We start from the raw sequence: 574,385 nt of genomic DNA, 5'->3' as shown, positions 1-574,385 counted from the left end.
GGGCCGTGGGTGTCCCTCTCAGGCAGGAAGCTTTCGAGCCAGTCTCCTGCACGTAAGAGAGCCTGGGGAAGGAGTGCCCCAAACCTCTCTGCCCCTTGCAGACCCTGGAAGCCATGGACAGCATGCTACAGGTGCTGGCATTCGGCTCTCCCAGCGCCGGCTTCCTGGAGACAGAGAACATCTTGCAGGTCTGGCATTGGCAAAGAGTGGCTCCATAGGGTCAGTGCCTCACGCCCAAGGGAAGGGAGCCTCTGGACGGGACATCCTCCCACAGCACCAGGCACAGGGAGCATGCTGTGGGGAGGGGGACCACCGCCCTCAGGGGAGCAGGGCTTCCCCACCATGCTCTCCTGTGAGCCCGCCCTCTCCTGCTTGCAGATGCCCTTCTCCCCCTGACCCCAACAGCAAAGCCTTGCCCGCTGCCCCTCCCGGCCCACGCTCCCCCAAAACCTTGCCTCGCACCAAAGCAGGGGGAGGAGTTGGACCCGCCTTCTGAGGCCCCACACAGCTGGCAGCTGGCACTGCTGGCCCCCGGCTCCGCCTCGCTCGTGCTCTCCTCCCCAGCTCTGAGCAGGGCAGCGACCCGCCTGTCCTGCAAAGGGAGCCCAGGCCGGAAGCTTTGTTGCTCTGGCTTCGTAAGAGCCGTACCCCAGAGGCCTCACTGCAGGTGCCCGGGGAGGGGCTTGCCCCAGAAAAATGCCCAAAGGCGTGAGTGGAAAGGAGCAGCGGCTGCAGTAGGCATGGGCTCCAGCTGCCTTGCTGACCACAGCAGATCAGTCTGGGGCATTTGTCCCCAAGGCTGCAAGGGATTCTAAGGGCAAGTGCCCCATTACAGGCTTTGCTGCTGCTCCAAGAAGCCAGGCTGTAAAGCCCTCCAGGCACTCAGCAGAGCTGCTCTCTTGGAGCAGCCATCAGGTTGCAGGGCACGGCAGCAGCTTTTCTCCTTGCAGGTCCTACTGTCGTGCGCTGAGTCCCAGCAAGCAGCTGAGCGCGAGAGGGCCGTGGGGCGGATTGCCAGGCTGAGCCATTTCCTGACCAGCTCCTCCTCCCTGGCGGTAAGGAGGCTCCGGTCCAGGCAACCTCCAGCTACCCCATCACCCCTTGCGCATGTCCCAGAGCCCCTGCAGCTCCGAGCTTCCTCCGAGGGAAGCCTGGGCACAGGTTAGGGCACTCAGCAAGGCTCTGCCCTGAAGCTAAGGCACTCCTGCAAGGCTCTGCCCTGAAGCTAAGGTCTTTGGCCTTTGCCTCTGCCTCTGCGGGCTTCTCTCTCCAGTCCCTGTTGTCGCAGGAGCCAGCTCTGCCTCCAGCACTGGGCAGGGCAGGACTGCTCTGGGCACGTGCCATGAGCTGCGGTCTGGCAGCCCTCCCTGCCCTGGGCTGCTGCCTAGCTGCTTTGGGAGCCAGGGCGCGCAGGGGCCTCCAAAGCCCTGGCTCGCCTCGCAGGCAGCCTTGGAGGGACCCTGGGTTGAGGACTTTGGGCCCGGCTGCCTCCCCTCAGGCCTGGTGCCAGTGCTGCCTCCCTCCCCCAGGTCGGCCCCCACTTTGCGGAAGTCAGAGACAGACGTGCCTGCTCCACAAAGCAGCATTTTGCCATGCTGGGACGGCTGGTGGGGCATCTCACCCTGTGCTGCACCTGCAAGGACCAGGGCACCAGCTGTGAGGCTGCAGAAGCTCTTCACAACCTCTACATGTTCACCCTGGAGCAAAGAAGTAAGAGAAGCTGCGCTGGCTGCGTCCTCCCAGACACAGACAGGCCAGGCCAGGCCAGGCCAGGCCCCATGCTGCCCTGGCCACTCCCCTCAGCAAAAGAAAGGAGCAAGAAAGCCCCCTGACATAGGTGCCAGGCAGCAGCTGCGCCGCGTCGAGCCCGGGGCCCACACAGCCCAAGCTTAGTGTAGCGGGCCCACAGACAAGAGGTCACGGGTGACGGGAAACGCATCCCCCTCCCTGAGGAGGGAGAGGAAATGCATACAGGAAGCAAACTGCAGGCACCTCACAGTCTTCCTCCAGGGCTGTCACATCCCCTGGAGCAGTGCTGTCATCCCTGGCCTGCTTACCAGTGGACTGGAAAGCCTTCAGCAGCACCTGCTCCTCCTCGGGCTTCTCTCTTGCCTCAGACCAGAAGGTCTGACCCAGTTCGCCTGCCTTTCTGTCTTCTGAAAAGCAGTCTCTCCTTCCGCCGTCCTTACGATAGGCCCAGACCCTCCCTGGCAATCCTCTTCTCCATGCATTTCTGGCACGCCCTCTTTCCTTGCCAGTGACATTTCTGCCTGACACCTTCAGACGGCCATCCCCAGCTCTCCAGCCTTTCTGCTGACTGCCTTGTGTTTCCCCTCTTGTGCAGGCAGATCCCTGCCAAAGCGTAGTGCAGAGTATCTGCGGTGCCAAAAGGACAGGGAAGCGTGGAACACCTTCTGGCTTTCACGGTCCAAAAACATCAGTAAAATCGCCTCGGTAAGGAGTGCCTCCCTTGGTGGGACACCCGGCCATGGGGTCAGCATGCGACTTGGATGAACAAAGGGATCCGTAACGAGTGGGGCTGGCAGGGCCTCCTGGGGTTGCTGCGCCAGCCCTGCCCCACATCTCTCTCCAGAGCCTCTCTCGCTGCTCAGCCGAGCCCCACCGCTGCGGTACTCGCTGTGACCTATCTTCCCTCCCCTCCTTTCTCCCACAGTTGTTTGGGAGATACCTCCAGCCCTCCGAGAAGACAGATGTTATCCTCGCTGCCATCAAGGGCATGAGAGCGCCAAGTGCCTATGATGCGCAGGTGGCTGCCTACATGCTAGATGTGCTTGCGGCAGACCCTGACTCCGAGCTGGGGCACGTGAGTAGCCTGCGGGTGACGTGGCCGGGCTCAAACCCTCTGGGGGATTGCTTGCTCGCTAAATCCCCGTCTCCCGGGCACCCGACGCCATTTCATGCCAGCGCAGAGCGGTGGGAAGGGAAGCAGTTCTCTGTGAGAGCTGGGGAAATGGCTCTGCTCTAGTGAGAAAGCCCGTCACCTGTGTCCCCTCCAGGTGCCACGCATCGTGAGCTGCATCTGGAGAAACCTGATGGCCATCAGGGAGGCGTTGGCCCGGAACAGCCTGGACAGGACCCTTCTTGCACTCACCCGCAAGTACCCCAGAGAAGTGGTCCTGAGCCTGCTGCACTGCTCCCCAGCACGCAACAGGTATGGTGCCCAGCAGCCCGTAGGGCTCGTCTCGCCTTGAGTGGGAGGGTCTGAAGACACTCAGGCTGCCGCAGAGAGGGAGATTGTCAGGACTCCTCTGAGGGGGGTGGGCACTCCGTCACTCACATTTCCCAGCCCTGGTGTGGCAGCCAGGCCTGCAGCAGCCAGAGGTGACCAAGTGTCGCTGCCTTCAGCCTCAGAGCCCAGCTGCCGTGCACCCTCCCTGCCCCACAAGGGACTTCAGGTGGGCCGTCTGCAGGGCCTGCCGGGCGCTTGTGGCAAGGGGCAAGCAGGCTTTGGAAGGGCTCTCGGCCAAGGTGGCCCTGCTGACAGAGCGCTCTGGGCCTGCAGCATTGCTGTGGCCATGTGGAAGGTAATGGTCTCCAAGAGCCAGACTACGGAGAAGGTGCTGCAGGAGCTGCTAGGCGTGCTGAGGAACCCATCACTGCACCAGACTTCCACCTCCACCAAGAACAACCCACGCATCCTTTCCCTGGCTGTGAGTTACCGGATGAGGCCTCACTCCCCCCAGGGCTGCGCGCACCTCTCTGCGCTAGAGACAGGGCCCCCCTCTCCCCTTCCCTCTCTACCCCGAGCCTTACCTCCCCTGGGGCACACAGGCACAAACCCCGAGCCTGTCGAGAACTCGCCATACTTCCCCATCCCTACAGCCCCCTGCCGCTCTTGGAAACCGGGGTTTGGGGCAGCATTAGCTTCAGGGCTTGGTTAGGGGCCAAGGCAGGGCCACTGCACAGCCCAGGCAGGCTGCAAGGGCTGGCGCAGGGCAGCCAAGAGGGCCTGCAGTTTACCTGAGTCCTGCTGAGGTTCATGCTGCCCCAGGAAGGCTCACGGTGCCCACGGCGCACACAGGAGCTGAACCAAAAAGCCCCTGTGATTTGGTCCTGGCCAAGCAGCTAGGCAGGGAGCCCCACCTGCATCTCCCATGGCCCAGGGCCACGCCTGAGCCTCAACCCCCCCCAGCTCAGGCTCTGCGACAGGGACGTCTCAGCCGCAAGCATGGTCTCGGGGTGTTTTCTGCAGGCAGCCGTGGCGCTTACCGAGATCTTCCGTCAGCCCATCTCCCCACGGGAGGTGAAGAAGATTTTCCCCCAGCTCTTCCTAGCACTGCTCTCCCAAGTGTCCTTCTCCTCGGAGCTGACACTGAAGGAGGTTAATAACTTCTGGAGGGAAAGCCAACAGGACGGGTCCATTCCCACCAGCCCCATCAGGTGCTCCACCCCCATCCTCCTGTCTCTCCCACGGGGCTGGAGCCAGGGCTGGGGTTCCTGGGTGACCTGGCTTTTCTCCGCATGCAGGTGCACAGTAGAGGCCATGAAAGCACTGCTGTGCTGTGCTGGCTTTGCGAGCCAGGTGCTTGCCATCGAGGGGAAGGGTGGCTGGGATGCCCTCCTCGACGAAGAGACTCACCTCAGGGGAGTGTCTTTGCTGGCCAGGTGAGTGCTCCCTTCTCAGCACGCTCCCCCGGCATTTCTCCCGTGGAGACGGGGTGCCCCACACAGTCCCCTTCCTCGTGGGTGACAGGAGGGTGCCCCCGAGGAGGTTCTCGAAGAGAGGGGCTGCAGCCTCAGCACTTGTGATCGGGGGGGTCACAGAGTGGCACAGCAATGGGAGCTCCCGCTCTGCTGCTGCCCAGCTCTGAGAGCAGCTGGGGGGGAGCTGCTGTCACCAGGCACGAGACAGGGTGACGCACAGGAGCAGTCACCTCCCAAAGCCCTGGAGGCCCCTGCCGTGGGGCCTGGGCTCACGCCACAGAGAGCACTGGGGTCTGTCTGCAGGCAGTGCCACCAAGGGCAGCCCACCAGGACAGGGAGATGTGCCAGAGGGCCAGACCCCATGGTCAGAAGGGTCTTTTTCTGGCCTCCCACCAAAATGAGCCTAATGATGGTGCACACTGGCTTTCTAATGGCAAGGTGTGGTGGCGAGAGTGCACTGCCCCGAGAGCAAACGCTGCTGCAGCCCAGCGTGCATGTGGCCTTGCCCTGGAGGTCCTGACCCGCGCGATAATGGCTAGAGTGGGCAGTGCAAACCCAGAAGCGGTTTGCCTGCCCAGCTCAGGCCCAACAGTGCCTTCTTCCCCCGGCCAGAGAGATGACGAAGACCCCGCACCCGCTGCGTTCCTCCATCTTCCACCAGCTGGCAACACTGCTCAGCAGGGAGGACTGTACCTGGGAGACGATCGCTATGGCTTTCTTCATCGAGGTGAGCCTAACGGCAGGCGGTGCCTCTCTCAGGTGCCTCTGAGCCCTCTGCTCTCTTGCGCCCACAGCTGCCGGGTAGGTGCCAGTCAGTGGAGCTGGGGCAGTGGGTGGGCTCCTGTTGGTACCCTTGGCCTTGGCCTCTGCTGGGGTAGCACTTGTCACCACCTGTGTTCCGTGCCTCCTTGGTGCCCGTTCCCTCTGTTCCGTTGCTCCTCAAAGGAGCAGCTTGAGAACCAGTGGCTGCAGAGGGTTGTTGGGAGGCCAGGATGTGCGGGCGAGCGATCAGGGCGCTGTGCCATGCGGCCCAGGGCAGGGAGTGGGGCCACGAGGGCTCTGCGCAATCACTGCTGCCTCCAGCCCAGGCTTTGTCTTGGCCTGCTAGCCCCTGAGCACTGCACGGTGCGGGGAGTCCTGCCCGCTCTGCCAGTCTCTCCCTGCTGCGTGTGTTTCAGCTGCTGGTCTGCACCGACCTTGCCCAAGAGATTGACTGGGCCATGCACCTCTTCCCGATATATCTGCGGAGTCGGTACCTGGGGATGCGCAGCCTGGTGCTCAGAGGCCTCCTCACGCTGTCCGAGACACCCGAGATGGTGAGCGGGGGGCAGCCAGGAAGGCCGCGCCAGCAGCCTGGGGTTGGGCAGGGGGCAGTGGGTAACGCAGTGCTTTGGACTTGGCTGGGCATCGGGAGCTCCTGCCAGGGAGCCAGAGGGGAGGCTGGGGTTGAAGCAGAGTGTTTCTTGGCCAATGCAATCACGCAGTGCTTTGCAAAAGGAAGTTGCGTGTGTGTGTGTTTCATGCAGGCAAGAAGAATGCAGGTCCTGCTGCCGGACATCCTGCAGCAACTGCAGGCTGCTGACAGCGACCTCAGCGCCAAGGCCCTGCCTGCCCTCAGCAATGTGCTCCGTCTCATGGACAGGCAGGCGGCCAGCCCCATCGCTCTGCAGCTGGCTGAGAAGCTCCAGCTCCTCTTTGACGACGTAAGGCCGGCGGGAGAGCCTGAGGTTCTGTTAGCGTGGCCCCAGGGTGGGGTGTCCCTCTCTGCGTGCGCCTGCTGGCCTGTGAATTTGTGCTTCCCACGAACCCTGTGCTCTGCTGGCAGACGTTTTGCTCTGCAGTTCTCAGACCATTGCCCTGTGCTGAGCGGCAGGACTGTGTCAAAGCAGCCCCGTCTCTGCCCTCAGCTGCTCTCTGTCACGCTTACCCCCGCAGCGCTTGCTGTGGCCCGGGGCCGAGGCATCAGAAAGCCCAGAGCAGGCCTGAGAGTGAGGGAGAGGCCATGCCTCGTGGCTGCCCCTTTCTGTCCCTGTCTTTTGCCAGGGGACACCGATGGAAATAAAGACAGACCCTCTCCCTCTCCGGTTCCCATCCCCGTGCGATCCCAGCCCCTGTGCCGGGTGCTGCCTGCCCAGCCCACGCACTCACCATCTGAAGGCCAAAGCTTGCTCTGCAAGCCCGCATGGCTCTGCTGGGCACCACTGCCAGGCACGACCACATGCTCTCACCACTCCCTGCGGCAGGCAGGTGAGGCCTTGAGCGGGTGGCAAGGACCCGGGAGCCGATGCGGAGCGCCAGCACATCTCCTCCTCGGTGCATGCCCCGGGGGAGCTCCTCTGCGACTCGGCAGGGGATGCCTGGTGGGAGCGTGGCCAGGGCCAGAGGAGCTGCTGCAGGCACAGCTGCCTCCCACAGCTCTGCTCTCCCTGGCCGCAGCGTGTTACAGAAACCTGCCGCATGGTACTTTGTGGCCTGGGGCCATTTTGCACTGCCTGCAGATCTGCACCACTGCTCCTCGGTGCAGAGCGCCAGAGACATTTGTCTCCACGTCACCTACGCTGTCCCCCTTGCTCACCATGGGCTTGGAGCAGCCCGGGCTGAGGTCTGCCCCTCTTCCTTCCCACCAGGAGTACAGCTTTGTGCGAGAGTTCTCCATCCGTCTCTTCCACGATGTGATGGAGATTGTGGTGGGCACGGAAAAGCAGCAGATGAAGCAGCATGCGGAGAGGAGCCTGCTCCCACTCTTCTTCCATCTGCACGATCGGGTGCCGACCGTGACCCAGGTGTGGATTTCTAACCTGACTGGTCACCTGGGCAGGGTGTTGCTGACACTCCTTGGGTGGGGCTGAGCGTCAGGGCAAAGGCTGCTGGCAATTGGACCCTTTGAAAGTCCATCACCTTGAGGTCCAACCTCCTGGGTCCCTGAGCACAGCACAGAGCCCCCCTCCCTGTCTGCACCAGGCCCACCACTGCCTTCAGCCTCCCGCCATGCCTTCTCCTGCACAGACGGATGGAGAGCTGGGCTCCCTTCCCTGCCCCACTTCCTCCACACAGCCCTCCGCCATCGCAGCCCGTCAGAACAGTCCCTGCAGACCCAGAGCTAGCAGGGGCCAAGAAGCTGGCCAGGGACATTTCCCACACCTGCCCTACCTGGTCCAACAGGGCTCAGCAGCAGCCCACACCCACAAAAGCTTAAGCACTCCAGTCCCTCTCTGCTCCGGGGCATTCCTGAGACGGTGGCTGCCCCACGTCCCAGCTCCCGGTGTGGAACCCAGTGGCAGACTCGGTCCCCAGCTGTGTCTTCCCATCTTGGGCCAGGAAAGGCTCCGAGCCTTGCCAGGATGAGGGGGATGCAGGGTCTCCTGGCCCGGGCTCTGGTGCCATCTCCCTGTCTTTGCTGCTCTGCAGGCCTCTCGGGAAGCCTTCCTCAGTGCTGCAGGGCTCCTGAAGTGCAAGAAGCTCAAGCACCTCATTGAGACAGCGCAGACATGGGCCATCGGCGAGTGCCTGGTAAGGACAGCCCCAAAGCCTCCAGGATCTCGCCCGGCTAAGGTCTGCCCCGTGCCTGGTGTGTGGGGCAGAAAGCTGTTTGCCTCCCCACCGCTGCAGCCCAGAGCCCACTGCCTGGAGCTGCACACACGCTCCCTTTCCTCAAGCACACTGCGCTGGCAGGTTCTTCTCTAGGCTCCTCTGCCCTTGCTCACCCCTGTTCTGCTGAAGGGGACCCTGGCAGTAGGAGAGCACCCCGGCATCCCTGGGGAAGCCTGCTGTTCTCCACTGCCTGCGAAGCTTGGGGCCACAGGGCCCCTGTCTGGGAGTGCTGAAGGCCCTGGCAGGAGCAGGAAGGGGAGGCCGGTGGTGGGAGGAGGGCCTGGCCTGGCTGAGTGCGGAGGGTCTGCACCAAGCCCCTGCCCTTGTGCTCTCTCCAGCTGGCGAGGAACAGGAGCGGAGCAGAGGACTACCTGCGCCAGAGCCTGCCATACTTGACGAGCTCCCGGGAGTCTTTGCGAGAGGCAGCTGTGAGGTTCATTGGTGAGCCACAAGCCCTCCTGGGGTCTCCTTCTGTGCAGGGGCAGCTCGGCCCCACTCCAGCTGCTGCGCTGGCAGCAAGAACCGGTCCTGTGGCCGCTGGAGCCCCGAGAGCCTGCTGCAGGCCCTGGGCGCCCAGGGCCTCCCCATCACCCTCTCTCATCCCTGCCTGCTCGTGCGGGGCTGGGGGGAGCCTTGTTGAGTCCCACACACCCTCCCTGGATGCCGCGCCCTGGGCACTGCCCCGAGGTCAGCTCTGCCCAAGGGGAGGAGGGTGCATGGCCAGGCCAGCAGGGCCAGGGGGGCAGCTGTGCTGGGGCAGGGCGGGTTGGGGAGCAGGATTTGTGAAGGGCTGTGTGTGCCTAGGGCTTGCTGGGCGGCACATGAAGGCCAGGAGTGAGGAGAACCTGCAGCACATCTGCGAGGGTGAGCGGAGGCAGCACGGTGTCGGCTGGAGGCTTGGAGACCAGGAATCTCCAGCTGATCCATTTGTCCCCCCTGCTCTCTCCTGACCCTGGGAAGAGCTGGCTGGGACTGGCCCTGTCTGCAGGGGAGGCCAGGGGCTCTGCAGGGATAGGAGTCTGATCTCTGCTCTCTTTCTATCACAGTCCTTGGAGGCTTGGAGAATGACAGCAGCCCCTCAGTCTGTTCCCTGGCAACTCAGACCATCTTGATCCTGAGAGGAAAAGAGTCAGCATCAAGAGGACTCTGCTGCTGGCTCCGGAGAGCGTGGAAGAGGTGGCACCCTTCTCCGTGAGATGGCTCTATTTGGGCAGAGCCAGAGCAGCAGTCGTCCTCCTGCGGCCTTCTACAGACTAGGGCCACCTGAGGATGCTGGAAAGCCTAGGTCGTCCCTGGCATCTCCCCCTGCCTGCAATGCTGTGCTGTAGCACCCCTTGTCTGTGCTTTCCCCAGAGAAACAGGCCAGTTCCTTCACCAAGTGTGGGTGTCTTTTCTCTGTGGAGACTAAAGGACAAAAACTCAGTCCTGAAGGAAGCGGGGTAATGCTGAATATGGCAGGACAGCCAGTCTTTGCAGCAGCCTGTGGCAGTGCGGAGCATAGCCACGCGCTTTGTCTTTGCCGCAAAGCACCAGCTGCCCTGCTGCACCAGAAAACCCTGAGGAGAGGAGAAGACACGCTTACGCTTACCCCACCCTACCCTCTGCAGGGACGTGCTAGGGCAAAGAACAGGCACCTGCTGACTGCAGGGCTGGCAGATCCTGTGGAAGGGGATGGATGACGGATGGCACGCAGCTCTAGACTTGGTTTTGCACCACTGGCTACCATACGCAGTCCCTGGAGCTGCATGGCTTTTGTCTCATGTCTCTCGTCTGCACGGCGTCGGAGGGGAAGCAGGGCAGAGTTTGGTGGAAAGGTCCTCAAGTGGGGTCGGTCCCTGTTCCAAATGTCCCATCGCCTTTGGAGGTGCCAGGGGATCTTTCTGCATCTGGCCTTGGTCTCACCACAGCAGGAGAGACCTGTCTAAATCTAGGTAAGATTCTTCCTGGCAAACTGAGGACTGCTTCTGCCACTCCGTGCCCGAGGAAGGGCACAGGGCCGTGCCCTTGCCTGCGCTGGGCTCAGCTGAAGTGGCTGAGGCCAGGAGCTGCAAGGCCACCAAGACACTGGCTGCAGCAAGAAAATTGCCTGCCATGCTGGGAATGGCCCTTATGCGGCAGGGGAGACTGAGCACATTGCCCTGGCCAGCAGCATTTCCCCCCACCCCCCCATGTCAGAGAGGGAGAGCCCCTGGGCTCCACGAGGCGCTCACCGAGGACCCAAACTGCCTGCGCCCACACGCCGCAGGATTTGCACGGCCGGGCAGCAGGGCAGCAGAGCCCAGAGCTCTGCACGGCCACTGGAGACACCATCCGCTCCGCAAAGGAAGCTCTCCAAGCAAGGTTGCTTTAAAAGCCAAGTGGAACAGCCAGAGGATGTTTGCCTTCAAAACAATGGTGCTGTGTTTGCCTAGAGTTTTGCACGGTGGAGGTGAGGCTTTGAGAACGGGTGACTTCTCTCCTTTGCCTAGCCCCATTCTCCAGGGCTGCAACGGGTGTTTTCCCCACCAAAGGCCACAATGGATCATCCAGAATTCACCTGAGAGCCCCGCAGCCCAAACCTGGAGGCTCCAGGTCCCCGGCGCCCTTGTGCCGCCACGTCCCTCCCAAGGAAGTCAGTGTCGCAAAGCAGACCCTTTGCTATATCCCAGCCACATGACCCTGCAATCCAAAAGTACCCACAGACCCCAGTGGGGAGCCAAGCGACGACCCAGACACGACTCTCTCCATGTCCCAAGGCGAGCTCACAGATAACTCTGCAGCCTCCTGAAACCCCAGCATTATGGCCAAGGCATAGTGTTTTGTGCTACGATTAGTTCGTACTTTCAGAAGCGGAAGCTGAACGCTTTCTTCAAGCTGCTGCTGGCTCTGGGAGAAAAGCCCAAAGTCTAGCACAAGCTCCGAGTCTCCAGGTGAGTTCAGCAGGGCGGACTCTGTGTCTTGGTGGAGCTGCTGTTCACGCTCTCGCCATGCAGAGCCGCTTCCAGGATCAGGGAGTTCAAGCCAAGTTCAAGCTGGGAATGATCTCAATTTGAGCCAAGGAAGCTGCACCAGGGAAGAGCTGCCAGGCTGCCGAGGGCTTCCCCCACAGGCTTTGCTTTTGGCTACAGACGGGGGGTCAGTTCCTGCAGCGCAGGCATGCGCTTTCCCCGCGGGAACCCTCCTGGGCTTGCTCCAGGGTTGCCCCGGGCAGCAGGAAGCAGTGCCGCTGTGCCCAGCGTCATCTCAGCAACGGCTGGGTTGAAGGGCCTTCGCCATGGCCGGCCTCGGTCCCTTGCTGTGCTCACTGCCCTGAGCGTAAGGCTACTTCTTGAAAGCTCACTCAGGGACAAACTGAGCGTTGGGGGCCCCCTGAGGAGGGCACAACGCCCTCATTGCCTATGCACGAGGCCAGCAGACCTCGCTTGGAGAGCTTGGCTTTGCTTTTTCCAAGGAGTATTAGAAGGCCAAAGGCCCGGCTCCACCTCAAAACAGGAGTGCGAGCAGAGCGAGGCATCAGGCCTAGGAAGCAGAGAGGCTGGCGAGGCAGGAATAAAGGGAGGTGCATGAGGGAAGGGGCAGAGGAGAAGGGGAAGGAGAGAGCCCCCCCCCCCCAAACAGACGGGCAACAGACAGCACTGGAGAGAGCTACTGCCCTCCCTGCTGGCTCTCGGCCCCAGAGGTGCCATCCCTGGGGTCTGGCCAGCCTTGGGGGCCGTTCAGCCTTTGCGCGGGGGGAAGCTGGCTCCAGCCCATGCCAGGGAGCGGCCACCGTTCGCCAGGTCTGGCCCAGAGGAGAGACCCCGGTGTTTTGGGCTGGGACACGGTGAGCAAAAGACTCAGAGCGCGAGGCAGAGCTTTGGCAGCGTGTAGGCAGCTGAGTCACCAGCTCTCCCTGCAAAACCTTCCCCTCAGCTCTTGTCCGGCAAGGCAGTCCCTAAAATGCCCCAACAGGGAATGACCCAGAGCGAGAGCCTCCCCGGACGGGGGCTACCCGCTCTCCTTGCTTCCACTTGCCCCTTTCCCGCCCCTCCAAAGGCGCCCTGCTGCCCCTTGCAGCTTCACACGCCACCCAGAAAAGGCTCCCACCAACTCGGAAAGGCAGTTTATTTCTGCGGGAAAAACACATTTCTGCTGTAACCGCCCAGCTTGTGGTCCCACTGCACTTTGTTCTGGAGGCTGCAGATCACCAAAGCGCTGAGGGGTTCAGGAGAAAGATGCTGAGCCACTCGTGACATTTAGGTGCCTTCTGGAAATCCGATGGTGCATCCCGGCCCCCCACCCCGTTTCCGTGGAAGGGATGCTTGGCCCAGGCCCAGGCCAGGCCCAGGCCAAGCTCCAAAGCCACTTCTGTGCCCTGGGGTGGGGGTGGGGGGGCAGGAGAAGACCCTGTTCCCCCCCAGGCTGTGGCACAAAGGGCTTTGCAGGAGCAGGGACCCTGCCTGGGTTGGGAGCTTGGTGGAAGGGCTGAGGGGCACACTGGGAGCTGCGCAGCAGAGAGGGCCCTTTGGACATGCTTCCAGGATCAGGGAGTACAAGCCAAGAAAAAGCTATGGTTCACGGGAGCTGTGCGTTTTCTCTGCGTACATCACCAGATGCACAGGCTGTCAAGAGCGTTCCACCGGTCTTCAGTAGTACAGAAATCTGTTCTGAAAAGAGTCCAGCTAACTCGGGAGCTGCCCTTGCTCTAGCTGATCTGGAAGACAGCGATCCACACAACTTCAGTGGATTTCATGGGACACTGGCATGTCTGAAATGCTTTTTCCTTGTGCAGGGCTTTTCCCTCCCTCTCTGTTTTCTGGAGGGACACTGTCCTCTGCTGTACTTTTCTCTGGCTGTTGACCTGTTTCTGGAGCTTCTTTAGCAGAGCTTTCCTCCACGCAGCCCCTCAATGCCCCTGGCAGGAAAAGGAGCCATGCTTCTAATGGGGGTTTGTCTAAATGGAGAGATTTCTCCATTTCCCTTTGTAAATCCATGCTGACTACTGATGACCTTCTTGTCCTTAACGCGCTTGGAAATGGTTTCCCGGAGGATTTGCTCCATCACCTTCCCAGGGATCGAGGGGAGGCTGACCGGCCTGTAGGTCCTCCTTCTCGCCCTTCTTGAAGAGAGGGGTGACATTAGCTTTCTTCCAGGCCTGCGGAACCTCCCTCAATTGCCACACCCTTTCAAAGATAATCGGGAGCAGCCTCGCAAGGACATCGGCCAGCTCCCTCAGCACTCGTGGGTGCATCCCGTCGGGTCCCAGGGTCTTGTGTATGTCCAGTTGGTTTAAGGCCATCACCACCCCCACCCATTCGAGACACGCAAGTAAGCCCAAGGCTCGGCTCGCCTGAAGAAAAATCCTTTGTTTTCCTTCTGTCTAGATTTGTTTTGTTTTATTTTAAGAGTAATCAAGTCCAACACGGAGCTCCCGGTGGCTGTGCAGCCATCATTCCCAAAGGGGAGGCCCTCACCGTCAGCGCCACCACATCCCCCTCACCCATGTGCTCTGCAACTCATCCGCTTCTTTTCCTGAGTCAGCCAGGCAGAGCCATGCACAGCCTCAAAGCAGCCACCACACCCCCAAGCTCTCCTCCCGCTGCTCCCTGCCACGGGGCGTCCCACCACCACCACCTGTGGCTGCCCACAAAGCCCTCGCCCAGCCCCACAGGCTCCAAAGCATCCCCTGTCCTAGCAGGGTCGGAGCAGGGCCCTTCGCCACCACGTGCACCCTGATGCCCACATTCCCCTCCGTGCACGCAGGCAGCCCCTGCTGCTGTCAGGCCGGCCTTGGCTGAAGTGCTGCCGTGGCCCAGCTACGGCCCAGCCCGGCGCCAGGGCCGGGAGGAGGTAGAAGAAGTCCCACCGAGCGCTGACGCACAAGGAGGCCCGTGGGGCCCGGCAGAGGGCAAAGCCGGGACTAGGGGGCCCCGTGGGCAGACGGAGGGGTGCTGAGGGCGCAGGAGGTCGGCAGGGTCCAGGGCGCGCCCCGAGGGCGTCCCGAGGGGCCCGGGGCAGCCAGCTCTGCGCCCCACGGGGACACACCTGCTCCTCCCAGTGGGGGGTGGAGGGACACTAGGGCCCTTTGTGACCTCTCCTGTGACACGCTGCGGTGCTGCCGGGCACCGGCCTCCGCCCCGCAGTGTCCGGGAGGACGGGGACGGGAGCGGGCGGGAGCACGCGGGGCTGGCGGAGCGGCCCCCGAGCGCAGCCGTGTTGTTCCCCGTTGCCTTGGGCAGCCCCACAGGGTCGAGTGTGTCCCTGAGACCTCCCGGCGCGGGGCCAGGTAAGAGGGACGGGGACGGGGCAGAGGCGCGGACGCTCCGCAGCACCCCAGGGCCTTGGCCGGCAGGGCAGAACGTGCTGCAAGGGGCTGAGGCGCAGCAGAGCAGAGCCCCCGAGCCCCTGCGCAGGCTCCCTGGGCCCCACTGCCCCCACGCTGCATCGCAGAGATGGGGCCCAGCCTGGCTGTGGGCTCCCCCCTGCCCTGGCTCAGGCCTTTCCTCTGTCCCGCAGGATGGCAGAGAGACCCCACCACCACCCCGGGGGGGCCTGGGGGCACAGAGACTCCTTGAGAAGAGGAGGAGGAGGACAGAGCTGGAGCATGGGTGAGTGAGCGGGCACTGCTGGGCTGCGCAGGGCTGAGGACGGCGAGCCCTCCCCGTTCTGCCCGGGGCACCCGTCTCCCTGGCAGGCTGGTGCCGGGCTCCCAAGGGGGCTGGCGGCACAGCGCTGCCTGCATGCCCGGGCCTGCTCTGGCATGCGAGAGGGCCCAGCACAGCAGCCCCCTGGGCAGAGGAGCCGAGGGGACCCAGCTCCTGCCCCGTGGGACGGGGACCTTCCCTGCCTCTCGCTGAGCACAGGCGAGACAGGATGTCCGTGTCCTATCCCAGGGCCCAGACCCAGGGCTCCCCGTGTCCCAGGGAGCAGGCACACGGCTGGGCAGAGGGCCCAGCTTTCCCCTCTGCTCTCTCCTGCCAGCCGCTACAGCCCTGCCGCTTCTCTTTCTTTATCAGATCCAAGCTCTTCTGCCTCCAGCTCTTCGGCTCTGCCACGGGAGGAAAAGGAAGGCCTGACATTCCTCCGAGCCTTTTTCAGAAGCAGACGAAAGGTGCCTGCAGACATTTCCATCTGGGCTGTGCCTGCATCTCCTGGCGGGTCTCTCCATCCAGCTGCTGGAGGGCTGCTGGTGCTGCAGAGCTGCTCCCCTCCAGGCACCCTGCCCATTTCTGCACGCTGCCAAGCTCTGGTCGTGCTGGCCATGCCTTTGCCCCTCACACACTCTCTGTCTCTCTCTCTCCCCTGGTTGTCAGGAAGAGGCCCAGAAGCTGAGGTTTCTGCACTGTGTCAGCACCCTCTGCAGAGCTGCCAGCACTAATGCCGTAGTGCAGACACAGCTGCATCTCCTCAGACTTAATGTGACAGAGACAATTGAGGTGAGAGGACAGCCAGTGGGCCTGAGGAAGGGGGAAGGCTAGCCGGGCACCAGCACGCCGATGAGGACAGGCTGGGGGTGTTGGGGCAGGGGAGGTGTGAGCAACACACTCACGGGCACAGACCTTCCCGCCACGGGGCTCCAGGGGACACTGAGAAGCCCTGCAAGCTGGGCCCTGGGCAATGAGGAGGCCGCTCTGTGTGGGACGAGGGCATGTGGGCTCTGGCCGCCGCCCTGCAGACTGCTTGCTGGGCACTGGCAACTGCCATGTCCCATGCCGCTTGTGCTCTCCAGGCGCTGCTGCGAGAGGAGCCCACTGACCACCTGGGCACTGCAGTACGGCAGCAAGCGATGCTCGCCATCGCCGCCATGAGGTACCTGCCCCAGCCCCTGGCTTGCCCAAGGCCTCCCCACCACATGGCCCCGATGGCACCAGTGCCGGCTGGGAGGCATCGCGCATTGTGGGGGAGTCTGCTGGGGCCGTCTGCTGGGCCTCTGCTCTCCCCTGCACTGGGCCCAAGAGCGGGGCAGGCAGGAGAGCAGAGGGTGCCTGGGGACTTCACGGTGTCTCCCAGGGTTTCCCCCTGTGGCACAGGCAGCAGATGGAGAGGGCATCGGGCCCCCCCAGCCAGGACTGTCCTCAGTCCCTGGCCAGCTTCCTGGCGGGAAGAGGGGCCTCCCTGCGGGGCCTCCCCACCTAAGAGGTGTATCAGCCTGGGCTGTCCTGCCCCACGGTCTGCACCCACCTTCCCAGGCCATGAGAGTACCACTGCCAGCCCCACGCTCTGAAAGGCATCTCTCTCTCCTTGCAGCAGAGTCAAGTGGCTGCTGGATGGCAAGAAGAACAGCCTCCTCCACACCTGCTTCTCCAGCGTCTTCTCCCTTCCTGCAAGGGAGGACATGGAGAACCTCGATGCTTCCCTCTACTCCAAGGTATGGGCTGGGTGAGCTATGGGGAGCCTGCCGGTCTTTCTGGGCCAGGCCCTGGCTACCCTGCGCTCATAGGCAAGCGTAGGGTGCAAGCCAGGGCCCGATCCCAGCTTTGCTTTCCCACCCTCAGTCCTTCTTCCTCTGGCCCTGGGCTGGGCCACATGCAGTGCGCACAGGCTGCTCCCTACGCAGCAGCTCCCCTGCCCTGAGGCCTCTCCTCGGGCACTGCAGGGCCGTGGGTGTCCCTCTCAGGCAGGAGGCTTTCGAGCCAGTCTCCTGCACGTAAGAGAGCCCGGGGAAGGAGTGCCCCAAACCTCTCTGCCCCTTGCAGACCCTGGAAGCCATGGACAGCATGCTACAGGTGCTGGCATTCGGCTCTCCCAGCGCCGGCTTCCTGGAGACAGAGAACATCTTGCAGGTCTGGCATTGGCAAAGAGTGGCTCCATAGGGTCAGTGCCTCACGCCCAAGGGAAGGGAGCCTCTGGACGGGACATCCTCCCACAGCACCAGGCACAGGGAGCATGCTGTGGGGAGGGGGACCACCGCCCTCAGGGGAGCAGGGCTTCCCCACCATGCTCTCCTGTGAGCCCGCCCTCTCCTGCTTGCAGATGCCCTTCTCCCCCCGACCCCAACAGCAAAGCCTTGCCCGCTGCCCCTCCCGGCCCACGCTCCCCCAAAACCTTGCCTCGCACCAAAGCAGGGGGAGGAGTTGGACCCGCCTTCTGAGGCCCCACACAGCTGGCAGCTGGCACTGCTGGCCCCCGGCTCCGCCTCGCTCGTGCTCTCCTCCCCAGCTCTGAGCAGGGCAGCCACCCGCCTGTCCTGCAAAGGGAGCCCAGGCCGGAAGCTTTGTTGCTCTGGCTTCGTAAGAGCCGTACCCCAGAGGCCTCACTGCAGGTGCCCGGGGAGGGGCTTGCCCCAGAAAAATGCCCAAAGGCGTGAGTGGAAAGGAGCAGCGGCTGCAGTAGGCATGGGCTCCAGCTGCCTTGCTGACCACAGCAGATCAGTCTGGGGCATTTGTCCCCAAGGCTGCAAGGGATTCTAAGGGCAAGTGCCCCATTACAGGCTTTGCTGCTGCTCCAAGAAGCCAGGCTGTAAAGCCCTCCAGGCACTCAGCAGAGCTGCTCTCTTGGAGCAGCCATCAGGTTGCAGGGCACGGCAGCAGCTTTTCTCCTTGCAGGTCCTACTGTCGTGCGCTGAGTCCCAGCAAGCAGCTGAGCGCGAGAGGGCCGTGGGGCGGATTGCCAGGCTGAGCCATTTCCTGACCAGCTCCTCCTCCCTGGCGGTAAGGAGGCTCCGGTCCAGGCAACCTCCAGCTACCCCATCACCCCTTGCGCATGTCCCAGAGCCCCTGCAGCTCCGAGCTTCCTCCGAGGGAAGCCTGGGCACAGGTTAGGGCACTCAGCAAGGCTCTGCCCTGAAGCTAAGGCACTCCTGCAAGGCTCTGCCCTGAAGCTAAGGTCTTTGGCCTTTGCCTCTGCCTCTGCGGGCTTCTCTCTCCAGTCCCTGTTGTCGCAGGAGCCAGCTCTGCCTCCAGCACTGGGCAGGGCAGGACTGCTCTGGGCACGTGCCATGAGCTGCGGTCTGGCAGCCCTCCCTGCCCTGGGCTGCTGCCTAGCTGCTTTGGGAGCCAGGGCGCGCAGGGGCCTCCAAAGCCCTGGCTCGCCTCGCAGGCAGCCTTGGAGGGACCCTGGGTTGAGGACTTTGGGCCCGGCTGCCTCCCCTCAGGCCTGGTGCCAGTGCTGCCTCCCTCCCCCAGGTCGGCCCCCACTTTGCGGAAGTCAGAGACAGACGTGCCTGCTCCACAAAGCAGCATTTTGCCATGCTGGGACGGCTGGTGGGGCATCTCACCCTGTGCTGCACCTGCAAGGACCAGGGCACCAGCTGTGAGGCTGCAGAAGCTCTTCACAACCTCTACATGTTCACCCTGGAGCAAAGAAGTAAGAGAAGCTGCGCTGGCTGCGTCCTCCCAGACACAGACAGGCCAGGCCAGGCCAGGCCAGGCCCCATGCTGCCCTGGCCACTCCCCTCAGCAAAAGAAAGGAGCAAGAAAGCCCCCTGACATAGGTGCCAGGCAGCAGCTGCGCCGCGTCGAGCCCGGGGCCCACACAGCCCAAGCTTAGTGTAGCGGGCCCACAGACAAGAGGTCACGGGTGACGGGAAACGCATCCCCCTCCCTGAGGAGGGAGAGGAAATGCATACAGGAAGCAAACTGCAGGCACCTCACAGTCTTCCTCCAGGGCTGTCACATCCCCTGGAGCAGTGCTGTCATCCCTGGCCTGCTTACCAGTGGACTGGAAAGCCTTCAGCAGCACCTGCTCCTCCTCGGGCTTCTCTCTTGCCTCAGACCAGAAGGTCTGACCCAGTTCGCCTGCCTTTCTGTCTGCTGAAAAGCAGTCTCTCCTTCCGCCGTCCTTACGATAGGCCCAGACCCTCCCTGGCAATCCTCTTCTCCATGCATTTCTGGCACGCCCTCTTTCCTTGCCAGTGACATTTCTGCCTGACACCTTCAGACGGCCATCCCCAGCTCTCCAGCCTTTCTGCTGACTGCCTTGTGTTTCCCCTCTTGTGCAGGCAGATGGCTGCCAAAGCGTAGTGCAGAGTATCTGCGGTGCCAAAAGGACAGGGAAGCGTGGAACACCTTCTGGCTTTCACGGTCCAAAAACATCGGTAAAATCGCCTCGGTAAGGAGTGCCTCCCTTGGTGGGACACCCGGCCATGGGGTCAGCATGCGACTTGGAGGAACAAAGGGATCCGTAACGAGTGGGGCTGGCAGGGCCTCCTGGGGTTGCTGCGCCAGCCCTGCCCCACATCTCTCTCCAGAGCCTCTCTCGCTGCTCAGCCGAGCCCCACCGCTGCGGCACTCGCTGTGACCTATCTTCCCTCCCCTCCTTTCTCCCACAGTTGTTTGGGAGATACCTCCAGCCCTCCGAGAAGACAGATGTTATCCTCGCTGCCATCAAGGGCATGAGAGCGCCAAGTGCCTATGATGCGCAGGTGGCTGCCTACATGCTAGATGTGCTTGCGGCAGACCCTGACTCCGAGCTGGGGCACGTGAGTAGCCTGCGGGTGACGTGGCCGGGCTCAAACCCTCTGGGGGATTGCTTGCTCTCTAAATCCCCGTCTCCCGGGCACCCGACGCCATTTCATGCCAGCGCAGAGCGGTGGGAAGGGAAGCAGTTCTCTGTGAGAGCTGGGGAAATGGCTCTGCTCTAGTGAGAAAGCCCGTCACCCGTGTCCCCTCCAGGTGCCACGCATCGTGAGCTGCATCTGGAGAAACCTGATGGCCATCAGGGAGGCGTTGGCCCGGAACAGCCTGGACAGGACCCTTCTTGCACTCACCCGCAAGTACCCCAGAGAAGTGGTCCTGAGCCTGCTGCACTGCTCCCCAGCACGCAACAGGTATGGTGCCCAGCAGCCCGTAGGGCTCGTCTCGCCTTGAGTGGGAGGGTCTGAAGACACTCAGGCTGCCGCAGAGAGGGAGATTGTCAGGACTCCTCTGAGGGGGGTGGGCACTCCGTCACTCACATTTCCCAGCCCTGGTGTGGCAGCCAGGCCTGCAGCAGCCAGAGGTGACCAAGTGTCGCTGCCTTCAGCCTCAGAGCCCAGCTGCCGTGCACCCTCCCTGCCCCACAAGGGACTTCAGGTGGGCCGTCTGCAGGGCCTGCCGGGCGCTTGTGGCAAGGGGCAAGCAGGCTTTGGAAGGGCTCTCGGCCAAGGTGGCCCTGCTGACAGAGCGCTCTGGGCCTGCAGCATTGCTGTGGCCATGTGGAAGGTAATGGTCTCCAAGAGCCAGACTACGGAGAAGGTGCTGCAGGAGCTGCTAGGCGTGCTGAGGAACCCATCACTGCACCAGACTTCCACCTCCACCAAGAACAACCCACGCATCCTTTCCCTGGCTGTGAGTTACCGGATGAGGCCTCACTCCCCCCAGGGCTGCGCGCACCTCTCTGCGCTAGAGACAGGGCCCCCCTCTCCCCTTCCCTCTCTACCCCGAGCCTTACCTCCCCTGGGGCACACAGGCACAAACCCCGAGCCTGTCGAGAACTCGCCATACTTCCCCATCCCTACAGCCCCCTGCCGCTCTTGGAAACCGGGGTTTGGGGCAGCATTAGCTTCAGGGCTTGGTTAGGGGCCAAGGCAGGGCCACTGCACAGCCCAGGCAGGCTGCAAGGGCTGGCGCAGGGCAGCCAAGAGGGCCTGCAGTTTACCTGAGTCCTGCTGAGGTTCATGCTGCCCCAGGAAGGCTCACGGTGCCCACGGCGCACACAGGAGCTGAACCAAAAAGCCCCTGTGATTTGGTCCTGGCCAAGCAGCTAGGCAGGGAGCCCCATCTGCATCTCCCATGGCCCAGGGCCACGCCTGAGCCTCAACCCCCCCCAGCTCAGGCTCTGCGACAGGGACGTCTCAGCCGCAAGCATGGTCTCGGGGTGTTTTCTGCAGGCAGCCGTGGCGCTTACCGAGATCTTCCGTCAGCCCATCTCCCCACGGGAGGTGAAGAAGATTTTCCCCCAGCTCTTCCTAGCACTGCTCTCCCAAGTGTCCTTCTCCTCGGAGCTGACACTGAAGGAGGTTAATAACTTCTGGAGGAAAAGCCAACAGGACGGGTCCATTCCCACCAGCCCCATCAGGTGCTCCACCCCCATCCTCCTGTCTCTCCCACGGAGCTGGAGCCAGGGCTGGGGTTCCTGGGTGACCTGGCTTTTCTCCGCATGCAGGTGCACAGTAGAGGCCATGAAAGCACTGCTGTGCTGTGCTGGCTTTGCGAGCCAGGTGCTTGCCATCGAGGGCAAGGGTGGCTGGGATGCCCTCCTCGACGAAGAGACTCACCTCAGGGGAGTGTCTTTGCTGGCCAGGTGAGTGCTCCCTTCTCAGCACGCTCCCCCGGCATTTCTCCCGTGGAGACGGGGTGCCCCACACAGTCCCCTTCCTCGTGGGTGACAGGAGGGTGCCCCCGAGGAGGTTCTCGAAGAGAGGGGCTGCAGCCTCAGCACTTGTGATCGGGGGGGTCACAGAGTGGCACAGCAATGGGAGCTCCCGCTCTGCTGCTGCCCAGCTCTGAGAGCAGCTGGGGGGGAGCTGCTGTCACCAGGCACGAGACAGGGTGACGCACAGGAGCAGTCACCTCCCAAAGCCCTGGAGGCCCCTGCCGTGGGGCCTGGGCTCACGCCACAGAGAGCACCGGGGTCTGTCTGCAGGCAGTGCCACCAAGGGCAGCCCACCAGGACAGGGAGATGTGTCAGAGGGCCAGAGCCCATGGTCAGAAGGGTCTTTTTCTGGCCTCCCACCAAAATGAGCCTAATGATGGTGCACACTGGCTTTCTAATGGCAAGGTGTGGTGGCGAGAGTGCACTGCCCCGAGAGCAAACGCTGCTGCAGCCCAGCGTGCATGTGGCCTTGCCCTGGAGGTCCTGACCCGCGCGATAATGGCTAGAGTGGGCAGTGCAAACCCAGAAGCGGTTTGCCTGCCCAGCTCAGGCCCAACAGTGCCTTCTCCCCCCGGCCAGAGAGATGACGAAGACCCCGCACCCGCTGCGTTCCTCCATCTTCCACCAGCTGGCAACACTGCTCAGCAGGGAGGACTGTACCTGGGAGACGATCGCTATGGCTTTCTTCATCGAGGTGAGCCTAACGGCAGGCGGTGCCTCTCTCAGGTGCCTCTGAGCCCTCTGCTCTCTTGCGCCCACAGCTGCCGGGTAGGTGCCAGTCAGTGGAGCTGGGGCAGTGGGTGGGCTCCTGTTGGTACCCTTGGCCTTGGCCTCTGCTGGGGTAGCACTTGTCACCACCTGTGTTCCGTGCCTCCTTGGTGCCCGTTCCCTCTGTTCCGTTGCTCCTCAAAGGAGCAGCTTGAGAACCAGTGGCTGCAGAGGGTTGTTGGGAGGCCAGGATGTGCGGGCGAGCGATCAGGGCGCTGTGCCATGCGGCCCAGGGCAGGGAGTGGGGCCACGAGGGCTCTGCGCAATCACTGCTGCCTCCAGCCCAGGCTTTGTCTTGGCCTGCTAGCCCCTGAGCACTGCACGGTGCGGGGAGTCCTGCCCGCTCTGCCAGTCTCTCCCTGCTGCGTGTGTTTCAGCTGCTGGTCTGCACCGACCTTGCCCAAGAGATTGACTGGGCCATGCACCTCTTCCCGATATATCTGCGGAGTCGGTACCTGGGGATGCGCAGCCTGGTGCTCAGAGGCCTCCTCACGCTGTCCGAGACACCCGAGATGGTGAGCGGGGGGCAGCCAGGAAGGCCGCGCCAGCAGCCTGGGGTTGGGCAGGGGGCAGTGGGTAACGCAGTGCTTTGGACTTGGCTGGGCATCGGGAGCTCCTGCCAGGGAGCCAGAGGGGAGGCTGGGGTTGAAGCAGAGTGTTTCTTGGCCAATGCAATCACGCAGTGCTTTGCAAAAGGAAGTTGCGTGTGTGTGTGTTTCATGCAGGCAAGAAGAATGCAGGTCCTGCTGCCGGACATCCTGCAGCAACTGCAGGCTGCTGACAGCGACCTCAGCGCCAAGGCCCTGCCTGCCCTCAGCAATGTGCTCCGTCTCATGGACAGGCAGGCGGCCAGCCCCATCGCTCTGCAGCTGGCTGAGAAGCTCCAGCTCCTCTTTGACGACGTAAGGCCGGCGGGAGAGCCTGAGGTTCTGTTAGCGTGGCCCCAGGGTGGGGTGTCCCTCTCTGCGTGCGCCTGCTGGCCTGTGAATTTGTGCTTCCCACGAACCCTGTGCTCTGCTGGCAGACGTTTTGCTCTGCAGTTCTCAGACCATTGCCCTGTGCTGAGCGGCAGGACTGTGTCAAAGCAGCCCCGTCTCTGCCCTCAGCTGCTCTCTGTCACGCTTACCCCCGCAGCGCTTGCTGTGGCCCGGGGCCGAGGCATCAGAAAGCCCAGAGCAGGCCTGAGAGTGAGGGAGAGGCCATGCCTCGTGGCTGCCCCTTTCTGTCCCTGTCTTTTGCCAGGGGACACCGATGGAAATAAAGACAGACCCTCTCCCTCTCCGGTTCCCATCCCCGTGCGATCCCAGCCCCTGTGCCGGGTGCTGCCTGCCCAGCCCACGCACTCACCATCTGAAGGCCAAAGCTTGCTCTGCAAGCCCGCATGGCTCTGCTGGGCACCGCTGCCAGGCACGACCACATGCTCTCACCACTCCCTGCGGCAGGCAGGTGAGGCCTTGAGCGGGTGGCAAGGACCCGGGAGCCGATGCGGAGCGCCAGCACATCTCCTCCTCGGTGCATGCCCCGGCGGAGCTCCTCTGCGACTCGGCAGGGGATGCCTGGCGGGAGCGTGGCCAGGGCCAGAGGAGCTGCTGCAGGCACAGCTGCCTCCCACAGCTCTGCTCTCCCTGGCCGCAGCGTGTTACAGAAACCTGCCGCATGGTACTTTGTGGCCTGGGGCCATTTTGCACTGCCTGCAGATCTGCACCACTGCTCCTCGGTGCAGAGCGCCAGAGACATTTGTCTCCACGTCACCTACGCTGTCCCCCTTGCTCACCATGGGCTTGGAGCAGCCCGGGCTGAGGTCTGCCCCTCTTCCTTCCCACCAGGAGTACAGCTTTGTGCGAGAGTTCTCCATCCGTCTCTTCCACGATGTGATGGAGATTGTGGTGGGCACGGAAAAGCAGCAGATGAAGCAGCATGCGGAGAGGAGCCTGCTCCCACTCTTCTTCCATCTGCACGATCGGGTGCCGACCGTGACCCAGGTGTGGATTTCTAACCTGACTGGTCACCTGGGGAGGGTGTTGCTGACACTCCTTGGGTGGGGCTGAGCGTCAGGGCAAAGGCTGCTGGCAATTGGACCCTTTGAAAGTCCATCACCTTGAGGTCCAACCTCCTGGGTCCCTGAGCACAGCACAGAGCCCCCCTCCCTGTCTGCACCAGGCCCACCACTGCCTTCAGCCTCCCGCCATGCCTTCTCCTGCACAGACGGATGGAGAGCTGGGCTCCCTTCCCTGCCCCACTTCCTCCACACAGCCCTCCGCCATCGCAGCCCGTCAGAACAGTCCCTGCAGACCCAGAGCTAGCAGGGGCCAAGAAGCTGGCCAGGGACATTTCCCACACCTGCCCTACCTGGTCCAACAGGGCTCAGCAGCAGCCCACACCCACAAAAGCTTAAGCACTCCAGTCCCTCTCTGCTCAAGCACTCCAGTCCCTCTCTGCTCCGGGGCATTCCTGAGACGGTGGCTGCCCCACGTCCCAGCTCCCGGTGTGGAACCCAGTGGCAGACTCGGTCCCCAGCTGTGTCTTCCCATCTTGGGCCAGGAAAGGCTCCGAGCCTTGCCAGGATGAGGGGGATGCAGGGTCTCCTGGCCCGGGCTCTGGTGCCATCTCCCTGTCTTTGCTGCTCTGCAGGCCTCTCGGGAAGCCTTCCTCAGTGCTGCAGGGCTCCTGAAGTGCAAGAAGCTCAAGCACCTCATTGAGACAGCGCAGACATGGGCCATCGGCGAGTGCCTGGTAAGGACAGCCCCAAAGCCTCCAGGATCTCGCCCGGCTAAGGTCTGCCCCGTGCCCGGTGTGTGGGGCAGAAAGCTGTTTGCCTCCCCACCGCTGCAGCCCAGAGCCCACTGCCTGGAGCTGCACACACGCTCCCTTTCCTCAAGCACACTGCGCTGGCAGGTTCTTCTCTAGGCTCCTCTGCCCTTGCTCTCCCCTGTTCTGCTGAAGGGGACCCTGGCAGTAGCAGAGCACCCCGGCATCCCTGGGGAAGCCTGCTGTTCTCCACTGCCTGCGAAGCTTGGGGCCACAGGGCTCCTGTCTGGGAGTGCTGAAGGCCCTGGCAGGAGCAGGAAGGGGAGGCCGGTGGTGGGAGGAGGGCCTGGCCTGGCTGAGTGCGGAGGGTCTGCACCAAGCCCCTGCCCTTGTGCTCTCTCCAGCTGGCGAGGAACAGGAGCGGAGCAGAGGACTACCTGCGCCAGAGCCTGCCATACTTGACGAGCTCCCGGGAGTCTTTGCGAGAGGCAGCTGTGAGGTTCATTGGTGAGCCACAAGCCCTCCTGGGGTCTCCTTCTGTGCAGGGGCAGCTCGGCCCCACTCCAGCTGCTGCGCTGGCAGCAAGAACCGGTCCTGTGGCCGCTGGAGCCCCGAGAGCCTGCTGCAGGCCCTGGGCGCCCAGGGCCTCCCCATCACCCTCTCTCATCCCTGCCTGCTCGTGCGGGGCTGGGGGGAGCCGTGTTGAGTCCCACACACCCTCCCTGGATGCCGCGCCCTGGGCACTGCCCCGAGGTCAGCTCTGCCCAAGGGGAGGAGGGTGCATGGCCAGGCCAGCAGGGCCAGGGGGGCAGCTGTGCTGGGGCAGGGCGGGTTGGGGAGCAGGATTTGTGAAGGGCTGTGTGTGCCTAGGGCTTGCTGGGCGGCACATGAAGGCCAGGAGTGAGGAGAACCTGCAGCACATCTGCGAGGGTGAGCGGAGGCAGCACGGTGTCGGCTGGAGGCTTGGAGACCAGGAATCTCCAGCTGATCCATTTGTCCCCCCTGCTCTCTCCTGACCCTGGGAAGAGCTGGCTGGGACTGGCCCTGTCTGCAGGGGAGGCCAGGGGCTCTGCAGGGATAGGAGTCTGATCTCTGCTCTCTTTCTATCACAGTCCTTGGAGGCTTGGAGAATGACAGCAGCCCCTCAGTCTGTTCCCTGGCAACTCAGACCATCTTGATCCTGAGAGGAAAAGAGTCAGCATCAAGAGGACTCTGCTGCTGGCTCCGGAGAGCGTGGAAGAGGTGGCACCCTTCTCCGTGAGGTGGCTCTATTTGGGCAGAGCCAGAGCAGCAGTCGTCCTCCTGCGGCCTTCTACAGACTAGGGCCACCTGAGGATGCTGGAAAGCCTAGGTCGTCCCTGGCATCTCCCCCTGCCTGCAATGCTGTGCTGTAGCACCCCTTGTCTGTGCTTTCCCCAGAGAAACAGGCCAGTTCCTTCACCAAGTGTGGGTGTCTTTTCTCTGTGGAGACTAAAGGACAAAAACTCAGTCCTGAAGGAAGTCCTGGCAAACTGAGGACTGCTTCTGCCACTCCGTGCCTGAGGAATGGCGCAGGGCCGTGCCCTTGCCTGCGCTGGGCTCAGCTGAAGTGGCTGAGGCCAGGAGCTGCAAGGCCACCAAGACACTCTGGCTGCAGCAAGAAAATTGCCTGCCATGCTGGGAATGGCCCTTAGGCGGCAGAGGAGACTGAGCACATTGCCCTGGCCAGCAGCATTTCCCCCCACACCCCCCATGTCAGAGAGGGAGAGCCCCTGGGCTCCACGAGGCGCTCACCGAGGACCCAAACCGCCTGCGCCCACACGCCGCAGGATTTGCACGGCCGGGCAGCAGGGCAGCAGAGCCCAGAGCTCTGCACGGCCGCTGGAGACACCATCCGCTCCGCAAAGGAAGCTCTCCAAGCAAGGTTGCTTTAAAAGCCAAGTGGAACAGCCAGAGGATGTTTGCCTTCAAAACAATGGTGCTGTGTTTGCCTAGAGTTTTCCATGGTGGAGGTGAGGCTTTGAGAACGGGTGACTTCTCTCCTTTGCCTAGCCCCATTCTCCAGGGCTGCAACGGGTGTTTTCCCCACCAAAGGCCACAACGCATCATCCAGAATTCACCTGAGAGCCCCGCAGCCCAAACCTGGAGGCTCCAGGTCCCCGGCGCCCTTGTGCCGCCACGTCCCTCCCAAGGAAGTCAGTGTCGCAAAGCAGACCCTTTGCTATATCCCAGCCACATGACCCTGCAATCCAAAAGTACCCACAGACCCCAGTGGGGAGCCAAGCGACGACCCAGACACGACTCTCTCCATGTCCCAAGGCGAGCTCACAGATAACTCTGCAGCCTCCTGAAACCCCAGCATTATGGCCAAGGCATAGTGTTTTGTGCTACGATTAGTTCGTACTTTCAGAAGCGGAAGCTGAACGCTTTCTTCAAGCTGCTGCTGGCTCTGGGAGAAAAGCCCAAAGTCTAGCACAAGCTCCGAGTCTCCAGGTGAGTTCAGCAGGGCAGACTCTGTGTCTTGGTGGAGCTGCTGTTCACGCTCTCGCCATGCAGAGCCGCTTCCAGGATCAGGGAGTTCAAGCCAAGTTCAAGCTGGGAATGATCTCAATTTGAGCCAAGGAAGCTGCACCAGGGAAGAGCTGCCAGGCTGCCGAGGGCTTCCCCCACAGGCTTTGCTTTTGGCTACAGACGGGGGGTCAGTTCCTGCAGCGCAGGCATGCGCTTTCCCCGCGGGAACCCTCCTGGGCTTGCTCCTGGGTTGCCCCGGGCAGCAGGAAGCAGTGCCGCTGTGCCCAGCGTCATCTCAGCAACGGCTGGGTTGAAGGGCCTTCGCCATGGCCGGCCTCGGTCCCTTGCTGTGCTCACTGCCCTGAGCGTAAGGCTACTTCTTGAAAGCTCACTCAGGGACAAACTGAGCGTTGGGGCCCCCTGAGGAGGGCACAACGCCCTCATTGCCTACGCACGAGGCCAGCAGACCTCGCTTGGAGAGCTTGGCTTTGCTTTTTCCAAGGAGTATTAGAAGGCCAAAGGCCCGGCTCCACCTCAAAACAGGAGTGCGAGCAGAGCGAGGCATCAGGCCTAGGAAGCAGAGAGGCTGGCGAGGCAGGAATTAAAGGGAGGTTCATGAGGGAAGGGGCAGAGGAGAAGGGGAAGGAGAGAGCCCCCCCCCAAACAGACGGGCAACAGACAGCACTGGAGAGAGCTACTGCCCTCCCTGCTGGCTCTCGGCCCCAGAGGTGCCATCCCTGGGGTCTGGCCAGCCTTGGGGGCCGTTGCGCGGGGGGAAGCTGGCTCCAGCCCATGCCAGGGAGCGGCCACTGTTCGCCAGGTCCAGCGCAGAGGAGAGACCCCGGCGTTTTGGGCTGGGACACGGTGAGCAAAAGACTCAGAGCGCGAGGCAGAGCTTAGGCAGCGTGCAGGCAGCTAAGGCACCAGCTCTCCCTGCAAAACCCTCCCCTCAGCTCTTGTCCAGCAAGGCAGTCCCTAAAATGCCCCAACAGGGAATGACCCAGAGTGTTGGGGACCAAGATTGAATGATGCTGCATAAGACAGCGGAGAATCTCTAAGGCAGAAAGTAATGATGTGGTAACTATGATTTGTGGCCAGAATCGGTGCACGTGAGTTGCCAGTGATCATGCGCCTTCCTGCCTATGTGCCAGCAGCTGCGGTGGGCCTGTCCTGCTGGACTCTCCTGCCCGCCTGCCAGGCATCAGAAGACGTCTTCCTACCTATCACAAGATGCCACAGTGCCAAGGAGAAACTTGGAGGAGTGGCTGAGCTTGATTGCTATATAACCAGCCATTGTGTTTTCAATAAAGGATCTTTTGCACTACCCTACCTGAGGTCCCTGTCGTCCTATTGTTACAAGACAACCCTGGGAAGCTCAGAAAGAATGTTTGAACTAGGTAGATTAGGCATGAGTAGCTAAATTTGCTGAAGCCTTAGGCCGCACTCCTAGTTCAGCAAGAAAGGGCCCCAGAGCTGGTGCAGGCTGGAAAGATGAGGGAGTTACAAGCAGTCTGCATTCCTGTGCCCCACACTCCAAAGGGGGGATGTCCAGGCTTTGAAATAAGGCCTGCTTGGGCACCAGGACCTTGGGAAGCAAAACCTCCTCTCACTGTGGGAACAGTGTTAATTAGGAGGTCTGGACTATCTCCTCCTTGTCAGGACTTTGGGAGATAACACCTGCTGTCCCTGCTGGGGCAGTGTTAATTGATCTCTCCTCATCAGGACCTTGAGAGACAGGGGTGGGACCCAGGGAATGAAGAAATCACTAACCAATCAGTGTAAAAGGGAAAATGGCAAATCTGGCAATTTGTTTGTATAAATGCTACTTGAAAAGTTGCGGGGGGGGGGGGGGGGGTGCTTGATTTGTGGGAAACCACCGAGCACCCAGGCTTGCCCAGCTCTGAAATAAATCAGCAAATGTCTCTCCTGAGTGTGTAATTATTGGCTTATTGCACACCGGGCAACGAATCCGCTTTTCGGACAACAGTTTTCTGGCGACCCAGGTGGGACCGTTGCTGTAAAGCCTTGCCCGGATCGTCTTGCCAGTTCCCAGCGGGGAGACGCTGCTCATCGGACTCCAGCGCACACCGACCGTTTTGTTCGGGGACTCCGTGAGCACCCTCCCTGGTCGGAACAGGTAAGCGACTCAAAGGTGCAATGCAGTAATTATTAAGAGACATTGCATAGAGGATATGATGTAAGGGTAATTGGTTGTGGTAACCAAAGGTAAGCTTTGTACAGGTTTGGACAGTGACGACTGGAGTGTACAAAAGCGTAATTGGTAAGAACGTTCTTTTAAGGGTAATAATACGGGAACAGGACAATCTGTGGGGGTATCCTCCCGTTCTCCTTTAGGATGCATCCTGAAACATTGGAGAAAGTTTGGTGGGAATCCTTTAACAAGGAGAAAATTAAAGGAATACTGTACTCAGTGGTGGCCAATGTATAAACTGGAGGATGAGGAAAAATGGCCAGAAGTGGGAACGCTAAACTATAATACAATCTTGCAACTTATGTTGTTTTGCAGAAGACAGAACAAATGGGATGAGGTCCCATATGTAGATTTGTTCTTCTCTCTGAGAGATGGTCATGAAACTAGAAAAAATATGTAAGCTATTGACCTCTGACTCAAATGTGTTAATGACGATGGGAGACAAAGAGAAAATGCCTCGGTGTTGCTGTGCTTGTAGTATTGGGAAAAGAGGTTTAAAAGTGGGTGATGAGGAAGAGGATGTACAACTATTGGTCTCTCCGGAAAGAGATCAAGATAGTGTCAATAGCAGAAATAAGGGAAGGGAGGCATGTAGCCCGATTGCAGGCAGAACTCAGGCTACTCGGGCTCAACAAAATCCCGTGATTCAGGCCCCGCTGCGTCAAGCAGTCGGACCAGATGGGATGCCTGTATATGTGAAGGTCCCTTTTTCAACCACAGATTTAATGAATTGGAAGGAGTCTGCCGGGTCGTACTGAGAAAATCCAGAAAAGATGTATCAATCCTTTAAAATGATAATTGAGAATCATAATCCAGATTGGCAGGATTTACAGGTGCTTTTAAATACTTTGCTTGCACCTGAGGAGAAAAGAATGGTATTAGACAAAGCTCAAGAGGAGAATGAAAGACAAAATGCTAGAGACGGACCAGACCGTTTTATGCCAGCCCAGGAACCGGATTGGGATCAAAATACAGGGGCAGGCAGGTCAATGACTAAACAGTACCAACAGTTAATATTATATGGGGTAAAGCATGGAGTACCTAGGCCCAAAAATATTGCGAAACTATATCAAGTCGCACAGGGTAAGAATGAGGATCCCTCTGCATTTTACGAGTGGTTATGTGAAACTGCCCGAAAATGGACAGACTTGGATCCCGAGGACGAAGCAAATAAGATGACTTTTACTACATTATTTGTAGGACAATCAGCACCAGATATAAGGAGAAAGCTTCAGAAAGTAGATGGTATGTCGGGGATGTCAATATTGCAATTAATAGAAATTGCATATAGGGTGTACAGGGAAGAAGTAGAGAGAAAGGAAAAACAAAAGGAGAAACTGAAAGATAAGAGGCAAAATGCTGCAATCTTGGCAGCTGCATTTGCCCAGGCACAAACTCCCTCTCAGGGAAGGGGTTTTCCAAAAGGGCAAGGATGTGGAAGAGGGCATAGAGTAGGAGGGAATTTGGGAAATAGAATTCCACTGAGGAGAGATCAGTGTGCAATTTGCAGGGGGAAGGGGCACTGGAAAAATGAGTGCCCGAAGAGACAATCAGATCATTGGAAACCTCAGTCTGCATCTGTTCCAGAGGCAGATTTGCTCATGATTGGTACAGAGGATTCAGACTGACGGGGACCGAGGGTTGAGGAATTGGATTCCCCAGCCGAACCCCTGGTTTCAGTAAAGCTGGGGAACGAAACAGTTAAATTTTTAGTAGACACTGGAGCAACATATTCAGTACTAAATAGCTGTAAGGGACCAATGAGTAAATTCTCTATGCCAGTAATTGGGGCCACGGGAAAGCGAGAGGTCAAACCTTTCTTTCAACCAATTAAATGTGAAATAGGAAATAGAGTGTTAACACATGAAATCTTATATATGCCAGAATGCCCATTACCCCTAACAGGGAGGGATTTACTGAATAAACTGGGGGCACAGATAACCTTTGATAAAAACAAAGTTCAGGCGCACATTCCACAAAATAATGCCTGGAAGGCACAAGCATATATGTTACAGAAAGCACTGGATTCCGAACAGGTGGAGAATGGACCAAGCAAAATTCCCTCTGAAGTAATGGACGCAGTAGTCCCTTTTGTGTGGGCAACTGAGAAACCTGGAAGAGCCAGATGTGTAGAAGTGGTAAAGGTGGAATTAAAACAAGGAGCTAAACCGGTAAGGCGCATCTTTATTACCACTTCATGAAGAGGGGAGGTTGGCTCATGACTGCCTACAAACTATTGAGTGAGTATATTCCAGCCGTCCAGATTTGAGAGCTATTCCATTGCAGAGTCCGGACTGGGAATTATTTACCGATGGGAGCAGTTTTATAATAAAGGGAGAAAGATGGGCTGGTTACGCTGTTGTCACTTTGGAAGGAGAAATCAAAGCAGGATCACTACCAGCAAATACATCCGCCCAGAAAGCAGAACTGATTGCTTTAACCCGGGCTCTGGAATTATCAGAGGGAAAACGGACTAATGTGTTTACAGATTCAAAATATGCCTTTGGGGTTATACGTGCCCATGGCGCAATTTGGAAGGAACCGGACAGACTGACATAGTTAAAGGGAACAAAAGGGCCGATGAGGCTGCAAAAAGGGCAGCATTATCCGTGTCGGTGGCAGCATTAGTTCCAGAGAGAATGTTAAAAATGGAAATTCCAGTATACACTGAAAAAGAAAATAAATTAGCAGAAATACTGAAATGCATAAAAACTCCCGAAGGATGGTGGGTGACATCTACTGGACAATGTGTGGTAACTTTGCCGATAATGAAGAAGCTGATGAAGCAAATACATGATAGCACCCACATGGGAGCTGAGGCATTGGTTGAAACAGTTAAAAGATTTGCTGTGGGAGTTAGTATGTTAATAATTGCAAAGGGTATTACACAAAAATGTGAAATCTGTCTTAGAAATAATCCCAAGATTCAGAAGAAGCCCCCCCCCCCCCCAGGGGAAGTAAAAAGGGGCTTCATGCCTGGCGATTACTGGCAAATTGATTTTTCTGAATTACCAAGATGCAATGGATATAAATATTTGTTGGTAATTGTTGACACCTTTTCAGGATGGCCTGAGACTTTCCAGTGTCGTACCAATAAAGCAAGGGAGGTAGTGAAAATGTTATTAAAAGAAATCATACCAAGATTTGGGGTACCAGAAGGGTTTTCTTCAGAAATAGTACAGCAAATCTCAAAAATACTACAGGTAGGAAAATTGTGTCAGGAGACTCAGATGAAATGGACTGATGTTTTACCTCTGGCATTATTAAGACTCAGAATAACCCCAAAGGGTAGGGAGAAAGTCCCTTCGAGATTCTGTACGCTGAACCTTAGCCTGTAAATTTAACTGGAAATGAAATTCAAATGCACGTTAAGGGTGATCAAATTTTAAGTGATTATCTCTTGTCTCTGGCAAAGGTTCTTACTTCTCTCCGTAGGTAAGATCTCCTATACTTTTAGATTCACCTGTACATTCATTCCAGCCAGGAGATCAAGTACATCTTTGGACCTGGAAGGATGTGCCGTTGGTAGAAAAAGGGAGAGGACCGTATCTTGTACTACTAACAACAAATACTGCTGTGAAGCTGCAGGGAATTGATTCCTGGATCCACTACACCCGAGTGAAAGCAGTACCTCGAGAGACGTGGAAAGCTGAACAAGTTCAACCTTTAAAGTTAAAAATATATAAAGATATATGAGTTGTATTAGAAGTGAATCGGTTTTAAATTTAGATTGTATTCAGGGAAAAATTGCTTTAATATGGTATCTGTGTAAAAATGATGTTCTCCTTAATAACCAGGGGAGAAATGTGGTGGTTAGTTTTTCTAGGTTACCTGAGCCAAACAATCAAAGGGAATCAGGAAGGATTTCGGAGTCACAATCTCCATTTGGAAGTAATTACGAAATCTATGAAGATAGTTAACCAGAGGGATTGCTGGGTGTGCGCCCACTTCCCTGAACAATCCAACAAGGGCTTCCCACTAATTGGAGTGCCTCTTAGTTTTTCCTTTACAGAATTTATGGAACAAATAAGAAATGATAGTGATCAAACGAAATATGATGAAACAACCGAACAGGAATGGGAAGTCCAGAGTGTGACAGGAGATTATTATCAATGTATCCGAAGATGTAGTAATAGTAATAAATGGTGGGAGAAAACCATACATTATGGAAAGCAACCGATCAACTGTACTGGAGCCATTAAGGTAGGAGGTTATGAAGATTGCTCTCAGATACCTGAAATAGGTTATAAGTGGCCAAGTAAGGAACTAAATGGGTGGCGTGTTCCAAAGGGTAGTGGATGGTATTGGTTGTGTGGAAACAAGGCACGAAAAGTGCTACCTCCTAATTGGTCAGGGACATGTACTTTAGGGGCAATAATCCCTACTGTTACTATAAGAAAAGAATTGAGTAATAAATATCAAAAATCCTGGCTAAGAACATTCATGAGGAGACAAAAGAGGGTCAATAATCCTTTAATAGATCGACCTACTAGGTTTCAGTCATTCGTAAGGTGTCTGTTTCCACAATTGGGAGTGAGTGAACTTGAAAAAGCAATAGTAAATATTTCAGCAGTTATTGAAAAAATAGGGAATAAAACCTCTGATGCCATTGCAGCTTTACAAGAGGAGGTTTCAGAAATTGCTAAAATAACTACCCAAAACAGGATGGCTCTAGATATGTTATTGGCATCTCAGGGAGGAGGAGTATGTACAGTAATAAATACTAGTTGCTGTGTATATGTGGATCAAAGCGGGAGAATTTCTACCGATCTAAATGAAATCTGGAAGCAGACTGAAATCTTACATGGGGTTCAGAAAGATGATACTTCTTTCGGATTTGAAGAAACACGGAAATGGTTGACTTCCTGGTTCCCTGATGGGTTAAAAAATGTTTAACAATTTTGGGAATGGTGTTAGTTTTTGTATGCGTTTATGTAGTGATTCAATGCATTTCTAGATGTTGTACAAAATTAATATGGGAAAGATTTTAAAAGAGTGAGACTAATATGAAAATGATCATATAAGTCTCAAAGGGGGGAATTGTTACAAGACAACCCTGGGAAGCTCAGAAAGAATGTTTGAACTAGGTAGATTAGGCATGAGTAGCTAAATTTGCTGAAGCCTTAGGCCGCACTCCTAGTTCAGCAAGAAAGGGCCCCAGAGCTGGTGCAGGCTGGAAAGATGAGGGAGTTACAAGCAGTCTGCATTCCTGTGCCCCACACTCCAAAGGGAGGATGTCCAGGCTTTGAAATAAGGCCTGCTTGGGCACCAGGACCTTGGGAAGCAAAACCTCCTCTCACTGCTGAAACAAAGTTAATTAAGGGCTCTGGACTATCTCCCCCTTGTCAGGACTTTGGGAGGTAACACCTGCTGTCCCTGCTGGGGCAGTGTTAATTGATCTCTCCTCATCAGGACCTTGAGAGACAGGGGTGGGACCCAGGGAATGAAGAAGTCACTAACCAATCAGTGTAAAAGGGAAAATGGCAAATCTGGCAATTTGTTTGTATAAATGCTACTTGAAAAGTTGGGGGGGGGGGTGCTTGATTTGTGGGAAACCACCGAGCACCCAGGTTTGCCCAGCTCTGAAATAAATAAGCCAATGTCTCTCCTGAGTGTGTAATTATTGGCTTATTGCACACCGGGCAACGAATCCGCTTTTCGGACAACAGTATGCCACAAATTGCGCCCAAACAGGGACTTCAAAAACAGAAGCATGAAAAATAGAAGCATGAAAAACAGAGTCAAGGAATTTCAGAATAGAAGCATTGAAGAATGAAGCGTGAAAAACAGAACCAATAAATCTGGCGGTACAGCCCAGCTGAACGTCAGGACGGTTGACAGTTGAGCGCTCCCATCAGCACCACAGAAGGGCAGGCGAGCAGCTGGGAAGCGTGGGGCAATGTCTTACAAGGGATCAGAGAAGTTATATGGAAGCGTTACAGAAAGTCTTAAAGACTCATGGGGGAACATCTCCCAGCTCTCCTGGCTCCCGCAGCAGGGAACGTTAAGCGCTGCGGTGTGGAAACATACCGGGGACGAATTGGGGCAGCGGAGTCAACGCGGCTGAACTTTTGCCCTACGCAGCAACGGCCGGTGAGAGCGCCGTAAGGCTCCCGGTAATACCCGGACCGGATTCCGGGGATGACAACGCGTTTAACCCAGGGTCGAATGATCTGGAACAGGAGGCGGACTTTTATCCACTCCCTAATAGGCATTGCTGTGTCCCGCCCACGGCCCCTCCGGGACCGCCTCCCCCGGGGCCGCCCCCCCCCCGGGACCGCCCTCCGCCCAAGAGGCGGGGCTGCCCACGAATGCGGGCCGCCCACAGCCCCCTCCGCCGCCCCGGCTGCCTGGGGAAGACCTGTTGGCCCGACGGCAGCGCTGCCGCAGGGCTGTGGCGCGCTCGAGCCGCTGCGAAGAGGAGACTTGGGCATTCTCCACGCCTCCCCTGTGCGGTGTCAGGCAGGGCCTGTAGTCCCCTCCGCCAGTCCGTGGAATACTCATGTATTAGTTATTCCAAAGAAAAGTGGTAAATGGCGATTACTGCGTGACCTCTGCGCAGTAAATGCACTGATAGAACCTATGGGGACACTCCAACCTGGGATCCCGTCACCAGCAATGTTACCTGAATCATGGCCTCTTGCTGTTATTGACCTTAAGGATTGCTTTTTCACTATACCGTTACATCCAGCAGATGCACCACGATTTGCATTTACGGTTCCAGCGATCAACAGTCAGGAGTCTACACTTCGCTTTCACTGGACGGTATTGCCTCAGGGGATGCTAAACAGTCCGACAATATGCCAAATGTTTGTGGCTCGAGCTATCCTCCCTATTCACAGAGCATATCCTAATGCTTTAATTTATCACTATATGGATGATATTTTGATCTCCGCATCCTCGAAGGACGTTGTTCAAACAGTAGTTGGGGAGCTGCGGAAATCTTTGAGTGCTAATGGTCTGTGTATAGCCGAGGAAAAGGTCCAAGTGCAAGCGCCTTGAAAGTATTTAGGGTGGAAGATTACAGACACTGCTATTCTGCCGCAGCCTTTGCGGCTAGTGCCTGATATTAAAACCCTAAATGACTTGCAGAAACTTCTTGGCACCATTAACTGGGTGCGACCTTATCTCGGCATTACCACACAGGACCTAGCCCCTCTCTTTGCTCTGCTAAAGGGAGAGTCAGACTTAGCATCATCCCGAACATCAACTCCTGAGGCACTGCACGCCCTACAATGGGTGTCCGCAGCTATTCAAAACCGACAGATTCATCGCATCTCTCCAATGAGGGGCAGGGACGGACCCTACCGAAACCTTCTGAGTGAGCAAGATGGTGTATCTGTAATAAGGTGTCTGAGTCCAGGTTGATAAACGCAACTGTCCTGCGCTCTTTTGCGTTTCCCTACTGAAGGAAATGCGTGCTGACGGGGGGGAAGTGATCTTGAGGAAGCAGCCTGGGGTAATTAGGACTCACAGTCCAAACTGTATGAGACTGGTGATCTTGGGACTTCCCCTTCCTTCCCTAGAAGCTGGTTCATAGCTAGCATATGTAATTCTTCCTAGAAACGATGTTATAATCCCAGTTCAAGGTGGAGGATGTTAAGAATAAAAGAGAAGTTGCTCTAGCTTGGTAAGCAGAAAGCCTCAGCTTAACGTTATTGCCTGCGAGAGAGCCATACAAACCCGGCCTTTCCTCAGCGAGGCAGAGAGAGGGGCCAGGCTGTTTGCTGATGAGCTTTCCTGGTTGTGCGGGTAATACAATTATTTCAATTTCTGGTTTGTTGTTGGTTTGGGGGGAGTAGAGGGCCTGTTTTTTCTTCTCCCCCCCCCCCCCCCTTTCTGATAAGTATGAGGCAGATACCACCAGAGGAGAACTGGAAGACAGGGGAAAAAAACCATGTATATAGTCTCTGTTTCGGCCTACTGTGTACATGATAGACTAAACTTAAGCACCTACAAGAAGCTTTTTTTTCTCCTCCTGGTTCTCATGTTGTTCTGCAGAGCTGCCCTTTCCTTCTTTTAATACCACAGATGCAGCAGTTCCTGGAGAACTTCCTGAGAGATGCAATAACCACCCAAGCAAAGCTGTGCCCTCACGTCAACCTTGCAATACAGAGTCATTTCTGTTTGGTGAAGTCTACATAACACATCCCAGAACGTGGACTTCTCACGAGACCAAAGAAATAGTCACAGGGGGCAATGTTTCAGAAAAACACGTCACTATTTTCAGCTGATAGTGGTATTTTCTTCATTGTAATTGCTATTTATCTCCACAAGATGCTGCTATCAAAGGACTAACTTCTGTACAAATCAGTTCTGCACAAATCATGCAGTCACTGTAGATTTGGGTAAGTATTATTCCTCCAAAATATGCCCTCCAATAAAGAAGAAGATTCGATGACATCAGATTTCCTAGCTTTCCAGATGAGCAAACTGAGATGTTTCTTTTCATCTGTGTTAAGAAATGAGATATCTGTGAGTCCGAAATGGCTTTGATCCCTGTTATTACTGTGACTGAATTGCCACAGCATAGCAAAAAGGCACGAAAATTCCCTGGCCTGAAGCGAAGATCAACCTTTCCTATTTAAACAGTAGTGCTGTCTCTTTGTAAACCAGCTATCTGTGATACTGAAGACATGATGAAGTCAGCATACGAATGGCATGTCCAAATTGCACGCCAGCTAAAATACTAAGCTTCACACGGTTAATATATTAGTTTAGAGAAAGGAAACTGCTGCCCCAAAGCTTATTGCAGGATTGAGACATTACTGTTTTTCCCCCTCTAAACTACTTTTCTGATGTGGGGCAAGGCAGGATAAGTTGAGCTGATAAATTCTGTCTTAAGGTAAGTTGGTCTGTGTCATTGCTGTTGGGCTTTTTTTGGTAAAATCAGGATTTAATATTTAATTTACAATTTACGGCTTTTTGTGAGGATGAAAGAACTCTTGCCATCGTGGGCTCTTAGCCTGTAGTAGTACTGGTTTCTCAAAACTTCAAAAAGCAAATAGCAATAAATAAATAAAGCCTTCTTTTCGAATGAAGAGTGTCTCTCGGCACAAGAAGCTGCCGTGGGCCCGTCCGCGTCCCGAAAGGCGTCTGACGCGGCACCAGAGGCACAAAGAGGAGCCGCGGGATCCACAGTGTCGGGTTTTGATCATGTGAAATGTAATTCCCCGGGAGATCTAAAACTGGCGTTTGGAAGCAGGCGCGACAGCCGTCGTGGGAGATGCTTCCACGGGCGGATGGAGGGACGACTGCAGACAGGGTGACAGCCCCACGCTCGCGGGCCTTTTTGTTGCCAGGGGGGTTAAATTGTCAACCCAGCTGGTAACTCCGAGATGTGTCCGACCCAGCATGCCCATTCCTCCTGCAAAGCTCATCAGAGAAACAAGTAAGCTTTAAGCAGCTTAAGAGAAGGCTATTGCACAAATGAATATTCTTGGCTCTGGACAGACTGGGTTTGGACTGGAAAGGCCGGGCTTTACGAACGCAGAAGCGTCAGAACAGTGCCCCCGCACAGCCGTTTGCATGGGTTGCTGCTGCAGACACCCCCCGGCCAGAGCTAGCAGAATCGTTTTGATGCTGGAGCACCTAAAGACCATTTTGGGACCTGCCGAGCGTGGTTAGAATAACATAGAATAAGCACTAGCTGAGCAAAACTGGAGCAAATCTCTGGGGGAAGTGATTAAGGGTTTAATACAAGAGCACCACGTAGTTTAAGCTGTTACTTAACAGTATCAGATTGCCACATTGCTACTTCTGAAAACAGTCTGTTAAGGAGACAACTTGAGAAGACTTTCAGGTATTGAGAAATACTGCCTTTGTCACTGGCTTTAAAGATTTTCGGCACGTGATGTTTGCGTTTCGCCTGGGGTAGAGAGATGCTTTATACTCAGAAAACCTATCTGAGAAGAAAAATCCACACACGGGGCAAGAAGCAAAAGAAATTTGGTTTTTTTGTTCTTTGGACTAAATCTGGCTGTGGTCAGGCCAGCCTACAGTGAGGCTATTTGACATGTGGGCTGATGCCGGAAAGGCTTTTTAAAGTTTATGGTGGGTGAAATTAGCAGCAGGGTGGTGTAAGGCCTTATTAATCACGACTCACACCGAATCTTTAAGGTCTCTGCCCTGCTCAGATTTGTCGCTGGTCACTGGCAGCACAGTGGACTTAGCTAAGAACGTATCCAGACGATATCCAGGCGTGAACCAAGAAGTCTGGAATTTTTTGCAGCCCTTTACTGTTTCCAAGAACAGAGCCATAAATTGCCTTCCGCTAGCCTTAACGGGCTAGCTGCTGTGCCGACGGGCTGCTTCGGTCAGGCGTAGGCTTTCGGGTGAGAGTTACACGGAAAGAGCAGAAATCGGGCTGGGAACGGAAGCTACGAGCTGGTGCAAGAGACCCTCAAATTATAAAATACAGAAAAGAGCTGAGGGAAGAATTTAGAGAGAAGCTTTCTAAAGCCCCCTGTGACTGTGAGGTAGGAAAAGGACGGTAGTTATGTGTTGCAGAGAAGGAAATTACCATCCAGGACAACTAAAACAGCAAATACAGGCAGAAGCCTTGGGAAGGAAAATAAGAGCAAGCTGCTGACTACAGAAGAGTGTTATTGAAGATTTCCACCCTGGGAGCTTACAGTAATACTTAGGTTTCCCTGCGATTGCCACCGCGGGAGGCTAAAAAGGCTGGAAGCCAAACCTGGGGGGGAAAAAAAGGCTGGAATTAGCCCAAAATGAGTGAAGCGAGCCAGAGGACCGGGCCCTCCGGTAGTCAATCCCCGCTGAGCGCCTGGAAGGGAAACCCGCGGCAGAGCAGCTGTGGGGCCACCTCACCCGGTGACACGCTGCAGCCTCCCGCGCTGAACTACTTTCTGTCCCTCAGAGAGAGGCCTCATTAGCCCTTTTAATTATTTTCCCAACTGCTAGAACCCCAGATGCCATTGCATTACGTAAAATGACAAATGTATTTTTAACTCGCAAGGCAAGTGAACTTTCAGTTCTTCCCAGCGATACAAACGCGGCTCCATTTCAGTGCGTGACTCATCTTCACATGTACGAAAAACTCAGCATTTCACATCCAGATCGCTACACCCCGGGCGAGGAGTGACAGTTGCCGTGGGAACCACCACTTTTAATACGCTTTCAGCGGCGCAAAGGAATAGCGACTGCGTATTTGGCAGGAAGAAAGGCTGCGTTTGGGATCAGCGCTGCATATCTCGGTAGCCGTGCCACTGAAGGGCTGTGGCCTGTCCAGTATTGCCTCCGTCTGCTCTGCTCTGGGGTGTCTGAAACAGGGTTTGGGGGTGCGTCAAGCTTTGCTCGGCCTTAAATCAAGGCAGGAGCGCGGAGCCGGGCGCTAGGTGGCCCCCGGCGCCCGCGGCACCGCCCGGCCGCGAACGTGGCGCTTTCTATCTCGGGAACCGGCTCTTCGCGCTCGCCCGCACCGGGCGGCACCGCTGCCGGCAGCCCCGGGGCTGCGCGCCGCTGCCGCAGCGCTGCCCGCTGCCGCGACTCGCCGCCTCCGCCGCCCCTGCTGCTCTGGCAGGTCCCTTTTCCCCGTCAAGGGAAAAATACGATCAGTGCCTAAAAACTACCCCCCGGGCTGCTCCCCGCCGCGCGCTCCCCGCCCAAACGTCGCCACCGCCGCGGCCCCGCAGCCCGGCCGGGCCCCGCGGCGGGCGGCGGCCTCCCCTCGGCGGCCCCGCGGCGCGGAGAGGCGGCGCGCACCTGCCCAGGGCGCCGGGGCGGGCCCGAGCCGCGCCCCGCCCTCCGGGACGCCGCACCGGGAAGCCTCGGCTCGGGCCGCGCCGCGCCGCCACAGGCAGGTAACCGGCCCCTGGCGGGGCCGGCGGCCGGGCCCCCCGCTCCGCTCCGCCTCGCTCCGCCCGGGCGCCGCGCCGGCGCCCCCCGCCGCGGCCCCCCCCCGCTCCGCCTCGCCTCGCGGCTGTGCCGCCCGCCCGCCTCGCCTCAGGGTTTCCCGCCCGCCAGCGCGGGGCCTCGGGAGCCCCCGGCCGCGGCGCTGCCTCCCCCCCGCCCCCGAGCTAGTCCCGCTCCCGGGGCTGCTCCCAGCGGCGGCGAACGGGGCTGGGGCCGCCCGGCGGCGGGTGCGAGGGCGGCGCCGCGGCCTCGTGGCGACGGGGAAGGCGCGGGGGGCGCGGAGGCTTTGCGGCGCCCCCCCCCCGCCTTGGCTGGCCCCCGGCAGCCGCGTCACCCCGCGCGCCCCCCCGATGGCCGCCATTTGGTAACAGCGTCCCGGCGTCAGGCCCGGCTCCGCTCCCCCTGCCCGGCCGGTGCCCTCCTGGGCAACCCCCAGATACTCTCGGGCCTCTGGAGAACTTGGGGTGTCGGGACGGGGGGACCGTCCCGCGGCTTTCTACCCAGAACAAGTTGTCAACATGGATTTGTAAGGTCAAAGCAGAGGCCCCCTCTTTACTCTGTGGTATCACGCTTGGCTAAGTAGGACTCCGGTCAAAGATTTGGCCTGGGCACTTACTGCAGCAAGAATAATAATGTTTTATAACTGCTGACTGATAGAACTGTTTTATAAAGTTAAATGATGTACGTTCCTGAGGTGAACCTCCATTTTCGGTCTCTTCCAAGCCTGGTCATCTCCTTAAGAAAGGAAGAGAGAAAAGTGGTTAGGTGGGAGCACAGTTAAGTCACATAAATTGCTAATACTCACATTTTTATTCAGGACTAAATGCCGAGCCAATGGACTGTTTGAAGCACTTGGTTTGACCATCTAAGAGGAGGAGACCTTGCTGAGGAGAACCCCAGGGAATCTGTTGGATACCTCCCTAAGGTCGAACTCTTCCCTGATATGGAACAGAGTGGAGGGGACCAGGAATCCCAGCCAGAGAGTCACGCCGAGAGCAAGAGCCACCTAAAATCCTTGCCGGGGGGAGCCGCTCATGTCAAACTAGAGATAAAAAAACATGCAGTTACAGATGACTACAAACTCTCCAAACGGGTGCTAGGGTTAGGAATTAATGGCAAAGTGTTGGAGTGTTTCAACAAGGAGACAGGGCAGAAATGTGCTTTAAAGGTATGTAGGCTTTTGTCTTTATTTATGTTTGGGAGACCAGAGTTCACTTCTTAAATCCCCTTAAAAGCTGCTTGTTCTGTCACTTAGATTTAACAAAGAGAGTTGGACAAAGGAGAACTTGAATATGTGGCGACATTTGCTCTGTCTTGCAGTATTGTAGTCCAGGCCTGAGTCTTTTCCAGAACGTTCTGTGCGAGTTTCAAGGAGAATCCATCAGTCGTGAAACTGTCTTGTTCATATTAAAAAAAAAAGGGGGGGGGGGAGGCAGGGAGAAGAGTGTCTAGGTCTGTTCTCTGAAGAATTTTGCTAGGTTTTGAATGAAAATACTGCGCAATGCTTGGGAAGGGAACTATTTTAGATGTTGTGCAATGCAACAGGCGTCAACTGGGAAGTACTGAAATGTTTGTTAGTCATCTGGCTTTCCCCTTTTTGAAGAGTTATTGAAGGGCGTTATTGATTGTAGATGCAAACTTGACAGAGGCGATTTATTGCAAATACCTAACTTTGGAGGGAGGGTTCCTTTTGGCATTTTAATGGGCATTTTGAGTTGCTTACTGTCTTATTCTCTATTTTGGTCATGTATTTCCAGGAGAGTATTATCTGCGAAAACACAGAGAATGTCAGTATTGACAAATAAGATCAGCTGTTAACTGGAAACCAGTAGATATTTATGGTGATAAACATCACTTAAATAGCATGGAAAAACATTCATTAGTGAATGTTAAGTTTACCTGCCTTTTGCTCTGCAGTATTTGAACTTGAAGATTTCCCTGATGATTTTAGACCACATCAGCAGGAAAAAAAGCAGCTCAAATGAGAACCAGGAAGGTTCGGTATTCTAAGTCTGAAAACAAGCTGAAGTTTAGTCACATGAGTTACTTAGGAATGTTACTGAGCCCTTGCTTAGTTAATCTGATTAGCTTTCAGGTACTCTTCTGTTTCTTAAACCTTAAACTCCACACGTGTTGACAGAAAAACAAATCTGTTACTGGTCAACCAGAAGAGCTGCCAAGGTCTGGATGTGGTTTTTCCTGTATCAGGCTAGAACTGCTCTCCAGCAAGGTTCTTGTACTTTGATACAGCAGACTGGAAATATGTGGTACTTCACAAAAGTTTGTCATGGGGGAACTGGAAATTTTGGGAAGCAGATTGGGAGTACTGGGGTTTTGTGCCTGGGTAGAGGTGTGCCAGGTCATTTCCAACTCTGAGCTGAGTCTATTAGTTGGATCCTTCTGTGAAAACAGTCAGGAGCAAGTGAGTTAATTTGAAGTGCTGTCAACACTAATTTCCATACTTAGCATACTGTGATGAAGGAAACTGTTAATACTGAAGCTCTTGCACTGTTTCTGAAGACTTCAGCAGGTTCACTGTTGATTTATGTACCATTCATATTGTAAAGGTTTTATTTGCAGTTATAAGGGCTGGAAGCTTTTTAAAATGTAAGTTACCACTCTAGAGCGCAGTCCAGTGGCAATGGATGTGTTTCAGAGCAAATTCTGTAGCTCTGGAATCAAATCGAAAATACACTCCCATGGATACTAGCACCTGTAAAATAGAGTTTTAACTCTGTGCCGAGTTAAGGAGTTGAGGAGGAGGGATAAGAGAACTAAAGTTGCTGTATCCTGACAAAATGTCCTGCCTCTGATGGAGAGGAGGAACCTGTAGTAGATCCTCTAATATCAGCTTTACAATTTCTCTGTTTAGCACTGATTGAGTTAACTGATTTTTTCAGAGCTTTTAAAATGCATTAGGGATGAAAAAAAAACCCTCCAAAACTGTAGTTCTGTCAGTGATAGCTGGTATATCACTGAAAGTGCATTACATACGTTTTCCCCTCTCTGCCCTCCCTCCCTCACTGCAGAATATCCACACTTGAGGAAACTGTTTTCTTTTGGAATGGCCAGAAATATTAAGATGTTTGAGTTCTCCAGGGAGTTTAGATGGCAGATAATAGTTTGTTTCTTGCATGTATGTATTTCTTGCCATTATGAGTTCAAGTGCAGAATAAAAAGTTAAATATGCAATTAAGTAAAATTGCCAGCAGCCCAGAGAGAATCTGCTGTTCTCTCCAAAGATGGTCTGATGAGAAGATTATCCAACAAGGAAGGATAAAAATTGTGTTAGGTTAATTGTCAAGAATAGAAAGATCTTTTCCTAGCCCTTAAGATATTTGCAGGGATAAAAATGTTCAGAGGAAGTATTTCCATTGTTTCTTGGGAAACCTGAACTGTGCCATGCAAATCTCTAACCATCTCCAGATGGGACTTAAGAGCAAACCATCTAAATAAAACAGTTATGGAAAAAAACATAGGAAACTTGGAAAAATTGGCTCAGAAATAGCTTCAGTACACAGTTCTCTGTGTAGGGACAGTAGGCCCCAGTGTTTCTGCCTTGCCATTGCTCACCCTGCGTAGGTGTGATGGGCTGGGGTTATCATGAACATACAAGAATAGAAAGTGGAGGCTGATGAAGCTGTCACAGAAAGACCCTTGGTCTGACAAGTAAAGAGAAGAGAAACGTAAAGATTGAATTGTAAGTGGAATGGGAAAAAAGGAAAGCTGGATGGATTTTCCTAGAGGTTGCTTGTGCAATATGCACTGGTATCTCCATATATGTGTAGACAAGTACTTCAAGTGTGAGCAGTATGCTCCCTGTAATCTGCTCCTAGAAAAAGAAAAATCCCAGTCCTCCTGTTGAAGGTAAGATGTAATAGTCTGTTCTGCTTTACACCAAATTTACTCATTAAAGCAGCTTCTGACTTGGCAGATGGCACTTCCTTCTGCCTGCAGGTTTTCTTTTATATGGGAACAAAGCCAACACAGCCAGGATCTGGATAGAAATTACTCAATGGAAGGAAATTTAACTGAGGTACTCATGAGGAAAGGGCTTGAACAGGCAGAAACATTCATCCTTAGAGCTATGTGTCAGTCAAGCACTATGTACTGTAACTGGGAGGTCCCTGTTGTCTCCTTTAGTCTATGCCCATAGTTGGAACTGGTTAGAATTTCACTAAGCATTTTAGAGTGGGAAAACACAAGACGTCCTCTCAAAGATACTGCAGGGGCTCTAGCAGTAGCTTTGGTTATTTTTCCTGAAGTATTATGTGGCTTAGTTTGCTCTGCTTGGCATTGTGGTTTGCTGCACATTTTAAAATGTGCTGTCAGCTTTGTTTCCATTAGATTGAAATGCCACACGCACTGCTTTCCTAGTCCAGAAAATCTAATCTGGTTACTCACTTAGAAGCATAATGACATGTTGGCTGAACAGCGCTGTTTCCAAATAGTGAGAATGCATGAATTTAGGAGGGTGGAAGTGGAAACAAAATTGGTCTGTAGGACTGTGGCCTTCTGTAAGGCAACTATGTTTTAGTCTCTCTCTCCCTTGCAAATAGAAAACCTCAGCTCTCTTTCCATAGTCGATCCAGAAATAGCTGTCAAGCGAAGTTGTAGTCACTTCTATTTTTATCTCCTCCTCGGTAGGCTGCCCCCTTCTGTTCACTTTACCTTTTGGGGGTAAAATTTAACCTCCACTCTTTCAACACTGTCAGCAGCCTGAATGTTCTCTGCTGTTTTTCACACTTCACCCTCTTTTTAGGGAGAGAAGGAAACTGAAATAGCTGACTACCTGTGAGGATAAATGTTGGCTCCTGCAACTTGCCTTCCCATAAAAAGCCTACAGTTCCTTGCTCTCTTTCTTTCCATTTCTCTTCCTTAGTTACTTTTTCTTTCTTACTTTGTACAAATTTCTGTTAAATGGCATCAAAATAATGTTTCGATGTATTTGATGGCCTACATTATTTTTGTGAAAGGTGGTAGGGTACAGCCAAAGGTGGGATCAGGCAAGAAGAGATGAACAGACAGCTTCCTGTCGCTGGGCTTTGGGGACTTTCCTGCATCTGCAGTTCCAAGATTTGGGTGGATGTTTCAGGCAGAGGATGTAAAAACAGTGTCCTTGACATACTTCTCACCTTACGTAAACAGATGTTGCTTCTTTTCCAGGAGTAGAAAAGGGAAGGACAATTCAGACATAGCAGCAAATCAAAGATTGTTGGAACTTCAGAAAAACAGAATGCATAAGTTTGAGTGTTTTGGTACTTTTGTTAAGAAAACTTTCCTGAATAACAATCTAGCAGTCATAAAAGTGCTTCTCCCTAAGCACCTGTGCATATACACCTTATACTGTGGCTGCTTTCTGGTCATCAAAGGCTGCGTATGTGTGAATGGACCTGCTAGTTCATAGTCCTATACCCTAGAATAAATAGTGAGTTTAGCTATGACCTGCCTCATGGAAAATGTCTTGTGCTACTAAGTGCCAGCAATACAGCGTGCATAGTTTGCTGATTTGAAGTCAAATAGGTAAAGCCCAAATGTAAATAAAGCAAAAAGCAAACAAAAAAATGAACAGGCTCTTGCCTTTTAGATTTAAGAATCTTTTGGTGAATGATATAGAAGATAATAATAGAGTAGGAGGCTCTACTATTGTTCATGAGGGTATTAGCATAACCTTGTGCTGAGAAGGAGGGAAAGCATGTAATAGAGAAATTTTGCAAAAAATCATTCTGCAAAATGGTTCTTGGAAACATAGGACTAGATAGAGAATGTGGTTCTGCTTTCCTAAGTGGAACCACTGTAGAGAAAAATATTAATTCTGCCTCACCTGAATTTCATTTAGTCTTGAGCTGTGTGTGTTTCTCTCACTCAATTTTCATGTTTCTGATTAAGTTAAATATTACTTCGCATAAGCTAATTGCTGGATAGTCTGTCTTCAGTTAGTATACGGTGAAGTTGGATTCTGACTGCTCACGAACAGGAGACTATAGAGTCAAATTATCTATTTAGTAAGTTATCTAAAAAGCTGATACTTTTTAAATACCCTGCTTTTTGCCTGAAATGTGGAGATGATCAAGGAAAAGAATACAGCAGATGAGGAGGCAATGCATACAGTGAAAGCGAAAGTTATTTTAGGCTGATGATTGATTGCAGAAGAGGAAACGTTAACAAGTTTTTTGGATGCTATAGATTGCATTTTTAGAAGAGAAAAAAAATATGCCAAATCAGGAATGAAACATTTCAACATTTTTAGAATAAGGAAGAATGTTGTACTAAGCTAGAAGTGTGGTGGGAATTGAGGGAAACCAAGTGTAATTGCCAGTTAGCTTTTGTGCAGGATGAAGGAGTTCTCACTTTTACTTGAGTGGTTATGTGTTTCAGGAGGAATTTAGCACTTCCAAGTGAAATATTCTGTAGTTCCCTCTTACCTACCATGTTTTGGAACCCTGCAACCTATTTATACTGGTTTATCTCATGCTACAGTAAATTCAGTGTCAGTAACACAGCTGAGTATGAGTAATAAGCTCCAGGAGCTATGTCTTGGTAGATCAAAGCCAGATGCTGTGTAGAATGAATATGAGTTCAGAAAAGTTCCAGTTAAATGGTAGCCCCCGGTATATGGAGGAGTACCTAGAATATGGATAGCATGAGACTGGTCCTTCAGTCAGTCCTTCAGTGACAGTCTCAGTGAAGATTACGTAAAAATGCATAAAATACCTAACATAACATACAGTCGATTAAAAAGTGGGTCGTTTCTACTGCTACGACAATTGTTTTTAAACCAATGAGTAAATCAAAAGACCTGAATCCTTTAGTAATTTGTACCTATTTGGGCCAGAATGGCACCCTCCAGGGTGTCAGCTGGACTGGTTAAGTTAAACAAGGTGGATTTTAGCTATTTACTTTACAGTTCTGATGCTCTCAACTGGTCTTCTCCTTGTTCGAAATACATACAACAAATAAAAAGAATTGATAGGCTCAGTTCAAAATAATAAAACTGCGTGTAGTAAATTCCTGCTAGGTTCAATGGCAGTTCATTAGGCCTATAAAATGAAAACAGAAGGGCAAATGCCATAAAACCAGTGAGTCATCTCCAAAAAACAAGCTACGCTGCTGCTATTTGCACCTTCGGTGTTCTCTTCCAGTCTGCTAGCAAGTTGGCACAAGTACGCCCTGATTTGTGTAGCAGCAAAGCTCAGGAAGACCGAGGTGTGTTCCCCTGCCTCCCCACAGATGCAAAGGTTCAAGAGAGATTCGAAGAGTATTACAGGTATGTGTCTTATTTCAGCCTAGAGGAAGGTGCTCAGAGGGAGAGCACGTGCATATAGGTCAGATGTGACTAACCAGATGACACCCTCTTTTGAACAGAAGACCCTTCTCTTAATTTCTCCCTCCTCCCTTTGGAGTCTGAGTCCTCCTATTCATTTATCAATTCATTTATCAATCCTTCCTATCCATTTAACTAAAGTAAAAACTCGCTAATTCCTGCTGGCTGGGAGCCTCAGTGCAGATAACTGGATTTTGCAAATCAGCTTTAGTGCAAGGGAACAATAAGCAAGAATTTTAAAGTTCATTTACTAGTCAAGTGTACTTCAGCTTCATTTACTGACGGTAATACCATCTAGAAAGATGCCCAGACTGGAAAAACCTGACACCATCTTTTATAATTTAGGAAGAATCAAGGCCACACCTGAATGTCAAGGCTCATGTGCATCTTTTTTTCTTTTTTTTTCCCCTGCAGTATATTCTCAATGTGTGATAGCACCCTGTGTAAAAGCAACCTGGTCTCATAAAAAGTGACTTCTCATGACAGCCTGCTGCCCATCAAAACAGGACAAAAAAAGACTTTCTTCATGCTGTGTTAAATTGATAGGAAGAATAGAGAAGAAAGGTGTCACTGATATTGGGAGCAAGAGCTAATATGGGCCTGAGACAACTTAGTATACTAAGTTTTGCATATAAAGATGGTTTTATGTTAATCTCTTCACTGAATACAATGATTTGAAAAAAAATGTGACTAAATCTATGATTTTATATATATATATATATATATATATATATATATATATATGTAAAATCATATGCAACACTTCGCATCCCCAAATGCTTTTGTGGTTACTATTTGCTTGACCGTGGAAAAGTTCCCATCTCTCATATCTGCATATGTTTCCTCATTACGGAATTTTTCCACCTTAAATATCTCTTCAGAAAGTTAACCTTTAGGATCAGGTATAACATTCGACTGGTAATAGCGTAGCTGTCTGCCCAGCTGTGCCATTTCTTTCGGTACACCAGAGCTTATGGACATGGCAGTGTTCTCGAAAAGGAAAGTGGTCCTCGAAAAGGAGATGTGGCCAATGATGGAAGTAGAGAGTAGGTGACCTGCTTATTTAATTGGAAAACCGTGAGAACTTCTTTCTGTTATAGCCGATGAAAGCTGGTGGAGCAGTCTGTCTGGATTAGACTGTATAAATTGCCTGGATTGTGATACTTTACACAGACTTCCTAAGTATTTAAGATGATTCAAAGCTCCCTAAATGAGATTAAGCTATAATGCCCCAGCATTTTAATACCTCAAAAGTGAAGGGGGGGAGAATTCTTGCTCAGCATGCAGATCAGGCTTGGCCTCCTAGTTCCCGAATCTTTGCAATATGGCATTTTTGCACTGAAGCTGTCTTGACCTGTTTTAAGAGAACCAAATACCAAATTTGTAAAATGAAGATTTTTGCCCCAAAAGTTTGTTTACTGAACTTTCCAAAAATAAACAAACCGTCCTGCATGTGCCATCTTTAAGAGCAATTTCAGATGTTCCAGCTAAGGAACCAATCTTACTAAAGTTGCACTGTTCACAGATCTTAAGTCTTGCCAGTTCCAACTCTGGCTCTTCTCCATGGGCTTTTTCCCAGGATTATTTTTCCTTGTATCCTCTCTCTTACATATGTTTGTGTTCCAAGTAACAGGCCCTAAGGCAGCTCTTGGGATCTGAGTCAGCTAGGGTTGAGGACAGATTTATTATGCCCGTTGTAAGGGCAGAGCTTAGAAAAACTTTTTTGTTTGTTTTTGGACAGTATTTCTAAATATATAAATACATGTAGAATATATATAAACTGTTTGGAAGCAGCAGAGAGTGGAATGACTCACGCTCGGCATCCACTGAACTTTCTTGCGTGGTGAAATGTTGGCTGGTGCAAGTGGTTTGCCTAGGTGTGAATCAGCCAGGAGCCCTCGGGAAAGCACCGGCGTGCTGATTTGTAACCGCGATTGGTTTCTGTTATGCTGTGGGGTGGATTTGTTTGTTGTCTTCAAAGGAGAGCGGTTAAAAACTGGATAGTGAGCAGCTGCCTTGCACACCTGTGTACTGCGCTGAACTCGTGAAGGTCTGCGTACTCTTGGGTATCTAACCTACCTTGTATTTCAGGGATGCAGAGTCCTTAAAATCCCATTTTCAGTGCCACAAGGCCTGGCGCGTGGTGCTGTCAGAGCTGCCACAATGTTCTCCTCCCTTGCAGCTCTGAGGATGAGAAATATTACCCTTTTTTGTATGTTTGATTGTAAGCAAAAACGAAAATTAATTTTTTTCCTCGTTGAGGATTCATTTCTCTCCGGGCTCTATAAAGATTCCCTTTTCCCACATGTTGCTTTTAGTCAATGTGGCTTTGTCGAAAGCGGCCCGGTTTCCCCAGCAACGGAGTTGTGCACACCAAAGATGTGGTGGCTCCAAGGTAGGGAGGGGAGGGGAATGGGTTTCTCTGGCTCCGCTGCCCCGTGGCGGTGGAAGCCCTTGCTGCACCACACCGCAGTACAACGTCTCCATTGTCGCTGTGAAGAGTGAAAGCCTTTTAGTCTGTTCGACTCTTCCCTTTCCAATCAATTTACAGTCCAAATTTGACACTTGGGAGGGTGATAGAGCTTGACATTTGCTTGATGCTTGGAAGCTTCCTGTTCTTTTAAGGCCTTTCTTCTGAAGGATGCTGCTCTTGCCTTCTGCTTTTTCCAGAGCCTTTCTGGGAACAAAAAGAGCACTTGCACGCATGCAAAACCTGCAGCAATAAGCTTGTGACTAAAGTGAGTAGCACGCTCTTCTTTTTCGCTGATGCTCAATGTCTGCTTAGGAATGATAACATGAAAAATGATCCATCCTTTTACCTTGCCTAGTAACGTGAAGCCAGAAAAGACATGCTCCAGTTAAATGGCACTGGATTTTCAGAGGCACCCATGTCTTAGGATGGGAGCTAAATGTCTTTCTTACTGCCCATGGAAAATTCCTGTGTTAAAAATATTTTCCAATATATAGATAACCTGTGAAATTCCTTGCTTCAAGAAGTTAATGACAGCAATGCTATGAAGGTTTTGAGTGAAAGCAGCACTTTTCTGAGTATTGTGAAGGTGAAGAAAAAAATCAGTTTCAATATACTGTATAAACTTGAAAGTGCTGCTCTAGACCTTGTTGTCACAGCTCATAGTTACAGAAGTGTCAGATAGGTGATCAAAACTTGAGCTCCAGAAGGCATCCTGTGCCTCGCCTGGTGCTGAGCACATTGGTGCTGCAGGTGTGCAGGATTCAGCTGCGCAAGGGGAGTGAGCCGGGGCTCAGCCATCCGCTTTGCCAATGGCTGCTGCTCCGGGTAATCTGATTTACTTGCGTAATAGTTTCACTTGAGGGTGTGCCTCCCTGGAGAAGTTGTTCTTGTCTAAACTAGGGTGTAGATGTCAGGCACAATAGACTTTTCACAATAGCTGTTCACGTTCACATCTATTTTTTATTTTTTTTCCTGTGTGCGGTCAGGGCAGGAAACCGTTTCTATCAGGCCTGGTGCACAGAAGTGCACACAGTATAATGCTATTGAAATTTTTTTTTTCAGGCACTTTCTGCTAATTATTTTCACCTTTAATAGAAATTACAGTTCCAGAGCAACTGCTGAAGGCTGTTAATTTCTTTTAACCAGAAACGGAAACTTCAGAGAAATGGGAAGTTAATGTTTTAAACTGGCTCAAATGCATGATGAAATCATGCAATCATGTGCTGATATGGTTTAAATTCAATTTTTGGATGCTTATTAATAACTTTTAAAGACTCAGCTTTATGGCTGCAGCTTAGAATAGAATTGCAACCTACTTTTGGCAGCTGGTTGCATTATTACTGTTCATTTCTGTCATTTTCTGACAAGTATTTTGCTCTGTATTGGAGTTTGTGACACACAAGGCAGTGTTGCAAAGACCCAAAGCCCTGGATACCGTGTCTCTTCTACTGGAATTGGTTGTTTTATCGGGTTTACCTGGTAAGCCTTTGCAGGATTACTTGAGTTGGTTTCTGTTAGATTCGTCAGACTGACCAAGTGACATTCCCAGGCTTTCCAGCACCAGAGAACAGTGAAACGGATAGACGAAGTGAGCGTAGTGGATGAGGAAAGGTCAGTTAATTTAGAAACAGTCCTGGTTTTGGTGGGTTGTCATCAGGCAGAATTTTCCTGTAGTCTCTCGGCTCCGAAATAACTTTTCCCCGTTGCTGAGGTGCTATGATTAAAGGCCCTGTGAAGGCAGGAGAGTGAGAGTGACTTTCAGGCTGAGTCGCGCTTCTGAAGCCCCGATTGCCAGGCACGCCTCTGCTCTGGCAGGTGAGCGCGGCTGCCTTCGCTTGGGCTGGGGCTGTGTGCCTGTTACCATCGGGAAAATGGGGCATCTCGCTCGACAGCTACAAAACCTCTTGCTGCAGTCAGAAGGAGAAGAAAATAGCAATATACATTATTGATAAAAAGGCTTTGTACAAGAGCAGTTAACTCCGAGTCTTTCCCACTGCTGTCTGAATCATTGCTGTGGAGGTGTGAGGGAGGGTGAATGACTGCGACGCTATGTACTTGTGCACAAAAGCCAGGTCTCACAGCGAAAACGTGGAGAAAGTTCTCACAAGTGTTGGTTCAATAAAACATCCAACACAGCAATAATAATTTTTTGTTAAATCAAAAAAAAAAAAAAAGGTTCTTGGTATCTGTGACAGTCTTGATTTTGGTAATCTGAGCTGGTAATTGTGCAGGACTGATTCATTTGCAAACTGAAGCAGGAGTTTGCCTGCATCCTCCAAGTAAAGGAGCATGTTTTACAGGAGGACTGCTGTGGGGAAGGAGAACGGTTCAATCCTGCAGCCCACGTAGAGCCGTTTTCTGCTTTGCAGAGGATTACTGGTAGACAACTGCATGACATGATTCCCTACTTTAGATGCACAGAAACGTTAAACGCTTATTTTCTTTGGTTGAGATTAGCCCTGTTAATATATTATTAATATGAATTAAGGTTCTGGTTTATGGTTGCTTCTTATCACCCAGAGGTTCCTCACCTTCTCTGAAGGACAGTATCTTTCAAAGCTCTCTAATAGCTCGGTTTTATAAAAGGGATCAACATAGTAGAGCTCCCTCAGATTTAACTATCTAACTTGAAACAATTCAGAGGAGGCATGTTTTTTTTTAGTGTGGTGACCCTGCTGAAAGATCAGCCTGTGTTTAATTGTCTTAAGATGTCTGTTCAAACCTTCAAATAACAGTTAACTTTAATCAAAAATAACAGTTAACTTTAATCAAGATCACTTACGTTTTTCACACCACACTTAATCTGAATCTGCAAGTTACTCATCTAAATTACTTGTACCTTTGCACTGTAGTAAATTGTTAGGTTACTACGCACATTTTCTTGCATGATCATATGGAAATCTGTGCTGGTGTTTTGTATTTCAGCATGCAGCTGTGTAGAATGACTGGTGTCCCCCGTTTGTTTTCCTTTTTGTTTCCTTTTTAAAAAGAGTTTTATTCATTTATGAGAAAACTTTTTAATTAAAGAATCTGTTGCCATTTCTGAGTGATGGATTGGTCACTAATTACTCCTACTGAGACATTCGGAGCAGTGATCTCTTTTCCACTTCAGTGTGATGGATTACCTAGTAACTGTTTGTAGCTGACGGCTTTTTTTGCAGTGTGTATTTCTAGGGAGCCTGAAATCCATGTAGGTATTCCCCAGACCTTTGCTATCCTCCTCCATGCTTGGAAGAACTTCATCAGCAAATACTCATGATTTTGTTCGTTTTTTCAGTTTATTCCATGCTTTTTAACTTTGTTCTTCAGTGTAATCAGGGCAGAACTCGATTCCCTTTTCTTCCATCCCCACCCTTTCCCATTATTCATTCTTTGGAAGGATTACATTTTAACTGCTAAATGTCAATTTTTCCTTTCACCCCAAGACTTCCGTTATATTATTAAAAATTATATGAGGGAAAGTAATCTGTGAGACATCCCTCTTTGCAATTTCACCTTTTTTTCTTCTCTCAGATAGTATTCAATAAATACAAACTGTCTTGTGAAGTATGATTAAATTTATCTGTGGTGAATCTTTTTTCCAAACCATTAAATTCTGAATTTTCAGTATTTAATTTTTTTCACTTAATCACATAATGGTTGAGGTTGGCAGGGACCTCTGGAGATCATCTAGTCCAACCCCCCTTCTCAGGCAGGTTCGCCTAGAGCACGTTGCACAGGATCACGTGCAGGCGGGTTTTGAGTATCTCTGGAGAAGGAGACTCCACAACCTCTCTGGGCAACCTGTTCCAGTGCTCAGTCACCCTCACGGTAAAGAAGTTTTTCCTCATGTTCAGATGGAGCTTCCTGTGTTTCAGTTTGTGCCCATTGCTTCTTGTCCTCTCCCTGGGCACCACTGAAAAGAGTCTGGCCCCATCCTCTGGACACTGTCCCTTTAGATATTTGTATACATTGATAAGATCCCCTCTCAGTCTTCTCTTCTCCAGGCTGAACAGGCCCAGCTCTCTCAGCCTTTATCATAAGAGAGATGCTCCAGTCCCCTAATCATCTTTGTAGCCCTACACTGGACTCTCTCCAGTAGCTGCATGTCTCTCTTGTCCTCGGGAGCCCAGAATTGGACACATTACTCCAGATGTGGCCTCGCCAGTGCTGAGTAGAGGGGGAGGATCACCTCCCTCGACCTGCTGGCAGCACTCTTCCTAATGCACCTCACGATACCATTGGCTGTCTGGGCCACAAGGGCACATTGCTGGCTCATGGTCAACTTGTCCACCAGGACCCCCGGGTACTTCTCCATAGAGCTGCTTTCCAGCAGGTCAGCCCCCAGCCTGTCCTGGTGCATGGGAATATTCCTCCCTAAGTGCAGGACCCTGCACTTGCCTTTGTTGAACTTCGTGAGGTTCCTCTCCACCTAGCTCTCCAGCCTGTCCCGGTCTCCCTGAATGGCATCACAGCCTTCTGGTGTATCAGCCACTCCTCCCAGTTTTGTATCATCAGCAAACTCTGTCCATTCATCCAGGTCATTGATGAAGAAGTTGACCGAGACTGGACCCAGTACTGACCCCGGGGCACACTGCTAGCTACAGGCCTCTAACTAGACTGCTGTTGATCACAGCCCTCTGAGCTCTGCCGTTCAGCTGGTTCTCAGTCTACCTCAGTGTCCACTCATCTAGCCTGCACTTCCTCAGCTTGCCTATGAGGATGTTATGGGAGACAGTGTCAAAAGCCTTCCTGAAGTCAGGGTAGACAACATCCACTGCCCTCCCCTCATCTACCCAGTAGTCATTCCATCATAGAAGGCTATCAAGTCTGTTAAGCATGATTTCCCCTTGGTGAATCCATGCTGACTACTCCTGATCACCTTCTCATCCTTCACATGCTTGGAGATGACATACAGGATGAGCTGTTCCATCACCTTTCCAGGGTTAGAGGGGAGGCTGACTGGCCTGTAGTTTCCTGAGTCCTCCTTCTTGCCCATTTTGAAGACTGGGGTGACATTTGCTTTCTTCCAGTCCTCAGGCACCTCTCCTGATCTCCATGGCCTCTCAAAGATGATGGATAGTGGCCTGGCAATGACATCTGCCAGCTCCCTCAGCACTCATGAGTGCATCCCATCAGGGTCCATGGATTTGTGGGTGTCAGTTTTTCCTAAATGATTTCTAACACGATCTTCCTCGACCAAGGGAAACTCTTCCTTTCTCCAGACTTTCTCTCAGGTCTCCAGGGTCTGGGATTCCTGAGGGCTGGCCTCAGCAGTAAAGCCTGAGGCAGAGAAGACATTCAGTAACTCTGCCTTCTCTGTATCCTGTATTTATTTAATAATAAGGCATACTTTGAAGGAAATTTAAAAAAAGGAGTAAAATTGCTTTAAAAATAAAACATGTGTTTGCAGTTGAACTTTTCCAGAGGCCAGGTAGACGTGCCTTATCTCTCTGCTCTGCTTTTTCTTTACAGCTTATATTCTTTCCGACCAGTTACAGTTTTTAAAGATTCCTCAATTTTTCTTTTGCTATTTATGTGGGAATTTTAGCTTTGGTGTGTGATTTGTGCATCTCCTGTTTTCTAAAATCATGGCGCTTGTTAGCTCAAAACAAAATACATCATTCTACCCTTTTTGCCTGTTTGTATATATCTTTATTTGTGTGAGAGTACAAGAGAGCCAAAATGTATACTATTTAGAAAAAAGAGTACAAATAAACATTAGTTACTGGGAACAGTAGCCCACTAGAGGCTAGTTAGTAACCACAAATATACAACTAACTCAAACTTGTAGGATGAGTAACTAAACAAAAATGTTATATTCCTTTCTGCCTTTTTCCTGAAAAGTCTGTTGGAGTTTGGCTTGGGTTAGGAATTCAGTTTTGGCCTTATATTTGTTTTCTCACTGGCTGTGAATGATGGAAAAATAGAAGTCAGTAAGCACTGTCATTTCCTGGAAATATTCAGACTTGTACGCATAATATATTATCAAGGATTTAGAAAAAGTAGTCCTAAAATAGATGGCGTACTGTTTCTGCAGTTCAACGTAACTGTTCTGTATCTGGGCTTCTGATGACCTTGCAGGAACCCAAGTTTCTGTGATTTAACATCAGCCCCATGAGGTGTATGTCTCAGTTCAAACTTTTGCTTTTTCTTGTATGTATGTGCACACAGGATTTTAATTTATGTCTTAAAATTTGCCTAATATGTGAGAAGGGGAAATTTTGGGTGTATAAGGATTTTACTTAGCGGTATACACCGAACTTTACCTAGGTATTTTGTTTGATTTAAGTCCTCCTGCTGGAGATTTGGAAGAGCTGTGAGGAAGGTTTACCCAGGATTTCTACTGTTTGGTTCATGTGCTTTATGCATGTAGTTTTAAAGACTTGGAGAAGGTTGGGAGAAGGGTCTTGAGCGCACGCTTCCTCCTGCATTACAGACACGCACGTTGCGTTGCCCTACATGGCTGCCTACCTGCCAAGCTGCTCCGGGACAGCTAGCACAATCTCTGCACCAGAGTGATCCCTCGGAGGAACAGGCTTTGGAAACACAGAAATAAACTGGGATGTGCGTATCGGTTCTTTAAGTGTACGTGCTCTCCTTTAATTTGAGTTTCCCTTTAGTCAGGTACGTCTTTTGGGGTAACGTCTCTGTTGCCTCCCAAGCAGCTTCTCTGGTGAGGTGACCCGGGTATATGGGGGGAGCAGGCAAGTTCAAGCCTCCTCCCCATGGGTGATAAGGCTGGGACTGGAGTCTTTTGGCTTAAGGGCTCTAACCTGAGGTTGAATACAGCTATCAAAGACCACAGTCTCCTATAAACTGATGTTACAGCATCTCATTCTCTGCTAGCAGTAATAATTTATACAATATCTGTAGCTAGCTGGCTGAAAACATGATCCAGGTGTTAGGACTGACTTGCAGGAAGCTCGGCTGCTCGAAGAGCAGCTCCCAAAGCCGCCTCTGCACAGGGTTGTACCTCAACCTGCTGTCCCCTTTTTTTGTTGTTGAATTGGGGTCTCCCTGCTGTAGCAAGACACGTAAGTATTAAAAAACTTAATGTGGAATTCACCAAATCCTCTAAGACTTCTTGAGCTTGGTTACATTTATTGAAAATGTAATTTGTTGTTAATTGCCCCCAAACGAAGGAGGCATGAAATAAACACCATTTAACTTCACCCATTTTGTTGTTAGCTTGAAATAGGAGAGTAGGAAGCAGCAAATTATTTATCCGTAGACTTTGTACGACAAAGAAATAAGGCATGCAAATGATCTAGCATTGCCCAGTGGAACTGAGGAAAATAAAAACAGCTAATAAGTGTACAAGGATTGAAGGAAACAGAGATAATGACCATTGCTGAAAGAGGAGAGCTGTCAGATAAATGAGTCTAATTATTGATTTGATGATTTTCATTAATCTCAACCAGAATTAGAGCACTAGAAAATGATATCTTTTAAAAAAAGCAGTATAGGGGCACAGTTTTGCATAAGATAATGGTGAAATAAAGATAATTTCTAGTTTTGGTTATTGAAGTCAATGGGCGTTAAAAAAGTTAAAAATTGTTTTAGTCAAGCTTTTGAGTCTTTACTGCACCCAGTCTTTCTAGAGAAACAAGGCTGAATTTGAACAGGGCAGATGCTAAAGTTACAGTAAAGCTGCTGAGATTGGTGTTATGTCCTTGATTCCTCTGTTTTTGTAAATGATTTTCAAGCAGGAGTAAAAGGTACAGAATAACATCAGAGTAAAGTAATATATATGATGTTATGAAATCAGGAGAAGGTAGACAACGTCTATCTCTCCAGAAGGCAGGAGAACTAGGCAGAAGTAAAATACTGAGAATGAAGCGGACTGATACTTGTGTACAGGATTATTTCTTTGGGGGGTTAATTAGCGAAAGCACAGCAGCACACCGGGAGTTAGAGAGCTTTCTGTGCCGCTGCACTTGGAGACCCTCGGTTGTATTTGGCGCGTCAGGGTTCAGGTGATTCACCAGGATAGTGGTGGCCCTGGAGCTCCTGAGACGTGTGGATGTAGGTGCCATCTGCACCCTGCAGATTTCAGCGTCAAGCGACAGAGTTACCACGTATCGAGAAAGTCAGAGAAACATCAGCTATCTGAATTGTTCCAAGGGTAGATCGTTCTGGATAATGGGTGTTTGCAAGGCTGAGCAGTGATGAAAGCTAAATATATATGGTTTGAGGCATCATCAGGAAAAAGTATATCGGATAAAATACTGATTGCTTTCTGATGTCATCAGCTTCTCGGGCACTATCGGAGTTAATTGTGGGATGAAACAAAAATAAACCACGGGCAAAGTCATTGTCCTTGCGGAGGCAAAATATGTGTTAAGTCAAGAGAGGAGTTTATCTCAGTAAAGACTTCAGGACTGTGACTAATGTTGTAAGTCTTGTGCAAAAGGAAAAAAATAGATGTCAGGAAAAATGATGGTGTTGTGAGGCCAATGCTGCGCCTGCTCTCAGAACTGGGCTGGACAAAGCACTTGCAAACTGTAGGCAGGGCTCATAGCTCAACCGGCTGGTAAGCTTGCCTTGATCTGTCTGGCCTCTCCTATTTTAAGACTCTGCTGGTGGTGATATTTCCTTTGCTGAGTATCTGCCTTGGGTAGAATATCTTTGCAAGAATTGTTTTGGTAGATATTGTTCAGCCGTTTCCAGTAATAAGGCTAGAAGACAAATTTGTCTTGTCCACATAAAATACAAATTAGACAAATTTCACATGGTTTGCCTATGATTTGGATTTGAATTTTATCAAGGGGTAAATTTTGCTCTAGGATTGTGTCTTGCACTGTCACTGTCAAAATCATTCCAAATTCAGCCAAATTCTGAAACCATCAGCAAAGATGGTCAGTTCTAACAGTTGGCTTTCTCCAAGATGCTGCCTGCCCTGAGCATGCCCCAGTCTACAATGGAGCGTGCCTTTTCCAGGGATTGACTCTTCATGTACTGAAATCCATGCTGGCTCTGGACACTCATACTGAGAGGAGGGGAGCAATCTCCAGTCCGGCCTTTGTTTCTCCCACTGGGCCCCAGCAGCACCGAGAACAGAGATCTGATGGGTACCAGCACAGGAGAAACTGGGGCTCGGGAGAAGCGAGAGGACAAGGGTAGGTGGTAGAGAATGAGGTTTGGTGAGGAGGCATTGCTGAAGGAACAACCGGGACGGGCCGGTGGCAGAGGCTGGAGCAAAGAGATGAAAGCTGCGGAGGAGTTGAGGCTGGGTTTGAATGAGGAGGTATCTGAATGGAGGGGCAGGATCAAGGAGCCAGGAGTGGGGGAATGTGGAGGGGATGGAAAGAAGTAGCCAGATGCTGGCCACGGGGAGCAGAGAAACACGTCACAGGAACCAAGGAAGAACAGACTGAGTAAGGACTCTGGCACTAGTTTCAAGAGGTGGGACTAGAGCTCACTGGACAATGAAGTTCGTAGGAGGGGAAAACGGGATTAAGAGAAGGGACCAGAGGTGGAGGTGGGACCATCAGGAGGTTTTGTTCTTGCAGGCGGTAAACGGAAAGCTGCCTAAGCACAGTGCTCACCTCTCCGGGCAGGACCGGATCCCAGAACCTCGTAGTCTCCTGGTTCCTCTCCAGTCATCCTGTTTATCCATGGATATGATATTCTGTGTTACTGTTACCAGCTACTTTGCTAGCTAACTGCAGAGGTGTGTGCAGTAGATGTGCAGGCTGCAGCCCTGCAGATAACTCATGGGGGAATCAATATGAGGATGCATAAAGGGATTTGATATTTTCAGGATTGGTTTGCTGTTGCTAAAAAAGCCCCAAACCTAGACAACCTCTCTCACATACACACAGAACTCCTTGCTAAAATAGCAGTTTTGGGTTGTGAAACTGAGCACTCAGATGGAGTAAGTGTGAGGATCCATGCTCCATATACATTCTGGCCATCTTGGACTCTATATCTTCACCAGACTTCACCTTTTTTAAGGCACAGACAGAATGATTAGATTATTAAATGATTGGTTTCAATAGCTAATTTCATCTTCGTTGTTAAGCACATGCTAGGCTGCTTTACTTCAGATTATTCAAGACCTACTCTGAAAACAGATTTCTTCATTTTCTCCCGTTTTTATTGATGTTTTCATTATAATACCTGGATCACAGTAATTTTCACAACATTACGTTAAGAAGTTTGCATTGTCCCTATTTCACATACAGGGAGCAGAGGCATAACCTTCAAAGAGTAAAAGTATCCACTGATTTTGATCAAGAAGCACTCGAAATATCTGAGACGAGGGGGTTTTTTTGCTTTGTTGTGGGGTTTTTGATTTTGTTTTTTGGTTTTCTTTCCTCCTCAGAATACTTAGTAGCAGACTATGCTTTAACTCAAGGGGAGCTTTTTATCACCAAGCTCTTTCACAGCTGGGAGCGGCCAAGACTTTTGCAAGTGCAACTGCAGTTCAGGCTTTGCAAGAAATTACCTATACCACCTTGCAAGGTATAGATAATTAGTGACTTGTTGGGTTCAGCTGACTTTCTGAGCTTTGCGTAAGACATCAGAAGGGGACAAAAGCAGAATCTAAATCTTGAGAGTAGGATTCAGTTGTGGTCACTGCAAGACCCTCCTTTTTCTCTTTACAATCTCTTGCCTCTCTCTCATTACACCTTCCAGTTCCTATGTCAGATGAAGAGGAGGTGGGGGAGCCTACAGAGAGCAGCTTCCTTCACTCTGCAGTCCTGACTTGTATTCAGATCAGGTTCGGGTTGTACCCTGGATGTGGTAAGGATGGGGTTGAGGAGGGAGGAAGAGAGTATAATAATGCTGTGTTTAATACATGCATACAAAGGGAGTGCTATTCAGGTTGCTCAGGCAGTCTTAATTCTGGAATTCCCTAGCTGTAGAATGTCTAAAATGACAATTTTAGTCATATTTTGAAATTTGTGTTTTGTTAAGCATCGTAGAGGTGTCTTCTGTTGCTAGCAAGAATGAGATAGACTAGCGGTTCTTTTTCACTTACAACACTTATTGCATATTCATTGAGGGGGCATTAAATGGTTCATAGAGAAAACAATTTAGAGAAAAAGAATGGTGAAATTGTCAAGTTATTCTGTACGCGGAGATCTAGTGTTATCAAGATTGACTACAGCCTCTGTCATCTCCCTACTGGAGTTCCTCAAACAGCTTGTGCCGAAAGCACTCCACACTGCAGTAAAGCATGAGGGAAGTGGGATCCGGAGACCGTTATTTGTCCAAAAGGAAAAAGGAAGTCTTTGACACAACTAGAAAAAGATTCCAGATCCCCTGACTACAGTCTTGTCATGGCAAGAGCATAACCTCTTACCCGTGCCATAGCACTTCATCTAAGCCACGTGTGTACGTGAATTCTTCTGTCAGGAGGATCCATGGTATAACCTTGCAGCCACTCCCCAGGGCCATTACGCAGCCTGTGACTTACAACCTGAGCAACATGTAAAAACTATACTGCTCTCAATAAGCACTTCTCAGAGATTCAGCTACTGGTAGGATTATTTTTACTTCTGCTAGTAATCACTTCCAATAATGCTTCATTATTCTTCCTCTCTTTTACTGAAGCCTTTTCAGTAGAGACTGCAAGCTGGGCCTTGCCTTCCTTACTGCAAATTTTTTTGCATTGGGAATACGCAGAGGAGGGGAGTCAGCTTTGCTTCCTTTTTCTTCACTTTGTTTCGCAAGAGATGCCTCATCTGCCCAGGCTGGATCAGAACCTCAGGGTTTTGCATCTGCATGCAGCTTCTTTTGCAGATGCTTCTAGGTGTGTGTAATCATTACAACAAACACTGCAAATGGTCCTGCTGAAAAATAAGTTGTACAGGCTGTGTTTTCCCTTCTAATTTTTAGTTTTCGTGGCTTTGACAGTTTGAACAAAGTGAAAATTGGTATTAGGGTATTGTGGGAGGGATGGTTCTGACTGCGGTGTCAGGTTTGACACTGGCTAAGATGGAGGAAGGGAAGACATGGGCCTGTATGTGCGCTGTCTGCTTTCTTCCATGGGTTAAGTTGATAGGACTACCACCATGAGCTTCCATGCTAACTTTTACCAAATAGTAATAATTTACAAGAGGTCTGAGCTAAAGGTGCAGTGAATAATAAATAGGGATTGGATGCAATACACTTTCGATAATAAGCTAGTAGGAAATCCATGGCAGCAGTATTTGTAGGCTAACAGTAGCATAGAGAACGGCAAAGGATAGGAAGAAGACTACAGCTATCGACTAGGTATCCTGAATTTTGGGACAAGCAGCAGCAGACAAATATTTTCCAGAAGGCTTGCATAGTCACAGGAGATGATGCTGTCAAATGTGGCCTAGAAATCGGGACCAAGGAGTACTGCAAGAATCTACTACATCCTATGGAGTATTTATAATCTATGAATCTGTGATCTATAAATATTATAGTATCTGTACAGAATGGAACCTTAGTTCACATCTGAAGTGCCAGATCTTGGGATTTAAATATCTTTCTCCCTTCAGTTTCTACCAGTCTTTTGTTGCTTTTGATTCTTCCTATTTCTGCATCCTCTGTTTCAGAATGCATCTAGCTGCGTTTCTTTGTGGCATCTATAGGCATGTGCATCTTGTGTGAACTTGGCCAAGGAGAAAAAATGACAAACTTTGTAAAAGTATCTAGAGAGAAGTAAAAGACTTAGAAGGATTCCTCTCAAGGAGGAATCTAGTCTGCAGCATTATGTTTTTCTCGCAAGGTATCTAAGACAACCAGGTGGGAATCTACTAGAGAGCTAAGCTGTTACATGTACTGCAAAACAGCACAGAACTGGTGGCTGAGGCCTGCAGGGCTGTCAGGAGGAACAGAGCTCAAAGCAGGTAACACCAACAAGCTTCCTAAGAGATACAGCCTGTACCGACTGCAGAAGTTGCAGTCGGCTCGTTTTGGGGCAGGCGGGGAGGTAGGGTTAGAAATTGTGGCTAGATGTCTATGCTCATCTCTACATGGTGGGCAGAGCTTTGTTACCCGTTTGACTTGATGGCAGTCTGGAATTGGTTTTGGTTGGTTTAGTTTTCCTAAATGATGGCCTCATTGCAATCTGAACGTGTATGCTTTGGGCTTGCGACTTGTGGGTGAGCCCTCATATTTGTTTAGCTGTACTGAACCTATTAATTAGGAAGCTTGCTTGTTTTTTATTTTTTGATGCTGTTGTGATGTGGCCAGAATTGAGGTCATGAAAAATATGCATTTAGTCATTTGAGTAAGAACCTAAACTTCGGTTATGTTTCTGCAGCCAACGCTATTTCCAGTCTTTCTTAAAAATATTATCAATTACAAAAGTCTACTCTCTCCACATTTGGAAAGACCCAGGATCTTTTGAAACTGCTCATGAAAAGCAAGTGAGTAGCCATACGCATCTCAGATAGTTGTTCCTGCACTGAGCTGGGATTTGAGAAATGCACAGTTGTGTCCCTGTTTTGCTGATTTTTTTTTTCCTTCAGCAGTGAAAACGGAAAGAGGCATGGCACACTGCAGACTTGCCAAGAGCTCTCTCTGTAGGAGCTGTGAGGGCTCAGGTAGTAAAGTGGAAGACTCTGGTCTACTTTAGGCAGAGCAAAGTTTGGGAAGTGGATTTCTGCATCCAGACTTCACAGGCAAATCACCTGCCTGTTATCTGATGCGCAAATGTGAGGTCTCTTGCTGGTTTTGAACAGTAATTCTATGCAGAACCCAAGAAACCTTTTCACCGAGCTGTTGTATATCTTCATGTGGAAACTTTTAGCTTTGACTGAAATGGTTTTAATTTTAATTTTGCAGCCAGAGATACAGCTACTGATGGACAATTGTGAATTCTGGTAGCAACCCCGTATGTGCCTTCCCCCCACTCCCACCTCCCTTCAGAACCCCCCTTAGGCCCTGGGAGCTTTAAGATTTAATGCATTAAGGTTTGAAAAATGCCACCACACTCTGGAATAGTTGATATCATTTGCTATTAAGAAGTGTTTGATAGTGATTGCGTTTGCCCTAGTTGAGCTTGTATCACGTAATGGTATGACCCATCTGTATCACAGAATCACATACCGCTGTCTTGTTCTCTCACCAGATCTTCAGGGCTTCTCCTCCCTCAAGACAGAGCAATGAGAGCTAAGGCAGTGGCAGTGGTAGGGATGCTGGGTGCTCTTTGGAGCTGGTCCGTTGGTGGTTATAAGCAGCCCTTGTAATTTCCAATAGCATCTAGGAGTGGGGGGGTGTCACAAATGTGCCTGCGAATTTGGAGAGTTATCCGACCCCTTCATCTTGTGACACGTGATTATCAAATGGTGAGGACAAACCAAGAGATGTTTTCTAACAGTTTTCAAAGCGGCAGCTATCTGGAAAAGTATTGTGTGGCCAGATGTGAATAAATATACAAGCATTTACACATGGAAGTTGACTGTTGAGTTGAACTTTTGTTTGTGATTAATACATGAAAGTTGAAATTGCCCCTACCCAACAGGTCTTGGACAAGGTCCTGCATTAGGCCTTACGGAGTGCTGTACGATGGCCAAAACCTCCAAGTCTCTTCCCCTTCCGGTCTCCGCTGGGTGATGTGTCTCCCTGGCTGATGGGAAGAGCGTCACGGCTGACTGCCTTCTCCCCTTGCCACTGCCTGCTGTGAAGTGTTGAATCAGATCTGCTGAGAGATTAGCAGCTGCACCGCTCACGCAATCTGTTTCTGTGTTAGCATGGCTTTAGCGCGGGTATGTTTTCCTGATTCCCTTATGCGTCACATCCAGGAGAGCAATACCGGATGGCACATTGCTTCTGTGAAATCGTCACTTCAAAAGTCATTAACACGTTCATGGAGCAGCTGCATCCCCACTACTAACGTTAGAATCGGACAGGTGACTTTTGGCCAGAAAGATCTTCTGAGTCCGTTTTCTCCCTGCCTCCTCCCCCTTGCCTCAAGCCCAGACTTCGCTTTTTCAGGCGTACTGGCTTGTGGAAATGAGCCAGCATTGCAGTGCGCCACAAGCAGATACTGCTGCAGGGAGAGGAGGTAAAGGACTGTGTCCTAGGAGAGGGAGATGGATAAATGTTTCCTAGCTCAGCTTGGAAGGACTGAAAGGGTTGAAATGCCTGGAATGATCTTTGCTCAGCGGTGCTTCTGCTACATCTCATTTTTCTGACTGCTGTGCAGTTCCCAGCTTGATACCGCTTGAGTTGAGGCATCAAAACCTTGGATTTTTCAAATGTTCTTGAGATCCTCCTCTTCCTTTTGCGTGTGTAGTCATGAAGCTGCCAACACAACACAGAAGTGGAAAGGAAATCTATTTAGGAATGTGAAGGAAATGCTCTTGATTCTGGCAAAAAAACTCCATTTCAACTGCTCTGTTCTACCTTTGTAGCGGTGTCTGACTGCTTTTCTGTCGTCTGGTTGCAGATGGTGTGAAACAGTTATGTTCTAACATCTGAACCACTGGATCATGGATTTCGGGGAAGGAGACTTCTGCTCCCATCCCTCAGTCCACTGCATATCTTGATCCAGAGGTGGCTAAAAACTGAAATAAAGTGAGCCGCAAAATCCGAAGATGTTCCCTGCTGGCCCTGAGACCTGACTCGGAGGGACCCTCCAAGGGTTTGGTGCTTGCTTGGGCATTGTGGGAGCCCTTGGCCAGCTGGGACCTGGGAAGGGGGAACCCAACTCTGTGGAGGAATCCGCTGCTTCTCTGGGAGAGGTGCTTTCTAGGGAGCATTTCAGGGACCTTCGGTCTTCCTGGGAGAGGGTGATGGCCTGGATGAGCTGGGTCAATAGCTGAATGGATCTGGATGAAGGAGGGGAATCTTATGAATGAGCTGTGACGCAGGAAGGTTTTAGACTAGGAGGATGGGGCATTCATGTGGTATGGGGATCTTCCTCAAAGGCAGCATGCATAGTGTTCCTTGGAGGTGTCTGAAGGAAACTGGGAAGGACTGTTAGGCGGTTTATCAACTGGCAGCCCCTGGTCGCATCCTAGGAAGCGTGTCTGTGTTCCAGAGTCCTGGCTATGAAAGAGCGCTTTGGCAGGTGGTGAGCCCTGTGAGGCGTCCGCCGCTCCGGCAATGTGCGCTGAGGCTCAGGAGAAAATGCAGTGGTTTGGTTTCCTAGATTCTGCTGCCGTCCTGGCAAAGCACATCCGTAACCTTGGGTGGCTAAGTCAGTGCACTAAACAAAACGAATCCATGGGTTGCAGCATAAGTAACAGTTTTACTGCACTGTCACTTGCTTATGTTGACCCCATCTGTTGAATGCCCCTCTCCCCCAGTTTATTTCCTTCCTTTGCTATGCATTAGTTCACTTGCCTTTAGGATATATATTTAGACAAAAGGAGCACAAGGAGTCTCTGGGGAGGGGTTTACTCTCCTCTTTCTCTGAACGGCTCCCCTCTGCAGTTCCAGTCTCTGCTGGATGCCACCAGGCAGCATTCCTTTCGCAGCACGCCACTCTCCATCATCTCACCGCTGTACAAAGTAAGCAGTTCAGTGATCTTCTCACCTGCTGTACATTAAACCAACAACCATTGACCTATAAACTGACTTAGAAATAGATAGACTTTTGCTTGAATATACTGACAGCCTAGCTTGCACACGTACAGCAGAGATTTGAAGCAGTAATCTTACAGATGTCCTTGCTCAAGGTTTTCGGGGTTTGGTTTTGTTTCCGAAGGCAAGTTCATGCAGGTGACACCTTTCAGGAGCAAGTGTTCTGGCACTGATGTGGATGAAGTCATTCTGGTTAGGTTCCAGAGGACTCTGTGAAATCTCCGTCTCTCCTCTGTGCAGGACGTGAGATGGGGTTGCTGCCCGTGCCACTGATGTCTGGGGTCAGTAAGTCTCACCTTACTGGAAGCCTAAAAGAAGCAGGTGAAAACTATGGAATGGGAAAAAAAAGGTTTTTTAATTCTTTGTTTATATCTGGGCTTTTGTGTTTGCGTGATTTAGGAGTACTCAAGAAAGATGGTGCGAAAGAAGAGAAAGATGCTGCCTGGCCTCATGGGGGATGTGACGGAAAGCGCAGTGGGGGTGCAGAGAAAGGCAATGCAGCAGCACTCGAAGAGAGCGAGCTGGGATATGTGGGAGAGACCTGGCCTGGGAACGAGCATTGCCAAGCTTTCCATGCGTGGACAGCAATCCTAAATTCATGTGGAAGGAGAGGGGAAGTCAGGCAAAAGGGAGTTTAAGTGTGCAGGCAGCGGTCTGAGAGGGTGATGTCTTCATTCAGAATTTTGCTGCCGAATAGCAGAAGCCACAGAGGAGAATATTGCTACAGTGGAGGGGAAAAGACTATTAAGATATTAACAGTCAAAAGGGACTGGAGTGTACAGGGCAGAGTGAAAAGACAGATGCAAGGAACATGCCCAAAGCCTGAATCCAAATGCACCCTGAAGAGCCTGTGTGTGTCGGGGAAGCATGTCAAATCCTTCCTGGGAGTTTGAGAGTGATTTAATCTTCGTGACTGTAGTCACACATGCAAGAAACAAAGCAATGCTGGGGGGCAGCACGGCTTCCTTTTGGAGCTGCTGTTATCCATAGTTAATGGGATTAGACATGTTGCTAACTTTTCCTTCCACCTCCACTTGTTCAGTATTTTCATATCACTTCTATGTTAATTTTGCTACCATTGATTAGGAGGAAGAATAAGAGAGGAGACATTAGACCGAGAGCTTCTCAGTACTTTTCTTTCTGGCTCATGGCTTCTCCCTCGCCCTGCTCCATCAAAGGTGTGCCGTGGTGGCTAATCGTGGTGCTGTTGTCCTGCTCGTCCACGCAGCTGTACAGAGAGGCTCTTCCTGGCCCTTAGCGCTGCAGTGTTTGTTGTGAGCATTAAGCCCTATGAATAACAGCTTTGATTTTGCTCTTTCCCCCTTTTCCTGAGGCAAAACATGTGTGCGCAGTGCAATGGCTATTACAATCAAAGTAATTAGATACCTTTTTCTTTTTAAGTGTAAAACTGCATATAGAATAAGAACATCATATGATTGATTTGTGTGTGTTTAGGAGTGGCTAAAACTGAACTTAGTGAGTATAGCTGTGAATACTGGGAAGTGTGTTGGGGGAACGACATCCTGGCAGACCCATGTTCAGACCCATTTCACCATCATGAAAACTGCTGGTATGTTTTTGGAGGTCTGGATTCATCAGATGCATCACAGTCACTGCTCGGGAGAAAGGCAAAGTCGAGGAAACACAACTTTCACTTAAAAAGGAAGTAGTGATCTTTTATGTGCTTTGAATCGAGGTATTGGACACCTGGAAGATCAAGATTACAGTCTTTAGTCTGCTATGAGGAGCTAAAATCAAAATAGGGGGAAAGCTTGATGGGTTCATGGTCCCTCGCCCTCCTGAGAGGATGCGTTTTGGACAGCTGGAGTTTTCTTAAACAGTAAAAGTTTCATGCAAAGCAGACCGTTATTACTCTTGACCAGCCAAGGTTTGAGCTGTATGAATAACTGGGGCCAAGTCACCTGAATCCTTGTTATTAGGATTTGTGAAGTGATAGCTGGCAGGAGTGGAGTTTTTTCATGATTTTTTTTTTCCTCTCCCAGGGCAAACCTTCTTTCACGCACTAGAGTGGAACTGTAGAGTGAAAAATGTCCTGATTTTAAGGTGGGATTTTAAACTTCCCTTTTTCCCAACTTGCTTAATTTAGGAAGAGTAAAAGTGGTGGTGGGAATTACAGGTGATCTTATGTTAATCACAGTCCCAAAATACCGTAGGTGTTTATGCAGTAGAAAGCTTTGGAAAATTTGGCAATATGCTGGTAAGCCAAGTGTGTAGTAGGCAGAAGAGTGACGGTTTGTCAGGCTGACCATGCTGTGCCTTAGGTGGTACGTTGTCAGGCGCCCTGTGCTGTATACATGTGGACACCGAAGTTGGTCCTAGGAAGGTGAAGATCAGGCCCCCGGCGTGACAGCATGAGCAAAAATTGTGTGGTTTCCCACAGGTGGAAGCTGTCATAAGGAGAAGGTTGAAAAGGAGCTGATCCCTCGGCCTTCCTGTATTAACAAGCATTTCAGAGTATTTTTGTTTGGTAGCAGCACGTTACTGACATATGGTGATTTATTTTTCTTAAATACAGGTACAATATTTAGAATAATACAGAAGCTGCCTGGTAGAGTCTACATTTGAATTCTGCATTTATTCTCTATATTTCAATAATATAGAAGCTGGTTTATAGCCTGTCTCAACTGAGTATAAGTGGTATTTTAAGATGCCGATAAGAATTATTTTTCTAGCCACATTGCAGAACAAGCACAGTGTTAAAATGCAAACTAATCTTACAGTTGTAGAAAAATGCATAGAATGCTTTTTATTTAAATCAATATATGCAGCACAGTATTGAAGGTGCAGTCATACTTTTGACCCTGCAGTTCAAGTAGATTGATTTAATATTATCAAAGTATTTATCAGGACAGTGGCTTTTCTCCATGTGCATTTTTTGCTCATTTTCATAATGAAACAGCATTTTCAGTGCAAAACTGATGCATTTCTTTTATGCACTCCTTCTATGCTAACCTCACATGTGCAAAAGGATAGCTCTGAAATACGTACTGTCCCACTGCTTTGCCTTTTCAGTGGTATTTGTCACATCTCCACTAACATTTATGAACAAAGACAGTTGACCTTTGCAGAGTGAATGGCTGGATGCATGTGTAATTAGGGAATTAATAGTAGTATGTCTCATTTACCTCAATTTGTAGAGTCATATTATTGAGTGCCTCTTTGAGCACCGATATAATAAATAAAAGTCAGAACTGCAGCAAGGTCATTTTTTTGACAGACCTGGTTGGCTCACTGCAAGAGAGACGCTTGGAGCAAAATAATGTTTATGTGGTGTGCGCTTTCTGGGGACTGGGAGCCAGGAGGGCTTGGCGAGCTCAGGTCTTCAACGTGTTTGCTGCATGTCCGCTGAGCAGACTCTCACGTGTGTCTCTGTTAACCTGTTCTTTTCAATCCTTGTGCAGTTTATTCTTTTCTTCTGTTTTCCCCTTAAAACGTGCACTTAAGAAATACTTGAAGCCTCGTGTGTCAGCAGGAGATCAGATTCGGGATGTGACACTGACACCACGCACAAGCAGCTCTCTCCGAGTCCTCTTCTTCCTCGCTCGTGCTGGCATGATACCAAAATCTGTTGTAGCTTTTGCCGTTTCAAAGGATGGGTTGAGCAGAGATTGGTAGACTGGAGAGAGGAGGAGAACAGAGAAGGGTCCCTCACTGCGGAAAGTAAACCCCTGGTTAAGTGAGAAGATTAGGATACTGCAGGCAGGAGCGGTGCAAGTGGTGCTACCTGACTGTGCTCTATGATTAACCTGGGGAACATCACCTGCAGGACTGGCCCTCTACCTGACCACGGATGAAAATACCAGTTAGTGCCAACTGTGGTAGTGGTTCAGGCAGCTCTGCAGGAACCAGGATGGCAGTTTGTTTCCACGAAGCCTCCAAGTAGATTTAATTTCTAATAACCTAAGCTGGATTTGAAATAAAAGCAGAGAAGTGAAGGCTTCAGTGATGACCCACTGCCCATGCCTGCCCTGGTTTTGCCCCGTGTCCACAGCCTGATGCTTAAGCACTACATAATACTAACAGAAATATTTTCTTATTTCTTTATTTAAAAAAAAATCCAGTGCTTTCTTTGAGATTTCCATGTGCGGGCTTCCCTGCTGGCTGGGCCGCCGCTGCAGGCAGACGCATGCTTCTTGCTGCAGCTTGGCTGACTGGCAGCGCTGATGCGTGAAGAAGAAAATCTTGACAATCTCAATTCCCTCTGGATTACGGCACAGAGGATGGCTTTATTGCTTACGGGGGAATAAAGGGAATCTGGAATATGGGGGCATCTGGAAACGTACTGAGACTCTTGGCATTTTAATTGTCAGTGAGTGTAAGAACAGCCACTTTGAAGAATATGAGGAGATAATGTGCTTTCTCTGCTTTTCCCACCTTTTAGGAGAAAGTTTGGTGCTTGTTAAAATACATTTACTTATGAAGTCTTCTGTTTTCAGGAAAAAAGCAAACTAGATATTTTCTTCCTTCTGCATCTTTTGCTCCCTTGTTCTCCCCCCGTTGGAGATGTAATTCAGAAAGCAAAACCGAATCTCGCTGATACATGAGCATCCCAGGAGAGCTGTCCACCATCAAGGTCAAGGGAGTCCTCTTTGAGGAGTTACGGTGCTTGGGGGATGGCGGCACTATTTCTGTGCCTAAGAATATGCTTGCATCTCTTCTCTTCTGCACTGTTTAGTGCTAGTTTTCCCCATCTTTGCAACTACTTCTGCAAGGTTTTCTGCACGAGCAAACCTGCGTGGCCAGTGGCTTAGACCTGTTACAGCTTTGAAAGTGGCCTTCACTGAAACCTGCGTATAGCTATCCCGTTCCAAGGCCGGCCGGACTGAATCTGCTTCATTTTCCTTTTCTGGTTGTGTGAGTGCTCTCGCCAGCGTGTTCACATTCGTTATGCATTAGGACAGCCCAGCGTAGGTTAATAGAGGTAGAGGAAATAATCAGGATGTAATAAAAGACAAAATGTCCAAAGCCACAGTGATAGCTTTTTTTTTCTTTTTTAGTGTAGGGGAGGGAGAAGATGACAGAAAGGAACATTATACAAACCTCCTTTTGCCATCAGCCCTCTTGAATAAAGAATGGCTGAAAGAGCTTTTCTGCAGCAAATGGTGTTTGTGTGCATTGGCTTGAATTAGATTTCAAGGCTTATTTGTAGGATTCAGCGTTTTTTATAACAGTTGAATGCAAAGAGGAAAGAAAGTGAGAGAAGTCAGATGTTTACCCATCTCTGCCTGAGCAGAGACTTTCTTTACCCTACTAGAAAAATAAATAAAGCTATTTTTAAATATATGGATATATCCATATTCCCCACTGAGGACCAGTAGGACTGAAAGTTTCTTCTGGCCCCATTTCTATTAATAATAGAGCTTTCCCATGAAGAAAATGAACACTGTAGAGGTTATAAAACTAATATCATCTATTGAAGAGGCGCCTAGATTCTGGGTGTGAGTAAAAGATGCTTGCAAGGTCGTGTGCTGCTCTTGCACGGCACATACAGCTGAGGCTAACGGAGCCTGTGACAGGTCCAATGCAAGGACCATGGCTCGTTGGGATTATGAGAGACTGGGGAAGTTTAGAAATAAATAAAAAAGCAGATGTGACGGCAGAGGCGTTAATCACTTGTATAGTGGACAGATATCAGGTGCAGTAGTAAAATCTCCTCTGTGGCATCTACTAGTGTGTATTGATGAGAAAGTCGCAAAGAAGTCGGTGCTCCCTCTCCTCAGCGTATTTCATACCTGTGCCTGTGGATATCTTCTCTCTCTGTTGTTGCAGTTTCAGAGAAGTCCACAAAATCACTCGCTGCTCCCTGGAGTCCTTAGGAGATTATCTCCTGTATAGATCCGACCACTAGGTAGGAGCGTTCCTGCTATTCTTCCTGCCTTACACAACACTAAATCGATGGAAAAGCAATTAGAAGAGATTGGGTAGCTTTTTAGTCTCCATTTTTTTCCCATCAGAAATTCTGCATGAGAAGAACCTTCACAGAGCTGTATTTTTTTTTTGGTAGGCCCTTGCTAACCTGAGACAGGCTCTTACCCCAGAATTTAGAGCGTTAAGGCTCCCCTCCATCTGTGTGTAAGATCTGTGCGATCCTGTAATAGGAGCCCAGTGTAGTCTCTCTTCAGGCTCAGGGAGATGGCAGAAGGTCAGTTTATGTTTTTAGAAGTTTGTTATACTTAACCATAGCAGGTAGAATTTCAGTCTGTGTTTCTAAATCGCAGCCTAAATTTTGTAAAGTTGGTGTCTTTAGCCCCGCTTGGCTTTCGTTGCACAAGTGTCTGCATCTCTAAGACTTCTTAAAAGCTACAGTTATGGCTTCCAATTTTAGGCTTAAACCAAAGATTTAATGTCTTTTTAAGGATCAGTGGGAGAAACTCAAAAGTTAAGAGTTGATTGATATATCAGATGTTGCTTGGTTTATATCACTTCTGTATGTCTGATCTTTATTTTTGCATTGCCTTTTCTCTGCCTCTCCAGGTGTCATCTTGACATGAGTATAGTCAAGTTTGGCACTAGGGAGTATATGAAACTTGCTGGCAAGGAAGGAGAAAGAAGAGACTGCAGCGTCCTTGTGTATCAAAATGCCTTGTAAAAGCTGCGAGTCAGAGTTCAGTCCTGTGAATAATTTTCATAAGCACTCAGTACAGACATCAAAAATAACATCTCTGCACACTGTGCAAATATATAAAGATATACAGCTTATGGTGCAGTTAACATTAGCAAAGATGATTGTTGTGTCTGAATAGTCGCGCAGGAAGGGTGCAAAGGTTTTCGAATGTCCTGCTCAGAAATGGCACTAATTCAGTAATATCCAAGCTATAAACCCTGTAAAATTCTTCCAAGCAGCCTGGTTAGTCCTGAGGGTGTTTGGGTTTTATTGTTGCACATGTAGTTTAATGAATAATGAGACCTTTAGGCAGCTGCCCAAATTCGGAAGGGCAGAGGGGAAAATGCTGCTAGACAGTCCTGCTGAGCTCGAACAGAGTAGCAGTGAAGGAGCAAGAGCTGAATGCACTCATGGCTGAAAGCAGTAAAGCAACTGCACTTGGGCTTGCTAATAGGCTTTTTGTCCAAACTGGAACCATCTCTTTTTAGGAAGTTATTTGTATTGGAAATCGGGCCATATCCAGGCTGGAGCAGGAAGGAAGAGAGGGATAGTTAGCTACCTAAAACGGGTATGCTCGGGGTGCAGAACGACTGATGGGGAAGAATTAGGTCGATTGGGAGGGCACTAAACTCCACAGGGAAGATTGCCATGTTCAGCGCCTTGCACCGCTGAAAATTTGGCATCATGCTGGGGCATCCTTGGAGCAGAGCTGAGGGAGCCCAAGAAGGTTCTTACCCTCTGCCCAGTGATGCCCTCTCATTTCATAAAGTGGCTGTCATGTTACTGTGCCTGCTTTGCTGAAAGGGATGTTGAAGCAGAAAAAAAGCGTAAACTTTTTTCCCCAGTGATACAGGTTGTCTATATTGAAATCAATTAAAAAAAAAAAATTTGTGACTTACTGTGACCTTTAAATCTTGTGTCTGCCTACATTCAAAGAGGTGTCTGCAACCAGCCATCGTGCGCTGTTCCTGAGGAAGCTTGGCAATCGGATGGAAAAGAAATCTCATTTTCCTTGGCTGATTCATAGGTCCCTAATGACAGGTTACATGTTAATACTTGTTTTCAGCAATTATCATGCAGTAGTGTTTTGACTGGGACCTGATAGCAAACGTGAGTGAGATGAGCTTCAGGCTAAGGCCTAATAGTGCAGCAGCGATACTTTATGTTTTCCTGTTTGAAAACAGTTCCCCCACAGTTGTCACCGTCGTTTTCTAAGGCTCTGGAAGAGAACAATGGTGATTGCTCTTTTCTTATTTTTCTTTTTTGCTGCATTTGCTCACGCTTTATATAGTGTCAGTTTTATTGCTTCTCCAGCATTACAATGATTATTACAATAGTGTATAAAGTATCAAACTTAGCTTGCAGCCTTACTGTGTGGGACCCATATACATGTGCAGTAAAGAGAGTCTCTGTCACGAAGCGTTAGCACTGTCTAGATATGTGAGACAGACTGGGAGAAGAAAAAGCAGGATTCGGTGATGTGCCCATGTTGCACAAAAGCTAGTTGCCGTTCTTTAAATGGCAAGGGACTTGTTTATTGGGCACAAAGTCCCAGCGTTAGGAAAGTTAATTGCTAACCTGCATTCTGAAGAGCTTAGCGCTTTAAAATAAACTGGTCTTGCACGTGACAGAGAAAGAAGTTCAAGCATCTAGATAGCAACCCTGATGGTGTCAGAAGTCTGCTTCATATTCGGGGTCAGTGTGAAAGTCCGTATTGTTTTAAATCCCACTGAACTTTAAAGGTTTGCTCTGCACCTTAAAGTCCCTACAGCAGCTGGGGTGGGGGGTTGTCCCTAGCAGAGGGAACTGAGTGAGAGCTTCCAGGCTAATAGATGCTTTTCTTAGGTCCTTCATTTTTGTAGTGCATTGAGTGCAGATGACCTGACAGAGAACCTTTAGGCAAAAGGTGAGAGGTAACTGAGGGCAACTGGTCATAAGAAAACACTGCTCTAGGAGAAATCACCAGATAGAAATTAACTTTTAACCTTAAGACACGTTAAAATTCCCTAGCTTAGAGCAATTTTTCCTTGATCTGAGTGGTCGTGTCTTGAGACTGCAGCTCTCAACACATTTTTTCCATCAAAAAGCATATGGGATTTTTGCAGTTTATTCAGTTGCATGTTTGTGGCCCTTGAGGTCGATAAAGTGAAGGCAGAGGAGCAATGCCCTGCCTTCCTTCTGAGCTTTTCTTCCTCATTTGCAATCATGCCACTCTCACCTTTCCTACTTGCTGAATAAGCCCCTGCTCCATCCAGCAAGTTGGAGGTGCAGTGCTCCATGTCTGCCTGGCAAGAGCCTGCACAGCTTCCGCATGAGATTTCTAGTTCGCTTGCAAGAGTTCCCTTGACAGAGCACCTTCTGCTGTTTTTGGTTGCGGTGCAAGGGCTGCAAACAAGTTAGGGAAAATCTCAAGAGTCCCTTTCAGGGGTGAGTGAGGTAGGTCCGTTGTAGCCTCAGAATGTCTCCTTGATGCTGCTCAAGGTCTCTCCAACTCCAGGGGTCCGGTTGCTGTTTCTCTATTCCTCGATCTAGGAAGCTGGGCAGTCCAGGGAAGGTAAAAACCTTGTGATGTGTTGGCATTCTTTAGCTGGAAAAAAAAGAGCCAGAAGTAGCCCTTGCCACCATCTTTAAGCTCAAAGAACAGTTGCACATAGGTACCGAATTAAAACAGAATGATGTTGACTGATGGCATTGCTCTTTTCTGTTCCTTTACAGCTCCTCTATGACAACCCAAAAGCCCGTCAAGAAGTAGAGTATCATTGGCGGGCATCAGGGTGTCCCCACATTGTGCACGTCCTGGACGTTTATGAGAACATACATCATGGGAAGAGATGCCTCCTCATTGTCATGGAATGGTATGGACCAGCAGCAGCCCCCTGCCAAGTGTTGCTCTTTGACGGGACGGAGGGAGGAGGGGGATTTGTTAGCTTAGATGTTAGATATGTGACTTCTCTCAGCAGCACAATTTTTGCTTGCATAGCAAACCTTTTGTTGTCTTTGCATAACTGGTAGGGAAATACGTAGCTGTTCCAGCCAGCTTGCGTGATGGAGGAGTGAGGAACCTTAACCATAAAATAATTTTTCCTTGTACCCCATGACAATTATCCTCCTGAAAGCACCAACTGTAATTAATACAGTCTTGAGACATGTGTCTCCCAGGTATGATGAACTTTGGTGGTGGCTGGCTTCCAGCTTCAAATGCACGTCCTACGATCTGACAGGATCTTTTTGCTGCTGTTTTGACCATAACTTTTCCTACTCTCTCTGTGATCTGTAATACCACAGTTACGGTGTCTTCTTCCTTGGAGACAAACTAATAATCCTTTTCGGGTTGTCTGTTTCCTTCTTTCTTTTTCTTCATCTCCAACCCTTAGACAAAACAAGCTTACTGTCAGCCTCCCTGTGCCAGCATATCTGACCTCCCGGTGTGTCATGTTCCTTGTGTCACTGTGTATTAAACCACAAGCGTTAAAACTCCTTGATCTTGTTTTGTTTTGTATTTGTTCCACATCAGCATGGCTTTGTGCATTGATTCAAACGGAGTATGATATTTAGGAGGCACTGGGATAGGAGGCAGGCTGTAATCTTTTCTAATCCATACTTGCAATGGTTTTGTGCAATTAAACAGATGCACAGTCAAGTGTTAATTTGGTGTTTTCTGCTCATCTAGGTTTATTTTCTATGTGTTCTTTGTTTCAGCATGGAGGGAGGAGAGCTGTTCAGCAGGATCCAGGAGAGAGGAGACCATGCTTTCACAGAGAGAGGTGAAAAAATCAAAGCTGAATATTAAAGTTTGCGAGACTGCTTCTTTCTTTCTCTGTGCCCTTGCTTAGTTCTCTTACAGGATTTTTTCTTTGGTTGGGTTTTGCTTTGTAGTTTTGTTTTTTTTTGTTAATTTTCTCTCTGACTCTCTATTAAACAGTGACTTCTAAAGGTTCCTGAAGATGAGGAGTTACCAGAATTGGCAAAGTTCAGGCATCATGTGGAAGGTTTAGAGGAAGGTTCCTCATACAAATCTGCTCAGTTGCTTCATTTCTGAGCCATCACAGCATCTGCTATTCTAGTCCCTGGTCTTCTGCCAGACCACCTCTAATGTTAGGAGCACAGCCCTGCTGTGATTTCTGTTCTGGCTGTCCCTCAAGCAGCATCACTGTGCAGAGCTATACTGTGAGGTGATTAATATAGTAAGCAAATCACATCTGATGGCACATCTCTTATTCAAGGGTTTTGAAGCACTGCTTGAAAGGAAGTGTTATTAGCCACACTGTAAACAAGCCTGCTCATCTGTAATAAGGACTATGTGCGTTTTTAAGGGCCTACTATGAGTCAGTGACAGAGCTTGCAATAGAGTAGCCTTGTCATTTTTATTTTCATTGCTATTTATTATTTTTAGAGTACCACAGATGTGCTTGACTGTGGTTCTCCTTGTCCATTCACAACAGACAAGAGCTTATTTCTGTCTGGGGTAAAAATGTTTGTGTTTGTAATGGACATCCTCACAAAATGATGAGAAGAGGAAAAATTTATACCTGAGCTTATAAATTACCACGACTGTTTTTTAAGCGTGGTACAGAGGCCAGGCTTTTTTTGACTCTGTGTTTCCTGCCCTATGATGAACCCTTTAAGTGGCATGCGAGATGCTTGGGGGAAAATGAGCATTTTCAGCCACATTCTTTGTTCCTCTCTTAAACACAAGACTCCAGACGGAAAATTGGTTCTGCGATAATTAGTGGTTCTACTTTGATATAAACATGGCTTTTCTGAATTAAATACCATTGTAAAATATTCTAAATACTTATTCAGAAAGCATTTGGGGGTTTAAAGACAAAAAATACACCTTCCTTTAGTTTCTGCGATCAATTAACCCTCTTCCCCTGCAATCCCCCAGATTCACTGACCATTTATACCTTGTCCACAACTTTCCATTAGGAGCTAGAGTCCTTGGCCTGGGCCAGGAAGGAAGAGATCATACAAGGCTTTATCTGAAGGAGATGAGTGTTTCTGCCTTCTGGTTATCCTGCGTGAGGTTGCCTAACTTCAGTCTCAGGCCTTGTGGAAAAAAATATCCGGGTTACAGTACAATAATTTCTGCTTTCCCTCTCGCTACTGCCCCTGAGTTTCTACCTGTGCAGAAAACAGAGAATCATGTTAAAGTTGCTAATTCTGTTTCCTTCTCAATGAAGATGTAATATAACGTTCTCTTGGTACAATGGAAATGCCACTGCTTCCTGCTCTGAAACAGCTCCCCATGTAACCGCAGTCTTCCAAACTTAGGAATACCACTCTTGCAACCTGTCAGCTCACCAACCGCTGCAATTTCCTTCTGGGCTATATGTTAACTTTTAGGAACATTGTTGCAAAGGCAGCAGTTTGGGCTTTGCAGAACAGAAGGGTTCTTTTGATTTCGTTTCTCATTAGGAAAAATTTTTAAAGGAATTGAGGAATGAAGATGGGACCTATCCTAAAATTAAGATTTCATAATGTTGCTCTGTCTTTAGAAAATCTGTTAGACCTATTGCCTCTGAACTAGAAGCTGAAAGTTAAACTTCTGTCCTGGACAACCAAAGACATGTCCTGGTTGTGGGTCCTTTCCCCACAGCCTTACGTGTTGCTTGCTTAGCTACTCTGCTCTTGATGCTTTTTTGGTGAGCAAATTAAAGCACAAATTTACAAGCTCATAAAAATCAGGAGTCTGAACTGTTCTGTTACTGTGCCTCCTCAGGAGGAGGGCTGAGCAGCCGGGGAATTGGGGGGTTTGGTTGCCTGCAAAACCAAAACACAGCTGTTAGGGCTAATTTTAGGTTTTCCAGCCTTGACGCTAACCCTGTATTCAGCAAGCTGTTTGTAAGTCATGAGCATTCCCAAGCGTGTCCCTGAGTTACAGTGGGAATGTTAATGTGACCTTTCTCTAAAATTGTATTTATAGAGGCCTCTGAAATAATGAGAGACATCGGAACAGCCATCCAGTATCTTCACTCAATGAACATTGCCCATAGAGATGTCAAGGTGAGACCTGAAGGCGTGTGGGCAGGGAGGAAAGAGTAGAAGGTGGAAAAATGAATGGGCAGCTCTTTTAAATAGAAATAGGAGTACAATCAGATAGTCAGTGTTCCTGTTCCTCTGCCAGTGTGAGAAGAGATCTGTTCACTCCCATCTAATCAAAGGTCAAAATATTCATGTGCGCAGTTGTGTATGGATTGTGGAAGAATCTAGGGGATAATCAGATGGTTAATTATGGAGATACTACCAATTCAAAATCCAGTTAATTAACACACAAATAAGCTTGCCTGAAGTAAACTAATTCTAGGTGCTATACCTCTATCTACAGTCCTTGCCAGTTATTAGTTTTCAGAATTATACTTGCCTAAAAAAAAGGTGGGGGAGGGAAATAGGAGAAACTCCATATATAGGAGGAGTAATACCAATTCCGTGCATCCGGTCCACGTTAATAGTATTTGTAAGTGTTTGGAAGACTAGGAAGATCCCAATTGTTGCCACATGGAACAGAGTGCTAGTATTAGTTAATGCTTGTCCCCAAGTCTTTTTGGAGAGGTTTGACAGGCTTTGTCGTATTAAATTTTATCTGTGGTCTGTAAAGTGCATGGCATGAACAAAGACAAGATAGCTGCTCCAAGTCATTTATAGCTTAGAGATATGGTACCATGCGACTACAAGTCTAAACAATTGCAGATTCCGGGGATGTCCAGTCATCCCTGTCTGTGTGTGCAGGAGTTTGTACTCTCTCTGTGCCACTTCTGGTTTTGGAGAGGCTTTATGAAGGAGTGTGGGGTAAGTGTGGAATTAACTCAGGTTTCAGGAGACAGAGGAGGGGGGACAGGATGGGGCTGTTGTCTGTCTTAGTTAATTTTGATGGAGTGGTGTCAGTTGCTCATAGAGGACTTGGTTGATGACTTCTCTTGTCCTTCAACTCAATTACTTGAATGCCATACAGAGTGCTGTCAGATCAGGTGGTGTAGATCAGACAGAATAATCCTAGTAAGTACAGGGAACTAAGGGAAGGCGGAATCCAGGAGCCCGGATTTGATACCCATTTGACCCGACAGGAGTCTTGTGATTTACTCCCGTAAATACCATGTTGAGAAGGATCTTGATCCTTGGTCTGCTGAGAGGGAACTTTCTGCGTGGTGTGATAGGGATGTGAGGGAAAGAAGAAGACCCAGACGCTGGTGGTGGTCCACACAAGCAGGAATGGTTTGACCTTACAGCTCCATAGAAAGACCTCTCTTCATTGTCATGTTTATGCTTTCTCTTGGTGGTCTTTCAGCCTGAAAACTTGCTTTACACATCTAAAGAGAAGGATACCGTACTCAAACTCACAGACTTCGGCTTTGCCAAAGAAACCACGGTACAAAATGCACTGCAGACCCCCTGTTACACTCCTTATTACGTGGGTGAGTTATCTAAGATGCATTTCTTCAGTGTCCAAGGCTGTTTTCCCTCCCTTATAATGGGCCTGCAGGAATGGATCGCAGATCTTCTCCTGTGGAGTTAACACAGAAAAGGGACTCTGCAGAATTTTAAATGGGATTCAACCCAACCCAGACCTAGGCGGTTCCAGTACAGTTGAGTGCTCTTGCTTTCTTCCTTGGTTGCAGAGGAAACTGCTTTAACAGTGGAAGAGAATGAGAAGCAATGAGAGAGGACGTGTTGCTTCTGATTGCACTGAAGTAATCCTGATGTATCCTCTGTGGATGATGCAGTAAAACCCATAATTTGAACTAAGCTTCATAACATTTGGGTGTTTTCTTGCAAAACTTGCCTTAGCTTGACTAATGCAATAAAAGAGAACAGGGAGAGTACTCCCCCAACTGTAAAGCTTACTAAAGCTGACAAATGGAGGAATTGGCAATAAAAGACCAAAGTGACTTAAACACAGCTGAAATTTTGCCTGAATTTTGTCCAAAGACAGAGAACTATGTAATGAGAGCCACATTACACTGTCCTTTGTGCACTGTAAGAGTATATGCCTTTTGGTCTTTGAGTTGATAGTCATTCACCATATGGTATGACCAATGCTGTCAGCACTTGGAATTTATTTGGAAGAAAAAGGGCTTAATGTTTTATAAGAGTGAGTTCCCTTCTGCTATGTAGGTGATTTATTGCTTTTTATAATGAAAGATACTTGGTAACGGATGGTTATATTGATAGCAATGTTGTTTTCCTGATGCTTCTTTCCCTGTGGTATTTTTTTTTTAAATGATGGAATTAGTGATGAAATTTTAAGGAATTTATGCATATATATTTTTATGCCTTTATATTCCTATACAAACAGGCTGACATTTCCCTTCTCAACACCTTTTTGTAAACAAGCATGATTGCTCATATGCTTAGAGAATCATTTTCCTTACGAAGTCAACTCACTGCCAGTTCACCTGCCCCAGGAAAAAACCAATCTTTCTAAATGCATCTGTGTATAATTTTTTTACTTAATAAAGAATACAGTGCTCTGGAGGGGCTAACTGTAGTTGCTGGAGCCAAACATACTCCACCTAGGTACTGTTCAGTATTTTTTCCCAGCTCTAGTAGGTCCTTTCTGTTCTGATTTCTGCAACATATGCTCCTGTCACGTTTAGTGCCGTGTCTCCCTGTACACATTTAGCTATAGCTCCTTCTGTTTTCTTGCAGTCTTAGTACTCCCTTGAGCAGAGAGATGCTAAGGTGAAGACTTGGGCATTTTGCCAGCTCCATTCCTCATCTTTAAAGCTACCAAGTTGTACTTAGGAACTTGTCAAAGAAAATACCACCCAGTTCCAGCAATCAGTGGCATTTTTTGATGCCTTCACTATCTGTTGTTTTAGTATGCTGCTTCTTACAATGTGATGGAGACGAAAGGAAATATCTGGTACACTGTTAACTTCTGGTTTTCTCTCTTCCTCAGCCCCAGAAGTCCTTGGTCCTGAGAAGTATGATAAATCATGTGACATGTGGTCTTTGGGGGTCATCACATATATTCTGTAAGTATTTGAAAAGAGGCCAGATGAACAGAAAAAGGAAAAATCCTCTATGCCCCCTTTCATTGCTGTAATAGCAACTCTTTTATTAAATTTACACTTATAATGAATTAGTCACTAGGATCGTGCAAAGTGCAGAAAAATATAAGCTTGTATGGGACTTCCTGGGAGGAGAAAGGCCTTTCCTACTTATAACATCTTTTTTTTTTTGTACACTTCTCTTATAGCCTGTGTGGGTTCCCTCCATTCTACTCAAACACCGGACAAGCCATTTCTCCAGGAATGAAGAGAAGAATTCGGATGGGGCAATATGGATTTCCCAATCCAGAATGGGCTGAAGTATCAGAAGAAGGTACCGAGTGCTGTGTCTCTGTTGAGTTTTTCCACAGTGTGCTGCAATGGAGAAGGCTTACATAAGACTGTTTCTAAAAACCTGTCTTATTTTTTGTTTCCCTTTTTGAAATTTAAATTAATTTTTTTGTAAGGTGATACAGAGATGGACTGGGAACTCAAATATTAGCCAGCAGCCTAAGTGCTACAGGAAGTAAATGAGTACTGAAAACTTTCTTTCAAATTGCAGCTAGTGCTAGTGAAAGACCCAGATTAAACCCTCTGCGAACAAAAGTCTTTAATCCCCAGAAAGGAGACTGCCAGGGCAGCTACAGTGGAAGCTGAGTCGGAAGAAAGGCAAACTCTGTCTTCAGAACTCACTCAGTCTTTGCCCTCTTTGGTGACACAGCTAGCAAGGGGGTGGGAACTGTTCATGCTATGTTTTTGTCATGTGGAAACTTGCCAGACAGCACTTAAATAAAGGTCAACAATTTATCAATTTATTTTGTGCAAGTCATTGACAAAAACTGCTGCTGTTCAGCTGTGACCTGGATGTATTCAAAGCAGTGTCCTGAAGGTGGATGCTTGTGTTTCCCTGTTACTCTGATTGTGTTATAAACTGGAAGTCTCACCTGATAATTATCTTACAGAGAAAGGTCAGCAATCCCAAGCATATGTTTTTTTCTAACAAGCCCTTTATACTGCTAGAAATGTGTTAACACCTTGTTATTGTCTATTGTTGAGCAACAACAAATTATCATTGGATAATGCTATGATCTGTGGCATTGTAGCCCCTCATCGGATCTCATGGCTGGGTGTACAACATAGACTACTGCACGTTAAGAAGAAAAATGTTATATTTAGGGGTTTCTGGCTTAGTATTCTGTCTGCTTTGGGTCTTGTTCATATTACAGCAGTTATTAAAATGCTAGAGGAGCATTCACTTGGAAAATTTTTAGGGTCCCTTTATGTTTGCCCGAGTGAAGATAGGTGCTCTCTACCTTTGAATCTGTTTAGGTTAGCTAGCTGTGTGCACTGTTCTAGGCTGATCAGACAGCTTCTGTCGTCAGGCTCTTTTTGTCCTCCCTTGTTCTGTTCCGTCCTGGTTTTCTTTTCCTCTCCCTAATCATTTCTTCATTGCCTCATCTATGGAGACTTCCACTAAATTCCCCAGCAGCTTCCTCTAATCATCTTAAAAGGTTCTGTCCTTGGTTTTCTTCTGTTTCCTCTTATATCATAGATTCTGGGTAATCTCTACTATAAACCTCCTTTAAAACATATCTCATCAAACTAAAGTCTCAACCTGTACCTCTGACAGCTCCTTACAAGCCTGTAGTCATCTCACATTCAGTGTTGCTAAAACAAAACTCTTATTCAGAAGTTTTTCTAGGTCCCCCTCAGCAAGTTATGCTTAAGTCTTTCTGAATAACATCCCTTAGATGTAGTGTTTCCTGTCCGTCCATGTGGCTGAAACTCTTGTCCAAGCTCTCATTATCTCATATCTCAGTCACTTAGTACTCATTTCCTTGGCTTTGGCAGATACATGTTCACAGAAAGCTGCTGCAAAGACTGTTTATGCAATCCATTTCTTTGACTGTCATCCTTTTAGTGGCCTCTCTGTTGTCAAAGAGAAGTTTCTTGTCCTTGTTTTCAAGGCTTGTGCCAGTTTTTGTCTTCTGTCATTTCTCAAAACATCAGCTCATGCATTCATTCAGCCCATACTGTCAGGCTTGTTGCTATCATTTGGACAGGCAACTTTCTGTTGCTGTGTTTCTCTTTTTCTCAAGCTTTTGCTCTCGGAACAGTGGTCTTGTGATATAAGCAGCGTAGATAGAATCCCTAATCCTTTGTCTTTCCTTCCTACTTCTTTCCTTTTGGATGTTTTCATGTTCTGCCTCTTTAAACATAATAACCTCCCACGCTGTACATGGCTTCTTAACATGGGAACAGCAATAGGTAGGTGTTTTGAGTTCTGCAAAATTATCTTTCTTCATTCAGCAGGTCTTTGTGTTCTCAAGGTTATTTGGGAACACAGTAGTAGACTACAACATGCCATGTTGGTCCTGTTTTTCAGCCAAGCAGCTGATTCGCCATTTACTGAAGACTGACCCAACAGAGAGGATGACAGTCTCTCAGTTTATGAATCACCCTTGGATTAACGTGAGTTTCATATAGTTTTTTACAAGGGAGAAATATATGAATTCTTACATGCAGAACTTAGTGTAGCTGCACATAGCACAGCAGATTTCTGTTAATTTCTGATTTCTGTTAATAATGTAATTAAGTTAGTATGCCCTCCACAAAGGGACATGTGTCTGCAAAACCAAAATTCTTCCTGGTGTTACCAGAGGACACACAAAGAGAGACACCCACAGTATCATCCTTGCAAGCAAAAGCCAAATATAACTGTACCTTCTCTGAGCAGGCAGTCACTGTTGACTGCAGCACACACACGTGTTACTCCCTTTAGAAAAGTAAAAATAAACCATGCTTACTTCATCAATGTAGGAGTTAGAGAGAGCTATTATTAGTGGTCTCAGGCACCACTGTGCATATCTGTGCTGTGTGAATACAGAGTCTCATGCTTAGTGGGTATTCTCAACCGTGGCAAAGTTCAGAAGCGCCTATGGAAGCAGCAAGGCTTTCGGCTTAGTGCCCTATGAGAGATGGCCAGATAAGGTTGTCCAGAGTGTATGGTCCCAGTTCAAGTTTCATTCTATGATTTGGTTTGGTTTTCTTTTCCTTACGAACTATTTTAGGAAAAAAAGACCCTGTTTCATAATAGAACATTCGTTATTTCTAACAGGAGACAAGAATCCCAGGTGTTTTCAGGGTCAGTTGAGTGCAGGAGGTTTCAGGGTATCATCTCTGCTCTGCAGATGTCACTCAGAATAATAGCTTATATTTCTCACGTACTTCTCACGTTTGTGCCTAAAAGGAGGCCAGTCTTGTTTCTCACTGCCCAAATAAACATCAGCCAAGAACGAAATCACTTGTACTGTAGAATGCCCTTTTCTCCTGTAGTGCTTTTTCTGTGCTGATCCTCAGAGGAAGGAGCAAAACCAGGGACATAACTAATAGTCAGCGTTTCTATGATGTCTGTTGCTTGAGCACCTCAGAACCCTCAGAAACGCGCTGAAACGTAGCTGTATAACATCCTGGTGAAACAGATAGATATCTCCATTTAGAATCGTGGAAGCTGAAAATCTAAGTTTACAAAGAATCTCTAAAATTGGAACAGAACCTGGATAATTTCTCCAAGTGTTTTAAAACAAAAATGTAATCACTGATCAGAATACATACCCACAGCATAACTGTTTGAAGACCAAGAAGGATGTGTTTCAAGAGTCAGCAGGCGATGAATTTTACAGAACGAGTGCCTAATAGCTAAGGGTGCTACCACCTACAGCCATGCCTGTTACTGGAAATACACATACAACCAGTTAATAAAGAAGAGATTAGAGACAAAGTCTATAGACTATGCTGCACTGAAGAGCCAAGCTAGCATACTATAACTGGAAAAATGCTCTAGGAGCGGTAGATTGGCATTTTTTCTTTTGAACCTGTTATTCCCATGAGGCATAGGGAAGGAGAGGGAAAGATCAATATGGTAAATGTTTGTGTTCTTCCTTTTCTTTTCCCAAACCAGTAAGTGAGAAGGTGAATGGGGAGATGTCTGTCACGAGCAGCAGAGGAGGGTCTTTGAGTTTCTCCTCCTTTTCTTTTTCTTTTTTAATTGGGTGGATGGCAAAAGTACTGTGGCATATGCAAAATTTTTCATTTTAGGTGGAGCACATAATCCTCTAGTCAGCTTGGAAGTAAGATTCATTCAACAAGAAGCAACTGACAGCAGGCAGGAGGGCACCCTCAATGCTTGCTCAGGAGCACTACAAAAGCTGGTCTATGCTGCTATTTTCCATTTTCCTCTTCCCACCTGTACTTTTCCAGAGGATACAGGAGCCATGGTTTCTGCTGCTCCTTCTGTAACCACTGCAGAACTAGATACAGTGGTACTGTGAGCTCAGTGGAGTATAAGCACTGCTTCAAATGCAATGCTTAATTTACAGTCGCATATACAGGTATCTCCTTAGACTTTGTTCACATGCAGCTGCCTCTGATATGGAATGCCACCACACAAGACAGCAAATTTGGAAAGAAAGCATAAGGAAGATAGACTATCCAAATAAAATTATGGTTTGGGTTATGGACTGGGAAAAAATATCATTATTCTTGCTGAATTCAGCTAAGGAGCTGTGCTTTGGCCTTTAGAAATCGTACTTTATTCTAATTAAAAATCTCTACAGGTCTTTTGTGATAGGTGAGCATAGATCTCAATTTTATGTCTTAGGTGGAAGAGCACCTCAAGCAATGCATTGTCTTCTGAACTGTGCCAGGATACTGAGTCCTTACTCTGAATAATAGTGTCATTTCCCCTTTTTGGCACATTTATGATCTCATGAAATGGTAATGTCAGATAATGTGTGTGTAGAAGAATATCTCTCCTAGTACAAATGCTAGAAGAAAAAGGTCAAATTAACAATTTTAAAATGATGATTAATGAGTAATGAAATGATGGTTAAAAATACAAAATGGACATGAAAATATATACAACATGGAGCTGTTGGTTGGACTGGAAGGGAACAGAGTAAAGGAACTCAACACTCCCTCCTTTTCTTTACACACATTTTTGTTGTATGGGCTCTGTAGGATAGCTCTGTGTATTACCTTGTGGGGTGCTTGAAAGCACGAATAATGGGGGCCGATGAAAGACTTTAGATAAGTTTTATGCCCACCGTGCACCTGGAGGAGTAAGCAGTCACTTCCTAAAGGTGTTTTCGCAGAACACTTTTTTTTGTGCTTTATCCTTTTCCCCAGAGATCCATGGCAGTGCCACCAACTCCTCTTCATACTGCCCGGGTACTGCAGGAGGATAAAGACCACTGGGATGAAGTTAAGGTGAGTCAGTCGCAGTTCAGGTTTCTTTGAGTCAAGTCTGATGAGACAATAGAGGGGCTGTCTCTCTTTGGATACCTATTCCCTTGGAAATTATGGCTATTTTAAGTGCAAGCATGTTAAACAAAGGAAGCTTCAGTCCTGGTTAGGACAGTAGTGCATATGATAACTTTATATAGAGGAAGAATGATATCTGAGCCTCTTCTGACAGCTTTACAGCTATGCAGAATATCGACAAATAAAATGGTCATGATTAAAGGTGTTAATGATACTACCTGATGAACCACTCTATGCAGCCATGTAAGAGAAGGGGCCAGTGTGAGGGAGTTTGGAGACTATCATGCTAAAGTGAAGGATATGATGAAAATGTAGGGGGTCAGAGTGGGAGGGCTAGGCTGCGTTTGGCTTTTCTAATCTGTTCTTGTATTATAAAAGAACATTAAACAACATTAGCCCTGTCTTGCTGTGACAGTTGCAGGAGGAAGAAAAGGGGGAAAAATGTATCTGTCTTTCCCTTAATCTAGCCAGGTGCCTCACCTACTGTTTGTACTGATGACAGTTGAATTCTTCCTGCAAAGTGAAACTCTAGGGCAGACTGCAAGTCATTTGCAAGCTGTAATTCTTTCCTGCTGGCCTTCATCAGGTCGGCATATTTTTTATAATTAATTCTGAATTTTCTGCACTTATAATGCTTGGCATGTTGATAATTGCAACTTTCCTGTAATGTATTCTACTGATTACTGATTTCATTTAAGTTACTGATGTGTAGTGTCAGCCATTAAACTACATTATGGCTAAAAAAGAACCAAACACAAAAGGACCTGGACAACATTTGCCTCTCAAGTCAAAGGGATCATAAAGATATTTTCACTTAGCCATCTTCATTTCAAAGTTTCTGAGAACTGTTTATGTTTGTGCTTTGTGTAGATTCCAGAGATACTCCCTTGGGGCATTGGCATTCCAGTAATATTTAATCTCTGTTTCCTTTCCTGGACTAATCTTTTAGAATATCTAAATTCTTAGACATTCACTTAAGCAGATTTTTGCTCCTAAACTTACTAAAAGTTTAAGATTTGCCTGCACTTGATCGTAAATTCAAAATAAGGAGGAGTGTGAATTTGAAGTGCATACTTTTAAATAACTTTGTGTGGACTCTTTATTCTAGTTCCTGCTAACCTACTTTGGTAACAGAGCAAGGGAAGCAGCACTCTGACTGCTGTAAGAGGCCCAGATTCAGTAGCAGCCAGGAAGAAATGCCAGGCACAGGGACAGGGTGGAATTTAGGCCATCTGAGTGTGGTCCTGGGTGCTCACATGTGACGTGCTGCGTGAATAGCCCTTCCTGAATGAGTCCGTGAGTAGAACGAAGCCTTTAGTCATAGTCCGGTGCAACAGAAAGGGCTCAGCTATTTCTGGTTGTAGCGTAACAGAGGGTTGCATTCTGTACATTCATCTCGTGGCAGTAATATGGAGTGGCTGTGTTGTCTGTGCCTCGGGGTGTTCAATAAATTGCTTTCTTGGTTTCAGGAGGAGATGACCAGTGCTTTGGCTACCATGAGGGTGGACTATGATCAGGTGAAAATTAAAGACTTGAAAACATCCAACAACCGCCTCCTGAACAAACGCCGGAAGAAGCAAAAGCAGGCAGGCACCTCTTCTGCAGCCCCAGGGTGCAATAACCAATGAGAAGAGAAGCCAAGGACCTGTGGGTGGAGGGTAAAAGTTAAAAGGAGCAATTTAAAATGAGTTTGATCGACTCAGTCCATACAACAAAGGTCGTGGCACTGAGACAGTGAGAAAGCTATCCTGCAAAAAGGGGGCATTGTGAAAGATTACATTTTTATGACTTGAATCGGGGCTTTGCTTTTAAAGGTTAATTTATATGACATGATTCTGTTGCATATTGCTAGGAAAGATACAGCAATACCAGAAATGTCTGTGTTTTGGCTTTAACTGTATTGGAGGAGCGGAAAGAACAGGAGGCAGTCTCAGCTTATTAATGCACTGAGGCTTTAACAGGCATCTACAAGAGTGACTTCTGCAACTGTTTTAAGCTTGGGAGTGGAAAAAATGCCAAGTGTTCTGCTAGGAGGGTCTTAGGAGCTTAGATGTGAGCACCAAGTAAGGAGGAAGGAAATGTCATTGCTCTTTACAAAAAGAGCACAGGTGCAGCTCTACTTTGGATGCATCTGGTTAGCATTTCATGCTAGAATTGGTAAGAATAGTCAATATTTCCAAACTTATCTCCTGTAGTTACAGAATATCACCTAAACAGTGAACAACTGTTATTGCTGCTGTAGGGAAAAAATCCATGCATTTGCATTTTCATAAAGTCTTCCTGTAGTCTTATGTGAAGAACTGGTCGGTCATAGTTTCTCATTTAATAACTTCTTCATTTTCTAAACTGTAACCATTATGTTATATCTCTGCCACTGTCAGATCCCTCCCTTGTAACATTTTTAATTTAAACAGTACTTTAGGTAAAGAGTTTTAATTAGGATATAATTAGTCAGAAGTACCCTGCAGAGAATATTGCTGTTCCTCTTGGATCCACAACCTTTAGGGCGTGCAACTGGACATGTAGTTGTTTACCAGAGACTACTCTTGAAGAGAGACTTCTGAAATTCAGGAAGAAATGGCAAGTGCATGTCCTGTGAATAGGCCCCACTGTCTGGCAGCATCCCTCCTGGTAATTACCTCCAGATCCTGTGCCTGAGGTGTGCTGCTCGTAGCAAATTTCGGGGGGCTGGGGCATTTGTTTCTTGGGGGGCGGCAAGGGGAGGGTTATTATATTGTTTGCTGTGTTTAGACGGTGTTTCTGGATCCGAAGAATTCTGCCATCTAAGGGGAGATCGTCTACAAGGATATCCATTTTTTCCTCTTCTAATTCAAGCATCTGTTTTACAGTATCCTGGCCACGGTTTGCTAACTTGTTTTACTTTGTGATCAAAATATTTCCTCTTGCTGTGTGTTTTGTTTTGTTTTTTTAAATTGAGGTGAAGCAAATATTTGTGAAAGTATTACGAGAGTCTGGGATGAAAATTAAGTGCTCCGAGTGGTGCAGATAAAAACTTTTGTGGTAGGCACACCAAGTGCTGATGGGTTAAGAGGCTCAGAAGAATGTTAAAAAGGAAAACAAGGCTCCAGAAAGGATCCAAATCTTCTAAGCTGCCTGGAGACTCTGAAAGCCGCATTGAGCTTGTTACTTCCACCAAAGATCTACCTGAGGCTTTGGACTTTGTCTGATCCCATCTTTGGACCTTGTCTGGTCTCATCTTCAAAGCAGTGGACAAGGCCTCCATTCCTCTTTATAAACTAGTCCTAGGATTTTATAAACTGATTTTAATAAATCATGTTTCAGCATTCCTTCCTCCTGTCATCCCTGTTGGGGTTGAGATGCTGCAGAGTTGTCTTGCTTTGCAAGGTACATCTGTGTTCAAGGTGATGGGGAAGAGGAGAAGGAAAGTTTTTAATGATGTTCACGCTCAAAGGCTGCCCAACTTTGACTTTTTTTCTTTTTTAAGTTCTCAAGGGTTTGTATATAGATCTCAGTCGCTGCAAAGATAAATTATTTCATGTTTTCATCTAGATATATCTATTATTATAGTGTCAGAATATATTGATTTTTTTTAATATCGTGTTATTCCTCTGAGCTATGCAAATATTACTCACCAGCTGTAAATAAAATATAACAAACAGCTGTGACTTGTCCAGGCTGCAGTGATAGGGATTAGACCTAGATCCAAGTCCCAGTCCCTTCATCCAAATTTTGGAAGGCACTACGTACATCATTCCTGCATTCCCGTCTCTATAACCCCGGGTTTCTTTCCTGTCTTCAGCTGGGCTGCCATCAGCCAGGGTTTGCGCAGGGGCTGTGTTTCCCGTGACACAAAAGCTGGTGCCTTCTCATCAGCTCAGCGTGGGGCTTTGCAGCACGTGCCCGGGCCAGGATTGTTTTCCATGGAGAACTGCAGAGCACATCTGGGCCTCACTCATGGCTGGGGGTTCTAGCTTTTACCGCGCTGCAGCTGGAAGCTGGAGGGACGGGCCGACGCACGTAGGCACGGCACCTCCAGGTCCCAGCCCCCGTATGGTAGGACGCTCCCGTCGCGTTAAATTCAGACTAATGTTTTTGCGTTCTGTCCTGCAGCAACCACATGGGCGAAAGCGCCGCGGGGACCCGAGGAGGGCCGCGAAATGCGAGGGCTGGAAGAGCGTGCAGGTGCCGTCCGGAGGAAGGGTTGTGCCGCCTTGGCAGAAGACGGGCGGCAGCTCCGGGGAGCTGGGAGGCGGTGGGCGTGCTGCACAGAGCCCTCCGTCTCTGCTGCCCCTCTGGGGCACAAACCAACGCTGCCGCCTGCCCTAACGCGACGGGAGCAGGGCGTAAGGGCCCTGATCTTCCCGTAACCAGGGCCGAGGCACCTGGAAGCCTCCTGATATATGTATATCTATATCTATCTATATATATCTATAGCTAGATGATATGTTGCTGTACGGCGGGTGCGCGCCCGCCCGCGGCGGCTCTCCGCGGGTGCGGCGCCACCTACCGGCCGCGGCGTCGCGTTGCGCCGGCCGGAGGCTGCGGGGCTCTGGGGCCCGGCTGGCCGCGGCCTTCGGAGCTTTGCCGACTGCCTCAAGGTCAGGGGAGGGGGGAAGCGCTGGGTTTTCCCCAGAGCTTCAAAAATGTCGGTGGTTGGGCGTCAAACAGCCGCCTCCGGGCTCTTGAGGCTTGTGGCGCTTCGGGACTCTCGGAGGAGCTGTAGGGAGCACCGCCGGTGGTGCCTGGCGCCCTGCGGGTGCTCGCGGGGACTCTCCATGCCGTGGGGCCCAAGATGCGTCTTTCTAGCTGCCGGCTCTGCCTCATGGAGTGCCCGCCGTCTAGCCACGTTCACACGAGCTAGAAAGAGCTCTGGTGTGTGGACGGTGGCAGCAGTTGGGTCTCGCCTCTTCCCCCGCCCTTGCAGATCGCCCATGTAGCATAATAGTGTCTTTAGAACCTGCTGCTCGGGGCCCAAATTTATGGCCTGTTCTTAAAAAGAATAGGCTATTATAAAACTGATTATTCACTTGCATATTCATCAGCTGTAAAGAGCTGGGAAGGGAGAGGCAAAATGAATGGTCAATAGAGCAGGCTTCGAGGAAAACATGCATTAAAAGGTCTATTTATTTTTACAGCAGAAGCCGCAAAAGGGCTGCGCGCGCTTCGCCGCCCCCGTTCCTTCTCGCAGCGGTTGCTTGCGGGCTGCTGCCTTGCCTCGTGTTTCCCTCCACCGCACTCCCCTCGCACGCAGGCCTCCGCGGCGCGCGCTCGCGCACTTTCTGTCCCGCGCGGACGAGTGCGTACACAAACACGGATGAAATCCCCCCCTCGCGTTGCCCTACGTGCACCGTCCGACGACCCTTTTGTGGCACGGCGTGGTTGAAAGCCAACGCTCCCGGTGCGCTGTCGGCCTACTTTAGTGTTTCCCGTTTGGCGAAACCCAGCGTGCAGGCTCGGGATTGCTGTTCTCTCTCGCCACTTCGCTGCCTGGGGTCTAGAGGCCCAATTATGTAACAGCTTCTGACTTGCCTGACGTGAGGGATAATGAGAACGCCGCAGACTCGGCTTGATCTAATTTCTTGTCCTCTTTTCCACGCAGATGTTGTTTGGTCCGTGTTTAGACAAAGGCGCTTTTGAGAAAAGGGAGTTGTAGTGAGGAGGGGAGAACCGCAGCCTTCAATATTTGCGTGTGATCAAAGTAACGCTTTAAACCTGTGTTAGCGATAGGGAGGAGGTGTTAGGCCGTGTTCAAGCGCTTTGATACACTGGCACGCTCAGCCTGCGAAGGTCACTGTGCGTAGCCAGCCTAAATGGGAGGAAAAAGAAGAAGCAAACTTAGAAGACAGTGGACGCATACTGTAAAAGACAAAAATATTGTTAAAAGTTCTTGCAAGCTGACAAGCGATATGAGATGCATTTACTTTAGCTATTTATTTCAGCACGTCTCACCTCTGGAAAGCTGTGGTTAGAGCAATCCTGGGTTAAAAGAGAAACTGCTGAAGAAACATTTCCCTGAAAGCTTTGTGCCATCTAAGAAAACCCTTTGAGTATTAACTGCAGTTTTAAAATACAATTTTTTTTTTAGTCTGAGAGATTAGAAGAAGTTAATGGGGCAAAGGGAGTAGAAAATGGGAATGGTATGTCATACTGAAAAATAGGATAGGAAGCATCTACTGTTGTATTACACTCCAATTGATTTTTTTACTGCAGGTGCTACCTCTGTACTGACCTAGCAGGATACAGTCAGCTTTTTATTAGAGCCTTATTTACCACTAGAAGAGGAAGATGTTCGTGCACCCTAGGGAAATGTGGAAGCTCAGCAAAGATCAACCCCGTGACTGTAGGTGAATACCTATGTTGGTAAATCTGTAAGTGATGCCTCGTATTAATTTTTTTTCAAAATTGCTGACCTCGTGCATCTAGCAGGTGCCGAGGTCTGCTCTAACTGCGTAAAGGCACAGAGGCATCATTGTCGGTGGGTTTCCCCAGAGTACTTGGGAGTGCAAAGAGAAGCAATTGCTGAAGTGTACTGCATCATTTTTAGCCTCCAGGAGCAGAAAGAGACAAAACGCAGCTTTCAAACAGCTGGAGGTGACATGAAGGACCAGACTATTTTGTCTGAGGAGGGGTGGTACTTAAAGCTAGTGTAAAGGTATCCTGACCTTGCTTCAGTTCGTCTTCTAAAGCTGATAATAACCGTACTTTAGCTGCATGGGGCTACAGGGTCCAAATTGCCTGTAAAGTCTCTGCTGCTTGGCCAGTATGCAGTTTTCCACTCGTAGCCTCTAGAACGTACTTACTTGGGTCATGGTTGCAAGCCCGTTAACATTCTTGATCCTGGGGCGGCACTGAAGCTAAATAATTCAAAAACGGAGGAGTTGCACCATTTTCTTCCACTTTAAGCTTCTAAAATTATTTTTGTTGAATTTTGCTGCATTCAAGTTAATTACAGGTATTGCCAGTGCTGCAACTGCTTCTTTTTACACCCTCTTTCTTCACTAACAAGGAGCATAAGTGCTTTTTCTTTTTTGAGAGGAAGGGTGGGAGGAGTTTAGGGTTTTGGGTTTTTTTTGTCTTATGACTTTTATTCAGATTTTTGAAATTAAATAGCATGGTTATTCTGCCTAATATTATTCTTCTGAAACTTCCAGGCTAATCCATTTGGGAAACTTGGAAGAATGTTCTCAAGAGACATTTCTTATTGCTTAGCTACTGAAACACCTGCTAAAGCCGAGCTCTTTAAAAAACTGAAAATTATTTAAATGTGAAAAAGAGTGGGTTGATCTGGAAAAGAAACTTCTCAAAAGACTAAAATTAGAATGGAATGTGTTAGAAGAGAAATACTGGTGGGGGAGGAGGATTCAGGTTGTTAAAATAAAAATGCTACTGCTTGGGTAATGATCAAAGAAATTCTGGGTAGGATATTAGCTGCTGCTCCAACCGAGAGCAATTTTCTGAATTCAGAAATAATTAAGTTTCCCTAAAGATGGATATACAACACACACTCCATTTTTTGTTCTGAGGTAATCTAAAGTAAGGCTGGGTTTGATGTTTATAGATGAGACTTTTGAATAAATGCTGTTAGTAAACCAAATAAATGGCTCTTTTACAGGAGCAGCTAATAACTGAACAAATACATTTTGCTGATTAAGTTCTGCTCTCTCATAGTTGTCTGAATGATCTCCCTTTTTGCTTGCGAAAGGGTGATACTTGAAAAGATGAAGCTAACTTTCTGTTTTGCTTTCAGAGATTTTGCATTTCTGTCTTGCAGTTCATCACTGTGTATGACTTTTGTCTTGCATAAAAACCTAAATAGTTGTCTCAAGGCTAGCATGTATGTTCCATGATGCAAACTCCTCTTCTGTTTTGGCTCAATTGCAGTTGTACCACCTCTTCTCTCTCTTCTGAACCTCTTGTAGTAGCTTAAAGTATTGGAAGATCTTCAAGGAATCCCACTACCTGGCAGGAAACAAGAATCCACATTGTATGTAATATGGTAAGGAGGAAAGACAGAAGCAGTGGAGAATAGTAGGAAAAATGTCACTGTGCCATGCAAAGCTGTAATCCTGCTACAGCATGACTCTCGCACCATTTGAAGCAATACAAAAACCTTACAAAGAAATGAACCTAGCTGTTTTCTGCCCATTCGAGAACGGGTTGTGGGTATGCTCTTCAACATTTATAGGTGCCTCCTTTGCAGGTAACCCAACAGTTTGCTGGTCTTCCTTCAGAGTCACAGAAGTCCCGTTCGTGATGGTGTGGCATGCAGCTCTGCTGTACTCCCATGCCTTGGAGAATACCTCCAGAGGCTGGAGCGCTTCCTCCATCGTGGTGCTGTGGCAAGTGTGCAGGTGAAAGTAGTGCCATCAGCCCTTCCAGCTCCTGCGTGGGATATTTTAAACTGTGGGGGTTTTCAGCTTTATTCAGAATAAACGTTTTGATTTCTTAGGAAAATCTCGTATTTTAAAATCCCATTTCCCATGGGATTGTAACTTTTTTCAATCAGCTCTGTCAGTTAACCATTCTAGTGTCCTGGGTCATAAAATTGTTATTCCAAAATTTCTTGATGTTGCTCATACATTTTCCCATTGACAAGTAGCCACTTACAGTAGAAATACTTTTATTTCCTCTTTCTGGCTTTTAAGTCTGTGTGTGGAATATTTCATTTTATGACAAAGAGTAAAATGAGATGGACTAGTGGTCTGCCTTTTAACTCCTATGATTTCCTTTTCCTTCTTAATTTTGTTAGTCTGTCGTATTTTATGCTGCTTAGAATTCATGGGTACTTTTTGTGGAATCACTTGACTGCGGTATTTCACTTTTTTCTCTAAGCATAAAAAAAAATCCTGTAGAAGCTTTCTGCTATAGAATATTTAAAGTCTGAGGAGTAGGAAGGAATTGAATTTCCTGATTTAAAGTGACTCAGCTAGGTCTACCTCCTTATTACGTAACAGATTGTCTGCATCCAGCTGTAACCCGGGCTGGCACTAGATAGAGCTATCAAATGTTTTTTAAATGAATTTGTCATTCTTGCACAAAGTCATTTTCTAAGCCGCTTCTCAAGGAACAATAGTTAACAGTCATTAACTCTAGAAGCACACAACTGTCATAAGGCATCTGGTACTATCACTTCAGACCTCCTTCATGTCATGTCATCACAATTATATACTTGGCTGATAGGAATCCTGTGATAATGAGAGATTCCTTTAGTTTGTTAATATTGTTTGCTTTCATAGCATACGTACGGTCATCCTCCCCCAACCTTCTTTCCGTTATTTCAATTTAACATAAAGTGTTGCTTATTTTCTATATGAAATCTAAGTGGTGGTGGTGTTCTGTACTAAGCAAACTAAAGCATTTTTTTAAGCTTAGAACTTTTCTATGTAGTATTCCTGAAATCATGTATTTCCCTTTGAAGTAGATTTTGTTCCCGACATCAGAAAACTATTTCCAATGAAGATTTAAAAAGGAAGTTGATGTTTGTGTACCATGTATGATTAAATATGTTGAACTAATAATGCAGAAGAATCTAATTAGTCTTACCCAGGCAACTGAAAACCTTGAGCTTGCTTGATTAGAATTAACTACTCCGTACATGAAAGGAGAAATTTAATTTAAATTTCTATTAATCAAAAATATCATTCTGCCAACATGGTTTTTTTTTTAACAGCACGCTAGTCTTCTGTGTCTGCATGTCAAAGATTTCTGTGTCAAGACTGATTTTGTGTGCTTACATCTTTAAGGCTACACATCCTAAAATTAAGTGTACGTGAAAGTATTTCAAGGATTGTGGCCCAAATGCTTTCAGTTTAGAAGTACGAATCGAACATGTGGATGCATATATAGAGATACATTCTGGTGTGAAAAATTCGATACTAAAACCTCACTGCCTGTAAATGTTGCGCTGTTTCATGTCTTTCTGTTGTTTCTTTTCCCTCAGCCACCGGACATCGTTCAGCCCAAAGAAGGGGAGGAGAGGAGCAGTAGGGAAGAGATTTCACTAGAACTGCCTTAATCTGCAAGTGAGGCAGGGCAAATCAGCTAGAAGGGCGTAGAGGTAGTTTTCAGTTTGTACGTATTGCTGAGGACGTGTACTTCAGTTCTGTAGAAGTGGGAAGCTGCCTGGCAGATCATGCCCCATCATCCTCTCCCTGAGAGCTGCCCCAATCGTGGCAGGTGTAAGTTGGAGGAGAGAAGGTGTTAGCACAGAATGAAAAGCTGCCCTGTGACATTAGTGGTGAGTAGGAGTGAGCAGTATGTCTGCTGTGAGGCTGGACCTGTCATGCTTAGGGTATCTGGATGCAAGAACATGCTCCTCCAGCCAGGCTTCCTGCGAAAGCCCTCCCCACGTACGGCCTGTGGAGCCTGAGGCAGATGAGAGGGGAGAAAGACCATCTTTGATGGAATGGTGCTTAGCACTGGGCTGACCGTTAAAAAACCATGATTCTGGAGCAAACTCTGCAGAGGGTTGCGTTTTTCCTGAAGAACAGAAGGTTGTACAGAGAGACCCTTACAGAGAGCTAGGGAAAGGCTGTTCGATTTGCTGAGCCCTAGCTTTGTGTTGATTTGTGTGGCACAAGCTATCGAGGAGTCTCACAGAGTATTAACTCTTAATCTGAAATGCTGCCAGCCACAGAGATGCCAGCTTGTGTGTTGTCAGGGCTTGGAACAGGCTTGGAGGCTGTCCTCCTGTCTTCATAAGTTCTGAAAAGTCCGGGTGACGCAGACCCGTGTGTTGTGGCAGTGTCTTAGAGCAGTGATGTCCGGTCTTTCTGCCAGCGTGGACAATGTGGCCTCATATAGAAGGCCACAGGGATCTATACAGCAGTTTCTATGACAGGTGTTTAGACATATCCTAGGTGGGCATCTCCATTTGTGTAGTGACTGGCAGGGACAAAATTCCTTATGTGACCAGTTGTCCCATAAGTGGATATGCACCACTCACAGGATGGACACATGTACAAGCTGCTGTCCCATTATATGATGGGAGCACACCGAGAAGAAAGAAGGGAAGAAATCAGGGAATGGCCAAACATTGAATTAAATATTTTGCTGGACTGTAGGTTCAGTAAGCCCAGCAGCTGAACATCAGCCATCTTCGGTATAGAAATCCATAGATTCTCTTTGAAAGTGGATCAGAGGGGAATGTGTTCAAGTATGTGCTGAAGTGCAGAAATATAATTGTTAGATTAAGTTCAAAAACTTCAGCATGGATAACAACAAAGGAGAAAGAGTATATGAGGAGCACAAGCAGACTTGCCATCCCACTTTGTTTTAAAAATTATTCATAGTATACTGAATGTTACTTAGAATGCTTTCTGTGTGCATTACATGGTGGTTTTATGAAGAAACCATGCAATATTCTTTCCTGTAAGTTGACAGGGAATTATTAAGCACCTTAGGATGTTTCACATAAGAATCCTAAGGTTTAATTCTGTATAATGCTTTCAGAAGAGGCAAGAAAAGATTGAGGTGTGCCCTGTGAGTCAGAGAAGAATTGGGATGTAGCACGGGCTGCATGGAGCATTGGTTCACTTGTATCTGTGCACCAGCGTCAGACTTAGCAGCCATAGGACTGCAAGGGAGAGTGGAACCCAGGTTTCCATAATGGCAGAAATTAGACCTTGAATTCTTTTAATTCCTCTATTGGAGGGCAAACGGAGGCTACAGCAATTTGTTCCTCGTTTAATCCTTCCTCGTCTATTTTTATTCTTGTCACTACATATAGGACCACTCTGCCAGCTGTAAAATTTATAAAGGGAGCCTAGGACATTTCAGACCATATTTGTGATAAATGAGCAGCCCAGTCTGTGCAGACACAGTGGACTCCAAAACTTGAGCGTGTGCTGAGTTCCAGCACCGTGCGTATAAGGGAGTTTTGACCTTGCGTGGCTGGGGACCGGATCCTGTGTCCGGCATCAGAACTCTGGGATTTCTCCTATTCATTTTTTTTTAATTTTTTTTTTAATAGGAAAGGTGCAGTCCTGTAAAAGATTCCTGTCTTTTTGGACTTGCAGGTATGTGCCCTCCCACTGTTTTCCTGGACTGTCATCTTCGCAGGGTGGTTGGTGTGAGCATTGAGAGACCATCCTCTGACACTGGAGTGTATTCACAAGCAGACCCAGGCAGCAGCTATTGACAAAGAGGAGATAATGTCCCTTTGAATGTCCCCAGTTAGGATAATTCTGGTTTTTTAGCTGTTCATTCATTAGCAGAGAAGTAAATAGTGCAGACAGAAGGCTGTGAAACAGAGTGTTTATTCACTTGTTTTCTAGCCTTCTCTCTGGATTAATGAAATGACTCATAGGCAGTAATAACATGTTGTGGGGGGGGAGATCAAACCAAAACTGTAGGTGGGATGTGTGAGGCCAAATCTTTTTGTCAGGACACCCACATCTCACCATACCTACATATGTGCCTTGATTCTTTTTATTAAATGTAAAGGATGGATCTGCTGTGAAGACAGCCAAAACCCCCAGGGCAGAAGGATCAAATGGCTTCTAGTAAGTGCAAGGTGCTTTAGATCCATGTGAAAGAAAAGGATAGCTGATGAGAGTGTAGCACTATGCAATTGCTTCTCAATGACTCTGTGCAAAATTACTTAGAAGTATTTTCATACTTTCTCTCTTACCTTGACAAAGAGGAGGAACGGAGTGTCTCACCCAGGTGAGTGTCTCTGTACAGCTCCAAACATATTCTCTGTGAATTCTCTAAATGCCCATCCCATACTCACGCTCAAACCCTTGCCAGTCCTACAAAATGGTCAAGGTAGAATAGCGAGACTACTGTAATTTCAAAGATACTCAAGTGCTTATTGACCTTTGAGAATCTGGAGCTGAAAGGCTTGGAAAGGTTGCGTGAGGTATTTCAGGCAGAGAGGGAAACTGAACCCAAAACTAGAATATCGCAGTTGCACTTTCAATGCTGGATCATCATTGCTCTCTACAGTAACACCTCTCAACGAACACTCAGGGCCATCTTTTTGAAGATTGTGTATCTGCTTTTGAATCGCATACTAATACAAATGTACTATGTTTTCATAATCTATTTGAGTGACGAAGCACGTCACTCACTTGTGAGCTGAACAGTAGGATTTTTTGGCAAGGTTCAACAAACTGAAAGCAGAATTAAGAATTAATTATAACATATACTACCATGTGAGTCTGATGTCGAAAAAAACAGAAGCACTTGCGTGATGTGTTCAGGTACAGAAAATACTATTGAGCATTTGCATGAAATTGTGAAACAAAAATTACTTCTAACTGTGTTAACTAAAGGGAAATAATATGTATAATGCAGTTGTACAGATCTCTCTGAGTATAGCTGTTTCTCCATGAGAGTAGATATCACACTAAAACCTAAAACCACGAGCCAGCTCCTTCTCTTACAACTGCTTAATTCATAAATTCTTGAAAAATTGGTATTTATCCAAGATGTTCTGCTGTTTATTGTTACTTTATTTAAGATTGTTGTTATTGGTGGTTTCTGGATTATGTTTCATTTTGAGAGGAGCCAGCGCATCTGTGGTGGAGCTTGAAGCTGTGCAAGGCAAAAAATGGGGATGAAGCTGGAGAAGGAAGAGAAGCTTGTCAAAGCCTATAGAGAAGAAGTGAGGATAATTAATCAGACAAATGGAGATAGAGAGCAGGTATGCAGAGGGAATAGACTGATGGCGCAAAAAGGCAGTGGAATGAAAATGGATGTCAGAAGAGGTGAGTCTGAGTTTTGCCTTGTTTTGTAAAAGATAAACTGCAGCAAGAAAAGTTTTCTCTCTCAGCCTGATCTTTTATTTAAAAATATATAGCCTTATAAACATGAATCAAAACAGGAACATTTTAATTTTTTTGAATAGTAGGGTGTTTGATTAATATAAATAAACTGATTCAGTGTTGACCCTGTAAACAGTGGAAAATGAAGCCCCCTCACAAGCCTATAGATTCCAGTAAATGATTAAAACATTTAACATGAAATAATAACTTCTATAATAAGAGTAAAAAGGGAAATATATTAGAGATGCTGAACAGGGGAGGGAAAGGGAAATGTAGGGCAAGGGCAGAACCAGTGTTCCCTGATGTGTTTGTAAACAAAACATTGCAGTATTTAGGTCAGTACAGGAAGGCAAAATGTATAGTGTATAAACCAAAGTCACATTGCGTAGTTAAGCTTCACATCCAAGCAGGCTGTCTAAGATCAATCCTCTCGTTTCTCTGTGCAGTGCAGGAGTGTCACCTACTTCTCCAGGGAGCAAGAACATTGCTGGCAACCCTGGAGACCATCAGAAATGGAAATTCATTCAGTGCTTGTGCAGCTGGTATCGCTTACTGTTGACAGAGAGGGAAAAGGCTCTTTGATTCCCTAACTGGTTACTTGCAGTTCCTACGCAGAGCTGCTAAGGAGCCTGTTCCTGTACCAAGGCTTTTCAGGTCCTGCCTATGCTTTTTCTCTCTTCCGGACAGTACTGAAGTATTTTCCTCCCTATGCTGCTCTGTTGCTCCCTGGAGGCCAGAAGACTGGGAAGGGATGAGAACCTGCAGAAGCTTTGCAGAGCAGATCAAAGACATTGGCTTTCTTAGATGATCGAAAGGAAAAGTTTGGAGAGATAATTTGGAATGAATAAAAGGAAACAGAGGAGGGGAACTTGAGGAATCCAAAGGCTGCATTCGTAGAGCTTTGCAATGGGATTGTCTGAGATGATAACACATGATCATTGCGGTTAGGCTAACAAGACTAACATGAATGCCTGCTGCTTTTCTTGTGACTGGTCCTCCTTCTGGCCAGAGTGAGTGGGAAATGCTAACTGTAGTGATGCAACATCGGTACAGCTGAAGAATTCAGTTCCTGCCAAAGGAATATGGTTCTTTAGAAGTAACTGTTTGAAGTATCATCTCAGTCTACTTAGAGCAGGTAGAAACACGGAGATGCAAGGATGTGCCCTCTTGAGACTGCAGGGTACAGATAGGTGAATTCAGATTACTGATTCAGATCATTTCTCCTTTTCATTTGATTGAAGTTACGCCTTCACCATAAACCTTTAGCTGACACTAAATAAAGAAAAGCGTATATTTTGAGCCAAGTGAAAGTCAGTGTCTAGTAACTGATATTTAATGGTGTGATTTAACATTGCCACAAAGCTATTAGCAGGGGTTTAAGATGGTCTATAGGTGTCCCCATCCTTGCATGTAATACAAATATTTTGTTTATTTGTAAAAGATACTTGACTTACCCGTTCATCAGAATTTTCCACTAATCAGAAGCCAGCCTTTTGCCTGAGAAATCACATGCTGTGTCCCAGGTATCTGCTATGTAGGAAAGGAAGTTAACAGAACTCTTCTGTTTCAGCTGCAGAGGAAGCAAACTACCAAAGTGGTTGCAGCAATACTCCACCATTTCTCCAGAAATATTTTAAACCATTTCTTCCTTTTGTTTTAAAGTTAGTTACAGAAGATGCTAGCAGCTGAAGAAGTTAATATGTATGCAAACATAGTGAGGCAGACTGTCTTTACTATCTCCCCTCCGTCCCTGTGAATCTCAACCAAGATGCATGTTGAGGACCAGGTTCTCCCAAAAAAGGATTTGGGTGCGACGGGATCACGCACAGGATATTTGCAGCAGTTTGGCTTCCCTCAAAGTTCAGTGAGAGTTCTGCATAGAGATGGCAAAAGGTAAAATCACTGCTCCTTAGGGTTAAAATAGACTACCAAAACAGTTTTTTTTTCAAGGTCATCACTGTTCTTGAACTCTGTGCTGCAGCTCCTCTGCAAGTAGTGGAATTTTGTACTCTTGATTAGCTAGGAACCATCTATGTAATAAATGTTTAATCATGATCTTAAAACTGTACTAATGAACTTTCAAAAGACCCTGAAACCTAATCTCAGACTGGTGGTTATTCCTGGAGTTCTTTGGCAGCTTTTTTAGTAACTGGCCTATGCATGCTGTGCTGCCAGATGCATTTCCATCCTAAGGGTTTCATCATTCCCCTGTAATGTGAAAGTCCAGGAACATTTTTCTGTATTAAAAAAAAAAAGAAAATCCGTGTGAACTTAGTACTTGTGAAAGAAGCAGATTTGAAGGCTTTATGGAGAAGTCCTTTGCTTAGCTATAAAACAGACCTGTTGGAAACAACTTCTCTCAGCCTGCATCAGCCCTACAAAAGATTTTCATAATTCCCTTAGAAACTCCTTGTGGATGTAAGGAGGAGTTCTGAACTCCGCACCCGACCTCAGCATCTGTAGGACGTTACAGCGAGGTGCTAACCGTGGTGGTGGCACTGGGGATACAGGACCTGTATCTTGAGGTGGAATCACAGCTGTAGGAATTGGGGTCACCTCATCTTGCACTGCAGATGGCTGCTGATGTGCTTGTATTCTAAAAAACTTTTCTCCCTTGTTCATAAGCAAACCTATGTACAGAGTTTGCAGTCCAGTTCCATAAAAAAAGTTAGTTATAGCTTTTAGATTAGCTCTTTTATGTTCACTTTTATTGTCAGTACCTGGAGACCTGGTGTGTTGTATAAAGATTTGTCTGGATAATTATTCATGATTTACCCACAGGAGATGCCCCAAAACCAAAACAAAATATAAAATGCATAAAGCCTCCATGTGGATGCTGGTGGGTCTTGTTTTTTCTTCATTCCCCAGGGGATGTTGTAAATTCCTTGCTACTGATCCAGTAAGTTAAGAGTGCAAATGTTTAAAGCAGTCATGAATCATTAATTTGCATTAACAGGAACCCACAGAACAATCAGAATAATAAATTCCTGAGAAAAATGACTTCCATAGAGAAATCTGTTGTCTGTCTCTCTTCATACGTGATATTTACCCTAATCCAAGGTGAATTTCTTTTCATCCTTTAGTGGTATAAAAATTCAGAGTCATCTTTCATCTGCTTACTAGTGAAAACAACGTTCCCAGAATGCTACAGGGCTGCTGTGCTCCACAGGGCCCCTATTGTGCGTGGCATAATGTACTCATGGCCCACCATGGGTGCTCTTACATGGCTTCATTTATTTTATTAAGCCTTTTTATTTTTAGTATAAGCTTAGGCTCTGCTGCAAGGTCCCAAAGTTTCATAGAAATGCAAATGGAAGAAAATTGCTACCATAAATCAATCTTAAAAGAGAGAGATTGCAGAAGTAGGACAAGGTACTGTCTTCAGATGTTAGGAGGGGAAAAAAGGAGCAGGAGAAGGGGGGCATTTGAATTAATCCTTGCTTCTGATTCCTATGCAGGTTGTTGATATTTTAGAGTAGTTATATTCAAGCTCAGGATTACTTTTTTATGATTTTATTTATTGTGTTTTGCATTTCATTTTTTTTTCTATTGTTTCACTTGTATTAGAGCTCAGTTTACTGATGAAGGAAATATTTTAAAGTTAGTTCTTATGTCAGCCCTAAAAAACCCGTTGTTATGTCTCATTAAAATGGCTTTTCTTCCTTGGCCTGCAAAGAGACTGGAGTTCTGTTTTACAGACGATGCAGTGATGACCAGCCGAGCATAAAACATCCCAGGACGCGCAGTGAGAGCATACAAACCTTGTAAATAATGTTCAATAAATCTGAGGGAGCAGAGGAGGTTTGCTGAGCTCCTGTGTAGTCGTGTGAAGGTGGATGGTTCCCCACTGCACAGGTCACTCTTTTCCCTCTTGCTTATGTGAAACTGGCTGAGCCTGTGTCGGAGACGGAGATTTATCTGCGTACTTCTGAACCATGAGCTTACAGCATCGCCTAGAAGCAGGGAAGATGCTGCCAGTTCCTCTGGGTCAACCTTGTTTAGCTAGTGACTCAAGGGAGAGCGGCTTTCCAGTCTGGTGGATTGTGCCTCCCCTCGCAGGAAGGGAAACTCACACTTCAGAGTGAGAACTACCTTGCAAGCTGTGGGAAGGGGACATCCCAAATTGCCTAAATCCTTGAGCTAGTGGTATTTTGGACAGCAGTGAGGCACTCATGAGGGCAGCTGGCAGGATTTGGGCAAACGTGGGGCGGGAGATCTTTGTGTTGCAGCGAAAGAGATAATGTCTGTTGCTAATAGCTGCAAAGAGGTGGATAATGACCACTGGTATTTTTTTATGTGTTTTTTTTCCCAAGTGTTTCCTTCTATAGCATGGGAAGGACCATTTCTTTCAACATTGGTTTTATTTTAACTTCCTCTGATGTCACAAGGTAAAATACTTGTTCTCCTAAAAAATACTAAGTTCTCCTTTTTGCTATATGATTTAAATTTTGTTGTATTTTTCTTGATAAAGTGCAGTGCCTAAGGAACCTGAGTGTGCCTATACATGTATATATTTACAAATATAAATCTGGGGACTTGAATACTTACAGCACCCACATAGGGGGTTAGCAGGAACTGAGCTGACAGTTCTGCAAGCAGGTGAGCAGGTTGCGTGTTCAGTGTTAGAGAAAAAAAGTAACTTTTAGGGCCTACATGAATATGAAAATTAGTTGTAAAACACAGCATAACTTAATTTGGGGACCCCCTTCCTGAGAATTAAGTAAGCCTCGTTCTTTTAGTCTAATCCTCTCTCAAAGCAAAATAAATCCCCCTGGAATAAGTGTGTGCATGAATAGTTGTTCTGTTTAAAATTCATACAGTATTTTAATCTGATTTAACTTGCCAGAGACACAGCCAATAATCTCTCCCTTATCTTGAATAATTCTCTATGTGGATAACACTGTAGGATAAAGTAAATAAGATTAGTTTTTGATGTGTTTGGTTTTATTTGAGAATAAAAACAATTCCATTGAAAATACAGCGGTCTAGCACCTTTCTGTGTTAGCTTTCTACATCTCCCCCCCAGCAATGTTATAAGGAAATGATCTATGCTTCCTTTTTTGCCCCTCGTTCAGTGATTATTTAGAGCTAGCAGAGATGATTATCTGGGAGATTCAGCCTGATAGTGATCCCTTCTTGAATCTGCGGCTCTTGAAAATGCATTGGGTTTATGAAAATAAACCTTTCTCATGAGTGAAGATGACCAAATGGGACGTTTCTAGGCTACCTACTCGCTACCTTTTGGTCTCTTCTTGTAGGTAGTTTTGGCTGAAATGATTTGGCTGTTACATTTTTCTGAATATATTTTGTTTGGCTTTTCTGTTATTGCTGCACTATCGCTCCAATCATCTGAAAATCTTTTCCATGTTATTCTAATTACTCTTCCACGTTTCTCTTCTCTCGCTCTTTCTTGCTCCTCCGTCGGTGTATCTTGGTCTCATCTTTACTGATAAGCGCTTTGTGGCTTCAGAGTACTTTGAGGAACAGCAGCACGTTGTTCGTAGAGCTCCTGCAAGGCAAGTCGTATACCAGTGGGGAAAATTAAATTAGCGGAATTAAGTGGTGTGCTTCAGGGGAGATGTGGTGTGCAGACCGGGGTGAGAGATCTATTCCTAACCTTCCGTTTTGTGATTTGGGCGGCACTTGCATCATTTCTCTCCTGCCTTCTCATCCTTATGGATCTGACCTGTATTCTTTTCTTTTTTTCCTCTCATTTAAATTCCTTTTTATTCACAGAGCAGCCCCCCTGACCAGGACCTTTGCCAGATGGCTTCACACACTACTGCAAGCTCTGGAAATGTTGACACAGCACAGAAAGAGGTAGCTTGGTGACGGTGGCAATACTCCGTTACAATCAATGGAAAATATGCTGGAGCTGGAAAAGCATAAAACACAGAAATCACACGGCTGCGATTCTAACAAGCTGATGATTCTTCTCTGAAGCTTTGCATAATGACGACATTGCCCTCAGAAAGAGGACCTTTCCAGCAGAACTGCCCGTTATCCTGTCCACACCATGGAGGACTCTTGGAGAGAGGCTCCAAAGGGCTAAAAACCTGATGAGACTATGGTTTAACTTAGAGTTCAGTCACGTGTCCAGTGGCAAATCTTCAGTGCTTATTCTGCACTATGTCGAGGTTTTACAGTCAGTTTTTGGATTTTTTTTTTCCAAACTTCAGTAGGTAACATTTTTACTTAAAAGTTAGTGATTCTGTTACCTATTGAAATTGGTGTAGGTATCTGCTCATCCTTTCTTTCCCACAAGAAATTAGGCTAATGGATAAAGAGGTCCCCTCTGGTGCAATTTTCTCTTGAAACCAAGAGTTTTTTGACTCCTGTGAGGGAAAGTAGGGTTTGGGGATTTTCAGAATTCATTTATTCATGTTGGTTTTAATATAATTTCACAAATCTAAAAATAGAGGCGCCTCCTGAAATGTAGCTTCTCCTAAGTAGTTCCTGGAAAATAGTATAAGCTATCTAAAATAGCTTAATAAAAAGAGAAAAAAAATTTAAGTATGGCTGAACTTGGTTTATCTGTGTTTCTTCTATATATTGGCAGACCGAATTCCCTCCCCGTCAATCTGCGAGGAGAGAGAAAACTTTCTAATGCATTTCATGGTCCAAATCCCATGTTAATAGCATCTCCCTGCTATATGGACTTGAGCTAATAAGTACTACATATTCCATCTCTCTTACTCTAAGGCAAAAAAATACCCAAAATGGTGCATCCATATAGCACTAGGCAGCCAGCACTGATGGGTCTCAGCTCTTACTCTGCAGGGAGAGGACAGAGGGACTGTTTCAAGAAGGACATGCGGTGGAGACGTGACGTCTGGGAAGTGGAAGGCCTGGGAGCAGCTAACTCAAGAGAGCACAAGAACCAGATCCAGCTATTTTAAAGTGCAGCCTTCAGCGAAAATACCAAGAGGTAGCTGCGTGCGAGCAGCCGTCAGAAATATGGCTGAGCGGAACAAGAGCCTGGCTTGTCCGTTTGGTGCATTTACAGAACACCTTCCTGGCAATTTTTAAGTAAGAAAATTCTTAATTTGAAAATAAGTGTATGTAAGTTATCAGCACTAACCTTCCTTTCAGAACATGCCGTGAAAGATGGATGTGTTGGCCAATTAAGCCAAGTTTTTGTGTGCAGGCCTGTTTGTTTCAATAACAACAGAAAAAGGCAATTTCATTGTTTTAATGCTCGGGAAGCTCTGAACTTCGGACGATTCAACTATGCCTGGCAGGAAACTACGTTTATTTTCAATGAAGTAATTCTTCTTTTCTTTTCATAATGGTCTCTTTGAAATGCTGCTTTTCAAGCTCAAAAATGTGTTTTTATCTTTATAATGACATTGACAATCATCTGATGACTTTATCTCCTCTGGAAATTGTTTTATTATCTGAATGAATGCAAATATAGAGGAATATAGAGGAATTAGAAAAGTTCCTAGACCTCAGATATAGCAAGTGGATTTGGGTTTTTGTTTGATTGTTTTTAATGTAGTCTGCTGAAGGTTTTGCAGCGAAATGGCTTGTTTACTCTATACAGTTTCTCTGCATACAAACTTCCGTGACAGCTGGAGGAGTTTAGCAAGTTTAATTTTCCCTTTCATAAATTTCTTTATTTCAGAAGACATGTGTGTGGGTTTTTTTTATATAGTTACTGTGAAAAGTCAACTTTAAATCAAACTATTGAGGAGGTGTAACCTTGCAAGTCCCTTGATCCTGAAATGCAGAAGGATGATTTGGTATAGAGGAAAAATGCAACGGTCACATAACTTACTTTTTGCACACCATCTGAAGATAGATTAATGATACAACATACCATATTTGATAGAGCTTTTATCTGAAGAAGTCCAGAGGGTTTGCCAAGTGAAATATTCATTCCTAGTTCAAATGCAAACACCTAAAAGGTGAATTCATGTTTATTGGCTCAGTGTTTTATAACAGAAGGACAACATGACCAATACTGTATTTAGATAAAACTGTAAGTGAATTTAATGAGATATAATGTAACTTGGCTAGACTATTACTTAAGGGAACACCAAAATGCCACAGAATCTTTGCAGGACTTACCAACCAACCGGTATTAAAATGATCGTAGGATAAAATTTATAAGATTCTGAGTAGTCAGTTATTTTGAAATACATCACTTTATCTTCCAACAAACCTCTCAAGTCCTTTTCAAAACCTGTAGCCTGACTTTTCAAAGGAGTTTAAGAGCCATCTAAAATCCCAAATCTATAGTGAAGTTTGCGGCTCTGCATCATCAGATTTGAAGTAGCACATCGTCTCCTGCCTGACAACATGCGCTGATGATTCATGAGGAAATCCGCTCCCTGTTGACTCTGCAAGGACATAAAGAGAAGAGGGGACCTCCTGGGTAAGAGTCCAGGCCCTTTCTGTCACGAGCAATCATATCAGTATAAACCTTCTTTGGCAAATGGATTAGGCTTAGTCTCAGAAACTAAGGTTGTCCCTATAACTCCTATTGGAAGGCTGCAGCAGAACCTTATTCCAGCTTTTGTTTTGCCACAGCCAGCTTCTGTCCATTGATTTTTGATGCAGATGCTTAGCTTGGACCCTCGTTTTCTCCTCTCCTCTTCACCTGTCCAAGCATTTGCTCTCCTAAAGTACTTAAAGAAAATAATTGTTCTCTTTCTTTAGGCAGGCTAAACAAGTCAAGCTTTCTATTCTCCTTATGAAAGACAGGCTTTCAGTGCCTCCTGTTTTTCTAGTGGCCCCTCAAACTGGAATTGGTGCAGGAAATTATTCATCAGGAAAACTCATGACTGGAGTTGTATGTGGTATTGATGCTTCTCCATCTCCGCTTGACAAGTCCTAGCACTGCGCTGCCTTGTTCATGACCATGTTACGCAAGGGACTTGAGGTCATCTTTAGACCTACTAATAAAAAGAAGTCTTTCATCTCTGTCACTTGCAGCATATAAGCCTAAGGCTTATAGTAAAATTTTTTATAACTAGTTGCTTAGTATTATTAAGTCTTCATCTGTTTTGCTTATTCTCTTAAACAAGATCACCCAGGAATAAAACTCCTATGTAAAACTTGGACTAAATGCATGTGCTGACAGTGCCTCTCTCCTATCATCAGGAAATCCCATGAGTGCTCTCCTACTTTTTGCACCAACATTATTAATTAAAATATTAAATAAGAATGGTCCTGGATGCAAAGCTGAGGAACACCAGTAGCGATCATCTTCACGCGCAGTATTTGCCCATCTAGTACAGCCTGCTGTCAGGTTATTGCCATTTTTTAAGCCAGCTTCTTATATTGGTCTCTCTTCCATTTTCATCATCCCATTATTTCTCTTATGGCTCTATATTGACTGTTTTACAAAGATGCAGATTATTGTACTGTGTTTCTCCTCCACTCAAGTCATAACTTTCCTTAGATGTAAATAAGCTTTAAATTGGAAGCAAAGCCTTCCTTAGACATTCCTCATCTGAAGTTACTTGTGCCAAGGTGTTCATAACATGTCATAAAATCTAGCAAAGTTAATCTGTTTTTCATGCTTTTAATAGATTTTATTGAAAACAGAATAAGGAAAAATTAAGTTACTCAAAGATAAAAAATGTAGTAACCAAACTGATTCAATGAAGACTGCAACAATAAAACAGTTCAAGTGACTGTATCTACAAAGTAATACAAAGGTAATGAAGACAAAGTATAAAGTTAATGCTAGAATTTTCTAGTCTTGTTAAACAAGGTTTACACTGTCTTATCTGGAGAAAATGTAAGGAACCAGACACCTTTTAGCCAAGTACCCCAGCCACTGCTCTAGCCAATGAAGTCTAATGATTGAGCAATCAACAGACATAAAATATGAGCCCCTCAATTTATGTATTTTTTTCTGGTATTAAACCCTCCCTAAGAGAAGCTGTTAACCCTGATGGTAAAGGCTGATTTTGATTGCCTTATGGCAACTTGGGGTTTGAATTTTTGTAGTTAAGGCTATGATCTCTTGTCAGGTTTAGACTAGTCAACCTGGCCATAGCAGTAACTCAAGTCTTTCACCTTTTTCTTCTGGATGATCTATAAAGCCCTCTGCTTCTTACAGGTGTCATTTTGTGTTGCTCTGCCTCAGGAACTGCGCTGATGGCTTCAAGGTCTGCGAGACGAGTCCCAGTGTTGCAGATTGTCAGAGTGAGCAAAATCATAGAGGCGAATCAGGCCAGCTGTTATTTCAGAAGTGTGAAGAGCAGAATATGTGAGTGGTTTCTTGGTGGTAGCGTTACAGCACCAGCCTTCTGACCAAAGTGAGGGGTGGACTACCCACAGTCAGTAACTATAATTTCTTAGAAGTACTAATGATCTAAATCAGCATATTCTGTCCATGCTCATGTTCTTCTCATGGCAGTTATTTCAGTGTGCTCTCACTTGCTCTCTTTTAAGCAATTCTGTGAAACCTCTTTGTAAATGAAAATCGGGAACAAACATAATAAAACATAAACTGTTTTTACATTTTATTAGAAGACTTCGCAAATGTGATTAAAGGTTTCAGAGGGCCAACTTAAATCAAGCCTTCTGTTTCACATCTGCCGAATGCCTTTTTCCATTGCTTGGTCACATCCTGATCTTTGAATTTCTCCTATGTACTACTGATTGGCCTGACATTGCTTTCTTGGTTATAATCACTCATCGTTTCTGGGACTATCCTGATAGAGATTTAAGATTTAGTCTAGCTTTTGAAAGATAGATTAATGACCTAAAGTGCAATAATAAATTGATCACTATCATTAAAGAATTTAAGTGAAGAGGAGCAGTGGCTTCAAAGAATCAGACAGCTGTAAGAAGTTTGAAACCCTCATACTTCAAGAACTTGCTCTAGCTTTGAGCGTGGGCCCTCTGAATGAAATTCTTTTACCTTGGCTTTTACCTGGGAGAAAAACAAGTCTGTGCTCGTCTCACTGTGAGTGCAGATCCTGCAGCATTAATTGGAGTGCTGAGCACAGTTCGTAAAGAAGATGGACCCTGAAATAATGTTTTCAGGCAAGGGTGGCAGCACCCGCAGCATAGCAGATCCTACAGCTGTGTGTTTGTAATTGTGCCGCTATGGAACAAGCCCTGGAGCAAGCAAAAAGCCTTGGAGAATTCCCACCTCCCGAGCAGCTTTCCGGACTAATTCAGCTGTGCGGGGAGGTACTGCCGGCTAGCTATATGCTGTTTTCAGAATACAGTGTGTGCAGCACCAGGCAAGAGGCCGCAATAGTGAAATTCCCCCAGCGATATTTTTGAGCCTTCTGCTGTGTATCCAAGGCCAGTCTAGGGTGCGATACGCCATCACAGCTCCTTTTAAGCAGTGATGACACATTGGGTTCTAGCTGCATGCCAGATCTGTCCTTAAATTCTGACTCTAGGAGTTAAAAACACAAATACCTGGAGGCATTTTTAATGGCAGTTCTTTCCTTCTTGCAAGTGCATGTGAGAACTGTGCTCACCTGGGAAAACTGTTTTAATTTATTAACCAAACGACTTGCCTTGAACGGTCTGTCTTCCTACAAAGATTTCGCTTGAACTCCACCTCCTCACCCCGGTTTAGCCCAGCTCTGCTGCCGGGAGGGGGACGCGGTGCCTCTCCCCAGTCGTGGGCTTTCTCCGACTCGCTGACGCTGGCTCTGCGCAGGTAAGACTTTTTGGTCCCTGCTTGGGTTGTCCCAGTGATGTCCCACCATCCCTTCTGGGCCGTGGGTGGTCAGGGCTGCTCCTTCGATGAGGTTCCAGAAGAATTCATGCTTTCTGCTCTCTTCCTCTGCTTGAGCTTGTTTAGATTTAAATTTTGGTGTCAGGGAGGCACAATAATAATAAAGAGAAAGGCTAAAGAATACCTGCAGGATGGTTTTATTTGATTTTGCTTAAGAGAAAACAGAAAAGGGTTGGGTTTTTTTTCCCCGCAGTGTGCTATCCATTTATTCTATCCAAGAGAAATGAAAATATTTCTTGGAGAAAAATTAGTAAAAAGGTGATTTCAATGCACACTAATTACAGTATTACGAGAATGACTTGAGTGACCAGTCTGACCTCTGTTTATGCAAATGTTTTATGCATCAAAAATTATTACAACTCCAGTTTAGGGAGCTGTTTTTACTATGAGACCTTTACCTTTGCTCTGTAGCCTCCATATTCTCCTAAAGCCAACAGGAGAGCAATGTTAGGTTTTCCCTTTGGAGGGAATTTAGTTTTAAAATGAGCAAAATAATATATTTTTCCTTACTCTAGCTGTGTAAATCTCTCTGTAGGAGACACTGAATGTGAAAATTTTCAGGCCAAATGGATAAAGTCTGGCAAAATTATAAGTAACTGAAAACTGAGTCTTGGCAGGCCAAGTGTCAGGACAGCTTAGTGAATAGCATTAGTTCTGCTTTTGCCCACACAATCCTCAATGAGTCCTAGGAGAAATAGCTTGGAGTAGGTCGGATGTCTGTGAGAGTGAAAACCAAAGTTTTTTCTTGTATGGTTTAAATGTGTCCGTGCATTAGTGTTGCACCACACAGCATAGAGGTCTAAATGGTTTTCCTCGGTGACAAAGTAAAATAGTATATGCTATATATTTATATATAATATATATAATATACATATTTTATATATATTATATAATAGTGCTCCCACACACCAGCCCATAGCCAGGTCTGCTGCTTAACTTACAGAAATAACTATAATTCAGTCAAATCTGCATTAAAAATTGTTCAAAATATGTTGTTTTTCAGAAGATGAAAATATACCCGCAATGTTGATCTTAGTGCCATATGATGTTCTTGCTGAATTCCAATGCGACAGGACCACACAGCTACAAATGACGACGAGCTGGCTGCCTACTGCGTGATTCAGCAGCCTTTTGAAGGAGGGATACCGCTCCGCGCCCCTCTTAGCGGTCGCCCTCCCTTTTTCGGGCTGGAAGGAGGCGCGAAAGGGAGAGGCTGCAGGGCTGCTGCCAGGTTGCTTTGGACAAGAGAAGTTTGGGGTTTGTTAGTTTTGAATAGCAAAGTATTCCTTGAGGCCAGGGCATGAAAGAGGTTTGACAGTGAAAGACCATGCTAGCTTATAGTGTCTAAAAATGTAATTCTTTTGAATGATATACATCTCTCCTTCGCTCTCTCTTTCCCTCTGTTTGTCTCTTTCTCTCTCTCTCCCTGAAACTTCTTTCTCTTTTTTTCTCTAAGAATGAAAGCATTTTCATTCTCTGCCCTTCTCGTACGCCAAGAACAAAAATTCAGCCACATCAACCGTGTTGACTGTGTCACAAAGCAATGTCACCTTGAGAGTAGCTATATATAAAGATTCTTGTCTAGTAGAGAAAAATATATAGATATCTATATCTATATGTATATTCTATAAGCAATTAATTACTGAAAACTGAATATAGTGAAACTAAACAAACACATCCCTAAAGAGTACGCTCAGGATCTCACTCACCAGCTTTGGGCAGAATTTCACCAGCAAAGTTAATCCCCCTTTTGAGCTAAACACAAACCTAAAACTTGCTCTGAATACAGAAACTGTAGCTGAAGGTGATTAAGCACACTCTAGCTTACTGTAGTTTATAAACCAACAGCAAAATACATGTATCCTGCTTATCCATATGGTGGTATGCAAGCGTCTCTATCCAGTAGTATATGTTTGAAAAATGCCCATCTGTGCCAGTGCTTTGAGCAGTTTCAGAGTAAACCTTGGACTGGCGGCGCAACGATCGTACGTTCTTTTCTGCTAAAGATTTCCGAAAGCAGCTGCCTGGGTGGAGCTGTCTCTGTGCACCATATTCTCTGACATCTTTTCTAGGGTCAAGGCCCAGGTGTCTTGGGTTTGTTACGCAGAACTATCAGTATTTCTTGCAGTTGTTTGCAGTGGATTCTCATTTATTTATTTCAGCAGGCAAAACAGCTTTATCTGCCTCTCTTGATTACGAATCCAGGTCGTGGCAGCTTTCTGGAAGATCGGATGATGGGCTGTTGCGGTTTTGAACCTGCCTGTCCTGCCGTTTCCTGTGAAGTTGGCAGCTAGGGCAACACCGAATCTGAAAAGGCAGCTCAATGCTGAAAGAAAGGCATAAATGCTGATATTTTCTCTGTAGCCCTTGTGCCACGTTTGGGTGAGTTTTAAAGCTATTGGAGCTCCTTTAGCAATGGCAGAAATTTGTCTTCATGTACCTGCTGGGTTTCTGTGATACTGTAAAGTGCCATCTTCGCATTTCCTTGGTTATCATTTCCAGGTTTCTCTTTGAATTTTGCATACAAGACTTTTCTGGTGGAGAGGATTCGAAACCTTAAGAGTTTTTTTTTTTTCCCCTCTATTACTAGGGTAGGATTGTGTGTAATATCTTTCACAGTTCTGGCTACCAAGCTGTCGTCATCTACGTCCGCGGTGTTTGTGTCTGAAGACATGCTGCTGGCACCATTTTGTTTCATGTGTGCGAGGAGACTGCCTCTTCTCCGTCTGTTCTTGTGATCAAAGTCCCAGATTTTGCCTTCACGGGAAAGTGCGCGTTATGGTTCTGTCTTTGCAAATTCTCATTTTAGTTCGGTAATCCTGTTTTTAACTTTCTCATCCATCACCGTGAGGTACCACGACCAGACTCGGGTGTGAATGCGGTTGCAGTGGGCTCTGCGTTTTCCCTGCCGAGAACACGCGCAGCCCTGTGCGCCCATGGGCTGCCCACTATCGCGGTCAAAACGGGTCTCGTGGGAAAACGCAGTTGGGTTTGGGGCCAGGAGTGCTGGGGGTGGTGGCGGTGGTTGTATTTTGGTTTGATTTTTCCTTTTGTAGAGTAAACAGAAGCTGGACAAATTGGGAATGATGGTAAATGTAGCGTATAGGAAGATTTCAGTACAGGCAGGTGGCTGTGCTTCGCAGAGGATAGTGCCAGCTATAAGATTATCATCTGTGTCTAAATTGCCTTAATGAACAGGCACATTTGTGTTCAAAACTGTTCTCATGTTACACAAAAATGGAAGGAGAAGGAATATTACTTTGAGGAAAAATTCAGAAATCTGCTGAAAGATCAAATTTTCATCTGTTCAATATGGATCGATTGTTTTCCATGTGTGGTTTCCCGAAGTTTTTTTCCAACCGGTACTATGTTGAGTAAATCAATTTATGTAGTTTTTCTAGCGATTCTAAAATTCTAAACTTCCATTTCTGTTCTTAGTTTTAATCCTTTCCGTTTTGTAATGAAACAGAACATTATCCCACATATGCCACATGAAGTCTCCGGTGAGTCATTACAATTTTATATGGTGACTGAAATTTCGATGTTTTTGTCTGTTTTTTTTTTATGGTGGGATGGCATACTTTGATAAAAGTTATCTTAAAACTAAATAAGCTTAATTTAATTTCAGATTCAATGTAACAAGACTCTTATCTTCTACTGTGGAATATGCAGATGCATTACAGCTTTGAAGAGCCTGTAGTCTGATAGAAGACAATTTATCTACTGAATGTGTTAGGGCAGATCCTCTGCTGGGAATTATTTGGGTGGAGCTAAACTAATTTACGCCAAGAACGTGTGTATCGTTTCTGTCTGAAGGAAACAGCAATGGGCAGGAAAGGTACCGACCGTGAGACCTTGGTAGAGATTGGATATGCTCTGACTGGTATTTTTTTAAACCTTTCAAAATCGTTATATAGAAGGGATCTCGCTGCACAATAAAATCAACATATGTGAATGACAGGCGATTAGAGGAAAACGTCCCACAAGGATGGCCCCCGGCATGCCGTGTACGGAGTCCCCAAAAGCCCTTTAGGAAAAATTTAGGTTAATGGCAAAGAAGCATTTTTTTTTCAAAAGGAGGAGGATCCAGGGCTTACTTCCATTTCCTTCATGTCTCTTTGAAAGTTTTCTTATTTCACTGCAAATCTATATGGAGTGGAACTTTTTAAAAAACGTTCATCAAGATATTTGTGCACCAGTCAAGTACATGCCAAAGCATGGCTGTTTTGAAATGTCTCTGTTCTTTCTCAAAAAAAAAAGTAGTAGTAGAAGAAGAACCAACATGCTTATACCCCTGAGACCGGCCAAGGCTGATGACCCTTGGTACTCAATTGCATATCGCAGCTGTTTTCAAACCTAGAGTTTTGTGAAACTTCTTAGTTCAAAATCCTTGTTGCACAGGCATCAAATGCAGTTCTGCGCTGTGTCTCGCCTCTTGGGAACGGTGGGCTGTTCCAAAGCTTGGGTAGCCCCTGTGTTTAAACTAGATTGTCTAAAGCTAATGGTACATATGCCCATCTCCGAAGACTGACTTTGGGCTGTGTCGTAGCTTTGAGTCTCTCTGACTTCGTGCACTGAGAGATGCTCAGGCCTGTTGTTCTGCTGCTTCTCGTGGTACAGCTGCCGCCCCAGGGCCTGCCACAAATTCCTTCCGAAACAGCTCTCTTAGCTACGTTGCCGTTCCTGCGCTGCAGTCCCCGATACTTGCCCATACAGGAGCTCAGGCAAGTGAGGAGAACCCATCTCTCATCACTTAGGCTGACTCATATAGGCAACAGTTATTTTAGTGCCAAGCTGATTATCGCTTTAGAGGAGTTTCTAAATGTAGAGAAAAAGCTACCAGTGATTTTTTAGTAAGAGTTAACAGATAAACCTGATCCACACAAAGTGAGGTCACCTGCAAAAATGTAAGGACTTCTAATCCTCAGCCTGGCAATCAAAGCATTAGTACATCACCAGCGGAAGACGACAGACCTTTTGTTTCCAAACGCTGTACATAGCTCGGGCTTTCTGGCAATGTCCCTGGCATTACATTCATTTCTTCTGAAGCTGCAAATTGATTAAACTAGATCAGTGAAAGGCAACTAATGACATGTTTTGCTTCTCTTTTTATTGCAGCAGCATGTTAATCTCACATTTGGAGTTCGAACCACGCAGTAGCTGGCAGTTCAATGGAGCGATTGGTCAGGGTCCAGACACGCACAATACGGGAAGCTCCTGACCACAGCCATTGAATGAGAAGACAAAGAAGGGAAGCAGATGCCTACAGTCCTGCCTCACACTCCTATTTCTAGTGGTGGAATAACAGTGCTTTGTTTCAGGCATTTTTCCTAAATAGTTGTGTGAAATGTCAATGATATCCTCCAGTTTGTAGTGCTGAAACAGCTCTTCCAAAAACGCATTATTCTATTTACTCTTCTAAAATTTGAAAACCACCGTATGTTGCTGGACTCTGGGTTTATGCAAGTTGAAGCATTAATACCGGTTGATGAAGCCGTAGATTTTTCCCTATATGAAAATACACATGCACACAGAAGATGGATTGCTCCAGCTGACTGGGACAGCATGGGGCTTCCCGTCACAAGTTTTCTGTGGAGTCTCATCGGGTTTTATTCCTTCAGTTCTCTTCAGCTCACGATGCTCCCTTCTCACCTTCTCTGTTTCCTGAGCTGCTGTGAGGTTTTTTGACACCTTGGAGCAACTCTTCGTACCTTGCACCTCGTCCTTCCCTGGTGTCCCTCTGCCGTCACACTGCTTCTACCTACGGCTCTGGGCCAGTATCCTTTTCTCCTGGGTGGCAATAGCAACTACTGTGGCTCGAATGACTTACTGCATGCAGTGCACCTCATCCATCAGTGTCCCAGGTCCTTCTCATTTTTCTCTCTATTCAGCCAATCCTTACTTAAATGAAAGCTTAAAATACCATGGAACTGATGCGATGCTTTCTACCCCTACGTTTTGTTTTACATATCACAGCACTATCTCTAGCTTATGCCTGAAAATGTGTTTAGATGGCAACTGTCTTGGGGTAGGAACTGTTGCCATGTGTGTGTGCATGCGCGGCACCGGTAACAACAGCAACTTACTTTCTTTTCTATTGAGAGCCCAAGGGAGCTGTGGTAGATGCCATATACTTGGTGTGTTTCTGAGATATTTCAGATAGTCACATTTATGCTTATTCAGTAGCCAGAATAATGACAAAATATTCAAACGTCTATGTGGTCACACAGTTTCCTTGACATTAAATGAAGTTTGGCATTATGCAAAGTTGCACCTTAAAAATTATTTTTAATCTCTTAAACATTTTAAAACAGGCCTAAATCAGTATTGTATCCAAATTAGTGTCTTTTACATTTTTTTCTCCTCATCTCCATATAAACCATAATGGGTTAGGTTCCCATTTAGGTTCCCCCCCAAAAATGTGATTCACATCTCATTTATACGCTACCATTGCCATTAAATTAATTCTTACAACAGCCTCAACAGGTAACAGAACAGATATGCCTAAATTTTGAAAAGTATTCACTAACTTTGATCAGTTCTGCATAGTCACAGTGTAGGTTTTCTGAAGAGCTTATTTGCTGTGTGAGCACTGGAAGCACTTTTTTCTGAGAGTGTAACGGATATTCAGCAGAGTAGCTAAGTGTTTTGGAAAATCTGGCCTCAGTTGCTGGTGTTGAGCCCTGCAGTCTGTCTCCGAAGGCTGCAAGGTTTTATTTTCTGAAGTTCTCTCAAAGCTGGGGGATGATGAATCCCTTTCCAATATGTAACTAGGCTCTAGATAGCTCAGAAATGGAGTGAATATTTCTGAAAATTTCAGATCCATGCCAACACGGATCAAAAGCCAATAGACTTGGAGTAACAAGGGAATTTTTAAAAATGCCTTTGAAACAAATTTTAAAATTTAATTGCAAAAATTTGATTTATTTAAAACTGTCAAGGTTAAATATCAGGTCATTTTGCTAGTCACCAAAATACTCTTCTATCTATTTAAAAATGCAATTCTACAGCAAGTTCAGTATCTGAATTTTTTTTTCTACATCAACTTTCACAGCAGCGGTAAACTTGAGAGAGCAGAACCACAACCTCTGCAAATTACCTTTTCAGAGGAACTTCTTTCTAAAGTTTCTCCTGTTCTTAGCTGAGTCTGGAAACACAAACAGCCGTCCTTAAATAAACTGCACTTCTTTTTAACCATGTGAGTGATTCTCCATGTAGTAGTACAGGTGAGATTGATGGATTCCTTTGTATCTGTTTCTCCCTTCTGGTTTTTGAAGGCCATTTGAAGGTTTTTGAAGGCCGTTTTTCATATAAACCAGCTTTACTCCGTAGAGCAGCAGAGTGGCAGGAAACCAGGGCTCCTGTGTAGGGTCCTCCTACTCCATATTGCCTGGCAAGCCAATAAGCTTGTTATCTTTCTCTCCAGCCTGCCTCGGACCTAATTGTAAGTTTGTATTTTACCAATCTGTTTTCTGTGATAAATGCCCTACTTGATTATTGTGAGATCAGCTAAATCTCCGTTTATCTATGCCATACCCTGGCTTTTCTGTTTCCTAAGTACACAGACACAACCTCTCTCATAATGCTTCGCTGTCTCTTGATCTTGGGCCAGGAAGTTGGGAATGGGTCCTCTCTTCCACCCAGCACAGGCTTTTCTAGCATGCTCTTCACTGTGGTTTGCAAGTACCTTTCGATGTTAAGGCTCATGTCAGGTTTTTAATATCCATCAAGTAGCCTTCAAAGCAAGGCCTGATTTTATAAATTTGAAAATTTTGCTTCAATTCTGGTGTTCTGGGGTTTTTTTTGCAGTGGGAGGGAGGGGTTGGTTGTTTTTTTTAAGCTCTGGGTCAACCGTGAGGAAACACTTATTTTAAAACTTGAGCTGCAGTTTCTACCACAGCGTACATCTACCTCTGATGCAATCTTGAAGCGAATCTCTCATCCATTCCCATTTACTGCACTTCAGTTCACATCACTGAGTGGTGTCATAGCACACAAATTGGATTCCTTTTGGTTAAAACTTAACTAGAAAATGCACTCCAGGAGCATGCTCCATGCTCTCCAAGTGCTGATGGGCGCTCAGTCCCTGGGAGCAGCCCAGGGCTTACCCCAAGTGCCGCATATCATAGATGTGGGGTTCTCAGCCCCAAGTGCTTTGCCCTGCAGATGTTCTCCTGTTTCGCTGCACAGTGCAGAAACGTTGAGAATGAAGATGTGCATGTGCATCTTGAACAGAAAGTGGTGCTCTGGTCTGAGAGGGCTCTTGCTGCCCCAGTTTTGAGATGTTCCCTGGAGAGAGAGGAGTAGGATTAGAGCAGTAAATGGGCACCTATATAGCTCTTCCGATTCTTCACTTTCCTCTTCCATTTCTGTGCCTGCCCCATGCTCAAGGAACTGAAAATCTTGCTGAGAGTGTTTCAGTTAAGGCTGCTGAGCAGATATCCTGCTTCTTTTAGCAATGTGCATTAGATAAGTTATTTGAATCCCAAGTTTATGGTGTACAGACCATTGACAAAAGAGGCAGAAAAGCAGTTTACAGTCTGAATTTTAGTGTGTGCCTAAGTAACAGTATTTGTCTCGCTACAGCTAATGGGAAACATTAGACTTGCAATCCCCTGGAAAGACTCACTGGGAAAGAGGAAACACCCTGGCTTTCCAAGTCTGCTCCTTCCCTGCAAATCTTAGCTGCTTTACTCCGTACAACTGCTGAAAGACAATGCAAGATTCATCTATCCAGATTTAATCATCTGCAGCTGAGCTTTTCACTTATCTCTAGTGAGGTCACGCAAGTAAGCAATTCCCTTCCGCGGGCAGCTGCGTTCATGGAGTCATGTATTGAGAAGTGTCTCACAAAAGTGAACTTTGTGCTCTAAATCACTGAGCTGATGCCTCTTCCACGAGCACTTTAATCAAGGCCTTTGCTACAGTAAGTAATTGGTAGAGACTGCTGACCTGATAATACTGTGGTAGATTTAGTCTAATCTGAAAAGAAAAACCCTAAAACATTTCCTGCATTAGTTGAACCAATGAATCATCAAAGGAGTAAAGCATAATCTCAATGTTGTGCCCAGGAAAGAGAAATATGCCTGGAATATTTCAGACGGGCAACACTGGCATGAGACAAGAAAGGCTGCTGCGAGAGGAGTGTTTTGCACGCGCTGTTTCATGGGAGCTGCCCCGCAGAGGCCCCCTCCGTCTGCTGCTGAATGTCCCTTTGGCAACAGGAACCAGTGCGCAGGTGTGAAAATACCGAGACTGCTTTTAGCGTCACAAAGTCACAGCGTGTCCCTCGATTTTACCGGAGATTCATTGTGCGGCTACCTTCTGAGCATCTGAGCTTTAACCACCTGATAACCGATGGATTTCTATGATCCGAAAGCAGTATATGGTTAGGAAAGCCATTACAGATTGTACAGTATTAAGTCCTTTTCCTTTTCGGCAAGCAAAGAGAAGCCTGAGGAGACTATGAGAGGCTGGTCTCCTTAGCAAAGAGCAGTACAAGGACCATGCTGATCTCCACTTTACTCCTCCTGTTTTATGAGTAAGGTGTGAAGGGAAGGGACAAAGATATCTCTCCCTTTTAAGGTAGAAGCCGTTCCTCCTTTCCACTTCTACACTAAATCTAGAGCAGAAAAGCCAGAGAGGACTGAGGTGCTAGTGGAGAGATCAAGGCTGATGTCTGATGACAGGCAGAGAGGCAAGTGCAAGCATGTGAACAGCCGGAGGAAAAAAATATATACATATAATGGTTAAGCAGAAGCTGTCTTTAGAGGTGTGTATTGTAAAAACTGCTAGTATCCGTAAGTTTTACTGGTCAGTATTGACCATCTCGCTGGCACCCTGCTCACTAAACCATCATGCCCAGGATTTACTCAGCCGTTCCAGATGTGTAAGCGGAGTCAGACAGCTGCAGTTCTTAAAACAACGGATACATACCCCTATAGCTCTTTCTTTAGTAACAAGTGCAGATGGTGTTGCCCACTAACTCAGACTACGCATATCCTGTCCATATGCTAGTCAGAGAGGTCATGTCTATAGCTTCTTTTGGTTTCTCAAGGCTGGAATGGAAGTTTTAAACTATAGGAAGAGGGAAATTCATGGGATCCTAACAGCTAAAGAATTTTTCCTAGCTATGAAATTTCCAAAAACCTCATGTTTTGTTTGGATCTTTTTTATATTTAGACTGTTTCAGACTCTACATAATGAGGCTTCTCCCCCACCAGCTCACACACTTCTTTATGGAAAAGAATACAAAAATGGTTCTAAGCTTTAAATAGTTTTTTTATTTTTTGCATAAAGCATATACCATATAAAACACACATATAGCATCCAGCAATGTAATTTTAAAATAACACCTATTTGTAAAAATCTATGCATATAAATCTATTTTTATTTTCAGTAATGCATATAAATTTGAGTAAGGGTCACCTGTATAAGAATTTGTTGTATAGAGAATGGTAACAATAATGTACTCTGAAAAACATGAACCTAAGAATTTTTCCTAAGACTTGCATCAAGCCCATCATTTCTGATTGAGTTATTTCTGTTGAGTTATTTCTGTTACTTTTGTGTGAGTTATATGTTTGAGTTAATGTATTTTCAATGATATCCAACCTAGAGTAAAGAGCTGAAGCAGTGAAGAAATTTGTACATCTTTTGGTAAGTTATACTAATTATTAATTTATTCGCATGATTAGAAAACTTTACCTATTCCAGGCTAAATGGGCTGTCAGTATCTAGCCTTGGTCTGCTAGATTTAAAGAGCTATCAGAAATCTCCTTGGGTATATGCTTATAGACTCTGATGATATATTTTATCCCGTTTTTCGATAAAGCTAAAGAGATTGATCTCTAAATTTCCATTTTAGGAAGATATTTTCAGACCTCAAATTATTCTTTGGGATTTTTTTCCTGAACCTTTCCCAGTTTCTCACTGTCTTTTTGGAATTGTGGACGTCAGAAGCCGGCACAGTGTGTTACAATATCAAAGGGATGCGAAGCTATGCGGTAAGATTAGGTTCATGCGATTTAGTTAGAAATAATTGTTTGCCCTTTTCATCTGAAACCAAATCCAGCTCCGCGTTGCTCTCACTGAGACTTTTAAAAGTATGAGGTTTGCTGCGATCAGTCATGTAGCTGATTATGGTCTGTTTGTTTCATTCATGGTGTCTGGACTGAGCTTCTGCTAGTAGCAGTAATAAAACCCTCACAGCATTGTATTAATCTTTAATAAATCTGTAACGCCCAGGGTGAACAACAGTGGTATTTTAGGAACAATAATTACCATTAAATTTTTCAATATTACAGTACTTCTGTCCCAAAAGCATTTTAGCTAACACATTTATATGACATTAAGTAGGAAGCTTTCTATGATTCATGTTTGTTGTAAATAGAAATTTTTTTTTAGTATTTCGGCAAATAATCTTAGCGAAATTATGCATTTGTGGATTATAAAGATCTGAGCTGGGGAAAGTCATTTCTGGAAGTATATCAGATATCTTAGAGCTTCAGAATACTGCTTTTAGCTGCTTCCTGTGTTAGTGTCTTTATTTGAAATTATGGTTCCCTGCTTGGGGTTCATCACTCTTTTATAGCTTGCTTGGGTAAATCGTATGGCCATGATTGGTCTTAAAATCAGATATTTCTTAAGCTGCAATTCCCAGCAATATATGTTTCGAATCAGACATGCAGAAACGTGACTTCTTAACGTTCAGGTAGCTCATCCAGATTCTGCCTGACTTTCTTTGCTCTAAGGAAGCTAATTTACTATGTACACACTTCTTGTAGTTCACTGTATTTTTATAGGATCATTTCTGGTATAACATTTGTCAGCTTATGAAAAGTGCACAAACTGCTGTTAGCTATGGTCAGTAGCTGGTATATTGGCTTCAGAAATATTTTCAAATACGGTGCTAAATTTCTACTGAACTGTCTGTGAGGGGATGTTCTCTGCATCGGTCACGTTCTGTATTTCAGAAGCACGAAAGGAGGCTGCCATGCAAACAGCTTGGTGTACATTCAGGGTACGTGTTGTGGCTCCTGGGCCTAACAATATATCCATTTATAGCAGCCAAGAATCAGGTAGGTTGATGCTTCTTTTTGTGCGTTTTTTATTAAGGAATAATATGTAATGCTCCCTCCCTCCAAAAGAAAACTGTGATAAAGGTGTTTAATAAAAAAAAATGGGGGCAAATGCTCTGAAAAACATATTTATTTTTCATTACAACAGCAATCTAGTACAAGATAAACCTTTTTATAGGTATGTATAACACTGTATAATGAGGTCTTTCTAATGAACACTGAACTGGCAACGATCTCCTGACAGTAACTGCCTCTCTCTGTCTCTGCTTTCCCAAGCTAAACAAGCAAAGATCTTTTTTTTTTTGGTCATCTTATGTGATAGATTTTTCACTTACCTAATTGTTCTAATAGCCTCTCTTTATACCTGCATTAATCTTGCTGGAAGATGGGCGGTAAAATTACATAAAGTGCTCCCAAGCTTTTACTAAGAGGTTTTACCCAGGCTTCATTGAATGATCCATTTTCACTGCTCGCATTTGTCCTGCTTCGCCCTGGTGTCATGCTTGCTTTTTTCCCGTGGCTGCGTCACATACTAGGCTTAGCCATCCTTTCTCCCCCTTCATTTTCAACCGATGAATCTTAAGCTTACAGCAGACATGTAGTTTCTGCGAGCATGATCTTCCACTTTGTACCATTATCTTTTATCCCATACTGATCACCGTTCCTGAAGTTACCCAGTTCTTCCCTGGATACTTTGATCCTCCCCTCTGACTGTGTATCTCAGTCAGTTTATATTAATATAGTTCCTTTTCGTTGTGGGAATGCTGTATGTTATTTTACATTTCATTCAAAAGCATTTGAGAGCTTTGCATGCTGCAGAGGTTTGACTAAGAGGTAAATAGTTGCTCGGATCACCTGCTCTGCCTTCTCCAATGCAGGTAATGGATTAGTCTCATTTTAGGACTGGAATCAAAAGAGTAGGTGTATTACAAATTTCTGATTTCAGAACCGGCAGAAAGGTATCCAGATATTTTGGAAACTGGAGATGTATACTATGAGGTTCCTGATTTGATTGTGTTAAACTCTTTGACCTTTGCCTCCTACACATCTGATACTCGTTTCATGTTTGCACCAACTGGCTGGTGTTAATTTGCCATTCAGCACATGAACCTGATACTCATCCTTACTCAGAATTGAAGAAAAGAGTCTTTTCTATTTCTTTCTAGATTATCGTTAATCTCTGTCCCATTTTCACTGTGATGGAGCCCCAACTGTTGCCTTTTAAAAAAATACTTGTCTGAAAAATCTTTGTTATTGTCCCTTCTGATATTTAGGTCAGATTAATTTTTGGTAGCCCTCACATTCTCCTTTCACTTTTTTACTCCTAAGTTGTAGCTCTCTCCTTACATCTCAGCCTTTTTTTTTAAAGACATTGTAGGTTTTTCATTTGCACTATTAACTTCCTTTGAGGTGTTTATTCATTTGGAGCCCATTTCTACTAAAGTCTCTTTGCTTGGTATACAAGTTTTACATAATCTATTATTTGCAAATAAATTGCAGGCCTTCATGTTCAAGTTTGTAAGTTTATCAGCCCAATCATTTTCAATAGTTACCATAGTTACCCCAAGATTCTCCTTTTATAATTGAGATTAAGCCCAGTGTCTGTTCATCCTTCCATTTAATTTAAATTGAATCATCATATGTTCGTTCACTCCAAGGTTATTTGATCAGCCCTTTTATGAGGTGCTTGTTAGGAATCAAAATCCCATTCACAATAGTATCACCTCAGGTGAATTCACTAAGCTCTTGGAAAAGGCATCTGACACCTCTCACAGTAACGGATATGGGAATGCTATCGCTAGCAGGAATATTTATTTTCCCTTCTCTGTCCGGAAAGCTAGTTTCCCATACTGACACAATTACAGATTCTGTTTTGTCTGTGCTATGTGCATTTCTTGTTAATCTACCACCTTCGTGTTATATAATGCTACTGTATGGCCTTTGCTGGATTTCTGCCCTTTGTTTCTGTAATTTATTTCTATCACTTGTCATTATCATTGTACTTAGATGGTTTCATCAGACACATTAGACATATGGGTTAGTTATTAGTTAATACAGCCATCTCACAGACAACAGTAAAACATTGCTCTTCCATCATACTGCTGTATATTCCTTTTCATTTTGTATTAGTTATATTTTTTATATTTTATTCTTTGGAGATAAACAGTATTTCATAATTTCAACTGTAGGGATGTTATATTTGTGTAATAAATTCCAGTGCCTTGCAGTCATTTTGCCTCTTTATAGGCACTGGTAGTAACTCTAAAAGCAATATTTCTTCAGTGGCTTTTGTGCCCCAAAATTGGTCTATTTTTCTCCTTCAAAGTTACATGAGTTGGTCTAATGAAAGATACTTATACTCCCTACAAAACTTTCCTTCATTATTTATGATAGAAAAAGTGCTTTGCAAACCACAAGAATTAATTTGAATTCTGAACTAACTAGTAGGGAATAGTAAATTTTTTACTGGGTGAATGACAGATTTTACCAGGTTGCAATAGAATTAGTATTAGCGGAAGATTACCTGTCCTCTAGAAATCCTGCCATTAGCTCCTCCAGACAGTGGCTTGAAATCTTAAATCTCTGCTGAATGTATCCTGTCTCGGGTGACAAGGAGCAGCTGTCATGGTTCAGTTCACACTGATACAGTCAAGCGCTTGGAGAACAAAACAGTATTTCGAACTTGCTGTGGGGGATGAGAGAGGAATCAGGCACCAATAGAAAACATCTCGTATTAACAGGAGAATATAATAATTAGATCGAAATTTGCAGTCCTCTCATTCTAAGCAGCTAAATGTTTGCAGCAGTGCATGCTGAGTCGAAAGTCCTGGAGATCCTCCTCTGTTACCAATAGGGAGAAGAAAGAATTATTAAAAATTGCCTGAATCTTATCCTCATACTCCTAACAGGTTCAATTAGTCAAGGAACCTGTTTGCAGTGTCAGTGTTTGCACTTTTGTTTGCTTGACAGGTATGTTGGATTTTTATATTAGTTGCTGATTTTAGTACTACTGAAGTTAAATATGGAAGTTTATTTGTGCTGTCTATGAAGGTTGCAATGGCTATAGCCAATCCAAAATGTTAATGTAATGTGACACTATGGTGGATAATTTATAAACCATAAATGAAAAATTAGCCTTCCTACTGAATCAGTCCTCTGCTTTGTGTCATGTTTTCTAGGCAAAAGTATAGCTGAAAAAAATAGTCTTCGGAAACTCTTCTCCAGGTCTTCCCTCCCCTTGGAAGGGTTTTTTTTCAGCTTTTATGAATGGGTTTAATAAAGGATATTGCTTTTCTGTACAAAACTTAAGGTTTCATAGCTGCAACACTGCATGCGTCACGATTGGTTTCTGAGTGATCTTATTAAGCTTCTTCCCTCATTATTTTTTCAGTGTTTAAGATTTTGTGCCGTCATGAGCACTTTACAGTACGGGTGCATACCTTCCTCTTTCGGTGGCCTGCCCTCAGCTGCAGCGTTTCTGTACGAGCCGTCTTGGAGAGCCGGGTGCTTCTGACAGCCCATTATGCTGATGGATTGGTATAATACTATTTCTTTAGTTCTTAATCATCAGTTAGGTGCCCCTGATATCTCCTGCTCTTGCTTCATTCTCATAGACCTTCTTGGTTTATTGACAGTGTTGAGCAGATTAAAGTAAAAGGCAAACTGCCCTAGCCTGTGGGGAGCATCCAAAACTGAAAGTAATTGACTGCAACATAAAGAATTAAGACTTTATTGCAGAGCTTTACAGGTGATAAAGAACAGATTCTTTGCCCATACACAGCACCTGCAGAATCCTGCATGGTACTTTTTTCCTCATGGGGTAGCCTGCTTAATCGGGCTTTCTCTCCTATTGACTCAGTCAGGCACATCATGACGTGAGGATGTTTCTTGCTGTTTTTCAGGAAAGGACCCCTCATACAGACAGAGCTGTTTGCATGGCTGCAACAGCTGAACAGCAGCATCTCGAGCACCACGAGTACAAGACAGGGCAAAAGTTAGATTGGCTGCTTCTACTGAAGCAGTGTGGCATTTTTTTAGCTGAATTTTCGCTTTGTGATGCAAATATGCTTTTCACCTGAGATGATTATAATACAGCAGTGGAAACGTTGCTTTTTTCCGCATGCAGGTAAGAGTGCCACCACAGTGTTAGAAGTTCTGCAATTTATGGATGCAAACTTCAGTGCCATCCAAATATCTCTTTCTCTTAAAGACTGGAATATTGTCATGTCTTTTACAGGGATTACACTTTGAATTCATTTTGGAATCGGAAGCTGGTATAAGGATTTACCAACTGTCTACTTGTTAAGTGGAAGATTACATATTACACTAGCAGTTAGAAACTTCAGTTGGTTGTCTATTGGACTATTATCATTTTATTTTAAATTGCAAACTCTATTTCTGATATTTCTAAAATATAAAAATGCATTCTAGATTTAATTTGAATAGGCATATATACACTACTGAATTTAACTGGATAAAAATAATTAGAATAATTTTACATGTAAACATACAGGATGTTTATTATGTCCTGTTTTTAAAATATGTAATTAATATGGAAAATACAACAGTAGGAAAGGTTAAACAGTGTTTCTTCAGTAGGGAACAGCTAGACATGATGGTATGTTGCAGTAACCGTGATCCTCAGCAGTTGAAATGGAGTAGTATGCCAGCAGCTATACTACATGCACTAGCATACTAGGAAAATGGGATGAACATCATTGACCATGACAGGTCTGTCAGCGCAGGGGGTCGCTGATGATACTGCAGCCATGGGGCAAGGACGTGCAGTCGGGGGGCTGCACGCGGTCATAGCACCGCAGCTAGCGCCCCGGCCTTGCCTCTCCGCTCGGCCTGGGCCGGGGAAGCGCGCGGGGCTCCGGGGCGTCTCAGCGCCGAGCGCGGCCTTGTTGCCCACCACCGCGCACCTTACGGAGCGGGGGGTGCCTGCGCCTGTACTGCGCCAAATCGTGTCAGGAGAGGTTCTCCTAAAAATAGCAAGCCTGGGTTGTTTAATTGGATAGCAAGGCTGCTGTGACTAACGCAGGGAGCAGAAAGGCTGCGTGCTAAGTGGCAGCACACTGATGAAAGTCTTCTGGGTTTGGCCTTGGCCTTGCAGGTGGTTCAAAGCAAAACGGATCTCTTCCTGATTTCAACAGACCAACGCAGCGCCTGTAAATCAGAACAAAATATTACTCTTCAGCTGCTGTTCCCAGGAGGTGTGTTAGACGGTTTTCTTCGCTATGAACCGAGGTTCAATCGTCCCTGAAACAGAGCAATAGCATTAGCGCTTTTGAAAAATGAATTACTCCGCATTCCCTTGTAGAGATTTGGCTCGGGATGGACTAAGCGATAGCAGGTATCAGCTGAGGCGGCCGCCGGAACGGTAACCCTGTTGCATTTCCGGGAGTGGTGAGACCCGCTCTCAGATGTTTTCTCTCGATAGCACGGATTTCTTAGCATCAAAGAGAGCTTTTTCAAGGCAATATAAAGGTATATGATAAGAAATATGTAAGATGAGAAGTGAAAAAAAATGACACCCACAAGAAAAGTTCACAAATGTTTCTGAACTCCAATTTCAAAAAATAAGAAAGGTGCTAATTGTTACGTTGGTAGGGCTTCTTATATCTAGAACATTAAAAGAAATGAATAGGAAAAGGTATCAATTTGTCACCAATGTGCTAATTAATGTTTTATAATTCCTCACTCCTTCAATAGATAATTTGCTGTAGTGAGAACATTAGGGATAAGTGGGAATGAGGCTGCAATAATGTTTTCCTCAAATTTCTTAATTCTTTTTGAAACATGAAGATTCAAATAAATTTTTTTACTAATTGAGCAACAAACAATTCTGTTTCTTTAGTATTATGGAAAAGTTTCTTCAGCATAATCTTTGATCGATTTTAAATAAAGATCCAGTAGCCTAAAAAATTACTGCTTGTACTGTGAAATTTCTGTAGTTGTACTTGATGTATCCTATTGGTATTAAAACATTAGTCAGTCTATTCTTTTTCTTTTTTTTGCTAATAAAATTTAAGAAATATTTGTCCTGACTTAATCCAGACACCATCTAGGCAAGCAACATGCAAACTTCTTACAAAGTATTTTATGTTGGCATAACAATATTGAGATATACTTGTCCATATGCAAGTCCTCCTCTTTTCTGTTTTAATAATTCGTTTTCAAGCAGTATTACAAATAGAGTAAAATTAACTTTTCAGATGTTTCAATCTGTGTAACTTGAAATCGTATTATTTATTCTTGGTTGACTTCTTTTTCTTGAGGTGAGAGTTTGGTCTAAATGCTTAATATTCTGGAGACATTTGAAAGCACTTCTTTCTCCCTTGTGACAGGGTGACTTTAGATTATCTTTTCTCTGAAGAAGATCACTCCAAAAATATGAAAAGTGCTGGAATATTTTATGCTGATTTCCACTTTGCATAAAAGTAAAAATTTTGGTATTAGATGAATATCGGTATAGAACTATTATAATTGAGATGTTCCTAGGATACCTGAAAACAACTTTACAACTCATGCTGAGGTTAGCTGTATCTCGGTTGCTTTGAATCATGAATCATCAAAATCATTCCCACTCCTGAGCAGCAATCAGAAATTGTCCTGGTGAAAGAATAAGTGGGTGGATGAAGCTGCAGGGTGTGAATATTTCAATGGATGTGCCTTAAAGGGAGAAATTGCTTGCTGTAATATTTTGCTGCATTTAGATTGCCAGTGTGATTGCTTCTTTCTTTCTTCTTAAGGAAAAAAAATCCATGAGATGGCCCAGTGCAACATGACAAAGAATATATTTTGGATCCATACATCAAGAGCTGAGACCTTCTGCTTAAGTTTCAGAAGATTACTTCAACAAAGGAAGAATAGCCCAGTTCTTGAGATATATGAATCCCTATTTTGAGAGACAAAGGAGAAACACTTCATGCTTCAAAAGGATGTGCAAGGTTATGAGAGATGATAATAGAGTGTATTTGGCTTGGATCCTTTTGTTTCTCTCTGCAAGATGAGATATTTATAACGTAATGGGAAAGCCAAGTTGTTTAACAGCCTAAACCATCTTATTGATAAGGAGAGAATATGAACTTTGAAAGAAAGCAACATGCCTGTTTGGAACCTCAAGTGTAGACAATGAGATACTAGAATCAAGTAAATTGATTGTTACATGGGGTTAAAATTCATTCCTGACTTTTTCGGATAACAGGGGTTCTGGGCAGTGTTTCTAAAACACAAGCTTACAGTGATAATGGAAGTAGAAGCACCAGCAACTGTAGCCGTGAGAATGGGCAGAAAGGGTAAAGTATGGGGATGCTCTTCTGTGGAAGAGAGGGCAGAAAGGTGGCATTTTCCACGATACCTGAAGACCGATAGCCGAGTAAAGCTTGCTTGCAGGGAGGTATAAGAATATCTCTGCTTTCTGCACTCTGACCTTCCATTGTCCCTTGCTGAGCATTTGAAAGGATTGTGCAGTTCTCTTGATCTATTTAAGAAAAAGAAACTGTGTCAAATCTTTCCATTCCCCAGCCGGCTGTCTTTCAGACCACATCTATACTATGGCAAGATAGTATGATATAAAATGAACGGTCTAAAATTAATACGGTGTTAAACGCTAACGTGTATTCTGTTGGGACAGGCACAATTGTATTTGCAGCAACTTGACCACAAGCAACGCACAAGCATTCTAACTTAACACCTCCTGTACACAGTAGTCATTAAGTCATTAACTTTTAACCATGTCACACAAAATGATTAGTACTTTTTCTGACTTGTCTTCTTCAATTTAAGTAAGGCCTTGAAGTGTGTATTTGCCACTACTTCCATATGGTGCAACACAGAAGTTTAGTGACGACGACTACGTTTTTTGTGTGTGTGAATGGCAGTTCAGGTTTCTGAAAGAGGAGGCTACTTTTTTCTGAAAAGCGTTAGTGTTTGGGACCCATGATGCCCACCGACAAGGGCTCTTCTTGTGGGAGCTCTGAAATTTGCAGCAAATTTGAAATTTTAGTTTGATTGATGAAGTTAATTTTAAAAACTCAACCTTAAAGCTGAACTGTCTTACCAACCATCTGAATAATCTAATGAAGTAGGTGCTAGATTCCAATTTAATGGTGGCAGTTTTGAGATGTGGACTCCTTACGATAAGAAAGAAATAAAAACAGCTCCAGGAAGAAAAAAACTTGGATGCGCAGACTCAAAATTTCTTGTTTACTCTTGCACAACGTTGTTATGCTTTTCACATGCTTTACACAATAGTATGAATATTGAGGTTGGTAGGAGTCAGCTCTGTTAGGAGAAGGAACAGACAGAAGTAAGAAGTAGCTGTTTTGCAGTCCTGCGCAGTGGTGGCTGTTTGCTTTGGTCTGTCTCTGTTGCATGTGGATGACCCTGAACACCTACTTGCTGCCTGGGAGATTAGCGCTTCTGCCTCCTTACAGAATGAGATGTTTGTTCAGTGCTAGACTTAGGCTAAGAATATTTACTAAAGCAATCAGTATTTGTGTAGAGGTGATAGAAGGCTCATTAAGCTGGTGAATGCATATATCAGAGGAACAGGTGTAAATATATTTGGTAACTTTAAATTATGTAAACTTACATTCCACTGACTCTACAGTAAAACATACTGATTTCTTTTTTAAGTGGGTCCTATGCCCCTCTAAGTCACTCTGTTTGAAAACAGGTAACTCCAGTGCAATGCAGCAACTAAACATAATCTATCATCAGTATAACTGGATCTACTAACGCTATCATTTTCACGCCCACGATCAGGAAATATAAATGACACAATTCTCTTTAAACAAAGTGTTTGTTGCCTGCTTTTAGTTGCTTGTAGGTCCTGTTCTGTCAACTGATTTGTAGACCTGCATGTCCTCCTCAGAGTCTACCTAAGCCTGCTTGTATGCCCAAGTTCATCTTCATCCAATATTTACTTTAGTGGGAAGAGTGAGCTCAGATATGCTTGTATTTTGAGGAGGATCCTGCTGTGTTCTTTCTTAAGCAGGAAAAGTATCTGTATCGCTACTAGTCAACTTGGCGGCGAGAAAAATCCATAAAGGCGTGAAGCTGGAGAACTGGAAAAATTAACCAACTCCTGTCACTACCGGGTTCTTCTGCTCCTGAAGTACTAGTAAGAGATTAAGAGGGGGTTATTATTAAAACAAAAAATCAGAATTTCTGAAAAGCCAGCTGCAGCCTATCGCCAACAGATGCAACTCGATGACTTTGTCAGGTTTTGTCCCTTCTAAAAGCTATTTCTGCGTGCTGTGGGAGTGCCTCAAGAAGAAAAGTAATGAAACTATTATAAATATATACACCTAAATGTGAAGTAAGATTTGATTGAATAAGTTTTTTTTCTAAATCAATAAGGTACAAGCACATGCCAACTTAGTGGTCACTGTTTGTACTCTGCGTAGGAAAAACCAACAGCCCAAAACCAACAGCCCCGAACAGAAAGCTGCCGAGCGTAGAAACAGGAGTTGCACATGTTAAAAAAAAAAAGAAACAAGAAGGTTTCCACAGCAACCTAAGCTCTGTAGTGCAAATTGATGACTTTCATTCTGTTTTATTACATAATCATGGAACAGATATTCTATAAAAAGTGTTGGGCACATCTGAAGTTACATTATTAAGAAGTTCAGTGAAACCATAAAACTGTACACAGAGTAACTCATTTACAAAGGTTTCTGGAAAAGCTGCGTGAAGAGCGGTGCTGGCTTCCTTCTGCTTCGGGAAAGCTCCTCTAGGAAAAAAATTGCCAGCGTATCAGAATATTGCAGTGATCAAACCTGCAGTTAGAGGGGAAGTTTTGAGTGACACGCTTCAACTCGCAGTATGCGGTAAGGAGTTCAAATTTATGTTTTAAGGAAAGAGCAGACATGAAAGATGAGCGCAGAGATGAAATTTGAAAACCATTTCAGATTTGGGGCAGTTGTTCGTTCTGCAGCCTGTACAAGTTCGGTGAGCCCATGTAAAGCTTTGGAAATCAATAAAAAACATGTAAATCATGGTATTGGGCCACTTTAGATCTCAGCAGTGGTTGCCGCCTGTTTGAAAGCTTACAGCATTTCCCGATTCTCGCGCAACTCAAATGCGAACCTTAAACCTTGCAACTGTATCGTGTTTTTTAAAAGCAATTCTGGAGAAATAATTGATTTCACTAATAACTCATTAAACAGCACGCTTGCCCTAACTCCCACTGCTCAGAATTATTTGCAAAGATTGCCCTAAAACTAGCCCGTGAGCTGCGAGTCTCCCCGTGTGAGGTGGACAACAGGTTTCAAAGCAGAGATGTCACCGTACGTGCAGCAGGACATGTACGTGTGGCGTTTGCACCGAGGGAACAATAAATGGGTTTTTTTTCCCTGTTCCGGGTCTGAACGCGGGTTTATTCCCTGGCGGTGTCCTCGCTGGGCGGCCTGGGTGCCCCCTCGTCACCGCTCACTGCCCCGGGGGGGGGGGGGGGGGCAGCTCTCTGCGAGCGGACGCCAGAGGCGACGGAGCCCCCGCCGCGCGCAGCGCTCCCGTCAGCGGCGCTCGGTCACCCCGGCGCCGGAGCGCGTCCCGCCGCGCGCGTCCCAGCCGCTGCTGCGCTGCGCTGCGCTGCCCGCCGGCGGCTCCCGGCCCGCGCTGCCCGATGCCGGAGCTGCCTCTTGGCGCCGCGCCGCGCCGGGGCGGGGTGGGGGGGCCGCGCTGCGGGCCGCGCCCGCGGGGCCACGCGCCGCCGCCCCCGCGCATCGCGCCCGCGCGCGCCTCGTGCGGCCGCGCGGAGTGGGGGGGTTGGGGGGGGGGTGCGAGGCGCGGCCCGCGCATGCGCGCCAGGCTTAACGGGTGGGGGGGGCGCGGCAGCGCGAGTCCTTCGGCGGTGGCGACGGCGGCAGGAGCGGCGACGGCAGCGGCGAGGAGGCCGGGAGCCGCCGAGCTGTGCGGGGCCGCCGCGCCGGCAGGGCGGGAGCCCCCTCGGAGCCGGGGGGGGCCGCGGTGCGGGGAGCCGTTGGGCCGCGCGCGCAGCCTCGCGCTGAGGGAGCCGGCGGCCGTTGCCGGCTGCGCGGGCGGGCGGGAGGGAGGGGGGGGCCGAGCTCCCCCCGCCCCCGCCGGGCAGCGCGCAGAGGACCCTCTCGGCGCGGCCCCGGCCGGAGCGTGAGGCGGGGGCGGCCGGCGCGGCGGCCGCGGAGCAGCGCCCCCGCTGAGGGGGAGGAGGAGAAGCCGCCCCCGCTCCATGCGCGGCGCTCGCCGCCTCGCTCTGCCAGGGGGAGACCGCGGCCGTGGCCGGCTGCCGCCGCAACAGCAGCATGTGGAGTCCGACCGAGGAGGAGAAATACGGCGTGGGTAGGTGCTGCGAGCTGCCCCCACCACCCTCATCGCCATCCTCCCCGCGGGGGGGGGCTCCCTCCCCCCGCCCCGGCGCCTCTCCGCAGCGGGTGGCGGGCTGCCCCCTCCGCAGCGGAGGGCCGGGGGGGGGCGGCCTGCCTCCCCTCCCTCCCCCCCCAGGTGACGGTTGGGCGGGGGGCGCGCGGGGCCGCCGCTGCGTGGCGGGCGCGGGGGCGGCGATGGTCGCCTCCGCGGGCTCCCGGCGGCGCTGCCCGGCAGGTAGAGGCGGGGGGGGGGGGCCTCGCGGAGCGCCTCCGCTGCCTCGGACCCCGCTCCGCGCGCGGGCTGGGGGGCGGCGGTTCCCGGCTGCGCGGCCGGGTCCCCCGTGCCTTCCGATGCCGGCCGCCGCCGCCCGCGGAGCCTGGCATCTGGTGCCATTTGCGTGCGTGTGTTTGGGTCATTCCACGAGTTTTCCGTGGTGAAGCGGCGGGCGGCAAGAAAGAAGTAGGCTTTCAGGGCCCACTTAGGGGTTCTGATTGCAGCAATAATCAGCAAACGAGTCGCTTAGCCCTTAATCTACTTATGCGTGCAATTCCTTTTTCTCTCTGTTTTAATCTGTGGTTTGCGATGATCTTGTTTATATGGAGTTTGGAGAAAGGGGATGATTATGTTGCTATGTCATTAGGGGGCGTCGGTGATGCACCTGTTCTGAGCGATGGTCCTTCCTTCCAGGAAAGAGAATCAGCATGCAACAGAGATGCATAATAAAACCGGGCTTTGGACTGAGCCGGGGTTAGCGGCTTGGAAAGGGAGGGCTGTTTCTGGACTGTAACAGCACTTAGTGTTAATAGTCCGGAGTTACAGTGTTGGCGCTGCGTCGCATTAATTGAAAACGATTTGCATATTTATGTAAATGCATAATGTTGTTTTTGCTTTGTTTATGGTAAATCAGGTTCTACTGTAATCTTAAATAGTCATGTGTGTCTTATAATTTGAAAGGCCATCAATGATGGTTCAGTATTTTTTTTTATTTTCAGGGCCATAAGTGTACAAAGTAATATCTGATAAGAGTAGAAATATAGTGCATAATAAAAGAAAGACACAGACTTCATTTAACCTCAGATGTATTTATTATTAAACAGTTAATATTTGTAATAGAATGCATACAAGTAGGTGATATCTACCCTGATTACTTAACCAAGAATCTTTAATAGAGTTATTAATTGTACGTATGGTTTTTAAGTTCAGTAACTGATTGATTTCTGCAAATATTTAAAAAATGTAACCAAGTCTGCTACAAAGAGCTGTTAACTGGTATTGCTAAAGTGACATTTTGACTGTTGAATTGTGAGCAGTTAGAATGCCCCTAATTTTTGGAACAAATTTGAGGGATGTAGTCAATAAGCAATAAAGCATAACAGAATAATTTCTGTTAATTTGTCACTTTGTGCAGCTAATATTTTGCTTAGTATGAGCTCCACAGATCTTCATAAGAAATAAGGAATGCAGTTCTGTTTAAAACAAACCCCTGCAGTTGAATGTTCTTGTTAAGTGAGAACCTGTAGTTGTACAGCAGTAGACACAAATGTCATAAAACAGCACAAGAAAGTTTTTACTTATAATATTGTTCCTGCTTGTTGGTCACTGAGAGCACATAAAATGAAGAAGTTCTGTTCTATCTCATGCGGATGTTCAGAGAATACAAGTATCAGACAGTTGCTCTTATGTTGACTGTTGGTAAAAGACCGCCTTTGTTGTCCTAGTATTAAACTTACTGTGTAGTTGCTATATATGTAAAGCTTTCAAGAAAAGAAAAAAATTAATCTTCTAGTTATCCTTGTTTTGTTGTGTACTGTGACTTTTTTCTTTGCTGTGAAATACCAATATTACAGGTTTGATATTCAGATATTTTTTACAGTATTTGGATCATGTTCTCAAATAAGCAAATGTACTCACTGTCTTAATTGAAAAATAGGTGCACTGATTTTGTTTAGGGAGAAGAAAGGAAATCTCCATTCAATCTCCATTGTAAACAAGTCTGGAAAAGGCAGCTAGAAGGGAGAGCAGTGAATGAAAACAAGTGCTATTTCAATATAGTTTTGGAAATATTGCTCTGGTGATAACTTTCTTTTTTCAGACCGTGCATATGTAGGTAGGTCTGAGGTGATAGGTAACTCTTAAGAATTTTGGTGCTCCTTGAGCAAGATCTTTTATTGCTGAGTAGCGCTAATTACTCTTGCCCTAACCAAAACTGGTTGTTAATCTTGCAGATAAGGAGGATGGGTGAAAAGTGTCACTTATGTCTGGAGTTTAGTTACAACATCTGGTGAGAGAAGTACCAGTTTTTCTCCAATAGATGTGTCATTTGCTTGCTTCACTGGTTATCTTCATGCATTTTGGAGAAACTAGGCTGTGGAAGGTGTAAACATTGGTAAAGTTTACTAATGTTAGGAGTTGCACTTGCCAGACAACAACAACAAAAATATTTTGATGATGTAAGTTATCCTATATCTCTTATATGTGCAAAAAAGAATTTTCTTGGCATGAGTTGCTGGTGTGAAGTTCTATCTCAGGCTTTAGTAGTTTGTTTTTATTTCAACCACTATCAAGCCAAAGAAACCCAGCTTGTTTGCTGCTGCTGTCATCCCAGGAAAAGTTTTTGATGTGCTCTTGGATTAAGGCAATAGACTTCATATCCTTATGGAATGAAATTTGGATGGGGAAAAAAAAATCCAATTAGCTCAGTAGCACAACCAGCTAGATTTCTGGTGAGATGAGAAGGTCTCTCTGGGCATCCAGGCCTGCCTGCCCATTCCGATGTGTTAGGCAGGATGGAAGTGATATGCAGTAGTTAATGCAGATGCTGTTCTCTCTGATGTAAACTGTGGTGTGTCATCTTTTAATCTAGATAATTTGGCTGAGAGGTTAGAATATACAGAAACCGTTCTTCCACAATAATACCTTATAGTCTTCATTGGCTTTCAAAGATCTGTTGGCTTTTCAGAAGTTCTCACCCACTTGCTGGTACCCCTTTACAGGTGCACAGACTCTTGGCTGGAAGGGCATGTGTTAAATTTACTGACATGAGCATCGGTGACTTTCTGGCAGTTCTGAAGTTCTCTTTGCCTGTTCAGCTGCAATTTTAGGAAGTTTTCGGTGCTTATGGTTGTAGAACTCTGCTGTAATGCCTGAGTCACACACAAGTCTTTGTACACTTTTGCAGCAAAGGTATTAGGTATTAAAAGATTGCTCAGGATTTAAAAAGGGGAGGGGGAAAAAAAAACCTAACTACACTGAAATTCCTCCTTGATTGTGTTTCTTAGATACTATCTACTGTCTGTTGTGAGTAAGACCTTTCTGTTCTATTTGAAAGTACTTATATTCACTGCCTCTACTCCTAACTATGCTTTGAAAACTTCAGACTTGCTGCCGAAAGGCAAGCAGTTTTTCCATGGGCACAACTTAAGATGACCAGTTGTAAAAACAAATAGTGAGATTTCCCAACCGATTATTGAAAAAACACCAACTTTCTAACTCTCTAGTGTGTTAATATTTTTTCAAATCAATTTCTGTTTTTAAGGGAATAGTTATTAAAGTGATGTGCTTCAAAAGCCAGTATTAAATAATAAGGAAGATTAAAAAGAAAAAACTAAGCAGGGGAAAGAAAGGAAGAACTCTTTAGCGAATAACTGCCAATTAAGATTTGGCAGATGTGTGTGAGCTGATTATGTACTTCATTAGGCTGTCAGTTTCTGCTGCTTTGTTTCTGTAGTGCCAGGAGCACATTTAGGTGGTTCTCAAGACACAGTTGTTTTTTGTGTGTAGTCAGTCCTGCGTGTTCCATGGCTGACCGTATTAAATACGTGTAAGTCAAGGAGGAAGAAGGACAACCTGCACGAACAGCACTTGTCTTTAATTTATTCAAAGAATTCTTGTGTTGAAATCTGTGTTTATAAATGCTTTCAATTAAGTGGTGAAAACGAAGATAAGTTCGTTTTAAATAAAGCAATGAGAAGTAAATCCATAAGCACAAATGCACATAACTAATTCTTCCCTTGCTCCTACTAGGAAAGGATGCAACTTCTTAATGTCCTAGTTCTTCTGTATTGCAGCCTCTTTTTTTGTTTCCGTTTCCTCCCTCCCCACTAAATGTTGGCTTGCATATTTCACAATTCGTATTTATGTTGGGAAAAACAGGTCTGCAAAACTTACAAAATGTTCCTTCCCTAAGACTTTTAATGTTCTAACATTTATATAGAAGGCAGCTGATAAATGAAGGAATGCTTTGAGCTGATGGATATTGCTGTATCTCCATATCACTGAAGAAGTTTTAAACTACATGTTTAAAATGGAAAGTTTCAGAGAGATGGAAAAAATTCCCTCCCCAAAATTAGGAAAAACTCTCTATTCAATAATCCTGAAAGCAATATAAATTTGGTTCTGCATTACAGGATGTATATTAGAATACTTTATCTTCTCTCTCTTACTTTACCACCAGGAACTATAATTGTCTGGCAGCAGGAGGGAGGGTGACTAAGGATATTCTTCAGTGATCTGTTTTGGGACCAAATCCGTATGGAGGGATGCACTTATGAAACTTCTACGCAACACTGTGTTGGGAGGTGGTGGTAATACTTGGGGGTGTGCTCGTTAGTCAGGGAGGCTAGGTGATCTGTGCGCTGGAGTAATTCTTAATGCTATTCACTCTCTTGCCCTCAAAGGCACATTTTTAACCTTAATGAACAGAGGAATTGGTCAGTCAGAGGTAACTGAGGGAATATATATGCGTTGTTTGACTGAATGAGGAATGAATTGCGCTTTGAAATGTCTCTGGAAAAGAGCATCTCCTAAGATGTATCTGATTAGAGACTTCCAGTATGGATAGGAAAGTTTAGTGACGTCTCAGAGTAGTAGGTAGTTCTAGTTTGTGTAGTGTAAATTTAATTTCCACTGTTACTGAGATGACTTGGAGATTAGGCATAATTTTATGAGCAGAGTTTAATACGTTTGGGCTCATTTATCGTAGAAAAAGAGTAACCGTAAGAGTGTGGTTACTCTTGTGAATACCTTATCTGAGGAACTGGATGAGAATTAATCTATAGGATATTACTTGTTCAAGGTCATGCAGGTATCAATTGTCCACAAACATATTTACAGTAGAAATTAGCCAAAGGTTCCTAAATACAGAAGGGTGAAGCTGAGAAACAGCTTTTCAAATTGCGTGCAAAGGCAAGAAGCTAGGTATCCATGTTTAGAAGTTTGTAAAGTGGTTTGTATGAGGAGTGATCTTAGAGTAAGAAGTGGTAGTATTGGAATAAGGCTTTTTACTCTTGATCCTTTGAGATTTTTAAGAGAACTTGTTCTCCGTTTATTCATAGTTATGCCGTATTATGTATTGAGTTAAGATCTTCATGATTTCAACTGGGTTCCCCATGGGGATGATGAGAAAGCGATTTCTTTCCCCATCAGCCCTATCCACAATGCAAAATGGCTTTTATTTTTAGCTTGATTTCCTAGGGGTGGAAATCCTTCAGTGTCCTTGAGGCTTTCTGTCCTCACCTAACAATGCCTCTCACCAGTAGTGAACCATGTTTTATAATGTGAGTTGGCAGTCTAAAGCATGTATTCCCTACAATTTTCATGAAAATTGCTGCCTGGGTAGAGAAGAAAGAATCAGTGCTCCGGTGGATAGAAATGCCGGTAGGCAGACTTGCTGAGCAGAGTGGATAATAAGGATCTATCAGAACTTTCCCTAGTACGACTTTGCTGTTTCCTTGCTGGCTGGCGTGAAGGGGGAAGGCGTTGATGTGAGCGCGGGGGTGTACCGGAGGGTGCTCTGTAGGCAGGAAGGCGAGGAAACGTGCCGGGGGAGAGCAGGACTAAAGGTCTGGTGGAACTGCGTTGGGTTTGTCATGGGATGAAAAGGAGCGAGTGGGAGCACGAACATCCATTTGTAGGAAAGTAGGCTTTTCACAGTTATTCAAGGAACAATTGCTTTTGCTTTTTTTTAATGCAGCAGGTATTAATTACAGTTGAAAATGGGGTGTATGCCAATATGCCTTAAATGCTCCTAGTTGTCCTTGGAAAATTTAGGTGCTTGTGTGGTGTTTCTTGTTTGCATGCCTGGGATTAAATTTGTTGCCGAGCCTGTGGGACAGGAAGCAAGGTTCTTCAGAGTGAAATGAGTGGGGAAAATTGGAAGTGGGTTTCTCTTTTGAAGGATGTAAGACATGGCAAACTGGTGGGGGGAAAGGGGGTGGTGTGGGTTGTGATTTGCAGTTTGGTGTTGGAGGAAGAGAGCAAAGGTGATGTTTCTATTAATCCTTCTGAATGTCTCATTTGTTAGTTCTTCCCTTTCTACAGTCAGTGGCGTAGCTCAGCTGGACTTGAGTCGCAGTATCTTGCAAACAAAGCCTTTCTATTCAATAATCCTATATTTAGAAAACCGGAGACATCTTATGAGCCCAAGATAAACACTAGGGAAATATAGGAGAGCTATTGCCAGAACCTGTGTTCTTCTAGAAAATTCTTTAGCACATACTCGGTGGCATTTAAAAGCACACCATAAGGGGATCAGTGGGAATGAGGAAGAGTATTTTTTCCCTCTTCATATGCACTGTGACATAGAAGTACACTAGCTTTTCTACTTAATATGTTAAACAGTGATTTAGAGCATAGTTCTTCTATGGAAGGGCTGTAAATGCCTGATGACCTCCAGCAGTTAGTCTCACCGGTGGTCATGCGCATTTAATAGATTGCTCTTTTGAGAAATGGGAGCTCTGTTCAGATATGGATGTGAAAACATTGACCTTAGGTTGGAAAGTCACTGAAAGATATTCAGCCCTTAGAGGACGTTGTTTCAGAATCTGTAATGCTTTAAAGAAATTTTTGTGTACTTGGATTAAGTTTAGTATCTTTTATTGTCTTCTCAGCTGTGATATTCAATGAGGAAGAAGCTAAAGGAAGCACCCAGTAAGATCTTGGTTCAAAACCAGTTGCAACTGATGATAATCTTACTTTTTTTTTTTTTTAACTTATGAATCAGCCTTAATATCACTGCATCTTATTTTTTCATGTTCTGCATCAAAATCTGTATGCTCACTGAATCTCAAGGTAGAGAGATGAAATAGCCATTAAAGTTCTCAGAGGTCAAAACGAACTGTGACCAACTTCTGGTGAGATCCTGAAAGCATCCTTTGAGCTTTATGTGGCTATAATTCTTTCCTCATAGACATGTTTCAGTGTTTGTCCAAACAAAGAGTCTTTAGTTGAAACTTACTGGAGGATTAGGGAGGCTGATGCCTGTGGGTCTGAGCAGACCCAGTGCCTTGCAGTATAGTTGTGAGGTGGTTACTGCTTATAAAAGTAAGACTTCCCTCTTGTCCAGCTTCCGCACTTCTTCCCTTCTCTTGACTCTTTCTGGATATTAAGCCTGAAGCCTACGACAAGTGGTGGTGAAAAGTGGGTCACTGCTCTCTGCGTTACTCTGTGAAACAAAGGTCTGTCTAAATACAGCTTTGGGAAGCTCGTGGCTTAAACATGCTTCAGTGTTGGCGGTTGGGGTGAGTGGGGGTGTTCTTCCTGTTTTGATTTGTTTTAAACGTAAAGGCTTCTAGTATTGTCCTTGAATACTCGGCATGCTAAAGTTCAGTGAAGGGTGCTTTGGCAGATGGCTTACTATTGGAGAAATCTCTTGTTTCTGTATATGTGAACAGCAGGGGACTCTCTCCTCCCTATAAATATGTTTAGAAGGAGCTGTTTGTGCCAGCTGTTAATTTAGTTTATCTACCCTTTCAGGTTTCCGGTCTTGGTGAATGAACCCTTGCGTAATTGTCAGAGAAACCTGGAAGAATGTGTAATTAAACAGGAGCCAACTGAAGACAATATATAACTTTTTACTGACCTATTTTTGTGTTGGGTTGTATAAAGCCCTTTGTCTTGCTGGAATGTGTGTTCTACCCTAACAAGTTGTAAATATAGCAGAGATCCTATATGGGAGAATAGCAAAGACAGTGTTAAGTAGTCCCTGCAGGGAACTGGTAGGTATGTCTCCAGTAACTGGGTTTGGATCTGGGAGGGCAGATGTTCCTGAAGTGCTGATGTTTGTTCTTTGTAGAGAAAAATGGCTATGGAAATGGCAGTGTAAAGTTGCCCACTTCACCTGTGCTTGTGTTCCCATATATGTAAGTTGGTATATATGGAGAGAGAGTGTGTGCACGAGTGAGAAAGTGTCAGCCAGCTTGGGGTAGATAATCCAAAAATATAAGGATTATTTTAAAACAAAGTTTATTGAAAGTTGGGTGTTGAACTTTGTTTCTTTGTTTTTCTTTTTTTCCTAAGTGCTCTTGAGCTGTGAATGGTCAGTAACTAAATTCTTGATAAGCCAAACAGGCAGCAGTCAGGTTTCACTGCACTTGGTAAAACAGGATCAACATTTCTGTGAGATTGTTTTGCTCTGTTGTTTGCGTATACATGCTTATAGGAAGTGGGATCGCGTGCTACCCGTGTACCTGGCCTTCCATGAAAAGAGCGAGTAGCGATTCACCTACTTATGTGTGTTTTGGTTTAAAGACTGTATTGCTTGGCTGTTGCACTCACGACGACTGCTTAATTTCTCAGTATTGAGCAGAGCTGACCTGAGACACAGCAGGGCTAGAGCTCTGTGAGCTGGGGCCTGCTCTGTGCTGACCACACAGCTAAGCCTCTGCTCGGAGCGGCTCGTTCTGTTGCTGTCACTAGTCCTGCCTCATCGCTCTGTCATGTGCACTGTAAGTTGCAGCTATCCGTTCTGACCGCTTGCTGTTTTGTTTCAGCCTTTCCGAGTACGCCGAGCTGATCGGAATTACGGACAAAGTTGCTCTGCTGTAGGGTTTTTCTTTTTCTTAGTAGTATTTGGTTATTTTTATGGTCCGGGGGTTTTCCCCCAAGGAGCATTTCTTTTGAAGAAAGAGGTCTTGCAGAAACAGCTTCTTTTTTGTCTCTGGGGAAGCAGAGGTGGAGAATTGGCTTCTTTTTCTTAACTTTCTTTGTGACAGCAAGACCAAAAACTGCAGCTTCTGACCTTGGATATTTGCTTTTTTTTTTTTTTTTTTTTAAATTCTGGAGTGACAACAGTTCAGGTCACCAGCTCAAGACAATATTTTTCTTCTATTACTAAAAAAAGTAGTGATTTTTCTTTTTTCCACCTGGGTGGGGGTGCAATAAGTCAAGGAGAGGATTTTACCAATGTTTCAGATGATGTTGATAGCATTGAATAATGTATGTTTGCTTGAGATTAGAAGAAGGAACTTTTAAGACCTCATGAGGAAAGCATCTCCAATTATATCCAGTGGATATTTCATTTTGTGGTGTTTTAGTAGCAAATAGTTGACCCAAAAAGTCAAAGCTGCTATGTGAGAGTTGAAAGGTTTTTTAGAAGTCTTGTCAGCTATATTTGGGTCTCCACGAAAAGTTCTTCTGTGCCAGCCAATGTAGGGTGAAGTATGAGCAAATCTGGAGTTTTTAGCCAAGATGCAGAAGCTGAGGTACAGACAAATACAGTCTTATAAATCTGCCATATTCTTCCCATCCCCCTTTTGACGGGAAATGAGAGAAGTGATCATAAATGCCAAGGTAACTTCAGCATATTGTGAATTTATTAAGCAGATAGGCAATGGGACTTCAAGTCCAGGTCTTACAATGCAGTCAGTGTGAAATGGGAGAGAATATAAAACGTTGTGGGATACCTGTATTTTTGCACGTGTGAACCTGGGTCAGCGGTGCTCTCGTTGCTAGCTGTGCACCGAGGGGCATTAGCATATAGCCAGGAGGTTGAGGGCAGTGATGATTACCTCCTTTGGCACCCGTGAGACCGTACCTAGACTATTGTATCTCACAGTACGAGGGGGTTGGCAAACTGTAGAGTTCAGCTGCTTAAATGGTGAGGAGGCTGGAGCACGTGATGGGTGAGGAGGGGCTGCACAGCCTACAGTGGTGCAGCCTGGAGCAGAGAAGACTTGAGAGGGAGTCTAGTTGGTGTCTTCAGCTATTTGATAGGGAGTTAGGGAGAAGAGAGTCGCTGTGCAGCTCTAATACTTCTCAGAGTTGCACAGTGGAAGGAGAGGGAGCAGTGATGGAAAATTACAGTCAGGGAAATGCATTTTCACAGTGCGTGTGGTAAAGCACTGGAATAAGTTGCCTGGAGAGATGGTGGAATCTGCATCCTTTGGAGGAGTCAAAATCTGACTGTTGTCTTATTTGTCTCCAGGTGTTCAACAGGAAAAGTGTAGCCTTTTCAGTCTGTAGAGCCCAACAGCTCCGAGCAGCTGCACGCTCCTTACCGAAGAGTGTGGCGTGGTTAGTGTTGTTCCTTCTCTGTGCAGGTTAGGTACTGGAAGGGGGCAAAGGCTTCAGAAGCCCTGAGGCAGCCTTCATCTCCACTTAAAGTGGAGAAAAAAACCTGCCACATCTGCTTTCCACATCCAGAGAATGATGCATAGGCGAAGGACTTCTGTACTCCTCTGCGAGTGGAAGTTGCCTGAGCTGATAGCTGTGGGAATGGGATTGATAGTAGGTTTGCAGGAAGGGCATGAGTAACTCTAGAATTGGTGCCTGCAAAACTAGAAGCTCAAAATTCGTTCCCTAATAGAGCTGAGAAAGTGGACAATGCTGTGGGCTCTTGGTCTGTTTTTTCCAATTCTACCTCTTGTCACCAGGTTGTGCAAAACTTTTAAATAGCTCATCATTTTTGTGCCTAATCTCTATTTTTATCTTGGAGGGGAGGGGAAGGATGTTAGCAATAATTCACCTTGGTGGTGAATGATCACCTTTCTTCTCAGGCATCTGCTTCTTTTTTTACATGAATATTTTCATAGTGATGGTATGACTCAGTAGAAAGAGGCGGTGTTGCTAGGCAGCAGTTTGAGCACTTTGCAGATGCCATGTGATGGCAGTAAGCTGCCTTGTAATAATCCATTGGTGGCAGTATTCCTGGCTGAGGCTCTCTATTGCAAAAGGAGAGAAGCATCTTTGACAGGAACAGATGCTGCCTAGCAACTGCCAGTGCTCCCTGACCAGCCTGAAATACTTTCACTTAATTGTAGCATAATTTGGGTAATATACAAAAACTTAAGGGTAACAGATTGCTTTCAGTTCTATGGTATATATTTTTTTCTCCCTCAAGATTTTGCATAAAAGTTCATAGACACCATTAATAATGTCAAGAAATTTCTTAGCCCTCTTTTAAATCATGTCTTTTATTTAATCCCTGCTCTTCGATTGTAATGTCTGGATGGCTTTTAATCAGCTTTCGATAATCTTTTTTTTGTGTGTGTATTACATTAGTGCCTGGCAGTTCCAATCGGATTAGAGCCCTGTTCTGTGTGGTGCTGTACCAGTACACTTTATAAGAAATTGCCCTTGCTGCAAAAAGCTTGTGTTGCTTTACTTGGGTTGATGGATTTTTAGGGTGTAATTGGATATATCTTCCTCTCCTTCGTACGTAAATTCCTTATATTGTCCATCTTGCTTAAACAGCATAACGTTTTAGAAGTACTGGATCTGGGTTTTGTTCTTTATTTTCTTTGTGACCATAGCTTCTGAGTGTGACATGAACTTGCAAATGAATTTGCAGGTCTCAAATTCATTTTTGGCAAATAATGAAAGTCCCCACCCGTAATTAATCATTTAGTGCTTGGAACGTATACCATGGAGGTGAAGAGACTCTCATTTTAATTTCCTTGTGGTTCTGCTCCCTTGTTGAGTATCATCAGAATCTGACTGTGCAGTCTCTGAAGCTGCCAGGTTTAATCAAGCAGTTCCACTAAAATCTAATCATATCAGCCTTTAATTTTGCAATGAAAATGTTGGGGGGGGGGGGTGAGGGTTCTCTGTAAACTGCTTTGTGGTCTTTTAAATGGTTAGGCCCGCAATTTTCTGTCTGTGAGGAACTATTCCTTCAAGCTGCATCCTGAAACTTAGGTATCTTTACTTCTGTGGGGTAACTTGTTTCAGTTTTTTTTCCTGTGTTGTCATATTGCTGTAGCTTAAGGGCCTCTCCCTCTCTGCTGCCTGTAAATACAGAGAATTAACATCTCTCCTCTTTCCTGGACAATAAATTGATAAGGAAAGATAGCTTGTAGGATTATAAAACTGTGAATGATGTGGAGTGGAAGAGTAGAAACTGCTTGATTACTCTTTTTCTTTTAATATACACTAGGGGCATTGGTGATGCAGGATCTGAAAAAAAATAAAAAAGCTGCATGATGCGTAAGTGGAACGTGGAATTTTGGCTTGATATGGATGTTAAAAGTTGATAGGGTTCAAAAACATTTGGGTGGATCTACAGAAGAAAAAGTTTAGAGAGTTATTAAATATATATATTTTAAAGTAATAAAAAACCTTCTACATCAGAAAGTCCTGATCTACAAATTGCTGGAGCTGGAGAAAGCTACATCCTTGGCCTGTTCTAATACCCTTCCTTCACCACTGCCTTTTCGCCGCTGCTAGGGAAAAGATACTGGGTTTAGAGCCATCTTTGGTAGAGTGACTCAGGTTATGCTACTTGGAGCCTTTATTGTCTTTTGGGCACAGGGAGGAAAATCATGATCATCTTACTCAGCTGTTAGAAGCAGCTTATGCTTTGTGATGTTAGGCTTTCTTAATAGATGAATTATTGGGGGGGGGGGGGAGCATTTTAAGAAAAGATGCATCCTGTATCATAAACATTAATTTATCAGTCTGGAATAATCTACATTATTTTCTTAAAGATCAGTCAATCCTAACAATTCAGTTTCAAAGATTGACCTATACTGCATGTTAACTAATAGTTTAAATTTAAAAAAGTACAACCTTGCAGTGTAACTACTTAAATTACAGTAATTCTTTGTGTGGTGAGAATTGGGGTAAGAAGAGATATTTAGTGGGGGATAAGTATCATGTACAAAGTATCATTTTGCAACTTTCACAAGTTTGGAAATAGACTGTAGAGTTACAGAAGTGAGTCTGGAATTCAGCTAACTGTTACTGCTGTATTTTTATTCATGTAATAAGTCTTTTTCAGAAAGATCCTTTCAGTCTGCTTGATTTGCCTCAAGTGTTTTTGATTGTTTTGCAATATAGTAATTGTAAAGTTAAAAAAAAAATAGTTTGCTTAACTTGCCAGACTGTTGCATGTGACATCTTTGTATCAAACCTTAAAAAACCAACCAACCAACCAAACAAACTTGAATTTCAGACCCATTATAATGAGATATAATACATTTATGTGTTTACCCAATAATAACCATAAATGCAGAATGCTTGGCTGATGTGATAGAGGTGTCAGTTTAGGATAAAATTATGTATTATAAAGCCTAAAATACCTGCAGCCTCAGAAAACTTCAGAAGAACTTTGAAATTTGAACAAAATTTGGTGTTTGTGCAGATTGATTAAAAATTGGTAAGGTGTAGAGCCCATTAATTTGGGTAGAGAACCACACAAATGCAGCTATGCTTCTGCCTTTTATTACCCTTGTCAGCGCTTCTGGAATTAATTTGGCTGAAGATATACTTAGGACATGATTAATACATAGCCTGAGTAACTGCAAGCTGGTTGTAGTACAAAGCAACTGTGAAAATTAAATGGCATACTTTAACCTGAAAGACTTGCCTATGGTTTGTTCGTGTCATCTAAAAAATATTACCAGGCTTTTAGTGAGGTAATAATAATGAGTAGAGAATTTGGAAAAAAAACTGTCATGAAGGCCAAGGAGATTTCTCTTTTGGAGCAATGAATAAACCAAGATATGTTGAAAGTTTGCAAAATAATGATTATTGCAGAGAACGTAGTTGAAGATTTTTTTATTTTGTCACATTATACAGGTAAAAAGAGCCAATGAATCTTAAGGATGGCAAATTCGCAGCTAATGCTATGAAAAGTTATTTTTTTCCAAAGTTAACCTGTAGACCTCATTATTGCAAAATGTTGATGAGGCCAAGATTTAAAGAAGAACAAAATGTGTTTTAGCTTGTTTGAGGTGTTCTAGCTGCAGTGCTTTGTATTGAGGAAGAGAAAACATGAGGAATAAAAGCCAAATAATTACAAAACCCAACTTTATGGTTAGAGAAATATAATTTAGATTTGGAGAAGGAAGAGAAGATAATGAGATCATGGAAATCTCTTGAACCAAATTTGTTTCCCTTCATTTAAATAAATACTTGGATTTTATATTGGTATATCAGGGAACGCAGGAGAGAGAGGGTGGTGAAATGGCTCTGATCTTTTGTGTAAACAAATGTTGGCTTGTTGTGGGCTGAAATTGTATTTTATATTGTAAATACTGCATTATGCAGTGTTAAAATATTTTTATCAGCTTTACTGTAATGTATAGAAATAGGGTGAAAACAAATTAGAAACGATATGCAGAAGGCACGTATCTATGCCAGTTCATTGAGCTGGAAAGTGGTTTTATTTATATACTAAGAAAACTTGGTGTGTGGGGGAATTAAGCAGCTAAATTCTGCATGACCTTTTACATGGATGTACTGTGCTGGACAGCAGTCTGGCATCTTCCTGTTTGTCTTTGGCTTTTCCCAATGTTCATGGAAAAAAATGTGACCCGATTTTCCTATTAGGTTTATCATGTATTTGAAATAATCCATTTGAGAAGAAAAATGATCTTTGAAAGAGTTGAGAACCGGGTGGGACGGGGTTGGGAGGCTGGGGCATAGGAAGTTGGATTAGAAAGAATTACAAAAAAAAACCCTTGAAATTATACCACAGCGAAACAAAAATCAAAGCTTCTGTTATTTAGGTAGGCAGCAGAGAGTGACATGTGAAATCTAATTTAATATTTCTAACTGTGAATTGTTTCCCCTCTTTTTGGCATAATGGTGTTCAGATGAGGTCACGCATTGGTGGGTAGCAAGGGGCAATCGAAGCTCAGACAGTGATTCCACGATAAAATGTGAGAAAGATCCTAACAGTCAAGTCAAATATCCATCTCCCTCAGCATCCTATCCCTGATAGCGACAAATAGCAGGTGTTTGCGGAATAGTAGCACAACAGCATAAGCACATGTGCTGCTGTCCCGAGACGTAAGTAATTCATGGATCGGGGACTTTCTAGCCTAAGGCAGTATGCTCAATAGCCCTCTGTGGTTTTTCTTCCATCACTTTGTCCTATTTCCTTTTGAACTCGGGTGAACTTTTAGCAGCCGCAGCATCTCGTGAGGAGTTTCACAGTTTAATAACGCACTGTGTGGAAAAAACGCCTTTCAAGGTTCTGAACTACTTGGCTATTTTGTTTGACACGCTGCTGCTTTTTGCACTGGAAGCAATGATTAACGCTTGTTCCTTGTTCACCTTCTCCGTGCAACTGGCAGGTGTCAGCACCTCAACCTCAAAGGGTAAAGCAGCGTAAGAAAAGGTAGAAAGAAGTGAGACAAGAGATACCAAAGATTGCATAGGGGCTCTTATTTGATGAATTATTAACCAGAATAAGAATAAGTCGGTAAGACTGACAGCTGAAAGAGGTGGAGAGAGGATATTTGCACTTGTAACAAGAACTGTTAATAAAATCGCAGCGTTTCACTCGACGTGGCAGTAGCTAGTTGAGAGCCCATCATTTTGTATGTGAGGTTAGGACTGTTTTTCCCCTGTGAAACACCATGTAGGTAAACTAAATGGTGTACATCTGCTATTCCCACTCCTAGTGTTGCTAGGTCTTTCTGCAGCTTTACTACCCTGAATAGCTTAAGGGGCATCAGCAAACTTTGTCACTTGTCTAATGGCCTGCTTTTCTGGATCGTTTAAAAATATTTTTAACAGAACAGACTCCAACGCTGATCCCTTAAGAGCTTGCTGATCAGTCTGTCTTTACTAAGAAAACTGACCGCTTACTACTTTTGTTTCCTAACTTTTGGCTAGTTATTTCTCTGTGCAGATACCTTCGCACTTTATCACAGACAAGCTCAGTGAGGAACAACTTGCTTATGCAAAGACATTAGTGACTCTTTCTCAAGGTAGCATGTTTGTCCATGTGCCCTTTAAGCCTGTTCTTTAAAACCATTTCTCTTACCGCCAGTGACTTACATTATGCAGCTGCTTGTACTATGTCAGGGCATGCGCTTAGCCAAGGAAAACACTTTTCAGTCTGCCCTCTCCTGCAATACCTTTGGCTTTCTAAATTATGATTCCAACTCTATCTATTCTCGTATGTGATAACCCTCATCCCTTCCTGCTGTCTGTTACAGTTAGAGAATTAACCGCCTGTGTGAATGTTCTTTTTTTTAATTAAGAATTTGCAAATGTGTAGAGGTAGGAGTTTCTTTTGCTGTGGACCACTTTGGTACAGTTCAGGTACCACACTTGAGGAAGCTCTGACTTGGAGATGGTTTCTGTAGGTGGTGCATGGTGCCGCTTCAAGGCGTTCCTCCTCAGCAGAATGGCTTCAAGAGCTGGCCAACGTTAAGCTTCATGGGAGGAAACTATGGTGTTCTCATAAAACTGAAGGATGGAGAGGGGCTTTAGCATCTGAAAATAGTTGAATGTTACAACAGTCTGGCCTGAAATCCACGAGAGATCATTCAGATCTGTTCCCTGCAGGGTGGAAGTTAGGCTTTTTACCTTATGGCTATTTTGATGATATGTTACTTCCTTATTCTGTGGTGACTAAGGAGATGGATCTTGTAAAAAATAATTGAGGCCTCTTGATTGACAGAGAGTTTGTAGATGACCATATTGCTATAAAAAAAATATCTGTGGGAAGGGCACAAGTCAGTTATCAGTCTTCTCTGTGATCTGTTTTCTCCAGAATGGTTAAATTATTCCATATTTTCCGTGTGCATTTATGTGTTTAGATTAAAAATTATAACTTCTTCATGAGTAAAAACTGAATCCAGTATGGTGACAAGCTTATTCTTGCACTAGTGTTTTTCTTGGATTATATTGTCTGTGTTACTCCAGCCCAGAGCCATTTTTTTATGTTTATCCTGTCTGACATAACCAAGAGTTTTAAAACCTGCTTTAATGTGTGGTGGCTTCTGGGCCCTAAGAGCTGAGAGAACAGTTCAGGTCTGTTGATGGGATCTCTACTTTCCCCTGTTAGTTAAAACACTCTGCACCGCATCTCACTGTGGAAGAGCAAACATCTGACGCTGTTCTGTTCTGTTCAGGTTTTGATTCGCGTTCCCTCTCGTGTTGCTCTCCCTTGTGTGGGTGTCTGCCTACTGCCTGTATGCAGCTTGTTCTTTCTTGCCCCTTTCCTTTTGAGGTCCGTGCATGGAGCTGAAACTTCTGTTTTGGTTGGCTTTTTTTTTCTATTCTGTATATTTTTTGGAAATTCAAGGTTCAAGAAGCACACTTGGTGTTAGAGGGTGCGAAGAAGGTCATGGTTTCCATGGAGTTCTTTCTCTGGACTTTGAACTCTCTCCTTAGCTCCTCTGAGCCCTGCGTGGAGAGGCCCTGCCCCTAGGAGGGTCAATGGCTCTGACATAGGAAAGGTACTCAGGGAGGACCTGAAATGCGGCTGTGTCACACCAGAGTCGCAACCATAGCTTAAGTATTTACATTTAAAGAGGAGTGTTGTCTCTTTAATGGGAAAAAAGTAAGGACATTGCCCACTGGAGGTCACTGTTTCAACTCTTGGGATCCCACTGTGTGTGTAGGTAAATTATAGGGTGCACTCGCTGTCTGTGTGGGTATTTATTTAGAACAAGGTACTTGGATGATTACATTAAATCTGTGTCTGAATAAGTTTTTAAACATTGATGATGAGACATACGAGACTTGAAAAAAGAAAAACCAGAGAAACCTTATTTGTAGTTTATCCTTTGTTTTGACATGTCATGTTTCCAGTAACTATCCATAGCTGTGCCCCTATTGTGTTTTAATAACTATTGTTTTGGCTAAAGAATATATTATACATTATTACAAAAATTTTAATTTTGTTTGTAAAAATGAGGTTTGTTGTGTAATTTTTTTAAAATTTGTATTTGTGTTTTCTGGTTTTTCACTGGATAATGAAAAATAAAGGTATCTGGGAAAATGATATTTAAGATGAATACCATCTTGGTTGTTCAGTGTTTATGAAAAGTACAGATTCTTGTGTACTGTATCATATATTCATATTATACATTATTATATTTAGGAATTTTGCAATATGCTAGCTCCACAGATGGCACTTAAAGATGAGTTGCAATTTTGGAGGAAAGTGATTCCTTCCAGTGACTTCCTGTTATATTGTTTAATGCTCAAGAATAAAATTCTTGACCCTTGTTAAGTGAGGACTGCCTGCTCTATTCAGATGTAAGAGTAAGAATTGTGAGACAAGGAAATCTTCATTTACATTACGAGTTCTTTTGGGGTTAGTGATTAAAATCATTACAAGCCTTGTTTAATTCAAAAATCTTCTAAAAGAACACCCCTCCCTTCCCCCCCAAACAGCTTTTTTGTTGCTGCTGAGCTTGACTTGTGATATGGGCTAAAATAAAAATATCTGATAAGGAAAAGTGGGCTGACAGGTTTTCTGGGCAGCTGTATAATAGCTATTTTTATGCAAGGAGTGAGCTAACGTGCTATGCTTAGAAGAAAAATTCACGGAAAGATTCATCCCTCATGTGTCTTTCTCTCTCTCTTCCCCCCCCCCCCCCCCCCCCCCAGTGATATGCAGCTTCCGAGGAGCCGTACCACAAGGTTTAGTCCTGGAACTAGGTGAAACTGTCCAGATCCTAGAGAAATGTGAAGGTAAGTGTGATACCCAAAGAGAATCCTGTTTTCTATATAAACATATACAAATACTTTAATCTAGCAGTTTTTAATAAGTTATTTTGGAGTCATGATGCATCAAATCAAAGCGCTTGGATAAGACCTAATCTGACCCACTTTCTTTAGGAAAGGCTGAGTGCTGTTGGCACTAATCCAGTCTGATAGGGGGTCAGTGTGTTTTAAGTTAACCATCTGTCCAGAAAATGTTGAACCCTGACCTGATTGTTTTATTGGAATTGGGTCTTACAGTGAATTTTCATTATTTTAAGTGTAGAATCATAATTTTTTACCATATTTTCTCACTGTTTTCTTTATGTATTTCAATTCAGTTTACCAGTGTTTATTTTTAGAAACATCTGAGCATGTGAAAAATATTAGTTATGAAATACAGTAGCAGATGATTTGGGACCAATACTGGAAAAAACAAAGAATACTGGTTTAGAGAGGATTGCTTTGCATTTATATTCCTGTGTTCTTTTTCTGCCTAGAGGAAAATGCTATTGTAAATGTTATAACTACAGTTCTTCCTTATGTGGCTGGAGATGTCTCTGTGTGAATAGATTGAATGTCCCGGTCTTTTGTTTTATTCATCTGAATAGTCTGATTGTAGTTGATGTATTTAAAATTTTAAGGACAATGATTTTTATTCTAATGTTCAAAATAAGCAAGTGGTATGAAACATGTTTGCAATACTTTTGAGAAGTAGGTTGACAAGATGCATTATGAGAACACATTTCACTATAGTGTTTGAAATGGAATAATGTAACCTTAAAACTGAAATGTTAAAAGCATAAATTCAAACTTCATACTCTCAAATTAGAGTTCCAACTTGACATTCTACAAAGTTGTAGGTTTGGTTTTGTGTTCTAGTTTACGTTCATTTTTCATCTGCAGTGTTAACTTTGCTACAGAAACCTTGTGCATGCTTCTTCAGGAGACTGCTTTTCTCCTCTCATGCCCCAAACTATTTGTTGTTCTTAATGCTTTTCCGTTATATTCAGAGATTTTTGTTTACGTGCTGGCTTACTCTTTAGTGAAAAAGTGACCTCATATGCTTTTTTTCTAGGAGAGTAATATAGCTTCTTCTTCTACACATTAAAAAAAAAAATTCTGTTGATTGAGGGTTTTGCAGTTCAGTGATGGTGTTTAATCTGCAAAGAAGCATGTTGTAATCAATATGTGTATTACTACACCTAAGAACAACAAAAATATTTTTTTATGTGTGTTGTAATGAGGTAAGCCTTACTCCAGCACTGTGTTGCTTGTAATCATGCTACCAGGTCTGGTGAATTAGTAAGAGAGTTAATTACTAGTACAGGAGGAACTGTGTATATTGTTGAAAGCTTTGGTCATGTTATTTTCAAACCATTTTTGGTAATCCAGGATACTTTCAAAACTTTGCAAAATAAAGGCATGATATCAAAAGAGCTGCTTGTTTACAAAAAAGCATAAGAATAATGCAGTATCTCTTTACAATGTTAGAATAATTGTACTGTGTAACTCCTTTGCCAGTACTTTTTGAGGAAGATTCCTCAAAGGAAGTCTGTACCGTTCTTTTAATGGTTGAGAAAGGAGGCTCTGGAAGAGTTTTCCTGGCTGGGGGGAGGTGTTTCTGCAGATGTGGGGGGCGGGGGTGAAAATTCTCTCTATCCTGACATCTTGTTTGCAGGGTCTTTAAAAGTAAGAGTTAGGAGACTGAAAAGATGTATTAGTTTTGATAACAATGTCTGGAACTCCTCAACACAGTATGCTAAATATTCAGGTGGTCTGTGCTACAGCTTTTGCTTGTGTGAATTATGCAAAATGCATACAAAACATGCAAAATAGCTTATTAAAAGGAAAAAAAAATGTTCAAGCATTCTGGTTTAAGTGTTTTTTTTTTTTTTTTTTTTTTTTTTTAAACACAGTACTTGGTTCGCCTTGCAATATTAGGATGAAATGTGACTTCGTCTTTGACCTCTGCATTATTTGCTTGGGATTCTCTTGCCTGGACAGACTGGATAAATCAATGTTAACCCATATAAATAAGGGTTGCTGTGACCGTCAGCAGGAGATCCATCGTTGTTTCAGCTTTGCTTTTTGAAATAGAGTGGGCATAATTCTCCACAGTAGGGACTTTGCTCTCTGGGCAAAAGGGGTTCATATACACACAAACCTTCTAGTGACCTAAAGAATGTTTTCTGAGACTCGCTGAAGAAATCCATGCTGACAAAATTCAAATACTGGTTGTACTTCTGAACGTACTTTTAATCATAATGAGTTATTGAATAACTATTACAGAAAGTGCTGTTTTGGAGTGACTGGCATAAAAAGCAGTTACTATGTTTAGAGCGCATTCATTTAGAGAGTAGGGATTTTCCTACATCAGGTTCCCTTTCTCAAGTACCCTTGCAGCTAAGTTTTATATATGCAGAGTAGAAGTAAGTCAGTGTGTGTTTATAGATATATATACAATAAAGGAATGGAGCTTTTGAGTTCTTCTCCTTAAGGCTAAAAAGTATGAATGCCAGCTGCTAAGATATTAACGAAAAGCTTTTTCTCTGTGGTGGTCTGCATTTTTTTTAAATGCATAAAGAAGTATGGTTGTCTTTTATTAGTATGGATTTTGTGCATGTGCTTGAAGCTGGAATCTTTGAGATTCAGTCACTTATGTCCTGTTGCTCTGTGTGCTTTTCAAACTGGGCCACAAAGTTCTAAATTGCTATTTTCTAACCCTGTCCCTTCACCTCTCCCCTGTCCCAGGAATTCAGCATGACAGATTTCAAACCCATGGATTAAAGCCTGCCTTTGCTGTGAAGCTACCAAGAGTTCCACCTAAGGTTTCACCAAACATTATGCTCTCTCTAAAGCATGTGACACTACTAGGGCAGTTTTGTAGTTAGCTTGCATGAATTGGCACTCCAGTGATCTCACTCAAAGGGACTCCTACTGGTAACAGATATTCTTCAGGATGTCAGCCATATGTATGTTGGCCTTTCACAGCTTTCCTCTTTCTGTCTCTGAGTCCTTCCCAGTATGACCCTGCCACAGAGAGAGAATTGAAACAGTGAGTGGTGTTCTCTGCTTTACATGCCATGCATTGAGGAGGAGAAAGGCAATGGTCGTAGCATGCCACCGATAGATGCTGAAAGGCAGAGCTTTCTGGTCTCGAGATACAGGGTTTGAGTATACTTACTGTTTGAAATGTATATGCAGACTGCATATCTCAAAGAACACCTTCTATCTCAAGTCACATGGCTGTTGCCTGTCGCTGATAGATTTGCAAGATGAATATCCTTCTTTGAACTGACACACTGACGTTAACCCAGTGGGGAGGGCATCACAGTAAGCTGACTGATACAGGCAGAAAGGGTAGTAGAAAAATCCACAGAGGAATTTTCTTCCCACGTTTAGATGACAGAGTATCTTCATTCCTTGCTGACACATGATCTTAAGTACAGACATCGGTATAATCAGTTCTCAGTAAGCGTGGCTATGAGTAGTGGCATTCTGAGTAAGCTTAGAAAGACTGTCTTGTCTGTTTATTTCTATTGCTAGGAAGCAATTTTCTTTAGATTAAAAATGCTACAACTTCAGTGACTTTAGCTTGAGGCCCTGTATATTTAGAGAAGAGAAACAAGTAGCTGAAGCCTCAAGCACCAATTAGAATATTACCTTGCCAATGCAAATTCTGGTATCTACACAAGTACCTTTATTCACATGGTTTGTGTGTATGATGATAATAGCATTCCTAAGTCACGCATGTAATATATTTGAAGTTTCCTTCTGTTATCTCCAGCAGTGAAAGTGTGGCCAAAGTGTGGCTTTCCAGTATTTGGGACATACAGAAATTCCACAGCTTTCTGTAAAAGTGTTTGTTCCCTTCAAAGGTTTCTTTTTGGGGCAGGGTGGGGAGAGGGAGGGGGAGATTGAGTCCAGAAATACCTTTAAGCAGCAGATATTGCTTATACGGAGAGACTGAGCGTTTTTCTTTGCAGTAACCGTAGAGGTTGCTTTCTAGACCCTCCCCTTCTATTCTTTGGTGCATAGCATCAGCTGCCATTTCATTTTCTTTTAGTCATTCTGCTGTTAGTTTTCTGCTTGTTATTTTTTTTTGTAATAATTTTCCTTGCCAGTTTGAGGTTTTGATGTCTTCATAAAATGTTTCTGTTAGTTTTGCTGTCTTCCACAAGAGTTATATTCTACTTCTACCTTGCACCTAGGGATGAATGAGGTATCACACTTCAAGACTTTAATTACTGTGGGAACAACACAGGCTTCCTGTCACCTGGAGTCAGGAGCTGTCCTGTAGCCAGCTTGGCCAAGTTGACTCACTCACAGCAATGTTGATTTACCCTGAGAAAGATGTCCCTGGTGAGATATCCCCTTTCCTCTTTGCCTTTTGTGGAGCATGCCAGTGGAGCTGACGTTTCTTGGACTCTCACAGCTCCTGTGGAAGATCTTGCCTGGCTATTCACATTAGCCTTTTGGAGCTCAGCAATGGCTTCTCACTTCCCTCTATTTGGCTAAGGCCAAGACAAAACACTAAGATCACATTCTACCTCATCTGCTTCTGTTATGGCATCTCTAGCTGCATTATTAGCATCTTCCTGTGGTTCTGCTGGCACGAAGCTGCTCCCTGACATAGTGTTGGCAGTCTGGGTTGGGGTATTCATCTGCTGCTCATCCAGTCCTGGCACTGCTGGGGGCATCAAGCTCAGAACAGAGTGGTCTTGGCACTGAGTAGTCTCAGCACCAGGTCTTTAAAAAGCTCTGTTACCATCCCTTTTCTGGGTCACTTTGAGCACCTTTAGCTGTGCACAGAGAGACTCTGTAAGCCAATTATATAAAGTTTAGAAGGTAAAAGGAATTGCTTATGGTGTAACATAAGCAAAATTGTAGTTTTAGCTACAAGGCTAAGCATTACTATGCTCATCACCCCCAGTAAGGCATCCAAAGAGACTGGAGTCTTTGGCCAGGTGCTTGTCAGTCAGGAGGGAAAGCGTTGGCCTCCGCTGCTCCCTGGAACAGTTCCTCAGTGTTCACTAAATCTGCTGGCACTTACAGCAGTGACTGACAGACTCCCTGTTATTTTTTTCTGTTAGGATTTTTACATGTTTCCATGTACATGTTTCTTTTGTTGACTCCTTGAGTAGTAATGGTCCCTGTCTCCACGATCCTATCCTATCGCTGGCTGTAATTTTTCTTTTCTTTTTTTTTCCTTCTTACAGACTTTTTCTGAGCTTCTTCTAGCAGATTAGCAGTGTTCTCAAAGTCTGAGCCAGGGTTAGGCAGCTGTGCTGTATTGGAGGTAGTCCTTGGAACATGGACAGCCGAGGAGGAGGAAGAAAAGGTTACAGAAAGGGAGAGATTTACACTGGGTGCTGAGTCTTGGAGCCTTCTGGTTCAGTAGTTAGGGGCATGATGCTGTTCTCAATACTAATGCAGAAAGTCAGTGCACTTTCTCTGGTTGAGGGGTCATCGTATCATTCTTCCAAGGACCAGACGTGACAGGTCATCTGCCTGAGCTAAGAAGGAACTGGGGCCACATTTGCCTTGAGGACTGGAGACCTTTACCAGATGTTCTGCAAAGATTTGACTACCTCTTTGGACATTCTTCTTTTTGAGGACACCAAGGTCTGCTGGCCTGCAGGAATATCCTGCAGCCAAGAAATATCCTTTGCTTTCTGAAGTTATCTAAAGGCCTGTCAGTGAGGCCTTTCTGCAAGCTGTTCCTATGGCAAGGCAATCACCAACTTCTTGGTCTTCCGCTCTTGAGAAGTAAGAGTGGTAGCAGTGGCTTAAAGACATGGTGTATGGGTATGCCTTCTTGATGCTGTCTCTGATTGCTAGCCCTGCTTCTGTGTAGTTCAGAAGAACATTTTCCTGAGATCGGAAGGCAAGGAGATGCTGTGGGAAAGAGGGCTTATTTTTGCCCCTCTCCTATTCTCCCTGGTGAGCAACCATGCTTTAAGTGTTTTAGGGAGGTTTCTGCTTCAAAACATTTCCTGGCCTATCTCAACAGAGTTCTTTCCTTCTTGTTTGCAAAATGCTTCATACACAACAAAGTACTATTAAAGTATACGTGTAGACTACATCTCAAAAAATAGCGTTTACTTGTCGATAATCTTTCCTTCTAGCTCATTCTTACCATGTCTATCCAACACTTTCTTGTCTTTCTCTGTTTAATTTCCTTTTGCTACAGTATGTGTTACCATGTCTGGTGTGCTTTCTGTCTCCATTTTTGCCATGTTATGGCTGTGTTTAAGTTTTCTGTAACACTCTTAATTTTTGTAGTCCTCTCACGTTCCTTTTTACTTTTTTTTAAGTGGCTTTTTTGTGGAAACAAGGCTTATGTGATAGATGTCAGTCCCCTTTTATTCCCTGTCTCCCCAGTAAATTTGTAGCAGTAAATTTGGAGTCTGTCATTGCCACTGAGGTGTTTTGCCTTAAAGGCTTGCAGAATGTAATAAAGAGGATTGATACCTTTTTTTTGTCTTTGTATGCTTCTGAGGTTTGCATATATATTTACAGCATCCCAAGTTTGATTCTTGGCATTGCCATCAATGCATCAACTGCAAAGAGACGGGGAGCTAAATCCCAGGAGCCTCCCTTGCTTGTATTTTAAGTATCAGCGTACCCTTGTGTTGATGGTCAGCGCACTCCAGTTTAATATTCTTATTTAATTTCATAATGTTTTAGTTGTTGAATTAATCACCAAACTTCTTATTCTGCATGCTGGTTTATCTGTTCCAAATTCATACTTTGTATTCTCTTCCCAGTTTTTAGCAACGACCTTGGCTCTTATTTATCTGAAAGATAACAGAGAGCAAACTTCTTGTTTCTCTTTCTAGTCTTTACTTGGTTTCTGTGTCTAGCATTTAACAAGTATTCAATCTGGAGCTGTATGAGTTTGTGGTCAACCAGTTTACTGTGGTCCATGTATAATGTTTCTCTAAGCAGTAGCCAGGTTATCATTGCTATCCTTTGGAAGCTGGTTTGCAGACTTTGCCCCAGAAGACTGTACTTGGCAACGGCCAGAATGAGTGTGTGGGTTTTTGGGGGTTTTGTTTGTTTTTCCTTTCTGGTAGCTACTTTTGACTGCTTTTAATAAATCAGCTGAGGAGTAGTGACAGTGTGCACTCTTAGTTGTATGCAGCTACTTGGAACTCCTAGTGAAAGTTGAACTTACGGAGGCAAAGCCATTGGAAATACAAAAAAAAATGCTCTTTTTCTACATGTTCAAAGACAGTTTATGCCATTTGTACCACAAATAAAAGGTATTTTTTGTGCCATACTTGAAGATTGCTCATAGCACTGGAAAATCTTACTAATCTAAAGAAAGAATAATTGGCTAAGAGTGTTCTTTTGTTTTGTTTTTTAATAAAAACAAATACAGTTCACATGCAAATTATCCCTTGGACAGCCATTACCTTTTTACTAGATGGTTTTAGTATGAGCTATGAAGCAGTTGCAAAGATCTGTAATCATTAAATGTAATAACTAAATGTCATTCAATGAAATAGTTATCTTGAAATAATAAAATATTTTCATATATTTGCAATAGAAATTCAGTCCTTTTCAATAAGCTCTCAAGTAGTACATAAAGATAGAGAGAGGAAGATCACTTTGGGGGGGGGTTGTTTTATAGTTGCAGTAGGTTAGATTTTTTGCTTATTTGACATAGTGGTCTCATAGCTGAAAGTGGTGTTTCTTGAAAGACTTTTTTTTCTTAAACGCAGAAATCTAATGTCTAGAGAGATTGTTCTATGTTTAAAGAACAGATGTGTTTGGATTTAAAAATCAGAAAACTTCTTAACGTAGGAAGGTGAGGAAAAACAATGGGGCTGGATGTTTTGCTTATTTTTTTTTAAAAAAATCTTGACTTGCCTTTCAGTGTTTAAATATTTTTTCAAAATGTGAAATCTTGTTTTCACATTAATTTTTCACAATTTAATTTAATTGCCATTGGGATGGGAAATAAAGCATGTTACCTAGAGCATGTACCTAACTACTAGTCTATGGCACTGTTGCTTTGTTTTCACAGTTTTTTGTTTGTTTATTCATGGAAATCACTTCTGCCTGCTACAGTTCTCAGTAGTGTCTCAGACTAGGACAGCAATTGTTCTGTTTGCTTTTCCTGACATTGCGAAGATGATAAAAGAAGCTTGGCCGTGGCCATTATAGCGAGTCAGAAAAATTTGCTGCTTGGCCCGGGCTTCCTTTGGGGATCAGGTTGTTTACAACATGATTGCTGCTGCCTTTGGTATCAGATTTCTCTAAATCTGAAAATCAAATCTTGCTCTGAAGAATGCTGTGAACCAGTGAAGAGAGAGTCACATTTCCATCCAAGTTTTCAGCAAGTTTAAGGGAGTAGAGGTGTGTCTCATCTGGGTCTGGCTCTGCTTCGTTGTGTCCCTTTCTTGGCTCCCTCTGGTAAACAGCTAGAGGCATACGTTTTATTTCACTTACTCTTTTGCAGATTTTTATTATATCATTTGCTATTGTATAGTCTCCTTTTCCTTGTTTATACTTGAATGTGTTTTTTTTTGTTTTCCCCTTGGCATCATGGCATCTCTGTTTTGGGAGACTTGAGCTAAAAACTTAAAGGGATTTTGTTCCAAAATTGGTGTTTCTAGTAGTTTTGCGAAGTCTTTATTCTTTGACTTTTTTCCTCAGTAGAGATAAATAAAAGCAGATAAAAGGTGCTGTCCACTATTTATGAGTCTTTTTAGGTTGCCCAATTAGTGGAATAAAAACTTGTTAAAAATCAAAAATCCCCACAGCCTATCAACCCTGCAGGCTAAACTTAGATTCATTTTCATTGTATGTGATAGATCTGGAAGCATGAAATTTAAATTTTGGGCAAACAGAGACTTAAGAGAAATTAAATAATGCAAAAGGTGATTACCAAATTTCTAGTAGAACTTTTCTTAGTAATAAAAGTTTTAAGTTTATTTGGGAATTCACAAATGGGAACCTCATCATTAATTTACAACTTGTGTATACATAAAATTGTTCCATATTCTGCCGTATTGCTGCTATTCTTGTAGGAAAAGAAAGTCTAAACTATTGGAAGAAAGTGTATTTCTCTTGAAGAAAAAGTCTTTTAAATTCTGCATTATGATAAAGTGTGCAGCGCAATGCTATATGGTTACTGTGGGCTTCTAAGGTTCACTTCTGCTTTCAGTGCAGTCTATAGGTGTCTCCTGGTGTACCTGCATCCAAAACATAATAGGTGAACTACTGTTTACTGTAATATCTTTCATATTTATGCTAATACTTCTAACGTGTACTCCAAATCCCACTTCTTTTGTATAGGGTTCATTCAGCTAAAATCAGTATGACCAGACACCTCCCTTCTAGGATGGAGAGCTCCTTTCTGCCAGTTTGAGAACGTAAGGCTGCGGTCAGTATGGGAGTGCAGGCCTCACGTCAGTACTGGAATTCAGAGCAGTAGCTTATGTTACAGGCACCTCTTCTTCCAGCGTAGTAATGTATGACGCAGTGCTTTCCTTCAGCAGATGAGGCAATGTGAGATTCTTCCCTTGGACACTTGTTTGTGCAATGTCTGGGGCAGGTATGTTGGGTATTGAGTTAACTTATTACCTTCCAAGGAGTTCCAATCACTCAGTTGTTTCAGGTGGATGGATCATAGATGATAAATGTGTTAATGACTTTAGTTCTGAGCTTAGGTGTATCCTGAAGATCAAACTTTGCTGCAGAGAAGTGCTAGTCTTCCTATTCTAGATACTTTCTTCATCCCCAGATCAGGGAAGTTTTAATACATGAAAATAAAGATAGTCTCCCAACTTCTTCTACTCAGAGTTATCTTCAGGATATAATAGGCTAAGGCCACATCTTACATGGTTAGCCTAAATGAGGTTTCAAACAGTTTTGATTTCGGGATTTTTGTCTCTGCTGTTATGGAAATTCTGGGACCCTGTGTCTGCTGTCAGATTTTAGTACAAACTTTAGCTCTTCAGATCTGATAGCCTCACTGTTGTGTGGCCTTGAGACTAGAACAGATTTGCTCATAGAGTAAGGAAAGAGGCCGGTTGAAAAATCTTGGCTAATGGTCAAGGTTTGTGGTTTTGAGGGAAATTAAAACATTCTCTCCTTTCAGCACCTTTTTTTTTTTTTCTCTGAGACTTTAGACTGTGATTTAGAAGGATACACACTCCTAGTTCTGATGAACTTAGAGGCAATACCTGCCCTCCATCTGCAGCCTGGAGGCATCTTAATTTTCTGTCCCAACACTGTCCTGTTTGTGAAAGAATTCACCTTCCCCTTAAGGAAATGTCACTTTCTCAATGGAATTTAAATGTAATAGATTTGTCTTAAATGGGTACAACTTCAAACTTTTTGGTGAACTCAACTGGTGGACTTTGTTAACTATTACAACCAGACTTTTTGTGGCCGTTATTTTTGCTAGGGCTATAACATTTTGAGTTCTTGTGGTGGATTCTACTAGCGGTGCTTTCTTTAAGGACAAGTTTATGTTTAGGAGTAGCCATAAATATTTACATAATGTATTTCCAGAATATTATATGTCAAGGATTTAAATGGTCTGTGGAGTCCTTTGGTTTTTCTACTCTGTTCTTCTGCAGCTGAGTGGGGTCTTTTTGTTTTTGGGTTTTTTTTGTTTGTTTTAACTCAACCTGGATGTTTGGGGTTTTTTTCTGAAAAACAGGTCAATACCTTTCCTGAGGACCCCTTGTCTTTCTGCTGCTGAGTTGTCAAAAGGACTGGCTTTTTCCATGTGAAGGCTTTCTTCTTGGTTAACTGGGAATCTGAGAAGGGTTATGAGGTGGCTTTAAGAAAGAATAGCCTGTTTTGTTCAAGGCATATTCAGGTAAAGATCAAGCAATGTTGGGAGCTGTTCTGCAAATTGGGATGCTGAGATGTGCAGACATGCCACAGGGCTCCATCTGCAATTTGCCTAGCGCTGTGCTATTGCTGGGACTTCTGAGAGCGATACCACCTTTGGAAAGGTTGTCTTTGTCCTTATCTAGGAGTATGTGGGATTCGGCAATACGGCTTCAAGTTGCCCACACGATGGATTTCCCTATGAGCAAGTTTTTAAAGGAGAAAGACATGTTATTTACCAAATTTTTGGTATATGATGTTGGTATGTACTTTTTTTTTGTCCTGCCCCTTCAGAAGCCTCGTGGCATTGTAGGACTCGCTCCGTCTGAGGGACTGAGCAGCACGAACCTAGTGCCTTTTATAGCCGAACAAACCCAAGGAACAAAGGGAGGGCACTTGCATACGCTGTTAAGTAAAACTTTCTTTAGCTTCTAGTACTGACTTGCAAGTACCCTGCAGCATGAACTATATGTACAGAGAATGTATTTTGAAGAAAAAGTTACAGGCAAGTCAACTTTATAATGTGTAGGGAGAACAGGCAAAGTGCTGCATTTTTCCTTTTGTTTTTCTTCAGTTTTCTACTCAGGGAAGTAATTCTTCCTGCAGCTCTTTGAGGGATTATTTGCCCTGTAGGGCATAATAAAGAAGGCAGAGCTGTAGACTAGCCTACTTCTCGCTTTTCTTGACTTGTGGTGAAATACCATTAGATACTACTGAAAAAAAGCAGTTGTAAAGGATTGCATTTTTTTTCCCCTAGGTTTTGTTTCACCTTTAGAAATGTAATGTTTAGGCTCTTTGAGTTTAGTTGGCACAGATCACCGTTCAGTGTGGCTGTATTGCTTCAGGTAACCTACTTAGCTTATCTACTGCACAGCACAGTAGATAATTCTTGTGTGTGTATAGCGCTGGGGAACAGTCTTGGCTCCTGGACCAGCAGGGAAGGCATCGGTCACCAGGCACCAGCCAGCTCTGCCTCTACACTCAGAATTTCATTCTGTCCAGCTAACCCCAGTCCCCAGGTGAGCTGCTCTGCGATGCAACTGCCCGTGTGCTCGCGGCAGTTTTTGCCAGTCCAGGAAAATGGACTGCAGGTGGGAGGGAGCCGGCTCAAGGCAGGCAGAGAAATGCCTCTGCTTGCCACCCCCTGCCCTGGGCTCAGGGAGGACGATATTCTGCTGTCTTGTAGTGAGGCCGTGTAAAAGCAAAACTGGAACAGGGCTTTAAGATGTGGTGACTTGTCCAGAATACGCTGGAATGGATATGGTTGATTCCATTTACTTCTGTAGTACTTGGATTAAACCTTTGTCTTCTGCATACTGAAAGTGTAAAGCATTAAATGAGGTGTTCAAAATCAGTTAAATTGGAAAAACATACATGACTCCCACATTGGCAGTTTCTGTCTTACTAAGCGAGTTGTCTCTCATATTACTAATTACTTAAAACAATTTTTGTTTTTGTTCTACACCCATCAGAATTTTTTAAAGTAGGTGACTTTGTCATGACACATATCCATAAGTACATGTTGACACAATGTTAAGAGACAAGCCATGGCTCTACTCATCCTCAGCTTCTCACAGATGTTCAGATGTAATAATACTTTCTTCGGTTGTTACCGTGCTATGGTGTAAGCAGTACGCTCATCCTGTGCCTATCTTACCTGGCTCATCACAAAATGATGAAAACATCCTCGAACAAACAAATATTGTCAATGATACCAATGACACCCCAAGCAAATGTCTTTTATCTGCTTTATTTTGAACACTACATATACTTGAAATTTGTCTGACTTGTTAGGGATATATTTAATGTTCTTCTAGTTCCTATCCCATATAGAATAGGAACTGCTTAGGCTGTTGCTTAACTAATTTTTGGTGTTCTTGCAGTAAATTCCTTGCTCTGTCATATTTTGAAATACAGCATTAGCCTTCCATCAGTATCATAACCACAATACTCACTTAAATGCATTCGTAGTTTCCAGATCTTCACTCAGAAGGTGTTACTTTATTGCAAAAAAGATGCACCTAATTTGGTTGAGTTAAAAACTTGGCAGAGGGTTGGGGCTGAATGTCCCAGCTCATGTGTGTTCAGCAAAGGCTGGCGGGTGGTGTTGCAGTGGTGGAAGCCTGCAGATTGTATCTGCTTTGAACGTACCCCTCTCCAGGAAGCTGTAGTCAATCCTAACATCTTGTGTGACTAGACTGCTACCACATGAAGCAGTAGGACTTAATTCAGTCAAATGATCCCAGCTGTGGTTGCTAATGCTTTCTTATTGATTGGCATGCACTGGAGAGGAGAACTCTGTAACTGATAGAGCTGTACGGGAAGAGGAAGAAGAGGAGCAGCAGAAGCAAAAGTTGGAGAGGAAAATGGGGCAGAGTCAAACGATGCAATTAAAAAAGGCTTCAGAAAAGAAATTGGGAGAGGGAACCATACAGAAGAATAATAAAAGGAAGAAAAGGGGAAAAGGATAGGTAAGACAGAGCTGAAAAAAGAACAAATAGGGAACAGACTGAGTCTTTAAAACGATTCTGGAGGGGAAGTCTCCTGTATTCACTTGCATATTCTGAGTGTCCAGATTGGTGGCTTTCTTCTGTTGTCTATCAAATCAATATTCAACTCCTGTGGTAGAAAATTAGCATTGAAGACCACTTTTTTGATATAAGCTCCTGTTGTTAATTGGGAGGACTGAATACATTTTACTGAAGTCTTTAATTATGTGATCATGTACTATCTCTTTTCTGTAAGGTACTGTTCCACAGTTGCGGCACATGTGGGCAGGATTATGTGATGAATAAATCTGGAAGGGATCCTTGCATTAGTTGTTGCAGATATCGAAACGCTAGCATAGCCAGTCAGTACAGAAGGGGTGAGTTAGTAAAGAGGTGATATTAATTCTTGGCCCTTCTTAACTGCTCATTAGTTAACTCTGCAACTGTTTTCACTTTTGTTTTATAATTTTTTTTTACATCAGTATAATTTAAAATATTCATTTTAAATACAAAAAGGAGAACTAATTTTCCCTAAGTCTGAAAAGCTGTTTGACCATACTGGCTTCTTTCCCACCCTTTCTATTAGTAGTCCTCCATTCCTATTTTTTAATTCCATTAAAATGATTCAGTTTCTGAAAGTGGTCAGCGTTATCTGTCTGCTTTTTTGCTAGATCCTCCACGAGGTCAAGCAGTTTGAGAACATTCTTAGCTGTCTGTAAAGGAAATGGGGAAAACGTTACATCTATGAAGCATAGTCTTTCTCTGTAGAGGGTTTGGGGTATTCCAACTGTGGTCTTATGCATTAATTTCATCCATCCTCAAATTCTTATTAGTTAATAGTTATTACTAGACAATCTGTCTAGATTGTGGATACTGCTGATCAATTTATATTAACCTGTTCCCAAACTTCAGTTCATACCCATATTTTTCTGTTAATTTTAAATCTTTTATCACTGTCTCCTTGAAGTCAGTGGTCCTTGAGGGCAAAGTATCATTAAAAGTTGAATGCTGTAATTCTAAGGTGTTACAATCAGTTATTTGCATTATGGTAATGTCAAAAGACCTTAGTCAATATTGAGGCGAAACTGTATAGTGCATATTGTGAGCTTAAACAACAGAAGTATCTGCTTGGATTTGATGACTATCATGATTAAATCCCTAGAAATAAGTATTATGTTCCCTCAAAAACATGTTTATATTTTTCCCTTAAAAACATCTAATTAGTTTGGTATTAATCTATTTAAAACCAACTCCATAATAAAGGTTGAGTTGATTCTAGTGAAAAATGTAATACACGCACTCTCTTGAAGAGCACTGTACCTTTTCCAATTTGACAGCTTTTACTTTGAGATACAGAATGACTTTTTTTGGTAGTGTTCACTGTAAGCAAATAAGGAATTACATGTTACAAACCAGGGCTTTCAGGGCCTGGTGAGCTCTTCTCTCTACTTACTGCATGTTGCTTGGGTGGAACTGGAGGGAACCTAAACCAGAAGAAGGTGATTCTAAAAACTTTAAATCAGACTGGAAAAGAAAAAAGGAAAGAAAAGCTAAGAACTGGAGAGTATGACCTAAAAGGAAAGACTTTAGGGAAACATACCAGTTTTAAAATGTGTAAACGTATCTTCAGAAGGCTAGCCAACAACCTGGTTTCTGTATTCTCCAAAGAAGGTATGCTTATGCTGATATGATTGCCATGAAGTTTGACCAACCAAGAAATAAATTGAAGATAAAATTGTCTTTTGGAACATAAGCAATAATTTCCTGGGAAATCAAGTGTTCATGTTATGTCCTGTTCTCACAAGAAATTTATGTCATAAAGAAGATTGATATCTATCTGTATAAAAGATAAATTTTTTTGCTTTATATTCTGGATTTGAAATATTAGACCCAAATATGAAGAGAGCAGTATATTTTTAATGAGGATGCAAGGTAGTTTTTACACCTCTTATGGAGTGGAAGAGCAGACTTGTCCACTGTGATAACTGGAGTGTGCTCTTTTTCCATTGAGGGTGTTTCAACACTTTTTTTTTTCCCCCTGATGAATTGCTGTCTTGCATGGAGTGACACAAGTTGTTTCACCTGTGTAAAATAGCAGTTAAGCTCTTCAATTTAATTTGTAGCCTTTGCAGCTTTGGCTTTTACTCCTGATTATTATTGTGTCTGGGGCTGTTATATGATAGGGGATGCAAGGATATTATTTGAATTCATGAAATTGGATCCTGAAGTCTGTTCTGTAGTCTCTCATGCATACGTAAGACCAGACATATGCAAAGGATTTATATTTGTTTAAACAAGATTAGAGATGTATGATAATGTCTCCTTCTTCCTTGGCTCATGTAGCACAATACAAGAAAAATGCTCAGTACAGATTCCTGCGTGAGTGCTAAATGTGTCTTTACCACAGTAGCTAGTGATTGCAAATAAAGTTACGAAGAATGCTAAGCTGTGTTTATTCCTCATAGGAAGTTTGACCTGTGCGAGGCACAGTGGTTTTGCAGAAGGATCTCAGTAACTGCATAGTTTTCAGTCAGGTTGCTTCTGTGTAAAGTAAGCAATATCACAAATTAATAATGTGTTTTATCTGGTTTTAGGTTGGTACAGAGGTGTTTCAGTTAAGAAGCCCAATGTAAAGGTAAGTGTGAATACATTTTCTTAACTTAGTGGGAGATTCTCTCTACTTTGCTGTTACAGCTCTGTAAACTCTTACTCTTCCTTACTTCTTCTCTTTAACCTTCTTCATGTCGGAGGATCGGATTTATTCTCTGAATAGATAGAATAATACTTGTATGACTATATTCCTCTTTTAATGGAAAAGCCTCAATTCATCATGTGTTACATTTACTGCTTGAGTGTATGTTTGGCTTTCATGTGAGAACTTTTCAAACCTTCTGTAGTTTCTTAGGTAACCGGCATAGGATCAGAGGAATAGACTTCATTAGTTGGAAGGGAGCCAAACAAGCAAACTGAAGTAGTGTTTCTTCCTCTTCCACGTTTTTTGTATCGCTGAAAGCGTGCATGTTTACTCTTGACTTTCAATGGAGCCATTCCTGTTAGTTGCAGCATTTTTCTTCAATTTCAATCTTGTCTATCAAAGAGAGAGAATTTTTCTTGACATTTTGAATAGTCTATATTTAGTATTTCTTTCTTCCCCTCCCTCCTACCATGAAAATCAATCTTTCCAAATTGTGCTAAATTTTAAAGCTCTGAAAACTTACAGGTCACACTCAATTACTGATCTTTTTTTTTTTTTAATCTGCATTTGAACTACACTGATCGTATATTTACCATGGAACTGCAGATTTAGCATTCTTGCAGACTGATTGAGTTTGCTCTGTCTGAAGGTTCAGGACCATGTTATTTAAATCGATAATAGGATGCTATGAAAAGTTTGCTTTAAATTACCTATTTTCTCCCCCTGTCTCATCACACAAGAACTCTATGGCACAGGCAAGGTTAGAACCCAGTTGTTAGGGGAACAGCAAAAGACAAAGGTGCTATCCCAAATAGACTTAAACAACTCTTTGTTGGAAAGAGAGGAAAAAGCATAGCTGCAGGGTATGCAAGTAAAAGAATACTACTTTTCTCAGTGAAAGACTGCTTTGGGGGCTGGATGTGGGTTAGATGATAAGGGCATAGATTTGAAAAACACCACAAGTACTGTAGCATGCTGATGGGAGGCCTTAGTTGGAATCATACCTGAGGCAATGTTGTGAACTGCATGATGGCCAGTTCTGTAGCTGCCCTGCTTAGTTCGTATGTCTTCAGGAGATGTCCGTGGTAGTTCCTGTTGGTTGTTCCTTTCTGCTAACTATCCTCACTAGCTGCTCATTTCTCTTCACCCTTCCTGCTTGTTCTGCCTCTTTCCTGCGTGTTCGTCCCGTTAGCCGATTATTCGGTTCACACAGTCTTTGCAGTAGGAGAGAAATTTGCTAAACTTAAGTCTTCTCTTTTATCTCAATCTTGTCCCCTCCAAGACAGTTGGGTAGAATTAGTGACAACTTAATTTGGTCACGGTTGGCTTATCTATGATTTTTATATCAGAGCGTATTTCTCATAGAACGGTGTTTCTGAATGCTTTTGGAGCTTTTGAGAATAAAAAATATTCAGCTTGAGTCTTTGTATGATATTTTTATTGCATAGACTTGCAAAACTTCCTGATGAAGACATTGATCTTTCAAGACTGAAAGGCTGATTCAGAGTGTTGTCCTGTTCTAAGATGGGTTAAAATCAGCAACTGCAACTGTGGTTTGAATGTTGACTTTGGATTGTGTTAGCTTCTTTCATGACACAGTGATAGGATTTTTTTTAATAGCTATGTTGCTAATTATTTGAATTGGCTTAGAATATAAATGCTAAAACCTACAATGTATTTTTCTAACTTGTAGGCTTTTTTCCTCTTGTAGGGGATTTTTCCTGCAAACTATATTCACTTGAAAAAGGCAATTGTGAGTAACAGAGGGTGAGTGCTTTTCCTTCTCCTTAAGAAACTTCAGTGTTTGTATAAATGAGAAGGGAATTTATAGAGTGGTTTTAGTTCATTGTAGTTTTTGTTGTGTATGATTCTATGCTTCTATGTTATTCTGTACAGCTTTGTTATAAATTTGTTAGCTTTTAGGGGTTGTTTTTAACTATAGGAAAAGCCAATTCTATTTATTTCCATTCACTTTTGTGCATAAAAATGTAACTTCAGAGATATCACATGTCATGCAGACATTTTAAAGAGCTTTATTTGTAATCTTCACTTCTGCTTGTTCCTGGTTGGCAAAATTCTATACGTTACAGAGGCACAGGCATATGGACAGCAGATCTTATTCATGAGCGGGTTTTCACTGAGACATAGCTCACAACGTAGCTATGTCACTTTGAAAAATTTCAAAAGCATCTAACTTACCTTTCTTCCCCCCAAAGGACCGAAGTATTATCTCCCCAAATTGTTATACCTTTGCTATCTTTATATGTAGTTCAGAAAGGTATATTTAGGCTAGGTTTAAGTTATCTAAGGTGAATGATGATAATGATGGCAATGTAATGTCAGATTTTACTGTAGGTTGTATAACCTGCAAAGGTTCCTGTGAGATTGACTGAGACTCCTGAAATCAATATCCTGTGTCTTCACTGCTGCTTTTATTTGCATTTTCTAGATTAAGACTACGCTGGGAGACTTAAGTGCAGCATTTAAGACAGTGACCTAGTGGCAACAGATTAAATGTGGAAGATAGCATATATTAAATAGTATTTAGTGAAGTGCCTGTGGAAAAATGATACATGAATTCTGGTAGTCTTGAGTTATATGATCATTCTCAAAGGGACTGTGTAAAGATGATGAGGGCAACTGTAACACCGACACTTCGTAACTTTGGGCTGTAATAGAATATATATATATGGCATAGAAAGACTACTCCTAAAGTAGTCCCCTTAGTCTCCCCTTTAGGGAGAAGACCAGTTTCCTATAATTTCTTGTTATTAGTACTTGATGTTAGTTCAGAATTTCTTAAGGCAACCAGTTCAGTGTACTTGGATGCTGACTAGGAAAGGTGATGTGATTTTTCTTAAAGGAGTATCAAAGACCGATATACCAATTGATAAAGCACAGAACATAATACGATTCTGCATCTGGAAATCATGGTCACTGTCATGTTTTGGTGAAAGAAATTCTGCCTCCGTATTTAAGAATATGCTCACGATATATAATGGTCTCATGTTTGAGTCACAGACCCAGTGTGATGGTATTAACATACAGGAATAGTATAGAGGAAATACAGGGTTGTGAGAATGCAAAGCATGATAATTAAATGATTAACTATAGTTATCTCTAGTCCTGTTATGCAGTCTCTTTAAATCCAGCCAGACTGTTAAAGGCTAATCTTCCAAAATGTTTTTAAATTTTTCACTGGTGCCAAAAGTTTGTAGATTCAATTGCAAAAATAATCTTTAGGAGGTTTTTTTCTTTAATTTTGATTTTTTTCCCCCTGTATTAACTAAACTATATTGTGTTCATTTCATCCTTTTAGTTTTCTATGGTTTCTTAAAGTTGAAGTATTTTGAATCCTTTTCTTATAATGGCATTTTCCAAAGATCTGAGAGTTGACTCTTCAGCTAGAAATGGTTGCGGCATCTTTTTTAATGTTGTTAGCAACAAGAAAACCTTTGATATATACTAACTGTAGAATCCTTGTTCAGCCACCGAAATGGCCTTTGATTGCAAAGTGGAAAAAAAATAGATGTTAGGCTTTTGGTCATGTTCTGAGCGTCACGCTTTAGATTACAAGCATGCTCAGCAGAGACTTGTTAAGACGTGAGCTGAGATTTCCCAGTTTTCTTTTTACTGTGGCCAAATTTGAACAAACGTTTGCAGGAGCAGAAAAGGGCACGATCTCAGAAGGCAAGCCTCTGTCAGTGTTTGTTTCTTGCAACAAAATGTGGGGATGTACGGTCATTGACATAATAATAGCAAAAATTTTGATCTGTCTTACTGTCCCACGATGTGTATGTATGAATGTATGATATCCACTCCAAACTTCAGTGGGCTGAATGCATACCTAATACAACTATGCCAGATTTTTAAGACATGATTGATGTTTCTTTTATTAAAAAAAAAAAAAAAAAAAAGGATCAAAAATACACACGCCTTCCCCCCTCTCCTAACATAAGATTTACTTACGTCACTAATGCAAGTACAAGTTCTAGGTAACCTGAAAATGAAGAGTGAGTTTTTGTTCAGTGTTTTTTTGTAGCGATATGTAAGCTTTATTTTATGATCAAGTGTTCTCTTATTTAGGAAAAAAAAAAAAGTCAGATTTAAATACATCTCAGTGTTCTCGCTTACTTGTAAGAGTTTGTTTAACCCTTTGCACAAAGGACAGGACGGATAGCCTAGGCTGGTTGCGGAATGGAGTCTGCGGCTTGCCTTCTGCAGGATTTTAAAATAGCTGCCTGCACGCTCATGGTAACGAGCTGAGCTGTACTGCCTGAGAGGAAGGTCTCCGTGTCCTTCGTTAGTATTGTTGGATGTGCTGCAGAGACTGTCTCACTTGACACAGCTTGTCCCAAAACACACTGCGAGGCAGTGTTGTTCAGTACCACTGCATAAGGACCTATGGAAAAATGCTCCAACACGGCCTGTTTCAGAAACATTACCTTTTTTTTGTTCCCTCTTTTTTTAAAAAAATGCTGAAAAAACAGAAGCTTGAAATAGATTTGAAATCTGGCATTGTTCTGAAACGTCATTCAACATAAAGGCCAAGTCAAGGCACTGGTGGCTCAGATAATACAATGTTGTTACAATACATAAATGTTAAGAGTGTGATAACACCTAAGTGTGATGAAAGCAGAGGGAGCTTGATTCCTCCTTGAATGGCTGTGGAAGATCTGGACCATAAAGGTAAAAGTCTTACTCGTTTGACTGTTGGTGGATAGCCCGCTCAGGTTTCATATCCAGTACTGAAAATGTCTGCTGGGTAGGGAAGGCTCGTAGATGGTGGATCTTTTGGGTAGTTGATGATATTGGCCAAGGTGTTAAATGACAGAAAAAAGGGTTAGAGTGGTGTAGAGAGAAGAGATTCAAACGGTCAAGCTCCCCATTTTATAGGCAAGTTAATTTAGCATGCTATAATCATGAAAAGTGTTTTAATTGACCTCTATTAGAACAAAATCAAATATTGAACGTGTAACTAGGAAATGCTTCACACAATCTGATTCTTATGGAATATAACGGAGGAACAGCTGATGTGACTCCAGGGGATCGTGTCCTCCAGCATTGCAACAGACAAAGTTGCTTTTAAAATATTTCCCTATCTGTTAACAACTCAAATCAATTTTTGGTATTTTACAAATTACTATGCCAACACTTCCTTCTTATCACCCTTCCTCCAGGACACCTTTCTTACTGATTTCCACCCCCTTCTCCCCCCTCTTGTACAGGCAATATGAGACGGTCGTTCCACTTGAAGATTCTGTTGTGACTGAAGTCACGGCAACACTGCAGGAATGGGCTGTGCTCTGGAAACAACTGTATGTGGTAAGAGCAGTAGTCTTCTCATATCTTTTTCTCAGATATCTTTAAGAGATATGTTGCATGTGTTTTGATCCATTAGGAAAAGATCGTGATTAATATAAGAACTGTTAGGTTCACTTTATCTAATGGTGGCAGGGACTAATTGCAAAACCACTGATCATGCAGGGTTTACATGTGCTACAATGGAAACTTAAGCAGACTTAGATCCGAAAGTTTCGTTGTTACAAAACCAAATTTTAAAGTGTTCTTACATATTTAAGAAAGAGTATGTGTTCAATAACACACAAAAAGAAAGATTTCTTAACATCTCATCAAAGACTTCAAAGAATTATTCAGCACAGGCTGTAAATATTTGCTTCTAGCATCTGGGACGTGAAAGAGGAAGCAGTCAAACCTAGTTCTTTGCATACTATATTTCCATCATTTAATAAAAATAAACACTTGGGATAAGTGCATTAAGTTTTATACTCATGTGTATGATATCATTTTCAAATGCTGCCACGTAATGTCTCCTCCTTCTGCTCTGCTTTTCTGCTGCTTATACTTCTTTTCTAACGGCCAAATGCCGTGGAAGAGCAAGTAACAAACTTGCATGTGTAAGAGTACTTTTTTTCCTCTTTTTCTTTTTTTTGCTTTGTAACTACAAGCCATTACTGTAGAATTAGAACCAAGAAACGTAGATGGTAAAAGCACGAATTTCTTTTACTTATTTGTTACTTTTAACTTTAAAGAATTTGTTCTACGTAAAGCTGCAGCAGCTTAGCTACCTTATTTAAAGCTGAAGTGCCTACAGTTAGGTATCTGGAAAATATGACTGGAGGACAGCTGCCTGATTTGAATGAGTCTGGTCATCTTCCAGCGCAACAAGCTGCATTCTGTACTATCTTCAAAAAGGGATCAAGTTCATTATGAAATTAGTTCTCCTTTGGTTGCTCCCACTTCTTCTAGGGAAAGCTTATGCCTCTGAGAACTTTTCTTCTTAAAAATTAGCAACCAATCTAATTTTGAGGGTGACTTTATACACGTTTCTGTCACTTTTCTCTTTTTTCTTTATTACTACTCTTATAGTTAACGCTCTTTGGTTTTTTTCCCCATCCCAAATGCTTAGCTCTCTGGCGTATGTGAAAAATATAACATTTTCTGTTTTCTTTTTGCAAGATAAATTTTTGTGTTTCCCCACAGTCAGATGAAGAAGGCAACAATCATACTGATAGTGGTATTTACTTTGAGTAAGGGGAATCATTTTACTTGCACAACTTACATTTATTTTCTACCAATTTATTTCTTGTTAACTATTAAAACTAGTTGCCTGAGGGGAGGGGGAGAAAAAGCTCTATCTTAAAACTTAATGATTTCCTTTCTGGGACTGCTTTCTATTCTAGCTCATTATTATACCATTGCATACAACATTATTGTATCCTTAAATAGCAAGAGAAAGAATTTACTGTTTTTATATAGCTTTCGATGCATGCATCCCTTTCATGGAGGCAAGAAATTGGCAAAGCTTTAGAAGGGAGAAGAAATTGTTTTTTCAGAAATCATACAAAAAAAAAATTCTCATCTAGCAGTAATGTAGTACGGTAGCTCTTCTGACATGAAAGAAAAGCCTACACCATTGTTAGGCTGGTACCAGAACTTTGTCCCATCCACAAACTGTAACGCTGAAGACTAAGGAAATGTAGAGGGATGCACAAATTAATGCGGTAAAGCTGGAATTAGGGTTTTGTACTTGGCGTTCAGGCTAGGAGCTGTGCTGTAAGGTCACATCTTGAAATATTTTTAGGAGAGTAAATGGAAATACTCGCTTGTTGCTGGTTCTGTACTAGCAGAAGTTTTTGTTATCCCCAAAATGTAACATGAATAATCTGAGGAATCTAATTAGTCATTCATCATGTTACTGCATTTAGTCAGCTTTGTAGAAAAGTTCCATACTGTAGTAAAAGTTAAAATGCTAGTTGTTACTTACAGCTGTTTTCAGTATGTCAGTACCTATAAATACTAACAGCAGGCCCTTCATTATTTAAAAGTATTGTATGGTAAGAAAACTGCCAAACAAAATATACAGCATCTCTTAACATCTCTGAACAGGCCTACATGTTCATCTCATCCATTTTGGCAAATTTCTTACATGGATTGTGGTTTGAAAGGCAAAATTTGTTTCAATTAAAAATTCCAAGAAGCTGCTTTAGTAATAGAGTTGGGATGTGTCGTAAGGGTTGTATTTGCCCTTGGACTAACAATAAGAATTGGAATGTGATGTCTAGGAGGCCTGGAAGGATTAGAGCAGAGCCGTGAGAGGGATGCTTTTCCAAGGCAAAATGACTTGCTTGAAATTTGGAGGGAGGAAAATAATACTAAGATGGAACGGCAAAGTGAAATAGGAATTCAGTTCATGTAGAATATTGGAAATCTTCCTCAGTTCTTCCCAGCCACAATGTGTCTATGCTATAGCTAGGAAGAAACTCTGAGTGGGGAAGCTGGAAAAGGTTTGAGTTATAAGAGTTGTCCAGTAATTTTAGTTTGTAGGTCTATGAAACACATACTGGAAAGATGAGCCTGAGTTCACTGTACTGTTCAGTTCTGTGATATTCTTGTAATTCTTGCTATCAAAGTGGAAGCAAAGTGATAGTCTTGATTGGACTTGAAGTTGAGACTGTGGAGAAAAAGGCATTTGTGTGCAATGACTCCTTAAAGGAAGGGCTGTGTCTAAAATAGGTTAGAAATAAAAGATGTGTGGCGTTTTCCTTGCTGTACTGTAATGTCATGTTGTACGCCAAGCAAGTGGTAGTGTACTCCTTTAAATGCTAACAGGACAACATGATTTTTGAAAATGCCGGTTTCTCCCCATTGGAATTGGAAAGGGATACAAACACTACTGGCAGAGAAGCCATGAGAGAGGTTATTCAAGGTTTTTGTTTTGTATATTGGATATTTCTTTGTAGCAGTAATGTTCAACTCGATTAAAAATTGTATGCCTATCTAAACATCACCTTCATTTATTACTGAGTAATCTGTAATAAGATTTAAATGTTTACTTTTTCCAAAGGAATAAAGATGGTATGGTTTTTATGGTTGGGGAATACAAAAGAGCAAATTTTCTCTAATTTGATAGTTTGTGCAGAGATAGTGTCATGATACTGGAAAATAAATAGGCAGTTCGTTCCTTCTTTCTGATCTGCTTATATCCAGACTTCTGTGATGAGCACAGAAACAGTAATTTCTAGTAACTGCTTTTTCTCAAAAGGTTACTGTTCTGCTTAACCTACTCATTTTGGATTTTTCTCTTCTCACTGTCATTATCCAAAATCTGTGTGAGTGTGAGAGCATATGTATATATTTTAACTAAGTGCATGATCTTGTATTTTTATCTTGTTTTGGTTTTTTGCCTGGCTCAAATACTCTATATTATGCTTTAGATTAATTTAGATAAAATAGCAATTTCCTTTATAGCTATTTCCTTTTGTGGGAAGTGTAAGAAATTGAAAGGAAGATTCTACTTTTCATTTCTCTGCATTATAAAGACTTATAAAGAAAAGATGCCAATGGTTCCCTTCCCCAATATTATATTTAATATTGAGCGGGAGAGGAAAGAAAAATATTATTGGTACCACTATGGCTAGATGAACTTGTTCTTATGACCACTCCAAAGAGATGAGGAAGGCAGAGCAGAAAAGCAAGTGGAGACCTGGAGGACAGATTTCTGCAGGCACAGAGGTAGGCAGAGAGAGCAGAATTGCATCTTTTATGGTGAAAGGCATGTGTATAGCTATCACGTACCAGTCCATGACATTCTGTCCGTTGGGACAGAAAAATATTACAAATGAGGTAGTTAACTTTATCTCCTATCCTGTATGGATTGATGCAATTTTTATAGTGCTTCTAAATAAAAGATCTCCAAGTTCTCCCTGAGCTTTAGTTAATTAGGTCAAACAAGACTCTTGTGAGTTAAGTCAGCTAAAGAGATCACTGAAACTTGCAGGTGGAGCATAGTAGCTATTTTAACAGTAAAAAAAAATTCCTCAGAGATTAAGATGTGATTTGAGGACCATTTCTACTGAAATAGCAGAAGACTATAGAGAGAACAAACATAACTGATCTGGCCAAATTCTAAATCGGATAATTATTTGCTACTTTTTTGCATTGGGTGTGGGAGGGGAAGAGAGAGGGTAGAATGACTCCTGGTTTAGTTTTAGGAAGAATATCTACTTGGGTGGGGCATGGATGGAGTGGATGTCAGCTGAGTCTCAATCAAAATTCCTCTTGGCTGCTTTTAAATCTTCTAAGGTTCCTATCTAGTAAAAAAAGAGCAGGTAAAGGACTTGGGTCCAGTTGAAGCTATCTGACTCGGATCTTTTAAGGTTTCCCTGGCCACTGTATTGGAACATTAGTTCAAAACTGATAGGGGAGAAAAATGCCATTCCCTCAATCACTAATGTAATTTATTCTTGTATTGAAGTGTTTTAGGAGAGGTCTTTATTTAATGAGTTGGCTTTTACTTCAAATCTGATGAAGTCATGGAATTGCTGATACCATTTTTTCTAAACTGTGTAGACAGAAAAAAGTGATATGATCTGAATGCTTTTAAAACAGATATATTGCATCTGAATTCTACTTTAGAAAGTCTCCCTAGAAGGAATAGGCTGGGAAGTTAAGGCTGAACATATTTTATACATTATTCATAGTTTGTGCACACAAACTACTGGAAAGATGAAGTGTTTTAAAATGTAGGTAGAGATGGTCTTGCACATATCCATCCTTTCCTTTTTCTGACTCATTTTCAAGGTTACCTGCACATAGGAAAATACTTTAGTCTGCTGAAGTATTATGAAAGAAGGACCTTAAGAGCTTGCCTGGCCTCAGCTGGTACTAACAGGAAGATTCAAATTCATCATAGTGTTATCTCTAGTCCTGTGTTCCAGTGTTGGTTCTAGACTTCGTACAGAAAATACTTGCACACTTTCTCCTCTTTCCATGGTTAGAGTGAAGGATGGATCTTCATGGATTGGCCAGGAACTCAGATAGGAGTTCACGTCACAGAATTACTGTGACTTCTTCGGCTGATTTAGTCTTAAGCGCTGCATAGAACATAAAGGAAGCTAAGAGTAAATATTTCCCCTTTTGGTAACGTAGTTCTTCAGTTTCTCGAAGGGAATAGCCTGCTGGGAAAACATGTGATTGCTTAGCAGCCTAATTAAAGGCTTTTAGCAGATTTGTCATTTGGTTACTAGAAGATACTTGTGTGACTTTAACATTTTTTTGGATTGGATTGTGAAGGGTGTGTGCAGAATGACTTGGAGCATGGTGAACACTTCAGGGCTGTGTGTGAAAGGGGGATATTTTTATAACGTGATTCCTTCAGTCATGGAAGATGAAGTTGGGAGTAAAGAGTTTCACAAAGTGTGATTTTTATCAGTGTTTCTGGTCACTATCTTAAGCAGGTAGAATTTTTTTTTTTTTTTGTACTGAAGATTGCAGGGTTTTCCATGCACTTTATCTGCATCATCTTTGGAAAGATGGGGAAAAGTCCTTTTGCTTTGTTAAATTGAGATTTGCATTTACTTAAACTTAGTAGCCATGCTTTTTTGGAGGTTTTAGCGGATATCATGAACTCTACATTTCTTCTTTGTTAGAACTGACCTTATGTAGAATCTATATTTATCTATTTTTAGGTCGCTGCCATATAAAATCCAGTAAGTTTCAGTACCTCTCCCCTTTGTTGTAAAACTCAGCTTCAGCAAGTTAGAGCATAAGTCCTTCGCATTTTAAGATTCTAAAGGATTCCTGTAATTATTCTGCCCCACATTCCCTAATTTTTAAGAAATTTGATGCAGTAAGTCGCTCAGGGTGATTTGTGGAAGTCTGGGAGCTAGCTTCAGGGGTTTAGAAGTACGTATAAATTTTGAGAGTAAAATAAGATCTGTTTGCAAGCAAGTCTTAGGTCATTAAAAATTGAAAAATTACAGTATTTGTTTTAAAAGTTGCTTTTCTTTGAAGACCACAGAACTTGCAAAGAAATTATTCAAAGAACAGTGTGAGCAATACTGCAGCATCAGGCAGTATATTTCAGCTTTCATTTACTTCCACATACAGATTCACAATACCATGTAGGATGATTAGGATCAACTTTTTGTTGAAAAATTTTTTTTGAAAATACATCATCAGAATGTATGAGGGGAATATACTTCTTGAGTTACCATGGTGATGGATAGATTTAATAGATTTTAAAAATAGAGACTGAATTAAATGTAAGTCACCTTCTGGTGTCCTTGACAATTCATGCTGCAACAAACTATGTGCAGGGTTTTTATAACTTCTTGCTTTGTAGGAAAAATGTTATTTGGCCCTTGATAAGGGAGATCATAATATGTTCCATTTTGGCAAGTAGAATAGCTGCCTTACTGATGTCGAAATTGATAGCAAGTTCTGGGGTGGTTTTTTTCCTTGATCAATTTTAAATTGCAAAAATACTAGCTAGTTTGTAGATAAGAATGAACTCTTTCCTTTTGGAACAATATCCTGTCTTGCCACATGCTGGTAAGTGTTTCAGTATACATATAAAGTACATGCACAATTTGACTTTGTTGCATGCCGTTTTAATACTTGCTGGTTGTCTGTTCATGGCTACAAAACTGAACAGAATTTACTCCTAGGGAAAGCAGTGGCTAGCCTGCAGATGCTTTTGAACCATTCTTTTGTACTGTAAGCATACTAAAGATTCAATTAGATTAGACCAGGGAAAAAAAGGTCTTAATCCAAACACAAATTTGAGGGTTTCTTCATTGGTAATCTGGGAGCCTAACCTGGGTTGTTCCAAAAATGATGTTTTGACAGAAATTGCATTTGAAATAGAGGTGAGTTGTAGTATGGCTTGATTTTACTTTTATAGAGATGTATTTTGAGGAAATAGGGTAGTTCATTTTGATCTTGTGTGCTTTTAAAAAGCAGAATGGGAGAAAAACAGACTGTTAGGGAGATTTCACTTATAGTTTATCTTTTTGCAATGAGCAAGCAAGCTTGGGTGCACGTATAGAATTTAGAAGGAACAGGATTGATCATCCCTTGTGGATATTTATTGGAAATAAAAAGACAGCTTGGATTTCATTTTATAGAAGCTGGACTTTTTTTAAAAAAGAAAACCAAAGAACATCTGTCCTTTTGGCAGCCTGTATGGCACTGTTGCCCATGTGGCTTCAAGAAGCGTCTTGCAATTTATCTTGATTTATGTCACTTTCTGTTGTCATTTCTATCCTTAAGATTTAGATAGAAAACATTTTTATAGATTACCTTTCCCTACAGGGAGTGGGTAACAGTTAGAAAATTTCCTGGGTGGGGGTAGAAAATCAGGATTAGGTGAGTTAATGTGAGCACAGCCATGCTAAAAAACCTTGTGGCTGCAACAGCGGACAGCTAACGCTTGGCCTGCCAAATGTGATTACTTGCCGCGTTGCTGCGTTTGGCTGGGCAGGAGGTGAGGGCTGATTCTTTTGTCACCTCCTAAACAAACAGAAAGACACATGCATTGCAATTTAAGAACTTGGTCGTAAGTCTGGCAAATGGATGGATGCCTCTTTTTAAATAAAGTATTAAATTGTGATCAAAATGTTTAACATGATTATTAAAAATCAGCTCTTTTGTTCCAGTCCTTTGATTGTGAATATACTGTAAAGATAATATATGTATATAATGTATACTATATATTATCTTTATATATATATATATATAAAGAAAATAAATAACAAAAGCTTTTAAAGGTATAAGTAGGGTTGCAAAGGCAAGCACCATTCAAGAATCAAGGAGATGCCTGTGTTCTCAGTTTAGTCTACTTTTGTGTAAAAGTTATGATAAGACCCTTAATTTGTGGTCACTTGCCATATGGTACATGCTAATGAGGTTGTTATCTTTAACCCCCTTCCTCCCTCATATGTTACAGTGATTCTCCAGTGAAAAGCAAGTGTGACAAAGGCTTGCAGAAAGAGGGAGAACCACTCTTACAATTAAGAAAATCTAGTGTTCCCTAGGAAAACGTTTTGACCTTCCATCTTTCATGTTGATTTTATAGGAGATGCCACAAGCTCATTGCACAGAATTAAGGAACACTTTTATTCTTAACTCCTTCTTACACTTAGCTCAAAAAAAAAAATATATATATATATATATATGTATATATAAAAAATATCTCCAGTCTTCCAGTAGTTTTGTGAAAATACATGAGTGTTTGAAATACATGAATGCCAAATGTTATGCAGAAGCCATTAGGAATGGGGAATTCCTGCCTTCATGGTAAGGTTTGAGTAGTTTGTAATAAACTAAGCCCTAAGAACCATAACACAGAGCCAAAAAGGATAAAAGAAAATATGAATAGCTGTTCATTAATTGGTCAGAATAACGAGGGGTCCTGCATGTGGTCAGGCAATTAAAAATATATTGCCATGCATATGTACAGGAGCCCAGGTTAATTTCAGTTGTTGTTTCCTGATTTTTTGAGTGCTTGACTTTGAATAATTTTTGCATAACATCTGTTTTCGTAAATGTTGGAACTAAAAGAAACAAACAAAAAAAACCCCCAAAAAACAAAAAAACTTATCTTTGGATACTAAATTGACACTCGTAATTTTTCTTTAAATTGCTTACACCTCAGTTTTGAGCTAATAGCAATTCATGGTCTTCGGAGAAGTATGTTATCCTTTCAGAAACTCTGCTGCCTGTTTCCTCAAGTTTTATTGTTTAGCAGAAGTGATATTGTGTTTTACACACAAGAAATACTTGGAAGAAGGAATACAAAGAAACAAAATAAAGAAACTGGGAGAGGTTTCTGAAAGAGAACTGTAACTTAGCTTCTTGATTTTCAGTGTTTAGCTTCCTGTAAGTTCTTAATTCTTACATAGGCATGGTATTTCTTTTAATTTTTCCAAAATATAATTTAAAAAAAGAGACCATATCACTTGCATGTTACTTAAACATTGTATACCCTTTTTTTTAAAGACATCAAATCCTATCATCTCTTTCCTGCTCAGCCAAAAAGACCTAACAGCTAAGGTACTGTCCTAATGCTTCTTCAGAGATCCCGGTATCTAAATTGGCATAGTGCTGTGCCTTGAAGACCAGACTTTAAGTTTCTAAGAAAAGTATTTAATTCACTTCAAATTAAAAGAAAAAAAAAAAAACTAAACACTGGAAAACTTTGATTTGTACCTTTATATGAGGAGCTCAGCCACTCCATTTCTTACTTCTAACTATTCCCCTATTGTCTTTCTTTTTCTCTCCTCCCCCACCCATCTTTTTCAGGCTCCCAATCTGAGCTTCTCATTACCTCTCTATCCCCCTTTCCCTGCTTCCCTGTGTCACTTACTTTTCCCAGCCAGTCCCAGTGATTCTGTGCATTTAACCAATCTTTATTTGAATGAAACCCTAAACCCTGGTTTTTATTGGGTAGCTCTTGCTTTCTTAAATTGCACTTCTTATTTTACTTGTTCCCTTTCATAATAGATTAACAATATAAAAAAGTGATGACTTCACTTTTGCTGGAATTAAATTTTCAGGAAGATTCATATAGCTCACAAATAAAAGGTAGTATACATGCATGCTCTAATTATTATGTTCAGAGAGAGAAAGAACGTGAAATAAGGATATCCTGTTGCCTTTCAAAAGAGCAGAGTATTGCAATCAATCCAGTGTTAACAAGATATAAACCAAAGATAAGTTTTCCATCAGCTTTCATCTGGGATTTCTTTCACAGAAAGTGAACAGTGTAGAGTTTCCTGCAGTTTGTTTTGGAGTCTTGGAGGAAGACTCTAATGATCCCATTAGGCTTTTTGTTGGATTTCAGAGTCATAATCTGAAGTAGCTGAATTGAGTTTGCTGTCTCAGGCCTGACAATAATTGCAGGTATGTCAGCTCTCGCTGTAACATGGTTGGCCATCATGACGTAAATCTACGTGAGTAGTATACCTAAATGCAAGTATTCTAGACTAAAAGAAACAAGGGGGAGGGGAACTCTTCACCCTCACCCTTCCCCCCTTCCCAAGGAAAGCTATAAGAATAATATAGGTGGTGGGGAGAGAATATACATAAAACATTTGTTTTCAGTAATCCTGTCAAGAGTCCAAAACTGCATTTAAGAATTATTCTGTATTACCAACACAGAGGTCTAGAAATAATATAATTGTAATTTCATGATGTTATTGAAACCAATGATATCACTGTGTTAGATAAAGCCAGAATGCTATTAAAATAGTTGCCAAAAGAGAAAAGAAGTTAGGCATATTTCCTTTAGTAATAATAATAATAATAAAAAGTCTGATAAATGTGCCTGGTTCTTTGAATACTCCAGACAACTTCCTCTCCCTCTTCCTTCTAAGCCCACTCTCCCGTCATTTATGCTGAATCTCTTTACCAGTTTTAACTCAATCTAACAGAAAATTATTTTTCTTGGAAATAAGTGGCTGGGTAGAGGCACAAAATATAATTTTATTGTTTCTGCCATGGGAAGGAGAGCAATATGATTTCAGCCATACTGCAAGGCACAAGATAACGCAGACAGGCATGAGCCCTGGGCAGCTGGCAGAATATGCGCTTACCGCCCTTGTGCACACTCTTGCGTTTATGTGGCTGTGCAGGGGGCATTTGGGGATTACCTGGCTGAAAGCTGGCCGTCTTTAGTTTTGTTGCCATTTTTCTGGCAGCTTAGATTCTTGATGGGGCTCACTGCACAGCTGTACAAGTGCCAGTCGTAGCATGCAGAAGGGAGACAATAGGATCAGGCAGTCAGAGGTTTTTGAGACTACCTCCTTTTTATAGCAACATGAATTTATGGTGGATTAAACTAGCTGTGCTATCACAGTGGTATGCTACAATGGAACAAATCAAAGATTATGAATAAAAAGAGGTTTTTATGCTATTGGTAACAGTCTAAAAACAGGTGTTACATCTGTTGTTGCAAGCTCTTCTATTGTAGAACTGGATTATTGCTGTGCTTTTTATCTCCATGACCAAATTTTAGTTTAAAATCAGACAAGACCAGGGGAAGGATATTCTCAAGGCCCACTAGGAGTTTCACTGCTGTGTTTCCTAAGTTTACAAGCACAGAATCATAGTCATGCAGGTTGGAATGAGCTTCAGAGGGTCTTTAATACAACCTCCTACTCAAAGCACATCCAAGTAGAGCCCTTTGCTGAGGAGGCTTCCAGTTCAGTTTTGAATATCTGCAGAATGGAGGTCCCACAGCCTCTCCGGACAACCTGTTCCAGTGTTTGACCACCCTCCAGGAAACAATGTTTTCCTCTATCTAGTTGAAATTTCCTGTGTTCCAACTTGTGTTTGTTGCCTCTATTCTTATCCCCATGCATCTCTGGGAAGAGTCCATCTTTTCTAAATCTTCCCATTAGGCAGTTGTAGACAATAGTGAGTTCTCCAGGTGTCTCACGAGTGCTGAATAGAAGGGAAGAATTGCCTCTCTTGACCTGCTTGCTGTGCTAATACAGCCCAGTACATGGTTGGCCTTTGCAGCAAAGCATTGCTGACTCTGTTCAACTTGATCACCAGGACCACTTGGTTGTCTTCCGTAAAGCTGCTTTCTGCCCAGTCAGTCTCCAGCGTAGCTTGATGGATGGGGTGTTTCCATCACAGATAGGGGAGGATTTTGCATTTGCCTTAGAAGAACTTCATGAGGCTCTTGTCAGTCTGTTTTTCCAGCCTGTCAAGCTGCTTGGAATAGCAGCCCTGTCCTCCAGCGTATTGACTGCTTCCCCCAAGTTTGGTATCATTGGCAAACTGACTGAGAGTGCTCTCCATACCAGTATCGATGTTGTTAGTAAAGCTGTTAAAGAGCACACTGAGGGATGCCACTGGTAACTGGTCACCAGATGGCCTTTGTACAACTCATCACCACTGTTTGAGCCTGTCAGTCCAGCCAGTTTACTCACCTTATTGTCTACTTGTCCAGTCTGTATCTCACCAAAATGGCTATAAGCATGTGTGTTCTCCACAAGTGCTGTCCTGGCTGTCCCAGCCTAGTTATCTTTTATGACCTCAAATCTTAAAACATCATAGCTGAGTCTCCCTGCTTTCCAATTCTAGTCTTCAGAAATTTTCAACCGTATGTCAGAGCTAGAAACTACTTGCATCTTTAAATGTAACTGCAAATTGCTTTGATAAAGTTAATAAATGTAGGACTTCTGTAGACATAAACTAACCCTTCCTTGTCCCTATGATTAAAGAAATTAACAGTACAGGATTAAATATAGCAGTTATCAATTCATCAGTTTTTAAGTCATGTAGTAACAAAATAGTTGAAAATAGATGATTATCATCCAGAGGTGCTGCTTGTAACTGCACTTGCAGGGATCTAGTTTGGACTCAGTTTTATTTGCTCTTAGGATAGGACTTTAAAAAAAAAAAAAAAAAAGATTGCTGATGTTACAAGAGTAAAAAGTTAAATAATGATTAGTCTAGAAATTGTAGTTACTGTCCAGACACTTGGACAGCATCTATTCTAATACATCCAAATGTAGAAAGTATATACAGATGGTGTTTGTGTCCTGAGGTGCAATGACACTTAATATGATGAAACATTATGGCTAGCTGATTGATTTTGATAGCTAAGAGGATAATAAGTCTTGCGTTTATAGGCAGGGGGCCATCTTGGGGGGTAAAGGAGGAGAGTAAATGAAAATCTGCCTGTATAGACTAAATGAAATGATGGTTGAGTAACTGCTGCTGGTTCTATGGTGCCCTCTTCAGAACAGACGTCGAAAAGCTAGAAAGACTCAGAGTAGTTCTGCAATACAAATGATAGGAGGGAAAACCTAGGGTGGACCTCAAGGTTATCTAGCCCTTCTAAATGTGACATTTTCAACATATATTTGTCTTGCCTTAAAAAAAAAAAAAACAAAAAAACCTGCAATGATGGATAACCTGCAACATCTCAAAACAGTCTCTTCAGTACTTTTTGACCCATTTTGTTGAAGACTCTTTTTTTCTGAAGTCTATGCTGAACGTTCCTTACTTGAAACGTTATTTTTAGTTCTATTTGCCATGGACATGGAGAAGAGATGATTCTGTTCCTCTAACAATTTCAATTGTTTCCCTGAATCTTCTATTTTCTAGACTAAACAGCCAAACAATCCAAAAACAATCATTCTAATGTGTTTTCTGGATATTCTTACTGCTTTAAAGGATCACTGGTTTACCTACTCCTTCTCAAAGTGTAGTATCTAAAAGCGGGAATAATGCTCCAAAGGAAGGTTGACCACTATGCGGTAGAGTGAAGGAATTATTTTGCACATTTAGTCAGGGAAGCTGCAGAGGCTCAGTGGGGAGTCTGCCTGTTTGATTTACAAAAGGTTACAAGAAGAAATGTTTTGGGTAGATAACTGTTAGTCAAGGAAAAAAAAAAAGAATGAAGTTGAATTTTTAGAAGCTGAAGCCATGTAAATTCAGGACAGAAATAAAGGTACATTTTAATAATTAGGATAACTAACAATAAGAATAAATTCATTGTGGAAAGCAGTTATTTTCTTATCACTGGTATCTTTAAAATAAGGCTGGATTGTTTAAATATGTTGCAGTGTTATCATACAGAAACACTGTTGCAGCAAGCTGAGTGAGTTTCTCTCTCCTGCGCCCTGCAGGAGATCAGACCAGATAATCACAGTGATCCTTTATAGTCTTCAAGTTGATGAATCTTTAAATCTGTTTAGTCAGGACCAGCTGTGTTGAAAAATAGCATTACTAAAATTACAGAAAAAGTTGAAAAGAAGTGGATATACTGAACTGATGTTTTTGATATTCTTTCAGGTAGGAGAATTGTACATAAAAATCAAATTTTTTAGAGCCTTTTGTTAGTGATGTGATTCAGCAATGAAATGCTAATTCCTGTACCCCTTTAAACCTGCTCTTTTTGGCTTTTGTTGACTCTTATCTATTTGGCAAGGACACCTTTTTCAACTGTTTGTATATAATTGTGAAAAAGTCTGACATTCCTACACATTTTTGGCTGACTTATGTTTCAAAGAGTGTACAGAACACCAGATGTTTTGGATATCTTCCAGGGGGAGATCTCCAGAAATCATTTACATAGCACAAAAAGGTGTAAGGGTGTGCCAAGGGCCAGTTCTCTTGCCTTTGAGTCTGTACTGATTCAGTATTGAGGAATGAGCAGTGCACTTGAGGCTACTGCATTGTAAGACCTGCTGTAGTTCAGCTAAGAAATAATGCAGATCCCTCGGTCACTTATGTTATTTCTGTTTTTATTAAGTGGAGTTTTTAACCATTATGCCCAAGCTAAATATTAGCCCATGTAATGATATTTTTCTTCCCTTCTTTTTGACTCTTGTCTATGGAGCACACTATTTCGCTTTAAGCAGTAGTTAAAACAACTAGCTTTCACCTCAAAAGGTGACCCAGTTTAAAGCAGGTGGGAAAAAAATTGAAATATCCCACATTAACAGTAATGTATTGATGCTTGGGTAATTGATGTTTATAATAATGAGATTTCCAAAGTGAAAAAACATATATTTGTTCTGATGTTATCAGGCTCTTTGTTTAAAATCTGCAGTTTTAATAGGTGCTAGCCACAAGTCCATTAAAAATGTTTGCAGTGTTATCGCATACAGGGTACCAACGTTTTTAAACTGAAGTAGTTTAAATTAATTATTTATCTTTGAGAGCGTTACCTGTTTTCTCTTCCCTTTTTAGTTGCAGCTCTACCTCTCATCTTTCATTTCAACTATTTTAATCTTTTATTAGAAAAATTTGAAGAATGAAAGCTTGCAGAACAAGTAAAAAAGAGTTAAGTAAAATCATGTGTCTGTGAACAGGTTTTGTTTGTAATTTACATACTTCCTGCTGCATTCTGCTTTTTTTTGCTCTGTGTTGAAATACTAAGTTGTATTTTATAATTTCAATTCCACTGTATTATGAGGAGGCTGTCAGCTCAGCACCAGAGGTTACAGCTGGGCTGCCTCACTCCTCCTTTCATGGGGTGAAGGAGCTTATCTTTAGCTTGCATAATTACCTGTTTATGTATGTTTACTTGCCTATCTTTGTGTCAGACTTTTTCTGTAACGGTATTCCTGGCTGTTCAGAAACTCAACAGTCTTGCTGCAGAAAGTCTAAATTGATCACCCAGTGTATTTCCATTTGCCATTAGCTGTCTGGAAGCATCTTCCCTAAAACATAAAGATATTTTGCGCCTAAGCATAGCCAGCTCCTTCTGCATGGCTCAGGGATGTCCATATCAACAAGACTGCAAAATCGACCAACTCCTAGCTTTCATTAGCTTTGTGTCCTTGACCTGGCAGCCAAGAAAAAGGCCACTTTCAGTCGAGTAGCACTAGTCGCTGATACGATTGTTATTCTTCCGATCTCAGTCTTTAGGAAAAGATTGTGCTCTTCAGGTGTAAATGTTAAAATCTGAACTTGGACAAAAAAAAGGACGGTTATTTACTCAGTAGTAATGGAATTCAGATTTTCATTTTCTGAGTTTTATACTTAATCTCTGCTGTTCCAGTAGAAGTAATGCCATTATAATGCAGAACAGAATCTGAAGGTTTTTCAGTTGGGGAGTCTGGTCAGGTGACCTTCTACTGGCTTCCCCCTTCCCCCACTGCACCCCCAAAAATCCTGAAATTAAAAGTAAAAAATGTCACTTCCTATTGGTCTTCTGTGCTGGGCAGGGAGTGTTATTTTCTGCTGTCTGCCAAGTAATTGCTTATGTAGAGAAAATTAAGACTTCTTAACTGGATTAGAGTTGTGCTAAACATCTGTATGTGAAGTAGTAGAAATGGATTGATTCTCTATTTAAGTTGCTAGGTAAATGGGTTATTTTTTCCCCCATAGAGTATTTTTCTCTACTGGACAGTGTTATCTGATTTTAAAAGCTATCAGTTATGGTTTAGTATTAGAACTTTCTAATAATTCAGGAGATACTGTGGTGGTTTGTCCTGCTCTTTTCCCCCCTCTTCTTAAAGAAAGGTTAGGATTAATGTTTCCAGTGTGTGTAAACAGCTGTGACTTTACCGGTAGCTTTGGTTCAGTTGTCCTGTGGTGAAAAAATTGTAATTCTTTGAACCTTAGCTTATCATTTATTTTTAATGCCCTGAGTAAATCGGCCGGCTGAAGTCCATCCTGCCTAGAAAAAGACTTTTTCTTTATCGTCTCTGCTGCTGTTAACTTCACAAGAGTAAATGCTACATGTAAAATGTGAATCTAAACCATTGCTTTCTATTAATCTCTACCTAAATAGCAAGGTGCTCCTAATCAAAAGTCAATTTTTTTGAGAGGAACAAGTGGGAATTTTCAATTACAAATTTATTTAATGTTTCGTATTTTACCATAATTTAAGGAGGCTACTTTGAATACTTCTAAATGTAGAAATGTGGAAATTACAGTTAATGTTATTGCCAAGTAGTTGATTGCAGAATAAATACTGTTCAACAAAACCTGAATTTTCATGTTACTTGCTGACTCTGAAACAGACTGTTGTGACCAAAATCATAAACGAATGATAGATGCCATCGCAGGTTAAGGTACAAGAAACCAATATGCCCTTTTCACCTAGAACTGTTCCTCTCAAGTTCCTCTTTTGGAGGAATAAAATCTACTGGAACCTGTCTATGAGAAACGTGGCAGAAAAGCTTGCAGTTGAGCAATATTGAAATGGTTTCACATTCCCCCCCCCCCCCTTCTAAGTTGCACAAGAAAAATATAGCTGGAAAACTGTTGGAATACATTCAGCCATGATCTTCAGGTATTCACAGAAATGTTGTATGACAAATGGTGGTATCATGCCCAGGATCATTAGTTACAATGAACAGTAATCAAACTGGTCTGCAAATACTGGTTTGTGTGTTATATTTCACTGGAAAAATCAAGTCTTTTGGTGGTGTGGGTTTTTTTGTTTTGTTTAATTTAGGTGCCCCAACGTAACTTTAATACCGGCTTTGGGCAAAAATCTCTGACATTATTAACTTGCATTGAGTGAGCTGCATAAACATCCCAATGGAGATGAGCAATTGTTAGAGCCCTTTAACGTTACATACCTAGACCTAGTTGTACGGCCCCTGTGATTTCTTTTGAAGATTTTTTTTCTTTTCCTGATGTGTTTGTCAGGTCCAAAGTAATAGTAGCACTTCCAGACCAGTGCACATGTGTGAATGAGACCCTTGTGTGCTGTGTGCCAGTTTATAAGAGAATCTGGAAAGAGTGTGAAAGTATCAGTTACACACTTCAGCTCCACTGGACGTGACCTTTCCTCTTAAATAGGTGAATAGCATGGACAGTGCAGATGCTGAAGTTAAGCGCCATGAAAATGCTTTGGGGAGAAAGGTCTTTTTCAACGTTAAAATTTGGCACACGGCTTTATTAGGGGAGAAATAATTTTCTGACAGCACTTGTTGTTATACCCTGTATTCTGTTTCAATTTCTTAATAGATATTTATTGTGTAAGGCATAATTTGGACAACCTGACTTGTGTTAACTATTGTGTATGTGCCAATTATTCACTAACCCACCTTCTAATGAGAACGTCATCAGATTTCTTCAAAGTGGAAATAAAAGCATTTAATGCTGCTAAAAATGGCTTTAAAGGTTCATTTAATTTCTCCAGCATAAGCATATAGTTCATATGGAACTTCTCATAAGTTCTCCAGCATAAGCAAAATGACCTTAAAATGTTGTGGGTGTTTGTTGTTGTTGTTGTTTTTGTTTATAATCATTATTTTAAGTTTGAAGAAGAATACATCCCTTTGGTCATGGGCAGGAAGTTTTCTTTTAAATGTTATATTTTATTTTGCATTTGGATAATTGTAAAGCAGCTCCAAAATGGTAAAAAGCTGAGATTGGAAGAGGGATTAGGTAATATGAATATCGATTTGACCATGGCTGATTCTGGGTGATCTTGGATGATATGATGTACTAAGTGTTCTAAGGATTTATACAAATGTTGGCATGTAGAAGAGCATCCTTAGGTAACATGCTTTCAAGATGGATAACTGTTACTAAAAGGGCAGACTTTATTGTGCCAGATGAAAAGTCTTAACGGTCAAAGAGTTGAATATGGAGACAGTAGTTATGGTATTTGTTTTAAGAAGGAACGCTTCTGCTAGGCTTCATTAAAAACATGTTTTTCCTTGAGAAATTTAACTATTGAAGAATGAGAACCACCTCAAATGGTGGTTTCAAATCCTGAACATGAAAACGCTCAAGAAACACAAAATGCAGCATTATGACTATACTGATTCTCTCCAGCTCCCTCTTTCTCATGTGATGCATATCTTCTGTCTTTCCAAGATATGTGTTAATCTTGCTTTCTAGTTGCTTCCTGGTGCTTCCAAGATAACAGCTGAAGTGGCTAAAAATAAACAATGTGGTTTTTAGCAAGTTCTTCCATAAGTCTATCGTAGGATATTTTGGAATCTTAATTATGCTTTAGCCTTTGTGGAAGGTTGGTTGCCCTTTTTATTTCTCCTCTGTAAAATACTAACCATCTACCATTCTGGTTTCAAATTATTTTATACTCTGCTCCCTCTTTTGGAGTAGTTTTACTGATTTGTCTACTATCAGCTGTCTCCTTTTGAAATTCCTGTGTGTTGTCATTATTTGAATTTAGGGGATGCTGAGATACCTGTGTTTAATTTCCTGGAGACATATATGATATCTACTGGCTGCAGAATAACAGAAAGTACATGCAAAGTATGCAGTGAGAGGTAATGGTCTTTGCCAAAAGCAGCACTGCTGTGGTGGTCCTGTCTCTTGTGGAGAGAGGATGTTGGGCAGGGCAACGTGCTGGGACAGGTCATTTTTAGAGTGTTGTCCAGTTCTGAGAAGCTGTGGCAAGTTTCATGATTTTTTTCATGTTGTTCTCAACCCCCCAAACTTTCCAGTCTTGCAATCAGGGTAAGTGATGCCTCATTTAATAAAGAAAAATTGTCAAACTCTTAAGCTTGGAGGGCGTCTTAAAAATGTAAGCTGTGAGTACTCAACACAGAAGGTCTTTATACATCTTCCTGAGGTATGACAGCATAGTCTGCTGTAAAAGTCAGCAGAATTTATGTAGGGGAATTTTTTTCTTTTTTTCTCTGTATTGGTTAATGGGCCAAGGAGACCTTTCTCCCTAGCTTGTCATGTTTCCACCTGAATTGTGCCGACCTTGTGCAGTGGGATGTTTGGGGCCCCCTTCCTGCAGCTGTCTGGATGTTCCTGGGCTCTTTCAGCACTGCATTACTTGGTTCAGAAATATTACCAAATCGAACAAAGATGATGAAGCAAAGTGTACTATATTATCTGTTTATTGTGTCCTTTTAACAGTTTCCTGACATGATAAAGCCAATCAAACAAGGGGGGAGAGATAACAGGAAATTAAAAACCATCCTTGATGAAATGGCAAAAAACTTTTGTACATGCATTTCTTCCTTAGAAGTGGAAACAAACTTATCTTAAAAAATTACAAGTTCTTACATTTAAATTGAAAAAAAATTAAATACATTTAATATGCAAAGGATTTGGAACTGGCTTCAATAAATGTAATACGGACTGAAAAGGGAGAGAGCGTTATTAATGTCACTTGTTGCTGAATATGCTGAGTAAAGAATTAAATCTCCAAGTTTGTCAGAATAATTATACCCTTCAATTCCATTTCCTCAAGCTTTTTAAAAGTTTATTATGACATTATGAAAAGAGGTTAATGTTGCCATTACTCCTAATGAATTAAAAACTTCAATCTAATTTCAACAAAATAACAGTAAAGCTGCAGTTTCTTCCACAGTCTCTTTATTATGCAGATTTTTCCAACCCTCAGCCACCATCACTGGCAGCCAGGATTTGGTGGGCTGGAGACCAAGTGTCAGTTTAGGATATTTCTTCAACCAAATCTTTCCTGTTTTCAGTGTCCTTATTCCAAGGAGCCTCTCCTTACTCTTCCCTGGAGAATACCAGTCTCCTTTCTTTACATCCCGTTTTTCTGTTAATTAAAAAACTAAACACCGAATTACACCCAGAATACCTGTCTTATTTTGGCCAACTTGGGTATGTTTTCTTGTTGATAAAGATAACTGTGAGGATTATAGAGCCTAAAAGTAACCGAAGAATACAAGAGGTAACAGCGTGAAGCCAAGCACCGAAGCCTTGTCAGATTCATTTAAAATTATCTCTGACTCTTAAATGTTGTTGTCTTTTTTTTTGTCCCGAGTTGTTGTTATTATATAATGCAGATATCTGAAGTTGTAAATAAGGAAAAGATAGAACAGTTAAGATAATAGTCTTGAGTGCTAGTGTAATAACTTGTATTTGGAATTATTTAATGTTTGGTATAACTGATTTTTAAAGTGGGAAAGTTGCTTGTAAAAGAAGATTAAAAAATATGGTTTTCCTTGCACCATACTATATCACTTAGAACAGAAAATAGGTCTGAATTACATCTTTAGGTTGGACATTTAAGGTTTGTGGGGTAATAGAACGAGTAGAAGATGCTTTTTTTTTTCCCCCTGAAAGACAGTAACATGGCACTAACCCCTCCTACATATGCTTTTCATAATACTCTGTACAAAGCTGTGAACTTGATGTATTGATTTGTTAAATACAGAGCATTGTGGTAATAGGTTTAAATGTTTCCCACTAGACAGCATAAGAAGTCTCTTTAAAAAAAAAAAAGTGTTTTTTCAGGAATTAATAGCTTTTATAACACTATGAAGACTTGTTCTCCTCTGTGTTGTCTGTGCTATTGCCTTAAATATGGTATTCCTGTAATACTACCTGGGTCCCTTTTTGAAAGGTATTTATAGCCTTGATAAGCTGTGCTTTAGCAATATTCATTTAGTTTGGAACAAATACAATATATTACCAGGTTTTATTCGTGGATGGCTTTGATGTAAATATGCCATTTAATTCTTGGAGCGGTTCAAATAATTGACGTTTTCCATTTGTCATAGAGGGTTTTAATTTAATTGCTTTAGAAAAATTGTAGAAATATGCAAACCTCAGGGATCTGAAATAATTTTGGAGGGGCTCCAGTTGCTACTTCACTGCACAAAGTTTCTTGTAAAGCACACTACATGCTCTTAAATAGAGAAGGAGGTTAGCACAAGTTCTGCAGAAACGAAATTTCCTGTGCATTTCAGAGAAATGGTGGGAATAAGGAATGATGAGAAGAGTTTGCATGTATACTAGAAGTTTGAGGATGATGCTTTTATAAAAACACCTTTATAGTTTAAGACTTCATATCACAGTTTTCCTTCTTCCGAGATTTTTTTGTTTGTTTGAAACTCAGGGGAAGCTAGAATTCTTGTAGCTTCAGACCTGTCATTTAGTCTAATAAAAGGGAAAAGCTTTTATAGCAAGATTTGTGCTTATCTTCTAAAAGCCTTATTTTGCTGTTTTGCTCTTTTATTTTCTTTATTGATGCTCCATCATTCTTTGTTTCCATTTAAGTTTTCCTGTTACATCATGTATTAGTATTTAAAGCATTTTTTGATGTTTTCTTTGGCGAAAAATTTATTAGTAGCAGTGTAAAATAGTTTCTCTGCTTTAATACACGCTGGAAATTGAAATGCCCTCTAACTGTGAATACAGTAGGGAATCAATTTAAACCAGATTTATATTAGAGTAAGTAATTTCTGTCTGAGGCTGAAGGCTGTGAATATTTATAGGAGAAAATAAATACTATTCATGTTAATGCATCCTTATTATTAAATAGAGAACTTCAGGATAGAAGAATGAAAATAAACTAAAAGTGAGGTGCCTCCCTTCTCCATCTGTTACCTGTTTGAGAGAATAATGTTGTTTGTTGGACATTCAAGGGTGCTCTCTAAGGAGTGGGGACTGAACCCCCGATTCCTGTGCAAACTGCAGGATGGTCCTGTAACCCATTCTAAATGTACTTTGTAGTTGTAATTTACCTATCCTCCTTATTGTCATTTAATGTAACTTTTCCCTATTTGTTTTCTGTATTTTTTAACTGTTATTAAAGCGCATTTTGGTTTTATATTAAAACAGGACTGGACATCTAGGCACACACGTATGCGTGCCTAGATTGAATTGTTTGGGAATCATGCTTAAATACTCAGCTAAGAGCTTTGGCCCTTAATTTTCAGAAAATTCCAGGCTTTTTGCAAGCAGAACAAGACAGCCTAAAATAAAGGTAGACCATGTGTATCTCTCTCCTTCATTCATTCAGAGAACAGAGCTCTGAACAGAGCTCCTCTACCCTGTAATTCCTTCTCTGCAAGACTATAAGAGCAGTTGTATTGCAACATGACAAAAGTTTGTTCAGTCCAGTAGCTTGTTTCCGTTAAACCTTATGTTTACAGAGGAGGTAGCGGAATAAGGTAAGGCGGTAAATATTTCTGCTGAGTCTTCAGATCCTTACTTTACCATCTGTTCACCATCCGTATTTTTATCGTTCCATATGTTTTCCAACATTGGTAATACTTAGTTTCTTACCATTTCTTTTTAGATTTTGTTCGTTCAGTTTAGGATTATGCCATCTGCTGAACTGATCTGCCGTCCTTTTTAGAAGTATGGGTTATCTTTTTTTTCTATAAAACTATGTCAAGTTTCCTTTTAATGTGGAAAAACTTTGTGGAGACCTCATTTTGGTCTTTCTTGCCTGACTGCAGCTAAATTTGTCAGAAATCTTGAAACCTAAATGAAGTACCTACAAGTTTTGTTTAAAAGGGTAGCTTGGTAGAAGAGAGAGAACCTATTGGTGCCCTGAACTGAGGAAAAATATGTAGCGTGAATTCTGCTTACTGCTAGGCATGAGAGAATCCCCCGTAGGAGCACAGAGAGAAGCATTAAGATTATGTCACTTGTATTGGACTTTTTACCTTGTTGGTAACAAAAACAGCTAGCCACAAGCAATAGGTCTGTGGAAGATATATGTTCTCATCCTCACAGAAGTACATGTGTTAAAAGCAGTTGACTCTTCTAAAGTTGATCTGTTCTCAACATGATTTGATTAGGGTTCCTCTTTGCATGCTTGCCTAAGTTTTAGGATTCAGTGCTGAAAACTTTCAGTGATTCTGGCTAAGGGTGCCTTGACTAATTATTTTTATTTTATATTAAAAACTTGGAACATCCTTGTACCTACTCTTCAGAAATGCAACTGGAATGTGCTAGGACCATGGCTGGCCCCTGTAGGTTTGTACTAATCTTTTTTTCCATTGTGTGTTGGTATCACAACCTGCGCAATAGTCACAACTCTTGTTTTTTAAATACTTGCTCATATTTGCCCATTTTTTCTTAAATTCCTTTGCTTTTCTACAGGTGACAGTCTGGATACCTGTTTATCCACATCTCCCACAAGTTTTTCTTCAGTTTTTCCTTATCCCTAAGACTTCTCGTACTGACCTGTAAAGTCTGATTTTTATCCATCAAAAGGCCCCTCATCTGTGATGCCCATGACATGACCCAACTGAGAATTACTAAACTGAGAAGTAGCTGGGATAATTGATACTTGTATAAATGAAGTATATGTCATGTTTTGATCTGTCTTACTCTTGCCTATCTTTTATATACTGTTTCCTTGTACTGTAGGTTCTTGAAACGGGGCAATCCTGCTCTGTTTATGTTAAAGAAAAACAAACAAACAAACAAAAAAAACCAAAAAAAAGACTTGTTACTGGAAATACAAATCTATTAACAGTTTCATAGTCCTTACAGAAATGTGAGGACAAGTTTCATCATGCAGTTCAGATAATGGTATATAAAGGCCAAAGATCTAATTGGAGTTGAGTTCATCACAAACCTAGAAGAGCAAAGAGACTGTAGACAAAAAGCATCTTATGTATTGTCAGATTATGACAGTTATTTATCCTTCTTTATTCTTCCAGAAGAACAGTGTCTCTTTGAAGTAAAACATATCCTTGTAATTGTTTAATGCTAATTTGAATGATTTGAAAATGAATTATCTGTTTATGGCAGGAAGCCTCATAAGAATGGCACCGCTGGGAAATAATTTGAGTATTAAAATGTTTCTTGTAAAGTTTGTAGTTTTATAGTGGTTAAGGTTTGTATGGTAATAGTATTAAAGATTTTGGATAAGATTAAACTACGGATATAGCACAAATCTAGAATTTCTAGCAGAGCTTTATTTTATAAAATGATTTGTTTAATTAAAAAGCCCAAACAAATTTGGAGAGAGAGGCTGGATTGTGTGTTGTTTCCAGCCACGTTATTTCCTTTCCTGTGCTTATGATGTTTGCACTCTTTAATATCTAAAATTAGATCCCTAGATCCATAACAAGGAACCTGAGAGAAGCCTACTCACTTGCCCTTATAAAAATAATTTTGTTTGCCTCTCTCCTCCCTTACAGCCCAGGGCACTTGTATAGGAAGTGTCTGAAAGGACTTCTCTGCAGAAACACAAAATCATAACTTCTTCATGGTAGTGTTTAATGTATTCATGGTAACAAGAGTGATTTTAAATAGGTCATCTTCCATAATACAGTGATCTCTTATATATTTTAATGTCATGTGGTATGTATTAGGGAAAAACACAAAGGTAGACTGTTTAATAATATCTCAAAGCCACTGTAGGCATGAAAGAGTGAAATAGTTATTATTTTGAAGCATGAAGCACCTTTGTCAGCCATCTTCTGATTTTAGAATCTTTACTAGGAATACCGAGAAGCGACAGAAAATGCATGCTCTGCTCTGCTTCTGTTTTTGTTTTGCAGATTTGTTTTATATCATTATCTGTTTAAAAAACAGAATACAAGAAACATCTTTTGACTTTTGATCTCCATAGAATAGGGAGACATTAAGAGAAAAATAATGCCACAGTTCCACTTTTTGAAGTGTAACTGTACATGTGAAGATTATCTAAGCAACACAGTGGGACTTGTCAGTAGTAATAGATCATAGGAACCCGGGAAATGTATTCTGCATCTAGCTACAGGGAATAAAAAAAGGCAACAAGACATGCAGGAGGACAGGCTTGTGCTGCTTATAATAAGAGATTCCTCAATTCATTACGTCTGTACAGATACCTTGTCCCTGACACACCTTAATTATTACCATAAAAATTTTTGCAAAAAAGTTTACTGTAATATTTTGGATACAAAACAATTGCCAGATATGTTCACGTATGTGCACACAGCAGGTCATTCTGGAGGGACTGGTAAGGTGCTCGTGGCTTGGTAACCTGTGACAAAGCTAGAGCAAGATGAAAAATAGGATGTGGTAGGTCATATGAAAATTCACTGTAAAGCAGAATGAGCAGTTGCATGTGAGATTGGCTTGTATTTTTATTTAGTTACTAACAAGATGAAAAAAGTTGCAGGTTTCTTTCTGGGGCTACTCCCACTGACTAAAATTGCTCAAATGGCTATAGTGCCTAAGACAGGTTTTCTGAAAATGTGTCCAGGATCATCTGCTTTGATTTAAGCAGGATTCCTACCTCCATGTAAAGAAAACTGATTATCTGAGCTTAATGATGAGTTTTGGAGGGGTTTGTTTGTTTAATCCAGAGAGAAAGACAGAGGAAAGTAATTAAAAATGTGTGGTGCTCTCTGCCAGATGGACCTTACTATTTACTAGGCTCCTGGGGTCAGAGGGAGGGGATTATAAACTGTTTCTTGACTGTTTCAAAACCTTAGCTACCTGCGAAGCTGGAATTTACTACCTTCAACTCTGTTCTAACTCTTTGTCTCACGTGGGTGTTCTCCTTCACTTTCCTCAAACTTGCATCTGTGCTTTGCTTCATAAGTTTGCCTGAGATCACAGCTGTAGCTCCTCTGGCTTTCCACAGTTGGTATCTACTCTCTGATAGTCCCCTCTTTATGGGGGACTAACTTGTATTTTCAGAAAAGGACACCATATTTTTAGCACTCTATCAGTACTTGCTCATTATATGTAAAGCAGATGAAATATCTGTCAAAGAGTAAGCCTGAGAACTACAGCTGAAAAGGGCACGTTGTCGTGATCATGGAGTACAAGAGAGGCAGCGGAGTTTGGGTGGTATTTTGTTTTGTTCCAGCTCGTTGATTAGGACCTCACATGATTTGCTATTACAAAATTGTTCTAGAATCTCATTTTTCAGTTATACTTGAAATAAGTGTTTCTGATACTTACTGTAAAAATGAGTCCAGAACATATAGTATCGCCAGCATAGTGTTCTGCACTTGAATTGATGGGTGGCCTTGAACTGTTATTACTAGAGTGAGGGAAGTGACTTTTTCGTCTCAATGGGTTTGTTGGGGAAGTCTGAGTATGATGATTTTGGAGCCTGATGCTAATGATCATTTCAGTGCCAACTGTTTAATCAGCATTATATTGCTGCATTATATAGCTAATTTGTTTATCTGATAGTCCCAAATGCTAATGCCTTTGTCTTGTGTCAGAAAATTAAAACTCTTGTGCACATAAAAACAGATGTTTCCTATATCATTTTCTTTCATTTGGATAAGTTTTACTTTTGACCACGTTTAGCGAGAAAACCTATCACAGTTCTAGTCATTTGGACTTCTTATCAACTCCGCAGGGCATACATCCTAGAATAAGCGCATATGATTTGCTGTTATGTCTGGTGTCTGTGTTTCAATTCTTCAGACGGGACCATAGCTAATGTTGATACATAGTTGAAAGATTGGGTATCTTTTCATCTCAGAATTGTTTGATAACAACACTGTATGATCCTGACAGTGCTTCATGTGCTTCAGCAAGAGAGATGTGAAATCAGTTTCAGACTAATTGAGTGCGTTGTAAGAACTCTTTTCCTAAATCATACAAATCTAGTGGTCTTGTAGAAAAATTCAGGTAGATTGAAATTCTACTTTTTTCAGTAAGATAGATGAAAAACATTTTTCTACTAATATGCTGTAATAGCACACACTTATGTTTTCCTTTGTGGATCTTCCTCTGTCAGACCTAGTCTTAATGAATGCATATCTCCTCATTTAGGGAGCTTTCATAACACTTATTTATGAAGAGAAATATAATTACGTCAAGCCAGTGTTGGCCTGCTGAGTCTCAGTTTCAGTCCACGTGGTCAGTGTTTTCCCCAGATGAGATTCTGGCGTCTCAAGCTTTGCATGCTTTTGGGAATGGAGAGAGGTTTTAAAAGACAGCATTCAACTGCTATTGAATTGGGACATTCACAGGGCTGCATAGATGGGAGCCTTCTGGAACAACAATTCTCATCAATTTTGAAAGCGTTGGCCTTTGAGTATTTAAAGAAGATAGGGTCTTGGGTCTCCTTCATAGACTGCAGCTTTTGTGGCCTAGTAAATATTTTAAAATGGCCTTCATTTTCTCGACCAGCTTTCACTGGAGAAATGGCAGATACGGGAATAGCTTGGACACCCATCCTTGTTTCAGGGGTGCTTTGGGTGGCCTTTGCTAGCCTCAGAGTTGCCCATTTGCAGACCTCCCGTGTAGTTATCTGCTGGAGGGAGAGCATCCATTTCCCCTGCTATCTGCTGTTTTCCTTATTTGAAGAATATCGTTTTGTTGGAACGGACTGCTGGGTGGGTTTGTCGGGGCTTGTTTGCTGGTGGTGGGAGGTGGTGTTTTTACTATCTGCAGTAATTTTCCTCTTTTAGAGTAGCTGTACAGGTGGATTTCATCATTAATTGCTTTATTCCCTTTCAGAATGCAGCTAATGAGTAGTCATTTATTCCCTACCTAACACAGAAAACAGGGTAATTTTAGTAAGCGGAGTACCTACAATATTAAAAGTGTTTTTCAGTTTTGGTGAATCATTGTTCAACTGTTCATAGCAGTTATGTTAGCTACCAACCAAGGACAAACTTTTTTCTCTATTTGTTACTTTAAGGCCAAAACTTTGAGTTTATTACATGATTTTGTGTAAGTGATCCCTGTTACTTACAATGAATCCTTTACCTATAGCATTAGGTTCCAGCAGAAAATGGACCCCTGGGCAAGATTGAGCCCTAAACTTCAGGAGCAGAAAGCAATCCAGTTCAGATAGTATCAGTGAATGCTGCTTTTTGACATAAGTGTTTTATAGCTTGTGCAACCTGAATTAATGTACCTCTAGGGTAACTGTATGAAAAGCTGGTAATTTATTAATCTCTTATCTCTTTTCTTTTGCTCTTTCTTTCTTTCTTTCCCTCTCTCTGCATTTCTGCCTTTCTCTCTCTCTCTCTCTCTTGCTCTCATTCTCTTCCCTCCCCCAAAAATGCTTCTGCAGAAACATAAGGTAGATCTTTTCTACAAACTGCGCCATGTGATGAATGAACTCATTGACCTACGTAGACAGCTGCTGTCAGGTCACTTGACGCAGGATCAGGTGCGAGAGGTCAAGAGACACCTCACAGTGAGGCTGGACTGGGGCAATGAGTAAGTAAAGGTACCGGCTGGGTACTGTTTGTTCTAATTATTTTTAAATAGCTCTTACTTTTTTAAAAAAGTGTTTTTTTCTTCCAGGAAAACTTGCAAGCAGGTAAAATATTTGCATATTTGGAAATCAAATATAATTTTTTTTACAGTTTTTAAAGAGCCAAAGAAGGCAGCAATTCAGATAGAAGCTGAAATGGCAAATAATTACTATTAAACAAAAACTAGCTGTTCTCCACAGTTGTTTCTTAGAAAACAACAAATTTAAAACAGGCTTTCTAGTTCTGAGTTATAGTGCATCAGACAGATAAGTTATGCAAGACATGCACATGACCTTTTCAAAGGAAATATCACCCTCCTCAGGCACATAGCAACTGTTTTTCAGCTAGGAGTAGCATTAGTGTTAATTGACATACAGGGGAGAAAAACTCTTAAGTCACCAACTAAGGAAGGAAGTCAAATGATTTTTTCATTAACATATGTTGTCTTGACTCCATTCCTTAGTCACCTACTTCAGGACTCCCTCTGAGATGTACTTGATTACGTTCATGAAGCTTTAGCTAGCCCCCTCGCTAAACTGAGCTTCTCTCTTGTTAAAAGAAAGGTCTGTAGGACGAAGACTGATAAACTACATCAGGTCGTTGTTCTGCTGTGCCACGCATAGATATTTTCCCATGTCATTTCCACTAGAGTGAATGGGAACGAAGAAACTGTGTTTGAACGTTAGGCCTAGATGTTTTTGCTCGAAGGGTGTATGCATGAAATTAGCAACAGGAACTTGCAAAAATGTCATGAGAAAAAAGGTGATGAGACTAAACAGCAATGCAGCAGTGAAGGCAAGAGGCTGGTCAACTAGGTGACTATAGAAAGGTTTTTTAATTAAAAAAAAATCATAAAATAAGGAATACATTAAAACTTTTAAAAGCAAGTCCAATGACTGACAGCTATGGAGAAGCAGCAGTGGAATCAGCAGGTATAAATATGTTCATCATTAAATTCCTCTGCTCAGGTTACTGGCAAACAAATGGCAATTCTGTGTTTCTTACTATATAAGAGCAGATATTTATCCTCCCTAGAGAAAAAGGTGCATAATATCAGAGATGCATGCTAGAACAAGGAGGGGTATCAATAAAGGAACGGGATAAAAAAGGCATATGATCAAAGAGATATCTAATTGTACCTGTACCTATATAAATGTACAGATATAACAATATTTAAATAAAAAAAGAGACTGGAAGTTTGGAAGATCTTTCTGTAATCTCACCCTTTTCAGAGAATTTTTAGGAGAATTCTTAATGTATTTTATCTCCCTTCTCTGAGTTTTATTATAAAACTCATGACCATATGAGTTAATTTGTTAAGACCAAATGATTTCCGTATACACAGAACTTGCAGAGTAATGCCGTTTCTCGAAGAATGTGATAATGTTCATTGCTACTGCTATCATATTTGAAATGTGCAAATGAAATAAATGAAAAATGTAATGTGCATTAATATTAACAGAGAAACTTAAATACATACAGTTTGAGCAGATCTGTAATTACTAAAGATGTAGTCCAATATAATAGGAGATATTCTATGACCAAGTAATTTTCAGAAAACAGGTAATCTAATACATTTAATATGCTGTACATATGATTATTTAGTATGGGACTACTTTGATCCCGATGTTGGCCATTAATGCATTGGATTATTTGGGAGGGAATGTTGTAAGCTTCCTGTCACCACCAGTCAGCAGGGTTTTTTGTTTGTTGAACTGGTACCACTTTCCTTTAAACGCACTGGCAGAGGGTCTGACAGTTGTCCTTTGTGTTCTTGTGGGAGTTGGCAGAAATCCAGGGACAAATATACTCCTTAGGTTAGTAGTTAGAGATTTTTTTTTGGGGGGGGGGCAAAAGAACTTGTTTGGGCCATGTTCCGAAGAAATACACTGAACTTCTTTTGCTTATTTTTTGTGCTTAATCTAAAATCTTAAGAAATTCTGCTCTGTGGTTTGGTTTATTAAAAATGTAAAAATAATAATTCATTTTAAAATTAATGCTGCTAACTTTTTATACTGTTCCTAGTCATTCTTATAATGCAATACTGTTTTCCACTCATGGTAGAAAGTTAATGAATTCTCTGTTGCTTACACATTCTTTTCCCCCAGTACAAAACTATGATCCTGGATACAAATTCCTTTTTTTACAATGTTTTGTTACCTCTTCCAGTTACCCACAGTTAGCTTGTTTTCCTGTGCGTGCAGTGACCGGTTGCAATGTAGACGCTGTTTCCCAGTCACTCAAAAGAGCAGAAATTACTCCCTTGAAATAAGTGTCTTTGTGCTTTTAGACTTGGTTTTAAGCATGTTGCTAGGTATTTTCACAGAGCTAAAAATCTAGTGTACGATCTCTTTTCTGCATATCTTGCTAGGTTTTACACGGAATATAACGAATACTTTTGGTTTTTAAAAACGTTTCACTCTGTAGTTGTTAGAACATTGATCCACTGAAGTCTGAAATGCTATTGGAAGTGTCCGATAGTCTGTAAGTAACAAGGAAAACAAAAAACAAGTAAACAAAAAAGTAAACAAAATAGAAAGTTGATTTTGCTTTTTTTTTTTGATGAATAGGTAAGTTTTTTCAACTGTTGTTCATGCTTACAGTGATAAACCAGAAATAAACTTTTTTTTACTAACAATTTTTCTTCCTTAAGAGTCTCTTGCATCAAAAAGAAAGGAAGCAATCTGCCTTACAGAGCTGCTATTTGAAACGTGAATGCTCTGCTTCTGCTGCACTGCACAAAAACAGTTGCAGCAGCATACGCGTTCCATCTTTACCAAAAAGAAAGATGAAGTTTTCTTCGGAGTAGTTGAACTTAAAAAGCAGAGCTCATATTAAATTCAGACCGGCTTCTTTTGGGTTAACATAGTATCTGCCAGGAGATTAGCAGAAAGCATCCAAGTTTGTGAGCACAATCAGTTTCCCCATTATACTGAGGGAGGACGATGCCTTTCCTGTAAGTGTCGTCTGCTCTGTATTTGGGCAGAGAAACAGAGTAGGGAAGGAGGAGCCATCATACACATAGCTTAGTCAAAGGTTGTTACTTTTCATGTAGAATGTATTAAAAATCATTTGCGTTGGGGAAAAAAAAGTCTTCCAAATATAGTGGGAAATTGTTATACATTTTGCATAGGAAGATCCATAGGTGACCAAAAGTTGCAAATGAACGTTTCAAACAGAGAGAAATCTACTTGGATGATGATGTGAAAGATAGATAAAGCTGTTTTTGAAAGACATGGTCTTTCTCTTATATTAACTGTAATGGATTAGCCACTGACAGTGGCAATGCTAGCACTTACTGCTAAAATGTAGAGGGGATAGTGTGATCCGATGAACTAAGCATGGTGTTAGAAAGCAGTAAATCCTGAGTTTCAATGCTGGCATCCTTAGGAGCTTCTTTTTGGACCTAGAGTGAGTTGCCTTCTTGCTTGTCATATTTACCATAAGGGTATACCCATACCATAAAGGGAATAATGATCACTTCCTGGAAGTGTTGCAACAATTAGCTTAAAGTTTGTAAAAAATGCATTTGAAGCTACTTAGAAAGGATGGTCTCATGGAGTTTAGCCAGCTTTTTCTATTCTGCAAGTCATCCTAGCTCCAGAAAAGCATGTAAAGATGACATTCATAAATTGAAGAGGTTCCTGTGTCTATATCAAAATAAATCTTTACTTGTCACCTATTTCATGCTGCAGGCTATCCGTTGCTCAGTCACTGTTCTCGGGTACAGAAGGAAAAGGGGAAAATACGGTCGAAAAAACACATTATTTCTCTTCCCTCTTGTTTCGCTCTGAAGCTTATGATATCCTTGAAATAAAAAGGTGTGGTTTAAAAGGACGCTGTTTTACCTCGCTTCCTGAAGGAATGAGACTAACGCACTTATGTCATCTACGGTTCTGTTCTCCGTCCCATGGGGTAGTAGTGATCATGGTAACGTTGAGTTCCTCTCTGTTTCTTCAAAGTTGGCAGCTACATAAAAATGAGATTTCTAAATTAGTTCCTCCAGTGAAAGGAAGGATGGGGTATGGATGTAGCAGGGGTCTGTTTTGCCAAGCCTCCTGGCTGGCTGGTTAGCAGGTGTGGACCAGATGATCCCTCGGGAAGCTGCCAGGCAGAGCACGTGCTGCCGCTCGGCCCTGCCGGCATTCGAGGGGCACGGGAGCAGCTCGGAGCAGCCCGTCCAAGTTCTGCGTGCAGGAGGAAAACGCGGGGGCATTTGCGGCACGGCTCGCTCTCATCCTGCCCTCGCTCCAAATGTTTGCCACCGTCTTTTTATATAAAATTTCATAATATTAACAGTTCCCATTATATGCGTACCTAGCTACCGGTCTCGGAACAAATGGCTGTCAGCACTGTGACCTTTCCACCGCTGCTCTGATGTGACTGAATATTTGACTAGTACAACACTACACTAGCAGTAAGTAGTTGTTCTAACAATAGCTGCAGGAGTTGGTTCATAATTTGTCTTTCATTCTTGAGACAGCTGACAAAGATCTTGTGCTAAGTCAGGTTACTTGCAGTTTTGGGCTCTTAGTTTCTAGGCTGGGATTAAAACTTGACCAGGCTTTACAGCTCTTGCATCCCGTTTCATTTCGATGCGTGGGATGGCTGAAGAGAAAATGATTTAAAGAGCGTTTGATATTTGGAGATGCCTGTGAGAGCTAAAGAGATGCCTGTTACGGTAATTGCCCCTGTTGCATCAAAGATGATCAGACAAGGAGTGAACAATTTAAACAAGCGTAACGAAATGCCAGTAAGGAGGCTGCAGAAAGATTAGTTGTCATTTTTGTCTAAATATATAATAATTTTTTCCACTCCTGAATGTCCCTAAATTAATGTGATGATTGAATAGGCATTAAAATTGTGAGGAACTCTCTTGGATGTCGGTCTTTGAAGAAAATGTTAATAACCCCTCTTTCTAGCCTGATACCTCCTTATTCAGAAGTATTTGCTGTCATCTTTAACCAATTCCTTGCTAAGATTACGTTCCTTCTACTAGTCCCCATCTTCTTCGTTTTAAGAAATAATTTCTTATGTTTTAGTCATTTCTTGATAGATTAGAGCCCCTGCAGTTTGTTTGTATACAAAATACTTCAATTTTACCAAAGAAAGTGTATTAACACAGTCTCATTTTCACAAACATATGTGCATATATTCTGTTTTCCATAGACACCTGTGTTTTATTTCTTTAAAATCTTATTTAAAGTCTGCACATGGTTTGTGTATAGCTGTCAGGACCGTTTCCCTTCCCTTCTCCACCTTTGTAAATGTATTTGCATAAGGTAAATATGCCTGATATTAAATGAGGCTTTGATGTAGTCAGAAAAGGAACAAGGAAAATCAGTGGCTGGAAAATGAAAGTGAGAAAGATTGGAAGTAGAAACAAAATGCACATTTTTGGAGCGAAGAGGATCAGATCTTGAGCAACCTAGAATTGCAGTGAGTTCTCCCAGGCTCCTCTTCAAGAGTAGACCTGCTTCTGGGAAGGACGCTTTAGGCAAACGACAGCATTTCTGCATGGTTCTTCCACTAAGAGTGCTTGCGACTTGTGTTTTATGAGTTCTGAATGGTCTGGCATTCACACTCTAAATATGTGGAAAATATTAGATATTCCCCCAATAAAGGAAAAGTACAGCTCTACTTCTAAAGACTGGCTGTGTGGAAAAGGAGAACTATCCAAATGTCAGCTTAACCGGACTTGTCTGTCTATTCTATCAAAAGATGTAGTTGGTAGAGTTGGGGTTTTTTTCCTTGGTAGACTTGGGAAATGTTTCTGAAAGGCAGTTAAGGCAGGGTAAAAACCACAAGAGTTTGCTTGTGAAACGAAGCACTGTGGAGAGGGGAACTGTCAAATGAACAAAACGCCATGTTACCTAATTTTCACATACGCTACATTTTGCAGAAATACTGCTTGGCAGCCCTGAGCTGGTGCTCTTGAATTCCCATAGTATTTCGTTATAAACAGTCAAAGTGGGCTACTACCATATCATTGCCATTTCAAGCTTTATCTTGTCAGTCCTTCACAGACAAAAATAACTGATACAAATTAAATGTTTATGTAGACATGAACTTCAGCCTGCACAATAAATGAGAGGATGTTAGTACTTGAGGAAAAAGACGCCTTTATTTGCTGGGAGCAAATATTGTTCAGCATTGACATAGTATTAGAGAATGCGAATCTTTGGGGCTGGAAACCCATGGTGTTAAGGGATTTGACTAAAAATAGGATATGTGGTAGGTTCCAAAGGGATGCTACTGCAGTTGTGTTGAACATTGTTAAGTAGAAGATAATATCTTTGTCATGTACTGAGTAATGAGTCCAACCACTGTTTGACCTTACCTCTCTAGAGGGTTGAAATCATGAGCCTAGAACAATATCAAGCTGTGATTAGCTTCAGCAGTTTTTCTGTAAAACTCTAATGGTAGTTTGTAACTGCATGGGAACTACAATACTCTATTCTGTGCTTTTGGAGGCATTATTAGGAAGTCATCCGCTGTTGTTATCCCTATGTAGAGGGTAAATTCTTTCCTGAATACTCTTGGAGTGAGTGTGTGTGTGTGTATGTACATGTTATTTTGAAAATGGATGAGTTTTTCAGACTCAAGAAAAGTTTTTCTGTAAAGGAATATGAATATGACCACTAATCTTTTTCATATTTTTATATTTTTATATATGTTTATAGATATAGCTATAATGTATAAAAATTGTTTATATATGTACTATAGAAATAATTTTACTTTTACCTAGACTATGCATATTACTATTTTTACCTGTTACTATGTTTTGTGCTATAGCTCTGGACTTTCTATTATATGTAGACCTTAGCGGCACCTACAGCTGAGGATTGCTTAGTGTATTCTCATTTTAATCTTATTCATTTGGCAGTTAGATATAGTAATTTTCATCTTTGTAGCTGCAGTTTTCAGATGCTGGCCTTGGTCCAGCGATAGCCTGTGTTTAGCCCATGGATAGCCCACAATGAAGGTGGTTGGCTTTGAGAACAAAGGAAAAATACATGTCACCAATTAAAAATAATAAAAAAGTGTATAGCCATCACTTTCACAGCTTAGTCCTGGAGCATGCAAACTGATATTTGACATGAAAATTACATTGAGGAGGCAAAGTTGTTCCTTTTTGCATTGAAAATATAATTGTTTTTGGCAAAGAACAAAGGATGTGAAAATTCCAGCTTGCCAGCACAGTACTTTAAGAGCGATTGCAGTACTGCCCAGCAGCTGTTTGCCAGTAAGTGGACAAGGGCTGAACTGTGTTTTTGAGACATGATAGTTCAGGGATATAATTAAAGAAGGAAAGTCTGATTAAGCAGCAGATGAGTTTCAAAAGAAAATGAAGGGAGTTGGAAAACTTGAAGTAATAGAAAAGTACACTGTGCAGCAAGCGAAGTGGGACGTCATCCGAAGCGCTGGCTCTCCACCTTGGTCCTCGTTTAAGTGACCTCCTTGGAAATGGACATTGGATTGCTTGGAGGTCTCTGGTTTTGGCGCCATACAACTATTTGGTAGTACCTGAGAGGTTTTTCAAATAAAATTTTGCATTTGCCATCATTTTACAGAATGTGTGTATCTCTGATTGCATACATAAATTCACTTTTGCTGCCTAGTTAGCAACAGAAAGGCTGCAAAGATAGTCCATGAGAGCACTTCTCTGAATTTCTCTATAGTCTAAAAGAAAAAAAAAATTCAAATGTGAAATATTTGTAAATGAAGTATCAAAGTTATAAGATGAAAGAAGTCAGGAGCTGGGAAATGGTTAGTTCACGTTTCTTTAATTTTACTCCTGATGAATGTGATTATGATAGTTTTTTATTGTAATTGTCTGAACAATCTATGCCACAAAACCTGAGGAACTACAGAGTTGTTTTTTGCTGCCTTTTAAGTTTAGTTGACCATTATGAATTAATTAGTAATAGTTGCTTATTAATTTCCTGGCTACAAAATAGCCTTTTCTGTTTACTGCTCATATGCAGCTGTGACAGCTGCTTTAACTATAGCTGACCCTCCTCTTTGCCCTGATGGAGCCTTTTTTGAATTATTAATGTGTTTAATTTGAGCTAAAAATCTCCGATTAGAAGTTACTTTGTGTAATAAAAATACCAATTAAAATTCCTGTTTCTGTTGTTAATAAGAAAAAATACTATGTTTATACAGAGATAAAATCAGAGGTTTAGTTGCATGAGCACCAGGAATTTCAAAGCAGCTTTCCAAGGCACTGTATCTGCACATTTGAACAGGGTTATTGATGGAACTTTTTTTAATTTTGTAGATAAAGAAGCTACTCAAATATTGTAGCAGAAACCAGACTAGTAACTTTATTTGCCTACAGCGTTTCCTTTTATTTCTTAATATTTCATCAGCTAGTATTAATTGCTGTAGCTCCACTGAAGTCGGTGAACAAATGTAACAAGCTCCTAGTGGGTTTTTTTTGGTTTGATATTTATGTTTAGTTTTATTTAAAAGGATTATCTGTGTTTAATCTTTCTGCAGTTGTTAATCATTAAATACAACTGAATATTTCCTGAGTTCTTGCCCTTGAGGTAAGCACATGTAGTAGATAATAGTGAATGCTGTGACATGTTACACTTACCGTTGTCCCTTCCTTCTCTTTTGCAGACATTTGGGCCTAGATTTAGTTCCTCGGAAGGACTTTGAGGTTGTGGATTCAGATCAGATCAGTGTTTCAGATCTTTATAAAATGGTAAGAAATCTGTGGGAGATTCTTTTGAGTTTTCCTGGGGGTTGATGAAGAAGGGAAAAAGCATTTTTATTCTTTTCTCTTGCATGTTTTCTTAGTTAGACTAGTGTTGTAAGCTAAATGTTTTTCTCTTTTGCACCGTAATCCTCAGAATAGTCGGTATCTTGAGTGCTCATTCGTACTAAAAGTAATGCAGGGTAAACTTTCTTTTGGAAATGACATGCTGTATATGTTTTGATAGAATGGATGGAAAGATAAAAAGAAAAATGCTCAGTAGCTCTAATAAAGTATAGATGCAATATATATAAAATCTCTTTTATAAAGGCTTTTAAAACTTGGTTGAAAAAGTAGTGCAGGTGCCATTGAACATTGTTTCTTCTTGCAGTTTTCTTTTGTTTTTGAATCTGTTGTTTCAGAAGCAGCAGGAGGAGTTCTGAAAGGGCAAATCCATCAAATACAGCTAATAGAAATGATTGTACACTTTTATCTTTGTTGCTAAAATCAGTGTACTAGCATTGAATGAAGTAGCAATAATCCTTTTCCCACTTATTCATAGAACTAAAGAAAATGTCAAGAGGCCATGCAGTCCGTTCTCCTGCTTAATGTCATGATTGACGGTCGCTGGCATTTCTGACAACTTCTTCTGTTTCCAAAAATGCCTACTGGTGGAGGCTCCAGAGCCTACCCAGGCAATCCTTTTGCATGGCTTACTGTTCTTACAGTTAGGAAGTTTTATTAATAGTCATCTTAGACGCAGAGTATTTTTTGTTGCAACTTAAGCTTGCATTTTACTGTCTTGTCCAGAGAAACAGATTACTCCCTGCTTCTCTGCACCTGGCCTTGTTTTTGAAGACTGTTGTTCTGTCCCGCTCAGTCTTCTCTTCCTTAGGCTAAATGACCCCATTTCTTTTTCAGTTTTTCTTCATAGGTCAGGTTTTCTAGACCCCTGGCTCCTGCATGCATTCTGCAGATGTTTTATAAGGTAATCTGCAGTTTGCCGTTTAATACCTGCCTTTTGCAAGTGCGGTGGTGAAGTCTCTCACATGGGCAATAATGCAAAATCTGTGGTGCATCACGGTTAAACTTACCTGCAGAGTTCTATTCGTCTGAAAGGGCCATGCAGCAGACATGTCTTAGAAAGTTATGTTGAAATATAATGAAGCCGTCTAATAGGTTGACTTGCTTTTGGGTTACGTGGGCATTCATTAGACACAGCGTTGAGACAGTTATTATTAATTTGCTGGGAGAAATAGGAATTCTTCCTTTTGTGGGGTCCAGCATTGTTTAGCATACTTCTTCCATTAAGTAAAGCTTTCAGAGCCTGGAGTCCCTCAATGATTTCTGTGAGTCCAGAAAGTACATGAGACCTACTAGCCTATTCTTTCGTGAGAGTCTGCAGATACAGATGAAAAATACTTCAGTGAAAATACTTCCGGGAGTTTGCATAGAGAATGAGCATCTTTGCCCTGTTCAAAGATTTTTGAACTCACAAAATGGAGAACGAGGTAGGGAGACCACTGAATGAGTTAATTTAAGCAAAACAAATCCTTGAATACTAAGGCCCTCTCTGTGCGGCAATATCACACAGCAATATTAAATGCTGGGCATTTTAATAGGAATGTTTGCATTTCACTGGAAAAGAGTACAATCCTTTGCTTACGTAATTGTATTTTAAGCATTCCTTCATTGCAGTGAGTTCCAACTTTTATCATTTTTCGTCACTAGTACGTTCATATTGGTACACAGCAAAGTTAAATTTGTTTTAGATAATATGTGAATTGTGTCATTAATGAACTGTAGAGTCACTAATACAATTCACACTGTTTATTTGGATTCTCTTGTATTAGGACTATGTAATGCAGTTATTTTTGTTCAGGGTCATGATGTAACTGTAAAGTGAGGAACAGCATGTGATGCTCAGAGGAGAGTAAGTGAAGACCTTTTCCAAGGCGATACTTTCCTTTTAGAAGAAAAAAAAGCTGTTACTCTAAAACAATTTCTTAGCTTAATGTTCTCCCAGAGAAAACAGATTTTACTAAGTAAATGTTGCTGTGGTCTGTCTGACTTCTGTAAATATCTAATTTCCTACTTTAAAATGTTGTTTGATTTTTAGTTATATAAGATTAGGTAGTGATAAGTCTGTGCCTAGGCATTTTTTTCATGTGCAAGATTTACTTCTCCCCCAAAGAAAGGCACTTTTTAAAACAGGCTACGTGCTATTGCTGTTTTGGATTATTTTCATCATATAACAGTGGGTTTGGGGGGAAAGAAAAAAAGTGTTACGTGGGGAAATATTGAAGTATATCACCCTACAGTAGTAATTTTGGGCATTAATTCCTGATTTGCCATAGACAGAGGAGAGTTTGGGGCTATTACACCTGAGTTTTCCTTGAAAAACAATAAAGAAATAACTCCCCTGTCTTAGCCCTGAAGAAAAAGTCAGCAGCACAGTTTGCTGCTGAGGTCAGTGCTGGTATCAGGACATGGCCATTAGTCAGTTCACACTTCACTGTTGCTTTAGTTTGCAGATTCAGGAAGACAGTGCTGTCTGATCACATCAAGTTCACAGTCAGAAGGCAATTTCAGGAATCAAAACAGCAGAAAATCTATTATTTATTTAACTTAAATTTTGCAGAAATTGAAGGTTTTTTTCCTTCAGCCAGGGGAATAAGCCTCCTTACTCCTGGCAAAATATTTAATGGATTCTCAATCATGCAGTGAGGTTTTACATTGCAAAATAATCTATCGAATGTAGTCATGAGAGCCCAATTACTTTTTCAGATTTAGAGAGCTGTAGAATATTAAATGTGCCATAAGAAAGAAACGGTCTCATATTAGCAGAAAAATGGATGAGGCAACATACTGGGCATTCCTGTCTTTAACTGGGAAGAAATTCAAGCATTTTGTCTGGAGGTATTAGGCTTACTATTACTTCTATTGGTAAAATTTTCAAGTTTAAAATTTTGCATGTCATCTTTAGTTTTTATTTTACTTTGCTAAGTTAATTTCCAGCTACTACGTGAGGTTTAATTATCTTCATCTCTTTGTCAGATATGTTGTACCTTAGGGCCTTGTACACTCTGTTTCTCCACGTAACTCATCATGAAGCTACATCCTAGTGGCTTCAGGACGAGCCGCATTTGTCAGAAATAGTTTTACTCCCGAAGGAAACCAAATTGCCCTTTCCCTATGAAGATGTTTGTGGGTTTTAACCAATTCTGTAGAGCACAGATTTGTTTTGCTTTTGAAATTACTTTTACTTACGTTACTTTTGAAATTGTGGGAAAATGTTGACAGAATTCCGCCAAGGAGCTTAGTGTTGGAGTCACCACTAGATTTAAGCTGTCATTGAGCAACACAAGTCCAGCAGAACACCAGAAACACGTGGATTTTTAGTGAAAGGGGATACAAGACACACATCTCTGGAGGCATTTGCAAATATCAGAAGCCTTCAAACCTAGCTATTAAATGTGTTTTGCTTTTCTGTAGATTGATTTTGGGTATGCGTTTTCAGGCTGAGTTTAGCAGACGTATGAAAGGCACAAGTACATACTACATTACTGCTAGGTCTTTTTTTTTGAAGCAGCAGGTTGTCACAGGAGAGTTTGGTATAAATTTGGTTCTAAACCCTAGTAAGAAATTGGCTGAGAATATGGAGTTAGAGAGCAATTTGTTTGCAGCTGACTTGGAAATGATAACATTTGGTTTTCAAGCATCATTAAGGAAGGAAGGGATTTAATGATTTAAAACTAAATTAGTTTTTATTAGTAATAAAACATAATATAGGTAAGATATGGGAAGCATGTTTGACAGGCAAAAAGAGGTAAAGAGAGTTAATAGTTCTTTCAAGAAATGTAAGACAAAACCACAAGATATTCAGTAGGGATAAAGATGGGAAATGTGGTGAAAGACCACGTTGGATAAACTAAGCTTTCTTCATTGACTTCAGACACTGAAGTGAAGGGATGGGAAATTAAGATTACCAAGAATAAGTGAGGGGATGAGGGGAAATATAACTGGAGCAAGCAGATTTTAAAATGTTCCAATTTTAATTTTAAACTTTCTAATTTACTTCTAGAACAAAAATGAGTCTAATGCATAGAGGAAAAGCAGCTGATGTCACATCTAGTTTGTCATAAAGATTTTAATGGTCTTTCAATTTAAGTTCTTCTGATGATTGCTGGTTCTACATGAAAATACCGTAAAGTAGGTACAAGGCTAATTAGAAGAACCTTACTCAAAAATAGTGGAGAATGGTTAGCAGTAATATTGAAAACTTTACCAGTCAGTTTCAAAATAGGAAGAGGGATGAACTGGCTGAACTTCTGGTGATCATCCTCCATTTTATAATGCTTTTTTCATTGAGTGGATGATGAAATATGCAGTATGCATACTAAATATGTAAATACCACAAAGTTGGAAGTGATTGAGAGTACATGAGAGGGAAGGATCAGGATTCAAAATCATCTAGATCAATTGGAAAATTGATTTGAAAAGTATAGGATACAATTCGTGAATGATACATGCAAGATTCTTAACTTTGGCAGTCACTTATTGCTTCTGAAATATAGATGGGGCACTGAAAGCTTTGATGGTGTTGTAGAAGAGGATTTTAGTATTATATTGAGATCACAAGCTGAATTAGTCCATTCATGTTAATGATGGATAAGAAGCAGTGGGCCTAGGTTGCAGTGACAAAGTGTAGAAATAAAACCAATTCTTTCTTTTAGAAGAAGAAAGATCTCTTAACAGCTCTACTTTTCTATCTCATTAGGCATTTAAGGTTGGAAAGGACCTCAGGAGGTCTCTAATTCAACCTCCTGCTCAAAGCAAGGTCAATAATGAATTCAGACCAGGCTACTCAGTTTTGTCCAGTTGGGTCTTAAAACTCTCCAAGGAGAAAGACTGGATCCCTGCCCCAGTGCTTGACTGCCCTTAACAGAGAAATTTTTTTCCTTGTGTCAGGTTGGGGCATCCCCTGTTGTAGTTTGTCACTATAGACTTCATCCTCCTGCCATGCAGCTCTGCAGAGAGCCTGGCTCTGTCTTCCTGATAACCTCCTCCTAGGTGCTGGAAGGCTGCCATTCAGGCCCCTCTACACTTCCTCTTCTCTGGAGTAAACAAGCTTCATTCCCTCACCGTCTCCTCCTGCAGCATTGCTCCAGCTCCCAGCCATGTTGGTGATCCTCTGCTGAACTTGCTGTAGTTTGTGTGTCTCTGTTCTGGGGAGCCCAAGGCAGGATGCAGTATTTCTGATGTAGTTTACTGAGTGCTGAGTAAAAGGGAATAGAGACTTTTCTCAAGCTGCTGCCTACATTTCTGTTAATAAAAACCAATATGCTGTTAACCTTCCTTGCTGCCAGAGTGCGCTTCCAGCTTAAGTTTAGCTTGTTCTCCAGCATGACACTGCCAGGGAGTCCCCAGCCTGTATCACTGAAGGCATTAATCTGTTCCCAGTGCTTTTGTCTTTGTTGAATTTCATAAGGTTCCTGTTAGCTAGTTCGCCCGGACTGCCTAGGTCCCCTCCCCTATGGAGGGAGGCCTTGCCCTCAGATGCGTTGATGGCTGCCCTGAATTTGATAGCATCTGCGAACTTACTAGACAGCATAGCTCCCAGGATGGAGCCCTGAAGAACTTCTCTTGCAACCAGCCTCCAAGTAGAATACAAGCCACCAACTGCTACTTTTTGAGCCTGACAATCCAGATAATTTTTTTTACCGATATAGTTAATCTACCCATCCAGGTGTAACTTGCCAACTTACATTCAAGGCTGCTGTGGGAGATTGTCAAGTGTCTTGCTAAAGTCAAGTTGTCCACCAGCCTTTTCTCATCCACAGATCTAGTTGTTTTATCGTGGAAAGCAATTGGCTTGGCCAAGCATGATTTACCATTGATAACTCCTCGCTGGCTATTTCCAGCCACCTCCTCATTCATGTGCCCAGAAATGGCTTCCAAGAGAACACGCATGCTTTGGGCACTTTGCCTGTCCACAGACAAGGGCACAAAATTAACTTTGCTAGTAGTTGTCTGTATTGCAGTAGCATAGTCCAGAAGCATAAAAGCAGGGAGTTAGTGAAATTTAGTCTCATGGCTGCAATAGAATTACAACCTAATTTTCAGCCAGTTGTTCAGGATTTAGCTAGATGTGAGCTCTGCAAACAGCTATGTTGGCTGAGGAGACTGTCGCTCTTTGGACCACCTCTCACACCTCCCTTACTGGAGTTCATCTCCCACGCTATGACTCAGATCGACAGTTGAGTTTCAGTCAAAAGAAGCCAGGGTAGCCTGAACAGTTAAATAGCTGGTCTCTTCAGTGCCCGCTGATACTCACTGAGTAAATGGGCAGCTCAGCCAGCTAAACTAAAGGGACTTTAACATTCAGAGGAGGGTGCTGTTGTAGGATGCACAGTGCAGCTGGAGATCATAATTTCTTCTTCTGGCAGTGTGGAAGAGGACACTTTTATAACAGTGAATATAAAGAGATGTCAAAATATGCCATTTAATTTAGTATCTTTTTGATTTAATCTCGTTATGAAGATTATCTTTCCTTTTCTGGTAACGAGTCTTTCCTCTGTTTTTCTTTCCAAGTGGAAGACAGTGGCATGCTTTGGAAACAGTATTGCTGAATGTTTGTGGGATTTCTTTTACTTATTTTGAAGCTATAAGGCTTTCAACAGATCATGCTGATTCTGCTAGACAGAATGTATGTTTTCTTAGAAAAAGATACTAGGCATGTAATAGAAGGATAGAGATAGGGAAGAATAAAGGTAATATGTATAAGCATGTAATAGTGTTAATATTTCAGTTTAAAATGCCAATGTTAAAATGAATGTGTCAGACAGGCATGGCAGAATCATTAATGATATGTTTTTTTAAACCTCTCCAAAACCTTTTCAATTTAGATCAGTGTTTAAATCTCCCTTTGGAGATTAAATAGATTCAGGGAGAGACTTGCAGTCCATTTTCTGATTATACCATTTCCTTTTAGCATGAAAGGCTTTAAATACAGGATGATCCTCTGAGCTCCATTTCAGCAATGTAGCTCTTAATACGGACATTTGTATACAGGTGTTGACCAGCTGAAATTGTAGAAATGTCTTGTAGTTTATCAGGATTTCACTTCCTGATAGGCCAGATCTGACAAAAAAAAATATTTAAACAAAGTATAAAAACTCTCCCTCTTTCCAGATTGCTATGTGTTTGAACAAATGCACCTTTTCATAGAATACTGATAGGTGAGGATTAGTGGTAAGGTATCCCCTCATTTAGCATGAGGACACATAGATTATACAACTTAGGGTGAAGGACCTCTTGAAAAGAAATGCTATTGCAGTGCTGAAAATTGTCCAGTTTGCTGCAGCCATTTATGTTTAAAAACTAAGGTAAATGACACCTTTAAATTATAGTAATTAGGCTAAGAAAGGCCTAACTGGGAATTAGGAAAAGCCTATTAGAAAGCTGTTGGTCTTGTGATTGATATACTGTGGAAAAAAAGGAACAAAAAGTTGATGATAATCTTGGACAATCTTTTTTTAAATACTGTTTTAATGCTATACAGATGTAATGTAAATATTTCTTGCTCTAAAAAAAGTTCTGAATTTTAGTATTCTCTATTTCCACAGCATTTATCAAGTAGACACAGTGTCCAGCAGAGCACATCACAGGTAAAACTGCTGTAAAATGTCTACATATTTTTTTATTGTCTTTAAGTCTTTGATAATGTATCTGTACGTAAAGGTATAAAAGGTATACAAGACTGGGTAAGTCTGATATGGAACGCTTCCTCAGAAGATCCTCAAGAATAATTAACTCATTAATGTCCTTCTACAACTTCCATTTAGCCCTCTTTTCCTCAGCTCTAACTGTTGTTCTCAAAATAACTTCTCTGGTCAGACCTGAAGCTTCAGTCTGCCCATGAGTCTTCTGTCTACCTGCTAGCTCGTGCCTTAGTAGGCTCTTGTTTTACTTGGAATTTGGGTCTGAGCTTTCCTAGAGAACTCTGCTTCCCCAGGTTCCTGTCTTTAAAGGATGAGGATGTATTTGGATTTAATTAAAAATCTTGAACAAAATTCACTTTATGCTCTATTTTATAAGCTATCTATGCTCTGTTTTATAAGCTACCTCAAATCTGTGCTGAAAGTCAGAAATATTAACAGTTTCTTTGTCAGTGTGTATCTATTTAGCACATTCAGACCAGAGTAGCCTACTGAGCTTTCATTACTGATGCAACCTGTTTATTCAGATCAGTGTACGAAGAACATAAAGCTCTATCAAAATTAGAAATAGTTTTTTATTTTTAATTGTGCACTTCTTTCATCTTTCACTGTTGTAAATAGGCCTTGCAAAATGTAAACCCTTCTGGCACTTGGATTTAACTCATGTTATCAACCTGATATTGAGATTTTTTTGTTATACCTAAATGATCGCTGTAAATGAACTGCAGCTGCTCAAAAGAAATTACTTAAGATGTTATGCTTAAAAATGTTTTGACATCCACCTACTTAAAATAGGAGTCAAGAAGACCTCTAGCACCATCTTATTATAGTTCCTTTTCAGTAACAGAATTGAGACAATATTTGAGAAATAGGATTGATCCAGATTAGTTGATGAAAGTAGACTTCAGATTTATAGATCACGTATCTTGTATTTACTTGGTTATCATGGTTTCTCAAACTGTTCTAACTGAAAAATAGAAAAATTAGAGAAATAAAACTTAATCTGTCATGTAACTGTAACATAGCATATGTTTGAGATTAAGCTTTTAATTAATGGAGAAAGAGCAGAATCTTGGTTATAATTATAAAGTCAGTTGTATGTCCTTCATTTATGAAGAACTAAAAATTATTTTTATGGTTTTAATCAGGTGGATACAATTCGTCAGCGTCATGGGGAAGCTTGCCGTATGCCAGTGCCTCATCACTTCTTCCTCAGTCTAAAGAGCTTCACCTACAACACAATTGGAGAAGACACAGATGTCTTTTTTTCTTTATATGATGTTCGAGAAGGCAAGCAGATCAGGTAGGACTAATCAAACAACTTAAAAGCTTTCTAGGAAAAAAACTGTAAACAAAGCAAATATACTCTTTGGAGAAAAGCATACAACCTATTCCTGTGAAATGACTGAAAGGATAATGCTAATAAATTATGAGTTGACAGTGTTGCAGTGCATACATCAGAATATAAGTAATACTGGTCATCATGTATGAAACTTAGTGCTTATATGTAAGCAGAGCATTATGAGGACAGAATGGGTGAATTTTGTTTAGATTTTTGACCCTGTCTCCTTACATTACTGAAGGTCTTAGCATGTAGTTACTGCCATCTTAGGGCTGCTATTTAAGAAGGTACTAATAATGACTGGGTCACACAGCATGGCTGTTTTGAAAAGACGACTGCTGTGTGTTTAGATACTGGATTGAGATTGTTGAGTTCTCTTCTGCTCCTTGCCTTACAGACCCATCAAAATACAGCTTGTTTTCATCACTCTGTCACTAGTGATATAAGTTGGAGTATTTGTATTTATCTTTACCTCTAGGCTGGACAGCTGTGGTGCTCAGTATGTTGAGATAACTAGTACTAATTTGAACACACACAAAATGTGCTGTGTTTTTCCTTTGCAAAGCATGTGGTTTGAAAGCATCAGAATTTGTAGAGGAATATCAGAGAATGTGCATTGTGTCTCAGTAGTGAAGTGGGTGCAGGTTGGTCTGAGCTGAAATACAGCACGTTTATATTATTTTTTGAGTTTTTATTAAGGAGTGTCCTGGCAATTGGCAGAGATATTTAGTATGTGGCTCAGGCTGGTTTTGCTTCTGTGGTCAAAACTGTCCTATGTATTTCAACAAATAAAATTCAGATGCATTCCAAACTGAAGAAAGGAAAAATAAAACAAAAAACCTAAAAAAAAAAAAAAAAAAAAAAAAAGAATCCCTTTCTTCCCTTTGGTGTATTCTGACAGTAATGTTAGTCCAAGGACGTTCAGAGGAGAATGATCAAGGTTCGTAGCGTTTCAGAATGCATCCTACTAAAAAAGTGGAATATATTAGAAAGCTGTAATGTCTTGTGTACTACTTATAAATATGTATCTGCCACCATTTAACTGGACAACTTAAAATCATTTTTTGATTTCATATTGCATCACATTTGTTTCACCTGCACTGCATTAGAAAAGCTGATTTTGATATAGTTAGGAGAACATGCCTGTAGCTGCCTTACGGAAAAATGAACAGAAAATGACTGTTAAGAGGGCAGAGTGAGAATGGCAAAACAAAGCTCCCTACAAAGCAAAAATCCCTACAGTTAGTTCATACCACAAAGCAATAAAATATCAAGTTAGGTGAGGAAAGCTGCAGGTAGAGGCTGAGAGAAACCACAGCCATGACTGTGCAAGGCCTCAGAAATTACTTCTAAAGAAGATGAGTTGTCTTGGGCTACAGTTCTGTGTAGCTCGTAAACATTGAGTGAGAAAGCATGAGAAGGAATTTCCTCAATGATGAGGAAAGTAATAGTTATAATGATGAAAAACGTGCAAAGGGCAGTTGAGGCATATTTAAATATATATAATAATGCTTTGATGTGCCAACAGTTGTTTCTACCCAGCTCCTGTTATCATGCGTCAGTGATCTGCTGCAGTGAAAACATTATTTTTATGTTGTCTTACATCCCAAAGAGGGGTGGGGAAGAAGTGTGTAATGAGGCTGAGCTCTCTTTCAGAACAGAAACCTACAGCAGAAAACAGATAAATGTGCTGCTGCAAATTTAGAACGATGTTCTTATATCTATGTTAAAGTATGAAGTCTCTTTCCTTCTCTGTATGCCTTAGGAAACATATACTAAGGTAAACCCAAGCAAAGCTCTGCATGCTGTATTCTAGTTGAAAAGGACAAATTGACTTTTCTGAAATGATTTTGAGGTTGATAAATTTCCTATCCAAACTGTTTACGCTGTTACGCTGGAGACCGACTGGCTTTCAGTGTTAGTGTTTGGACACATAGTGGATTACAGATTTGTTGGTTGTAACTGTTACTTCCCAGTCAGGATAAACAAAGAATCAGTTAAAGGTTCTTCTGTTTTTCAAGAGCTGAAGTAGTACTACGCCTCAATTATGGATTAGCGCTCAGTAGCCTGGAGCAGCAGTTGAGTTTGAGATATATTCCCAGGTTCCAGATACAAATGCAGTGCTGTATATTGTTTAATGGTTTGTGCTGTCTGAAAATGAGAAGTAGGCAAATCATGACAATGGGGAAATACAGATAGCAAGAAAAACGATGTGGCTGTCCAGAGGGTAAGACTCAGACATAGTGGAAAATTAGGTACTTTTTTGTGTGTGTTGACAAGAAAATTATAGAAAGAAATACTTGCAAGTTAGCAGAACTGCATCAATGAACGTCTGACTCTACAACCTGTTTCAGCCCATAACAGAAACAACCTGTCAATCTGAGCATTAAATAATGGCGTGTATCAAAAGGGGTGAAAATCTATTTGTACGTCTTAAAAGCTCTTTTTGTTTCAAAAATTGTCCCATCTCTTTACATACAAAAGATTCTAGACTAACAACAAAAACTTTGTTACTAAGCTTTAATACTTCAGTTTGCTTGCCACATGGAAGTTAGAGGGGGGAAAAAAAGAGAGAAACTTCAGCTAGTTTTGGCTCAATAGGGAAGTACAGCCTTATTCTGAGATGTAGCTTGGGTTGAATGACAATGAAATTGTAGAGTTAATAATTAGAAAGGGAAGGAAAGAAAATGTTATCCTAAAGATGGTGGACCCCAGGAAGGTAGGCTTCAATAAACATGAAAAAGGTAGTAAAATGCTAGGGAGACAAGAAGTTTTAGAGCTGTCAGTTCCTTAAGAAGTCAATATGAAGAGCGCAAAAGCAAATTACTCAAAAATGAAAGAAAGATGAAACGTGTGGCAAAAAACAAAGTTTGTAGCGTGTATCTTTTGGTGAAGTCGGAGTGAAAGTGTAAAGAAAGTAGAAACCAATGAAGTTGCACAAATGGAAGAGACAGAAACTTGAAGAAAAAATGCAATTAGCTAAGGACAAGAAGGACAAAAAAGATTAATTTCATGCCATTTTAGTAGCAAAAAAATAAACTTTTTAAAATCAAGAAATAACTGAACTGATTAAAGGGGACGTTAAACTATCAGCAGATGTTACTAAGATAGCTGGAGTATTTAATAGCTGGTTTGCTTCAATCTCACTGAAAAAGAAAAAAAAAGGAAAAAGAAAGTCGACTGCAATCAGACGGGGAATGCAAAAACTTCTGGAACAAATAAACTTTTTATTGGCACTTGGAAGCTAACAGGAAGGTAAGTGAAAGCCAGCACAGATTTGTCAAACACAAGTCACTTCAGAACAAATTATTTTTGTTCTATTATATGTGGGAATGCACCTGATGCCTCAAAAAAAGACTATTTGGATATTAGACTTGCTATAGGAAAGTAGAGAGGTATGGGCTAGATGAAGCTACTGTAAAGGGGATGGCAAACTTGTGAAAAAGTTTTCAGTGTTACATGTGCTTCACTAAAGATGCAATAAGTAAGATTTTTTTTTTTAAGCATTTGTACAGTAGTATTTTGCTGGGGAGAAATAAACCAAATTAACTGAAGCAGTGACTTTTAGCCATCCTTTGCCATAGCTCTGGTTTACTAATAGATGCATAAAATCGTGCGTAACTTCAAAAATTACACGTTCTAAAGCATGAAATACATTTTGCTGAAACAAGCTTGAAAAATAAGTTATAAAAATGAATAAATTTCAGTATGATTGTTTTCTTTGCAAAGTTCATCTCTAAATGTGTGAAGTTTTTTCTTCTATCTGCATCTCAAAAATAGCTGCTTCTAGCACAGTTTTTCCAGTTATACACTTTTACACCCGTGAGGGTTAGAAGTTTCTTGTCTTCCAGAAACATCCGTAATTGTGGAAAGTGAAGAGAATAAAGAAGTTGTATGTAATTGAATATGAAAAACTGGGACATAATTAGCAATTATGGATGGGAAATAGTGTTCTGCATATTTCTGCTTGTAACTCTAATAACTCCATCTGCCCACTTACTGCGTCTTTGTCATGCTCACTATAGTAAGACTCCCTTATGACTCGAGACTTTGAAAGATATGATTTATGTGCTAGTGGTAGTGTTCATAACTGGCAATGGAAGTCCAAGTGTGCATTTCTCATACGGAGTATGCTCAAGACCTTTTTCACAAGACCAGAGTTTCCCTGCAATGTGTGTAGAGGGCATACTTTTGCCGATCTCCTCCTCTATTTAGTGTGTAGCAAATGAGAAGACCTTATGATCTGTCATCTGGTCTGTTGAGTCCCGATGCGCCACTACCCCCCTTCCCCTTTCTGCATAGTGCCTTTTCATGCTGTCTTGTATCTTGATACTACGTTCTTCTTTCTGGCTTTGTAATATTCTCATGTGTCCAGGAAGTGCCACCTTCATTCCACATGTCAACTCTTAACTTAAAACATCTTGTCAGAATGGATGGACAATCGAAGGCTTCTTCTGATCCTTTAGTCCGCAGTTACACCAGGTTTAGCTTGGTCATATCACATCCTTGGTCCCTCTGATAATTCCTGTTGTGGGTTTACTCCAGAGAAGGCTAGCTCTGGGCCATCCCAGCAGCCAAAGACATCCTAAGCTTGCAGGTTCGCTGTGGAATTTTGTCTGTTCATTGCGGTGGTGTCTTGGCATGGAGGAAGTCCTCTCTGCCACTCTGACAGATGAAGTCTTAAGCAGAGCACTGCAAGATCATACCTTCTGTGCTCCCTGGCTTACCATACAGTGGCTTTCACCAACTCCCTATGCTCTTCATCCAGTGCCAGCTCAGCATTGCTGGTATCAAACTGATCTTCGAAGGAGCAGCAGGTTTGCGGCACTCATTTTCTCCTTTCTTCAGTTGTGGCACTTCTGAGAGAGCTTGTTACTCTTGACCTTGGCAGCGCCCAAGAGCTGGCACTGAGCTGTATCTCCGACTTTATGGTTCTGCACCTGTCCTAAGTACCTAGCACCATTATTGGCCCGTAGAGCAGGGAAGTCTGCATCCTTCCTCCCAACCTCTCACAAGATGATGTTATTTTGTGGAGGGCTTCAGCCACTCTAACATCTGCTGGAAGGGCAATGTGGCAGGGTCCAGAAATCTCCTGGACTGCTTGCAGACTATGGAGGACAATTTCTTGACAGAAGAGGCTGACAAACTGACTGGGGAAGGTGCTGTGCTGGGCTTGCTACTCACAAATAAGAAACACCTACACAGTCTAAAGGCAGCCTTGGCTGCAGCAGCAGTGAGATGGTGGAGTTTAAGGTCCTGAGGAAAGCAAGGTGGGTAGCAGAAATACAGAGTCCTGCACCTGAGACAGAATAACCCTGTGCAGCAGGACCAGGACACCCACGAACAAACTGAAGATGATCTGCAGCGTGCCATTGCTGCGAAGCAGGCTGGCTACATGCTGGACTGTATGAGTAAGAGCATCGTCAGTAGATTGAGGGAAGTTATTCTGATTCTGTTATTAAGAGGTGTCTTTGGCTGTCCTAGCTCATTTCTCCTTACTGCAGATTGGCCACTGAATAAGAGCTAGTCTGTAGCTTCTTCAAACTTAGATAGGATTTAATTCTGCTTAATACATTTCTTTTAGAAATAGTGATTTAAATGAATGAGGTAGCACAAGGAATGGGTATCTGTGAGCAGTGGCTCTTTTAAATGGTGAATATTTTCAGCGTAAACAGTTACAGTAGTAGCAACAATTGGCTGTACATATTCAGATGTAAATTTACAGTGAAGGTTGGCAGTGAAGAACACTTACAATAACACAGTAGTGAAACTCAGATTTTTGGCATCGATGTTGTTTTTCTTGTAATATGCGCATGAAGAAAGACCTTGAAATTGCATTCTTTGTTTTGCATTGTGCAATGCTCAAAAGTTTAGATGCTCGTAATTTGGTGTTCCTGTGCCATCTGCCTTATAATCTACTATTCGCTTACAAGATCACATACTCTTCAGTGAGCACTGTAGCTAGCACACATTTTATTTTCTCCTTGCTGCTTATATGACTCTTTACGTGTTAACACTTAGTACTCCATTGTCTGTCCGATTCAAAAATCTGTGTAATTATTTTTGCAGTGTCTTGGTGGCATTATCTTTTTGTTTCTTTGTTGGAAACAAAGAAAAACAGAAATTAAATGTCAATTCTCCAGTGTAATGTATTGTCTGTCTTCAGTTTATACGTAAGAGGGTTCCCCAGAAGTGATCCCAGAAAACAAATTTTAAATGTATGGAGAGCTAGATGTTACTCAGTTTAGGAACTGCTTTCTCTCTTCTGCTCCGTGCTGATGTACTGTTTCCCTGTATGATGCGACCAACACAGAAAAGTGTAAAGCTAATGAAAATGTACTCTAGAAATATTGCTCAAAGAACCAAGGAGGACAAGAAGCAAATAGAGTAATACAGTTGTCTTCACAGTACCTTGTAGTGCCTAAAGAAACATAGGAGAAAGCTTACTTAACCAGAAACTTAGGAAAAAGAAAAGACTTCAGGTTGCAATAGAAAAAGGTACTGCTCTTTATTTCTTTATTTTTCCTTTCCCTTGGGAAGATATCAGAGAAGAGGGAAGAAGAGGCAGCAGCTATCCTAAGCGAAGATATTCCTATCTCAAATTAAGAAAGATTTATCCAAAGGAAAGAAAGCTTATCCAAAGGAAGAGTTGGAAGCTATATGAGATGCCAAGAAAGCCAGAGAGAATACTTAGTGGTCTTATTGCATTAAGTGAATACTTAATGGTCTGAAGAATGCATTCTGATTTGTATTCTTGTAACTTTTTTCATTAGTGCAGATGTTTTTAAGTTAAGCCGTGATTTTTTTTATAGATAAAGCGAATTCTGAGCAATCAGAATCGGAACTTTTCTCACCCAAAAGCGTGGCAAGGCAAGTCTTTAAAACTAGAGTAGTGACACTTCCATAATTGGTTCCTCAGCACTTTATAGGATATGCAGGGGGAAATAGAAGTGTTTCTCCATAGAAGCTATACGAAGAGAGGAATTGGGAGGAAAAGTTGATAATGAGGACAGTTTTACAGTATTTGGTAGATTAGTGGTGAGTATACCTGCTCTCAAAGAGTCACTAGGGAATTTGTGACACATCCAGCACCCTCTTTTATCACTTAAGGCAGCAAGTTCTGGTTTGTCATTCATCCTGAATGTGCACTTTTTTCCTATGGAGAATCCTCATGCTGTTCTGAATCCTGAAATAAGCCTCAAGAAGTCTTCAAAGCTGCTGGTTTTATCTGACTTGGTATACAAGAATTGTTCTGAAAGTTAGCAGTTTACAAGAGTTGTAAAGTATACAGATACAGAGCAGTATACAGGTATACAGCAGTATACAAGAACAGTCCTGAAGGTTAGCAGGTTGGCTATCTGAATGAGCTGGCAGCCTTTCTGTGTTCCTCTCCAGCAAAATTGAGTTTTTTTAATAAGCGTGATTCTCCATCAAACAAGAAGGGTCAACTAGCATTACAAAGGGCACAGCTTTCACTGATCCATCTGATTATTTTCTAGCTACTGTGCCTCCTATTTTATTTGATAAAACGTCGGTCCAATGGCGTTTCAATATAACATATATCCATCTTGATTTGTTTTTTCTGTAGCACTGAGCAAGATACGAGGAACGGTAGCTAGAGAAAAGAAAAAGAATAGCAAAAAGAAAGAAAGTTTGCACATAATTGACATAGCTTATACGAGGCCTGTCCAAATGACTGAAAGATAGGAACAGCCTAGGATGAAAAGATATATTACGGGAGTGGGGGGGAGAGCTGTTTGTTCATGGTGTTGTTAAGGACTGCTCTCCATTTCTCATGCGAGGATGCACCAGGTACATCACGCAGTTCTGTGTGTTTTAATCTGATTTTGTTTTATGGTCTTGTAGTGAGTTTTATATAGAATACACTCTAAGTCTAGATGGCTTTGAGAGAATTTCATGCTGTCAGCAAGAGGTATGGGGGGAAAAAAGTTGACTTGTTATGGTAAAGTAGAGGAACAAATGTGACTATACAAATGCAGAACCACATTCTTTGATTAAGTACTTCCCAGCCTGGACTCTCAAGAGTCTAAATGCATGAGAAATTTCTAATGATCATAGATGATGACCAAGTTTAGAGGGCATATATAAATGTATGTACTAATGACCAGTTTATCTTACAGTACAATAAAAATGAAATTATCATAGCCAGTTACAGAAGAAAGATGCTGTATAGTTACTGACCTTGAAAGCTATGGCTGGTTCTCATGTATGCAAATTCCTGCACTTTGTCTGGAAGGGTTTCATTTCCATAATGCCTTTTAGTGTAGTAATATGGAGCACAGTATTCTACCCCCTGCATTTTTTTCATACTTAAGATTTTGGAATTCTGTTCCTCCAGGACCTCATCACATAGTTATCTAAGCTTTTCACCTTTCCACATTTTTTTTGGCTTCTCTCAAACCATTCCTTTCAATTCCTTTTGCAGGCACCCATCCTTCAATAGTGAAGAATTAAGTTAAATTTATTTTTTTCTTCATGTGTTGATTCTTCCTCTCCATTCTCGATATAAAAGAAGTTTGCAGACGGAGTCAGTAGAGTTTCTTCCTCCAGTTACCACTTAAAATAATTTGATTTGGAGAAAAAAATGCTCATTTTCGAAGGGGGAAGAGAAATATAAAGAAAAAGAGAAATAGAAGTAAAAATACTCATGAGAGCCAGCTTGTGGGAGGGTAAAGCACGGTATTGAGAGAGGAATGTAGGAAAGGTGCAGTAGTAGTGTAAGCATAATTTGGCAGGTTATTAACTTAGACCAAGAGGCATTTCTCACCTTCATTTTTTTCCCCTCTATAATAAATTGTGCCTTTGTGCTTTACTGAAATCACATTATACTTATAACTGTATAACCTTATGCAAAGAGCAGATACCATATAATTATCTTATCTTCTCTGATTACTTAGGTGATAAATGTAGATTTGACTGGAGATAATGTGCTTAAACTTTTGGATATGGGGGCATGGTATGATTTGCTACCAAGAAATGAAATGTATGCTATAATGTAAGAGCCTTGTCTAAAATTTCTGTTGAAATACCAAATACTACTAGAATGTGCTGCATACTGTAACACAATAGATTGGTGTCCTGATGTGCGTCACAATCTAATATAAGGAAAGACACAGCAAATATTCATACAAAAAACAATCAAAAAGAATGGGACAAAAAAGTAATAATTAATACATTTTTGTAAACCAAGCATCTGGCTTTCTTGACAACCTTAAAAATGAGCAAACCCAAAGATATTCATTAACATGAATGGTGTGTGTTACATAGTAGACAAGACTGAATTATTATAATGATTCCATCTGCTCTTAAAACTAATTTCTTTGTTAGATATAAATCTTTTCTACTATACTATATCAGCTGGCAGTTTCCCAACTATGAGAGAAGGTCCTTGTTTCCTTAAACAAATGAACAAAAGTTCATGAAGATTCTTCATCCTCTCACCCTTTTGTCTTGTTTTTTGATCCTTCGGAGTATGTGGAGGTATTAACAAAGTTAACATCTGATTCTTTAAAGCATCTCATTGTGTTTTGTTGAGATGCCTTTTCACATTCCTTTGCTTATCACTGAAGGATTAAATTGTTATCCATTCTGTCTCAGCATATGGCCAAGTAAACAGCATGAAGAAATACAAGGAAACTGAGTCTCACAGTGATGTTAAAATACTAGAGGTGTAGAAGTGTATTGTCTATCCAGTTGCCAATTTTCAATAAAGTGGCAGGAGTTTGTTGGTTTGAAACATCTGTTTCTGTGTTAAACTTGAAAAACAATAGGGAAAATGGTGGAAAACATAACTTTGCTCCTAATGCTACTGCAGATAGGTGCTACGGAAAGATGGTTTTGGTGGAAGTGTTCTGAAATTGCAGGTCGACACTGGGGGGAACTCGAGTAGCACAGTCACGTCTCCTGTCTTAACAATTCAGTGCCATTGACAGAGGACTTCTCAAGCAAGAAATATGGCTTAGAAACAACTTGTAATTATGGACTAAAAATGTGGTCTTTATCTATATCACGATAGTTGGATTTAGCTATTCCAAGGTCATGTAACAGAAATAAAATCATCTGACCCTTCTCAAGGCTATATCAAAAATATTAAAGTGGCAATATTTGTTGGTTGTCAATATTGCTCTACAGCCATGGGCTCTAACACAGTAATAATGTAGATAACGACTTCCCTTTTGTAACTCATCGCATGACCTTGAGACCCTTGTCAGCACAAAAATTTTCTGATAAAAATTTACAAATACATAAGTTTAAGATAGTAAAGAAAAATGTCAGAGAACAAAGCTATTGTTATTTTTAATGTGTCAGACGTATTGGCTCCTTGGCCTCGTGAACAGGTTAACTTCTACTGCATGATCAAACTGTTTTCGATTTGGCCAGTGTGTGTGAAGGAAGAGTTTTTATCAAGCTGCTCTTGTGCTGTCTTGTTTTATCTAGTATGTTTAAACTTCCATTAGTTCTAATAGGTGAAATCGAAATGAGAGAAGTCTGCCATGTTTTAGGCTGTAAAAAGAAAATCTTTGTTTAGAGAAGAATAAAATTCACCACTTCAAGAGAGTCTGGATTGAGAAATGATGAATTTGCAGAGAAATTCATAGCTTTTGCTTTCCCCACAGTAGGAGTTTTCTCTGATTCAGATGACAGAATTCAAATCTATATACTCGAAGGTAACCTTGGCAAATGTGATGGGAATGTTCATCTTTTTGTATACTTACTGATGACAGTTAGCCCTGTGGTTCTCAACATCTTTTAGTCTTATTTTCTTGACCCTTAAACTGTCAATAGGGACGTAAATCAGCTGCTTTAAAAAAGTTGGCAAGAAGAGAGCAGCTAAAATTGCATACCATTTACACATTTCTTGAATAATTTTCTTGAAACACTTCCTAATGCAAAAAATTATCATATTCCAAGACTTTCATTTTAAACACTAAGCAGACTTCTGAAACTTGATAGCACATTCTCCCAAAGTTCTCTCGGATTAGGGATTTGAGTCTTCTCAAAGCTCTGACTTTCAGGATCTGAACATCTGTACAGAGCAACTCTGTGTGCCCCAAACTGGAGCTGGAGGAGCTGTGTAGAGCTGCTGCGACGGCATCCCCTAGAAACCAAATGGTGCTTGAGTAGAGAGAAGGTCAGGAGTGGGGAGTGGCAAAGGGATTAAAGACGTGGGTAGGAGAAGAATAGATGTGGAAATAAGCATTAATAAAGTCAGAAGAAGGGAAGACAGGATCATTGGGTAGATGGATATGGCTGCAGTTGAATAGTTGGAAGAAATGAAGTTGGGTAGTGTGGAAAGATCAAGAGGAGGAGGAATGATCATACGAGGCATTGGAGAGCTAGCCCAAGCTGTGGCAAAAACGTCTGACTGCGTTCTCACCCAGAGCCTGGGACAGACCTTAAAATTCCTCCTCCTACCTTCATTCTCTGTTTAGGTAAGAGCTGTGGCAGTGCTGTGACAATGTGTGTGTATTCCTACCCTGTTAACTGCATATCACTAAAAATATTCTAGTGTTCTGCTGTTGCAAATTGCTGTGTTAAGCAGAAAGTCGTATTTTACTTTTATTGGGCAATTGCATGCTAAATTTTCCATTTCTTTGGTTTTTTTAATAGCAGTCTTTTCTTAGTTATTTTAAAATTGAAAGGGCATGAGATAACTTTTCTATGCAGTAATTTGTCTACTGGGAAAAATAATTTTGTATCATTCAGAATTATTCCTTAATATTCAAAGAATTTTCCTAGGAATGAGGCTTACTGACTAATGAGCTTTTTCTTCTGCTTAGTCATGAAAAAGTCCCTATTTGTGAGTTTTGCTTCTTTCTAGCAATCTGATCTGTTGGGATAGTTTATCCTCCATGAGATCTTCCTATACTTACTGTGTTTTCAGAAATCCGAGGAAGATGCTTCTCTGAGATATGTGCAATAGATAGTCCATAGCAATAGTAGCAAGAAAGGATATCAGTTCTTGATGCTGCTCAAGGTGAACTTCCTTAAAAAGATCATCTAATAAGCAAGCATTAAGGAATATTGCCATCCACAGTAATAGCCATTGCTCTAGTCATGTAGTTAACGTAGAGGAAAAAAAAGAGCTGCTACAGCACAATATATAACTCTCAGAAAATATGGGTTGGATCATCACTGGAGACAGGTATAATCTATGGAGCATTGTTATAAGGGTTTGGGGGTGATGGGGAGGGTGCAGAAGAGGAATAACGCCTCTTCATTTTCTCTCCCAGTTGCTCCAGCAGACTTTCATTCCCTAGATCTCTCTCCCAAATGTTTGTTTGCTTCGTTTTCCCTTTTAGTCCTTTACCTGTTAATGTGACCTATTTAAAGAAACAATTCTTGTCTGGATTTGTAGATGAGTTGCTGTAGAGAGGTAAGGAGGCTTGTTGATGTCCATTCTTTCCTATAAAATTTCTAATATGAAACTATTGGAAAAGAGGAGCTTTTACTCAAATCAAATCAAATTTTTACCAAATCAATAATATATCCACCTTCCTCTCTTTCCCCCTCCCCACACCTCCCCAAAAAGCTACTCTTAGGTTGGTGCTCTTTCAGCTTTCATATATCAGTGGGCAGGGATACAGATTTTTCTTCAAGGATCATTAGGTTTTCTTTAGGTGTTAACAGGAAGAAATGCGTTAGCTGCAGGTATTTGGCTAAGTTTACCTTCCCTATTCCCTGCTGTGAAAGGACAAAAAAGCATATCACCGTCACATCCTGACAGAGGAGACTTTGCTGTCGCAAGTGGAAGGGCTCCAGTGCACGTGGTGCCAAAATGTTTAGGTGAACAGCACAGCTCAAAGAAAGCCATTACTGTAAGTAACCTTTTTTGTCTGTAAGAAGGCACAATGTACTAAATACTACTCTTGATTCTTGGGCTCTTTCCATTGCAAAATTCACTGTCAAAAACTAGTTCTTTGCCTCTGACTCTTAAATCATGATGTGCAAAGCCAAAGGGCAAGGGTGTGTGGTTATAGAGTCAGAATTAAATGAAACAGTCACTGTAATGGATCTGAGAATTTCTGACAAATTAGCAGCTCCCAAGTTAGAAACAGTGATAAAATACTTATTTTATAAAATACCTAATGTCCAAATTTAGAAGTTTACACCACAGACGTGCTCAGTACACTTCTCACCTACTGCCTGGCAGGGCTAGTCTGTTTTTTTTCATTAATATGTCTTTTCGTTAATCTGAGATCATCAGCATCACAGTCGAGGATTAAGGAATCACACTGTATGACTAACTTCTCTCTCTCTCTCTCTCTCTCTCTCTTTTTTTTTTTTAATAAGTGGAAACTTTCTCTACTTAGTGGAGAGGATTCCTTTCAGGAACACAAATATGTACCTTTCATGATTTAAATAGCAAACAAACAAAAATGCTAATGACGGTATCAAACGCTCAAGTGTGGCAGACGCATGAGAACCCCGGGAGAATGCAGTTGGTGCTTAGCTGCGTTTCTGTTGCAGGCTTTAATAATGTTCTTAACACTTCCGGGGATTTTTTTTCTTTTTTCTTTTTTTTTTTTTAATTTGAAGGTGGTTGTGAGAAATGACAGGTAGTTATTTTAACCAATTTCTGTTCCTATGGAAACCTGGTGTTTGTGGTAACAGTCTTACTGTAAGCCCTGTAATCCTCTTCTGTGGCTTCTGGCCAACGTGGCAACTTAATAATTCATGAGCTTCAGGCCTGAATTTGTTGGGAAGCAAACTGCGTTGCTTGGAGCTGTTTGCTCAGAGCCACATTCATTTCCCTCACAGATTTGGTGTTCTTTTCTCCAAGATGTCTTTATAAAACACACTCCATAAACCGATGCAGTGCACTTTTCTTCCCTTGTTTTCGAGGCTGGGTTTATTGCGGGTCATGGGGATCAGGCGGCTGATGACAAGAAGAAAACATGAGCCCTTGCGTGGAAAGGAAGATTTTCAATAGTCCGTGAATCGCTGTTCAGACACTTCTCCAACTGGAAGTGCAGCAGAGGTGATCTTTTTGTCTCGGGGGTTCAGGGTGACCCCCGCGGATGATTGCTTGCTGAAATACTGCTCTGCTGTGGGGATCTATTACAAGCTTATGGCTAATATTATAAATGGGAAATGAGCCCTTTATGGAGGTGCAGTACCATTTGGGAGGTGTCCTTCGACTGACTTGTTCTTACACACCATTTGAGGACTGGAGAACCTTTCTAGGAAGCAGGGGGAGATTTTAATTTGGGGGCAGGTTCCCAGCAGCTGTAAGGACTTAGATTTTTTTCCAAGAGGATGAGCCAAAAATAGCAACTCCTAAAGGTAAACATTAGCAACAGAAAATAAGCTTGAAAAGCTTTTTTTATAGAGGATGTGCATAAATGGACTGTGAACAAATTGCTTAATCATCTGAAGAGTTTTACCTTTTAAAGTAGGATGGCAATATATAGATGCATTTTGAAATATTTTCATAAATAGGAAACTTTAATTATGATCTTCCCATAATGAAGTATTTGCAGGGGGCTTCTGCTCTTGTGAGGAGCCAGATTTTTTTTTTTTTGTTGTTTCATCAAAACTCTACTCTTCCATTTCTTCCTGTATTTCTTTAGGTGTCATGAACAATTGTATTTCATTGGAAACCTCTTGAAAGAAAGATCGACCCAGTATTCATGACAATGGGAAACAACTGAGGTGTTGAGATATGCACATGAGACAACCCAGTTAAAATACGAGTTTAGAAGTCCTGATGTGAAAATTATTTCCATTTCAGAAAGTTTCTGCAGTGTGTTCTCAAAAGCATCACTACAGCATGCTGTCACATAGTGAACCATTTTGATCACCGAGCGTAGTAAACTTTCTGTGGTTGACAAATATGAGAAAGATGTTGAAGAATGCGGCAAATGGATTGAAAATAAAATTCTGTTTTCCCTAACCTTATGTGAAGTTGTATAAGCAAATATGAGAAGCCCCTTTCTCTCATGCAGTGTTACCTTTATTAAAGGATGCCGCACAAATGGGAAGCCAGTGCAATACAGCATTTTTCTTTATTAAAAAAAAAAAAACCAACCTTTTCCTGATGTTAGAAGAGAATACAAGCAATTAGCTTCATGAAATCTGATTCATGAGTTTCTATACACACTACAGTACGTAATCAGAACCACTCTCTTAAGTTTTTACACAGTTTACACAATTGGACCTGCTCATGCTTTGAGAAAGAACAAAAACACTTACTGTGATCCATGGAAGACAGGGTTGAGGTCGGATGTGTGCACGTGAGGGTATGAGCAGTATCCTGAGTCAGCTCACTAGTCATTGCCCAGCAGAGGCTGATGTAAAGACCAAGTGCAGAGTGATGCTGCTCTTCGGGTGAAGAGCAGAGGTGACAACAGGTTACTTTGTCAGAGGTCGTTCAATGGCAGTTGGGGACCTGAAGACGCAAGAAAAAGATATAGCAACACTTTGTGACTCTGTGGAATGACCGAAGCAGGATTTCTCTATGAAGATATTTTTATGTAGTTAGGACCACAATGATTTTAGAGTAAAAGGACTCAAACGTGAAGTGTAAAGGAAGGAAATACTTTATAACTCACTTGCACTTTCCATTAACAGTGGGACTAGATTTGGTGCAAAGCCCGCAAATCAATTATGGCGTAATTGCGGAGTAGCAAGTGTAAATATCTTTAGTGTGGATGTATTTAAACATGTTTAGATAACTTCTTTTTCATTTCAGAAGGTTTTGAATACACTTGTTAAATTCTATTTAGGATGCTTCTGCACTTCCTTTCATTATCAAAATAACTTACTAATTGATGTTCTCTGGGAATCTGCAAGTATAAGGGAGAAGAAATGCGTGTTATTAAGAACTGATTCTGTAACTGATCATCTCTGAAGTTATGCTGAAAAATCTGGGTTCACTAAATGTATAGCCCACACAATGTACTTTCCTTCTCGGTCTTCAAATGCGTGAAGCCGATGATCTGATCTTTCTTTTAGAGATCACTGGTTATGTAAACCTTGCACCTGCCTTACCTTACAGTTAGTACTCTGGTCTTCAAGACAGTTAAGGTAAACTGAACACTACAGTCCTCTCCTATGTCCTAGCCACATCCCATTCTATGAGAAAGTAAGGATTTGGGGTAAAGAACGCCTTTCGGTCTCTAACAGCTACTCCTGGCTGTGTGTGCGCTTCACGGACTTAATGAGCGTTTGCCTGCATTTTGCTTAACTTTGCTTTCTACTCTCCTTGTGGTCTAGACTCGCTCTTATCACTTTTGTTATAAAATAAATAGAACTCTTAACTGCCAAAACGACTACAGTTTATTTTTTTCTTTTACTTTGGACATGGAGAATAGCTGCTTTCTGCTTACTGAAGCTGAATATTCTCTGTATCTTTCTGTAGCAATAGATCAAGTAGACAGGAAAATGCAGTGAGAGACTTTCATAAGTCTCATTACCATAACTGCAACTAAGTTATTGGTTCCCTATAACGTTGAAAAGTTTGTATTATAAAATGCCTGCAGATGCTTTCTCGAGGAAAAACTTTTGATGATCTTCATGAAAAAAGAAAAATTTTACATAGCAGAAAGATAGGGGCAGCTTACCCCAAGATGGCTTTACAGTCTCTCTTCTGCTAAGACAGTCGCACCTAAAAGGCAGCTATTCTAAATATTCTAAAGTCCACATGTAAATTCAAATTGTCTTAAAACTGACTCTGCCTGAAGCTGTATCAAATCAGGCATCATTGGTGAAAATGATTCCTATAGTACTAACAAAGGAAAAGCCTCTTTTCTCAAAATCACTTTATTCTGGCACTTTTCACTATGATTTTGGGTGGAGAGAGTATTTATGGCTTTAATCTAGCCAAACTAACTTCAGCTGCGCTGGATAACAGCATCTCGGTTTTGATGCTGTAACCCGTGCTCCCTTTTAGAAAAGCAATACGCCGTGAGTTCAGGAGTTCGGAGTTCACCGTTCTAAAGCACGGCTGATGCATTCAAGTGGCAGAAGTACGGTAGGCACAGCAAGACGGCAAGATTGAGAAGGCAAGTGCTGGCAGGCTTTCTGTTGTCATGGGAGGTGGCTTGCTCATCCTGAGGTCTTTGAACTCGAGCTGCAACCTCATGCTGTGATTTCAGTTACTATTAGCAGTTTATCCAAGGAAAATATGTTGGTATCTATCCCTTTACCTGGCCTTGCAGTGCATAGACTTTATTCTCAACTTTATATGTGGGACAAAAATGGTGCTTTAACAGTTATATCTTAAACTGCTCATAATATTCGTGTGCCAACTCAAATTTTATTCTAGAATTATTGTCAGGGATATTAGTATCCATTAGATGGAGAGACTAGGAGTCTGGGAGAGAGGTTTAGCAAGAAAGTAAGTATACCATGCTCTTAACCATTTCTTAAATGGCAGGGTTAAGTTTGACGATAGGTGAAGTATGCTGGTCGGACGGGTCCTTTTATGCAGCTTACTCATGCTAGCTTCTGTGACAGCATTTTCAGATTTTTTGGAGGGATGTTGAGTTTTTATTTTGTTTGCAGCTAGGGATTACGTGATTTTGGAAGAGTGAGAAAGAACCTAAGGAGGATGCTGAAAGAGGGCCAAGGGCTGAAATTTAACAAGTTATTTATGTGACCTTCTCTTCTAACACAAGCCTTTTCACATCGTGTTGGCACGTCTGTCAAGGGACCCTTACATACATTAAAAAATAATGTTTTATTCTTAAAAGTTACAATTCAAATACTAGATTCTGAAAACCAAATTAAATATGTATTTGACAAAAAACAGAGATGTTCATAAAAATCATAGTTTTTTTGTGGTGGTCCCCCAGTTCTCTGGAGTACAGAAGCAGTGAGGAAAATAAGAAAAATGAGGGAAGAGATCTGTACATTTTCCCTTTCAGTGACACACGCGGATGGAAAGGGGTGAAGGTGGCACCTGTTTCTGGGAGAAATGGCTGCAGCATCATTATTTCAGACAAGGGGAAGATGCAAGACATGAAGTTTCTGCTTAAGGGGGTTGACTCTCTAGTGTGTTACTGTCTCTTCTTCAGAAAACCAATCTCCTGTGCATTCCTAAGCAATTTTTTTTATATATCTTGTCCTTTGTCATCCAATTCAAACAGAAAATTGGCCCACAAGCTCTCTACAGATTTCTGTTGCTTAGCCAATATGCATCTGTTACTGCTGTACCCGTATTTGTAAATTGATGCATAGTCAGGCTCTTTGTCTTACAACCACCAACTAATTAAACCTGCTAGTAAGTTAATACAAGGCTACTAATCCATTGCAAGCTCTTTGCTTGTCATCTTAGCTTGCTATGCAAAAAAAAAAAAAAAAGCAACGAACCCTCCTTGCAGGCATAATGCCACCCCTGCTCACCCAGCAGTAAATCTTGTCCCTGTTTGCCCCTTCCTTCATGCTGAAAATGTAGCGTCCCAAACCATTGATTGCTTCCTTCCTTTTTGCAGAAACAGAAGTCAGTTCAGTATGGTCCTGCTTTTTCATACAGCTAAAGGAAGCCAAGAATCAAGGCACTGTTCTTCTTTCATTTTTCTTCTTTTCAAGGAAAAGACAAGAAGCTATTTGACTTTGCTTCTTCGAACAATGTTTCTTAGATTTGAGTAGCTTCAGTAATTACTGCTTATGCCAGTGATCCTAAGACCTGACTTACTGCTATACAAGCAGTGATTTCACCATGACGTGAGTTAGGACAGGAGGATCTCTTGCACTTAAAGTAGTTGAGGATTGTTTCTAGCATGTAGGAACAAGAGGAATAAATAAGGTTTTGTTTAAGATACTGCTACTGGTGTAGGTCTTCGTAGGTCTGCACTCAACAGGGTAAAAGTTACTGCTTTTCTCTGTTTTGGTGCATTTCTTAGTTTTGATTTCACGCAAGAATGACTGAAGACTAGCTGAAAATGAGTTTTTTTGACAGCAGTTTGATCAAGCATTAAGATTGTGTCACATGCTCTGAACCTCCCCCTACTTGGTTTCCATCACTCATTAGGCAATTATAACCACTTAAAAAAATTTTTTTCTTATGATGTATTTGAGGGATTTTTTGTTTGTTTGTTGCCTTTAAGTTGTTGGAACATGTTCAATTGTAATAAAAGTAATGTTTAATGCATACATTCTTGGGCAATTATTTCAGTATCCAGTTTGCTCAGATTTGACATTTTTGTCTTATTAAAGTCTGGACTTTTATGTAGATTCTATGCATACTCTGTCTTTTTGCAGAAGATAATCTTGGGGAATAGACACATTGAAGACTGAAGCCATTCAAAGGATGTAGATCCTAAAATGATAAATTAACTGATTGATTGAATTTGTGTCATGTTTCTTAACTCTAAATGTGTATAACTTCTCTTTCGTCTAACGAAGGCGATGCATTTAAAGCTGAAGGCAGTGGGCTTTCACATTGAAAACAGGGATATATTTTTCCTGGATTTCATTGACAGAGAAATAAATTTGCAGCTGTAAAATGTGGGCCATCTGACTAATCAACTCAAAATACGAGTCAGCAGTGTCATGCTGTAGAGAGAGTCAAATCTGATGCCAGGATATATTAACATCATTGACAGTATTAGCGAGACCTTAGTGGGATATTTAGACTAGTTTCTCTTTACTGTTTTTAAACACTAGTACCAAGATTAGAGAAAATCTAGAGTAAAAAATCAAAAATGGAAGTTTAGGAAAAATGACCTGCAATGAAACGTTGAAGAACTTGAGGTGCTTTAGTATTTTTAAAATTGCCTCTTAGCACTGCTGTCTGATCCTCGGAGGCTGCAGTTGCCTCAATGTCCCCTCAAGCACTTAGTGATACCAGCTCAAGAGGACTCAAGGAAGGACTGGAAATGAAAGATGGAGTTTAAAGCTGTTTCTGGGATAATGCTGGAGGTGATGGGATGATTGATGAATAGGGATGTGAAAAAAATGGAAGTAAACTTCAGTTATGGGCAGTGACTGGAATATGAGGACAGTGATCGGATGTTCTGTGTGGCGGTAACAAGAATAAGGCTGAATTACAAATTTCAAAAGATTTCCCAGTTGTTAATATAGTAAAATCTTGCAGTAGGCCATGGAATGAGCTGATAGAATCTCTCTCTTTGGATATCGTGAAAGCATGTTAGGTAAAATGACTTTTGGTGATGAATCAAGTATAAATAGATGATCTCAGCTCAGAAACTTGACAGCCCTTTGCTCTGCCATCGTGACAGAGGGACAGTCTGCACTGCTTTCCCGCGTACAGCGTTGTATTCAACGCCGTTTCTGAAAATAAACATGACTAACACTGACATAATTTTTCAGGGGAAATCCATGTTGGAAGTTGAAAAAAATAAAACTTGTATTGGAGATTTAAAACAGGATACATAACTACTTTTACCTCCATTGATCATAATAATAAAGTTATAATGCACTATTTCTTGAAGAACTTCAATGAGTTTTAATTCTTGAACTATTCTATATAATGCATATATTTGCATCTATAAAATGCTTACATATTTTATAAATTACAAAGTTCACTCTCTACATAGTAAGTCTGTAAATGGCTAGTCAGAATTTTTTAAGACTAGCAAACACTTTCCTGGTCGTTAGTGTGTTGTTAAACATCTACTGAATAATTAATCCTACTCATCTAATTTATTTGTATATATAAATTCTGTGTCTTTTACTTGGAATAACATTGACATCCATGACTTACCGTGGTATTTGTTTTGCAGTCATGCTTTACACACTGTTTTTGCTGGCTAAAGAACTGTTAAATTTGATTGAGCAGTTCAGTCAATTAAGTCTTCACATGTTTTAATTAGTATATTGCTTCTAAAAGTAGTATTCATTGAAGGAGATTGCTCGATTTTCTTTTGGTTTTCTTATTACTTTTAGTTTTGAGTGGATTTTGATGAGCTTAGTGTAACCAAAGGCATAGTGTAAGCCTCAGCAAGTGTACTTCACCCTGTCTGAAGTACTTGCAATGTGTTCAAATCCGGTGCTTCATATGTTCATATTACTTTAATGTTATCTCCTCATGAATATGCATCGCCATGGTGTTTTCACATGCAGAGTACTTCCTGTTAAAGTCCTCTATCCTTTAAACAAACTCCTTGATGTAATTTTAGCCACATCAATGGGTACTGTTTCATATGCTTTGAGAAATTATAAAATGATAACACCTAGCATGTCTTTAAGTGATCTATCTATATTTTTATGTTGAAGGGTGTACATGAAACTCATACTTTTTCATATTGTTTGCTTTTTAGCGAGAGGTTTATGGTGAGGTTAAACAAGAATGGAGGCCCCAGGAATCCAGAGAAGATAGATCGAATGTGCGCCCTTTTCACAGTACGTGCCTGTTCCTCCTTCTTCCTGTACGGTAGTAGGGTTGTAGATGTAGAGCAATTCTTTTCTTCCTGTATATTGAATGGAATGGAAGCTGTTTATAAGTTTTGATATGGTTATAACTAAATGTTAACATAAGAAAATGGAAATGCTTCTAAGCTATTTTCATGGCTAAATGGACAATCCAAAGTACTTCTTTTTAACTACGGTTGTTCTTGCTTATAATTTGAAGTTCTGAATATTTCCTTTGCATGTATTATATATGTACTTAGACAACAGGACGTAGTGAAAAACTGTGTTGGCCCAAGCGTAAAGAGTATAAAGCAAGGCATTTTTTTCAGAATTGAAGTTTAAAAAAAAAAAAAAAAAAAGACACAGAACCCCACAACTAAACTCAGAAAATTCTCCAGACATAGACATCTGTCTTGGTCTGCTTGAGACTCCAAGTAGCTGGTGCACCAGTAGCCTCCTGGGTCCTCAGTGAGTCGGTGGAGACAGCAGAGTAGGTGTGATGGAGTAGAAAGCCTGGCAAACAGCCAAGGTAGGCTACAGAGAGTCAGTTCACTAGTGGAAATGCTGTGACTACCTAAGTTGCTATAGCAAGTCTGGGCAAATAACCTCCTCTCCCCATCTCCACCAATGCAAAGCAGGTATGACCAGCTGTATCTGCACTCTTTAACCGTCTGTGCAAGCAAAACAGGTTTACTTTCTTTTAAGTCGCACAGAATCACCCCTCACTCACCTGCCTTCTTGTTTTATTTTTTGGCTATACCACAATAGTAGTTTCAAAATGCTCAGGCTTTAATATTTATCCTGTATTGGTCGTACTCTGTTAAAAATGACCCCTAGACATGGTGTATTTTTTCTACTGTCAGAACCTCTATTTCCACTGTCATTTCTTCTCAGAAAGAATATGAAAATGTAGAGACACTGAAACTTACAGCTCATCACAGAATAACTGAAAGGAATTTCAGATCCCAAGTGTGATAAATACCTTCCATCATGACTATCCTTTAGCAAGTGCCCATGCTAGATAGCATACAGCTCTCTGGCAAAAATATCTTTGCCTCTAGCAAAGAAACAAGTTAGAAGACAAAACTGCAGTTTATACCACTGTAGTGCTGGCAATGAAACCCTCTAGGGTTGGGCCAAGCTGGACACTGGAATAGATGTGGTTCCCAGAACCACTCCCTTTTCTCTTTTAAGAAGATATCCAAATTTCTCTTTTTAAGGAACAGAGCATGTCTAGCAGGAGTAAGGAGGCTTGGTTCTGCCTTCATCTGGATATAAAAGAGGTGTAGACCTATCAAAGAATAACCTGGTGTTTATGCTGACATCAGTAGCAGTACTGGCATTGGTGACTAGCTGGTTAAATGTCAGTGGCGATAACAGTGCTTTAACATTGCCACCAGCACTGATATCTCCACAGCTGGTAACTTGAAACCAAGAGTCTTTCTACTCTGCTAAGTGAAAGATGGCCAAGCAACAAGTTTTGGCACTGATCTCTGGATCATGCAAAGAGCTTGAGTCTATGATTAAGAGTTGCTCTGATGGTTACTCCTGAAAGGCAGCAGGGACTAGCTTGTACCAAGTTGGCTCTTTCTGCCTTCTGAAGATCAACTTTCTTAAAAGGCTTTTCACCATCAAACGTTCCCATCTCTCCTGATGCCACATTGCTTAGGGTTATGCAACAAATAGTCTCAGTTTCACACTATAAAAGTATTGCTCTGGTGACCTGAGAAACAGTCTTAATGTAATTTCAAAAGTACAGAAAGAATAATGGTGATGTGTTATGGCCAGGGGCACAACATGGTCCCAGAAGTCACCTGCTGCATCTTATGAATGGGGCCTAGTCTAAAAGAGGCCAGCCTTGTGTATCATGGACTTGCCAGGCTATACCACTTATTCTCAGGATCAGAGATCACTCCCGAGCTGCCTTTTTATTTAACTATACAAAAATACCCCAAGTTGCCTCAGTGCCCCCTGTCAGGTGCTTGCGCTTGATCTCTGTCACTGTTCTCTATTGCTCTCCCTATTGTCTGTTAGAGCCTATCCTCTACATAACAGGAATTATAATACTCGGGAACCCATTAGAAATGTTTTAAACTCTATGAACAAAAGGAATGTGCAGTTCTGATACGGTATTTTTGATCACTGTTTTCAAAGAACTTTCCAAAGTATGTAGTAAAGAAGCAATGATTAGTAGTTTTCTGAGTGATCTCTTCATCTCCAATGGATCTGTCTTAATCTGATGGTGATGGAATTTTCTCCTAACCTCTTAAACCAGACAGTTATGGCTTTACAGAAATTCAGATGCTGCTTTTTGGTCTGCTCTGTACAGATTTTCCCTGGCAGCATATCTGCAGTTAATAACATGGATACTAAGAAAGTTCTTTACTCATCCCTCCACCTACACATAAGACCCAAAATTATGGGTACTATGTCAACAACAGTAGGTAACTTCAGGAGCTTTTCATTTTCCAGGAGTTGGCACTGACATAGAAGACGTAGAAGACTTTCCAAGTAGGCATAGACAGGCAGTCAAGAATGGTCTCCAAAGAGCCCTAGCATGGGACAGTATTTTACTGCTGGGAGAATCTTAATTCAGACTAATAATTACCTGAAGTGCTGCTGGCTAGCACAGTATCATTTCTGGGATTCCTGCAAGGCATCTTTTGCTGTAAGATCTTGTTTGTATATTTTTCACCGAGAACGTTGATTCATGTAGCGAAGTGGAAGATCAGGCAAGATGCATTCACTGCTAATAACAATAGTTCCATGTTGGCTAAGACACTTCTCAGTACATATGTTTCTGACTCACTGGGCTGTTGAGTCAGGCAGAACTTTGAAGGAGATAAGTCTTTTAGTTATTTTCAGCATCCCAAAGTGCATTTAAGCTCAGTAACCAAGTTTCCTTTCAGCAGACCTAAAAAGACAATCTTCTAAAATAAAAAAGTTTCAAAATGACTAGGTGAGACAGCATAAAAATAAAAGGCATTTATAACGTTTGCCCATCCATCACGTTCTTGCACCGTGCATCTTTGCTTCCAGGCTTGGTTTCAGTCTGTTCCGGGGCTTCTTGGGTTGCTCCAGGTAACAGGTCTCCCCTAGGAAACCCCTGTTTGCAGAACCCGAGAAGTCCAGCTGCGTCTGCTTGCTGCTGCCCTTAGCAATCCCGCGGTCTCCTCCTGTGCTGCCGTTTCCCTGCTTGCAGAGTTCGCGCTACTTGCCCTTGTTTCTGGATTATTCTGCCCATCTAATTATTGCCTTTTAAAGGCATCCAATTTGAGAATAGGCAAATAAAACAGACTATCACACTATTTGCAGGTCAGAGAGAGACCTCTTCTAGCATGGCATGTTAATATTGTGTTTTATAAAACCTAGTGAGATCCCCTTGAGCTTTGCTCTTTATGCTTTTTTTCCATTTTACACCCAAGATAGTCAATTTACATTACATAAAAGGAACAGGGAGCTTGAGGCCTCCTGGGTAATTGTCCTATGCAACACTTCCAAAATAAGGTGGTTCTGTGACTTCAGTGCAGGCTTGTTCCCCAGATTGTGTTAGTCTTGCATTTGACTCAGTTTGTTGATTTTTTTTTCTCCCTCCCACCCCCCAGGGTGTTTCCAAAACTCTTTTCCTTCCTAGAGGTAAAAAGTTCTATATCTGAGATACTTGAAGGTGTCCCTGTCGTTTGTTGCTGTCTCTGATGCTTCTAAGTGTTAAGCATCTCCTTATATAAGATATCAAAATTAGTTGTGTTGTGGTTTTGGATCAGCTGTCATATCACACCAAAAGTGTGAAACCATTTCCTCCAGAGATAAAAAGCTCACTCAACTAAACTTCGGCCTATATGTGCCTTAGAAGCACTCCTATATCTGAATTAAAACGTAACCACACTGCGTAGGTCCACAGTTTTGTTAAATACCTTACTATCTACAGCCTACAAGGTTGGCCACTGAATTTGGTAAAAATAAATAAATATAATAATAAAAGAAATTCCCCATTCCCAATTTGGTTAAAATGACCGTTTAATTAGTGGCAGTCAGATATCTGTGATAACTTTTTTTTTTTTTTTTTTTAACATGCAGTCAGGTCTTTGTAGAAACAAGCATTGCAGAGAACTAACTGTTATTATAAAGTAACTTTTATCCATATCTATTACGGAAAACTTTTTGAGGTTAATTAAAAAAAAAAAAACATGAAATTAAAATTGCTATGAAATTTTGCTTGTCAGCCAGTGTCCTTTAAGAAGGTCAGGAGGCTGTGGGAAACAACCCCCTGTAGGTGCAGTGCTAAGAGCAGAGTTGCAGAAATTGATTCATTTATATTGCACCCAAGCAAATAAAAACCCAGTACGGCCTTTTCTGGGTTGCAAGTCCCATGCATGGATTGTGGGAAAGAGAATTGCATGAAAGCTTCCTCCCAGGGCTGGCATTTGGGGGGTTGTTTTGGTCCGTGTCATAGCAAGAATTTCCCCCCTTGCAAAAAGCCACTGCTGCGCATAACAGAATACAAGGCCGTCTGTGCCCTAACTTTGTGTCTCTTGGCTGTGACACAATATATTTTTTGCAAAATTGGAGAGTGGCTAATGTGTGAACCCACCAGCGCTACCATTTTCTGATATTGTGATGCCTTTGAAAAAATAGTTCTCAAAAATTATGTTGATTAAAAGTGGTAATCTCCTGGTATAATAAATATCACCCTGTCAGATCATACATATTTTGAAAAATCTATTACTCTAGAGGATTGCATATGACCTACCAAGTTTTTTGCTTTTTGAAACGTACTGTGAGACGCTGCCAAGATTGAAACTACACGAAACCCATTCTGACTGTCGAGCTTCAGTTTCTCCCAGACGTGCAAGAGAAAGCCCAGCATATGCTGCGCTGGTAGGCTAGGTGACAAAGCCTCGAAAGCATGTTCCCTCCTTCGTGCAGCAGCAGAATAAGACTTCAAGAGAAAACACCGCAAAAGATTTATATAGCTTAATTCTTTCCCTGCAGAGAGACATGATCTGCTAGCTAATAAGCATACCAAACAGCATATTTGCAACTCACTGCATCTGCCACCCAGGGAAATACAGTGCTCCTTTTAAAAGCAGTAACAAGATACAGCCATCAATTTAATGCTTGCCTGCTGTGCTTTAGCAACATAATGCTATTTGAAAGCGGTTTTAAACTTCTCCTTAGAATAAGCTGTCTTTACTTGTAGCTCTCGGTCACTGTGCCCAGGTTTTATTTTGCTGTAGTTACGAGCGTCACTGTGCGCTGAAGTTCATAGTCTCGGTTGGAGAGGAAAGAAGTTTGCTCTGTGGACTGCCGTTCAGTTTTGCTTTCCCGCAAAAGATGGTTTTTAATTCACCAAATTGGTTAAAACTAAGAATGACAGAATTTTAATGCCCATAGTTTAAAACTTTTCCCTCATTACCAAAAATTACGTGATTGCCTTTTACAGTGGCTTTAATACCACTTAATTGTCTTTTGAAAAAAGACAAATACAAGATTTTGAATGTGTTACTGAGATTTTTTTCCAATTGACTTTTCCAAAAAAGAAATGCAGTAGTAAAGAACAAACCGTGTTCGTTTGTAGCCAGATCGACCACTGTTTTCCTTTCTACGCACAAACATTTTGAAATGACCGTTGCCACTGTGATGGATACCATTATTCAATTGAAAAGAGGAAGAAAAGTGAAGGGAGATGGTACCCAGTACTCACAGTACTGAGTACCTGCTTAAAACCTCATCTTGGAGCTTAGTAAGAAAAGGAGTAGGAAGAAATATTTCTTAGATCTTTCCTATACTGCAGAAAGAAGGTGGGGTGGGAATGTCTTGGAAGCTGATGTCTGTTTACAATGTTATCAGGACATATCCAGGAAATTCCCAGGTAAGAGAACTTCCAATGTGCAAATACAGAATGTCTTAGTAGAGAATTACTGTTAAGCATGCTATAAATATTTGGGAAACCAAATGCCAAAAATGGAAAGCAGAACACTTTAATTGGTAGAATTTTGATACAGCGTCATTATACAGAGTAATTAGAATATTTCGCTGCTTTTTCTTTCAAAGAATGTTACTACCAAATATAATCCCTCTGTGCTTTATTTTCTTCATCTGTAAATTTGAAATAATAATACCTTCTCAGATGTAAAAACAGAAGAGCTAAATGAATGGCAAGTAATGCTGTGTAGTCTTTATTATTGTTTGTGGGAGCTTTGTAGACATTTTTATTTTGGAAGTGCAATGTGTTATGTATTTTAATGTCTGTATTCTTTCCAATCTGTTAGGATCTCAGCAGCAAGGACATGAAGAGAGATTTGTACATAGTTGCCCATGTAATTCGAATAGGTATGGTATGGTTCACTACATTAACTATAAACAAAAATTAAAAATGATTTTTAAGTATTTTTAAGAGTATCTTACAGAACTGTCTTTCTGATGAGTTTAACCAGTTAGAAGGCTCAGTCATAGACTATGCTTATCTGTTGAGGTTAATGTTCAGATCATCTATAGTTAAATGCTAAGTTACTGATCTCTGTTTAACAGTGACTTCAAACCAAACCAAACCAAAAAAACACCCAAACTAAACAGGGCTTTTGCTTATTGTTCCAAAATTTAAAATGAGGTGTTTTTACTGAAGACATAAAGCTGGTTTAGTGGATGGAGCATCAGCATACCTGGCCATTCACAACTTGTAAATTAGGTGTCACTATATATATAATATATATATATATTTCAAGAAGCCACGCTGGAGTTAGAGAGAGGCTCGTAAAAAAAAAAATAAGAGTGGGGAAATAGTCGCCCCTGTGGCCAGTGTTTGTGCTACCTGCTGACACCAAAAAAGAGCATTCGTGGCAGTATCTGGCTGCGAGAAGCCTATCAAGCCTGCAGGAGAGAGCTGGACCTCTAGGACCTAGAGCTGACCCTACCTAAGTAGACAAGCCCTTCCTTGCTAAACCATTTGAGTAGTCACCTTTTCTAGAGTGGGTTTCCCTGACTATTTGTAGGAGAGGCAAGGCTTTATTTACTCTTTTTTCAAATTTGTGGTAGTAACCAGCAATAGCAAATGTTCAAGATGGAAGTTTAATTTAGAATATGCCTCATAGGGTACAATACAGTGCTGTCTTGAGGTAGTTTATGGAAAGCTAGATGAATTTATCAGCCCAGCAGTGTGCTTGACTGAAGTGGCTGTATGACTTCTGGTATGTGAATTAAGTTGCTAAAAGCTCATTTGGACAGGCAGCGCTAGATAGAAAAAAATCCCAAGTTAATAAGCAGATAATTAGCAACAGGGAGCTAAATGGTTATAGATTATGAATGTGTTCTTCACTGAGATATTAGCAAGTAACTATTTTTGCTATGCCAAGTATAATTTACTTCAAGTGTTCAGGCCTAAAACGTTAACATCCTGTAACAGGAATAACAGGCAGTCTCTTCAGTTGTCTGTGTGTGTATTACTCTAAACAGCTTAGCAGTGCAGGATCTTTCATGTTTTCCAGGTTTTGAGTTAACTGAAAAATGGCTTGGTAGCGTTTGACTGTGTTTGCAATGACATGGTATTCAGCCCTATTTCCAGTGCTTCCACTACTGACATCCTTTGCCAGCCACAGATATTTTTTGTGAAATGTAGAAGATCTAAATGGCTTAGTGAAACCGCAGCTTTGTTATGTTGTCCTGTGAATGATAATAAGTGCCTTCAAATTCACGAATGTGTTAGGAGGATCAGTTTTTCATTATCAGACCTCACTGTGTCGTAAAGAGTCTGAAAGTTGGAATTACTCTTTATCACCTGAGAGTTTTGTTTGAAGCTTGTAGAACTATTTAAAGACATTCTGCAGTTCAGGCATTAACAGATTATTAACCTTGATGCAAGATGTGCTGGACAGACTATTATGCGTAATGTAACAAATTGGCTAAGATGATCATAGTGATTTTTCTAGTCTTGCTCTTTTTGACTCTATTAGAAAACTGCTTTAGCAATGGGAATTAATCATGTGGCAGCTTCATATCTCAGAATTCTCCTTTCTTATGCTCAAAGAGAAGCGTGATACATGACACAACAGATGGAATCGCTGCATTTAAATCTCTAATATTTTGAATTTCTGTTAATTTTAGGTCGCATGTTGCTAAATGATTCAAAAAAAGGGCCCCCCCATTTACACTATCGCCGCCCCTATGGCTGTGCAGTCTTGAGCATCATGGATGTACTTCAGTCAATCTCTGAACTAAAAGAAGAGAAGGATTTTGTTCTCAAAGTTTACACGTGAGTAACTCCTGAGAAGGAAAGGAATTAGGAAAAACAGTACATGAATGTTGGGTACCAAGATACTGAAATGATATTAAGTTCTAAGATGCCATAAGCTGCACTTGGTTTTTTATCCTCCTCACCAGATAAACCAGTGTTGTTAGTATTAGGTTTTGCTCCTTTATTATTCCAGAAGCTCATAGAAGCTGATGAAGATTATTATAGCTGTTTCAGATATGTGAAATGCTTCTGAAATTATTGAATAGTGCCCAAATCTATATGACATGCACAGTAGCAGTTTTTATAAATGTAATTTATTTTGAAGCTGTTAAATTCAAAAGCAAAGAAAAATGCTATTTTCCACCTGATGAAGTGAATACAGTCATGAGTCATCTCTAATTCCTTATGAGTGATGGTGGCCAACAAAAGAAATAGAAAACAGCAACTGAAGTCAACATTGTGTGACCAGAAAAAAAAATAAAACAAGCTTGATGTTTTTGAGCAAGAATCTGTCTTCAGTTTATTTGTGACTTTGAACTACCAAATGCTCATTATGAAATGTTGGTCTCATAATCACAATAAAGAGACTACAGGCAAACAGTTTGAGGAGTGCAGGGTGTATTTAAATCTCACGTCAGCGAGGATAAATACTGGCAAGATCTGCTTTGCAGATGGGCTGAGATACAGCTCATCATATATTACTTTGCTGTCTGTGGCCACTGTCATAGTAATAAGATAATTTGGGGATTAGAGAACTTTGATATTCTGCAGGAAGTACAGTCAGCAGCAGAAAACCTGCCATTCAAGGGAAACTGTAAATGAAAAAAAATGGCTTTCAGTCTTCACTGAAATATTCTTGGATGTCTCTTTACACATCAGAAATCTGTACATCCCAAGAAAAGTCTCAGAATCAGCTCCTTCTTTCTTCTTTTGCCAACAGTTACATAAACTGCAGCAAAAATGTCAAGTTGGAAGGAAGAAAATGGGGCTTCTTTCTTATCTATGTCAATAGAATATGGATAATCTTGGTATTCTGTCACCATGCAGGTTCAGCATATCTGAAGCCAATGATTTTTGGTTATGTAGCTTGTGCTATGTTATGCAGCTTATGTAGCTTTGTAGAGATGTCTTTTAATATATTGTAACTGCAATATTCTGAATGTTTACAGTAAGGTATTGAAATTGGAATATCTGAATATCAGATTTCTACTGCTTTCTGTTTCGATTCCCTTTTAATGCATCTTTAGCGTCTTATTCAGTGAGAAAAGAGAAAGAAAAATATTATGTGAAAAATCCCATAAAATATTGGACTTGTCCATTTGTCAGTGACAACATGTTAGTTCCTAAAAATACTCCTGTAAGGTTTGCTTGAGGGGCTGACAGCTTCAGCCATTATGTAATTATCTCATCAATTCATACCATTTAGGCAGGTACCTTGCTGCCTTTAAAGAAAACTTTCACATCTCAGGAGATACTTATTGTAATTCTAAGGGTCAGCCTGATTTATTTTTTAGAGCAAAACGCAGATACTTTATCTTACTTTTTCTTTTGGTATTAGTAACAATGACTCTAGATACTTTTGAAATTCTTTTAGATATCTAAGCTATTAAAAGAAATTGTGTTATGTTTTTGGCCTCTATGAATTCCACAGCTTAATTATACATTATGTGGAAGGCAGTTCCGCTTACTGGAACATAATTTCTTTTTCAGTTTCATAAAATGTCACCTTTGTCTTGCACACATCCACAAAACATGGATGCCTACGTGGCAACCATTTATTAAAATATATACTCTTTCTGAATTTTGATTTTTTTTTTCTTTTTTTTCCCCCCAACCTCTCCCTGCCTCTCCTTTACATGATAATTGCCCTGTAAACAACAGGGAAAATTCTGGCTTATCTGTGACAGTTCTTGTGTATAGAAGTGTTTGTCTGCCTCTGTTATATGCCCGTAGTTCTAGGAACAGTGTGCACTGTAGGTTGGTTCACTTCGCCTGAAGTCATGTAGCCAGTTAAAGCAATCCCAAGTCCTGGTGCTGTAGTCAAAAACCCACAGGACCACAAGTTCCCCATATCCTCCTCTTAATCTGAAGGTGCCTGTTAATACAGATGTCCTGCAAACCACCCAAAGGACCAACTCTACTGCCTGCACATGTAGGTGGGTTTGTAGCAGCCGCTCTTTGCTTCTGCTTCCCCACCTCCTTTGCTTTCAACATCCACGCGCAGCCTTACTGCCTTGTTCGGGAGGAAGTAAAGTCTCCAGCAGGATTCAGCACCGTAGTCAAACGGATGCAAGTTTTTACCACTGTTACTGTTCCCTTAAGTTACCATAAGTTTTTTACATCGCTTTGTTATGCCATTGCTGTTTAGAGCGTTCTCAGTAAGCCTCCAACAAAACCCTTCAGAAGGGAAAATGGCTGTATCTAAAGGTCATGAGCTTATCCTTTTTGCAGCTGTGGTAGTTGTTGGTCCTCCACAACACAATACTATTACAGATTTTTTTTGCTTGCATCTTCTCTTTGCACATTCTTTTAACCAAGCTATTTTTTCTTGCTTTGTAGACCAAAATTAGGAATGTCAAATTTGGGTCCTTTGTAACTTTGTAAGTTCAAAATTGTATATAAATGCTTAAACAACGCTGACCTGATTTTTCTACAAGCTGCTCATTTTTATCATTGGTAAAATGCCTCAGGCCAACCCAAAAACATCATAAAGATGAAATGCAGGGAAGGAGGGTCTGCATTTTTAAAGAAGTAGTAAAAAGTATTTTCGAGCTTTCTTTTTGTGCACTGTCTGGCTAAACCATGCAGCTGCCATAAATCAGGCAACATACAGCCAGGAAAGCTTTTTCATGAGGAGAAACTGAAAAAATCTGTGTGAGACTGAAAACTTAACAGAGGCTGAAACAAATACATGACATTTCTATGGAGACATTTGCTGGATCCACAAGAGAAAATATTTATATCAAAAAAAAAAAATCAATTTACTTCCTCAGTCTTTCAGAGCTTGCCCTGTTAAAGACTTATGTCTGAAAAAGGCTTTTTTTTCTCACAATCCAGATTTTCCTGTTTCTTAATCCTGCAGTCATGTTATAATCTTACTAAGAGGATATAGTACGACAGCTCTAGTTATAAGCTCATTATGTAAAATCATGAAGGTTTACTTTTATAATTCTTTTCAATAGTATAGATGTAAAATATTTTAAAGTGAGATGGAAACTAAAATCTTCATGCATATATTTTTTCTGAGATTATTTGAATTTATATTTGTATATGAATTTTTATCTTGATTTTTTTTTACTCATTGCACCTTATTTCTTGTGTTTTTTTTACCATTTCCCTAACTTAATGTTTTTCTTTTCCTTATTATCTTTTCCAGTTTTGTTTATCTTCCTATTTTCTCTGAATCTTTATATTTTTTCCTCCTTCTCTAGCACTCAGTCTTAAAATTGCTTCCTCTTAATATGGTATATTGTCTGAATGCCTTTCCTTGTCGAAATTCAGTTGTTGCTATTTGCCCAGCTGGACAGAGCCTACACTGCGTTTCTGTCCCTATCCGTTTGACATTGGCGTCTGATATAGTATTGCAGACATTACAAATTGTACATTCACTGTGGGACCAGTCAACCTGAAAAGGTGATGGATGAGTTGGGAAGAAATTCTTATTTAAACTGGTAATGCATTTGGTATTTAGACAAGCAAAATGTTAAGAAAACATAATAAAAATGAATTAATGGCAAGTGTGTTCAGGCCAGCATTTCAGACTTGGGAGAATATTCTCCTTTGTGTTCAGGAAATGTGAAGTACAGTGTTTGGTAGAAAAAAGCTTTAAGCCATCTTTACACTCCGTTGATTTGAGACAACTTTGTTCCAGCTTAATTTGCAGGTATAAGTCATAGAAGGCTGAGGTCTATTTTAACCTGCCCTCCAGAGGCTGGCACTGCAACTAGGAAAGGTGCAGAGGTTAGGAATCTGTAGCCTCAGCTGTGACATACAGCATTTGTCCTATGGGTTCTCTTTTTATTTTAATGAGAATGTTATTTGCAGTAGGATAAGTGCTCTTTAATGCCTTAGCATGAGAAGAGAAGTAAACAAGGTGAAGACAACTTTTTTTTCCTCGCAAACAGGCCGAAGGTTGATTAAAGTTGTAGGATAGCAGAGAACAGCACAATTACTGTGAGTTTTCTTGTCCTGTCCATTGAGGTCTTAGTCCTGTTTTGCAGAGATTGTCTTTAGGAGTGCATATGTAGTCAGTTTGCCATACCGTTCAGTTGCTGAAGGTCACCTTAGTGCTTAGACATCTCGAGTATTGTGTGAACATCTCATCTCCCCTCTTAGAAAGGATGGAGTAGTTACAGGAGATGTGAAGAGCATCTGAAATGATCAAGGAGGGTAGAGTAGTTGCATCATGAGAGGAGACTAAAAATGTTGGAAGCTTCAGTTTGAAGAGGAGAAGGGTGGTGGGGATATGACCAAGATTTAAAAAAATCATGGTGGAGAATAAACTGTTGTTCGCTAAATACACCGGTAGGAGAACTAGGGGCACTCCGTGAAACTAGTAGGAGTGCACATTAAAACAGAAGAAAGTGCTTCTTTAGCAAGTAGGTAGGGAAACCTCTGGAATTTGCTGTGGACACAGGCAGTATTAGCAGGTTCAAAAGGGATTGGACTAATTTATGAACATCAGGTCCATAAACAGAGAGATAGCAATAGACAGAGGCATACACTCCTGGAGGAGCATGAGGAGACTGGACTGCAGAAAGCAGCCCGGTTCATGTACCCTGCCAGAGCCGTACCTTCTGCTACCAGTGTGGGAGATGCAATATTGGGCTAGACACACCACTGGTCTGGCTGAATAGAACCTTTTTTTTTAATGTTCGTATGTTGTTATAATCAGCCGAGACATCTAATAACCCACTGTAGTGGAGGGAGGAGTGCTGAGATAGGTAGAACTGAGATTTGGAAGGGGTAGTCCCCATCTGACCACAGCTGATAACCTAGGAATAAAATACAGTCTGGTCAAGCACTTTAAGTGAATCCTTTTGGATAGCACACCAGGAGGAGACAACTTTATTTTAATGTTACTCTCCATTTTTCCTTTTTTTCTGTTTGTTCATCATGCTTAATGTGTTTCCAGTTGTCCATATTGCTTTTACTTTTATAATAATCAACATCTTGGTGGGGTTTGTCAGTAAGTTTGCCATAGTGGGCTCTGTGGGTTATCTTATTATTCTTGACAGTACCTGGGTTTGTAATACTGAAGCTGTGAAAAATGGCCAACTACTACTTTTTCCAGATAGCCTGTAATTCCTTTTGCCATATTATTCTCCAGTTCCAAACCACAGCAGCCAAAAAAATCCCTGATGGTTTTTAATCCCTAATTTTGCCACCTAGGTACTCTTAGGAGAGAACCAAAAAAAGGAAAAAATAAATGAATATGCTGGGGGGAAGTTTTACAAAGAAACTCCTTTCTTAAGACTATCTCTTTAGGAGCTGAATGCTTCCTCTCTGTGAAGAAATGAATGTGAATTAAGAAAGTCAGTAGGACAGAAGTTTAATTCAGTCATAAGCAATTGCACTTCAGGAGAAATAAGATTCGCTCTTGCCGTTGAGTTAAAAATTGCTCGTCTTCACAGGGAATCTTTAAATCTTGCATTTGTGCTTTAAATAAATTGGACAGTGAATTTAAAAGGCAAATAGAATTGATCATACATTTTCATTTTTCAGTCAAATACTGGTGAAGTTGCTATTGCAGCTGTGCATATACTAGCGTAAAGTACTTTATAGCAGTTACAGTGTGTCCCTGCAATATATAGGAGCAAGCTGGAGCACTGAAGGCACCTTATTCCTAGTATGGTTCCATTCAAGCTTCGCGAGTTGGGCAGGTTGTACAGCGTTTAATACACCAGTGCAGATAAAGCTGTACACTGTTGATGTTAAGACAGGTAAGAATCATAATTCAGGTCGGAAGGGACCTCTCTAGTGCAAATGCCTGCTCAAAGCAGGGCCAGCTGTGAGACCAGACCAGGTTGCTCAGGGCTTTATCTAGCTGTGTCCTGAAAACCTCCAGGATGGAGACTGTACAGCCTCTCTGGGCAACCTATACCAGTGCTTGCCTGTCCTCATGGTGAAAAAGCTTTTCATTTTATCCTGTCTGAACCTCTTATGTTTCCATTTATGCCTGTTGCCTCTCATCATCTTGCCATGCACTGCTGGAGCACCTGGCTCCACATTATTGATAACCTGCTTGCAGGTCCTGGAAGACTGCTCTTAGGTTCCCCTCTTCAGCTTCTCTTCTCCAGGTTGAAGAAGCCCGGTTCCCTCAACATCTTTTCATACAGCATGTGCTCCAGCCAGCTGACCATCTGGCGGACTCTCTCCAATTAATCCATGTTCGTCTTGTATTAGGGAGCTCAAAACTGGGCTCCATATTCTACATACAGTCTAACAACTGCCGAGTAATGTCTTTCCCTGTTTGACAGCAGGAACATATAAACAAAATACTAGTTAAATATTGATAAGATGTATCATGTAAACAGTCATTTACAAAATGTAGCTCTGAAGACATCTTATTACTTGAGAAAGTTTTCTCTCATGAATAAAGTCTTCGTCTCTTTGCTTTGTGTAAAGGTTTGGAAAATTCACTAAGCATCCATAACATGGGATAGTTTTCATAGAAACAAGATTTTGGGTAGAAGTTGAAGAAGGAAAAAAAGACCTGAAGTAGTAACAGGTGTATATAAAATATCATAGAGTAATATAGCTCAGTAACTGTTACCTATGTATACAGAAGAGTTTTTTTTTTATTTTCCAAAAGGCTAAGGGTTAGAAAAACATCCAGCGGTTGCAAAATCTATACGATGCCTGTATTTCGGTCCCTACCATTGCCTTAATACCTAAGTTTTTACATCTTTGTGTATGTAGGAGTTCATACCTAACCTCTGTCATAGTCTAGAAACAAGAAAGCTTAATGAGACTTAAGATCTGCCTAAGTCGTCTGAGGGGCCTGATTGTATGGATAGACCCAGAAGACCTAACAGAACTGATGATGCTGAATCCAGTGCTAAACACAACAGCAGTCACTTACGTTAAAACACACCTAATAAGAGAAATGATTATGTGGCTCATATTTCATATAATAGCCTAATAATTAGGTCATTTCAGTCTGATGAGGAAGGCTTTAATTTTTGACCCTGATCCCTAGATCTATTTTTTTTCCCTTTCCCTTCTCCCCCCACCCCCCCAGTGTCTCTCTCACATACGATGTATTAATAGAGCTATCAATCAATTCTACTTAGGACTCCTTCCTCTTAGTGAATGCCTTACTTGCTAAATTAGAAAATCAAGTTTCCTTGGTTACTTTTCTACTGGTACTGTAATTCTTGCATTCTTGCCTTTGGGTCCTGAATGGAGGTTTTAAATGTACACTTGTGACTCAGGTGCCCAAGGTCCGCAAGTAAGCAAGCATTCAAGTACCCTTTTCTTCCGTTTCCTGTTTTGCTGGCTCTCTTGTTTATATGAAGATTTTTTGTGAATTGTCATTGAGGTGTCCGTATTTCTCCATGACTGGAAAGGGAACTGAAACATCTATTTTTGGTCCTTCCAGTTGTCTCTGTCACCATCTAGTTTCCAAATACTGCAGTGTCTGTAACTTGTCTCTCCCAAATCTTGCCATCAGAGTAATGTTAATGTCTGTGTAGTGATAGATAGATACAGTACTCTACAGAGTATTTTTTTAATGTTTCTCAACTTTAAAAGATTTTTATAAAAGGATGAAGGACATGCAACAGAGCAGTGAGATTTACTGGTGTTGACTTTCCACTACACAGTTACACAGTCTGATCATATTGCAGCTCCCTGAGCTTCAAGGGAATAGCATCGTGATGCCATAGAGAACATAGCCTGTTCTTTGTTATGTTCGTATCTTCTTGTTGGCATTATAATTCTCATTAACATGTATTTTGAAATTAATATATTCAAATTTCAGGGAACAGTCCTGAAGAAAGGTTAAGAGTGGAGGAGGGAGTTGGAGAGCTAGCCATAAAAGAAAGAACAGAAGGGAGCTCTCTTGCAATGCATACAATGTCGTGTAATTCGTCTGAAATCAAGTCTCTGAAGCAGCTCAGGACACTGGGATGGTAATGGGAAATGTTAGGAGTTGCTGAATCCAGCATAGAGGTGAGGCTGTCATGACTGCGTGGCCCCGGGCACAGCCGGTAGCAAGGCTGAGCATATAGTCCCGGTAGATGCACATGTACACACAGTGCATCCTCTGACATGCACGTGACTGGCCACACAGATCAGCACAGACCGTAAACACTGCACTCGCGCAAACACACTCAGCCCCAGCGTTCTGCTCCTTTTCCCCTCTCTGGCTGATCAGGGTAAAAGCCTGTTAGTGGAAAATAATATATAAACTGTGGATCCTTCCAGTAACACACACACATGCCAGATCGCTCCAGGAAATGGCCTTACACACTCAGTCTGCGCAGCAGCTGACCCTGCATCCCCTGGTCTCCCAGTTGCCCTGACATAGAGACACACTTATGCACTGACGTACACACTCACACAACGTGTGTGCTCCACTTGCTCCTGCTGCTGGCACCCCGGGTTCATGGCTCCCTGTGACCAGGCGCTGGCACTTAGACCTCCGTGTCCTCTGCTCTCTCCAGTTGCTGGCCCTGCAGAGGCACGGGCACCTGTGATCTGTGGTCCCCATCCCAGTTGCTGGCCCTGAGGCCTCTATTAACACGCACACATGCATACAGCATAGAGAGCCCCCTCACTCAGGAGAATAGTTAGAAAGGGAGTTTAATAAGAAGATATGGTAGACTGCAGTGGGCAGGTGCAGGCATTTTTAACCCCTTATCTCCCTATTTTCCCATGCTTGTTCCTCCCCAGACCATTTTGATTCTTCCCTTTCCCCACCTTGAGTTCTTCCCCCGAATATCCCATAATGAGTCTCATACGATCCCAAAATGCTGTTCCCCAGCATCCCATGATGAGTCCCATACCCCTGCCAGCAAGCCTGTCTGGTTAGCTCATCTTGATGAGTCTCAGACCTGGGCAAGAGGCTGACCATGCTCTTCTGACGGCCCTGGGAGGAGTGGGGTCGGGGTGCTCTGTCTTCTCCAATTAGCCTATTGGGGTACCTCTCTCTGTCATAGTTGTTCTGCCCCTTTGCATTCATGGAGACGAGCCTTTAATTGCATAACCTAACGGGAAAGGTATAACTTAATAGGAAATATTTAGAATGACTTCGTTCATAGCTTGGTAAGACGTGCGTGCAGGTGGTGAGAATTTGTTTGATCGAGGACAGTGCAGCCAGCTATCCTGCATGAATATTGTTTAAAAAAGGATTATAATCCACATACCAAATCATCATGTATTGTTGAAATTGATTTTCACAACTGAATTTTTTCTGGGGTGAAAATACTGAGTGTAAATATAAGAAGTCTATTGACAGGTAATTATGTTGTAATTTCTGTCCTAGAAAGGTGTTGAGGATGTACAGAAGCAATGTAATTGAAAATAAAATATAACAGCATTTGCAAATACTTAGTAAAATTACATGTAGATGAATAAACAACTGTGGAGCTCCTTCAGTCCCAGCAGTGAGAGCATGAAATACATACAGAGGCACAGTTTTGGGCTGTTATATATTGTTGTCCTACAATTTTGTGGGGGTTGCATCGTGTCTCAAGGCATTCTGTAAAATGCATAGGTAAGAAAAATCTTGTTGCAAGTGCCTGATATGTTCAAAAAATCAGGGTTTTTTACTTAGCCTGTTTAATCTCATTTAATATTTCAAATTCCACTTCTCATTTCTCAGATCTAAGTTGGCTTTTTGCTAAGTACAAAAAGGTAATATATTACAACAGTGAATTTCAGCTTTGAATTAATTTTCTGTGTATGTGCATAGAATTCAACTAAAGATGTCTAGATCTTGCCTCATTCCATCGTAACACAAAGAGTGAAAGAGTTGCTTCAATGACAGAAGAGTCACTGCAGGCTCCAAAGTGTCCATAAAATGGAGAAAATTATTAAGGAATGTTTTGTTTCCTTCCACCTTTAAAAACAGGAGCAATGTGGGATTTCTCTCATTCCCCCCAAACCTATAACCTTTCATGTTATTGCTACCACAAAGCTGACTTTCTTATCAAAAGAGAAAGCTTTTAACTTGAATTAGTGTTCTTTTATTTTAGGTGTAACAACGAAAATGAATGGTATCAGATCCATGAAAACATTATTCGCAAGTCCAGCACCAAATACACAGCGCCCAGCTCAAACTATGGTAAATATTTACTTGTATGGTTTTGTCATAACAACAACTGAAGACTTCTTTTAGGAAACTGCTGATTAATTACAACAGAGATATTCAGCGAAATGTTACACGTAGCTGAACATAAGCTTAACTTAGCTTAACCTAAGTTACACATAGCTGAATTTCTTTATTTACTTGTGATGTTTTAAATTTCTTTAGCTAGAATTCATTCATGTTCAGCTTGCAGGTAAAAATCTGTATCACACCTGCACATTTAACCAAGGATTAAAAAAACAAATTGATATCTTTCCTTCTCGGATGCAATTGACAGTAGTGTTAATGCCTGTAATGCTGTTTTATCTCAAGAGAGCTGTGTGGTGGGGAGAGCTGGTGGCCTGCTCCAGCGTTAGGTTGCTCTGTGAGTCTTCGTTATTGGCTGCTACATTTGCTGAGCATGTCTATGCTTGGGAAGACCGCTGGCCCTCAGGAGGATCCAACGCGGGCAGCTGTCAGCATAACTAGTTTGTGATGCTGCCTCTGCTGATGGTGGCCAGATTTGGTTGCACAGGAAGTGAAGGATGTAAATTTTATTCCTCAGAATTTCTCTGAGTATATTGTCTTCCTTTTTATCCTGCATTGCCTTGAAAATTCCAGGAATAACACATATCAAAGGCTTGCCAGTAGAAGCAAAAATAGATGTTACACTTAAAATACGTATGTGACTGTCCAAAAAATAAATAATGTTTTCATTAATGTTTTAATTTTCATTAATGTTCATTAATTTTCATAGTGTTACAAATTAATTATCAAGAAGACTCTCTGTGATAGTTTCAGTACCAAATGCTTCTTTACACAGTTGAGAATTACTATGTCTTGGCAGCATTTTTTGCCACCTTTCAGATCCATTTTTGTTTTCCTAGTTAATGATAGATAAATTTGGAAAGTAAATTGCCTTTTTTCTTATCCTGTTAACTATCTCAGTTAATGATTTCTGTAGTTAGCTCCTTTAGAGCTATCATTGCTATTCCATTCCAAATGGCACTAGCCGTTAAGATACAGTTCTGCTTCGTTACAGGTAGTTTTGCTTTGATTACTAAGTGAATATATGATTCAGAAAGGCCTACTGAGGTCTGAATACTGGTGTTTTCTTAATTTCGTTTGTTTGCATGTCAGATACTATAGTGGAATATGCAGTTCACGCTCCCATAGATGATATTAAGGAACAACAGTAGGCAAAAAAACAGTTTTCAAGGGGGGAATTTTATTATATGCAAAGCTGGTCTCTTCTTCCCTTTCTTCCCTCATATTACACTTATGATTATCCACCACTTCTCCTTAAAGTATTATCCCGAATTGTTTATAACTTGGAAAATTTGGACTATTTTCACTTATATTTCCTATACCTAACATTTTTTTTTCAAGTGTCCCCTTTTCTGAAGAGCAGAAGGAAAGGGAAATAGATAGCTTTATACCTTTGATCTCTGCATTTTAAAATATTTTTTCAAACATTTCATTCAGATCTAGTGCATGTCTGGAACAGGGACTTGAAACTTGGCAGGGTTTATTGTCCTGGTGTGAAGGACAGTATTGCAGGCTGTCATGATTTTAGCGTAAGTGATGCAAATCGGACCTCTCAGAACCTGCTCGTCCAGGGAAGAAATGCTCCTGCAAATGTGATTTCTCCCTGAGGGAGAGAAATCCCCCACCTTCCCTGCTCTTGAGTCAGACTAGTCCCTACCTAGTTCCTTCTAGTTCCTGTTGTTTGGGGGGAGTATGTGGGAATTGCATGGAAGCAATATCTATATATCATACTGGAAGACTGCATATTCCCTTACCTCTACTGATTGATTCACATAGGCAGTAGATTAATTCTAGTACTGTTTGTTCAAGTACTGGTGGTGTTGGGTGTGCACCCAAAGCCTAAAGTCTGAACTTCCAATTTGATGATCCAAGTTAGCATTTGCTGCAGTTCTTTAGGCTGAAATATTTGGGGTGTATTTTCATTTGTTCGTCTTTAAATGGAAAAGAGGGTATCACACATATAAGTTTTTCCTGTAGGCAGCAAAAACGGTCAAGACCTTTTTCTAATGAAGTTGTCTCCTGTGTTCTCTCAAAGCCTTCTGCAGCGCACCGGACGTATGCACACACACTCACAGAGTATTCAAAGGGTTTGGATTTTTTTTTCCATGTTCCTAAAGCCCCTGTATTCCCTGCAGCGCTCTGCAGCCCTCTCCTACCTACTTAGCTGGACAGCTGCAAAACAGTGTTTTGGCAGCTTTTGAGTACATACATGCTGATCATCCAGCTGGCTGGTTGGCCTACCTTTCCCTTCATATTAAAGCTTTATGGCTGTCTTTTCACCCTAACTCTGGTGTTCATAAAACTTGTAGGAGCTTCACATTTTCTAGACACCTACTTGTCAAATTTGGATAAAACTGAGCAATAATTATTTTGAGGAAGAGGAGCAGAAACTGGGTGGGAGGTTCATGGTATCATTAGTTTAATTTCACTAAAAACCAGTGTAACAAAACGATGACTAATTATTGTTCACAAACCCAATAAATAGTTCTTAGGAAATAGCAGAACTTCAGGTGGCTGATGAGCACTTGGGTCTCCTGAAACATTTTGAGGTACTGAAAGGAAACAAGTGGAACAGATAATCTGTGAGATTATTTTATGGTATTAGATGGGATTAAAGGCACTTTGGAGAAATTCTACAGCGTTTTGTGATGTGGTGGTTCAGCTAAAGGGGGCATTACAGTTACCTGTGTTGTAACCTGCTCTATATGAGGAATAGAAATAATGCTAAGTACTGTACTGTAACTTGTGATATCTCTGCAAAATTGAGTATTCTGATACAAATTTGCAGTTTTACATAACGTTAGGCCCGTAAGTGATCCCTTAAAGTCCCTTAAGGTGGATTTGTTTCTTCCATTTCACATTCAAACAACTATTACTCTGAGGGAGAAAAGAACTCTGTATATATTTGTATTAAATTAACTGTGAGGCAAAGCAGTATTTCACCTGCATGCCTGCCATGCACTGATGTCTAATTCTCAGGTCCAAGAAAATGAACTCTTTTTTTTCTCCCCAGGGCTTATAATATCTCTCCAGCTTCTTCGTGGTGACATGGAGCAGATTCGAAGAGAAAACCCTATGATCTTTAACCGAGGGCTTTCTGTTACCAGGAAGCTGGGGTTTCCTGATGTGATAATGCCAGGTAAGCGTGACGGCTGCCAGCAGAAGATGTCAGTCGGGTTTTTCACTCGCTGTCCTAGACAAATATAAGTGGGATGAATGCTTTGCATAGAGAAGGTGAATACTCTTATGAGTTGTCTTATTTGTCACCAAATGCCAATTCCAGATTCAGAGAGGCATGCTAGCGGATAATTAAAAATATTTTTGTTGAAACCAAACTTTATAGTAATAGAGGGTGTTAAATTCACATATATAATAACTCGTCTTGAAAGATTTGTTTAATTGTTTTTCCTTCATGTATCCTTCATGTACACTAAGCATAGAGGATTTTTCTTTTAGAACATATGAGATTATGAAATTTCTTCTTCCTGATAATCCAAAGCTTGGAAAAAAAGAGTTTCCACCTTGCAACACTCATTTTTGGAGTTAGTATGATCTTTTTGCATTGGTTGACATTGGCTGCAGAAAAGGCTACAAACCTGGTCTGATTTTCCAGCTGGCCTTACAGAGCACCTAGTCGCTGCAACAGCTGTCTTGACTGAAGCATTGCTGTACTCTGTTTGCTCCTTACTTCTGAAGCAGCTTGAGATGGCTGTCGTTTTGGCACGAATTGAAGTAGCCCCAGTCATGAGCTGATTTAGGGAAGAAGCTGGAACCTAGCTAGTCATGCAATCAGTAGATATAAAAACTGTCATTTTACAATCTGACTTTTACCGTGTAGTAAGAAATGGGCTTGCTAATTATTTTGCATGCATAGCATTTGAAATACTACCTCAGTGCTATGCATTATGACCAAGACCAAGGATGACTTTGCAGGCATGGGAAATTTTATGAAAGCATAATGAGAGAAGTATTTGATTTTATTACTGGAAAGAATTCAATAACATAGCAGTATAAAAAGTTGTAGCCTCATTGTGGAGGTTTTTCAGAAAATATAATACAAATAGGGACTAGGTGGGAATAACTTTTAAAAAAATACTGTACAAAGCTTAGAATAATGAGTTTTATTTATTAATGCACTTGAAAATAACAGTATTACAGGAGCAGATGGTTGTAACTCATGAGTGAGGATGACTTACCTAGAGATGGCAGATGTGGTTTCTACACCTATAGCTGTCTGACCTACATCTCTCTTGGTGGTTCCTGTCACCTGCTGAAGGGATGTTTTAACTGTTCACAGAAGAACTGCTAAGCCACTGTAGTTTATAGCCCAGCATATTGAAGTAACCTGAAATCAGTGCCAGTTTAAAGCCAGTTGTGAATTTTAGTGCTTAGTAAATGCAAAGCAGTTTCAGTCATAACCCAAAGCCATCGAGTAGAGAAAAGATTAAATATTGCATGTTGATATGCAGATACAGATCCTGCACAATGATATGCTGAAATTGAGATTACAGATAGATTTTTTTGAAAAAGCATCGTCAAAAGCTACATTTAGACACCTGAACTGATTCTCCTTCAAGAATTGCCTTTTTCTCCACTTCTGCATGTGTAAAGTTGTCCCTCAGTTCCTTGAGAGCACTAAATGTTAGCAAGCTTAAAGTATGGCTTCCTGGCCTCAGTGTTCCCTGTCTTTGTTTTACCTTTTCTGGGCCCAGCTTTTTTCTGAAAGCTGGCATAGTAGACCTGTTTTCCATATACTTCTGCTATTTCTAGCAATTTCCTTGTCCAGCCGTTGAACAAACAGATTAGCAGTTTCCGTGCATAAATTATATATTGCGTGTTGATATGCAGTCATCAAGGGTGCTCCTACCCTAAGCTTTGCAGATTCTGTATTCAGTGCAGCAAATTCAAATTTCCAAACTCTTTTGCTCTCTCTAATTAAGAAATCTAGAGACTGCCTCAATGCAAAAGATGTCTGCCTAGGTTAAATCGTAGGTACAGCATTATGATCTTCCTGATACTCAGCCCAAAGACCTTGGACGTTTAACTAAATTGAAGCCAGATTCCACAGCATATGTTGGCAACATTCCCATCATAAAGCTCACTATACATATTCAGTAGTTATCCCCTATGTTGACCTGTCGATATAGCTCCGGTCAGGCCATCAATTTTTCGAATTATATGCCTCAAAACACCTGCCATTAAGTCACTGTTGCTTGCTAATCTCTTTTTTGTGGGAACCACAATTCTTGTTGGAGAAAATAGACATTTTAAGATAATGATCTATTTGGAATAAAGTTCATATATGTAGATCTGCTCAAAATATGGACTGGTACAAACAAGTATGTCAAAGGACTAGCGTTATGATATTAAATGATTACTGCCTGTCTAGAAGTGCTGCACACTCAGAACTTTGCTGAATTCGAAGGGGACTGCTGGAGGTCTGCATATCTGGAGATTAGGTGCCAATTGTATTGGAAAAAATTTGGCTCCGATTTGTGGAGAAAGCCTTGGAAATGTCTTTAAGCACCAAGTAAAGCAAAGGCAGCCACAGAAGAGTCAACAGAATTTCACTGTCAGCCAAAGAGTGATTATAAATTGGGACAGTGGCAGAATAAAGGGGTAGTCATGAATGGTGGTATGATATAATGTAACTGCACTGATGAACAGAACAGTGCTTATTGCAATTACTTGTGCAGTTTTTGGAAATGAAAATATGTTCGACATTATTCAAGTTAACATCAGGTATTCACCCACTGGGTTTTTTAAGCAACAGATCAAACTGTGGTCTGAGTTTATTAGAAGTCCAGGATTAAAACATCATGGGTAGAATAAGTTACATTTCAGCTGGATTAGCAAAGCTGCACAAATAAGGCATGCCCATCAATTTGTGCCCATGTTTTTACAGCTGGAATCAGACATTCTCTCTTAGATTTATTAGTACTGTCATAGATTTAGATTTACAAAAAGAAAGTCATACTTTTAGCAGTTCTCAACCATATCTACTTCTTTAATTGTCTTTGTCAAACTACCTTCTCCTTGCTTTGCTTCAGAACTGTTTCTTTTTCATTAAAGACAGGGTTTCTCCTCTCTGAAAGGAGCGCAGGAAGCTGATAACTTGTGTTTTGCAAGTGCGTGCAGATTTTTCAAGGCACTGTGATTGAAAAATGATTTTGCTGAATTAATTAATAAAGATTATGTCACCAAATGTTGATAATATTCAGTGATCAATCTGCTGAACCAAGAAATTTTTTTTAAAAAAATAAACAGCTTTAGCATCTCAAGTGAATCTTCTTGGTTGTAAGTTTTAACGTTTTAATTCTTTTTTTTTTTAATAGGAATGCCTTTCACCCTTAGACTTCTTAACCATCAAAATTCTGTAGCTACATGTTTTGTCATACAGTTTTTCTATCCCATTTTTCCTTCCTAATAGTAGCACTAGTTCCTATATCAAGCCCTCTTTTCCCGCACTCAAGGTATGAACAATTTGAGTGATAGCTAGTTGTCATTAAGAAATAAAATGAAGCCGGTCTTCATGCACTTAAATCTTGCATGGTTATGCAGAACAAGCTTAATATCCTTTAAAATAACCATACCTGTCTTCATTTCTAAACATAAAATGTTCTTAGTTTCCTGTTGTGTCGTGGTCCGAGAAGAGCATCGTAACAAATGTGATGCTCTTGTGTGTCCAGATCGGAAGAGATTCAGTCAAACCTGCCTCACGAAGAGGTGGTGGGTTTTTCGTTTGCTCTGTTTTTCTTTTTTTTTTCTTTTCTAAATTGCTGTTGGATTTCAGAACGTCCATCTGATCCTGACAATTTTACCTTTCCCCAGAGATAAAAGCAATGAGGCATGTGCTGCTTGCCTTTTGGATTGCAACTTTGTTTATGTACAGAACTTGCTGATCAGAAATCTCTTGCATAGGCATGGCGTTTGTCAGTTCCCCAAAGGACATCCCTTCCCTCCCCCATGTGCTGATAAGTATTCTGTCTTTTACTTTGATCCTCTGATGAAACGTGCATGCTTCATCTTCTACTTGTGAGTGATGTTTCTTTCTCTTTTTTTTCTCTCTCCTTGTCTTAATTTCCTGGTTCCTCTCTCTCGCCTTTCCTTTTACTCTCTCCCCTTTCTTTCTGATGCAGAGATGAAGATAGTTGGGTGTAAGTTTCTGCTTTTCTGTGTAATGTCTGCTTATTGCTTGCTTTTTCCCATCGTCACGTTTTTTCATGGAATGTTGGGGATTGGTAAAGGTAACAAATCATGACATTGTAGGGAAACTTTGGTAAGAGAGATGTGATAAGATGTGGTGTCTCATCAGCCTCCGTACCAAAGTGTTGCAGACAGGTTTACTAGATATGACAAGTGAATCAGTACCAGAGGTGAGTAACATTCGAGCATCTATTCTGTCAGTGATCACAAAATCATAAAAAAAAAGAAAAGGGGGGGGGAACATAGCAAAATTTATCAGCTGTTCTCAGAATGCTATGGCAAGAGAATTGACAAAACTAAAAGGCATTGTTATTTAATAATTCTACCCCAAAAGCACACACAAGGAGAATCAATATTAATGTTTGGCCATTATTAAACTTGCAGAAAACAGGAAGTAAAAATATGAAGCTGGAGTAGATAATATGTTAAAAAGTTTCAGGGAAATCTTTGCATTTGTAAAATGCGTTGTATGAATTCTTTTCAATATATAAAAGCCCAGAAATGGATAGCAAGTAATCTCATGTTATTTGTTCCCTTTTCTCAAGGAACTGAAATAATTTTAGTGTTCGCTTCACCAGAAGCTAGAGGATCACACAATGTTAAACTCACATAATATTCTCTTTATAAGGGGGGGAAAAAGTTAATTGCATTTGCAATACAGGCAATAGGTGAAAGCTCCATTTCTCATTACAGCTGTAATACTATTCCCAATAACATTAACAGTTGCATGCCATATCCATTTCAAGAATATAGACCTTGAAAAAAAAATTAGTGAGCCGGTAGTGGATGGGCAGAGGAATAAACTGTTAAAGTGGAGTTAACATGATGACGAGAGATTGTCTGACTGTACCAGGCTTCTTATTTATAGTGTACAAATTGTTTTTACATGAATGTCAAAGGCCACTTCACTGTTAAAGCAAGGAAAGATCATGTAAATGAGAGGCCTGGCACCTCTTCAGAGGTGATCAAGAGCAAGACCATAATAGCCAAAAGGCCATAAAGATTTTACTTACTTGCTGGACTGAGTCTGTTACAGGGTCAAACCCTTAGTGGCTTAAATTGCTGTAACTTCATTGAAGTCAGTGGGGGGATGCTGATTTAGTCTAGTTGTGGTGAGGAATATTCAGTTTTATGTGTGATAGAAATGTATGACCTTGTTTTTTCTTCAGAAGCCACAGTGGAAGATACTGTGGCTGTCCTCCTTGCCCCTTCACTCTCTAGGAGCAATGGGCATGCTTCTGTAAAATGCCAGTATTTTCTGAAAGATGCTAAACCCAGTGATTTCAGAGGGAGCTGAGAACACTTAGTATCTCACAGCGTTAGGCCCTCAGAGGACCATTTAACCAGTTTATCAAAAACTTACATCAAGTGTTAATTTGTATAGATAGGTAGATTGTTCCTGACATCCTTTGGTTCTTAAGTTGTAAATACTAGACTCTCAGGTTAAAAAAAAAAAATTGCTGGACAAATACTGCTATTTTACCAAGTTACTTCAAAATACTCTTGAAACTAGACCTGCAGATTCTGACTGCTATGAGCCACCATCATTCCCAAGCCTATAGAAATAGATTACATCTCCTTTACAGGGGCACAAAGTTGCAGAAAACGGACCTCTTGGAAAACAGATTTGCTTACAATCAAGATGTCAGAGATGTTTGCCTCTTTCCCCTGCATGAGCTTAAATAAATTATGCAACCTTTTTTTAAACACAGTATTCACTTGTATAAAAGCAGGATCGTTCCTGTCCTCAGTGTACCAAATCTTTTAGGATCCCTTAATAGAAAGTGATACAAAAGTACAGGCTGTTACTGTAAAGTATTATTACTTTGTGGTCCAAGGAACTAGTTAGTCTTCTAGTCAAAAATCTCCAATCTTGTTAGTATAAATCTCCTACTCAGTCTAATAGTTCCTAGACAGTAAGTTGCTATTGGACTACCTAATGCTGTAAAGTCTTGAAAACGATAGACAAGTATTTGAAATTTTTGAATGCCTTCCAGTGCGTTTCTTTGTATCATAAACACAACAGCAATATATGCTGTGTATAGCCTTTCCTGCAACTCATTTTTTTCTCTATTACCCTTAAAATACTTCTTCATAGTAACGTTATTTTCGCTGTTTTACACCAATTAAGTGCTTGAGTTAGTAGTTTTCACTCCAGAAAATGACGGGCTCAGTGTCTGGTAAGAGCCAAATGGTTTCTGTCTTTGCTAGATACATTTACTTTCTTTTTTTTTTATTACGGGTAATGATCTTTCCTATTTTTTTTTAAGATTCTATAAAAAATATTTTTACAAAAGAAGACGAACCACAACACTTCACTGAGATGCTTTTTCCCTTCTTTTTTCTTCCTATTGATGGATGTCAGCCGTTATCTTGGTCCTTCTACCCTCCACCCCAAAGGCATTTTTTCAATTAGTGAAGTAATATCCCTCCTGTAAAGTTTAATGGAAAATAATATGCTATATATACACCAAATGCAGCTGTTAATTTAGGTTGGAAAATGATTTGTAATCTGACATTGGACTTGGTGTAGTCAGATCATCTTCAGGAAAAGAGGTCATAAATAAGCTCCTAAATGCTAATTATAATGAGTACAATTAATTTCTACAAAAGTTACAGCATATAAATCGAGACCCTGTTTTTTTCCCCCCCACTGTGCAAACTGCCCAGAAAAAGGTTGGTGTCTGTTAGGCAGGAGGAGTTTCGAAACCAAAGCCCCCACTTCTCCTTTTGCCCTGGCTTCTGCAGTTCCTTCACATTCCCATAATCAGCGTATAGGTGGCTTAGCTTTCGTTTTGAACAGCAAGAGACCTGAACAGAGACTTTTCTTCTGTTGTTGTGGAGTGTTACATCCGATCACTATGCCTTGATGAGCAATAAGGTAAAATATTTGAGGGCTTTTGCCAGCCTTTTGCTGTCCCCTTTGTGCTATTAATGAACATAGCATGTCCAGACCTCTGACTGAGGTTACCTCCGCGTGAATCCCAGTTTATAAACAGTTCCCAGCCGAAAGCATTGCATGTCAGCTACAGAGCTGTATTTTCCAAGCTTAAAAAGTTTTACTTACCTCCAGAAGGAAAAAAGGGAAGTGAAGACAGGACCGAAAGGCTCTACGATCTGTCCCTGCAGTAGGCTAAGGAACAAATCCTGTGCGGAGAGAGACTACAAGAAAAGTCTGAAGTGCGTCTTTGGCAAACCCAAAAGAATTTCCCTTGCTGCTTGAAAGCAAATGCTGCCGCTTTCCTTGTGCTTCTGATTAATAAACAGATTTAAATGCATCGGCTTCTCCAAGTACTGGAGTGGAAGAAATCAGACTTGCAAAGAGTCTCCGCTTTGCTGGGTTACTGTTCCATTACTTCATTGTTTAGTCTCTTCAGGCCACTTAACAGAATACTTAACTAAGAATACTTAACAGAATATTGAACCTGAAGGGGTTCAGTTTTTGTTTTAATTTTATGTATTTTTCTATATTGCCATTCAATATGTTTGCCTATGTGGCAAAAAAAAAAAAAAAAAAAAAAAAAAAAAAGTGGCAATTGAACCACCATGAAGTGTCAACAGGAGCTGACTCTTACCGAGAAGGAGTTGCTGCTACCTGTTAGCCTTTGGGTGCGTGCTTTAGATCTGACTGCTTTAGTTTTGAAGGCAGGGTTTCCCAAACCACCTTAGTAAAAGAGCTGATTCAAGACAATAAGGAGCTGAAAGAGATGCTAGCATTTATATTTCTGAAGACAGCCGTGCGCTCTGAAAGCTCTTGAAAATGAGGTAATGAGAAGTTGGCACGTAGCCGTACTGCCCGCTTTAATATGCGCATGCACATAGGCATCAGGGGCTAGCCGGGAATCTAGCAGAAAATAATTCGGTAATTCCCTCTTACTCCGTCTGAACTGCATCACAGATAAGTCTTCAAAAAAGGTTGCTTTTTTTGTTATAATGGTAACAAGAAAATATATTTGCTGCTTGAAAGAGGGTTAACTGAACTTAGTTTTCTACTGATCACCACAAAACTACTCATTTGTTTTATAGTATATTGGAAATAGGAAATCGGACATTAGTGATGTTTTGTTGGGCTTGGCTTGATACTTCCAAATCAGAAAACTAGTGAAAGCAATGTAAGTTTTTTTTTTTTCCCCTTCCCTGCTCACACACAATAAAGCAAGTATTGAGTCTGAGTTCACACTTTAAAAAAGGCATTACTAACAACTCTCGGATTTAATGCATTGGTGTTAAAATGTTCATCTTTATTAACAATTAACGTGCTGCTTGGAATGGTTTGGGCTTGCAGAACAGAGAAAGCAGTTTTCAGACTCAAAATACGCTGCACACAGGTACCAAATCTTCCATATCGAATTGAAGCATGCAACCCTGCTCTTTTCCTATAGGTGATATACGCAATGATTTATACCTGACATTAGAAAAGGGAGACTTTGAGAGAGGTGGGAAGAGCGTGCAGAAGAACATCGAGGTGACCATGTATGTTCTGTACGCAGATGGAGAAATCTTGAAGGTAAGATGGTTATTTCCCCTTTGAGCTTCAAGTGCATCCACTTGTTCCACTTGTTTGGTTGTCACTGATGTTTAATCTGTTTTATGAGAAAGTGGTCTTCATTTCTTTAGGTTTCAAAGAATTTGGGGCAATTTTGCTATTTGGGAATAGGGGCTAGGTGAAAATATTCATGAATTGGAAAAGCTCATGAAATTTCAAAATGCAGCGGCAGTCGCAGTAGTAAAAAGAAAATGTAGAATAATTGTAGTCTGAGAAAAAATCGTATAGTATATGACTTATCTAAAATGAAATATATTGCACAACATGACTGACTATGATTACAAGAGAGAAACTGTTGTAAAACAGAGTTGTTAGAGTTAACGATACTGAATGTCGTTTTGGAAAATAAGTAGCCTTATTTCAAAGAGCTTGGCTTTCACCCTGGGATGGCGGCATTCCAGCTTTGGATGATGACATTTAACATTTTTCTTATCTGTGGTTAAATTTAGTCTGTACTGAAGAGAAAAAGGTAGCGGTAGATAGGTCTGTTTTGTGTGGGGCGTGGGAAGACAAGTAAATGTCAGCAGTGGAGAAATGGCTGTATTAAAATGTGCATTAATCAATAACTTCCTCATATCTTTTCTCTCTCTCCCCAACAAAATGGGTTTTGTAGCTGTTCTCCTGGAAGTCTGCACACCAAAGTGCTCGTGTATCAAACTCATTGCCAGAGTCTGTTTTTTGAATAGCAAGAGGGACTTTTCCCCTATACAAATGTTGCTTGTGATTTGATTAGAAATTTAAGTAGGTCCCTTGTAAGGCAGCGGTTTGTGCTTGGAGCTGTTGCTGGAAGGTCACAACCCTTTTTTGTTTAATTGAATTAGATGTACCTTTCAAATTGGGTGATTTTTTTTAATCATTACTTTATTTCACAACAGTCTGCCAAAGACCCCTGTAGGTCTTTTCCCTTCAAAATGCAGTATCAGAGTCTTTAAATGCTAGCGTTAGCGGTGTCTAATCGTGCTGGAGCTGTGGTGCAGGAATTAAGCTTAAAAGACACATAATTTGTAGACACTGAGTCTTAACAACTTCTGTGTTTTCAGTTGGAGAGGTCATTTAGAAATATTAACTCGTCTTTTATTTACTCTCACCTGTTATTACTACTTTAATAGTATTTTAGAGCTTTAGGTGAGTTTGGGGATCAGATGTGGTACAAAAACCCAAGTAATAGTAAAAGGTGGTCGATCCAAGTAGAAAAATTCAAGTGAACATATTTGTCATGATAGAGAGACTGTTAGCTTTACACACAAGGGATCTTTTGCGTTTTTGACATTTAAACCACATATTCAAAGGAAAATCTTTACACCGGTTTTTATGCTAGTGCTCCTCTGTATAGCTGCAGTCAAAGCAGGAAGGATACTTGGTTTATGTCAAGGAGATTGTTGGTTCATGACATAAAATGATGCCTAAGATCCATTGTATTTCAAGCACTCAGCCAGCAGTACAAAAATTAGCTAATTAATAGCTAAAATTTTCTGTATAAGGAATAAAGATACAAGTTAGGAGATATCTACTGAAAAATAAGTAAAAGGGCTATCTAGGACATGAAGAGTTGACTCTCCTTTCCTTTAACGTGAACCCCTTCTTGCTGCTTAGTTACATTTGTGTTCTCTCTTACTGCAGGATAGAACTAGAAAAATAACATATAAAACTGAACACGAATTGAACTGAATATAGAGGCCTACTTCCGAAGTGCTAAATGTCAGTGTGGAGGAATAATCACATGCACATAAAAGAAAGAAACTAGTATGTAGAATTGAGTATGGAGGCTAATCATGTCTCATCCTTTTTCATCACTGCTGTAGTTTCTGCTTGATGTAAAAATTCTGCAAATTTTTCTGGTGTAGTTAAAACAAATGAGACCAGATGTCTGGGGTTACTTTTAGCATCGTGGGGTAACTTACCATTCAATGTGCATATCCTTGGCCTTGTAGAAGACAGGCGACCTTATTAAGGGTATATTGCTGCTCTAAGTCTATAAAAATACCCTGGAAATTATGACAGTTCATCTCCTTAAACTGAAGGTTTTCAGTTTGGGTCAACTTTTAGAATGTAGATTTTAGTTGCAAAATAGAGGCAAATAATGTCCGTGCTCAAACCTTCCTCGTACTTGTAAAAAGCTCTGAGAATGAGGAGCTCCATCACTTCTGATAGTCCCACCTGGGCAGCGAGGTTTGAGAAATCTGGGTATCCATTCACCTAAAACTTAATGCAGTTTTGTTAGTCTGGGTACTTTTAGTGTGCCACTACATGGATAGTTGGTTCAGCTTTTGTATCAAGATATATCAAGATTAATCTCAATCAAGATTACTCTTATCAAGAGTAATCTTCAGTGTGGACACCTAGAGCCGTGGACTTTTAATCATGTGCCTGTGACGACCTGCCATTCTCGGTTAGGAGGGGAGTTGGTTTCACTCGGGGACAAAATAGATTTTATTTTCGTAAATGGGAGGAAAAGAACCAGCTGTAGAGAGACTGTTTTCATACAGCATAGTCTAAAAGAAAATACTAATGACTGCAGCAAGGGGACTATGGTAGCTTTTTAATATAAATGTTAAGACTAAGGAGTGCATCGGATAGTGCTTGGTGCATTATGGCCGAAGGGAATTGGTTTGCTGGGGCTCCTTGCCCCTGGAAGGATCACTCGTGTTACCTGCGGTTTCTTTTACAGTCAGGTGTAGCTATTTTCTTCTTTCCAAAGGCGGAATGCCAAGGTACACAATACAGTGTGGAGATTGCCACAAAATTTCAACTGATTTTGGAATAAAAACTCTAAACTTTTCCTGACCAGCACAATCTAAATCTGAACTGTAGCTTTGGAAAGACTTTAGTGGAACCATACTCAGTGTTAATAAGAATATTCTCTCTGTCTCAAATCCTCATTGCTGTTGAGTATATATCTCAGTCCAGAAATAGTCCTATTGAATGCAACAGAATTATTCCCAGAATACCGTGCTGTGCAAAGTGAAAATGAGTATTTCCTTTTCAAAACGTTCTTACTCAATTATTAGCATCTTTCAATAATGTCTGGGAAAAAAAAAAAAAACCTTGACACATTTCTCTTTTCTTCTTCTTTTTGTTCAGGTAGCAAGAATATCTTATTCATTGCAGCGCATACCGTAATTGATAAAATTATTATCCTGACCCTTTTTCTGGTTTAAATTCCCTTACTTGCCTGCACCCTCTAATTCACCTGCATATTTGGGTCTCATGGTAATTGAGTCTATAGAGATGAGTTGCGTGTTTGTATTTTGCTCCTTATTCTAGAATTCAGAATTAAAGATTAAACACTTCTCTCTCCTCGGGCAATGGATTGTAGTATAAATGTAAAGACACTAACAGAAACAGAAAAAGACTCTTCACCTATTCGTTTCCTTAAAGTTTGCAGCATGAACCATAATTCAAATACTAAGCATTTGTCTGCCACAGCAGGTAATTTTTAGGAGAAATACAAATACTATTTTACTATCTCTTAAAAAGCTAATGCAGAATGAATTTTTGGAGTTGCTGAGTTGAAGGCCAGCAGGTGACTTTTATCAACTAATATTATTGGGAGACTACAGACACTCTGCTTTTCAATACCTGCACCGCTGCTCTGTCCAGCCTGTTAATATCTGCAACAGTTAAATTCTTGTTCCTATATAAAAAAAAAAAAAATCATCTTTAGGTCTTTTTTACCACATAGTTATGAAGAACTTATTTGAGAGGATTGAGTCCTCTGAGGATATGCTGCAATCTCTTATTTTGGGTTAAAGCCTCTGCAGCTGCGTGCAAAGGGGCTGCTCTTGCATTGACTCCCAGTGGACTTTTCTTTCTGGGCTTCTTCACACATTCGTCAAGCCCTGGAGATTATTAGCACTATTTGAACTAACTGGATCTGGTTAATGGCGTATACTTGACTTGATAGTCACTCGCTTGCATATTGAAAAAAGGATGAAATCAAATCAGATTCTCAGAAGAGACTTGAGGGACTGGAGACCCTTAGGGACTCCGGGGAAATGCCCTGTGGTGGTTCTTGTCGGGGCGGTGTTCCACGTGGGGTACGGAGAGGTGCTTTCACGTCAGAATTTATATTCCATTTATCCTTTTGTGTCTGCTTAGATTCTAGTTCTTCATGAATTCATTATGCTTAGGGGTATGAGAAGCAAAGAAACTCTAAGCTCTCTCTTTCTTGTATGGTTTTAAAAGATGGCAGATCTTTCAGATCACTTTGCAGGTGCTAGGTCTAGAGCACGGGTTAGTGCTCGTTTGAGAAAATAGCCTTCCTGATCTGTGCCTTCATTACCAGGGACCTTTTAGTGTACTTAATAGCCCTTTCTTCAGTATTTCTCCTAACTTTCTCATCTCATGCTGTGACGGAGGGTTTCCTTATTTTCTAAAAGAAATGAATTCATGTTCTTCTTCATCTGTGTTTTGAGAATACATAGATTGGTCAATATCTCTGAGCTTTTTGTACCCAGCAGTAGAAATTTTAGATGCTGGCAGTATTTTTCATGATGACAATTTAATAGAAATTCTTTGCTTACCACTAACGAAACAACTCAATCGGCATTTTCTGGGATACTGGAACAATGGCACTTGACTCGGTGAGGCTGGATGGTTAGAGTTACTAACGACCAACATTTTTAAGAGCTTGAAAAGTTTGGGTATCATTTCTGTACTGAGATGCAGAAGCAGAAATCTAATTAAATGGTATTTTCAGAGGAGCCCAATGTGACAAATGATGAGTCTATTCAGTCCATTTTTTTAATAGTACTCACCTGTTTATTGAATATATCCTGTGCTTGATGGAAAACTAATAATGGAGAGCAAACAAATTCAAGTTCAATTCACTCAGTAGCACAGGTCCCATAGCTCATCCTTTGACCCAGAAAACAGTCTCTTCAAAAATTTCAGATTTCATTGCGTCTGAGTTGCTTCTGACTCTCCCTTTGTGTCTACAGAAAGATATGAATTATATAAAGGTTATCACAGTGTAATAAAGTGACTCATATGTAGTGATGTGATGTCTTTTAGTCTTAAATTGTGTTCTTTTGTTCCAGGACTGCATCAGCCTGGGCTCAGGAGAGCCGAGCAGGAGCGCATATCACTCTTTTGTCCTTTACCACAATAACAGCCCTCGCTGGGGGGAGATCATCAAGTTACCCATCCCCATAGACAGGTTTCGTGGGTCTCATCTCCGGTTCGAGTTCAGACATTGCTCCAGTGAGTGCAAAACACATCCAGAAGGAGTGTTAGAAGGCTAACGGCTTTCCATTGTCGGTTAATAGTTGGATGGGGTTGCTACTGGGAAGGGGAGAAGGGTGCAACTGTGAAGCACAGTGAAAGTGCAATGTTAATGATCCTGCAGTGTTAATTAGCCTGCTGCTATAGTTATAAAACAGCATAGAAATATTAAAAACTTCGTGAACAGTCAGTGCAGAGGGAAGCAGTTTGCAGGCGTTCTCCCCTGCTGTTCTTTGCTGTGTTTTTCCTGTAGCATATTTTCTTTACAGCATATGCATTTTATATTTTATTATGGTCAGCCTGTGCATATTTGTTTTGAGGCTTTTTGGTCACTTGCATAGAATTAGACATAGTACGTTATATCTCATTTCTTATGTGGACTGTATGCTTTTTGGTAAGCATGCAGAGAAGTTAATGAATAAGCTTGTGGCATGTATGGGCAGACAGAATATATACAAACATAATTCCTTATTTCTATCTCTTGCTGCAGCAAAAGACAAGGGGGAAAAGAAGCTCTTCGGTTTTGCATTCACTCCATTAATGAGAGATGACGGCACTACCTTGTCAGATGACATTCATGAGCTTTATGTTTATAAGGTACCAATTCTCAAGTTATCTCATAATTGTTCAAACATGCGCTGCAGCCTTTTCAATCCACTTACATCCCTACTTCAGTTTAAATAAGATAATGTAATGCCATTTATTTTTTCTTTTTCCTCATTGGAAAAATGAGAGATGGATTAATAATAGTTTAAAAATTCTGTAAATTCCAAATCATATGACTAGATATGGATACATTTTTTTTACTCTAGATACAGCTCACCATTTCCCCTCAGATTATGATGGTTTATCTTCTGTCATTCCTGTCTGTTTTGAATTCAGGCACACTAGTGTTTATGAGCATTCAGCAGTTTCATCAGCCTATGGTACTGTGTACCTTTATGCTATAAAATCATGATGTTTTGCCCCAAAATTTCAAATCCAGCATCTTATGATGCTATAGCTCGGCAATGCTGTAGCAGGGTGGGGTTTTTTCTTCCTGCTGATTTAGCTCAGTTTTTTCTTCAGTGTGACTTTCAGATAGCAACACTAAATTGTACAGCTGAAAGATCCCAAAAGTTTTCAGGAATCAATGGCTAGGAGACCACGTTTTCTAAAGCTGGGTCTGTTTTATGCACGTACTGGCCCTGAAGGTGATAAGGCCAGCTTTCTCTCAAAAGTGTTTTTGTGCACCCAGGAGATCTGTTAGGCACTTGCTATCAAGGCATGCATGTGGAATGAAATAAGTTGTCTAGGTAAAATTCCCCTTCCTTTCCTGTGTCTGCAGTGTGATGAGAACAGCACATTTAATAATCACGCACTGTACCTGGGGCTGCCTTGCTGCAAAGAGGACTACAATGGCTGCCCCAACATCCCTTCCAGTCTCATTTTCCAACGCAGCACCAAAGAGACCTTCTCAGTCTCCACGCAGCTTTCTTCTACCAAACTGACCCAGAATGGTAAGCAGCCGATCCGTCAGAATTGCCGAAGGTAACAGGGAATATGAAGAAGAGAGTTAAGATGTGTGCTTGTGCTCTCCCTCTGTTATTCTACTAAAATGCTTCTTTGTTTTGGTGATATGGATGCATTTCTTTACTAACACCTTATATTGAAATAAGCAGAATTATTTTTGGAAGAAATAAGGATATTGACAAATGGAGGAGAAATAACAGCTATTTCTGTAAATGCAAACAAAAGGTAATATGTTAAAGCGATATGGAAATTGAAACTCTGAATTATTTCATGTACTGGCTAAGCTTGTACTCTACATCTGTCCTACTGAATCTCAAGTATTTTGGCTGTGTTATTGCCCATCTCTGTTACCTTCTTGATATTGGCTTAACAGTATATCTTGAGTGCACCTTTCTCTTTCACTGTTCTGTAGTGGATTTGCTTGCCCTCCTGAAATGGAAAGCTTACCCAGATCGTGTGATGGATATCCTAGGAAGACTGAGACACGTCAGTGGCGAGGAAATTGTTAAGGTACTAAGTCAAATAACAGTCTTTGGCTGTATCTATGGTTAGCATGCCAATTCACATCTGCAGTGCACTTCTGAATATTCCCTCTCACTGTGCTTTGATTCACACTGAAATCTCAGAGTGTATGAATTGGGATTTTTTTCAGATGAAAGTGAGCAGGAAGATAAAGTAATGGATATTCCGTCTTTGGGATCAGAATAGAGCTAGTCCAAAGTAAAATTCCCTCACACACAGGTACCATGAGCATCGGGGTCCTCAGCACCAGTTGTTCCACTCTGTAGATGCACATGTATTGAGCTGCCGTGCTTGCTGATGCAGGCATAGCCTCTATTAGTGGTGTTTCATGCAGCTGTATCTGTTTCAACAGTATTTTCTGAAGGACTTTCTCTGAAATTGGGGAAGTTGGTCATTTCTAGAGAGAGGGAAATAGACCTGACTCAGAAAACCTGGCTTTTTCAACCAGGTAGTAGAGCTGCTCTATATTTCTATTTTGCAAAAGTGTTCTAAACCTTCTGCATAGAATAAAAACAAATGCAAAAACTTTGAAAGTTGACTTTTGCTCAGAAGGCCAATGGACCATCCTGCAAACCCATTTTACTGTTCCGGCATTGTGAGATGGAGCTGTTGCCAAGCGCACCAATTGCTCTCTGACTTATCTAACCTATTAGGAATCTGTCTCCTAGCTGATAATTTCGTCATATATTGTAGTCACGGTTGCTCTGTATGCCAGTCCTTTATGTGACCCAAACTTCCTTATCTCAAAGGAACCTCAGAATACATTTGAATACTTGTGGTCTTGGCAAAAACAGTGTGTTCCAGATGCAAAGGCAACAGCAGCAATCCCTCAGACAATTTTAGGAGATAAAAGGAGATAAACATGTAACAGCAAGCAAACAAACTGAACAAAAATTCCATCACTTGATTGGTTATTTATGATTACAGCCACTTCATTGCAACTCATGTGAATGCTGCCATATCATGAATTTTAACCTTCATGATAATTTTTGTAACAGTAGCACAGGAGGAAACTGTCCCCTGTATTTGAATCTTTCACGAATTTCGTATTTTGTACACTTGGTTTGTAAGGCAGTACTAATACCTGATTTTTGTGGGAAAAAACATAGATTATTCCAAGGGGAAAGATAATAGATTCTCTCCCCAGACTGGCTGCTGTTTGTCATTGGGATAAGAAGAATGGAATGGAATAATTCAGACAAAAGAGATTTGTTCTGTCCTTTCAGGGCTTCATAAATTGTTTTATTTCTTGTTTCCCACGTTAGAAATGTAGTTAGAATGGATTACAAAATCTTGATGACAGAATCAGCAGTTGACTTCATCTTCAACGTTCATCTTCACAGTGATCCTTTCTGAGGACTGTGCTTTCAGGACAGAAAGTCACTGAATGATCAGCATTCAGTAAGCTGCAGGGGTGCAGATGAAAGAAACAGTTGGCAATATGTAGTTTGAATCAATTAATGCCTGTTACAAACCCTCTACTTTCTGTCATGTAGCAAAAGCTTTTCACATTAAACATAATTTGGAGCACCATGTTAATGTGCTTCCATGTCTTATATTTGGTGAAGAACAGTATCTGTCATACTACTACGATACGAGAATGGAAGTAAGATGTTTTGTCACTGTTAGGCAAAACTTTTGGTCAGCTCAGAAACTGGGAAAGGAACACTCAAGTCCATTATATATTTACAAACCATACATAGGGTGCAGATTTTTTGTTGCTCTTTTTCTGACATTTTATTTTAAGAATATTCTTTGCAAAGAGAAAAATTCTTCTTACTAAAAAACAAATAAAAATCTGTCACATCATACAGATGAACCAGAAATGGTTTGTCCCTGGAAAATATTTCACATTCACGTTCCAGCTGTATGACAGGTTTCAAGGGAGGGGGAATAATCCAGCTTTGGAGTATAATTGCATTTGAAACTCTTGCTTATTCTTGTCATTTTAGTTCCTACAAGATATTCTCGACACGTTGTTTGTAGTTTTGGATGACAACACAGAAAAGTATGGGCTGCTGGTCTTTCAGTCTTTGGTAAGCTGCTGAATTGTCACTTTCCTTTATCGTATTTTTAATTTCTTAGTGCCGTTTCACCAGTATTTTACTTCCATGAAGTATGAAATATTCCACTCTATCCAGCCTAATGTTTTTTATAATAATCTACAACCAGCGGATATAAGGAGAACAATATTTGCCATCCCTTGGGAGAAGGGAACAATAACATCTACTAACACAGCTATTGACTGTTTATAGAAACTCGTGAATCTTATTGTTCCTTAGCTTGCGTAGCTTGGTTATAGAACCCTAGTGACTGTGTGCAATTTGTGTTAGTAGGGGTTCACTTTTTCATCTCCCGCAGGTGTTCATCATAAATCTGCTGCGTGACAGCAAGTATTTTCATTTTCGACCTGTGATGGACACTTACATTCAGAAGCACTTTGCAGGAGCACTGGCTTACAAGTAGGTTATCTTTATCCATCACTTCAAGACATAGTATTGTCAAGCTTTCAAATGGTGTGACCATCGGAGTCATAACTGTTATGTTAGCAGAGGTTTTCAAAAGCAGAACTATCCAGATGAAAGTTTTCCAGTGCAGTTTCAGAGAAAAGCTGCTGAATATTACCTGCTGCTAAGAGTGAGCAGACTTTGGATTTTATCTGGGCTTTCTCTGAATTTATTTTCTTTGTGATTTCAGTTTCCAAAAACTGCTTGCTTAGAGATCTGAAACTTCTTAGCAAAAAGAAAAAATGAGTATGTTTTGGTTTTGGAATGATACTGCCTGCCCTTATCAAAGCTCTCTCTTTATCAACATCTTTTTGATGTTCTCTCAGAGTTTTTCATGATCAAAGTCAATTACAGAGAAGAAATCTTTTCCAGTTTTGAAATTTAAATAAATGTATATGTTATGCAAATTCAGTAGCTAATACAGTTATAGCTAATCATTGAAATGGAGTGAAATAAGACTCCAGCTTATAGAATTCTCCCTAAAACCAAAACATTTGTTGCTTGACTAATTTTAAAATGGTGCTGAAGGTTTCTCTTTTTTTCACTGTGTATTATATTCAGAGAATTGATCCGATGTTTGAAGTGGTACATGGACCGCTCAGCTGAGCTTGTACGACAAGACCACATCCAGGAAGCAATGAGAGTATGTATTCAATGGAAGCGCTTGTGTGTTTATTACATCTGTGACTACAAAAGCTCTGGAGAAGCTATAAATAAAATTAAGTGTAGTCTGGCACTCACTTTCTACTTTTTTAAGTTATTATATTTTTTAAAAAATAATTAATTTTAAGTGGTTTTTTTGGCCAAAATTCTAATTCTGGGGTGAGATTCACTCTTGAGCAGAAAAAAATGGAAGAACTATGTCTTCTTAAGTCCTATTGGAGCCATATTGAAGACTTACTTGGGTCTTGCATGGAGTATATATGCTCTGGCCATATATATTTCATCTATACCTTGCACTTCAAGAAGCAATATTTTAAATATAGTAAGCACAGCTGCTGGCTATCAAAGATATGCTTTTCATTTCTGGCTGTGACACAGCTTCATTGTATCATTGGTTGAAGTCCTGGAGCATTCTAAGAAGCAGATAAATGAGCCTTCAACTGCATGGGGATTTTACCAGCTATCATTGCACAGGACATGAATCACTGTTCCATGCCAAGAGTATGATCTTGCGGGAAGACACAGCTTTTCAATGGCATGTGAAACCAAGGGGATATTTTTGGTGATATTACAGTGAATTCAAAGAATGAATAGAGTATTATTTTTACTATAGATAATTGTAAAACAAAAAGGTATTGCATAAATACATAAACACAAGATTCCAAACCTGCAGGAATTTTGTTTTTCTTTGAGTGACTGTCCATATGTACCTTCTTACTGTGCATAGGTTTATGCCCAAGCATTCGAGACTGGGGACTTTTAGAACTAGTAGTAGTGGCAGGGATTTGCCCTCTTTTTTCCCAGTTTTCCACATGTTCGTTTTGTCTTTGTCTTTTGTAGATATTCACATACTTAGAAACTTCTTTTTTTGTAATGCCTTTCAGCTACAGATTCATAGGCGATGAAAAAAAAATGGGCCAAAGATGTCTTTTCAAGAAATTCTGCTGGAACCTCAACTTTCTCGTCCTGTCTGTTTTCATCCTCATCCTTCCTTATTTGGGAAGGATTTTTATTACTCCCCATCTTGAAAACCTTGAACACATTTTCTGAGTCGTGCCAGGCAGGGAAACTGGTTATTGAGAGATTCAGAATTATGTTCTCAGCCTGTGCTCTGAGCCTGGGGATTCTTCAAAATTATTCTCTTCACTCTGGATTTCAGAAAGAAATGTCTGTCTTGCTTTTAAGACCAGTCTGTCTCTGAACTTGTTCTTAATTATCTCATTTAGAAATAATTATCTCATTTGCCGATTTATGTTTTCTATAGTCTCCCCTTTTCTGAGAGCCTTCAGGAACACCAGAACATTGCTGAGGTAACTATAATAGCTCCACCTTGGTCAGCCTGCTTTTCAGATTTGCACCTTTTCTTATTGTGTGTGTTTTGGACTTTGCCTCAGGTCTTGTATCTGCTTTCACAGGACTCGGTTGGTACCTTCACTTGAATCTTTGCACATTTTATTTTACGACTGCATGTTAGAGCAGTAGTAAGAAGTAAGCTTCTTGAGCTTGAAGCATGTATGCTGTTTTCTGGAAGAAACATCATCAGTAGGAGGCAGAAGTTTGCTAGCTGCACTTGAATGGTTAAGTGGATCAGCTTTTCCATGCAGTGTTTGAATAAAGTCTGTTATCCCTGCAAGAGGCCCTCTCCTTATGCTCATAGGCTACTGTGTGTATTTTAGTTTGGTGAAGGTGCAGCTTGCAAAGGACAAATAAAATGAGACCTTCTTTTTCCAGTTGAAATTCTAGTTCCTCATTGGGATTTTGACCTGATGTTGATGTCTTGTTTGAGGCTTTCCTTTGTGACTGTGTCCACATAGTCATTTCTTCATTTTTTGATGAAGGTGACCTTTTGAAGATGACTTTTATTCACTTAGGCTAGGAAGGTGAAGGAGATTCAGATCTATAGAGCTAATCCTCTTTTTACACTCATTCTTCTTGAATAAGGTTACCAGCTGTACATACCCAAGATTCTTTCCTAACATAATCTTGGAGTTTCTTGGGTTAGGAAATTAATCTGTGTTTCTTCTAAGCACATTTATCCAAGGTAGATTCACCAGTTCATACTCTGAACATCAGGTGCAGTTTGTCTTTTGTTCTAATTGAACAGACTCTTCGTTGCTGTGGCAGAGGAGTCCAGATGTTCAGTTGTACTGTCCACAAGACGCACCACTGGATGTGCTATGAACATCCTGCAGTAAAACCATCAAATATTGTCTGGGCATGCTCCATGAATGCTCAAGTGACTTTAGACATGTCTCTGAAGAGCATCTCTTAATTCTGCTGGGACGTTGCAGCTGACCATGAATTTGTGCAAGTTCAGATGTGCTTCTTCTGTATTCACAGAATGAACATGCATATGGACAGTCACTCAGAGAAGAAAGGAAGGTCACTCGTCGGTAACTGGTAATTCTTAGAGATGTGTTATCTATATACACGTTCCTTACTCCCTGTCTCTCTCTCTTGGAGTACGCTGGGAAAATTTAGAGACTCAGGTTTTTCTTGTGATGGCACCATGAGCCTTTAGATTTCGGGTCACAAGTGATTGGTGCGTGGCACACCTCTCATGTCAACATGTGCACAGACTACATTTTAAGGAACTTTTTTCATTTAGATACCAAATTCCCTTTTGCATCTCTGTGTTTTTATATCATGGCCAAACAGAAGGCTCAAATTTTAATTCAGTGCCCTTCTGCATCTTTAAGGGCCTGTATGCATCGTATCTGCGATTGTGTGAGTATTAAGACAAAAAGTTAGTCTAACTAGTGATTGCACTAATAGGGCTTGGTTTGTGTTTTTACCATCTCAACCATATATTTGCAAACACTCTTCACTTCAGTTAACTGCTTTTAAGAGTTCATTCTAGACAACTATTTAGGTTGTCTGTGCTAAGGATATAGTGCGTCTTTGAAAGCGTGTCATTTCTCTTTCAACAGAGAATTACAGAATTTCATACATAAATTGCCTGATTCATTGCAAAATGTAATCTTTGCTTTAAAGTTGTTTCCTTTAATGATAGAATTATGGTTGTCTGTATCAAAACCATAAAACAGCTTGTACCTGTGCTTGACTTGTTGTATTGCTGTTAGCAGCAAAGATGCTAACCTTAAAGAGCGGAGTATTGTGAACCAGTTCACCTTTGTCTGGAAACTGTCTGGGAATATAAACTGTTATTTCCTGTTGAAGTTTTTTGGTGAAAGGAATCTTCACTGGGAGATGTTTTACTGGAGAAGTGTAGATAATGTATGGTCAGATTACCAAAGCTGCCATCATTTCTCAAAAAATGGCTTTAAATATCAGTGGAATTTTGAAAGCTAAGATGGGTTTACAAGGAATTTCACGTTCCCATTTTTTGTCCTTAAAGCTGTAGAGTTTTAAAACTTGGGCTGTAACATAGCGTATTCATGCATTGTGTGGTGGTTCAATGAGGGCTGGTTTATGGATGTAAAAATACATCATGAGGGCAAAAGTTGTCATCACAATTCAGTTTCAACTTCCAAACAGTGAAGCAGAGAAGGAACACTTTTCAGCCAATGCAGTGGAAGATTACTAATGTTTCTGTGTAAATGATGGTTCTTGGCACTTCAGCCTGTTGTTTGTTTCCTGAGCTGAATTATGATGATACCATCAAACTATACATCATGTCATCCCTTAATCCTGCCTTAACGACATCTCACTTTAAACATTAAGGGAAAGAGTAAAGTCTAAAGAGCTCTGATGTGAAGTACATTTCAATATTGACTGCTGTGTATTCCAAATGATCAGAAAGGCCGTGGTGCTATGTGGGATATTACATTGCTATAATAGCCATTTCTATGTCTCTGAGGACCTTTGATTATGATAGGCTGGCAAGCGTGGTAAACGCTGCATAGGACAATATTTATTTCTTCACTGACACTGCTGCCAAATATATTAATAATCAAATAATAGTCAAATGATGGTGATATATTAAAATGTCTCATGTAGACTGGAGGTCTGAATAACACCGTTTACAAAATGTTGGTTAAAGATGTTTAGATTGCAAATTCAGACTTCTAGACATTATAGACATAGAGCAAATTTGCTTTCCACTACAAAGCGATCCACTTTGGCAGTCCTTCAGGACTTCAGCAGCTATCACACATTTTATAATGGTGTTAAATGCCGTCTTCTGTGGAGGCTATTCTCCTGCTGCTGGGTGCGCTCCAAGTTTCCTATCTGAGGATAAAAAAGAAAGAATCTTTAACTTACCTAGCTGGAAGTAAAAAGATACCCATTTACTATAGTACAACTGCTCCTTGCTACTGTTACGGGCTTCCAGAGGGCTTCACATGCGGCTCTTGTCGTCTTCTGTTTCTGCATCTGCATCTATTTCTGTTTGTACATGTTGTTGCAAGAAATAAAGGGAGATGTTACTATTGCGTTCATATTGAAGAGTAGATATTCCTTTTCCAGGTAAGCCTTCTCCTGTTCCACTGATTGTCCATCTGTCTTAGCTAGCTCAAGTGATTCAAGGAGAAACCCAAACGAAAACAAGGAAAATAGTTTCTCCAGAGTCTCTAAATCGTCATGCCAAATCTCTTACCTTCTCCAAGATTTTCCTCAATTTACGTAACTCAAGTTTGTCTGTTTAAGTTAAATGCATACCTTTTCTGTTAGTGGGACATATCAGTAACAAAGATTATTGGTTATGAAGAAATACTTGCCTATGAGTAGCTCTTCCTTAACTGAGTTATATAACTTACAAAACCTGTTTTTTCTTTTCTCTTTTCTAGAGCTGAAGAATTTAGTTATTAGTTGTGCACCTAGAATCTTTCCTGGTTCTCTTTAAAGCTACTTTGTTTTTCTTTCTCTCTTTCTCTCTGTCTTAATCTTCTTCCTCTCCTGCTCCTTAAGGCCTTGGAATATCTTTTCAAGTTCATTGTCCAATCTCGGATCCTTTACTCCAGAGCTACTTGCGGGATGGAGGAGGAACAGTTCCGCTCCAGCATCCAAGAGCTTTTCCAGTCCATCAGATTTGTGCTCAGCTTGGACAGCAGGAGCTCTGAGACTCTCATCTTCACACAGGTTTGTTATTTTCCACCCTTCAGTTTCATTAGCAAACCAGAAGACAGCTCTTTTCTGCACAAGTAGTATATGTGCATATGATGATTAAGTGCAGCTTAATAGAATTTTCTCTAACAAGCTAATAATAGTGAAAAATGAGACGTAGCCAGTTAATATTATTAGCCAGTAGCTCTGCACCAGCTCACAGATACAGATGAGCTGAACTGTTTATTCTCAAGGAGAAAATGACTTAATTGTCACGTCAGGATACAATTTTTGCTCTTTTTAAAAGTAAACTTTATTGTCATGTCTCTCATTAATAAGCAGGCCTTGAAGTTGGCATAAAGAAATGTTAAATCCTTAATTGTGGTCGCTGAAGTCAAGGCACAGGGTCACAGCAACATCACAGTAGAGAAGTTGAATTGACGTACTAACAAGGAGAAAAACTTCATTTCAGTATACTCTAACGTTACTGGTAGAATCATATGCAGCCTGACCACAAGCACAATGTGATACCCACACTCACATTTAATACATTATTTTCAGTGTGGCCCAGATGACTTCTGTGGGATTTCATGTGGGCTTAAGGTACTACTCAAAGAGAGTAAGGGTGTTGCTAGGTTTTGTTCCTTATTTTAAGGACCACTGTTGTAAATTATATACTTTTGTGTTTTAAGATTTTAAATAGTAATGTCAAATGCTAGGTGTATATGCCTCAGCTTAGAAAATCTCAAATGATGAGCTGCCTAGAACTTACTAGCAATAAGAGAGTGATTAGTAATCCTAAATTGTGCTAAGGTATTTGCAGATGTTTTGAACATGCTCCTAGTGTGATTTGTCAAAGACGCATTTGCTATAAAGGTCACGACAAAATAGAGTGATTCCAGTGGTTAGGGAAGCAGTCAGCAATATGATCTCTTTCTTAGATAAGGTGCTCTAAAAGATTTTGAGAACAGCTGCTCTAATCTTTGATTTAATCACCCATTAGTGGGTGTGATAAGATGTGCCAGAAATCAGTGCACACGTTTTTGCAGGCAAAGGGACAGTGAGTGGAAACAGCATCTTGTGAATGCAGGCTGTATTTATTTTTAGTTGTGGTGATCATAGGTGTGTAGAGGGAGAGTGGATTTGAGGATGGGGTTATTTTCCCTTTTCTCTTTTGCGCTCTCTCTCTTTTTTTTTTTTTTTTTTTTTTTTTTTGCTTTGCTTTGCTTTGCTTTGCTTTGCTTTGCTTTGCTTTCTCTCACTGCTCTCTGGCTTACTATCTTTACTTCAGAATTTTGTAATTTGTGAAGCTTGTCCTTGTTTAATCTTTGAAAAGTTTACTTTTTGTTTTCCCCCGTGCCACTGTGTTGCCCCTTGATCCCAATTGCCCCATAGGCCTCTCAGCCTGGAGGGCAGGTGAGCGGAGCTGGGACATGTGCCCCACAAAAATGTGGTGGTACTTCAAGGCCGACATTTAACTCTGTAAGTAATGATCCCCTAACCTGCACAAGTATTTATTAGTGGATGTTGCCAGTGACTCCCTTTTCCCTACCCCAGTCCATCTTTTTCTGCACATAAACTGGAATTTAATGTTTAACTGGCTGGTTCTTTAAGCTAGGAAATGGGGAATATTTCAGTAAATAATTGAACAGCTTAGGGCATCTACACATTGAAAAGATGGTATTAAGGGCATACCTATATACTTATATAAAACTTATATAGCTTATATACTTATATAAATCAACTTGTTCAGGAGAATCAATGCGAGTGTGTTCTAGTTCCAGAAACCTGGAGAACCTTTAAATATCTACAGGAATGCTTGAGGCCCTAGCAAAAGCAATCTTCTTCACATTTGCCCACTTATCCTGGATATTAGAGATCTCTCAGTATGGTTGTTTCCAGCAATGAGATTAAAAAGGGCTCTGTCCTTGCTTCCAGGCAATTGGTATGACACGACTAATGTTGCAGAATGTATGAGGGTCTCGTACAGAGAAGGGCCCTGCTCTGCAAGGAACTGATGACATAGTGTAACTCTTCCGCAGACAGCTCCAAAGCTCCTTGAAGAGTTTCTTGCATATCCTTAAATTACGACTGGATATCCAAAATCACTACAGAATCTCTTCTGCTTCATAGTAATAGTCAGAAATAAATTTAGGAAAACTTTAGTAAGGATTTGTTGAGCCAGTGTTGTAATTTCACTTGCATTATCCCAAAGATAAAGGTGATGAATGGATTTGCAGCTGTTGTAGCCTTCCAAGAGTACCATGAACTATTTCAAACAATTCATATTTGTTTATTTTGTTAGTACATTGTATGTACGTAGCAAGACTGGGTGGGTTTTTATGTGATCTGAATTGATTGTAACAAGGCAAGATGTTGAGAGAGATAACAAGGAAGAAGAAGAAATAGGTTAAGTTACATTCAGACTAATTTAACAGGCTCTACAGTGTTTGCTGTGTTAGTTATAAATGTAGTTTATACTTTGTTGCTAAAAGGCTATAAAATAGACATGGTTATTTGAAGGAAAAGGTCATTTGAGGAAGGGCTTGAAGAGGAAGGAAGCTGTATATTATATGGGAGTAGGAAAGATATCCGAAGTAAGTGGGAAAAGTACAGAAATGTTTATGGAATGAGAAAACAAAAAAATCTGTGAAGAAAGGTAGAGCTTGAAGCAAGTAATGATTGGGGGCAAACAGAGATCTGCTATGAGGTTTGGTAGATTTGAAGTATTGCCGCAAGTCAATGTGGTTTGGATGAAGAGTCTCTGAAAAGTGAGGTCCAAGCAGCGAGAAGGGAAGTGTGGGTGGGTGGTGGAGACACTGGGGTGGATGGGAGGAAGGTAGAGGAATCAAAACCAGGGAATACAGCAGTTCAGCAATCATAACGAAGGAAATAAGGATGGATCTTGGATAGGATGTAAAGGAAGGAAAAGAATTTTAAAACATCCTATATATTAGACATGAGTGGCAGTTGTGAGGTATGACACCAGACCTGTGGATACTGAGAATAGGGTGATGCATGGAATTTCCTATTGTTATGAAGAAGTTAGTTGAAAAAGGGTAAAATATGAGATGAAGAGCTTGATTTTTTGTTGTGTTGATCTTGTTTGTTTCTGCACTTTAAGAAACACCTCAGGGGATAGCTGAAGATTTTTGGAAATATCCCTTATTGCAAGAGTCACGTGCACTCTTACTTGCATGATGTGATGCCTCTTTCACGTGCAGTTGCACCCTATCTTTGTTTTAGAAGTGCTCTGGTAGCACATCGCAGTGCTGCTACGGTTAAGGGTCTGTCAGCATCATCTTTAAAATGTTTTGAGAAGAGTTTGAACTCTCTTATTTAGTTGCTTATTACAAGAATTTGTATTGAACTCTCTAATCAGAAGCACATTTTGCATTTTATTTAAAAAAGTAAATCAACAAAAATGGACTATTTTCTTTTCTTCTCTACCTGAAGCTTTTTCTGTCTTTAAGACATCATTTTACAAGCGATGGCCTAACACACAGCCTTTTGAAGCTTTATAGCAACTATGTGCTCATCTTATGTGGTTTAGTATTGCAACAGAGCTTGATTTTTTTTTATGCTATATTACTACTTTACTGTGAGCTTTAGCTATTACAAAACATTAACACCAGCCATAATGCACTATTTAGTAGCCTTCTGCAGACCCTTAATTCAGGTTTACTGTTGTTTCTTCGTACTTCACAGCCTTTAGATGGGGTTCCAGAATCCAGAATTTTCAGTTTCTTCCTTTGCTCTTTGCAGGCTGCTTTGCTGAACTCCTTCCCTGCTATCTTTGATGAGCTGCTACAGATGTTCACTGTGCAGGAAGTAGCAGAGTTTGTGAGGGGTACCCTGGGCAGCATGCCCAGTACCGTACATATTGGGCAATCAATGGATGTTGTTAAGCTACAGTCTATTGCACGTACTGTTGACAGCCGCCTGTTCTCTTTCTCAGGTAAGACAGCAGTTTCTGAGTCTCAGTCTTGCTGTTAGCTAAGAGCAGGAGCACTTTACACTACTTTTGCATTTGCTTTGTTGCAAACAATTGATAGCTGAATGCTAAAAATCTTGGAAATTATTTCTCCTGATGGCATCGTTGTTACATGTATTCACTGTGTGTATTTTGTTAGAAGTTTTCCTACAGTAGAAAATGTTAATAAATCTATCCTGGATAAATTTTCATTCCCAAAGGTTGATAAAAATATGTACATGAATACAGCAAGCCAATTAAAACTGTCAAATCTCACTTGATACTTAGTATTATTCTTCTACTGTTTATTACTATCATTTTCAAAGGCATGGATATGAAGAATACCTCCTTTCTGGCAAGCTTATAGTCTCAGAAGAGAAACAGAGATAAAATTACATGTGAAACCCACCACATTCTTCTAAAATGTATTTAATCTTTACATTAATAACTTAATAAATTGAGCCATACAAATATATAAGTAACTCTTTAGAATGGATTGAATGAAGAAGAGTAGAAGTTTGGGAGTTTATTTCATGCATAAAGGTCTGAATGGAAAAAGTTGTGCAGATAATAGTGGAAGATGAAAAGCACCATAGGGCTTCTCTTCCATGTAATGAGGATCTCAAGCTAGCGCACTCAGATTATTCTATTCAGTTCAAGGTGAGAACGATCATAACACAAAACCACGCTTAAACTGTCCTGTGTAATTATTTATTAACATCTGTTTAGTTTTTGTAATTTGAAATTACATTTCCTAAAATATGAGAAAGAGAGTGCAGGGAATGAGTAGATTTGTCCAAAGGTGGTTGTGACACAGGCAAGGTGTTTTATCTAACTATAGTGTTTGGAACCTAGTGGTTCAGGTATTTGTCCTTGTGGCTTCCAAATCATGGACAGATTAGCAAAACTGATGCATATTTTTAATAACCTCTCCTCTATCTCTTCTGCCTTCTTAATAAAGCCAGGTGCAACTTTACCCACAGGGTCAAGGGGCTTCCTCCACAATGATACTGGCAGTCAGTGATGCTTTTAGCTGCTGACTAGTACAATGACTTTTCACTACAGCATCAAACGCCAGAAAGCAAGCTTCAGAGCTGCAAAGCAGCTATGAATGTGTATATGCCACATTTTCCCCTCTCTTGTTCTTTCCTATGGAGGCACGACCCAATACTCAACTCGCATGTCAACCATGAAGCTCTATCTGCCTCTGAAGATGAATCCAGTGTTCAAAGCCATCTTTTGCCTGCCCACCCTACCCGCTCTTTAGGCCTTGCAATTGAAGAGAAGTCCATTCTGCTTTCTTACCTCCTATCTGGTGATGACTTGTTTTCTGTGCTATCAGGCAGTTTGCTGATGTGATGCCACTTATTTTTCCTGTTTTGGCTGCTGTTTTCTGCAGCTGCTACCTGTTCTAGAATGGTTGTTCCCAGCTTGAAGTAGAGACGCAGCCCAGCAGTGGGTGATGAAGGCATTACCATTAGGAAAAATTTCTATAAAAGCAGAAGCACATGGAGCAAAATCTGCGTCGGTACTGTCTCCCAGATATTAGAAACTCTCCCTTCTGTAATAAGGTTAAAGTTTTATAAGCCAGCTAAAAGAGAAGAATTAACAAATTTCCCAAGAGGGAAAAAATATTGAAGGAGCTCTGTTAGCTGTGATAATAGAGCCAGAAGGCATCATGAGGCGAGGAAAGGTCTGCGCAATAGATAATTCACACTATCAAGTGTCCGATATTGCAAACATCATGCGTACTGCTTTTATAAACTTTTGGAACTAGATGTGCTATTAATTAATTATATAGAGTTCTTGGAAGTGTGTTATACAAAAATCTGTACCATAGAAGTTGCACCACTTAATCAAGTATGCAGTTTATCAGTACACTGTATACACATTCTACTATAATTGGCGTCTTCTTTTAATTCCGAGTGTCCGGTTTCTCCAAAATACCAAAAGGCTGCTGATGGGGATGGTTGAAATTCAAGTCTCTTGGAAAAACCGTGATCTGATTTTTCCCTCTTTCAGAGTCCCGGCGCATCCTGCTACCTGTGGTTCTTCACCACATTCACCTTCACCTACGACAGCAGAAGGAGCTACTCATCTGCTCTGGGATCCTCAGTAGTATCTTCTCCATAATCAAGACCAGCTCTTTGGTAATCTGCTGCTTGACTTTTTAATTCCACCACTAAATCAGTCAACTGAAGACTGAGGGATTTTTATCGGTTAATGTGGGTTTTTCAAAGATCCTTTTGAAAACAAAATTCTGCTAATTTTGTGTCAGCAGGAGAACATCTGAAATGAGTGTCTGCTTTTGTGTGTGTGACTTAGAGCATTCTGGTTACACAGTGTTCTCGCTGTTAGGAGGGGGAAAAAGCATACGCATTTACCAGGTTTGACGCCCAGAACTTAGATGTCATTGGAGTTCAAAAGCCCTACACAGCTTTAGGACTTGTAGTTCCGCAAGAGACAGTAACTAGCACTTTATGATTCATGTTAAGAGAATACTCTAAAATTATCTAATCAATGAAATTACACGTACTTTCAGAAATTGCTGCAGAGTTAAACACCCAGCTTTGATTATCATAATACTCTGATATCAAATGTTAACGTGATCATTTAAAGCAATGCTCACAAACAGAGGGTGGTGAAGTGTCCTGAACTGACTCTAACGGAGGAAGTTCACGGTGCTAAATATAAATCACACCACGGAGTGTTTCCAATTACAAGTTACAGTTTTGTGTGAAAGGAATGAGAAGAAAGGTATCATGGTAACAAGCAAAATTCATGCTGCCATAAAATAAAGGCTATTGAACACAACTTGATCCTACTGTGTTCTAGAGTGTATGCAGACCTTTTTTGCTGTGACCCCGAGTGTTTGCATCAGAAAGGGAGGAGATAAGGTAGGGACAAGTACATTGGCATCCCAGCAGCGTCTCATAGCCATGAAGAATTTTATCGTTCTTCTCTGAACCTTCATTATGGAGTTCTCCGTTTCTTCTCTGCAAGTTTCTTCGAAACGAGTGTTTGTAGTGTGGCTGGCTCAGCAGAATTGCTTTGCCACTTCCATTCTCTCCACAGTCGCTAACTGTCTGTTTGCTCACCACTTGCTGTAGGAGGGAGATGTCGTGGAGGAGGTTGAGATGATGGTGGAGAGCCTCCTGGATGTGCTTTTACAAACTCTGCTTACAATCATGAGTAAATCGCAGTCTCAGGAGGCGGTAAGAGGGCAGCGTTGCCCGCAGTGCACAGCAGAAATCACTGTTAGTAACTAACAATCAGTTTCTATTTCCTGCTTCTCTAACCTTTGGTTCAGTCCCTCACCGCCACTTGCACTTCATTATCATTCTCTCTGCTGCATGACACCCCAGGGTTTTGTTTCTTTGCCTTTCAAACCACCGATCCAGTCCTTCCTCTGTGCAGTGGTGAGGCCTGCAGGAAGCAGTGGGGCCCGGGAAGCTACTGTGGATTTCCAGTCATTTTCTTGACTTGCCTTTTTCAACTTGAGGCACATGCTGACTAGGTAGTTCCTAAGGCTCCCCCTCTAAAGAGGAATCACTGGTGGCTGTGTGAGCAGCAGGCTCTGATTCCTAAGACTGAGCATACAAGAATTACCAGTGGACAAGTCCCTTCGCTTAACAGCCTGGAGAGCTTCTCCCAGTTCCACTGATTACTTTGTGCAAATGAAACACAGTGGATTTTGGAAAATAAATTAACTGATCCTAAGTCAAGTGAACTGTTGAGCTGGGTGGGAGAAGAAGGAAAAGCCACTTCTTTGTATAGACTACCAGCATAAGCTAAGGGGGAAGAGGTTTTTTCTTGGCATGCAGTGGAAAAGGAGAAACAGGATAGAATTGCTGTTCAACCTTTTTCCTTTCCTGAATTTGCCTTTTCTGTTCTAGCCTAGTCTGTTTTTGCTTGACTGAATCGCTAATGCGGCTTTTGTTAAGCTGTTGTTCGGAACATCTTTTTTGCTAGACTTACTTTCTTATCAGATGGCTGAACCTCAGAGATACTGTGGTAGACGTATACTAAGGTACCCTTCTCATGCAGGTGAAAAGGTTATTTCTTTCCATACGTTAGCTCTAATAAAATAACTAACACATGGTAGAATTCTAATAAAGAACAAGGCAGTTAGTAGTTTTCACATGTATCCTTTGATATAACACAAGAAAGATGTTAGTTTGCAAATGACCAGTAACATCTCAACTTCCTTTTGCTCCTATGATTTCACTCGGTGTTATTTATCTCATGCCACCTCACACATAAGAGCACGCCTTTTTTCCTAATGGAGGTGAACACTGTAAAGTTCACTGGAATAACATATGCCAAGGCTTCTGGGTAGATGCTTGAGCCAATTTAAAACACAAATAAAATGGAAAGGAGAGTCCCAAGTATAAAATCCCCTCATAAACATTCCTGATATATTCCTATTTCACAGCACTGTAATATGTGGAACCTTATTAGATGCTGCTTAGAAGGTAGTTTGTATATTTTCCAAATTAACTTCTCATTGCCACGGAAGAAGTAGCATTGCGCCAGGGACTGGCAGTCGGAAGACGTATTCCTGACCTTTTGCCACTGCCTTGCTCGTTATCTTGGACAGATTGCTTAACTTCTCTGTGCTTTACTTTCAGATGTGTAAAATGGGGGAGCTCACCTTTGGAAAGCACTTTGGGATACTGTGGTAACTGGTTACTGCAGGCCAAAAATGAAACTGTAGCTTGTGTAGCCTTACCCAAACTGTATTCAGAATATTGTACTGGAATACTGTTAGCATTACAGCTATGACAGCACATAACTCACTGTGCACCAGTAAGTAAAATATTTACAAGATTCCAGACACCTTACTCATCCCATGCTGCCATAGCTATTCTGTTTTCAGTATCTGAGCCAATTAGTTTAAATCATTCCAGGTATGTCTGCCTAAGCTGCAGTCACACCTTTGTTAGACATAGTATATTGTGTATCGAGTAAGTGAGAATGGGGTTAATGAGAACTGCATGCTTGGAGGGAGATTCGTTAGTGTCCATATTCATCATTTTAAATGATTTTTGTTTAGAAGACAGCATTTGTTAAAAGACCTGTTAAAATGGCATCTGTGGAAGAGCTTCTGAGAGATGTATTCCTATACTTAAGATAATTAAAGAACTGTTAACATGCAGTATTTTTAATCTCTGTGCATGTCAGCTTTCCTCTCATAGGCATTGGGGCCATTTCAGACCCCTCCCTTTATTCCTTACCCCAGGTATTGATTTTTATATGTATGAATTTTCAGATTGTCTGAACTAAAGAATTTCTGATTTGGCCAACAGGGAGAATATGTGTCCTGTCTTTTATCATTGCTTCGTCAGATGTCAGACACTCATTTCCAGCACTTACTGGACAATTTCCAAAGCAAGGATGAACTAAAGGTAGAACAGAACATCATGTTTGTACGATGATTCACTCAGAATGAGATAGCAGAGGGGAATCCTTTCTGCATTACTTTCTCTGCTAATCGTTCCCATTCTTCACTGGTATATCCTACTCATAGACCCTCCTTTTCCCTTTATAATAATAGGTGTTGTGTTATAAAGACACTGGGACCACAGCACACTGAATTGTCTTGGTAAAGAAGAGCAATTAAAGTCCCAAGAGAGATGTTACTAGGCATAAAGACATATTATCGTACCTTATAGAACATAGTCTGAGGAATAGGGTTTTTAATCCAGTGTATGTAAAGTCAGTTGCCCTGTAGCACATTACTAAACATTAAGGGTGGTTGATCTTACGCCAAAAGATAAGAATATTTCAATATTATGTATTTGGTATCCTTTCTTGGTGATGCAAAAGTTTCTAGCAGATGAATCTTTCTTGGGAAAGTAGTAGTCTTACTACTCCACTGGCTGCACCCTTCCCAAATTTGTGAACAGCAGCTTAAATCATAGCTATTCCTGAACAGAAGATGGTTGGTGAGGTGTGCAGACCTCTCCGGTGGCTCTTCTGTCACTGACATTTTGAAATTGCACATCTCAAAACAGCAGAAACCAACTTTTTATCTCAACTTCAATAGAAAAGAGCAGTATCTCAGATAGCAGCCCCTTTAAAAGGCAGACTAACTTCATAAATAAAGACAGGATTTTATACAGAATGTTACTGATTAGCATGACACTCAATAAAACAGGGACAATATGAAGAATGTAACATAGTAGGAACTTCCACTACCTTAACAAGTGAGATGGAGAAACAGTGAGAAGTACTTTCTGAACAGGCTTTCAGCTTCTAGATATTTTATATGCACATGAAAATATATGCCTAGAGAGGCTGAATGAATCAGAGGATAAATTTGGGATAATAGAATTCTTACCTCTAGGTTGCCAGATTGAATGATGCTCAGGTTGATAATGATCTGAGATTACTACCTTCAGATAACGTTTGGATTGCTCATAGGAAGATAATTTGGTAAATTAATAACATATTAATACTCATTAGACATTAAATCTAAACGATAGTTTTTGTGTCAGACAAATCAAAACATTTATGATTTAATTGAAATTTGTCCCTGTAATCATAATAACAAATAGTGTTTTATCCTTGACAGTCTAAAAGATATATTCAGGCATACCACGGAAGTTCAAGGTTTTGCCTCCAATTTTTTTTCCCTGCTCTCAGTTGATCTAATAATATATATTACGTTTTCCTTCAAATATTTTCAGTATTTCTTGTTGGATAGGAAGGCATTATTTGCTCTTGCCACTGTTACATCTAGGCCGAAATGAGGCCAAAAAGCAACTAATTCACACTCCAAAAAAAAAAAAATAATTCAGGGAGCTAGGTTTCCATTTGCAGGAGTTTCTGATTCTCTGCTAGCTGTTCATCTCCCCCCCCCACCATCAGAATTAAGGCACAACAGCAGAACAGTTTTAAAGAAAGCTTGCCCTGCCACTTTCTGTGCTACGTTAATTTTGTGCAGAAGAACAAAACAACAAAATCATATTCTGCAGGACCAATGACTTGGGACCTTTCATCCTCTCTATATTAGTCTTCTTTATAGACGTACAGGTACACACAGATAAAAATCAGAAATGTCTTCTCGTTTGGGGGATTTTTTGTAAAGCAAACATCCAATTGAATGTGTTTAATAGGTCCTTTCTGCTGCATATTGCCATAAATGGGATTTTATGTTACCATCTTAAAAAGCATATGTAGGAGTTTTATTGTGTTTGGGTGTGATTTTGTTTTGTTTTGTCAAATTTGCAATGTAAGTGAAAGAAATTTGGACAGATGGCTCATTATTTTTATAAACCAAATAAATAATGATGAGGGCAGTGTATTTGAAAATAGCTGGGAATTGACACCAGAACTGTGGATGATAATTTGGGAAATCATATGGAATTAAGCACATAGGGAAGTTTTTCATCTCACTATAAATGTAAATGTTCAAAGACAGCAGCAACCGATTCAGTACCTATTAGATGCAGACAGAATGAATGAAGCCATATCCCTGTGTATCTTGTGTTCATGTTTTCAGTTGAGTGGCCTAGTGACAGAAAGGTCAAGAGGAACACACTTAGTTTGCCTTCCTTGCAGCTAAGAAAATACATTAATCTGCAGCTGCTGATGATGGTTTTTCTTTCACTTCTGTGTGATAGGAGTTTCTGCTGAAGATATTCTGTGTGTTTCGGAACCTGATGAAGATGAGTGTCTTCCCTCGGGACTGGATGGTGATGAGGTTGCTCACCAGCAAGTAAGTAAAGAAGCAGGCCTAATCCGTTGACATCCTTTACGGAAATCATTTCACAAAAGCTGGGGCCTTAAAACCCATAACGCAGTATCTTTCACTGGACTGAGGTGTGGTGATCAAGACAGGAACTCCAGAGCACTCTCCCTGCCTTTATTTATGTATTTATTCTGCATTTATTTTAGCACCCTGGCCCAAACTGGGACTTCTGTTGCCTGTTTATTTCTTGTACTCTGCCAGTATGTGCAGGTATCTAAGAGTTAAACGTTTAAAATCACAGCTGAAGTAGCTGCACTGAGGCTAAGAGGGGCACAGCAGCTGTTGTAACACATGGCAGGGACATGTACCCACACCAAGTGGTGTTAACAGGCAGGCCTCTCGGCTCCCTTTCTCAGCACACTATGCCTTGAAATCTCTGTCTCCTCCCATGAACAGCAGTCCTTAACTCAGATAGAAGAAGGACCCTGTTATGTTAGAAAAGGAGGAGCAGGACCCCAGCAACGACACTAAGTGCATTCCATACAGAGTTAATTCTCAGTTAAGTTGTCATTCGCAATTTTAATGTTTTGTTTTGTTTTCTTGCTCTTGCTATGTCAAGTACTCTGTTGTTTGGAAAGGTAGCAGCATGGTGAGCATCCATAGGCCGGCATTATTTGCTCGCTTCTGGTTTCATTAGATAAACTAGCTATAGGATTACTACTGACTAGCTGAGAACTGTTGGAGTCCCTACTGCAAGAAGACACCTTGGACCCCTTCCCAAAGGCTGGCTGGTCAGCTGCTGAGTTGCATGCTCTGTGAGTTCACAGTGCTAATGAAAAGTGAAGGAAGTGGATTTTCATATTTCAGTTTAAATGAAGTTCTGTAAGGAAAAAAAAAACATATAAAAGAGTAGTTACCTCAGACATTATAATTTACCTAGTTCCCTTTGGCACTGTCTGAGGCAGTAGCTGAAAGTATTGCTTCAACCTGAAGCAGAGGTGTGCTCTGTTTCTTTTTATACTATTGTAGCCTTACCTACATACTGTTTATTAATTCCTGAATTTATTACAGAGCTAGATTTCCTTTCATTAAGGTGTATTTAGCCACCTATAAAAGAAATCCAGTGAATCTGGAATTGACACAATATTCACAAATACATTCCGCTGAAGGATGTGCTAGATAAAAGACCATTGTTAGCCAAGAACTAAAATAGCTCAAGGTTTTTGAGTTGTGCTTTGGAAAAAAATCTTTTTGCTTAAAATAGGAGAAAGATGGATGTGTTCTTTCATTTCACTGTAGGTAATACTGCCTGGCCGTGCGAAAAATAGACAGGATTTAAAAGATTGTGTATAAATTCTAAAACCTACAGTAGTGGTGAAAGTTCTTAGTCTTGTATTGCTAGTACAAAGTATTTTTATATATAAATAAAAGATAGGTGAAAGATAGCTGACTTTTACATGAATTTAGCAGTGATTACCTGCAGAAAAAATACCCATGTCTGTATGTATAGTAAAATAAGCACTGCTGTTCAGAACCATAAACCACTTTCATATGATTTATACTCCACATTCAAATGTTCTTTTTTTCTTTTCCCTTTTTCGTTTTTGACTGCAGTATCATAGTTACAACAGTTCAGTACCTGTCTTCTGCACTGCACAAGAATTTCACAGAAACAGACTTTGATTTTAAGGTAAGGATTGATACTGAGAAAATGTCATAACATTTTTTAACTAGCATTAACAGTGGAACAGGAGCTACTCTCTGCGTTAGCTGATTATATGTGCAGCATTATTTGATTATCTGTGAGGAAGATGACCCACCTGGTAACAGACAGGAATGCAAATCTGCTATGGATTAAGGGAAGCGGAACACATACACTGTGAGCTCAAATCAAGAAAATGGAGTCCCGTGTAAAGGAAACGAGGGTCTTCATGAGCAGTGGAGCTAATGAAGCCTACTGTCCTAGAAATTCATCTCTAATAAAATGTAAAGTCAAGCAGTGCTTTTCCTGAAGTCGGGGATTTCCTGATCTCCCTCTCCCAGATTCTCTGGTGTGCAAGGTTAAGTGCTGGGTACATCCTTTGCTCTTGCTTAGTCATTAAGAGGGTCTTTCTTCCTGGCTGTTTTCTTAAAGCCTGGAGGAGCATAGTATCTTAGAGGGTGTTTTCCCTAGCTCTGGTCTAGTTGAAAGTGTCCAGCAAGTTCCGTGTTACTAAGGAAAAGCTGCCAGACCTGTGTATTTGCAGGTGCACAAACACAAAGTCTCTTCAGTAGGAAACCAGACTATTATAAGGTTATCATTCATGACATAAGGTAAGCTCTGATTTTTTGAGGCTTTTAGCCTAGGAAAAGAGAACAATTTAAACTTTGCAGATGTCATTAAGTTTATTCATTTTTGAACTTTGGTGCTAAGGGGGAAGCCTCGTGATAATACCTTCTTGGGGGTTTTTAATTTTAGTTCCTACCAGGTTGTAAATAGTCCCTTGGTCTCCTTAAGAGTTTAGTATCTTAGGAGTTAACATACCTGCTGATTAATTTATATCTTGATTATCAGAAGGAACAATCTCATTCTATTTTAAAGGAACATATGTTTTCCTACACTTGTTTAAAACATACCCCATGCAGTGTGATGTTATAAGACATCCTTCCTGTGTTGTAGGTGTGGAACTCTTATTTCAGCTTGGCCGTTCTGTTCATAAACCAGCCAAGTCTCCAACTTGAAAATGCCACACCAGCTAAGAGAAAGAAGATTCTAGATAAGTAAGAACATGTTTTGTTGACTTCTGAGCCTTTTCTGCCCCCTCAAAAATAAGATGTCTTTTTCTACCACAAGTCGTTGTGATTTATTATGGGACTTGGGATGTGGAAGTGCCTGGGAAATGAATAAGCAGAGATCTTAATATAGCGTTCAGTGATTAGTTGAGTCCTTTGATATTCTTATGTTGACTTCAATGTGAATTTAAATTTTTTAACATTACCACCTTGCTGGGTTTTGTTCCATTAAGCAGTTGTCTGTCTGCTTTCTTTCAGATATGGTGATATGAGAGTGATGATGGCCTATGAGCTCTTCAGCATGTGGCAGAACCTGGGTATGTCTGTCTTCTCTGTCCTAGCAACCAAAGCCAAAATAACCCTAGATTTGGAGGGTTTAAGCAATCAAAGTTTTAAACAAATATCACAATGCAGAGGATAAAATCTAGTATGTGGTTTTTGCTGTGCTATCACAGTGATGGAAAAATGTTCCAGTATTGTGTCATTACTGATATAAGAGCTCTTGGGGATTGATGTTGTGAGTTTTTTAGAAATAAAATAATTTCTGCTTTTCTTGATACAGCCATTTTCAGTACTTTTTTGACAAAAATGTTTCAGAACTTAACATTTTTAGCTCAAACAATATCTCGGTATTGTCATTTTACAAATTATTTTGATTTATTCTCTAGAACACTACAGCGTAAGCATGCTACAGAAGTGATTGTTAGCAAAATGCTTTGGGTTTCTGTTGCTGAGAAGCATTGCTATTTGGTCCTAAGTCAAGGTCGGTTATGAAACTGCAAATTTCATAGCAATGAGGATAAAGAGTTCTGTAGTGCTTTAAAAATCTAAATATGTTCTATTAAATATCACCGTTGTGCTTAGCCCTTTCAAATTTTTTTTCTTCATGAATTAGAAGGTATCTCTGGGTGTTTTTTTCTGCCCAGTTAGTTTGTTTTAGTCTGGTGATTTTTAACAGAATTTGTTTGCAAGTAAAATGCACTCTCAATTTTTGCTAAAGGCTTTGACAGTGAAATTAAAACTGCTTTGCAAGGGATTTTGTAAAGCAAATATTGTTGTTTCAGTCCTTCTGGGAAAAGTATGTGTTTCCTTCTGTAATGCTTGTACATATTACTTTATACAGTATATGGCATTGCTGTAGAGGCTTATCTTTCTCTCAGCAATGGTGACAGATAACTAAGGTTTTATTTGCTTACATTTGTGTTGTACAGGTGAACATAAGATTCACTTTATTCCGGGAATGATTGGACCCTTTCTTGGTGTCACACTCGTCCCACAACCAGAAGTCCGGAACATCATGATCCCTATCTTCCATGACATGATGGACTGGGAACAGAGAAAGAATGGCAACTTCAAGCAGGTGAAATAGCTCCCCGTGCACTGACAGTGTTCTCTTTCTTTCATTCCGTCCATCTGCAATACCCAGCTGAAAGCAAGGAATTTGCATCTGTTGGTTTGGTTCTGGTTGTAAGGGAGATGATGTCATGCAGATCGATTAGCAATAAAAAATTTAAAGTATTGTTCACAAATCTGTTATGGGAGAAAATGAATTCATAAGTGCTGGGCTCTCACTTCGGCCGTTGGTTTCCCTTAGATTGTTAGTCAGCCATTAAATGGGTCAGACTGGGAACCCCAAAATAGATCTAGATTTAGCCAGTTCTGGTGAAAACCCTGGCCTTTGCTTCTGTCTTCCAATTCTGGTTGGTAAAATGGCATTATATATTTAATAAATAATTATAGCAGGCTTTGACATGGACTTTGTAGCTGTATACGCGTAGAGAGCATGTAGCAGCTCTCCTAGAAGTGGTTACCCCCAAGGGCAATTCTCTAGCCTCCTCCTGCCACGCGGTATGATTGCAGAACAGGCACAGAAGCCATCATCATTTAGTTGTCAAGTCACGCTCGGAGACTTGCTCAAACTTTCCACTGTAAAAGGGAGCCCAGAAGTGCAAAGTATAAACAGTGAAGTGTAAGTCTGGGGTGGATCCTTGTGCCGGTGCTTCATTGTCATCGTCTTTGGGGCAGTACTGGGAGTAAATATCTGCAGGCAAGAGCGCTGAAAAAGCAAATCCTACTGTGAAGTTAAAAAAATAATTAATTATTGGACCTTATATTTAAATGACAGTAATTCTTGTGATTATTTATTATCCACAAACCCATTAAAATGCTGGATCTAGTCTATTATTCCAGGACAGTTAACAGACCTTTTCTGTAATCCAACCTATGAAAGGTTGTGTGGAAGAGTATTACCAGAAACTTAGTTGTTTTTTTTTTCTTCTGCTCCCTCAATTATTACTATTTTCAGAGTATTACACTCTGCTTTGAATGCTGAAATGCTTGCTGTGCAACAGAGCGCAGTATGTTTAAAAAAAAAAAAAATCAGTCCAGCAAGAATTAAAGGCTTTGTTTTTTTTTTAATTTTGAGGTTCTGTTGACTTTTTGAATACTAAATTGGTTGTTAGAACATATAAAAATCCTAGAAATTCATTTTCAAGGCTGTTTGTTTTTTTGTTTTCTTCAGTAGTTCATGTTTTAACAAGGTAATTTTTTCAGTGATAATGGATAACAATGCAGTCTGATTCATGGACCAAATCAGGTTTCTGTTTAATGGTTTCAGCAAAAAGATCCTATCCTCACTTCCATTTGTGTATCACTGGCTGACTTTCTTTTACTTCTCATCTTTACTTCCTGTGCAATGTGGCAGCTGAAGAACACAGAGAAACGCAAACTACGCTTGTTCTTAAATAAAAACAAACTATTTCCACAAACCATTTCAACCGTTAGGAACCTCTGTTGTCATTAGTGTTGAAAGTAAGTTTTCTACAAGACTTCAAAACTACAGGAAACATTTCTGACTATTAGATACCTTGATTTCCACACTTGAGCCAATCTTATGGGAATATCTGATATCAAACTTGATAATGGGATATATTAGGTTGAAAAAAAGAGAGTACGTATTGATGACCTATGTAAGGGAAGAGAAACATAATGATGCTGTTCTGACAAGCGTGAAGAGAAAACGCATCGTAAAGGGGCTTGATAAAACTGAGTTTAATGAGCAGATAATCTTGCAGTGTGATACAGTGGTGCCTGAATCACTAGAAATAGCTACCTACCACCAGAACTGTCATAGCAGACCAGTGGTGGTAGTGCCACGAATTAGCTTCTCTACATGGATATTTTTTGTTTGTGGTACAGGATACAGTATATCTGATATATTTGTTCACAGCAAATCCGAGTGATTTGTTTAAAAAAAGAGAATAACCATCAGAAGTTCCTGTGAGCAGAAGTAGCGTCTTCCTCGGGATGTTCATTTAGTCTCCCGATTAGCAAAAGCGTTTGGAAGTTGTGTGTCCTAACATAAACGGCTAATCTGTAACCAATCACTTCTTCACCCAGGTGGAAGCGGAGTTGATCGATAAGCTGGACAGCCTGGTATCGGAAGGCAAAGGTGATGAGAACTACAGGGAACTCTTCAGCCTGCTGTAAGCCATGCTGGTTTCTGTTCACTCCACCTTGTGCAGGGTCTTTGAAGTATTCATTGTAGTGGTCCGGGGAGAAATAACAGCCAGAGGGCTGATCTCCTTCAGAGAAAGCAGTAAAGGGCTTTCTGGCAGGTTTGTGTGACATGGCTCTCATGTCTGCAACAATGCATCACTCTCTGTAATTCCGAAAAGAATATAAGACCAGATTCTTTGGTTTTCCTGCTGTGAAACCTAATGCAAGGCTGCACAGGTAAGTCATTGCCATCCTTCTGTCAATAACTGATTTGCTAGAGGAGCTAGTGCCTTGCTTCTCACATGGCAATATATGAAATCATTGCCTTCAGCTTGTTTGGAGAAACTATACTCACTAGTAAGCCAGGTCTTGCTGGAGCGAAAGATTTTTTCCTAAACTTTTTTATTTGCTTCTTCCAGTTTTTAAAGGTCATGTTTTGAGTTGGCTCAACAGTTGCAAGTTGCTTCCTCCAGAGTCCATCACAACACTGTACTTCCACTCCGTTTCACACCAAAAATACAGTGCTTATAAGGGTAATATTAAGACTTAAAATCTGACCTTCTACTTAGTTAGATTTGATTTCCAAGGGTCCTGGGACTTGTTTTTAGCTGCTCAGAGTCCAGTGAACTAAACCATAAATTTTTTAATATTCCAGGGAGCCATAGAGATCAGTAGCAGAATTTAAATCATATATTCCGGATGGTTTTGTCAAGCCTGTATTAATATGCAGGCATAAACCTTTGTTTCACTAGAACCAGTACTGGTATTTCTGAATTCACATTTGCATGTCCATTCATTTTCAAGAATAAGAAGCCTGCCTGCCCATCCTGTATGTTTATCCTTAGAAAGCTTGTTTCCATTTGTGCATATTCAGTCTTGGGAAGTCTGGCACTTTATGTGTACAGGTAAAATACTGTGTTTCAGGGGAAATGAAAGAAAATATCTGTGTATTTTTTTTTTCACCTGGCAAGAGGAATGTTCTGTATTTTGGAGACATTTGTTACCTGAAATGTTAAGAATGCCGGGACTGTAGCTTGTTGACTTATTTTTAGAGGATAGTGACTACATGCATTGCCAAGAAACACGACCTTGAACTGAAGTCCAGCAACCTTTTAGTTTATATTTCTTACTGCCTTTTCTTAGAACACCGCAAGCTTTGAAGAAACAAATCCACCGAAAAGCAAAACTTGTCAGCTCTTTTTCCACAGAGTGCTGTGGAAATAGAGAGTTGACCGTAAATTCTGTCGTCCCATCTGTACTGCTGAAACATGAATTGGGTCCCTCGTGAATTGGGGAATGACGGGAAATCATTCCAGTATTAGGCGCATCTGTCTAGCGTAGGACCAGTATGACACCCAACAGTATTTCATCTTCCCAGTATGCAGCGACATAGTTCTTTGACCAGAGATCCAATTTCAGGAAGCTAGCATGTAAATCTGCTTTCTTTTCCCACCTTTTAAAATACGATTGTAACTAAGATTCTCCTGCTCTATTTCAGTGTTCTCCCTCTGGCCTTTTCACATTCTTTGCAATTGTCTTAGTGAGGTGTTGCCTACATTGTCTAGTTTGCAGAGCAGAAAGAGATTGCATTTATTTATTTGCAGTTTTAATAAACTGTGATGCAAGGTTGCTTAGCTGCTGATTAGAGGTCAGAATTTATCTGGGGGTGAGCGAAGGAGAGGAATTTGCTCTAGGAGGGTTTAGGCTCCAGCTGCAGCTTCATACTGCTGCTAGCAGTTTTTAAGCTACAGGTAATTATGTGGAAAACAACTGTTGCCATAAATGTTGCTCTTTTTTTAAATATATTTTAAATGGCAATGTGAGAGGATATTTTTTTATTTTCCTGCCAATTCTGTAATTTCCTTGTCTTTGCTTCCTGCTGCCTGGAGTAGAACCCAGCTCTTTGGGCCTTATCCCAGGTAAGGCAATAATTCCATGCATTTGTTTTATGAGGGAGAAACCAAGTTGTCTGCAGCTGTCTGCATGCACTACGCCATTTCCCCCCAAGCCTCATATACTCTTTCTTCCTCTCCAAACAGCTTGCTGGAGAAGATTGAGCAGGAAACGTGGCGGGAGACAGGAATCTCTTTCGTTACATCGGTTACTCGCCTCATGGAGCGTCTGCTTGACTACAGGTATCTGGCTATGACAGTAATACGTTCTGGGTACATGTATAAGTAATAGTTTATAAAGCAGTAGTACCAAATTTCTTTTCTTACAGAGAATGTTTTTATTCTTTATTATGCTTCCAGTTGGTTTTATAGTGGTCCGCAACTTCAGAGCCCTAATTCTCATTCTTGTATGCTTACGCCTGATAAATATTGAAGATAAAGTAAGTTGTTAATTCTTAGTTTTGTACCGTGGTTTATTGAGGTTGCAGGTTGATTAATTCCTTCTGGCTTTGGAATGATCACATCTAGTTCAGCAAAATACATGCTAAATATAAGAAGGATTTCAAATGCCTTGCTGGACCAAGGCCTTTGAGTCATGTGCTGAATGCTTCATCTAGACATACAGAGTTGCAGCTCTTTTCTCCCAAGGATGTGTCTTTTCACACATCAGCTGGTGACCCAAACGTGCAAGACTCCACTACAAATTAGGCCTTATTTGTTTGATTTAGACTGAAGCTTGCAGGACTATTGTGTCAATAAATTTGAGCTTTGATTCAATTACAGGAAAATATTCTAACTTCTTATAAATAACTTAATATATATGGAGATGTTTTAATGGAACAATGGAAAATTTGAAACTATATTGAACTCTCCCATGTATTTCTATCTCTAGCCAACTGACAACAGTTTAAATAATAACTGTTTATTCTTGTGGTCCTCACTCTAGGTGAAAATGGATGGCCAGGCCATGTATTCTGCACTGCCAGATCTTTTTCTGTGCTTTTTGTTTTCCTCTTTTCCATTTATTGTTACCAGTTTGATCAAATCTTCTGTTTCTTTCCTGATCACAGCTGCTATACAACTACTAAGCAAGACCAGATATCTGGGACACAGTTTAAAAGGAATACTACATGGGAACAGCTTTTTTAAAATTCTATTTGCTATCAACAAAAACATGATACACATACTCATTTTCATGCTTAATTCAGGATCAGATAACAGGGTTTTTTGCAATTAATATGCAGCAGAATTTCCCTTTCACAGAGTAGAATGGAATGGGGAACAGCATCAGACTTTGGAAAGGCGCAGATCAAGTGTGTCCTAGCTATTGTGATAATTCTGCAAGTCACACAGAGAGCTATGAAAATAAGAGCTCCACTAATCAGTTTTGACATCTGCTGGAGTCCAGCCACCAGTTAGCTGACAAAGTAGTTCTCAGGAAACTTTGCTGTATCGCAGCTTTGAAAGTTTTCTCTCCTTTTCACAAATGAATGCAAGGTTGTTTTTTTTTCTTTCCAAGTCAAGCTTAATAATTTCTGAAGCCTTTAACTTTTGTACTGCTTAAATAGAAATAATTTTTAAAATCTTCCAGAGACTTTGGGATAGGTTTTATGTGATTTATCTGTGTGAAAATCAGTATTCTAGTCCAAACTAGTCAGGCTGCGTCTTTCAGGGTGTGCACACTTCAGATAGCTAAATTTATGAGACATAAATCTTGTGAATAGGAAATCACTGAATATTTACATCTGGATAAATAATAGAGTTTTTCACTTTTATGGTAGATCTTTAGTTCAAACGGTTTTTGGCTGCAATCACCTGATGTCTGTTCAGGGTCTTGTGAGAAACGAAGTAGCGGTCAGCTCAGGTGCTTGTTCTCAAGTTCATAGATGTAAGAACACACTCAATTCTGACAGTTTTCATCTCATCATTCAGGCCATAATATATGCATTCTGCTAAGAAGAACTTTTTATAAAATAAAATCTATCATTAACTGCTGTTTTTGTGATCCAAGGAAACTGTTGAGGGATGGGATAGCTTCAGACTTATTTTGAATGGACTTTATTGTGGATGTACATTTCAAAGTTGCTCTACATTTTTAGGGACTGTATGAAAGGAGATGAAACGGAGAACAAGAAGATTGGCTGCACTGTTAACCTCATGGTAAAGTCTCTTTCTTTCTCTCTTTGTGATACTGTGCAATGTATTTGAAACTGGAATAGGAAAGGTTGGCGTAGATATCTGCATCAGGCAGGTATAACTTCTGAGTCCTACCACTGGGGTGACAGAACAACACAGGTTGAAGGATCTCTGGTCCTTGGTCTGGTTGGAGGTCGCTGGTCCAATCCTCTGCTCAAAGCAGGGCCAGCTAGGTCAGGCTGCTCAGGGCGTTGTCCAGTTGAGTTGTGAGTATCTTCAAGGATGGAGATCCTACAACCTCTCTGGCCCTCTGTTTCAGAGTTTGACTGTCCTCATTGTGAAAGAATACATGACACGATAAAATTAGTAGATTAAATCAATGTGAGTGCGAAAAGAATTTGTCCTTTTCTTTTACACTAATAGCGTGTTCTCCTTTCAAGACTGTCATGCATGTACAGATGCTGCTGATTATCTTGAATGAAGGGGCAGAGTCTCAATGAGACTAACTCTGTTTTTCTTTTACAGAATTTCTATAAGTCTGAAATTAATAAAGAAGAGATGTACATCCGCTATATTCACAAGCTGTGTGACATGCACTTACAGGCTGAGAACTATACAGGTTAGTAAGACTTCATGAGGGGGCTTTTGGAATCCCAGCGAAAGCTTTTGACTTTCCCAACATGACTCTCTAACATCTGTTGAATTCTTTTGGAAAAATTTTATTTGACTCAGTTATGGCAGTTGGAGAGATTCAAAGCTGTGCTCTAGCCCATTCCATCAGGGGAAAATACTGTGTGTTTGTGCACACACAACCATACATATATTCCTTTGCACCCAAAATTTTATGTTAATCTGTTCTACAATGAAGGCTGATCCAAAAATCACAATAGTGGAATCAGAATTAGAGGAAGGTTAAAATCATGAAACACATGAAGTTATTGTTGTATTATCATTTGCCAAAGTTCCCTGCATTGTAGTATTTGGGACACACTTATAATGTCTGTAGACTCTAATTCTCTGTTGACAGAAAAAGAGCCCCAAATCAAGTTACACGTTTGAGTATCTGACTGTGCGTTTAAATCAAGTATTTAGTTTAAAAAAAAAAAAAAAAAAGATTTATACCTAAAAACCAGTTATGTGCACAGACTTGCATCCATATATTTGTCCATATTTAACCAGTGTTCAGATAACAGAACACAGGCCCCATAAAGCTGAAAACGTATCACTCCCTATACACCTGGCATCACACTGCCCAGGAGAGGATGTCCTTGAAGGGCAGGGCCAGCACTGCTTCTTGCCCATCCCTGGTTGCTGGAGCAGTTTTTGTAGGCTATAGGCAGGAAAAGGGAAAGAAAAAGCAGTTGGGAGGTCTGTAGCCACACTGACACTCTTTCTGTTCCTCTTTCGTGCTACTGTCTTCAAGCCCTGCCACATATGCCAGGTAGTTCCTACCTAGCTAACTAGTTAGTTAGTGCTGAGCTTTCCACTAAAAACGTGTTGAGAACTTCAACTTTTTCAAAAGACTGAAGTTAGGATTACTTGCACATGTGTATCTCTGCATCTCTCCTGTGTTATGTTGTTGATATTATAGCATACTTAATTTCTTAGGTAAAACATCATATTTTTTAATAATTATTTTGCAACCTTAGAAGCACATTGCGAGTCTTCTGCTGCTGTATGGCAGAGAGCACCACAAAAGCACTTTATAAAAAAAAATAGTAGTTTATAGGAAACAGCTATGTGCTGCTATTTTAATTTATTGAATAATTTTATGATAATCTAACACTTCAGAATTTTTTTCTTAAATGGTAAATCAAAAATTCTAAGCTCTTTAATAAGCAGTGAGAACCATGTCACAAAGGAAAAGGAAAATCGCTTTGGAAAAGAGATTGGAAACATCTGAGCAGAGTTTTGGGGTTCTCCCTGGGGTTATGATGCATCATTTACTTAAAAATAAAATCTGAAATATTTTTTAAAATAACACTGTATAATACAACATACAATTGCAAAAAGACTTCCCAGGATATGGACCATGGTGTTTGAATTCACAGCACAGTTTGACGAGCCCACAACTTTTGGCTTTGTGTTTTGTCAGTTAGTAGTTTTGTGTTAATCTCCTACCATTTGAGCCCTGTGAATTCATATTGCTAATTAATTATGGTGAGGTGCAAGAAACAATTCACTGTGTGATTAACCAACCTGGTGAAGAGCTTAATTTCTATACTGTACTTCAAGGGAGAAGCACACTGAAGAAATCAATAGATTGACCCTTGCCAGTTTTAGCCACAAATACTGTTAATCATTCTCTCTATTCAAGAAGTATTTATAAGAAAAAGAGAAAATTGAAGAAAATTATAGGATAATGTATCATAAAACCATTGCAATATGAGACACTGTTTTAAATTATATACATATGTATAACCTCTGAGATTTCAGAGGATATTGGAGGGGGAAAAGCATGAGTATTACTAATGTGCTTCCACCTCACAGACACCATTCCTCCCATGAACGGGAATTTGCTTAATAAAGCTAAGTGTATTTTAACCTGTTAGCAGTATTTATCTGTAGTCATTTATTTGGTGTTCAATGGTTGCGTTTCCAACAGAGGCCGCATTTACTTTGCTTTTGTACTGTGAGTTGCTTCAGTGGGAGGACAGACCTCTGAGAGAGTTCCTGCATTATCCGTCTCAGTCAGAGTGGCAACGTAAGGAAGGTCTGTGCCGTAAGATTATCCATTACTTCAACAAAGGGAAGGTATGCCAACTTCTTCTCTCTTCCAGCAGCTTCCTTCCGTTTTCCTGATTTACTTGGGCTCGCAAGCCTGTCATCTCAGTTTGGTAGTCTGGATGTGAATTTAGATCAAAAGGTTTTATAATGTGACAAATTGCCTCTTAGTTCTGTGGACAGAAAAACAGATGAGAAAATGGATAAATGGAGTGATACATAAAATTTGGGAGCGGTGTACATAGGCCAACAGGGAAAAAGCCAGAACTTTTTTAAACCAAACTTTGGGTCACCTGGCGTGGCAGAGGGCTCTATGAATGCCAGTTCCTCGATTTCTAAAAAATCTTTTGTGTTTTTAGTGGGCTATGCAAATCGTTGTGTTATGTCTCAAAGACTAGTTTTGTTTCTAACCTCCAGAAGTAAATGGCAGTTGTCAATGCACTATATGAGTATGTTATCTATTAAAAGAGATTTAAGCCTTTCAATGTCACTGTTATTTTAAAGTGACTTTCACTTAAAGTACAATTCCATCCATTGCCAAAGAACAAGCTTCACACATTCAACATTTTTTCCTACAGTAAATAATGTTTTAAGTTGCTGCAGAGATGTAGGTATTGTATTCCCTTATATCACAGTATTATGAGAACATTTCAGAGGTGAATCTTACAATTGAGATCATCTGTCAAAATATTTTTAAATTTTTCTCTTCTATAGAAAAATTCCTACCACTCATATTCTTGGAAGATGACATCTGGATTTGTGCCTCAGGGTTGATTTTAGCTGTGATGGCAATGACAGTGGCTTTAAATACAAATGTGATTTGATCCAGAGTATTGGGTTGACATTCCGGATAATTTCTTCCTAGCGCTGATAAAAGAAAGTTGCATTTGGCAGAAATATTCTCTACTGAACCTGCAAAAAGAAGTCGCTTTCCTGTTGTTTGTAAAGAGAGGTCTATTTCTGAGGAAGTAATTCATTAACAAGACATTTTTTTTGCCCAAAAACTGTTCTGCTGTAATAATACTGCATGTGGTTCTTTTTTTACAGTTTCAGAAAATTTCAGGGTTTCCAGTCTGCATTTAAAAAAAGCTAAATTACTGACTTGTGCAAATATTGCAGTGCAGTACTGTCTGACTAGACAAAGATCGTATAAAGACTATGTAAATAAAATGAGCCTGTATTTGTGGCACAAATAGGCAAGCCATATAATCATTGCAGGTAAGAACTTGACTGATGTCATTTTGCTGTAAAACTCCTAACAGATTTTAGGAAAAAATGATGAGATTTTTTTCCTGCTGGACATTTTTGGAGTTACTTGACTGTGTGTTTTAATCCTCCTCTATTTTGAACAGTAGCTGAATAACTAAATAATCCACTCGAGCAATGTGTCACTCATACTGGAGAAGTGAAAGGTGTTAAGAAGCCCAGTGCTCCTGGTGCTTTTCAGCACCGTCTCCGTTGCTGCGAAACGGGGAAGAGCCCAGGGAACGGAAGGAAGCAAGTGAACAGGCAGACAAGGGATTCATCCCTCCTCTGTAGCCTAGCCTAAACTGTTACTTCTCTAGTTGCTTCGTTCACCAGTTTGCTGATTCGTTAATCGATGTAATTTGAGTGGAGCAATTTGAACCTGGTTAGTCCTGTTCCCGGACAGCAACAGATTGAGGATGGGAGAATCATACAACCCTTTTCTGTCCAATTTTCTGCTCTTTTCTTTTTTTGCTTTTATTTTTTTTTTGACTAAAAACTGGCAGCTCCCTTCACACTACCACAGTGTATATTCTCTATAGTGTCTGCAAAGTGCTGCAGGAGACCCAAAGCGACGTTTTCAAAGCAGTTCATTTTTAGCTTGTGCTATGTACCCCAAATTTGAAGTTATTTCTCTAGTGCACTTTTCTTTGAATCGTATTTGCCAAAAGAAATCTGCACTTTGGGATGGGAGCAAAGACACGTTGCCATTCCTACACGTCCTGATTGCCTGTCTGTGCCTCCGGTGTGCAGTCAGTGGCTCTCAGCTGAGAGCTGCTGGTGCCGTAGCAGAAAGCTGCAATAAATGTCACACGAATGTGCTTTTCAAGTGAAGGCCATAATGTAGAACATGGAAACAGATCACACATCAGCAAAAGGGGAAGCAGATAATGAGGAAAAGTAACAGTAGAGACCTTAGGAAATGATTTGAAGAGGGGATAGAAGGGGGGAATGATGCTTTAGAGAGAAGTGACACATGTAGCACAGGGCACTGCATCTTCTGTGTCTGCGCTGCGAAGGTGGTACTCATTAACAGCACAGATTTTAGAGAGGAGGATCCCAGTGATTCAGATATCCCTGCGTTCTCTTTGTTTTCCTTTCAAACATTTTCAGACTCTCTTCTCTCTGTAAGAACAGTTGTCAATACGCTGCCTTTCTTCTGCCTCTGTAACTCACCTTGCATCTCCAGCATATTCAGCTGGCACGGTAAATCTCCTTTGTGTTGAAATCTAACTGAAAGAAAGAGAGAAAGCCTGAGCTAGGATGACAGGAATAATATCAGAGTCCATATGGAAGTGCTGATGTAAATAAAGAGAAATAAGATACGGTTCCATATTGTTAATTTAATTCACATCAGAAGAGGAGCGTGGGAAGGTTATGTCTTTAGGATCAACTCAAGGAAAGACAGCCAGCTCTTTGTTTCTGTCCAGAAGAGATGCTAGAGAATTATGCAGGCTTTAGCTGCAGCATCCCGGTTGGAAATGAGACCATGCCTCTCTGCAGTGTGAGAAGAGCCCTTTATTCCTGACCAGCTATTTTAGAATAGTTTTTTCTTTCTCCTTTCAGTTAAATATAAACTAGCTAAGCACTGAAAGGCTATGTATTGATACTGTAAAATATGTTGAAAACTTAAAAAAAAAAAAAAGAAAAGAAAAAAAAAAGAAAAAAGAAAAAGAAAAGAAAAAAAAGTGTTTAGATCTGCAGATATAAGCATTTAACTGCTTAATATTGTTGGTTACAAGTTGGAGTATCAATTTGTATGTCTGGACAACTCACAGCAAAAATCCTGTTAATTTGAGATCATAAAAGCCTGAGTAACATTCTTGAGTAGTCAAGTAACTGGTCATTGAGTTTATTTCCTATTGTACATATTAGGTTTATCTGAACAAATATCAGACTTCCCATTTTTCAAAACTACTGCTATTATCAGAATATCCAAAGAGATCCTGAAAGAGCAGGTTCATCTCTTTTCAAGAAGTTCTCATGTAGGTTTTTGTGATTAACAGAAGTTAAAGAAGTTTGGAATCATTACTTTTGGTTTTTTAGTTCTTCCATTTATTGTCTTTTTCAGAAAAGAAATTCTTAAACTTACTATGTTTTGGCTATTCAGAGAAAAATGAGCATTTCTGGTATTAAGGGTGAGAGAACAGATACTGTGTGTGCACAGAGGGAAGCGCTGTAAAGTGCCCGATGCACTGAATCAAACGATGTTACAGAACTGTGTCTGTACAAAGGCCTAATATTTTACAATATTACTATTCATTTTGTAAAAACTTAGGGTGGCATTCTAACTCACGCATTAATTTTGTTTTCACTGTAACAGGGTCCCAGTTAAAACATCTAGCAAGTTAACCCAGTAATGCATAGAAATGAGCTCAGTAAAGGTCCAGCTGAGAACTCTGTGTTCGAGATCCTTTACATAAATAGGGCAAGAAACGGTCCCTCCCCAAAAAGGCTTCTAATCTGTATAGATCCGAGCAGAAGAGAGAGGAGATCTCAGTTTAAGGGTATTAGCTGAGCACCTCTAAGCAACTGGGAGAGGTAAGGAGGGAGTCTTTCTGCCAGTGTGGGTGTGCAGCAGCTCAGGCTCTTTCTTGCTTCCCTCCAAAGGTGTCGAGTATTGTGTGCTAGAAAAGATTTATTGGATCAAAGCTGTAAGTTGAAGAAATTAGTTTTGCTTTCAGCTCTGCACATGGATATGTACTCAATCCAGTCATGCAGGTCAGCTCTGAGGACGGTTGTCCCAGCGATGGAGCGTTTCCCATCGCTTGGCTGTTGCTTCGTTGCAGTAGGAAGCAACAGCCCTGGGAAGAGGAGCAGTTTGCCAGGGAGCTGAGCCCTGACCGACTGGTCTCCACAAGATACTCTGCTCCAGGGAGTTTTAGTGCAGAAAGCAAAGGAGACATTGGGGGAGTTAACAGGATGAAAATTTCTTAGCTATTTGGCCTTTCTCCAGAGAAGTTCCCAGTCTCGTGAGTGAACTGTCAATAACAACAGTATGAGTGTGTAATTTTAATGGAGACATGAATAAGGAATTAATCTGAGATTTAATGGAAAATGCTTCCTCACGTTGTATTTTCACATCTAATCCCTGGCGTCACCTACCTGCTGAATTCCAAAAGTCGCGTTTCCCTCGTGCTGTGACGTTCTGTGTGCTGTGAGTGTGATTTGCTTTGGTTTTGCAGAGCTGGGAGTTCGGCATCCCACTGTGCAGAGAGCTGGCCATACAGTATGAAAGTCTCTATGACTATCAGAGCCTCAGCTGGATTCGGGTATGTAGCAGCAGTTCCTCTCCTTGCAGACTCTCATGTGACTTTCCAGGGAATTTGGGTCTGCTATCAGAAAATTCTGAATTTTAAAAAATAAATGTCTTCCCAATACAGCTCCGTGCATTTACGCTGACTCCTTTCATTCGTTTCAATGATGATGTAATTCCTAGGTTTGCTAGCAGTAAACTCCAGTGAGTATATGGACAACGCACACATAGGAGCTAGGCTAACTATTGCAGTTACATATTTATATATATTTTATCATATGACTTTTCCTTTTTTTTCCTCTTCCCTTTTTTTTGAAAAATGTATTGATATTTCCTTTTAATTCTAAAAGTGTCAAGGACAGCTTGTACCTCAGTTGAAATGAGAGGAACAAGCAAGAAAAACAAAACAGAGAAGACAAATATTTATGGCATACTTGTCAATTGTGCTGATCCTCTGGTAAAACCAAGGATGTGATCAAATAAAGGCAAAAATTGCAGCGTTATTGCTTTAACCAAAAAAAAAAAATCAAAGTTTTGACTGGTATTTAGAAGCTTTATAAATGTGAAGATAGCTCAGCTGCTGTCATCCCCTGCAGTAAAATGCATACATCCACATTTAGATACATGCTACATAAATGCATGCTTATACACAGTGGTCGAGATTCCCTTCAGAAGTCAAGTTTATTCTCATCTGAAGGGGGATGTGTAACTAGGTCTGATAAACTACATTTCTGAAGAACCTATTTCTTCAAACGGGCTGTAAGGAGAGTGTGGATTACCATCTTGCTTGTGCGCGTCTATGTTGTAGACATCTAAAATCAGGCTATGTGGAAATTTATCTTGGTGTACAGGAAATACCATATTTATAAAGTGATCATGAACGATGAGCAGACAAGCCTATTAGAAAAGCTTAGTTCCTAAATCATCCTTTTGTCCAAGATTAGCCATTCTTCCTGCCTCTTTCTGGTTTGGATTTAATCAACTGGAAGGTGGAGAGCGTCTTAGCTGATCAGTAGAACCAGTTCGCCTCCTTTCTTTGCTCACCCGTACGAGGCCTGTTTTCTATTCAAGTTCCCTAACACTGTGTTGACCTGAATTGACTGAATTTCTCCCAACTCAAAAGAGTTTTCTTTATGCCATTCACATCATTCAGCCCATTCCTTTATTCGTCCTGCAATGATTTTAAGACCTCCTTCCATTAAAAAGGAAAAAAAAAAGTTAACGGGTGGGAATGGAGAACAAAATCTTGATGCAGCGTTCCAAGTCCAAGCTGCTATTAGGGTCCCCTGCAGTGGAAGCAAAGGCGTCAAACTGATTCCTCTCTTTAAAAAGCTATCTTTTTGCGATGGTAAAATTCCTGTGAGCATTTCAGTGGAGATTCAGCTTGGCAAGGGGTCTTGAAATCCCACTCTTGCTATAAATGCTAGCATGCTGCCGTAATGCTAATAATTGGAAGGAGAAAAAAAGTCCTTTTCCTTTTTGCAGAGCCCTTTTTCATTCCATGTTAAGTTTATTGGTACACAGAGCTGTAGAAGATCTGATTTTGTTTCCTCCTTTTTCATGCCCTTCAGCCCAATTAAAGCAAACATAATTGAACTGCTGGGATTTTTCAGACAACAGTATAGATTTTGAGCTACACGGGAGAGAATGTGGTTAGAAGAGGACACTGGGAGCAGCCAGGCAACACAGATCTTAATCTCAGCCATTAATTCTGCAATGCAAAGGAAATTACATACAAGACCCGATTAATTTAAAAGATACTAGAGAAAAAAAATTCACGCATCATCTCTCAAAGCATAAAATGGGTATGATGATACCCCTTACTGATACCCAGTCTGTTCCGGCACGTAGACTGTTTAATTAATAATTTTAATCTTTAGAAAAATTCAGCCCTTTCATAGAAAGACTGTGAGTGCGAAGAAGTAGTGTGAGATTTTAATGTGGGTTGAGATTCTGATGTTTTAGGTGGAGTTTTAAGAGTCTGATAGCAGTTGTCTTCTTTCCTCTGCAGAAAATGGAAGCTACCTATTACGACAATATCATGGAACAGCAGCGCTTGGAACCTGAGTTTTTCCGAGTTGGTTTTTATGGTCGGAAATTCCCATTTTTTCTGCGGGTAAGCCAGGCTTATATAAAAAAGTGACAAAGTTACCAGGCTTGAATTAGCAGCTAAGGCTTTGGATTTTTGCGGGGGATGAGGTATGATATGACATCTGCTGTTCAGCTTTTTTTTTTCTTTATTTAAATTAAATTATTTTTGAGATAAAGTTTTGCTTTGTAAAGAATAGTGATTAATACTGCAGCCTTTTTGTGCCTTTTCTTCAGCGTTGCTTTCTGCCCTAGAGGTTTCAGTATTTTGTGTTTTGTAACACTGAAGAACATTCTGCTATAGTTGTATCCACACCAGCTGCCTGGGACCCCGACGCTCATCTCTGGTCTTGCATGCAAGGATGCTCTAAACATATAGGCATGGAAAACCTTTAAAGCACAGTGCTGAGCTGACTAAGCCCTGTGCAGTACGGGAAGATTTTTTTTTGGCATCTCCTCTTTCTTGCTCCCTGGCACCACTGTCCTTCCCCCAAAAAAGAGACCTTGCTATATCTGCACAAGGAGAACCAGCTTTACGGCTGAAATGACAGATGCAAAGCGTTGGGCATGTTCTTGGGAACAGAGATCAGAAATTTGACTCATGCTTATGTGTATTTTTAACAATCACGTGCAGACTCAGCACAAATTAGCTCTCTATTAAGCAAAATGCTCTATTGCAGCAATGCTCAATCATTGCTTTACCAGTTTTCATCATCGCAAATTACCATGCTCAGAAAAGTCTCACATGATCCAAATACCAGACTGATAACTCTTTTATGCTGTCTACAAACTAAAATTTCCTATCTGTTCAACGAAAAGCATATCAGCTTCTCTGTACACGTCCTCACTTTGAGCTTATTGTCTGCTGCTGTACGCAGGATCAGCTGGGTCTGAGAGCCATTTAAAGAGTGAAATTATCTTCTTTTCCTAATGAGCAGTCAATCTTAAAATGGGTATTTGTTCATAGCACGTCTTGTTGCTGATTCAGAGCGAGGATGGAATATAATCTGACAACTGCTGTAAAAACTGCCAGAATATTGATCATAGATGCCATCCAGCTTGACAGGACAAGCTAACTTGAAGCATGCTTTTAAGGACGGGAGCTGCATGTTGTGCATTCGCTTTAAAGAAAGAGTTTGACAAGGGATGGCACCACTCTGAGTCATACAGTGAGAAGCTACAAAAACCAAACTGCTACTGTTTTTCTTTAATAGTGTCCACATTTTGGAAACTGTGCTCACCATTCCCTCTGGTTACTACATTCTTTTTTTTTAAACTGGGATTTAAACTTTGGTGCTTAATTACATCCAGGTTAGAATTGATCAGGAATGGCAATACCAGTGGATGAAGTGTTACTCAACGGTGAAGCTGAGCAGTGCCGTAGTGCCGGAGCCTGAAAGGATGGACGAAGCATGCACGTAGAGGAGGCTGAGGAGCAACAAGAGCCGCAGTATGAAGCAGTGGCTGCCCTTTTATGCAGCTCTTCAGAGAAAACCACCAATTTCTTTTTTTTATATCTAACAACAGATGTTTCAGAAAATGAATGACAGCAAGGCCATTATGGCACAGCAGCGTTTGAAGTGGACTGGGCAATCCAGCTTGTCTTACTGTGTGACGGATCCTGCAGGTTCATCTTGGATCCTGCATGGCCTATGTGTTTTAAACTGCACCCGGGTTTTCAGAGCACAACGCTTACACTTTGTGAAACAGCAGAACAGTATGGATACTTGGCTGGAGGCATTAACAGCAAACAAGAGTGTACATAATTATGATCCTTGTTAATTCCGCAATTATATTTGGTAGCAGTACTTCTGACAGCAGATTACTAATGCAGCAATCTCATTAAAAGCCACCCTCCTCCTTTTTCTCTCTAATGATCCATACAGCACAGACATCGTGAAGCACAGACTAAGCCCATTAGCAATTGCATCTGCATGTATCGTGCTGTAAAGGGATTGGTAGCAGCTGTTCTAGAGAAGAAGAAGATTTACATGGATTTAAAATTTTCAAATGGATATAGAAGTGATTTAAAGTGATCAAGTAACTCCATGCACTCCTCATTTATTTTTCTCTTGCTGTACAGTTTAAAGCAGAAAATTGCCACTCTTTCTTCTGCCTCTTCGATTTTATAGACCCTTTGTTTAGGAATGTCATGTTTAGGAATTGTTCATGTTGCTCTGAATTCTGCATCTATTTCTAGCATTCCTGTATAAGTAAATTAAAACTCTCCATGTCTTCCATCTAGCAGAAGTTCAAGTAAGGCTTGGCGAGCCATGTTCTGCAATCTTGTGCTGGCATCCGTCTGAAGAGTCTATTAAATATAGCCTTGAGGTGTTTTCAGGGCATTATTTTTAGAATCGCAATAGCTTTATTTATAGGCTTATAGTTTTCTGGATTGCTGCAATTAAAAGCCAAAATAGAGACTACAGGAAGTGTCGTGAAGAGATTCACCTTCAGATGTGGACTCCCTCCAAATTTAATAATAGCTGCGATGTTTGGGCGTTAGACACCGAGCTGTCAAGATTCATCACGCAGTGTTTCTCCCCGTTCGTTGGTCGCTCTGGCTGATGCATAGCAAGCGACATATGTCACTGTTGGAACGTGGTATCCGTCCCATAAGGATGAAATGCAAAGCCAAAGATTTCCGTGTCCCTATTTTATCCTTGGGTTTTGTTGTGCAAAAACAAAGAGAAAACAAAAATCCCTAGGCTGTGCTTTTGTATTTACCTATCTGCAGATCTAGCCTGGCTATGAGGAATAGCCTTTTTTTCTATGACTTAGTATTTTTAAAGTTTTTTATAGGTTCTCATTTTCTAGCGAGTCTGTTAAATTATACTAATGCAGATGAAGATTGATCGCTCAAATTCCTCTGCTTGTCTTGCTGCATTTTGTCAGAACAGCAGGAGAAAAAATCTAGTGCAGTTTATTTGCAGCTGAAAACATACTCGTTGTTCGCATTTAACTTAGCTTCCAGCTCACGCAGTCATAGAAGAAAGACTGACTTATTAAACTGTATATTAAAAAAATGCCACTACATATTAAATTCCAAACAATGCTTTTTTTTTCTTACTGGCCTCAGTGCTTTTCGTTATCTTTTTGTAAGGGATGTAGAATTATTTTAAAGGGAATTCAGCAAAATCAGTGCTGCAGCACTTAACAAAGTCTTCTGATGGTACAGCAAAGAATTTTGAAATAATATTTGGGACTGCAGAATTCAGTCCATCTTCTTCTCGAGTCCCAGCCACAAGCAGGCATGGTTTGGGGCAGCCCTTTCCTGCCTCACCGTGTTCAGTTTATCCAGGCGAATATGCAGGATTGTCAGGTTTGCAACAACTGCTGGCTTGTTGAAAAGAGCTAAAGAAGTAGCAGTCCTACAGGGTTGCGAACTGCCCTGCCAGATCCCTCTTCCAGGCCAATTAACAAAAGTTTGTTGAATAGAGAGCAGTTGTTTACATGCAGGAAATAGAGCTGGGGGGAGCCGTTCATGTTGGTTGGGTTTCTTTCTTTGTTTTATAAAGGTGAAGAATCTCCCTGTGCTTCTCGTTAGGGCTACATGCATGAGAATTAAAACTAGCAGAACTAGAGATTTGCCTGCTTTGATAGGGTTTGCGTTTAGGCAACATGAACACCAATCCCACTTCTGTTTTGTGGTAATGTAGTTAAAACACTGAAATACAATCTTGGTGACACTGAGGATGTTTTCTTTTTTTTTTAACAATGATTTTTGTGAACGCTTTGTTACGCCTCTTTTCTAAAGATAACTGGTAAAGTGCTAAACTGACGTCTCGTTCTGTGCTATGGAAATCCCAGGCCTTTTATCCATCTTGTGTTAACTGCATTTGGCAGCAGCTCTCCCAGCGTAAGAGTCAGCCAGTGACTTGGTCTTGCGTTTTGGCCAGTATGTTCCAGCGTCTCAGTTATCTAAGAAGCAAATCAGACCAGACCATAGGGCTGAATGCTACTGTTGCAGAAGCAGAGACACCTTTTTGTTGAGAGTTCAGTGGAGCAGTCTACTTATTTGTGACTTCTTGAGGAAATACACTGTAAAATACACCATCTGTGTTAAATGTACATTTTAGTCTTACGCTAGCATGTTTACTTTGTAATTTATCTTTCTTTTTGATGCAGTAAAATTTAAAGTGAGATAAGGACCAATGGTATTTAACTTAGTTTTGAGGAGACTTATTTCATATAAGCAACTGGGAGAAAACCAGCAGTTCATGTGTGCCCACGCTTGTCCTTCTTGCAGAACAAGGAGTACGTGTGTCGGGGCCACGACTACGAGAGACTGGAAGCCTTCCAGCAGAGGATGCTGAGCGAGTTCCCCCAAGCCATCGCCATGCAGCATCCAAACCACCCAGATGACTCTATATTGCAGTGTGATGCCCAGTGTATCCTTTGATGAAGAGGCATACTATGATTATTAAAACTATGGTAGGGCACAAAGGAGGAAAGTACTGAAAAAGTTATCGTCTTGGATGGTCTCAGTTCATATTCCTCTTAAGCAGAAGTGGATATGAGCAAAACCACACCCCTGTCTATAGCAGACATTAACTAGTTCACTGCAGTGTGTTGTTGGATAGAATTGTCACTTTTTATTCAGGGAGTAATGCAGATCATATTCTATGTGTTAGGGCAAAAGCACAGTGCTTCTTGGTCACATCCATGCTTTAACCTTTACTAACGGCATTTCCATAGTGGACATTTTATTTCCCCAAATGCACATCCCGATACCTTCTCTTGGAGAACATTTTGTTGGGAGCAGGTATGCATTTAAAAGTGTTATTTTCCATTGTGTTTATTTTTCCGCTCAGCTTTCTCTTGCAGTTTCCAATTTGAACTGCTGGACTCTCACATACATCAGGCTTTGAATCTTGTTCCTCTCTTTGGTAATCTGTCCTGTGAGTGATGCAGCAAATAAAATGCTATGTACATTGAAGGACTCAACCACGTAATATTTACAGGGTCTGGGAGATTTTAGTTAGGAGAATACTGCTGTTTGGCTTGTGCGACACCAGCAAAGATACTGTGCAGGCCTTGAACCATTGTCAGTAAATGAAAACTAATGAAATTGGTTGGTGTTTCCCACTCGTTTTTCATCACTGGTGCTTCGTACTGTTCTTTGCTATATAACACCGATTCTTTGTATGACAGAAGTTGGTTGGTTTTGGTTGGTTTTGGTTGGTTTGTTTATGCTTGCAGAGATCTTGTCTGTAACATTGAAGTTAAACCAATTTGAACTGGATTGTAAACTGATTAAATTAGAACAGTTTCGCTTGCAGATAAAGCTGAAGTATCTAAGAGTGGATTTATCAAAGTTATTTAGATATGTAGGTACCTAAATATGGAGAGGCATCTATGAAGATGTACTGAAGTGCCTGCACAAATTAAGCACCTAGCTCTAATTCAGATAGATGGGAACTGGATATTTTGCCTACTCTAGGCAATTTTGAAGGTCTTACTTACATACTCCATGCATCCTCAGGCGTTCTCCTCGTTGGTTAATCTGGCCATAAGGTCCTATAACTCTGTAGACCCTCCTAGTATCTCTAGTCTAGTGTCCTGTCATTTCACTTGCAAAGAGGAATGTTGGAAAACCAAGGGGAGCGCAATTTTCTGAACTCACCATCCTGTTTATTTGCACAGTAGTGCTAGCTTTCCTGTTTCATGTCCTGTGGCTTTCTTTGACTACATCATCTGCAGATTTACAGATCTATGCAGTGACTCCCATCCCGGACAATATTGATGTGCTGCAAATGGACCGTGTCCCTGATCGCATAAAGAGCTTCTACCGAGTCAACAATATCCGGAAATTCCGCTATGACAGGCCTTTCCACAAAGGCCCAAAGGACAAGGAGAATGAATTTAAGGTAGTGGTAGTCAGTAAGCAGTATTTAAGTGTTAATCTCTTCAAGGCAAACACCATCTGACATGCCTTTTCAAGTAATCTGGTTTTATGATGGAAGACACTATAAAAAGTCAAAGAATAAGTGGCTGTTTCAGTCTGGTGGCTACACACCTGACCTGATTAAAGCATTGTCTGGTTTAAAGGTGGGTTATTTTAGGGCCATTTTTGAAACAATGATAGTTTTTTGGTTGGTTGGAATTTTTTTTCTTACTGACACGTATGTGTCCACAATGTCCTCTTGGTTCCTGTGACAGAACTGGTGGTCAACCTCTAAAAATTAATAGAAATGTTTAAGGTCTTGCTTTAAAACATACTGAGTTCTTTCTTGGTGTTGAATATAAAGTGACTTTCAACATGAAATTACAATACATTTTGCAATACGTTACAGCTTAGGAGGTTAATACATTCTTCTCTAAGCTTTTACCTCCTTACTACCTACCTGTAGTAGAAGTACAGATGTTTTGAATCATTTTCACTGTGTACCTCCTGCCCTCAATTATTCTTTGCAGAGCTTGTGGATTGAACGTACCACTCTGACCTTGACTCACAGTTTGCCTGGGATTTCTCGTTGGTTTGAAGTGGAAAGAAGAGAACTGGTAACAATCCTAGTTCCTTTACGTGAGGTTTGGAATGATGAATTACTGAGGGCATGGAATAGGCAATGTAAAGCCCTTTGGCTGCAATCTTGTAGTTTAAAATGATCAAGTTTACTGGTGGTGAAGTATGTCCTTTTTCTACTACTTAGCCAATGTAATTACTGGACATAACTAGGGGAATAGTGTGAGGGAACATGACAATATAATGGAGAAAGTGCCAACAAGATGGAATATTGCATTGTTATCATGTCTTCAGTTTACAGAAAGAAGTTATTGCAAACCAGTGACCTGAAATATAGCAGTACCAGCAGTGAAGTTTGTTAATGTAGCTAGTTTTCTACAAAGCAGTAAAAAACAAGAGAGACCACTGAACAATCTGAGAAAACCATTTCGTTACAAGGAAGATAATAAATCACAGTGAAGTGTCCATGGAATTAAAGTGTATTTTCTTGCCTTTGAGGTTGAAGTAAGTCCTTTGGAAAATGCCATTCAAGTGGTCGAGAACAAAAACCAGGAGCTGAGAACACTGATAAGCCAGTACCAGCACAAACAAATGCATGGGAACATTAATCTTCTCAGCATGTGTCTGAATGGAGTGATTGATGCAGCCGTGAATGGGGGAATTGCGCGATACCAGGAGGTAAGCCAGGTTGTGCTTGTGAATTCAATATCAACTTTTCTCAGTTGTATTTCCCATGTTTCAAAAAGAGTATCGCTTAATAAGAAAACAAATTTTCATGCACGTTATCGGAACAGCAGGTTAAAATTTCATACTTGGTTACTCTGCATCAGTGCTCGCATAGCCATGTATCAGCAGAAGTACCCAAATATGGATTTGGGATATTGCATTAAAGTAGGCGTAGTTGATAATGGGATTTCTTAAGAGTGAGCTTGACTTAACCTGGATATCCTGACTTGGCAGCTACAAGCGTGAAGCAGAAGGTGGTGGGTTTTTTGTATTTGTTTTTTTTTTTTAATGATGCTTGCCTTGTAAATCAATTTTGCAAAAGTGGCAATGGGATTTATGGTTACGGAGACCAATTGGGTCTCTAATTAGGGCATTATCTTTGCTAGGCTAATTTCAGACTCACTGTAACCCTAAAAGGCTCTGATATGCAGCATGATATCTGGTATGTTCTTTGGCAAGCTGTTACTTAAACCTCCGTGTTGCTAAAGGTAAGTCTAGTGTGAAATATCGAAAAATGACAGCAGTGGTCCAGGGGTCTGGGACGTGTCTTCCCTGCAGAGCCATGTAGAGAAGGCTCGTCATCCTTGGCATTCATTCCAGCTGTAGTCACTGAACTCCTTTAACTTAAGGTAGTTATGTGAAGAAAACTGTATAAAATTCAAATAATTGGATGATGGAAGACTTAGCGGTATTGTTCATTGTTGTCATGTAGGGAGATTTGATCAGATTCATGACCCTGCAGGGCTGAGGAGGTCTGCCTTGTGCTATTCAATACTGGTGCCTCTAGCAGAGCGGCAGAATCATATAGGCTGCTAAAACTGTACCATAGCTTTACCTGAATCCTAGAGTGCTAAAAGCAATACAACTGAGCTTCTGCTGTTAGCTTAATATATTTCGTTTTCCTAGGATTTTAGACCTTTTCCTGCCGTCCTTTGACACAGTTATGATGAAATCTCTCCCAGTAAGCAGAAAGGTTTTTCTTTTTTTCTTTTTCTTTTTTTTTTTTTCCCTACAGGCCTTCTTTGATAAAGATTACATCACAAAGCACCCTGGGGATGCAGAGAAAATCACACAGCTCAAGGAGCTCATGCAGGAACAGGTACTGTTTTTCAGTCACAAAAGAATGTTGCTACAGTGTCTGGATTCATCAGCAATCAGTCTGAATGTTCCAGATTCCTCAGCAGTCAGTCTAAATATACCAGATCCAACTGATTCATTCAGAAGCAAAGAAATTCAGTACAGGAGATTTAAAGTATATTTAAAGCAAAAGGAGGAGAGATGGCCAAGATGAACAACCATTCACTTTGTGGGACGTGAGTTGAAGCTCAGCTGAGATTACATGAGTTTCGTTGTCTCCGTTTATTATCCAGTAGCATCTTGGCACACAGAGCCCCATGGGAAGACTTAATGCGTATTAATATTATCTACAGTTTTATTATTCTTAGTGGCTCTAAGAAACATCTTGGTAGATAAAACTAGCTGGATGCTTTGATGGGAGTGAAATCAGAAAATCACATTCCTGTTAATTGGAGATTTGGCAAAATACACTCTATTAAGCAAAGTGTCCAATTCTGAATGGCACTACTAGGCCTGTTACTTCAACAAATTGCTTAACTGCATTTCAGATTTCCCATCTGTAAAATAAAGATAATGCTTATCTCCCTTCAATTCTCAAGAGGATGTTTGAAGATTAATTAGCTATTGTTTGTACAGAGTTTGGATCATGTAGGGAATTACATACATCTAAAGCCTGCTATCATTGCTATTTTCTTTCATCTGAGAGCTTATATAATCTCATTCAATTATTAATATTATATTTTTGACCTTTGAAAATGTGACCTTTTTAAATAAATAATGAGCAACAAAAAAGGATGAGTATGCATGCAACGCTGCCACTATTCAGCTTAATTATCAGAAACTCCTTTCAGAAATCTCTGTTGGCAACTTTGACCCCTTTTCTGACACTAGGTAGAAGGAATTTTCTTTGTCATAATGAATTATCCGTGTGAGGACTTAATGCTGTTCACTCTGGAGAGTGAATCAATCTGGTAATTTCTCACAGTTATCTCTAGCAAATGTAATCGAACATGACATAAATGTACTTGTCTCACACTTAAAGTACTTGTTGAAGTAATCGGAACTTGCCAGGTCTCCTAGGCTTACTTAATTATCAGCAGTCTTGCAAATGAACAGTGCGACATTTTACAGTACTCGCTTGCTCACTGGCAGAACTGAGGGATAGACTTCTACTATGTCTCTTAGACTGGATTTATATGGTTTTGTGATGTCACGATTTCTTTTTAATAGGTGCATGTCTTAGGAGTGGGTCTGGCCGTCCATGAAAAATTCGTACACCCCGAAATGCGTCCCCTACATAAGAAACTGATAGATCAGTTCCAGATGATGCGATCCAGTTTGTACCATGTAAGCTGATTCCCGTGTTTCCTATTTGGAATCATTCAGAGTTATGATAAGGCTTCTATCAGTTGCAGTGAGGTTTACACAAGAACTGGGCAGGTACAGCATTAATTAAACATACTAGATTGTCAAATTATAAAAAGAATTCTTGATCTGTGTGCAAGACAGAAGTCCTAGTAAGTCTGTTAACTCAGTCTTTATTCCCTGGGATTTTTAATATCTGTATGTTCTTCTTTATATCTTTTAATATCTGTATGTTCTTCTTTATATCTTAATAACATAGAACAATTGTAAAGCTTAATTTTCAGCTATTTTCTTGCATAGCATAAAGTGCTGAAAGCAGAGGAAGAAAGATTAATAGAAAATGTTAGATGTTCAGCTCTTAAAAACAATTGTCATAATTTGGAGGAGAATGATGTGGATTAGACCCCCAGGAATGTTTCCATATAGATGGCGACAGAAATTCCTATTGGTTATTTTAGGCATCCAACTCTGGTGATCAGGACACACAGTATTATGGGTCTACATTTCCTATATAGTCAACGGAACTGTCTCCAGAGTGTGGTTCACACCACCTCTTACATACCAGAAGTACAAATGCTGTCCTGTAAGAATGTTATCTTTCCATCCATTTGTGGTCTGCTGTACATTAGTATTCTGTGACAACTGTACTTGAGACATCTTTGCCAGGTGGGTCTCAGAAATTGCAGGGCATTCTTCTCTTCCTGCTAAAGTGCAGTTTTCATGGGTACCTTTAAATTGTCATGAACGTTATCACAGTAAAACTGAAGGATATCTTTCTATGATGCAAAAGCATAATTTGAAATATGAATGTTTAGCATTTTACTTTCTAACTGGAGTATGTATTTTCTAAAAGTCAACTTCCAACTTGAAGGCTTTTTTCTCCATCCTTAGGAGTGAACACTCTGCAAGGATGGCCACAAATGGCAACATCAGAATTTTAAAATACGGCCTTTCTCTTCCAGTACAGATGAGATCCATATGGGTCACAACTGCCAGTCTGAGCTCACTACCTTTTTTGAATGTTTGCACAAGATCTGTATTCTCAAGTCCACATTTCTTTTTTGCAAAATGTAGATGGCTGTAGTCTGGAACACCCTATGGCTATGTTTTTCTCCAAAATTGCTGACATGGTGACTAGGAAGTATTGTTGGAAATAAGTAGAGAATAGGGATATAAAGTGCTGAAGCTCTTAGGTTTAACCAGAAATGCAGAATAACTATAGAGAACGTGGAAAGAGATCAGGATTTTTCTGAGAAGAAGAGAATACTGTTGTATTTTTCTCATGACCAACTTAGATAAAACATCTGAAATAATTAAGTGACTTTGTGTTTCCTGTGCAGGAGTTACCTGGTTTGGATAAGCTGAGTCCAGCCTGTTCTGGCACTAGCACACCACGCAGCAATGTTCTGGTTTCGCATGGACCTATGAGCCCAGAGAGCATAAAGCTGGTGCATCGACACAGGTAACCTGTTTTTTCTACTAAAATACCCAGGATCTCTGCACACTGTACCAGGTTGTACTAGCATGCATTCTTGGAACTCCATAGAAAAGAGGAAGAGTAGGACTGCATTAAGAGCAATGTTAACCACATCTAAGAAGTGATGAACAATACTGTAGGAGAGGAGCAGGGTGAGTTTTGGCGAGTGTCCATCTTCATTTGTGATAATTATTGAAGGTTGATTGAGGATTGGAATCAAAAAGCTGGGAAATCCAGTCTGCAGCAGATCCTAAATACCTCCAGATGTTACTCCATCACTCTACTTACACATCACAGAGACAGAAACACGTCTGCCACTCGGATTCGTTTCAGATTTCCAAATTCAATCTGACTTTGGATGTTCCAACTTCTCATACTTCTGCTATGCAAATGGCAAATAAATTAGTGTTTATCTGTCATAAAAGGACAATTTTATTGCTTGGTTTAGAACTCAACAGCTATTTTTAAGACTCCAGAAACATTCACGTCATTGTTTTTTACAATTCTGATCAAATCAGAACCCAAATACCATCAGAACAGCTGTCTGTTTTGATAAGAAAATAAAAAAATTGCTCAGCCTTCAGAGAAACATCTGAATACGTAGATGCTTATTCAAACTGAATACCCATCCGTAAAGATTGGCATTGATAGTGATTGAGGACAAAAATTGGGATTTTCAGGACAAAACACAATGTTTCTGTATCCAGCAAAAATTGCTTATTTGAAAATTTGTATGATGATGCTAGTAGAAACACAGTGACAGGAATGGCTCTCAGGTTGGGAAATTTCAATTGTTACTCCATTTAATTTCTCTTTGTGGATCCATGTAGCTGTTTTTAAAGCTTTGCATGAAAAGCTGTGGAAAGCTCTTGAGTACCTGCATCCAGGATGGCAATATTCTTTTTAATATTGAAATTGAGTAGCTCTTATACTACTGTAACGGTTTGGCAGTTGACAGTTAGGGTCTGGGTGATACCATTTTTTTCTCAAAATTCACCAATTTGTAAAACCCTTTTTAGTTCTTAAGGTAACTTAGGGAGGCTCTGTAGTGTACAAAGTGAGCATTTGTGTATGTGATTCAGAATGAGAAAGAAAAAATGCATTTCGTGATAGAGACCAGAGTGAAGCCTGCAGACCAGTTAGGCTGTATTAACTTACTGCCAGCCACAAAGTCACCTTCAGCTGTACTGCTGAGGCCCAACAGATGCAGACAGGAAAACTGCATTTTGACCTGGGTGGCTTCTGCTTGGCTTCCATGGGAATGGTTTTTATAAACTGTCTCCATACACAGTACTTCAGCATTAAAAATGAGAGCGGTTTCAGAGTGTTCTGTTATAAACAAAATGGATATACACCAGGATGACGGTGTGATGTTAACCTGGCTTTGGATTCTGAAATTTTACATCCCACATACTACCTTATTTTAAGTGTAGTCTTACTGCCAGTTCCATAAATGTGTGTATTTATGAAAGGTTTGTTTTGGCTACTTTGGCTTGATTTTTTTAAAGTGTTTGACATCTGGAGGTCACCTAAAGCAGTGGGGAAGCTGCAGGTACTTATTAGCCTTGAAAAATTAAGCTTCACAAATTGAAACACAGGTTCAAAAAGTAATACCGCCCCCGTTCTCTGTTTTTCTTCCAGCCCGCTGAACTTGCTTGGTTCAGTCCGACACTCGTCATCCTCTCTGTCGTCCCACACCTCCAGCGAAACAGGAAACCTGGTTATCCTAACAGACAGTTCTGTGGGGGAGACTGCCGAGGATATGTACCACATGCAGGTATAGCGCCAGGGCCTCCTGGAGCTGTTGGGAGAAAGAGCCTTGAACATGTGCTGTGGGGTTACTCTTCGGAGCAGGGTAATTTACCTGCCCATGCACTTGGATCTGTCTTGTGAGATTTTCTCGAAGAACTGAACAGGTAGAAACTGACGTGGTTCAAGAGGGGCGACAGTAATTCAATCAGGTTTACTTTAGGAAGAAATCTTTATCTCTACAGCGAAAGTTGTGAACGTGGTCTGGGATCATACCTTTGCTTTTCAAAAGTGAGAATTTAGCCAGCATGTTATTTATCAGACCTGTTCAGCACATGCAGATGCTTGTGATGCTTGATAACACTGCTCTTGGTTTGTGAGAGGCTGGAATGAGTCCCACAGCCCCGGGTGCAGATCAGTACTGGGCTGCACTGAAGCTATTTCCTAGACAGAGGTCACACTGGGTGATCTGAGACAGGTAAATATCTAATGCACTGATCCACTCAGTTCTCTTTCGATGATTTCTCTGCCTCCTGCAGCTTGTTTACCCTAACTCCAGGTACCAAGGCTCAGTCACCAACGTGTCTGTTTTATCCTCGTCCCAGGCCAGCCCTTCCACCTCAAGCCTGAGCTCTACCCACTCTGCACCATCCCAGATGATTAACTCTGCCCCTTCCAGTGCACGAGGTAAGAACAGATGGACTCAAGCGAAGGGTTAACTGGAAGTCCCCTGAATCTTTCAACTGGTTGGCTTATTGGTCAAACTACCATGCTGCACTGAAATACACCACTGTTTCTCTTTTGGAGTTGGAATCGTGTCTTCAGAAACGATTCCTTTAAAATGATTTTCATTCTCCAAATTGGATTTAGTCATTTTTTTCAGCCGTATTTGGAATATAACTCTGGTACACACTGGTTTCAGGCAACTGAATTCCATAATGGTTTCCACTGTCCCTCCACAAAATTGTGGCAGGCAATCTAGAAGAAAACAAGAATATTTAAAACAAGAATATTCTTTGGTATGGTAGTTGAGAGAGGTAGATCATGAAGTCAAAGGCAAAAAATTAACTTCACGTTACATTTAATGAAATTATGGCACAAAAATGAACTGGAGGCAGGTTACCATAAATGTATGCAAATAAATACATGAATGAAAGCATATAAATATAATGAATGTTGAAAGATAAGAATTACAAGTACCAGAGTTAAAGAAGGACTTCCCCACTGGGAAATTCTTGAATAAAGGAAAAAATTAAAACAGACTCTAGGGATACTTCTGTTGCCTTTGCTGTCAGAGTAGCTGGTCTTGATATAGCTAATCATTTTCTTCCCATGCCTCAGAGCTGAAGCAGAACCACTCCATGTAAACTCCTGGCTTTGGTAACTTCTATTCAAGCTTTTTTCTCTCCTTTCGGAATCTCAGTTGCAGGTTCACCAGTTTCTACACCTCTTTTCACAGGCATATGAAGGAGGTCTCCAAGATGCAGTCAGAGATAGAGGCCGCTATATTTAAATCTTACCCCTTTCTCCCATACAGGGGAACTGTCTGTTTCCTTATGGACAGAGAATACAGAGCAGGGGAAGGTTTTTACTGCTTGTTAACAAGTGAAAACATCCGTTCTCTTGAGCCAGTTTGGGGCTTTTTTGATCAGTCTTGCAATAAAATCGTAATTGACTGGCTGTTGTAATGACACAGATGTATCAAAGTGATTTAATTTGGCGATGAGATGGAGTAGGAAGGTGAGAAGTGGAAGTCTCCAAAAATGCAAATAGCTTCACTAATTGCCAAGAGCTGGAAGGAAAATAATGACAATTCAAATAGTAAAGTAACAAAATGAAACTGGCATAACAGGAAAGGAAAGATGGAACCGAAAATAGGGCTATGATGTCAGGAAGACACTCTTAAATGAATGTGCCTTAGCTGGCATGTGAGATCTGATTCTCTTGAGGGAACGGAAGGGTTTTGGTGCTCAGAGCGTTTCAGGCTTTAAAAATCTCCTATTCGCAGTGACAGGCTGTGCCAGTCTTTCGGAGCCTGATGACCTCACAGCATCACCAACTTCCCTCTTAACTGTATTCTTTGCTGTCGCTTAGAAACCAAAGCAGGGAATGCTGCTGAAGGGTACGCTGCTGACGGATGAGTCAACAGCACCTCCCAGAGATGAGAAGTAGACAATGTAAATGACCACAACTGAGGTAGCAATAAGAGAAATAATGAGTTTTGGAAAATACTTTAATATATCTTTATTTTATTCTTCACTCTTACTAACATGTTTTGACAGCTTATGATAAAACATTTCTGCTCTGGTAGTTTTGTTCATTTGCAAGTTAGGTAAGAAGAGTATTCACAGTTTACCCACTTAAAAATTACGAGATTCTATTTCTGGTGAAGTCCCAGATCTTTTCCATGTTTCACATGTGTGCAAGTCACTCCTCTGGTTATTATGACCCTGCTATTTGAAATGGAATTGTTCATAACAAGGAAAAGCCCCTCACTTAAGCTCCACTGTGGTAATACAACTTTGGTTTTCTCCTTGGTGATTTTTCCTTTTGTTTTGTTTTTGAATTGGGTGAATTTGATGCTTATAAAAATGAGAGACCAGTGTCACTGGCTGGAGCAAGGTACTTCACAAACATTACGTGTGCAGCGCTGCCAATGCACCTCTATCCTTTTTTTTGTATTTATTTATATTCTTTTTAATTTAGTGCTGGTGAAAGGTGCTGGATTGACAACACTGGAGGCTGAAGCCCTCTATTTATCCACAGAACAGATACAGCATGGGCGGCAGCCGTGCAAGCTTCCCCACGCTGCCCCCACCAATGTGCCTCATCTCTGTCCTGGAGGGACCACCTCTAGAGGTGAGAGGATAGTTCAGTCTCCATGACCCATCCGAGCCTTGGCCTTTCTGCTGAGACTGCCAACAAAGCTACGATAGTCACGATGCTGCAGCTAACCACTTTTCAGACAGGAAGTATAAATTTAAAATTTATCAGCTTAGCAGCTCTGTCACCTCCGGCTCTAAGCTGAGCATGATCATCTGTATTTTTAGTATTTTATCAGATGTTTAAATGCTTCCCTTATTGATCCACATGTTAGCCTAGAAGTGAAAAAAAATGTATCCCATTACATTCTTATACCACCTTCTCTTTTTACTCCAAAGTCCTTTCTGGAGCTCAGCGACTAACACTGTTCTGAGGAGACAGGTATCTTTATAAGGTAGATTAGTTACATCAGTGACCAAAAAAAGCCACAGCCATTTGCATTAAGAATCCAGCAGGAATTTAAATCTTATTTCTAATTCTCCTTTTCTAAGCAGGACCCTTTGACTGAAGTTTAAACCAACAACACTAATAAATTATTTGACTTGTCCAAGGAAAATAATGCATTCATTAATTCAACATTATGTTTAAAAGATACTCATCAAGGAAGTAGTTTAATGATGATTAGATGATATCAATAAACAGCAGACTAAAGCAGCAAACTTTGCATTGAGGTTATAATGAACACAACTTAGAGCAAGGGTCTTAAATAGAATTAGAAAAAATTGTAATCAGAATACAGTTAGAATTCTCTAATTTTGTGCTAATGATAGGGAAGGATGCTACTAGTTACTCTGTTTTTCAGATTAACAAGTACCTGTCTCAGATTTCATCTGGCTCGACCCTTGTGTGGGTTCTTCCCTACCAAGAAAGCAACACTGTTGTTCTATGCAGCATCAGTAAGAATTTCTGAGTTTGTTCTGGCTTCATTTGAGATGACTCATGAGGCACTGCTGTAGCCCTGCTGGAGTTAAAAAATTATGTAAGCCTGTGTTCCGTAAGCAGAAACTGTAACAAAAAGGCCTGGAAAGAGCTACGAGTAGGTTTGGGGTTTTTTTTAATAATTCCATTTAAAATACGCCTGGAACTCCTTGAATGCACTCCAAAAAGGAAAATCTGATGCTTAATGAGTGACCTGTTAAGAAATCCCTGCTGCTTCTTCCACGCAGCCCCCTTTTCAGGTGCAGAAAATGAGTTCTGGTGTCTTATGCAGCACTTTGCAAGAAACCATATTCTTGCATAAAAATCCTTCCAAAAACTGAAAAGTCATGATTTGGTACAGGAGCAAAATGTTTTCCTAACAGCAATAAAAATAATGAATTAGGAACAGAGTCATTAAGTTTGGAGATTAACTGTATTAATTTTCAGTTGTGTTCCTTAAAATGCATACTTGCTATTTGCGGATTAACATTTTCATAATTAAAAAATGAAAAACTACCTTTCCCTTCAGGATAGGCTTTGCCTTCCCATTAATAATAAGCACAGTGCTGCACACATCAGCTGTACCAAGCGTACTACAGCTGAAAGGAATAAGCCCTGGCACATACTGCAGTATTTTATATGGCCGCTGCAGTTGCTCTGAAAGCTTTTAAAAGATTTGACTTTGTTTTTTACACTTTGCCAGTCTCCAAAAAGGAGCCCTAGTGAATGTGCTATCTGGCTGAAGTAGCAGGCTTGATTATTAATAAACGCTTCAACATAGCCACTCCTCTTGTGGCCCACAATTTGGAGGTATCAGTACTTAATTTTGTCTGCAAACTGGATGCTTGGCATAGTCTGTTATGATCTTTGTAGCTGCGCTTATTTACAAATTTAGAGTACCAAATAGCAGGGCTGTTTCTTAAACTAGACTCTGCCACCGTATTTAGCACATGTGGGATTTTTCAGGTCATGCAGAGCAAGATCTCGTGGAAACTATAATCCCTTATAAAGTGATGGCACATAGAGGTGGTTTGCATCTCGGACAAAAAAGAACAAGCATCACAAGATAGATAAAATGGAAAAGTTTACAGTGTTGGTTGTGCGGTGACGTAGTTCCGGGCACAACTGGAAGTTCAGCATCCTTACGTGCAGAAATAGGGCTGTTTGTGACGTGTGAGTAAAAGAGACTCAGCATAAAGTGTTAACACTGTTTTCCAAGGTGATGTTGTATATATGAACAAAGAATGTTGTCCATGTTTCTGTTTTATGTCTGGGGCGAAAATGAGTTCGGAACTAGAATGCAACTATTTTGCAGCTGTTCATGCAGGGATGGGGGTGTGGATTAACTGGGCTCTGCCACCCCTGATGCAACTGTTGCAATTGTAGGACCTTATCCTGCATTCTGCTGGACACATTGTTCCTTCCACTGTGTGCTGACTATCAGTCCCCCAAACTGCATGTTTGCTTTTGCTGGGGTAAAAGCTGCATTAACCGGCCCCAATGCCTTTGCTCATACGTTGGAGTGCTGTTCAGGTAATGTGTGTGGTTGTGGAAAGTTTGCAAAAGGGGGCATGTATTCCCCAAAAGCCGGCATGGCTCTGTAATGCGCTGTGTGCTGCCATCTGTTAAGTGCGTGTTTGTGACACAATGAAGTAATCAGTGCAAATTAAAGCTCACTCTAGCAGCTTCAGAACATCAATTTCTGCCTAATATTGTGCACCCCACAGGGACGTGCATGTCCGTAGTATCAGACTTTAAGAAGCCACTAGCAAGAATCATTCTCTGGCAAATCTGTTGTCAGCTGTTGCATATCAGAAGGAGTATTGTTGTGTGGCACTCATCGTGACGAACATGATTCCCAGATAATTCTGCACTCCAGGAAACAGTTTACACGAAACACCCCAATATCTTAAATTTGACAACTATTCAGATAACTAATAGTTAAATCTACCAAATCAAGCATATCCCTGCTCTACATTTCTAAGTATTGGTAAACATCCTGATGTCATGCGACGGCTCAGTGTAACAACACACTGAGCAATAATTCTATGTCATTCGGAGGCATACTAGTGAAGTGCCACCCACATTTGTAGCAATTTCACTTTATTATAGTTTTCTGTTTTAACAAAGAGGAAGCCAACCGTGGTATCACCAACTACATGGCAACACCTCAGTCTGTCTTTACTGTAACTGAGGCATTAAGCAGCTTCCTGCTTCAACTGAGCGGTGCATCTAAGGCTTTTATCCTTTTCTTTAGCATTCAGTCCCAAAATGCACAATTTTATGGCATTTGTATAACCCTGTAATACTTTATGGGGTGAGGGAGCATTAGGCGCTGCAGAGCAGAGCCACAGCTGATTCTACACAGATGCACACATTTTTTTCAGAGGAAGAACTTTGCAACGTAAAATTAGGGATGTCTTACGCACCTTACGCAGTATGTCCTTAACTGTGTGTAGCAAGCCAGTTCTTATTTGATCCTTGTGCTCTGCACCCTACCAACAGTTAGCTGCTTAGTGGGCTCAGCACCGTGTTTTCTTGAGTCCTGTAAGATCATCGTCTGAACAATTTGCAAAGGAGGACTAGATTGCTGGGCATGCTGAGACATGGCTGTTGTTTGTCATGTGTACGTGATTATTCTCACTTGTTTACAGGCTCTCCCTCTCTACCAGATAAGTACCGCCACACTCGGGAGCTGATGATGTTGCTGCCAACCCATCGGGACCGACCCAGCAGCGCCATGTATCCCGCAGCTATCATGGAAAACGGACAGGTAGCAAGTCTCCTTGCTTTGTAGTTCAGCCACCTGAAGCTGTGATTTACATTTTTACTATTTTTGATCACCTCAAAGCTCCCCTTTGTCTTTCTGGAAAGCACAACAACTTCTGTAGCATCATTTTCAGAGTGGTTCAAGAGGTAATGCAGACATTTCCATATTAATAGCCTATCGGAGCCACCCACATTGGTAGTTAAGTGATACAGATTGTAATGACAACGTTAAAATCGCAGAAACTTTTTGTGAAAATGGATTCTTCTTACTTCCCAGCTTTGTCACATAAGCCCTGGTCCATCGTACAGAGTCATGCTATTTCATTTATTCGTTTTTCTAGCACCATGTCTGTCCTGTAGTCTGGCCTCAAAGTTGATTCTGAATAGCTTCATGGCAATTTTCTAGAGATGATTTAAAAAAAAACTATGAAAGACTGAAATAATACAGGGTCTCCAAACAGTCTATCCCCTTATCTACTACCGGTGGCTCTGAGCAGATGGAGAAATTTAGGATGTGCCTACATGTCTGCATTTTAGTTTGGCTCAGGCATGCACTAGTATTGTACTGCAGTACTTGCTAATGTAGACATAGCCTAAGGTTCCCGTAGATTTTTAAATAAAATCCTTTTTTTGCCTAAAGAAAGTGAACGGGAAGTCGCAGAGTTCTGCACCAGCTGTTCTGTAGCTATTTTTACTTTTCTGTGCTAACTTTCCTCTCTCTTAGCCTCCAAGTTTCCAGCGCGCCTTGATCCAGCAAATGATTGGACCATGCAAACCTTGCAGTGATCCCAACCTGTCTGTGGCTGAGAAAGGTATTCTCTCTCCTAGTTGACATACATGCTTTGTAAAATATTAGTATTCTGGTCATGCTGCAGTGAGTAATGGGCTTCTGCATTTCTTGGCAGAGTGCCTTCTCTCACATTTTTAAATTGGGAGTTTAATTAACTGGGCCTTCTGCCAACCTATAGTCATTTCAGATTATTCACAGGAGGGTGGAGTTGCACAAACCTCTCTCTTTCAAAAAGCATTTCTGAGTTTATCATTGGGCCAAATCCTGTGGCTTTTATCAGGTAAAACTCACAAAGCAGCAAATGAGAATTTACCTTAAAGACTGAAGGATTTGGACCTCTTTTTTAATATATAGTTTTTCTTCAAAGTATTAACATATTCTTGTAATTCCTCTCTAAGGTAGTTTTATATTTATTTAGATTTATCATTAGGGATGCATGCTTTTTAAAATCACTGCTTTGAAAAAAAGAAACAGAACCTCTGTTGTTAGTAAGGAGAAAAATTCAAGGAAGAGTTTAAAGAAGAACAATGAAGTGATATAAGGTAAGATGCAGCACGGGAAAAAAAAGAAAAATCAGAGGTTATGTTGAAAATTTCCCAAGTGACCCTGGAGGTTGGCGTGACAGGTCTACAAATAGATGGGAAATCAGTCTGTCAGTAGCTGGCAAAGGATGATGGATAGCTAACACAAAAAAACCATGAAGAAAAGCAGTTTATTCGATATAATGAAAAGGAGGAGCTTGTCAAAGGGGTGCCATGGACAAAGCGATGGGCTCAAAAAATGATCTGAGCAGCAGCATTCTGAAAAAAGCACAAGTGGGCAAAATTCATGAGTCAAAATCTGAGACGAGGATTCTGCCAGAAGCAAGCAACAGTCGTGTATGGCTAGGAAAAACAGGATCTTGAAAGTCAAAGGTTTTAAGGCCAGGAAAGACCATCACACTTCTCTAGTCTGACTTGTGTAATGCACTCCATTGGACTTTTTTCAATATTCTTGTTTCAGTAGTTGTGCCTTAACTGAATTTTTTTTTAAAAAAATGCAAATTTTTAGAACTTTAATAAATCAGAATCCACTACTTTTACTATGTAACAGCCTCAAAGAGTGGTCCAGATTGAAACCAAAAGCCAACTTACTGTTCTGCACAAATAGCAGAATGATGATTTTTGTCCACAACAGAGAGACAAGACGGGGGTGAGGAATTAAGAGCTCTGTCTTAGCTGTGTTGAGTTTGAACTGAACACGTGACAGAGATGGTGAGATTTTTATACTGGACAGGAGAAAGACCTGGAATATGAAGGTATATCTGTGCGTTGCCTATTTATAAGTAATACTTAAATTTGTATTTGCGGGTGATATTTATGCACAAGTGTAGTACACAGGACAAAGGAAAGGGGATCAAGGACAGAGTATCCTCCCAGGCAGTCCCAAGGAGCCATGAAAGATGCAGCTGATGTACAGTAATTGTTCTTAGGGGATGGTGGTGTGGGAATCCCAGCTCTTCAGCCAGGTTGGTAGTATAAATGCAATTACTGGCATTTTTGCAGCCTTTGAATCCTCATCATTCTTTTTAAGTCGGGATGTTATTTGCCTTGTTTTCTCTTAAGTCATGCCCCATGAATTTGTCCAGGCCCTTTCCATGTCAGAAGCTCAGTTCATTAATCCTCATTGACAGCAGGGTGACAGTTGTCCAGAGCATAACTGTTCAAATGCAGCTTCCCTCCTAATTGAACTTGGCCCACCAAGTGAATACTGTTCAGGAGAGCAAGCTGGGCTAGGACAGAGCACTAGGAGCTCCCCAGGAAGGTTTCTTCATGAAGCATTTTGGATAAAATCCTGGTTTTAACAGGCAGCAGCCACCCTCCAAAATCATCTGACCTTGGCTTGATTTCCAGCACTCCTAAATACTCAAAAGGCAGTGAATGAGGAAACAGTGAGAAAGTGTAAGGGATTATGCACTAGGGTACCATGTTCTTTTCTTTACATTCTCTGTCATTGGTCAGTGTGCCTGGTTATTATTATTTTATACATTTTTTTCAATAATCTTTCTTAGAGCTATCAGTACAGTACCAGACACCACTTGTCATGCTGGAATCCAAAGAATTACTTGCAGCAGTTGAGCCGCATCAGTCCCTCATAGCAGTGAATATCTCAGATGCAATCCAGACATGCTTGTTCTCTCGTTCTGTAACAACTGCCACGGCTTTGCATGTTAAATGTCCTCAATGGGTGGTATCAACCTGTACTCAGTTTACAAAGCAGCATAAAAGAAATGGGTCATATACGCGTTCTAACTTCCCCTTGCCTGTCGTCTTAATCATAACAAGATCATCACCAGTATACAACAGTCGGAGATCTCAGAGACGGAGCAAGGTGAGAAAGCACTGAGAGAGGGATTTATTGTCCTCCATCACATCAAGTGATGCCTGATCAGGCACTCAATTTCTAAATTTCTTTAGTTCCCTCTCCACGTAGTTTTAAGACAGGAAGAAGGGCCTGGGTAGCTTTTCTCATGATAAGACATTTGAACATTGTCATATCGATCAGCTGTGCTACCTTCACACCTGTCCAAGTGACCTTGACCGAATCCTTTGAATTAAGAGTACCTGTGCCTTTGATGGCCGAAGGGTACACTGAACACTGACAGAGGAACCTGGCTCTGATGTAGGTTTAAGCAACTCACAGGGGAGTATATCAGTGTAAAATCAATAGTTTTATAGGTCAAACAAATCAGCTTTTGTTCTGCCCTTCTTGCGTGATGCCAGTATAGCACAGGAGAACATAACGTAGCCGGCATAATAGCATCATCCTCCCTGTTTTTAGCCTTTTGACACCATTACAGCCACAATTAGAGCACTCTGGCATGTGTACAGCATGAGCAGGGGTGTTCAGAAAGTTAATCTGGAGCCATTTTACCAGTGTCCAGATCAAAAGTAGCTGTTGGTTTGAACCTGTTCTCCGTCAGGATTCTTGGTATCATCTTCTTTGTATGTGTTTGCTCAGTTTGAGGGTGTGCCTCTTTGAAACAATGTTTACTTTTATATTTTTAATGGCTTTTTTTTTCTGCCTTATGAGGCTGCCATTTTGTGGTCTTTTTCACTTTAGAATGGGGAAATACAGTCCTTGGGGAGCCCGAGTTCATGCTAACTCGTGAACTAAGGAAGAATTCCAGAGAAACCTTTCAAAGTCATTTTAGAAAAGAGATGCACCACAATGGCTGCAGGCATTTTAATTTAGGAGAAATCCTCTTCAGCTGTCAAACTCCATGTTTGTTTCTCTGTGCTTCTATTTTCCATGTTTCAAAATGAAGATGGCAAAAGCTATTTTTATCTCATTCTTCTTCTTTGGTAGACTTAATGAATTATTATTATACTCAGTATCCGTTATATGAGGAAAGCCTTCCTGTCCCTCTCTCTGCTGATTAACAAACGCCCAATCTCTAGCCTAAACTGCTGTCTTTAAATATTTTGTGACTAAAAATTAGTGCTACTCTGTAGCTTAGTAAATTTTGCCTTTAAAGTCATGATTTCTACTGTACGGGCTTGAGGTGTAATTATCCTCATGTCCTTTATGTTCCCGTGTTTCTTTGGGGTTCTGCCACATGTTCCTTGCTGCTCTGTAATCATTCACTGCCAAGCAGAATAGCTAACAACTGACACCTATATCTGCAGTTCCATCAGTGAAATTTCCTTTTACCTACTCAGGGGTTTGCCAGAAAACTTGGAGAGTTCTACTGCTCCTCAGATTTGACAGAAACTGCCCAAGGGCTCGTGAGGGAGCAGACTAACAGACACTACAATCACCTAACTCTCACTTCCTTAACAATGCAACCTATAAACTTAACACACTGTAGACTAGAAGATCTCTTTGGATGCTTTTAATCCTACCATTCACCTAGTCCCTAGAATCTGTCTCCTCCTCACTACTAAAGAGTGCATCAGAAAGCCAGTCCTTCTGGCCCCCACAACCCCATTATGTTACCCAAGATAAATGTGTTTCACTCCTCCAGCTGTGCCAGCAGCACCCAGCAGCTGGAGCCTAGACAGCGGAACCAGAGAGGCCCTGCCATTCCTGTCTGCCCACGTTGGGAGCATCTTGGCCCCACCAGTACCTCCCCGAAGCCTGCCCCATGGTAAGGAAATGCCCACTAGGTCCACTGCGTAATTCCTGCTCTCATGCACAAATAAATCCTAGACCACTTACTTGAAAGCTGACCTTAGCCTGTTTCTTCTATAAAAAGAAAAACAATCAGGGGAAAAAAAAAAAGAAACACAAAGTCTTTCCTGGTCTGCTAGGCTGAATATTGCACAAAGTTTTCAATTTTTTTTTTAAATAAATCTTCCAACTTTTACAGTCCTTACAGTAATGCAGACTTGAGTGTATTTGGGGGCTAGAATTCGGTCTGTGACTGCTGGAAGCCTGGCCTGGCTTCTTGCCAATGACTATCTTCAGCAGTAGCTTAAGGTTACAAAGCTATTAAATGAAACTTCAAGTGTTCATTGTTTATGAGCCTGTTGCCTTGCCATGAGATCCTTGATAACAGAGGTGAAGGGAAATCTATCATTGCTCTGAACTTCTCATTAGCATTTTGTGATAATGTGACAGATGTAAACCACAGTATCTATTAGAAAGAAAGCCCTAGGTTGGAACGGAGCATTTGGAGCTGTTACCTGGTAATACAGAGTCTAAAACCCCAGCTTTTTCACTGTAGTGAGACTGTCTGCATTTCTGTTCCTTGTCTGATTCCAGGACACTACTCGCTGCACTTTGATGCCTTCCATCACCAGCTCAGTGATGCTCCTCCAGCACTGCCTGCACGAACATTGCGCAAGGTAAAAAGGAAGTGGGCAGGAGAGCAGAGTAACATAGATGGAAAATAATAGGTTCCTGAAGGAATCCTCTCCTCTACTCCTACCTCTGAGCAGCTCTTGAATACAGAAACACTATTTTTAATGTGTTAATAACTTAAACATGAGAAAATCCTCTGAAAGCTTGTAACCTATTCCACAGTCGAATTCTATAGAAATAACTTGCCTGTGTTGTAGGCCCTTCTACTTGCCTTTCTTGCATCATATGCTGTGATTTCGGGCATTCTCAATATGGTGGGAGGGAAGGATATCACCACAACTATTGTTTGTCTAACAACTCCAGTGTTGTCAAGTGCACTTCTTGCCCACAAGAGGTACTTCTACACAAGTCAGGGTAATGTGTATACAAAACAGGCATCATTGACATTTTGAACACAACAGGAATTGGTACCACTGGTACCATCGTTACCACACTCTAAAAAAAACTGAAACATGCAGCAACCAGATGCAGAGTTGCCTCCCTTGTCAATTTTAACCTGATTTTATTTTTCTCTGAACAGTCCCCTCTTCATCCTATCCCTGCATCACCCACCAGTCCCCAGTCTGGTCTGGATGGAAGTAACTCCACTTTATCCGGCAGCGCCAGCAGCGGCGTCTCCTCCCTGAGTGAGAGTAATTTCGGACATTCCTCTGAACCCCCTCCTCGCACAGACACCATGGATTCTGTCCCAAGCCAGTCCTGGAATACTGATGAAGATCTAGAGACACCCTACCTCCCTGTCAGGTACAGCCTCTCTGAGCCTGATGTCCTAGAGTCACTCAAATCCCAGCCATGCCGAAGCCACTCTGCACCATCTGGAGTCATTCCTCAGGACACCATGGACCCTCCAGCTCTACCCCCCAAACCCTACCATTCCCGGCTCCCAAACATGGAGAATGAAGAGGGAATGATAATCGAAGATGATGACAAACACCGTCCATTGCATCGCAAAGTGTCCCAACCAGTGAGTGGTGGAAAGGAAGAACAGGCCAGGGTAGCGTGGGAGCATGGCATCAGTGAGCAGTAGGGAGAACTCCTAGGCAAGCAGCTTGCATCATCATTCCAGGTCTGACAAGAAAGGAGCGACATCAGGACTCAGAGAACAGCAAACCAATTTTCTACTGCCGTGAGTTAATGTCTGGAGCCCACACAATCAATTGGGCCAGCATGCGAGGTTGCTGCTTTCCTTTTTAATTTCTTTTTACACCTTTCAGTTGTGTTTTTAACTTTCTGTGCAGTGGACGGTTTATTCCTTCTGCAGTTTCTTAACCACACCACATGGCACACGAGCCACTGAGACCTGCAGAAGCTGAAAAACACAATTTTAAGGGGGGGGGGGAGGGGGGAATGGGCGGGAGGAAATGTGACAAGTTGATTTTAAAACTGCTTTCCTCCCAGTTCTGAGACGCACATGAGTAGAAGCAGTTGCACTAGGGACTTGCTTCTTTGCTGTACAGAAGTGAAAGCTCATTGCTGAATTCAGGGATTCTATGAACTGTCAGGCTGGAAGGTGCATGAGCTGCAGGCAGTGGAAGATGGCAATTCTAAGAAGAAATTGGCTCTTTTGAGAGCAGGATTGTACATATCTGTGCAGTGATCTCCCTGCATTGGTTCACAGGTGCTGAGGCGATCTAACCAGTGCACATGCACTGATTTCTAAGATATCATTTCCAACAAACTCTGCCTCCTTTGTTTTTTCATGTACTGTTTGATTTCCTAAATTTTGCTTTCACTGGCTAAGCCAACCTGCTTTCTCATTGGAATCATATGATATTCATCTACGCTACAGGATGAGAGGAGGTTAGTAGCCATTGGAGCTGCGACTTGATTGTAGGCCTTTCTTATGCCTAACTTCAGGCAGGCTGTTGACACCAGCATTTCTATTCCAGTTAAAAGAAAAAAAAAATAAGTTGAGTTGCTCATGCCACAGCTGATTGATGACTCAGCCAGTAAAGGAAAGGTGGCTTAAATATATCATATCCCCAGTCCTTGCCTCAGGGCTGAACATCACAATCCTCACCAACTTCCATCACCCAGGAGCTGAGATTTCATTACCTGTTACCATAATGTTCTCAGTCCTTCTTGAACACTCACTGCAGCTGGTGTACAGGATCTCCATCCCTCACTGTAGACAGAAAATGCTAAAATGCAAGAAATGCCCAGTGTACAACGTGCACCCTAGAGTCAGGGATTTTAAAGGCCACCTGTAAAGAAGAAATAGTTGTTTCCTCTTTTGCTTCTTTAGAATGTATAAAGAAGCTTTAAAGCTTCTATTTCGCTCTTCTGGGAGGTTGATTCACACACACACACACAGAAAATGTTGCAATACAGTTTTTTTTCTTTATTGCCAGATTCTATGAAGGGTTGAAGAATTTAGTGCAAGTGTGATGTTAGAGAAAACAAGAAACAGAACTATTGCAGAGATGGAGGCAGTATTAGTCTATGAATGCAAAAAAAAAAAGCCTTTTAATCAATATTTGTTTAGTTTAACACATAACAAACCAGGAAAAAATTCTGTGGTAATAGAGTCAACACCTGTTCTCTTAAAAGTACTCTTAAGAAATCTTTTATTCCCATTTTCATTTTTTTCAAGAAGCTTTTAGTCAAAAGGAGGGAGAAAGTATCAAATATTTAATATTTCTTAGATAAACAAGGAATACCCCTTCCCCTCACCACACCTATACACCTTTTAGCCTTCCTCATAACCCTTTTCATCTGCAGATTGCAAAGCACACCCCAGAGGATGGTAAGAGAGAGACCACACTTTCTTATCATTGAAAACTCTGAAGCACATTCAAATAAGAGATTTCCTCCATCATACAAATTAAGTGTCAGAAACAGGTATAGCACTCAATGCTCAGAGGCAGTTTTTGCCCTAACCACTCAGCTTCTCATCCTACAACCATAATGCTACAAATATACTATGCTTTGCGTAAAGAAGCAAAAAAGGATATTACAAATCTTTTACAGGTCACCTTTAGCACTACCTCTAAATAACATGACTGGGCAGAGTACATTGCTTCTGAACTCTCCTGAAGATGGTCTGTCTGCATGAAGTCTGGACTCGGTCAGCTCTTGTATGAAAGGGATTTTAAGAGGATTCATATCTTTTGTTTCTCAAATTCTAGCCCATGTGAAAGTAATACAGTTTTGCTTTTGTTTCTTAAATGGCCTGTTTGGCTGGAACAAAGTCTCTCTTGCTTCCTCTACTTTGTCACTAACGCAGGCTGCTTGTAATTACTATATCCTTCACAATTGAGACAATGCTATTAAAACCTGGCCTACGGTGGACATTTCATCTCTAACAGGAAGGAGGGTTTTCCAATGCTAGGACAGTCCTAAATATTAATGAACAAAGTTGGATCCCTGGTATAGATCAAATGTATGAAAACTATGTTTTCAGTGAAGTCAGGATAATTTCTTAGAAATGAATGAATTATTTTCACATATGCTGTTCTCCAATCTGACTGAGATTCTTCAAGGGAAATTTTAAGAGAACCAAGTATTCAATTCCATGTCCCCTGTCCCTGTTTTTGGTAGGAAGATTAAAAAGGAGTAAATGTAGTGATTTACTGAGCTTCCTCAAAGCAAAAACGGTAGGTCTTGCAAATAAAGCTTTGTAAAAACAAGTATGCAGTTAACATAGGACTAAGTCCCAGTCAGTTGGAAAACCTACTAACTGGGCTAAACAATCTCTTAAAAAAACATATCATCCCACTCTGATTAGAGAGACTGCAGAACAGCAGTGTGTCCATTTTGGGGTGTGTGATGTTACTGCATCTTTTTTAAGGGTTTGAAGATCAAATAATGTACACAAATACCCAGTTTATGGCAGGTCCACACAGAGAAGGACAGATTCACTTACTGAACTTAGAAAATTTGAGCAACTTTGGACCAGTAATAGAAATTAAGCCCAATACCTGCCATGCATTTTGTCTCCTTTTTCAGTGCTTAACTTCAAGGGGGCAAAAGACAGAGAGATTACTCCTAAAAAGATTAAGATTTCATGGATGTGGAACTAACACTTCTCTGCAGGGTGGGTTGGCTTATAGCATATGAAACTCCAACATCAAACTCAGTCCTGTGGCAGGTGGAAAGAATAGCACTTGTTTCGCTTGCCCCTCAGGATGTGAGGATTCATTGTATAACCATAGTAACAGGATGGTTTAGAAGGGGACGTGGTCATTCTATACTCATGTATTACGTTTGAATCAGAAGTACTTGCCTTGGGTTTCTGTATAACTAATGTGTATTCCCAAGAAAATCAGTGGAATTCTGCTACAAGCCTCTCCATCCTCAATGTACCTGCTGGCCCCATCTGAAATAAAAACGAGAAGGAGCTACAGTAATAGAAGAAAAGTAATTTGAAAAATATCACTGAAACCTATACATTTTTTTCTCAATGGTTGGGAAGAAAGCTTTGGTTTTATTGCTGTATGCAAGACTAAGTTTTTTTTTTTTCCCCCTCCTTCATTTCCCCTTTAGCTTACTTGCCCTTTTTAGGTAAGTAAGGGATATAGCATATCCCTTCTGTGGGAGAATCAGCCAAAACTGGGGAGGCTGGAGAGAGCAAGAGCCTTTGGGAAACAAATTAGGCGATATTTAAAATTTTCTCTGATCATACTTCTTTGTAAATACCCCCATTTGAATGCTGTGTATTTGTACAGGAAATTGAGCAAAAAATGTATAGATTGTGATGTCTGACTGGTATTCTGCCCTGTAAATGTGTTTTTAACCTCTGGCATTCTGTGCTTATTTAAAAAAGGCAAAAACCTCTAACCACTTCTCTTTTGTGTATTCATGTTTAAAATAAAATCAAAAAAGCTATCTTATCTATAATGGAAATCAAATTTAAAAGGAGAAAATAATTTGTACAAGTGTCCTAAAGGTACTTCATTGTATATATTGTGATAGCATGTTTCCAGAACCAACAAATAAGTGGTGTGAATTTTAGATGTAAATATCTGCCGTTTGTTTTGGGTTTCTTTCCCTTACCCATTCACTCGACTGCTGTGATGTGGAATTAAAGATTAATACCTGATATTAAAACTGTACAGCTGTATGGTCATTGCAGTCCTTCTGACAGGGTCGTCCTCAGGCTGCTTCAGATCTTCACAAGATCTGTGGGTGTCAAAAAGAGAAGCAGCACAACTTTTATCCTTGCGGGTTACATCAAAGGAGCACCTAGCATGCATCAGGGAAACAGCCATCGCTTGGCAGTTTTGTGCGAGTGAGAAAGACAGCGGGGCAACGGAGAAGACCTTAAGTCTGTTACGTGTGGCAAGGGAACAGTTTCCAAGTTGGTCTCAAACTGACAGTGCACTATTTTATTCAATATTTCAACTTCTTAGAGCAAGCATCAGGTATATTCATCAGCTAGTCTGGTCAGCTAGGGAGAGTTTCATGACACATGCAACGGCCTGAGACACCTGCTTGTCTTTCACAAGCTTTAATACACACTTCTGAGGCAGTACTTTCAAATATGAACTAAATAAATAATTAGTGCTCCGATATCTACCTCAGCTTTGATTGCTACTCAATGAGTGACAGGTATTTTCATTTTTGTACTGCAATAGCAAGACACTGGTAGTGGCTTCATTTCATTCTCAATTAAGTATTTAAATACCTATCATTTTAACAGAAGAGATGTGAAAGAACAGTAATTAAGACATGTAGGAAAATAGGATTTTTGGAATTAACAGCTGTAGTTACTGTTACATGTGATTAATCTCAAAAGATGTCCATCTTCTTCCATTAGCACTAATAAATCAGGTCAAGGTGCAGGACATAGAAAACATAACCCATTTCTCCCATCCTGTCTTGACAAATGAACAAAAAGGTATAGGACACTAATCTTAAAAGACATTTAGCAGTAAAATAGAGTAAGAGTCTATTTTAAGCTGGCCCTGGGGTGTGTACATACAATGCCAATCACCCTCTCCATTAACTATATACCCCATAAATGCATAAAAATATGAGGTAAACTGTAACAAGATTTCCTAACAAACTAGGAAAGTTCAGCTAGAACAGCAAAATGCAGCTTAATGAAAAAGCATTCAGCTGACATCTGGAAAATGTCTGTATAAATCAGACCATTTTGAGCGTCTTCCTTCTCAGTTAAATGATTTTTTATTCAGCTAAAAAAAAGCATTTATTAACGAAGCACAGGAGATGAAAAAAAATATAGCATAACAAAAAGATGTATGAAGCCTTCCAAGCCTCAAGCAAGAGCTAAAAATCTTTTAGCTTCTGTTAAAACCAAAAGAACAATTACCTGTATCATTTTGGTGCAAGTCAAATACTTCATTTAATCTAAGGCCAGACTAGTCAAATGGGTCTCAGTTCTTTAGAACTGCATCTAAATACCGTATCCAAATACTTCTTGTCTTCCCCATTCATATCTAAATATAAACCTTCAACACAGTTTCAATATATGTATTTCTGAGTTGTGCAACTTGATACAAATTACATTACAAAGCTGATATGAGGAGAAATGAAACCTCTAAAAAGGACTACACCCTAATCCATAAAGCCGCAGCCATCTTACCTGCAACTGCCTCTATTCACAGACTCTTATCAAAAAACTAGACTTGCAGGTACCCTACAGTTGATTTTTAGTGCCTGAGCAGAAACTGTTGTCACAAAGCTCAGCTTCTTCATTCACAGTGAGTTAAGGCATTAAGTAATGACTAATCTATAATGCAACTGTTGCTGCTCACGACTTTGTACCCTCTTTTTTTTTTTTTTTAATGCTGATACCTGTAATCTTTGGTGAGTTCAGCAACTGCCTTGCATCTCCTGTAACTGACACTGACTGACACACACACACACACACCCCATACAGCATTTCTTTGCATAAACAACATACGTTTTGAGGAGTCTGACCCTTTTTTTCCTCCTTCTGGCATTATCTGGAACTGGCACAAGCACCTGATGAACTGTCTCCCACTAGCTGGCAGTTTAACCCATACAGGGTCCCCACTTGACCAAATTATGTACCCCTTATCCTTAAACAGGAATATTATCAACCTTAAAATTTAATCTAAACCTTTAAGATTACCTTTATCACTATATCCATTAATGTAACCCATCCTGCTGTCTCACACACACCTTTATCCATGATCTGTTTAATCACTGCTGTCCTCCTGCTCCTCTCATTCCTCATTCTTATCACAAGAACCACAACACCATTAAGTGATCATAACCTAAACACTATCTTTGACCTAGCTGGAGGAGGGGCTCATATTCTATATCAAACCTACATTAATTCTTCAGACATAAATAAGTACATTCTTACTCAGATTTGGCATTATCGCCCATACTGTAACCTACAATGTAGGTTTAGGAAAAGAAAAAAAAAAAAAAAAAAGAATCCTTTGAATTTATGAGAACAGTCCAAGCTATAATTTCTGCTAGATTCCGAGCCTCCAGTCACACATTTACCATTTGTACAGACATAAATACACAAGCTTACTTTACCTTAGCTATTATGTATATCATTTTTTTTAATACTAGCATAAAAGTTTTTAAACAGTTTCATTGTACTGTCACAAAGGGTAGGTAATGAAATGCAGGCATACTATGAGCTCTTCATTTCATTTTCCATCTATTACTATAGATGAATTAACTGGCACTGTGCTAGCAAACTCCTTGCTGGACAGCGCTCTGGCTGATACATCCTACACCAGAGCCCAGCTCCACAAGGTCCCACCTACCAGCATTCTCCGTACTGGTATGACAGGATTCACACACTGATTCCACCTTTTCACAGGCTTTACTATCATCTACCCTACAGAAATTAAAGCCAATTTTGGAATAATATTTACAAGAATTAATGAGACATCCTTTTCCCAACATTTTGTAAGCCTATGTGGAATATCTAAAAAATTAATCAGCTGATCCAGATGCCTATGCCTTTTAGAAATACAGCATCTTCAACTGGCACATTGTGTTTGTATGAGGATGCATCTCATATAACAAATATTAGTATTGCTCCTGCAGTTAAAGGACTCAAAGTCTCACTACTATCAACAACCGTCTCGGCTCATATAGAATGACTCCACAGTTACCCTGCACCTAAACCTACAAAGATCCAGCAAGTCCAAGAAAGGAGAGCACTGACACCCATATGTGGGTTTTAACTAGTTGCATGATACTGCCTTCCTACAAAACCAGCAGGTCCATTTCACAGCCTTGTCAAAACTCCGTACAGGTTATCCCTTAGGGATCACCTCATCACAGCCAGGCTTTCAAGATGCAACACCCCCTAATACAGAACAACTACAACTCCACCGTAATACACCTTAACAACTGTTCTCCAAAACTGGACCCTTGTCCCAGAATCAATGATGTTGACAGGGACCTCTAGAGATTGTCTGGGCCAACCCCCACCCCTGCTCAAAGCAGGGTCAGTTAGAGCCCATTTCTCAGAACCACATCCAGTGGGTTTTGAGGAACTGCAAGGATGGAGATGCCACAACCTCTCCGGGCAGCCTGTTCCAGTGTTCTATCACCTTCATAGTAAAAAAGTTTTTTCTTTGCTGATGTTTAAACAGAATTTCTTATATTTCAATTTGTGGCCATTGCCTCTTGTCCTAGCACTGGATTCCACTGAGAAGAATCTTTTGTATTAGACTATTTACAATGACAACTAAACTAACACATACGAAGAACAGGTACACCAGAACGATAGATAATTAAATGAAGGTATTTTACCTTACAATTTTCCCTATAACCCTTCTTCCATCTCTTTGACTTCTTTACCTAAGAGGCAACGTGACAAGCCACAGAACACTATGATGGTCCTTCCATAAAGGCAAGTGGTATTTCTAGATCTACAGCTTTTGCAGCAAGTTTCCATGGTATAAACATAAACACTGCCTCCTCCATCTCAGGTGTCTACCTATGACAACAAATAAAATTCCACTTCACATCAAGCCATCACTAAACTCTCTTAACCATCCAGACAAAAGTAACAGACAAAATTTGTAATTACACTCACTTCTAATATTATTTCAGACTTAACTGGATTTTTAGACTAGGCTAAACAAACTCTCCTACAGGAAAATTATCATTTGCCTAGGCATGCCTGTCTGGTCTCAGAGCAGAACTTCTCAGGTCTCCTCTACTTTTTCCACTCAGTTATTTCCAGGAAATGTCCCTTTTCTCCTCTGACTTAGAAATCACTCTCCTCCTTCCTTGTGCTATCCTACTACATCATTCCTTTACAAATTTATCTTGAGTTTCTATGATTCTGCTACTATTTACGCCTGGACTCTTCTATGAATGAATACAGGGGGACCAAGAGTGAGCACAATGAAAGAAAGTGACTAATACCAGACCTCTGATTTTGCTCAGCAGATCATAGTTACACCCCATGACTTTATCCTTCCACTATATTTCAGTTTCTATTCAACTGTCTTTCGCAGCAGTACTGGATTACATTTTCGGAAAACTAACCTGCTTTCTGCTCTACTCTGCTTAGAGAGCAGCATACTATTTTCCTTGCCCTCGCAGACCAACCAACTGAAAATCAGCTCCTTTCACCCACTCTGATACCCGTACACAGATCTGCCTTCTCAGACTACAAAACCAGCAAAGGTCTAGCCCAGGTAGTAGCCTCAACCACAAAAACTCAGCTTCCACCATTTATGTAACTAAAACCTCCTAGCAACACTAAAAATTCCAATCTCCACCATTTTACTATTCCCAGGAACTCTCCTGTTTGCCCCTAGCAGGCAACCACCTATAGCTTCCTACTTACCGTTGTTAGACTATAGTGATTGACCCCTTCTGCTTCCTAAGCCAAAACTTCTAAAACCAGTATTTAAGAGCTGATCATATTCCAGCTCCCTTATTAGTCCTACCGAGCTCACTTCCCTTTGTACTATTAATGCCCACCAAAATCACACATGCATATTTAGAGCTACTTGGTTCCCCTTCGGTTTTCCCCTCAAGTTGATCATTTTCAACTATAGAACTTGCCTGGTTTTGCATGAAACAACTTCAGTCTCAATCTTTGCAGTTATCACATGATGGGGAAAGCAGATCATTTAAATGCTGGAATCAACTTCCTCTTCTCTAGTAGGCTCTCTCTCTCTCTAACCATCACCCTTTTCTGCATGCAAAACTGAAAAGGGATGTTATACTAACATATTATCAACCTACGCACCCTTCCCTCATTCATACCTGACCAGATACAATGGGATGATGCACATCACTCCTAACATCCACTGTAAAACCGCTGCGATATGGCCTGCAGCACATAGAATCCCAAAATGGTTGGGGTTGGAAGGGACCTCTGGAGATCATCTAGTCCAAACCCCCTCCTCAGGCAAGCCACCCAGGACCTTATCCAGATGGCTTTTGAATACCTCCAAGGACAGAGAGTCCACACCCTCTCCGAGCAACTTGTTCCAGTGCTCAGTCACCCTCACAGTCAAAAAGCTTTTCCTTCTGTTCAGACAGAACTCCTTGTGTTTCAGTTTGTGCCCAGGGCCTCTCGTCCTGTTGCTGGGCGCCACTGAAAAGAGTCTGGCCCCATGCTCTGGACACCCTCTCTCCAGATATTTATACACACTGATAAGATTCCCCCCTTAGTCTTCTCCAGGCTGAACAGGCCCAGCTCTCTCAGCCTTTCCTCATACATGAGATGCTCCAGTCATCATCATCATCATCATCTTAGTGGCCCTTTGCTGGACTTGCTCCAGATCTCTCTTGTACTGGGGAGCCCCAAACTGGACCCAGCACTCCAGATGCAGCCTCACCAAGGCTGAGTAGAGGGGAAGGGTCACCTCCCTCGACCTGCTGGCAATGCTCTTCCTAATGTACCCCAGGAGGCCATTGGCCTTCTTGGCCACAAGGGACACGTTGCTGGCTCATGGTCAGCTTGTCCTCCAGGACTCCCAGGTCCTTCGCTGCAGGGCTGCTTTCCAGCAGGTCAGCCCCCAGCCTGTACTGCTGCATGGCCTTACTCCTCCTCAGCACTTCCCTGTATTGAACTTGATGAGGTTCCCCTCTGCCCATCTCTGCAGCCTGCCGAGGTCCCTCTGAATGGCAGCACCATCTGATGCACCACCCACTCCTCCCACTTCTGTGTCATCAGCAAACTTGCTGAGGGTGCGCTCGGTCCCTTCATCCTGGTCATTAATAAAAAAAGTTGAACAGGACTGGACCCAGTATTGACCCCTGGGGGACACCACTAGCTACATGCTTCCAACTAGACTTGGTGCCACTGATCACAGCCCTCTGAGCTCTGCCGTTCAGCCAGTTCTCAGTCTACCTCAGCATCCACTCATCTAGCCTGCACTTCCTCAGCTTGCCTATGAGGATGTTATGGGAGACAGTGTCAAAAGCCTTCCTGAAGTCAAGGTAGACAACGTCCACTGCTCTCCCCTCATCTACCCAGTAGTCATTCCATCACAGAAGGCTGGCTATCAGGTTAGTTAAGTGTGATTTCCCCTTCAAGAATCCATGCTAGCTACTCTGGAGCACATTCTTGTCCTTCATGTGACTGGAAACAGTTTCCAAGATTAGTTGCTCCATCAGAGCAAAACAGAGTCACAGATGACACTATATTCCGAGCAGACAACTAACACTGTGCATCCATAATTGTGGCACTCCAAGCTATCATCATAACTAGCTCTATAAGCTTGCAGAAAAACTGACTGAAAGTCACCAGTGGCTTATTCCAAAGGCTCCAGCCCTAACCCAGCTGCCAGTGATTGCAAGGCCAGTGTCTATTAGCTGTAAAAAATCACAGCTAGTGGAAAGTCCCCAATAACACAAAATTATATTGAAAAAACAATTGCTTTTTTCAACACGCATCCAACTTAGACTAGTAACAGTCAGAATGTTCCAACAGTACTGAGGATAAGCACAAGCTGTCCAGCACCCTGGCTGCAGCTGTGACAAATCCCTAACACTCCAGAGAAAGACAGTGGCTGGTGGGTGGGGGGGTGACAGACTACTAGAAACATAATTGTGGATCAAAAGGAAGTAGAGCGAAAAAGGAAGACAATCCAAAAGGACAGCCCCTGGAGCATGGGAAAATAAACTATAAATAAATAAACAAACATTGTGGACTGATTTAAAAAACAAGACAGTGATACCATCACTAATCATAACACATACATTTTGAGTAGAAACATGATCTAGAAAGGTGAAAATCCACCTTTTCTAGTCAATAAACACATGCAATGTATTCACAGTGGTAAGACACAGCATCCATATTACTACTCACCTGCTATGTGACCTGAGCTGAACCAGGCTGTTCCTCTTCCCCATCCTGCCTCTCTCGTCTAGTCAGGCTTAGAACATTCAGTTGATGACCTGCATGAAAATTCAAACTTAGATCCTGAATATTTTTCCAAATCTCATACCGTGGTTTTGTCTGGGGCAGGCACAACTAGGCAGCTCCATTAGCCTTCCTGTGCCAAGAGAACCACACCAAGCTAAGGCATAACCCTTCGCTGTAGCACAGGGACATGACTTCGCCTCTACCTTCTTTTGCAGAATGATCTCCTATGACGTGTACACTTACACACATAGCTCCGCAAGATAAGAAACAAGTGATTAGTCTCTACTCCTTACCCTGTGCTACCAACTGGTAGCAACTAGCCTACAACTTCAGAAGGATTTAAATTGTATATACGTAGAGTCAGAGACTAGGAACTGCCTTGAACAAATGGCCCTCATTGCAGGACTTTGAGAAAAAATAGTTATGGGCATGGTGACCGTGATAATAAGCAGGAATTCAGAAGATTGTCATTTGCCCCATGGTTCTGCAAAAACACCCCCAAAAAAGCCAGAAATGGATTACGCTTGTATTAGTTTCCCACTGATTTTTAAGCCGGCTGCTCAGCTGTCAAGCGTCCCACTGCGGATTTAGGCTTTATAATTTGCGGTGTGTATAGGCACAACCAAAACCCACCACCCACAAAGAGTGTTTGAACGAAGGCTGGAGCAGAGTGCTGGCCCCCAGGGACCAGCTCCACTGCCCCTTACAGGAGGCAGCGCCCTGCCTAATGGCTGCCCACCCAGGTGGCTCTTCCTCCGCCCAGCTGAGCTCCCTTCCCCGGGCTCACGCTTCCCGCAGCCCCCAAGGAGCCAGAAAACCAGGACCCCGACAGGCCTGAGGCACCCGGTGGCACCAAACGCGGCATCACCCGCAGGCCACCGGGCAGCCCTACCTCAGCAGCCATCCTGCCGCCCCAGCGGCCCAGCTAGCCGATGGAGAGACGCCCAGGACTGTCCCCTTCGGCTGGACGCAGCCCGCAGGTACTGCTCAGCCCTGCCTCTGGGCGGCACCGCTCGGTAGCGGAGCCGAGGCCGGGCCGGGCCGCCGCCGCCCCCCGCCTCACGGCTGCCGAGTCCCAGGTGTGAGAATTTGCCCCTTTAGAAAATGGCGCCCGCAAGAAGTGGGCCGAGGCACACGAGGACGTTTTTCCCTTAACAAAAATGGCGGCCAAAGGAGGCGGGGAAATCCTCCGTCTGCCGGCGTCCGGCCGTCTTCCCCAATCGGCGGCCGCCAACTCTCCCGTGGAGGCCGCAGAGTGGCCAATGGGAGGAGGCAGCGTGGAAGCCGGGCGGGGAGCGGACCAATGGGGCGGCAGCGCCCGGGGGAAGCCGGCGAGGGGCGGGGCGCCGCTGCCGGTGCGGCGGGCGCAGTGCGCGCGGGCTGCCGAGCGAGGCGGGATGCAGGCGGCCCACGGGCTCTGGGCGGCGCTGGCCCTACTCCTGCTGCCGGCCGGCAGCCGGGCCCTGCGCGACGGCGAGTGCGAGGGTGAGTGGGGCTGCGCCGGGCCGGAGGGGGGTGCGGGCCGGGCTGGCGGCCTCCGGCGCTCGGCTCCGTGCCGCCGCCCGGCCCGGCCCGCCCGGGTGAGGGGCCGGGGTGGGGCCGGCCCGCCCCGCCGGCGGCGGGGGGCGGCAGCGGCGGGGCCGGGAACGGCCGCCCAGGGGCGGTTGCTGCTGGGGCAGTACTCCCTGAAGTCCGCCCAGGCCTCGGGCCGCGGCGGGAGCCGGGGGGCCCGGAGCGCGGAGGAAGCGCCCCGCTCCTCGGAGTCCCGGCCCGGGGCGTCTAGTGCCGCCTGCGCCTCCGGAGAGCGAGAGCCGGTGCTCGCATGGCTCGGCGGCGGTGCCGAGCTTCGCGGCTGAAAGGAGACCGGCTCCCCGGGGAGCGGCGACGGGAGCGGCCGCCGTCCCGCAGCTCGAGGCACCCGGTGTGCGGGGGCCGCTGCCCTGGGCCTCCCTCCAAGGTGGGTGACCGTGTCCCCCGCAGCCGTCCCGGGAGGCGGCGGACAGGAGGAAGTGAGCCTGGGCACTTACTCACCTGGATTCACGCCCTCACTCATCACTGCACACTGCTTCCTTGGCTCTACCCAGTGACCTGAGCGCTGGGCATCCTCTCTTAAACAACGCAAAGCTACAAGGCAGATCCCAAACAGCGCTGGGCTGATCTAAATCAGACCGGGCTCTTTGTGTACCACTTAAAAGCAAAAGTTTTGCGGGTGGAAGCTGTTGGACAGCATGGCAAACTAATCTGCTCTTGTGTCACGGAGCGGCGCAGATTGTCCAGATGAAACAAGAACAGCCTGAGGTGGGGATATAGCCACTGATTGGGATTTTGTGGTGCTAATGCTCACCCCTTCCTCCTTTTTGTGGGGAGAGAAACAGTAAAACCAAAGGAGGGGGAGGGAACATAGTAAATTAAAACTCTTTCAGCTGCTATCCCAGCACTGGGTTGGAGACTTGTTTCAACTGTAATCTAGTCATCGGTACCACTGCCTGCAGCATCTTTATTTTTTCCAAAGGTTTTCACTTCCAAACAGTGCACAGTGGACATCAGTGTGTGTCTGTGACTGGGGACAAACTAATGTGAGGTAAATGATGGTGTTGTATGCATACAAAAAATGTTTTCCTAAATGGTCCAGCCTGTAATTACTTCTAGTTGTAATGCAATGAGAGTAAGTTTCTACTAGGTTTCAAGATGGTCTTACTGGATCTCCTGTATTCTCCAGCTTTTCCTGTGCCATGCCTTGAGTTTGGAGTTGGATACAAGTTGCTAATGACAACATCATTAGCTGACTCCTTCCTGGTGGGGTAAACCAAGCATATGAAAAACATGACTTGTACCCCTCTCTCAGAGGCAGGGACTTGTCGAACACCTGGAAGTAGTGAAAACTTATAGGATTTGGAGGAATTGGGCCACAGGCCATTGGGCTTCTTGATCCAGCTGATGCTGCTGTTCACAGGCAAGTTGTGTGAGCAGCGGAGTGAGTGAAATCTGACACGCTGCAAAGTTGCAGCGTCTCATCCTTGCCCTGTTGCACAGATCAGATGCACAGTAACTGGAGGATCGAAGTAACTCGCCATCTCCCGTCCTCCCCAGCAACAGTTGTGCTGTGCTTAGTTTGGAGTATATGTTGACTGACTGCTGCCACAGGGAAAGTAATGACCATGTTCTGTGTGCCCTTCCCACAGATAGGGACTGTGAGGTGTCCTCAGCTGCTGGTGACTTGTAGGAATTTCACTATCTTTAAGACTCTTCCTTCTCTTTCAATTTGTTTGAAACTAGTTCAGAAGCTCTTAGGGCTGAGCAGAGGGAGAAACATGCCAAATGGACAGAGCATGTGATCACATAAGTCTTATTTCCAAGAGAAAAAGATCTTATGTATGGACTGAATCAACTTGATAATCAGTGATGTCTTATTACTAAAAACAATGTACATGGAGTGTGTAATGTGATTATGTGCATAGAGGCAGTTGTTCCTGGATCAGAACCATTTCTGAAGCCTATGGTCTGTTGAGATGCTTCCAAAAGCAACAAGAATAAGACTTTAAGTTTATATTTTTGCCCTGGCAGTCTTGTGTTGTATCCCCCAGCTGAATCCTGCTGTGCTCTTAGTGCAATGTATGGAAGCCACTGGATGCTTACGTGGATCTGGTTCATCAGATCGTCAAAAGCCCACCAAAAATACCAGGGGGCATTGCTTATTCATGTGTGCTCAGAAAGACATACTGAAATACTAGCAATCAGTGACTTGACACATACAGCTGCTAGAAGTTCTTCTCTCCAAAGCCTCTGTTCTGTTTCCCTATGAGCTGCCCCTAGATTGGTGTGCAGTTGCAGATAACTCCATCCATCTTCCCTTCTAGTGTGTGTTACCTTTCTGGGAAGGTTCTACCAGAGTCTAAAGGACAATGATGTTGAGTTCACACCTGCCAGTATTGAAAAGGAGCTCTTGAAGTCCTGCAAAGAGGCAAAAGGCAAAGAGAACCGGCTGGTAAGTAGCAGTAAATCATACTTGCCTCTTGAGGCAATAAGTTGTAAAATGTTTGGCAAATGAGGGGAAACAAGTCTTTCTGTGTATGTATGATATAGCTTCCCGGAGGCTGTTCTTCCTAGCTATGTAGCCACAACTGGTAGTGTATTGTAATAAGAGATTTGAGAATTATGACTGCTTCACTTCTTTAAAAAAAAAAAAAAAAAAAAAAAGTGTGTGTGTGGGGGACTGTCAACAGATGTCTTTTTAAGCTGATCTTATTTTTCCCTGTTACTGAAGCTCTGGGAATTTCAAAGCTTTATTTTCTGTAGGACTTCCCTGTGCCTTAGATGGTATTTGGGATGCTATATTAGCTGCAAAGATATTTATGCTGTTTAGGTGAAAAAACTAAATAAAGGAAAACTTAACTGAACTAATTAAAAATGGATGATAATCCTCAATGAAGAGCCCCAGGGAAAAGGTCCTGAATGCTTCCTAAGAAGAGAGCTGCAGAGGGACTCCATCAGAAATGCAGAGGGGGAAATGCTTCAGAAAGTTCTTCTTGAATGAAGACCCTTAATGAAATCTCTGTCTTGTTTCCAATTCAATTTAAAAAAAACTAACAGCCTTGACAACCATGAAGCAGTGTAATAGGAAATGTCTTTGCTCATTACTTTGGGTTTAGAGTTAGGCTTTCTCTTGCCTGTCTGTAGCAGTCACTTGGAAAGGTTCTGTAACACAAAACATCCAGCTGCACAAACCATGCAAGGAGAGAAGATGGCTAGAAAACCCTCCTTTTAGAAGCATTTTTCTCCCATGCATCTCCCCCTTGCTCTTTTCTTCTCTCTAGTGCTATTATGTTGGGGCCACAAGTGATGCAGCTACCAAAATCATTAACGAGGTCTCAAAACCCATGAGTCATCACATCCCTGTGGAAAAGATCTGCGAGAAACTTAAGAAGAAAGACAGTCAGATCTGTGAACTAAAATACGGTGAGTTGCCAGCAGAAAGGGAAATGCCCATGCTTTTCTGGGGTGTGGGTCATTTGGCGTAAAGCAGCGTGCAGGACTCCGGCTTACACATTGTAAATTAGCCTTGAGTTGCCTTATTTTGAAAGGTGCTAGAACTGCTTGCTTTCAAATTCTGTAATGAGATCGCTGGCATAATTAGTTGCACAAGCTGAGTTGTTCTCTTACATGAGCATCCTAGAGAGCTTTAATGAGATGCCCAGGTAAGATTGTTTGATACTAAGCCTTTTTAGCTTACAAAGAACCACAGATCTGTTTTGACGTAAGTAACTCCCAGGCATCAGCAGTACTGCGCTCAAATCTCGGTCTGGAATAACTTACTTAGCAGCTTGTCCTGGAGAGCAGCCAGGTGCGTTGCTACGGCTTGGGATGGTGTCTGTTATAACTGGGGCGCAGGCCCTTCACGAAGCTCCCCAGCACAGCCGCGCTCGTGGTTGCCAGGTCGCTGGTTGATAAGCCCTTTCTTTCTTGCCTCCTCTGGTGTCTGTCCACAACATTCAGCAGTATGTTTCTTGCCAGCTTTCTTGAACTCTTTTGTTCCTGGATGATATATTCTTTTCCTTAAAAGACATAATTTGAAGAAAAGTCTTGGAAATACTTCTGCCTGCTTCCCTGTATCTCTACCCTTGTATTCCCAGGAGACACCCCTCGGCTCATGGGTCTTTATAGTTCTCTCTTACTGTATTAGATGTCCTGGTGCTTCCTAATCAGCTCTTTGTTGTTGTCACTTGTTTATCTTTGCTCTGAAGTCTCTCTGCTGCCTTCTCTTTTTTTTCCAGTGGAAGAGGGAATTAAAGCATTTCCCGTAGTATTAACAGTGGGGATTTCGAGTTTCTTGTAGGCCTCCTGCATCTAACCTGAAGCCAAAAAGTTTGGTTGCTAATGATGAATTTTGGTTTTTAAAAAAATTACAAAACAAAACATGCTACCTGGTGCCAGAGTCCATCCTTCCTTCCCCCCTGCGGGAGCCGGGCGCCGCTTCCCCCGCCGCCGTGGCGCTGCGCGGGGCCTGCGCGGCCGCGCTGCTCACCGGGGCGGCCCCGCTGACGGCGGCCCCGCTCTCCCCGCAGACAAGCAGATCGACCTGAGCACCGCGGACCTGCGCAAGCTGCGCGTCAAGGAGCTGCGGCGGATCCTCGACGACTGGGGCGAGACGTGCAAGGGCTGCGCCGAGAAGTCCGACTTCATCCGCAGGATCCACGAACTGATGCCCAAGTACGCGCCGCGGGCCGCCGGCGCCCGCGCCGACCTCTGAGGGGGGCGCGGGGGCGGCGCGCGCTGTACGGGACCTTCATTAAAGTGCAACGGCTGTACCGGGCCGACGCGTGCCGTGTGACGTGATTGCGGCGCCTCGCGTCGCGCCGCGCCCCGCCCCTCGCCCGCCGCCGGCTCCGCTCTGCGCGGCGCCCACCTCCCCCCCGCCCCCATCCCCGCGCGCGAGCGCGCCCCCTCCCCAGCGCGGCCGGGGCGGGTCCGCCTCCTGATTGGCGCCGCGGCGTCACGTGCGGCCGGCGGCCCCTGCGGCTGGCGGCTCGCCTGCGTCACGTCGCCGTGCGGGAGCTATTGCGCTCCTGACGCCGCCATGCGGCGGGGCGCGGGGCGATGACGTAGAGCCCGCGCGGCGCGGCGGCCGGAGCCGCCTTCGTTCCCTTTTGTCCAAGATGGCGGCGGCCGCCGGAGGCGTCTCCTGAGCCGCGGGCCCCGGCGCCATGAAGCGGGGCAGCGAACGGGACTCCAGCCCGTCGGGGGCCGGGGGAGGCCGCGCCGCCGCCGCCAAGCGGCCCCGGGAGCGCGAGCGCGAGAGCAGCAGCCGGCGCGGCCCGCACCGGAGCTCGGGCGCCTCCCGCAGCAGCCGGGACAAGTCCACGCCCGGCAGCGGCGGCGGCGGCGGTGGCGGCGGCTCCAGCTCCCGCAGCCACCGCGGCGATGAGCGCGCCGGCGGCGGCGGCGGCGACTCCAACCACCGCCCGGCGGGGAGCGGCTCGGCCTCGGGCGCCCGCGGCGGCAGCCAGGCCGCCCCCTCGTCGTCCTCCTCGTCGTCGTCGTCGTCCCGGGCGCTCGGCGTGCCCAAGGCCAAGGCCCTGCCGGGCGCCGTGGTGGCCCCCTCGCTGCTGCTGGCCGGGCCGCCGCCGGGCGCCGCGCCCTCGCTGCTGCTGGCGCCGCTGGGGGGCTCGGCGGGCCTGGCCGGGGAGCCGCCCGGCTCCTGTGAGTACAAGACGCTGCTGGTGAGCGGGCTGAGCGCGGCCCTGCCCGACCAGCTGCTAGAGGACGGCCTGTTCCGCCTCTTCCAGCGCTTCGCGGGGGGGGGCGCCGGGGACATCAGTGTCAAACTCTCCCACACGCCCGAGCTCGGCCGCGTCGCCTACGTCAACTTCCGACACCCCGGGGACGCCCGTGACGCCCGCCGGCATGCCCGGGCTCGGCAGCTGCTCCTCTACGATCGGCCCCTCAAGGTGGAGCCGGTGTATCTGCGCGGGGGCCGGAGGAGCCGCACGCCGCCCCCCGCGCCCTCCCCGGAGCCGCTGGGCTACCTGCCGCCTATCCACAGCACCTACCAGTACAAACAGAGGTCGCTCTCTCCTGTCACCAGCCCCTTGCTGCGGGAGCCGCGGCCGAGACATGCTCACGCTGCGGCCGCCGCCTTTGCTTTGGAAGCCGCTGCCATTGGACTCTCCCGGGAGCGGGAGAGGGCTCTGGATTACTACGGGCTGTACGACGAGCGCGGCCGACCCTACACTTACCCCATCGTGGCTGAGGAAGACCTGATGCCGGAGGACGACCAGAGAGCTACTCGGAACCTCTTCATCGGCAACTTGGACCACAACGTCTCGGAGGTGGAGCTGAGACGCGCCTTTGAGAAGTACGGCATCATCGAAGAAGTGGTGATCAAGCGCCCTGCCCGGGGCCAAGGTGGGGCTTACGCTTTCCTTAAGTTCCAAAACTTGGACATGGCGCATCGGGCCAAGGTCGCTATGTCAGGCCGCGTGGTTGGCAGGAACCCTATCAAAATTGGCTACGGCAAAGCCAACCCTACTACCAGGCTGTGGGTGGGTGGTCTTGGTCCGAGTACTTCCTTGGCTGCCCTCGCTAGGGAGTTTGACCGCTTTGGCAGCATCAGGACTATTGACTATGTGAAGGGAGACAGCTTTGCTTATATCCAGTACGAAAGCTTGGATGCTGCCCAGGCTGCCTGTGCGCAGATGAGGGGCTTTCCTTTGGGTGGACCGGAGAGGAGACTTCGAGTGGATTTTGCCAAAGCCGAAGAGACGAGATACCCGCAGCAGTACCAGCCCGCACCTCTGCCCGTGCACTACGAGCTGCTCGCTGATGGGTACAGCAGACACCGAAGCCTAGAGCAAGACTTGAGGGTGCGCGATAGGACTCCTCCACACCTCCTGTACTCGGACAGAGACAGGAGCTTTGCAGAGGCAGACTGGGCCAGCCCTGCCAAAAACGCTGAACGCCGAAACAACTTGGAAAGCTACAGCCGGTCGGTGCGTAGCCGGAGCGGAGAGCGCTGGGGCAGCGACAGCGATCGCAACGTGCCCAAACCGTGGGAAGAAAGGCGGAAACGCCGGAGTCTTTCCAGCGATCGTGGGAGGACTACTCACTCGCCTTACGAGGACAGAAGCAGGACAAAGGCCAGTGGGCCAGCTTTAGACCGCAGCCCCGACAGGGTTCGCAAAGAGAATCACACTACAGAGTCTGGAGCTGAGAAGGAGCAGAGTAACTCCCTTCAGAACAATCGTCACGCGACTGAGGAGAAACCCCATCGCGAAGCATCCGATGCTCCCCAGCCTAAAAAAAGGGACAGCGAACGCAATCATCGAACTGGCGAATCGGAATCAAAAACTCACGAGGAGCCAAAATCTGAGACCAAAAAGTTAAAGAATTTATCAGAATATGCCCAGACACTGCAGCTTGCTTGGAATGGGCTGCTTGTGCTAAAAAACAGCTGCTTCCCTACGTCTATGCACATCCTGGAGGGAGACCTAGGCGTCATCAACGGACTCCTTAAAGACCATTCATCCGGCGGGAAGCTAACGCAGCTCAAAATTGCTCAGAGACTTCGGCTCGACCAGCCCAAGCTGGATGAAGTGACTCGCCGTATCAAACAAGGCAGCCCCAATGGCTACGCTGTGCTACTGGCTACCCAATCCGCCCCGGGAGGGGCAGGGGCTGAGGGGACCCTCCCTGTTGTAGAGCCTGGCTTGCAGCGACGGCTTCTCAGGAATCTGGTCTCCTACTTGAAACAGAAGCAGGCTGCTGGGGTTATCAGCCTGCCCGTGGGAGGGGCGAAGGGCAGAGACAGCACAGGCATGCTTTATGCATTCCCTCCTTGTGAATTCTCTCAGCAGTACCTCCAGTCAGCACTAAGGACATTGGGGAAGTTAGAAGAAGAACATATGGTGATAGTTATAGTCAAAGACACTGCCTAGCCCACACTGTCTTTTCAATTTCCATGTTTTCTTTGTGTGTCACTCAACCCAGTTGTTTTTAAGGCCGATCATTTTGGTGGAGGCTCAAAACACCTCGGCCAAAATGGTAAGATTTTTAGTTCCTAATTAATTTTAATACCATTTAAATAGAGCCCATTTTATTCGTTTTTAATATGTGACACTGTCCGCTGTGTTCTGTATTTTTATTTTTTAACTGTATGAAAAGTTGTCAGTAAAGCCTTGTTCACTGATGGATTTCTAAACTTGTGCGGTATCCTAGTTCTTACGGCCCAGTAAGGGCTGGTTCCCTGTGCTATCGAGAGCTGAAAGGTGATGGTGCCAACCCGTTTCAGTTTCTCAGACCCCGGCCTCCCACACCTCCTCAGTCTCCTGTGGCCTGCAAGGTGAGAGGGCGAGGGGGGGGCGGTTCTTCTTTATCATGTGTGAGAGACTGAAAGGTTGGTCCCGTATTTTTTGTCCTGTTTGCTTTTTTATTTTCACAAATTAAGAGTCTCTATGCATTCCTATTAGTTCTCTATTTGAGGACAGAAGCTTCCAAGGAAGCCAGCTACCAAGGAAGCAAATCCTGATCAAGAACAGCAGTGGGTTTTGTACACCGTTGACAAAAAAATTGTAGCTAATCCTTGGAAGAAAAAAGTTCCCTACTGAGTAGTCAACTGTTTTCATTTCTGTGTGGTTTGAGAGCACCCAGTGCATGTCTCACTTAGACGGTTGTTCCTGGGTTAAAAAGAAAAAAAAAGAGGCTTGACATTCCTGGTCTTTGTAAAGGAAAAAAAAAATCAAGCAGGAGAAAAAAAAATTGTAGGGAGAACCCTCTTGGGCCTGTATTAGTTGTAGACAGGCAAATAAAGGGCACAAACTTTTCTGTGAACTGTAGGTGCCCTTTGAATAGTCGATCGTGTTGCACTATCTGCAATCCTTTACTGAAAGATGAACTGCAAAAATCTTGTTGCTAAAGTTAAAACTTTGTTTGCAGGCTTATAAAAAGAGATAAAAATGTCTGGCTGTCTGAAAATATGGTATGTTAACACAAGTAACTTGCCTGTGACTGTAGAAAACCCTGATGCTCTTACTGGAGATCAAAAATTGAAATTTAAAAATGGGATGGTTCCTTCACCTTTGCTCTCTGTGGTATTTTGTGAGCCGGTTGTTTAAGAGGGAAGCCAGGACATTTGCACTCTGAGGTCTCAGTAACTTAAGGATGTGGTAACGATTTCAAATTTGAGTTAAAAATCCACACTGTTTAGTTTGGAGATTTTCTTTTTTAAACAATTCCTGTAGATTTTTAGGAAGCTTACAGAAAAGTGTTTGGGATTAAAAACACTAAATTTTAAAGTTTCTTTAAATTTGCAGGGGGGTTTTTTGTTTGTTTTGTTTTGGTGGCAAGTGAGTGGAAAAAAAAACAGCCTGTGAGAGCAAGAGTTTCTCTTGCACCGGTTTCTATGACCGAGCAGCCTCACTCGCTGAAAGCTGCCAAAGGCCCTTTTAAACCTGTGCTCTCAGGTATGATTGGTATCAACACCCGCATAGCAGGGAGCGTAACTCAGTCTAATGATGCTTTGGTTCTTATTTTTTTTATTTTTTAACCCTGCATTTTCACAGTAGGGACATCATCAGCTGATGATGTGTGAGCGGTTGCTTAATTTAATAATGTATTGATATCAACACGTATGGGTTGTTTTTTTTTTTTTTTAAACATTTAATACTGTGATTATATTAAAAGTAAATCTAATGCGTTAGTGTGATCATGGGGGGGGGGGGGGTTAGTGTTTCACTTGATGATGCATCTTCTGTACCCCAGAAAATGTAATTCTGTCCGTAAGGGCCCGAGCACAGCGACAAGGCCACGGAGGGTTTTGTCCCCGGCGCGTGCACGCGGTGCGGTGCCTCGGGCCCCGGCTTGCCCGCTGCAAGCGGCAGGGCTGTTTCAGCGCAGCGCGCCGGGGAAGCTGCCTCGCGCCGCGCGAGCGGAGGTGCCCCGCGGCCGCTCCTAGCAGCCGGGCTCCGGCTCTGCTAGCGCTGCGCCGGGCAGCAGGGCCCTTCGCCACGCCATGGCCGCAGGTCGTAGGGTAGCTGGCCTGCCCCGGTTTGAGCACGGTTACGGGGCGCTGACTTCGACCCTCGTGACCGAGTCCCCGATGCTGTTGTAATGTAGCCAGTGCCAAATGTCAACGATTGTAACCGTTAAGTGTTATCTGAAACCAAGTGCTATTAAATACCCCTTATGGCCAGAGTCATAGAGTGATTAGAGCTTTTTTGTCAGAGAGTCTCCTACGCGGTGAAGCTGGCCGGGCAGCCGGAGGCGGCGTGCGTGGTGCTGTAGTGACAGATGCCTGGCTGGCCTCTTGCTGGCAGGGAGCTGTAGCTGGTGCTGCTTTGGTTGTATCTAATGTGGTGTGGCAGTGGTTTTGTGTGTGTATGTGTGTGTGCTTGTGTGTGTGTTACGGTGTTAGAATGTGGAAAAAGCAGAAGATGGAAGAAAAAAAAGATTTTTTTTTTTTTTTTTAAAGAAAGTTTTTTGCAAAGTTGCAAAAGCAAAAAGCTGCAACTACCTGATGAGAAAGCCAGGAAAATTATTAGACTGCTCCAGTCTGTCACGTCTCTTATGAGGCAAGTAAATACAAATGTAGGGGCTTTTTTAGAAGGCAAAAATGGTTGTGCTTGGGGTTGGGCGAGATCTTTACTGGTGGGATGTCTGTTCCCGGTGAGGTAGCTGACTGCTGCGAGCGTGTGTGCATGACTGGGGGGGGGCCAACACATCTCCCACCTACGACCAACGAACAGGCTGAAGCCGGCAGGTGGAGGGTTGAAGGCAGCCTGCCTGGGTGATGTATAGCAGCAGCTCTGCAGCCCCGGGTCTGTCCCCTCACACGGGCACCAGGCCGCTTCAGCATGAGCCGGGCCTGAAGAAAAGTAGACAAGTTAGTTACAGCAGTGTAACACCATGCTTGCAGCTACCTGGTGCTGTTGGAAGATGGTGGCTATTACGGTGTTGCGATGAGGGGGGCACTGGGGTGGGAGGGAGGTTAATCTTGCAGCCCAGGGTAACTGTGGCATAAGGTAATGCAAGCAGGTACTGGTGTCTGTCCCTTTGAGGGTGATCTGAAACTTAACATGGAGTTGGGGATTTGATGGTCTGAGACTCAGTTACTACTTTTTTTTTTTTTTTTTTTTTTTTTTAACCACCCATTCAGTAAATAGGTTGTTTTATGGTAGCTTTCACTTTTGTTTACAAAGCTGCTTCATCCTCACTTGCTAGCTGAAGGGCGGACAGGAGGGCTGGCTGTAGGCAAGCCCAGAAGCTCAGCATGTGCATGTATCTGTCCTGATGACCCAGTCATGTCTTAATTACTGCCCTTAGCTTCTGAGCAGCAGCAACAGCCAGGTCTCTACCCCACTCTCCAAACCATGGCCTGGATTTTTTTTTGAAGCACCGCAGGGATGTGCACCCGGCTTCCCAGCGTGCTGGCACAATAGCTGCAGGGAGCTGGGCAGTAGTTTGGGCTACACAACTGCGTTGAAGTGCATGCAGTGGGGCTGAGCAGTGACTCTTGGCAGGTAACTACTGGCACACGACAGGGCGGTGAGGAACCCACCGGCCAGCCTCGCGGGTGCAAACACAGCAGCCTCCCGGCAAAGCGCCCTTCTACTGCAGAGAGAGCAGCAGGTATGCGTTTTACTAACTGGCAGCACACCCTCCAGTTTAGATGGCCACTACACCCCCCCCCCCCCCCCCAATCTGAAATGGCTGCAGGGGAGAAGAAATACTGTATTGTACCACATCAGCTCAGCAGGGTCCAGCCTGTGGCTTTCATAAAAGCATTGTGCGCTTCAGGGAGAAGATGGGACGTAAGACAAATATTGTGCTCTTAAATATATTCAATCATGATGCTGGGGATGAGGTGCTTTTCTACTGAAAGACCCCCCTCCCATCCTAAATAATTCCATCTCTGAATCCTTCTTCTGCTCCCAGCCTGTCATAGTCTCCCTGCTCCCCAGCCCGCTTAAATCGTGCCTTGCAGGAACAAAGGCAGCAGCTCCCTGGGGCAGGCAGACTCCCCCAGCTGCTGCGTGTTTAACTTCTGCATCTCTGTGATAAGCAAGCGGAGCAGGCCGAGAGTCTGCCCGAGCGGGGCAGAGGGGCTGCTCGAGCCGGAAGGCCGCAGAAGCTGGGCCCTGCCGCCTTGGCTGCAGCCACACAGGCCCCGAGCGCGCTCCCTTTGGCCCTGTTCAATAAAAGTGGCCCAGTTTCAAGTCAAATTATAAATAGGCGTTTTCCATCATAGACATTTTGTTTCTGTCTCATAAAACTAGTCAGTAAATTCTCTCCAAGCGCGCCAGGCCCAAAACAGCAACAGATGCAGCTGATCACAGCTGTGGGATAATGCCAGAACAAGCTATAAACATCTGGCACAGCATCCCCCCTCTGTTATTAGTAATCAAGTACGCTCTTCATATTTTTCCTTTCCTCCTGAGCAGCACAATTGCTCAAGTAAGGTTGCATAAGCCATATTTTGGTAAGGCAGAGGCTGGCTTCCACAGCTCTTATGACATATCCGATCTTCAATCCACTCCTTTAATCAGCATGTTGCTCCAGCTGCTGGTCTTAAATGCTGCAGTAGTCGCAACTTGTTCAACTTAATCGACTGGGTAGGGTACAATGATCCATTAAAAGGTGCAGTTGAGCCTTTCCTTTAAATTATTAACAAGTAGCTCTGAATAAGTGCATTAAGCAGATGTGATGCCGGAGGGAAGAAAAGCTATCCCTTGTATTGGTTTAAAAAAGGAAACAAAACAAAAAAAACCTCTCCTCGTGCATTAATGAAACCTTGAGCCTTAGTTGAAAACGAACCTGATTCTTGGTGCAAAACTCGCTGTAGTGTGGAGGAATGAGAGGCCACCAGCTCCCTCTTCCACCTAAAACGCTATTCTGAAAGTGGCCAAAACAGAGAAAGGGTAAAAAGTTACAAGTGTAATCTGAAGCCCTGGAAATAAAGACTGCATTTAGTGCCTTGCCCAAGCAAGCAGTAGGTGCACTCACCCTTCAGCTGTGACTCACAGAATTAGCTGTGCAGTTGTGTGCTCCAGAATTAAATCAAACACTTACATGCATTTCCCCCCTCCCCCCTTTTTAGGGCAGGGCCTCTTGTCACGTACAAACAAGCACCCAATTTGCCTTCTGCTGGGCACAGGCAACGTACATAACGCCAAACCCCACATGGATGAGGAGGTCCAATAACTGCTCCCGCGTCCTGACGCGCAGCAGCGAGGCGGTGAGTGTCCCCTGCAGCTCACCGCACTTCCTATGAGCGAGGCGAGCAGCGAGCCTGGTGCACCTTTCAACAAAACCAGAGCCTGGCAGGAGCAACCAAGGAATCGGCTCTGAGCCCGCAGGTGCTGTGCAACGCCGTGCAGCTCGAGGCCGCTCTGAAATCTCAGCCCGTTTGCTTTGCCCTTCCTTCCTTATTGCACCGCCGCACCTTGCTGCTGCGCTGCGCGGAGCGCCGCTTCTGCGTGGGGGGGCCCGGAGCACACGGCTACAGCTCACAGCCATAAACAGAGACGGGACTTGTATTTAATTTTTTAATAAATACACTTTACATTAAAGAAAAAAAGGCCTTCAATTTGCAGTTTCCACACAGAGGGCAAAAGGAAGAAGAAGAAAAAAAAAAGATTAAAAAACTTGAACCACAAAGGGGGGAGGGGAGAAAGAGGGCTCAAACTTCAATCCCCAATTCCCACGTCTCCAGGAATACCAGGCTCCGACTAGGCCGAGCTGGGATTTCAGCCGCCCACTGGTATCACAGCGAGAATCTCTGCTTTAAACAGCCTGTAAGTTCAGTTACTAACACCCCCAGGGCTCCTTCCTGGAGGGCCAAAGCATCTGAAACCCATGGGCTTGCTAGCAGGTGGTAACACCTGTTTTCTTTTTTCTTTTTTTAAAAATAAAATCATATTTAAAATAAAAATATTCTCACTCCTCAACAATTTTAGAAATCATGATCCTCTTATTTCATTTAGTAGTTGCATAAAAATGCCTCTTTTTTAATTTTAAACAATTTTTCTCCCCCGAACCTACCCCCAAGGTAACAAGGTACTACATGAATACAAAGTTCATCCCCTCTTTACTAGAACACCTGCCTTTTTTTTTTTTTTTGGTTTTTATATAAAACTATTTCTGTTCTTTAGGAAAGAACTTTATACAAAGAAAATATATTGTGAAATATCTTCAGAAGTTTCCTTGAAGAGGAGAGTCATCTCAGCCTAAAATAAAAAATTAAAAAAAAAAAAGGCAGAGAGAAAAGAGGCCTAACCCCAGGTCTCTTTATTGGAGAGCTTCGGGCTTAGCCCCGAGCCTCAGACTGACTCAAACCAACACAGCGGATGGGCTGGAGTTCCTCAGGTTTCCCCAGGAGGAAAGGGGTTGGGGTGCTCAATCCATTTCCGATTTGGTCTCCGGTCGTCTGCTGGGAAGGGAGCGCCTCCTCCTGCCAACACCCTGCCTGGCCACTGCTCCTCACTCGTTCAGCGACAAGATGATGTCGTCCTCCAAGTCAGAGTTATCCGAGCTGTCGGCTGAAAAGGAGACACGTAGGTTATGCTTGGGGTGCGAAAGGACGCAGCTGTCAGGGCTGCGACGCAACGCAGCTCATCACAGCCATAAGAGACGCCCACCACCTGCCTGAGACCAGCAGCTCCTCGGCAAGGACAGGCCGCTAGCACCACTAGTGCCTTTCAAGTCAATCTCAAGCAGTTAGCAAACGCGCGCCAGAGCTTTCTCCCCAGTTAAAGCGCAGGGTCAGAGGGACTGCAGCAGCTTTAGCAAGCGCAGTTCCCGTTAGCTGGCAGCGTTTCCCCATGACAAGGTGGGGAGAAGGACACCAGCAGCAAGTTACCTACGTAACTGCTGGGCTGCCTGCACAACTCAGCGTGCACACCTAAACGCAGCAGCTCCTCATGCTGCAGGGCCAGCACAGCGCTGGCTGCCACTCCTCACGGCAAGCTTGACAGTTCCTCCACCCTGATGCAGAGAACTATGGCCTCTGAATAACGCACATGGGGCTAATTCATCAGGCAGCAAGGTGGCCCCAGACCTTCCCAGTATTAGTTTCTCGCTGGCCTCCGGACAGTACGGTGGGAGACAGCCCCACTGAGGGGGAAGCAATCCATATGCTCACAACCAGCACCTTCCTCTAGCAACCCAAAGGCTACTGTAGTATATTTAATTAGGTGGGACTCATTAAAGGTGACCTGCAGCCTATTTGTGAAAACCAGGCTTTTGCTGGTTTTCTCCTTTGTGATACAGAATGAAGACACGAGAGGATTTGCCAGAAGTAGTCTCACACACACACACACACGTGCACACATACACACACACTTGCTTTTTAACTTAACAGAAAATCTCTCCTCCCTCAGCTGTGCAAGAGGGAGGTGGTAGCAGCTCCAACAGCGAGGTCTCCTGCCTTACCTTAGGTGACGATGGCTCTTTTTCTGAAGTGTACTCATTGGATGCTGCAGTTAACTAGGTGTTAAAAATAGTTAAGACAAAAAAAAAAAAAAAGACAAGACTTCCTCTCAGCCATCTCAGTTATACTGCATCTCTAAAATGCCTGTCAAGGTAAGTAAGGCCTTCTGGAAGGTTGACCCCTTTCTCAAATGCTTTCCTTAAAAAAGAAAAAAAGTCACAGGCAAGCAGAGGGCACAAACCCTTTTCCACCCCCACTCCCTTAAGAGCCCTCTAATGCACAGAGGAAAACTGGAACGCCAAAGGGAGCCTGAGACGTGCTCATCCCACACCAGCAGTCTGCCGAGGTAGCTAAGGGCGCGAGGGTCCTGCACGCCCCATCCCTTGCAGGCCTGCTGGAGCACTTACACGAAGCCTGTCCTTCCGCTGAGAAGTCATTTGGAAGCCAGCGATCTCTGGGACCAATCCACCTACGGTTTGCACCAGTTCTCTGATGCACCCACTTCTACAGCCAGACTGGTTCAAGAGTCTGGTATTTCCTCGTGGAAAACAAATACTGGAGGAGCAACTGCTGCCCAACTGCTTCAGGGGAGGTACAACACTGTCCAGGAGCCGACGCTCTTTAGAGGCTGGGCAAGGAACCGCAGCTGCTGCAGCAGCAGCTTGGGAACACTCCTCCCCGTGCAGCCAGCGGCCTTTCCACTGCGGCCAGTGGTTCACGCTCCAGTCTCACCTTCCATCATATTGTGCCTAAACTGAGGGATATCAGTGCTCCCAGAGCAGCTACAGCAATGCAAGGGGAGTTGGAAAACAGCAGCCAGCACTGCAGCAGCTAGGCTCACACAACAGGAAGGAAGGAAGCACAGGGAGATCAACAATCCAGAAGCTCTGGAGAGAAAGAGTAGCAGAAAAAAAATTCTTCAGCACTGGAGGATAGCTTTGAAAAGGGAATTCCTAACTTCTTACGCTCCAGACTGCAATTATAACTGCTTGGCAGAAGTTTATACGCTTGCCTGGAAGTTGTCATTGTAGATCACAAAACGAAAGCTCAGCAAACAAGGGCGAGCCACACTGCTGCAAGTCACCAAGCATCAGCAAGAAGTGCTGAGGGGCATCATCACAGACCCTTGAATACAGTGTAGTCCCAGGGCAGGTTCTCTCCTGGACACAGGCGAGTGCTCCATACATTTCTTCCATCCCTTCCCTTGTGTATTTCATAGGGACACCCGCTGATCCAGGAACAAGCTCGTGAAAGATCTGCACAGTGCACAAAGTGCCTTGGACAAGACAGACAGAGATCTACCTTCCCCAACTTGGTGACAAAGGAGGAGGGGGCAAATTCATACTTAAGATTTTTTCCATGGATCATTCCTGAAGAGGAAACAAAACCTCTTATAAAGCATGAGGACCCAAAGCCACTCACTTCCCTCTTTTCAACTATTCTTTGAATTATTTTGTTCTCAGGCACACCCACTCTGTCTTATGGAGGTTCAAGCAAAATACACCAAGAAGAGGAGGAGTTCTACATTCATCGCCATGCCTCAGGCCTGTACTTTGTAACAGCGTCCTTCTCAGTCATCAGTGCTCTTACAGCTTCTAGTTCAGGGCTGCAGCATCAGCAAAGGAGAAAGAAGATATAATCGTTCTTGCCGAGTGCAAAAGCAAGCCAGATGAAGTTGAGGTTACAGAGAGGAAAGCCACAGAAGCCTCCCAATCAAATCATGCGCAGGGACTGGGCATACATCAGCCTGGCAGAGCTGCATTCCCTGCTTTTAAGCTCCCCAAAATTCTGCCAAGCAACCTCACAAGCAAAGGGTGGCTTGGCTGCAGCTCCCCAGGGACATCAGATCCGAAGTTATGATCAAGTAGTTCTCTCCATAAAGGGTATACAGATGTGGCCATTTCATAATAAGCAGGGCTTTGCAGAGCACACTGGAAATAACTATAAATGTGATGCAGCCTCCAGTTTTATTACCGGAATGGTTATTAAAATCATTGGCCTGAACTTCCACTTTGTTCTACCCTTGGACAACTCACATTCCAACACTCTGGCTGCTCCCTTTTAACAGCTCTGGCCCTGCACCCTCTGAGGAAACACAACTGGAGCTGTGTCAGGAAGGCCTCCACCAGCTACTGGGACAGGCAAAAGTCTAGCTAAAAGCCTGTTTACTTCCTCCTCTCACAATATATAACCCCCAAACGTTGAAGTGCAATGCACTGTGAAGGAATCAGAGCCACAAGAGTGCCATGTACAGTCCTGAATGGCCTATCTACCTTCTTCAAAAGAACAGCAGACTGACCGACCTATTAAAAAAAAAAAACCTGTCAATCTGACAGGCCACGTCCCCAAAAATCAGAGGATTGGGCCACACTATAATAAAGAAGAGGAACATGGATGAGCCTGCCAGCACCAGTGGTGCCAAAACAGAAGCCTGATATGCTTAATCCTCCATCAGATCAAGAGAGAAGCTTGATCCCACCCTAGCTGTTACATGATCCACCCCCCATCATCACAGGATTTCAATGACCTCACAAACTGTAATCGCTTACCCTCAGTCTTCTAAGATACGGCAATGATACTAACCCCATTTTATAGCTGGGAAATTAAAAAAGTGATTTGGCCAAACATACTCAAAAATGTTGTTGCAGAAAAGGGAACAGAATCTCATGTCAAAGTCCTAAGACCGATGCTATCTTACTCACCTTCTCTTTCTAGTCAAGCCTTTTTCCAAACTGAATTGCCAGACAAAAGAGTTTGGACTTTTCTCTGTCTTTTAAACACACACACACACACACACACACACACACACACACACACACACACCCTTTGTTAACTCTTCAAGCCTTTGCATCTCTGGACTATGGAATGCCAGGAAAAAAAATTCAATCTTATCCCAAAAACTTATGTTAGCATCAGAACAGTACAGCAAAAAAAAAGCAAAGTTAGAAATGCCATGTTGGCTTTGCACTTTAAGCAACTGAAAAAGGAGAAAGAACAGCACCAAGGGGGAAAAATAGGCTTCTCTGTCCTTAAAGGTATAAATAAGACAGAGAAGAGAGGTGAAGCAACAGCTTAACCAGCGTGCCCTTAAAGAGCAGGGCAGGCAAGCATTCAGACAAGGCTTCTTCACCTGGAGTTTTTACAGCTTGCCTTTAAGTTCTCACACATGCATCTGGGAGCACTTGATGAAAACAGGTATCTGCCTTTCTAGAACGCACTGAAGTTTTTTTCTCAGATCAGAGCTGTTTTCACCAATAGACTGCTCTAAGAGACGATGGGGGAATAAGCATGAGAATTTGTGTCTGTTATACCACGGAGGAGGGAATGTCATCTCTGTCAGTCCAGGGAAGACTTAGATGCTGCATATTTGTCAGGACATTACACAGAGGACAAGGTCACCTCCAGTCACCAAGCTGGGCACACACACTTACTGTCTCCAAGAATCAGCTCGACTTCCTCATCAGCATCAGAATCTTCATCTTCACCCTCATCTCCCTCTTCCAGAAGGTTGGCAAGCTCCTCATCATCAGAAGGAGAAAAATCATTTTCTCCATCCTCACCAGCGTTCTCATTGTTCTCATCCTCCTCCAGCTCAGCTTCCAGCAGCTGGTCTGTATCTAGTTCATCAAGGTCATCTGTATCATCATCATCTTCATCATCATCCTCTTCCTCTTGCTCTTCTTCCTCCTACAGAGACAACACAAATAGTCCATTGTGGACATGAAAACAAATGCAAAATGGAAAAAGGATAACTGAAGAAAGCAGACTGATAGTTTTTGCTTCTCCCCACACCCACGTCACCTACTCTTGTATTATTACACTTTCCCTCCACACCTATGGAACTTGATGCATGCTGGATTCATTTGCAGGCCTGCAGAGTCTTATCTGCACAAGGCAGGTTTAACACAGATACCATTAGCCTTCCTAGCCATGAACAAATGTCATCAAAACATGCTTTTGAGAAGGACATGCCATAAGGCCCTGTAATCCACGGCTCTGTTGCCAGCCTTGTATAAACTGCTTCTGTTTCAACTGTATCAAAATCTCTATTTCGCATCAAATAGCATGCAGCATGGATGTTCAGTCTCTCGGTCATTCCTGACTTAGATGAAAAATGATGTGCAGGGAAAGATACTATCTTCAACACTGTATCCTGTAACATCTTCAGAGGCAAGTTGATGAATTATGGGCTAGATGAGCAATGAGGTGGATTAAGAACTGGCTGAATGGCAGAGCTCAGAGGGTTGTGATCAGTGGCACCAAGTCTAGTTGGAAGCATGTAGCTAGTGGTGTCCCCCAGGGGTCAATTCTGGGTACAATCCTGCTTAACTTCTTCATCAATGACCTGGGTGAAGGGACCGAGTGCACCCTCAGCAAGTTTGCTGATGACACAGAAGTGGGAGGAGTGGGTGGTGCATCAGATGGTGCTGCCATTCAGAGGGACCTCGGCAGGCTGCAGAGATGGGCAGAGGGGAACCTCATCAAGTTCAATACAGGGAAGTGCTGAGGAGGAGTAAGGCCATGCAGCAGTACAGGCTGGGGGCTGACCTGCTGGAAAGCAGCCCTGCAGCGAAGGACCTGGGAGTCCTGGAGGACAAGCTGACCATGAGCCAGCAACGTGTCCCTTGTGGCCAAGAAGGCCAATGGCCTCCTGGGGTACATTAGGAAGAGCATTGCCAGCAGGTCGAGGGAGGTGACCCTTCCCCTCTACTCAGCCTTGGTGAGGCTGCATCTGGAGTGCTGGGTCCAGTTTGGGGCTCCCCAGTACAAGAGAGATCTGGAGCTCCTGGAGCAAGTCCAGCAAAGGGCCACTAAGATGATGAAGATGATGACTGGAGCATCTCACGTATGAGGAAAGGCTGAGAGAGCTGGGCCTGTTCAGCCTGGAGAAGAGAAGACTGAGGGGGGGATCTTATCACTGTGTATAAATATCTGGAGAGAGGGTGTCCAGAGCATGGGGCCAGACTCTTTTCAGTGGCGCCCAGCAACAGGACGAGAGGCCCTGGGCACAAACTGAAACACAAGGAGTTCTGTCTGAACAGAAGGAAAAGCTTTTTGACTGTGAGGGTGACCGAGCACTGGAACAAGTTGCTCGGAGAGGAGGTGTGGACTCTCTGTCCTTGGAGATATTCAAAAGCCATCTGGAAAAGGTCCTGGGCAATATGTCTAGGTGACCCTGCTTGAGGAGGGGGTTTGGACTAGATGATCTCTAAAGGTCCCTCCAACCTCAATCATCCTGTGATTCCTCTATCAATTGATAAAAAACTAAGCTTAGATGACAGAACTCAATCTCATCTTTGACATTTACCCATGTGCGTGTTTCTCCTACTATCAAACCATAAGAATTTGCGTTCAGTAAATCAGCTAAATTTCTTATTGTACAGATCAAATCCAGAAGGCCATGTTTAGCAGAAGAGACTGAATGCAAAGAGGCTGTTACAAACCAATCATTCTCCCAGGCAAATGAGAGGCCAAAAGTGCCATCACAAGCCAAGCTGCAGGAAGTCCCAAGAATCAAAGAACAATCCCCTTTCAATATTCCTGCACATCTCCTCAAAGTCACACCCTTTCTCTCCAGCTGAATGCTCTTCATGTGGCAGGAAGGCAGCTCAAGACATTCAGCCTTAATTGCCCCTTTATCTGGGGAGGGAACACATTCTGCAAAATTATGAAGCAGTTACGATAGATACCTAACAACTCCACTAGAAGGTTTAGTATGCTCTTCAGGCTCACTACACTCTTACGCTATGTGGTTTAGACTGCTACATTTTCAGATCTATAGGGAGGGAAGAACAAACCACACTTTCATTCCCCCAGCCCACTTTTCTTTAGTCAATGTTAAAAAGAACAACCAAAAAAACCGCACACATTCAACATCTGTCATAGGCAAAAGCAGCAAGGCATGCCAAAAAGCCTGGGCAAATTCTATTGTTCTACTACGCTCAGGAAGGGCTGCCAAACCTCCTCTACCGACGAGAAGTGCCTGCGTTATTTACAATAAAAATTATTAAAGAATAAAACAGCTTGCTACATAGATGTCTTTCTGAAAAAGTTTATATTACATGTAAAATTATAACAACCTGTATTCAGGCCTAAGCTTAATCAATTACAAACTTTTTATTCCAATGCCAAGTCAAAGAGCCCTCAAAGAAAAGGACACTGCTTTTTGCACTGTATACACACAGAGAAGAAATAACTTCCACCTGCAGTTCAAGATTTTAAACAGCAGTGCCATACTGTGTAAAATTTTCTTCCTTTCCAATGAACTACTTAAACTTTTTTTTGTTGTTCTTGAGCATAAAGGCTTTTGTCTTAATACCTTTTGCTTTTGTCCTATGCAATATCAGCAGAGACACCAGTGTTTTAAGCTTTACTATTCTGTTCAGAACTGAGAATCTGATTAAAAACTGAAAAGGCAGGAGAGTTCATTTTCCTTTTTGACTCCCTAAACAACCTCAAAACTGCAAAGGAAGTGATCAATATATTTAAAGAACCTGGAAAAAAGGAAGCCAAATTTTACAGTGTCTGTAGATGCAGAGACAAGTGCAGACTTTAGGAAAAGTATATGGTCTGGGAGAATCATTAAGAATCCAGGTAATTCAAACTTAAGCAATTCCAAAATGAGTCAGGTACTTACTTTGCTTCCACACCTGTGGGATTTCCAAAACCATTTTTCCATACACCTAGCCCATAATGACTTAAAATTATGTCAGAACAATACTACTAAATTTGATTATGTTTCATATTTAAGGTATTTATTACAAACTGAAATAATGTTTTACTAAGACTTTCATTCAAGCTTAAGGCAAGCCATACGTAGCAGTACCACATCCTTCAAATATGGGATGAAATGAAATACATTTGTATAAAGATATCTTCTAGCCAACAAAAATAGGAACCAAGTTACACAGAAAGGTCATATTTAGCTGGAAATTAACTTTGAAGGATTAGATCAACCAGCAAGCAAAAATCGTTTAAGAAACCACAAACAGAAACATATCAGAGAACCGAAATGTTGTTTTTTCCTTTCTGGTTTAAGTTACTTGATCTGAAGTACTTGATTAAAACCAATTCACACTCATTCACACTCATTTAAAAACCTGAGAACAGTAAGATGAGATCTAAGTGATACCTGTCCTCGGTAAAGCAGAAGAGAAAAATAACATGAAAACCATGCTACAAGGAGTCGCGCGTGCATGCGAGAGCGCGAGCACTGCACAACGCACACACGGCAGATTCTTAGTGACACAGACCACAGTCCAAGAGGAGTGATCTCAATTATCGAGAAACCCATACCTTGTCGTGTTTTTAAAGAACACAAACAGGAACCAGGAAACTGTGGTACTTCTGCTAAGTAACAGGCAAATTAATTCTGCATTAGTTTCTGAACGCTTTCCAAACACAAACTGCTGCAGACACACTGCAATAGGCCAGTCTAGAAACACAAGGCTTGCGTACGTGTGGCAAGATGTTCTTCAGGAAACTAAATCGAGCTTCTGCACCCTCCCGAACAAAGCTGTGGCATGAAGAGCCGTGAAATACCTCACTTTATATCTCCTCAGGTATGACACCATCACCTCTAAATGATCTCCAGTCCACTAATTGATATCTAGTCTGTATCCTCAGCAGATACCACAACTGTCTCATGTAAGGGATCTGCATACAGATCAAAAATGGCACGTCTTCCCCAGGGACTCCTGTGTGCATGATGGGTAAAAGCAGCAAAATAAACCCTTGTGCAAAGTCACAAGGGAAGATAGGCAGAAAAATTATTCCAAACCATATCTGGATGCTGAAGGAAAAACCTGCGAGGCAGGCTCTCGTCTAACCCAGCAGTAGTCCCCAAGAGCTTTGGTCAAACATTACAGTCAATGACACAGGTGCTGCTAGGAAAAAAAAAAAAAGAATCAGCATGCAAATCTATATAAACAAGCATGCACCTGTGCATACATTTATTATTGGAGCAAACTGATCCACAGAACCTGTGGACTGGCATACTCCATGTTACTCAACAAAAAAACAAAATCAAGGAACTTGTTTTAGCCACCACTTTAATTCCTTCAGATGCCTAAAGGTATTCTTTTATTTGGGTTGCTCTCCTTGTAAAAGCTGCTGAGATCAGAGCTTGAACTGTTTGTGGAGTCCTCACATTCCTTCTCTGCTTCTTTAGGGAATACGCTTGTCTCTTCCCTCTCTGACAGCAACCACTTTACAGCTGTCAGTTATCTCTACAGATGGTACAAGGGTAGTCCTGAAGCATCACAAACTGACCATCACATAACCTTCCCTCTGTACAACATTTCACCCGCCAGCACTGACTCGCTGCCCGAGATTCCTCTGTGCCTGCCCTCCAGCCAGGTGAACTACTATTAAAATACAGCCCTACTGAAAACCCACCAATTTTACATAATTCACGAAAGATTACTAGCAATTCCACCTGGAGGCTATGAGGGAGGAAAAAAATACCCTGCAAAACAAAATACTAATGCGCCCTTTAAGAAGAACAAGCAGCTCTCTCAGAGGGACATAACAGAGCCCAGCTTTGGGATTAAGGGTGTTGCATTGCCACCCATGCTAGTCATACATAGCTCCAGGCGCACAAACCACTTCTAGATACCTAGTCTAAGAATTCATTTACAGGCGCTTAACTTTTGATACTTAGATGCTAAGCCTGGGACAGTTTAAGTGTGCACTCACTAATCCCTAACAAGACTTAAATTTCTAAGCGTCTTTGATATTGCTGAAAATGCTGCCCTACGCGATTTTGCCGGTATGTTCTTGTTCTTACAGAATGGTAAATGCTGTATATGTGTCCACTCACATTTCAGTGACAGGAACAGAAGCCCACAAACTCCAATCCCAACACTGCTGCTGCAACAAATCATTATGACTTACTTCACTTACTAATTTCAGAAAGGGTTATATTTACAAATACTACGGTTTTCCAGTGTTAACTTCACAGCCCCATACACCCCTGTTGCTCTTCAGCATTCCTAGCACATAAAAATGTCAGCTACATATAAGCTGCAATGAAAAACTCATTAGAGCACCCATATAGCTGGATGGCCAACTCTTCTGCTCTTCACCAAACACAGCACAGCAATTTTAATCTCTAACCTAGGAAATGCCTACCCCATTTCATGCACAGAACAGCTTTTGAGCCCCACTTCACAGCATGAATACTTGCAGTGCTGACTTCACCCCACTTAAAACAAAAAGACTGCAAAATAAGGCAATAAACACAGACAAGGCTGACAATGTAAAGCAAACAAAAGAAAAGAACAAAACCCCAGCTATAATTATAAGGGTATGGTAAAGGAGCCAGCTGCCACTTTGCTACAGAACAGCTATGCACAGACTGAAGTGGACCGTCCACACAGGGACAGGCCCCAGGTTAACTTAGAAATTGTTTGATTGAACTAATGAGTTAATTTGGGAGAAGAAAAAAAAGTGAAATTAAGACTATACAGACAAGGTATTTGTATCAGTTTAACTCAACAGAAAAGTCTTAACAACGTTAGTATATTGTATAGTACCTAAAGTACATAAAGTGTAGCATTATTAGTTTTACATTTTAGACAGGTATAAAAGATGCAGGTCATCAGTTCTTCTAGGATAGACTGCAAAATGAGACACTCAAGTGTCATGCATCTCTCAGAGTTCTCCCAGCGCTAACTCAAAATTCACTAGTTCACCTACACAGTAACAAATATATCATTTCGCAACACAGAGTCTAGTCTCTGTCTATGCCCCTGGATCTACTGTGAGGATGACTAGGAAGGCAAAAAAAGATTCACATCAGCTTTTAAGCATGTCAGCATACAGGCAGATTTACATGGATAGAAGCAGTACAAGAAAAGCTGGACATCTCACAAAATCAGAAGCGCTGATTACATAGCAAAGGATTATGTCAAGATCATCTCAGAACTAACTTAACTCTACCACCAGTTTGCTATCTTATGTAAAGACTCAAAAAGCCAAGTAGATTTGGCTCAATTGGTTTATTGTTTATAATTACAAAGGAAAAAATACAAACATCCCTTAAAGGAATAGCATATATGGGGGTGGGTGGCAACATTGTAACAAAAAAATGTTTGACCCAATTCTTCTTATTGCCAGTACTTACATCCTGTTCGCAGCTCAGTAAACACACTTGGTTCTGGTTCAAGCTTTACGTTCGTTCTTCCATCTCATTCTTTGATGCAAGTTCACATGCACTTAAACATTATAGGCTTTGTTACTGTTTTCCTTTACCCATTCATTTTGCATGTACAAAATTCATTAAATTTGTCTTTTTGGCTAGTATGAGCTTTTGATACTTAACATCTACATCAGTGTTCTTCTCCTAATAAAACAGTCAAAGGCTCAGTTACTCATTGGTATTCATCTCTTAAAATATTCAAAGGCTCAGCAAAGTGCAATCTCTTTCACTTACTGACAGGACACCAAGCAAAACTGTCCTTTTCTTTTATAGACTTTGGAGAAAATAGCATAAACAGAAGGTTGAATTCAGGAATCTCTGCACCATGTTTTAATGTTAAACAGCCCGATATATAAATGCAAAGTTTGCTTAAGTTACTTCTTAAAGCTGCATATAGCGGTAACCTTTAAAGGACCATTTCCACATGCCAGATCAAATCTTCACACAACGTAAATCTGCATAAGTTGGTGGTGCCAGTGAATCCACTGATGCCTACTTCTAGATGTGGTCTGAAAAACCAGCTCCCACACAATCAAGTATACAGAGTGTTATCTTATTCAAACTGCAGAGGCATCACGTAACCCTGTCGCAAGACCTGCTTTAATGAATGAGGCACTAAAAACCAAGACAGGCAGTACAGTCTGGATCATGGAATAGGACAGGAGAAGAGGGTTTGTAGTCTACTCAACTCCTTCCAGAGCTGGCTGTGATTTCTGATCTAAGAAACAACCTCTCTTTCTTCTAGCATATTGCTGGAAGTATCAAACATACTCAAAAAGATCGTTTACAATGGTTCAAGAGGCTCTCAGTTTGTAGGTCCTCAACTTCTCAGAACACAGGACACGAAGGGAACTTCAGACTCTGGTCCATGAAACCTTAAAGACCACTGAATCTACAGAGTACCCGTCCACATGTCCCTGAACTTAAGTGAGTTTCTGCAAAAAAAAAAAACCTCCACTGACACAAGGCTACAAAAGCGACCTTCTGCTTGATACATATTTTACTAAAACAACACACAAAAATGCCATTGTACACTGCCTTCTTACAGTCTAAGTTCTCAGAATACTTTTGGTACAATTTTCAGACTCTGCTCACCTGCACAGACAGTGAAAAAAGCTACAACAGAAATAAAAATATACTAGCTTACTTTATAAGCACTATTAGACTTTTGATGCTTACACTTCATTTCTTGAAACCAAAGTTTTTTGGGTTTTTTTTTTTTTTTTTTTTATGACTACATGAACAAAACTTGAGACCACTCAACTGAGTATTACAAAATCTCTCAAATCCACACTTAGGTTGTCTGTCAGTTGCCAAGAGAAGATCCCACACGTCTTTTCTGATGTTGCTATTAGGTTTGGAATTCTTAACTCAGTTTTCAGATTTACGGGTCACTAATTTTTTTTAATCATTTGCCATGGTTTCAGCTGTTACCAAAAGCTTCATCTTCTCATCTAATGTTTCATTCACTTTTTCCTTCCTCTGCTAAGAGATGACTCAAAGTCCAAAACAAATATTTATTATGTCACTGGTTCTCTGCCCAGCTTCCTCTGTTCCTGCTCTCAGTACTGTTCAGCCGTCACCTCGTAGCTGCTCCTTCCCCAGCCCCATGCTGGCCTCTGTCATCACTTTTAAGCCAACCTCTCAGCTGCAGGTGCTCTCCAGCAACACAGTCCCTTCCCCAAAAGCACCTTCCCTACGGTCCCCTCAGGCGATGCACCTCTCAGTTTGAATCCTGCTACATTATACTACTCTACTCTAACTACTGTTATTTTAGCCTACAACGCCTCTGTTTCTCTATCTGCAAAATGGTTAATCAAATGTCGGTAAAACTTTTCCCCACTTTCTCAAGCCTTTTCGCTCATATTTAATTCACTTCTGGCTATTTGTAGCTCTACAAGTCTAGTGCTGGTCAATATCTGCCCTGTAAACTAACACTTCTGAAGAATCTCTGCTTCTGTTTTCCTTCTCTAGTTATTACTTTTTTTTTTGGTAAAGAAATTCATACTTCCCAGAGTCCCATTACTTTAGTCAATGTATTCACTTTTGCACATTTCTTCCTCTCTTGCCTCCTCTTTCCCCAAATTTCTCATAGTCGAAAAGCAAACTCATTTTCAGTAAACTGGTCTCTTCCAAAGGAAGAGTATTATTTTAATTGCTACCTCTTTCCCGACATGGGAAAGGGTTTTGCTTTCATAACAAGAATGTATGGTTGTTCCTCAAATATCAGTTTACCAAAGAACATTTTTTTACTCCAGAGGAGTAAGTCTCTCCCTCTTCCAGTATCTCCATAGACAATTCTAATCTTCTGACAGTTGTTCCCTTTGCTTCCAAAGCAGCATCTGTGTAGCACATTAGTAGCTTCTGATCCTTTGCTATGCAATTCTCAAGAGAGACAATGTCTGGTTTTCAGTCATTTAGCGTTTCTATCCAATTTCCTCCCCCACCCACTTCTTAACACTCCCTGAACAATGGGCAGTGGAAAAAGCTTAAAAATAGCCAACTACCCTTCTAGGGAGTCAAGTACATACAGAATGTTACGTCCTGAATTACCTAGTCCCTACTCCTTCCCCTCAGCCGGCAAGTCCAAGCTCACTTCCCACTATCATTAAATTAAATTCGTTCTAGGTATCAGAGTCTTACACGCCACAGGGCTGCACCTACCTGTACCTTCTCAGATGCTTTAGCGTTAGAATTTCTAATTCTTCATAGCCACGAGGTCACAGAGCTAAAAACGTAGAAGTCTAGCAATGTGCAGAAGTTAGTGCAAGCAGCAAGCAACGAGCAAGGAATCTTACCATAGGCTTCCATGCAGATGGAGATATGGGCAGATGTAATACAGGAAACAGCACACACAGCATACAGTATGTCACAGAGGCAAAAATGAAGTGAGGAAATAAAAAGCAGTTATTCTCCTGTTCTGTGTAAGTAGCTTTAGCCTAACAGTAACTACTTACCTGCTGTGAATGAAAAGGCATCCATGACACAGAGGCACAAAACCTTGAAAGCAACTGGACTTCTGCTGGATTGGCACATTCATCTGACTAATGACCAATCCTCTGTTTTGCCCAGGAAAAGCTTTTGCCACAGCATGATCATAGGCATCTGATGACAGTAAAATCTAACTTTATCGTCACCGACCTCTTTGAGGAAGTGTCCAAGTCATCATTCTGCAGCTGCTACATTCCTTAATGCTAGGAATAAATGTGTTTTAATGCGACTCTCTCTGCTGGAGGGCTCGGAAATATTATAAGGATCTCAGAACTAGGTGTAATTTCCGAATATGCTTCTCTTCCTTCCTCTCATGATTACACACACACACTTAAACAAGCCCATTCTTCTGGTTGCGTGACAGAACTTTTGCACGCGAAGGCATTTTAGAATTTGGCAGGTAAATGAACTGTCCCACTATGGATGGAAATTTATTCCTTTGTTTTCCTCAAACTTCTGGTCGAAATTTCTTACTGCAGCAGTTTCTGTTTTCTTAGATCCCAGCTACTGTGGGAATTCCAGGAAGATGTGTTGGGTGAGAGTCAACTTTTGATTTTTTGTTACTGAACGCACAGAACGTGCTTTTACCTCTGCTGAAGTGGTTTTACACCAGAATACTAGGCTTAGCCTTCTGAAAATTCCCATTAGTTTTTCTCCTACAACAATTTCCTCTGTTTGCTCTAGCTGACAGCTAGTGAAACTAGATTCTGAAACAACAGAATAGACTGAAGCAGCAGCAGCAGCATTTGTTACTATATAAGAACCTGGCAAAAAGTGCAGGTACTGCTAAAACCTTTTTCTAAATACCTGTTTTGGAGGATGCCTTTTCAAAAGATTCGTATGTCATGTAAACAGGTCTTTGATGAGAACCATCCCTTTTTCTCAGCCTCACTGGCTAAAGCCAGGGTTCAAACATTCCCGTTAAGGTGTGCAAGAAACACGTATATTATTATCAGTTGAAACATTTATCTGAAAATACTTGTTCCCAATTGAGCGTGGGTTCAAAAGAAACTGCATCTTCAAAAGATTGCATGGACAACTCCTGAAAAACTATGGCCCTGAGGACAAAACAGTGCAAGCAGCTTGTAGCGCCTGGTCTGATGGTTCTCAAACACATGTGTCAATATGGATTAAGGGTTTTTTCCCCAAGCAAAAAAGCATCTAAATGACAGCAAACCTATATCAAACCAACAACAATAAAAATACAATACAAATTCTGTTGCAGACAGAAAGGGTGAGAGTCCTAAAAGCAAAGTATAAACTGGGCTCACAAAGACCACATAGAAAGCTGAGGAAAAACATTCTTCATGCTGGCCAAACCAGATGTTAGGACTCTCTTTCAAGAATTTATTGCCATAACTCCACAGCTTTCATTTCATACCACCTAGAATTTTCCAAGCCAACCCAAAAAGACAATCACACACCAACCATCACCATTTAGATAACCCCAAGGCCCTGAAGGATGAGTCTGAACAGCTCTTCAGTTCTGGCAACAGAATTTTATAGCACAGGGACAGCTAAGTGAGGCAGTCTGCTCTTGAAGCCTTAAATCTCTCTGAACACAACTACAACCAAAATTCTTCACAGATGCACCTCACTCACATCACGTACCACCAAGGGAAAAAAAAGTTCTTATTAAAGAACTAATTCAGAAAAAAAAACTATGGTAACTAAAGGGGTAAAAGTGCACAGACCGAAAACTCTGTAACCCACTTCAGGTGATGTCGTCTGGACTTAAGTTTCTAGTTTTGACTCCACTCTGTCGTAAGCCAGTCCCTTTGGTTTTGGTTTTTCTGATCAATTAATATCTCTGTTCCAGCATCTCTGCCAGTAGCTCAGATATCCATCTTATTTTCGTGAAGTCTAACCCCCAGGGAGTATATCAAAACAACGGCAAAGGAAGGAGAAGGAGGTTTTTGCCCGCAGGCTAAAAATGGGGAAGTTGGACTATAGACTGAATGTGCAAATACTTGCAAGGGAGAGTGAGACTGCCAGCCGCTGAGGGATCTGTTTAGATACGTCCCAACAGTGAAACACAAACGGTTAATGAAACAGTGAAACACAAACGGTTAATGAAAGCACAAGGTAGAAAGACTAGTATTTTCTGAGAAATATGTTCAACAACAGGAAAAAAGCTCACAAACTGGCTACTGCTAAGCATGTTTCCCTTTCACCTTCTCTCAGTTATCCTAGTAAGCATAGACCATAGAGTATAATATCCAAGGATTCAGCATTTGTTTTTTTAAACAAGGCTCGATAACATTGCATTACTGGTCAAAACCAGGAAAAGGCAGCTTTCCAGAGACCTAATATGAAAGGCTAGTAGGGCAACCAAGGAAGCATCCATCTACAGTGATGCTGTTCTCAAGTATTTCAAATAAAACCACAAAGATTTACTGCAGCAGCATCACACACAAGCTAGCCCAGTTAGCTGATCATTTAATCCTAGAGTAATTTATGTAACAGATCAGTTGCTTTTACAGGGATTGGCCTGAGAAATGGGGAGTGGTGCAGTAGTTTTGTTTCTTAACTCTGCTAAAGAAAAACTGAAACACATCTATAAGCCAAATACTGCTGCTGGTTTCATTTGACAGACTCTAAATCATTTACTTTTCAAAAATCTCTGTCACAGAGCTATCAGTAGACATTCGTCAAAACTGACATCATAGGATGTCAAAAATGTCAGGCAGATATTTTGCCCCACAATTCATGTGGTTAACTCGTCTCAAGCACACAACTTCAGAATGATTTTGTTCTGCACACATGACTCCAGGCAAGGCTTGCCCAAGCAAACAGGCTCCTAGTTGTACTTGTTACTTTCTGTACAGAAAGAAAAACAAAACGCCCTGCACTTGTGGACCTTTTGTATATGTAGACCATATAGAAAAATACACACGCATAAAGTCAAGGAGTGAAGATACAAGGGTCAATCAGATTAACATCTGCTCTAAAAATCCTGACCAAAGGGATACCAAATTATTATTGATTAGCAGAGATTGCTACCCACACTGTTTTCATGAAAAAGATTGGCAAACATCTCCTCTTTGCCAGAAGGTGTTTTAGAATATCTGTGAGAAGTCCCAACAAGTCTGCAAGTTTATTTCCAATTTTTCAAAGCCTAAATCACAGAAAGCAACTGAGCAATTAGCATCTGAGCAAGTCACACCTGCATGTATTTAAGCATGCATATGCATACAACTCCTACTCATCAGAAAACAAATGATGCTGGTTGGCCTTTTGACAAAGGAGCCACAGAGATACTGTGGGCAGTGTCTACTTTGGAATTTTTCTGCTCATTCTAGCTCAACACGGGATGTCTCTACGAAGGCAAAAGCTATATTTTGCAAGCCTATAAGATCACTAAGTTTTAGACTGGAACAAACATGGGGAACAGCAATGAACAGTTATGAGCCAGAGTGAGATTTTCAGTTTATATTTTGCTAAATATATACAGATTTCATAGAATTGGGGCTCATAAATATTGTTTACATTAAATCTCTCTTACTAAAGAAGCTTGATTGTAACAAGCATTAAAAGTTAGTCTAGGAAACATCTAAAACCCTCAGAAATGAGGGCCATAAAAGGCAGCCATTATGCACTGTCAGTTAGCCTCTCTTAGTTTGCAAATGGATGCCAGAGCAGCTTTCTCTGATGATTCTATAAGCTTTTCAGAAAAGCTGTTAAAATACTTAAATTACAGCTGGGGCTACCTCTGTTACAGAAAGTCTTCCCATTTGATAGATGTTCGATGCCTTATCTTTGCTTGATACCTAGTCTTACAGCCTGGAACCATCAGCATTTAGCACTGTGTTCTCTTATGCAAATACAGTTCTCCGCTTAAGTCAACACTTACCAGCAATATCATGCAACTGCGTGTTGATAGCTGCTAGTTGATTTTTGCACAATGCAAATCTCAGTTTCTGCTACAAACTATTTTTTGAGATTTTATGTTAAAAAAATGAATACACTTACTAAAAGATGTCCAAAAACATTGGCAGTGAACACAAAAATAGAAACCAGTGCCTATTTAAGGCAAGCACTGGATGGCTACAGTAATATTCTTTCCCATTGCTTCACAAGGAATTCTATTCTTCACACATACTAAAAGATCCTAAACTGAACCCATCCAACCTAGGGCTAGACACAGCGTCTGAAGGCTTCATAAGAATGCCAAGCCTTCAACTGCAACGTTGTAACACACAGAGGAGAAGCCCTGGACCTGCGTATACAAAACGTAACCACTGCCTTATCTTCAGAATTACAGTGAAATTGTAACAATAACAATTAATTGCAAAGAAAATTACTCTTTCCAGGGATCTGCTGTCCAGTCTTCCAAGCTAGAAAGTAAAAGTAGTTTTAACCTAGCAACAAGAAGATTCAGAGACAGAAAGAGTATCAGAAGTCCAGCTTTCCATACAGTCTGGGAAAAAAAAAAATGAAACATTACCTTCTTGCATTCACTGGAAAAAGGTGAAGTCAGCTTTTCCCACAGGAAATACAAACATATGCTTTACTAGAATGCAGACACCAAAGAGCAGAGAATAATGCATTTAAAAACTTTTGGGGAATTGAAGCATACAGTCTTTGCCTGTTCTAAAACACCTGACCCCAGAAAAGCTACAAATCTGTCTTCAATTCTCATACAGTGTATTCTACCAACTGTATCCTGAGGAGCTCTTTTAGAAGGTTGTCAGAGTTCAAATGGTTGATTTGAGAAGGAAACCAACACATCCCCATGCAAATTGACAGGTTTCTTAAAAATTCTTAAAACATTCTGCTATGTAGAAGTATGGTGCAGTTTCACTGCATTAATCACAAGCTGCATCTCATTTAGAAACTGGTGACAAGTTATACAAAACTATGAGAATTGGGCATACTGAAACTGAAAAAAGAAACCCCCCCCCAAACACTACTGGCTGTACTGGGTGTCAAAATATTTTGAAAGACAAGCAAAACAAACAGCAAGGTTTCTGATCAGGACAGAAACATTTAGGGAAATTAATAAATGAACTATAAATGAGCATGTCAGTTTACAGCGCACTATTACTATACACTCAGTTCCTGTACAGATAGTCTTAAATCACACTAAAAATGATCTGCTTCACATTAAGGGAGACCGAACGAGGCATTTGTAGCTTATGGCTAATAAATATACAGTACACAATGCCTCCCCTATGTAAACGAATAATAGCTAGTCTTGAATAACCAAATCTATGCTGTACTTCTCACCTGATCTTCTTCTTCATCCTCTTCATCTTCTGCCAAACGCTGCCTGCCCACTTCATACAGTCTGCAAACCGTATCCATGTTCATGGCATCCATGCTCCCTTGATTCTGAAGGGAAAATGCCCACAATACAGCAATCAGCCCCCAAAATAAAAGTTCTACAGTCGTATTCAAGGCTATGTCTGATCTCAACTACAAAAACATTACCAAAATCCCAATTTTTCTTTCCCCATTTACTAACAACAGTGTAATTAGCACTAAAAAATGACTCTTTTCCACTTCAAACACCAGCCCAGCAGTGATATAAATACTTGCTTTCTGATTCTGTTACACTCTTACTAATAGACTCCACAAAACCATTACTGGATCTTTAACACACTTTGGGTTTGCCCCCTCCTGACTGCACATCACTTCCTTTCAAATTTGCCTCCCTGCCACTGAACCATTTTCCTCAAGAGGTTAGAAGCTGTCATGTAGCAAGAGTTTCAGAACAGTAAACTGATACCCATCAACAACTGCTGCCACATCCACAAGAGGGTTTTCATCTCCTTAAGTTTGGGCATTAAGCGCTGGAATCTACCAATAAGACATAGTACAACTATTAGGCATGCCTCGCAGAGCATTTGCAGCTACTGTAGCTACGAACATAAACTATTCACTCCCCAGCAGTCAGTTCTATATAAATGTTCCTCAGTTAACATTTCCATAAGAGCAAATTCCTACAAGAGCAGATTTGTGTATCTTGGCCTTACCACCTTAGCAGCTCCAACTTCAGTAGTTAAAAGAGCAGCTTGTCTTACTACAAATTCTTGACTTGCGATTTTAGGTCTGTAAAGACCATGGGTCCAGTGGTTTGCAGAATATTATGCTTACAGGATTTTAAATTAGTCACTACAGGTACAGAGCAGTGCCAAGAAACTGAGTGCTGATAGCATTTCATCGGTCAAAGTAGTAGATACATTAGTTGAATCTAACTTCCCTCCTAACAAACCAAATATTTCACTCAGTAATTCTTGCTTCAATTCCTTAGCTTCTGGGAAAACACTGCTAGGAAGACAAGGGAGAAAAGAACGGATTGCGAGAGAGCTGGAAAAAAGCTCCACGGGAAGCCCCAAAAAGACTGCATTTCCCAGGTATTAGCAAAGTACCAAATTCAATAGCAAATTGTTCATACAAATCAGAAAAAAAATGCATTTCTCTCTATGCTTATGAGGAAGAAACCTTCTTCTGCAGAAAATTTAATTTAAAGTGAGAAGTGTTTGAAGAAGAGAGGCAAATGGGTTTGGAAGTCTGATGAATCAGAGACAGAAAAGTAAGAGCGCTTTTAAGCAAAAGCTGCACGTGGACAACAAGAAACTAATAGCACCTTCACCACCATGATTGTAACACCACTGCATAAGACATGAATTTAACAGTAGGAACTCCAGAATCATCAGTTCTGAAGGCTTTAAAAAGAAACAAAAAGTATTGCTCTCACACTACAGCTACAAAGACCAGTGTTTATTCTTAGCTCCTTTACCTCAATAACGGCCAGATAGCAATCCTTGCTGTCCGTGCACAAGTCAAAGATATTCCGTTTTACATCTATGGTAGCTAGAAAACACATTAAAAAAAAAAGACTCAGTGGTTAACTGCAGGTTATTTAACACTCAACAAAAGAAAAGATCTAACAATACCTGTCTAAAAGCAGATACTAAAATACTGGGAAGAGGCAAAAGCTGAAATAAACGTGAAATTAACATCTGAATCTAATTCATCCTACAACAAAGAACAGAAATGTTGGAGACTGTCATAAAAAATAACGTGATAACTTCTTAATCTGGTTTCCACAACGCCTCCTCCCTTGATAATACATTTAGTGGCTTCTCTCGAGCACAGTAAACAACAGATAATCTGCTAGGATAGGTAGCAACTGGGGGACTGAGTTATGAGCCATGTCTCCTTTCAATAGGAAAAGCCACATCTGTTTACGTCTGTAGCAGCAATTAGCTCAGCTCCAAGAGCTCTGCAAACTGGAGGCCAAACTGACAGCATTTTGAGTTACCAGCATGGGAAAATGCTGATGGGAATAGGAAAACAAAATGAAAATAGAAAAGGCCCTTCCTGAAACAAGATTAATGACATCTTGGCCAAATGACCTACTATCTTAGATTACGTCCTACTTGGAAAGAAGGAAGGAAAGTAAAGCCAGAACTGCTGACTAGTAGCTTTTCCAGCAAGTGAGCAAATCACACACTGAAAAGTTACTACAGATGAACCTATTTCAGTGTTAAACACAACACTCATGCTTCGATCAAAACATGTCATAGCAGAGTTTGTTCTGTTGCATGCACCAGGGGGAGGAGGAAGTGAGTGTTAATAAGCAGAACTTTCAGTAAGCCTTCAAACCCACAGACCAAGCTCTCTGCTCCTCCTTTATTCTTACCTATAGGTTTATAATCAGTTGCATTGAATGTCCTGAAAGAAGAGCCAAAGGGACTCCTCATTCTCTCCTCCAGAAGGTCATCTTCATCATCTGCCTGCAACATAGCTGAAACAAGCAAGAATTATTCCACAAGCCCATCTTCCATTTGTAATGCTACCTTTAATCAACTTAAAATCAAATCAGACTCTGATATGAATTTCATTTTTATTTAATATCTTTGGGAGACTCATTTAATATCTACTCTTCCAGAGTTGTCTTTCTTAATACTGCAGATTATTAAAGCTAATACACAGAGGACAAAATTCTTTTCTCAGGGATCATCAGATCTGCCATTACACACATTTTCCTTTTCAATAGGTTGATTTTTAATCTCACAAATGAGTTGTGATATCACTGATGTTAGAGAAAGCTACCCAAGACACATTTCCTTTTATCAGCAATCCAAGTAGCATTAATTACCTGAAAAAATAATCGAGTTCACACATGCCAGTAAGGCCTAAAGTTAGACAGACTCTCTGACGCTTCCAATTTCACTGAACAAGCATCTAACTTATAGCCAGACCTTGCATGTGACACCCTCGCATTGCCGCTACACTGGCTACGTTCACTTGCATCAAAGCAGACTGCACGGCACAGCCCTCACCTGTGAGAAGCTGGGCCTTATCTGCTTTACCGTAAATAAATATGAGTAAAAGGAAGAGCCAGGATACATCTCTAACCAGAGGTAGCAAAGGAGGGCAATGTAAGACTAAGAAATCCTACCTCCATACATAACTGTGCCGGTATAGTTGAAGACCACACGACACTGATCCAGTGCAGGTACCGTATGTAGCAAATGGAAAGTTCGGAGGTCCCACTGAAGAAGACAGGCTAAGGAGCAACAAACAACTGAAAGTTTCTATTTCCTTTTGAACTCAGTGGTAAACAACTGATTAACAGCATTCAAGAAACCTTGTTGCCATCCTCTTGCAAGCATGACAGAACTTGAGTCACATTCTAGCATCATAATCCCTTAAAGATGTTAAAAGTCAGAAAGTTCTCACTCAAATGTCATTCCCAGTTCTCAGATGTTACTGCAGCAGCTTCAAGGTAGATGTTGGTAAAGGAAGGAAAGGGAAGAGAAAGGAGATATCACAGTGCGTATCTGGGGAAAGGGAATCTCTCTCTGTCAATTATTTCCTCTAGGCCATGTCAGGGGCAGAGTCTGCATTTAAATTAGCTAGCTGTCTGACAGTCCCTACTTACTCAACTCACAAACAAAAGTTGTTGTTACTATATATGGCCTATAACACAGCAGAACATTTATACAAACTCTGCAAATCGTTACTTGTTTAATCAAACCAAGTTCTTTATGTCCCAGCACATCAGTTTACCACTGTGGCCAAAGGATACAATTTCTGTGTTGACTATGACCTCTAGCCCATTGGGATGGAAAACACCACTGATGGTCATGTTGAATTTGTCAAACTTGTGTATGGCTTGTGCCGATCTGACATCCCAGAGGACACCATCATTTAGGACAAGGTCATCAGTGGGGTTAAAGGTGGCACAATTCTTCTTGTAGTTGTTGGCAAGATCTGGGTTAAACAGAGTCAATAGCTTGTTGCCAGTCTGAATATCATAGATCTTTTAGATTAAAAAGAAAGAAAAAGATTAGTCACAATGTGTAATGTATCAGTACCTAAGAACACCCCATGTTCCCTCTTCTAGATTGTTTCCAGAATCAACCCAATGCTTTTTCATTTGGAGCGAGAGCATTACAAAGGTAAAATCCTTCCTGCCAGTCCTTTTAATAGTTTTTCACAGCTGCAACCAAGTCTTACAAAATGTTTTGGGCAGTACTTAGCTTATTGCAGGTTCGCCAACATATTTCAACAAGACTAGGATTAGCTCCAAAAAAAAAAAAAAAAACCCAACTTCATTGTGAAAAGTGGGCTGGGAAGCTCCAGACAAGAGGTACCACTTAGCCAGAGTCTGCTCCAGAAATAGAACTGCTTTCAGAGCAGATGGTGTTTAAAAACATCAAAACTCTAAAACACATAGCAGAAAAAAAGCCGGAAACTATGGGAGAGGAGTTAAAATTCCTTGCATTTACACTGAAGGGCAACTTCCTAAGCTTTGCCCCAACAAACTGTAAAAAAACTTCAAGGAAGAAAAAGGGTTTTATCAAGTACAAAGTGCTTATGACCATTTCCCATATCAGTTTGATCAGTAACATCCCTCAGTTTCCTTCAAACTTACGCAAAGGAAAATGTTCTCTAGTATTGAAAACGGTCTATTTACCAGACAAACACAATACACTGATCTGACTTCCAGATAAATCCAGGTTAAAATCGGGGCAGGAATGGATAGTTTGCTTAAACACAAATATTTAAGCAAATCAAGAGCAATAAATAAGGTAATGAACAATTTAAATAAATTACACTTCACTAAAATACTTTTTTATGTAAACGTTTTTTCAAAAGAGTCAGTGCTCGTAATGAATGCAAACTAGTACTAAGAAGCAGTCCATGTCTGAAGCCTGAGTCTGTCGAATCTGCAGATATTCGGACAAAATATTAAAATAGCATTCTCTGAACTGGTAAATTTAAATTCATGACAGCTGTAAATTATGGGGGGAGCAGAAGAAAAACACTTTCAATAGCTCATTTTCCTCAACTGTTGATCAAGCTACCACTTATGGTGGAACATTATTTTTTAATTACTAAAAAATATGGCAAAAGAGGCAACTTAGAGAAGGAAAAAAAAAAAAAAAAATGTCCTGCATAGTCTCTCTCAGATGAGCAGATCAAAGCAGATTCTACAGTTGTCCAGAATAAGCAGAGGCAACGTGCATAAGGCATACACTGCACATCCCTTGTGCTACAGTCAGTTCAGAATAGTCAGTTTATACCCCTACTTTAAACACATGGAGAAGCTATCACACTCTTTCAAAGCTTCTCCTCTAAAGCCTCTTAGTTCAGCAGTTGGAGCATCATAGCACCCAGATCTGTCAACAAATGCTCTGTGAAGAATATATTCTTGTCATAGCTTCACAACCGTGACTTCTACTGGTACTCACATGTGCAATGTCTCCTTTTGTGCCAATGACCCTGTCCTGAGAGTGCTTGCTGAACTCCACGTAGTGGTCATCAGGGAAGGAATGCCTGTAGATAAAGTCAGTGAGAAAGTCAAGAAACTGCAGATTCAAACTGCTTGTGTGAACTAGACACTACCACAACATCTGCAGCAGAGGTTCCAACAACACCAGAAACCCCGAAGTCTAGAAAAGGCTTTCCTTCTCCAGTGACCATAGCACACCACAGTTCTAAAATGCCCCACTGGCATTTGCAGGAAAGCGTCCATCACAGCCACACAGCCTTTACAGCAGATCAGTGAAAAAATACAAGCAGCAAGATCACAAGAGCTGTGATCAAATTACTACTGCAACAGGGTCTGCCACGGACATAATGCTTTATTTGCTGGTGTGAGCAATGCACAGCAATGTGAAAATGAAAAACGCATGCAGGTTGGAGCACATTAAACCTTTTACCTGTAGAATGCCCTCTAGCTGCCTTTAAACAGGTCACACCAAAACTGTTGCTTATAACCAAGGTAGACAACAGTACAAACCTCTTTAAAAAAGGAAGCTTCTCCCTTCCATTTTTCACAAGAACAAACAATGATAAGTTCTGAAATTAATTTAATGTAGCTTTCTTTATGGTATCCAGGCCTAAAGAATTCACCATGCAAATCATCGTGCCAGTAAAATTCTGTAACTGGCTACAAAAATTGCTGAGATAATTTATTAGCAGGAGAACGACACGTTTCTCTGCCTTCAGAAACAAGAGTGATTTTACTCATCCATCCTGAAGTAAAAAGCATTTCAGGAAGGCAAAGCTGTCTGTATCCAGTGAAACAGGGAAGACAGTAACGTAAGATAGGAAGCACATTTTATTTTTCACCACTGATATTGTGAGAGCTGTGCTATACTGTTCTTTCAGAGCTGCTTCTTCGGGACTCTGCCTATTCTAACTGCAGCATACTCCACAGCTGCATCAGAGTATACCTACTTCATATCAAAGACAGACTTCATCCCCCACAATGCAGACAAAGGTTGGCTCCATGTAGCAGATGTCAGCAATAAAGATCCATCCTGTATTTCCAAATGGGAGCGGTGGAAAGGACAAGAAAAGTATGGCAGAGAAAACACAGGTTATCGTTATACCTGTACACTTTAAGTTGGACTTACAAGATGAATTCAAGAACTACAGCAGGTTTTGTGCTCACTAAACTAGTCCTATGGGACCAGTTCTGTGCAACTAGTCTGATTTTATATATATTCATTTATTATATAAATTTATATATATACAAGTAGCAATGGGAATGATCTATGATGTTAATAGCAGACAAAAGCAAGATAATCCCTGTCTAAAATTTGATGCCTTGTGAGTGGAGTTCACTTTACTTATAAATCAGATTACTTTTATCTCCTCCTAGAGCTATCCCCCCCCAAATTTCTTTCTACAACAAAGAATTGTTACATAGAACTCTGATATCTCATCTCTCTCCTAAATACATTGCCACTTTAAGCATTTTCGCACATCCAGACACACATATTTGTTACTTACAAAAGCACACAGCTGCCATGCATCTTTTTTATCTTCTTGGGAAGAAAAAAGAAACCACAGAGAGGGAACATGTAACTACTACACTGCTGTCTCTTGTACTTCTATGACAGGCATTGCAGGCCAACCAACATTTTGGATTTACATATCCAAATGGGCCTAAAATACACCAGGGTTTAGGCTTTGACAGTTTCTAAAGCTCAGTCTTCAACTACTTACTCGGGATGGCTCAAGGTGCGTGATAGCAGAGTTATGGCAGTTGTAACTGGCCTCTTCCTGTCCACTGAACACATTGTAGAGTTTCAGCTGCCCTGTGCAAGTACCCAGCATTAAAAATCGTTCCCGTGCAGAAAATGCACAACAAGTAAAGCCACTTTCATCCTCATTTGCTTCCCGGAACACAGAAATTGGACGGAACCTAAAGAAAGCAGAAATACAAGGGTGATCCAAAAGACATAAGAAAAAGGAAAGATGAACAGCTCTTTGATTATCTTAAGTCCAGTCCCTAAAAGTTACATAGCTAAAAGCTGTGACTTTCTTCTGGGGAAAACTAAGTGTCAATTGTAAGAAAATTGCTCAAGCGAATATATGGTGCTTGCAATGTTTTGGGGTTTATCTTGTATGATTTAAGTACTTCCGTTACAGCACATCACTATGCTGAAGCACTTGGAGTCTGTCTTCATAGTTGGATTGATGCAAAACCTGTAATGTGGTCACCTGGAAAAACAGGCAGCTAGCAAAAATCTTCTAACAGTCATGAAATGCTCAAAGCAACAAGACATGGCACATCAACTAAATAACCTCCTGTCATCATCATTTTCCAAGGTGACGTTGGCTTTAGAGTAAAGATTCTTTCCTCTATGTGTCATCTTTATTTTATAAACTTTCTATCACATCTTCCAGTTTAAGCCCAGCAAAGAGAGGCCATATAGAAAGGCTAACTGGCAGTGGTGCAAATTAATCCACAAGAGCAAAAATAAGGATATTATGTCATCCATTCGTCAGTAGACCTGGGTCTACCAGCCAAGCAACCTCAAGGCTACGCTCTCTGTCTCTCTTGTAAAATTAGCATTGCATATTTACCTTCCAAAGGGGGACAAAGAGCCAGGAGCTTCCCTGGCTAATGTCACTAACAAGTTGTCATGACACTGAAAATACAGAAGGATACTTTAGGTACTAAGAATTAGTACTAAGGAGCAAGAGAAACGGAACAGCTTCTAAGATTGCCTATATCAAAGCTCTCCCAGTTGTCACTGTCAAATTAGGATACTTGTTGGTCCAAGGAGACTCCACTGTAGGACTCGACAGCCTGAATCCAGGTAAGGCTTTTTGGCACAGGCGACACTCAGAGGAATCAAGAAACAATTTTCTCCCTTACCTGCTAAATATTAGGTGTCTATCAAAGCAGCCACCATCCACCCCTCCGTACTTCGGAAAGGCTGCCCTGCGGGTCAGCCGTGAGGTAAAGTTAGTTGGCGCTTGGCGCCTCTGTTTTGGCTCAGGACACTGGTGGGGAGTAAAGAGAGAGAAAGGGGGGCAGGTGGCGACAGGGTTCTTGCAGCGGGCATGCTGCTCCCTAAGGTACTCTGTGATTATACTGTCCAGCGTGGGCGGGGAAGGAAGGTGTCTGTCCAGCTGCTTTTTGATAGCTGGGCTCTGGCTGTAGGCGCCATGGTCCGATTTTTGTCGCAACACTCTGATTTTTCTGCCGTTGCAGGGAGACGGCCTCTCCCGGACAAAGCTAATCCTGCCAATCAGAGGAGAGTTGCTGGCGTAAGAAGGGCCTGGAAGGGCAAGTGGACCTTGGGATGCAGCTGGCCTTGCCTGAGCATGGACAGAGGTGGCAGTGGAACCTACAGAAGTGTGGCTACCCAAACGGGCTGAAATGCCATTAGCTATACGAGGAGTGCGAGGCAGGGCCACAGGAGAGGCAGCAGCAGCAACAGGGGTGAAGGCAGACGAATGAGATGCTGCAGTCATGGGTAGGTCAGCCTCTTTAGTAAGGACAGACGCAGTTTCTCCTAGGCCCTTAGAGATGAGATGGTTCCGAATCAGGAGCAGCAGCTCCTTCTCAGGAAACGTGATCCTTGACTGGGCCACCACATCCGCTTTCTGCAACCGAGCCAGGGAGACATCTGTGCCAATCAGCAATGGCTTCCCTGAGACACGCTCTATCAGCTCAGCAGCGTATTTGCAGAATTTGACATGTTCACTGCGCTTGTCCTGAAGCACGGGCTCCTTCATCAGCTGCTGAATTTGACAGCTGCTGAAGAGGGGGAGCTTGCTGATGATCTGCCGGACAGTACTGCTGCGCGAGAGCCCCACCAAGGCTTTGCAGGCTAATGCTCGGATCTGATCTGCGTCCGTGATTGGCATTTTTATGGACAGCAATGACAGCAGCACTTTGATACCATTGTTGGACTGTACCACATTCCACATCTTAGCTAGCGTGTGCTCACTGCTCTTGGGGGCCTGAGGAAGCTTTCGCCGAGGAGTTCCAGAGATGAATTTGCCAATACTGGAGATGCGGTTATCTGGGCCACATACACAGTTGATGATGATCTGAAGGGCTGATTTCTGAATCTCTGCATCATGGATGAAAAATTCACCCTCAGCAACTCCAAGGATGATGCTAATACCTAGTGAGAGGAAAAGAAATGCTTTAATACTCTAAATATACCTTACACAGTTCATCAGACAAGAAAGGGAGTCTTCTACAAATCTGAGGAAAAAATGCAAATCACATTCATTCTGAGACCTTTTGAAGTAAGTTTTTTTCCTTCTAACTAGCGTGAGAGACATTCTTCTACCTCCCTGGCAAAACATTTTCCTCCACTGATGCTCCTCTGCTTCATCATCAGTAAGCAAGGAGTCAAATGTAACCTTTCAAAAGGGTGATCAGGCATGGCCCAGGTTTGCCATCTTTGAGATATCTGGCACAGAGAAAGATGCATGAGCATGCCTCTGTGATTCCCATTACAGAAAGCAACTCTCTTGTATAAATATTAACAAGGTGGAAATGAAGGGGAAGGAGACCTTGTTATGAAGGGAACAGAAAAAAAACAAAACAAAAAAAAAACCAAGCAAACAAAAAAAACCCCCACCATTTCCTAAATGAGTCAGGGAAAAACAAAACCAAAACCTGGTATCAGGATTATTTTTTTCCCCAGCCAGAGAGATCCTATTATTTTCATGTCCATTTCAGATCAAAACCTTCCTTCAAGGAAGGATAGGTGTCTTGTCCAGAGAAAGATTTTGTGCAAAAGAAATTGCCTCCTGCCCACATCTAGCACTTCCCACTTCCACCTTCTCCTCCCCCCTCCTTAAACAAGTCAGGCGCCATTTAATGTGTAGATTTTAGATCTGGTCCAGACAACTCAATCATTTGCATACTGAATCTGCAGGTAGCCAATTAATGAATAACTCAAACAAATACATAACAATAATTATTCTTCTCCCATATTCCCAAATGCCATATCCTCAGGAGACCTAAATTTCTGGGAAGCTGAGGGAACCTAACAGTCCCATTACAAAAGGGGACTTGCCTACATTTGTATTCAGTGAGGTCTTGGAAAATAAGTGAGTCAAAGACCATACCTTCGAATTTATAATCCAACCACAGCACCAGTCATGACACCATTTTAAACCAGTCTGCTCTACTGTTCATTTGCATCCCTGACAGTAACTCTGAATATATGAATTATTTTAGCCTGTGTCTCACTGTAGGCGAGAAACAGTCAGCTGAAGCACCACGTAGAAGATGACAACTGATAGATGTCTGCATCAAGACCACATTCAGCTTACCCACAGTAGAAACAGTAGATCCGGCTTCATCTAATACATCCACAGGTTCTGCCAGCTGCAACTGGATTTTAGGAACCACAGTCAGGATAGCTAGTACATCCAAAGCATATCTTACTGTGTCATTCCTGGAAGATGACAACAGAAGAACTTCTTAAATGTGTACATATAGAGTTGTTTCAACAACCTAAAACAGTGTTCAATCTACCCTACTCCAACAAAAAGAGCAAGTCAGTCACATCAGAAGTTTCTGACGGCGCCTTTTGATTTTAAAATTTCCCACTCTAAAAGGGCTCTATGTTCGTCCCTCAAAGGCAGCAGTGCTCACATATGGTAAATAGGCACAATCACCTGTTCACTGTCAACATGCCTCCCACCTTGCCCATAGGCTCCTAAAAACATTATAATTTAGTATACCCAAAAATAAGAGCGTTAAGATGAGTATCTGCCAAAACATTCTAAATTAAGATTCTTATTCTAATCTAATTCAACATCTAAGTTGGAAAGTTACTGCTGTTTAAAATATTTCCTAGCCAGTCAACTCGAAAGGAAGTTTTTCCTGAGGTGAAGGGAAATTGTGTAGCAATAAGACGCACCATTATGATACAGCAAAAGGCACCAACTTGGGCAACAGTTTAGAGAAACACTGGTGTAGAAGATCAAAAGAGCCATCAAGCAAGAGGTGGAAGAGAAAAACAATGCAAGAAAATCTAGCCTGAGACAGCACATTAAAGAAGCAAAAAGGGACTTTTAAGATGAGAATGATAAGTACCCTCTAAAATTTGGAGGAAACCAGAGAAACTCCACTATCCTAAAAGCAGGACTGAAAAAAGGACTGAAAAAGCTTCATATCTGTGGTAAGCAGAGGGTCACTTTGAAATTACCAAGTAACCATAGAGTAAACGGCTGAGTCCCATTCTCCTAGTCCCCAAATCAGATCATAAAATTAGATGTAGCATGGATTTTTAGTAACAATCACTATTTCTAAATTCAATAATCCAGATAAAGGAGAGGAACGGGGAATACATGCTGACAGATCAGCCACAGACTGAGATGGCACTGACCTTTTTGGGGGAGGAGGTTTAGGGAAGGATATGGGGGAGCAAAGCAACGGCAGCTTTTACTATGCACAAACCCCTCACTCTGCTGAGGGAAGGCAGAAGGTTTGTAATCCAGCGTGGCAAGGTAGGAGTTAACCCAGGCAGCAATTAGGAAACAGCCGCAGAGAACAAGAGACAGGAGAACAGAAACTACCCAGGAGAGCGCAACCTGAGAGCAAGAGCAGGCGGCAGGGGACTGCAGGAGCAAAACAGATTTCCACAGCTTTCAAGTCAGGTTAGGCAAGCAGCCCCTGTAGGCAGCAGAGATCAGGAAGGGGGAGTCCTTGGTGATGAGCATGCAGCTGATGACAGCTACCTGTAGCAGACACTGACTCACCAGTGAACATATCTCTAGAGAGGACTACACCATCGCCCTTGGGAGTAGATGTTCATTAGGTAAACAGAGGCAGAAACCTTGTAACCATCCTCCCTTTGAACTGGGGACAGGATCTTAATGTTTTCCTCTCAGAGCTTGGTGCAGCTCCCTCTCTTTTTAGTAGCAATATGGATGCTGAAGATTAGGGGCGGGGAGGGAAGGGAGTAAAGAGGTGCCATGGAAACTTAACAGGACATCATGGTGCCCCATGTCTGTGGCCAAGACAGGAGAGAGAACTTAAAAGTAACATCACAAGTTGAGCTTCTCTACAAACTCATTGGTGGTATTTCAACCCGGGACACTAACCTGAGCAAAGCACAGAAACAAACTTCAGTCTCCTCCTCCTCTCTCAAACCCTGGCCTGTTGCATACAACTCCCTTATGCAGTTATATCTACTCAGTAAACTTCAAATGCCAACAACTCAGTGATACATAATGTCCTTCCTTGAGCCAGCCAAGTTTGTGACATCCAAAGGGACATTCCACCCCCCTCCAGAATTAAGGCATGTCTTGATTTCACCCTCTGCTTTAAAGGTTTTCTAGCCTCTGATAATAATGCAATTAGTACTTCTGCAACAAAAAGGTAAACAAATTGTGAGACAGAAAAAATGGCAGAGAAGTGTGACTACGCTCTACAAAGATGATTTCAGAAACCTTGTGATATCCCCCCTCTACCTCATGAGTTTGATCCTGCTTTCCACAATGTTTATTTTCATAAGCACCATGTAACCGTACCGCAGGCCCTGCCTAAACAGCATGTGCCTGCCTCAGATGCTTTCTCTAACAGAGGGAGGAAATCTAAAAGTTTTGTGCCTTGCCTAAGAGTCACAACTTACTGCACTAAAGAAATGCACCATTACAGCAAACAGCTCACCTTGCATAGTACGTCTTCCAGTTGCACGCTATTGAAATGAGCTGAAGCATGAGCTGCACGCAAGACAACTTGAGAAAGACCTCTGCAGGCTCCCAGTAGAGCTGTGCTGGACCATACTCAATGAGGAACTCCATCATCTCTACAATCTGCTCGTGAGTGTAGGAACAGGCCTGCAGGGAAAAGAGAAGCACTAGAAAGATTACAAAGGTTACAAATGTAGAGATCAAGCCCTTCACTGCTGGGAATTAACTGAAAACTGCATCCACATCAAAACTGAGAGACTATTGCTCTTCCCTGAAGATTAAATACTCATTTTGTGAGTTATCCTCCAGCTATTTAAAAAAGAAAAAGAAGCAACTGCCACTATAATAGACAATAATAAGCTTAAGAATAATACCCTTTAAGTTTCTTTGCTACTGTAGAAAGGTTAGATAAATTTAGAGAAGTTATATTAAAATTCCAGGCTGCTTTTAAACTACTAATCTAGCAGTTACTAGACCGTGATTTGGAAGAAATCTCTGCTAAAGAATTAAAAGGGACTGCAAAAACATTGAGTTACAGGAGTTCCCAAGTTCCAACTACAAAAAATACTGAAGAGAAAGGAAATTCCAAACAAGCTTGCCTTTCAACTCCAAGTCAAAAATTCTTAAATCAGACAAAATGACAACAGCTTATACATGTTACTTTTTTGATTACTGAAAACAGAAGTGGTATTTTCACAGAAGCCAAAGGAACTTATGTTTTATCATTCCAGCATTTCTGGAAAACCATCATAAACGAACCACAAACAAATGTGCTCCCTCAGAACAAGCGTCCAGAAAATTTGTTTTAAAATCACTTTGCAGGGAGAAGGGAAGAAAAATCATGGCCAACACAAGCAAACTCCCATCTCATTTCTAAAATATATGGTGTCCTACAGACACGTTTGATACATTGTTATCAGAAGATAAACTCATATTCAAGTTTTTCTAATTACTCACTTTTCTGTAACTGCAGAATATGCCCTTTCAGAGCTTAAAAGCATAAAAAGTTCCATGAGTATCAAAAAAATCCTTGGTTTTAATACCTTTAACTTAAGTTTTTGAAATATGGCAGTAGAACCATGGGAGAAAAGCAGGAACCCTGATCAGATATAGATCAGATGCACCTCAAAGGCTTTTTTACATTTTAATCAATGAAAGCGTCAGTCCACAGGGACGAGGAAAAAAGCACAAAAAACCCTTATCAACTGTCTAGTGATTCTGCCGGCTTCAAAAAAGATCCATGTATTCCTGCAGCTCAGATTCACTCAAAAGCACAACAACATTAAAAGCTTGCAACATGTTGCTCACCTTGTAGGGGGGCTGCGGATGGACAAGAATGCCACCCTCAGTGCGCTGAAGCGACTGCTTCACTTGTTCAAGTTTGATGGCAAGGTGAGCCTCAAAGTACCTTCGCAAGGCCATGCAGGTGTGTTTCCCAGTCTGGCGACTGGCAAAGATCTCATCGTCACTCAGCAGGGCTCCTTGGTCTTCCAGGTTTAAGATCTCAAGAGTGCTTATCTACAGAAAGAGTTTGGGGGTGCGCAGAGAGAGAGAGGATATTTCACCAGCTCACTCTTCAGAGCAAAAAGCACCTACAATTTTCAGCTTAGATTGCGATAAGTCATACACAAACACACTCTTTAGACAGCTGATGAAAGCTTTTTCTGTTCCGACAGCTATCTGCTTACATTAATAGTAAGCCTAAAAAGAACTGTTCCCCCTCCTTTGCCATCTATGAAAAAAGAAATCCAGAAGTCACGTGAGTGTAGATCTGGAGGCAGTGTTGTACAACTAAGCACTATTACACAACACAAAGTGTGCTTACATCCCGCAGTGAAGCACAGTGGATGTCCTTGAATTAGCACCAACCTAAGCTGTTATGACCACACAACAATACCACGCAGATGGACCAGCTTTTGCACGGAAACAGTATAATTAGGTTTATGTGGTACTGTGATTAGCACAGTCATACCGCAGCACAGCACAAACACTTCTCCTAGAACCAGGCTGGAGGTGTCCGCATCCAAAAGGTGCATGACACCACCACACATGCATGTGGAATGGCAAGAAACATGTGAACTACCACTAAGCCTCCGCTATTTGAGTAAGCACTGCCTAAGACAGGAGTTGCACCAAAAAGCTCTCAAAAGGTAGTAAGTCTCTGGACTATGATTAGAACAAAAATTAATATTAACAGTAAAAGATGAAGGGATCTTCATGTCTATTGCACAGAAAACTCACCATTGTTTCCCCATCTCTTGGGAATCGAGGAGGAAAAACCCCTAGAATTCTTCACAGTAAGTAACTGTAAAAGGTGCAAAACCTGACACTAAAACAACATTCAGCATGTAAGAGGGCTACAAGTCTTACCAGGTTAACCAGACGACGAAGGCCATCATGCCTGTCAAAGAGTTCCAGGACAGCACGGAAGGAGAAGCAAATGGAGAAGAACATGGTAGCATGGCAGCAGCCGGAGGCATGCGAGCACTCCATCAGCCACAGGGTGTAGTTCACTACATCCGAGAGCACGTTATGGGGATGCATGCACACCTAGAAAGCAAAAGAAGATTTGTGAGAACAACTACAAACAGATTGCAGAAGAGAAATCAATTAGTCTGAGGAGAATGAGGGTTCTTTGAGATGCAAACAGACAGGGGACAAACGTCCCAAGTCTAGATGGGAGTAACTGTTCTCTGAGACATGAAATAGAAGTCCCATTTCCAGAGCAGTAAAAGCAGGCCTCAGTGGGGCTAATATGGTCATGATATGGCAATATAAAACCAGGCACTGTGGGCCCATTCCCAGACCTAAACACAGTACAGTTCCAGAGAGCCTCTCTGTGCATCATTTTGAGCTATCCAAAGAGAGCACTCTGTTAAAGCGAGAGGAGGAAGAGATGTTTCCAATGAAGAAACAAAAATTCTGCTGAATGTAAGTAACAGCATCATACACTACACTGAAGTTCTAGCAAACCTCAGTAGCACCAAAGTCTAGGGGAAGCACAAAGATCATCAAATGCAAATCTAAAGCTTGAACTTTCACTGCAAAGTGACAACTTAGCTGGTCTCTTTCTTTTCTCAGATCCTGTCTCTGAGAGGTGCAGACCATGTGGTCAGAGCTGAGCTTTTCCGTCCAGCGATGAGGAACTCAGAATCCTCTGTCAGGGTCAGTGCCAGTGGGAACAGCGCAGGGAGCTGGAGCATTGGCACCAGTTGCTTTTATGCAAAGTCAGAAGATTTTTTGGTCTCTTCTCTGCTGGTGTTAGACATGTACTCAGAGATGACTACATTCCCCTCTCCAGTCTTGCCTCCACCCCAAGATCTGAGGCTTGGCATAGACTAAATGGCAAGGGACTGCCATTGAAGCTGGCTTCCTCCGAACTCCAAAGGCAAGAGAGGAACGGAGCACAGAGGACTTGTGCTTGCCCAGAGCAAAAAGAAACCTGCTCTACCTGCTACCTGTCAATATTAGGGCTACCATGTCACTGATGAGACAGTGTCACTACAAACAGCTACATGTCTTTACAATATGGCATGAGGATGCCATGGAGAAGGAATCCCCATGCAGCATCTCGCTGCAGGCTTTTGTTTTTTCTTTTGAAGAACCACGAAAGCAGCAAGTGGAACAAAAAAAAAGAGGAGGGGGGGAAGGAGGGCAGAGAGTTTTCTCAAGACAAATATCAAAGTTTAGAGAAACACCAAAGCAGGTCATATACAGCCAGGATCCACTTTGCTGACATAGTTGGCAAAAAGAACTGGAAGGAACATTATGCCCATTTCACCTTTCATGCTCTCATAAGGGAGATACAATAAAGGGCACATATATGAGTGAGCTCAAAAACCTTTCAGTAATCATGGTTGACAGGACCATCTGAATGCCTGCAGAATAAAAATGTCATCAGAATTTACACCAATACGTCCTTAAATAACCACTACCATTCTAGCCTCTACGTGCTTAACAGTGTTAAGCATGTCAAATCAAAACAGAAATTTGGGCAGCACCAGAAACTAGGAAAGAATATGCAAAAATGTAAAGTTACTAGTTTAACTTCTATCTTCAACTGAAAAAAATAAAAAATCCAAACACTCCCAGTGACAGGCCTGGAAGCACAAGCCATCACTCCGAAAGTGCTTAAGGCTGCAATTTAGCAGTCGCCTTGAACGCATCTTAGAGCGGGATGCTCCCACATGCCAGTGCTAATGCTCACAAGGCAAGGACAAGCTGAAAGCATGCCAATTTTTTTGGCATGACAGCAGCTACAGAATAAATTTGATCATTTCCTAAATCTGGATCAGCAGGGAAGTGCTGCTGCCATTATAAGGAAGGAGATATAATTCACTGTTTAAAGTATCTGGGAAACTGAAGTTTAAGGGAAGACGGCCAAACCAACCCGTCTGAAGTGATCCTCACGAAGGAGCGCTAAACAAACTGACAGGAGGAGCCTTTTATGAATTTCTTTTCATGATAAAACATGAGGTGAGGAATTTGTCTTCATCATCAGCTATTTTAACATAAGTTCAGGCCACAGAGAATCCTTAATATCATTTAACTTGATTTCCTGCCCAGTGGAGACCAGACTGCAACAGAGGACCAAAGCAGGTCTAACAACATCAAAGTCACACTGCTGTCCAGGACCTGACCAGGGTCAGTGTAACACTGAAGCTATCAGTAGACTGTGCATGGAAAAGCAGCTCCAAGTACAGGAGTCAGCTGGATCAGATGGGAAAGGAAAGACAAATGAGAATGGAGGAGTTAAAAGAGGTGCAAGAGAAGGGTGAAGAGGGGGAAGGAAGCTTTGAGACAATGCCCTCAAGACAGTTCTTCAGCTACATTTGCTGGGAGCTGAAACCCATAAACAAAACACCCTCGAATGCACCACTATTTATATACTTCCCATTGACTCTGCACATGCCAAGGTCTTAAATATAAATTTGCTTTTCAGCTTAAGAGATGTTTATTCACTGTTTGAACTCGGGTAGGAAGAGTAAGCCCCTCAAACCATGGGAATCACTACAGTTCTATTAAAAGAATGTCTCTTACCCTCTCCATGGCATCTTGATTGTAAGACAAATAATATAAGCACATGGAGACCCCTGTGGCTGCCATAGAAGGACGTGGGATCTCTAGCAATTTTTGCACTCCTCCATGAGCAACAAACTCCGTCGCAAACTTGTTGTGCAGCAGCAACGATGCCAAATGCTAAGGAAAGATGAAAGTGGATTAGACTAGAATTCTTCAAACTGTTATCCGCTCTCCCTCCCCCTGCAGGAAGGCAGATGGCAGGAAAAAACGGCACCCCCTGCTTTGCCCCTTTTTTCCCGCCTCCCATTATACTGAATTGCAGAATGTAATATTTAGCCAATATATTACTTTTATATGTCTCCCTATTACAAGTGCCATCAGTATAATAAGTTATTTTACTTGAATACTGCCTGAAGAGATTGTTAAGGTTTTCTGCCAGAGTGCAATTTAAACGAAGTTTAGATAGCTATTTCTTGCTGGTATACTCCAGAAACAGGATTTAAAAGTTGCATAGTGTTAAGGTTATCAGCAGTCCTGCTAAAAAGTTTGTGATATCTTTCCTCGTTTTCTCCTCAACTGATCACCTTCACCTGTTGCAGATTTTGGGTATGAGCTGGTACAAACCCCAGTCACTAAATATATAGTTCTTGCTTCCTAGTTGAGACTAATCTAGGCTAAACTTATGCTGTCAAAAAAGGTAGTCCTGCCTTTCTTCCCCATTCCCGTTTCTGCCCCTTCCCTTGTGCCAACGCTAGCATTAAAGCAGTATCTAAATTAACGTCAAATTGATCTGTCTGAAAACTAATCTGGGAAACAAAACAAAGAAGTGAGCTTTACTCCAGACTGGCTCCTTGATCTGCTTCACTATATGGCTGCATGAATGTTAGGGCAGGCACAAGGTAGGAAATGGTATGGCACACATGTACTGATTAAAAAAAAAAATCATGAAAGGATTGGAAAAAAGCCACTATCTTTTTTTTTTTTTTTTTTTTTTTTTTTAAAGATACAGATTTGGTGCAACTGTTATTTATTTGTCTTCTAAAATGGCACCTGTATCTAATCAGTGAACTAGAGCTGGTAATCAAAACTGCTGCACTCTCTCTTTGGTCAGAAAACTTCCCTCTAATTACAGATATCTGTAAATTCTTTGTCTTCCCTTTGTAGCTTTTTTTTTTTTTTGGGGGGGGGGGTGTCCCCCATCAGAAGTGCCACAAAAGGGTTCTTGTACCATAACAAGTTTGACCCAAAATTCCATGCGTTAAGTTGGCACATTATCAGTTGCAGATAAGGAATGCTATTTCAGGCTCCACACAAGAAATGTAACTTATTTAAGAAATCAGAATACAAAGGTAAATGACAAGCAAAAAAGACAGCTGTATCAGGTTGTTTTACACTTCCTGCAAATGAAGTGCAAGAAAAGCAGAACAATTCAGAAATTATCCAACGGAACACTAAGTGTTCTTCCTATTCTCTCTACATTAACTCACTTTCTAAATCACTATGAAACACTCAAGGTTGTATTCACACTTCATATATGCCGTGTTGCTGGCAAAAAAAGTTTTACGAAATGAAAGTTAAAAGCTACTGTTAAAACTCAGGTGTGCAGCTGCACTGGAGTTTACTGTACTTCACTGTATTAACTACAAGTTATAGTAGAGGTAAGCAATAAGTAAAAGGTAACAATAAGAACCACTGCACGTGCACACATGCACACCCCCAGCTCAGGTAACCCACACCTTTCATGGGAACACTGTTCCTTGGAAATAATTCCTTAGACAAATGACAAATCAAGGCACTAATGAAACAGTGAGAAACATGACACTGGAGGACCAGAGACAGAAGTTACTGCAAGAGAGGGAAAAAAACCCTCACAGAAAAATTAACACATAAAAATATATTTTGCAGCTGCTGCTGCATTACAGGTTCAGATAGGGAGCGTTATTTTGTGTTTTCGTTTCTTGGGGAGATAACCTGCAGATTGCTCCTACAAAACTACCGTATTCCAAACATCAAGCTCAGAGACATCATGCTGGAGTCCCTGGGAGCGAGCTGCTTATGCTTCTTACCCCCTTGCAAATGTCCCTTGAGATGACAGGCAGTGGAATAGCAGGAGTGCCATCTAAGGGCAGCAGAAACACAAGCATTTGATAGAGAAAAGAATTTTTATCATCTTCAGACAGGTAGATGGCAGGGGGAATTAATGGCGCTTACCTCACAACTAAGATCTTTTTATCCTCCCCCTCTTTTTTTCAATATTTCAGAGTTAGAAACACAAAAACACAGCGCATTCAAGTTAAGTCAAAGCCAATTCCAGTCTCAGGGTAGCATGCAAGATGTACAGGCCTAGAGGCGAGCATTCCCCTTTGACCCATGCAGCAGACATGCACTCACAATGTTTCACAATGTTTACAGAGAACTTATTCGCGTTATTGAAGTAGTTTACCTTAAGGGCTTCAAAAGTGAGCAGCACGTCATTGGTTCGCTTCAAATCAATGTAGTACATCATCAGCTCTCTTGATCCGAGTTGCATAAAGATGGGCAGCAGCTGAGAAAAATTAAGTTAGGAGGCTAGCTGAATGTTTCATGGGAAAAATCAAGGTGTGTTTTGGTTTTTACTCTCTCAAGCCCCCAGTTTTCCCCTATTAGCAGATACCTGTTATGAGAGGTCAGTGGTAACCAGCTCCATCCATAGGAAGCAATAAAGGTTAACAGACCTCTTGTAATACATCTGCTGACTGCAGCAAGGTGCATGACAGCTGCCACACGGAAATCTTAAGACACTCCTTCAAGTGCGGCTATGGCAAGTCCACACAGATACCACCCTGGCGATAGGTTCCACATTCCATCTGTGCAAAGACAACTACCCAACAACTGAACAGAAAAAACAGGAGAGCAGGGCAACAAACCAAAACCCTTGCATAATTCTTTGTGTAACAGCTTTATAGTATTAATTCCTATTTTTATATCCTATTATTGCTGGCATATGAAGTGATCCAGTCAGCATGCAGGGTATTAGGGGATAATGTTTCTTTGGCTCTCTCAGAAGCAGGGCATACAAGTGCGTGCACACACACACATAAATGTATATAACAAAGCAACACTGTATTTGTTGCTTTGTTCCATCTCAATTCAAATAAATCCAGCTAGAAAAATGATTAAGCAGAGATACAGGTGGTCTGCAGAGCTATGCTAAATTGAGGTTTACAGTAACACAGGAAAAAGGAAACACTCTTTGGTAAATCCAATACGGCCCAACTATTTTGTCCATATTCATAACAATGGCTCTCAAAAGAATCTATGTAACGTGGGCACTGCCAGTTCTTATCAGAACTACTGCTAAGGTTACACAAGCCATTTCATTTAGCATTTCAGTTTCATATTCCCTCAGAATTTTAATGCTGAAATCTAACTCCTCTAGAATAAGCAGGAAAAATTTCTGTATTTCAAATAAAGTGACTTGCCCTGTATCATGTAAACAATACCTAGAAGTATACAGAAACCAGGAACAGAATTCCTAGCAACATGCTCAAGCTACTAGACTGCATGCCTGCTAGATCCCTAACACCCTTACGACTTCAAACAGTCTGAAAAATCATCAACACCCTAGGAAAGCCTACTGATCTCAGTCATATCAGGAAATATCAGAATGACGTAGTAGTTCTCCAGATTCTTCCCCACAATACCACTTGTAGTTTCACCAGGATAATTCAAGCACAGACTGCTTCCTCCCACCTTCATATGCTCACCTCTTGGTACTCCCCTAAGGGAGTCAGGTACTGAAGAATAAGCCTCTGCTCTATGGCAGGAGTCAAAGGGTAAAGTGTATAATTAGTGCCAATCACCCACGGGGACATTTCTGACCAGCTGCTGTTGGACAGTTCAACAAACATCCGCTCTGGTTCTGAGGTGGAGAAGCCCAGCTTTTGCTTGGCCTTCCGGAAGCCGTCTCTTTCATGTTGTTTCCCTGATTTGCTTTTCCTCAGTCCCCCATCATCTAGTTTTGTGGCAGAGTTTACTCTGCTACTGGTCTTGTGACTTGAATCAAGATGAAAGGAGATCTCCATATCCCCAGCAACTTCCTCTTGCTCTCCATCTACTGCCATCTCCCCATAATCCATATCCACAGCCTCTTCATCCAGAGGCAGCAGAGGATCTGACGGCACTTTCCGAGGACTGGGACGCTTGTTTTCTTGTTTCGTAGTCATTTCGGTAACCTGTAACTCTCGCAGCCGCCGAAGCACCAAAGCCACCTGTTGTACAAATGAGCAAGCATGAGAACACTTTCTGCCTTGAACACGCAACTCGCACTGGCCATATTCTTGCTTTTAACATACGACCAACTCCTTAGCATAAAATACCAAGCATGCTGTGGTGTATATTTGACCCAGAGAAATAACAGTTTAATAGCAAGAAGACTACTCCAACCCTTTTGTTATATCTACTTCCACTACAAATGAAGTACCAGCACACAGCCTCCTTTTGACTGAGAAGGAAGCGGCCAGAAAGCCAGCAAGAGTAGAGAAGCTATAAGGGCACTAATAGGACCAAACACCCATTTGCACCATAATCTCACCATCCCAGTCCAACCCTGGGTAAGGGCAATGCTGCCTTTTGAAGCAGTAGCTCTCAAACTGCAGTCCTACAAAACTTAAAGGCCTCATTTCTACTCTTAGAGGCCTCACCTGTGTGAGAATTAGAAGAATTCACTTGTGTTTTGACACGCTGTACAGCATCCTGAAAGCCAAACTTGCCTATCCTACCTGCTTCTAAGTCATTTCAATTGCTGATAAAAGTCATAAAGAATCAATACTAAACTGGCAAAAGGTTTAGAATAAAAGTAAATGAAACTTCATATTAAGTTGTCTCCTGTTGATTTATCTTTAATTTTAAAGCCTCAGCCCAGTACTTAAGCCACCACATGCAATAATTATGGTTTTAAAGCAAAATTTTCAAAAGCTTTAAGGGAGTGAGGAACATAAGATCCATAAGAAAGAATAGTATTTTCTTTCTCAGGTTTCCACAGGCATTTTTAAAAACACAACCTGTGCAACAATAATCAGGCTGCATGTCACAGGATTAACAAATGCGTGGTTGGGAAGGGATGCAGAGCATGAGCTGCCAACTCTTACGGCTATTATCAGAATGACTGCAAAACCCATATATTAATTCATGAATGTGAGCTCCCCAATAACAACAAAAAAGGGATATACATCTCTGTCCTCTAAAGAAGAAAAGCACATCAGTAGATCATTACCAATTGTGAGTTCTCATCCCTGTAATTTGCAGCAATATCTTGGTTTTCCATTGCTCCTCCCAACAGCCCTGTTGCATACGTCCTCAATGGCTGATCAGCCTCTCGCGCCCACTTAAAGAGATTTTCAACTATGCCTTCCTAGAATGAGGAAAGTAAGAAAGTAATTCCAACAGTTATACTTCAGTTTTTCCTCCTTGGTCCCAATGAAAGAGTCTGTTGGTAACAATTCTTCCTTTCTCAAGTAATGATTGGGCTGGATTTCCTGCTGATTAAGTTATGAATCAAAACTGTAAGCTATCGGGAAGCAAAAAAAACTTAACAGTGCAAGCTGCACAAAACTATTGCCAGGCATCAGATATCTGGGATCAAGATTTGCACACCTGCAGAAATCTTCCAGAGTGGCAATTCAACTTATTGCCTAGAAAGTAGCAAAACACAAGTATAAATTGATTAGCCAAACAAACAAACACCACCAGAAAAACAAACAAACAAAGTGCCAGTTGCACACATGTAACTCTCCAGCAGTTTAGCAGATTCCAAAGGACTGGTGCTGAATTTATACCAAATAGTATAAAGTTTGGCTAAAGTTCTTACATTTCACTAGAAGCTTCAAAGCTTACTAGGGCCAAACTGAGAAGCCACTTAAATCAGCAAGCTAGCTGTTGCCAGAGGAACTATTTATATTAATGATTACTTATGAACCCAAAGAACAATTGTCAACATAGCCACAAATCTAGAATGGTTTGAGAAAAGAGAAGTGCGTGGAAGTATATCAACTTTACAAATGAAAATCTTCATGTTAAATACAGTTAATGCTTTTAGTAGTAACAAACTAGACAGTATTGAACACAGCCTGACATGCATTTTTTCCACCAGGCTGGATAAGTGTAAATTAAAATTAAAACAGTCCAAATACAACAGGTAAGAACGGAAGATTCCATTTTTTTTTTTCTCTAAATCCTTATGGGACCTTGAAGCAGCATATAACAGCTTAGCAGCTTAACAGGGATCTTGCACATGGTTTGGACCACTATAGTTACAACATGATAAAAGATCAGCTAAAAGTAATGATGAGCAGTTATATATTTCCATGAGAACTCTCGGCTCACAGATTTTTAAAGTGTTGCCTATTATATATTTAAATTCACATTATTACTTAAATGCTCTTAAATCATTAAAAATCAATGAGATGTGAAATATATTGGCCGCCAGAGGGCCTCTTTATGACTGGAATAATACAAACTGTTAAAACAGTGCACTTGGTTAACTGTCCCAAAATCTCCTACATCCAAGCACCCAAAGTTACAGTATGGAACTCAGCACAGGCTCTCTAGTTAAAAGAAAAAAAAATCCTTAAATTCAAAATTTGACTTAAAAATTTAATTTCAATTCACACAGAGATTTTTTATCTCAGAAAAAAAGTTATATTCAAATCACCCCTAAAAGCAAATTGACAGTTCGCTGTTCAACTTGTATGGATCAAAAATCTCTAAGCCTTAACCTCTAGACAGGTTAAAGATCTCAAATTCAGTTCACAAAGGGAGCATATTATTCTTCCCTCTTATGTTTTCAGAGCTCATATTCATAATTTTAACAGTAAAGAAACTCATTTGGGACTTTTATATAAAAGCATTATCTGATTTCCAAACTTAAGATGATCTTAATTTTACAGATCAGGTAACTTAGCAGTGAAATCAACTTTCTCCTCACTTTTAACCCCTCCACACATTCTTCAAAAACACAGAAGTTTTATTCAGCTGCCCATCACAGCTCTAGATAATCCCCACAAAACATGTGGATTTTAGACCACTTAGTCAAAGTACGACTTATTGCTTAGCTCTAATAACGTTATCGCTTTGCTGTAGTTCTGAATTACTGGGTGAGCCTACTACAGTGAGACTTAACTTTCTATATGACCTGCTCCATACCCAGGCCTATAAAATATCAATTCAAAGTACACCATTTCCCAAAATATTAAATTCCAGTTCCTCTGTTGCATGAATCAGTCTCCATTATACCTTAGAAGCTATGGACCACCCAAGATTTGGTGAGCCGAACAAGCTAACGCTAAAGAAAATAAAAAACACATTAATAAGACGGAACAGATTGTCTCCCAGAGACAGAGCTTCAATCTTCCTTTTTACTGATTTCTCCTGTTGGAGGAATTGTTGGGGTATATAATACACCAAGTTTATGAATCAAGCCTTAGTATAAAGGATACCTTTTCCTGAAAGACAACAGCAGTTTCCAGGCCCGGCATGATGTCCAGAAGAAGTCGACAGGCAGCAGTGTTTAGTGGAGGTTCTCTGCTTGTCATCACATAAGCATTCACTAGCTAGAGAAGATCAGGAACAGCATTTGTTTGAAATTCATCTCTGACCAAAACCAGAGCAGTGAAATCCTTACAACTCCCGCAACAGCAAAATAATAAAATGAAAAATACACATAAGCCCTGGATCTACAGACAACAAGTGTGTTAACCTGCTCTCTCCAATGCCTCAGAAGTTGAAATAACTTCTCAGAGAAGCAGAATTTCCTTCTAATCTGCTATTCACTGACTGAATATCCATCTTGAACTGATTTGTAAAGCCAAATGCATAAAAATACAATTCAATAAGCATTCTGGCAGAATCCCTACAGCAACGTATACCAATACAGATATTTGTAGGGAGACGAGGGTAACAAAAGTTCTAGCAATAAACTGATGTTACAAGTGTAGCAAGGCAAGAGGAAAGCCAGAGTTTTGCCTCCTAATCCTCTCCCTAAGCCTCCAAGAACTACTGTACTCCTCTGCTCTTACAGGCAGTCCAGCATTTCCAAGTATTTAAAGGTAGAGTCTCCAATCACTGGAATTAATGGTATTAATTCCCATTATGAAAGTTAATTATGCTTTTAAATTTATATTAGAGGAGCAGTAATTTCTTTACAGAATGATAAGCTTAGAGAAGAACTAATTCAATTATTACTATAAATATTCCAGCACTCCTGAACAGCTAATAAACCCCCCCCTTCGTTGAGTCACTTAAACTGGGTTTAAACTGTGACTTGCTTGCCACTGTTAAAGAAACACTGTTACGAAAGAAATAGTCCCAACACCAGCAAAATTAATATTAAATAAGCACAAAAAGACAGAAACCATAAGAAGGTGGCAGGGATTGTCAGGTGCAGTTCTCAGGGCAAACCTACCGCATTCATGAAATCATCATTCTTGAAAAGTATCCTTAGCAAGTGACCAAGCATGCACTCTGGGTCTGCTCGACCTGCAGGAGAAACAGGAAAAGATGTACCTAGCTACCTCAAGACTTCAAGATTGATACTGAATGCTATCCTCAAATCAATTGTGCAATATTCTACTTAGCAGGACCTTTCTCAGAAGGAAAATTACAGGAGAAATTGTAAAAATTAATAATTGAGTTAATATCTCTTCTACTAGGCGTTACCTCCATAAAATAATACCCTACTATTCAAAGCATAACAGATCTTATTGGCCCAAGAGTGTTGAACTGTCATTTCTGTAGACAGTGAAGATGTGGATGTCAGCCAAACTGCTTCCAGTAATTTGAAAATAAATCATCTCCAAAAAAATCCAAAAAACCCCAAAACAAAAAAAAAACATCCCAAAGCACTACACTTACCCAACAGCAAATTCAAGGCAATTCAAAATAATTTGAGATGGACTGCCCTCTCTGTCCACCTCAGACCCAGCATTTCACATTAACTGCAACTTGTCAACATAATCATACCCTTATTTCATAAATCAGCCTCTGGAATACTCTTTCAAAAGTCTGCCCAGGGCCTCAAAATGTTGAAAACAAACTTCAAAATTGTCAGATATCAACACTACAGAACACAATTCCCCAGTCTGAAAGCAGTATCAGACCTTGAGAAGCAGAACACATTCAGGCTAGATTTTGCTTACTTTTAAATACGAATTAACCAGGTACCAGTTGAGATAGAGCTGGGGCTGCCAAAGACATTCAGCAAATCTTACCTGGATGTCGGTCATCAAATGGGTCTGGATCTCCTTTGCGGTACTCTTCAGTCTCCTTCTCAATCAGCTCAGACATTCTACAGAAAGAATAATAGAAAATGAGCAGAATCCACACTCAGTCTTGTCCTAGTAGACAACAACTCACAGTTTGTCGATATACTATAAAATAACTCATCAACCCTCATTTGAGCTGTATTTAGTGCTACCAGAGGATTTCAGACTGTCCACCAAAGAAGAACAAGGAAAAAAGAGACTTGCCTCTTATACCTCATTTCAACCCACCCCAAACACACTCGACCCATACCAACATCCCAGTGGTGCACAAGCGTACTGCTCTGGAGGAGGCTGACTGCCAGAACTCCAAAAGGGGAAGCAGTGAATAGAGTAAGTTTTCCTCCTAGGAGACAGGTAATTCCATCCCACTTCATTCGATTCTAAAGAAAATGAAAACAAAGCTTATCCTGCTAGAAATCTCTCACTACTTTAGAAAGCTCTACTGAGGTAAAATGCAGGTGGGCCAATACCTTTCATTTACTCACATTAGAGTCCTAGTGGTGTTCTACAACACATTCTGTAAGAAATTCCCAATACCGCACCTCTTGGTTTTTGGGGGTTTTTTTCCCTAAAGAAAACTGCCTAACAGTTGGAGAAGGCACTAACAATGAAGCAGTATGACTGCCTCAGCTTTTTCTAATGGAGTTCTTTTTACAGAAGACAAGAAGGCATAGGGGGCTTGTGCTATCCTAAAAAGAAAAGGAAAAAAAAAACCCAAAAGACCATTATATAGTCTCTCTCTTTTGCGGTAGGGTAATTCGTGAATGGGTGACTTAGTCCTTCTTCCTATTCAGTCCGTGCAGGGGCACCTGCTCCAACTAAGTTATTTTGTTCTAGTTGTATCCCTTCAGCTCCATCCAAGCTCAATTTTTTACCAAGCATGTCAGCTATTGTAACAGTTAGGCCAAGGAGAAACTCAGCTGGCTACCCATTCATAGACCTTCAAATAAGTTAAATGCTACTCTGTATCAGCAAAATATCAGAGGTTGTTTTAAAGTTATGCCTTCCCCCAAATTGAGAAGCAGCCTCAGCAGATACAAGAAATCCCATGCTCTGATTCACTTAGAATAAACGATACAGGAATGAATTATTTCTATTTAAAAGAAATGAAGAACAGGAAGAGTATCTCACGGTCAAACAATAAATATCCCCATACACATGCGCTGTCTTTCTTCAAGAAGCTGTCCAGCAGAAGCACCTAATGTTTGAGGTGAAATAAAGACTGAGGTTTTAAAAAAGCACTACCAAATTCATCTTATTCCCTTGGTATAAAACATCATTTCTTCCCCTCTACTGAAGTCTACAGTGGGGTGCGGAACCTATTGTCAGCACAGCAGTTTAATAGAAGGTCTTCACACCTCAGGGCTAGTGAGCTGACTACAGTTTATTCTCGGAGTGGGAAGGCTGCAGGAATTCCTGGAAAAATATTTATCTTTCACTTACAGAATGTCACTGACTTCTGCTCCATTTCTGTTACTTTCCAGAAAATATCCTGTGCTGCCAGGAATGATCAGAGGCAAAAATGCACTTAGTCTTGCCTTTGTGAACTACACTGATTTGCCAGTGTGCCAAAGGATGATGTTATAAAGCCTGCCTAGATTGTAGCAACAGCAAATTACCTTATTGGGAACAAGAAGGGTACTTCCCTGCTTCTCTCTGATCTGACAATTAACTTTCAGTAAACTGTTTATCCTGTGGGGTTCTAATATTTACTTTCAGTAAGCCTGAATCTGAAGAAATGCAAATTGTGTCTCTTGCTAACAGGTGGCACAGCTTGAGCTCTCACAGATTTCTGGCAAAAAGCAAGTAACTTAAGTACTCCGTTGCCAGCTCCTGCTTTTTTTTTTTTTTTTTTTTTTCCTGTAGGAACTAATAGCTTGAGGGGTGCCTGCTGACAGACAGCTGGGACAAATGGGGAGTTGAGAAGATGAACCCCAGACTTATCAGGTCGTTTTAGGTGATAATCAGCATTTTGAGAGCCTGCCAGAAAGGACTGACAAGCAGCACAGAAAGCAAGTGCAACATTTTTATCAGTCCATCCCGTTTAGGTAAGCAGCCAAACAGCATGCCAGGTGAAGCTGCTGGCTGGTCCCAGGGACAACAACAGTATCTCAGCCTAGATGAGACAGGCACACGAATTGCCGATTACAGTTTTTTGAGACAAGTAGGCACAATCATTAGATCAACATAAAAAAAAATTACCGCCTCTTTAAAACTGACTTTCAAATGGGGAGGGGGGGGAATCAAACTTGCTTATATTACCCTTCTCTTTATTAAAACATACAAAGGTGGCTTCAAAAAGATTATCTGGCCCACAACCTCAATCCCCCCCAAATTATGTCCTTTCCTCCTCAACAGTTCAAGTGTTAAGTCTTTTCAGCCCTTGCTGTTTGAAAAGTGTCTTGGATGAATCTATCTAGATGGTTTGTCAGTTCTTCACTGAAGGGAGAGAAGAACAAAACAACTAACAAAGCTCATTCCGTTTTCATAACACATGTACATGCACAAAGTACTTCGCTGAAAGGGCTTTAACAAAAAGCAATTCACAAAAGTAGTTAATATTTATTCAGGTTTTGAGACTTCCTTGGTATTATGTTGGTTCCCTAGCCATTCAGAGTCTGCATGCACACAAAAATCCAAATTTTATGTGGCCTGGGGGGAGGTGTCTTTCCCCTCTTGCTTTTGTCTTATTTCTTGCCCATCTCTTTACAACTGCCTTTGCAGGTCATCTTCAAAAAGTCAGTCAGGTACTCATCTTCACTTGCTACAAACTGAGCTCACCCTGGGGCTGGGGAAAGAAGGGGCAGCGGGCTACACATTAGTATCTCTCAACTTTGCTACATCCCCACTGATCTAGACGGCATAATTTAAAGCAGCCCAAATATCGGCACACTATATGCCATGTCTGACTTGTGGAGATGAAGCCAGAAAGAATGACGTTGAGGTGCCGATTTATTCTCTTTATTTAAAAGGCTCTCAGGACCCCGTGAAGGATCTGGCTCCCAGGATTTGCCAGTATGTTTCAACATGAGTTGCACCCAAACTATGAACTAATGCTTTTGAAGGATCATTTCAATCTACAATTTTTTTAACCCATATAATATTATGTATTTGTCATTTGCTGACACTGTTTTCTTACATTCATACTTTCTGACAGTGCAGAAAACTAATTTATTAGTTAATTAATCCAGAAAACTAACTTCTTCAGAACTGACAATTCACCTGTGGCCTGTAAGCCACCGTGTGGTTGTTACTGTCCTATTACTGTCGAAACACTCACTACTGCGCTCTCACATATGCTGCCTCGGCATCATGTTTAATGGACTCCCCTCCACACAAGGAAGATTTCTCTCACTTAGCTCAGAGGGCAGAAGGAAGTAGAAAAATGTCACTCTCCAACAAGTGCGACCACAGCTTCCTCTGTCTCGTCTAAAACAATGTGCGAGAGCACTACTCTGCCCCAGCACATCAGCTAACAAAAGCTGGAGTTGGTAAGCACTCGTAGGATCTCTTCCAACAGACTCCTTTAAACCAAGGCTACTTCTGAAATCCTGTACTCCAAACAGAAGTGTGGCTTTCACTGACACCTGAAACAATGTAAATCCAGCATCTCCCAGAGCTAGTAAATCTCCCTGCTATCTCCTTCTGATCTCCACTAAAGCCAAAATACTGGAGCTTCCCTCATCCGTATCAATCTGCCTGCTGCACAGAAACCTTAGAGAACAAAAGAACGACTATCAAACTTGCTTGGGCACAAATAAAGTAGGGAACTCAATAAGCTGAGAAGCAGCAAGTGCCAGAATGCTATACACACAAGAAAATATATCTTTAATTTTAAATTCAAATTTCTTTAAGTTTCTTAGAACACAGTAACTTTCTGGCACTCAGGCCTGCAATAAAAAGTCTGGAAGCAGCACGTATGATTCCTTCAAGGCACAAATCAGACAACAAATACACAAAGATACATTAAAACATGTCTCAGGTTTTTCAGGAAAGCTGCTCATTTTTAAGGGCTTAGGATTGGCATTTTGCTGCTCATCTCCCCCTTCTGTGCTCCCTCTTATTTTTTTTTTAAAGCAGTAAAACAGCAAAAAAGTTTTACCAACTAGGTGAGACATGGTACAGACCTGTGCAAAGGAGCTCCACTAGCCCTGTCCTGTTCCCATGCAGGGCCAGCTCAGGACCCGAGCACTGAGACGCCTCACCCAACAACGCAGAGCAGTGAGGTACAGAAGCCTGGGTTGTTCTTAAAGTACCAGCAAGCATGTTAAATCTTTCTGTATATATTGTTGGCAGACCTGCGGCCTACCTTGAGGTAGGACGAGGAATTGGGTGGATTTTTGGTGAAATTCCCATTAAAGCAAGAATATTATCAGTTTTCCCAAGAGAGGCTTGGCTTGGAAAACCACAAATGTAACTGATATTCTGAATGTTCTTCTTGTAGTAGAGGATGTCTATCAATAATGCTGCTGCTACCACCTACACATCCCCTAAAAAGTAATTTATTGGCCCAGGAGATATTTTCCTCACACATATAATACATGACAATGCCAGTCAATCAATGACTGGTTAAAAAAAATTTTTCTTTGAGTTTTAACACCTCCCTTTAGGCATACCCAATAAGCTTCAGTAAAGTCTTCTCTATAAGATCCCTTGAATTCATCCTGTCAAGTCTCTCTCATCCTTTCATACAATCTGATCAACGTTGCTACAAGAATGAACCAACCCACGCTACCACTCTGGTGAAACAATATTCTCATAGCTTCCCTTCTTGAACAAGATTTTACAAGTTTCAAGTGAAGACATCAAACTTATCTCAACTATTTCATGATTCTCCCTGACTTCTGTTATTTCAGAATATTAAATTCATGTTTCAGAGACAGTCTAAGAGCTTTGCGATATAAAGTTCTTACCAAAATTACACATATTTAAATACTACACTCACTGCACAACTTTCAGACCAAAGAATACGAATTACCAAAGAATACGAATTACCAACAGCTAATCTGCTATTTAAAAACTTTAAGCAAAAGCATAGTAAAAGCAACTCTCAAGCAATTTCAGATTTTTGAATTTCAGAATTTATTTACTGGAACTTACCTGGTGAGGATAGGGACCATGTCTTGCCCACTGCCATGTTCTTTCTCCCATTGCTCAAGCAAAGCAGTGAGCTCAGCCTTGGAGTCCACATGCCCAGATCCTGAAGTCATGGCTTAGCCTGAAGCAGAGGCAAAAAACAAAAACAAAAAAAAAAAAGAGGGAAGATTAGCAAGAAATCCCACCTAGTTTTGATGGATTCATTCAAATAACCTAAATCAAAGATTAAAAGCCACTTGAAAGAGGCAAGTAAATATCCACCAACAAAGAAAGAGAGAAAACTAAACAACAAAATACTGCTGAATTTTACTTTAAAATCTGAAAATTTCTTTCTGGTCCTTTGTCTGAGAAATAAAAAGAACACGTGCATATTTTGTACATCAGTCTTAACTGCTGTATGACAATCTTAACCATGATAGGAAGTAACCCCAGCTACAAGTGCGTTCAGAATTAAAGCCATTTAAAATGCTACTGAATTCTGAATACCTGAACACAAGCTGACCTGAGTTAGCCCCGTTTGCTACTGCTCAGGGATTTACTCAAGAAACAACAAAGCCAGGGCAGCAAGATTATGATCACTGTCATTACTCCAGTTTAACACCCTCCAGACAGCAGTGAAACTGAGAAGAACCATATTAGCTTCACATTGTCAGGGAGGCAGAGGAAGGCATCAGGCAGCTCCTGGCACTGGACGGAGCACCCAAACAGCAGTGGTCAGGGAAGGGAGAGGGTCTCCATATCACCACTTGTTCAAGGTTTCCACGAAGAGGCAGTGGCTCAGTCATTGCAGGAGGGAGCACTGAAGCAATTACATCAGGTTTATTCGTTTTTAGTTGCAAGCCTGCAGTTGACAGATTTATTTCCCCATCTTCAACTGTGGGCTCCCCCCACAGTAATGGGTGTCTTGTTAAGGTACCATTTAACAAAGGGAACTCTCACTTAGGTTGTCTTTAAGCCTCTAAATTACCCAAATGTCATTTTTTGTTCCAGTCCGATAAAAATCTACTAGAAATATTAACAGATCAAACTACAACATAATCTGTCTCAAAATACTGCCAAGCCCTTAGCCTCCAGCCTGACAGGCTGAGATTGCTGTGAAGAAATGTAACTTTATTGAAAGACACTGAGCAAATCTGGGGGAAGCAACACCCAATCCTAACTTACAAGTAGGCTTTGTATTGAGAGACAGGGAAGTGGCAAGTAGAGAAATCAAAGCAAAAGAAATCTATTCACATCCAAAAAGGCACAAAAATGTCCAGTATCTCATTATTCATGACATGGCCAATATCCATCTTGCCATGAAGTTAAATATCCATTTGTCATAAGTAAATCAGAGAAAGAACTTTGCAAAACAGTGTGAAATACAGCAATGTCATGTTTAAGGCAATGACTTTCACATCAACTCCTGAAATATATATTTCTAGTCAAAAGAGAGACTATAAAGGGATTCGCAGTTCAACATACACTACAAAAGCATTTATAATGAAGGTTCATTCTAAAAGAAAAAAAAACCCACTATTTAATAATTGAGTATTGGATACCTCTAGCTTGCTTAAAACCCCTTCTCAGTCACAGAGTGAATGAACAACACTATGGCTCTACCTCCTGTCTCATAGGTGCTTTTAAACTTAATGTATTGCAACTGGTTAGCTAAATGCAAGACAAGTGAAGATCATCCAGCTGAAGATGAGACTGAGACTGGCAGAGACTGCACAAAAATCATCAATCCAAAGACTACAGAAAAAAACCCTGCAGCTACAAGACACCCTGTCTGAAGAACACCATTTTAATAAGTACTATATAAAATGAGCATATGCTAACAAAAAACCTGCATAAGCATAAAGAAAAAGAAGATGTTTTTTAAAATGGATAATGGTAATTACTTGTCATTTATTTTGAGCATTCATTATCCATTCATCACAAAACCAGACTGGGAAATTTGATGCAAAAACATAAATCGCTTTGGAAGAAAAAAAAAAAAAAAAACAGTCTGAATGCAGGCAACAAAAAATATCAAGATTGCTCACACACACACACCCCTTTGGAAAAGAAAACTATTCCAAGCTCATAAAGGTTCATTCCTTTTTTCATTAACTCAATAACACTTGCCAGCAGCATTTCTGAGCTTTTAAACATTACAGATAAACAACATTCAGACAAATCTACTTTGGGCCTCAGAATGCAAGTGCTGCAATGGTAACTGCATTGAAACACTTCAGCCATCTCCACCTTCATTCTATACCCAAGAGATGAGAAATGTGCTTTGTGACCCCAAAGCTTGTATGGTCTGTACGGGCTGTTCTGTAATCTGAAGAATAGTTTACTTCCCCTAAGAACTCTTAATTATTCCAGCTAGAAAATAAGAAAGGTTGCTCCAGCAATAACTGCAACAAGTCAACAAAACTCCAGTCAGGAAGATCACGCATACATTGCTCACATTGCCCTGCCAGACATACAGCGCTATCCCAAAACCAGGTGGAAAAAGAAAAATCTCAGCTCTCCCTAAAATCTGTAGCTCACTTAAAGCACATTACAGATCTAGATAACAGGTGCTGACACATAGCTATTTCCTTGAAACAAAGTTAAAAATGAAAGTGCCACCCCTTCTAAAGTTGCACAGAAATGGATGTAAATATCTTTGCAAAGCTTATTACCTATATGCAAAGGCCTATTTCCTCCTACCCAGCTTTTCAAAGAAATTTGACCATTCTAGATGGCACTGAAGAGAACAGCAGCAACAAAATCCACCTCGGAATTGTCTGCTTCCACAGTTCTCATATTAACACATAACTAGTTGTAAAATACATATGGATGGAACATTGGGCAGGAAGATGACATTTTTAAATACAAGAATCAAAACCAATTGCAACCATGCTTGCTTTTAAAAGATTTAAAATCAAAGCAAAGAGCTCAAGACAAGATCATAAACTATATGAACTAAACTTTAACTGTCAGAAATGCACCTAACCTGTTGGAGAGGAGGCCTATGAGAACAACTCTGAAACCCACTATTTCCCTTGGACAAGCTGGTGAAGAAATTCAATCTTAAGCTGTTTTCCAGGAACTAATACAACAGGGTGCTGCTATCTCATCTTGTATTTACATCCATGTGTTTTTTGGTAAAATAATTTTTGAAAAGATACAGCCTTACTACATGTGTCAATTGTAATACCTAATAGGAAAAAAAAATTCATTGTTTAACCTGACACCACTGCTGTCAGAGTATCACGTTTATTCAACAGATTCAACAGAACTGATATAAACAAAACCCACACTTACTATGAAGGCTTTGAAAGACATTTGTAACCTTAATCATTCACTAACTGTGAACATGGCCACTGAAAATCCACACGTGTTTCAGCATCTAGTGGTGCACACACTACAGCTTTAACATTAAGCACTATTTTAAATTCCAATACCTTAGTAATATTGCTGTGAACTTTTTATTTTTCTGAACATAAAATGTAAAAATGTGACAAAAATGAGAAACCCAAAGCAGCATTCAGACCCAGATACTTAGAGGTACTCATATGTTTTTGAAATCTCACTTCAGTCGGAGTCATTCACCTTAGTACATAGGCTCCAAAGAGCTAAGAAACCCAAGCCTCGCTGACCTCTAACTGCAAGCCCTGATAAGAGATAGTCTAGTTCAAGCTATTCAGCTTGAACCTTTTGTTCCTCTACATATTTGAGCGTCATACTGACTGCAAGAACAGCACAGGTCATTCACTTACTGATTTTGTGTTATGTTCATAAAAAGGATTATGAGGTTCTGAACACGCTGACTTCAGTACAGATAAGCATTTTAAAGTGTGAAACTTCTCAGGTGAAAATAAATTTATCTGTAAAATCTGAAAGCCTACTGACAGCTTGGAATGTAAAAGGAAAATGAAAGAGCCACATTAAATACACAGTCCTTCAATAAAGTTGATTTTTTTTTTTAACTAAGCTATGCAGTTTTTTTTTTAATTCAGATGTGGACAGAAATTACAAGAGAATTTGTGCATCCACATATATAGGGGCAACTCAAATTCTAACAACTACACTCTGGCCTAGCTTAAATAATCAAGTTTCATATTGTTCTTAAAGACGATTTTTAGCATGGCTGAGGAGACAACATAGATGAGAAACCTACAGTAATAATGTAACTCCATAATGAAAAATTATGAACTCAGGAACCAGTATCTAATTAAATACATGGCAAGCAGATCAGCAAACTAGTACGTTCTTTCCATATTTATGCTTTAACACAAAAATTCTTTAGTTTTTAAAAATGCCTCTCATCAGAGAGGTAGTCTTTAAATAGATGAGATACAAGGCAGCTATTTGGCTAAATCTGTTGACAGCCAGAAACAACTATGCCAAAGTTAATGCTGAAGGGTAACGATGGCAACATAACTGTCAACACTGACAGTTCACTTGCAGAACAAAGTATGCCACAATCCTATCAAAAATCTTCACAATCTACTGAGAACAAAATCATGTTTTGGTGTCACACTTGAGTGCAGCTCTGAGGTCCTTATTTATTCAACTTCCCACTTCCACCCCAACACAAATCCAAATTGGCTGAGTTACTACAGAACAAGTTCTTAATAGTGCTTTAAATATCTGTCCCCAAAAAATCTTGTATTTTAACAGCCAGAATATTTTCTGAGGCCAGCTGAAAACATGCAGTTATTCAGTTTCCCGGATTTCCGCTTTTACAAAATAAACCTGAAACTACATGTTGGTTAGCCGGGGCAAGCACAAAAAACAGGAACAAGCTTCTGCTGCCTGCAAAGGCAGGTATAACGAGCGAGGCTCCACTTGGGCACCAATCCCTCCCGACGCGGCTGGAGGGGAGCACCTCACCTACCCACGAGAACATACAGACTATCCGCCGGGAAAACGCGCCGCTCAGGACAGTCCCGCCGGGCCCCGCGCTGCAGGAAGCACCGTTCGGGGAAGGCCGGTCACCCGGCTGCAACCGAAGGTTAAAGGCCAAAAGCGGGAGCCGCCAGGCCGGGGAGGCCCCCGAGCCGCCGCGGGCAGCGACCCGCCGGGGAGCCCCCAGCGGCGCCTCCGCACCGGGCGCGGGGGAGGGGGGGACCGGGGGGGCGGGGCGGGCCCGGCCGAGGACCGGCGCGGGGCGGGGCCGCAGCGGCCCGGCCCCCGGCTCGCCACGGCGTCCCCGCCGCCGGGGCGCTGACAGGCCGCGGGGCCCCGCGCGGCCCCCGAGCCCCCGGCGCCCCGCAGGGCGCCCCCTAGCGCGGGGACGCGGCGCGCACGCAGGCCGCGGCGGCCGCCGCCGCCGGCTCCCTCAGGGCCGGAGGCGACCCCCTCCCCCGCCCGGCGCGGGGGGAGCGGGCGGCCGGGCCGGGCCGGACCTGCGAGGCCGGGGCCGGGGCCGGGGCCCGGCTCCGCCCGGGGGAAGCGCGGGGCGACCCGCCCCGCCCGCCGCCCCCTACCTGCCCGATGCCCCCGCCGGGTCGCCGCCGCTGCCGCCAGCCCCCGCGCTCGGCCCCGCACACACCGCGGCGGCCGCGATTGCTATGGCGGGCACACACTTTGCGCGTCACCACGCCAAGCGCCGCGTCACGGCGCGCGAGGCGGTGGCGGCGCGGGGGGAGGGGAAGGGGAGGCGGCGCCGGCCTCGCGCTCGGCCTCCCGGGAAACGGAGTTCGCGCCGGGTGAAGCCGGCGGCCGCCGCGCATGCGCGTGTCGGCGGCGGCGCCCCAGAGGAGCCTGGGAGTTGTAGTTCCTGGAGGGGTGAGGGGGCGGTACGCGAGCACGGGGCGCCGTGAGGCGCCGCCGTGGCCCCGTCCGCCCTCCCAGACCCGGCGACCCGCGGGCTGAGGGGCGCTTTCCCGGGTGGCCCGCGAGCCGGTTCGTTCTGCCTTTCCCAGGCAGGCGCTGAGGAGCTCCCGCCGCCTCCGCTGCTGCCTCCACGATACCGGCGTATCTGCCGGCGCCAGAGCAGAGAGGCGGAGGCGAGGCGGGGGTCCCGGGCCTCGCCTCAGATAGCCAGGCCTCTCTGCACAGATAGCGGGGTGACACACCGCCGTCGGCCTTCCCAGCCCCAAACCTGCCGGCAGGGAGCAAGCAGAGACCATCGACGGCGCTGCCCAGGCCCCGCTGTGTTTTGGGTGCTCTCGGGCACTTCTGGCTGGGAAGAGGGCAGCGGAAGCAGCAGGCCCAGCTGGTCTTCACCCTGGGAACGTGACACTAATGGGCACAACCCTGATTCCGGGTTGTTTATGACTTTTTCTTCCTTTTTCATGTCAAGGCTGAATGCCATTCAGTTGTGATTTGGTCACTTGCTTTAAGGTTACTTTCAGGTCAGCAATGGCTTGCTTTTGTAGTAGGACAACTTGAAGAGGAACAGTATAGACAGGGCTTACATGACAGGCATGCCTGCCTTAACTTTTTCTCCCAGAGCCAGTGAATTTAGGGGAGGAGGGGGAAAACAGCCTGCAATTCTCCTCCATTCTGATCACACACTCACCACTTGTGAGAGTTTAACACAGTCACACATACCAGAGGGAAGAAGCACAATGCAGCACAGGGGAACAGCTTTGTGACTAGATGAGATCACATCAAGAGCCACAGTGGCTGTCCTACAGGCCTCACTGCTCGGAGGAGCTCCCACAGCTCTTCACAAGCTGGAGAAGACAGCTGCCATGTGTCCTGCTGCTCCACTGCAGGGTCTGGCCTTACCGGGCAGCCCCAGGAGAGCTGGGAGGCTGGTGATAACACCAGCACAGCCTCTCACACCTCAGATTTCAGTTACCGCTAGCTCCTGTGCCAGCACAGCCCCTCTGCTGGTCACCTTGCAGAGCTCAGGCACAGGGTGGTCACTCAGACTGTCCCTCAGCCACAGTTGACAGAGAAACTGTCAAATACTGCTCTGGGCTAGGTCCTGAAGCAGGAGGTAAAGATGACACTGCCCCTGCTAACAGCCGTGGTTGAGCTGTTTTACCTTTCTCTTTTCTTCTCTGCAAGATAGAAACATCATCCTATTTCTTCCCAGTTAAATGGGAACAATTTTTGCTAATGGCACCTGAATCCTCAAGAGGTGCTGAAATACCCACTTCAGTTTCTGTTCTGGGCTGTGTCTAAAAGAGATCAGGAAGCAGAGACAGTACTAAAGCACCTCTTGGAGTCTCCTGGGCCTCTAGGGCAAGCTTCTGTTCTAATATCCCAGTCCTTTCTCTGAGCTTTGGAGAGTTCATCCTCTTTCCAGTCTTTTCCTCTAATCATCCATCAGGAGAAGCTACACGTGTGCATTCAATGTGAAAGAGTCTGTGTGCAGAGAAACCCCTCAGTGTTGCATAGCCCCTTCCCTGTTTGCTTTTTGCATGCAAAGAAAAATTCCCTTTTTCCTTGTGGAAATAACCCTGTCCTTTGCAGAGCACTGCGTACTTTTACAATGGTAATAAGTAGTTGTTTTGTGCTTTCCCTTGCCCCTGGCATATTAAGCTACCTGTAGAGAAGATCTATGCACTCTCAGCAAGATTACCATCTCTGAGGAGGAGGAAGACCTAGAAAGCTACACTTCTCCCCCACTCCCCATTGCTGGTTGGAGGATCAAAGGTATCAGACATGCCTGCAGCACGATTACCCAGGGAAGAGCAGCCATACCCACAGCTGCCTCTCTCCCCCCACTGCAAGGCACCTGGCAGCCTCTGGACCAGCCACAGAGCTTTCTTAGAGGAGACTGCAGAAGTTAGCACTCCATCTCCATGTCACTTCAGCTCAAAAGGCTACAGGCTAAGGTTTTCAGCTTCTGCAACATCTATGTTGCACTAGAGATAGAGTCACTTCTAAGTTGGGATCAGTCCCCGGTCTTACCTGAGCAGATAAGGAGATGGTATCTTGTGGCCAGCTGCTTCATGACAAGAGCTGGGTATGTTGGATGAGTGGGTCAGCTAGCAGCCACCCTCTTGGCAGCTCTGCCACTGCCTCCTACAGAAGCTACAGTTTTGCAGGCAAGGCTGCTGTGCTCAGGCTTGCAGCTCCTGAGTTTCCAACTCTCAGCAGACCTTTGGCTGGGACTCACTGCAGCACTCGTTCTTCCCACAGGATGCGAGAGACCTACCAGCTAGCTTATGACCAAACACAGGGCTGAGCTACCATGAGCGTTCCTTTCATTTGGCTTCTCCTTAAACATAACAAGCCCCCAGCTCTCACTGCAGTGTCCTCTGGTCATTGCCCAGCTACTGGCAGAAGCTCTTCTCTTACCCAGGAGTTTAGTAAATAGCCAGAAACAGGGTCCTCCCCTGGGGATGGGCTTCATGCACTGGAATCACTCCCTGCTGAGATGTTTCCTGCTCCCATGTCCACACTACCCTGCCTTCGTTACTCTGCAGCTGTATAACCTCCTGCCCAGGCAGCCTTTGGACAGGTACAAATTCTGCTACCACAGTTACAATATGTAACTGTGAGGTCTTGCTTAGCTACAGGGTAACAAACACAGGAAGGACCGCGGCAGTGAGAATCCTGGTCACCCAGGGGCCAAGAAGCAGTGCAAATCCACCCATGCACTGGATGTAGTAATCGAACCCCCACCCTCATGCCAGCACTTTGCTTCATACAACCAAGTGCAACAGGAGAGAGAACATCGCTGTGGACTGCAGATCATGGAAGCAAAGAGGCCAGCAGCAAGGTTGCACCTCTGTCCTGCGGGCTTTTATGGCTGAGAGATGGCAGGTGAAAGTTATTGCTGCATGTTTGTCTGCGTGGGCTCTCCAGCCAGGAGGACAACATATTCCCCTAGGACGGTCAGCGGATAGTAGCCATAACTTAAAGCTGAATCAAAGTGTGAACTCCCTTCAACAAAATAACCACTGTGTCTTTTCTCCCTATCGCTGCCATATCCCAGATCAGCTCACAATACTGTGATAGACCAGCAATTCACAGGGAGAAGATAAAACCACTTCACCAAGCTCTAATAAGCTTCTAGACTTAAGGAGAATTAATTGTGGAATCAGGGGCAGAGCAAACCTGGTAAGAGAAGCTGGGAAGACATGAGCTGTGTTTCCAGAGGACACCTCAAGTACAGCTAAGAGGAGAAGTATGTGGCTGAAATGTCTCACTCTGCCATGGATGCTGAAAAATGTGGAGAGCCCCAAACCCAGCCTCGGGGCAGCAGGTTCACCTTACTGTCTGAACAGACCTTTGCAAGTGGGACTGCTTCAAGGGCAGAAAAAGAGAAAAAGGAGAAAACCTGTTGTGATTAAAAAGCTTCTAACATTCAGAGAGGCCCCTCGCCAACGGCTGCTCAATGAGTAGAGGAAGAATCCCTTTAGGCTTTCAGGAGAGTTAACTGCTTACCTTGGCCTCCAACCCAGATCTACGCTGACAAAATTTATTGACTTCCTACACTTCGCCCTGCATTAATTGCCTGTACCTGCTTGTGGGAGCCGGTTTACTTGTTACCATGTTTCTACTTGCAATTGAGTTTCTGTTACAGGGTAGCTTAAACAGCAGGTACCCAGTTAGCACCTACCAGGCTCTGCTGCACAATTTTGATGCATGAGTCACGGCAGGTGGGTAGTAAGTAATAATCCAGTAATAAAATCCAGTAACAGAGTTCAACCCTTTCTCCGCACTTGCGTGCATCACGCTGCTGCTGCAGCTGCACATAGCGCCCCGTTCACTTCCCCGGCAGCACCCAGGGAGGGCACAACGCCAGGAACTGGGTGCTTAGGGGGGCTGAACCTGCCTCGCTACGATGCGTGTGACCTACAGGGCGTTTCTCCACAACGCCCAGGCCCCAGGGCACTGCGCAGGTCAGACAGTTGTCTGGGGAGCTGCACCCGGGAAAGGCAGGCCGTTTCCCAGCAAGCCGGAGGAAGCAGGGGAGAGCAGCGCAGCGGGACCGGACAGAGCTGGCCGGAGTGGAGGGGGAGCAGACATTGCCAGGGGCTACCTGCACTCCAGGCAACGCGGGCAAACGGGTCCAACATATGTGCACCCAGTGCCCATGACGGATGGTGGGAGACGAGGACTGTCCAGTCACTAGATGGCACACCAGGAGCATCGCAGCGGGCGGCATCCTCCCTCGGGAAGGGAGGAAAGGGAGCGAAGCAGCCCGGAGTGCAGTATCACAGGCGATCATCCGGGGCTGATATGCTTGAAAAGAGCCATGTGTGTGCACACAGTGAGCAAAAACGTCCAACAGCTGATTGGAGAAATACACGGTAAAAGCACAGGCAAAATTCAATCATTCAGTGAAATTCTGCCTGGTCTCCTTTGCTCTTTCTCAGAGCTAAAGCAGGAGGGGCAGGAGGTAAAGTAGGGAGAGGAAGACCAGCTCATGAATGGAGTGCAAAGAGACAAGGCACAGAGGTGCGCAGAGGTAAAAGCTGCTCTAGGGAAAGCAGGTGCCACCTCTCCGGAGAGCTGGGCCTGCTCCTGGATGCAGAGGGAGAGCACTTGGGTGATCCCCAAACAAGGAGGCAGAGCAAAGCACGGAGAGAAGTTTCTTGCAGTGGATCAAGCTTTCTGCTTCACAGACAGAGGCAGAGTGAGGGACAGTGGTGGCAGGCAGATGTTACCTACCGCAAAAGGAGCTCAAAGGTGGTTATTTGGAGCGAGAGGAAGGAGGGCTTGGCGAAAACTGCTAGCACGGTTTCTGGGGCAGGATTTTCTCTGGGTTGGGACTGACACAGCAGCACAAGCTAAAACCAACCAAAGTATTTATGTGGGGGGACTAGGGAGAGATCTACCTTTCGGCAGAGGCCCAGCTACCATTGTGCATTTTTCTGCTACTGTAGGTCAGTAGAAGCAGTCCACTCTTGAAAGCACCAAGGACTGTATCACGGTCAGCTACACTAACCCTTCTGGACAGTCACAGGGTGTGCAGGACTTGTCATCAGACAGGCAGTGCACCTCAGGCTTTCCAAGCATTTGCATGAATGCAGCGGTACAGACACAGGCTCAGCAGCCAGCTCCCCCTGAGCAATGGTTTGGCTGCAAATTTAGCCCAGACTGGAGAGAGAAGCCAGATCTATATCTAGGAACATAGAAATGCAAAAGAACGCAGTTCATCGGCTCAGATACTAATGAGGAGGCAGCGAGCAGGCAAACAGATTTCTTCCAAACATACGCTAGTGCCAAAACCCTCCGTTCAGACACTCAGTCTGATGCCAACAGCACATAACTCTGCCTAGTTGAGCATCTGAATGACAGCACATCTGCGTCTGCAAGCTGAAAGTCAATAGGAAAGTTAAATAATACAAACTGCTTGGTCACTCCGTTGCTTGAAGTAAAGGTCCACGCGCTGGCTCAAACCTCTTGCTTTCCAGTGGCACGACACCCGAATCCTGGCCATGCTGTAGGAAAGCTGCAGAGCAGCCAGTACTGGGCAGAGTCTTGCTCAGATCTTTATCCTCACCTCTCAAGAGTCATGTTGCAGCTTCAAGCAGATACGTCCCTACCTCTTCTCTCTTCCAAATCACTGTAAAGTGTTACTGCTGCATCCCGTACTGAACAGGCCATGTGGTACTCAAGGGATAATTATATGCAGCAGTGATCCCGCAGCTGGGGAAGAGCCTCTGGGAGAGCAGCAGTGCAAAGACAAACCTTTTGTGTGCAAAAAAATATACAGGGGAGAACACAAAGTAAGTAGGCCATAGGAAGTACAAGGAAGGTGGCATTATGGCAATCGCACAGGTGGTCCTCTGGCTAAATTAGCTTCTGTAACTGGAAATGAGCTAAAAGTTCATGCCTTCTGAGTTTTTGTGGTTTAACAAGAGTTTTCTTTTTTCATCTGTTCTGTTACCATATAAAACAGCTACCCAAACAGCAAAGAAAACTCTTCATACGGGAGAAAACAAGCAAAGATTACATACAGCATGCTGTGAAATGCCTGCAAGAAGCACACTGGGAATATAAACAGATTCCTACTAATGTTTTCCAGCCACAAGGATCTTAGGGATTACTTGTAACAGCAGCAGCTTTTAAAAAACAAAGTCTAAACAAAACCAAGAAAAAGTATAGTTTTAAGAGAACTATCCTTCTAAGAGGAGGGTTTGGGTTTTTTTTGTTTTTGTTTTTTGTTTTTTGTTTTTTTTTTGCTCTCTTCTTGAGATTATCAGGCCTTAAATCCAGAGCAGGTTATATATCTGCCCTCTTTCCTTGGTGACTTCTCTCTACAGGAATTAAATGGGTCAAGTGCCTGTGCGTGACAGTTTTGATCCATAGGAAAACAATAAGCAAACTAATGAAGATGGGCTACAGTGATTACAGGTACTGCAGATGTGTGTAAACAAGTTAATTTTTCATTTGTGAGTCATTCTACCACTGAGGGATTCCGTCAAGGGTCTTAGTAATAAATATGTGATGTTTTTCACATGTAGGTTCTCCAGTATTTGCTAATCCTAGTCTTTAGCGTTATAGCGGTGGTGTTTCCGGCTTTTAAAGCTCAATGGGATACCAGCACCAATCAGCCATGTGTGCACAAGACATCTGGACTTGCACCATTATAAAGACTGAGCATAGATCACTTTGCTCAGACTTAAATTCAACCACATCTAGAAAGAAGCACTGAAGCTGCCCTAACAGCATGTAAAATTCAACAGCTTTCATCAAGGGAAAAATCATCAGTTAAAGTGAGGTAATTTAAAGCTGCGAAGAGGCAGGCTGCAGCGACTTGTGCTGGAGTTTACCCAAGACACTTGCCCTAAGTTTTCCTCTCCCATGAAACCCTTCAAGTTTTTCACCCAAAAGGAATGACTTCCTCTGGCAGTCTCCCTCTTTGCGCTGCCCGGACCTGGAGCAGCCTCAGAGGCCCCAGAAACACTCTCAACATGGGACATTTCAGGGCAGCTTCTTACTGAAGTATTGGGCACCACCAAGCCCACGTATCTTGGAAATATAAGAGAGCCTTGGCACAGGATGTTGACAGCGAGAGGCCCATATCCTCTTGAGTGTGGGTGACTTCAAGAAGCGCCAGCTCTGCCAAAGACCTTGCAGTGCCTGGCCAAGGCAGCAGCATGGGCTTCCAGCACTCTTCTCCTCTCCCCATGGTGCAGACAGCAGCGCCTTTTCTTTCTTCTAGGTGCTACGTAGTCCTAGTCAGCAGGTCGGAAAATATTTCAAGAAGGAAGCTTCACAATTTCTTTGCACAAACGAAACAGAAGTGCTTGCAGGTAGGGAAGGAAGCAGAGCGGATGGGCACTGAGTTTTCAGGAATCCAATTGGCACCAAACACCAAAGGAGAGAAATTTCACTGCCTGACTGCGTAGTTGCACTGGTGGCACTGTGTTAGCAATTGCATAGACATGTTCATGGGCTTTACTCTTCAGAGAGCTGGGTAGGTGGATATTTAGTTGCATTTAAATGAGTCAAGTGTATTTTATACAGTGGTCTGTTCCTTTTGGGATGCAGATAAGGGTTGTCCATGTTCTAAAACCAGCATCAGTAGATGATAACCAGAAAAATATCCAAACATCCTCTCCGCCTCTGAGGTGGAGCTGGAGGCAGCTCGGATCTCCAGTCACAAATGCAAATGATGATAAATGGGTGATGGGAGAGCTCCGCACTCTCACTCAAGCTGAATGCCCAGCATATTCTCTTGACCACACACCTCACTTTGTAATGGAAGAGGTTCCTGAGCAAGGCACATTTTTATCACATCTGGACACAAAGCAACAACACCTTGAAAAATCCTGATGTTAGTACTGAATGTTTACATGTAAAGACACAGTACTAAGGTCAGTAGTCTGGGAAGGAAATGGTGCTTTAGAGCAATGAGAAGTTAAAAAGATGGAATGAAGTGGTGAGAGATGTTTTATGGCTTGTACAGGCTGTATGGACATCAGAACTCACAGGATTTTATAGGAATACTATGATACAATGCTTTGAGCCAGGAAGGAAGAGGGAGTCGTGTTTATTCACCTTTTGAGATGATGGGGCTGTTTTCCATCTTTCCGTAAAACACAGGTTTGTATCGTGGCTGTGTATTCTGAGGGTTATTTTGTTTTGTCTTCAGATCATGGGAGTAAAATCCTGATTGCCTTGAGATAAGTGGGATGTTAGCAACTGGCGTAATAAAGGCAGGATTTCACTGTAGGCATTTTGAATCGCTGTCACACCAGCCTCTCCCTGTGTGCTGACTGGGACCATGCCCAGCCAGTTTCAGAGCGGACAGATACGTCAGGCCACACTACCTGCCTGAGGATTTCCTTGGGGTATCTGACCTTCCCCTGCTAATTGCTACTAACTAACGTTATGCTCTCTTGTGCTAGAGAAAACTGCCCACAGGCGATGGGAGATGGAAGCAGCAGCAGCAGATGGATGAACCCACACAAAGATGAATCCCCAAGGGGCTGCTGCGGAGAATGGCATTGCCTGCTGTGGCTGCTGACAAAGGAAAGTTTTACAAACCAGCTGTGGTTACCTGCCACCCAGGAGATGAATATTGAGGGTTTGTGTTACAGCAGCATTAGAGTAACATCTCCAGATGTAACCACACAACCCCCTGCATGTCCCTTTCACAAAAGACAGCCTCTCCTGATAAGGGAAAGCCTGGGTCTTGCAGCTCCAGCTTTTCCGAACTAATTCCCTCCTCACCTGGAGCTGATCAACATCTGTCTCCCTGCTGCCCTTCATTAGCTTCTCACATAAAATAAAAGCATTGCAAAATGGAAGAAGAGGAAGAATTTGCAATTCTTGCAGCCAGGTAAGTTCATGCAGTTAATTGGCTGGCTGTAGCCACCCACCATGATTCACTTTTCTCTAGAAGTTTTTGCTGCTTTTTCTGATGCTGCTTTTCTCTCTAGGTCCTCCCTGGCTGAACCTTTACTGAGGCTTTTGATAACATGTGGATTTGGTAGTCAGTGGAGCTGCAGCTCTTCACCTGTACGTGAAGGAGAAAGCACCACCCTGCAGACACCCTATCATGACTCTACCTCTCATGTGTCCCCTCCTGGGAAACAGTGCCTGATGGTGGAAGTTTGCCCAGAGAGGAATAATCCCCAGGAGGGACTTGCAGCTGGCTGAGGGGGTTTTGCTAGAAGGAGGATGAGCTAAAGGGCTGCAGCTCCTCTATCCCCCATGTTATGGTGTCTGCTGCAGCACTGTGGTTCCCAGGCAGTGTTTTCTGGAAGGACTCTTTGACCTCACCCTGCGCTTCTGCCTCAGTAGCCATATCCAGGTTTGTAAGTTGTGCTCAGGGCTGCTCTGCTCCCATCGCCGATCTTGTGGTGGAAAACTGCTGGGAGCACTTGTGTCCTAAACCTCTCATGAATTTGATAACTTTTCCTGTGCTCCAGCTGGGAGCTCAGCTCTGCACCCAGACTGCACGCAAACAATTTTCAGCCCAGGGTGTGGACTAGTTAAATATGACTAAGAAAGTGAAAGATGACTAAGAAAAAACAAGTTTGTGTATGCTGTGGAGCTATCTCCAGCCTGAAATGGCTAAAAAGCTTTGCACTTCTGCTGCAAAATCCCAAGGGGTGCACAGAACTCCTGACAATCTTGGAGCACCTTGGAGGGGAGCCAGGCAGAGCCCCTGCTCCCAGCTCCTCTCCTCACGGAGTTGAGAGCATGGCATCCAGGTTCAGAAACGATTTCTTTGCCTGGTGCTGTTGTGGAAGCCCGTATCAGTGGAAAAACCTTCTCTGCCTGCTGCTTCTCACCCCTGTGGAGCAGGCAGCTGTGCAAAGGAGTGAACAGAGCTGCCTTCATCTCCCACAGCTATCGGCTCCGTGTCTTGTTCATTCGTGTCTCCATGTCAAAGCACATCGGGGTCGCTATGGCTGTGGAAGCTGTTGGCAGGTATGGGCAAGCTTGTCTGGGTAAACTTGGCTCCCGTTATTTGGCTGATGGTTTCTAACCCTCTCTGGTTGCACTTCCAGTCATTCTGTGGCTTCTTCTGTCTCTTCTTTCATGTTTTTTTTCTTTAATTTTCCCCTAATACTTCACATAATTCTGGTTGCTATGCAGTGTTTCCAGGCTCAGCCATCTGTAACAGTCCCCCACGATGGGTGCGTGCAGCTTGGCTGCAGCATGGACGCCTTGCTGATTAATTTGCCTTTTTTTTTTAGTATAGTCATTTTGGATTCTTGGAAATAAACTGAAAATAAAACTGTTACTAATACCTCCCCCCTCCTCATGCCAATTAACTTCAGTAAATTAATCTTTTGCAAAATCATTCTGTGTGGTCTAGACCAGGGTGCAGACAGCAAAGCAATATAAGCTGTATTACAATGTGGAGCTTAATTTGCTCTCCGTTTCCCCTTCTCACCAGTGTCACGCGGATGAGGAAGGCAGGCAGCGGGGAGCGACGAAGCAGCATGGAGAACAAGCGTGAGCTGGAAAGGGTGCACCTGGGCATCTCACAGGAACGCTGCAGTGGGTCACCACGTAGGGCGACGAGGTGGAGCCTCAGAGACAGCTTCCTCTGCCAGAAGCTGGAGAAAGGGAAGGATCCAAGTCCTGTTCTCCCACACACTGAACACATCCCCTATGTCCCACACTGAAGACAGGCCCTGCAGCTCCCAGCAAAGCGCATTAGCCCAAACCTCTACCAGGTGCGGATGAAGACACATGGGCACTCAGCAGAGCTGCTAAGGGCAGGTACATCATGGAGGAGGGCAGGGCAGCAATGTCATGAGTTTGCTTTCCCCTTTTTGTACCTTGGCAGGGGTGTGTTTTGGAACATGGTATGTGTCTGTGATTAAAAAAAAATGTAAACATCATGGGCATAGGTGGGGCTCAGTGGTAGCCAACTGCCCAAAATAAAGTGATTAAGTCCCACTTAGCAACAGTACTGCTTTGGGAGGTAGCAGTCATGAAGGTTATAAGTTTTGTTGCAAAGTCTTTCTTGGTATAGGATCAAACTTCAGTCCTGCTGGAGAAGGCTATAGCAATGCTGGATTCTTTGCAGGGAGCTTTAGCAAATCACAGCTATGTTTTCCTGAACTTCTTAAGTTGCTCCACTGTTTAGGCAAAGCTGGTATCTAGGACTGTGCATAGGTGTGCTACCTCTTAGAGAGGGGATTGCAGATGCAGCAGTCCAGAGGTGCCAAGACTCTCACTGACGGCCAAGGCTATTTGCCAGGCAAGGCCATCAAAAAGCAGAGGGGTAAGACTGGGATACTGTGGCCTCTGAAAATAAGAGCCAGAAGCTTTCTGCTCCTTTGTGAAGTATAAAAAGTTCATCTACACTGGGGAACTTTAGCAGATCCGTGTTTACTCATCCTCTCCCCCCCCCCCCCCCACTGTTCAGCAACAGAGTTAAACTCCAAATTTTATGTGAAAAGCTGCATAAGGTTTTAGCATTACTTCCCATTTTATGCATCAGGACACTGTGCTTGAAATAGCAGAAACTGTGTTCCCAAACAACTGCAACTCATAAGCAGGTCAAAGCAGGCTCCCATGGACGCAAGCAGCCTCAAGATTACCTCCTTCGTAGATATTCTTCCAAAATCTTCCTTCTGAAATACATCCACCACCAAAACTGTTTTACTAAATGGTGACCCAGAATTGAGCCTTGCACAACTGAAACTGTGTGCTGATTAAGACATGCTTAAGATCCTGAACCACAGAAGCAACTGTGAAGCTGGAGGAGTCAATGGAAGGGAGAGACACTAATTTGGTTTAAATGGATGCTGTTTTGGGGTTGTTTTTGAAATGAGTGAGATCACCTACTGTGGGGGAGAAGCAGACTACAATGATCTTAGATTATTCCAAAATTCAGATGCCACCCACTGCAGTAGGTCATACAGACTGCAGAGAGCATTGAGTTATGGCAATATTTTCACGCTGAGTGAGGAAGCAGGAATAACTGGGCTGTGAAGACATTTTTCCAAAGATAGGACACGCAGGGATGGCAGAGCATAACAAATTGTGGATTTGAGGCACACTGATTTTTGCCATTAGCATGATTAATTTCATCTTAGACTCTACCAATGTTTCAGAAAGACATTTTTGCATCACAAGGAATACAGCTAAATAGCTACTGGTAATAAACAGGGAAGGACTTCAGAGTAGCAACACAGAAAACATAGGTGCAAATCATGAGATGTCATGGCTTACATCTCGCTGTATGGAGTTTCGTAACAGATATAAAGTGCTAATTGCTGTTCATAGAGCAACACAGCAGGCTCTGTGTGATAGATGTGTGCGATGGCTGCAGGACTCTGCAGAGGATGTTACTCTGGGCACAAGAGGTGTTGGGGAAGGAGCAGCCCTTAGCGATGCTCAGCCTGACGGGAACAAGCAGTTGCGTGTGTGAATGCAGTTGGTCTCACGTGGTATATTACCCTAGGAATATGATGCCAAGGAGGAAGCATTATGTGCTAATAAGCCGAATGTGAAATCAACACTAATTCCTACATGCAGACTCCTTAAATCAAAGAATTTGTAGTGAGTGCAGGTGATCTAATGAACAAAAGATTAGCTCCCACAGGGAGAACAAAGGAGATAGTGGAGAGTGTACTAAAAAAGCAAAGAAAAAAGCTGGCTCTCTTATTTTACGGCTGCAGATTAACAGTAAACCCTTGTTGAGTCTACAGGATGAAGGAGCAAATGTAGGTCTTATCAGCATTAATGTGACAAGTGGACTAAGATCTCTATCCAAACCTTGATAATCCACTAAATAGTCCCTCTGCCTGTTGCATCTGTGCTCAAAAAATTGAAAAAGCCTTTTATTACTAGTCATTCAGTTGCACATATCCCTCCCCACATCCAACAAACCCCTTCCTCTGCCATCCTCATCTGTGAGAATAAGCCTCAAGATATGATTAAAGTGCAGCTGTCAACTGAACAAGACAAAATCCTGGCTTACCTGGTCAGTCCATAGCTGTCCTGCCTATCAGCATCCCTCACATGCAGCCCGCAGTCACAGTGGAGCCACGGGGTCTTCACCACTGCAGACAGACCAAGGGCTGGGACCACAAAGCTTCAACTCTAGGTAGAGCAGCAGGTACTGGAAGGAGATGACCTGGAACAGAGAGCAGTGGTGGCAGGGTCTGGGGAACCAAGTGTGCTGGGGGCAGACAGGGCTGAGCAAGCAACTGCTGCTTTTGGGCAAGGTTTTTGCTTTTCCTCCTCCTGCTGCACTCATAGAAGAGGTTAGCCTGGCTTCCCAGGCCCCTGCAGAGGGGTGGGCAGGGAGCCGCCACTGCTCCCTGCCAGCTGCTGTTGCCCCAAGGTAGCTAGAGCTATCACTTCTAAAACCTGAGGTCAAGCTGGGAAGTCAATCTGTAGGTCATGGTCAGGTCTAGCGATGGTAGCCAGGATCAGATACAGCACAGCAGTTGCCAGACAGGTTCAGAGCAGCCAGGCAGGCCTGAAGTTAAACTGGGAAGTCAGTCCACAGGTTGGGAGCTGGATTAACAGGGGCCATAGCTAGACAAGTTGAAAATGAAAGCTCCTACAGTATAACTCAGAGCAGAGACTGAAGGTCTGGGGCTGAGCTTAAATGGGCTCCTGCCCCAATGAGCAGGAGTGCAGGTGAAGGCCCAGGTGGGGCTGGTCAGGGCCATTAAAGTCTATCAGTGCCCTCAGGGCCCTGTCATCTGCAGCCCAAGCCAGGGACAGTGTAATCATGGAGGAAAAGACCCCCTGGCATGGCACAACACCAAAACTAATTCCCCAGGAGACGGTTTACTGGAAAGGAGGCCTTGGCAGAGGAGCGATGGTGGAAACGCGTTCTCCCTGATCATGGATTGAGTTGTCTTCCCTGCTCCACAGCTAGTGCCAAAAAAGTAGGGCTGGCTGTAGGCAAAGCAGAGCAAGCATCAGCCTCCCCCAGCTCTGCATCCCAGCTCCTCCCTTGGCAGAAGGAGGTTGGCCTCGCTCTTTAGAGTGACAAAAAGTTGGTTGTGCCTCTAATAAGGGCAAGCTGGGAGCTGTCTGCAGGAAAGATGTAATCCCTTAGTGCCCTCCCTGTGACACTTCCAAAGCACAGGGGAGAGCAGGGAAACCCTGACCAGCCACTGGGTTTATTTTTCGCTGAGAAAGGTGGGGAGGTGACTTTTTACCTGATGCCCTCTTCTTGTCCTAGATAAGTGGAAATGTCCCTGCTGGCCAGCAAAGGGTTAGCGCATTTTGCAGGGCCCAGGAAGGAGTCATTTGGCCCACCTTGCTGCACCTGCTAGAACCAGCTGGCTTGGAAGGAGCGCTTAAAAGCAGAGTTGAGTGTAGGAGGGAGTGTGAAGATGTTTGGTTTTTCTGGCTGGGCTCAAGCATCTAAGAACCTGGTAGTGCCTTAATGTAAGGCTGTATTTTTGCTTTGCTTTGCTTGCTGCTGAATTATTCTATTGTAGGTGGCCCTGGTTAAGCAGAGCAAGAAGCAAGCTACCTAATTTTTACTTGGGCTTTGTTGGGACTTTGCTAATAGTCTATTACAGGCAGCATAGTGATGCAGCTATGTGTGCTGGAGCTGAGCTTAGCTTTGCCCCTGTTGGGGGAGGCCTGAACATTGCAGGACTCTGTAGGTGGGATGAGCACTGGCCTTGCAGCCCTTGTCCAAATGTCAGAGTGGCTGAGAGCTGATAGTTGTAGTAGGTGGGGCAGCAGTGCAAGCCCTGCTTTAGCCGAGTATCCTGCTGTGTGGATTGCTGGGGGCAGTTGTGTGACCCTCTAATAAGGTGCTTCCTTGTATTGATTCTTCAACTCATTGCTTTAGTTTCTTTAAGTGTTCTGCTTCCTCTCTTGTGAGCAAAGCACCCCATCTTCCCCCTTGCTCCCTCCTGTATACGTTCTGTCCCTGCTTTGCTCTTCTCTTTCCTCGCCTGGAGCTGTCAGTCCTTCAGCCTTCCTCCGGGAGACGCTGTGCGGGACTCTGCCTTGTTTTACCTTCCCGCCGCCCTCCCTGGGCGGCTGCGTCCAAGTCTATTACACAGCGTTTGAGAATGCGCTGGTGGAGGCTGAGCAGTGCTTCGGGTGAGCAGTGCTCTGCTGAGTTACGTAATGGCATTACAACGTTTCAATACTCTAATCTTTCCCAAAGCAGCTCATCACGAGGATAAGTAAATAAATGCCAGTTCTCAAAGCGAAGAGATCTTGGTCAGTAATGACAGCAAATCTTTTCTGGACTGTTCTAATTGAGAGCCCAGCAGCTTGCAGAGGAAATGTTCAGGTCGTTTCATGCAGTGAGGGTTACCTTTAACTTGTCCATTCCAGAAGTTATTAGTTTGTCCTCTCAGGAGTGTCTAGTTCTTAGGCCCTTCTAGGGGGGGAAAGAAAAGGCTGCAGGCTGAGTGCTGAGGTGCAACTGAAGTTCAGGCTGAACATTATGCTGCTGGTTAAATGTCCCTGAAGCTGGACAACCATAATTTTAACTAGTTTCTCTCTGAAATGAGGTTCCTTGGGAACTCCTTGTCCAAGCCAGTAAGTGGAAAGCTTGTTGTTATATGTGGAGCATCCTCCTATTTCTGACTTCCACTTTCCTTCCCACTTTCCCTCTGCATAACTGCTGGAGTCTGCCCCTCAAGAGGGAAACTGCATGGGAGCGTCCGTGGATTTCCCTTCCTGCTGCTCGGATGTGCCTGCCCTGCCATGAGTGAGGGAATAGCTGGGGTGCAGCCCCTTCTTCCATGGTGGAACAGCGTGGGAACGAGCAAAGCAGAAATGGGGAAAGGCATGAGGGGAAAAGGAGGTTTTTGTACTCTTACTGCATGTGAGTCAACACAGATGAGGCTAAGCAGGTAGATGGTGACGCCACGCGCAGTGCTGCATAACAGCTCTGGCCCGGGAAGCTGGAGTTGTGCCACCACGGCACAACTTCCATGCTTGGAAGGGAAGGGTCTACAAATGGGCATGTCCACCAGCAGTTGTAATGCTGTCGATAGAGAACTTCAGAAACAATTGCTGTGATTTATGATCCCATCAAACCCAACATGCTTCTGCCAGTGATGAGGTCAGTGATTTATTAATTGCTTTGAATGAGGTGTCATGTGATGGCTCCCAGCTGTAGGGCTGGCCCACTTGGGACACTGATCATCAGTGCAGCAGAGTTACTTGATGGAGACTTTCCTCTGGATACCAAACTGTGAGACCTGAAGGTATTGGGGGATTTAATCTGGAGCTTTGATCAGAAAAGTTATGAAAGGCAAAGCTCTGACAGTGCCTTTTAAAAGTAGCATAAAGCCTTATAAATTGTGCTCCAGCGTGCAAGAACAAAGTAACCAAGAGCAGAAGTGCTCATGGTTATGAGAGAATCAATTAGGGCATATAGATGAATAATGCATAGGCTGTTTAGGAGGGACAGATGACATCTGCTTTATTTTTGTATCATTAATTGAGAGGTGATTCTAGGACAGAAAAAAAAGCACAGAGGAAATACGGGGAGCTTTGGAGGAGTTTCTGGTCAGAGTGTCAGAAGCTGCAGTCTCATCCACAGCACTTCCTGCCCATTAAGCTGTAAAAACCTCAGAAGAGGAGTTGTACTAATGTCCTCTACAGCTCTTAATCCTTGTAACTGATACTGCCTAGGAAACCGATTCAGACTGTAAATGACGTGAGCATTTAAAGAAATAAATATTAAAGCTCTTGCTTCTGAATCTGATGGCCTTTCCTGTGTTAAGATAGTGGCTCTATTGTCTTCCTTGCTCTTTGGGGCCCAGGATAAGTCATGGGACATCAGTCAGCTCTATTTATCTATAGAAACAAGGCACTGCTGTTCCTTGGATGTGTAGGAGTCTCTAAAGGAGAGCTAGTGTGTTTGGGCTGGGTGAGGGATGCTGGAGGAAGGCTGGGATCCTGGGATCCTGACTGGGAGTGATCTGCTCTTGCCCGCATGTGCCAAAGTTCCCTGCACATAAGTCTGCAGCTGTGGCATGAGGAGAAAAATCAACTGCTCTACAGATCTTGTGGACCACTCACCCTCAGGCCTGTGCACCGTGTGGGTTGGCAAGAGCTAGGCTACGCCAGCCCTGAGACTAGAGTAACTGCTGCAGGCTAGAACCAGAGCCTGGTGAAGGAGGATCACTCCGCATCCCTTTGCTTTGGTGTTTCCCAATGCTCAGCTAAGGGAACTTCCCATTCCTTGGGTGCCTGCCCAGCTCATTGCAAAGCCTGCTGCAGCTGCCCAGTTGTATTTGCTTGAGGCAAAGGCTGTGAGGGAGGGACAGCTGGCACACCACAGTCCTGTACTTACTGCTGCCTTTGGCCATGGGTCCCAAGCAGTGGTTGGGATGGCTGTGTCCAGCAATCGGCCACTGGCCCAGGGAACCACATGAATTTGATGTCTGTACAGCACTTTTGGTGACCACTGATGTATGCGTTGAGGGCTAGTGGGACTTGGTGTGTTGTGTGGTTAGGTGGTCCACACAAGTTCATTGGTAACCACTGATCTCTGGACGGATCCCTTGACTGAACAGGAGGCCCCATGTACCTGCTCCTCACACCCCGTGTTTCTGCAAGGAACCCTCTGCACGGAGAAGGGGACTGGACTGAACTGGCCATGGCTGTGTGGGATTTCTGTGCAAAGGCACCGCAATCTGTTTTCCCTCTCAGAAGATTTCAGGCCGTTTGTTAATTTGTGTACCTTGGGAGGTCTCGCTCCTTCATCTTGATCTTCCACAGTGAGGTCCTGAATACGAAACCTGGTTTTCACAGCAACAAATAGCAGATTGGTTGACTCGTGATTGGGAGAACAGTAAAGAAGGGGACTGAGAAGCCTTCCTTGGCCCTCTGATCGAGGACAGATCACAGGAGCTGGGCTGCTCCTCATTGCCAAGGCTGAACGGTCTAAAGAGATGCAGGGAAGTGAGATTTTTGTGGCCTGCAAAAATGTATGGTGGCGTGGTAAGGACAGACTGTACCTGTTTAAGGAACTAGAGCTGCTGTGTGTGGTGGGAGTTGAGGGCACTTGTGTTTCCTTTCTGACCCAGCTCAGGGCTCTGCCTGGATGGTGTAATTCTAGCCTCAGTGTTGCTTGGATTGTGGGTTGTTGCTTTTGTGAACTCCCAGTGGCATCTGCTTCTGTCTGGTAAACAGGTGTCCTGCGGATGGACTGTGAGCTGCCTGCTGTGGCAGCACCAGTGATGTGGAGCCGTGTGACAAGGGCAGACCCTGCAGTGGGGCTCTGCAGGCAGCTCCCCTCCGCTGAACCCAGCCTAACACATCCATCCAGTGGGGAGGAACTAGTATACGATATGGACATTTGGCCACAAAGATTTACTGACTTCCAAAGGTGGTGATCATGCACTGATGGAAGCCAAAAATAATTTTCTAGGTCTCTTTTAGGAGCCCTAGTTAGCTTCACAGAAACAGGGAGAAGGTGCTGGCTGCTGGAGGGCTTACAGGAATGGCCCTTGAAGCAGCCACCCTTCACTGGTCTGCACTTGTCAAAGCTCCTATAGAGCAAACACCTGAAGCATGACATTTTTAATGTTGTAACATAGAACAAAAGCCAGTAAGAACTCCTCACTGCTCTGTATGGGGCTTTTCTGCCTGCTTTCATTTTCCAGTTGTTCCACTCTGTGTCTCTGTGATGACAACTCTGCCTTCACCCTTTTCTCTGGACGTGTGCTCTGTGAGATGGGCTGGCAGAAGGCAAACCTGGAGCTTCATGTCGGGTTTAACAGGAAAAAGGTCCTACGGAGGATTCGAGTGTGTCTAGCTGGGGAGGAGGGTAAAGGCTCTCCACAATATCTCATGCCTTTTGCCCTGTGATGTTAAAATCCTTTTATTCTGGACCTGCTCTGGCTCTGACTTCTCTGAAATATGAGAAACCCTTGAAGGACTAGGGGTTGAACTGCCACTAGATATCCAGAGTCAGCAACTACTTCTGCCACTCTTTTTTTCCATGCTCTGGATATTTGTTGAGTACCAGCCTAGGGAATAGCGCTCATGAAACACAGTTTCTATGCTGCTCTTACCCTTTCTTCACTTTAACAAAAGGAAATCATATCAGGCTCATTCTTTTGTAGAGGATCAGCAGCATGTTCTGTAACGCAGTGTCAGCAGTGCGCCCTGGCAGTGATGAAGGCTAATGGCATGCTGGGCTCTATCAGTAGGAACGTGGCCAGCCGATCAAGGGAAGTGATTAACTAACTCCTCTTTTACTAAGCACTCATCAGATCACATCTGAAATACTGTGCGTGGTTTTGGACCCCCCCCCCCCCCCCAGTACAAGAAAGATGCAAGTAATGTGAGTGAGTCCTGCGGAGGCCACGAAAGGGTTGTAGCATATGACCTGAGAGGCTGAGGGTGCTGAGCTTGTTTAGTCTAGAGTGAGAAGGCTTTGGGGGGACATAAGGGCAGTTTTCCAGTACTTACAGAGGTTACCAAGAAGACAGCAGTCTGCAGGGAGGCTCATGGCAGGGGGGATGAGAAACTATGGTCCTAAACATAAACTGGTCCTTACATCAGACTGGATATAAGGAAAAGGTTCTTCCCAGTGGAAACAGCCAGGCATTGGAACAGGAGCCCGGAGATGAACAAGTCTCCATCCTTGCAGGGTTTCAGGTGCTACTGGACAGAGCAGCGGGGTCTGAGCTCGGCGCTGACCGCGGGGTGAGCGGGAGGTCGCATGAGAGCCCTGGGGTCCCTTCCAGCCGCAATTACTGTGAGTCTCTGGATAAAAACAGCCTCATGGGGGGGAAGCTGCATCCACGCTCCCGTTCCGTGTCGTAACGTCTTTCAGCGCCACAAAACGAACGGCAGCCGCGCAGGCGGCGAAGGCCCCGGCGGGGGCTGCTGGAAGCGGGGGGCGCGGGGGTCCCGGGGCAGCGGCAGGGCCGGCTCCCCGCCGCCCGCACGCTGGGAAGCGGCGGTCTGACATTACCAGGTCCAGCCCCTAGATGGGATTCAAGCGTCGCGCTCGGTGACCGGCCGCCGCTCGCCCGGCTGCGCGGCCCGGGGGCGGGAGCGGCGCCCCCCGGGCCCGGGGCTCTCGGGGGGCTGCGGGCGGCGCCGGGCCGTGGCCGCGGGCGCCGCGCTGAGGCGGGAGGGCGCATGGGGCCTGCGGGACTCCAGCATGCGGCCGGGCCCCGGCGCCGCCGAGCCGCCCCGCCGCACGCCCGTAAGTGAGCGCCGCGGGAAGGCGCCGCGCCGGGCCGCCCCCTCCCCCGCCCCCAACCCCCGAGCGGCTCGGGCCTGGCGCCGCCGCCGCGGCTGCCTCCGCCGGGCCGGGCCCGGCAGGCGAGGCTCCCTCGGGGCCGGGCGGCGCCGCCGCCGCCTCCGCCGGTGGAGGCGGGGGGTGGGGTGGGGGGAGGCTCTGGGCGGCCCGGGGGGCTCCGCCGCGCTGCCGCCCGCCCGCCTCGGCCGCCGCCCCGGGCCCGCGGGGGTGGGGGGAACCTTTCCTCCGCCCTGCGGAACCTTTGCGGCGGAGGCGCCTGTTGCTGCCCGGGGGATCCTGCGGCTGCTCCGGCGGGGGGTGGGGGGACCGGACGCTGGGTGATGCGGCCCCCGAGCGGCGGCTGAGCGCCGAGGCGAGCAGGGAGGCGGCGGGCCGGCGGCCGCAAGCTCCGGGGCCCGCCACCGCGCCGGGGCGCCGCCGCGGCCCGCAGCCCCCCACCCCGCCCCACCGCCGGCCGAGGTGAGCGAAGCCGGCGGCGCGGCGCCGCGGGGCCGCCACCACAATGGGAGCGGGCGGGGAGGGGCGGGCCCCGGCGGCGGCGGCGGCGGCGTGCGGGGGGCGGCGGCGGCGGGGCAACGGCCGCCGGGCTCGGGGGGGCGGCGGGGCAACGGCCGCCGGGCTCGGGGGGGCGGGACGCGGCGGCGGAGCGAGGAGGCGGCGGGGGGCGAGGGCCGGGCCGAGGCCGCCCCGGCCCCGCGCGGGGGGAGGCGGCCGGCGCAGCCCTGCAGCGAGCGGCCCGGCCTCCGCGGGAGCGGCTGCCCGCGTCCCGGGCGCCCGAAGCGCGGCCCCGCTCTTGGGGGGCGGCAGGGGTCCCCCCCCCCCCCCCCGGGGGGCGCTCGTGTCTCCTCCGGTGCCGGCCCCTGCTGGAAGCAGGTCCCGGCCCGCGGGGGCTCGGGCCTGCTGTAGCCTGGCGGTTCCGGCGTTTTTCTGGCTCCCGCTGTGACTAAACAACAGCGCGGTAGGACGGGTAAACACGCATAATGTAATAATTCAGTTCCCGTGTGGTATTTGTGAGGGAAAGGGCTGTTTGTCGAGCTGTTACCTCTTTTCCCTTGCTACCGTTTTACCTTTTTTTAAGTTCCTCCATTGAGTCATTTAAGGGTTACTTTCGCTGGTGCTCACATTGGTGACTAGATGGTTAGGTGCTGGGGCTTGTGAGCTGCTTGTAAACTCGGTTGATTTCCCTGCTGGCCCCTTCATGGATTTGTACAAAACTGGTGCTTTAAAAAGTTATCTTCTCACTACGTCGCTTTAGTTTATTTGCAGGTTCACTGAGAACTGCAATTTTTATTGCCGGGAAGATCTTTAAAAGGAAAGGATGGAGCTCTTTTTTCCTTTTTAATGCTGTTAATTTTTTAACTCTGGATATGCTTTGTATGGTTATTCAGGTATTGCGCTTTAGTGGATAATCACTTAGCCCAAAGTCAATCGCTGCAGAAACTTCTCTAGTGGAGGAAGATGTTGCTCCTGCCTTGCTGAAGGTGGTAGTTCTCCTCCCCTCCTGGACTGAGAGTAATGGAGCTTGTGAGCAGTCGCTGTCTGCTTCAGTGCAAGATCAATCAGTTCGGAATAAACAGGCTTTGTTTTGGTAGTGCTGCTCTAGGGGCAGTAGCATCCAGCGGAGGGATGAAAACAAAACAGCTTGTTTCGACTCCTACACTACAGGTGCTTCTGATGCGAGCGGTGTGAGTTTGTGAGCTTGCTTTGTGAAGATTCGTAGCCTTTGTTCTTGTCAACATCTTCATATAGGGGTTATTCATTAATGGTAGCTTCTGCATGTGAGATTTCCAAGAGAAATGCAGTTGCTGCTTTTAGGAAGAGCTGTTCTGCATGTAGTGTGTCATCTTTTCTGGGTTAACGTGGCCTCAGACTGAATACCTGCTTCTGCTCCCCCCCCCCCCAAAAAAAAAAAAGAAAAAAGGTTGCATGCCACTGGGTTTTGATTGCACTACAGCTGGGTAACTGGTGAGTTTTGTATCCCTTAAATCTCTCAAAAATTTCGTTTTGATATTGGAGAGTATTGCAGATCTTGTTTTGAACTGGAACATCATGTGTTCTTTGGGGAGAAAAAACCCAACAACATGTTTTCTGTCTTGTCTTGATAGTGGATGTATTTTGATGGCGAGTTGAAAGGTCTAGTGTGACATTTAAAATTGTAATAGCTTATGCTAGTGTTCTCCGGAATCAAAATTGATTTCTTTGAATACTTCAGGTTGGAAAGGACCTCAGGTGCTCAAAGCAGGGTTGACACTGAGTTCGGACCAGCTTGCTCAGGGCTTTGTTCAGTCAGGTCTTAAACCAAGGACAAAGATCCCTCAGTCTCTGGGCCTGCTCCAGCGCTTGACTGTCCTCGCAGGGAAGGACCTTTTCTTTTTATCAGGTCAGAGCCTCTGCTGCTTCTCTTCATGACCACTGTCTCTTGTCCTCCTTCCATGTGCCTTCATGCAGAGCCTGTTTCCATCTTCTCAATAATCTCCATGTAGGTACTGCCCACCCCCAAAGCCTTTTCTTCGTTGGTCTGAACAAGCCCAGCTCCCACAGCTTCTCCTCCCAGGGCAAGTGCTCCAGCCCCCTGAGCCTCTTGGTGGCCCTCTGCTGAATTCACTCCAGTTCATCTGCGTGTACCGGGGTGTCCAAACCTGCACATGATATTTCAGATGTAACCTAAAAAGTGCCAGGTAAAAGGAAGTAATCGCTTCCCTCGATCAACCGGCTATGCTCCTGTTGCTACAGCCCAGCGTGCTGTTAGCCTTCGTCGCTGCCAGGGCGCACTGCTGACTCATGTTTAGCTTGCTGTCCCCCATGCCTTACATTTTATGTGTACATATACATATATATGGTGTGTGTATATATACATATATATGCACACACACAGAGCCATTGTCTTTCATCTTCCTGCCATGCAGCTCTGAGAAGAGCCTCGCTTGTGTGTATGTATATACAGATATGTGTATACATACACACACACATCAAGTTATACCTTCTGCAGCACGGAAGAGTACTTCTTCCATACTTGCCCACAAATTCCAGTTGTTGCTGGTGGTGGCTGTTGACTGCCTGGCCTCTCTGAACTGTTCTAGTGTCATTTCGCCCATACGTGGGCTGGCAGCGCTTCTTGGCTGGCAGGTCTGTCTGTTGCAATGTCTTGACTTTGTTTCTCAAAATTGCATGGTGTCGAGTACCTCTTTGAGATGTGATCAGGTTACAAGGGTAAGAGGGAGTGGTATTGAAATGAGGCTTTTCCCATGAGGGTTGAGTTGAATCCTGTTTGATCACATTCACATCCAGAACGTAAACATGTAATAATGTATAAAGTAGAAGAAATTCTGCAGAAGAAATATTCTCTGCTAACAAAGTTACTTATTTTGAGCTTGATTCTGGTAGATTTAGTCACCACAGGGTTAAAATACCTTTTGATATTCCTGGAGATACTTGGAAAAGAAATGATTTTAAGACTTGCATTTTCTGTTTATGTAGAATATTTTCTGCCTGGTATTTTTGAGCGGCGTGTATGTTAAGTTAATATCTGGGCTTGTTTCGGAGAATGCTCATTGCAAGACAGGAATTTGTTGTGTTAAGCAACATTCTTAGCTATATAAAAATAGAAGAATTTATGGAAAGTTGTGACTTTTTTCCAAATCAGTGTTCATAAGGTATTTGCAAAAACACAGAACACACAGAAATCAATACAAAGATTCAGACTTGTAGAATAGGATATGTAGAATCTGATATTTAGGAAATTTGAAGCTATGAATGGAAACTTCATTTCCTATTTAACTTGTAGAAACCTTAGGTTTAGTTTCTAAGGTTTTATGCTTATTAGGAAACAGAGTTTTAAAGATGAAGAGGGATGGTACAATAACCCCATTTTTTTGTGTGACAAAGGGATAGCATTAGTTGGTGAAATAAATTTTCATTGCGTACTGTGAGAAAGAATAAGGTGGTGGAGTTACCAGTGGCTGTGAGAAAGGGGAAAAATGGTTGAACTGGCAAGTTTAGAAGCTGGTTGAACTTCTCAGAATATAGTAGCTGCTTTTTTTAGTCATCTTTTTTCAAACTAGCTAGATGATGAGTTCTCATTCTAAGTAATATTGCGAAAGCTTCATTCTAAGTAATATTGAGAAAGCTGCTGATTAATAATTAATATGCGCTAACTACCAAATGTTAATTGTACATATTTGCTAACAGATTTAGAATGTCAAAGTTGAAATAAATTGTGGGAAGAAGTATGAAAAGATGTATACTGTTTTCAGCCATGCAGATGGAAAACTTATCAAGAAAAATACTTCAAAGCATAGAAAATTGGGCTTTTAGAAATTCTTGAAGGTTAGATATAATATTGACTCAATTTTATATCTAAAGTGGAATAGCAAAATGTCACTTTAATCCTGCAAGTAAGACTGATTCAGTGCAATTGTAACCTCCATGCGACTGTGACAATTTAAATCTTATTTGTGCTCAGTGTGAATGCTGAAGTTGGGTCAGTCTGACACCTCCACAATTTCTGTGGCATCTTGGAGGTAACTAGAACTCATCTTAAAAAAAAAAAAAAAAGAAAGAAAAAGGAAGAAGAAGGAGAAGTTACATCCCTTAAATCTCATAACAGCCTTTTCTGCGTACCCCAGAAGGTGCCAGTAGGAGCAGTGATTTGGAACAGTGCATGGTGGCCTTTCAGATTGTCCCAAACTTACTATTCTGCAGGTGTATCTGCAAGTTTGAATGCAGAATCAGAGTGAAAGAAAGAATGAAGCTACTTGGGTATTAGTGAAAATTGGTTATTCAAACATCAGAAAAGACTTAAAGGTTGGTATGCATCTGCCTGGAGGAAGTATTGATTCCACGCTTGAGAGAAAAAGTACTGAATAACTTAATGACTCAAGATATCGTTCAAGGATGCAGAAATCTTAAGAGGAAGCTTTTTAGCTAGTTGCTTCAAAATGAAGCTGAAGAAATGTGTTAGATGCTGTCAGTGTGACTTGTAGAATAAATACTGGGTACTGTATTCAAAACTCATAAAGAGTACTTTCTACTACTGTTGTAAAGCCCAGGAAGAATTTTTGCCCTGCAAGGTGTAGTTACCATTGGCGGCTTAAATATCTACTTGGAAAAGAGGAGAGTAGATGAGATGCACCAGCTTCTTGATGATAATAGGCAGTCCTATCCTAGCAAGACTACGTGCCCCTCTTGCAGTTAACTTTCATCCAGCCTACCTCTGTCGGTGAACGGTGTGACCCGGTTCTCGTCCACACGTGCGCACGCGGTCAGGCCGAGCCTTGGTAGGTGCAGTAGAGTGGCCAAAGCTCTTTACGCTGCTGTGACTGAAATTTGTAGCCGAGGAGCAGGCATATTAACAGAAGGACTCTTCTGCCATTGTAATTAGTTCTACACTAGTGGCCTTTTGCTGGCAGATAAGTAGAAGATTGAAGTTGGAAAAGCTCAATATATTCATCTGCTTTCTGGTGTCAGAAGTACATTGAGGCTCGCACTGAGCATGAGGAGGACTTTGATCAAGGCCTAACGTGCAGAACATATCACGCTTTACACAACAAGAGAGGCACTAAACTTATAAAAGCAATTAAAGAGGTTTTTGTCGTGATTTGGCAGATTACAGGCAGATAACATTGCTCTGGCATTCTCTGTGGAGAGCTAGCTTGATCTAATTAACAAAGAGCTGGAGCTGTACAGGGACAGAATTGATTAACAGAAGCTGCAGAACCCTTCCATTACTTGCCCAATATGACTGATCAAATACAAAGAGAGAGTTTGTAGGGCAAGCACGGTATGGGAAATAATTGAAACATGGTGGAGGGAAAGTAATCCTGACTTGCACCTTCTTCCCTTGTCAATGAATATTTCTGCCTAAAATTTTGGCTTGTGAAGAAGACTCTTCTAGCCTGTCAGGACTGTGGAAAAAATGTTTTAGAGAGAGGATAATTCATCAAAGATTTTCTTCAGTCTTTTAGACACTTAGTCTTGTCCAGCCTATCGGTATCAATTGAGTATGGGTTATGATGTTTGGAGTTGTCAAGTCTAGAATAAATAGGTTGGTAAAGTGTATTGATGTTTTGCAAACTGGTCTAGCTGTGCATGACACTCAAAGGCCAATATTTAAACAAACAAAAAACATGCAACCCAAGGAAACACTTAAACATGAGCCTGACAAAGCCTGGAAAGGGATTGTGGGGTGGAGGTGCTCTTATAGCCTGCTGAATCAACTTGGAGAATGGGATGCTACTCAAAAAGGAATTGACTGAGGGGGGGACTGGAGATAGGATTTACTCAAAATTACTAAAATAAGGGTAACTGCTAGATGGCTGATCAGTGTGAATGGTCTGCCAGTGCTCTGGATGATCAGAAAACTTCCAATTAAAACTCTTGCATCAAATATATATGTATGTGTGTGTGTACACATATATATAGGGTTTATATGCTAATACATTGTTTCTTTAATGCTAATCAGTGAGGGTGCTGTTGAAAAATTAATCTTGTTCCATGGATATAATTTCATTTATGGCCAGTGAGTCAACAGCCTAGATTTGAAAAAGTGGATGTGGGAAACAGAATCGGAATGGAAGATTTTTCAGAGATTTATAGTCGGTCCAGCACTTTGTAGTATTTTCATCAGTGGCCTTGAGGAATACATAATCCACAAATTTGATCAGCTTTGATTTCAGGTTAACGTTAATGGAGCAGTGAAGCATGAAGAAGGAATGCCAGCTGTACAGCGTCCCCTGAATTGTTTGGTTAACTGGGTCTAATGTAGACAAAAATGCCTTTATTGAGCCTCAGCACAAAGTTATGCTTCTTGCAGGGAAAACTGGAGCCTCCAGCTCCAGAATGAGGAAGTTTGCTTCCAGACAGCAGTGACCTTGGAAAGGATGGAGGGGTCACAGCCGATACGTGATGGTATGTGAGCCCTCCGAGTAATATCATATGAACGGGGGCTACTATAAACAAACTAATTACTTTGTTAATAGCAATTTACATCCATGGTTAGATGTTTAAACAGGAAGTACTGAATAGGGATATGGAAGTGAAATTGGTTTGGGAGTATTTTGACCGGCTTTGGTGTTAGTGTTTTTAAAGAGATATTCGAAAGAAAGGGAGATGTTGAATGGTTCAAAAATTACTTGGGTGATTAAGTCACTCGTTATAAAACTTTTTTTTAAAGTGCTCAGTTCATTTAGCTTATCATGAGGAGTTTAAATTTTCTCAATTTTCCTTCGGCAGAATAGGCTGTGTACCAAAGGGCTCTTTAATTTAGTGGAGAAAGATATGATAGCACTTACTGTCTGGAAGGAAAAAAAATATTTTAAATTAGAAAAAAGGCACAGATTGTTAACAATGAATGTGATTAATCACTGGAGGCATTAGGAAGATGCTTGTACTTATTAAGGGAAATTAGGATGTCCCCATCTCTCGAAGTCATCAAGTTAAGCTGAAATATCTTTCAAGATATATGCATTAGTGAAACATAAGGTACTGGGTCTTGATACAGGAGTATTTGCACATGCCAGACAGATCTTGCCTAATCATGCTCAGGCTAGATGTCTCTTTTGGCCCAAACTGGAGTTAGTCAAATGATCTGATTATGATAGTTGTTCATTTATAGGGCTTCTTTAAATCTATTAAGAATGCATTTTCCGTCAAGGGAATAAATCCACTTATATGAACCACGCATTTGAATGAAATCAAATGTTTGTGGCCTCTTTTTTTCTGGAAGCACTGTGATTTTGAGAGAGAAGAAGGAGAGGAATGGCTGTTTCATTTCTTGAACAGACCGAATGTCTCCCCCAGTCTTTCTCCTCAGAAATCTGATACATCTGCTAATATGCTCTTAAGTCTACTCACCAGCAGTGAGAGATAAGCTTTACAGTGTGAGCGTGGGGGACTAAGTCATTTTATTCTGCAAAAATTACTTTTTCACTGGGGGAAGAAATTGCACACGCTTATGGTTTCAGAGGTATCTTGGAGTGTGAATCAATGCACACGGATGCGATGGTGTTTTGTGTCTGCTCTTTGCTTTATCAAGTGGTGCCAGAATGAAATTAGCATGTTTCTTGTTCATCAAAAAGAATGGTTTCCATTGTGTCCTGCCTGCCAAAATTGTAAAGGATGTAGAGAGAAAAAAACATCCTCAGCCATTACGGAGATGGATGCTTGGAGGCTCAGTGTCCTATTGGGACAGTTAGTTTGACTTGTTTTCCTAAGCTCCTCTAGGACTGAGATGGGAACGAGAGTGGTAGTGATGGCAGCCTGCTCCTGGTAACCATCTTTCCAGACATCTCGATCTTTTCCCCCATCACAGGACGAGCGGTGCCCGGTCGCGTGACGGTGGAAGGGCCATGGGAAATACAGCCTTCAGAAGCTGGATGCTCTGGTTGTGGCAGATTACTGCTGGATGCCCCTTTCCCCAGGTGCTTCCTAGACTTCGGTAGGAAATGGGTGCGTACACTGGGCGGTGTTTGTGCAGAAAAGATGCTGCTTCTAGGAAGCATCAGACATATTCTGTATGTTCAGCAGCTTTGGTTTTGGGGAAGGGCAAGTGCTGCAGTGAATGACCCTTTCTTATCACTGGAAGAGACTGTCCTGCTGGAAGAGGTTGCCTCCTTTGAGGCTTTTCCAGCCAAGAGCTACCTTTCCCCCACTACTGCCTCTATTAAATTTCATCAAGAAGAGGAAGATCTTGTATTCTCTTCTTTGCACTCTTGGGATATCCTGTGCACTGAGACCTACAGATAAAATCCTTCTGCTGAAGGAAGCTGTTTATATTTTCATCTCCGAAGTTCCTTGTCTTGTAGAGGAGGGTCTCTCTCTCATGCGTGCTCCTTACTGCTATCTTGTCTGAACCATTTTGCTGACAAGGAGAAGACAGTAAGGAAAGAGGGCTGGAAGTTGTTGTAAACGAACAGTCTTTCTTTACTTGCAATCTTTAAGTGAGTCCTTGTAGGCCGTGATGTTACATGTAAAAATGTGATCTTCTGGCTTCTCTTTAGTTGCTTTTTCTCTGCTTCTGTTCTAGAAGTGTTTCAAGGTTGAAAGTCCCTCCCCATGTTTGCGTTTTCCTCCTCGCCCATGGCTGTTGTATGCGGTTGCTTCTCAGAAGGGCTGGTGGAGTCTTGCAGCTGGCCTTGGGGAATATGCCTCAATGCAAGGCGTTTGGAGAGCCCTAATACAACTCTGTGTGTAGCCCTGAGATTTTGGTGATTGGCAAGAGCAAGGCAGCGTGAGGAGTTATAGTAATAGTCTAGACAGCATTTTTGAGCTCTGGATTGGCATTCTGGATGGCTCTCGGCCTCCGCATCAGCCAAGAGTTGGGAGGGCACAAAGAAAGCTTAAGCTCTAGCTTCTTTCTCTCCTTCCTCTTGATGTTTTTTTTCCCTGTAGATAATCACTGCAAACCAGAATGGTTCTGAAAACAATGAATGAGCCTGGTATTTCTAAATTGGTTACTGGGCTCTTTCAGTTTTTAAATCTCATGGAATATAATCTTCTTTAAAATATACTCTATATCATGTACTTCTAAGGGAATTCTTTAGCTTTTCAACTCTTGCTACTTTATCTACAACTATTGTTGTTTGGAAAAAATGCACCACAAGAACTGGAGAAGAGTGAGATGTGAAAATGAAGACGCTGCAGTTTAGCTAACATTTTTTTCTGAGTTCCTTAAACTCCCAACAGGTACAAAAAATAACTCCTAACATACACATTTCTTCTAGATTTCCAGAAATTGGTAATCTTCCATTTAAATGCTACTTTTTTTTTAAATCTTAATAAAGACTTATCTTTATTTTAAAGAAAATGGATTTGCAAGTTCTCTCTGATGTCTGTTTCTTGAATAAAAATAATATTGATACCTCACCTTCATTTTTGAATCTCGGTCAGCTAGATTTTATATGGTAGCCAAATGAAACTCAAGTCTACTCTGTACTGGGCTTTTTGAACTCTTTTACAGGTTCTAGGTTTTGTTTTCTTTGTGGGTGATTTTTTGATTGTGTATTCTGTTTTACAAAACTCAAGAGCACAGTGAAAAGAATGTGGCGGAGGGGAAGCAAACAGTTTTTGCCTGTTTCTCTAGGAAACTCGTCAATCTTAGGCTGCTGCTCCCCATGACTACTATCAACTAGCTCAAACTCTCTCATTATTTAGGGAGGGGAAGATTGAGGGAGACCAGAATTAATTATCCAGGAGTCAGGGATGAGATTTTGGGGGGAAGGAGAGAGAAGGAATGTGGAACCCAGAAAATAAACATTCAGTTTTTTCCTCTTCCTTTCATCCTCTTGTGTTGAAGGATCTCCTCCTACATCCTACACCAGAGAGATGAATTCCTTGTGGGCGCTGAGGGCCTGTCTCCTCTCTCCTCACCCATGATGTTATTTAGTATGATGCCGTAACAAGTGGAAGGGGTTACCTGTGGCCTGGGTCAGAAAATGGGGTCCAGGAGTGACAGTTCCTGGAGTGGCAGCTCCATTCCTAAAAAGGGAAGGGATGAGAGAAGGTTTTTAGGTCTTAACTTTATGGTAAGGATGGTTAAGCCCCCTTGAGCTGTTTGAGTGAAGTGCAAGTGTTGGGAAGGGAATGGGTGGAACAACTACAAAGTAAGCAGGGAACTTGCACGAGAGGTTGGGTATCCCAACATATATTTATGGCCAGAACTCCACAGTGGCCTTAGGATGCATAGGATGGGGCAGGAGACCCTGCTCTTACGGGGAAGTTAGTCCTGAGGTGGAGGAAGCGGTGCGTACCGAGAGCCATGGTTTCTAAGCAGGCAGCAGAGTGCGGTGTGGTTTGGGAGCAAAGCAAAGGTGTCTGAGATCTAGAACAAAATAAAATCCTGATGCCCCAAAGAAGATCTCTCTAGGACAGTTGAGGATGTCTGCTTATCCTAGGCATGATAGCGTGAATCATGAAAATGAAAGAAGGAAGAGAGCTGGAGGATTTGGGGTGTCTTTTATTCAGGTCCCCAATCTCTGGCAAGGGGATGACAGCAAAAGCAAATTCCTCTTCCTCAGCTTAAAGAAATTACCCATTTGTTCTTGGTTCCAGGGACGGTGTAGGCTGCCTCATGTCCTGTTGTCGCTAGGTATGGTTGCTTGTTTCTTGAGACCTACTTGTCTTCATGTAGGAGTGGAGATGTCCTGACCCAGAGAATTTCTGTCAGTGCTAGTTACCAGTCTTTGTAGGTCAGGGCACCTGATCTTCCTCCTTCCCAGAACAGAGCTTTATCCCTTCTTTGTCCTTTTAATGCTAGTACCCACACCTAATTGCAAGGACCTGCTCCTAGAAGCTATAATTAAATACGTTATGTTGTTAAGGACTTACAGGAGGAGGTCTTTCAGGTTTTTACTTTGAGCTGTGGGTGGTTTCGAAGTATTTGCTATGGGGAGAGAGGTGTTTCCAGGGCGCAGCAAGAGTCTCGCACCGCGTGACATAGTTTACGGTACCTTTGCCCTTTGTGTGGCAATCGCATTGATTTTTCAATTAAAAACCAGAAAGAACTTCAGAAGTAGATATGTCTCCACACAGCTGCAAACCGCCCGGCGATGCCTGGACTATTTAAAGAAAGGGGAAAAATGAGGGGGTGAAGTATGAGAAGGTTCATGTCCCGTCTCAGACCCACGTCCCGTCTCAGACCCATGCGCCATCCTTTTGATCAGTGTTGGTAAACACAGCCAGCCAGCTTGCTTTCTCAAATCAAAATGCTGTCTGTCTTCTCGGCTAGGGGAGCAGTATTCGGGCTGCTGAGACCGTAGCCTGTGGACTGTAGTGCTGACTTGATCCAGCCAAGCCCTGGCTGCTTGTTCCCACCCTCCGCCTGCTTCTCCCCTTGTGCCTGCACCGCTGTGTGCAGCTCCGTAGCACATTACATTTGGGAGCTGAATTTTGCTTCTGGGTTGTTTTCCAGCTGCATCGGTTCGCTGCCCAGCCCTGCAAGTAGCTGCGCTGGCGCAATTTGGGAGCGGTGTGCTCGTGGGGACGAGCGGCTGGTCGCAGAGCCTGCCCGAGCGGTCCTGCTGCCGAGTGGGGACCCGAGGCCTGAGAAGCTGCGGTTGACCTGGGGGAAAACGGGCAACTGCATCAAAGCCAAATGTTTATTACCCTTCTGTCGCCTGTAAAATCTGAAAACTCTCCGTCACTGTCAATCTATGTCACAGTCTCTCTAAATGTTGGAATTAGCATCAGGTTTTGATTGTCATCGTCTATTTATCATTTTTGCTGTTTTACGAATTAGTCAAAAAATAGTCTTTGCGTTTTTTATTTGTACCAGTGGCTGGTGAAAGCAGATGTCAAAACAGAAGCAGTATTCATAGTGTAGTGTAGCTTTCCAGAGGTTTAGATTACTCTTCCACCGTAACTGCTTACCACTCATGTGATAAGAAGCTTGTGGCTTCTCCTTTCCAGGAGCAGTGTAAAAGTTGTATATTCCTTCCTTAGAAAAAGCGTCCACGTTGTGGGCTGCACATCAGCAACCAAACGTGAACTTCCTTTCATACAAAACGTGAAAGGTCAGATTGTTTTTGCAGGGAATGAATACTTTCCTTGATGTCGGGGTAGGGAATACAGAGAATATTTTCTTATATCAAAAAGTTGTTGTAAGAGTGGCCCCGTCAGATAGGTTTTAAGTTTTTTATCCATAGGTGTCAACAACTTGAGAGAACAGGACCAAAATATAGACCCTACAAAATCAGTGCCTTTCAGCGCGTTCAGTGTATGAAATGTAGTGTTAGCTATACACAAAGTAAAGCAATTGCATTAAAACCAGATGGTAAAATGATTATTGCATGCAATAGAGGTGATTTAGAGATGATTTGAGGGTAAAGAAGTTAGCTGCTTTTGAAATGAAATACTGGGGGGAAAATCATTACCCCAGCGGAGAATCTCTTCTGTTTTTTCCTGGATCCTGGGTTCTGGCCCTGTTATCTCTGGAGGAGAATTTCCTGGGGAAGTTGATTTTTATTTTGGAAGCCCTCAACTCTGGAGCTTCTGAGATGATGTGTAGTACAATTTGCCCTAGCCAGCAGTTTTAAGCTTATGTCTACATCCTGTTCTCCAAGGAATGTGAGTAGCTAAGGCCTTTATCATGTGCTCTGATTTTGTTTATTCTGTAATGACAATAGTTAACTACTTAAAAGAAATGGGACCCAAATAATGAACACAGAACATTAAGGAAATGGTTCATCTGCTTACTCGTGCCAATTCCATAAGAAATTCCTTTTTCCTACTCTCCCTTAAAAAAATAACAAAAATCTCAAATTGTTTCGAGGTGGCTTTTTCCTGCCTCTCCTACCTGCTATAACACTCCTGAAAAATAGGCAAGAAAGAAGATCATATAATTCAACTAAATCAGTACCTCTGGTCAGTGAAATGCTGATTTTAACAGAATGAGATACAGAGCTGTTAGCCTCCACCACTAGTGTGGCAGCTTTTAATGAATATATGTGCTTTTATTGCGATTAGAAAGAGCATCCTCTAGAAAGTCTTTAACTTTTGCCATTTGCATCTTTCACCCCCTTGCAGAGAGAGAACTATGGATGAAATTAAATGGGGTGGTACAGCGTTGCCTGTAAATCTGGAAGTGCCGTGTAACTTAGTTTTTTCTCTTAGAGAATGCTATTAATTGTATGCAAGAAGTCCCATTGAAAGAAAAGTTAAAGTTAACTGTTCACGTTTCTGAGTTCAGCCCAGATGAAGAATGATCAAGATTTCCTGTCGTTAGACAGATGGGTAGATGGAGTAAAACAACTTGGTGACCTTGATTCAGTTACTAATAATTCAATGGAAGGGGAGAAAGAGGTGGGATAAGAAATTCCACCCCGATATATTTTGGCAAATAGCTGAGTGTAAGGATGCCGCCTTCTTACAACGCGGGGTCCCTTTGGCTGGGGTGGTAGCATGCCGGCGGGGCGCTGGAAGAGGTTGGCGTGCCTGCGGTTCGTTCTGTCCTTGCTCCATGGATTCGGCTGCTGATCAAGCGAATTCCCCCAGCCTGAAATGAACTTTGCGAGAAAAGACGTGGAAAGCGATTGAGCAAGCAATTGAGCTTGCACTTATTTTTGAGAGACGAAATACCCGGTAGGTTATGTTGTGTTGAAGATCACAGCTGAATGCTGTTCATCTTTGTCCTCTTGAGTCTTGGAAACATAAAATTTGGACTCTGTGTTCATACGAGTATCTCTACAGTATTGTCCATCCAGTAAGAACCGGGACTACAAAAGACATTTCTAGCATTTATGAAAGTATAGTGAATTTAGGAATTTGGCAGTGACGTTTTTTATCCTCGAGTTGTGTCCAATTGCCAGCAGTGAGTCTTAGCTACTTTTCTAGATTATTATTACAGTGTTTATTCACCTTGCAGTGTTTTTTAATAATTTGCTAATACGGCCTTTTTCAGTTGCACCTTCCTGTCTTAGCCCTGGATATGCTTGTGGCTGTCCCTAAGGGAAATATACTGTTTAGTGCTCATTGGGATGAGCAGTTGGGTATGTTTACCAAAATGCTATGGCAACCCCCAAGATATATTATTTTTATGCTAATATTTGTGTGTCTCCTTTTGCATTATACTGCTTTTAAAGTAGAGCTCGTGTGTGTAGAGTCATGCTCCCGTCTTTAAAGGTTAAACGATGTAATGTATGTACGTGAGAGATTCCTAGCTCAGTTTCTTTTGTGAAATAATATTTATTATTTCCAACTGGAACTCTTGTGTGTGGTACGCAATTGGTTCTTTAAACAGTATTTTGTGAGTTTTTTGTGCTCTAGGCTGCAAGGCAGTAAGCTGCCCTGTTTTCACTTGCAGGCTTGTCCAAAGCATTGGGAGGTTTTGAGCCAGCAAAATGCAACCAAAGCAGCTCCCGTTACCAAGGGCAAAACCCCGGGAGGCTACTTCATCCCGTTGCTTCCCGTGTGAGCTGCATGTAGCATCAAGCCCAAGTGTTATCAAAACAAGTGCTACACTATCATTTCTATGGGATCGATAAGGATCCCCATGACTATTTTGATCCGCTCATTGGGAAAGGCAAAGATCCATGGCTTTTGGCAACTGGAAACGGGCAGAGAAGTGGCCTTTAGAGGTGGCACTCAGCTGCAGATTTTTCCAAGACTATGTGAGCAGAGTGTTGTGTTGGAGGTAGTGACTCTAGGAGAAACCCAAGTTTCTGATAGTTTTTAATCTTTTTATGGATTTTAAGTCTGTAGTGGAATCCAATAAAAATTAGTTTGGTGTCTGAAGCCTTGGCAGACTGGAGCAATTTGGGTCTACCATATGCTAATTGTCATCTTTATATCATGAGAGTTCAAAACTGTTTATTTCCATTCCCTCCTACTTCAGTCTTTTTTTTTTTCTTTTTTTGCTTGTGTTCAAGTTTCTTTGGTAAACTGTAGGTGGCATAAGTAATGTTTTCTCTTCTCAATGCAGTTTTCTTTTGTGGAGGAGGGGTAGAGTAAGAAGTCAATTTTGACTTTTTCTAAAAACTACATAAACCAAATAAACATATTTTAAGTCCGGTGCTGAAGAGGAAGAAAGATGAGGCATGGAAAACGAACGCCCAATCCTCTGAAACTCTTTATAGCCAGATGCAGACGTAGGACCACAGGACTGTCGATGCCGGCGTGCGCAGTGAGCGGCGTCGGTCTCGTGGTGGGTTGCACCTCGACTGCTCCTGCTGGGAAAGGCTATTTCCCGAGTGGAGACACGGGCAAAGGAGGCGAATCGTTGCCCGGTAATGAAATGTGCTTCTCTGGGAGGCGAAGAAAGAAGAGTGTGCGAGTGGGGTGATACTCAGAAAACAGGTCAGATCAACTAGGTCTTTCTGCATCAGGGAAACGTGCCGTTTTCCTCAGCCTGGAAGACTAAAACACTGTTTATAAGCTGCATCAGTCTGTTCCCATGGGATGCCGTTCAAAGAGATAAGCCGTATCGCCCGCCTGTCAGTGACCAGAGCCGTAGATTAATTTCATATTTCTTGGACTTCTTGCCATTGCTTGGGCACCTACCAAGCAAAGGCTCGCTATACCTTTCCCATGAGCTGTATTTAAGACTGGTATAATCAATCTTCTGTAATTTGCAAATGCTTATCTTTAATTCAGGGTAGGCAAATTTGCCCCAAATTAATTTGCGATATAAAATGTATCAAATATCGTTTGAAATACTGACATGCCGCGTCCTACTATTGAGTCTTCTTGAGATCTTGGCTCTGCATTTCACTCCTTTCACAGGTCCTGATGGTTGTCCTACAACTATAGGTGCTCTGGGCAAAACCTGTAAAGGTGAACTTGCAAGCAGGCCTTCGTGTTGAAGTGCTGTTTGCTTTGAAAGGAGAGACAGTAATGGGGGAAGGCAAGTTTCCTTTTCTCAACTTTTGCTTCCATGGGGAGTATAAGTTGCTATTTATACCGAAGTTGCCAGAGCCAAAAATATAACCAGTGGTTCTGTAAAGTGAGGGACTGAACTCTTATGTTGTTGTGATGGTATTAATCCAGGAGGATGTCAGTAATTACTGGAAGCGAAACTGTTCATGTGCTTTTTACCTCAAATGGCCCGAAGTTTTACGCAGGACAAAACAAACCGCTGTTCTAGATGGGGCGGCTCGCTGGAGAGGACACTGAGCGTATTTCAAAGGAAAGAGTTTATTTGTAGGAAGCCACTTTCTAATTTAATGTAATTACATGAAATTGCTTTTAAAAACAATGCAACATTGTTTAGCCGAATAATAATGAATGCGTGGATATACTTTTGTATACAAACGCAGAAGCAGTTTGCCCGTTTCCGCTGGCTCTGTCCGGAGATGGACAGTGCCTTGAGTCGGCGTGGAAGCGAGTGCTGAAGTCTTGGGGGGAGCATTCGCTTTTCCCTCTCCGAAGCGCAGGAGAGCGAGGATCCTGTCGCGGGCGGCTCGTGGAGCGTGTGATCGATGAGGTCGGCCCGTGCTGCTGCCGCCGGTCTGCGTTGTGTAACGCTCTGCAGATGCTGCCGCTGCCTTGCTCCGGCTCTTTTTGTTCGGGCTCGCAGGGGGAGCCAGGCCTTACGTGACGGCCATTGTCACATCCTCCTTTCCAGCGCGCTCGTGCCGGCAGAGGTGAAGGGGTAGCTCTCCTCTTCCTTTCTCTCTCTCTTCTTTTTCTTTTTTTGGTTCCTTGCACCTCTTCTTGCAGAGGCTTTTATTGTACTGCATCTTCAGGCAGCAACCGGATTCAGGCTGGTTTTGGTGTTGTGATGCCTTTTAGGAAGGAGTTTGTCAGCCTGGAGAGAGTAAGAGCGCAGGTCCTGCGCCCCTCCAAAGCTGGCGCGTGGTCTCCTTTCCGCAGGATCCCTGCTCCCCACAAGTCCCACTGCGTGTCCAAAGCGGCTCCTTAATGCTTGCGTGAAACGTGGGTGAGACTCGATCCGTTGTCCCTGTGGCCGCGTGCGTGAGGAGCGCCCTGGCCTTCCTCGGGAGGGTTGTCCCGGGCAGGTGGATGCCGCCTGCCCCTCCGATTTGTGGTTTCACAGGCTGCTGCTTTTTCCATTCCTCAGTATAATATTCCCATAGCAAGCACATCGCTTTCAGAGGGAATTAGTGTTGTTTAGCTCTGTTGTGAGCTGAACGAGAGGAAATAAAGGCAGCGTTTTCTTCCTTCCCAGCAGCATTGTGTGGCCACCGGCTACCCATGAATCACGGCTGAAAAACTGCTTTGCTAGAACCGTAATAATCTGAGGCAGCAAAGGGAGAAGTGATTTAAATCATGATGCAATCCATTAAAGATGACTTGAAATGCAATGTTGAGGAGTTTTCCTTTGGGGAAAAATGCTCCCATTGCTTTTTGAGTAAACAAATTAACAAGGTGGCTTTGTTAAAAAATAAAGGGGATTTGCTGGACCGGTATTGATCAATAACACGCTTCACTCTCTATTGAGTAAATATATATCCTTTTAAGTGACTCCTTCAGTTTTTCTATATGAGAGTATAAAATAGAGATGTTAATATGTTACATAATGTAAATTAGAGATGTTCTAATGTTTGCTAGAATCAAACTGTCCAAAGCACTGGTCTTAGGTTTATTGCATGTTAGAGATTTTTCAGTTGAACAGAAAAGTGTTCACTGTGTTATGGCTTACAAACTTGTGTTATTACGTACTATTTTTTTCACTCACACAGAACTTGAACTCATGGCTTCTTTAGTGACCCACCTGTATGCTTTATGCTTGTTTACCATTAGTTACTGGATGCTACCTATAAGGTGCCAAAACTGTGCCAGCTTGCGATCTGGGAAAAAAGCTAAGATTTCCTGCCCCAAAAAGCTGGTGGATATCTTCAGGATGCTCCCAGAGTTGAGATGCTGGTGTGTGATCTGAGCGCATAAGAGAAACAGAACGACCATTTTGCCACCAAGACAGAGCAGTATTATTAATACCATAAAATACATATGTGTACCAGAAACTGAAGAGCTTTATGCGGCACTGACTTTGAAATACCTGTTTTTATTAAACTGCAAATCCTCTGGCAATTTGCCAGGGTGCTTGATCCTTTGTTTATGGCCAGAGCAGTGTAAAGTCTTGGTTACAAAACAGGCTTTAAGAGACAAATCTTGATAAGTCCCAGATATTGGGCTTGGCTGGAGGCTGGGGAGGTGGCAGAATCCTCTTTGCTGTTCTGCACTGCAGTAGCATTAGTGTTAAACCTGCCCTTTCTGGAGGGACTTGTGTGGTACATGTGGGTGGTCACAACTGAGCGTGTCCCACGCCCAGATCGCTTGGGCGGTAGCAGGCAAAGAGCTTCTGTGAAGCCGTTCTGGCTCCCTGGTGGTACCCAGGACTCCTACCCGTCCTTGCTCTGGTGGGAACGGACTCCACTCTGCCCTGGATTTGATACTGCAACCTCTGCATCCTTCCTCTTTGCTTGTTTGTATTTGTAATATTTAGTAAAATAATAGGAGTTTTTACAGTGCTGATGAGTCCTGTGATGAAAGTGGTGTTGCACAGAGGTGACTGAAGTCACCAGATCTCATGACGTTTGCTGTTTCACTTTGTAGGCCAGCTTGTGGGGTGCAAGACCATGCGGAGAAAGAGCCTCTGTCAAGTAACAAGAAAAAACTTCTAGTTCATGTTATTCTCTCAAACTCGGACATAAGAAATGGTGATTTTAAGCCTTTGCAGAAAAAGAAAAGCATTAGAACAACAGAAATGTCTCTCAGTTTGCAAGCCCTTGAGTTTTCCTAGTCCGAAACTGGACCTCCTTTCTGCTGGGTTTACCCATACTGAGTAAGAGGCAGTCGATAGCACACAGCATTTGCTATCGAAAATGTTCTACCTTAAAAGTAAAGGCCCCCCCCAAACTTCTAAGCTATTTTTTGTGTTTATTGAAATACAGGCTGTAGGACCTGAGAGAGGCCGCCTCGGAGGTTAGTTTGATGCAGCAGGTTTGTTTTGTGTTTATTGGTGGTGGTAACCTTTCTTGTGGCACACGGCTCGGGATGAAATTTCCCGTTTTGTGCCAAGGTCGGAGGATCCCAGGCACATCTCGTGGGAGAGCTGGAAAGTCCAGACAAGTGGTACCTTTGCTTAGTTGCAGGTAATCTGTTTATCTCTTGCAAAGTGCCCTTCGCGCGGTGATTAGATGTCGAGCGTGGCATGCATGCGCGCGGGGCAGGTTGGAGCAACTCGGCCGCGAAGCAGCGGAGGCAAAGGCAGTCTGCTCGCGTTACGTAATTCCCCTTGGCGGGAGGCTCCGAAGTGGGTCAGGTCTGCGCGAGCAACGAGGGCAGTCTCAGGGCTGCGTAACGCCTGCCTGCCCGTCGGGCCGCGTCCGGGTGCTGTGTCTTCCCCGGCAGGGCGGGAGCCCTCGGGGAAGGGGAGCTTGTGCAATGGTGAGCGGTAAGGGGAGCTGCTGGCGTCCGGCGCGGGGAGGGAGGAGGACGGCCAGCCCCAGGACGAGGCGTGGAGGAATTAACCATCTTTGTTTCACCCATCTTCTGGAAGATTTAATTAAGTCTTTTAGCTTCTGTTTAACTCTCCTGCATATGGCTGCAGCTGCTGAACGGGTGTCAAGATGCAGCTTTTACAGACCATGTACTTAGAGCTCAACAAAAATAAAGCTGAGATTAGAGCCCTTTTGTGCTGCAATCTGAGAGAGAGCTGCTTTCCGTTGGGTTTTGATTTTACTTATGGAAATAGGAGGGCCCCTAGCCGCTCCTTTAAACAGCTTTCTACCAAATTGTTAAGGTCGTGCAACAAGCAACGTAACGTGAAAGAGGGCACCCAGGAGAACAGTGATGGGGAGAAACCGTATCGTGTTATTCTTCGACCTAGAGTTTTTAGCGGCGTTAGAGCACTTTGCAGTCTGCTTTTCCTGTTTGTGTAAGGCATTGAATTAATTTCTCCTATGTTAGTAATATTTGTGTTTCTTCATTTTTTTGGATAGTAGAATATATATAGGAGAGTAGAATATATATATATTTTTTAAATATATTTTTGCTGATAAGGTTTCTGCCAGGCAGCATGCTTGGTGCTTTACAGCACAGTGTGGGCAACATGTGAATAAATAAATCCCCTTGAAATCCCAGGTGACCAGCAGAAAGCCACAGAGGTAGCAGCGCTGGCCGTCTCGCTCTGCGCTGTAAGGAAACACAGGCAGCTTTGCAATTACGGGTTTGAACACAACCTGGCTATTTTTAAGAGTGAAATGATGTTTGTTTTAATTCGGACTGCGTAACAGCTGGAAGGGAACATTGTAGCTCCTTCAAAGCAAAAATAAGCTGCTGTTTTGAAATAAATATAGAACTGAGCCCAGTGTTTGTCAGGAAAAGCTTCTATTCATAGGCTGCTTTGCGTCTGCGGTCCCCGACCTCAGCAGCTCGGCAGCGCTGGACCCTGCAGCGGCCGGGGATCGCCGTCCTGGGGGCAGTGGGGTTGCGCCCCTGGCTCACAGAGCCGCAGGAGCTGAATGGATCTGCCCGGCCCGCGTAACCTGGCACCGTTCCACCTGAGCTCATTGAGATCTTGGCCTTGTCCGCCTTCTGCTTGACTAAGCCGGCGTGTTTTGTGTGGCACGCGTAACAGCGTAGGGTCTTCCGTTGTCTCTGCCTAGCGGTAAAGTGCTCCTGGGACCCTCGTGGGGAAGTGCTGCGTATCCCAACGTAAAGCTCTTCAAAGCCTTTTCTTCCCTGGTGTTTATTTTCTCTTTCTCTTTTGCTTTCTCACAGACGCTTTGCAATGTTGTCGAGAAGGTGAGGGAGGCAGAGCAGGCACCGATGACTTCAGCCGGAATAACTCAGCATACTCGGCAGCTAGGTTTTCAGCCCCGCTACAGGAGCGTTGGGTTGTGTTTTAACCTTCAGGTTCCCAAGCTTGTCCAGTAACAGTCGAAACACAGCAGTTTCAGTGGTTGCTTGGAATGCTTCTGCTTAGAAATTTGGTTTTTTAGATGTCTGGTTAGTTCTCAAACATTTTCTAGTTCCCACTGGGAGTGTGGTGGAAGCAGGGGGCAGGGGAAGATGGATGATGAAACGTTTCCCTGTTCGTTCTTTAAAGCTTCCTGGAGGGTGTGTAGGTGGTGATTCTTCTGAGGCTTGATTTTTGAATGCATCCTTTGCTTTATGCTCCTCAGGTTGTCTTCTCTTCCTTTCTTGGGTGTGTTTCTTTCTTTTCATCCACTGCACCCAGCTCCCGTAGGATAACTCTCCATGAGCGTGGAAGAGGAGCTCCCAGACAGGTGTCTGTGTCCTGAAGTGGCAGCGCATGGTCGGAGCTGGTAGACTTGTCGCTTTGTAATTGCCCTGGCCCTCTCTTTTAGGCTTTTGTACCACAATTTCTGCTGTGATGAGCTGGAATAGCTTAACAAAGGACTTAACAGCCAGCTCCCGTCTTGTCCTTTAGAGGAAGGAAATGCAAATTCTCGCCTTTGATCTGTCCCTCCTTTGTGTTTACTTTTCTTCTTACCCTCTTCTGCAAAGGCACGTACAGCCTTTCAGAACTGGATCTTTGTTGCGTTCTGTCTGTGCTGTTATTGAGGTAACAGTGACTTCAGACAGGCTGTGGTGAGCAGCTGGGTGACCTTCAGAGCAGGCAGAGCTGGGTCAGGATGGTGGTCCCTGTCTGTGACCAAGATCTGCATAGGGTGATGATGTCTGCAGGTGCTCAGGGACCAGGGTAACAGGAAGCAGTGTTGAATTCTGAGATTGATCCTTCTTACTATGCTTCACATTTGGACAGTAGTGTTCTGAAACTGTTTACGTAGTGTATTTATTTTTGCATCTTTATATAATCAGACATTGCTGCGTACATGTCAAGAATACCAAGGGAGAGGCTTCTTTGAGTGATTAGTTGTTAATGTATTGGTTCTGATACTGGTTCCACAACTCGAGACCTCTGTCATAAAGCTACATCGCTTAGAGCATCTGTTCTCTACGCATGATTTTGTCTGCAGCCTCATATGATTGTTACTTAAAAGACTGATAGCAAATTTGTGTTTTGTACCTTGTAATTCCGCTATGATTTTGAGCCTTGGGAAAGATGGGACGTATCTAGTTCCTTATGTGTGGACCTCTTTTTCTCTCGCAGGGCTGCCTCACGGTAGAACATGAGCAGGTAATGCACAAGGAGCACCACTGGGAATCATGTCAGACGAGTCAATCTCAGGGAGTGATCCGGACCTGGACCCGGACTTGGAGCAGGAGGATATGGAAGAGGAGGAGGAGGAAGATGAGGAGGAAGCGATGGAGGAGGACAATGATGGGGATGATGAGGAAGACTTACTTGATGAGAATGGTAAGTGAATGGGGTTGTGAATCTGCGCATACATTTGTTATACATAACTGGTGTTACTAATTTTGGTGAGAGACACCTCTGTAGACAGCGTAAGGGTTAGGATTTGTCCAGGGATTGGTAGGGAGAAGTGCTTATGTGGGTGTTTAGTTTAAATAGGGATTTAATGTAGGTTAATTTGGACTCCTGGCCAAAAAATTTTCCGTTGTATAAGCAAGCCACAAACACAACCTGTAAGGCGGATAGAATTGTTAAAGTAACTACAGGTTCTAGAGAAACAACAAAATAAAGTAGTAAATAAATCAATTTACAGCTATTAGTGCTGTTAAAAGGTTCCAGTGAAATTAAGCGTATTTATATCACCAGTTTACCCACAAGTAAACAATTTAATGGATACTATGGGCAATTATTGCCCACTTTAACATTTGGGAAGTGCTCTTTTCTGACAGCATACAGGTTTTTTATTTCACATTGGGAAAACCTGAGGCTGTAGTTTTACAATATAAACTGTTTGGTGGCAGTGCTGACGAAGTAAGTTCACAGCTTCTATCCCCGACTGGTTATAATGGCCCCCTCTTCTCTTCAGTTAGGACCAATACAGCTGTTTGTGGAGCTGTGATGTGCAGGTTATGTCTAAGCAAGAGCAGGTAACTGGTCTGGTTCATGGCATGACCCCAGGAATATGTTTGTTGGTCCAGCAGAAGGGATGATGTTTTATGGGATATAGACAGGAGTATGTGGCTCAGGTGGGAATTCCCTGAGCTCTCTTTGCCACCAAGCTCCGTGTATCTTAAAACAACAGACCAAGCCTATGAGGCTGTCGCTGTATTTGCTTCCTTTAAAACAGTGATTTTCAATAATTTCAAAAGATGTTGCACGTACTTCAGCCTATTGAGATTAGACTTCTTTTTCTTAGCCTAGAATGTGTTAAAGACAGATACTTCTCTCTTCTCCTTGTTCCTGAAGTATTTTTGGCTTCAAAGTGGCTTGTCTTCTTCGAGTTTTTTTTTTTTAATGCTTTCTGTCACTTGCTGCTTCAAGCTGCTAGATTGATTTAAAATGCTTATAAAATGTTTACACACTTGAATTTTATTCTTCTGATTTTAGTCACACGATGATTTTTCTCTAATGGGAAAATAGCAGAAATGGAAGCGTTAGTTCAGGTAAGAAACAAGGGAGTTCCCAGGAGAGAGAGTTATACGGCCACAGAATACTTTCTCAAAGACGCTGATGGTGACCTTGTCAGTTTGTTCGCAGGAACCTACACCCAGCAGAGCAATAGAAGCCATGCTGTTGTAGACAAACTTTTATTAACAGAGAGGAATGGCTCTTTTTCATGTCCAATGGATCATCCCCCACAGCTGTTTTATCATGGACCTATGTATTTTATCATCAACATCTGTGGTGTTGTGGCTGAATACTCATATCATTTCTCAGGATTATTCTAAGCAAGCAAACAAAATTAGCGCGTGTATATCAGCACGTTGCTAAGCATTAATAAAAGCTCTTTGTTTTTATCTTAAATTCAGACCTTAGTAGAAAACACTAGAAACATGTTTATGCTTTGTATTTCTTTAGTAACTAATTAAAAATAAATTTTAACGAACGTAGGAAATACTGAGGACTAAAAGGCAATTTACACATAATTGACATAAAATCTTTTTATAGTTATTCTTTATGTACAGAAAAACAATCTGAGCAAAGCTACGTCATCTCTGAACTTTCAGATTTTAGCTTTAATGCTGTCTGCTAGAAGATCAGGATGCTTTCTGTGCGCTTAGCTGTCTAGTTGTTGTCTGTGGAGGTGGCCTATGGAATATAGGTAATTTCAGAATTACGAAAGAGGGTAATTTTATTTTGCCCATCTGATGTTTATAGTCCCATCTTTTCGTAGATGACCCCTGTTCATGAAAATCCTCTTTGGGAACACACAATTACTTTTAATCATGAGAAAAAATGGAAGTGTTTACGATTTTATTATGAGGCATTTTAAAAGCTTAATTTTTATCGTTTCTTTGCGAACTGTGTTCTCTCCCTCCCCAGCCATGCTGTTCTCCCCTCCCACTATTTTGGTTATTCTGAAGACGTTTCATGAGGGACCCTGGGTGGGGGGGCTCCTCCCCCCGCGAATGGACTCTTGCATGTTTCTAGCACTACGAGATTTAAAAGATTAATCCTCTTTCATAGTTATTTCCTTGGAAGGGCTACAGCATGCATATGCCTCTTCCCCATACTGACAATTATTACTTGTTTTAAATAAAGATGATGGTAACAATTATAAGACTAATAATTTTGCTTGCTTGCTTTTGCAATAGCGACTGTGTTTTAGGTGTATAGATCTTCCATATTTCGACAGTGATGCAGATTGCTTAAGAATCTTTCAGAGTTAATGTAATATTATCCACACTTGGTGCTACTGGATAGTCTAGTCTCCGAGTTTGCAGCAGCTTGGGTTTTGCACGTCTAGTCTGTTTTTGTCTTTTTGGTATATTTTGTGTGTGGAATCAATACTTTTGTGGTCTCACTTTAGGAATTTTCTTTGTCAAGTACTTTTAATACTCTGGTGATGAAGAGTCCGATCTTAAATTTTGGGGAGGTTACTCTCAATTCTGCTCTCAGAGCCTAAACTTTGTTTTGCATTTAGTATAGACTGTCTCCTGGATGGCCTAGAGTTTATTTTAGTTTGGACTTTTATGATACAAACTTTCAGTTTTGGTGAAAGCTGTTCTCAAACCCTCTCCCTCCTGCCACCTGCAAAGGGAAAAAAAGAGCTTAGAAAATTAGTTTTCCGAATGTTTCTAAACACGTGAGAGTTGATAACCGCATGGTTTGGGTCCTGTGCACATTTCTTCCGTGCTGGTTGGTTAATGAATCTTGGCATCATGTGTAGGAGCCTCTGTAGCTTTGGTCTCGTCTCCGAAGCACTTCTCCAGGGAATACGTGCCCTGACCCTCACTAGTCCTTACCAGCGGGGCCCCAGACTGCACACCCATCCGAGCAGCACACTTCTGTCCTTGCAGAAGCTCCCGCTGCTTTTCCAGCCTTGTCATCCCTGCTGCATCCCTTTTCTCATCCCTCGGGGGGAGCGGCACTTTTTGTCATGCTCGATTTTGTGATATCAGCGTGTGCCTGCTAACAGCTTTTTCGTTAACTCCCTAAGTCCTTTTCGCTGGAAATGTGATGTACTGATGACTGGAGAGATAAAGAACTGTTTTAATTCCAGCACTTTTTTCTCTGATCCCGGTCGTTGCTCAGGGCTATGTAGAACTCCATAGAAATAAAAGCTAATTTGAGCAAAGAGGAAACAAAGCTCCAGTATGGGTTTTGCAGATCGTTTCAAATGCAGGCACTGCTCATACCTCAGAGCTTTCCCAAGGAAAAATGTTGAGTGTTTGAACGGACCCCTCTGTAGTGCTCTGTTTTTGCATTATTTCTGAATGTCTTTGGGTTATTGTGATTAAAGTGGCTGGAGTTCATTGTCTCTTATTTGTACATGTCGCTGTAATTCTGCTGTTCAATAGTGATGGCAAGTTGCCTGTTTTCTTGCCTCTGAGGATATGGGTTGAACACATTTTTAAAGTGCTGCTCAGGGTGAAAAGTGTTAAGAGCTGACTGTTTCAGCTCCCTGAAAGATGCCTTACTGAGCACAGACGTTCAGATACTGTCCTCGAAGGCCACTAGTTGTGTTTGCATGACAAGGTGTGTGGTACAGCAGACGGATCCAGGGACTGGACGCAAGGGCTTCTGGAGTATAGCAGGCAACAGACTTTCCAATACCGCAGCAGCACTGCAGTTTTTAATGTACAAATGTACCGGACAACACCAAATAATAGCCTGTTAGACTGCTACTGTTATGATACCAAGATCAGCACACAGTTAGCCTTGTATTCTGCCCTGTGTTGCCCACTTCGGCTCTTTTCTCCTGTCCTGTCCACTCTTTCTTTCCTCAGGTTTGGGGCAGTGCTGGCTCCATGGCACCTCTGCTTCAGTAGAGGAGAGCAGCAGAAGATGGAGGCAGTCTGTGCTCCCTCTTCCTGCATCAAACTCATGCTGTTCCTTCTTCTCCCTGAAAAAGTGCTAGAACCAGACAAAACCGCTCTGTGTAGGGTTAGTATGGACATAGGGACCCTAAGAGATGGATGAATTAGGGACATAGTTGTATCGGTGGTACAGAATCACAAATCTCAGGAGGATGGAGGACATCCAGGTGCAGTCTTGGACTGCAGATTCATGATAGTGTGAAGGCACCAGGTCAAGTCTCAGCTCCTCTGAAAGACCAGGTTGGCACAGGAGGTTAGCGAGGGGAAAGAAAGAGACCCTTGTCCTCACCCTAGCCTCTTGAAACCCTGCTCATCCATGTCCATGAGATTTAATAGCGTCATGAAAGATTCAAAGAGTATCACCTCTTGCTTCTGGAGCATGTTCCAGATTGTTTTTCTGTGGCTCCTTTTGTTTGAGCTTGAGTGCGCTGCTAAGACCTTGAGCTTTTAGTTTCTGAAGATATCAGACCAGGAATACTTTACTTCAGATGACTGACGCTCTTAATTCAGGTTTGTAAAGATCTTTGCTTTTCTTGGATCCTTACTGGAGAAATGCCTGTTTTGTTAAAGGGATCCTGCTAGATGAGGTTTGCGTATAATTTTCGCTTGGTTATTGGAGAAAAAAAAAGTCCTCAGAAAATTACAATAAGAAGGGATTTTATTTAAGACTGTGTTCATTTGTGGCTCTCTAAATCCTCATGGTGCATGCTATGGGGGTACAATTAAATTGAAAGTGGAATTGCTTTGCAGCTGACTGGATAATTTTCTTGCCTAACCTGAAGGGAAAAGTAAGTAGTTAATGCCATACTTTCTACAAAGTTCATTAGTACCTGAAGTTATTAAATCTGAAATTATTTTGTGAATCTGTTTCTAACGTGATGTGGAAGTGTGGGTTAATATTCACCTCTCCCTCTGCACAGTTTATGAGTGTCTTCTCCAAAGTGGCTTCCCCCTTTTTTGTGAAGGGTCTGTGAAGGCATCCTGGAGGTGCAGGGAGCTTCAGCCGTTGGGGAGATGATGTTACTCCACGTGCTTCCCCCCAGGCTCGTCCTGGCTCTTCTCCTACCCATCAAAGTGCTGGAACAAAACAAAACTGTGTGTGGGAGTCTCCAGATGAGCGTGTGGGGTTGGGAACAGAGCAGATTTCTGTCCTTACGGGGGAACAGAGGAGCATCTTCGGTATACATCTGTTCAGTTCGCAGGATCCTCTGCTCATTTACATGAGTTTTTGCTGTTCATCTGAAGTTATTCTTGTAAATTGGGTCATGCTATACTCACCTGTATGAAACTGAGAGGCAGAGGAAAAGGATGTCAGTCTCTGAATAATACTCTGCTAAATAGTATCCTAATTTATATCATTTTGTATCCAAATTTATAAGGGCCCATGTTGCTGGAGGAAGCAAAAAAGGAGCTGTTGTTGGAGAAAAATTGACGTTTACTTTTTGCTTGGATTGGATGGACCTTCTTGTATTGGTGAATACATATATTAGGATCAACAGCCTGCACCTCTGTGACCCACTGGCACACTGTCTTTGACTGCTTTTGAGTTGTTCCCTCTCTGTATTAGAAAGTGAAATGCATTCTTTTAAGAAGAGAAGGAGCAGATATATCCTGATTTCTTTAATCTCTCAAATCCTTTTAGAAAGCAGCTTTTCACAGCTGTTTTGTTTGGGAGGTATCGAGGGCAGGTGAGGATGCCAAGGTGGAGGCAGCCTGAGGGACGGTGGTTGCTCTTGGAGGAACCGACTGGGAAGAGGTGCTTCCATCTGCTGCGGTGCACGGCCACGGTGGACTTGCTTGCTTTTTGCTTTCTGCCTCAGACCAGTGGAAGGAGGCTATGGCATTGCTTGCAAGTGAAAGTGTGGGGGAGGAAGGGGCAAAAAGAAACAAAAAATAGAACGTGCCTCAGCCTAGAAAAGTACTGAAGTAGATCAGGAGGGAAATGGATGCCAATAAGTGATAATCCTCTACCTTAGTCTGCAGAGCACAAGGTGGATTTTGGTGAAGGGAAGAGAGTTGATCGACATCTTCCATTTTTCCTTCTTTGTTGAGGGACTTGTCTCTCGATTCTTTCATTTTCATGGCTTGTGCTGCATGGAGCTCCCTCTAGAGTCCACCAGCATTTAAGGAAGCTAGAAGGCTAATGTCATGGGGGAAACACACTTCTGCTCAGCAATAAATCTGTTGCCTCCACAGTGGCCCTCATCTTGTATTGCAAGCGTGGGTAACCGAACCTGCACTTCCCCGTGCTGCTGTGCGTTTTGCTGTTCTTAAACAATCAGATTTTAATGCTCGCGGTGACCTTTTGCAGAACGTCTTCCAAGCCAACAGTTGCAGGCAAACAGGATGTTGTGTGTGATATCCTAGAGAAACGAAAGTAATCTTCTCTACGTGCCAAATGTTTTACCTATGAATTAATGCCCTGCATATTGGTAGGTGTTTAAACTTGATCAGATTGTTATGGGAAACTGCATTATCTTAAAAAATGATCCTTACAGGTCAGAATGTTTAAATGTGTTTTATCATAATAGTGTAAGCTCTGGGGTTCAGCCTCAAGGTAGCTGGTCGTGGGTAACTCAAAGTCAGCAAACATATATCTAACTGCAGGTATTAGATGCATTTCTCAGCTGGCTTTATATGATTAAGAAGATTTTTAAAAAAGTTTTATCTGTTTTTGAGAGGGATAGAAGCATCTTCATAGTTGGTTTGTGTCTGTTAAGCATATGCTCCCTTCAGCTCTTACATTGTAGAGTTGTGCTGGTTTCTTAAAACCGTGGAAGTTAGGAGCTGGCTGGCTTCTAGATTTCCACAATCCAGTGGATTAAAATGCAAAAGATATCATTAGTATCAAAAGTGAAAGGAGACAGGTTATTAGCATTTGCAGGTTTAGCAAACCCTGTTACTGAGCAATGCAGGGAAGTTGCACGAAAATTGCAGGGAGGAAGGTTTGCGTTTTTGCAGGGAAGAAGGTTTGCATTTCGTATCTAGGCAGGAGCTCCGCTGCCTTCGCTGAGAACTCCTCTCGCTTGCCGAGGACTGCATGTTGTACCCATCACTTCGTGCTGGCGGCTTCCCGCGGTGCAGCGTGCCTTCGCGAGCAGACGCGGTGGACGTGTGCAGTGCGAGGGGTTTGGACCCGCCTGGCTAGCAGCGTCTGTGCACGGCGTGGTGCACGGCAGCGATGCCCGCGCAGACCATGTGGCAGGCATCCCGCTCCCTTGAAGTGGGTTTACGGGACTCGCTAAATGGTGACATTTAAATAAAAACTCCTCCTCGGGGCTTTGCTGAGAACAGTGCGTACTGCGGTTAGCTCTGCTCCTTCCCTGCCTGCCAAACCCGGAGCCGTGGATCGCGCGGCCGGTTTCCCCGCGAACCTGGGCTGGTTTGTTTGCGTTTGGGCCGTTTCTGCGGTCGGGAGGGTGCGGGGAGCAGGTGGGAAGCTGCTTGCGTACGGGCTCGATGTGCAGGGGAGGGAGCGGGAGCGGCGGGGAGCGTGGGAGGAGTGGCGCCTGGGGCTGGGGGGGGGGGTGTCCCGTCCCAGGCTCCCAGCGTCTTAACGAACCCTGTGAACTAGGTTATCCTGGTGGGGTGAGGTGTGGCTTGAACGCTGCTGTGGGAAGGAGGGCGCCGATCCCCCCCCCCCCTTTGCAGGGTCTTGCCGACTGACGGCTTTGCAGGGCGGTCACTGAGCCCTGGGCCGTCCGCAAGCGCCAACTCCTTCCCGGTCCCCTCCGGTTTCCCGAAGCGGCGGCAAGTTTGTGTGAAAACCTTCTCGACTTCTCTGCCCCCTCCCAAGCTCTCGGGCAGCGGCTCCCTTTCTGAGAGGGTGGCACCGAGGCTGGCAGAGTCGAAACGTTATGTAACCTGGAGCAATGACTTGCTTTACTTCTTTAAAGGGAGGTGATGACGCCAGGGCTCTGCTTCCTTCAGACCCGCTGATTGGGAGCAGAGACTGGCTGAACTCGTGAAGCGATGTGGTATTATAACTAGCTACACGTTTGGTTTTTTCCCTCCTTCCCTTTGATCTTTTGCATATGATGAACACGAAATAGAAATCCTTCTGCATGGTTAAAGAACAGTCCGTGGCTCTGCTTTTTCTATATATATGTACATTTAATTTTTCAAACTTTTCTTTACCCGCAGCCGCACGCTGTGTTTTCTTCAAGCTGCAACGAACGTGAGAGTAGCACGAGCACACGGAGTCAGAGAGGGAATGGGTATTAGCTGAAGCAAGGATTGCTCCGAGTCTTCCAGGTGGAGGAGAAATACCTTGTGTTTTCTTCCTGCTTTTCTTATTGGCTTTGCAGGATTTGGAGGTTTGTGTATTATTGGCCAGAAAGTTTCTCTGCTCTTTTCACGAAGCAGCCAGCGAATCTGGAACAAGGAGTAGTCACGCTTTCTCCTCTGCTACCTTTTGTACTTTTTTCCCCGTACACTTTCAGTACTCAGCCGGGTGCTGCTGCACCTCGTCATCGCTGATAGATACCGTGCTCTTTCCTCTGCAACTTCTGAAGCAGTGAGGAAATCTCAGAGACACCAATTAGCAAATCTGTAATGTGGTATTTTCCCTATTGAACGGGTAAGGAGTGGCAACGTGACTTTGCTAGGGTGATCTGATGAGTCTCTGATGAAGCCAAAGTCAGAATCCTTTGCTTTACATTTTAGGCAATGCCCCTTTTGCTTTCAAACGTACTAGGCAGGGTGAAACACTGCTCTGTTGGTTTTTCATTTGAGTTTAAACTATGCAAGGGGTCCTTGTTCTCATTTTTCCGTAATTCGTCTGGCATTGTGCTGTTTTAAATGACTCTGGTTAAATAAAATATGTGTGCGTGTGTGTATAACTCTATATTGTACGTGTATAATATTTTTGGCCGAGAAGAATTGGCAAGTTTGGTGGGAGAGGAAACTTTTAATTAAATGAGAAGCGTTCTTCAAGTGTTTAAATGTACAGAATTGCGTCACAATTACTCGCTCTCGCTGTTATTTTAATTTGCTGCTTTGATAGAAACCTGCAGTACTGAACTTTTAGACGCATCTGGCTGATCATTTGGACCAAAGCTTTTTGATGCAATACCCGCTTTTTTTATTTTAATGACTGTAATTTCTTCTGCAGATGCTGAAAATGTCTTGTTCTCATTTTCGTCAACATGCAGTTCACTGACTCAGTATGAAAAAATTCTAAGTAGGAGTTTAAAGATCAGAAGATGTTATTTTCACTTGGAAATATGCAAATAGGAATGAGAGAGGAGAAGGCTATAAGATAAAATCTTTTTGGGCTAGGTGAGCAGAAACTTCTAGTTTGATTCTCTGTCAAAACAAATTTTGCAATTAGAACATCTGTAGGTAATCTTTGTGTATGTAAAACATTTAAAATACCTGAATCATTAGAAGTAATTGTAAAATGGTGCTGCTGGGTACTTTTGGCTTGTGATGTATGTCAAATTTGCACGTGGATGAAAACTGGAATTAAATTAAAGGTGTGCAAAATCACTCTTACAATGCACAACTATATTATGGTCTCTTTAGCAGCAGAAATGTCACAAGTTATAGGAAGAGTTGAGAGTCAATCTCTTGAAGATTATAACTGAAAAATACAAGTGCCAGGATTGTAACTCAAAGGATTCGGCTTTGATTAACATCATGATAAATATCTGTAATATAAATCCCTTGATGTAAAATCAGTGTATCTTGTCTAATAACAGCTTGTGGCCTTCAGTACCTTTAAAAAAATCTTTGGAAAGCTGAGACTGAAGTCTGAAACAGTACATGTTTTGCCATGGTGGGAGTCATTTGCAATTTTGTTTTGCAAGTTATTTGCAATAAGCATTTGCAAAAGGCAGTGCATTTCGTCACTACGTGTATTTTCTGACTAGATTTTTGTTACATTATGTTCAACCGCCCACCGTTATGATTTAGGATTTTCCGGCTCCTCATGCACACTGGCCTTGGGTAGCAAAGCAAATGAGTGTGGGAAAGTGAATAAACCAAGCTTATATGAATAAAAATAAAATGAGGGAAAAAAGGATCAAATTTTATCCCTTACGTTTCAGTCCAAAACTCATTACAAGCAACGGAAAGACTTCTCTGGTTTTCCATGGTTGGTTTAGATCTTACTCAGAAGATCTGGCATTTTCGTTTACAGCGCAGCATTTGTTAAAAAGCAGATGATTCTCGAAGCCCAGCAATACTCAGTTGCCAACAAATAATGTTGTGGCGTTAGAGTTTGACTCCATCTGAACGGTTTTAGGTTGATTAGCAGTCAAGCCTAGTTCGAGTTTAATAACTCACCAAAAAATCAGGTTGTAGGCAGCTTCTCTGCTTGGGGGCGATCAGCGGGGCGTGCAGACAGCCGCTGCTGGATGGGGGACATGCCGGTGGGAAGGGGAAGGGGCAGCCCGGCAGTGTGGAGGAGCCGTCGAGGATGGAAAGGAGAGGTCCCTGCTGTCCTGTGGTGCGGCAGCGAGGAGAGAGAAGGGAGCCGCCAGCCCGGCTCACGGGATCCAGAGAGTGAGGAGACATGTAAGGGCTGCAGTGCTTCTCCATGCCGCGCTTGGTGGGCCTGGATCAGCCAGATGCTGAGCAGTCCTGGGACATCTCAGCTCGCAGAGGGACAGCGAGGAGAGCAGTCTGCCCTGAAGGGCTTTTTTTTGATGTCGTATGGAAACTGCAAATTTTCCAGTGATTGCAACAGGGGAGACTGCTGTGTCGTTTACTAGGGAAGCTCTCAATTGCCAAGAGTCTCCTGAGAAGCTTCTTCCAATGTATAGTTTGGTCACCGCGCAGTTGCGAGGACCTCACTTGTGTTTCAGAGTAATGCAGCTGAGATGCGATGACTGTGTAAGCTATCAGGACCCTGCAGGGGAAAAGAGAAGGGACTTACTGACAAGGCTGGCCTCACGGAAAAGCTGGACGGTAAATGGGCTTACCTGTAACAAGATTACCTCCCATGAGGAGATCATTTGATAAACTGGCTCTTTCTGGCAGATGTAATTCTTGGCTATGTGAATTTGTGATGGGCTCACCAGGAGGCCGTTATAAAGGGGAAAGTTCCTTTCTGTGCAGTAAGGTAAAGAAGGAAATGCCCTTTTTACTCCTCTGCAGAAACGGGCAGGTGTAGGTCACCTCTTTCCCCCGACGGACTGAACTTGCATTCGCCTTGTGCTCAATTGCTTACAACAAGCCTTAGAAAATACCCACTTGTCTTTGTGCAAATACTTGTCTTTAAGTCTTGCTTCCTAGTTTCATAAATCCTAGTTTCATAAAAATTCATAGGTCCGATACTGAGGTTGTGTTTGGGTTATTTATTCCAACCCTACAAGGTCCTTATAAGGCCTGCTGCAAGAGCCTCGGCTCTTTCCTTAACATATTTGTCCCCCTTTTGCCCCTTGATCAACACTGTATGTTCTCGTGTAGCAGCCAGGCCGTTTGAATCTGTGATATAGGTGACAGGCTGTCTTGTTACCAAGCTGCTTGCTTTCCATCCAGTTGGTAATTTTTATAAAATCCATATAGCTGTAACCGTGAGAGCTGTCCCCTGGGTTTATTTTGAAGCTGTGGTGTGTTGCAAAGCAGCGAGGTTGCTTTCATGGCGACAAGCATTCACCGAGTCCTAGCACCCGCTTAAATAACAGCTGGAATAAAAATGTCCTGGCTGTTTTTGCAGACCTCTAGCTCAATCTTTACCATTATACGAGTGCAGCACATTATACTGTTCAGTCCTGGAGTCCTACACATTTGTGCCAGAGCTGGTCAGCCTGCTTTGGACTCGTTGTGCTCGTGCTGGCTTTCTCCACCTCTCAGTGCCAGTTGTTTCGAGCAAGGAGATGACTTTGTCAGGTGGACAAATGCTCGCTAGGAGCTAGCCGACGCTTTGTTAAATGTGCATCACCCCAGGTTTGCTCTTTGTTACTGGCACGGGGATAAGGAATAAAGTCTCTGTAGCGCTGGAGCTGGAGCTCATCTTCCCGGCCTGTTTCCCCGCTTTGCGCCGCTGGGCTTGGGGACGCGCCTGGGGCGCCTCGCCGTTGCCCGTAGGAATTCCCCTCGCGCGGGGCCCCGCTCCAGCCGGGCGGTTATGTAAGGATTCGTATTTTATTCGCCCTCGCGGTGCTCGCTGACACTAGTTGAACGGGCTCCTCGCCGCCGCCGGCCGAGTGAATGGGAGCGGGGCCGGGCGGCGCGCGGCTGGGGTGCTCGCGGCGCCTCCCCCCCGCTCGCCCCCGCTCAGCGTACCTGCTCCGCCGCTCGCTTTTAGGCCCCGCTTTCTGGGGCGGGCCCGCCGTCCGGCCTCGGCACCGGCGTCCGCGCGTCGGTCCCCCCGCGAGCAGCCGCTGTGGTTTGACTCTGCAAGCAGGGGAGGGAGGTAGGGACGATTTTTATTTCGGCTGAACACGAGGCGTATTTAACTAGTTATATAACAGCGCCCCTGCTCCGTCCCGGCCGAGTTCGGGGAGGATATACGCTCGCCGAGTCCAGTCGCACCGGCTTGGCCGAATCGAGCCCTAGGAGCTAGATACCAAAGTTATTTTCAGAAACCTTCAGCGCAGGTTTCCTGGCCTGCAGCCTGGACTGCTTTATCAGGAGACACATCCCACTTGCGAAGCAAACAGCCCCGCGAGTGGATTTAGCGCTCCCGGGGCTCCGGGCAGAGATAATAAGTTGCTGGGAGCGCCTGGAAACTTTTGTCTTGAAGACGCTGGGACGAGACTAGCCGAAGGGCTGCAAGCGTGTGGCCGTGCTGGACGAGCGTTTGGGCAGAGTCCTTACCTTACCGGTGCCCTGACCGAGCAGCATGTTACTTTTGGATGAGTCTCAGAAGTTTCCAGGTAGGACACTTCCCCCCCCACCCCAGCTTTTCTTCTTGCCTCCCTGCTACAGACCGTTCGTTCGCACACCCCTTCAACAGCTGTCACAGTACATTAGGATCCCAGAGTCGTCTGTGAGGCTCAGTTTTTAATTTGCTGCTTGCTGGGCAGGGATGGAAAGGGTTGAGTTTTCAGCGTCTTGCACTGCTCGTCGATTCGATGGAGGAAATTTGAGGAGGAACCACTCCTCCTCTGTGCTTTGAGTCGCGGAGACGTTGACGATGTGACGTTCTCTGTCTGGCATTCCTGCTTCTGCTGCTGTCGCGTTGCAATATTGCAGAAGTCGTTTTTAGCAAGAGAGGAGGCAGTTGTTAATAGCAGTGTCACTTTTTATCCGGTGTCCTCTCCCCTGCCCCCTCTCCACGTTTGCTATATGCTTTCCCCACCATCCTACCTGATAGAGTTTGCAGAGCTTGTCTCATCAGTGCAGTATCTGGTGACTTGCTGACTGCATGGCAGTCGCTTTGGGCATCAGTCGGAGCCGTCAGTGCTTATTCCAGAGCCCCTAATTTGTGCCTAATAGACTAAGAGCTGCTTGGCTCGCTCTTTTTTTTGTTTTGTCCCTGTGAAATGGAAGATGCTGGTGAAACCCTCATAGTTTCTCGTGTAACCCAGTTTACATTTTTGGGGTGGCTGCCTCATAGGCTGATTGCTGGTGGGCGGACCTCGTGTTTTGGGGGAACCCCCCCCCCAACTTTTTACTTGGTTCAGATTTGAAGTACTTCACCAATTTGTAATGCAGCTTGTGATGGGGACAGGTACTTGGGGAAGCGGAGCTTCTTGCGCCTTGCTCAGGTGGCAAACCCACCCGGAGTTTGTGCAGGGGAGGTAAGAGGTCGTCCCAAAATGGTCCCCAGGCGTTCCAGCTCAGCGTTAGGGGAGACCACCGCAGTGTGGGTTTTATGTGGAGTTTTTACAGAAATAAGTTTTGCCATATTTGGTTTCCATTACTGACAGAGGTGGATTCTAGCAAAAAAACATCTTTTCTTGCTTTCTTAGGCCTCTGGCTGTGGTGGCAGCATGAAGGAGCTAATTCTGGGAGAGTGTGACCTGAGAGGAGAAGGGAATTACAATACAAAATGAGTTTGGATAAATGAGGAACCGGGGTGATACAAGTGGCTTATATAACTCAGTCTAGGATAATAGGTATAAAAAGAGAAGATGGGAGGGGGGAGATGCTTTTGGATGTGAGATCATAGGTCACATGGAGGGAGAATGCAGGGCTAGAGGCCCTCCCAAAATTATGGATGGAAAGATTTTGGGGTAGTCATTTGTGCAAACATAAGAGAGCAAGAGCAAACCTACAAATAAACTCATCCTTGCACAGCACTGCACTGATCGAGACACAAAGTTTGGGGCAAGTTGCTCGCAGTCTGCTCTACAAGGCAGGGAAATTGGTGGAGGAAGTGTTTGCAGCTGATCCAGACTGGTTGCTCTCTGACTGATGGGTCCGGGAGAGTCTCCCTCCTGCTTCTCCATAGCCGTGTTGTCCCCAAAGAGGAGGATACCTGCCCAAGGTCCCACAGTGAGTCTGGGGTAGCACTGAGGCATCATGTTCCTGCCTACCTTGGTGCCTCCACCGCCGGTCGGTGTTTCTTTTCTCTGGTTGAAATGTTTTTTTCTCATTCGGACTGCCTGAACGGTTCTTTGGGGGTATTCAGGCTAACAAGCCCATGTGGTGCTGCCTGTTCTATTGAATTACTTTATAAAATGCTCTCTGACTTCCAGAAGCATAGTTATTTTTATGTTAGCACCCACTAGCTAGTAAATAAAGTTTGCTGCAGTACACTCCCTATTCCCTGTCGAAGCAGAGGTTATTGCCCTGTAAGAGCAGTGTGCCTTATTTAAAAAAAAGTGTCCTTTCCCCTCCCCACATACACATACTCTCCCTTTCTGACCATAGAGATAGTTTTAGCAACCCTTTGAAGGAACTGGTGCTTGTTGTCATTTTTCCAGGCTGTGTTAAACTTAGATTTTTTTTTTTTTTGCGGTGTTACGTATTGTGGATGAGGGGTGTTCTCGTGACGTTGTGGCTTCACTTCGTGCGAGTCCGATTGCCACAAACAACTTTGCAGCCCTCTGTCGAATCGATTTTGCAACGCACAAAACGGCACCAGTGTTTCGCAAAGACAAGCTAGAAACAGATTGTTCTTTGGGCGCTGGTGTTTCACCCTGGTCTCATTAGCTTTCTCCAGTGCTCCCGGTCACTTCGCTGGCTGCCCTCAGTGGGAGAAGTGCCAGGGGAATGCGGTGGCACGCAGGCTCAAACTCAGCAATTTGCATTTCTCTCCCGAGCGATGCCTCCCTCATTAAACAAAGTCCCTAACAATTCCTCTGGAGTTACTTTAGGGACCGAGGCAGAAGATGGCAATGCAGTTGAAGGCCTGTGCTTTGCTACGGTCCAAAAAAAGCTTGACAAATATGTTTTATTTTTGAAGTAGGAAATTATAGCTAAGGTGAGGAAAGATAGCCTGTTGATCGGAGCGTAGGACAGGGAGGCAACGGCTTGGGAGTTACTCAGCACTGATGCCTGCCCAATTTCTTTGTCTTAGTTTCCTCCTCTGCAAAACAGACGTGAGGATGGACCCATTTCACAGATCGTTGTGTGGCTTGTGAACTCCTTTCACACCAAAGTAGCGTGCAAATGCCAAGCGTTACCACTTTGAAATCTCTCCTCTCTTACGCTCTTGCCATCCTGAAGAACACCGCAGGAGCACTGGGATGCTGGAGGATGCTTTATGCTAGGACTATTTCTCAGGCAACTCTTGGAAATTATGAGCAAGCATCAAGTGTCTTCTCCCCCCTCCCTTTTAACAAGTCCTGAATGAAGCTGTAGTGCGAGGCCTTGGGGCAAAAATTGAAGTTTGGCTTGTGCTGGTTGTGTGTTTGCCATTTTTGTGGCCTTGGAAGTGCGTGGCAGCAATAATCCCCTCTTTATTATTTCTCATTGCTCGGAGGGTATCCTAGTATAAAGCTAATGCCACAAGTCCCAGCTACCTAGTGTAAACTAATGCTTATGTAATCGTTGCATAATGCAAAATGCTTGTTCCCCTACTCGTCCTCTTTTCTTAGTCCCTGAAAATTATGTTGAAAAGAATAATGGTAACAGCCGGCTGGGTTCCCTGTGCGGGGAACATGTCAAGCCCCTGGATGTGTCAAATTTCCCCTCCCAACTTCAGAAATCATCTTTGTTACCTAAACCAATGTTTAACCACCTCAATAAAAAAGACCAGATCTGTGGGGAAGAAGTTTTGAACTGCTGTGAAAATAAGTAAGATCTTAGGGTAAAATCAGGTTACTTGTGGTTTAGATGCCTCTGGTTATTTTTTTTTAAATCTGGCAGGCAAAAACATATCCTGGGTTACTAGTTAACCGGGATAACCAGGAAGGGGAGGTTTCGGTTCCCTCCTACGTGCAGTTGCTGAAGTAGCAGCTTGTTGAAAACTTCCCAGCACTAGAGCCCGAAACGCTTCCCGACTCCAGAGCATTAGTTTTATGTAACTCGGTTGCTCTCACGTACCCTCGGCTTGAAGGACGAATGTAACCCATCCGTGCTTCCCTCGCTACCTTCCGGGGTGCCTTCCCCGGCTTTGCTGACGCCCGCGGCGCCTGTGCGGGAGAGCGAGGGTTGCGAGGAGGGAGCTTATAGTTTGGTTTTGAGGGCATTTCTCGGGAAAAACAATTTTGCTTTTCTGTATTCTTGTATTCTGTATTTCTCCAGCTCTTTCCAGTTCAAAGCACTATGAAAATGTTTAATTTTGAATTTCACAGCTCTCCCCCCCGCTTAGTCCCAGGGTACGCGTGGAGCAGAGCCAGCAGCAGTTGCGAGGTTGCCGGCGCTCAGCGCTGCCCTGATCAGCACCCTTCCCTTCTCGGGACCTGCCCGCGCCGCCACGTTCCCGGGAGGGCCCACCACCCCGGCTGCGTTTCGGGGGCTCGCGCGGGGCCGAGCGTGAGCCCGCCGGTGTCATTACCGGCCGGCGGGGCTTGGCTGGAGCAGCTACCTGCTCTCCTCCTCCGGCTCAGGGTGTTGATCTTTGCGAGTGTGCTCCATACAAAAGGTTATATAAGTGCTCTTTGGTGTTTATGTAACTCGGGTCTCCTCAGCGTATGCAGCGTTGAGGCTTGGCCAGGACGAGAGCTCTTGGGTATTTGGGGCCTGGTTCTGCTTGCATAATCCTGGCGTTAGAAGATATATTGTCTGTCACCAAAGTTGGCTGTTTGATGTTCCCGTTTGCCTCTCAGCGCTCTTGGCTGCTCGCTTTTCCTTTGGTTTGTGGGTTGCATCCTTCTAGCTCCTGTCCTTCAGCTCCGTCTCCTTTCGCTTGGGAAGGATTCCTTCAGGCGAGGAAGGTTGCTGCACGCTGCGGCATGCCTCCTCGGTGACCGATACACCCCGAGACCTCCGAGGAGGAAAGAAGGGCAGTGCTGCCTTATTCTTTATCTTTTAAAATTTTCCATTGATTGGTTTTTACTTCCCTGCCCAAGGAGGAGCCTGGAGATGGGTCTCACTTGTGTGTTTTTCCCTCGCCCGGCGTCCACCTGGGTTTTGGCCTGCCGAGCCCGGGCTGGCATTTTCTTCAGAGCTCGTTTCGCATCTCAGCCCTCCATGCTGTGGTCCTGGGCTGGGATTCAGAGCAGCCTCTCCTGCCTGCCGCTTTCACGTAGGTGTCTTGAACCTCCGGTGACTGATGGCTCTATGAATATCTGGATAAATGAAGAACGTGTTACTAGCGCTTCGAGCAGGGCTGTTTGTTACACCAACATGACAGTCTCTGTGTCTAGCTATAGTGACAAGTACGAAAGACAGACTCGATGTGGTTAACTCCTGGATGAATCGGCGAGGGGAACAAAGATCTCGCAGCGGAGGTCCGTGCTGTGTGACGGGCCGAGGGAGGCTGCGCTCGTGCGACGGGGAGCCCTCGGGCAGATGTGGCCCACGAGATTCGTGCGAGTGACTCAGCCGGACGCCAGCTAGCGCAGCCTCCCGCGGCGGGGCAGCTGAGGAGCTGGGCGGGGGGACGGGGCCCGTCGGGGTGGTGTCGCGACGGGGCCGGGGCCGCTCTGCCCCGCTGCCTGCAGCTTGGCTGCCCGGGGCTGCTGAAGCCTCGTCTCCGGCAGGGCCTGCGGCGGCCCCCGCGGTGGGTGCTGGGCCCTGTCGGGCTGTGGCCCGTGTCTGGCCTCCAGGGCAGGGCAGGCCGGGCGGCCTTTCAGGGACCACCTCCGGCCGAGCAGCGTTGCCTGGCGCGGAGGCCTGACCCAACGTTCGCGCGTCCCCTGACTGGGGAAGAGAGGGACCAGGAGATGGGGGCAACCAGGGAGCACCCAGACAGGCAGCGAAACACACCACCAGCACAAGAGCATCCATGGGGGAAAAGAGGAGGGCAGGGAAAAGGGGGACTGAAACGCGGTGATACCACCAGCGAAAGGCTAATCCGAGCTAGGTGCTGCTGCTTTTTTGGGTTTTCCCCCCCAAAGCAAGCCGGCGGCTTGCTCAGCGTGGCGGCGGGCTCCCGGGGGGGGTGTGAGGCAGCGGGAGCCGCCGGCGAGCAGGGCCGGGCGCGCGGCCGGGCGGGCTGGGGGGGTAGGTGTGCCGCGTTATATAATGCTTACATAATTAGGTCTTTGTTAAGCAGCGCTGGCTGGGAGGGGCACAGCGCCGCCGAGCCGCCCGGCAGCCCCAGCGTGATTCTTTCGGAAGGAGAGCAAAGTCTGTTCGCTGATTAGCTGGCGCGATAGCGGCTGCTGAGGGTAGCCGGAGCCCTGGCTCCCGAGAGGGGCTGCGTCCTCCTCCGTCCCTCACGCGGGGCAGCTTTACCGCGGTGTGGGGCGGAGGGTACCGGGTATCGATGGGCGCTCAGCCCAGGGAGGAGGCTCTGCGGCTTTCTTCGGGTGGTCTAGCAGGTAGAGCCTGAAAGAAGGCAGATCTTCCCCCTTGCCCTCCCCTATGCTCCCCTTGAGGAGTTTCGGGGGGAGTTTTCTCTGTACAGCAGCTGCACCACTTGCACATGTAGAAGGAATACGCTGAAAACATTTAATTCAGCTCAATGCAGGACGAACCAGAGCACCGTCGCTGTCGCCAGGCGTTGAGGCGATGCCTGTGCTGCAGCTAGTGCTGTTCTTTAGGTGCCAAAGTACAGCTGAACCCTGGCATCACCCATGCACCTCTCCAGTTCCCATTGCGCCGGGAAAACATCATATAACCCCGGCGAACGTCTTCCAGCTTGTCGGTGCTTCTGCAGTTGGGCTTGCCGTGCAGATTCGCTGCTCCAGCCTGTGGCGCGGTTGTAGTTCAGTGTGTCAGTGGCTGCGAGGGTTGCAGCTGGAGCTGTGCAATTAGTTTGTCTTGTGCCATCCCTCAGTGCTCCTCCCCTTCTTGCTTTGACAGCTCAGTGCCGGCCGTAGTAGAACTGGCTCGTACTAGCTTGTCTCCGGCAGGCTTCTGCCCACAAACCGTGTGGAAACTCCAGAAAATCTGAATTAATATTTAACTGCTCCTTGCTCTGATCCCCTTTGTGCAGGATGAGAAAGGTCCCAGAGCAAGAGCTGACTCCTTCGCGCACAGCTGTGTTCCTCACCATACGTGCACATCCCTGTCTTTAGGGTAGGAAATAATGCTCAAAGACTCGGCAAAATAGTGCTCTTCGGTATCCTGAGTTTCCATAATGAAATGATTTTAAAAATAAACAAGGGCCTGTTTTCTCAGTGGTGTGCCTTCCCCGAAGTCATTGGAGTTATGCTGGCAGAGAACTTGGCCTCCCAGGAGGACGGTGAATCCTCTAGCTCGCTGCTTCAGCTAGCAAGTAACTCATGGGGGCAAGGAAGTAATCATCTGGCGGAGTGGTGGTGTCCACTGAGGGGTCTTTCACCCCTTCTTGTGAAGCAGCTCCAGGTGGGGGAAGCTCAAGTCTGAGCCTGAACGGCAGTTTCTGTGCTCCTAGGCATTTCTGACTGTTGCTAGACCCGTGGATGTTTGCTTGTGTGTGCGCAGATACTTGGCCTTATTGAGGCTTGACACGGAGCATGGAGATTGGATGAGTCTTTAACATTGTTTCTCACACTCCTCAGTGTCAGGAGAAGCCTGTTAGCCAAAGAAATCTCACACGTCAGGAAGGTACCTGCTTTTTCATGACACTTCACAGTGACCTGAGTTCCCTTGCAGAGCAGGCCGTATGCAATGAGAGCTGCATCGAAAGATGCTAGAGAATATTCTTCAGGCTGCACCCGTGCTGTTTTATGGGATGTTTGAGAGTATTCTGCAAGAAGGAAGTGGTGAGCTGAGTTTTATAAGTTTGGGTGCTGGAAATGTCTCCCTGGGACAGGAATCTCTTGCTGTTTTACGCATTATGGGTAGCACTCATGCACGGCGTTTAGGGGCAGCTCCGACAGTCATACCAGGCAGGGAGCATCCGAAGCAGAGTTAGACAGAGCAGTCACGACTCTTTTCCTTGCAGAGACATCTAAACTGTAATAAATGAGTGCTGGTCGAGAAGCCAAACACCTCCTCCTGCTTGTATGTACAGCTGGGGGCGGCGGATGCTGCTGCTCCGTGAGCGAGGAAAATTGGCAACCCCCGATGTGCATTATGAGCCAGAGCCGTGTTCAGATCAAATCTATTGGTTTTTGATAGCGCAGGCGTATTTTAAACTTCTCAAGAGCATGAGAAAGGGTAGTCATGCCTCTCTCAGCAGTAAGGGTAGCCTGCAGGGCAAAGGACCTGGGCGCATGCAGGTGTCTATAACTGTGAGGACAGTTATGCATGACAAGCTAGCTGTCTGCACTGATGCTAGTCCTACTAACCCTCAGGAACCCTCTTTAGAGATCCGATGCCTGTTCTGGTGAGTCCAGCTCAAAATATGCAGCAGAAATGGCTGTGAACCTGGCAGCTGGTGTTCCAGCTGATCCTCAGCACCAGTGGTGTAAGCATGTCCTGGGTTTACCTTGCCAGCTTACTGCTTGTGTCACATGTGGTTCATCCTCGATGGTAACCATGACTGACATGGGGCTGCTTCCTGTTGAGTAGACCTGCGCCCTGTTGTTTAGGTGGCCTTGCTCTTTTGTCCAGCTGTGCTTGAGCATATGTGGCTGATCTCCCTGTGCAAGGCTACGCGAGGTTGTGTTACCCCACAGGCTGGTGGCATCGCTTTTCTCGTTGAGGCAGTGTAGATAACTGCCCAGATTTTCCTAGAGTGCGCTAACAGCTTAAGCATGATCAGGCAATTGTCAACATGCAAACATGGCTGGCAACGTTTTGTGTTGTGTAAAAGTTACTCATATGGCCAGGTCAGAGTAGCGTGCTGAGATCTTGTTACAAAACCATGATTGCATTTCAGTTGTAGATCTAGGCTTGGAGGAATTGGGGCAGGAATTATTCCATTGATTACCTAACGGGACCTGTTCAGCTAGATCGTTGCCACACTCCCTCCCTCCAAAGAGCAAACCTGTTCCTTGCACAAAATAGGTTTTCGTGTGCGCAGTTGTTGTTTCTTAGTGTATCTCGGTCCCAGTGTGGGTCCCGGTTGTGCAGCTTGGAACGCGCCAGGCTGGAACGCAGCCCTGTGGCTGCAGTGGGGAGTCTCGCTGTCCGCGCAGCCTAGGAGTTAGGCTGTGCACGCAATCAGGAGCTTAATGAAAGACACCACCACCACGATTCCTGCCGGTAACTGCCAGCTCATGTCACAGGTGCTGGTGGGAGCTGTTGCATGGTTAGATCCAAGTGGCTTGTAGTGATTTTACCACTGTGTTAGTTAAGCTTTCTGAAAAACAGCTTTATTTATTGTGGTGGCAAGGAGGGGTCCTCAGGAAGCTGGCTGCCTGTCCTCGGAATCGCACTGCAGCTGAATCAGCATGGTATGTGGTAACGTTGCTAGTGTAGAAGGGATCTTAGTATCTGGATGCATATGTGTCAGGAACGTGGGCTGATGCACAGATTGTATTCCTCACCTCAGGACTTGTGTTGGCAGGACAAACACGAGCCTGAACAGACGCGGCTGTGGCAAGTGAGGGTCTGTACTCAGTGCACGGCTGAATTTATCAGCAGATTCTAGGTTTCATGCTCCTGCTCAGAGGAGAGTTACCTTTTAAAAAACAGTCTGATCCGGCTGGGTGTATGTTTCAACAGAGCTTGCATTACACATGATTAAGAGCAAATGTGAAAGGAAGAAAAGGTACAATGCAGAGATGGAATGAGTATGCATGGAGATTGCATGACAAATGTGAAAACACATATAGGAGACATGTAACGGCCTCACCTTTGGGCTGCCTGGTCTTTGGACTTTGTTAGCATCGCCTTCGCCCTGAAGGCACCCTTTGCTGGCATGGTGTGAGTGAAAGGGCTGCTGCTGAAGGAGGTGACCTTGGTAATTGCTGGGGTGTGGGGAAAGAGGAGCTTCCGTCTTCCAGACAAGCCTGACTTTGTGCTCTCTAATGCCTTGTCAAGGTCCAGTGGGCCGAGGGTGAGATGGCAGCAGTGTAACCATGGCAGTGTTTGTCTCTGGGATAGTCACTGGTTTAATGACTCATCCTGGAGAATGTGGTCACGTGTGCTGCTTCCCTGCTTCCCGTTGCCCTATTTCATCAGATCTTTTGATCTAGTTATATAACCACGAATCGAGAAGGGTGGCGGGGAAGGAAACAATGCTAAAGAATCGCAGGTGATGTGACCAAAATGTTCCTTTAGCTCAAATAGCAGAGCTCCTGTCTGGGAAGCCTTGAAGATGAGTTTTATTCACAGCATCGTGTGCTGTCTGCAAGTGAATGTGATGCTTGGTGTCTGAGCTTGTTAGTTTAAAGAGACATGGTAGGAGGAAGGGACCCTGGGCCTTGGCTGTGGTAGATGAACCGGCGTGACTGTCGCAGTGAACCTCCTTTGCTTTACTGTTCATCTGCAACATAACTCCTGTCTGCATTGATCATGAGCTCTGTTTGATCCCATCAGTTGCTGATACCTATTTTTCTAGTAGGTGGAGGACTTACTGGTACTGATGCTCACAGTAACATTTGAGCTGCTCTACCAGTTGTGGCCCATGGTGGGATGAGTCCAAAAGTCCTAACTGAATTCTGACGTAGGCTTTGAGCAAATGCTGGGACAGCTCTGCTGAGATGTCTGGAGAAGCAGCATGCAAGGTCAGTGCATTTGACCAAAGTGAACCTAGCTGTTGGCATCCCGATTTCAGGAGGTGATATTGGTGGCAAGGTTAATTTAACAGGCATAAAAATGTGGCAGCTTTAGAGGTGCCTGCACATACAATGTGCTGTACTGAAGTATCCTTCATGGGAGCTGTCAGCTTTTTGAGAGAGCATGCCTCTCCAGATCCCACGGTGTCACAATGTGATGCTTGTTGGTTCAGGTTTACTTCATTTGCTGCGTTTTTCTGTGCTGATGTCTTCTTCTTTCTCTCTTTCCTTCAAAGTTCTGCCTAAGTGCCGTTTCAGTTCAGTCATTAGCTCATATACAGTCTGTGTGCAAGAAAGCTGATTACAAGATGAGGTTCAGGGTATCTCTGTGCCTGACACAAGGGGACAAGATGCTTCAAAGAAGCTATTACAAGGCTTGTCAGAACCAGTTTACTTGAAGGGAAGCTTTCGAACAGAAACATTTCCTTACTGTGATCTGCAAGCGTTAGCTTGGTCAGTGTCAGCCTGTTGAAGAGCAAAATGCCATGTACAGCAAGGTGTCATTTTGCATAGTGCTTTATGGCCGAAATCAGCCACTAATACAAGTCCGAAAATAGGAGAATGCAGAGAGAAGAGAGTGGCTGTGTTTTTAACGTGGAAAGACCATTGCTGCTTACTTTTTGCTTTTTAGGAAGCTTGCCAGGAGTTAGCATTTAAATCATGAGAGTGGAGTCTGGTGATAAAACCACTGGGCTGCCTGTTAGGCCATGACCCGGTATTTGAACCAGATAACCTCTTGCATGGTACATTCTGTTAACTTGGAAGATGGTTATACACATGTCACATAAATGGAAATTTCTGCCCTGCTTGAGTGCTAAGAAGCAAAGAAAAGAGGTTTTGAGTTGCTTGTTTTAATCAGAGCTCATCAGGCCCTTCTAGGAAAGCAGGCCTTTTTGGCCAGCAAGTGATCTGCATGGATTTAAATCACTTTGCCTGGTTTTCTTTCAGGACACTTTTGGACTATGTTTAGTCTTGGCTGTTGCTGGGAACAGACCCTTCACCACAGAACTCCTTAACAGTCTTAGAGTGGCACTGTTGGAGAGGACCCCAGTTTTGGCCCTCAGAGAAACACCCTCGCAAATGATCAAGAAGAGCGGTTGAGGGTTCCCGTTCAGCTTGAATCCTGATGAACGCTTGCGTAAAAGCCAACTGATGGCCTGGCACAGTTGTTCTTACGTCGTTGTCTCCCTGTCGTTTCAGACCAACCCCAGGAAGCTGTGTTCAGCAGTGACCATGTTGAACACGCAGAGGATGGAGAATGGCAGCGCTCTACTTCAACTACCTCATCTCAGAGTGAGCGGGCAGAGCGACTCTTGCAGAACCAGCACAAGAGCCTGGCCTCTGAGGACACCAAAAAGAAGAGGGCTCAGAAACCTTCTCACATGCGGAGGAACATAAGGTAAGCAGCAGCAGGACGGAAAAAGTTAGGGTCCTATACAGCCTTTTGGGGTAAAAATGGAGTCTGTGGACTTTCTGAGCCACGTTTTGCCACTGTTGGCAAACCAGATGGCTTTTCTTTCCAAAACCTTAGGATTTTACCAGTGGGAGTAGTATGTTCTCAGTCTGGAGTGCTGCATGTGGGTGCAAACTTGTTTGGTATTTCAGAAGAGTACAATATACAGTTACAGAATATGTAGCAAAAATTGTGTATTGCTGCTGGTTTTAAAGTCACATAATTAAAAAATAGCCCAACTGTTACTTGCTAATAAATATCCAGTTTCAGGGGTATGTATTTGTGTAAATACATACATATATATATATACACACATATATGTGTGTGTATATATGTATGCATATGTACACATACTTACGTGTGTGTGTGTGTGTGTGTCTTCTAATGAAAATCCTATTGCAAACAGCCTGAAATATAGTCCTTCCATCTACTATCTTGGGTACTTGTTTGCAGAAATGCTTAGGCCGTGACAGGTGACTGAAGTGTGGAAAATCAATTTCACCTTAATTCTACATAGTAATAATTGTGCGGTTTTGTAGGTCCCCATGTATATTCTGTGACAGGGTGTGAGGCTGCAGTAATTCACTATGAAGTTTAATTCGAGGGGACCTAAATGGCTCAGAAGAGTCACAATGGAACGTGGACGTCTGTGGCAGCTAGCGGCCCTTTTATCTCGCATGTAGAGTGTTGGTGGTCTTTGGTTCATTCGTTTCCAGGGCTGCAAATCTGAAACTGAGAGTCAAACTGAAAGGGGTGAAAAGTAACTTCTGAAAGTGAGGGAAATTACCTGTAAAAGTAACGCGCTTGACAGCAGCATTTGAAATGATTGTTTTAAAGCTGTGAGAGGTCCTAGCTCTCGAAAAGACTGGGATAGAGGAAAATCCAGATGATGACTTTTTGGGTTGGACGTGATGCCTTTTCTGCTCACTTACCTTCCTTGCATCGCTTCAAGCTTTTCTGTTTTTAAGCTCTGTAGCAATAAATAACATCCTTTTAGATAGAAGGACTCCTCTGTGGTGACCTAGTTTAAGTATATACTTACCCAGTCACCTTTTTCATCCAGTCAGTCTTTTTCTTGAGTAGCAGTGCCTGTAGTTGGGAAGCGTAGTCTTGACATAGCTGTAGAATTTGTCTGTAGCTTTTGGCTATGATGTTCCTAATCTGTGTAGCTGGCAGACTACCTGGAGCTTGTCAGTCTTCTTTCAGACTAGCTGTACAGCCATCCCAGTTGTTTGGAAGAGATCATTTGAGTGTAATCAAACCTTTTCTCTGTTTGCTCGTGTGTTCAGAAAGCTGTTGCGTGAGGACCAGCTGGAAGCCGTGACAAAAGCAGCCCAGCAGGAAGAGTTGGAGAGAAGGAAACGGCTAGAGCAGCAGCGGAAAGATTATCCAGCCACTATTCCTACTGTACCCATAGAGTTTCTTCCTGGTAAGCAGTGGGAGATGCCACCTCAAGTAAGACTTTTAAGGCTAGGAGCTGAATGGAGAAGAAAGTAGTCTGCCATGCTGCCCTTGCACTCTCAAGTGTCTGTCCTTAGGTTGCAAACGTAAGCATCACGTGTGGCTCAGTAGTGTAGTAAATCCCATGTCAGAGCCATCTCTGAATCAAAATGCAGCAGCTGCATGGTGGAAGACGTCAGATGACTTTTGAAGATATTTTGATGAGATAATTTTGTGTAAGCGGACTGCTGGAACAGGTCTCACTTGTCTTTCCACAACTGGTGTAGAAGCTTAAACAAACTGATTTGACAGAAATGCTTTGCCCTTCAGCCAGATCCTGTTTGTACTTTGGATGGTGTGTTAGTGCACGAGTCTGGTACTGGTGATGCTGGAACAACAGATGGAGTGCACAAATGTTCATGATGTAGCTGTGTCCTTTTTTCCATGTTTAAATAAGCAGAGAAATATCAGGCAGTATACGTGGTTATGCATCACCCCCCCTTCCTATGAAGGAGGTGCTCCCAGATGCTGGCAGATAGCCGTGTTGCAGGGTATAGTTCCACAATATATCATCTTGCATTGTCTTTTCACCTGGATCATTTCAGTAATCCAGTTAATAGCACAGCCTCTCAGACTGGTGTGGGGGCAGAGAAGTGCAGTATGGAGTTGTGTCAGGGGGCAAGGTGTTCTCAAGTTAGCTTTGCCTCTTGAGAAAATGTATATTCTCCTTTAAGTGCAAATGTTTTAAAAGTTTTTTGCATATGAAAAATAGAGTAAGAGCTATTTAAAACACTTTAACTGTTGAGGAGTAGGTTGCAGCCCCAGAAGAACGTGGTTGCTTGCTGAGTCACTGCAGCTGTGCTTATTTGTCCCCCTTGAGCTAGCCGCTCTCCCCACATGGCAGTGCTTAAACATACAAGCAAATGGTCTTGAACAGCAAAAGTTGTTAATGATATGTGGCATATAATTATTGCGGTGTCGCTGCTAACAAAGGGCAGTTATCATCCCTTCAGCAATTGGTGCTTTCTCTACTGGATGGAAAAACAGAAGTGGAATGAAGAAAAAGGAAACCTTTTTACTTCTGAGACAGCAACAACAACAACAAGAAAAGCGGCTTTAGCATGTCCCCGGTGAAAGTGCCCCAGCCAGGGCATACAATACAGAGGGTGCCGTGAGCAATGGGCTATTGTTTAGGCATATTGAGAAAGAAGGAGATTGTGACCCAGGAAGCTGAGTCATAGCAGTATTTTCGACAGTGAGAGTCTGTTATGGAAAATTCCAGGGCTAAGTTATTGGAGCAAAAGTGGAAGGAAATACTGTCTGGTTTCTGAACAGTTTTGTCTCCTTCCCCATTATTATGAATTACTTATTGTCGTGTTTGTAGAGGACATCGTTTTCCGAACAGCAGAGGCTACCCAGCTCCCCCCTCAGGTCTTGGCTGAGGAAGTGATCTGCCTCGACAGTACCAGCAGTGGCAGTGAAGATGATGCTAAAGGGAAAAATAGCATTAAAGATGGTAAGTGACCAATTGCCTAGCCCTGGTCTTCTCACAACATCTGTTTTCATCTAGTCAGACATGCCATTAGTGAATAACTTCAGACTTGTTAGGCCTAGTGGTTTCCAAGTATATGGCCAGTTCTGACCTTTAACTCCTAAACTGACATTTCTAACCTGGCCTGGCGGGCAGTCTCGCAAACTTGTGTTCATTTCTGTTTTTTAAATGCACTTCATTTTGCTCAGTGCTCTGCTAAGGAACCTTTCTATGAGATGTGGCATCATTTGCTGCAGGGGAAAAAAGAAAAAGAAAGGATCTGAAATTTGCAATTGAAATCATTTTTTGTGTCCCAAATGTATCTAACCTGACTCCTTTATACCACTCCAAAAGAGTACTTGTGCCTAGTTCCCTTGGTGGTCCTTAGAGCAGTGTATCAGCAGATAAAATGCATGACTGGATTTGGGAAGTAGGAGGACACGTGGGTAAAAATGTAAAACACTCGGAGAAACTGCCTTTTGTTCTGTTTGGAGCAGCCCCAATTCACGTTCTCCAAAAGCTGGGAAACTCATGCTTTTATATGCTGGCCTGAGCAGCCTGATGTGTGTGTCTGTATTCTGCCGGCTTGTACAGAGCAGGTCATTAGGCCAGTGTAACATGCAAAACATGGAATTGCAAAATGTGGTAGCCTTATTTTCCTTTTGTGTAAGTTTTTTCTGTGCATGATAAACCCTGAGGTCAAGCTGACCTTTGCCGTTGTTCTCTGCTGTTTTGGTTACTTTACAGAGGTGATCGAGTTGAGTTCAGGAGAGGACGATGCCCTACAGATTGTAGACAGCAGCGATTCTGGCAATGAAGGGGAGGAGGATGGCAGTGAAGAGAGCAGTGGCTCTCATGTGAATGATGCCTTAAATCAGTCAGATGCTCTGGGGCAAGTCATTGTCAACATCAACCATCCACCAAATGAGGAGGACATTTTCCTGGCTCCCCAGCTTGCCCATGCAGTAAAACCTCATCAGGTAGGCTTCGTTAGGCTTGGAAATGCAAGGTGTTCAGCCAAGCTTGCCTTGTAATCTCAGCAGAACTTCTCTGGTGAACTCTATGGCCAATTTGGTTGTGGTGGCTCTTGTGGATAAAGAGAAATTAAAGGGCTGGGCTACATATATCTTTGGCTATTGTTGTGATTTGATAATCAGAGTCCTTAACTCTTACTTCAAGAGCCCATACTCATACTTGATCAAAAGATAGAGAAATGAGAATGTTTCTGGCTGTATTTGTGGCTGTATTTGTAACTGAATTCCTTCAGCCCTCAAAGGCAAAATATTTTAGAAGGATTAGAGTTCATTGTGATGCCCAAGAAGTTTCTCAGTTGGGTGGCCTGGTGATGGATGGTGTGGTGATATCTGGGAAGGACAGACAGGAATGCTTTCCTTGCATGTTTAGATGAGCATTTTAAAAATCAGATTATATTAATAAACAAACTAACCAACCCCAACTCAAATTCTTTGGCTCCGAATGAATGTGAGATTTATTGGTATCATCTTCTCAGAAAGTTTTATGAGTATCTAAAAATAGTGTCCTTCTGAGTCCTGCCTAGCTTAAAATACTGCAGTGAACTTGAAATGTCCCCTTTATATTTTAAAGGTTTATAGAATCCTAATGTGTTTGTCACTCTGTAAATACATACCCATTTTGTTGTTTTCTCCCACCTTTTTGACACCTGTTCTACTTTTCTCTCTTAGATTGGTGGAATCAGATTCCTGTATGACAACTTGGTGGAGTCCTTGGAGAGATTTAAAACCAGCAGTGGGTTTGGGTGTATTTTAGCACATAGCATGGGCCTGGGCAAGACCATACAGGTCATCTCTTTCTTGGATGTCCTTTTTCGGCACACAGAGGCAAAGACTGTTCTTGCCATCGTACCTGTAAGTAGCCTACGTGAAGGGCTGATTGATCAACTTCCTTGCACCACTTCTTTCTTTTTGTAGAGAAGGTTGATCGGTGTCCCAACTCCCAGCAAGCTCTGTCATACCCTCACTCTTCTTCTCCCCACTTCATTCCTTGTGTCCCCCAGTTTGCATGCTGTGGTCTGCTCTGCTCCTTCTGTCTGGGCACAGCTCAGTGACATTCCCTGCTCTCATTTCTGCTTTTAAAATCTTGAATGATGGAATTAACCGGGTTTTCAGTCCCTCAATGGCTAACTTTTTCAGGTGAATACTCTCCAAAACTGGTTAGCAGAATTCAACATGTGGCTCCCAGCACCTGAAAACCTTCCTGCTGATTATAACTCCAAAGAGGTCCAGCCCCGCACCTTCAAAGTCCACATCCTGAATGATGAACACAAGTAGGTGCCAACAAAAGCCCATTTGAGCTCTTAGGCTGTTTCTTGTGGAACTGTTACCAGAATTGCTGTTGCAGATTATTTAGTTTCGGCTAATTCTGTGCCCTGAACTCTCAGATCTTTTTCACTCTGCATTTGTTGCATGTGCTTTCCTTTGGGGAGGATTTTGATACCTGGGAGAGATTTACTGTCTCTTTTGTTCTATATTTATATCTTGTACTTTCTTCTCACGCTGCTGACTCACCTTTCTGTTCTTCCATATCTGCTGAGAACAAGAACCTAGTTACTAGAGGAAGAGCTACTTCTGTAAAGACCAGCAGAAGTGCCATGGTTTGTTTCTGGTGGTACGTTGTTAGTCCCATCAGAGTTCTGGGACTCCTGAGGCATGTGCCTCTTGTACCATGTGTCTCTTGTATTTAGAATGTTTTTTTTTTTTTCCCCTGAAAAGGTTCACATACTTAGGGATTCCTCTACCTCAACACTGTGACTCTCTGTGAATTGTGTTGCCCTTGAGGGATTCTGGGAAGTTATGCCAAGCTTCCTTGTGCAGAAAGGAGAGATCAGTGATTACAGTTACGTCCTGATGTGGCGTGTTCTTGGCTCGTGGATCTCTGCTTCTTTCCTGCTCATCTGTCTTGCATAGATCAGGATTGTGCAGTGATCTTAGGGAACTCGCAGTTCATCAGCCATGTTCGTATACTTACTTGTTGAGGTCCTCACCTGATGAGTGGAACGTACGCCGAACCTGCTGATGCTGCTCTGGCCATGTGTTTACTATTGGATGGGATCTGTTTGTGCTCTGGGAGGGCTCTGGGAGGACAATGTCTTTATCTGAACCAATTCTGAGCAAGCTAGCAGGAAAAGAATAGCTAGCAGGGAAGGAATAATTGAGGGACACTTGCATTGGAAGAGACAGCAAGGGATGACGAGTAGAGGAGTACAGCCATGTACATTAGCAGCTCGTTCTGGAAATGTGTTTTGCAGAGGCTATCTTCTCAACAGTGCTCTTCAAAGGAAGCTCTCAAGTTTGATATGGTTTCACACATGACAGACTTCTGCAGCTCAGTTCCTGTAAGGATTTGCCATTCTCAGCCCTGCTGCCCACCGCACACTGAAAGGCTTTTTTCTTCCCCTCTTTACCAGATTGTCTCCTAAAAAGAGCTTCATTGTATTCCTCTGTCTGATATGATGCCAGAAAGTGCTTTAATTAATTGGACAGGTCCTTTTCTTCAGCAGGCTCCAATCCAGTGGCAGTGACTGCAACTGAAACTGAAGAAACAGCTTACAGTCCTCTTTTTTCTCTTTTTTCTTTTCTTTTTGCAGGACAACGGCCGCACGTGCAAAGGTGGTGAATGACTGGGTGATAGAGGGTGGTGTGCTGCTGATGGGATATGAGATGTACCGTCTCCTCTCACTGAAGAAGTCCTTTGCCACTGGCAGGAAGAAGAAAACAAAGAAACAAGCTGGCCCTGTCATTATTGACTTGGATGAGGAAGACCGGCAGCAGGAGCTTCTGAAAGGTGGGAGTCCAGTCCCCGGGAGAACATGATTCTGTTGTCAAGCTCCAGCTCTGCCAACTCTGGCAGCACAGGGAAACAGCCTCTAACTGCTTGTGTCTATGAGCTAATAGAGTGAATAATAGTCACTCTTAGCTGCTGGGAATGGTTAATTTGTTGCATGCAGGCAGTATTGTCAGGAAGCTGTTACCACCGTGGATGGATTTGCGATCACCTGCTTCCTGCTTGTATTCTCAGTGCTATCAGGTCTCTTCAGTATGTTTGCCTAGAAACTGAAGTCCTCAGTGTCAGAACAAGTCTAGGATAGCTTGCTGGCTTTCAGCATCCCTGACGCGGCCAAGCCTTGCTCAGCAGATTTGGCTCTTAGGAGACAGAAGCCTCTTTAGTTCCGGTTCAGTCTTTCATTTCTTGTGATGGCTGCAAGGAGGAGTGGAAGTCAGTATGCTGAAGTTGGGGATTTGTCTGTGTGAGGTTTACTAATAGCATCTGATGCAGGACGCCCAGCTTGCTCCAATGTAGGCTGTGAGCAGATATCTGGTCATTACTATATTATGCTAAATGGGAGCTTCTGTCTAATCACATCTGGTTCCCTGAATCAGCCGTGGTCTCTGCCACCAATGGGTATTGCTTTTTGCGTTTTAGAACTACCCTTCTTCTTCCTTTTATGAAGCTGATGACCATGTAAAGGCAGAACTTTGTCTTAAACTAACGCTTGTTGTTCCTTGTCCTCAGGGATTGAAAAAGCTTTGTCTCGCCCTGGCCCAGATGTGGTTATTTGTGATGAGGGGCACCGGATAAAGAACTGCCATGCCAGCACTTCGCAGGCCCTGAAGAACATCCGCTCCCGCCGCCGAGTGGTGCTGACTGGCTATCCGCTCCAGAACAACCTTATTGAGTATTGGTGCATGGTAGACTTTGTCCGACCCGACTTTCTAGGCTCACGGCAGGAATTCAGCAACATGTTCGAGCGCCCCATCCTGAACGGGCAGTGTATTGACAGCACCCCTCAAGATGTCCGTCTCATGAGGTATCGCAGTCATGTCCTGCATAGCCTGCTGGAGGGCTTTGTGCAACGGTGAGTCCACAGTGCGTTCTTACTAGTCCAGTCCATGCAAACACTTCCTTTGTCCCAGCTTAGCCTACTTGGTTGCTGAGTTTATGCAGTACAGCTGATCATGCTGCCTTCTTGGGCTTGAGTTCTGTACAGGTACCTTACCTTTCTTTGTGGAAGGATCTTAAGCATATGGAGAAAAACACAGAGGCGATTCTTGGGTTAGCAGCTCCATATTTGTCTCAGATCTGTCTTGTTCGATCTGTCAGCTGACGAGTGATCTTTATGGTTTTGTTTTGCCTTAGGACTAGAAATAAAGTTAATTTCCTTTGGTACTGTACATCCAGGTAATGAAGAACAGCACCTCTAACTGCACCAGAAGGCCCTCAGGTTTATTTTGATGTCTTAATAGCTAATTTGGATGTGCATTCTTTTGACATCTTCTACCCAAGGATTTGAAAGTATTTTACTAACTCTCAGTTATGAAAAGTGACAGCCCCTTGGCCACCCTGTGGAGAGACATCAGCTTTGCTTCTCAGAGAAGGTGGATGAGTGATTTTGGTCAGAGTGTCTTAGTCATTGGTAGAGCTAAGAATAGACCTTAGTTCTTAGTTCCATTTTTCAGCTGTCATGGAAAACAAGTCTTTGATCACTCCTCTTAACACTGTGACGTATACTAGGAGATTGTAACACTTGAGATCCCTCTAACTGTGCTTACTGTTGTTGGTTTTTGAGTGTTGGTAGCCGTGTCTCATGAGTGTCACGCTTTAGAGGAGCATGCAACTAGAGGTGTTTCTCCTTGCAGCTGGGTGGGCAAGAAATCTTACCCTGCAGGCAGCCACAGAGAGACCAGGTTGGGAAATTCCCTGCCCTCTATTTATCTTCCTTTGTTGCTTCCACAGGCGAGGCCACAACGTGTTAAAAGTTCAGCTCCCCTCTAAGGAAGAACATGTCATTTTGGTACGTTTATCAAAGATCCAGCGGGCCCTTTATACGGAGTTCATGAACCGGTTCCGAGATGCAGGCAACAGTGGCTGGCTGGGATTGAACCCACTCAAAGCTTTCTGCGTCTGTTGTAAGGTAGGCTTTGTCAAGAGATGCAAAGAAATATTGTAATATGTAAGCAAAAGGTAGGAATATTAATCAAAACAGCAGAAAAAAAGTGTGGTTAGCCAGGTACATCTTAACCAAAAGAGAACTTCTCTCCACAGAGTTCCCTGCAATGGTCCAGCAGATTTGTTGTTCCCAGCAATTCAGGACTGGGGTGCAGGGGTGTTAAATGACTTGTTCATATTCATGCAAGAAACCTGCCGTGAAGCCATCATCTGAACCAGTAGATCTGAATATTGGGCTGATACCTTAGCCACTCACCTGCTACAATGCAAACTAGCAGCTTCCTCTGCATTTGCTATGTGTGGGGGTCCACAGTGATGTTCTGTGTTTTTCTCAAGGAACAAATTTGACAGTTTTAAAATCAGGAAGAGCCTTGGTTACTATGGTTTGTACCTTGTGTCATGGCAGAATCACGTTTTCTATTTTCACTACCTTAATGCAGACTGGCTTTCTCTGCAGTGCCCTAAAATTCTGTGTGGGGATGGTGATTAGATGATCGAAATATTAATTCTTTTCTTCAGAGAGCTGTGGGGGCTTTCAGTCCACACACCTTGGCAGGCAGCAGGCCAACACAGGCCTAAGCATTTTGTTTCTTACCCTTTCAGATCTGGAACCACCCAGATGTGTTGTATGAAGCTCTTCAAAAGGAGAATCTGGCAAATGAGCAGGATTTGGATGTGGATGACCTTGGCACAGCAAGTACTAATTCCCGCTGCCAGCCTCAGGGAATTAAAGTCAAAACAGAAAGTAATGCTTTGGCATCACCAGTTGGAGAAGCTACCAATAGCAAGTTCCTCCAGAGTGTTGGCTTCAACCCTTTCCAGGAGAGAGCGAATCAGGTTGTTACTTATGAGTGGGTGAGTATCACTACTGGAAAACTCCTCATTTGGAGAGTTGTAATAAACAAAGACTAGATATTTACTCTCTCAAAGGCTGTACTTCTTGTCTGGGCAGTTTTCTGAAGAAGAGTAAAGAAAAAACTCTAAGAGTTGGGGATTTCTCATCTGTTTTCTTTGCCACAGAGCTGTCTCTTGTTAGCATCTTCATCAGCACGTCTGCATGGCTCTGGGTGGGTGTTTTGGGACTCTCCTGGGGCTGGAATGCAGGTGGCTCTCTTTTATAAATTGTTTTCATCTGACCGAAGAGGCTGTGCACTTTCTTAATCTAAAGAAGTGTTTGGCTGAAGTTTAATATATGTAAGATGGTGGTAAATCTAGTGGGCTGGAAAAGCGATCTTGAGATAAGAGCACAGGGTCAGGAGAGGGGTTAGGAGGATGCTGATTTATCCATACTCAAAGAAGTTTGTCATTTGGAGCTTCTGGAATAGCAAGTAGCAGCAGTAGTTAAGCATAACATTGTCAGCTGGACCTGACTGGATGTATGTAACCTCTGTGCAATGACTTATTTCTTTCACCTTGAGACAGGATTGTTGAACTAAACAGGGAATGAGCAACTCCACCTGTAATAGTCTCCCGTTTCTCGGTAGGCCAAAGACATCTTGTGTGATTACCAGACAGGAGTCTTGGAGAACTCGCCCAAGATGGTGTTACTGTTCCACTTAGTGGAGGAGAGCGTGAAGCTTGGAGACAAGATCTTGGTCTTCAGGTAAGAGAAGTGTCAATGGCTGATCCTACTGGATCTGTAGAAATGGAAACTCATACTAGGAGGTTGTTACATAGAATGAATTGTGTGGCAGTTCCCCTTTTCTCCTGTGTTGTACCAGATCATGTTTTTTCTCCATGGATTTTATACTTCTTTCCCCTATCAAGTTTAATAGCAAGAGGTGTGCTGCAGCAGGCAGCGTTTGACAACTTGTAATGCTAGAATGGTTGGGGAGGAGCTGTGATATTGCAGTTTTGCTGCTGGAGCTTTCTCCTAAACAGGAATCTTGGTTTTACAGCCAGAGCTTGTCCACATTATCTGTCATTGAAGAGTTTTTGGCAAAGAGACCAATGCCGAGTCCTCCAGGCTCAGATGGTGGGGTTCACAACTGGGTCAGAAACATCAACTATTACAGTGAGTACAGCCTGTCCTCCCTCTTTTGGTGTGATGCTATTTGATCCTCTGTGATGGATTAATTCCTGGAAGTGTTCACTGTCTTCTCATCGTTTTCCCTGGATGTGCAGCTGCTCTTCTTCTAAAACATTCTTCTGATGAAGTCTCTTTCAGACTGATCTTACTTGAATTGCTCAGGAGAACGGTGTTAGTTTGATTGCAACTAACTAATAATTTCTCAATGGTCTTTTTGACATCTTAGAAGATGTTAGACATCTTTGCCATCTCACTTGCTCACTGGTGCTTTTTAAAGCTGTAAAAGACATTTTTTGCTTCTTGCTTTGCCATTTTCTAGATCTTGCTTCCCAAACTAGAATCACTGTAGAATGGTTTTACTAGTTGGGGGCTGTGAATTCCTTTCCCCCCACCTCCCCAGCTTTAACGCTTGTTCTGGTGTGGCTGCTTTATGGGCCAGGACTGAGAGGAACGGTGCATGTGGTGTTCCTGGTTTTGTAGAGCTGCCAGAAGCAAGCTGCTGCCCAGGAACAGAGACGTGCCATCCCCCGCACTCCTTTAGACTGTTTCTCTCTGTGCTGAGATCCAATCTATGGGGTTTTGCTAAAGGCTTGCACAGTTTGCTTTCACCTGGTTTTTCAAGCTTCCAGTGTACCTGCAGCCTTTGGGGCTGCTGCTCTTGCTTGCTGTCCGTCTGGCCTCATACGGAGCCTTAAAGTGCGAGGTGTGTTGTAACACTCCCATTCTTGGCCTTGCCAAGCTCGAGTAGTGTTTTGCTTGATCTTTCAGTTGGACGGAGCCAACTTGGCTGGCTGGGCAAACTAGGGGCACAGAGTGGCCAGCTGAGGTCCTGGAGTACAGGACTTGAAGGGGATCCAGAACGGTTTGGGAACCAGTGACAAAGCTCACTGTTTGGGAAATGGGTTAGTTCTGATGGGATCCCTCATATGGAGCTTTTAAACGTGTCCATAATTTCCTTCTCAGGACTGGATGGCAGCACCTCTGCCTCGGAAAGGGAACGCCTGATTAACCAGTTCAATGACCCCAGCAACACGTCTGTCTGGCTCTTCTTGCTGTCCACACGGTAAGTCGCCTGGAGCGGACAGTGCCGTGGAGGGGCTCACACTGATGCTGTGTATGCGCATAGGTTTTCAGCTCTGAGCTTCCTTTGTACTTGCTTGCTCTCAGGTCTGTATGGGACAGTAGTGCCATCTGCATCTGAATTCTCTGTGGCTGTAGGATTTTAGCCCTAGTCCTCTGCAGACAGTTAACAACAGTCTTGGAAATCAGAAATCGTTTTGAAGTTGCCTGTATGACTGGAGGGAACTTTCCATAGACACACCATGAACTCTTGGCTGTGATGGCTCCCCTACCTAAAAGCTTTGAAAATTGGCCAAGACAACAAGTGGAAATTTGTCTTAATTTGCAGTGCTGGGTGTTTGGGTGTCAACCTCATTGGAGCAAACAGAGTGGTGGTGTTTGACGCTTCTTGGAACCCGTGCCATGATGCCCAAGCCGTGTGCCGAGTGTACCGCTACGGGCAGAAGAAGCCATGCCACATTTACAGACTGGTTTCTGATTACACCCTTGAGAAGAAGATCTATGACCGTCAGATCTCCAAGCAAGGCATGTCAGGTAAGTGTGAGTACAGCACTCGGCTCTTGGCTTTCCCTGCTTTTGGCTCTTAGTCCCATTTCTATGATTTTCATGATGCCTTTTTTTGAAGAAAAAAAGAATTGGAAAACCAAGCAGCTAAAGAAGTGACAGAGACAGATTATCTTAGGGCAAAGTTTGATGTTTATGAATTGACAGTGATATGAGAGCCTGTAAGAAATGGAGGGCAGAGCAGTAGGGGCTGTAGAGCCAACGTCCTGCAGCAGGGTTGTGCTGCCAGTCCCAAGCTGTGCCGTCTACCTTCCCTGCTGCACGCTGCAGCTCCAGGCCTGCCACTCCTGGGGGTTCAGCTTTGTTTGGGCTCCTGCACTGCAGGTTGGAGCAGCACAAATCAGAGTGGAAGTAGCACTGGGTCTGCACAGTCTGGGTGGTTACTACGAGAAGCTGGGGGTTTGGGAGGTGGTCATCCCATTTGCTCCTATGCCATTGCTTGTCTTAGACTGGGCGTTACTTATTACATTGCTCCGTGCCTCCATTTCCCCAGCAGCAAAGAAAATAGCCAAATAAAAATATATATTGATATCTTTGAATGATAGTGCCTACTCAGGAGCCAAGAATAATTAATTCATTCCGGTTCTGACCTGCCCTTGTACAAAAAGTACCTTTTGTGCTGTCTTGTGCCAGATGTTGAGCTGTTTTTGTAGTGGATGCAGGTGAGGGTTGTGGTGACCCAAAAAGAGTCCTGCTTGCTTGTGTCCTGCTTTCTGCCTAAAATCAAGTCCAGAGGCAGCAGCCCAGTGTGATCGGCTCAGTGTCCTGTCTTTGCACCCAAGGTGGAGTCTCCTGGCAGTTGGCCTTGCTCCCAGGGGAGTTCTGGACATAGATATTTTTCTCCCTGTGCTCCCATTTGCCCTGTGTGCCAGAAGGAAAGTCCAAGGAAAGCTTTCAGGCTCTTGTGAGGGAGGGATTGTGGATGCTTTTCTGAGCTTTTGACTATTTCAGTAGAGTTCTGCACATTTCAGTGCCTGGTAATTAACTTGAGCCTTTTTGGTGGGGTACATGTACTGATGTGGCTGCTTTTCTGTCCCAGGGCTTGTGTAACTAGGTTCATGTTGCTGCGTGCCAGCATCTCAGTGGCCTCTGCTGCATTGCTGTGCTGTCTGGAGCACAAGGCGTTTGTCGGCCTGATTTGGTCAAACAGGCTCATCTCTGAACATGGTAGATGATTTTTCTCCCTGCTCTGACATTTACAGGAGGCTTCTGAGGAAAGTACAGATTACAAGGAGGGAAATATTTTAGGATAGGAGTATAGGAAGGGCAGCAGGCAGCAGTACCCATCTCTTTCCTTCTCTGCTCACTCTGTTCCCTCCCTTTTCCAGATCGGGTGGTGGATGATCTGAACCCAGTGCTGAACTTTACCCGACGGGAGGTGGAGAACCTGCTGCATTTTGTAGAAGAGGAATCTGACCCTGCTCAGCTCTCCCTCAATCCAAGCAAGATGAAGGAGTCTGTTCTACAATTAGCCTGTCTCAAGTATCCTCACCTCATCACCAAGGTAAGACCAACCTGCTTGCTTGCTGGCACTGTCCTGCATGGGCAGGAAGAGGTCTGGAGGACCCTGGCTGTGTGATGAGGACATGGTGGCAAGACAAACGCTTTTGTGTGCTGATGGGAATAGGGACAAGTGCCTCTAGAGAGGCCCTGGAGAGCCCTGCCCTTCCCTGTGATATCTCCAGCACACTTAGAGCTGCCTCTGTCCTGCCCAGGTTTTGGAGCAAGTTGTAGGCAACCCTTTCTCCAGTTTGGTGCTGTGCCAGGAAGGTGGCCGTCTCATTTCCTGGCTTGATGCCAGCTCTCCTCCTGGGGTGGTTTTAGAACAAGGGGATGATGCTGGGACAGCCAACGCTTGCCTGGGTTTGGGAGAGTTTTGCAGGTAGGGTGCTGCTGCAGACTGGGCCTGTGGCCAGGCACCGTGGGGCTCTGGTGTCTGCGTGATGTCTTGTCAGGCGCTGCACTTGTGCTCTTAGCTGGCCTTCAGGTCATGGGTTTTGCTGTGCACTCGTGGTGAGCGAGGTCCTTGGCTGGGCAGCTGTGATGGCTCAGCTGACAGTCATTCCTCCAACTGTGCCTCCATCCCATCCGCACCGTGCCGCTGGACACGCTACCCCATGACCAGCTCTGCCTCCCAGCTTCCCTCTTCTCCGCTCTGGTCTGGGATGGGGACCCTGCTGGCATGCGGGGACAGGGCGGCTGCCATGTGGGGCACGCTGGTTCCCTCTTGTGGTGTGCTGGAGTCAAAACCTCCGTGCTGTGGGATTGCAGGAGCCTTTTCAGCATGAGTCACTGCTGATTGACCGGAAGGAGCACAAACTGACCAAGGCAGAGAAGAAAGCAGCCAAGAAGAGCTACGAGGAGGAGAAGCGAGCATCCGTCCCCTACACCCGGCCGTCCTACGCACAGTATTACCCAGCCAGTGACCAGAGTCTGACAAGTATCCCTGCCTTTAGCCAGAGGAACTGGTGAGTACCTGCCTCTTCCTCTTCTTCCCATGCTGCAGATTGAAATGAGGGGGCCGAGGAAGCTCAGCCCTGCCAGTGGAGGCACGATACTTTCCTCCCTCCTCTCTCACTAGGCGACCAGCCCTCAAGGGTGAGGACAAGCCGGTGGCAAGTGTCCGCCCAGTTCAATCCACCCCCATTCCTATGATGCCCCGGCATGTCCCCATGGGCGGTGCAGGATCAGCCTCGAGTTCCAACCCTGCTGTCAACTTCCCCATCAACTATCTCCAGCGAGCTGGCGTCCTCGTGCAGAAGATTGTCACCACCACAGGTGAGCTGCTGCTGCCGACTGAGCCAGGAGGAGTGAACTCGAGATCATGACAGAGAGGGTGGAAGCCTGTCCTTTGGTCCATCCTCCAAATTTCTCCCGTAGCCACGGGCTGCAGGCAGAGAGGCATCAGAGCCACTGATGCTGCCTGTCTGTATCTGAAGGGTTCCCCAGTGTCTGGGGGACTTTCCGTGTGGGTGTGTAAGGGACGTAGGCCTGGTGCGTTGTTAGGAGTGAACTCACTGCGAGAGGGTCTGCAATACTGCTTTCAGCAGAGAGTTGCCAGTTGTCCTTTTTGGGACAGGCAGAGACCTTGTGCCAGAGCAGCCTGGGTTTTGCTTCCTCAGAGCCCTGTGCTTTCCCACTCTGCTGTCTCGGTGCTACTCAGAAATAAACCCAACGCTTGCTTCTAGCACAGCACGCGGGGGAAACAACTGCGCTGCAAGCCAAGGGGTTCGGTGGTGCAGTTCTTGCTGCTGGCTGTGGCTGGTGTGCAGTTTCACTGATGCTGTTCTGTTTCCTCCCACTGCCAGATATTGTGATTCCGGGTACAAACACGTCCACTGATGTACAGGCAAGAATCAGTGCTGGCGAGAGCATCCACATCATTCGAGGGACTAAAGGTAAGTCCCTCTATCTCAGTAAGATTTGTGGATGGAGACCTGAGCAACGCTAATCGGCAAAGGAAGGACCTAAAAGCATGAATCGGTCCTTTGAGAGGAGAATATGTAGGAAGGGGAGGAGATCTGGACCCTGCAGTGGCTCAGTTGCCAGCCATGCTTTGGCGTGTTCCTGTAGCCGATGCTTCAGGGATGGTTGCTGCTGTGGCTACTCTGGCCTCTAAGAGGAGCTGTTGAACTTCAGGACGAGGCCTTGTGTTCACACAGCGCCCACTGCGCATACTGGGGCAGCGAAACGCTTCCCAGTGCTCCCAGAGCAAACTCAGCCCAAACACCAAGTGTCACACTTCCCTCTGGCAGTATGTTGAGAGGGGGTGAGCTTTGACCCCAGGAGGGCTGAAGAGGGGGAGGTGGAGAGCAAGGAAGGAGGCAGGAGGCCCCAGTGGTCTCCGTTCGTGGGCCTGGCCTTATGCAACACTGCTGTCCTGTTGCTTTGTGGGCAGCCTTGCTGGCTCACCGCTCCACAGGCCAAAGGTGAGACCAGAAATCATGCGTGAAGTTGTTTGGCCTCTGTTCTAGGGACATACATCCGGACCAGCGACGGGCGGATTTTTGCTATCCGGACCACTGGGAAGCCAAAGGGCAATGAAGACCGTCGGACGGCTGCCTCAGGTGGGGGCTTGGGAGCGTTGCGTGGGGCTTGCTCATGAGCTTTCCCACCTGAGTGTGTGTTGGGTGGTGTTCGCTGGCCTGCTTCCATCAGGCCTGTATCCGGGAGACCCAGGCAGACCCCACAGTCTCCCCATGTTGTCCCCACCTTTCTTGTCACTTCTGCCTCTTCCCCCTCCCTTTGGCCCCCAGGATTTTCCTGAGCTTGTCTTTCTCACCTCTTCCACCTCCTTTATTCCAGGCTCCCAGAGCTCTTTGCTGGAGTCCACGAGCAACGGCAGACACAGTGCCTCATCACCGCAGCTCCCCAGCGCGGAGGAGCTCACTCGGCCCATATCCCCCGACAGCCCCGAGATCATCAGCGAGCTGCAGCAGTACGCAGAGGCGGCCGCTGCCCGCGAGTCCCGGCACAGCTCTCCCAGTGCCAACGCAGCACAAGGCCACCCTGCCCGCACGGACAACGCGACCGGCTTAGCAGCCCGAGGAGCTGAGCAGCGCGCGGGGATTCACTGCATGGCTCCCTCTGTGTCTTCAGCCCTGCCAGCCACCAGCCAGCACGTCGATGCCCACTCAGTGTTGGACTTACGGGGCAACAAGCGCAAGTCGACCTCGCCGTCGGCTCCGGAGGAACAAGCCCGCAGGCAGCAGAAAAAGCGCCAGTTGCCATCGTCCGTGCAGCCGTACGAACACGGGTACCCCGTCTCTGGTGGGTTCGCCATGCCTCCTGTCTCTTTAAACCACAACCTAACCCATCCATTTGCCTCCCAGCCAGGAAACTCCTTATACATGGGCACTGGCTCCTCTTACTACCAGCTGCCCAATTTACTCCCAGACCCTCATCTGGTGTTCCCTGTGACTACTGACCCTCTGCTGACAGCCAGCACCGCCAGCTCTTCTGCTGCTACCTCAGCCTCCGCCAGCGTCCCCTCATTCATGCTAAACCCTTCTCTGACGGGGGTGCTGCCCAATTACTCGCTTCCCTTCACGCAGTCACTCCTGCCCGAGCCCAGGATGTTTGCTCCTTTCCCAGCCCCCGTCTTGCCTAGCAGCCTTCCCAGGAGCATGGCATCTGCCTACCCTGGCTACATGTCCCCTCACTCGGGCTACCCGGCCGGGGGCCTCCTTCGCTCCCAGGTGCCTCAGTTTGAACCCCAGGAGGTTCCGGAGGTGGGATGCAGCTCCAATGACGAGGACAAAGACGACGATGTTATAGAGATCACAGGGAAATAACGGGCCCAGCTCCTGCTCAGTCTCAGCTCAGCCAGGAGGCAAAAGTTGCAGGACCTTTTTGGGAGTCAGGATTTCCCCTCTGGGCCTTGGCATCGGGTGGAGAAGGATGTGAAGGGGGTGGTGTGGGGTTTGTTTTGTTTTTTTTGTTTCGTTTTGTTGTTTTTTAGCTGTCAAGGATCTGAACTGTATTGGGCGCTGGGAGACTGGGGGGGATAGAGTGGACCTGTGAGGAGGGCCGGGGGAGCAAGAGCCGGGGGAGGGAGGGCAACAGCAATGCAAGCCGTAGGAGCGCCTCCCCCCCACGCTCTGTCTGTCCGTCTGTCTCTGTTCTCTGTCTTGTCTGGAAGGGGGAGGCTTGGCGTTGCGAGTCAGGCCTGGAGGCACAGGCTTGACCGCTGGCGGGGCCGGGCTCCCTCTCACGTGAACTGCCTTATCTGTGAACTCGTCCCGCTCCAGGAGGCGCGGGCCGGCGGGGGGGAGCCCCGCAGAGGGGGGGAGGAAGCGTTTTTACTGGGGAGGGAGTGGGGGGGGGGCTTCTACATTATGTGTGTTTTGGGGGTGGGGTGGGGTTGATGTTAGAGGGAAAAAAAACCCCACAAACAGTTTGTCATCCTCCTCAAATTGCAGTGAAGCTGGGCTGAGGGCTCCAGCCAGGCCCTGCTGCGGCGGGGAGGGCAGGGCAGGGCAGGGCAGGGCAGGGCGGCCGCAGGGCGCTCCCGGGGCCCTCCCGGAGGAGTCCCGTCCCAGGTAGGTTGATCCTGTGGTTTCCACGTCGGCGGAGCAAGGCGCGCGGGGGCTGTTGCAGGGGAATCCTGGTGACTTCCCCAGCTCTCTGCGAAGGGCACGTCTCGCCCTGCCATGGCCCCACAGCCCGGGGGGTAGTTGGGCTCGCTGCTGCTTAACAGTCCCAGGCAGTGGAGAAGGTTGGAAAGGGAACAGTTGTGGACCCAGTGCCCGTTGCTGTTGACTCTGTGATCGGAGCGACTTCCCCCGCACAGAATCTCTACATTAATTTATTTCATGAAGGCATAATATTTATTGTTTGGGGGACTCTTTCTTTCTATTTTTTAAATTAATTTCCATGTTAAAAAAAAATAAAATGCTGGCCTCCATCATGCAGTGGTTGCTTGTCGGGTTGTCTGTGTGGGGAGAAGAAGCCGTTAGACCAAAGCCTAGTCTAGAAGCAGGCCCAGCTGCGGAGGTTCCCCCCAGCTGACTCGCGGTGTGTTTGCTGGATGTGCCCCGCCAGGGATCGTGCCAGAGCAGAGGAGCTGCTCCCCGTGTCTTGGAGCAGCTGGAGGGAGGCTGGAGTCCTCTTGTCGTGTTGGGGCAGGTGGAGGAGCACCTGCGAAAGCTTCCCGTGCTCCTCCCCGGTGAGGACGGGGCCTCGAGGTGTGACGAGCCGGGGAGGCCAAGCTCCTGCCGGGGAGCACCTTTCCCCACCCAGGGAGCGTCGCTGGCTCTAGCGCTCCTCCACCGGCGTACGCATGTGCAGGGACTGGCCCGAGAACTGGAAGTGAATAAATTGGCTGCTCGTCCCAGCATCAGGGCTCCAGTGTCTCTCTGGGAAGGGAGAGGCGTCGTGGTGTGAGTTACGCACTCGCAGCTGGGCTCTGCATGTGTGTGTGTGTGTGTGTGTGTGTGTGCACGTGTACGCACATGTATGTGTGTGTGTTAGGGATGGAGGCTAGAAACCGGGGAACCTCCGTGTCACATCTGGTGTCAGCAGGCAGATGTGCTCAGCTGTGTGGGATGTCCCTGGAGCATGGCCAGGCTCCTGGAGCAGCGGTAGCTTGTAAAGCAGCTTCCCGGGCTGTGGAAGCCGCAGTCGTTGGTGCTTGCTGGGACCAACTAGGTTTAGGAAGAGAGGACGGGATGTCCTGACATCCTGCATCGAGGGGGCTCTGGACGATGGGGACCTTCCTTCTTGAGAGAGAGAAAGAGAGCAAGAGGTGTGTGTGCGCACATGATACAAAACCAATAAAAATGTTATGGGGCTTTCCTAGTGTCTTTCTCTGTTTAATGGACATTGTCTGTCAAACATAACCACACCATTCATAGAAGCCTTAGATCAACAGTTTAGCTATGCAAATTATTTTAATTATTTTTTTTAAAGAAAACAAACATTAAAATAGTGCTTTCTTCTTTAACATATCCTAGGAGTTGAAAACCGAGGGGTTCTGAGCAAACTGCTGGACAACTTGTCTTTGGATGCACCATGGAAATAAAAATCAAACCCCCCCACAAAAGTAACAAAGCAAATTAACTGATGGTGTTCATGCAAGTTTCTCCAAAGACTTGACAGTGCTGCGTCTGTGAGTCATGCCCTCCTGTGCTCTGTGTGTCCACCTCGTGCACGATCCTGTGCCACTGATTGTATTGCAAGCTTGCCCAGATGTCTGTTGCATCCCTGTGAGGCTGTCAGATTTCCCGTGGATTTGGGGAATGGACCTAGGCAAGGGATTTCCTTGTCGAGGGTAGCAAGTTTTGAGACCTGCAGGAGTGTAAGTGAGACCTGTGGGAGGCCGGTGTCACCTCAGAGCTTGAGCAGACTGTAACCGGAGCCCTGCCACAGCCTGGGTCCGCGGTGGCGGTGGGCAGGGTAGCTGGGCTCATCCGAGTGACCCTCCCGATTCCTCTTTGAACGGGGCTTTTCTGTGGCTCTGTCTGTGCTGAGAGGAGGCCTGAAGATTTGGCTCGGGGCAGTAGGGCACTGTGGCTCTGGATGCGGTGCCTGTGACTGCACGCTGTTTTTCTCTGCTCGTTGCCTCTCCAGGAAAGCACCAGAGACTTCCAGAGGGCCCCGGGTCCGGCACTGCACCGCGCGGGCCCTGGCGCGTTCCCTTCCGCTGGGTGACGTGCTCCTGGTGGGCCCCTGGCGTAGCCCGAGCCCCGTAACCGTAGGAGCTAGAGGCGGCTGGCGCTCGGCTGCTGTAGGAAACGTGCTGCGTGCCGCTAGGTGACAGCTTTGTCACGGGGGCTGGCGGCTAACCTTCCTGCGCGAGGGCGAGGTGCGGTGGCTCTCCAGGCTCCTCTGTGGCCCCGGCGGCTAGGAACCCCCTCACAACCGTCCCATTGTGTGGCCGCCCCTGGAAGTGACCCACCGCGAGGGGCTTCCTCTGTTGCTGACAAACATCCGGGCGGCCGTAGCGCGTGCCGCGTCCCTGCGCTGCGGGGCTGGCGGGAGCGGCTCCCCTGCTCAGTAAGTGCCTGAGTTGAGCCCCAGCCACCCTTCCTGAGCATGGCTGGGCAGCGTGGCACCTCTCCACCCCACATACCCGCCCCGCTTCCTGCCTAGCCCTTGAGAAACCCCCTTTCACGGGTGCAGGGTGCCCTGTCCCCTCGTCAGAGCCTCGGGGGAGAGACGGTCACATCACCTGGGGCAGCAGATTGCCGTAACACCCTGAACCACAACCACGGGGCTCCTCCAGGGACCGGCGGTTTCCAGGGCCGCTCCGCGCTGGCCAGGGGAGGCACGTGGCTGTGGGCACTGGCTTTCACGTGGCGCTGTAGGGAAGCAGGAAAGGATTTCCTCCACACCATCGACGCCACGAGGGTGTGCAGGTTATCCAGGCTCTTTCTGAATGGGGTGACCTCTCTGAGCCCTAACACCCCTCCTCTCCCATGGGGTTCCCTCCTCCCTCATCCCTCCTCCCAGACTTACCTCCTCTTTAGCATATAGCTGTGCTTTAGAGGGTCCTGTCTTGGTTTTCTGAGCCTGGAACAGGGGCTTTCCCTGCACGGGTCGAATTTTTCTTTTGCTGCTGAATTTGTCTTCAATGAACTGATGGAAGCAGCTGGCAGTTCATGGCTGGGCTGCAGGTGACACTGAGGACAGCAGTGCAGGACTCTCTGCTGAGGTATTTGGACACTAAGGAAGATTTCTGAGCACAGCCCAGAGGCCGGAGCAGTCGCATGCTCCCGAGGTGCAGCGAGCTGTCCCTTGAGTGAGCATCCACCTCTGAGCTCTTCCCTTAGGCAGGAGCTTTCTGCTCCCCCTCCGGATGCAGCAGGGACAGTCGGGCGAAGCTGCGCTCTGTACCACTGCAAGATGCTACGGGGTGGGTGGGCAGTGACCCGGGACTGTGACGTGCCTGAGAAAATGCCAGCCATTCCCCAGGCTCAGTTGGGCTGTCAGCCATCGCTCGTGAACCGGTGTGGTTCTCCAGGCAGCAGTCTCTTGGGCTCAGCGTGGCGGGCGTCTCAGGGAGACAGTAGTGTAGGGGCAGCGAAGCCTAGCCTGGCCCACACCCAGCGAGCGCTGGGGCAGGATCTGCTGCGTGTTTGCTCCCAGGAGCACCTGGGAGATTGATGAGGGGGCTGCAGATACTCGCAGAAATACTTCCAGTAAGCGAAGGATGGGACTTCCATGGGTGCTTCACTAGAAATTGCATATATTTGACTTAATGATGTCAGCTAATGACTAAATGGAAGAAAATTGCTGTTGGTTTATGGATGGCTTCCAGGCCAAAAGGGGCAAGTACAGCAAATATCTTCACAACTGCTGTTTCTCTCTACTCTAGGATGAAGTTTGTTAATCCAGTCTCAGAAGGGTGGGGGGGAGGGGGGCAGAGATTCAAAGGGGAATGTAGTCCAGCTAGATTGCATTGGGGATGAGGGCTCCTTGCAAGCTGAACACAGCGCTCTGTGCAACGGGAGGACGCGGCGTGAGGGAGGGAGAGCAACCTCTGCCGCCTCCCAAACCACCACCACTACGCGCTGCCCGCGGTGGCACTGCTTTGTGGCTCCCACGTTGGTAGCACCCAGCTCGGATCTGGAGTCTCTTTGGCAGATCCACATGTACAGGGGAGCCTGAATGAATCCACTGATGAGTCTCATTTTGGGTTTTGGGGGTTATTTTTTTTTTCTTTTTTACTACCGCCTTAGTTTGTGGCCTGTCTTTTTGTGATTGGAAAGAGGAGTATCTCTAGCAGGGTGGGTTGGTCAGTTGGCCCCACGCATGATCATGTGCTTCCCTCTTCTCTCTGTCAAGCGGGATGTGCTCGCCTGATCTCCCAGAACAGAGACTTTGAACAATTTGTTGTTTATATGATGTATTTATTTTTACTTGTGTTTCATGTCATTTTTTTAAAAAATAATAAATTGTAAGTTGGTATAACTGCCTGTCATTTCTCTCTCTTTTGGTAAAATGAACTTCAAAAATTAAAAAAAAAAAAAAGTGGTTTGAAGTGGACCATGGTTGGGTTGGGCAAAGGCATCTCAGGCAAACCCAGATCTTCTGCTGCCGGAGCCCCGCTCAGCAAGCAGCTCCCCGAGCACCAGCTCTGCTGTGAGGTGCCAGTGCGGGCAGGCCGAGAGGGCTGTGCCCAGCTGCCTCCGGGGGGTCTGGGTCCGCTTATGTCCGTGGTGGAATCCGGATGGTGCCTGGTGTTGGGGAGCCATCTGTGAGAACTGGCTGTTTCCATTCACAATCCTCTGTGTTTGCTATTGCTGCTAATAACAATCGTCATTAAGGGAGAGGGGAAAAATGAGGAGAATAAATACTTTGCAGGGCGTAAAGAGCTTTGAGTTGAGTCCAGACTGTCTGCCCTTGCCTTGTTGTGCTCCGTGGGGCTGCACGCAGAGGCAGAGGGGACTGGCACGGTTTGAGGTAGTAAATGCAAGGCATTTTCTGCACATGAAGCTGAGAGGTGCCTTGGAGCTGGCGCCTGCGTGTAAGAAGGGCCTGGAGAATTGGTGAAGGGAGCTGGCGCCTGTGCCCTGTGCAGGCCCCAGAGCCGAGGCAGCCCCCGGGCTGCTCTGCGCGGTTACAGAGGGTGAGGGTGCCGTCGCACTCGGCCCTTCTTGCTTTCTGGGGAGTGGTGCTGCCACTTCTGGTGCCAGGCTTTCTGCCGCTGCCTTTCCTGGTGCCGCAGGGCATTGCAGTAGACATCGAGGCTGGTGCCTGGTGCCCCCAGGGCCCGTGGGAACCCTTTGTAGCCCATTTGCAGGTCTATTCGGGGCTGGGGACCCTGGTAGCTTCCTCCTAGCTCAACCCCCCTGCCCCGTTTGTAGGGTGGCATCTCCATTGCCTCGTGCCCGATGACACGAAGGCTGTAGTGGGTGAGGGACCGGGAGAAGGAGCGCTCCACGGCCTGGCACTCGTAGGTGCCAGCATCCTCCCTCGTCAGCTGGCGGATCAGCAGCCCTTGCTCCAGCATCAAGAAGTGGCCATTGTTCCTGACCTGGGCAAAGGCAGAGCACTGTGAGCTGATCCCCTGGCGCTGCACCCAGCCGAGCCGGCCCTGGGCCCTGGGCCCCGTACCTCACTCGGGCCCGTCTCCTCGCTGTGCTGCACCAGCCACCGGATGGTCGTCTGGGGTGAGCGAGGCAGGCACTCGAGGAAGGTGGAGTTCTTCTCCACCCCAAAAACCAGCTTCTCTACTGCAGCGGTTCCTGCAGGGGGATGGGACAGGAGAAGGGGTGACTGCCCAGCCCTGCGCTCCCTGACAGCACAGGTAAGAAGGCTGGTGCTGCCCTGAGCTGGGCACAGGGCAGACAGCACATTGGGTGCTAGCACAGGCCCTGGCAGAGGTGTCCAGGACACGGAGGGTGGCACAGAGCCAGCTCTGCCAGGCCCGTGTCTGCAGCAGATGGTGCAGGTGCAGATATGTGGGCACTGGTTCCTCAGTGCTGTGCTGCCCTGGCAGCACTTGCCCACTGGTGCTCTGGGCAACACTGGCTGCCTGGGCTGGAGCCTCCTTGCAGGGGCGGGAGCTGGCGCTCACCCTCTGTGGTGTCCTGGCACTGGCTGAGCGGGTCAGACTTCAGCACGTCCTGGCACCGGGCCCGCCTGCGGGAGCAAGCAGATCTCGGCTGTGGGGCAGCGTCGGGTGGTGGCACCCACCTGGGCTGTGTGCCCTGGGCCCCCTCAGTGGCAGAGCAATGAAGGACAAGGGGAGGGATGGGGGGGGGGCCACCATGGAGCAGGGAAGGCGGCAGTTGAGGTTTGGTGGTTGAGAAAAGCCTTCAGGGCCAGTGGCTTGTCCTCCCCCATGCTGAACCCCTCCCTGTGCAGGGGGCAGCAGGGCTGGCCCAGGCAGACGCTCACCTCTTCTCTGTGAGCAAGTTTGGGGCGCAGGTCTTGCTGTCCCAGGTGCAGTAGGGGTCCCTGGCCAGGCAGCAGTCGGTGCAGGCTTTGCCGTAGAGCTCGCAGCGGTACAGGGAGAGCTGGAGCAGCCCATGGGCGCTGCTCACAAACAGTTCCTGCTGCTCAGGCAACCAGAACAGCAGCTGTCAGTACCCCACGAGGCTGGAGATGTGGGATGGGGACCAGCTTGGGAACTGAGCACCCTGTGCCAGGCTGGGAGCACTGGGAGACAAGTGGGACACAAGGCTGAGCCTGCCACCCCCCGCCCCCCCCAACCCAAGCTGTGCAGTGCTGCCCTGGTGGGAGCCTGCTCCCTACATGTGCAAGCCCTGGGACTGAGGGAAACAGGTGCAGGGGATGAGGCTGGGGTCAGCTGTCCTCTGGACCCCCTCCCTTGGCTGCTTCAGAATGAAGCATTAGGGAGAACTCACCCGCTTTGGTGATAACTGCATGTCCAGGATGGGAGAAGGCACCTGGAAGAGAACAGGGTTAGTCCTGCAGTGGGGTTGGTCCTTCCTGGGCACCTCAGCCTGCCAGTGGGGCTGGGACCCCATGGATGGCAGAAGGCTGGCCATGACCAGAGTCCCTGGTCTCCTGAGCTCCCCCTGCCCAACACAGGCAGCCTAGGCTAGCCCTGCTCAATGCAGGCAGCCCTGCCCAGCAGCAGCACTGCCAAACCTGCGCTCAGCCCTCTCCAGATTTAGTTTCATGCACCAATGTGTTTCCCCCTGGCCCCTCCCTGCCTCAGGATGAGACTGGATGGGGAGTCAGGAGAAGCCTTGGTGCCAGGCCCTGTGACCCCAGGGCCCCTCCACGCAGTGATGGTAACAGCACCACCGCTGGTCAGGGCGACTGGGAGACAAGAGCAGGGAGGCTAAGGATCTCCCTGGATGGAGGCCAGCGAGTTACCACAGGGGTCTGCAGGGAGGGGCTGGATAAGGGCATACGCCACGGTCCAGCTGCCCGTGGTCCAGCCCTGGCCCAGTCCCCTGTACCTTAGAGACGCTGATCTCCTCCAGGCTGATCTCCTCGGTGCCCTGGCTCGCCCCGCTGGCCAGGCCCACCTTCAGGACTTTGCCTTCATCTGTGAATGCAGCGGGAGAAGGAGCTGTCAGGGCTGGGAGGCACCAGACCTGGCAGGATCACGGGTCATACGAGCTGCTGTGTGGTGACAGCGTCCCCAGAGCTGGGGCAAGCCCCCACCTGTGCCGAGGAAGAGCACGTCGTAGTGCCTGCTCTCCATCTCCACCCTGTGCACCAGGAGCCTCTGGAGCCGGTAGGGTACGTTGACTCGCACGAGGACAGGCTGGCGGCCCTGCGGGTACACGGGCTCCCACATCAGCTGGTGGCTGCGCATGAAGCTGATCACCTCGTCAGGGAAATCCTTGGTGGAGTGCAGGAGGGGATCATACGTCTCACTGGGGCACTGCAAGGACCAGAGGGGACTTTGTTACATCCAGGACAGCCTGTCCTGCTCTCTCCCACCCTCTGCTCCCCCGCCCCAGGCCCTTACCGTGCCAGGACGGGGGTATGGGACGCGGCCCTTGTATTCTGCCCAGCGGTAGTCGAAGCCCTCCTTGTGTGCAAAGGGGCCGCTGAAGGCAGCTCTCACAGCAGCCATGGAGTAGACGCACACTGCAGAGCCACTGAAGACACCGCTGGAGGGGAGGGAGTGCAGAGCTGTTAGTCTCGCTGCCCCTCCGCAGGGGCCAGGCCTGTGTGCACCCATGTCTCCCGAGCTCGCCCTGTTCCCTACCAGCCTGGGACTCCTGCACGGCGCCCGGCAGGTGATGGGAATTTCTTTGGCACAGCCAGTTCAGCCTGAGGGGACCATCTGCTGTGCAGATGCCAAACTCCTGGCTGGGCTAGTGAGGCAGCAGCAGATACCAAGCAGTGAAAAGGCCAGTGGCCCTTCCTCACCCAGCTGGGTGTGGGTCTTCCCCTTCTTTCCACAGGGCTCCCCGTGGGGCAGTGCTGGTGAGGGGACAGAGGCGGCTCGACTGCCCTATGCACGGGGCTAGCCAGAGCCCAGGGCTCACCTGGAAACTGTGAAGAGGCCGAAGACAAGAGGGTTCTGGGAGTCCCGCGTGTGGAGAAGGAAAACATCCTCTGCAAAGAGAGAGGTGGCAATGAGGGGTCTGGCAGCTGTAGTGTGAGTCACGAGGATCGTCTAATGGCCATCCTCACCACTTAGGGACAAGCTCATGACAGAGGTGCGGGCACATCCCTCCCGGCTGCCCACGCCGCTAAGCGGACTGTGCACTCACCGAGCTGGTCGAAGTGCGTCTCGGTGCCTTGGGGCCCGGGGATGGAGCACACCAGGCGAGCCTTGAGGAATGTGCTCCAGCGATTGATGAGGCTGCGCTTCCCTCCAACGTCGTTCTGCCGGGCACCAAGAGCTGGGCTCACCCCAGCCTCTCCCACCGCTGCACACCCCTCCATCCCCACAGTGGGACACCCTGAGCCCTCCACTCCATGCTGCGTGCGTGGTGACAACCCCCCCCCCCCCGCCACGGTCCTTGTCATTTGCCCATTTGAGATGCCCCCTCGCCAGAGGAGGGAAGGTGCCTGGGGAACCCTCTGTTTGGACAGCAGACCTATGCCACGCCTGCAGCTCTGCAGGAAGCCAGGAGCAGAGGTGGGAGCTGGATCCCAGCTTCCCAAAGATCTACGCAGCCCTGATGCAGCTGAGGCCAGAGAGAAGGAGCACCCCCAGTCTGCCTGGCAAGCTGACCTGTGCTGGTCGTGTGATGCCTGTTTGCAGTGTGCCGGCCCCCAGGAACTGACCTTGCAGACCCGGGCCACCCTGGCATGGATGTGCCGTCTCTCCCATGGCCCAGCTTCCAGGGCGGTCTCACGGAAGAAGATGTAGACCTTGTCATCGTGCGGGTTGTAGGTATCAGGGATGGCATAAGCACCAATGAATGCAGGCTCTGCAAGAAGGAGGAGCAGCACAACGTAGCCCTGTGCTGGCAGCTCCACTGGCTAGATCTGAGCTTTTAATATGTGCCAGAGACTTTCAGCCAGTGCTTCCCCCACAGGAGAAGCAAAGGGAGCGAGACCTCCAGGCCATGCAGCAAACACGATGTGGACCCCAGCCTCTCCCCAGCAGAGGGAGCGCCCCTGCACCTCACTCATCCCCACGCATGTACCATGGAGCCAGTGATCCTGGTTCTGCTCCGTCCGGATGTAGCTCTGCTCAGCCCTGTGAACCCAGGTCCGAAAGAAAGCAGCACTGCTGCCCATGAAGTCACTGGAGGTGCCTGAATAGAGCTCCCCATCTGCACGGTCAGAGAAAGAGATGTGGGTGAGCTGGGGTGCCGCTGCTGGAAGTCACCCTGGCAGGGCTCTCCTATGTTGCTGGAAGCCCTTGGCAGGGGTCCAGTTAGATGGGGGCCTTCCTCACTCCCTAGGAAGCCTGGAGAGGTAGGATGCTGTGAAGAGCTGCAGGCCCAGGGAATGCTGTGGCAGTAGCTAGCCAGGGCATGATGGCCACAAGCATCTGAGTCACTGGTCAGGGAGGGCCCATATCCTTAGTGCAGCCCTGGGTCAGGAGAGGTCCCTTCCTCAGCCTCCTCCAACCACATCCATGCCAGTGCTGACTCTGGCCGATGGTCACAACAAGCTTGTGCAAAGCCACCTCTGCCCCAGGATGGTTTCTAGCCCCCAAGCTCCTAGCCTGTCCACAGCATTGGTACGAGGGTGGCAGGTCCGTGACACCACACACCCCCATGCATGTGTGGCAATTGTAAAGCCCCACTCGCATGTTTCTCCGCAGGAAGCCCTCCACGAGGCCAGGATGAGGTTGAGCAGGACCAGGCTCCGCAGGGCTGGCTGCTGTCACTCTCACCCTGCTCGGGCACCAGCACAGGAGTGCAGCCCTGCAGTGAGCTGCAGGGAGTGCGCAGGGACCTACTCACAGACCATTCCTAGAGCTCCCACCCTCCCAGTGTCACCTCCACTCCCTGCTCCTCATTTCTTCTTACCAATAAGGAGCCCTGTGAAAGGTTCATGGGGGCTGTATGGGCACCGTCCTCGCCCCGATTCCAAGGAGTGGGTCACCAGCTGCATCGGTCGGGCCCCAGGATCCTGCCAGAGCCAAAGGGGAAATGTCAGCCTAGACAGACGCTAGGAATGAACCTGGCATGAACTCCCTTGGCCTGGCCCTACCTCCCATGGGATGGCCCTGTCACTTTGGTAACTTGATGGCTGTGCTGATGAACGTGGAGCTACACAGAGGCCCTGTCCTGACAGTACAGGGTAAGGCCAAATTTGATGGGCCTGGTGAAGAGCAGGAAGGAGGCTGGTGTGCTCAGCCTGTGCTGCCTGGGAGCGGTATGTTTGTGGAGGGTGCTGCCAGGAACAGGTCCTACCTCTCTGGGGGCACCCCAGTGCTGCCGAGCCGGGGCTGCTTCTCGCCATGTGCAGCAAGACCATGGAAGCTGCAGGCTTCCTGCACTGGCTCCAGACTCTGAGCCTGGCTATCCGGTCACGGTCTTCCCCTCCCTCCCCCACTATAGAGGAGGACAGGGATCTGCTGGGAGGGAGAGGGTCTCTTCCACCTTCTGCAGTGGGGACACAGCTCACCAGGGTGTCCCTCACCTTTGCCCTGCCTCCCAGCTGGATGAAGGCACAGACGGGCTGGTAGGAGCCAGTCCCACAGGCAAACACATGGCTCCTGTTGAACGGCTGCAGGAGGCGAATGAAGTTGGCACATTCTGTCTGCTCAGGAGAAAAATTTTGGTAATGGTCAGAGCCCAGGTTCACAAACGCAGGTGCAGCCCCTGCCAACCGTAGTGCATGTCTTTCCAGGACGGGGGAGCCCCGCCAGATCCTCCCCTGGGAGCCAGCAGGCTGAGCTCAGTGAGGCCCTGTGCCTGGCTCCAGCTGGCTGGACACTGTTGTGTCATGCAGATCCCCAGGGCCCCATTCTGGGGTTACGTAGGTGTTAAATACCTGTGATGAGCCACACGAGGCCCTGAGCCAGGGACTTCTTGCCCTGCTTACCTCTGCGTTCTTCCCTGCCAGCTGACAATGTTCAACCTGCTCCCTGGAGGCCGGCCAGAAAATCTGCAACACAAAACCCCACCAGCCTGAGCCCCACTCTTTGCCACCTGCTTTCTTTGACCTGCCTGGGCAGGACAGCCACAACTTGACCGGCTCCCACTAGCACTGCCTGGCATGGGCAATTCCCCAAAGGCTGAAGTGAGATTGATGTGACCATGTCTAGTCAAACCCTTCTGCTAGGCTGAGGCACATGGTGAGGACGCAGGGCTGCTCTGCAAAAGGTCTGACAACATTTTTGGGTCCCGAAGGCCCAGCTGAACTCAGCAGGCAGCCTGCCAAATAGGTTCAGAGCAAATCTGGCTGGGAGACAGAGCCTGGGTGGGCCACGGCACACCCAGTTAGTAGGCAGGCCGTCCTGGATCCCAGCCCGTGGGAACACCAGGGTGAAATGTGTTAATGGTCTTTTCTTTTGTTGGTTTTGAACTGTGCACCCCACAGGCAGGATGTATTGGGATGACATTAGTGGACTTGGTGCTCGATTTGTTTTAGATCTTGCAATAGCAGTGATTAGGTATGATCTCAGGACTCTGGGCGCTTCCTTTCCACCCTCAGCTGGAACCCACCCAGATCTCCACTCCTGGCTAAGCTGCCATGTTGCTTCCTGGTGTCGGCTCTTACGGCCTGTCCCAAGTGGGATCGACACCAGTGTATGGGCCAGGGGCTGGCTGACCCCACCAACTGAGACGCCCCACTATAATTGTGTCCCTTGGCGACACTGCACCATCCCAGCTAGGACCACACCGCCCTCCATTCCCTGGCTCCAGGATGGAGAGCTGCTCCCGGGGGGATCAGGGAGGAAGACGCCAGTCTGGCTCAGGACTCTGCTCACACCCTCCTCCCCAGCACTGACCTTCTCAGGCTCTCTGCTGGGATGGTCTAGATGGAGCAGGAAGATGTGGTTTTTTGCTCCCACCATCAGCCAGGCCCTGTCTTCATCCAGCAAAAGTGCCTGGAAATCCAACCCATCCCCTGATGCCAGCAACAGGCGAGAGCTGTTGGATTTCAGCAGATCTAAGGGGCAGAAGGTGGAAGAAACGGAAGCCCATCAGTCAGTGATGAAGCAGACAGCCCAAGACCCTACCCCCTCTCAGGAATGGCTCTCATTACCCACCCCTGCCCCAAGGGAAAGCAACTTTCCTGCCGGTGCCTTGGCAGCAAAACTTATGCCCCTTGGTGCCCCAGAACTTCTCATGCCTCCTTCTACAAGCATACCTGGAGGAAACAGAGAGTCACCTGTACACAGAAGGAAAGTACCCTGACCCTGCGATGGACTCGACAGGGTCACATGGGCCTGGTTTGCTGGGGCCTGGGGAAGGAGAGAAGTCCAGCTTGAGGATCCCAAGCCATTCAGCTTCTAGCCTGCCATTCACTGGTGCTCTTTGGCCTGGGTGGATCACTCCAGAGCCACCAGCCCCAAAGCCTCTGCACCCTGAAACCCCATGGGGAGAGGACTGAGAACACAGGAGAGTCATTTGCTGCATTTCCCAGGATGTTATCCCTGGGCTTTAGCTCAAGAGAGTGTTTTTGGCTATTCCCTGGGGCAAAGCATAACTGAAATTAAAGGCTGTATAAAAGAACGGCTGCCATGCCCCAGCCAGGACACTTCCACCACCTCCTCTCCAAGCCTGTTTTTATTGTTAAGTGCCTGTGAGCTGCTGGGCTTTACCCAAAGCACCAAGTCAGCCAGATGGATGGCCAGGCCCTGGCCCAAGGAACTTGTAGCAGGTCTCCAGCTGTGTCTCAGGTGCTGCTCTGACCCTGCCTCTGTCACATTTTGACACCTCATGCTCTGAGACACAGCCTAAACCCAGAATTACACTGGCTCAGAAAAGGGGCTTTTAAGAGCACCCATTTGGTGCTGGAGGAGGGAAAAGCCATCCATGTTGCCAAGCGAGGAAGTGTGCCACGGGACCCCCCATGCTCCATGGGGAGACGAGACAGAGCTGTGAAAAAGGGTTTGCTCTTCAGGCTGTATCTTCTGTTGCTTGTTCCTTGTGTGGAGGCTCAGGGACCAGCTATCAGACCCTTCCCCCCCCGCCTCAAAACCCTCCTATAGCACAGTCACAGTCATGTGGGTGTGCAAGAAGGACAATAAGATCCTGTCTCTTGCTTAGCCACTCCTGAAACAACATCCACCAGTGCCCTGACACCTGGCCGATGGCCAACAGGTTTTCCCGGGCTCCGCATCAGTCTGTGACATGCAGCATCAGGTTCTCCAGCTGGCTGCCGGGGCAAGCTGACTCCCCCACCATCGTGCACAGGCGGCTGCTGTATAGGACACAGCTATCGCAACAGTTGCTGCTCTGGTGAGTGCCTGCTCCAAGAGATCAAGACAGAGGGACACTGAGCGGGAGAGATTGGAGCTGAGAACTGCATTAGAGCTACTAGAAATTATAACACATTGCTTTCCTCTTCAAAGCTGGCAAGATCCAACTAAGGAGAAGGTGAAGGCTGGCTACATGTGCTGGCAAGGTTGTTCCTGGCTTTGGAGCTGTGTGGGGGAAAGGTACAAAAGTAGGGTGAAGGGAAGGGGCTATGGGAAGGGGTTGCTGGTGAGTGGGAGCTTGGAGATAGAGGGACATGAAATGTACATGGTAACCTGGGGCGATCTGGTATGACTGAGGCTGAGAAATCACCCCGGACCATGCAGATGGAAGCAGTTTGCTAGGGACTAAGTGAGGGAAGCTGTCAGGGGAAGCAAGTGCTGGCCAGCATGGCTGGGAGCATGGGTGCCAGTGAGCAGGGGTGCCAGTGAGCAGAGCCTGCCAGGTGGGGTATACATGACCTCGGCTCCTCTGTTCAAAACGCACCCGCTGATCCCAGAGGCTATTGCTCTCTTCCTTCCACCCCATTTCCATGGGAGAGTGGAAGCGGGGCCAGTCGTTGTGAGCTGGAAATGCCACTGACGTCTGCTCCTCCCTGTGAGGAAAGGACCTGCTGGGGCACACGCAACGAGCAGGGGTCCCTGCCCGGAACTGCGCCACTGCGGCCCGGCCTGCTCCGACAAGGCATTTCCTTCTCCCCTTCCTCTGGGGCTGGCCAGCGCTGGGGTCAGAGCTCTAGTTACTGCGAGACACAGAAATCCCCCTCTCTGCCAGTAGCTGCTCCCAGCTGCTCCCAGGGAGATCCTTGCCAGGAGAAAGAGCCCTCACACTGCTCCCAGAAAAGCTTCCACAGTCCCAGGTCACTCAGCCCTTTCCCTCGTGTACCCGAAGGGTCTCCTCGGGGTGTCGCTGGGTGCCGAGCTGGCTGGATCCCCAAGCAGGCCATAGTGTATTGCCCACCCTCCTGCTTCTGCCCCAGTGCAGGCTGCTCCCATGACCTGCCGAATCCAGATGGAAATGTAGGGCAAGGCATTGGAAAGGCAGATGTGGGGGAGGGAAGGTCAGTTATTTATCTAATACACAGGTGTAATGAAGCGGAGTGGGGAAAGGCTGGCCGTGGGGGACATGCCTGCTTGGACCGCAACAATGAGAAAGCTGCTATTACCACTTCACCCTCTGATCTGCCCTGGCCCTGTCCAATGATGAGCTCAGGCAGGACTGATGGAGGAGCCCTCTCTGCTGGGCTCTCAGGCCTGCTGCAGTATCGGGTGGGAGGATTTGACCTGGTCCTCAGGAAGGAGTCACTGCCCTGCACTTGCAGCATGAGATCAGTGGCAGAGTTAATGGGACGATGAGCACCACGGTCCATGCCTTGTGCTGTGCCATGGTTCTGCTCCTTTACCAAAGGGATGGAGCATTCAAATGTCATTGATTCGCATGTTTTATGTGCAGAAAGCTGCCAGCTAAATGTGCACAAACCACCCTTTCTTGTCCCCAGTCCGTCTATACAAACAAGACATCTGATTCAGGCACCAACCCGCAAGGCAGGGAATCAGGTGGTCTCTGAAGCAGCTGTGTGATGGCTAAAAAGATGGGTGAGCCCAGAGAAACATCCTCTCTTTTGTGTTATCTCCAAAGGCCATGGTGTGTTTTCCTTTGTTGTCAGGATCACCAAAACCGCCTTGTCCCATCCATCATCTCTGCCTGCCCCTTAGCACCAACACCCTCAGTGCAGGGTGACCCTGGGCTTCCTGGGGTCACAGCCTGGCTGTGCTGGGAGCCCATTCTCCCTCCTTCCCCCAGGCATAAGAAAGAGCCAGACCAAGGAGACAACCCCTGCAGCCCAGGGGAGGCTTGGCTCTAAATCAGGCCAGCCTCTCTCTGCCATTGGCCGATAAGAGCTGCGTCAGTGCAGCTTTTGATGCAGATAACCAGAGACCCACCAACCTCCTACCCTGCTGCAGTGTGATGGCTTCTGGATCCTGCCCGGCTGGGTTGGCTCTCAATCAGAGATAGCGAGAAGACTCATTTGCCAACTTTAGCTCTGCCAACACTGGATTATTACAGTAGCAGGAGCTCAGAGAGGTGCTGTACTTTCACTGCATACTCATGCTGCTGTATAGCCTCAGAGTAAGAAAACAGAGAGGCTCAACCCAGGCCTGCATCGAGGCTGATCCAGCACGACCCATGTTTACCCAGAGGCTGCCTCTTGCACAGCCGTGATTGTGTTTGCCACCTCCGATCTGCCGGAGTGCTATTATAAACCTCCTCCTTGCCTCCTTGGCAGGGTGGGAGTTGCTGCTGCTGCTGTTCTTGGCCCTGTGCCCTGTGCCCCATCCTTCCTTTGCTCTCCCAGCCTTCGGTGCTGTCATTTCCTTCTCATGCGCCTGCTTACGTCTCACCCCCCCCCCCAACCGCCTGAACAGCTCCACCTGCCTCCCCCATGCTGGGATCGGACAGCAAGGCTGATCCTGTAGATGCTGGGGTGGATGTAATCTCAAAGGCCGCTTCTTTTTTTTCCTTTCCTAGGGATTTTTAAACCTAAACTTCTCAGGCCATTGTGTCCTTGAACCTGCCTTGTGCTGTCCATGAGTCACATCCCCTGTCATTGTTCGTATTGTCCTTGAGCCCTCCTGATGCTGGGAGCTTCCTCTTCTGCCTCTGCCCAAGACTTGAGGGCTTTTGGCATGTCTGGCCCCAGCACGCTGTGGGGCTTTGAAGTCAGAAGTCCCTCTGTGTTCCTGCTGGCTGAGCAGCCTCCTCTGGCTCCAAGCAAAGACAAGCCCTGTACTGCATTTCTGAGATGCGTCCCATATCCCTGCTGGGATATTGTGCTGGAGACTGAGTGGCCTGCAGCGGGCCCAGGAAGATGGCACCCGCTGCAGGCCACCTCTGTGAGGCTGCTATGGGGCAAAATGCTGCTGATGGGAAGGAGAAGAGGGGGAAGGCAGCACTGCCTGGGGCTTAGTGTCCCCATTTCACTGTGAGTGTGAAAACAGAAGATCTTCCCCCAGGGCTACCCAGGTCAACTCCAGCCCAGGACACACTCTAAGGTGCACAGAGTGAGTCTGGGCAGAACAGAGACATCCCTCGCTGTCCCGGACCTGGGCTGTACCCAGGCAGCACATGCTGTTCTCTGAGGCTGCATCCTCGGGGCTGTGCTTGGGGTTTCAGCCACAGTCCATGAAGCATCCTGAGGGCTCAGAACAGGCACACGTAGAGATGCTGCAGCCACGATCTCCTGCTTCCCTTGAGCCCTGGCCCATCCTGTCACCCTGGCGGGAGATCACTCCTCCCAGCCCTTTGAAGTGAGGCACAGGCCCCATGGAAATCCTGTCTGCCGGCAGCCTTCAGGGCCCTCTTACCTTTGTAGGAGATGCGAAGGCGAGGGGCATGTTGCTTCCAGGCCCCGCTGGTGTCTGGGTGCAGCAGGAGTATCCAGAGCAGGAGAGTGGAGAGGGGGAGCCTGCCACCGCGGAAGGCTTTCATCCTGGTGCTCTGCTGCTGGGGATGGGGGCAGCTCTCCCTCACAGTACCATGGTCGACCCACAGAGCTGCCACTTTCACCTCCGGCTGTAAGAAGAAAAGGGGAAAGTGTGCACAACTGCGGGCTGTGTGCAGACTGGGACTCCGTGCTGAGAGGAGCTGTGTGCTGCTCTAGACATCCCAAGTGAGAGCACGGCAGGTCTGCTGGCAGCATGTACCTGAGGAGGCATCAGGCCAACCGCCTGGCAGAGAGGAGCTACCCCGCTCTGCCTAAGAGCAGGCATCTGGCCCCAAACACCCCCACAGCACTGCAAAATCAGTCAGTATTGTTGAGCACAGTGTTGCTGAGGGAGGTCTCTGGCCACAACTGGAGTTCAGCAGACTGGGCAGGGATGGTGAGGCATAAGCTGAGTATCTGAACGCCTCCAGGCCCCTGATCAAGCCCGCCGCAAAGCGCGTCATGACTGTTTATCTGACCAGAGCACCTGCAGGCTCTGAGGAGGGCCAGGCCCCATTAGTGTCTGTGAAACACAGACTCAGGGAGAGACAAGGCCTGTCTTGAAGAGCTCCATCAGCCTAAACTGACAGGTGGGAGGAAAAGCAGGGGGCCCAGAGAGGCGAGTATCTCACTTGCTGGGCTATCTTTGCAGCCTCGATGGTTATTGATGGTTATAGTATGACGAGGTGACTTTCTGAATGTCTCCAGCGCCGTGGGGCCTGGATGCCTTCACATCACAGGGCAATTCAGTTCCCAAGTAGGTGCCATACACCCTACACACACGCGCACACATCTCCAGGAGCTGTCAAAGCAGCTCTTGCTTGCAGAGCGCTGGCTCACAGGGCCAATTTGAGTACCGTGAAATCCAGTGCATGCTGTGGCTGGGAAGCCTGCTCACAGGCTGCGTCTTCTCCTGCTACCCAGGCACTCTGACACATTTTGCATAACAGAGCATTCAAAAGACCGGCTATTACAGCAGTGTTGTGATGTCTGTGGGCCCAAGGAAGGCACCACCAGCATCTACCAGCTCCTGGACGCTAATGACTGGGAGCACTCCTACCCTCTCTTACGTTTACACATCCCCAGACACAGTATTATCGCCTTATTCACCAACTCCCACACATCCTGGAGGGGAACAGAGCTGGACTGACAGTTCTCATTAATTAATTCAGGCAGTTTAGCCATTTTTTCCTGCTTATAAATGTCCTGGTCTCTAAATGTCAGCTCCAACTATCCAACACTTCTGCTGTGTACAGTATTCAGTTCTATGAGCCCCCTGGCTGAAAGACTTAAAACGAGTGTAGAGGCATTTGGCCCAAGGAAGAGGGGATTTCTGTAGCCTCTGTTACAGTCTGTGTAGGAGTGAACATGCAGGCACAGCCCACAGAAGCCAAACATTTAAAACTGCCTTGTTCTCTATCTTCCACAAGACGGAGCACCAGGCTGGGCCTATGGACACAGTTTCAGGCTTTCAAAAGCATGGGGTTTTATCTCTCTGGTGGGAGACAGAGAGAAGACAGCTAGATCTGCTGCTCAGCAGCTTTCCAATCCCTTTTTGCATTCACAGAGTCCATGCATGGTGCAGGCTTGTGTGCAATCGCCTGGGACAGCTCCTTTGCTGACTTTTTCCCTTGCCTTTACTGTAGTTAACCAGTGACAGCCTAAAACTGTGCAGACCTAAGTGCCATCCACCACCACAGCCCTCCCCTAGCTGAACTCAAGCCAGCTGGCTTTTTAGGAGACACATGCTGAAACCAGAGCGAGCAGGCAACACCACTGCACTAAGTTGTTCTCTGCCAGATAAAGGTTAGAGCTCGCAGTCTTTCCCCAGTTCCCTTTATCCTCCAGGCAGGACAAGTATATTAATCCTCAAATCCTGCAAAAGGTCTGCTTGATTTCAGTGGCCGTGCACCCAGGGCTCTGCAGCTAGCTTGAGGGCTTGGCAGCACAGGAGTGGTTTAGCATCAAGACTTACTAACACTGGTGTGGGTTTGTTGGGTTGGTGCTGAAGGGAAAGATAAGTTCAAAGCCGTCAACGCTCAGTCTTTGTGCCACTTGCTCCTCATCCATGCTAGTCTCTGCAGCATCACACATGTACATGTTCCCCTTCCTGCTTTGCTCATACTCCAGACAGAGCAACATGCTGCTGCTCTGTACTGGTGCCTCCCCCCATCCCAGGAGACCTGGCACTACCTGGATGTGACCTCACGGTCGATGCCGCACCATTTGCTGTATCACACTTTAGCCTTGGGTTGTTTTCCAAGGCTCCCAAACCACCTCTCCCCTCTGCAGACTTTCTGAGCTCCCAGTTTGGCAGGCCCATCACTGTCTCTAAAAAAATGATTATGGGTTTTGCTAGGTTTAAATTGCTCATTGGTTGATACACTGATCATGGAGAGAGGTGTTCTCAGGCCACACTGGTGCTCAGCAGCGTGGTGGCACACAGGGGAGCAAGGTTCAGCCTTTGGGGTTAGGCTGGGCCTAGTCAACACATGTAGAGATGCACATGCACCATCTTCCCATCTTGTAAGCACTGAGCTACTAATCCCATCTACGGACCATGTTTGTTTCTCTCATCTTTTGGTTCCCTGCTTCAGAACTGTGCCTTTGAGATATTGGTATTGATATTGGTCCTTTTCCTCCCCCCACTGTCATGCTCACTCCCAGGTGAGAAGCGAACTTGCTGAAAACGAGCAGCAGCCACACAGACTGGAGGGAATGGGCGCTGGTGACTGGCACATCACTGCAGCTTCAGGACCAGCTAATGCTGGGGGCTGCCCTTGCTTTGCCCACAAACGCATTTCTGCCACGCAGAGGTAAAGAGCCATTTTCCTGTGCTGTGGAAACTCTAGCAGTTTTAGCCCTTCCAAAACGCACCAAGTTCATCCATAAAGCAGCGACTGAAGCAGGGCCTCCCAGACCTATTCTCCTGCTAACCCATGGCCACGGCCTGAATGAACAGTGTTATCCCAGGGGTCATCCCAAGGACATGACTGCGATTTGACAAAGATTTTTTGCCAATGTACATATGGTTGTTGGAGAACTCAGCCTCTAATTGCAGCTTTCTATAAATGGAGCAGGGCCTGCGCTAGGCTTAGGTTTGGGGACAGCAGTCGACACTGGGAGGAACCTTTCATGACCTGAAGACCAAGGATATTCCAGGGTGGGCCCAGGATTCTGCGAATGGCAGGCAGGCACAGCTCCCTCCCTCTGGGACATACTCACGCACAGGCCACAGAGCAAACATTAGGGAGCAGCAGAAATGTTTTGCATGCCTGCGGCATGGGCTGAAGCAGTGGGGCAGGAGAGCGCGCTCGCACAAACTGTTCGGCCGTGCCAGCACTTTGTTTCCTTCCCCTGTGGATGCCAAAGGAAAGTTTGATTGCAACAGGAGTGGGAGCCACATGCAGCATGAATCCACAGATCAATGGAGTGCCCCGGCAGAGCTGTGTGCAGGGTCAGAAGAGGTGGGGATGTTGCTGGAGGGGATTAAAGCGAACCAGGAAAGAGAAATTTTTTAATAAGATAACTTGTTAATAAGATAACTTCCAGTAAGAAAGGCTTCCCCTATAATCCCTTCTATCATGTGTTTCCCAAGCCAGGCTCCCCTCAGGGCTCCCCCCAGCAGTGCCATGGCAGGCCACAAAGCAGGCAGCAACTTGGCACATCCATCCCCTGGTGCCCAGCTAAAAACCCAGCTTCCTCTCGGCTGGACTTGCCTGGTTTTGTCTGCAAGGCCTGGAGTGGAGGCATCCTTAGCTGTGCCAGTTTGACTGGCTAAAGTGGCTGGAAACACGCAGTGGGGTCACGGCCCCTTCCTATAAACCTCAGCCCAAATATTCCTGGAGGTGAAGAGCTTGTCACAGGCAGAGTTTACACTGAGAGGGGGAGAGCGGGTGTCTAGTGGATGGAAACAAGCTGCGGATGATGAATCCAGGGTTAAATTAAACACTCCCGACAGCTTTAAATAATCAACTGTCCTGAGCTACAACTATTTCTATCTCAGTTTGGAGAGAGAATCGCTGATGAGAGCAGACTGCTGGGGTGAGGGGATTTCTGCGGGTTTGGCTTTGGAGCCCGGGTTAAGGCAGTGAAGATTTCATACCCCGGGCACCATGAGGGCCTGAGGGAGAGGAAGTATTTTGCAGTCTCTGTTATATGGGGAGTGGCAGCAACATTTTTGATGGAATTCAGCTCTTTAATTCCTCCGCCTGCTTTCTTGTTGTGACACACACACTACCAGTGTCTGTACAACCACGCATGATCACAGGAGAAGACACGCATGCCTTGTAGCCCTGCCCCACACTGCACTCCTACCCCTACGGTGCTCCGACTCCCCTCCATGGTGGCCCCATGTTGCTCCATGAATACATCCTTACTTGGATCAGTAAAGTACTCAGCAAGTACTCGCCTATCCCAGCCCTGCTTCCGCACACCTCAGCCCCCCAAAATGAGACCTGCCGCCACAGACTCACATCCTCCTCTGAGCAACACCTGCTTCTTCCTCCTGCAGCGGCTGTGCTCCAACCCAGAGCACGGCGGTCAGCCCCTACAGCGCAGTCATTCTTCAGCCCCCTCTGCTCAGCCTCACGGCTGCTGCGTTGACACCAGCCCACCACAACCTGGCCTGCAACCAGGAGGGCATTTGTACAGGCACTCAGTAGCCATGGATGGTGACCTTGTTCAGGTGCTACAGAGCTGGGTTGAATTTGTACCAGCAGCCCAAGAGATGCCCTAGTCCCATTAGTTATGCTGTGCCTTTCCTTCCCCTTTCTTCCACCAGTGATGTGCAAGAGTCTAACAGATTTAAGGCTCTGCACTGTCATCTAAGTTCACCATCCCATGCCACTGCACGGAGCTTTCCCTTTGCAGAAAAGTCTTGTAGGGGACAGTGAGCAACACAGGGAGAAGACAAATCTCTCAAGTTTAAAATAGGCTGGTATGGAGGGGAATTGCTTATTCATGAAAGGGCTAATTTCCCTCTGACAATGCCTGTTTTCTGTGATGCCATGAATAGTGTAACTGCCCAAATTTTAGAGGGGGAAGGGACCTGGCAGTAGATTTATCAGGCTATGGATTATCTCCCAAGACGGAAGGGCATGCTGAACTTGAGCTTTTTAGCAATTCTACTGCATTAACATCAGATACCTCATGCTTCCTCCCTGCCCAACACAGCCTGGCATGTGCTCTACCAGTCTCACAGGCCCCGATTGTTTCCCAGCTAATCCGCAAACTCCATTTGCAGAACATTGCCTTCTTGAGTTACACTTTAGGCTCGGCCAGGCCATGGCCGGGAGTTAAAGTGCAGGGCCCCAACAGCTGGGGGACCTCAAGGGAGCAGCCATCAGAGAGCTGGGGGGAGGAGCAGGGCTGCATTGTGGTGTGAGCATTAAACCTCGGCAATCCTCCCTGCATGGGGAAGAAAACCCTGTGCTAGACCTCATTACCTACCTCGCTAGCCAGTTATGTGAGACGGGAGCGTTTCAGAGAGCTGAAATCCCCACATGGGGCTGGCACCATATGAAACTCACAGATAAGCTCCCATAGCTCCCATAGCTCCCAAGATGATGTCTTGACATCCAAGCCTCTTGCTCCCGGGGCTCGCTGCTTGAGGCTGTCCCGACTTCCCCAAGAGAAACTCTGCCATGAAGTTGGAGGTGCAAATAAATTCCACTCCAGCTGGGAAGGACTAAGTACTGCTCTTCTGGGGGAAACATGAGAAAGGGGTCTCACTCCTGCAAAGAAATTGAGGTGCAAAACCAGAGGAGTGCTTCAAAGCTGCAAAGCAGACTCCTAATTCCCTGCGCAATCAAGGCTCTCCCGCAGTCAGGCCTCACTTGACAGCACGGAGGTGAGGCAGACAGGATAGCTGTGCCTCTCCATCACGGAGATCTCCCCTTCTCCCTCCCCGGCGCAGTGTGCCTGTGCCAGTTTGTGCACACTATTGGTGTGGCTGGTGTCTGCATGTGGCATGGTGTGCGCTGTGCAAATGCTGGTCCACACACGCCGGGAGAGTACACAGCGGTATCTACTAGTCACGTGTCTTGGCATGCACCTCTGTGTGCATATGGATGGGCCTTTTTCATAAAGAGATGCCTGTCCCTCTTCCTGCCCACGCAGGCCTGTGGCACAGAAATCCTCCCTGTTCAGCCCAGGGTTTTGGTTGCTTCCCTCCATCTCGTGCAGCATGATGGATTCCCCAGCAGCTGCTGCTCCTGCTTCCCAGGGGCAGTCATGGGCAGGCAGCTGTTGTCCTTTTCCAAAGGAGAGGACAAAGCCGCTGGGGCCCTCGGCTCCCTCAGTGCCTTCCCCCAGTGTCACTGGGCTGCAGCAGCAGTGACTCCGAGGAAGCTTGCAGTGCTGAGCTGTGTGTGGAGAGGGGATGGTGGCACCCCACGCCTGTAACACGATATTGGAGTAAGGAGCACGAAAGCCAGAACCAGAACTTGGGTGGCATCAGGCACCATCGTGTGCACTGTGAAATGGCAGGGTTTAACTGAAACCCTCAGCAGCACAGGTCAAACGTGCCCAACAGCACACAGCCTGCACAGAATCCTAAAGGCCAGACGACGAGGGGAAGAGAAAGGAAAGGGTGCATATTTGCAGAGTTTCAATAGAGGAATTGTTAAACAGAAGAAGCACGCTGAGGTTGCTCAAGCTTCTCTCACATTTCTCTGCCACTGCACGGCAGGCCTGGCCAGCAGGCCCTGTTCCAGCTCGGAGATCTCCCGACAGCCTCCGACAATCCTGCCTTGTGAAATTAAAGGCTACGATCACAATTATCCCCTGATCACTGTTTCTTGCCAACCGCTGATGCCGAAGCGTGCCAAGCACTGAGAGCATGAAGGAATGAGTTCCAGCTGCTGCTGGCACACTCCGGCCCCTTCAGACAGGCTGAGTTAGCTTTGCCCCATCTGCACTTCATCCCTGCTACGCAGGAGGGCTCCTTGCTAACAGGTATGTGATAACAACAATTAGGGCAGAGACAACTCCGCTGCATTTGGTGGGGTAACCTGGCAGGTCTTGGTAGTATCAGGAGGACTTTACCACTTGTTTCAACACTTGGGAGCATGAACTCTTTGTTCACTTTTTTCTTATCTGTTCTGATGTAAAAAGACTCCTAGTCCCTGAGAACTAGTGTATTATGTAAAATGCACCCCAGCTGCACCTCTGCATGAACGTGGACCTTAGGCACTCGGATGCTATAGCTGGCCAGGTCAGGGAGTGAGCTCTGCAACTGCTTTCACTTTTTTCTCCACTGAAGCACTGACAAAGTCATGTCCATCACTGGCTGTGAACCTGTCCATCAGAGCTATTCAGTGATCTTGGCAAATCCCAGCTGTCTCTGCTCTTTTGTGCTGAAAGGAATTTTCCACCTGTTTGGGGAGGGTACATGGGATCTGGGCTCAGCTGCTTACCTTTAGGGGAGAAAATCTATGTCTGGAAGGTACAATACAGCTTCTCCTCTAAAGGTGTTCTTACCGGGCCCATGCATGGCCATGGTATTAATAACCGTTTATGAGGGGATAAAGCGCTGTCTTCCTTTTAACAATCTGCTAATACCTTTCTGGGGAAGCCTCCCTGTGCACTGCTCAGCTCCTGCCTTTCCCTTGAGACAGTTAGTTTAGTGAGACAGTTCAAGTGTGATCTATCTATCTCGACTCTCAGAAGTCAGGCTGGGAGGGCGTCCCAGCAGCTGAGCTTGTTTCAATGCATGGCGATGGGCTGAACAGTTTGTCCTGTGCTTTCAGGTTCCCTCAGGACTTTGTTGGTCTGCCTGAATGTGTTGCTCGAGCCAGGTAGTACATGTCAAGCGTAATCTCAGCTATTCCTTCCTCTAATTCACCTCAAGGCCATCCAGCAGAGCAAACTAGTACAGGGAGGTACCAGAAGGAACAGGCCTGCCCCCAGATTGGCACCGAGCTGAGAGGAGTCATTCCAAGAGCAGAAGGGTCTTGGCTGACTGACCTACACTTCCAAATGGGAGTCGCTTGCAGCCTGTCTCTCATGCCAAAGCAAATAACCCGTTCATAGCCAGTGAGCAAGGAAAGCAGGAAAGCACAGTGCAGGTTCACCTTGCAAGTCTCTGGTCTCCTAAAAAGCTTTCAGAGTACAGGGTGCTTCAAGTGCCTCACAACTGCTGAGTCCAGGCAATACAACTCACGGGAAATCACTCATATAGGGGGTTCCTGGGACTTGGGGCTGGGCCCAGAGCACTCTCCAGCTCTCCCCTCACCATACCAGCGCCACATTTCTACACCTCGGTTTGTGGCTTTTGCGACTGCATCCCCAGCACCAAGCAGTGCTACAGTCCCTTTGCCAAACTCCCAGCTTAGGTAAGCGGTTGTGGGAAGCTGCCCAGTCCAGGACTTCACGGAGGGGGGTAAACCACGACAGGAAGCCAGCTGGCAGCTGTGCAGAGACATATTCAGAGGAAGAAGGCTGGGCTCCTCCCCAAACAAAGCAGAGGGTCAGAGAGGTGAGACAAGTGCGTAGCAATTGTGTCTCATGCTAGGCAGGCAACGTGGCCTCATTTCCTGGCTGTTCCTTCAGTTCCTCACTGTGGTGAACCACTGGCCCCAAAAGACAGTATGATGTCAGCTGGTCCCACTCCGAAAGCCCTGCCTCGGAACAGGTCAAACCACTGCCCAGAGCTACAGCGTGTGCAGCACTGACGTTGAGGGTATCGGCCGCTCTTTCCTACCCCAGCTCTCTGTTTTCAATAGCCTGGGAGCTGTCATACAACTAATCTCAGCCCATCTATTAGAAGGCAGCAGTGGATTTACTTAGCATATTAAACTCTCAACCTACCTCCTAATGGAGTTGAGCAGCTTAAAATTCTTTCATGTTTGTGAAGGGACTTGCCATCCTCTAATGGTGTGTTAAAGCACCCAAATATGGTATCAAAGAGCCTCTATCCTGCCCACCCTGCTAATGGGCCAGATCCCCAAAGCCTCAGGAGTCCCCGGAGGCACAGCCACATTCCTGAGAGCCATTTATACTAAGATGCCAGCACATGGGCTGAAACTGACACTTGTCACCTGTCCACCACATGGCCTGATATTCAATACAGCATTTGAAAAGCTCAAGGAGTTTTACCCCACCGCGAAGCCATTTTTTGAACTTCAGTCTTTTCAGGCTGGATCTAGCTGAATCATGAATGTGGTAAAATCCAACAGAGGCTCCCCAAGGCCAAGAGTCAGAGAGCATTCTAGCCAGCAGACAGGTCTGCTAGTGCTTCTCCCCCAACCTGACTGAAAAGCCTCTGCTGGGGAGGGTGGGTGGGTGACACCCAGGGTTTTCACATAGAGCCTTTCACCTCTAGGTCACTGGCGCGAGCCTGGGCAGAGTCAGTCGTCATCCAGTGTAACAGACTGCTGGTCCTTCAGTGGCCACTGGAAAAGGGGTGGTGGCTGTGGTTAGGGTCCTTGTGGGCACATATCTGCATCCTAATGGGCCTCTCTGTAGTACCCCAGGAGAAAGGCTGCGGGCTAGAGACAGCTGCATCCTCAGAGGTATTTCAGCTCTGACACAAGAGAAACAGCCCTGGGGGACAGGAGAAACCTCCCTGCTCCAGGCACAGGTAGGCTGCAGTCTTCTCCAGCCAGTTGCCATTGCTACCTTAAGCTGCCAAGATGTTTTGCAGAGTACTTAGATGATTTGTAGAGCATGCTTACTTGCCAAACTTCATTCATAGCAAAATTACTGCTCTGAACCTCCAGACCTGTTGGACAGGGGTGCTCAGCACCTCTCAGAGAGCGGTGGGGGGCTCCACAGTTCCCCACCTGTAAAACCAGGGCCATTCTCCTGCAGGAGCTGGCTGTGAAGCACCTGCTCCTCAGCTCAGTGACCCAGCTCATTGGATTCACTATTGCTAGCCAGTGCCATGGAATTACATGAGTGTGTGTTGCACTCCCAGGGCCTTTCCCTGTCCCCGCTGAGGTCACCTGCCTCCCCCCCGACACTTGAAAGCTCTGCAGTGTTTTCTTTTAATCAAAAGGAACCCTGCTCTTTGCCCTCACTTGGCCCACTGCACTAATTGGAACAGGCTGAGCAGGCGTGGGGGGCTTTGCCAGAGAAAGTATTTTAATGAGGATGAAGGGTTCCTGCACTGCTATCTGCTTCTTCTCAGAGCCTCTTGGCTGCAACTGCTCAGTAATTACAGCTTGGACTCCCCGGTAAGCTCTCTGACTTGCATGACTTGGACCCCTGCGGAGCACCATGCTTCTGCAGCCTCCGACAAGAGCTGCCCTTTTCTCTGGCACACTGCTGCCTGCATCTCCACACTAATGGGTAGGACGTGCTGTTCAGAGCGTCAGTCTTCCTGCTGCTTTTGAATGGCATTGCTGTCGAATTAGCCTCAGTGTCTCTCTTGGACTGGGAGGGGAAATGGGAGAGCAGGAGGCAGAAGAGAGACATTTTTAACTGACCAGAAACCAAAGGGACACATTTTTGCCTAACGGTTGTCCTGGTTAGCTCCAGAATTGCTGAGCAAACCTGCAGTCCCTACCCAAGCAACTCTGCCAGAGAAGGCAATGGGCGCTTTTCTGGAGTAATGAGTGCTGGATCTGGCCCATCTGCAGCCTTCATGGAGGGTTTCTCCTAGGAATTAGTGACCGGCTGAGAGACTGCAGATGAATGCCAGGCCATTCACCCCATTTGGCCATTCATTCATTCTTCCCCAGGAGAGACACCCTGTCCCAGGTCAACTTTAGGGTGAGCTGAAAATGAAGACACATTTGTCAGGCATTAGGACAGTTCAGTTGCTGATCAGCTGAGTTAGCTTCTGAGAGAAAAGAAACAGGGCACTCTTCTGGCAGCAGCATGCTTTAAGGCAGACAGCTCCCCTTGTTGCAGCCATTTAACATTAGTCAAAACAGAGAACAAAACAGAGAAAACTCAGATGGTCTATGTGCCTCATATGGTCATAAGTGGGGAAAACCTCTTTACGCTAAGACTCCTAATGCCAGTATCCCCAGCTGACTTGCCTGATTTGAACAGTGCAGTGCAGAGGTAAAGACCACTGTGTACCATGCCTCGTGTATTGCTTACAAGACACGTAGGTCCTGCCCAATCCATACTGCACCTGAAGGTCTCTTAGACCTTAATGTACTTATCCCCAAGGTGTCCCAGGGTGAAAAGCCACTGTGACTAACATTGTCCCAATGGGGAACTGAGGCACAGATGGGCTAAGTGACCTGCTAGTGACCAAAAAGGATCAGTAGCAGAGCAGGCAGTAAATACAAGTATCCCATGTTCTTCTAAATAGCAGATCATCCTCCTATTGCACAGACCTGAGCTTTTAGAAGGCTTAGAGCTGAGCCTGACTCTACCACTGCCCATGTGTGAGTGAGCATGTAGGCTCAGCATGCAGTGGCACAGCTGCCACTCAGGGCCTGTGTACAAGATGCACCGTGGGAAGAACAGCTCTCTCAGTGGACAATGGACAGACTGAAACTGAAAGCCATTTTCTTTCATGCTACAAAGTACTCCGTCCAAATTAGCTGACATCAGTGATCTCCTCCTGCAAAACAGGGAAATTAACCTGAACTTGATGGTGGGAGAAGCAAAGTTGTTTCTGCACACAATAAGTGGCAACTTGCCAGTGTGCTGGATAAGAACAATAACCCCACATGGACCATGTTCTTGTGAACTGCATTGTTTTAGGGAAACCATATCCTGGGCAGGCTCCCAGTTCAACTTGTTGTGACATTTGCAACAATTACGCTCTATGCCATGCGATACAGCTAGCGGAGCTGAATTGTGTTGGCCCAAACAACGCGCGTGGAGTGCGTGCAGGTACAGCATAGCCGGGGTGTGTTTGAGACTATATGGGGTCACTGAGCATAGAGAAGTCATATCCACATGTGCCAATATTCACATAATGCCCACAGCCATGAACAATAAAGGCTTATTTATCTCTGCACTGTTCTGCACAGGATACATACTAGTGGCAGCCCAGAGTCTCAGGACTCAGAGCCTTAGGTTTGCTGGCCTCTGTTCAGTCTCAGTATTGCCAGATTTGCAGTGCTCCCTCTATGGTCTCATGAAATCACTGTAATTCCTTGATATCTAACTACAATAGATGGCTGTGATTTGGAATAGTCTATAGGGACAATGTGTTCAGGGAGACAGAATGATTTGGTCCCCTAAGATCTGATCCCAGCGCTGCAACCTTACGCTGGTCACTTTGCCACTCTGCTTCAATTTTCCCAGGCAAAAAGAGAAGGAGAAGGTACACCCAACATCTGTGAACAAGACATTAAGTGGGGAGTAAATGAGGAGGTGATGTGTAACTCACGGAACGAGTCAAAGAGGACTAAAGTTTGAGACCCGTTCCAAAATGGATAATGCTGTTTTCCCCCTCTTTCATGTTGCAACTTGTCCTCTGCAGGAGCTACTTGCCATCTGGAGGAGAGTGCAGTGGGCCCTCCTGAGCAGACCTCTTCCCAGTGGAAGGCTCCTCAAAATGTGCAGGTAGGGTACAATATGTCTGCTTTTCCCAGTCTGCTCCATCCCCCAGCTGACAGCCATTCCCAGCCTCACTGCAAGGCCAGGAAGGTACTGAGCTGATTCATCTCTACGTCTTTGCCATACTTGTTTTCAATACCAGGTTCATATCCGTGAGAGCAAGTATCTGTAAAGATCTCAAGCACCCTGGGCTCTCTGAGACGCCTCTTGCTGTGATCCCAACTGAGAGTGGGGATAGACCAAACTTGGAGGAAGAGGCAGCTCTGAGAGTCCGGGAGCCAAGGTTTACAATAAATCTTCATCCTTGCTGTAAACAGTCTCTGAGAGGGTGTCACAGGAGCACAGCAGAGAGTGAGGAAGCCAGAAACACTTGCCTATGATAACATCTGCCAGCCTTGTTGGCTCAAGGGCTTGGTTTTGCAAAAAACATCATTAGCAGTGAGTTCTGCTGCGAATCCTGTTCTAATGGGCTTGCCTCCTGCTCCTCCTGTTTGAATTCAGTGTTGCTGAAAGCCGCCTGCTTGGCAGCCCTGCAGCCTCCCATTGCCTCTTATCTATCAAACAGAGATGGCTCAGACAGTAGCACCCCCTCTCCGGCCTCCACACACAAACTGCACCTTGGGATTTGGGAGAACAACTTACATCCTTGGGGGTTTCCTGTTTAATTCTCAGCCTAAGAAACTGGACCAAATGAAGCCTGTCTTGCATCTTTGTGGAATTCAGTGAGATTAGATTAGGGATGAATTCTTCCCATATTTCTTAAAGAGCTCATATCTCTGCCCTGGCTTTCAAACTGACTTCCCCATCTTGGCTCATAAACTGTAAGGGTGTTTGTTTCTCTGTCCTTTTCAACAGTGTTAACCCCACAGCAGAAATCTATACATTACAGTAAGCTATCAGCTCTTGCTCCCGCTCCCTCTCTTTTTCACGCACACAGGCACAAGCACAGCCCCCAACACCCCCGTCAGCGCTGCCTACTCTCTGGTCTCTGTTCTGTGGGACAATCTGTTGAGTCAGAGGCCCATCAGGACTGCCACACTAGCCTCACTTTGAAGTCTGTGCGAGGACTGTCCAGCGGAAAGCTCAGACACGATCCCCTTGGCAAAGGCAGAGCTCCCCGCAGACAGCATGTGGGTCGTGTGGCAGGCATGCGTGCGTGACAGCCCCTGAGAGGCAGCTGATTGCGTGCATCCCTAGGAAAGGGGCTGAGGCCGAGCACACCGCGTTGTGCGGCTCAGCGAGAGGGTGACGCAGAGACTGGTGTCTTCTGTGGGAGCTCTGTGTGGGTAAGTCTGAGATGGAGGAAAATCCCACCAAGTGGCACATGCCTGTTGCAATGTCTAGGGAAGTTAGTTAACAGGCTTTGGGCCTCTTTAAACATCACAGTCTGCAATTCTATGGCCACTTCCCCTAGAGCACTTTCTCTTCCTCCCTTGGGCCTGAGGCTGCATCAAGAAAATGGTAGTTTCTAGTTTAGCAGAGATTTCATGCCAGCTAATCAGCAGCTCGATTAATCCAGCCTTATACATGCAGTGATTCCTTACGGGCAATAAACAGCTTAACTAAACACAGCCATGGCAACAACCTGAGGCTTGTGGCTTAATGAAGCCCAGCGATATCCTGCCTATTAAATGCCTCCCTTCAATTTGCACTGGATAGTGCATCCTTCAATCAGTCTGCTAGGCTGCTGTGAGGACTGCTGCACTTTCAGAAGCTTTAGTTCACATCAGAGGTGGTCTTATTTCAAGGATAAGAAGAAATAACTCAGTTCGTCTTCATTTAAGTTTGCAAAATGCTTTGTGATTTCTCTATATAAACATGTATGTATGTATATATATTATATAGATATTTCTATATATAAACATTTATTCTTCTCCCTTACATTCTCAAACTGAGTATCACAAAACTGTTGTACTGAAACATCCATCTCTTTCTAAATTCTACAGCAGCGTAAGACTCTCCAGCCTCCCAGTCATCAATAACCAGGTTCTGAAATACTCACAAGCTGAAGGGTTATTAGTTAAACGATTCCTTTAGAGAGCACTTTGCATTTCTCAAGCTCTGTTTCTTTTCTGCCTGCTATACTGTATGTCCCAAAGTTTCTGAGAACTGAGGCATTGCAGAGAGGGAGGTTCGACAGCTGGCTTGAAGAAGCATGATTTTTTCTGTACTGATAAATTTCATTAAGCTAGAGTAAGGAATAATTCCTTCTATGGACTGTGGAGGGAATTTTTCTCCTCAGACCAAGGCTGTCAGAACTGCTAGAATGCAAATGATTGATTTTTATTTGGGGGTGGGGGAAATCCAACAAAGCAGTCTTTGACCAGTGGAAAAGTCCCTGGGATGGACTAACCGTTTAGTGAAAATCTGTCCCATACGGGATTTCAAGCTGTTAAAACTCAGTAGCAGAAAATCATAGCATCAAAGTCAAGAAGCCACAGAAAAAAACAGCTTTGAAAATAGACAGTTCTACCATAATAATAAAACCCTTCTGAATCCAAGTTAAGGCATTAATAATCATAAAGAAGAGGCTTACTATGAACTTTTTCATCACATTCTATGGCAAACTGAGTGACAGAATAATTTGTTCTCTTAGAGCTTTGCAAAAGAGAATTCACTCATAAATTGTTCTGCACATGGACATTAAATGCAACAAGCAGATTTTAAAGCCGGTCACGCACACACTCACAGTGGGTCAAACCTGGTTTAACTGCCTGGCCTGTGTTGGAGCTGCTCTGAGTTGATCCCACTGGAAATGATAGCACAGTTTGGTCTCAGTGGGAGAGAAACAGTACAGACTATTCCAGCCTATTCTGCCAAGTACACTAACAATTAAAATGTTTCTTTGCTACTCACCAGCCAAGAAGCCTGTTGGATCTCACCGGTGGTGTGCTGCTGTCACTTCAGCGGTGAACGGCCCCTGTTGCAAGCTCACCAGCTTCCAGTGCATTGCCTCCAGCAAAACAAAAGCACCTGAAATTTGCAGGCAGCAGGGTGGAGTCAGGAGGAGTTATGTCATCTGGAGGCAGCCTTCATTCATAAAACCAGTCCAAGCTCTTGGCAAACCATCTGTTCCACTTCTTTATGTCATGCTTAGCCCTAATCCCCCTTGGCCCTCCCCTATCTGTGGGCAGCAAATGCCATCTAGTGGTAGATGTATTAATTTAGCCATGTAAGTGTTGGCTGTAGGCCTCGTGTGTGCAAACTGGTGGTCGATCATATCATACACACAGCTGTAAGTCTTGCATTAAGTTATAGAAAAGTATGTTGCTTCTCTCCAGAATGTTTCATTCTTGGAGAAAACCTAATGGGGGTGAAATATTAAAACAGCCCATCAGATAAGCACTGTATATCTCTTTTTTGTTATAAATGGGGAAATTGAAATGCAGGTGCTGTGGACCAGAATTTTAAAGGTATCCAGGCACTGCCCCCATGCTGCCTGGCATATGTGGTTTAGAAGGAGATCTCTTTTCCACAAGTGACTCAATAGGCTAAACATTATGGAAAGAAAAATCTTGTTGAAATCTGGAATGTTTTGGACTATGACAGCTGCGTCTGCATCAGCAATAGCACCGTGCAATGAGAGTGGCCTGTAAAGCTGAGGACCCAATGTACGTACTATACATTTGTCAGTTTTGGGTTTTTTTTTTTTTTTAACTCCAGACAAGCTCTAGTCTTGTCCTGTAGAGTGAATACCCTTTAGTGGCTGGAGAGCATTTGGTGAATCCCTGGAGCACATGTGATTTAATTTAATCTGAAGGGAATCCAGCTCATGCTCTCCCAAGACTGAGCTCTCCAAGACTGCTCCAGGATGCAATCCAAAGCGGGGACAGCTGACGGTTTTAAAAGTGCACCTCTGATGCAAACTAATATGCCAAAGTAGACATATCCCAATGGGGCTTTTGTGTAAAAGGACTTTATCATCTACATGACCAAGGCCTTGAGTGCTGATCAGTCCATTTCTTAAGCCCTAATGATAGTAAGGACCCAAGTGAGCTGCCCAAGATCATACGGAGGGTTTCAGGGCCCTGAGGGCACTAATGGGCCTTACCCTGAGCAGCCTCACTTGGGCCCGCCACCCACCAACCCATTCTTTACCTCTTGGTCCAGGAGCTCCATTTAAGCTCAGGCCTGGGCCACTGGGCCTTGCCTGAGCTATGTCTGTGCTCTGCTCTGGGTCCTGACTTACTGACTGGTCTTCCTGGCTGGACTTCAGGCTGATGTTGTAGGCCGCCTGATCTCTGGCCCTGTCTCCCGGATGGACCTGGGACCAATGTTGTAGGCAGCTTTGTCTCCAGTCGTGTCTTCTGCTTGTCTGGGGCTGTTGGTGGGACCTGTCACTAACGCCACCCTGGTGATGCTGGCACTTGGGTCCTCTGGGCCTGCACTCTGCCTGGTGAGGGCACTGCCTGTGCTGGGGTGACTCTCGGCTCTGGGCTTGCTCTCTTTTGCGGAGCAGCCCCGCTCTTTTGCTCCTCAGCCCAAGGGAACCCAAAACACCCAATTCCAGGCACTCCAGCTGCTCAGACAGATCCTCTCCTTCCTTCTGGATCAAACCCAGCACGATGTAATATGAAATAATGAGATATGTACGTAGACAGGCATTCTGCAGTACACAAATTGTTCCTGAGGGTTCCTTATAACAATGGCGTTTGTAAGGTGATGATTGAAGGTGGCTCCAGGGAGTAAACTTGAAGCTTTCATCCAGCTCTCTGCTGTCTCTGGACAAGCCCATCCTTCCATTGTGTTGCATCTGGGATTCTGTCTCTGGGTGTGTAATGCTCTCATTTTCCAGCTTCCTCAAAGCACACCCAAGTGCTCTGCAGGAAAGCAAGATGTACTTTAACGGTTGGAAATCCTCAGCGGTTCTATCCTGCATAGGAAATAGGTGAATCCTGGCCAGACTTTTGAGCCGCTGGAGATGGCATATAAATCACTCCTGACCTTGGGATCTAGAGAATCGTTTAGGGAAGATGACATATCTACAGGTTGCAAGAGAATATAAGGCTAGACGCAAAAATATCCACCCACTGCTAGGGTGGATATTTTGTGTTTCCTGGACAGAAGATTCTCGAAAAAGACAAAATGAGACTGTACTGTTAAAGAAATCCAACATTCAGAAGAAAAAGAGAACATATACATGTATAAAGTGGAAAAGGGGAGCCACTAGATTTCAGCACGTAGGATTTGTTCAAAGCCAGGGCTGTTCTGTTCAGCCCACCGGTCACCGTGAGGCAGCAGAACGCCACCTCCGCCTGCAGCTCCCACAGGGCTCGTATGAGCCTCACTGCAGCTCAGATGCATTATCACCAAGAGAAAGGATGGAGAGCCTGAGACTTTTTCCCTGCTGCTATTCCTGACCTGTTGGGATCAGGGGCCGGTTAGCACAGCAGGCCCCCACTATAGTTTTGCATCCTCCCCGGAAGCATCCCAAGCTGATCGTGCAGCAGTACTAGATGAGCTCCTGGTTCCGGGCTCCCGCTTTCTTTCGCCACAGCTGTTCATCTGAGCAAACGCTGCCTCAGCCACCTCGCCTGACACCGATGCCTATTTTACAGTTATGTACCGAGGCCTAACAGCGGCTGCTCCGCTGGGCAGAGCTCCACCGGCCCGCAGGGGGCGCGGCGGCGGCCGTTACACACGGACCGTTAGAGGCGCGTGGCGGCGGCCGTTACACGCCGACCGTTAGAGGCGCGTGGCGCCCCCGGCCCGCTGCGCGCTCGGCGGCGGCCGTTACACACGGACTGTTAGAGGCGCGCGGCGGTGGCCGTTGCACACGGACCGTTAGAGGCGCGCGGCGGCAGCGCCGGGGAACACTGGCAGAGACCAGGGGAGCGTTTCAAGGGAATAAATGGAGAAAACGGGGAGAGTGTGTGTGCGCGTGTAGGGGAGGAGGGATGGAGAAAAGGGGAAATGCCGAAGAAATGATCGCGCAGTGACAGGGAAATGAGGGGGAAATGACTGGAAAGAATGAGAAAGTGGCAATGACGAAGGAAAGGGGAACTGATAGGAAATAGAATTGCGGGGAATTGAAGGGGAAAGACAAAGATAAGGGTTGAATGACAGGGAGGGCATGTATGGTGGAAATGATGGGGGGGGCTCTCTAGGGGAAGGGTGAGAAGCAGGGGAGGGGGAGGGAGGACAGAGAAAGCCGAGGGCCCCTGTGGGCAAGTTCAGAGCCTGGTTGCTGCTAGGTTCATGCTCTACCCACGGGGTCCTCCTGCCTCACCAGACGTGCTTCCTGCAGGTCACCAGCTGGTAACAAGTCTTAGGGCTCTTGATGTGCCCTGGGCAAGTTGGACCTGGAGGGAGGAGAGCGACTCTAAATGCCACAGCTTGCACAGGGAACCCAGGTGTTCTGCCCCTCAGAAACATCCTGCCAGTGATGGAGGGAAACCCAAAATACCCTTCTGCTCCAACCCCTACCCACCAGTGCCGTTAGCACAAGGCAGATGTAGAAGGCCCCAGGTCTTCTGGCACCTCCTAGTTCAAGTGCCTCCATCACACAGCTCTGGGGCCACCAGCTCTGGGGACAAGTTCTGGGAAGAGCAAATCCCTCCAGAGCTGGTAGCCAGTAAAATCTGTCTTGCTCAGCTGATGGGAGTGCTGGGGCTGGGACAGTGCCCGGAGCATTGCTGCTGGTATCCTGCTGCTCTTATTGGAGACAGCCTGGTGAGAGGGCCCCTGGGCTGGCCTAGCACCTCTTTGGTGCCCTTCCTGTGCCTTATGTGTAGGCAGGGAGGAAGGGAACCCACCCGTTAGGATTTGGATAGCCATGGTGAACATCTGCCACAGATACTTCCTGTCTTTGCACTGGGGACACTGGAAGCAGTACAAGGCAGAGCAGAGAGCCTCTCCCTGTGGGAGGGACACAAGCAGCATGAGCAGGGCACTGTTGTTGGGCATGTGCCACCCCAATGACCAGCGCCTGTGTGTGGGATGCTGCTGGGCTGAGTGCCCTGGGGTGGCTGAGAAGAGAAGGTGAAAACCGTTGTAGGCCAGACCTGGCACCACTGGGCAAGAATGGGGTGAAAAGCACTGAGAGTTCCCTTGTGCCCCAGGCCCCACAGCTGTGTGGGGAGGAGCCCATGGGCTGTGGTGCTGAGCCCCGATGCGCTACCTCACCAGAGAGGCATGCCATCTTCCAGCCACAGGGAATTGCCTTGTCCTGCAAGGGGAGATTTGGAGACCCCTGAGCCTCCCCAGGCTCAACTCCAGGAGTGACCAGCAGTCTTAGCTGTGCTGGGAGATCCACAGCACATTTCATTTGCCAGATTTCTGCTTTGCCTTCCTCCCAGGGCTGGTGTCAGGGTGGGGCCAGCAGGGTTGTGTTCTCCTCGCGTGGTGCGAAGACCTTCCCAAGAGCATTCTTGCTAAGGGCCAGCCTTGCAAGCTGGTGAGCAACTGAGCCTGACCCGAGCAGGCGAGTCAGTCTGCACCGCATTTGGAGAAGCCCTGTGAGGGGCCACCAGCTTGGGTGGCCTTAAGCTGCCCTGCTGAAGCCAAATATAGCTCCAAAAAGCTCTCTCTGGTAAAGACTTGATCCCCAGGGATTTCCTTCCCCAGGAGTGTTGCAGAGAAGCCTTCACAGGTCTTGAGGCTTGCCCCAGGGATGGTGGAGATGTCCTCAGAGCCCCTGCTGCATGGGACAGCACTAGCCCTGTGCCACAGGCCCTGCTCATGGCTGGGCTGCAAGGGACTGTGTGCAGGCTGCTGCGGTCCCTGCAGACCCCCTGTATTAGGGCGTGATGTCCACGCTCAGGACCTGCTGGAGATGAGCCGTTCTGCCAGGAGTTAACGAGGCTGGGGGTAGTTACGAACAGAGCTAAGCTGTGGTTTGGAACACGCTGGTACAAAAGGGCTGGCTGTGCAGGGCTGGTGTGGGAGCACAGAGGAAAATCACCCTCTGCCTTCCCCAGGTGTGTGCACTAGATGGTTTAGGGCAGGCTGGGCCCTGCAGAGGGACTGGGATGCCCCAGGAAGGAGCGAGAGGCCCTGCAGAGCTGCAGGCAATGCAGGGCAGCTGGCAGCAGTTCCTGCTGCTCCCTTGCTGCCTGTCTGCCTCTCCCAGGAGCCTTGAGTCCTCCCTGCACAAACCTTCCTCCCAGGGCAGGTGGTTCCACTTGGGCAGGAGCTGCCTGGAGAGGAAGAAGATGAAAGCTCTGCCAGGGTTTTTCTCTCTCCCTCCTTGGGGATTCTCCTATCCCTGAATGGCCCCAAAGTGTACAGGGGAGTGGAGCCTAGAGAGGGCTTCTGCTTTTGATGCTCTGCCTGTAGTCAGCACTGCTGATGTGGGTCTAGATGCTCTCCTCTCAGCTGCTGCAATTGCTTTGGCTTCCTTGGTTTGCATTGGCCTCTCTGGAGCTGGAACTTGTGTGACTGCTTTTCTTCATTAGGATGAGGACACCAGTGTTGAGCTGTTGCGTATTGGCTCTCCTCCTCCTCCTTGTTTTTCAGGTGACCTGAGCCATAGACTGGAATATGTTCCACGTAAGCATCCCCCAAATGTACCTTGTTTTCCCTCTGTGCAATAACAGGAGTTTAACCATAGCTAGCCTTGATGGGCTTGTGTTGTGTGGTCTTAGCCCTGGGGAAGCATACCCAAAATTAGCTCACCGAGCAGGGCTTTTGGCTGTGGCCTAGGAGAAGGTGGATCTTTACTTTTGGAGGATCTCCCCCAGCCAACAGCAGAGACTCGGGTAAGGAACTGGAGCTGCCTCCCAGACCTTCTCTGTAAATCGTGTTGGGATAGCTATTTGCTTTGGGTTGTAACGAGTGTTTTGTGTGCAAGTTGGCAATCATTTCCACTTTTCCGTGCTGGCCATGGTTGTGTGTCTGAGTCTCTAAATCGGGGTTGTTACAAGGCAACCCTGAGAAGCTCAGAAAGAATGTTTGAAGTAGGTAGATTTGGATAATTTCTATCTTAGATAGAATTTGCTTAGCATGAGTAGCCGCACACTTGCTTAGCGTAAGTAGCTAAATTTGCTGAAGCCTTAGGCCGCGCTCCTAGTTCGTTAAGAAAAGGCCTCAGAGCTGGTGCAGGCTGGAAAGATAAGGGAGTTACAAGCAGTCTGCATTCCTGTGCCCCACTCTCCAGAAGGGAGGATGCCAAGGCTGAGAAATAAGGCCTGTTTGGGTGCCAGGACCTTGGGAAGCAAAGCCTCCTCTCACTGTTGAAACAGTGTTAATTAAGGGGTCTGGATTATGTCCTCTTCGTCAGGACCTTGGGAGATAACGTCTACTGACCTAGCTGGGGCAGTGTTAATTGATCAGGACCTTGAGAAGCAGGGGTGGGACCCAGGGAATGAAGAAATCACTAACCAATCAGTGTACAAGGGAAAGTCGCAAATCTGGCAATTTGTTTGTATAAATGCTACCTGAAAAGTTGGGGGGGTGTGCTTGATTTGTGGGAGACCACCGAGCACCCAGGCTTGCGCAACTCTGAAATAAATAAATAAATGTCTCTCCTGAGTGTGTAATTATTGGCTCATTGCACACCGGGCAACGAATCCGCTTTTCGGACAACAGTTTTCTGGCGACCCAGGTGGGACCCTCGCTGTAAAGCCTTGCCCGGATCGTCTTGCCAGTTCCGGCAGGGAGACGCTGCTCATCAGACTCCAGCGCGCACCGACCGTTTTGTTCGGGGACTCCGTGAGCACCCTCCCTGGTCGGAACAGGTAAGCGACTCAAAGGTGCAACGCAGTAATTATTAAGAGACATTGCATAAAGGGTATGATACAAGGGTAATTGGTTGTGGTAACCAAAGGTAAGCTTTGTACACGTTTGGACAGTGACGACTGGAGTGTACGAAAGCGTAATTGGTAAGAACGTTCTTTAAGGGTGGTAATATGGGAACAGGACAATCTGTGGGGGTATCCTCCTGTTCTCCTTTAGGATGCATCCTGAAACATTGGAGAAAGTTTGGTGGGAATCCTTTAACAAGGAGAAAATTAAAGGAATACTGTACTCAGTGGTGGCCAATGTATAAACTGGAGGATGAGGAAAAATGGCCAGAAATGGGAACGCTAAACTATAATACAATCTTGCAACTTATGTTGTTTTGCAGAAGACAGAACAAATGGGATGAGGTCCCATATGTAGATTTGTTCTTCTCTCTGAGAAATGATCATGAAACTAGAAAAAAAATGTAAGCTGTTGATCTCTGATTCAAATGTGTTAATGATGATGGGAAACAAAGAGAAAATGTCTCGGTGTTGCTCTGCTTGTAGCATTGGGAAAAGATGTTTAAAAGCGGGTGATGAGGAAGAGGATGTACAATTATTGGTCTCTCCTGAAAGAGATCAAGATAGTGTTAATAGCAGAAATAAGGGAAGTGAGGCATGTAGCCCGATTGCAGGCAGAACTCGGGCTACTCGGGCTCAACAAAATCTCGTGATTCAGGCCCCGCTGCGTCAAGCAGTCGGACCAGACGGGATGCCTGTGTATGTGAAGGTCCCTTTTTCAACTACAGATTTAATGAATTGGAAGGAGTCTGCCGGGTCGTACTGAGAAAATCCAGAAAAGATGTATCAATCCTTTAAAATGATAATTGAAAATCATAATCCAGATTGGCAGGATTTACAGGTGCTTTTAAATACTTTGCTTTCACCTGAGGAGAAAAGAATGGTATTAGATAAAGCTCAAGAGGAAAATGAAAGGCAAAATGCCAGAGACGGACCAGACCGTTTTATGCCGACCCGGGAACCGGGTTGGGATCAAAACACAGGGGCAGGCAGGTTAATGACTAAACAGTACCAACAGTTAATACTATATGGGGTAAAGCATGGAGTGCCTAGGCCCAAAAATATTGCAAAACTATATCAAGTCGCACAGGGTAAGACTGAGGATCCCTCTGCATTTTACGAGCAGTTATGTGAAACTGCCCGAAAATGGACAGACTTGGATCCCGAGGACGAAGCAAATAAAATAACTTTTACTACATTATTTGTAGGACAGTCAGCACCAGATATAAGGAGAAAGCTTCAGAAAGTAGATGGTATGTCGGGGATGTCGATATCGCAATTAATAGAAGTTGCAGATAAGGTGTACAATAATAGGGAAGAAGTGGAGAGAAAGGAAAAACAAAAAGGAGAAACTGAAAGATAAGAGGCAAAATGCTGCAATCTTGGCAGCTGCATTTGCCCAAGCACAAACTCCCTCTCAGGGAGGGAGTTTTCCGAAAGGACAAGGACGTAGAAGAGGGTATAGAGTAAGAGGGAATTTGGGAGATGGAATTCCGCTAAGGAGAGATCAGTGTGCAATTTGCAGGGGGAAGGGGCACTGGAAAAATGAGTGCCCGAAGAGACAAACAGATCATTGGAAACCTGAGTCTGCATCTATTCCAGAGGCAGATTTGCTCATGATTGGTACAGAGGATTCAGACTGACGGGGACCGGGGGTTGAGGAATTGGATTCCCCAGCCGAACCCCTGGTTTCAGTAAAGCTGGGGAACGAAACAGTTAAATTTTTAGTAGACACTGGAGCAGCATACTCAGTACTAAATAGCTGTAAGGGACCAATGAGTAAATTCTCTATGCCAGTAATTGGGGCCACGGGAAAGCGAGAGGTTAAACCTTTCTGTCAACCAATTAAATGTGAAATAGGAAATAAAGTGTTAACACATGAATTCTTGTACATGCCAGAATGCCCATTACCCCTAATGGGGAGGGATTTACTGAATAAACTGGGGGCACAGATAACCTTTGATCAAAACAAAGTTAAGGTGCACATTCCACAAAGTAACGCCTGGAAGGCACAAGCATATATGTTGCAGAAAGCACTGGATTCCGAACAGGTGGAGGATGGACCAAGTGAAATTCCCTCTGAAGTAATGGACGCAGTAATCCCTTTTGTGTGGGCAACGGAGAAACCTGGAAGAGCCAGATGTGCAGAACCGGTAAAGGTGGAATTAAAACAAGGAGCTAAACCGGTAAGGTGAAAACAGTATCCCATGAAGTTAGAGGCCCGTGTTGGACTGGAGCCTATGATTAATAATTTCTTAAAGTATGGACTGCTGTGCGAGAATGTCAATCCGAGTACAATACTCCAATCCTGCCTGTAAAAAAAAAAAAAAAAAAAAAAAAAAAAAAAAAAAAAGAAAGAAAAAAAGAGAACTTTATGTACATGAGAGAGGGCACCAGGCTTTGGGAGTGCTTGTACAGACTTTAGGAAATTGGAAAATACCTGTGGCTTACTTTTCAAGACAGCTGGATAAAGTGAGTGCAGGGTGGCCAGGATGCCTCAGAGCAGTTGCAGCTGCTGTGCTGTTAATGCAAGAGGCACGAAAATTGACGTTGGGACAAAAAGTGACTGTTTATGTGCCACATGCTGTTGCAGCAGTTTTAGAACAAAAAGGGCATCACTGGTTATCCCCGAGTAGGATGGTGCAGTACCAGGCAGTGATACTTGAGCAAGAAGATGTAACCATGAAGGTGTATAATACCCTTAATCTGGCATCTTTATTACCATTTCATGAAGGGGGAGGTTGGCTCATGACTGTCTGCAAACTATTGAGCGAGTATATTCCAGCCGTCCAGATTTGAGAGATGTTCCATTGCAGAATCCAGACTGCGAATTATTTACCAATGGGAGCAGATTTATAATAAAGGGAGAAAGAAGGGCTGGATACGCTGTCGTCACTTTGGAAGGAGAAATCGAAGCAAGATCACTACCAGCAAATACATCAGCCCAGAAAGCAGAACTGATTGCTTTAGCCCGGGCTCTGGAATTATCAGAGGGAAAATGGACTAATGTGTTTCAGAAGAAGCCCCCCCCAGGGGAAGTAGAAAGGGGCTTTATGCCCAGGGATTACTGGCAAATTGATTTTTCTGAATTACCAAAATGTAATGGATATAAATATTTGTTGGTAATTGTTGACACCTTTTTCAGGATGGCCTGAAGCTTTCCCGTGTCGTACCAATAAGGCCAGGGAGGTAGTAAAAATGTTATTAAAAGAAATTATACCAAGATTTGGGGTACCAGAAGGGTTTTCTTCAGATAGAGGACCTCATTTTATAGCAGAAATAGTACAGCAAATCTCAAAAATACTACAAATTAAATGGGACTTACCTACCCCCTGGAGGCCACAATCCAGTGGAAAAGTGGAAAGAATGAATCAAACAATTAAGAGACAGGTAGGAAAATTGTGTCAGGAGACTCAGATGAAATGGACTGATGTTTTACCTCTGGCATTATTAAGAATCAGAATAACCCCAAGGGTTAGGGAGAAAGTTAGTCCATTTGAGATTCTGTATGGTAAACCTTACACTGTAAATTTAACTGGAAATGAAATTCAAATGCACGTTAAGGGCGATCAAATTTTAAGTGATTATCTCTTGTCTATGGCAAAGGTTCTTACTTCTCTCCGTAGGTACATCCAGTTAAGATCTCCTGTACTTTTAGATTCACCTGTACATTCATTCCAGCCGGGAGATCAAGTGTATCTTCGGACCTGGAAGGACGAGCCATTGGTAGAAAAGTGGAGGGGACCGTATCTTGTACTGCTAACAACAAATACTGCTGTGAAACTGCAGGGAATTGATTCCTGGATCCACTACACCCGAGTGAAAGCAGTACCTCGAGAGACGTGGAAAGCTGAACAAGTTCAACCTTTAAAGTTAAAAATATATAAAGATATATGAGTTGTATTGAAAGCGAATCGGTTTTAAATTTAGATTGTATTCAGGAAAGAATTGCTTTAATCTGTTTGTTAGGAATAGGGTTAATATTGTTGTTATGGTATCTATGGTATCTGTGTAAAAATGATGTTCTCCCAAATAACCAGGAGAGAAATGTGGTGGTTAGTTTTTCTAAGTTACCTGAGCCAAACAATTAAAGGGAATCAGGAAGGATTTTGGAGCCATAATCTCCATTTGGAAGTAATTACGAAATCTATGAAGATAATTAACCAGAAGGATTGCTGGGTGTGTACCCACTTCCCTGAACATTCTAACAAGGGCTTCCCCCTAATTGGAGTGCCTCTTAATTTTTCCTTTATGGAATTTATGAAACAGATAAGAAATGATAGCGATCAAACGAAATATAATGAAACAACCGAACAGGAATGGGAAGTCCAGAGTGTGACAGGAGATTATTATCAATGTGTCCGAAGATGTAATAATAGTAATAGATGGTGGGAAAAAAACTGTACCCTATGGAAAGCAACCGATCAACTGTACTGGAGCCATTAAGGTGGGAGGTTATAAAAATTGCTCTCATATACCTGAAATAGGTTATAAGTGGCCAAGTAAGGAACTAAATGGGTGGCATGTTCCGAAAGGTAGTGGATGGTATTGGTTGTGTGGGTACAAGGCACGAAAAGTGCTACCTCCTAATTGGTCAGGGACGTGTACTTTAGGGGCAATAATCCCTAATGTTACTATAAGAAAAGAATTGAGTAATAAATATCAAAAATCCTGGCTAAGAAAATTCATGAGGAGACAAAAGAGGGTCAATAATCCTTTAATAGATCGACCTACTAGGTTTCAGTCATTCGTAAGGTGGCTGTTTCCACAATTGGGAGTGAGTGAACTTGAAAAAGCAATAGTAAATATTTCAGCAGTTATTGAAAAAATAGGGAATAAAACCTCTGATGCCATTGCAGCTTTACAAGAGGAGGTTTCAGAAATTGCTAAAATAAGTACCCAAAACAGGATGGCTCTAGATATGTTATTGGCATCTCAGGGAGGAGTATGTACAGTAATAAATACTAGTTGCTGTGTATATGTGGATCAAAGCGGGAGAATTTCTACCGATCTAAATGAAATCTGGAAGCAGACTGAAATCTTACATGAGGTTCAGAAAGAAGATACTTCTTTCGGATTTGAAGAAATATGGAAATGGTTGACTTCCTGGTTCCCTGATGTGAGCTCATGGGTTAAAAAAATGTTTAACAATTCTAGGATTGATGCTAGTAATTTTTGTATGCGTTTATGTAGTGATTCAATGTATTTCTAAGTGTTATATGAAACTAATATGGGAAAGATTTTAAAAGAGTGAGACTAATATGAAAATGATCATATAAGTCTCAAAGGGGGGAATTGTTACAAGGCAACCCTGAGAAGCTCAGAAAGAATGTTTGAAGTAGGTAGATTTGGATAATTTCTATCTTAGATAGAATTTGCTTAGCATGAGTAGCCGCACACTTGCTTAGCGTAAGTAGCTAAATTTGCTGAAGCCTTAGGCCGCGCTCCTAGTTCGTTAAGAAAAGGCCTCAGAGCTGGTGCAGGCTGGAAAGATAAGGGAGTTACAAGCAGTCTGCATTCCTGTGCCCCACTCTCCAGAAGGGAGGATGCCAAGGCTGAGAAATAAGGCCTGTTTGGGTGCCAGGACCTTGGGAAGCAAAGCCTCCTCTCACTGTTGAAACAGTGTTAATTAAGGGGTCTGGATTATGTCCTCTTCGTCAGGACCTTGGGAGATAACGTCTACTGACCTAGCTGGGGCAGTGTTAATTGATCAGGACCTTGAGAAGCAGGGGTGGGACCCAGGGAATGAAGAAATCACTAACCAATCAGTGTACAAGGGAAAGTCGCAAATCTGGCAATTTGTTTGTATAAATGCTACCTGAAAAGTTGGGGGGGTGTGCTTGATTTGTGGGAGACCACCGAGCACCCAGGCTTGCGCAACTCTGAAATAAATAAATAAATGTCTCTCCTGAGTGTGTAATTATTGGCTCATTGCACACCGGGCAACGAATCCGCTTTTCGGACAACAGGGTTTCTATGAAGTAAGTGCATCAGGTGTCTTCCAAGTGACCCCGTGACATGGGTCCCTGAAAGCTCCCTCCATGCAGGGTGAGTTAGCGCTAGCTGGAGCAAAGGCTTGTGCTGGCACTGTCCTGGCGTTTGCTGCTGTGCTGCCATGGGCAGAAGCTGCCCCCGTAACTAGTCTGTAAATTCCTTCAAACCTTGGCTGCTGGGCTAGTGAGATGTTCCTTGTGCAGACACATGACCACTAGGGGTTGGGAGGAGCCCAAATAACGCACTGAGTCATGGGACAAGTCCCTGGAGGCTGAGGGTAAGGGCAGTGATGGCATAGGGATCCCAATTCTGCCTCCTAGCTTTAATTTGTAACCCAGTTTCTGAAATACAGAACAAGTGTGTTGTCCACCTTGGGAGAAGCATGCCAGCTGTGGCTCTGTTGGTGGCTGTCTGAGCACCTCTGGAGCCACAGCATGCCACTTCTAAGCTTGCTTCCTGGGGTGTGTTTGCAGGACAGTTCCCTGCCCTAGGAGTAGATGCATGTGAAGACGGGGTCTACAGTGGGACCCAGAATCAGGCTCTGCCCTTCCCAGAGCATCGAAGATGCTGCCTCTTTACAGACATGGCATGTTACTGAAATGGCCCTTTATCCTGCATGAAATGGGGCCTCTGCCTGTGTTAACAGCGCAAAGTTTGACAGAGGCATTTTCACAGCGTAGCCCTTTGCAGGCTGCTCTGTGTGGCCCTCTCCAGAACCGCTTCTCTGTTAGCAAGCGTGTGCCACCCTGAGCACCACCTGCTGTCAAGGCTGGACAACATCACTAGTAATAAATTAGGGGTTTTAATGTCTTGCATTGTAAGCAGGGCAGAAAAGCCCACGGCTGAAGTCATGACTCATCTGACAGACTTCTTAACTCAGAGAGGGAGGTGTTACTGGTAAGGAGACATTGTCAGCCAAGGGGGCTCCTCTGTCCTGTTCTTGCCTCCTGTCTAATTCGTGCCCTGAATTGCCTGTCACTGTGATCCCTGGGGCCCCACAGCAGAGAGGTTCAGAGCCATCAAGCAGGGTTTATTCTAAGGTTGATTTTTTTACAGCCAGGCACCTGATCTGTGAATTCTTGCTCAAGAGCAAGCTCTGTTCTCCTTGGGTAATGTTGCTCTTGTTTCCTCACACAAAGCTTGTTTTTATTGGTACAGGCAATGCTGCTTCATCTCAACAAAGAGTCGGGAGCACCCAGCAGAGCCTCGGTGAGGAGCTCAGCCCCCCTGGTGTGGGGAGCACGGGAGGCTGTAGGAGCTGGAGGAAGTGGCAGGGAAGTGCTCCAAAGTGGTCAGTCAACACATCTAATCCCCACCCTGAGCTTGGAGACCTAAGCCCTGGGTTCCCAGCAGGACAGCTGTGCCCAGCCTGCCCAGCTGAGAGGGCCAGCAGGGATGTCCTGCTGCCTGCTGGAGGCACAGCGATCCCCACGTGTCTCTCAAGACCCTGTGCCAAGGTTGGGGTTGCTCTCTGGGGCCATGTGATGGGAGCAGGGTGTTGCCAGCACACTGGCAGGTTAGAGCAGCTTCACAAACATAAGTGCTTCCTAGTTTGTGCGAATGTTTACAGGACTGGTGCTGTGGTTCTTGTTCAGGAGAGATGACAGGGTTAGGAGAAGAGCCAACAGACTTGGCAGCTGATGTGACCTTGGCTTTAGTGTTGTGATGTGCCAAGCCCAGGCTGGAGCAGTAGCCCACTCCCTAGTTCCAGTGCTGCTTGTTGCCATTCTAGGCTCCTCCTGAAATGCGGTTTAGTTAGTCTCTTCCTGAAAAAATAATAGGCTCATTCTGGCCTCTGCCTGTGGGAGTTTGGCCCTTCTTCAAGTTGGGCTGACTTTTGTGGCTTGTTAAGCTGAGCAGTAGTTAGGGCCAGGTGGTGGAAAACAGCCTTGAATTCTCCTGATTTGGCTTCTTCCTCCCCTGCCCTTCTCTCCATGCATTTGTGTGGGAAAATTGGGAAACCTCTGGTGAAAGTGATGCAGACAAGAGCTGCCCTTGCCTGGAAGGGGACAGTGTTTGTCCAGGGCATTGAAACATGTGGCAGGGACAAGCCCCTTTGCTGTCAAGCCATGAGGGGAGGAGATATGCACACACAGTGAGCATAGAGGGACTGTTTCTTTCCCCTATGCAGGGCTGAGGAGTTGAGGGGGGGCTCCCACTCTGCTTGGGATGGCCCGCACGAATGCTGTGCCATTGTCTCCATGCCAGCTATCAAACGGTGTGGCTGTGGCCTAGCTCTGGGCAACACCAGTGGGTTTTCAGGTGAGCTTTGGGGCATCTGCCCCTTGTCTAGGGGCATGGCTCCTTATCAGCTAGCCCGGAGGGGTTGCGGTGTTGAAGAGTAGCAGGACTGGCCTCACGTGCTCTGTTTCATTAGCAGGTTCAACCTGAGAGCGTGCCATGGTCTCTTCGGGGCCTTTTCACTGGGAAAAGTTGCAACCTTTGGCATGTGCTGCCTGGAGGGGAGCAGAAAGAGGCTCTGGGACTGGCTGAGTTCTGCACACATTTGTCAGCGTGGGAGGTAAGAAATAAGATGAGACTGGCTTCCTCCAGGCTGCTGACAGGCTGAGCTACAAGTGTGTGGAGCAGAAACGTGCTCCTGGAGAGGCCGAGAACTGCTTGTGGCAGTGCAGGGCCCCTGCGTGCAGCAAGGCTGATCTTTGTGTTGTCAACCCACTTCTGCTTCCTGGGGACAGGGCCAGCTTGCGCCCTCCCCTTCGGGGTGTCCCAGTGTGTAAAGAGCAGCTGCGAGAAGCACCCCCCCCCCCCAAGTACTTGGGGCCTTTTCTTCTGCCCCAGGGAAGGGCTCTGGCATAGCTTTGCTCAGCAAGCCACCACGGTTGCACCAAGATGGGGATTTCCCCCCCGCCCTGCCCATCCTTGGAAATGCCTTGGAAATCCTTCCCCCTTTTTCCTCTGCTGGGAGCAATGGGCACAGCTGCTTCTCCTTCCAGCAGGACAAGCACAGCCCTGAGGGAGAAGAGAAACTAGAAGCAGGTGCCAGCCATGAAGCTGCCTGTAACAGGCTGGCCAGCGAAGCCGTGCAGTGCGGTTCAGTGAACAACATTGCACTCAGTGCAACAGATCATGCACCAAGGGATGAGATGCAGCAGCAGGACCCTGAACCCTTGTGGTGGAGCTCAAGCAGTGCCAGGTTAGTGTGCAAATGTGCCTGTGCACAGGGTGTCCTCTTGGCTGCCCATCACTGCAGAGAAAAGCTCTTTCTCCTACTGTTAGTTCCCTTGGCCAGTGCTATTTTAATCTATGGCAAGGGGGGCTGCTGTGCATCAGCCTGTTGTAATCTCTTGTCTCACACACAAACACACCAGGAGCAGCTTGGCCAAACTGTATCTGCTGTGAAAGGTGCCGATGAGAGCAGACCTCTGCACTTGAACCACAGCCCACTAACTGTGGGCTGTTGATGCTAACAGTTCTGCTGTTGATGTTCTTGTGCTTTTGGGGGGCATCCTGGAAGAGCTTTGCCTAGTGAAGACTTGGCTGAAGCACCAAGTCTAGCCATATCTGTATTAACTGTGTGGCACCCCTGGATGCTCTCGCTGATGCCCAGCAATAGCTGCAGTCTTTGTGCTAGGCAGGAAAGCCCTGGCCTCTGCTGGGAGTGGTTTTCTAGTTAGCTTTCAGCTGAGTGATACGAGTGTCTTTTGTGTGGCACGTCAGGTTTTCCCTCTGTTTGAGGAAAGCAGGGGTTTAATGCCCACTGTTGATGGAGTAAGTGTGCCTGGGCTGTAGAGTCATGATATTATTCTATGCAAAACTGGGTGTAAAGCATTTCAGAGGGGTTCCCCAAATGGACCTGCCAGGTCAGGGAGCTAAGGCCAGGCTCTGCGTGTGCCTCTGGTCTCAGTCTTTGCAGTACCCAAGAAACAGGTGTTTTGCTCTCCTAAGTACCTGTTGCTGTGGGAGAACGGCTATCTCATCCTGCACCCATCTTTCAACCAGCTTTTTGGGGCCATCTTTGCATACTGCAGCTGGCACTGCAGAGAGTAAATGTGCTTGCTTTCCAGATAACTGCAGAAACAAGATCTTGCGTTCACGAACTTTAATGATATGCTGCAGAAGGAAGCAGCCCTGCAGTGTATTTGCTGCAGAGCATTTGTCTCTGCCAAAATGCTCTAACCCTGCAGCCTGGGCACCCCTTGCTATGGAGGTACCCCCTCAGGAACAGCGGAGCAGGAACCGTGCGTGTCAGCAACAGGTTGTGTTATTTCTGCTCTTAGGAATGAGATTCAGAGAGCCACACCTGAGATAAAGCAGCACTTGGTTCACTTAATCAGCAGCGAGAGAGCCCTGCTCCCTCCTTGCAGGACAACTTGCCTCCCTGCCACCCCGCTCCTCACAGGGAGATGCTCTCTGGGCTGTGCTGCCGGAGCTGGGGGGCAGCCTGCAGCCACATCCTTCCAGCTGCAGCTCTTCCCTCCTTCCAGCAGGTTACAGCTGCAGCAGGAATTGTGCTCCTTGGTTTCCTTCTCCCTCTTCCTCCCCTTTACAAATGCTTCCCTCATCCCACCTTGCTCTTTCTTTATTTTTAGAATGCTGCTCTAAGTATAATTTTAACTTTTTATATCAGTGTTCTATTTGCAAGGTCATAAATCGCTGTCATAAATATTAATGTTGTTTTAATATGAATAAATATTGGAAATCAAAGACTATCTGCTTGCCTTTCCTGGGAAAAGGAAAGAAAAATGTAGCTTTCATTCCAGACACTATCTCAGATGCGCAAATCAGCCTCCAGCACACCAACCTCTGCAGCTAGTGAAGCTCAAAGTTGAATAGAAGCACCCTGCCTATACTTCCCTGTTCCCAAAATGGCCAGCTTAGCTACCTGTTTGGGCCCCAAAACAGCCCAACATGGTTCTAGTTGCCTGTTCTTAAAAATGCCCTGGGCCTTTTGCTGGCTGGAGTAGAGAGCTCAGCCCTGCTCCCTGGAAGTGAATCTTGCTTTAGCTTTATTAGGTGCGTTGGGCTCAGAAGAAATGGGCTCAGCAGCATGAGAGGAGCATGGCTGAGGGTCAGGAGTGCTGCCAGCTTCGCGTAGCTGGACAGTGCCATGCTGACTGACCTCCTTGGCTTTGCCAGGATGGTGCTGCCAGGTGATGCTGGGGTGGAGATGTGCTTTGACTTGGATCCTGCTCTACAGGAGTGTTAGACTCAAACCTGCAGAAATTGAGGTTACCCAGTACTTAAAACCTCAAAGACTGCAGCAGCTCCTGCTTCGCCCCCTTCCTTGGAGGGATGTAACCTCTAACTGCCAGGAATGCAGCCAGGCAGGGCAGGAAAAGGTGTGTGGGTGTGGGGGGGTGACCTCTGAGCCACTGGCGTTGGTTGAGGAATGGCCCACAGCACTGTCTGCACAAGGAAGCATCCTGCTCCTGGAAGGGAAAGGAAGAGGGTTCAGCAGGGATCGGCCATGCAGAGTGCAACCCTTCTGGGCTCAGTAGGAACAACATTCCTCAAGTTTGCTGCCGGCAGCAGCATCCCAGGAACAGTGTCCTTCATTATCAGTACAGGCTATTCTTTCAAAACCTTTGTTCTACTGTTTCTTCCCATACTTCCATTCATACCAACCTTAATGTTTGTTGTAAGTCTCCATGGTCCTCCTTTGTGGGCAATGTCTACATGAGAATTAACCACACTAATGATCTCACATGTCATGGTCTGTTCCACTATGTTGGTCATCTGGACCTCCCAAGGCATGCATGCCTGTATATACTCTTTTTTCCTGAAAATCAACCTAGTCTTCTGTCATATCAACAGCAGCATAAAGGCATGCAAAGCAACATGCAGTACACAGCAATAGTATGAGCATGATTATTAATGATGTTTTGAAATGCAAAGGAAATCTTTATATGATATAAAGGTAGTAGTAATACACTGTGGCTTCAGGTGACCATCTTTAAAAATATCATACCAATGGTATCAAATATATCAAAGACATCAAAAATACCATACCAACAGTGAATAGTTAAGACTCCTGCACTGCCTTCTATGCTGATGTTGTCTAACACAATATGACGTTTCCTGGCTTGGTGCTTCTTTTTAATACTTTTAAGCTTCTTACTCTGCTCGTTCTGTTTCATTGATAACCTTGCTCCAGTCATCTCATGCTAATTGCAGCATAGGATTCATCTGGGTTCTATAATCCTAGTTATTCCATAGTTGATGCACAACATAGGTGAACACTGTACATGTTTCACTCTATATATGTATGTATATGTCTGTGTGTGTGTATGTATATACACTCACAAACATATACCTGCTCAAGGGAAAGCTTACACAGCTGTATTTCCACAGAGGAGGATTTTCTGGTGCAATCCCCACCAAACTGGCTACAGGCCACACTACAAACGCCCATTTCCAGTGTCATGCATTCAAGGCTCATTAACTGCTGATGGTGCCACGTACAAGTAGTTAATGCCTCGTTAGGGGCACAGGACTGGTGAGGCTGGATCCAAGTAAGACAAACCTATTTGTTACCACGCTGTTTTGCCCAGTGCATTTCTAGGCCTACTCGTACACTGGCACCGATGTTTGGAGCTCGGGCACAGGGTACCAAAACACCCGGTGGATTACCTTGGGGAAGGCTAGTGCCAACTGCGCACCTGTAAATGTAAAACTCACTACTAGGTCACATGCAATAGCCTGGCTTTCTCTTCTCCCAGTAACAGGATAGCTTGCTATTTCCATGACTGGAACCTCAGCCTGGACGCTGACTTCCCCACAAGCTCTCGTTCAAGAGAATTACATTTTTACAATCGCAAGCTATTATTACTAACATTGGATTTGAGATAACCCCCACATTTGTTCTTGTCTTAATTCCTCTGGATTACCGTGATTTTTCAATCAGCTGGTGCTGAAATAATCTCTTCAGTCTGAATGAGAGCCACTTTCAAGTCACACGGCACATTCCCTTGAAATCACAGACTTCTGTTAGTAATACAGTATTATTGCAACATCTTAAAGCACAACAAAAATTAATGATTTCTCATAATAATTTCTTATAATCCTCAAAACAACAGAAGCAGATACATCCAGGATTTCTGTGAGTAATACCAGTAATGGGAGGTGCATCATCTTCACTGAGAGAAAAAGGGATTTCTCTTGATTGGCGATGGACACACCTTGCAACTGGATTTTTTTTTTTTGTTATTGTTTTTGTTTTTTCCCTTCCTCTTTTTTCCTAACTTGACCCCTGGCAGTTGGCCTACAAAGAAAGTATTACACTGCCTCTCCTGTCAAACATATGCACATCACAAAGAAACCAACCAACCAAACAAGTTAAAGCAAGGCAAAGCCTAGGAACACACGCTATTTAGTGAGGTCCATCTGTCCAAAGGAAGCAGCTCTAACGTATCTGTGTTATTGTTTATTATCTTCCAGTTTATGAGTGTCATTCATAGTTAACAAGTTTCCACTGAGATACATGTGCCCACTTTCAAACTAATAAAAATCCCAGAGGTAAGCGAGAGGGCTCATCCAGTTGGTGACTGCAAAGGGTCCTGCCTGTTTTGGTCAGGAGCTATGTTCTTGGGGGGTAGGGGGCTCATTTTTGGTACATGCCTTAATGTCCCATACAGATGGCAAAGGGAGGCCTCCTGCCCTCCCACCTGCAGCCACCTTGTTCAAGGACGAGGCCTTTTCACCCAAGGGTGCCTGTTACACCTGAGCCAAGTCCAGGACAGCCTGTGCAGCAGCTACTGGTCTGCTCCCTGACCAATTCCCTCCACCGCTGCTGAAAATTATTTGCCATCCCAGTCGTATTTCTTTCCCCTTGTGCATTAATAACTTCCACACTCGAGAGTGCTGGCTTGCTCCTTTGGCCCTCGCATCCCTGCGACTGCTGTTCCACCGCCCTAGCGTTCCTTCCTCTCGTCCATGGCCTCCTGCACTCCCACGCCTCAAGGGATCCAACAGATGGCACTTGTTTAGGGAGCTCATTCCCAGATGGCTCATTGCCCATCTTTCCCCTGTGTGTCCAGGACTCCCACGCATCCATGTTCCCAGGAGAACTGGGCCCTAGTTGGCAGCCCAGGCTGCAGACAGCCATAAAAATCAGGGCCTCTTCTTGCCTGGCCGACAGTAGAAATATCATCACCTTTTCCTCCCCCAGTATAGCACCTGGATTCACCATTACTTGCTAACATTCAGAGCAAGCAGTGCCTGTATGTATCACTCAATACCCTCAGCTGACTTCTGCTGATCTGTGAGCACCTGACTCAAACAGCCATGGTCCACAGTCCCTACCAACAGCTTGTAAAAAACTTGTCCCACCACTGGGGACATGGTATTGCCAATACCTCCTGATGTGGCTGTGACAAACCTGTACAGAAGCTCTCCCACGTCCCAGCTCTCCGCACTCTGTACTACAGAAGCTCTAGGAAGCCACTCATGTCCCATCTATTGTATTTTCCCCAAATCCTTTGCCATCATTCAGAGATCGCTAGAAGGAGCACGAAGGGTTGCTATGCTTTGAAATTTTTGTATTTCCATTGGATCTCTAGTTTGGGAGACCTTCCTCGCTACTTCTACTCTAAAAGAGCTATCAGGTTCCTGTGGGTCAGGGTGATCACTGATAGCCCCATTTAAAGCATCATTATCACCATCACCCAGAATCTCCTAGCTTACAGACCCAAACAAGCTGTTCCCTCCTATTGAGACTGTCTGAACCTCGACTCACCACACGTTCCCCAAGAGTTTTGGTTTTAATGCACAAGCAGCCTGTGACTATTCCTCAATCTAACCTTCCACATAGTTCTCTAAAGCAAGTTTCTTGACCAGCTGCTGTTTCCTCTCTGCAGTTTGTACCAGAGCTGGTGAAGCAGCTCCTAGGCAAGGTACAGAGGCACTTGCTGGTGCAGCTCTCCCATAGCTGCCCTAGGTCCCAAATTTTAAATTACTTTTCCTAGGAGGGAGGGACAATCCTCTATGTCCACATCAGGGTACAACCCCCACCCATTTCACTTGCTTTTCTTTTCCCTTCAGCATATTTCTCATCAACAAATCCTTCTGAGCTAGCCAGCCTGATTCAGCCCGCAGCCCTCAGCCCTACACAACCAGTCTGTCAGGTCCTACCAGTACCAGAGTGGCCCTCGAGCCAACTGGATCCCGCAGGGACCAGGACTTTAAGCAGCAGTCAATCACGCAGACCCTAGGTGCTGTGTTTTCACAGATAAAGCAGCCCTCGGTTGTGGCCCCACTGCTATTTCAAACAACGGGCTGTCAACCCCCAAGGACCCAAGCGGTAATGATTTCTAAAGCAACAGCTGTTTAAAACCAACCTTACATGACTCCCCCTTGTGCATTCTGCATCATTTAAGGGTAGGCAGATCGGTGAGACAAACCTCAGCATGCACCCTTGCAGAAGGGGAAGGAGGTAGTTCCCTGTAGAAGTTCTAACTAAGGTGACCTGCCCCAGGTACACGTGTTCCCACACATACTCACAAGCACCATGATGTATGTCCGTGCCCAAGGCAGC

The 574,385-nt window shown here is 44.1% G+C and overlaps 7 protein-coding genes and 3 long non-coding RNA genes across 26 annotated transcripts; 6 read left to right on the top strand and 4 right to left on the bottom strand.

The window, feature by feature from the left end:
* The first annotated feature begins 40,828 nt into the window (after positions 1–40,828).
* MAPKAPK3 (MAPK activated protein kinase 3) lies at positions 40,829–92,472 on the top strand. Of its 5 annotated transcripts, none has more exons than XM_026106637.2 (11): positions 40,829–40,941; positions 42,417–42,767; positions 77,234–77,373; positions 78,218–78,282; positions 80,445–80,524; positions 81,804–81,930; positions 83,418–83,493; positions 83,718–83,842; positions 85,895–85,980; positions 88,696–88,776; positions 90,300–92,472. In XM_026106637.2, exons 2-11 carry the CDS (start codon positions 42,543–42,545, stop codon positions 90,456–90,458), a joined length of 1,164 nt encoding a protein of 387 aa, XP_025962422.2. In that variant the 5' UTR covers positions 40,829–40,941; positions 42,417–42,542; the 3' UTR covers positions 90,459–92,472. The 5 variants fall into 5 exon arrangements, with proteins under 5 accessions (XP_025962422.2, XP_064374698.1, XP_064374699.1 ...); XM_064518628.1 differs by lacking the exon at positions 40,829–40,941 and adding an exon at positions 41,421–41,543; XM_064518629.1 differs by lacking the exon at positions 40,829–40,941 and adding an exon at positions 41,474–41,547.
* Positions 92,473–122,150: 29,678 nt separating this feature from the next.
* On the top strand, positions 122,151–136,713 carry LOC135329641 (uncharacterized). 2 transcript variants are annotated; one of them, XR_010391182.1, is made up of 7 exons: positions 122,151–124,959; positions 125,168–125,306; positions 126,276–126,380; positions 129,772–129,917; positions 130,283–130,506; positions 131,497–131,736; positions 133,136–136,713. It is a non-coding gene; the product is annotated as an uncharacterized LOC135329641 (long non-coding RNA). The 2 variants fall into 2 exon arrangements; XR_010391181.1 differs by having other exon boundaries at positions 122,151–125,306.
* Positions 136,714–137,472: 759 nt separating this feature from the next.
* DOCK3 (dedicator of cytokinesis 3) lies at positions 137,473–348,492 on the top strand. Of its 2 annotated transcripts, none has more exons than XM_026106615.2 (55): positions 137,473–137,708; positions 156,309–156,392; positions 172,345–172,385; positions 174,157–174,212; positions 177,674–177,770; positions 205,915–206,063; positions 214,733–214,817; positions 222,437–222,478; positions 223,678–223,832; positions 245,120–245,201; positions 251,483–251,543; positions 253,311–253,458; positions 263,643–263,731; positions 266,796–266,921; positions 275,371–275,495; positions 280,574–280,736; positions 281,248–281,354; positions 282,085–282,256; positions 282,682–282,779; positions 284,744–284,827; positions 285,153–285,253; positions 285,860–285,941; positions 290,831–291,001; positions 294,731–294,923; positions 296,961–297,088; positions 298,049–298,153; positions 300,248–300,346; positions 302,567–302,661; positions 304,249–304,324; positions 305,294–305,394; positions 305,665–305,723; positions 306,618–306,766; positions 308,806–308,891; positions 310,797–310,823; positions 310,944–311,039; positions 312,896–312,956; positions 313,458–313,551; positions 315,538–315,686; positions 320,087–320,173; positions 322,169–322,273; positions 326,495–326,636; positions 327,949–328,115; positions 328,663–328,749; positions 329,210–329,389; positions 330,453–330,536; positions 331,745–331,861; positions 333,220–333,341; positions 334,998–335,133; positions 335,645–335,792; positions 337,812–337,964; positions 341,501–341,619; positions 342,340–342,427; positions 346,412–346,534; positions 347,152–347,234; positions 347,771–348,492. In XM_026106615.2, the coding sequence occupies exons 1-55, from the start codon at positions 137,672–137,674 to the stop codon at positions 348,275–348,277; spliced, it is 6,321 nt and encodes a 2,106-aa protein (XP_025962400.2). In that variant the 5' UTR covers positions 137,473–137,671; the 3' UTR covers positions 348,278–348,492. The 2 variants fall into 2 exon arrangements, with proteins under 2 accessions (XP_025962400.2, XP_025962399.2); XM_026106614.2 differs by having other exon boundaries at positions 298,049–298,195.
* A 1,078-nt stretch (positions 348,493–349,570) lies between these two features.
* LOC112986995 (uncharacterized) lies at positions 349,571–365,611 on the bottom strand. Its single transcript, XR_010391180.1, has 4 exons — positions 364,862–365,611; positions 359,492–359,580; positions 352,288–352,371; positions 349,571–351,568 (listed from the first exon to the last, which is right to left on the bottom strand). It is a non-coding gene; the product is annotated as an uncharacterized LOC112986995 (long non-coding RNA).
* On the top strand, positions 360,850–365,858 carry MANF (mesencephalic astrocyte derived neurotrophic factor). Its single transcript, XM_026106620.2, has 4 exons — positions 360,850–361,033; positions 363,406–363,533; positions 364,363–364,504; positions 365,611–365,858. Exons 1-4 carry the CDS (start codon positions 360,946–360,948, stop codon positions 365,793–365,795), a joined length of 543 nt encoding a protein of 180 aa, XP_025962405.1. The 5' UTR covers positions 360,850–360,945; the 3' UTR covers positions 365,796–365,858.
* A 222-nt stretch (positions 365,859–366,080) lies between these two features.
* On the top strand, positions 366,081–371,233 carry RBM15B (RNA binding motif protein 15B). Its single transcript, XM_026106622.2, has one exon. The coding sequence runs from the start codon at positions 366,250–366,252 to the stop codon at positions 368,977–368,979; it is 2,730 nt and encodes a 909-aa protein (XP_025962407.2). The 5' UTR covers positions 366,081–366,249; the 3' UTR covers positions 368,980–371,233.
* Positions 371,234–374,569: 3,336 nt separating this feature from the next.
* On the bottom strand, positions 374,570–433,108 carry DCAF1 (DDB1 and CUL4 associated factor 1). Of its 4 annotated transcripts, XM_064518626.1 has the most exons (25): positions 432,956–433,108; positions 427,512–427,629; positions 422,358–422,434; positions 421,553–421,626; positions 420,588–420,701; positions 418,367–418,504; positions 416,859–417,362; positions 415,556–415,657; positions 413,131–413,289; positions 410,461–410,640; positions 409,399–409,608; positions 408,068–408,237; positions 405,721–405,845; positions 403,295–404,555; positions 402,136–402,334; positions 401,362–401,444; positions 400,371–400,455; positions 398,702–398,935; positions 398,072–398,165; positions 397,310–397,414; positions 396,404–396,477; positions 394,888–394,992; positions 379,898–380,153; positions 376,469–376,522; positions 374,570–375,576 (listed from the first exon to the last, which is right to left on the bottom strand). In XM_064518626.1, the coding sequence occupies exons 2-24, from the start codon at positions 427,619–427,621 to the stop codon at positions 376,503–376,505; spliced, it is 4,479 nt and encodes a 1,492-aa protein (XP_064374696.1). In that variant the 5' UTR covers positions 427,622–427,629; positions 432,956–433,108; the 3' UTR covers positions 374,570–375,576; positions 376,469–376,502. The 4 variants fall into 4 exon arrangements, 3 of the variants coding, with proteins under 3 accessions (XP_064374696.1, XP_064374695.1, XP_064374697.1); XM_064518625.1 differs by lacking the exon at positions 376,469–376,522; XR_010391178.1 differs by lacking the exons at positions 374,570–375,576; positions 376,469–376,522 and adding an exon at positions 394,106–394,171 and having other exon boundaries at positions 380,017–380,153.
* Positions 433,109–453,335: 20,227 nt separating this feature from the next.
* Positions 453,336–523,838, top strand: RAD54L2 (RAD54 like 2). 7 transcript variants are annotated; one of them, XM_064518624.1, is made up of 23 exons: positions 453,742–453,987; positions 476,060–476,266; positions 500,544–500,742; positions 502,086–502,225; positions 503,621–503,752; positions 504,515–504,747; positions 505,471–505,653; positions 505,939–506,072; positions 507,393–507,589; positions 508,319–508,661; positions 509,540–509,717; positions 510,356–510,607; positions 511,237–511,355; positions 511,651–511,766; positions 512,745–512,844; positions 513,190–513,395; positions 514,754–514,929; positions 515,697–515,893; positions 516,007–516,203; positions 516,734–516,823; positions 517,400–517,492; positions 517,731–518,195; positions 520,880–523,838. In XM_064518624.1, exons 2-23 carry the CDS (start codon positions 476,116–476,118, stop codon positions 520,945–520,947), a joined length of 3,969 nt encoding a protein of 1,322 aa, XP_064374694.1. In that variant the 5' UTR covers positions 453,742–453,987; positions 476,060–476,115; the 3' UTR covers positions 520,948–523,838. The 7 variants fall into 7 exon arrangements, with proteins under 7 accessions (XP_064374692.1, XP_064374691.1, XP_064374694.1 ...); XM_064518622.1 differs by lacking the exon at positions 453,742–453,987 and adding an exon at positions 453,336–453,471 and having other exon boundaries at positions 517,731–523,838; XM_064518621.1 differs by having other exon boundaries at positions 453,740–453,987; positions 517,731–523,838.
* LOC135329639 (uncharacterized) lies at positions 485,848–488,429 on the bottom strand. Its single transcript, XR_010391177.1, has 2 exons — positions 487,230–488,429; positions 485,848–487,156 (listed from the first exon to the last, which is right to left on the bottom strand). It is a non-coding gene; the product is annotated as an uncharacterized LOC135329639 (long non-coding RNA).
* On the bottom strand, positions 523,775–552,170 carry LOC112986986 (semaphorin-3D-like). Of its 2 annotated transcripts, none has more exons than XM_026106594.2 (18): positions 552,012–552,170; positions 536,566–536,773; positions 531,727–531,887; positions 530,817–530,879; positions 530,412–530,531; positions 529,796–529,898; positions 528,962–529,090; positions 528,597–528,742; positions 528,077–528,191; positions 527,849–527,918; positions 527,323–527,467; positions 527,013–527,235; positions 526,805–526,893; positions 526,241–526,282; positions 525,771–525,928; positions 525,448–525,512; positions 524,985–525,115; positions 523,775–524,904 (listed from the first exon to the last, which is right to left on the bottom strand). In XM_026106594.2, exons 2-18 carry the CDS (start codon positions 536,687–536,689, stop codon positions 524,488–524,490), a joined length of 2,301 nt encoding a protein of 766 aa, XP_025962379.1. In that variant the 5' UTR covers positions 536,690–536,773; positions 552,012–552,170; the 3' UTR covers positions 523,775–524,487. The 2 variants fall into 2 exon arrangements, with proteins under 2 accessions (XP_025962379.1, XP_025962378.1); XM_026106593.2 differs by lacking the exon at positions 552,012–552,170 and adding an exon at positions 536,905–537,041.
* Positions 552,171–574,385: the final 22,215 nt, after the last annotated feature.

Source organism: Dromaius novaehollandiae, chromosome 12 (genome assembly GCF_036370855.1).
Source record: "Dromaius novaehollandiae isolate bDroNov1 chromosome 12, bDroNov1.hap1, whole genome shotgun sequence".
NCBI lineage: Eukaryota > Metazoa > Chordata > Aves > Casuariiformes > Dromaiidae > Dromaius > Dromaius novaehollandiae.
This window is presented reverse-complemented; position numbering and strand designations above follow the sequence as displayed.

Excerpts from the sequence above, each read along its gene's own strand:
- MAPKAPK3 (XM_026106637.2), top strand. The coding sequence starts at position 42,543 with ATGGAACAGAGTGGAGGGGACCAGGAATCCCAGCCAGAGAGTCACGCC. Across the intron at positions 83,494-83,717 it reads GGGGTCATCACATATATTCT|CCTGTGTGGGTTCCCTCCAT; the intron begins GTAAGTATTTGA and ends CTTCTCTTATAG. Across the intron at positions 88,777-90,299 it reads ACCACTGGGATGAAGTTAAG|GAGGAGATGACCAGTGCTTT; the intron begins GTGAGTCAGTCG and ends TCTTGGTTTCAG.
- DOCK3 (XM_026106614.2), top strand. The coding sequence starts at position 137,672 with ATGTGGAGTCCGACCGAGGAGGAGAAATACGGCGTGG. Across the intron at positions 172,386-174,156 it reads TTAAGAAGCCCAATGTAAAG|GGGATTTTTCCTGCAAACTA; the intron begins GTAAGTGTGAAT and ends TTCCTCTTGTAG. Across the intron at positions 315,687-320,086 it reads ATTACTTCAACAAAGGGAAG|AGCTGGGAGTTCGGCATCCC; the intron begins GTATGCCAACTT and ends TTGGTTTTGCAG.
- MANF (XM_026106620.2), top strand. The coding sequence starts at position 360,946 with ATGCAGGCGGCCCACGGGCTCTGGGCGGCGCTGGCCCTACTCCTGCTG. Across the intron at positions 361,034-363,405 it reads GCGCGACGGCGAGTGCGAGG|TGTGTGTTACCTTTCTGGGA; the intron begins GTGAGTGGGGCT and ends CTTCCCTTCTAG. Across the intron at positions 363,534-364,362 it reads AAGGCAAAGAGAACCGGCTG|TGCTATTATGTTGGGGCCAC; the intron begins GTAAGTAGCAGT and ends TCTTCTCTCTAG.
- RBM15B (XM_026106622.2), top strand. The coding sequence starts at position 366,250 with ATGAAGCGGGGCAGCGAACGGGACTCCAGCCCGTCGGGGGCCGGGGGA.
- DCAF1 (XM_064518625.1), bottom strand. The coding sequence starts at position 427,621 with ATGACTTCAGGATCTGGGCATGTGGACTCCAAGGCTGAGCTCACTGCT. Across the intron at positions 415,658-416,858 it reads CCTTAGGGGAGTACCAAGAG|CTGCTGCCCATCTTTATGCA; the intron begins GTGAGCATATGA and ends AATTTTTCTCAG. Across the intron at positions 375,577-379,897 it reads CGAGCTGATTCTTGGAGACA|CCGACAGCTCGGATAACTCT; the intron begins GTAAGTGTGTGT and ends TCTCCTTTTCAG.
- RAD54L2 (XM_064518622.1), top strand. The coding sequence starts at position 476,116 with ATGTCAGACGAGTCAATCTCAGGGAGTGATCCGGACCTGGACCCGGAC. Across the intron at positions 476,267-500,543 it reads AGACTTACTTGATGAGAATG|ACCAACCCCAGGAAGCTGTG; the intron begins GTAAGTGAATGG and ends CTGTCGTTTCAG. Across the intron at positions 516,204-516,733 it reads GAAGATTGTCACCACCACAG|ATATTGTGATTCCGGGTACA; the intron begins GTGAGCTGCTGC and ends TCCCACTGCCAG.
- LOC112986986 (XM_026106593.2), bottom strand. The coding sequence starts at position 536,970 with ATGCCTGCTCTTAGGCAGAGCGGGGTAGCTCCTCTCTGCCAGGCGGTT. Across the intron at positions 530,880-531,726 it reads CCAGCAGAGAGCCTGAGAAG|ATTTTCTGGCCGGCCTCCAG; the intron begins GTCAGTGCTGGG and ends TTTGTGTTGCAG. Across the intron at positions 528,743-528,961 it reads CCAGGATCACTGGCTCCATG|AGCCTGCATTCATTGGTGCT; the intron begins GTACATGCGTGG and ends TCCTTCTTGCAG.